This window comes from Homo sapiens, chromosome 5 (assembly GCF_000001405.40).
Source record: "Homo sapiens chromosome 5, GRCh38.p14 Primary Assembly".
Lineage (NCBI taxonomy): Eukaryota > Metazoa > Chordata > Mammalia > Primates > Hominidae > Homo > Homo sapiens.
Window position 1 is genome coordinate 144,137,815 of NC_000005.10, and position 576,716 is coordinate 144,714,530.

General features: G+C 37.6%; 2 protein-coding genes and 4 pseudogenes across 10 annotated transcripts, besides 11 other annotated features; 4 read left to right on the forward strand and 2 right to left on the reverse strand.

The window, feature by feature from the left end:
• RN7SL87P (RNA, 7SL, cytoplasmic 87, pseudogene) lies at positions 3,067 to 3,302 on the forward strand (annotated as a pseudogene).
• YIPF5 (Yip1 domain family member 5) lies at positions 20,348 to 32,845 on the reverse strand. 3 transcript variants are annotated; one of them, NM_030799.9, is made up of 6 exons: positions 32,721 to 32,845; positions 32,032 to 32,151; positions 27,618 to 27,790; positions 26,297 to 26,442; positions 24,404 to 24,585; positions 20,348 to 22,745 (listed from the first exon to the last, which is right to left on the reverse strand). In NM_030799.9, the coding sequence occupies exons 2-6, from the start codon at positions 32,139 to 32,141 to the stop codon at positions 22,583 to 22,585; spliced, it is 774 nt and encodes a 257-aa protein (NP_110426.4). In that variant the 5' UTR covers positions 32,142 to 32,151; positions 32,721 to 32,845; the 3' UTR covers positions 20,348 to 22,582. The 3 variants fall into 3 exon arrangements, with proteins under 3 accessions (NP_110426.4, NP_001020118.1, NP_001258661.1); NM_001024947.4 differs by having other exon boundaries at positions 32,470 to 32,845; NM_001271732.2 differs by lacking the exon at positions 32,032 to 32,151 and having other exon boundaries at positions 32,470 to 32,845.
• Positions 26,214 to 27,413: an enhancer, noted in NCBI's record as "CDK7 strongly-dependent group 2 enhancer chr5:143543592-143544791 (GRCh37/hg19 assembly coordinates)". NCBI's record gives its function as "activates an origin of replication core promoter dependent on BRD2, BRD4, P300/CBP, MED14 and CDK7 cofactors, with strong dependence on CDK7, by STARR-seq in HCT116 cells {active_cell/tissue: HCT116}" and the evidence as "EXISTENCE:reporter gene assay evidence [ECO:0000049][PMID:35650434]".
• Positions 32,707 to 32,986: an enhancer, noted in NCBI's record as "active region_23355". NCBI's record gives its function as "activates an Ori minimal core promoter by ATAC-STARR-seq in GM12878 lymphoblastoid cells {active_cell/tissue: GM12878}" and the evidence as "EXISTENCE:reporter gene assay evidence [ECO:0000049][PMID:35858748]".
• Positions 33,059 to 347,872, forward strand: KCTD16 (potassium channel tetramerization domain containing 16). Of its 7 annotated transcripts, none has more exons than NM_020768.4 (4): positions 33,059 to 33,195; positions 36,493 to 36,658; positions 68,575 to 69,732; positions 335,846 to 347,872. In NM_020768.4, the coding sequence occupies exons 3-4, from the start codon at positions 68,901 to 68,903 to the stop codon at positions 336,298 to 336,300; spliced, it is 1,287 nt and encodes a 428-aa protein (NP_065819.1). In that variant the 5' UTR covers positions 33,059 to 33,195; positions 36,493 to 36,658; positions 68,575 to 68,900; the 3' UTR covers positions 336,301 to 347,872. The 7 variants fall into 7 exon arrangements, with proteins under 7 accessions (NP_065819.1, XP_047273405.1, NP_001357416.1 ...); XM_047417449.1 differs by lacking the exon at positions 335,846 to 347,872 and adding an exon at positions 112,392 to 116,365; NM_001370487.1 differs by lacking the exons at positions 33,059 to 33,195; positions 36,493 to 36,658 and adding an exon at positions 67,577 to 68,227 and having other exon boundaries at positions 68,515 to 69,732.
• Positions 159,812 to 160,546: an enhancer, noted in NCBI's record as "H3K27ac-H3K4me1 hESC enhancer chr5:143677189-143677923 (GRCh37/hg19 assembly coordinates)". NCBI's record gives its function as "activates a minimal SCP1, AML or CMV promoter by ChIP-STARR-seq in naive H9 embryonic stem cells {active_cell/tissue: H9 hESC(naive)}" and the evidence as "EXISTENCE:reporter gene assay evidence [ECO:0000049][PMID:30033119]".
• Positions 180,055 to 180,567: an enhancer, noted in NCBI's record as "OCT4-NANOG hESC enhancer chr5:143697432-143697944 (GRCh37/hg19 assembly coordinates)". NCBI's record gives its function as "activates a minimal SCP1, AML or CMV promoter by ChIP-STARR-seq in naive and primed H9 embryonic stem cells {active_cell/tissue: H9 hESC(naive and primed)}" and the evidence as "EXISTENCE:reporter gene assay evidence [ECO:0000049][PMID:30033119]".
• Positions 195,769 to 196,028: an enhancer, noted in NCBI's record as "active region_23356". NCBI's record gives its function as "activates an Ori minimal core promoter by ATAC-STARR-seq in GM12878 lymphoblastoid cells {active_cell/tissue: GM12878}" and the evidence as "EXISTENCE:reporter gene assay evidence [ECO:0000049][PMID:35858748]".
• Positions 231,228 to 231,297: an enhancer, noted in NCBI's record as "active region_23357". NCBI's record gives its function as "activates an Ori minimal core promoter by ATAC-STARR-seq in GM12878 lymphoblastoid cells {active_cell/tissue: GM12878}" and the evidence as "EXISTENCE:reporter gene assay evidence [ECO:0000049][PMID:35858748]".
• Positions 244,828 to 246,027: an enhancer, noted in NCBI's record as "CDK7 strongly-dependent group 2 enhancer chr5:143762205-143763404 (GRCh37/hg19 assembly coordinates)". NCBI's record gives its function as "activates an origin of replication core promoter dependent on BRD2, BRD4, P300/CBP, MED14 and CDK7 cofactors, with strong dependence on CDK7, by STARR-seq in HCT116 cells {active_cell/tissue: HCT116}" and the evidence as "EXISTENCE:reporter gene assay evidence [ECO:0000049][PMID:35650434]".
• Positions 301,329 to 302,136, forward strand: CKS1BP5 (CDC28 protein kinase regulatory subunit 1B pseudogene 5; annotated as a pseudogene).
• Positions 349,839 to 350,340: an enhancer, noted in NCBI's record as "NANOG hESC enhancer chr5:143867216-143867717 (GRCh37/hg19 assembly coordinates)". NCBI's record gives its function as "activates a minimal SCP1, AML or CMV promoter by ChIP-STARR-seq in naive H9 embryonic stem cells {active_cell/tissue: H9 hESC(naive)}" and the evidence as "EXISTENCE:reporter gene assay evidence [ECO:0000049][PMID:30033119]".
• LOC100128121 (60S ribosomal protein L9-like) lies at positions 373,524 to 385,174 on the forward strand (annotated as a pseudogene).
• Positions 397,611 to 397,856, reverse strand: RN7SKP246 (RN7SK pseudogene 246; annotated as a pseudogene).
• Positions 432,172 to 432,673: an enhancer, noted in NCBI's record as "H3K27ac hESC enhancer chr5:143949549-143950050 (GRCh37/hg19 assembly coordinates)". NCBI's record gives its function as "activates a minimal SCP1, AML or CMV promoter by ChIP-STARR-seq in primed H9 embryonic stem cells {active_cell/tissue: H9 hESC(primed)}" and the evidence as "EXISTENCE:reporter gene assay evidence [ECO:0000049][PMID:30033119]".
• Positions 432,674 to 433,173: an enhancer, noted in NCBI's record as "H3K27ac hESC enhancer chr5:143950051-143950550 (GRCh37/hg19 assembly coordinates)". NCBI's record gives its function as "activates a minimal SCP1, AML or CMV promoter by ChIP-STARR-seq in primed H9 embryonic stem cells {active_cell/tissue: H9 hESC(primed)}" and the evidence as "EXISTENCE:reporter gene assay evidence [ECO:0000049][PMID:30033119]".
• Positions 461,026 to 461,526: an enhancer, noted in NCBI's record as "H3K4me1 hESC enhancer chr5:143978403-143978903 (GRCh37/hg19 assembly coordinates)". NCBI's record gives its function as "activates a minimal SCP1, AML or CMV promoter by ChIP-STARR-seq in naive H9 embryonic stem cells {active_cell/tissue: H9 hESC(naive)}" and the evidence as "EXISTENCE:reporter gene assay evidence [ECO:0000049][PMID:30033119]".

Consider the following 576,716-nt stretch of genomic DNA (forward strand, 5'->3'; position numbering starts at 1 on the left):
ATTTTGGGAAAGAATATCAGAAGTGATTAAAGTACATTAAAAAAATCTCATTCAGTGATGTTTCCTCAGCATCTAGAATTGTGCTTGGCATATAGGAACATTAAAATATTTGTCAGTTATTTGAGACAGAACTTATATGCATCTACCTGATGATGTCATGGCTGAATGATGTGTATATACAGATTTATAGCTATTAATTTTTTTCTAAAAAAAATGCTTGTAAAAGGTTTCTAAAGAAAACTGACTTCACTGAGACATGTACTTACATCCTAAATCAAGGTGAAAATGCTGTTTTTAATTAACTCTAAGTTATTGACTGTCAGAAAACAAACAAAAGACACGAAAATATAAGAAAGCTAGATTTAAGTACAGTGTATGAGATTCAAAAAATACTCACTAGTTTCTCTGCCAAATCATACAATGTTTTACACTTAAGTAAGAGTTGGAATTTGTAGAAGGGAAGCAGGTGGGTCTTGCTATGCTCTGTATTGCCAGCATCCAACATCTTATGTGCCCCTCATGGGTGCTTTACATGAGCATTTGCTTACCCCAATCTGTGCTACTCAACATACTGCACGAGGAAGTGCATACTGGTTCCTAGGCAGCCACTCCAAGTGGTTCGGCAGAAATGTCACAGGCTAATATTGAGTCAAACAAATAATCATTCAAATTCTAGTTCTACTAGGGCAAGTTTCTTGAGCTTCCTGAATTCCATTTTCTTTGTGTATAAAAATGGAAAGCCTTTTTACCTTTGTTGTCAGAGGTGAAACAAAGTGTTTTTTTTTTATTTTTTTTTTTCAAAATGTTCAGCAGGAATCCTAGCACATAGAGGATGGTCAATAAAGAATCTTTCTTATCTTTCCTTCTGTTTCTTTTCAGCTTCTCATCCTCTCTCCTGGTGAAGATGGGAGGGTTCCATTATAATAGACCACTGCCCCCAAGGAGGCACACTATTGACAGACAGAACCGGGAAAACGTGTTTGTCGATTTGCCACTCAGAAGTGTCATGACCTTGGATAGGTTATTAACTAACCCTTTTTTTTTATCTGTATAAAGGAGATACCAGTAATTACCTCAAAGAGATGCTGTGAGGATGCATAAAATGCTTAGGACTCTGCCTGAAACAAGTAATTCCTAATACATACTGCTTGTTGTTATAGTGGATAGTTACATTTTATGCACATGGCAGGTGATGGTAAGACAGCTATGCGAGGGAGAAGAGGAAAATAAAACCAGATTTATTATGAAGAAAATGAAAAACAGCGAATGATGTGTTATAAGAAGAGAATAATTTTGCCTGGCTCAGTAGGTACTTTAGAGCTGACTCTAAACCTTTCATGATTTAAACTTAACAGTAAGGGATAGGGAGAGGGGAAGGGGACATTGCTCTCAATTATTGTAGCATTTCCAGAGGTTTGAAACATGGGTCAGCAAATCTTTTCTAGGAGAGGTCAGATAGTAGATATTTTAGGCTTCAGGGACCACATACAGTCTCTATGTCCTATTTTGTTGTTTTCTCAGAACATTTTTAAAGCATAAATACAATTCTTTGGTCCACTGACCAAGGTCTGCTGATCCCTGGTAAAGTCAATTACTATATTTGAGAGAAATTTGAAGAAAGATGTAATGAGGAGGTGAGCTTAAGGGTTAGAGCATTATATATTTGCTGTTAAGGGAGAGGAAGAGAATTGCAGAATGGACAATTAAACCCCTTGTCAAAACCACAGAATGGAAGCAAGAAAAACCCAGAGTCAAAATCCAAGGCTTGGAAAAACATTCCTTTCATATATAGATAGCTCGTGATTTATTTGCGACAAAACCAGCAGGAAATTCATTTGGCCAAAGCTGTTTATAACTATTAGAAGATAATTCTCCATGGGCCGCTTAGGTTTCTGCACATCACGTGAGCAAGGCACTCACTGCTCCTTTGTTCCAGACTGTCTTTTGATGAACATCTGTGCAGTGAACAGCCTTGTAAGATAGAGATGTTGTCTCCCTCTGGAGCACGGACCAGGCATGCTTACTGACTATCCTAGAAGATCTGGGTTCCCTAAAATAAGGCTGTTTTTCTGTAACACACCCACTGCATGTGATCATCTGGCCTTCTTAATGATGGAAAAGAATGCTAGGGTAGCTGTCTTTTATCTCTTACCCAAGAGCCTCATGTCATCTGTCAACATCCATGAAACTCTGGCAGATTTACTTCTTAGCTCGTAAGTAGGAAAATATCTCAACCCTTTCACATGTTTGGTAGTGATAGAAATAACAATGAGGGACTAGTTAAAGCAAGACAGCTAGAACACTGTTTAAAAATTTACCTTTAAAAACACGTTTAGGAACATCTTTAAATGGTATGATACACTGAAACAGGAAAGAAGGTGGAACGACATGGTAAACAGTGACCTATTTAGCCTGCGTGGGTGATTTGGGTGAAAGTATCACATCGCCAAGGTCCCCCTCACATCTAATTTGGCCATTTACCTACTAAAATTGTACACATTGTTCAAAGGGCTTCTCAAATACCACTTTTCCTGGAAGGGACCTTTTCTTCAAAGCTCAATAATTTATACTGCTTCCATTAGCATACCATTTCAATAGTAGTGGTCTCATGGACTTGTTGGCTTATCCTAAATGATAAATCCAAAAGATTCTAGAATGTGTATGTTGTTAATAAATGTGTATGTTTTCATTTCTTTAGCTATTATGGTTATTGTGCCAGTCTTATGTAGATTGTAAGCTCATTGAGATTAACGATCCACTTTTATTTATCTTTGTACCCAAATTAGGTATTTGTTATAGGCTGAATTGTCCTACCTCCCCCGAAATTCATATGTTGTAGTCCTAATCCCCAGGACCTCAGAATATACTGTATTTGGGAGATAAGGTCAACATACAAGGAATTCAGTTAAAATAACATCATTAGGATGGGCTCTAATCCAGTGTAACTGGTATCCTTACAAGAATCAGGAATTTGGACCCAGATACAGAGGGGAGACCATGTGAAGACACAGGGAGAAGATGGCCACCTGAAAGCCAAGCAGAGGCCTCAAAAGAAGTCAACCCTGTCGGGGGCAGTGGTGCGTGTCTGTAGTCCCAAGCACTAGGGAGGCTGAGGCAGGAGGATCGCTTGAGTCCAGGAGTTCTGGGCTGTAGTACCCTATGTTGACTGGGTGTCTGCACTAAGTTTGGCATCAATATGGTGACCCTCCCAGGAGTGGGGGGGGCCATCAGATTTCCTAAGGAGGGGTTAACTGGCCCCGGTCAGAAGGGGAGCAGGTCAAAACTCCCATGCTGACCAGAAGAAATCAACACTGCTGACACCTAAGCTCAGACTTTGAGCCTCCAGAACTATGAGAAAATAACAAGAAGAAATGAATTTCCATTGTTTAAGTCAAAGTCTGTAGGACATTGTTATTGTGATCCAAATAAACTAATACAGTGTTCAAGATTTAGCTCTTAAATAAATGAACTTTCTATGGAAGCCATCCCTCCCTGTGGGTTAGATATTTCTCCTACTTATTGCTGGCACTAACTTCTATCATATCACCCACTTATCACATTTCATTGTAATAATCCCTGTATTTATTATTAGTATATATTATATATTAATATATGGTATAATATATATTACATATGTTGTATATGTTATTATATATTATAATAACATTATATCTGGTGAAAGTGACAGAAAATCTGGTTCAAATAAGATCAAGCAAAATGGAAATCTTCTGACACTTCAGAAGGAGATCTAGCTTTGGGCATGTTTTGATTTAAAGACTCATATTGCATCACTAAGGCCAGTCTCTTTTCATCTCTTAACTGCCTTTCTTCACACTAGTGTCATCCTTAGACTTCATGTCATGGCAAGGCAGCTGCCAACAGATTCAAGCCTACATACTCCCAGGTCACTTGATACTCAAGTTTCAGCAAAATTCCCCAGGTTGCATTTCACTGGGTCAGGCCACACGCTTATCCCTGAAGCAATTAGTGGAAGCAAAGGATGCAACGCTCAGGCCTAGGTGGAATCCATGCCTTGCCAGGAAGTCAGAGGCAGAGTCAGACACCTGAAACCCAAGTACTGAGGGAGGGAGAGAGGGATAGGAGGTGCTTTCCAGAGGAAAATTGAGATCCAGGAGAAGGGAAATGGATGTTGGGTGGGAAATATCAAGTGTTCTTGATGCTTGTTTGTTGCTCTCATATGACTGTTAAGCTCCCAAGGACTAAACAATCCACTTTCTTTATCTTCTGGACCTAGCAAGTTCACTAAATATAAAATAATAGGCACCAGTAAGTGTGTATTGAATGAATAAATGCAGTAGATGCGGCACCATCAATGAAGCATGAGAAAGAGATTTCTGTTCCTGTTGCAACCAGGACAGAGTGGAGTTTCACTTGTCTCCAGAGTTAGAAAAAAGCCTGCAGCCTCACAGCCTGAGCCTGGCCTATAGAGGAAAATGGCCCTCTTCCCAGCAAGTAACACACAGGCAGTTTTGGTGAGACTGTGCATATCAACTTTGTGATCAAATTCTATCTGGATGTGGAAGAGCAGTTGAAAATGAAGATATAAACAAATGAGGAAGGTGTGACAACAGAAACTGTCCTAAAATTTTCTGTTCTTTACTTCAGTCGGCAAGTGGGAATGACATCAGATAGGTTACAGAACCACCTAGTGGTGAAAGAGCATCTATGCTGGTATTATAGTATAGACTTGTGAGGTCTGTGTGTATAATGAGCTTAATCTGCCATCCTGGGTGTGGGGGAATGTTGTGCCTCAGTCACTGAAGGGTCTAGGTGCCCTCCTTGGCTTCTGCCTCTTCTCCTACTTCTGGGAATGCTACTGAGAGCAGGGATTTGGGATAAAATGTGTCACCTATATTGGCTTTTCATCTCTACTTTGTTACAGGAGATGTTGGGGAAAAGAGATGTTGACATGACAAAGGAGGCTGAAAACGTTAGTGAAAATCTCAGTCCAACATGTTCTTCTCACATCTATCAACTCCTACTTTCCTTAGAATCTGTGAGGGTGGGGAACACATGAGGGACTTCCAATTTCTACTTCAAATACTTTTGTACTGTAGGAATCAATTTACAATATGCATGCATTGCTTCTGTGATAACAAAAAAGAGGAACCATTTGAAACAAAGAAATGGATGTCACTTCCTCAGGAGCTTTCCCTGATATTTGAAGAGCAGAGTGCAGAAAACCTGCACTGATCTATCTACAAATCTCCCACATGCATTTTTGAGGTGTACAGCTGGCATTACAAGCATAGACAGTGGCTTTGGCACTAAATGGTGCTAACTTTTTCAGATGGGAAGTTGATCCGTGGACCTTGTTAGCCTGGGAACTCTGATCTTCCCCCAGAGAGTCTTGCTTTGGGCAGTACAATACTACAGGCCCTTGCCCTTGCCCCTCATTCTCAAGGGAGGTGGCTTGCTGCAGTATTCGAAGGAAATGAGGCTGGCAGATGAAGATGACTTGGTACTTCATTCATAAGACGGTAGTCACAATTCAAAATGCAGTCGGTGGCCTAGAAGTGCAGCTCTTTATGATGTTCTACATAAAGAGTTCCAAAGGCTTTAGATCATAATACATACAGCAGAATTACTGATAATTAAGTACACAATATTTAGAAATGTATCATTCCCCAAAGCTGTATTTTGAGGAGGGTAATTTGTGACCTGATGGTTTGGAGAGGGAGAGACACCAGCTTCCAAAATACCAATTAGGAGAGTGTTGTAATAATACAGGGGCAATAACGATGACAATTGCCATGGCAGGGAAAAAAGCGTTTCTTTGCCAGCACTGAATCCTCATTGTGCCCATTACAGTGCCCAGCATAGTGTAGACCACTGATAAGCATTGATTGAATAAACATTTACATAACCTGGATGATTAACCATAGTACTGTAGAGGATGAAGGCATGGGTGAGACTTGAAAGAATACAGAAGACTTGCCTAGTTCAGAGATGTAAGAAGCTATGGGGAGAGAAAATCAAATGATGACTCTGCATTCTTGTTGGTTAGTGGTATGGATGTGAGAAAGAGATGGAAAGGGAGAGAGGGAAAGGGAGAAGAAGAGAGAAGTCAAAAGGGCAACAGGAGATAGGAAGGAGAGAGAGAGAGAGAGAGCAACCCACTGAGAGAGAGAGAGAGAGCACGCAATGTGAAGGGACAGACTTTCAGGGTAGAAGAGGGAGGAAGAGAGGAGTTCCACTGTGCATAACTTGACTTTGAGTTGCCAGTGGGGTATCTTAAAGAAATGTCTAGCAGGCAATTGATAATAGGTATTTGAGCATGAGTGTAGTGTTGGTGTTTGGGATATAAACTAGATAGATCTAACATGGAGGCAAAAGTTGAATCTGTAAAAGCAAACAAACTGTCTTGGAGGGCAAGATGTAAAGAGAAAAAACAGGGCTCAGAATTGAGTTCTTAGAAACACTCACTACTTCAAAATGTATTGGGAACGCTGGATAAACTTGAAGGTGACAAGTTTCTGCAGTTGCCAGTTGGACTCTTCTTTACCAAAGGCTAGGTAAAATTACTTGATATTTTGAATGTAGACTATATAGAGAGTTATTCAAAGCCAGGTATAAAGTGGAAAATCCTGAGGTACACAGAAGAAATAAAATATTCCCAACTCTTATTTGTGCTTTGTTTTAAAATTCTCAAAAGCAACTCCAGGTTCTTCAGTTAAAAAGTTTACAGCTAAAGTTTGCTGTCGTTTTAGTCCGTTGGAGTATCCTTTTTCCCTTCTATTTTTGCTTTTGTCTCCACTTTGTAAAGAGGTTGCTGAAACCTGTGCATCGAATTCTTTACAAAGCAACCCAGCCACTAAGGGACAATCAAAAAGGAAGCACAGTGCATTTATAACAACTTTGCTGGGAATTGGTGGGAGGGGAACCCAAAAGGAGTGCTGTCTAGATCAATGACCCCAGAGCACTGGGATAAGTTAATTGGCAAACCATGAAGGAACATAATGGGAGAACCAAGAGGGGCTTAAGCAACCTTTTTAGGATTAAAGGATAATACCTTTGGCAGTAACCATTTTTCACTTCCTTTCTTCCCAGTGGCCCTCTTCTGGTAAGTTAACAAAAACAGTACTTTCCCAGGTGTAGTCAGACATCTAGAAATAAGAAACTGCCTGGATGAGGTAGCTGCTGAGCACAATTACTGTCTTGGGTAGTGCTGAGGCACCAAAAGGTTGCTGGAGGGCATGTTGAAATAAACATACATCACTTTTACTGATGCAAGAGGAAACAATTTCTCTACCAGGGGTGTGTATATGTGTGTGTGTATGTGAGAATGTGCGTTACCAGCATCAATTTGGATAGGTAAATGGAAACGTGATTACTCCACAATGATGCAAGTATGATGGAAACAATGCACTTTTCACCAAGTAGATATCACATGGAAGCAGGACCCAGGTGTTTCCTTTCTGAAGGAAACTCCCAACAACACTGAACAACACTAAATCCAATGTCAACAATGAAATGCATTGACAGAAAAGTCCAGTGATTCTTAAATCAGATTCTTAAAGGCTTATAACACTGTAAATTCAGCTCATAAAACTGAAAAGGGGAGAAATTAAAAAGTAATCATTTTAATTATCATGTTTGTGTTACATTTAGCCAACCGCTACAATAATATCATTTGGCATGTTCTACTGTAATTAATCCAGTAAGTGTACAAAGTAAACAGATTAGAACTATTTATAGCTCTGAAGCTCAAGTGGAAATGAGATATTGCCCAAGTACAATTACAATAAATATAGGGCTTGTTGACACTCCTTCAAATTATGCTGTTAGGACTTTTAACCCCCCATGTTGTTCTTTAACTGTATCAGCCTTCAGAAAACAAAGAAAATTCCAACAGTGGCTCTCGTCAGACTTATTATCAGATGTACACATCAAAGTGAGTAACCAGGTCCTTGTTTTATTTGAGCCAAATTAGGTAAATCTCATTAAAGATATGCTAACTAACATATGAACACCAGTGCAGTTTTAAAAGAAATCTCTGCAATGAGGTACAAAGAACACATGATTTTATGAGTCAGTCTCACAGAATAAAAGTTATGGTCAAGATTCGTATCATTTACTGCCATAGATGCCTTTAGACCTTTACTGCCATAGATGCCTTTAGATAATAATGAATTATATATAAATGAAAGGAAATATATATCTGGCACAAAAGATAAAAAAATCTATATTGAGAGGACCATTTTTTAAAAGGTAATATCCCTCACTTAGTAAAAACAAATGAAAATTGCTCACAAGACAGCTGGTCAACTATTTAGGTATAATACGTGCAAATTAGGTCCAAAGTAATTATATTCACAATTGTAAGAAAAAAAATGGTCTCTCGTGATATTGCTGCTACAAGTATTGCTGAGACCACTACTGTCCGTAATAATAAATAGCACCTACTATCTATTGCACACTTTTAGTTTACAAGGCACCATATTAAGTACTTGGCATTCTTTCCCTCAGTTAATCCCACAAAGGCTCATGAAGGAGGTGCAGTAGTTATCCCTGTGCTGAGATGAGAAAACTGAGACTAAGTGAGGACAATTCCTTTATGATTCTAGTACAGAAGCTGGCTTTTGAGCTCTGGTTGATCAGATTACAAAGCCTGTGCTCTTAAACACCATATTGTCTCCTGACAATTTCAAATGAAGAGTCTGAGTGAGGACTTTTGAATGCAGATGAAATAGTCTGCTCTTTTTAATTTTATTTTTTGTAGAGACAGGGTCTCATTATGTTGCCAGGGCTGGTTTTGAACTCTGAGCTCAAGCAATTCTCCTGCCTCAGCCTTCCAAAGTGCTGGGATTACAGCTGTGGCCCACTGTGCCCGGCTGGAAATGGCCTACTCTTTGTCTGGTTTGAGTGAAGCCAAGAAAATCCACCTTCTGTTGCTTACAGAAGAGGCCACAGTTTTGCCTCAGTATATTGGGCTTAGGCTCTGGTTTTACCCCAACCACAGGTTAATGTAAACAGCTCATGAATATATATCTGTTTATTATCTACAAAAGAATGTCCTGCATGTGTGTAGTCATTTCACATAAATGGTCTCTTTTGATCCTCTCCTTGGTGAAGTGGGCAGAGGAAGCATTTTTATCCCCATTTTACAGGAAGTAGAAAACTTACTTTATTCAATGCTGTATGATGGATTGAGGGCAGAGCTAGAAGTAGAATCTATTTTTCCCTCTTCTCCCAACCATTTTGCACACCAGCTTAGCTCTTCTATGTGAGGGAAAGCAAAACAACTACAGTAGCCCAAAAGATTTTCCAGTCACCCTCCAAATGAAGTGAATAACATCTGGCTTCATGTTCTCATGTTATCTGTAATTTAAAACTAGAGGCAGCTATCTCTAGTTAATTTCAAAACTGAACCCAAGTTCACTAATCCAACCCTGAGAGACAGCTCTACTTCTCATTTGTTGTCCCAAAAGCCCTTTGGGGAAAAATAAAAATTGTAATTCATCAGTTCAGTGCTGTGTATGTAATTTATTTATTTTTTCTAGTTTGCCCTTAGGATAAAAAATAAATTATAAGGCAACATGAATTCCATTCAAATGTGTCAAATTATGGCTATACTCTTTGTTAGTTAGCTATGTAATCATAGGGCAAACACTTTGCATCTTTAAAATAACCTAAAACTATAATAATAACATCTATTTCACTGGCTTGTTGTAATATTTAAATGAGATATGCATGGGGGACATCTGTCAGGGTGCCTGGCACGAGGCATATGACAAGTACGTTTTAGTTGCTGCTGCTGCTGATGTCACTCTGCAATGCATTCTTAAATGCATATTCAAAGCTATGTACCCAAATAGTGATTATGCTTTTGTCCATTTATCTTAATGTTGAAGTTAATCAGATTTGTCAACTAATCCAATATACCATTCAACTGGGAATTAATATTGATTAATTTGCATCTCTCTTAATAAAGGATGTAAGGTGTCAGAGCTGTGAAGACAGTCCTTGCCCTGGATGAATTCACTTAGGCTTTCTCTTTACTTTCTCAAGTAATTATTAGGATTTCACTAAGTTGTGAGCTCCTTAAGGGCAGAGCTAATTGTTTTTATCTGTATTCTTCCATAGAATCTATCATATAGTAGCCACTCAGTAAACATTTGTCGAACATTGATTTGATGCCAGAAAACTAAAAGCTATTCATCCATTAAAATAATTTATATAAGCTTTGAGATTTCCAGTATATCTGGTCAACAAGAGCACCTCTAATTCTCTGGGATCTGAATTATATTCTCAGGCACGGACTCCTTTATTTTATTCTGAGCAGAGCTTATAACACAAAAGAAAGAGGGAGAGAAAAGGAGAAAAAATAAGCAGAGAAAGAAAAGAGAGAAATAAGGAGTGACCGTATAGAAGAGAGAACAGAGAATTAATAATTTTCACTTTTGTCTTTCACCAAATATCCTTCAGTAGTTTTTAGTATGACTATTTATAACTTTTACAGCTACAAGTAAAAAAGCTGTTGGTTTTTGTATTAAAATATTTCAATTAAAATGGTAGGACAACTTGGACCTGATTTGTCATTGCAGCTATTATCCATGGTTTGGAGATTCCCGGAAGTCTTATAGTAGCAGAGTAGAAGGGAAAGAGCATGAGGCTTTGAAATCAGACAGATGTGGTCCTACAGCAATCTGTATTACCTTGTCCAATTGAATTAACCTCTTAGAGCTTCAATTTATTTATCATTAAAATAAGACAATATTAATTCTCTTCTGAAAATTGTATCAAGATCCAGAGCACAAGCTCTGGAGTAAGGCTCAAATGATGGTTCCAACGTTTACCCACAGGGTAACTGTGTGAACTTCATTTTCCTTATGAATGAAAATAAATATTAACGATATTTACCTCATCAGGTAGGGAGGAGACAAATTAGAGAACCAGAAATAACTCCATTCTACACATTAGTAGACCTGCATTATAAAAAATTATACTAAATTACTATATTTTTAATTTTTTCAATAAAAATTTTGTGGAAATTTGTTCTTTCTTATATATAATATGCATTTTACATCTATAACACCTATTTTACATGTATAGATATTATACATAATATCCTTGATTTTGCCTCTTGGCCAGTAAAGCCTAAAATATTTATTATCTAGCCTGATACAGAAAAAGTTTGCTGACCCCTGGTTTAGGATATAGGGAGTCACACTGTCCTGAGATACTACTTCTTCTAAGTCATGTATCTTTTCCATTAATAAAGCAGATACCATTAAGGTAAAAGCAGAGAGACTGAGGCTAGAGGAGGAAGAAAAATACAGACAATTTTTTAAAGAGATAAAGGAGAGAAAAGCTTTCCTTAACGGAGAGAAAAGGTTTCATTTTTTCAGGACTAACCTAGAAAAATGCTTTATGGTTAGCTTAACAGTACCTATCCTGGAGAGACCATAAAATAAATGGTGCTGGAACAATTGGCTATGCATTATGGGGGAAAACACCAGAAATTGATTTCTTCTCCATATAACAAGGGGCTAAAAAGTTTTAAATGTGAAAAGCAAAACTTTAAAATCTTTAGAAGAACTATTGAGACTGCTTTTATGACTATGGGATAAGGCAAAAAGACACAAACCCATACAAATGTAACACTTCAACCCTATGTAGATACCCAAAGAAACCCTTGCACACACGGTAGATACACTGCTTACAGACCATTGTTTGTAAAAGCAAGACTGGAGACAAACATAATGTCTATTAGCAGAAAAATGGATCAATGCGTGATGATATACTCATGGTATAATACAGACCAGTAAACAGAGCGTCACCAAGTACTCACATAACTGAACTGCAGAAACTTAGGAGTAAAAAAAGCAAGTTACAGAAGAAAAGCACAGCATTGTATCATTTATATAAAAGTCAAAAACATGCCAAGTAATACTACAATTTTTAAGAATAGATACATACCTAGTAAAAATATAAAGAAATGCTCAAAATGATAAACTAGTAATCTCTGAGGGGAAGATATGGGATGTAATTAAAGAATATGCAGGGTGTTTTAGATAGATTTAATATTGTTTTCACATTTCACTCTAAATGCAAGGGACATGCTATTATACTTTTTATCTTATTGCATATATTACATCTTATGATAAATATAAAAATCAAATCTATTAATAAACAACATAAAGTCTCCCTCTCCTTTATAAGCATTGCCTTTGGAGAGTCATACTAGTTTTTCCTGGACTTTCCATGTTGCTGAAATGAACACAATTGCTTTCTTCAAGAGTAGTGCAGCTTTCAATTTCTCAAAGATGTATTAGTTATTGAACTAAGGAAATGGTTACTGGACTTTTTGTGAAGAGTCACGTTACACCCCAGGAGGCTAGTGCTAATAGAGATGAACGTCCTTGGTACTTTAGAGTGAATCAGGTACCTACAAGATTGAGAGAGGCACTGATGAACCAAAAAGAAAAAAAATTAATCTAATGGTAGAATATCAAACTCTGAACTATGGGTGATATGCCTGGGTAATAGCTATATTTTTCAATGCAATTAGACTGGAAGGACAACATTTTATTTGTTTATTGATTGAGCCAGGGTCTCCCTCTGTCGCCCAGGCTGGAGTACAGTGTGATTATGGCTCACTGCAGTCTCAACCTCTTATGCTCAAGTGATCCTCCCACCTCAGCTTCCCAAGTAGCTGGGTCTATAGGTGTACACCACCATGCCTGACTAATATTTTTATTTTTGTAGAGACAGGGTCTTACTATATTACAGGCTGGTCTCGAACTCCTGGGCTGAAGCACATGGCCTCTCAAATTGCTGGGATAACAGGTGTGAATCATTACACCCAGCCAAGGACAAAATATTTAAAAGTCAAAATTACATTAAGCGTCATTGTAGCAAAATTACATTTTCTTTCTAAGGTATAGTTAAAACTTCTTCCAATCAAGAAGTTTGAAAACAGCATCTATAAATTCATTAATTCTCTCATTTAGTAAAATATTTGTCCCAGGTGGCAAGTGTGTGTGTACACACATGCACACACACACACAAATATGTAAAGTTCTTTTTGTTTTACAAAGATGGTATACTATATATACTTCCTGATAAAATTAAAATATATTCAGGGAAAACTTTACCATGTCAGTATTTATTCTCTTTTTAATATGGCTAAAATCTTATCACCATCTCAGAAATTGTAGAATTTCAGAATTGAAATGCTTTAAAGAATCTAATACAATTTCTTCATTTTATATAGAGAAAATTAAGGCACAAAAATTACTTATTCAAAATCTTACCAAGTTTTTTACCCATAACAGGGTGAGCACTAAGATATGTATTTACCACTGTCAGTTCAAAAGTATGCAAGAAATGTGTCACTTAGTTACATGAAAAGAAATAGATGGTTGGGCACAGTGGCTCATTCCTGTAATTCCAGCATATTGGGAGGCTAAGGTGGGAGGACTGCTTGAGCCCAGGAGTTCAAGACTAGCCTCAGCAACATAGTGATACTCTGTCTCTACAAAAATATGTAAAAAAAATTCCAAGTGTGGTGGTAGCGTGTGCCTGTGGTCCTAGCTACTCGGCAGGCTGAGGAGGGAGGACTTCAGCCCGAAAGGTCAAGGCTGCAGTAAGCCATGAATGCACCACTGCACTCCAGCCGAGGCAACAGAGCAAGAGCCTGTCAAAAAAAAAAAAAAAAAAAAAGAAAAAGATGTGAGGTCACCTTTACACACTCATGATTAGATACATGAAACATGCATTTTCCTGATCTGGACTATACAATTAAAGAAAGACATGAAGAATTCGGAAGGGATTTAGAGATTAATCCAAAGGCAATTAGAAAAAGAAAATAAGTTATGGGGCGGAAAAAAAACAAAAAACAAAACATCGAAGTAGAGAATATTAAGCTTGCTAAGGAGGAAGCCAAAAGCAGGGCTTTGTTCATGGTGGGCACTTAATGGCTTGGAACTTCATTGGGAAAACTCATAGAACAAGGGTGGAAAACATTTTCCAAGTTCCTAAACCAGGAAAATCTCAAGCAGGGGACTTATTTCTCCCCCTATACTTGCAAATATATATTTGATATTATTTTTCCCATCACTTGAAGATGAAATATTCTTTTACTTTTTTTGACCAAAAACTGAGAATAGACAAAACTTTGAAAGGCACAACAAATGCTACAAATACATCTTATTTCTAGATTAGAGTCAATTAAAGATCAAAGGGAAGGAAGAGATATAAACAGAAGGGTGAGACATCAAAAGGATAGAGACAGAGGTAGGGATAGAAGCCATACCCTAGGCATTAGCTATAGTGTTCTTCTTTAAAATCCTGATAAACTGCTTGCTTTTTACAGCTCTCTAACTGTTCAAATTCATAGGCTCTATTCTGATCAGAATAGCTTAATTGTCGATGTGTATAAAATGATTTTTGGAGCAGTGTCAGCAAATAGAGCACTATCAGCCTGGGAATGGGCCTGGGGAAATTGGGGGGTGTGCATGGGAGGGGAGGCAGATGAAATGAAGCCTGTTAGGATGGTAGTGAATGAATACTCTCTTCCAGATCTTGACTAGGGACAACAGGTTCCCTGCTTTAGTCTCAGAGGATGGTGACATGACCCCATCTCCAATAAAGAGAAAAGAACCAAGCTCCAATTGCAACGTGAGAAATTTAAATTTGTGATTAAGAAACATTTCCCAACACTAGGACTATAATGGATTTTTGAGAGGTTTTCCAGACATGTTAAATTAATATCAGCAAGAATTGGCTTATGTTATGTGAATATTTAAAAACTGCTTTAGAATTGAGTTTGAGAATTGATTTAAAGCATTCACATATCTTTCTGCTGATTTTTAGTAGTTACTGTTTTTATACCATGTACATAGGCTTTATTTTGATACACTAAGCTTTTAAAATCAATGTTTACGTAATATAGTATAAATATTAAAACAAATTCTCCAGCACATCTTAGCACAATCTCTCCCAACATTTCTTCTGCTGGTTCTTGTAAGGCCCCAGATTCCTCTCTAGCGCCTTCAATCCAGTCTTGACTTTCACACTGTCACCTCAGCTCCCATTCTGCCTGTAGCTGACTCCTGGTTAAGACAGAGCCTCCATGGTTTGTTCATAAATGATTCTCTCTTATTTTATGATATGAATAAAAACAGATAGTCAGTGTGACTCATGTCAAATATTAAATTCTAACTTTGGTTCAAAGTAGATAGATCATCAATGTAACCATGTCTAAACACCCTTCACCTCATTGGAGATGCCGTTTAATCTTTTATTCAAAGCACAGAAATGATTGGCTCTATTATAGAAAATGTCAAAACCAAGTTATCTCATCAGAAGACTGTGATCTAAACAAGGGTCAGAACAGAACATGATCTAAAGAGAAGATACAAATTGAGCCTGGGTTAAGTATGACTTTGTGACAGACCCAGACATGTGAGGAGTACCTAAATAAGCATTTTGGCCAAGGGATGTTGTTCAATACAACTGCTCATGTAGTGAGTAAAATGTACCACATTTAAAATATACAAAAATAGTTTTTAAAAATGTATTAGAAATCAAGCCTATCTATAGGCCACAGAACATTACGAATAGAATACCCAATTGAATGCCCTCAAAACAACCACATCCAAACAAAAAACAACAAAAAAGGCAGCATTTTAAATCATTTGACTAAGAAATTCAACCTTAAAGCTCAATACAAATTTATATAACAAACTCATTTATGCAGATGTCTGAATTTGGGGTGTTGCTTTTAGTTTTCTTACTGTGGTAAAACTTAACGCTTAGGAATTTAAATAGGAACAAATTGGGCAATAAGGCCTAACCTGAGCAAAGCCACTGTCAGATCATGCTATACATTTCACTGTATCGTTAGCATTGAGTATTGATACAATTCAAACACAATTAGTCAAATATTAGGGGCAGCATGAAATGACTAAATCCAATGGGCATACAGACACACTCAGGAAATTTAAAATGGGATTATTTCCGAATTTCTTAGAAAGCTATGTAAAGACAGTGACCTAGAAATTACACTGTCAGAATGACTCTTCTAAATAGGAAGAAAAAAAAAGGCGGCTCCCTTTGGATAAAGTCTTCTCTTCTAATGTGGGAATAATTTTAGGTAGGGGGTACTTATCATCTGTTTGAAAATATTCATATTCCGCTATTACAGAGTAGTAGAAAACCATTGAGATACTTGAAAACCAAAGAGCAATGCCTTGTACAAACATGGATGTGATTTTCATGCTTCAACAACTAACAGAAAACTATACTCACACTAAAAAACACTTAGGAAATAAAAACATTGACATTTTAAGAATTTAAATTGGCCAGGTATACTGGCTCATGCCTGTAATCCCAGCACTTTGGGAGGCCGAAGTAGGTGAATCACAAGGTCAGGAGTTTGAGATCAGCCTGGCCAACATGGTGAAACCCTGTCTCTAGTAAAAATAGAAAAATTAGCCAGGCGTGGTGGCAGGAGCCTGTTATCCCAGCTACTTGGGAGGCTGAGGCAGGAGAATCACTTGAACCCAGGAGGCGGAGGTTGCAGAGAGCTGAGATGGCGCCATTGCACTCCCGCCTGGGCAACACAGTGAGACTCTGCCTCAAAAAAAAAAAAAAAAAAAAAAAGAAAAAAGAAAAAAAAAAGAAAAGAATTTAAATTGAGTTTACAATAATGATCAACCCAAGCACAATGAACAGCAAATGTGACACTCTAGTTATAAAAATGCCAACAGCAAAGCTGCACGACTTAGTTTTTAGAAAAAGTACAAAGACATCAATTGTCCAACAATAGGGGATTAAGTAAATTAAACTCTGCTCATTTAATAAAATGATATCCAGCCATTAAAAACAATGAAGTAAATCTCGATGTTCAGCATATATAATAATCCCCATAATGGAATGCTAAGTTTAAAAACAAGAGACTTTGAAAACATTATGTAAACTCAAAGGTGCCAGAAACAAAAGGCCACATAGTGCATGCTTCCATTTCTATGAGATGTCCAGAATAAGCAGATCCAGAGACAGAAAAAAGATTAGTAGTCGCCAGGGTATGAAGGGGAAAATTGAGAGATAAAGGGAATTTTTGCGGGCAGTGGGGGGTGATAGAAATATTCTGAAAATAGTGGTGGGTGATGATTGTACAACATTGTGAATATGCTAAAAAACATTGAATTGTACACTTTAAAATGGTTAAAATGGTAAATTTTGTTATATGTTATATATATTTTATTGAATTTCAATTCAATAAAAACAAACTTAAAAGGTAAGTGCATGTATGTATTAATGTGTACACAAGTCACTAGGAAGAATTGGGTACCTGTGTGTATAGTCTGATAAAATGTATGCTAATCTATTTAAAGGCAGTTATGTGGGGAATGAAATTTGGGGATAGAGGGGCAATTTCACTTGTTCAGTATTAATATTCTTCTGGGAAAAGGTACTATATATATTTTTGTCTTTATTAAAATCTATCCTAAAACCCTTCTCTTGAACTCTAGAAACATAGATGTTCTGGTGGTTGCTCTGCCTCCCATTCCCCTTTCCATGTTTTTTAAAAAGTTTATTAACATATAATTTACATACCACAAAATCCACCTATTTTAGTATACACTTAAAATTTAGTTAGTAAACATACAGTTGTGCAGCCATCACCACTCAAAAAGTTCCCTCCTGCCTCATTTGCCGTCAGTCTCCACTACCACCTCCTGGTAACTATTTATCTGCTTTGTCTTTATAGATTGGCCTTTTCTAGATATTCATATAAATGGAATCATATGATATGTGGCCTTTTGTATTTGGCTTTTTCTTTTACTTGGCATATTTCTGAGGGTCATCCATTTTGAAATAGATTATCAATAATCTGCTTTTTATTGCTGTGTGAAGGTATTATCAAGATGACAGTGTACCTAGAAAAGGAAATAAAGATTATACATTTAGAAAACTAAAAATTAAAACACAGAAAACAAAAAGGCTTTTAGTGCCATTCATTGCCTAAAGACTACCAAGTTCTCCAATATTATCAGACCATGAAACTGATAACTGAAAGCAAACGTGTCATTAAATTTTACAGACACTCCTTTGCGTTATATTCTAACTAGGAAAATAGAAAATAACTATTTTTTCTGTTTGTAGGAAAATAAAAGTCATCCAACTAGATTAAAAGTATAATTTACAAGCATGTTAAATGTTTCTGCTGAGTACTTATTTGTTTTCTCATTTTTTTCTTTATTCATGTGTGTGCCACAAGTGCTGATAAGCTATTGAAAACACCTTAATGCATAATTAATCACTCTGCAAGCAATCAGCAGATTTAGTGCTAGTTGCAGAAATAAACCAAATTCATACATGCAAGGTAAGCCTAATTAGTTAAGCTCACAAAAAAATGTAATATCCGATTTTTGGAACCTAATGTGCTCAAGAAAGTATTTGTGCTTTTAAATTAGAACAGCTCTCTATTTAATTAGTCCTCATTTGAGTATGTAATCATTTTAATTTATTTACACAAACACAGGACATTGTGCTCCATCAGCAGATAATGTTCTTCATTAACCAGAGTAGGAACTTTGTGCTCAAGGGCAGCAGAAATATTTCCACCTGTGATGCAAAATCAGAACTGCATACTATCAAACTGCATTCTTTGGTTTTGATGGTCACCATCCTAAGATACATATTTGTTAATAATAACATAAGTTTAAGTACTCTACCAATCCATAGAAATTGACAATTTAAATATTTAATGTTTCATTTTACCTATTGCCCAGTTACAAAATGGATATTTAATTATTAATGAACAAATTAACTTACTGAAATTCAAGTATTAGTAATGTACTACAATTCAAACTTCAATAATTTGGATGGTGGAGAAGCAGAGTTAATTTTTTAAAAAGTTAATTCTTTCTTCATTAGGGGTGCAAAGTAATGATAGCCTAGATTGTAGAGAGTGGGGAGGCTAGGTTTTATTCAGACTGTATAAAAACAAACACTGTATGCTTGGCAGGGTAATGACATCATTCTTATGTATTCATTAAAGCACATAAAGCAATTCTTCCTTAAGGCGTTTCCAACAACCTTGAAACCTTGTTACTGGCACACTGCTTCCGATAAATCCTAAATACACTCTAAAAAGATAAAGAGACACTCTCATTAACTCATCTGCAGTATGTTTTTGCTACTAAATAACAGTTGAAATTTGACATGTCACAAAATGAGTCAGTGGATAGCATGTGAGGGCAGCTTTAACATGAGGAATTGTTTGGGTAGGAGGCTTGCTCTAGGTAGTATTTTGAAGGAAGGCCCAGGGCTAGTCTTTGGTAAGTATGCTTCATTGTACAATCTGTACCATGAGAGCTGCTATATTGTTTTGAAAACTTTCCATACTACTTTATGAAAGGCTAAATACTTGCTATATACAACTTTTTTTTTGTTTTCTTCCCACAAAGAAAGAGAAACAACTTGTCTGAGTAACTACATCAGATCTGCTTTATATAACAGCATGGCAAATGTAGCCTTGATTTCCCATAACTCTTCATGATATAGAGCATCTCTACAGAATAATATTTTAACTTGTACAATTTCCCTTTACCCAAAGTTTAAAATTCTTCCATTTATGTGAAAGAAAACTAGTGTATAGTTCACATCAGAAAGGCTCCCTTTTTCTGTAGGTAGTAAGTACTGCAAGCATAATTGCATAATTTTAACTTTAGAGACAACTGACTTAGCTTTGGAGCATATTTGAGTTTAGCAATGCCTATTAAGGTTAAAAATACAAATTTGCAAAATACCAAATGTACAATGCTAAATTCTATCCCAAATCATGTCATTAGATACATTTTAAAAAACTCTCTTTGATTAGGTGGCCACTATCCAAGGATAGTATCTTAAGATTTCTAGAACTTTGCATAATCTGCCTAACTATAACTGGAAAAAGAATGTCTATTTCCATAAGCCTAGTTATACAGCTCTTGAAAATACCCATTGGTAAACACAGTATTATAGCAATGCTATAAAATATACATTTACTCCATATGTAAAGTCAACTACATGATCTTGGCATGTATACATGTATGAGTAACACACTAGTGTTAAGTCAATTTGCCACTCCACTCACAAGTACAGTATTTGGAGATAAGGCGTGTTTCAGTCTGTTACCCCCACGATGAGTTTCAGTTACTCAATGACAATCACTGGATGAGCTTTTAGCTATGGTGTCTCTAGTGTTTAAAGATACCTGCATGCTTTTAGTATAAAATGGGCCTAAAGCAAGGCAGGTAATCTACCTGGTACTTAACTGAAGAAACCAATCTATTCCAATGATAGACAAAAAAAAAGCGCCACATAGTACTTTTTGAGACACAGTACAACAGTCTTTAATGTATATATAAATATGCCTACATAACAGAGTTTGATAAGAGAAGTTTTGGCTATATACAACTCTGCATGTAATCAAACTCTAGAACATCAAATGCAACTCCACTGCATAGCTGTTTTGACAGAGCAACAGTTAAGCATAAAATAGCTTTGCACCTTATTATTTTGGAGCAAAATAAAAAATAACCACCACAAAAAAAATCTCTACAATAATTTAAACTAAAAATGTTGTTGAGGATAGGGTAAACAACAAAAAAGAAAATAATTTGATCCATATGTGATATTTGGCTGAAGATTAACAGTGTTAAGTCTAACCAACAGCGAGATAATTTTAATTTCCAAAGCATCTTCTACCGTTTATTAGCAATATTTGGATATTAAGGGAAGACATTTGCCTTAACAAAAACTATACTGAAAAAGACAAATGAATTGAAAAAGACAAAAATACTATCCAAGAATTACAATAAAAAATTTGGTTAAGTTGGAAAGCCTATCAAATTACCTTCCAAATTGCTTTTTTAAAGCAATTTGGTAAGTTTGAAAACCTAGCCCAAAACAAATTAATGACAAGTGGGTTTCTCCAGACGATTAATGAAGAAAAACATACTTATGTGAATCAATAAATATGTTATTTCTCTCAACCTCTTTTTATGCTTTGAAAACTTGTTCTAAAAAAGAACCATTGATACATCATTTTGACATTTCTATTTAGTCTGAAAATCTCTTTAAAAAAAAAAAAAAGGCAGTATTTTCCTCCCTGTACCATATCTTTCTCGTAACTATAACTGAGCTTTGTCCAGAATCAGAGACAGTTTTTCTAGAAAAAGCCAATGATCAGTATACAAGATACAGTATTTTCCTACAGATTCTCTCTGGCAAGAGAACATGACAATATAAATCAAATAAATTTAATACAATAAAATAATGTAACTCAAACTGCTCATTTAATCCCCTTTTTGTCTGATTCTATATTAGCTGATTTCTATTCTTAAAGCTTAAATTAGGGGTCAAAATCAGAGCCTAGTTAAAAAAGAGACAAAGAGAACAGTAGTTTAGTAAAAGTAAATTCAATAACACAGTTAAAATTAATTGGGAAAGTTTTAATAAGCATTCAAATGTACTTTACATTGATAATTGCAATATTGAATTTTGTAAAACTTTAAATATTTTCCTTAAAAAAGGTTAGTGATTTTTTTATTATTTTTGGGAAATGTGGCGATCCAACGATTATAGCATTAATGCAACCATTCCAGGTCCCTAAGGTTGAGTTAACATTAATATGTAAGTAAGTGTTCGCATTTCATGTCTACAATAAGGTAGATTGTGAACTTCCCGTATCTCTGAATTTTAGCAAAAATTCCATGAGATAATTTACAGTAATGTCAAATTTTTGGAGTGCAAACTCATACTCTACATTTGGATCACTTTTTTGCTTTGAGTTACCTGACTTGAGAATACAAGGCAATTTTTCTTTCCTAAATCCTTGGAAAAATATTTTTGCAGTAAGTCTTGTGTCTCCTTTTTTTTTTTTTTTTGAGACAGAGTCTCACCCTGTCACCCAGGCTGGATGGAGTGCAGTGGTGTGATCTCGGCTCACTGCAAGCTCCGCCTCCTGGGTTCACACTTCTCCTGCCTCAGCCTCCTGAGTAGCTGGGACTACAGGCGCCCGCCACCACGCCCAGCTAATTTTTTTTGTAGTTTTAGTAGAGTCGGGGTTTCACCGTGTTAACCAGGATGGTCTCGATCTCCTGCCCTTGTGATCCGCCCGCCTCGGCCTCCCAAAGTGCTGGGATTACAGGCGTGAGCTACCACGCCCGGCCGTCTTGTGTCTTCTTTACTGTGACTGGGTCGTTTTTAAGAAAGGTTATCAGCTTTGTGTTTGGTTTCCCACAGTTGATAAAAATCTATCAAAAACATTATAATTTGCAAGGAAAAAGGTTTTTCAATGGCTGCAGGAACCAGAAAGAAATAGCATTTCTTATCTGTATAAACACAAACATTTAAAGCTAGTCACACCGCAGGTAAATCCAATATAGTATGCAAAAGTTCTATAAAAATGAACAAGAGATACACGTTTACTTTCATTGCTCCAACAGTCAAATGTAAATCTGCATGAGAGTTGCGCTGCAGCAGTTTGCTGGTCCAATTTAAGAGTTCAAGGTCCTTTTTGTACATCTGGCCCACTGATGTCCACATCCCAGATAAATTTTCAAAAGACGGAAATCAGGGCAAAGACTCCATATAACAAAGCGCAAGGATATGCTACTAAAAGTTGCTGTCCTTCCATGGCTAATGCAGAAATAAATATTTTGGAAGCAGAAAAACTACACCATCCAATAATCCCAGCAGTGAGAATGATTCCTACCATTCCTCTGTAAACAACAAGGAAAAAGGGGGGAGAAGAAAAAAAAGCAGATGAGATTAGTTATGTAAGAATACTACAATAACCTATTCTAAAGCATTTTAAATTTACATTTTAAATCTGCAAGTAGACATATGCAAAAATAATCAGGATTTTTTTTTTCAAATGCTAAAATGTACCTCACAGTAAATTCAATGATGGTGAATCATTTCATGGGATAAACAGCTTTTTTAGAACTATGTTTTACTTTTTAAAAATATAAGGTCTCTCATTCTTGGCACTACTGACATTTGGGCTGGATGCTATCTTTGTTGTGGGGGCTGTCCTGTGCACTGTCAGAATGTTCAGCAGCATCCCTGGCCTCTGTACATAAGATATAAGTAGCACCCTTGCCCCCCATCAGACATTGTCAAATGTCCCCTTGGAGGCAAAATTGTTCCTAGTTGAAAAAAGGGTTTTAGTAGAAAATAACTTCTGTAAAATTCAAATATGAATATATAAATTCTTAATAAATAAGAGTGATTTCTACACTGAAAATATGAAATATTTCTATTCAAAGCAGAAATAGTGTAAAGCATCATCTTGCCAAATTTCTTGTATTGGATAAATAATCGACATATTTGTCTCTTCTCCTCCCAAACCTCCACTTTAGCTTTCAAAGTGTAACAAAGCCTGACCACTGGTAATGTCTAACACTAGTCACATGGAGGATTTTATATTGAGACAATCTGCACACTGGCCAAGAGGAGGAACCTTATTGGCGGTAATGTATACCTTTCCTTCCTTTTTTTTTTTTTTTTTTTTTTTTTTTTGAGACAGTTTCGCTTTTGTTGCCCAGGCTGAAGTATGCAACAGGGCGATCTCGGCTCACTGCAACCTCTGCCTCCCGGGTTCAAGTGATTCTCCTGCCTCAGCCTCCCGAGTAGCTGGGATTACACAGGCATGTGCTACCATGCCCGGCTAATTTTGTATTTTTAGTAGAGACGGGGTTTCTTCATGCTGGTCAGGCTGGTCTCAAACTCCTGACATCAGGTGATCTGCCCGCCTAGGCCTCCCATAGTGCTGGGATTACAGGCGTGAGCAACCGTGCCTGGCCATACCTATCCTTTTAACCTAACCTAAAATATCATTTAAAAATTACACCATATTTAAAGCTGCTTACAAGTACATCTATCTGAGAAACACCGCAGGCTGATAACAGCCTCTTATCATAAAAAGAATACATTTCATTTCCAGTTAGAAAGCTGCCCAATAGAGAGTATGTATTTATTATTCGTACATTTGGCATATGTCCAATGGTTTGAAGAAATTAGGTGGGATCTAGAAAATATCAAAGAGGGTAAGCATAATTTGAACACTAATGACTTGACCTTTTTCATGTAATATTTAATAATTACCCTGTTCAATTTGTTACCACTATGACAATGGTAAGTAAACACAAAACTAGTGAAATTCTTGATCATGAGTAAAATAGAGATGGTATAAAGGTTTTTAAATTTATTCTCATTACCATTGTTCTTCATCCGAAACCATTTGGCACTGTCCCTACTACAAGAGGCACTATCTGATATGTTTGCTGAATCGGTGATTTATCTCAAACTGAAGATGAGGTGAATCCTACTACATAGAATTGGTCAATCAACCCCCAAAATAAAGAACAGTACTTACTGCAAAGAAAATATCACTGCAAAGCTGGAAAGTAGGATCATGGGCAGAAGACAATATCCAAGGACACTTGCCACACAACCAAATGAAACACCTGTCATACTCATTAAGTTTAATAAACAAAACATTCCTAGACATCCAATTGCACTGATCCCGTATACATAGCCAAACTGGATTTTGCCAGCCTATGGGTAAAGAAGATTACAGGTTAAAGGGCAAAAAATAAGTTATTTCTGGCCTTATTTCACCTGAATCAGTACATGTAGCAAATAATTTATGAGCATCAAAATCTACTAATCTATCTATTCTTTACGTAGAGAAGTAAAAGACTGAGCAGACTGGCTTGTTACATTCTTTGTAACTTTAAAGTACAGAGATATTTGGTTCTCCATTTTCCAGTTAGTGTGTAGGCTTGGCATAGAAGTGAACAAATAAAGAGACAAAAGCATAGCAGAATCACCCAAAATAGTAAGATTTCTAAAAAGAACTCTGGATGATTTTAGGCAAATAAACTAGAGACAAGATGGAAAGCCGTTCAAAATGTCTAGATAATTGTTATATCAGTTGAAAGTACCTAATTCCACCAAAAATGCCCCAAAGCATTAATTCTCATTGGTGGAGGTAGTCATAATCTTTTTAAGAAGAAATCTTATGATTCACTTTATATGGGTGCTAGAGGAGCAAGGGGAAAGGAAGCCAGGATAAACAGGAAGCCAGGGTTCTGTGAGGAACAGAGAAGAAATGGCAAAAGGAATATAATGGAAGATATTTTTTTCTTTATTTTTCCAAATTATTGGCTGATTTATACATCCCTTTGATTAAGAAAAGACAACAATAAACAGTTTAAGCACTGCAAAGATTAGCTAAATTGGAATTATCCTGTTAGTGAAGTTTGTGAACAAACTTTGTATTCAGGTCACACTATCACTAAAACCAGTTTACAGAAAAGCCTCCAAAAATTATTGATTTATCCAATTTTTGTCACATAAAAAGTAAATTAGGAGAATGCCTCTACAGATTATGTTAAGAAAAAAAATTATTGGGACTTTTATTAGATTATTTGTAAATACTTGATTAAAAATGCAGAAGTTTGAAAAAGCTCAGCTGAGTTCATTGATGAATTAATTCATGTAGTAATAAAAAAACTCACACTTGTACAGTGTTTTTAACTTTTCAATGTGTTCTCACATAACCTGTCTTGTTTCACCTTCAAAATAATCTTGCTAGGTAAGAAGGATAGGATTATTTTCTATGAGAGGAAACTGAAGGATTAAATGATGTGGCCAAAGGCTGATCAGGAGCACTCAGTTCAAGCCCAGCTCTTATGACTAAAAATCCCATCTTCCGTATATTACATTAGTTATCTCTCATAATTCAGAGACATAAGATAAAATAAATATTAACAATTATCTTTACAACTTTTCTGTTTTCAATATGCCTTAACATTCTTGGGAAGGTGATAAATTGGGAAAATAATTATATAGAAAAGTAATCATCAGTATGACTAGAACAAAATATTAACCAAGGTTTAGAGATTTTTAAAAAAATGCTGTCATTAAAAAAAAAAAGCAATAGTGTAAAAACTGTAAGTAACCTCTGAAAAGGCAGAATTCTAATGAGGGACTGAAGCTATACCTGTTGTTTACTATTTTTTTTTTGTTTTTTCCCCTAATAATTTAATCATTTCTTAGAAAAAGAAATGATTTTTAAAACATGCTACACTTACTATAGATGGAGAACTAATGAATAGGTATAAATACAAGCAACTCAGTACTATTCCAAACACATCAAAGACTTGAGGTGTAAAGCGGAGTTTCAAAATGGCTTTTGGTAGAACATTTAAAATTTAAAGGCTGTTCTTTAATTGCACCCTGAAGGTTGAAATGAAAATCTTACCAGTAGCAATGTGGCTCCAAAAGCAAGGCAAAAAACCATTGGACCTGCCAAATCAGTTTCATTCATGATGCTGCCATCTGCTACTTTTAACGGATGTAATACTGTTAGTGTTTTTTGCCAGATGTGGTCAAAATTGATACCTAACTCTAAAGAGAAAGAAAATTTAAAAGTTAATTAGGATTTGTGATGTATTTTTAATTCATCAAAATCTATCCTGAAACAAGAGACAAAATGACATAGCATCAAAAAAGGATCTAGCAATATTGGATGATATTATTATTATTATAATTATTGTGATAGGGTCTGTCTCCATCACCCAGGCTGGAGTGCAGTGGCATGATCATAGCTCACTATAGCCTCAAACTCCTGAACTCAAAGTGATGTTCCTGCCTCAGCCTCGTGAGTAGCTGGGACCACAGGTGTGCGCCACAACACAGAGCTAATTTTTTTCTTTTCTTTCTTTCTTTTTTTTTTTTGTAGAGACAGGGTCTTGCTGTGTTGCTCAGGCTGGTCTCCTGGCCTCAAGAGATCCTCCAGCCTCAGCCCCACAAAGCACTGGGATTACAGGCGTTGAGACATCGTGCCTGGCCTGGATGATATTATTTCAGTGAGCTCTCTATGCCAGTCTTCAATGTGGTGCTCATCCCACAAATATGTCATTTCTGGATTGGTGTTGGAAAAGGGTATGGATCTGATGAAACAGACACTTATTACATCCCTTAGGTATGACTGCATAGCAAAGAATATACAAAAAGGGTTAACAGTAAGGGGTTCTTTACTTGGGGCTTCAGGAATACCCGGGGGCCCATTTAACTGTATACAAAACTACGTCTCTATGCATATGTGTGCATTTCTTCTGAGGAGAGTGTTCATACCTTTCATTAGATTTTCAAAGAGTTATCTAGTTAAAAAAAAAGTTCAGAACTACCACTTCCTAGGTTTTGGAACACAATTTGAAAATCACCATTTTTTTAGTGATGTCACTAGTTCTGCCAGTTTATTTCCACACAGAATAATGGATAGCACACTTTTTCTTCTCACTTTTCCCACTAGCAGAATTTAGTCAATAACCTGAAGTAAAAGTCGATGCTGACATAGTAACATACTTTATTATCACTATTAAAAGATCTATTAAAAATCTGGTCCCCTCTGGCCCAATGTGGTTTCGCATATACTCTGTTTAAAATGAGTTGTTTAGCAGAAAACTTTTTTCTACAGATTATTTTTTTTAAAGGAAAAGACAATTTCTCCAAATTAAGATTAATTTTCACTAACCAGCTGAATACTATTGAGTACTATCAAGTGTTGCAACAAATCTTACCTTCTAATAAAGGTGGCTCATCCTCAAAGTTGTTTCCATAGAAAGGCTGAGGTGAAGCTGGAGTATATGCCTGAGTTGGCTGGTAAATCTGCCCGGTGTATGGCTGTTGTGGCTGCATCATGTCTGGAGGGACAAATCTGCCTTGCTGCGAATAGTCATAGCCAGCATACTGTCTATAAATGAAAGAAAGTTAAATTTTTCAGAGGTATTTCAACTCTGTACAGTTAATATCCCTTAAATTCCTAAATTTTCATGTGACAGCTAAAGAACCTTAGTTGTGAAATTCCTCAGGTACAAACTTTGCCAATTTTTATAAATCATGGTTGAAATGATCACTAAGATCAAGCTTATTATCTACAATAAAAAAATCATAATTTTTATAGAAAATATTCTTAATGATACCAATATTCACTTACATAGCACTAAGCATTTTACAAACTGTTAAAGGTTAGGAGGTCAACAAATGAAAATGTAAAAATTGTGTCTATTTTTCTCCCTTAGTGGATATATACAATATGAAGATACACTATGAAATAAAATCTATGGCTAAGACTGAATGAAACCTTAGGATGTCAGACTTTGTAATACATGTTATATAATTTTTCACTGTAATTTGGATAGCCATCGAATTATCATTCTTCTTTACTCTTCATAGTATGTTACTTTTGGCAAGCGGACAAATCTCTTTAAGAAAAACCATCAATTTAAAAACAGAGTGGACAAATCAAGCTTTTGCTTTGTGAGCACTTGCTGAATGTAACAAAAGATTTTTAGTACACTTTGCATTTGAATAGTACTTTAGCAAAGTACTATTTTTCAAAGTAGTTATACACTTATTGTCTCATTTGATATGTGCTATAGCAAACCCTGCATCTAGAGGGAAAGGCTTATCACAGCTATTTTAGTGACAATAGCAAGAGGGAAGAGGATACTGAAGCCACATCTTTACGCATCTGTTCCATCATGTTTTGAAAAAATCCAACTTACTGATGGGACTAATCTAATGATATACTAAGAAACACAGATGTAAAATAATTATTTTAAAAGATATTCTTAAAAATGAGAGCTGAGAAGCCTTAGAAAACCTTTAGTCTAATTCCCATTTAAATTCTTATAGTCATAATGTCAGTTGTTTTCCTTGGGGTGAGGCTCTCTATTCGTTTTTGAGAAAATATCTGCCAAATGCTCAAGTCTGAATAACCATAGTTTATCAGTTGTTCTTTCAAATAAAAATGGTCTTCATGAAATAACAGCCAGTTCAGCTTGCACAGGTGCTTTTCGTAGAGGCAGTAATTGTACTTTAGTATGCAGTAAACACTAAATTTCTTCACAAAGAATATTAAAGAAATATATGTACTAAAGGGTCAGGGTTTAATAAAAAGATAATTCTTACTGCTTCCTCAAGAGAATCCTTAAATGAAACTGACTGTCTGCCAACTCTCTAACAAGTATATAGAGTGATGAATAATATGATGACTACTAGAACAACTTGATGCCACTACCTTGATTCATACTCAGGTACCAGCAGTTTTACCAATCAATACTTTTGCAACAGCACTGCAAATGTTAACATACCTAAAAAGGTATATGATATCTTAGTATTGTTATGAAAATAACTTTGACTTTAAAGAATCTCAGAAGAGTCTCAAGGACCCTCTGTAGTCTACAGCCTAAATTTTGAGAGTTGCTGATACAGACCAATAAATTTCATGTAAGGAAGAAAAGTACTGCAAGCAGTTGATTGTTTCAAAGGTGGCACCATCATTCCATCTTCAAGAGGAAAGGTGAGAATGACAATATCATAGAATTTTACTATTTTCCTTTTCTGGCAGGACCTATTCAGGAAAATTTCTGACTTGTTCCTGCTGGTTTTAAACTAAAACATGGTATGGCAGACACGATCTTTACAGGCTAAAACAACATGAAAAGCAGCAGATACTAAATCAATACTCTCATAAGTACTCTGTACCAGTAACAAAGACAAAGCCTCTTAACATATTGGGTTGGTTACCTAAGTTCATGGAAAACCTCAGATATTCCATAAAGATACTACCAGGTAAGTCAAAGAAGAAAAAAAATAACAGCTTTCATAATTTAAAAAATGTGACTTGGTATTATGATATATTTCATAAGCATATCTAGAATACAATGTGGAACCTGTCCAATTTTCCATTTATATAACTCAACAGATTATGATCAAAGGGCCTTTTATACTTTTTTGTTTTTGTTTTTTTGGTGAATGGATCTATGAATGATACTTGTGAAACACCTATAGAGGAAACCAAAAAATGTTAAAGCTGACTTCATTATGGCAAATGCAGAACTGTGTACTAATAACAAGTCAAGTTAAAAACATAAAGACAATGCAAGTAATATGCTATTTGCACCTAGATTTTCACCAATGGAGAGCTAAAAGTTATTAGCGGATCTTTGTTACTAAATTAGCAAATCAAACAAAATATTATTTGGTTAACGGAGATGGACATTTAAAATGTCATTAGATTGCAGATCTACTTGAAGGTACGCACAGAAGAGTCCAGTTTTTACAAAATAAATCTCAGAAACTCAAATTTATTACTGTTAATACATTAGGCTTCTTGTTTTCCCAGGCATCATCTATAAACCCAAGTTTATAGCAATAATGGTTATATAATCACCCAGAATAAAACTTCATCACTAGTACTGAAGCAATGCTTACTGGTACATGATTTGGTTGGAATGAAACTGTGAGAACAGTTGGCAACAGGTGCTAACCAGCAACAAGTTGTTTAGAATATCTAAATTGCTGTGTGGAGAACTGAAATGACTGTTAAAGGGAATGAGACTGTAAGTCACACCTTTTAAGTGATGCAAACGTGGACAGGACAGAAAAGAAAAGAAAAGCAGAGGCAGATAAATCTCGTAGGCTGCAATCTAAATGGAATAGCTCTGTTGAGTTCTAATCATAAAAACCATTCGGATAAAAACAGGCCTGCATAGAGAGACAGGTTCTCCGAAGCTGTGTTGCTGCTTTAGGCAAGGATTTATTAGATGGACTCTGGCTCTCCTATACACAGAGCAATCACCAAAAATACATATTTAGGTAAATAAATGAATGGAAATACCTCAATACAAATTTTCCAACTCTGCCCATTAATTTATCAAAAGAGATAAATCCTCATTGGTATGTAATTAAGTAACAGAAAAGAGAAATGAATCACGGGGTATTTTGACATGCTCACTCCCATTGTTCAAATGTGTTAAGTTTTAGAGGGGAAAACAAAGCCTTAAAATATACCAAATTAAGCAGACTCAAAGAGACTATATGTTTTAGAAAGGATAGCCTAACCAAGACAGACACTATTACAGAGCCACAGTGAATTTGAATTTTGTTTTGTTTTTTAAATTCTTGGGCACTCTAATCCAAACACATTCCTGTATTGCATGTTTCTCACAAACTGACAGATACATAACCTTCCCCTGCCCTCATCGTGGAACAGTCTTTATGAGGTTTCAAATTCGGGATCCATGATGAACATCATTTAACACATGAATTGTCTGAAGTTATATATGCACATTTATTTGGGTGTTTGAGTGAATGCATGTATTTATGGGAAAGAGGCCCAGTTGTAATAGGATTCTCAAAGAGATCCAGAACCATCTAAAAAAGTTTAAGCAATCCTAGTATAGGAAGCTCCTTTATTTGACAGGAAGCTGATAAGATTATCTCTAGGGTCCTAAGAAACTAAGGAGATGATGTTTTAGGTGAGATTGCTAGAAAGCCTTCAGTTCATGTATTTTTGTCACAAACACCAGGTACTATAAAAAGATCATTTAAAAAAAAATGTTCAGAGGCTAACGGCTTTGAGTCAACCTCCTCAGTATGCAACTTATAACACGTGTGGCACTGACCATAAGGGTTTGAGAAGGAGGAGTAATAAAAATGATTATCAACTGCTGTATGAAAATCGCCTGATGATTCGTAATAAGGAGCTTACATCATTAAATAATGTCACTAAGCACTTTCAATTAGCACTGATAAAAGTCTCAGAGTTGGACTGATTTAACTACTAACAAAATACTTTAATTTTTCACTGGTCCTATGAACTAACAGCCTATCTCCTAGGTACCTGAAGCTCCCATCATCTTCTAAATACAGAAATACTGTTACTAGAAAACAGTTCTTCAAACAAGCTACTTTTCCATTCATGGTACACCTGAAGAGTTTGCAGAAGACACTCAACTCTTAAATAGAACAATACCTTCGAAGCCAAGCCAGTGTCACATATCTCTCTAGAGGAAGAAGATTATGCATGAAAGATCATACTCCTGATAAAGGACATGTTCACATATTGTTTTAGGCAGAACCAAATATTCTAAATATGTGTTTTCACTGCAATGTAGACTAAATTAATTGCCAAAGATGAAAAGTTACTTGCTATAGGGTCCTCCACTTCCTCCATAATCATAGGACTGCTGTGACTGATCATCGATGCTGTAACTTGTCTGGTAGAAATCCGTGTTTAAGTTTTCAAAGCCTGACATTGCAAATAATCTGTAATAAAAGAGAAATGGCAAATATTCCTTATGCCCAAGGTTCTACTGAATTCGTTCCTGGCAGTCTGCTTAAGCAAATAGAAACACAACAAATATTTTTTCAGTAATTCGGAGAGGGGATGGGGGCGGAAAGTACGCAGCATTTGAACGACGGTAGCGGAGAGAGAGTAAGAAAATGTATATTCTTTTAAGTTGCGGCCCAGTAAGACAACTCCACCTTAAAGAGCTGATATGCCTTCCATTAGGGGCGAGGTCGTGGGAGTTGTGGTTCCATAAGCGGTCTAAAATATCAATAACAACAAAGATGATTTTTCACCTTAGGACTGGGCTTTACAGCTGACAAGGCGACTGCTTCCTTGCAAAATAAGGCCTGCGGCCTGCCAGGAAAAAGTGCAGAATCTGGAAGGTCGCGCCTGAGGTGCAGGGGACCGCGTCAGGGCAAGGGCTTGAATGAGAGCGAGGGTCTGAGCGAAAGGACCAGGGCGCGGCGCCGAAAGACGGCAACAAGCCCATTTGCACGGGTGTGGAGAGAAGCTGAACACTGTGCCACGGGCCTGGGTCACTCACCAAACTCTGAGGCTGCGCTGGCGGCAAAGGCAGTAGCTTCACTAATCCCAAACAACCCCCAAACTCTGTTTCAGACCCTGAACCAGCCCCGTTGCTACGTGTCACAGGGCCAAAGAACGGCTTCCGGGGCACGCCCGCTCGCGCAGGCGTGTTAGCAGGTTGGGCACCGGTGGGCGGGAGGAGGAGACACGAGTATGGAGCTTGCGCAGTATCTACCCAACCTGCGGCTGGCCCGTGCCAAAGAGGAAAGTGCTTCCGGCAGCCTGGTTAGGGGTGGAACCAGGAAAGCGCAGGCGTAGCAATTGCTGCTTACTCGTAGGTAGGAGGAGGAGTTTCTCAGACCTAGGTGATGGAGGAAGACTGGGAGGCGCTAAAATGAGACAGACGGAGTCCCCTCTCCTGTCCACAAACTACAATGCCTACAATGCCTCGGTGTCAGCATTTACTGTGATTCAAGCACTGTGCTAAAGTGTTTGTATGTATTATTTAATCTTTACAACCTAATGAGATGGTTACCCTATTTCCCTTTTGTAAGTGAAGCTATTAAGTATTCATTCATTCTGTGCTAGCTGCTGGGGATACTGTGGTAAATATAAGCTAGGTGACATCTACCCACCTGGAGTTGGTGGTGGAGAGGGGTAATCGAACACATACAAATGCATGTGAAATTGCTACTAATATTCTTTAGTGTTCCATAATTCTTTGAAAGAGTAACATTCATCTGGGAAGAAGAGTCTGTAAAGCCACTATAAGAGGGTTATCAAAGGGTGAGTGGGAGTTAGAGAAGACCAGAAAAGAGAAGAAAGGGCAACGGGAAAGGAGGATAAGGGAAAATAGCCTGAATATTTTAGGCAAAGAGAACAATGTGTGCAAGATCTGGGAAGCATGGTCTGAGGAAAGATGAAAATCGAGCTCTGAACTTCAGCATTATTAACATTTTGAGTCAGGATGTTTCTTTATTGGGGGCTGCCCTGTGCATGATGCTTAGCAGTAGCATCCCTAATCTCTAGCCATTAGATGCCAGTACTCCCCCCAACCAACCACCACCACCATCACCACCAAGTTGTGACAGCTAAAAATCTCTCCAGACATTGCCAAATCCAAATGTCCTTGGGGGCGGTGGGGGCAACATTAGCTGAATTTGTCAACCACTCTTCTAAGTGGAACCTGAGTGACTGGAACAGCAAGTGAGGGGAGCCACATAGGAGTTGAGGCTGGAATAACAGGAAGGGGCCAGGAAATATCCTGTGGGATTTGTGTGTTGGTTCTAAAAGAAGTGAAGATTGTGAACTGATGAGTGATGTTTAAATTGTTTTCTTTTGAAAATGATTGCTTTGGCTCCTGTGTTAAATCACTTTCCCAAGATGGTGGAATCCCGAATATTGTGACTCGAAATAAGATGCTATTAACTAATGAGCAGAACTTTCTTCAGGGTTTATAGCAATAAAATTTATCATGAGCCACTGCATTATATTCTGGGATCAAAATCCTGAGGCCCTCACAAAAGAAGCCAGACCATTGTTGGGGACTAGTTTCCAAAGGAACAATAAAATTTCACTTAAAACTTTTCTCTCAACACCCCCCACCCCAATAAAACAAACAGAAAACGCACTCCCCTCCAAACAAAAATAGCAACAACAAAAGGATGTAAGACCCAACCAAAAAACCTAGGATTGTACTCTAGAGACCAACAGGCAGCTGCCCTTTGAGGTTTTTACCCATTAGCGAATTTATTTGTTTTATTTTTGTGGATACATCATAGTTGTACATATTTATGAGATAAATGTGACATTTTGATACAAGCATACAATGTGTAATAATGAAATCTGGGTAATTGAGATATATCTGTCGCCTCAGACATTTGTCATTGCTTTGTGTAGAGAAAATTATAAATCTACTCCTAGTTATTTTGAACTATACAATAAATTATTGTTAACTATAGCTACCCTATTTTGCCACTGAACACTAGATTTTTGTGCTTTCTAACTATATTTTTGAATTTCTGAAATTGCTCATTCAAGTGTTCACCACCTTTCATCAATCATTTTAGCATTTATTGGTTTAGGTATCATCTGCACAACTTCAGGTAGAATGACCACATATTATGATTTGCTGGAGACAATTCCATTGTCCCATTTTCTGCCTATTTTTACTTACCCTCAGCATAATTATTAATGTTGCTCCCTTTTACTCTCAAAAATATCCTAATTCAGTTGATAAACTTTGTGATTGTACTTTCTTTAAGCTACATTATCCATGAAGCTGTGTTTCGAGTCATCAATAAGATGCAATAATCCATCATTATCTATTTAATTAATCTTATGGTTAAAAAAATTCTAGTCTCTTTTGTTTTTTTCTGATGTTTCTATTTCTTCTGAATCAAAAAGGATATCCCTTTCAAATTTGAATGAGCTACAAGAATATGAGCATTAAAAATTGCTGATTTAGATGCTGGCGAGGTTTTAGAGAAAAAGGAATGCGTATACACTGTTAGTGAGAGTGTAAATTAGTTCAGCCATTATGGAGGACAGTGTGGCGAATCCTCAAAGACCTAAAGACAGAAATACCATTCGACCCAGCAATCCCATTACTGGGAATACACCCAAAAGGATATAAATCAGTCTATCATAACTACGCATGCATGTGTATGTTCATTGCAGCACTATTCACAGTAGCAAAGACATGGAAGCAACTTAAATGTCCATCCATCATAGACTGGATAAAGAAAATGTGACACATATACACCATGAAATATTATACAGCCATAAAAAGTAGAATGAGGTAATGTCCTTTGCAGGGACATAGATGGAGCTGCAGGACATTATCCTTAGCAAACTAATGCAGGAACAGAAAACCAGATACCACATATTCTCCTTATAAGTATGAGCTAAATAATGAGAACACATGGACACATAGAGGGGAGCAACACACAGTGGGGCATATTGGAGGGAGGAGGGAGAGAATCAGGAAAAATAACTAATAGATACTAGGCTTAATACCTGGGTGATGAAATAATCTGTACAACAAACCCCCATGATACAAGTTTATCTATGTAACAAACCTGCACCTGTACCCCTGAACTTAAAATTTAAAAAATTTGCCTGTTTAGGAATGAATTATTAGATATAGATATTATTCAAATTCTACTTCTGTCTCTGAAAGCAATTAACGTATTTATTTAAATTTTCCCCTTTGAATTTCTGCTCCAATTGAGAAGCCAAGCAAGAACATTGAGTTACCTGATTAAGTTTTGCATATTGTTTATTTGACTTTGAAATGTAAGCCAAGGTATCCTGCTGATGCCCCTTAGAAATTTTGAGAACATCCACTAATTTCATGGCTAGTCACGTAGGAATTTCTTTTTGGATTTTTTTTTTTTTTTTGGCATTGCTCCCTCACTCTGGGATAGGCTCCAGAAAGTTATATTAAAGGAGACTGGAGTACTTGGTAAATGTGCCGTCCTCTGTTAAAGTCACCCAGCTGGCTTTATTAGGAGTAGAAAGCCTCACCCTAGGTCAAGAGATGAGGCAACATGAGCTAGACTTGTAATAGCTGCGCAGTCCTTCCCTGGGACCTAATGTATCCATCACCAAAACAAAAAGGGAAAGGACATCCTAATAATGAGTAATATCATTTAGTTAGACAGTCATGTTAGTATACACACTAACACTTTTACATGCTTCACAAACACACGCAAAACAACTCCATTTTCTTAGTATGGCTCTGAAACTAAGATATTTTAGAGTTACTTTCTTTCCCTTCTGTTTTTCAGTTCATATGTCATGAAAAGTTGTGCCAGAAAATTATGGTTTGAACATGGGCAGTTTTCTCCTACCGTCAGCTATATCCACAAGCATCACATGAAGTGGAGATCTGGCAGCTCTGTGTATTTCAGTCAAGTTCCACAATGAAACCTGACAATAATGGTAAAAACCAATGTAAGTGCCAGTGTTTGTTTTTACTCTCCCTATATATTAACTATGTAACCTCTTTTCCCAAATATGACAATTATATTTCCTCCAAATTATCTTTTTTCCCCTACCAAAGAGTTTCCTCATCAAGTCTCCTGTACTAGGTTATTCAAATTCTGCTTCTTTTGTTTCAATTATTTTACTTTGAACGATGAATAGTTTTGGGAAGACAGGTTTGCCCGTAATGGCATTGGATGCTTTTGTACAGAACTGGTTTTTAAAAGGCAAAGAAATTTAACCCCAATTTTATAACTATTCCTGGAAGCTTGACTTCAGTATTGCAAGTGCTGCATGTTGTTAAAAATAAGTCTTTTAAAGATAACATATAAGCAATATTGTAAATACTGTAAATATTTTCATTGTAGAGATCAAAAATACCCTCTTCAGTAACAAACCTTTCTAATGTCAGGTGAATGGCTATTGTGGCTTGGAATATGAATTTCAGTGAAAGCACTGAAGCACTGAAGTCTGTATTTCAAATAATTTGGGTAGTAGGGGAGATAATATGAAAAACAGCACGGGAGAACTCAAAGTGGGCTCTAATGATGGCAAAGCCACTCATGCCAAAGGTAAAAATGAAGCATTTGAAAAATATGACAGCTAACACCTATTTATACTTCAAGAATTTGTGTGCCAAGCATTTCTTTAAGCACTTTGCACTTTTTAACTCAATTACTCCTCCTCCTGACAACCCAATGAGGTAGGTGCCATGTAATGCCCATTTGACACATGAGGAAATTGAAACAGAGTAAGTAATTTGTTAAACATTATTATGGTAGAAAATAGTAGACTAGACATTTTGAACTTGTTCCTGAGTCCTTATGCTAAAGCAGTAGGCTGTATTGTTATTGTGTTATGAAATGTGAATGAAGAAAAGTCAATAATTCTGATTAATATACTAATTTATCTAAAATGCGATTACTGAAATCCATATAAATTAAAATTGCAACTAGACATTTGATAATTGCATCTGTGTCTCCACATGTATATATATTCAAGTTGATAAAAATATTTTCTGTAATCTTCTCATTGGGCAAATAATATTTAAACCTTATGTTTAAGTTTATGTTACATTAGTCATGTATGTTAATTGATATTGCATAGTAGTTAAGGGTAGAGGCCCTGGAGCCAGACTGCATGGATTTACATTCTGTACTACTTACTTGCCATGGAGCTTCAGTAATTTATTTAAACTCTTTGTGCCTCACTTTTCTCATCTGTAAAAGCAAGATAGGAGTATTCATTGCTAGAAGGGTTGTATGATATAATGTATTCAAGTATAAGTGTCTAAGTACTAAGTATTCCATAAATATTTGCAATAATTATTGATGAATCTATGTAGCTACAGAAGCAATATGATTTCTTCAGGAAAAATTGTCTTTTTAAAAGCTATAAGGATTAGGTTTGAACAAGCTAACTACTTCTAAGATCAATTATAAACATTCACTCTATTGTTTCCCCTGCAGATTCTGTATTATATTATAATTTGCTTTTTGATATGGTGGAGTGTATTAAAATATGCTTTTTTATCTCTGTCCAAGATCTTTCAAATTTGGCTTGTCTGCATTGTAAATTTTAGTCTCATAAGTATTGTCTTAAGAACCGCCTATATTTAGGGCAATTATACTTGAAAATTGTGAACAGTGCTTCTCATATTCGATTTTCTTGATATGTTTCATCTTATTTCAAATACTATGAAAAGTGTCCATCTTTCTGCCTTCCCTTTCTCTCCTCTCTTCCCCTAAAACACAGAATTTATCAGGAGACAGAGCATAAGATGATTTATATTGTGGAAAATATATTTATTGGCAAAGAAAGAAAAAGGCAGTGTCCCAGGCAAATGAAATAATAGCCATAACAATTTTTAAAGATATAGTGTTTCTTTTTTTTTTTTTTTTTTTTTTTTTTGAGACGGAGTCTCGCTCTGTCGCCCAGGCCGGACTGCGGACTGCAGTGGCGCAATCTCGGCTCACTGCAAGCTCCGCTTCCCGGGTTCACGCCATTCTCCTGCCTCAGCCTCCCGAGTAGCTGGGACTACAGGCGCCCGCCACCGCGCCCGGCTAATTTTTTGTATTTTTAGTAGAGACGGGGTTTCACCTTGTTAGCCAGGATGGTCTCGATCTCCTGACCTCATGATCCACTCGCCTCGGCCTCCCAAAGTGCTGGGATTACAGGCGTGAGCCACCGCGCCCGGCCAAGATATAGTGTTTCTTAAAATCATAGATGTGTCAGATTTTATTATACTCAACAAGAGAACAGCTTAAAAATTACTGCAAGCGTGATATATTATGGTTTAGGTTCTCTAGGCAGTATACTTTTTCTATTTTTCTGTTAGAATTCTTCCTGACCATATCTGTTGTCCATTTTTATGTGGTTATTTGTTTTTCTTGTCGATTTAAGTTCCTTATAGATTCTGGTTACTAAATCTTTGTAACCAGATGCATACTTTGGATGCATACTTTGTAAATGTTTTCTCTTATTTTGTAGGTTGTTTACTTTTGCTGTGCAGAAGCGCTTTAGTTTAATTAGGTCCCACTTGTCAATTTTTTGTTGTTGTTGTTGCAATTGCTTTTGGGGACCTACATCAAAAACTCTTTGCCAGGACCAGTGTTGAGAAGGGTATTTTCTGGGTTTTCTTCCAGAATTAAAAAAAGAAGAAGAATTCCTCACAACTCTCTCAATTAGAGTTATTTTAAAGAAGGTTAATGCTTGAACCACAGTAACTGTCATGCTGTCATATCTGTATATCATTGTAATTTGTGCAGAAATTATTGGTAAGAAGGAACATTATACTGCTGTTGAGGAATGGAAGGGATGAGACTAAAGTGATGGTTTGAAAAAATAGAATTCAGACTGGATTAGTTTCCTAGGGATGCTGTAACAAAGTACCACAAACTGGGTGGCCTACATAAATGAAATTTATTGTCTTAGAGTTCTGGAGGTTAGAAACCTGAAATCAAGGTTTTGGCAAGGCTTTTTCCTTCTCAGGGCTGTGAGGGTGAATCTGCTCCGTACCTCTTTTGCAGCTTCTGGTGCTTTGAAAGCAATCTTTGACATTCCTTAGCTTGTAGATGCATCAGTCCAATCTCTGCCTTCACCTTGACATGGTCTTCGCATAGTCTTCTCTCTGTGTATGCCTGTCTCTGTGTCCACATTTCCCTTTTTTAAGAGCACGAGTCATGTTGGTTTAGCACCTACCCAGATGACCTCATTTTAATTTGATTATCTCTGTAAAGATCTTATTTTCAAATAAGGTCACATTCTGATGTCCTGGGAGTAAGGACTTCAATATGTCTTTTGGGGGGATGTACAGTTGAATTCATACCAGCCTTATGATGTTACTGCATTCTTTTGCCCAAATATAGACTAAGTCTTTTGCTACACACATGCTCGAAAGAACAATAATCTGATTTTTTTTCACTTTGATCAGCTATTCATGTCAATGTCAATTTGTTGTCACTATTGCAGAGTGGCAAACCTTTTGAATCAAATCTGTAGCAATGGAGACTTCAACTGCATCATTTTGGATGTCTAGTTTAACACTTGTCCCAAAGTAAACTTTTTACATTGGGTTTAAAGTCAATCTCATGCTTGTAGAAAGACACATGCTGGAATATTTTTCATCAGACTTTCTGAAACAAAGTAAGAGGCCATTATGTTTATAAATGAGTAAAAGCCTGCTAAAGGAAACTCTTAATGTCTACAGTACCAGTTCTTAAACAATGTTATTTTATTGATTTTTTTCACTCGTGATGATTTTTAAAAATATGAAGTAGAACTATAAAAGTAGGCATTCTGATTTTTCAGTTTTCTTCCATAGAAGAAAAAGTTATTATAATCATAATGCTTTTAATGTACTTAGATATGATTTTTTGTTATTAAGACTAATTATAATACTTAACTCTTTTCTTTAAATGAGGTTTATTTTATTTTTAAACAGAGACATGTGAAATCAAATGTCTGATTTTAATTAAATTCTGCACACTTAGATCTAGAAGTCAAAGATAAACACATTTTTTCCTTTTGATTTTAGGTGAAGCAGTCAAGATGTTTTTTATTATTCTTCTGCAGTCCTAATTTTATACAATTTAATGAAAATCATAAATCCCCTGCTGTCTGTGATAATGAATTTTCCTCTCTGGAAGAGAATATAAACATTTCTTAACTCTTGCTAAGATGTTATTTTGGAAAGATTAACATCATTTAAAATATTATTTGATTCTAGATTTATAAATGTCATTTCTTTTCTTGACTCTAATTAAAAGTTATTCCTTTTAATTTAAAAATTGACTTCTGTACTAAATATTATAATACACTACATCCCCTTCCCACTCCCTGGAAATTAAATGTCTCAACTTCATATTAAAATTTTGAGAGGCCCCTAGGAAATTGGCCTGAATTCACTGAGATAGCTCTAAAGTTAACAAGAATAGACTGATCTTCATAGAACAATCAGGACAGCACGTGCATCAGAAAATGACCAAAACACCCCTCGTTTAACTGGCTACACATATTAAGAATTAAAGAGAATTAAAACTGGCAGGAACCTTGAGAGAATTCATTCCCCACTCTTTGACTTTACAAATGAGGATCTGAGGCCAGGAGAAGTGAAGGTATGTATTGTAAGACCTACAGTTGCATGTGTTGACTTGACATTTCTGACCCTCACAGGTTCCTAAAGGTTTGGCCATGAGTTCCCTTGCTCTTGCCAGATATGTCCCCTACCCAGCAGAAAAGTCTCCCCACCAGGCAGGTTCCCCTATCAGCCACCCCACTCAGGCCTCAACCCAAGTGGTTTTGCCTTCTTATGAGCTGGTAAAATTATTCAAAGAAGCAAATTACATCCCCCTCCCCCCATGGGAACCAGGAGGCAACTCATCCTCTAGATACTGTACACCACAGGCCCTGCTTATTCACTCTGCTCCTGAGTGTAACCACTATGTATCCCTGCATGCGTGCAGGCTCCTCTCTCCCAGGCTGTGAGTGTATGTGATTAATAAACTGCTGCCAGTCTCATCTGTCCAGTGTTGAGTATATCATGAGCTCATCCATCTTGTACTATTTGGGAACAGGGATCCTTCCTTCACCAACATGGTAGATAGAAGACTATCAGAACAAGGGATTTGATCAATTTTACTAATAAGACTAGTATCAGATTCACCATTGAATCTTGTCTTTGCCTTTCGGCTAGTACATGACAAAGATTAGGTGATAAATAAGTGATTATAACCATCTAGTTATGTCAGAAACTCTATTAGAAGAGAGGTTATGTTATATTTACTTTTGTATCCCAACTCTAGGACATAAAATAATGTTGTTTGTGGTATTTATTCATTCGTTTAACAAAGATTTATTGAGAACCTACCATGTGCCAGTCACAATATACAACAAACAGATTCTGTGTCTGTCTATGGTTTTTTAAGCTTGACATAGTTCTACTCGCCCATTTTCCCTGTGGGTGCTTGCAAGTTCACTGGCATCAGTCCTCTGCCTGGAGAAATGCTCCTGTTCCTCAGTGCTTCTAGCTTGATGAGGTCATTACTGTGCTTCCATACAAGCCAGGATCACCATTCTTTGTGAACTGGAAGGTCTGAACCAAGAAAAGATTCTAATTTGGAGATCTGCTGCTTGGGAAGATGGGTATAGTGATCTGCCAATGACTATCCTTGCTGTCAGTGATAATGATGCTCCTACATGAGAAACATTCATCTGTTTCTAAGACCCACAGTCCTGAGCATTAGTGCACATGGGATTAGACACTGAGGGATAGCATACTTTGAGAACTTTTTATTTTGTTCAGGGCAAGGGGGAGTGGATCCATGCCAACAGGACTCCACAGAAGCACTCATTTAATCCCCTGGTAGTTCATTTCCTTAAATTCTTCTGCCATATTTCTCAATGTAACTATCCCTCATTCCAATTATCTGTTGCCTTGTAAAGAAAAACAAACAAACAAACAAAAAACTCCAAGAAGACAAAAGAACAAAAATCTCAAAACTTGGTGGATTAAAACCATAACAATAACATTTTATTTCTTGAAAATCCAAAATTTGGGCAGGCTTGTTGGGGGTAGCTCATCTCTGTTCCACACAACTTCAGCTGGGGAGCTCAAAAGCTGAATGTTGAATTCATCTGAAAGCTCATTCACATATGTGACTGCTGATGCTGGCTGCAGGTTGGGATCTCAGCTAGAGCTTTCAAACAGAACATATACACATGGTTTCTTCATGTGGTACGGGCTTCCTCAAAACATGGCGGCTGTAGTCTGGGGAAGAGTATCCTGAGAGAGAGAAAAAAAGCTGTATTACCATTTCTACATCATCCTTGGAAGTCATGTGATATTCTGAGGCATTCTATTGGCTAGAAAACGTGTCTCTAAAGCTGGTCCATATTCAAGGAAAAGACAATTATACTGCAACTTTTTCTTTTTTCTTTTTTTTTTTTTGAGACGGAGTCTCGCTCTGTCGCCCAGGCTGGAGTGCAGTGGCGCGATCTCGGCTCACTGCAAGCTCCGCCTCCCGGGTTCACGCCATTCTCCTGCCTCAGCCTCCCGAGTAGCTGGGACTACAGGCGCCCACCACCACGCCCGGCTAATTTTTTGTATTTTTTAGTAGAGGCGGGGTTTCACTGTGTTAGCCAGGATGGTCTCGATCTCCTGACCTCATGATCCGCCCGCCTCTGCCTCCCAAAGTGCTGGGATTACAGGCGTGAGCCACCGTGCCCAGCCTATACTGCAACTTTTTATGCAAAGATTTTCAAATATTTTTTAAACATGTTTTTAAAACCACCACTTCTCAATGGGATGTAATTGAAAAACAAAACAAAACAAAACAAAGAATAGTGAACGTTCTTGTGTAATCTGAGAGGCCTATGTTGGTTAGTAGCAGTATCTACACAGCAATTCCCTTTTGGGTCTATATAGCCAAAGGATATCAAATCAGCACCTTATAGAGATACCTGCACTCCCATGTTCATTGCAGCATTTTTCAAAATAGCTAAGATATGGAAACAACCTAAATGTCCATCAGTGGATGATTGAATAAAAAATTTGTTGTTGGTGGTGGTGTTTGTGTGTATAATTGAATATTATTCAGCTTTTGTAAAGAAGGAGATTCTGCCATTTGTGCAACATGGATGAAACTGGAGGACACTATGTTAAGTGACATAAAGCAGACATAGGAAAATACTGCATGATTTCCTTTGTATGTTGCTGTGGTTTGGATGTGTCCATCAAAAAGTTGTTGTGTTGGAAACTGAATGGTCATTGTAACAGTATTAAGAGGTGAGGCCTTTAAGAGGTGATCAGGGCAGGGCACGGTGGCTCATGCCTGTAATCCTAGCACTTTGGGAGACTGAGGCAGGTGGATCACCTGAGGTCAGGAGTTTGAGACCAGGCTGGCCAAGATGACAAAACCCCATCTCTACTAAAAATACAGAAATTAGCCAGCCGTGGTGGCACGTGCCTGTAATTCCAGCTACTTGGGAGGCTGAGTAGCTTGAACCTGGGAGGTGGAGGTTGCAGTGAGCTGAGATCGCGCCACTGCACTCTGGCCTGGGCAACAAAAGTGAAACTCCATCTCAAAAAAAAAAAAAAAAGTTATCAGGCCACTAGAGTTAAGCTCTCATGAAGGGATTGATGCTGTTATCGCAGGATTATGTTAGTTATGGCAGGAGTGGGCTCCTAATAAGGTTATCCCCATTCATTTCTCTGTCTTGTGTGGTCACTTCCCCCCTTCACCTTCTGGCATGGATGACTCTTGCCAGGTGCCAGCACCATGCTCTTGGACTTCACAGCCTCCAGAATGATAAGCCAAATAAAATTCTATTGCTTATAAAGTACCCAGTCTGTGGCATTCTGTTATAGCAGTAGAAAACAGACTAAAACATATGTGGAATCTAAAAGCAAACAGAGAAACAAAGCCCTTTAAATATACAAAAGCAGAATAGAATGATGGTTACCATAGGCCAGGGGAAGAAGGGATTGAGATATGTAGGTCAAAGGGTACAAAGTAGCAGTTATGAGGATTAGCACATCTTGAAATCCAAAATACAGCAGGAGGGCTATGAAGGTGATAGTTAATAATATACTATTGCATAATGGACATTTTCAAAGAGTAGATTTTAGGTGCTTTTACCACACACACACCAGCGATTGCTTGAGCCCGGGAGATTGAGGCTGCAGTGAGCCATAATGGTGCCATTGCCCTCCAGCCTAGGCTGACACAGGGAGATCCCTGTCTGAGAGAGAGAGAGAGAAAGAGAGAGAGAGAGAGAAAGACAGACAGAGACAGGTTAAAGAAAAAGTTTCTTAAGATTAAGTACAATTGTGATCTTAATTACCTTTTACCTTTCTTCACTCCCAGTTATGTTTGTTATTATTATTTCTTTGTTATTATTGTTTGTTGTTACTTAACACATATACATACACAGAGTATCTTGTGAGATGATGGATATGTTAAGTTGCTTACTTGTAATCATTTCTCTATGTACATGTATATAAAAAGTCATGTTGTACACCTTAACTTTATGTAATGAAACATAAAAAAAAAAAATAAAAGAGTGGGAGTAAGACCAAAGCAAAATAAACGTGAAAGAAAGAATTCTAAATATATATTAGATCCTAACATGTAAGTAAAGGGCTACTTCAGTATTGAATCTACTTATTGGTGTTTTGTGTTTCTGTGGATATGGTTTTACTGTTATTACATACATTTAGAAATGTTATTCAATTACTAGTGGAGTATTCTGCTTCTTGCACACTGTTCTTCCCTATAAAAACATGGTCTCAAAATAAAATAATTTACTCATAGAATAAAACACAGTTGGATAACTATTCCGTAGTGCTCTTTCTCTACCTATAATGATGCACAACATTTGCTGTTTGCTTATTTTTTTAATGATGCATAAAGGATGACTCTCCTTTTCGTCTCTACAATTTCACATCAGTAAAATGTTTATTCCATGCTCATTTTGCCCCCTAGTGGCTTTTTATGGCCTTGTCCCATATTTAAAAATAATTTTCAAATCTTGTGGAATATAAGAAGGAAAAGTACCATTCTGTTCCTCTGCCACATGCACATTGCTTTATACATGAGGAAACTAAGCCCCAGAAAACTCGCGGGACTAGTCTGGTGTCACACATCCAGCTAGAACTAGAAATTGTATATTGCTGCCTTCTCCTACCCTACTAGAAATAAGCCTCAGGAAGACAGGGCATTTTTGTTCATTGATGAACAAGAATAGTGCCTAGCAAATGGTAGGTGCTTAGTAAATATTTGCTATATGTTATAAATAAAAGTATAAATGAATCAAGGCTAGAACTTATATTTATAGGTTTCATGCTTTACATAATACTATGTAGTATGTTTTATCTTTACCATAAATCTTGTACATAGTGCTTGATACTTGATTCTACTTTACTTCGTGACAATTTCAACTCCTTGAACTACCTCACCCTTTACTTGTTTTGTCATTAGGTTTGTTACATTATCATTCATTTATTCATTCAATATTAGTACCAGCTTAATCAGGTACTGTGATGCCTACAGAACTATAAAGACGTACTTTTTAAAATTCAATTTTTATTTATTATTAACTTGGTAAAATACCATGTAACATAAAATTTGCTGTCTTAACTATTTTTAAGTATACAGTTCAGTGTTGTTAAGTGTATTCACATTGTTGTGAAACTAATCTCTATAACTTTTTAAACTTGCAAAGTGAAATTCTATCTCCATTAAACTTCCCACCCCAGCTCTGGCAAACACCATTCTACTTCTATTTCTATGCATTTGACTACTGTATATAGTATTATTCTTTTTATGACTGGCTTATTTCACTTAGCATAATGTCCTCAAGGTTCGTCCATGTTAAAGTCTATGGCACATTTTGTTTATCTGTTTATCACTGATGGACACTTGGGTTGCTTCCATCTTTTAGCTCTTAGGAATAATGCTCCTATGAATGTGGGTGTACAAATATCCACTTGAGACCCTGATTTCAATTCTTTTGGATATATACTTAGAAGTAGAATTGCCTGATCATATGGTAATTCTATTTCTAATTTTTGAGAAACTGCCATACTGTTTTCTATAGTGGCAACACCATTTTACATTCCCACCAACAGTGCACAAAGGTTCTAATTGCTCCATACGATAGCCAACACTTGTTATTATTTTCTTTCTTCCTTCTTGTAGTGCCATGCTGGTGAGTGTGAGGTGATATCTTATTATGGTTTTTATTTGCATTTCCCTGATGATTAGTGATGTTGAGCATCTTTTCATACACTTGTTGGACATTTGTATAAATTCTTTGGAGTAATGTCTATTCAAGCCCTTTGCTACAAAGAGGTGCATTTAATTAATCAGTTACTTCCTCTGTCTACAGAAAAATTTTAGTTAGCAACATGGTAAGAGCCATTTCCCTTGTTCTTTTTGATAAACTACATCACCATTATTTCAGATCTCAGTAATAAATATAAAATAATAACCAAAACTTGCTCTTATTATGTGTCAGGCACTGTTCTAAATATCTTACATATATTAACTAATTTACTCCTCAAAACTTCCTTATAAATGGATACTGTTAACTATCTTCATTTTGCAGAGGAAGACAGAGGCAGAGAGAGGTAAGTGACTTGTCCAAAGTCAAATGGCTGCTGAGCAGTAGAGTGAGGATGGGTACCTAGGAAGTTGATTTAGAGTCTATGCACTTAACCACAACATTATTTTGCCTCTCTGACACCTACTCAGTCTTTTAAAATATCACCTACATCTTTGTTATTGGACACCTCTTCTGTATAAGTTTGTATTTCAGACAACAGAAAATTAAATGCAAATTGATAGCATTGTAGGAAGATACTCATTGCCTCAGTGGATGCCAAGTCTAGGGTACAGCTAGCTTCAGATTTGTTTGAATTCAGTGGCTCAAACAATATCATATATCTTAATGGTCCCAGAAAATGTTCCCAAATCACATCTTTTTTGGCTCTGGTTGAGCTTCATGTCCATTGCTGTAATAAAAATGGTGGCAGGGAGTATAAAATGCTGTGACCAGTCTACCCAAGTAAGTCATGCACCTGTACCTGGAGCAAGGGTGACAGCAATACAGCCTGAAGCACAGAAACCTGGAGTAGGGGAGGGATAATTCTCATGCAGTATTACTAGACACCCATTTACATTTTATTGTTTTCTTGGGAGATAGGGAGCTTTTTTGCATTAGGAATAAATACATGAGTGAAATTACTAAGATTAAAAAAAAACCCCTTTCTTGTCATGAATGATTTGAGTAATAAAAAGATAATAACAATAGGTAACATCAATTTAGTACTTACTATATAATAAATGCTGTCCTAAGTATTTTACATGTATTGGCTCAATTAATCCTCACAAGAACTCTCTAAGTCAAGTGCTATTATCATCCTGTTTTACTGGTAAGATACCTGAGGTGCAAAAGTTTCTGGGTGTACCTGGAAGGGAATATGATAACTTGCCCTAGGTGACCCAGTTGATGAAGTCAAGATTTGAACTCCAAGTGAGCTTCAGAATCTCTTCTGTATTCTAACATTTGAACACCAGGCTGTCTTCAGAGCCTCTTCTATAATCTATCATTCATATCATAAGGTAGCTTACTTGTCACATATGGAAACTGTGGCCCACAAAAGAAACAGAATAATTCATCAGTTATGCTTGATGTTTGCTACCAGGAAAGACAGCAGAGACTCTCATATGGCCAACCCAGAAAACAATTAGAGTTTACACTAGCATCTAAAGTCTACAGTTATGTAAGAAAGAAATATGTAAATATGAAGTATATTCTACGAAGTTTGTGCTAGATCTCATTTTTTTTAAAAAAAAAAAGAAAAAAAAAAAAACTAATGGCTTATTGTCCCTGTTCAGAGCCTAAGGGAATTGGTTTAAAGTTTAAATAAAAAATTGTACATGCTGCCAGTCAGAACTATTCATCATCATAAGCATTGCATTTATTTTATTTATATGTGCTTTAACAATATTCTAGATTTGTAGTTTTAAAAAATAGCTGAAAAGTCTGTCTCAAAGCTCTCTCACCTCTTAAAAGAAAGCAGAAGGACTTTAAAAAACCAGTTTGTTTAAACAAGGCCAAACTGTTTTCCAGGTATCCACATTTTCTCCTCAACACATGCCCAATCCAAAGACAGAGCATCAAGGGCAATATACTCTATGTATGTTAAAGTTTTAATATTACCAAACTGATCAAGGTAAAGGATTATTAACTTTTTTAACCACTAGAAATGTAACATTAGCTGTGTAGCTTTTCTGGCCTCAGTTTTCTCAGCTGAATAATGAAGACAAAAAGAAACTGGAATAGGGATGTATTGATCCATCTATTCATTCAGTAACTCTTTATTCAACACCTATTATGTGTCAGGTTCTGTGCCAGGTGCTGGGGATGGGATATAATAATGAACAAAAATAATAATGATCCCTTCCCTCTCAGCGCTTACAGTGTCACTGGGGGAGAGAAACATGATTCAAATAATCACTCCTCAAATAGTCAAAGAACTCCTTAGGGCTTTTCAGTTCCTAAATTCCATATATACATAAACATAAAAAATAGTTCATAGAACACAAATCTTCTTACATGTTTATTTGAAAGATCTGACAAATCTCATTTATTTCTTAGACTCATTTTTTTTTCCAGATTATTAGCTACAGATATTGCAAACCACTTATAACAATTTTCTGCCTGCCAATGACATAATGCATTGTACTGGCTCATTATTGTAATAGTTGTTACTATGCATATTGAATGCAAATTTCAGGTAATATTTTAGTCTTCATTTTCTATTCATTCCTAGCACTGCCTTTCTATTTCTAACAGGGAGGGATTAAAAAATAACAGAGTCAATAAATTTTAGAGTTTCAAAGGTAAGAGCTGATTTCACACACACACACACACACACATATACACACACACATACACACAGGGGGCAAGAGAGAAAAAATGTTGTTTATTCTTCTAGCTATAACAAAATATCACTTGGGTTCCCCCTTTTCCTCAGATTTTAATTCTATTGATGAAGCATATACAGAGGAAAATATGAAAATGAGTTGTTTTCACTGAATCATTAATGACTTGAGGCTGGCAGTAGGTAGACTTCTTAATTGCTTAATTGTTTATTAAATTTATTCTTTAGCAGTTGATCTCTGGATTTCTTTGTGTACCCCAGAGTCTTGCTGTTAATCAAATATTCTGTAAAATTTTTGCTTTTGCCTGGAAAAATGATTCTACAAGTTCCAGATGTCTTAGGTTGTGTTAAATGTTTGAGGAAAGAAGGCTATTTATTGGAAACCAGCCAGGATCTTTGTTTAGATTATTTTTGCCAGCAGCTCTTCTACTTCAGGCTGTGATTTCATCAAAAAATATTTGCACAAGCCATTGCTTCAGTAACCACGTCTCCAGCCCCACCGGAAGTGGATGTGGTTAATCTAGTAGACAGCACTCTTCTGTCTGAGCCTAGCTTAGACATAGTAGACTGAAAAATTATGTATCTGGAGTTGTTTTTCACCAGGGTTGGCAAGAGGCTCTGATAATCTGCCATCATTATAGGTTTCTTGCTTCTTATCACAACAGCAAGGCTTCTTTGATGGGGTTGAGTCTAGGCAAATGTTTTGGTTGGTAATTAATTGTCCATATCTTACATTTCATCTGGATTTTTCTGTTAATGTGATCCTTCTATGTGTATTGTCCTTTGGTACTTACAAAAAGCTAATAGATATTAGCTTTGTACCTCTTCCAGATTTACTGTTATTTAGCAGTAGGGAATCATTAAGGCCGCATTCTCATCCTAGATCTGTTTTCTTATGTCTGTCAAGAGAAAGTACATGAGAAAATAGTCAAAGTTAGTTTTAAGAATGCATTTCCTGATGGAGTTTAGAATGATACATCTGGTGGTAAGCTTTCTCATCCTAACTCTTTTCTTTAACCCACAAAGGGTGCTTAACCAAAAGTGGCTAGGCTGATGGTTAGTAGGTAGGACATTTCAACCTCTGGCAAATTTGTCATTGAGCAGCATCAGTAAAAAGGTGGAAGATTCTCCACTATCCTCAAAACTTTTTCAATGACTATAAATCAAATGTAATAAAGAGGCATCTAACCAAAATAAAATTTAAGCTGTTGTGCCTAAGGTGATCCAAATATACATGAAGAGAAATGTATCAACAGATAAATAACTTGAGTTATGAAATAGGGGTTTGGAGTGGAAAAGAGTCAGGTGAGAGGTCAGCTTGAAAACACCAAATGGGGCATTGTAATATTCCTAATCAAATACTCACCTCCCCTCCCCTGCCACAAAAAGTTGAGAATCAATACTGAGTGAACAGCTTCTTTGAAAAGTGAATCTTTCTACAAAGAAGTTCCAAAAGAGAGATAAAAGATCAACTATACACAACATAATCAAAAGCAAGCCCTGTTGTCATGGTAAGGCCTTATATTCATGTGTAGGGTGTCTAAGTAGCACCAGTAATTTGCAAACACATTGATAAAGGCAATAAATAACAATGATATCAAAGGATGCACTTAGACATTTTGGACCCTCTAAGATATGCCAGGCTCTTTATACTTAAATCTACTGGAGTAGCAGTTCTGAAAGTATTTAACGCACAGCTCTTAACCTACTTGGAGAACATGTACTGTTTTGAAATTTGGATGAACTCTTGGGATCTCTAGAAAATGCAGAGCAGGTCACGCCTGTAATCCCAGGACTTTGGGAGGCCGAGGCGGGCGGATCACGAGGTCAGGAGATTGAGACCATCCTGGCTAACATGGTGAAACCCCGACTCTACTAAAAATACAGTAACAAAATTAGCCGGGTGTGGTGGCGGGCGCCTGTAGTCCCAGCTGCTCGGGAGGCTGAGGCAGGAGAATGGCGTGAACCTGGGAGGCGGAGCTTGCAGTGAGCCTAGATTGCGCCACTGCACTTCAGCCGGGGTGACAGAGTGAGACTCCATCTCAAAAAAAAAAAAAAAGAAAAAAGAAAAAGAAAATGTAGAGCAGGTACATAGAGTTTTGCATACAATTTCAGGGAATTCATGAATTTTGTGAATCCCGTTTGCAGACCTAGGTTAAGAATGGAGGCTTAAAGCAAATCGTGCTAGGTAATAAGGACCTTCACGGAATATAATTTTCCTTTCTGAGTAACTGTTGTCAGCCACCTTGTATCACAATACACATGCCCTTTAGTTTTTTCAGGTGGTTTGCCAGCATTTTTCCTCTTTTCCCTTATATTGGTCATCTCATTTTAATTCACATGGTTGCCATATTCCTTAGCCTTTTATGAAGGTAGTTAAGGTAGACTGCTATATTGTTATTTCCCTTCCTTCTCCACAGTGGCTTTAAAGAGTTTATGTGGCCTCTGTGTCAGAACTACTTATTGCATTCAGGATGAGGCTGACAACCCACAACCTGTGAAGACAGACTGGGGAAATCCACCGGAAAAGGTTTTGGAGGGAACTGCAGATTCGTTGTGAGTAACCAGACCCAGCGAGAGCAATGAATTACATAAGCACAAATGAATATGTCTGCATTTTGATAACCCTTCACCCCACCCGCAGCCAGGCACTTAGTCACTCTTTCCTCTGTGTCTCCTTAACGCTATTATACCTCTATTATAGCTCCTATCACTGCACTGGATTTATTTGTTTACGAGTCTGTCTCTCTTACTAGACTATGAGCAATTCCAAGGCAGAGTCCATGACTTATTTATCTCTGTACCTCAACCCAGTGTCTGGGTTAAGAGTGCAGGCTTTGGAGTCAGAGTGTCTGCACTCAAATCCACGTTCTGTACATTTGCGTAAGATCACTTGGGCTAGCTACTTGACTTATCTGAACCTTGGCTTCTCTCTCCTTCCGTTCTCTCTCTTTCTTACGATGCCTCACTTTCCTTTGTGCCTATAAGTGTCACACTAACAAAGCTTATTGTGAAGAATAAATGAAATAATGCTCAGCATAGTGACAGTCATGTAGTAGTGATTCAGTAATTGGTATCTATTATTATATCTATTAATATTACGATTGATTGTTGAATGAAAATTCCTTTCTTTACTATAGTTCACCTGACTGGAAAAAGCCTTTTTTAGCTTAAACTACTAAAGAACACACTTTTCCCCTACCTCTTTCCTTGTCCCCTCTGTCCCTTTGCTATTAATACCCCTCCCCAGTAACATAGTAATTAATATTCTATTTTATTTTTCTCCACTATATTTATTATCATCTGACATTCTATATGCTTATTCATTTATTGTCTAGAATGTGAGCTCTATGAAGGCAGGAGCTTCAGCTCTTTTGTGTTCATTGTGGAATCCCCATTGCCTATGGCAATGCCTAGCATGTGGAACATACTAAACAAACATTTACTGAATGAATGAGTGAATGGGCACTCACAGACACACACACACCACAACACACATAAAACATTCTCATTCTCTGCTGAAGGTGAGCCTCACTGATTGTCGTTAATGTGCGACATTCAATGTACACCATTCTTCACTTTGCCAAATGGGTAATAGAGCAGCTTTTATCTTTATTTCCCTTTCTTTCATGGCTGGGGGATAGAGGGAAAATATTTTTTAATACTGTTGTAAAAACGGAAATTCTTATTGCTTTAATGTCAAAGCCACACCTGTCAGTGGGGACATTGAATGGGAATCATTGGTGGAAGTCCTCCCTGATAAGTGAGCAAAGGGATGCTGGGGAGAGGGTAGATGAGTTCTGAGTTACTCTGTAGAAGTGGTGGTCGTTGAGAAACTTGTTTCTGTCATTTCTGCTCAAAAACTCACAATGACTACTTAGTGTTTACAGAATTAAGTTCAAACTCCTCCACTGTTCTTTCACTGGTGCCTTTTGCTCCAGCCAAACTGGATAATTGACTGTTCTTTTCCCAACTGCTGCTCCCCTCCATATACCCCCTGACACACTTACACACATATTTTTTCAACCACTTTTCCCTTCTACATAGAACCTTTAGCTTCTGTTTTCTAGGTTCCACCTGTCCTTCAAAGTGCAATAGCAACTCTGTCTAGTCATGATATTTCCTCTCATTCCTCTCATCCTCCCTCCCTAAGCCCTGAAGACAGCTGGCTGAGTTATCCTTCCTCAGATTTCTTTAAGAAATCTCACCTCCTCTTTGGGGGTGTTTACCAGCTTTTGCCTCCACTTATCTCTCTCTAGACTTGTCTGCTAAATTATCTCAACAGCCGAGACAGTTCCCTGTTTTTCTATGCATCTCAGGCTAACAGTGAGTGTTTGCGGCAGTGCTTCTGCATGGAGCTGCGTATTTCCATTTTTTTTTTTTTCAGCAGTACAAATAAACTTTAGGCCTTTTCTGATAACATGTTAAATATAAAGTATTTTTCTTATATGGTCAATACAAGTGAATTTCTTTCACCATTCATGCTGTAAAAGGCAGAATAATTAATAATGAAGGTAAATGTAGAGACAGGCTTGCATTTCTTGAGGCTACAGTGAGAAGGGATCAGTTTCTTATAGGGCTTGGCAGGGTATGTCAAGTTGGTGGACCAAAGGGGGCATCTCATTGCTGACTTTGGGAGCTTAAGACTTCACAAGTGGAAAGAAATTAGTAATTGAAATTGGGACTCAGTTGAGGATGCTGGGTAAGTGAACAGTGTTACTCAGGGTGACTTTCAGTTTCTCTTCTTCAAGGTTTCAGGTTGATGCAAGAGACTGTGATAACACTGCCCCCTTCTGTTACTCTAGATTGTTAATCCTGATGACGTCTCAAGTCGGCTTTGATGATCTTGACATGAATTTTTGATTTCTAAGAAATGCTTACTTAAGGCAGAAGAGAAAGGAAATCATATGTTCAATGTGATACACGATTTCATTCTATCAAGTTCTGCCTTTTTATAGTTTGCTTAATCATTACATTTTGTCATGAGGTTTCACTTAATTGCATTATAATGGGAGATTTTAGACCAGGGAACGAATAAAGCGAAGGATTGTAACAAAATCAATTAATTCATCTATTTATTTGTGTTCTAAGGGGTTACATGATTTCTTCTAGTTCCTAGAGCTTTCCTATTTCTTCCCTTGGAAGTTAAAGCAAGCCACTGGTTGAGGCACTGTGGCTTTTTCATTTATGACAGAACCTTTCAGATTTTAAGAGCAGTTGAAGAGCTGTGAATGCTGGTCCTTCACATATCAAAAACCAGCACCACTTTCTATGAATATCACTATTTTTGAAATGATTTATCTCAGAACTTTTGAATGTCTCTGTAACCATTTTTTTCCCTTTCCTTATCAGCCCATTTGTATGGAACTCTAAAGAAGGTGAGGCCAGATAGCAGAGAGCTTTGAATATACACCAAGGACTTTGGAGTTTATTCTATGAGCAGTGGTGAGCCAATTAAGATATCTGGGCAAATAATGGCATCTTTAGAAAGAGGACACTGTTAGCTTTGTGTCAAATGAACTGAGATGTAAAAACTTGAAAGGAGGAAGAACATTAACAGGTCCATATAGAAATACCACCACCTGTACCCCCAAAATCCTTGCTAGCTTTTCCTCATGTATTCTACTTCACTCTGGTCTGAGACATCATCATATATCACTAAATCCCTGTAAATTCTCCCCACTGATCTCCCTACAACTAATTTTGTTTCCCTGACAATCTGTTATCCCCATATCAGCCAAAGTCACCTTTTAAAAAGTAAGCAAACCAGAACATGTCACTTCTAACTTTAAATTCCCAATGACTTCCCATAACACATAGAATGAAATCTGTGGTTTGGTCCCTGCCTACTTCTCAGACCTGCACTCTCACCCTTGCTCATTGGGATCCAACTTGCTGGCTTTCTTGGTTCCTTGAACAAGCCGAGCTTAGTTTCACCTCAGACAGCTGAGCCTTTGCTGTTTCCATTCCACCTGCCTAGAGCACACTGTTCCCAGCATTTCACATAGCTGGCTCCCCTCCCCAGAGTCTCAGCCTGCAGTATCAATCCTCTTCTCCTTGCCCCAAACAAGATTTTTTAAATATTACCTATTCTATTTTATTCATAGCTCATTTCACTATATGAAATGATCTTGCTCATTTATTTGTTTATTTGTTTATGATCTGTGTGTCTGGCCTATAATGGAAGTTCCATGATGGCAAAGAGCTGGTCTACTTTATTCATTTCTGGATCCCCAACACATAGAGCTTATAGCTTAGTGTTGTGCCTGGCTCATGGCTCCATAATTATTTCTTAGTCAAATTTGGGTAAAAGGCAAAGAACAAAGGTACGACAAATGGAAGCGAAGAGAAGAGATATCTGAAAGAAGTATAGTAGAGAAAGTGGGTAGACTTAATTATTGAGTGTTGGGTGCCAATGGAAAGGGAGGGATCAGATGATGGATTTTCACTTGGACTGAGAAACCTGTGATGCTCTTAACACAGAAGGAGAACTTGGAGAAATGAAAAAGATGAGAGTGGAAAACAGATATTTAGCTTAGGACTCGAGTGTAAGGTGCTGGTAGATCTCTGTAAAAATGCCCAGCAGGTGTATGGAAGTTGAGAAGAAAGCAAGGCCAAGCATTTAGGTGTTACAGTCATTTGCATACAGTGAAGATGGTTCACCGAGACTGAATTAGTCAACAAGGGGGAATATTTAGGAAGAAAGAAGAGAACATTAAAAATGTGCAGACTTTCACTCAGATATCCTTGTATATAAAGCACCATGCTGGGACAAGTGACATCTAACAAATGAGGAACAAGCTCTGGAGCTTATGGGGCCAGAGATGGTGACACTGATAACTTGTCAAGTAGAAAATGTGTTATCCATGCGGGAAACATTACAACACTGCCGTATGGTGCTCTTTGACTTATCCAAACCACCTCTCAGTAGGAGGCTCTGCATCCTCAAGGGAGATTTATATGATTGCTCTGTTTCCTTCCCTTCACATCTGTAAGGGGTCCAGAGTAAGGATTGGTCAATGTTAGTGATGTGGCTCTACCCTGAGCTCTTGTGGAGCTAATAATTAGAACAGTTTGGGGAAGGAGAGAATTCATTTTTAAAAAGACACGAAGCAATGTGTTTGTAATAGCAAATGATACATTTGTTGAGCATTTACTATGGGCCAGTTAGTGCACTAAGCATTTAACATGCATTATTTATTTAGTTCTCACAAAACTCTGTATGGGAAGTACAATTATTACCCCTGTTGTACAGATGAGAAAACTGTGGCTCAGATGTATGTAACTTTTTCAGCTGGTAAACAATGGAGGTGGGATTCGACCCCAGGACTCTCTGATCCCAAAGCCCACCCTTTTAACCATGATGCTCTATTGCTTCTCTGTGCAAGAAATAATCATTTTTAGTACTTAAATTGTGTTTTGGTATTTTTTGTGAATACTATGAATTTGTGAATACTAGGTGAACTTAAGGAAAATTTTATTTGCAGTAATGAAAGGTGACCACAAATCCTTCAATGTTGTCATTTTGTGCTGATCAAAAGTAACTTGTTCTTTTATTAGATTTCCTTTGTGTCACACACTTGCCTTAAAGAACTGTTGCTTACACCGTCAGCTTCCCCAGACCCTCAGGATATCCTTAATTACAGGACTCCCTGTGTATCTGAAATAGAAATAGTGCTTGAAATCCTCCTCTACCACCATCCCCCAATTGTTAAACTATAGGCATACCCTGTTAGCATGGGGGAATCTCTTCCTGGAAATTATCACATTAACTACATTGATGCTATATGTGCCTTTGGCCCAAGATTTCTTCTATTTACCTTTCTTATCTTTCTGGGTTGCTGCAAGGCTTATGTTGTCCTTCAAAATCTCAAAGGATTTCTACCAGGCAACAAATGTCTGCTGATCTGGGTTTCTTAGACCACCTCCTTGGGGGCATCTGAGGTTGTTGCAGTGCAGCCTGCTTGCTACCATCCAGCACCTTTCATGATTTTTGCAGAATCTCCAGCACCGTTGCTTGGTCACCTTTTGTCAGCCATCTTGAGCTTCAGTGTTCACTGGCACACAAGGAACCACAGAAAGAGGGAGCTGGTGGAGTCAACAAATGGAGAGGGAAGGGCCACTCAAATGGCTCTTAGTCTTCACTGGCTGAGAACCAAATACAGATTAGCTGTACGGTAGAGTGCTGCAACGGACTTACATTTATATACACATATAAAATATTTCTGAGATCATCAGCACTCTAATGAATCAGCCCTGTCTGGAACAGCTCTAAATGAATTCTAAATGAGTGCCTCTCTGATTTCATACCGAGTAAATGTATAGTAATGCAAAGTGGCACTTTCTTTAGTTCATCAATAATTTATTAATGGGCACTTTGTTCTAGGCATGATGTTTCTTAGAGTTTCAAAAAATGACTTTGCTTTTGGTTGCTCTGTTGCTCTCATAGAACTTTTTCCTCTTCTCTTAACAGCAGTCATCACTTTCTCCTGTGTGCCAGTTGTCTCCAAGTCAGACACAGAGTGTTTTCCCCTATTGGATTATAAGCTTAGTGAAGGTAACACTCATGTTTGATTCACTATTACATTCTCTACAAAGCCTAACATAGTTCCTTGTACAAATAGATACACATAAATATTTGAGTAAATGAATGATAATAAGAGACATGGCCAAAACATTTTAAAGGAGCTCAAAACGTATTTTGCTGGACTCCAGCAATCTTAGCTGTCATTACTATGTGGGGCTCTAGGGAAGGACTCTATGTCGGCTCTGATTGGCCAGTGGCTCTGCAGGTGATCTTATTTTTTTGGAGGGAAGCGAGTTTTTACTATTGTGAAGCACTTTTATTATTGTCAGTGCCTCACAATAATAAAACTCCATCAGTCACTTCCATTGGGCAGTTACTTTTTCTTTCTTTACCCTTATAGGTATAAATGACCTCGGACCAAATGGCAATAAAAGGAAGGTATTTTATTACTGTCTTTGGGGCAAATAAAACATTTATTATTTCTCCATCCCTAGCCCTTTCATCTAATTTTTAATCTTAATTTATAATTGTATTATATGTCCTATCCAGGAGTAATTGCAGCTTCTATGTCCTGTATTATGGCACATCAACAACACAGATGTATGTAACTACTCTCAAGACCTCATTTAAATATATGAAAAATTCAAGAGATTGTTCAAGGGACACCAGGTTGAATCCAGGTTCTATCAGATACATAAATCTTTTTTTGTGTCACTCCATTTGTTCATAGGCATTCTTTTTCCTGATGAATGGCAACCAGATTTATCAGGAAGATATACAACACTGGCTCCATTTCAAACAATTGTCTGATGTCCTCTGGCAGCTATTGGAACTGCACATTGCAATAGTACCAGCCTGTCATTTTGAGAGACCCCTAGGGTAATTGTGAGATGTGCTTGAGGCTCAGATCATTGTCTGTAAAGGTAACATGCAATTTCCTTGGCAGCAGCTGTGCAAATCTGCGTTGTACAGCAAAAAAGGTGATGTTTCCTACCTCATATTTGAATTATGTACTTTGGCCCTTTAAATCTTGTGCCCGGTATGTGTGTCTATGTAGGTCAATCATTATCAGGCATTCTAACTCCATAACCCATCCTACACACATGTTTGGAAAGAATGCAGAGTAACTGATGCATAAAATAGTTGGATTATAATTGTCTGGTACCTTGACAAAATACTTTTTCAGTAAATCATATTTTTCAAGCATATAAGCACTTTTTAAAAAATAAAAACTAGAATTTTATAGTTCTGATGTAAACTTTTATCCTAAAAGCAATGTCTTATTTCTATAAGCTTTTAAATTCTGGAACATAAACATATATATTACTTATCCTTTTGGATTCATGAAGGGTCAGTTCTCTGATGCTCTATTCATAAACATTTCACTTTTCACATTTGGAAACAACATTTCAGGAGTAAAGAAAATTAGATATGCTACACTCTTAGATCACATGCTTGTTATATCCAGATGAAACTTCTGGATACCACTGGCCTAATTGGTGGTTTATTCTTTCATTCATTCATTTGCTTGTTCATTCTCACAACCCTTTGACAAATATATATAGAGTGCTTACTCTGAGCCTGGCACTGAACTGCGATTGGGGATATAGTGGTGATCTATGCTGGATTGTGTTGGTGTTCTTTGTGATGCCAAACCATTGGGTACACAGTGAGCATATTTAATAAAAGAAACTATATGCCCAAATAATTTGGGTGTAGTGAAAAAGGACCTCGGAATCAGACAGGTTTGGTGTGATCCGCTGCTGGTTACTTAACCTCTTGGAGGCTCTTTTATTCTCCCCACAATGCTAACATTTCAGGATTGTTTTAGGAATTAAGATAGAAAATGTATGTGGAATTGCCTGGCAATTGGGTCAGTTAATTTTATTAATTTGTTTGGCCACAGGCACAGACATGAATCTTTTAAGAAACTGGTGTCAGTGAAATTTTGAAACTGGAAACTCTGATCTCTTACTCTTTCAGGAGTGTTTCTTTTAAAGGTTTCTCTTTTTTTCCATTCCAATTTGACCCCACATCGAAGACATGAATACCTCTTTGTAGTAGTGGGTTAAGAGAGGGTGGTTTTCGCAGTCAGCTTATTTCTCTCGGACCTGACCAAATGAAAAGATCCCTGCTAGCATGTAGAACTCAATGTCTGAGAAACAAACTGGAATCAACTACCTTATATTCCTAACCAACAGCTCCATCTGATATGACCCTATCAGCTTTGTAATTGTTTCATTGGGCCATTCTGAGGATTTCGCTCTTGGTTCTGCAATTAAATTAAACAAACATTAATTGAGCATCTCTCAGATGCCAGACCTTGTGCTACCTGCTTGAGGGTACCAAGAATGAAAAATGACCCCTGCCCCATGGATTTCTTGCAAATAATTCAAAAGGGAAGGGAAAAAAGTGGTATTCAGAGCATATCTGCAATTCTCAGCTTTGAGTCCTCGAGTCCTCTAATAAAACAATTCCATTTTGCTCCTTGAGCTAAATCTTTCCATTTGTTATTTGGTGTTTGCCCTTCTTACTTCCTGCTGTTCCCCATCTGCAGATGCCACTGGTAAGATTCATTTCAGCCTAAGAGTATGACATGTTTGGATTTATTTGTGAAAAACGCCTTCTACAAACAATCGCTATACCAAAGTGACTGTGCTGAATCACTGTAAAATGATGTGATCTGTTTTGAATGAGCCAGCCTGTTCATTCACTTTCTTCTATTCATCATCCTTTGAAAGGTGTAGATACTTTCCAAGTTAGAAGCCCTGTTTTTAAATGAACAAATTATCAATCTCCAAGGGCAAATGTGCTTAGAGTTCTGAGTATCACTTTACTTTCTCGTATTCCTCTCCTAGAAGGGAGAGCCAGGCTTTCAGAAAAGGGATCAGTAACATCAACAGCATAAATGAGTAAAGTGTTTGCTCATGATTATATAGCTGGTAAGTACCTCTTTCAAACTCTGTTCTGCCTGATTCTAAAACCTGTTTCTTTTCTTTACAAACAGGATTTTAAAACTCTATTTCCTTAAGTTGCTTCAGGGTATTCCACAAATTCCATTTACACATATATAAAACTATTTAGAAAAAAATTAAAATGCATTCTAAAGACATTTGAGATATTTATTATTGCAAGTTCTGGAAGATTTTTTAAAAAATAAATATTTTTGAACTTAACACCTAAGCTGATTCTGATTTCATTCCACTTGTATCTGTTGCATATTATGGAATGACAACAAAGACGCCTTTTGAAAGATGGGTTCCCTAGGTAGGAGATAAAAGGTTGATAATTACTGGCTTGCAGTTTACACTACTGCTTTACCGAAAGATATATTACATAGTACATAGAGCAGACATAAAGAAGACTCCACCAACATGTGTAATACAATTTAGCTAACAAACATCCCACAGGGAATAACACGACATGGATCAACAGGCTGTAGGTGAAGGACTTCAGGGGAGGCAAAGGTAGGCGTCTTGTTTTTAGGGCTATTCCTAAAATAGTGCATGTGGATTTAGTAAAACCAATTATATGAGAATCGTGCAGCTAATTGTGCAGCTATGTTTTTCATTTGCCAACCCATTTTCAGAAATAAGTATATTTCTGTTGGTTAGGCTTCATGCTGATGAGATCACAGTTTTAAAACACATATGTGGGAGTTGGCTTTACTTGACTTCATGGCCAAATTGTGCACTCCTAACTTTGACCATTTGTTCCAGAACAGCTTCATTTTTTTTTTTTTTTTTTTTTTTTTTTTGAGACAGAGTCTCGCTTTGTCATCAGGCTGGAGTGCAGTGGCAAAATCTTGGCTCATTGCAATCTCCGCCTTCCGGGTTCAAGCGATTCCCCTGATTCAGCCTCCCGTAGCTGGGACTACAAGTGCGTACCATCACACCCGACTAATTTTTTGTATTTTAGTAGAGACAGGGTTTCACCATGTTAGCCAGGATGGTCTCGATCTCCTGATCTCATGATCCGCCCGCTTCTGCCTCCCAAAGTGCTTCCTCGTTTTGAAGACAAATTTAAAATGTGACTTCACATCTGTACCTACTACAGAAATGTATACTTGCGTACACACTCACATACATGCACACCGCAAAAATTTTAGACCCTGTGAATATAGTCAGTAAAGTTGCCTTTATGTCTGAAGAGCAGTACTTTTTTTTCAGAGTAGCATAATTTTTTTTTTTTAAAGATCAAATCTCAAAATTATAGTTCACTTAGAAGAACTTTATCCTGTAGAATTCTGTTCGGAGGCACAATGGTGATACAGACAGCTTTTGCTTTCATTTGTATTTTATGACAGTGGAAATCAGGAGTATTTTCAGGGAGAAACTGTGAGAGAAATGACTTGGCTGAACATCTGCTATGAAGCTTTTATCTGAATCTGAGGCTGCAGTGGATGACCCCGAAGGATCTCCACTCCCAACTTTTAGATTATACAAGTCTAATCCAAATTCTTTCTTGCCAGGCTTTACGTTAACAAGAAAGATCACTGTTTGCTGCCTTCTTCATCTGTTTCTTACATAGCAAATTACTTCCTAGAATGTCTGAAGATTTGACAGCTGTATTTGATCTTTATTTTGTCATTGGCCATGATATCTCTTTAAGGGGAGATGGTTTCATTTTATAGATATGGAAGCAGAGGCCATCTGAGGTTAAATGGTTTGTCAAAATCATACGTGAACTATGTAACACCAAAGGCTAAATACGGCACTAGGGATATTTCTGAAAATAAAAGGCAGTGCCCAAGAATCTATAACTTTGTTTTCTTTTTGAGGTAGGGTCTCACTCTGTTGCCCAGGCTGGTGTGCAGAGGCACCATCATAGCTCATTGCACCCTTAAACTCGAGACTCAAGGTATTCTCCCCCCTCAGCCTCCCAAGTAGCTGGGACTATAGGAATGCACCACCACACCAGGCTAATTTTTCTATTTCTTAATGTATTTTTGTAGAGACAGGGTCTTGCTGTTGCCCAGCGTGGTCTCAAACTCTTGGCCTTAAGCAATCTTCCCACATCATCCTCCCAAAGTGCTGGAATTACAGGTGCGAGCCACCTTACCCAGCCAATGTAACTTTAAATTTTTTCCCCCATTGGTAGGATTTTGAGTTTGTGTGTGCATTTGCATGTGAGTGTTTGAGTCAGAGACTATATGAAATCGGGCTTTGCATCTCAACTACCTAGAAGTGTGCTGGACACAACATAGGCACTTAATAAATCCATGTAGTATAAATGAAAGGTTACCAGGGAAATAATCTTGTCTGGCAAAAGACAGTGGCATTTTCATTTTTAACCACTGCGATACTGATTATTTTCAGTTCCCCACTCTGCCACCCCATCTCCCTCACCAAATCCTGAAATTCCCCCATGAATAATAAATACATTTATAACAAGCAATGGTGTTAACCTGAATTTTCATACTGGAAAGAGTAATGATTTTGGATGTAGAACTCAATTTCTATGTTTGGGCATCTTTTGTAATTTCTTTATGCCTCAATTGGAGTTTAACAACAATGAATACAGATATTTTAAACCACTAGCATGAACACTAATGACATTTATTAAGCACTTGCTAAAAGCCATGGAATGTGCCAGAGAGCTCACATGCATCTTCATATTTAGTCCACGCAACACACCTGCGAGGCAGGTCTTTTTATTGCCACCATACCCTGGCTCAGAGACATGAGTCTCCTGTTCAAAGTCACACAGCCAGCCAGGCAGAACTGGAAGAGGGATAACGACTGACTGTGGTGAGGACTTGATGGTCATCCCTCCATAAACAGCAGCTATTAAGATAATGGTGATAATGCAGGAATCCTTGGGAGCACATAACACGATGAGTGTGCAGCATCTTAGCATAAGTAAGTTTATGAGGTCTGTTTCCTCCCTGATAGCGAAGGCTGTCAGCATGAAAGCTATCTCTGCTTGAGGGCAGAGAAAACTTAAGGATGTGTTAGGAGTGAGAATGTAGAGAGTGATCACATTATTTCAAAATTAAAATAGTCCTTTTGAGAATATACCCTTCAATATTTGGCTGTGCATGTGAAAGCAGGAAACAGAGGCGAAAACATATTTTATCAATTTCACAATTTACCTAACATACGTCTTGATTTGCTATATGCTTGAATATTACAAAGAACAGGATGGAGCATTCTTCCTTGCTCTTCCTCTAAGAGAAATCTGTTGCCGTATGCTGTTCAGCCTTCAGTCCGGGAGTGCCATCCCACAGTGTTTCAGCGGAGAGCTGCCAAGAGAGAATAATAACACTAGCGGTGTTATTTGCTGACACGAAGGCTAGGAATACACTTACAGCCTAGACTTGGCTTCTTGCCTCTTGTTAAGGCACCAAACAGCCGGGCTTACCGACAACTTCCCTGAGACATTCGCTTACTCTAGCACTATTTAAATCTCTTTGTAGAGTGTATTGCTTTATTTCCTTCAAGTCTTTTATCTTTTTAATCTCACCTCTCATTCGTTTTCATCCCTGAGACTAAAGAAACAAGAAGGAGTACAGATCTGGGGATGTTAACCTGAGGTCTATGAACCCCAACATGAATGGGCTTCAGGCCAATCTTGAACCAAACCCCTGATCTCTCAGAAGGTGAGGGAGGCCTAGACCATCTTGCTTTTCTGAGGTTCCATTTAGATTAAAAAGTAGATATGCCCAAATAGAGTTAGCAAAGCAAGTGTTTATTTTTAACTGCTTACTATAATAAACAAACTGTTTTAGCACACAACAATTAACAATATGATGCAATATAATTGTGCAAAACAGGATATTTACAGTGTTTATGAAAAATACCAATTCAAAATGTTTCAGGTGGTATGATCAAATCATGGGTTGCAAGATTAAGGTTGTCTGGTGAATGTTTTCCATTTTTCAATTCTCAGAGTGTGTCTCTGTGAATGTATGTGTAATCTCACTTCAAAAAGAAGTTTCATAGTCAAAATTTGAGGAATTCTGCTTATGTGAATCATCAACTACATGGCCCCCGCACCTGTTCCTCTTTTTACTCAGCCTTTCCTGAGAGGTTCTGCCTTGACAGTGAATGCAAACTTTTATGCTTGTGGATTCATTTCCTAGGTTTTATTAGATTCTCTAAGCAGTCCATTTTCCAAAAAAGGTTAAGAATCTACTTGTCTCAAAAGTAACCTAACCTATAAAACCCAGACCAATGAACAGAACTCCTCATTTTAAAAATTCAGAATATTCTTCTTTTATATTATAAAATCTTTTAACTCTGCAATTTAAAGTAATATTAATACTCTTTTTAAGAGTATTAATATTAATATTAATTCTTGGTGTGCTTTTTAAAAACATGTTTAGTAATCTTGAAATTTGTTGTTTCAAATTTCAAGAAAATGTCTTGCAATTTGTTGTTTCAAAAAAAATCTTGTTTCTTAAACTTGCCGCCTCTCTATTCCTATTCAAGAATATCTAAGGTTAAAATGAGGATGGTTATCCTGAAGAGTCAGTGGTCTAAAGCCCATCCTGTTACTCTGGAATCGTGTGACCCTGAGGAAGTGCTGAACCTCTCTGTTCCTCAGTTCTGCATCTCTAAGAAGAGATAGTTAATTTTCATTCCTCAAGTCCGTTTTAGCTCTAAAAGATTATAATTTTTCTTACTCTGTTTCTCCACCTACTGCCATACTGTCCCTGCAGTGTTTTCATACCTGAGCTCCAAAGCTATCGTCATGACGTTTTGACCTACTCTCTTAGAAATAAAACATTTGCTTACTTTACAACCAAAACCAGTACTTAATAGGTCTGAATTCAGATTTATTTTGTCTTTGACCTGATGTCAACGAAATATTTATTTTGTTGTCATGGTGAGCAGTGCATGCCAAGTAAACTTAGATCACTATAAAAACTTAAAAATAAAAGAAAATCTAAATGTTTTGGCCCTATTAAGTTGCCAGATACAGAGCTGCACTGATAGCTTAGGGCACTAGATGGCGATATAAGTGCATCACATAACAAACATCTTGCTTGGTCCAGCATTAAAATCCTAATGATTGAGGCCAGAACAGGTTAATGCATTAGTTAACGAAACAAAGTCAAATATAATCAGGTGTAGGAATGTTAGCTAACGCTCTGAATATGTTCAGTAACCCAATGCTTATTGAAAGAAAAGATTGTTAAAGTAGAAACTAATTTATCCTACTGTTGAGCGTATCTTCAAGCTAATTTTTTGGGCAAGAGTTGGCAATAAACACGTTTCTCATAAAATGTATATAATTCCTAAGTTCACCTCCATTTTTGTTTTTCACTTTTTAAAAATAGCAATTGTTTGGGATGGCGTGTGCCTCACATATATTATTCATTGACCAAGCACTATATTCTTATCAGGGATGTGAGCCCTAAGACACTGGTGTTTTAAAGGGGAAATGGCCGACTTACTGTAAGCTGTTGGCTGGGCCATTATTGACTGTCAGGCTCAACTGGAAGCACTTTGTTAGTGGATTAGGTTGCCCTGGAAATGCCTTCCTGAAACTCTAATGATGCACTTAAGGGAGCCCTCTGGAACAGGAGTAAAATGTCTTTTAGCAGCAGTGCCTTCCACCAGAGTCCTCTTGGGATGACTTGGGAGGGGCTGGGGGCACGTCCAAAGAGACGCGCAGTAAGGAAACAACCCCAGAAAAAGGTTGCAGGTATCAATTTCTTACAGGTGAGCTAAGATAATGACTTATGGATGTAAACTGTGGGCTTTCTGTGGGTGCCGGTGCTTCACGTCTTCATTTTGAAAGAGCATCATTAATTTCAGAGAGAGTGTTTATGTATCTACCTATTTACATATATATTCATATTTATTTATTTGCTAGGGGTTGTGGTGGCAGGCGGATGAAATAGAAAAGGAAAAAAAGGGAGAATTTGAGTGAATATGGTTTAAATCAAAGGATTAAAAAAAACACTGTGTAGTTTGAACACTGGGGTCATTTGGTGTGCGTGTCTGTGTTTTAAAACAAGCATTAGAGGGATATTTGCCCTTCAGCAGGAAGGAATTCCGTGAACGAGGAGGGGGGAGGGGGGAAGATCTGTAGATTTTTCAAATAAAAAGTCAGTTGTGTTTATCTCACAACTTACCTCTTGGGTAGGGGGCAGGGATTTGCTGTGGGATGGTGATGGAGGTAAAGACAAGGAAGAAGGAAAAGGCCCTTGGAAACTCCAGACTCCAGGACAGGACAGGGAGGGAAGTGGCTGCGCAGCACTGCGTCCCCGCCCCAAGCCCCGCGCGCCTGGCAATCGCGTGCCCACCGCCGGAGCGCGGCGTCCCCGTGCAGTCCTGGCAACCTGTCACCGAGGAGGACGTGACTCGGAGCTGCCTCCGCTTTCTCCAAGCCATATTCCTTTAAGATGATGTAATAGTCATTTCCCTGGATGGTTTCTTGCCTGCACTGCTGAAACAACAGCATCCGAACTGCACTGGGAACTGTGGAACCACCCAGCTCCGCCGCCAGAGAAGCCGGAGCCCCGGGCCCCCCGCCGGCATCTCTGCGCTGCGTTGGCCTCTGGCTCGCACCGGCTCCCACCTGGCTGGGAACATGGGAGTCCGTTTGCCCTTGCCGGCAGGTGGGGTGGCTACCTGGGACCCTAGCAGGGCACATCTCTCCATCTTTCTGCTTCTGGGCTTTCTGAAAAGCTTCTAAGTCCTGGTACCTCTTGCAACTCTCTTCTAAGGATCCTTTCCAAAGATTTCTTTTTCCATTTTTCTTTTCCCCTGGGGAAGCTTTGGTTGAATATTTTCTCTGCTTTACTTCTTCAACCCAACCTCCTCTCATCAGGGCTTAACTTTTTTTGCGACTTGTTTTAACTTAAGATACGGAATGAACACATATGTACCTACATACATACATAAATACAAATAGGCATTTATATAAATGCATATATATAATAGTTATTTTCCAAGAGCACACCTCTCTGGCACTTTTCATTGATACCTCGGTCGTTTACCTGTTTGGGATTTGACAAGATCCAGACTCAGTTTGGCTGTGGATTTTGATTGCTTTACAAATGGTTATTATTATTTTTTTCACAAGAACTGGGTCTCCAGCACTCACTAAGGTAAGCTCTAAGACTTATTGCTTTTCCTGTCCAGCTGAAAAAAAAATTCCCATTTGGAAGTTGAAAATTGCATGTTTCTTTTTAATGTAGACTTACAAGTAAATTGTTTTTCATACTAATTGCTGGAGACAGAGGCTTATAGATAAACATGTAGGCACAAAATAGCATGAGAGAAGCTATGATTTAATTGAAGAATGGCTGAGATCAGTAGTTCCAGAGCTGCTTATGTAAAATAATCTCTCTCTCCCTCCCTCTGTTTTTCCCTCCCTCCCTCTCTCTCTCTCCAGAGGACTCTTTTTCTGACTCATTCCAGGTTTGAGGAAATAATTTTTTCTCTTTTCCTTCAGACGGACATCTGAGTAACTGGGGAATTGGCCTGCCTTGCATGTGAGCTTGATGGAAGATTGGATATAGACGAGTTGATTATATTTTATGAAGTAGCAGCTCACTACCATCCACCATCCAGGGTTTAAACTACTTTTTCAGCATCACTTCACCTGTGGACTCTTATACATTTTGATTTCTTGGGGGAAAAATACTGGGATAAGAGGAGGTCATTTTTTAATAAGTTAGCATCCTTTTCCCTTTCTTACAAGTTGATCCAAAGGATAAGGCTGTGACTCCATTGGATTGCACCTTTAAATCAAAATAGCAGCAGCAGAAGAAAGGGACAATGGCTCTGAGTGGAAACTGTAGTCGTTATTATCCTCGAGAACAAGGGTCCGCAGTTCCCAACTCCTTCCCTGAGGTGGTAGAGCTGAATGTCGGGGGTCAAGTTTATTTTACTCGCCATTCCACATTGATAAGCATCCCTCATTCCCTCCTGTGGAAAATGTTTTCCCCAAAGAGAGACACGGCTAATGATCTAGCCAAGGACTCCAAGGGAAGGTTTTTCATTGACAGAGATGGATTCTTGTTCCGTTATATTCTGGACTATCTCAGGGACAGGCAGGTGGTCCTGCCTGATCACTTTCCAGAAAAAGGAAGACTGAAAAGGGAAGCTGAATACTTCCAGCTCCCAGACTTGGTCAAACTCCTGACCCCCGATGAAATCAAGCAAAGCCCAGATGAATTCTGCCACAGTGACTTTGAAGATGCCTCCCAAGGAAGCGACACAAGAATCTGCCCCCCTTCCTCCCTGCTCCCTGCCGACCGCAAGTGGGGTTTCATTACTGTGGGTTACAGAGGATCCTGCACCTTGGGCAGAGAGGGACAGGCAGATGCCAAGTTTCGGAGAGTTCCCCGGATTTTGGTTTGTGGAAGGATTTCCTTGGCAAAAGAAGTCTTTGGAGAAACTTTGAATGAAAGCAGAGACCCTGATCGAGCCCCAGAAAGATACACCTCCAGATTTTATCTCAAATTCAAGCACCTGGAAAGGGCTTTTGATATGTTGTCAGAGTGTGGATTCCACATGGTGGCCTGTAACTCATCGGTGACAGCATCTTTCATCAACCAATATACAGATGACAAGATCTGGTCAAGCTACACTGAATATGTCTTCTACCGTAAGTACAAAGGGTTGTTTTAATTTTTTATGTGTGTCAATGCTCTTCACAAATGTATATGGTCTGTGTGTTCTCTCCATACCTAAGGAACATGGTTTGGAATTCTTTTTAACTCTTGAGTTGTAGTTAGAGGATTAGAGGTTATAATTCAGCTCTCATGTCTAACCTAAGGCAACTTTTATCCAATGAGGTCACAGAATATTCAAAGGCCTCCAAAATAATAAAATGCAAATGATATTGGTATATGCAATATGTAAAATGGAACAAGCATGTATGTCTTTTTGTTTTTGCCAGATATTGAATTGAGAAAATAAGGTTGATTATTACATCTTGGCTGTTTGTCCACAGGAGCTTGGTATACTCAGTGGGTGAATTACTGCTGTCTATTCATTTAGCTGGACTTTGAGGTCTATTAAGCTGGTTGCTGAAGACTTGCTTTCATCAGGGGCTTTGAAAACACAAATGGATGTTGCAATGAATAATGTGGTCTTGGCTAGATGGCAGTACAGACTGCTGAAAGGCCCCCTGCTCCCCCCAAGTCTAAATTTTGCTTTTAAGGGTTTTACAAATCTGCTGTTTGATTCTGAAGCCTTTTGTACTGAGACCTGAGTTGCACTGCAGACTTAATTAAGCTGAACTTCATTTAAGATCTATGTAAAAGGAACTAGATCCTTCAGAATTGTCAATCACATTTAAACACCTTCAGACAGCTGAGGTGGTAGAATTACTGACATAAAAGGAAGCCAGAGAGGGAAGAAATGAAACAATGATACTGAAGCCTTTTAAGTAAGGGGTTCTTAGAGGTCAGTTCATTTGCTTAAATGAAGATACCCTGCAGATTCCTCATTTTATGATATGGCATTATTCTAAACTATAAACTGTGAGCCATTGATCCCTGAAAGGAAAAGAGTAAATCAGCCTGCACTCTTTGGTACTTGATTTTAACTGCCGATTTTCAACAGGCCCAGGAGTTGGGTGAAGTAAATTCCACAAGAAATATGTTTCCAGTGTTAACATTTGATTTCCTCTATTCTTATTCTAAAACAAATCCAGAATTCAGGATTAAAATATCTAAATTTCTTTAAACATAAAAGTAGGACTGAATTTCTTGGACTGGTTTTTTTCCTTAGTTATGTTTAATCATTTGGCAATGGTGCCGGGAACCTTGGTAGAGAGGCTAGTGGGAAGCCAAGTCATTCTCTACTAAGCTATCACACATTTGGTTAAGACACATGTATTGCATAGCCAGAACAACCTGTGGAAAAAAACGAAATCAGTAATCAGTTCAGGAGTATATTGATGTGCGATAACAAACATCATTTGGTTCATTAATCCTATCTGTGGCCTTTATCTACAATCTATATCTTTCTTTATGCTAGAGCTTAGTGGACAGGTATTGTCTTCTTCCTTTTGGTAAATTTCCCACTAGTGTAGAGATAAGATTCCGGCTTTTTAGCTTTCTATAAAGGAATATGACATTATCTATAATTCTGAAGCAGAAATATCTTCTCCAAACTTTTTGGAGAAGTACATCTTAAAGATAGTTCCAATGCAGCTTTGTAATATTTACCATGTTCTCCGATTTTGAATATTTGAAAACATAGCATCGTAAGAAGCTTCAACCAAATAAATGGAAACATACCAGTTATACCCTCCAAAAAGACCACATTGGATTTATAGTCACTTGCTTACATAAATGAGACCCACACACTGAAATTTATTTGTCTACCAGTGGCATTTCTGTGTTCATCAAAGGCTCATCTGTCCAACACGATTTCCCTTTAGATTTATCTGGACAGGCTCCATTCTCCTGACTATGTCGTTTCTTCTTTCTTTGTTGAATTGCTGAGAGATTGCTGAGGAACAGTTTGTTCTCCATCTCTCCATGGACAGGCTAGCACAAATGCACAGGAACTTCATACCAGCAGCATATATCTTGCAAATGATATACTTCCCCTTTGTACCCACCATCTAGAGCTAAGTGTTAACTCTTCCTCTGTCTTAGGACCAATAAAACTGACAGCTGGCTTTCTAGGGTGCATAACAGCTTCCGTGCAGCTGCTTAGCCATAATTATTTAATTAGAAGCTGCCAACTGTGCCTATATAAGCATTAATTCATCAAGCTGTTGTGCTCGGGTTAATGGGACGAAACCATGGGAGATGCTCTAAAGAAGGGAGTTGGCTGCATGCAAAGATGCTTTTCACAAAGGAACTCAACTTCCTCCTGGGCTTAGGGGGAAATATATATATATATATATTTATATGTGTGTATATATATAAATATATATATATTTATATGTGTATATATATACACATATATATGTGTGTATGTATGTATATATATGTGTGTGTATATATATGTATATATATATATATACAAGCTCCTTAGATCTAAGGAATTAACAATTTAAGCAATCAGTCTTTTTTAATAACACAGGAATAAGGCAGAGTCACTTTGCATGGATCAATATCTCAGTAAAAAATAAACAGCAAGAAATTAGTGCATAGCATGATGGTTCATAATCATGGGGAGAGACTTCTTGTTTCCCTGTTTGCCTATTTTTTCTTCTGAGTCTTCCAAGAAAAATTGGGGAGACCGAAATCTACCTATCAACCATGAATAAGTTAGATTCTTACCTCATTTAAATTTTCATGTGGACCTAGAGTTGATGGTCAATATCAGGTGGTTTTCAGTGTGTGTTTTGTTAGTGTAGAACTATGAACAATGAAAAAGTCAACAGGTATTTGTATGTGCTTAAGAGGCAGGTAAGAAATGTGTTTGTCTACATCACTCACACACCAAAATACAGGTGAAATGCTATGGATTATGATTCACTTATATGCAACTAAAAGAGTTAATATGAGTGATAGAGGAACATAGAAAAGAAACGTCTACCCTAGGGATTGCCTTACAAAGTATTTTAGACATGTCCTTTGCTTTAATTTAAAACAATAAGAAGGTTTCTTTACTACTTTCCCAACCAACTGACTGAATAATTACTTTTCAAGCATTATGTGGAAGGTGAGGTCATAAATATCAGAAAATGCCTTCTTGATTCACCTCTAAATAAAATGAGAACTATGTAATCTGCAAAAGACAAGTCCTGATTTTGAACTAGATACTCAATAACAATTCACATCACTTAGGAACCAAATGACAGGTGCATGGAAATAAATGAACCTTTATTTCCAGAGCCATCTTCTGATGCCTGAGAGAGTGGGAAGATTGTTCTTGGTTGGAGAGAATTATGCACATTTCCATAAGCCTACTCATGAGTGAGTTACTTCAGCCAAATGCCTGAAAGCACTAAGATTTAAAGGCATTTGCCTCTAATAAAGCTGTGATAACGTGACCACACTTAGGGAGGTTAATTCATAGGACACTTATTCTGAAAACATACACTCTGAATTCTATGAATTATGGAAACAGACACACTGATTCATCATCTTTTCAACAAATTGCAGCTTGTAAGTGCATTTTAACCTTTCTTCTCTTTACTTATTTTCCTAAAATTTAGAGTTGCTTCCACAGAAGTCTCTAAATTACCTTTTAGATGCAGTATATATCTTCAGGATTATTGATTAAGATAGGCTGTTGGAAAAAAGTAGATCAAGAAATTATCTTCCATTTATAATTCAGCTGTGTGACCTCGTATTGGGGAGAAATATATGCTTTGGCCACTGTGAATAATTTAGCTAAGCTTGACTTTAACAAGCTTCAATAAGAGCATGTGCCTTCATAAGAAAACAGGTGGAAATGCATCTACCCTAAGATTATTCTAGCCTTTTTTTTCTCCTGGCTACTTGAAAGATACCAGTACAGGTTGAGCATCCCTACTTCAAAAATTCCATGTCCAAAATGATTCAAAATCCAGGACTTCTTGAGCACCAGCATGATGCCACAAGTGGAAAATTCCACATATAAGTACTCAACACAAACTTTGTTTCATGTCCCAAATTATTAAAACTATTGTATACAATTACATTAGGCTATGTGTATAATGTGCATATAAAACATAAATGAATTGCATGTTCAAACTTGAGTCTTAGCCCTAAGATATGTCATTACATATATGCAAATATCATAAAATCTGAAAAAATCCAAAATCTGAAACATGTCCAGTTCAGGCATTTTGAGTAAGGGATATTCAACCTGTAATAATTTCAATTTTTATTACCTATAGAGATATGGTATTGGCACATTCAAAGTGAAACATCAGGGATAGCAGAGTGGCCAAAATCATAAGGTATGTGATGTTTGGTCCTTACACTACCAGCATCTCTCTCTGTGACTTCCTTCTGTTGTCTCACCTTAGCTGCTCCTCTTTCCTTCTGTTTGAGTCATGTCTGCTCTCCAGTTCTTTCTCCCATGCCATAATCAAAGCTCATCAGGAAAAATTCTGCTCTGTCATTATATTTAGAATGCTTTCAAGGCATGATGTTACCTTCCCCAGGGGTATTTGTACATAAGAGCACTTTTAATAGTTGTGGATCAGGCATCCTTTTACCTTGAAGAAAGTGTTCTTAAGATTTGAAGCTTCTTAATTTCTGATGAAAAACAAACCGCAGTTTAAGTATAAGGCTTCATTATGAAGTCAGTTTAGACCCATGCTCAGGCAGATATTGGATAATAAAGGGCAGAAGCAGCAGGCATAATTTTTCTTATTTCTTTAAGATGCTGTGCACTGAGAATTGGGCTTAATAGAACAGTGATTTAAGCATGTTAGTGAAGTATTTTATTATACTGTTTTCACTTCTATGCCAAGCAAGAGCTGTTACCTGAGCCCAGTCCCTTGTAGGAGAAGATTAAAATAGTTTCTTCCTGGGTCTGTGGCATCAGGGAAGGTATTTGGCAGCAAGAATTGTGTCAATGTATGGGTGAAAAGGAGAGGTCTCTGAAGTTGCCCCCAAGTGTTCTGATACATTAAAATATATATGATTGGAAAGAGAAGACCAAATATTTCTAACAGCCTAATGAGGTTGTATCTAATCAAAGAAATTAGAAATGGAAGTAGCTGAGAATGTGCCACAAAGCTCCATCTGGAACACCTCCAAACACAAAACACGGAAAGGAGCGACTACGCATAGGATGAGTGCCAGTCCCATGCATAGAAAGAAGTCTTCCAGAAATGGATAGATGAATGCTCAGTTTCTGCATCATAACGCACTGTTGCTCTTTTTCTTTTGCCTCTGCGATGGCTTTTCTCAAGTATTGTGTTTCTTGGCAAATCAGTTAATTTTTTTTTATTACAGAAATTTTGAAATGTATCCAAATGTAGAGATAATGGCATAATGAACTTTCATGTAACCATCACCCATCTCTAATAATTACCCTTAGCACAGCAAGATCAATCTTGTTTCATCCATATTCCTACTTACTTTCCCTTTTGTCGATGCTGGATTATTTTGAAGCAAATCCCAGACATCAATTCATTTCTTTATCCACAAATGCTATGGTATATATTTCTAAAATATAAATTATTTTTAAAAGCAACATAACATCATTATATGGTATTCTACCATATACCATTATAACATACAAAATTAATAATTCTTTAATATTATCAAATATCTAGTCAGTGTTTAAAGTTTCCTGATTTCTTCACAATGTTTTAAAAGTTGGTTTGAATCAAGATGCAAATGAAATCTACATATTATATTATATTTGTTTGCTAATTTTCTTTTCTCTCATCATTTAAAAAATATTGCATATAACTTATATGCAACAAAGTGGTAAAATGTCCATCTTACATCTCTTTTAATTCCTCCCTTTCTTTCTCTTGCTCTATTCCCTTTTCTCTCTCTCTTTTCCCTTCCCTTCCCTTCTTTCTCTTTCTTTCTTTCTTTCTCTCTCTTTCTTTTTTTCTCTCTCTCTTTCTTTTTCTTTCTCCTCTTTTTTACAACTTACTTGTTTCATGAAATCAAGTTGTCATGTTGAATATCTTGCATTCTGGGTTTTGCTCATCCATCTCTATGATCTCCGTGATATTATGAACACACCCTCCTCAATCCTTATGTTTTTGGTAAGCTCGTTAGATCTAGACTCCAGATTTTAGAGGCCTAATCAAATTCACTCAGTATTTCTGACAAGTTTTCACAGGTGACAGCAAGTTCATTTTACAATTTGCATTGGAGGATTGAAATGCTATATGTTATGGAGGCAAGGTAAGGGCATGTTTTTATTGTTAGCTTTTACATATTTATCATCTGAATCAATAGCTATTGGGTGTATTCTCTCCATTGTTCAAGTTGATTCTGATGACAAAGCAGGCATTCAAAGAGGTCCCTTATTTTCTCTCCAGTCATTCAAGGTCTAGTATTGCACTTCCATTCTTGTCATTAGATTAGGCTACCATTCAGGTGCTGCAGTGGTAGCCTGCTGAGCTTACCAAGATGTGCAGTGGGCCCTGTTGACTATGAGAATCATTTTGGGTAGAAAAGTTTGCCTTCTGGCTATTCTGATTTTACATTTGAGTATCTTTGTATTTTTTCAATTGTGCTGAAACTCCACTGAACTTAACCATTTGTGTTTCCCAAGCTTCTTCTCTAAATGGCATTGTTAGTCACTTAGTTGCCCAAGGAGGAATAAAACATAGGTGACATTCCTGATTCTTTCTTCTCCCCACTTTCTCCAATCTCCAACAAGTCCTGTTGGTTCTTCTCCTTCATCTCCCTCAGGTCCGTCCTCTTCTTTCCATCTCCGCTGATGGAAAGGCCATGAGCATTCCTTTATTGCTTTTCTATACTATTGCAAATGAGCTTAAATTGTTCTCCCCCTCCCGCATCCAGTATTTTCCCCTTTGGATCTATCCTCCTTGCTGCAAATATGATGAGATTTCTAAGGAGTGACTGACCATGTCACTCCTTTGCTTAAAGTTCATAATTGTCTTACAACTGCTCTTGTATTCAAATACAAACTCTTTAACATGAACCACATCCTTTTGTGAAATCGCTTCTGCTTCCCTCCTCAGCCTCTACTGTTGCCATTCTGCCCTCTTTGCATTTATAACCTTAGCCATAACAGATCTTTTTTAGTTCTTGGATACTTTTGTGTACTTGCATGTTCATTTTTTGTGAGTGATGTTCCCTCTGCCTGGAACTCTGCCTCCATCTGCTTTGGTTAGCTAAATGTTCAGTTTCCCAATCCAGAAGTTACTTCTTCTGGGAAGACTTTCCTAGTCCACCATACCTGGATTAGGTACCCCTTATCTTTGCCTCTTAAGATCCTATTTTTCTATATCACAGCACATATAATAATGTATTCTACTTGGTTATTTACCTGTCTTTCCAACTGTAAGCTTTGTGAAGCCAGAAGCTATATCTGTCATCTTCATTATTGTACCTGATTCAGTGCCTGGAACAAATGTAGGTATAGTACTTTATAAATATTTCTTTAGAATGCATTTTTAAAAGTTCTTACTGCAATATTCTGTTTTGGTCATAGATGCTACTGTCTTGAATATACTATTGTATTGTCTCTTAATAGAAGAACTGGAGGGCAGTGATGGTTTGATTGATGCTTTAAATAATAATAATAATGTTATTTTCTAACTTTCACTGAGTGCTAAGCATTTTACATACTAGTTGGATTTCTCACTGAAAGGTGCTCTACTCTTCGCACCTGCGCAAAGATTCTAGCTCTAGGGAACTGAGAAAAACACTTACCAGCAGCAAAGACTCCTGTGGTCTCCTTTTAGTTGGTTCATCCAAGCAGGAGTAAATTGAAGCTGGATGTGACCAGGGTTTAAGGAGCAACCCAGGATTCAGAAAAGTGCTGCAAAATTGATAAATATCCCCAATAGAAAAAGAGCTCTACTAGAAGGCAACTGTACTGTGAGACCGACAAGGTTGCCTTCTTAATTTTCTTACTGCCAAAGTATTCCATTTCCTCTTCTCTTCCCATAAATGTTAATTATCATTTCTTAATGCCAGAGGCAGCATAACATAGTGGTTAAGAGCCTGGATTTTGGTGCCCAGGCAGCTTGAGGTTGAATCTCAACTTTGCTACCACCAGATACATGATCATTAGCAAATTGCTTCCGTGCCTCAGTTTCCTCAACTGTAAAATGGAAAGGATAACAATAGTACTTGCCACATAGAGTTGTTATGATAATTAAATGGGTTGATATATAGAAAGTGCTTAAAACAGTGCCAGACACCCAGTCAGTGCAATAGAAGCCTTAGTAAATATGAGGACCTCTGGGAATACTGGCATGGATAAGACATAAGTGCTTCCTTTAAATAACATATATGATTCTTTCTAATAGTCCTTTTGAAAACTTTTCCCAGTTTATTGATGTTAAAACAGGTTAAAACAAACAAAAATATACAGAAGTCACTTTATAAGAAGAAGTTTTAGCTATTTGTTATAACTGAATCTGAGATAAACCCCTTAAAAGGCTTTGAATTCTAGTAACTATTTGCTTCATTCTGGCTATTGCACAATGGAAGTGATTAATAGATGGTTTCCTCCCCCTATCCCTCACCTTGATTTCAACCTGTGGCTTTTCGGAACCTAGAGTAATATATGATGGATTTAAAAATTAAGAATACAACTTAAATTGTATATCTGATCACTGTGGAATTAGAATAACCTTTTGTGAATATCAGCCTAGAGAGTATTCCCTTTCATGGTGACAGAAAATGGTTATTGAGTATGTCACTGACAATAGGATCATTGAAATTGCTCCAGAAATGAAAACAAGACATTTTGCTTCACACTGTGAGTAGCTGTGTTATGTGGCATTCAAAGGAAATAAGATTGCTAATGGGATGGGAGTCTGTTACTGTGTGACCCATTCAAAAACTGCCCCGTGTGAAGAAATTCATACTTCTCTCCTTTTATTCATCAGTTCCATTCCAGAGAAGAAAGTTATAATAATTTCCTCAGTCAAATTTACAGCAACTTTTTATTCTGAGTAAATCTGATATAATCTGATTAGGAGTTAGTTGTATTGATGAAAATAGAAAGCAACTCATTGAACATAATTTGGTGGCAAAGTTAAGAGACTGTCAGCCGGGCGCGGTGGCTCACACCTGTAATCCCAGCACTTTGGGGGACTGAGGTGGGTGGATTGCCTGAGCTCAGGAGTTTGAGACCAGCCTGGCCAACATGGGGAAATTCCATCTCTACTAAAATTACAAAAATTAGCCGAGTATGGTGACGGGCGCCTGTAGTCCCAGTTACTCGGGAGGCTGAGGCAGGAGAATTGCTTGAACCCGGGAGGTGGAGGTTGCAGTGAGCCGTCATCACGCCACTGCACCCCAGCCTAGGCCACAGAGGGAGACTCTGTCTGGAAAAAAAAAAAAAAAAGAAAAAGAGAGAGAGACTCTCAGGCTGTTTGGCTGTTTTAGACAACATTGTGGACTGTCCAGGTCAACAATGAGAAAATAGAGAAAAGGACAGCTAAGCTCTGGTAGTGGTAACTTTTTTGTAAAGGGGACTCTGGAGCAGCACAGAAATTCTAGTAATTAGACTAAAGGAAATTAGGCATATGGATATTAAAATGTGGCAGAGGCATGGAATTAAAACCAAGGGAATTCTCTTGACTTGGAGAAGAGTTTCAGAGTTCTGAAGCTACCCCAAACAGAGAATGAGCTGGATCACGTTGAAAAGCACATCAAGCACTGGTCAGGCATCAGTGCTAATTTTCTTATGGCTTAAGCACTCATTTACATCAGTTAAAGACATTTTCCTATGGGCATATGCCTGCCAAATTACACAGTAATTCAAATGGAAGGTAGAATCCAGTTTTTACTAATTTTCTTTCTAGTCAACTAGGTGAGATTTTTTTTTCCTTAAATAGAGGGATATCTGTGTGGAGTTGTTCAATTTTGTCAAGCTGCAACAAAATAAAATTTATTAATTCTTATTTGCCCAATAAAAGTATATCTTAGAAAATGAGCAGTTTCACTTGGCTTTTCTGAATAGATGCTCCTCTGGGACAGAGGGGTAATAACGGATAATATAATGTGTGATATTTTCAACAATTTTAGGTCAATTTTGGATGTTCAAATATATAAAATATTTATTTGGAAAGATGTTATTGCTTCACACTTATTGAGGACCTGTCTTATATGAAGTACTTTTCTGTAGGCCTGTTCAGTTAAAATGGGTAGAAAATGTCATATCTGTATGCAAAGAATCAGCATTCTGATTCACCAGCTCTTCACGTTAATGATTTTCTAGTACTTCTCCACAATCTGCCAGGGAAGTGATTAACAATCTGCATATACTTCATTGATTGGAAACTGCAGGCACTTCAAACCTTCCTTCATCTGCACCCTTACATGCAGACCAAAAAAAAAAAAAAGTAATGAAGTGTAATTTTGTTTTCTTACACACCTTGACATCCTTTTGACAGAGTGACCTTCTTTAATAGGCAGATTTAGGTCTAGCCTCAGTTAGTTGCTGAGAGTTGTGTTTACTAGTTTCTGGGCACATGAGTAAATAACAGGCACCCTGACCTTGCTGTGCCCTTTGCTCTTGTGCCTGTTAGGTTCCTCAACATCCACCACATGCAGTGGTGGGCTTTTATATGTCTTCTAGAAATACCTATTGAATACCTAAAGTGTGCCCACGATTGCACAAACCTCCAGTAATTCACCTGTGAACAGAAGCATATGGTCATTGTTGCCATGGAGCATATGGTATAGAAAGAGATTAGAATAGTAAATGGGAAATTTCAATCTAGTGTGATGAGGAAGTGTAAACTGATATGAAGATAGTGAGATAGCTCCTAGTCTGTACTTGGGGTATCAGGTAATTAAAACTGATTTAATATTAATACTTAGAGAGGAGAAAATATTTAAATCTTTTTTGCATTTTTTGACTTTCAGACACTAGCTGGTGGATGGAGTAATAAAAGTTATATCCTAGGAGGCTTAGGAAAACTTTAAGATTATTAACAATCCTTTTATTTCTGATTTAATTAGATTTTTTCCATTGGTAGCTGTGCAAATGATATTATTAATAGTTATGCCAAGAACCAATATCATGTTTTTTTAACTCTTCAGGTTTCTCTCCCATTCAAACCTTTGTCTGTTAATAGTGCTTTAGCCAAATCAGAGTCTAAATGATAACCAAGATAACCAGTAATTGATTTTAAGAGTACTTTATATTTCTAGTCTCCTTTTATAATGATTATCAAAATGGTATATACCATTATTATGATTTTAACTTTAACTAAACATTGCTGATTTACCTTGCTAATCTCATGCACAAATCATTTGCAGCAACTACTACAGTGCTGAACACTCAGGAGGTGCTCAGTAAAAGTTTGTGGAATGTATGGATAAATTAATAATACCACATTTTAAAGCAAGGAAACATGAAGTGTAAAATAAATGAGATTTTCCCGCATTTTACTTTCTAATCACTTTTAATCACGAATATACCCCATGAGTGACAGTAAAATATGGTTGAATACCCTAACAGCATCAAACTCATCTGGATAAAAGCCTTAGTTCGGTTACTTCCTATCAGGGCATACTTGGGCAAGTGTCTTTTCTTCCTAACACATCAGATCACCTCCCTCCACATAAAAGGGGGATGAGGAAGCTTCTCTCATGGCAGCGTTGTGAGAACTAAGCCAAGGTCATGCCACCTTGTTAGCTTTGTTTTCATCAGTAGCCAGGCATTTTGTCTCCCAGCTCTTTTATTTTTTTATTTTTTTTATTTTTTGAGATGGAGTCTGGCTCTTGTTGCCCAGGCTGGAGTACAGTGGCATGACCTTGGCTCATAGCAACCTCCATTTCCTGGGTCCAAGCGATTCTCCTGCCTCAGCCTCCCGTGTAGCTGGGATTACAGGCCCCCGCCACTGCGTCTGGCTAATTTTTGTATTTTTAGTAGAGACAGGGTTTTGCCATGTTGGCCAGGCTGGTCTCAAACTCCTGACCTCAGGTGATCTGCCCGCCTCAGCCTCCCAAAGTGCTAGGATGACAGGCATGAGCCACTGTGCTGGGCCTTTTTTTTTTTTTTTTTTTTTTTTTGAGACGGAGTCTCGCTCTGTCTCGCAGGCTGGAGTGCAATGGCGCGATCTCGGCTCACTGCAACCTCCGCCTCTCGGAATCAAGTGATTCTTCTGCCTCAGCCTCCTGAGTAGCTGGGACTCCAGGCATCCAACACTGCGCCTGGCTAATTTTGTATTTTTAGTAGAGATGGGGTTTCACCATGTTGGTCAGTCTGGTCTCGAGCTCCTGATCTACCTCAGATGATCCACCCGCCTCGGCCTCCCAAAGTGTTGGGATTACAGGCGTGAAACACCGCGCCTGGCCTCTCCCAGCTCTTTTAATTCATCTTACAAATGTTTGGACCCAGCAGGAGAAACTGAGAGCAGATGGACCTGTTAGAGTGATGCTGCCTGCTGCCGAAACAGAAGTGCTGCAGCTACCCACTGGTCTAACTCTGCACTGTTACTACACATACTTCATGGCCCTGGAGACAGAAAAAACATATCACAACTCACATTCCTTTAGTTCCTCTGGTCTGCTCACCTGTCCTGCCCCTTCTTTAGGCACTCATCCATTACATTGCCCTTTTGATGGCTCTTAACAACAGGCCAGCCTCTTTCCCACCTCGAGGGATTTGTCTTACCTCTCCCCCAAACACTCATCCTTCCACTTCTCATTTTTCTGAGACCTACTCATTCTTCAGAGTCAGGCTTCAGTGGGTTTTCCTTGAAAAGGCCTTCTGCTGTCGTCCCAGCTGAAGTAGCCAGTGTTTTCCTAGTGATGTCTATTCAGTACCTTGTTTGTTTCCATCCTCGTACTGTTCACATGTGTAACTATTTGCTTGATTTACTTGTTTATTTTCCCTCTATATATGAACTGTAAGCTTCCTGGGGCAGGAGCTATATTTGTCCTACTCTTTTGTATCCTCAGCACCTAGTATAGTGCCTTATACATAGTAGGAACTCAATAAGTTATTTTTCTCTATTCTCCCCACCTCATGATGATAAATTATAATAATAGAATTTCCTCTCACCATGAAGGCAGCAGGTTATATGTATATTTATGTGTGTGTGTGTGTGTGTGTTTATACATACACACTTACTATATACATGTATGTAGGTGTATATAATAGCTGGCTTCTTATAGAAATGAATGAAAAGGGCCAGGTGCAGTGGCTCACGCCTGTAATCCCAGCACTTTGGGAGGCCGAGGCGGGTGGATCACTAGGTCAGGAGATCGAGACCATCCTGGCTAACACGGTGAAACCCCGTCTCTACTAAAAATATAAAAAATTAGCCGGGCGTGGTGGCGGGCACCTGTAGTCCCAGCTACCTGGGAGGCTGAGGCAGGAGAATGGCATGAACGCAGGAGACGGAGGTTGCAGTGAGCCGAGATCACGCCACTGCACTCCAGCCTGGGCGACAGAGCGAGACTACGTCTCAAAAAAAAAAAAGAAGAAGAAATGAGTGAAAGATAAAAAAGAAAAGGGCAACTTGAACCTTGAGAAAGAGGTTAAGAGATGTGGACAGGAGTGGGCAAAGTCACTTTGCTAAGTCAGATTCCTTAGGTACCTCCGTTGTATGACAGGAATGGTAGATCTATGTAACTGCATTGTAAGACACTGAGTAGCAAATAATACCACATATGTAAAGTGGCCATGTTGCTTATTAGATGTCTGCTATTAAGGCAGATTTTATATTAGCTTGAGTGAACATCTAGAGAATGTCTTAAGGATGCGTAATGAAGAAGAGAGACATTAAATCTGCTTTAGTATTATTATTATTATACTTTAAGTTCTGGGATACATGTGCAGAACGTGCAGGTTTGTTACATAGGTATACACATGCCATGGTGGTTTGCTGCACCCATCATCCCATCACCTACATTAGGTATTTCTCCTAATGTTATGACTCCCCTTGCCCCCCACCCCCTGACAGGCCCCAGTGTGTGATGATCCTTTCTCTGTGTCCATGTGTTCTCATTGTTCAACTCTCACTTATGAGTGAGAACATGCAGTGTTTGGTTTTCTGTTCTTGTGTTAGTTTGCTGAGAATGATGGTTTCCAGCTTCATCCGTGTCCCTGCAAAGGACATGAATTCATCCCTTTTTATGGCTGCATAGTATTCCATGGTGTATATGTGCCACATTTCTTTATCCAGTCTATTATTGATGGGCATTTGGGTTGGTTTGAAGTCTTTGCTATTGTGAACGGTACTGTAATAAACATACGTGTGCATGTGTCTTTAGAGTAGGATGATTTATAATCCTTTGGGTATATACCCAGTAATGGGATTGCTGCGTCAAATGGTATTTCTGGTTCTTGATCCTTGAGGAATCCCCACACTGTCTTCCACAATGGTTGAACTAATTTACACTCCCATCAACAGTGTAAAAGTGTTCCTATTTCTCCACATCCTCCCCAGCACCTGTTGTTTCCTGACTTTTTAATGATTGCCATTCTAACTGGCGTGAGATGGTATCTCATTGTGGTTTTGATTTGCATTTCTCTAATGACCAGTGATGATGAGCTTTTTTTCATATGTTTGTTGACCGCATAAATATCTTCTTTTGAGAAGTGTCTGTTCACCTTTGCCCATTTTTTGATGGGGTTGTTTGTTTTTTTCTTGTGAATTTTTTAAAGTTCTTTGTACATTCTGGGTATTAGCCTTTTGTCAATGGATAGATTGCAAAAATGTTCTCCCATTCTGTAGGTTGCCAGTTCTAACTGCTTTTTTTAGAGAGTTGCAAAAGCATTTATATATCAATGGTCAAAATAAAAAATAAGTATTTTAATGGGCAAATACATTTCTATTATTTAAATTATTATAAGACTAGCGATTAAAGAAAAAGTAATAATGTGGTGTGGGGTATTCAACATTAAAGTAAGATGCATAACAACTATAATCCAAGGGCCTGGAGCAGATAAATGAGGATATGCCATTGTAAGATTCCTATGTGCACAAAGCGGCATAATATCACTTAGAAGTAGACATACACTTCTCAAAAGAAGACATTTATGCCGCCAACAGACACATGAAAAAATGCTCATCATTGCTGGCCATCAGAGAAATGCAAATCAAAACCACAATGAGATACCATCTCACACCAGTTAGAATGGCGATCATTAAAAAGTCAGGAAACGACAGGTGCTGGAGAGGATGTGGAGAAATAGGAACACTTTTACACTGTTGGTGGGACTGTAAACTAGTTCAACCATTGTGGAAGACAGCGTAGCGATTCCTCAAATATCCAGAACTAGAAATACCATTTGACCCAGCCATCCCATTACTGGGTATATACCCAAAGGATTATAAATCATGCTGCTATAAAGACACATGCACACGTATGTTTACTGCGGCGCTGTTCACAATAGCAAAGACTTGGAACCAACCCAAATGTCCAACAATGATAGACTGGATTAAGAAAATGGGGCACATATACAGCATGGAACACTATGCAGCTGTAAAAAAGGATGAGTTCATGTCTTTTGTAGGGACATGGATGAAGCTGGAAACCATCATGCTCAGCAAACTATCGCAAGGACAAAAAAACCAAACACCGCATGTTCTCACTCATAGGTGGGAATTGAACAATGAGAACACTTGGACACAGGAAGGGGAACATCACACACCAGGGTCTGTTGTGGGGTCGGGGGAGCGGGGAGGGATAGCATTAGGAGATATACCTAATGTAAATGACGAGTTAATGGGTGCAGCACACCAACATGGCACATGTATACATATGTAACAAACCTGCACATTGTGCACACGTACCCTAGAACTTAAAGTATAATAAAAATAATATATGTATAAAAAAGTAGATAGTAGAAAGTTAAAAATATGTACTATAAATTCTAAAGACATCATTAAAGTAACAAAACACAGATATGTAGCTAATAAGCTAGTAAAGAAATAAAGAAGATAAAATGAAAAATAGGTTTTAATAGAATGGTAGCATCAGCCCTATATTTTTATACAGTTCAGTATCATACATCCAAGATATGGGTACATTTGGATCTTCCTGACTTGTGTAATAATTGTACCGTTATGGTGTGTAGATCCTAGGTCCTAGCCAAACAGATTAAAACAAATCCCTTATCCAAGTCCTGTAAACTGCAATGCTGGATGAAAGTGTGAAGTACATTTTTTGTTTTTTTTTTTGATCCTAGGCTGCGTACTTTATAATATCAACTTACTTTATAAAATTAGAGCATCCCGAGGTGGAGAGGGGAGGAATTCCATGATTTCATGATTCAGTTTCCTGACTTCGAGTTGCTAGGCTGTAAATGAAGTCCTAGGTAGAAGACAACATATAGAAGCTTTTAAAGTGGTGCTGTTTGGATTGAAGTGAGAATTAGGTAAGGTGTTCCTCCTTGTTCCCCATTTCTTCCTTTTATCCTGGTGGTCCTTGGGGCAATTCCAGGAAACCTAGGGCTCAGCGTAGGTGTTTTTTTTTAAAAAAACCCGACCCAGATGTTCTAAATAAAAGGTGAATTTCCCTCTCTTGAAAACTTGGCTTTTTGCATTTTTGTTCAGGTTCGTAGTAGTGTGTTCATTTTTATTTGTTTTGTTTTCCTTTGACTTATATTTAGTTCTCAGAACAAGTCTACATGAAGGCAATTATTAGAAAAATTAAACGGCAAAAACAAATTAATTTTGATTCTATCTTTTGGATCTTTTTGAGAATGTCACCTTAATTATCCACTTTACATTTTTTTTTATAACAACAAAAACAATTGGAGTTATTTCTATTGAAAACAGGGTGTGGAAGATGGTTTCTACAACTGACTTTAAATGCTTTGTACCTAGTAGTTTGGAATTATTTTCTATATTGTAAATAAAACCCAAGGTTGGTATATTATTTTTATTGGATCAATATAATGTGTTTTTTTTTTTTTTTTTTTTTCCTCCAAAGGGCTCAGAAACTGTGGTAAAATATCTGGTTAAAATGGTGCTTTCTATTCTGACATAAAGAATTAATGGTAAACAAAAAAATCTATTTTGGGTGTGTTCGCAAATAATCCCTCATACCAGCCCTATTCTGTAAAAACACAGCCGGAACACTTTCTTTTTATCATAGCTATATTTTTATATTTTTTACTGTCTGTAATTTGCCTTGGTAATTCGCTTCTTTTTATGAGAAAACAAGTTTTCTTCCAAACAACCAGATACAATGTAGTCAAATAATTGCGGTCTTAACTTGCTACTGAAATCCTCCTGACTCCAGATAGAAATAATGTACAGGTATGCTATGGTATATATTTACATTCTGTGATGTTAGCAATAATCATAGCTATCCTTACTGAATGCTATGTCCTGTGTCAAGTGTTCCTCATTTAATTCCCACAAAACCCCACAATGGTAAACTGGGGCTCAGAGAAGTTTAACTTAACCAAGATCATACTCTTAGGGACTGCTTCAGAATTTCCGTATAGTAGAACCTAGTAGTATCCATCTGGCTTTAAGTTTAAGAAAAGTTCATAGGTTCATATTAAGAATGGGGGTAAGGATAGACCAATGAAGCAGAATTCAAACCCCAATTGCCCTGACCCGAATTCTGGCATTCTTCACCATCATGCCATACCACAGAAATACCAGATGGCAATGCTATCTTTTTCGAACTGCCAAAACAGAGCTATTCAAGGGAGCCGCCTCACAAGATAAAATGAGAAGCCCACATAAAGCCTCTAGTGGGGTGTGTGGATGGGAGAAGGTGCTTAACATGGCTGATTTTTTTTCTTCTTTTCCTCTTCAAATTTCAAGTTTTATGAACACAATTTTCTCATGATACAGCTTTTAAGAAATTGAACCAGATTGGGCCGAAATCTGACAATCTGTCCTCAGTTACCCACACAGAACTTCTGGGATACAATCTCTTCTCCCAGTGACTCCTACACAGCATTATTTTTAAGAATTTGATTTCCTAGGTACCACGGATATGAAAAGGCACAGAATTTCATAGTACAAAAAAGATGTCAAAAGAATTCGAAACAGAATAGGAAGAATTTATCATTTTCTTCCTCTGCTCCACCACATACCTAAGCAAAAATAAATTGTGTGTGTGTGTGTGTGTGTGTGTGTGTGTGTGTGTGTGTGTGTCTTTAAAACTAAGAAGTCATGTTAGAGTTTCTGGCTCTAGAATCAGTAGCAAGACTAATATGAGTGAAGTAGTCTTAAACAAGATTAATCTTAGTGCCCTAGCAGGCATTTGCCTAGAGAAAGGGTACATTTAAGCATGAAACCTATGACTAACCTGAAACTCTGTTTAAATCATAAAATATTCAGACAATGAGCTTCTTTTTTAGTAGCTTGCCTAGTTTTGCATTTGGGGAGAGTTATTTGGGAACATAATTTTGTTGTAAGTATTTCATGTTAATAACAGCTTTCCATTACTTTAGAAGCCTAGCTATTATAGCAGCAAGCTTGCAACCAAAAAACTAGAAAGAAAAACTTATTCTTTATTTAAAAACCAATTGCCTTTCTCAACTCCTTTTTCTTCTGAATCTTGATGAAAATCCTAAAACCCTAGAGACAGGGAAGTATACACTTTTGCTTTTCCTTATCTCTTATGGTTTTTGTTTTTCTCCACTTAACTGTTTACCTTTCTCTGCAATGAACTATAGATGCCTCTGATTGAGTGCAAGTCACCCAGCAGATACTGTGGTAAGTGCTTTGCAGATGTTGTGATGTTTTCTCTTTAGAGCACTAAGATTTCTCATTAGAATGATTAGGAGGTAGGGATTATTTCCCCTATTTTACAGATAAGAAGACTGAGACCTAGGAAGATTCTTACCAAAGATCATAGCTAGTAAATAATAAAATCAGGATTCAGACTCCAGTCAAGTCTGTCTGATACCAAAGACTATACATGCTTTTTAATTGCTAAGTTACACTGGGTTATCCATAGACTACAGAGTTTTCCTATCCATGAGGTAATATTTTTAAAAGATTTAGAACAATCTGTGGAATATAGTAAGTATGAGTTCATTAAATAAAATTGATCTTATTGTTTCTTCAGTTGTTCACCGTAAAATTGAACCTGAAGTGATTCTATGTTTGACTTTGAGAAAAAAAAATATGTCTTTTTTTTTTTTGACAGGGTCTCAGTCTATTACCCAGGCTGAAGTGCAGTGGCATCGTCTTGGCTCACTGCGACCTCTGCCTCCCAGCTTCAAGCAATCTTCCCACCTCAGCCACCCAAGTAGCTGGGATTACAGGCATGTGCCACCACACCAAGCTAATTTTTGTATTTTTAGTTGAGATGGGATTTCGCCATGTTGGTCAGGCTGGTCTCAAACTCCTGACCTCAGGTGATCTGCCCGCCTTGGCCTCCCAAAATGCTGGGATTACAGGTGTGAGACACTGCGCCTGGCCAAATCTATTTCTTTATGAATACATAATAGCCAACATTTGAGGGTGGTGTATTTTTTCCAGGCTTTATGCTAAGGGTTTTATGCATTATTAATTTATTTAACTATTTTTATTAAACAGCTACTATATGCCAAACAGTGTTCTAGGCATTGAGGAGTCAGCACTGAATAAAACACACATAGCTGTCTGCCTTCAAGGAGCTTATATCCTAGGATGTGTATGTATACATGTGTCTGGAGAGATGGATAATAAACAGCATAAATAAACAAAATATAAATTATGTCACAAGGATATGTAGATAAACACTATGGAGAATGAAGCAGGCTGGGTTTAGGGATGTGTGTTGGAATTTTAGGTGGAAGACAGGCATGTCTTCACTGAGGCAGTGATATTTAAATAAAGGCTTGTAGAAGATGAACTTTCAAACTATGGGGAATCTGACAGGCAGAGGGAAAAGCACATATCAAGGTCCTGAGGTTGGAGAGTGCTGGGTCTATTGGAGAAGAAGCTTAGAAGGGTAGTGTAGCTGGAACTGGTAAGGGAGGAAGAGGCTGGGAGAAAATGAGATTACAGAGATAAAAGGGAGCCAGATTCTGTAGGGATTTATAGGTCTTTGTAAGGACTTTGACTCTGACTCTGCTGACATGGGCAGCCATTGTTGGGTTTTCAGCAGGTAAGTGACAAGATTTGGCCTATTTTTAAAAGCTGCCTGCCAAATGATGTCAGAAATTTGACATATATTTTAACAAGCTGCTGTTGTATTCAACCTTGGCTGCTATTTTGAGAACAGACTGATGAAACCAAGGGAAGAAGTGTGGCAATCAATTAGACAACTATCGGAATAATCCAGTTGAGAGGAGTGGATGGCTCAGAGAAGGTCGATAGGAGTGGAAATGGTGAGAATGGTCAGTTTCTGAATATATTTTGAAGGTAGAGGCATCAGAATATGCTGATGGCATGGGTGTGTTGTATGAGCAAAAGAACAGTGTTGAGGATGACTTCAAGAATTTTAGCTTAAGCAATTTGGAAGAATGGAGTTACTGCTAATCAAGATAAAGAAACCTGAGGAAAGATTGCCTTTTTTAGAGGTAATATTAGGAATTCAAAATCTGGACATGTTAGCTTGGAGATGCTTGTTAGACATTCATGTGAATAATAGGAGTTAGACATATGGGTCTGTGATTGTAGGGCAGAGTTCAGGCTTAAGATATAAAGCTGGGAGTCATCACCATGTAGAATGTATTTAAATCTGAGACTGAATGACAATACTAAGGAAGTAATGCAGTAAGAAAAGAGAGTAGGTCCGAGAATGGAGGTCTAAGCACTCAAGTGTTAAGACCTGGGAGTTGAAGAGGAACCTACAAAGGAGACTCAGAAGGAGTGGCCAATGAAGTAGGAAGAGAACCAGGAAAGTGGGGTGTCCTGGAAGCCAGGTGAAAATAAAAATGCTTCAAGTGGGAGGGAATAATTAACTGAGTCACATACTGCTGAAAGAGTAAATTCTTTGCAAATTGAGAGTAATGGCTATTGGATATACCAATGTGGAGGTCATTGATAACTTTGACAGCAGCAGTTTCGATGAACTGCTGAGGGCAAAAGCCTCATTGGAATGTATTTCAGAGGAATCGTAGCAGAGGAACTAGGAAAAGTGAGTACAGACAGAACTTTCAAGAAGTTTTGCTAAAAAGTGAAATATAGAAATTAGGTGGTAGAACAGAAAGTGAGAGAAAAAGAGAATTTTTTTAGACATTAGAAAAAAACAGCATGCTTGTATTTTTATAAGAAGAATTCAGTGGTTAGAGAAAAAAGTCAACAATTCAGGAGATAAGTGGGAGGTAGCTGAAGTGATATCCTTGGATAAGTAAGAAGGAATGAGATTGAGTGCATAAAGAATTTGTTATGAGCCTTGTCAGTTCATCTATCATGACAGGATCTATGAATATTGAATAGATATGTAGCCGATACAGTACATATAGTAATATGTACATATAGTACCTACGTATAGTAATATAGTACATGTAGTAATATGTGTACATGCATACGTACATATATGAGGAAGGAAGTATTTGAAGTTTGAAGAGAGAAGACCATATAAAATAGTAGTCCAGGACTGTGGGAGAGTGAATAAACTAGGGAAATGTATTATTGACCAGTGGCACTGAAGGACTCACTTGAAACAAATGGCCATGAATGTGAAGTGAGATCATTCCACATGGTTGTTTATTTTTCTCCAGCTATGTCCAGTTGCATGGGGGCAGGTGGAAGTAAGCCCAGATTTTATCCTCACCAGCAGGCATGGGGTTTTGTAAAGTCAAGGCAGAAGAGCTCAAGGTGTATGCAAGAGAATTGTTTAAATGATTGGCCATTGCATTTAAGTGGGTTAAGAAATTCAGTGAAGACATGAAGGAGAGGGGGGACAATGAAAAGATATAGGACCAATGGATTGAAGATCTCTCTGGGGTTAAGGGTTTTTGGAATCTGGTACTAGAGGAAATGAGATGGAAATGTAGGAGAAGATAGTGTTGTTTGAAGTTGAGCTTATGGAGGGTCAATGAATGAATAATGACACACTCAGGGAATGGCCATAAAGGGAATGACTAAAGGAGGATGAGATTTTTGAATGTTAGGAGTTAGGAGTACTCAAAGATCACCTATGTGGCTATCGAAAGGGCCACAAATTATATTATTTCATCTTAATAATGACTCTTTTGTCCACATTTTAGAGAGAAAAGCTGAGGCTAAGAGTTGGGAAACAAGTCCAAGGTCCCCAAGCTAGGAGAGGGTAGACTGGGATTTGAATCTGGTTTGTAAGATTCATCATCTCTCTTACCCACTGTGCATAATGGCTCATGTATGGTATGTTCTGCTGCCTCTGTGCCATGGCCAATGAAAAGGAGTTGGGAGATTTTCAAATGTTTTGTGTCATTCGCTAACCAAATCTGTCATTCATTAACAAAGACTTATTAAGCACCTATTAAACAGGAGTGCAAGGCTGGGTGCAGTGGCTCACATCTGTAATCCCAGCACTTTGGGAGGCCGAGGCGGGCTAATCACTTGAGGCCAGTAGTTTGAAACCAGCGTGGCCAACATGGTGAAACCATATCTCTACTAAAAATACAAAAATCAGCTGGACATGGTAGCTTGTGCCTGTGGTCCTAGCTACATGGGAGGCTGAGGGACAAGAATCATTTGAACCCTGGAGGTGGAGACTGCAGTGAGCCAAGATCACGCCACTGTACTTCAGCCTGGGTGACAGAGCAAGACTCTGCTTCAAAAAACAAAACAAAACAAAATCAGCAGTGCATTGCACTGTTTAATGTTCCAGGGCTACAAGGATGAAATGTATTGTATGGAATTGCAGTTGAGAATTCAATCTCAGCTGCATTTTCGTCTTTGCCAGTATAAAAGTGTTTGAGTAATTATTTGAATGCTTTATTGTATCTTGCCCTTATTATCTTATAAAAATGGGTAGGTAATAGAAAATGAAAGTGCTGATATTGGTGATAAGAACCATATATCTCAAACTTAATGTAATTCAGACAAAGATGGAAATCTTTAGGCATGCTGAAAGGTGTGAATCCTCAGCCTTAAGTGGATATCATTGGATTTATGCCAGTTGAGTGAGTTTTCAATTAGGAAAGAACAAATGCATGGTTAAAAATGTATAAAATGTGGGAACTATATTTCAAAGATACTGTCTAAAAAGGCAGGTGTAAATAGGAAAAGTTTTTTTTTTTCTTTTCTTAATTGGGAATGCCAATTATATAAGGTGTAAATCTATGGTTTGCCTTATGCAGCAAGACCATATTTATACATGACTTCAGGGATGTATAATGTATGAATATATGGAACACTTTTATAATATGGAAGTGATACAAGTATTAGGAAAAAGTAGAAGAGAAAGTACTTAATTCTGAATGGAATGATCAGGGATATTGTCCCAGAGATGGCAATTCTTAAGTAATGTCGTATAGAATAAGAAGTTTGTCAGGCAGACAACACAAGGAACAGCATTCTAGGCAGCAGGATGAGCAGATGCTGAGGCCTGGAAGTCAGGCAGAGCATAGCCTGTTCTCTGAGCCTCATAGTGAGAGCACAAGGGCAGAGAGCAAACAATGACTTGGCATGGAGAGCTAAGCAGAGAGCAGATGGTGAAGGGCCTTATGTGACGTGCTGAACTACTGGACTTTATCCTGGATGGTGGAGAGACTTGTAGACACCTAGTAACCACAGAACATTCTCCTTAGTTTCTTCCTTCTATTTTCATTGCTAATTCGATGTTAGTTAAATTCATGTCGCTGTTGTTTGATGTTAACATTTTGTGATATCTAATTGTAAGATTTGGGGTATTCTTTTCTGGGCCCATTTTCATCAGTTTCTTCCTTTCAGCTATATGCCTTATGGAGTCTTTCTCTTCATCCATGTATTTGATTAAAAATATAGTGAGCACATACTCTCTATCAAGTATGCTCTAAGCACTTGGGATTCAGGGTGAAAAAAATTTATGTTCTCATGAAGCTCACATTCTAGTGGAGCATATAGATTGATAGGCACATTAGTAGAAAAAATATTATGTTAAGTAGCTATTTTATAGTAATATTGTTATTCCCTGTCTATGTCTCAACTTTCCAACTAAGCTTTAATCTAGTGATAGTCTGTGATACTACATACCATATGTAGAATGTATCTGATATGGTTTGGCTGTGTTGGGCACTCAAACCTCACCTTGAATTGTAATAATCCCCATGTATCAGGGGCGGGACCAGTTGGAGATAATTGAATTATGGGGGTGGTTCCCCCATACTGTTCTCATGATAGTGAATTTTCACGAGATCTGATGGTTTTATAAGGGGCTTTTTCCCCTTTTGCTCGGCACTGCTCCTTGCTGCCACCATGTGAAGAAGGATGTGTTTGGTTTCCCCTTCCTCCATGATTGTAAGTTTTCTGAAGCCCCCAGCCATGCTGAACTGTGAGTCAATTAAACCTTTTTCCTTCATAAATTACCCAGTCTCAGATATATCTTTATTAGCAGCGTGAGAACAGACTAATACACTATCATATTTCATATATCTATACTGTGTCATTGGAAGAGCCAAAACAGTATTTATTTAAAGTAGTGTCCAGGATTACTGCCTGTAAGATTTGCCTTAGGCTGAACTGTGAATCGATAAGGCCCCTTCCCATTCTATAATATACCTTTGCCCCCTTTTGATGTTAAGAGTGTTCCAGAAATGGAAGCACCACACAACGAAAGGACAAGAGTTTCCAATCATACTATTAACCCTTCATTAAGAACAAAGAACTATTCTCAAGTTGTGAGTGTTCCTGCTACTTGATGGTTTGCCAAAGGATAGACTATTTTTCCCTTGTAAATCATAAATATGATCCATAAGATCACAATATTTTATTTGTTTTTGAAATTCCAGATATTCTCCTAATGATGCTCAAATAACAAAGTTGCTAATTACGACAACAGTAATAGTTAATATTTTTTGAGCACTTACTTGCTAAGTATATTAGACACATTATTTGAACGTGTGAAGAAATGGACTCAGAGTGGCTAAGCAACTCGCTCAAGGTCACACAGCTGGTGAAAAGCAGATCTTGGAATTTAAACCTGAGCTGTGTGTTTCCAGAGCCTTGGCTCTCAGCCTCTATGTAATACGTGACCATGCTGCCAGAAGGCCAAGCTATCAAATCGTCTTTTTCTTTCTGGCAAATAAACATCTTTCAATGAACTGTGAAGTTGATTACTTTCTAAGGTAGATTCTTTCCCTAAGGTAGATTCTGCAGTTTTTAGAGCAGTACTGTTCAATAGAAACATAAAATGAACCATGTATTTAATTTTGTTTTATAATAACCACATGAAAAAAGTAAAAGGAAACAGTAAAATTAACTTGAATAAAACATTTTAACCCACCGTGTCAAAAATATTCAACATACTTCCAAATATTTTCATTGCTTCAATTTTTAAATTAAAGTCATTAAAACTAAATAAAATGAAAAAATGGAGTTCTTGAGTCACACCTACCATATTTCAAGTGCTCAACAGCACATGTGGCTAATGGCTACTACCCTGAAAACTGTGGTTTCCTAGGGTTGCATTTTAACGAGTCTCATGTTGCTCGTGGACATCCTCTATTGATTCATCAGTAGACCTGGGAATTGAGGTTATTCCTCAAAGCAATATTGGAAAACATGGAATTTTTTTTTCAGGCAGATCGAGTCATGGTAGAACTGTGTCTTTTAGATTTTGATAATTGCTTTACAGTTACCTGACATATTTTCAGCTTGAGTGGGCCTACAAGCTCATAAAGAAAGCCACATCAACTGTTAAATAAAAAAAGGGTCTTCCATCATAAGTTAACTTTTTCTGGTTGTTGTTATGGTAGGCACCAGCTGAGATGAAGGCTGTGATCCTTGTCATTTCCTTTAATACCAGGAGAAATTCTGATTCTATCATTTTTAATTCATTGGCTTATTACTCTGAAATCTATACTGTGAGGGCTTGATACCATCAAGGTCAACTCTGTTTCCATCTGATTTTTGTAAACAGTAAGGAATCTTAACTGCCGGAGCTTTCTTCCTATGCCTGGAAAAAAGAAAAAGAGGAAAGAAATGTCTGAGAGTTGCATGGCAGCCCTTCTCACAGTTCTTTTATTCCCCCCACATCCAAACCCTTTTTGCTTGTATTTTCTCTTAAAAGGCAAAGAGTTTAGTGATAATGACTTTAAGTTCTGTCCATCATAGCCCTGTCCCCAAAAGACTGTGCTATTACATTATTTGCACTTTAAATGGAATCCATTGTTAGAGTTTGGTTTTTCTTGTTTTACACCCTTTAGATCATCCGTAAACAGGACAGATATTGAATATAAAAGAATGCAGCTTACCTAGCAAGATAAGGCAGAGTTGCCCAGGTGTTTGAATTGTGCCAACTGGTTTTATCTGGTTGCAATAAATCTGCTTCTGCCCTGGCAGTCAATCCTAAGGAAGGAGAGGGAGAAGAGGGAGGGATCAAAAAATGCTAATTAGTACTGGGCTATTTAATTTCTGCAGTATCTGCTTTGCATCTAGGAAACCATACTATTTACTAGACAAAAGTCTCCCAGGATTAACACACAATTGTAATATTTTCTGCTTAGAAAAAAGAATGAACCGCAGGAAGAGATGATCCATTGTGAAGAATATAATCTTCAATTACTGTACTTTGGTTTTGTACTGAAGCGTTTGCATTCCTAATCATCTGATGTCAAACAGGTGCTGTATTAGCAGCCAAGTTTTAGTAATGGGGAGGAAATGAGTTATTTTTGTTTTTGATGTTGCCTTTGGATGTTCCAAATTCAAAAGTCAAGACAAATTGTTCAAACCTCCCTATTTGGAAGAGACACAGGCCATCTCTCTCCAAGCGTGGTGCTCCCCAGCCTCACTTCATAAGAGAAAGTTCAGATTTTAATGTTCTTGTAAGAATTGAAATATATAATCGCTTCACACATTTTAAAAAATTCATTATGGCTTGGTCAAATCACATCATGTCTGTCACCTATACCCTTCCTATTCCAGGGATTACAAGTTATTTAGGTGATATCAGAGGTGTTGAATCAGTAAAGTAATTTGTAAGCAATTTCACTCAAATGCTGAACAAGTGAACACAGTGGCTGTTTGGTGACAAGCCCTGGACTTGAAATTTGAAGGCTTGAGTTTCATACCCCAGTTTTGCTACTTGTCAGCTTTATGAGGCCGGATAAATCACGGGACAAACTGAGTCTCAGATTTTCTTGCAAAAAATGGGAATAAATTTTCCCACCCCATCTGGTGGTTGTAAGCCTTAAATAAAATGGCATCTATGGGAAAACACTTGGTAAACTATAAAGCATTGTATGAAAGAGTTGTATATATTATGTGTACATGTATTATGTTATAGGTTATACATATATATGCATATATGTATATATGTGTGTGTGTATCACAGTCCTGCCCCCTTCCACAGACAAAAGTTACTGTGATCAAAAATGAGTTGCTGAGATGGGCCAAAAACCAATCTCTCCCTAAAGAGATCTCAGCCTTTCCCACGATTTCCTGATGAAAACAGAAATGCATCATTAACTCTGTCTCTTCTAGATGAAAGCTAAAAGCCATCCAATAAGCAATAAATAAATAATTTCCCAGGAAATACACACACTAGCTTCACTAAGCTGAGCTCAGTTTCTACCCAATGAAAATACACAAACACACGCAGTTGATGGAATAAAATGTTCTCAGCTTATGCTTTTAGGGAGAATCATTTTGCATGGGTGATAATCTTGTTTTTATGCACAAAGTGTGGTGTACTTATTCAGTGATTTCAGCCTTTAACAATCCAATCCTTTAGAGATTGATACTCATTAAAATCTAATGCCTTTCCTTTTCATGGAGGTTCTATGTGCCTCTCCCAAGGGGTGTGGCTTCCTTATCCATAGCTAAGAGAGGCAAAAGCACTCTATCTCCTGCTTAACCAGGGAGTTTGAATGAGTTTGCTGAGCTCTTGTCTCCATGGTTTGCATTTACTCAGATCAGGGGCTGGAGTCAGTTTGACTGAGATCAAATCTTCATTCTACCATGCATTTCTTGCTTGACCTTGTGCACACAAGTTACTTAAACTCTTGGTGCCTGTTTCCTTATCTACAAAATGAGGATTTGACAGCAGCTACCTTATGGAGTTGCTGAGAAGGTTAAATGAAATAATGAATGTGAAGTGCTCAGCAAAGTTCCTGGCTCATAGTAAGCCCTCAGTAAATATTACCTTTTATTATTATTACTAGTATAGAAATGAGAGATGAGAGACTTCAAAAAGCTTTTTAGATAGAAAATTATATTATAATGTTCTCTATATCTTGTCAAACTTCAGACACTATTGAAAATTCATGCCCATGGAAATAAGGCTTATGCCCTTTGAAAGCATTTTAATAACTGATTCTTGCTTTAAAGGGCACAAAACCCACCAAAATAATTTACACAACTTGAGAATATGAATGTTCTCATTTCTTCTCTATTCTCTCAAATCTTATCCCAATGCATGCTTTAGGGGTATTGGTCCAATACCTACTGACTATGATAGTGTTTATACGTAAGGGTCATTGTCAGTGTATGAAGTCTAGAACTAGAGAAATGACATAGATCTTGGCAATGATTCTTTTATAGCATTGACATCATTAGACAACAAAGCATCTACCAAGGTTTTCCTGCATGCTAGGAACTGTTAGATGCTGAAGATAGATAAAAAAATTGTCTCTGTTCATGAGGTGGTGATAGTCTAGTGGAGACAAAAACATATACCAGTAATTATCAGATAATAAGTGCTATATCTGAGAGCAAAATTAAAATGCAGAGGGAGAAGTAAATTCTAACTACTGGATAACATTAGGAAAAGCTCTGAAGAAGAAGCAACATTTGAGCTGGGCCTTTAAGGATGAGCAGCAGTTGGCCTGATAAGTTGGGGTCTGGAACAAAGGGAGGGCTGCCCAGGCAGAAGGAACAGCATATGCAGGGGCATGGAACATTGAAGGGATGATTCCATAGAAATTTATGGAACTGGTGGGTAATCTGTTATGTCTAGAACAAAGTTTAGTAGGGACTCTGTTATTAATTATACCTACTAAAAATATGGTTATAGCTCTCTTATAGTAATATAGAGATAATATAAGATATACACAACTCATATTTTGTGACACAGACTAAAGATTACGAAAGGTGCCATCTTAGATAAACTTGCTGTTAGGATAGTAAGGTAGGCAGGGTAATTTAGGAAAGGCATCAGAATGAGTGGCTTGAACAGCACATGACCTTATTTGGCAAGGAAAGGAAGATCTATGCAAATGCATTTAGCCCTGGAGCTCTGGGGAGGTATCATGGGATAAACATTGGTCTGAGAGAAAGGAGATTTTTCTGTTACTCACTGGATGGTGGTTTGGGAAACTTAAACTTGTGGGCCTTAGTTTCGTTATTTGTAAAGTGAGGGCTTTGGGCTGGGTGATCTTGAGTATCAGAATTTAAGGATTTATCATATTGGCAATGGCTATCTTAGCACTGGACTATATTTGAATGGCCTGCCTGCTTCCCAATTGAAAAATGCCCCATGACTAATGTACACTGGTAGGTCAAGTGGTTGGACAGGTACCAGTGATTAGTTCTAGATGGTTGGAAATACTACAATATCTCTGCTTTGATTCTCTACCTCCATTGTTCTTCTTGTAAGTTCTAGGTTCTTGGGCATTCTGGGTCCCTACCCAGAATGTTTCTCCTACTCTGAAATTCTGGTTGCTTGTGGCTTTGCCAGTTACATGCCTCTATTTGCTCTTAACCTATGGTGAATATGAAGCACTAAAATAATTTCCAGCGAAGTTGGTTTGGCTCTAGTTTCTCATCCCATTAAAGAACAGTCACTATTTAGATCATGAGCCATGAGGCTGCTGTCCTTGCTATCATAATTATAATTTGGCATATTGGTACATATTAAAGTTGAGCAGATGGTGCCAGGATTTAAACCTATGTTTATCAGATGCAGATGACCCAAACAGTGGCTTATCTGTTGGTAATTTTTATTTAGATCAAGTTAAACATAAATGACTTTGCATTACTCTTTGGTCACTTTTTCCTAGTCATTTCAAATAGTCTGTCTTATTTCTCATGGTTTTTTGGACAAAATTTTGTATTTTAATTAGTACAGCATTTCCTTCTTTATTGACACAGATTATTTTCCCTAAATCTATTACATTTGCTTTCCAGTTTTTCTGGAACAGGGAAAAACAAAAAACAAAAACACCAACCACCAACAACAGTCCACGTCGTTGATTAGTCTTGAAGAAAATGGCTTATGCTTGCCCAGAGTTCCTGATCATGTTCTCCTCCTACCCTCCACCTCCATGTAAGTTATAAGTCCCACAGCAGAACTTAGCACAAGGGATCTGTAAGACCCACACTAAGTTCAGAGATGAGAAAACAAAACAGAGTACTGGAGAAGCTGAGTGATTTATCTGAGGTCATATTGAAGTGTGTGGAAGAGTCAAAGCCAGAACTGCATCTTCGAATTGCAGTTTGGTCCTCTTCTCAGACACTGCACAACCTCCTGGAACCACTCTGGTTGCTTAGCATCAGACACTATTACTAGTGACTGGCATTTTTCCCACATGGGGAAATTGATGCCATCACTGTGGAGAACAAACCCTCTGCCAACTTTATGAAAAACCACAAGTTCTGCAAATGTTTCTCATTCTGATTCTGAAGGTGGGGCTTGTGCAGCCAGATGGCTATGGCTCGAGAGAAGGAGATATTTTTGCAGTGAAGGAGGTAAGAGCAAATATCAACATGTTGACTTTGGGTGTAGGAGAACAGGAGAAATAGGCCATAGAACCTTATAGCTAAAAAAGATTCAAGAAAGAAAATATTTCAGATAGGTTTCTGTTGTCCTCTTGAAGATTTCAGGGACTTCTTTCTCAATGTCCCTTAAAATTCTAGTCTGTGTTTTATTACCTGGAAACCTGGAGAATCGATGAGCTCATTTGCCTTTCATTTAGGAGTATTAGATCCCTTTAGTTTGGTAACTTTACGTCAAAGCCTGTCACTTTTATACTTTTCCTTGGTGGAAGTGAGAGTTGCCTAGGAAGTGTAGCAGAGTCAGGATTGAAACTTCTACAGATAAACTGCCTTCTCTGGAGACTGTGATGGTAACCGGGCTTTATCTTATCATATGCCTCCATGATCACCTGGTCTTGATTCATTTCAGTGTAGGCTTTGCTCCTTAAGAGTGCAGTGTGTATTAATCTCTTTCACAGCTGTGTTCTCTATTGGGATCTGGGTTATAAAATGCTAAGATATGGAAAAGGGATGCTGTAATTTGCATTTATCCAAAACAACTCATTTGAGCTTTTTTGGCACATCCTTCAGCATCATTTTTTGAGCTATGCCCATTCATCTATTCACAAATGCTTATTGAGCGCATCCTTATTGCTAGGCACTAGGGATACAACTAGGAAAAGACAGATGCATGCCTACAAGGAGCTTAAAGTTCAGGGGAGAAGACAAACAAGTTGGTGGATGATTATAATCCTTTGTGATAAGCACAGTGCTCTGATAGGAGCCAGCATGTGGGCTTGAGAGCACACAGGGGAAGCCCACGAGAAAACTCAATAAATGGTTGTTGAATGAGAGAAGAGTCCTCAATTGCCACTTACTTGTTGTGTGATTTTTAGCAAGTCTAGACCTCAGTTGTCTTATCTGCAAACTGGGGATAATAATACTTTCCAGATAGCATCTCAGAGATTTTATGAGAATCAGTTGAAGCAATAAACTTAAAAGCCCTTAGGAAGCCATGATGCTATGCAAGGGAATTGTGAAGAGAAATAATGTGCTCTTCCTGGTGCTGTGTAGCCATGATATCTTTCTTAGAATTTGAACATTATTAAGAAGTTTGGGTAAGTTTCTGAGAGAATAGATTTCAGCTAAAGAAATGTGTCTATTGAAATCCCTGAAAGGCTTTATTTTAAATTGTCTTCTTTACAAGACAAAAACCACATTACATAGGCCCCAGAGACAGTTGCAAAGAATCTAATTTAGTTTGCATTTGGAGTGAAGAAGATTCTGAGACTTTTATTTCTTCTTCAAAGGGCTTTTAATTATGTTTACCTCTTTAAAACCTGTTTTGACAGGCCTCTAAATTCCTAATGACTACATCCATGGTGTCACCAGATTCTCCTAGAAACACATAAAATATCATAGTTATAAACTACCGTGACTTTTCAAATGCCTACTTTGTGCTCAGCATTAAGGAAAATATAAAAAGAAACAAGGTTATCCCTATCATCAAGTATCTTATAGTCTGATGAAAAACCAATTACTACACATAAAATAATAGTGAATGATAACTATACAACGCATAAACTATATGTAGATTTTAAGGCTGGAAAATCTATTTGGGTTTATGGAGGCAGTGAGATTCCACTGGTACTTGAAGGATAAATAAGATTTGGAAAATTATTAATCTCTACAAGTGAGAGGAAATGAATGAATTTTGGAAATGTAAAATGCATAGTGTCAGCTTCTGGGATAATAGTAATTGCTTCCATTTTTTTAAGTGCTTTGTATATGCCAGACATAGGCTAAGATCTTTACCTGGATTACCCCCTTTAGTCCTCATAGCAGCCCTATGAAGTGGGTACTATTAACACCTCTATTTACATGTAAGAAAATTGAACTTCAGAAAATTAAGTAATGTAACATCAGACACGTAGCTAATAAGTGGTAAAATCAGATTTCAAACCCAGATATGTCTGTGTCTAAAGTCCATGGCATTTGCCACCATATTATGTCACTTTCTGACTGCATCAGAATGCTTTCAAATGAGTATCTGGAATCTCCTGAGGAATCAGTCAGCAATTATGAAACCTCCCGATATCTCTTTAAATTCGAATTGTGCTTCCTTCTTTCATTCCTTCTTCTTTCTCTTCTTCATTCCTTTCTTTCTTCATTTCAGTGTGTATTTTTTCTTTGTTTTTTTACTTTTTAAAATTTTGAGATAATGTAAGTCTAACAGAAGAGTTGAAAAAATAGTACAGAGTCCCTGTATTACCCTTCATCCAGCCTCTTCTTTTGTTAATATTTTGTACAACCAGAGGACTTAGTAAAACTGAGAAGTTAAATCTCAGTATAATACATTAGCTAAAGTATACAACTTAACTTGATTTTCACAAATGTTTCCGCTAATATTCTCTTTCTGTTAGAAAGTCCTGTCAATTTTTCCCACATTGCATTTAATCCTCACGTCTCCTTAGTCTCTCCTCCCATCTGTGAAAGTCCCCCAGTATTTTCTTATCTCTCAGGACCTTGACACTTCTGAAGACTATTGGTTAGTTATTTTTTCCAATGTCTTCCAATCTGGGTTTTTCTGATGTCTTCTTAAGATTATATTGAGATTATGAATTATTGAACAAGATACCAGGGAGGCGGTTTGCTCTTCTCAGTGCTTCATACCAGGGGTACTTGATGACAATGTATGGTTTTGAAACATCCTTCAATGCTCTTAGATTGTTTAGGCTGGTGAGGAGATACAAGAAGTATATCTCTGAAGTGAGCAAGGATGGGATCGAGACACCAGGACTGAAGAGGGAGGTGGCAAGCTCTCCTCCCTGTATTATATCTTTCATGCTTGGAAGCTACTACAATGTAGAACAGGGCAGAATTCTTCTATGAAATCATGCATGGTGCTTGAGGTCCTCCTCTTAACTCTTAAACTCACTCGAAGTGTCTTGAGCTTTAGTCTGAATCTGATTTTCTGCTTCTATACCCTGGGAATAATGACACTGGAAAGAAGGGCACTACGTGAGTAAAAAACACTCCAAGTAATGCAATTCCTGACTTTACTCATGTTCTCAAAACATTTTTCAGAAGCATTGAAAAATAATGTTGAAAACACAGCTTTCATGATGGGTGAGGTTGAAAGTTTACATTGAAAGCACTCATCATGTTTGGGAATAATAAAACATTGTAGTAGAGTCACTCTTCTTCTCACAAGACCCTTTGGATTTTACATAGAATGTAGACTGGAAATTGCAATCAGATCAATTAAAGGCACAATATTTTATATTATTGCCTTAGTCACTGACTTCGATGGATATTTTAATTGTATTCAAGGAGGCAAACAAGTCTTGCATGTGAATAAATATGAAAGGATTGTAAGTATAAAGACTTTATTGCTATCACTCCCCTGTTGAATACAGTGATTTTCTGGTTACCTGATCTGAAATGAATTGTAAGTAAGCATTAGGAGAGAGCACAATGCAGTAATTCAGGGCACCATATTTTGCCTATGAAGCATAAATATTTGAACATTTGCATTATCATTTCTGAATGAGTGGATTAGTGGCTATGAAAAATTAACTCATGTTCTTTCAAGTATGATTGAAATATTACATTCAATCTTAACCCCCTAGGAAAAAACAACACAAATCCCTGTGTTTCATGAAATGTGAAAAGAATCTCATTTCAATATCTTGCTTCATTTAACTGGTGCCACATCTATGATACAAAATGGCAACCATGGTGTAGCTAAGAATTGAAGACTCCCGTTCTGTTCTTGAAAGGAATAGTGCACAAGTGTACCCTACTTTACTCACTTTCTCTGAAAGTTGTTTGTAAGTTGAAATTTATAAATTCAGAAGCAAAGCTGACAACTGAAAGAGGCTTAATTTTATTTTATTTTTTTTGAAGGGGAAGCTCTTTTTGCAATGTTTTGTTTTTAAGCTTATTATTTTTAAGTATGAAAAGATGTTAAAGCAAGACACATTGTTTGGATTTTTAAGTCCAAGAACTCCTTAATTATCTAGGGGCCATGTACTGACATTCTAGTGTACAGACAGAGGTCATGTTAGTCTTGTCTATAAAAAGATGTACTTCTTAGCAAGTGTCTTTTTGTAGAAAATGATAAGCATTTCACCATATGGTAATAAAATATTATTATTACTATTATTGGATAAATAACACAAACCATAGAAAATTATATACTTTTTCCCTATGTATAACACCTTTACCAAGTTCCCAACTAATATGTTATTGTTGTCACATATTTTATTCTATGTGCATTTTATATCTCACCAGACAATATAATTCATACAGTCAATACTAATTAATGTATTAATATTGGTATGTTATTGTCTTAGTCCATTTTGTGTTGCTATAAAGAAATACTTAAGCCTGGGTAATTTATACAGACAAAAAGGTGTATTTTGCTCATGATTTGGCTGGTTGGAAAGTTTATGATTGGGTATATGCATTGGATGAGGGCTTCAGGCTGCCTCTACTCATGGCTGAAGGTAAAGGAGAGCTGATGTGTGTAGAGATTGCATGGTCATAGAGGAAGCAAGGGGAGGAGGAGGCTCCAGGCTCTTTTTACAACTAGGAACAAATAGAACCAGAACTCACTTAAGCCCAAGGAGAGGCATTAATCTATTCATGAGGGATCTAACCCCATGACCTAAGACCTCCCATTGGGCCCATCTCTAATATTGGGGATCAAACGTGAGGTTTGGAAGGGATAAATATCTAAATCATAGCAATTATTATTAACTGAAGTCCATAATGTATTCAGGTTTAGTTTTTACCTACTGACCTTTTCCTGTTTCAAGATTCCATCTGGGATAACATATTACATTTAATATTTTATTTCCTTAGGCTCCTTTGGCTGATGTTTTCTCATAATTAGACTAGGGTTATGGGTATTTGGGAGGAAGACCATAGATGTAAAGTGTCATTTTCATCACATCATATCAAGGGTACACATTATTAATGTGACTTATTACTTTTGATGTGGATCTTGATTATTACTTTTGATGTGGATCTTGATTATTTGATTGAGATAGTGGCTGTCATGTTTCTCCAGTATAAAGTTACTCTTTCTTTCTCTTTTTCATACTGTACTCTTTCAGAAGAAGTCACTATGTGCAGTCCACACCTAAGGAGAGGGAAGTTGTGCTCCTCCTCAAGGGGAGAATATCAGCATAAATTATTTGGAATTCTATTATCTCTTTGTATGTGGTAAAATACTCTATGCCTGATGACCTTATTATTTGGATCCCATGTGTATTTGTTTATGTTGTGTATCTGTTCTATCTTTTTGTTATCCTTTTTTCTTTTCTCTTCTTCTGTGTGGCTTATTTCTACTAAATCCCAGACATTTATTTGAAAAAACTTCAGAGTAAAGTGAAGTCTAAGATGATTTTCCTCCACAGAGGATTTATTTTTACTTAAAGCAGAAGACTACGGTACTAGCTACCCTGGGTTACCTTAACCCAAATTCAAAGGTCCAGATGACTTGAAGAACTTCTGTCCCCATGAATACTCTTTTTTTTGTTTTGTTTTTTTTAGAGAGAGAGAGAGTCTCGTTCTGTCACCAGGATGGAGTGCAGTGGCACGATGTTGGCTCACTGCAACCTCCGCCTCCTGGGTTCAAGTGATTCTCCTGCCTCAGCCTCCTGAGTAGCTGGGACTACAGGTGCACGCCATCACGCCCGGCTAATTTTTTTGTATTTTAGTAGAGACGGGGTTTCACCATGTTGGCCAGGAGGGTCTCGATCTCCTGACTTCATGATCTACCTGCCTCGGCCTCCCAAAGTGCTAGGATTACAGGCATGAGCCACCGCGTCCAGCCCCCCATGAATACTTTTCTATTTATGGCATGTAACTCTTTGGGAGTATTCTAACCAAAGCATGGAGAGTTTCTAAGACTCCCCACTCTTTGGGGGATTCAGGACTGTAATTTATGTCTTTGTGTAGCTCAAGACCCTCAAAATCTCTTCTCAACATCTTGGCAATTTATTTTGGGATTGTCATGCTTCTATAAAAAGAGATGGTTTGGTCAAATGATCTATAAGATGCTTGATTATGACATACTGAGTTATGCTAAGACATGGTTCCTGCCTACTTCTATTTTAGTTGTGATTCTAAAGGTATACATAGGAAGCATTAAGAGCAAATTTGATAACAAAGTGCTAAATTGCATTGTATAGATAAATAGAGATAGGAAAGTCTATTTGCAGTTGGCTGTCATGCAGTAGAAAGAATAATCACAAAACAGATATATATAAAGGACAAATTGGTGAGGGTTGCTAAGTCAATTCCACAGAATTGGACTAACTGTTTTTCTTTTCATTTTTGCACTTCCATATCAGATATACTTTATGGTCAGGTCAATGTGTGATCCATTATATCTCCATATTAACAAAATAACCTCTTTAACACATTAAACCTGTGTTTTTGCTTGGGATTGGAGAGATCTCTATTTTTAGATATCTTTCCCAATGTACCTTCAAAGTAGACCCAATTCCTAGTTTCTCACTTTCCCTAGACTGATCTGCCAGGAGCCTTTTGTGGTCAGAATTCTAACCTTAACTTTGTATCATTTTGAGCTTCAGATTCTTAATTGGTAAAAATGAAGCCAGTAACAAATCCCCTCCTAGGATGGTTTTGAGAATCAAATGAAATGTAGTAGTGACTATGAAAGCTCCTTGAAAGCTGAAAATCATGGGTGAACTGTAACATCATTAGGCATTATTTTGGCTTGTCATCAGATGTGAACCTTGGAGATTATTATAAGATTAGAAAGCTCCAGATATGAGAAGACAATGATCAATATTCTATTACAAGCTGATCATGACCCTCAGAAATTTAAACTGTATGTTTTGTTTATTCCATTGTACATTTATTTATTTATTTGACAAATAATTACTAAATATCTTCAATGGACCTGCTATTGTGCTGGGTGATGAGGATTAGGGAGAAAATACACACACAATCTTTGTCTTAAAGAAGCATACAGTCTAGAAGGGAGATAAAAATTAATCAAAGAATCAAACTAATAAATGGAAAGATACAACTGTGGTAGATACTTTGAAAGAGAAGACTATTTTAATATAAGAGTGTATAATGAGGGAATAGAGGGTTTAACCTCATCAGAGAAGTCAAGGAAAACATCCGCAAGGAAGTTATGGTTGCGGTGCGACTTTAAGTATAGGAGTTAACAAGACACATGGAGGAAATAAGAGTATTCCAGGCAAAAGGACTAAAATCTGCAAAAGTCTTGAGGGAGGAAGAAGAATGACATGTCTGAAGAACTCAAAAGGGTCCAGAATGGGAGGAAAGCAGAGGACAAAGAGGAAGTGGGGCTGATGTGGTTTGGATCTGTGTCCCCATCCAAATCTCATGTTCAACTGTAATCCCCAATCTTGGAGGTCAGGTCTGGTGGGAGGTGATTGGATCATGGAGGCTGTTTCTCATGGTTTAACATCATCCCCCTTGGAGCGGTTGTTGCAATAGTGAGTTCTCATGACATCTGGTTGTTTAAAAGTGTGTAGTACTTCCCCCTCCTCTCTCTTCATCCTGCTTTGGCCACGTGAAGTGCTGGCTCCCCCTTCACCTTCTGCCATGACTGTAAATTCCCTGAGGCCTCCCCAGAAGCAAATGCTGCCATGCTTCCTATGAAGCCTGCAGAACCATGGGCCAATTAAACCTTTTTTCTTTATAAATTACCCAGTCTCAGCTATCTCTTTATAGCAATGTAAGAATGGACTAACATGGGGACACAAGATGGCATTGAGATTCAGACACTACAGGGCTTTTTGGGCTATGGTAAGAATTGTGGTCTTTATCCTAAGGACAGTCAGTGAGCACTCTTGAGGTGTACAGGGCAATGATGTTATGAGTAAGGATGCTGCATCACAGAGATCAGCTGATGTTTGGGCAGAGAGTTGGTCTTCATCAAGCTTCATATTAGTCAGCTGAGTCTCCACTTTTCTATCATTATGTTTATAGGGAAGAGTAATTTAATGTGAACTCTTCAATCCAGAGTGGGGCTTGTAAGTTTTTGTTTGGGAGTGCATTATCAAAAAAGCACTGAATATAATTCCAGGTAACATTAAAAAATTATCAGGCTATGTCCATTTGCTCAATAAATGGTGGCTATTTTGCAGAAGCCATTAGGATACAAATAAGGGAAATCTGGCTTTGAGTTACATCTGATAAACATTTATTTAGGGGACAAAATATTGGGAATATCCAAACAATAGAATATCTTGTTTCATTCTGTTTAAAATCTAATAGAATAAAATAATTAATATAGAACTTTTATGGCATGTAATTTTTAAATTAAAGTTTTAAATACTTGTTGTGTGTTAACTTAGGAGAAACTGGATATAGGGTATTGTGTACCCTATCTCCATATCACCTCAAGTAAAACACAACAAATCACCAAATGATAATTTAACATTGACAAGGTACCATCATTGACAAGGTGCCAACATTGACAAGGTACCATAATCATTAAAATCAAGCCTTTATTGATCTCCTTCTCCTCCTCCTCCTTCTTCTTCATCATTGTCATCGTCCTTGTCATCATCGTCTCCCCTTTTCAGGCCCTCTGATTTCTGTGTCATTCCTCCAACTCCCACATCATGTTCTTTCTTGCCTCCTCTAGCCATGGAGAAGATGTATCAGGGAGAGCATGAACTTTGGAGTCAGTTATACATTGGTTTGGCTCTCAGCAACACCTGTCAACAGTGTGATCTTGAGCAAATCATTTAGCCTTTTGCAGTTCATGTTCCTTTTACTGTAAATTCAAGATAATGGCATTTCTCAGGGGTATTGTGAGAATTAACTTAGTTTATTAGGTAAAGCACTTATTCTAGTTTCTGTGGGATTATGTTTTTCAATGATGGTGGTTGCAATAGCTCCCATCCCATACACTCTTTTACATGACCAGCTACCCTAATATTCAAAGATAGGGATTATTTCTTCTCTGTGACTTGTGACTGCTTTGACCACAGAGTATGATGGAAATGATGACTATGACTTCCAAGACTGGGTAATGAAAGACATTGAAGCTTCTGCTTTGTTTACTGAAACACTTCCTCTGGGGGCCCTGAGCTGTCATGTAAGAAATCTGATCACCCTGAGGCAACTCAGGCACACAGAGAGACTACTGGGAGGCTCTGTCAACAGCTTCTGTTGAGATCCCAGCCACCAGCCTGCATTAGCTGCCAGTTGTGTGAGGGGAGAGACCTATAGATGATTTTAGTTCCCAGCAATCAAGTCTTTCCAGCTGTGGCTCCAAACATGGGAGCACAGATAAACTATTCCCACTGTGCTGTCTGAATTTCTGGCCCATAAAATCTGTGAATATGATAAAATAGTTGTTTGAAGCTGGTTGTGGGGTAGGTAAGTGTTGGTAGCAACTGGAACAGTTTTCAATAAATTATAGTAATTAATACCATGATCATGATTATTATTATTACCTACTTTACAGGGTAATTTTTATGTAATACATTACCAGAAAAGTAAACCAACCAATACTGCTGATTATGAACACACTTAAAGCCTAGAAGATGTTGTAGACTATTTCTTAATTTTCCCTCTAAGTCATTGTTTTCAATGGGTGTCCAACGGTGTCTTCTCTCTCAGGACTTCCTCCTACTTCTCTAATTTTCCCACCATCTTGTCTGTCCACTGTTCTTCCCTGCAAGCAACACCTGATGAGCAGGTCCTGGGCTATTTTCCATGCTCAGTGACTCTGACGTTAGGAGGAGGCATGTGATTTCAGATTCTTCATTTATGTCATAAATATTTATTGAGCTTCTTTTATGTAGCACTGGGAATGTGGCAATGACTGAGACAGATAACCTTGCCCTTATGGAGCTTTCTTTCCATTTTGGGGAATTAAACAATGTGTCAGATAAATAATCAAAATATACAGTACGGGAGAAGGAAGTAAGCCCCTTGGAGGCAGAGACTTGAGAAAGGGAGAGTAGGGGGCAGTAGTGCCATTTAAGAGAGAGTTACAAGGATGATGTCATTGAGAAGAGGCAATTTCAGTAAAATCTTGAAAGAGGCAAAGAAAGAAAGCTTTATGGATATCTGGAGAATGTGTTTAGTGCAGAAGAACCAGGAAAATCAAAGATCTGAGCTGGCTCATGGGCATGAGTGTTCAAGGAACACCAAGAAGGCCGGTGTGGATGAAACAAACTGGCAGGAACTGTGGACAGTGAAGCAAGTGAACTAAATACTGTCCAGTCTCGTAGGACATTGTGAGGAATTTGATTTTGTCTCTAAGATGGGAGAACAATAGAAGATTTGGACAAGAAAGAATATTATCTGACTTTCATTTTAACAGGCTCCCTCTGGCTGCTCTTTTGAAAATAGACTGTCGAGAGATGTGGTTGGGAACAGGGAGACCCATTAGGAGGCCATTCCAACCATTTAGGCAGGGAATGAGTACTACTTGAAGCCATGATAATAGGAATGAAGAAGGTGAGAAACAGCCTCTGGCTTTGCTGATGAATTGGATGTGTCACGGATGACATTGTGGTTTTTGTTCTGAAAACTAGAAGCCTATCATGACTATTTCTGAAAGAGGGAAGGCTGTGGGGGCAGTAGGGTTGGAGAGAAATCTTAGTTTGGGACATGTTGAGTTTGACATGCCTATTCGTTTCCACCATGGAAGAATCTTTCAAAGGTAAATATTTCCTGCTTCTCTTAAAATAAAAACTCAAGGTGCTAATATAACAAAGACTCTGCCTCTTTACTTGGTCTCAGCAAAGATCCTGATCTTGGAAATCAGATCGAGTCACTCTCTCCTTAAAGCTATCCAATGGCTTCCCTCTTCATTTAGAATAAAATACAAATTCTTTACTACATATCCCAGGACCCTTCCTATATGTATTACTTGTCCAGCCTACCTTGCAACACCCTCGTCTTCATTTCTCATGCTACTTCTATAAGGACCTTATTTCTGTTTCTTGAACATGCTAAGATCATTTGGTCTTAGGGACTTGCAGTTCGTGTTCTCCGTTTCTGTAATATTCTTATACTCTTCCCATTTTTTTTCTGCGTCAGAGGCTCCTTGTGATTATTCAGATTGCAGCTCATGTGTTCACTCCTTAGAATGCTCTTTTGTAATCATTATAATTATCTCCATATTACTTCTCATCCTCTGAAATGATTCATTTATTTATTTATACATTCATTGATTGTCTCCTTCCCCTCCCCTCTCCCACAAAGTATCTTATCTGACTTGTTTGCCACTGTTTACCTAATACAGTGTCTGATACATCTTAAGCATTCAGTAACTATTTATTTAATAAGTTAACGGGGGTAGGAAGGAAAGGAGTTGGTGGAGAGAAAGCCTATTCTCTGTTATAATAAAATCTTTAAAAATTTAATACTGTCTTTATGTTGGCTACAATTTTGCCTCCGTTGCTTAATTAATGCATTTTATGTTGTAGAACTTACAAATTGCAAAGTATTTCATGTGGGTTTTTGTATTAACAATACAAGATCAATAGGTCAGGCTATCCGTATTTTATATATGAAAATGAGGCTTACTAGAACCAGATAACTTTCTCAAGGTTACTCTGCATTTAAATGACAGAGCCTGACTTTGAACCTATGTCTCATGACTTTGAGTCTGATGTTCTTTCCAAATAACATGCTAGGTCTCTATGATATCACAGGCACTGATACTGTCAGAAGGAGCAGCATTTAACTAAATGGGTCAGATAAAATTAGAAATGGTCTCAAATTTTGCTGACTCAAGTCTTTGCCCACTTTTAGAGCCAAATCAGATTTATTAATATCTTCTGACTGGTATATTTAAATAACTTTCTTTAATTTACATACATATTTCTCAGACTCCGGCTGCTGGCAGTGTAACAGGAAACATGCTTCTTTTCACATTTTTACCAAATTTTAGAAACTCTGGGGGCTTTATCATATCTGAGAAGCCTGAACTAATGGTTGGTTCTAATATGTTCCACAAACCACAGCACTTTCTACAGTACTCATTGCAACGTGAGGAATTGTGAGCCATTTCCACCTTGGGTTATTTCCAGCAGAGCTGCACAGAAGGGGACCCACCACACTCTAGCTCTTTCTGCAATCATCTGCTGCTGTGTTAACCTAACCATGGTCCAAAATAATGCACACTTTAACAGAAGTGGTGCTTGGAGGTGAGTATGGGGAGGGAAGTGGGGTCCTCCCAGAGTATCTGTAGCCCAGAAATCACAAAATTGACATTTTACATTGGAATTCTTTGTTTTACTTGCTACACTTCCAGAAACGTTTTTCTCAGAACTGTGGGGGATACAGAAATGCAGAATCTAGCCTTTGTTCCGAGAAGTATACAGTTTAGTAGGCAATTTACATTTGCTCTCAAATAACTATAGTGCAAATTAGGATTTAGAATAGATGCAGCCTAGAGTGTATGGTTAAAGGCTTACTTTTTAGAGTCAGACATACTTGGGTCCAAATTGTGACTCTACCACTTATTAGTCAGAGTTTTTTGGATAAGATATTTAACCTTGCTAAGCCTTTGTTTCATTTCATAACATTGGGCTAACAATATCTATATGTCATCTATATGTGTCATTTCATAACATGGGGCTAACAATATCTATATGTATTATTATGCATAATTGCATTCATGATATATTTATGTAAGTGGATTAACACAGTTTTTAGCATATGGTAATTGAAAAATAAATGCCAACTTTTACAATTATTATATATATGTATATATGTTTTAAAATGGTATTGTTATCTAGTCTCCTGCTCTCGATAAGTAGCCACATTTTTACTTTGAGGAAATATTATTGGTAAAATTTCAAAAGAGAGAAAGTTCAGGATGTATGGGGAAGTGGCCAGTCTCAGTTTGGCCAGAGTTTGGGATCTGTGTAGAGAAGTCCTGAAATATAAGAGATAAACCTGGTAGGGTCAATTAAGGCGAAGCTTGAAGAATTAAACTTTTTTGAAGAATTTTAGCTTATCAAGCTAAAAAGTCTGCATGTAACAGATACAGAAAGGTAGTAGGGGGTGGTGTGTTGTTTAAAAGGGAGTTCTGGAGGCAAAGTACCTGGGTTCTCACTCAGCTCCACTATTTACTGCTACATAACCTTGGGCAAATTATGTAATCTCTGCCTCAGTTTCCTCATTTACAGTGAGATTATAAACATAGGCTTATTTTGAGCATTATGAGATATTACATATTCATTAGTAGCTGAAAGCTTGGCAAAGCATTAAATCAATGGTAACTATTATTATCTGAACAGAACTAAATAGTTGATTTAAAAGTAGCAGAAACAATAGACAACCTTTTCAATGCTATTATATAACTAAAATGGACATGCTGATGAATTTTGAGCAAGGCAGCAATAAAAAGTGACATTTTAAACCTACTCTTCAGTCTCCAAAGATGTGGCTTTTCTTCAGGAGTTTCCTGACCATTTACGCAGTCACCTTCTGACTGGAGGTAACCGTAAGAATTTCTATGCAAAGTGGAAGGTTCAGATGCAATTTATATATACAGGCATGCCAATGGCAGCTTATAGTTCATGATACATCAGTATAGTATATGTAGTAAATCTATTCTTGAAAAGTTAGGTGTTCATTAGTTTTTCATAAGTTGAATATCTTCAGCATATGAAGAAGTCTTTCTTTTGAAAAATACTATCATTAATTAATGTTTAAAATGTAAAGGAGACAACCATCCCATTTATCATCTTTCCTTCTTTTTCCTACATCTTTATTAAAGTATAATTAACAAATAAAAACTGTGTATATTTAAGGAGTGCAATGTGATGTTTTGATATGTTTATTTGTGAAATGATTACCAAAATCAAGGTAATTAACATATTCATTGCTTCACATAGTTATTATAAAATATTTTATGTGTTTGTACATGGTGAGAATATTACAGATCTCTTAGCAAATTTCAAGTATACAATATGGTATTATTAACTACAGCCAGCGTGCTGTATATTAGATCTCCAGAACTGATTCACCCAGCATATAACTGAAATTGTTTACCCTTTGACCAACAATAAAATCCAAGTGTTCATTTATTTGGATGAGTATAAATCTGAGTAAATAGTACTTACTAAATAGCCCATGTCTGGGGCTATCTAAAACCAAAGCAGAGTTAATCTTGATTTCTTTTCCTTTTCAGGAAATCCACAAATATTTCAATCTGCCATTATTAATTTTCAGTGTGTCACTTTTCTTTCGATGCAAACATTTGACAGGTGGCCTTAGCACTTTTCATGAGAACTCAAAGTAGATGAATAATAAATAGAAATGTCACTTCCCTAGAAAAACTCAAAGAGCCAAAAGTGTTCACCTTTGAATAGTACAGGCTAGGGTGACAATTGGCATCTGCAGTCTCACAGGTGAATTTTTTTTTTTTTTCAGTAGGGGTTCAACCAGATCACTAAGAATCATTCCATTGAGTTAGTTGGATTTCAGGAAGATAATGAGGCTCATGTCAGAAAACCTTAATGGAACATTTTGCTGGAAAAAACTGTGCAACTAGATTATGTACATCAGAGAAGCCTTGAGATGGACGCTGGTGTCAGGAAAGTTTCATCTCTCTCTAATTATCTTTAACTCAGTAATTAGAGCCTGGCTCTATCACATCACAGCTTAGAGGAGGGTTGTTTTTTTTTCTCTCATCTTGCCTTTTTTTTTTTTTCTCCTTCTCCCCTTTGTCTCTTTTCCCTTTTCACTGTGAATTGATTGCTTTAAAATCAGTAGCTCTTTTGGATTTCCATGACCTATTGTTTGAAGCCAGACCTGCTTGGAGCCATTTCTAATTCTCTTAATAAAGTGAGTAGTGTTAAAAATATTATAATTTAGATATATCCATATGGAAAGGGATCACCAACTACATTTAGAATATTTTATGCTTCTCCCAAATGAAGCCCCCTTTCGTTGTCATATTTATCCCCAGGCCAACATGTTGTCTTTTCCCTAGCCCACCACTTGCAGGTAGATACACATCTACCTGAATTACATATTTATATAGTGCATAATTATAAATTACAGATAGATATCCCATGTATCACTTTTCATTTAGTCATGTAATATTGGAATCTGGGCTTCCATAAAATATCTTCTATTATGAAAATTCTCAAGTATATATAAAAATTGAGAGTGTAGCATAATGAACCTCATAGACTTATCACAGGCTATGATGTTTCCTGTGTTCTTGTATCTTCATGATGCCAAGAATTGTTACTAGCACAGAGCAGATGCTTTATTCTGTTTTCTCACCAAGCTGATAGCTTATTTATCAAACATATTCCTTCTTCAAATATAAGGACTAGCTTTGTGTAACTTTACTACTTGGATCCCTCTTTTTTGGGGGTTCAGAAATAAACTTGGTGCAGACATGTGTCTATAGAAAATAACGGAATCATTTAAAGAAAAAGAATACCGTTTTGGGCACCTTTCTGTATTTTTTTAAAGATGTTTTACCTGTTTAGTGGAGAGAGACTTAAAAGAAGCATTTTTCCTCTCCTGAAGTGTGTCTTTTATTACAAATTGAAATTGTGATTGAAGGTACTTAACCCTGAAGGAATAAATGCCTCCAAAAGAGAGAAAAAATACATATACCTAGACCAAATTAAGTGCTAATAAAATCTGAAACCATGTTTTATACTTAAACTTTAAAAAATATGTTTTTCATATAAAAGTTTTTAGATATTTTTCCAGGGGTAAAAAATAAAAGGTTGTTGTCAGCTATATTTTTACTAAATCACTATCATGTTGACTCCCGCATGGGACTTGGGAAAGAAGTAGGCAGCTGATTATGAGTGTCTCTAGGGTAACAATTTGTTGTCTCCTGACCCGTGTATCTAAGGCCTGGATAGGTCTTTGGAGAAAACCAATCTGGTTGGCAAATGCATATTCTTTTTTTTTTTAATTTATTTTTATTTTTTTTGAGACGGAGTCTCGCTCTGTCGCCCAGGCTGTCGTGCAGTGGCGCGATCTCCGCTCACTGGAAGCTCCACCCCCGGGTTCATGCCATTCTCCTGCCTCAGCCTCCTGAGTAGTGGGGACTACAGGTGCCTGCCACCAAGCCCAGCTAATTTTTTTTTTTTGTTTTTTTAGTTAGAGATGGGGTTTCACAGTGTTTGCCAGGATGGTCTTGATCTCCTGGCAAATGCATATTCTAACACTCATTGCATTATCTGGGAAACAGTTTCCTTGCATTTGAGAATAAGCTGATCACCCAACCAGAAGACCTTCTTCTTCCCTTTTTGAAATATGCTGTATTTTATTGACTTACATGCCCTTAAAAAAATGCTAAAAATACTTAACATGAGATCTGCCCTCTTAACAAATTTTAAGTTTACATTGTTGTTGACTGTAAGTATAATGTTGTGCATACAATCTCTAGGGCTTATTCATCTTATTTGAGTGAAACTTTATGCTCATTGGTTAATAACTTTTAATTTCCCCCTCCCACAGCCTCTGGCAACTGCCATTCCACTCCTTGATTCTATGACCTTGAGTGTTTTACATACCTCATATAAGTGGAAGCATGCAGTATTTGTCTTTCTTTTTTTTTTAATCACTCTGTCATCCAGGCTGGAGTGCAGTGGTGTAATCACAGTTCACTGCGGCCTCTACCTCCTGGATTCATGCGATCCTCCCACTTCAACCTCTCAAGTAGCTGGGACCACAGGTGTGCATGCACTACCATGCCTGGCTATTTTTTTAAATTTTTGTAGGGATGGGGGTCTCACTATATTGTCCAGGCTGGTCTTGAACTCCCAGGGTCAAATGATCCTCCCACCTTGGTCTCCTAAGGTGCTGGGATTACAGGCATGAGCCACCATGTCCAGCTCAGTATTTATTTCTGTGATGGCCTTATTTCATGTGGCATAATGTCCTCAATGTTCATCTATGTTGTTTAATGATGTAGAATTTCCTTATTTTTTAAGGCTGAATAGCATTTCATTACATGTATGTGTATACTACATTTTCTTTATGCATTTTTCTGTCAGTGGACATTTAAATTGTTTTCACACCTTGGCTTTTGTGAATAGTGCTGCAATAAACATAGGAGTGCAGGTATCTCTTTGAAAGCCTCAAATTGTATTGATTTCAATTATTTTGGACAGATATCTGTAAGTGGGATTTTTTTTTATCATATGGTGGTTCTTTATTTAAGTTTTAGGGGAACCTCCATTCCATTTTCCATCAGCTGCACCATTTTGCAATCCTACCAACAGTGTGCAGGTTCCAATTCTTCCACATCCTTGCCAACACTTATTATCATTTGTCTTTTAATGATATGCATCCTGGTAGATTTGAAATTATGTCTCACTATGGTTTTTATTTGCGTTTTTCTGAAGTGACATCTTTTTATATACTTATTGGCCATTTGCATATCTTCTTTGGAGAAATGTCTATTCAAGTGCTTAGCCCATTTTCCCTGTCTAATTTTTGATATTGAGTAAAAGGCCAAAGTGCCTTTGACTTTGAAAAAAATTTAGTACCTGGGAGCTCAAAGTGAGTGTAATTCTGAAATTACTTCACTTTGCTCCAGACAATCCAAGGTCATGTAAAACTATCAGCATTTAAAAAGAAGAAATCCTAACATAATCATCAGATTTTAGAGAAAATAAAACCTTAGAGAATGTCTGATTCTTTTACAGATGATAAAATAGAAATTTGGAGAAATTAAGTGACTAGTTGAGATTACCCAACTACTTAAGGGCAAATGCAATTCTAGAAGCAGTGTCCTGGAGCATACTGAGTCACTCAGAGAGACAGTATTAACACTTTAAATACCAAGTCAGTACCGTACCTGTGCTTGTTCTCAAAAATTGTACCAGGATGCTTTCAAGTCTTCATTGGATAAAATGAGATTATGACTGTTACGTTACTGTTTTCTGGGTTTGAATACAGGCACTTTGGATCTACATACCTTCTTTCTTAAACTAAACTCCTTTCCTCACGAACTGGGCATTGCCTGTGGGAATAGATGCAGCATCATTTGGACAAAACAAAAAAGGTGCAACGATGATTCTTTGTACGGATATAAACATCACATTCTACATTCTTTTTCTATTATTTGGAGTCTAAAACCAAAGAAATTCTTCCACTACTATAAACACTGTGACTTCAGCCAAAATAATTGACGGCTGTTTGCTTCTTTTTTTCCCATTAAAGAAAAAATTTGCAAAGTCTGTTGCTAAGAGAAAGACGGTCAAAACACCGGTTTAGTGTGACTGTTTGGAGTTTGTCAAACAGAATCACCCATAGGTTAGTTTTTTGGAACAAAGAGTAAACATACCCATAAGGTTCATTACTTCTTGTGCTGAATTAAGAAGGACAATATCAAGAAAGACTAGTAGCTGATACCTCCAGAAAGTCCCCAAGGAGTTTTTTTTGTTTTTTTTTTTTTAATGTTACAGTCTGCCTGACTTCCCCTGGGGCTAGCCCGAGAGGGGTGCCATCTTAATAGCACTACAAAAGCAACAAGACATTCTGGAAGATCTAGTAACCAAAATGGGAAGTTTGGGAGCCATTCATCATGTTGCTAAAGGAAAATTATTGTATACCAAAAACTTTAGGACTTTAATTTTTTTGCAGATTTCAAATATGAGTAATCAGTGTGATTATATATTGGGTAGAGGACAGATCAGATAAGGTATGATCAACATCTTCAATCCAGAATTTGAAAAGTGGTTTAGTGATATCTTAAAAATCTCCACCCCTTAACTGTCTTTCTGAGAGGGGAGTAGTAAAATCAGAATGTGGAAGGTAAATAATGTGGCAATATATTTTTTCTTTTGCAAAGTAATATGTATATCATAATCACCAAGATACTTTTTGTGTATCTCACTTTTTCTACTTTATATTTGAATTACTTATGTATGTATCTGTATCCCTACTAACTGGTGAGTTTCTAGAGGGCAGTGATTTGTGCATTGTTTACCTTGATATTTCCCAAAGCACAATACTTTGTACATATTGAACAATTGAAATCTAGGACTCATTTTTATTCTAGAACACTCTTGTCACCACTGTAGTAGAACAGTCTCAATTTCACATAAGTGTAAGAGAAAGTTTTTTTGTAAATGCTCAAGATGACAAGATCAACCACTTTTGATCTACAAGGTGGGACCAATCTAAGAGCTCTTACAGCTACTGAACCACTAAGAATGACACATTTGTTTCAGGTTTGCAAATTCTAAAATAATTCCAAACAATGGTGTTTGGAACTTCTCATCCCATGGAGTAATCAGCAGATATTTAGTCATAGTTTCTTTTTTTTTTTGAGACAGAGTCTCGCTCTGTCGCCCAGGCTGGAGTGCAGTGACGTGATCTCGGCTCCCTGCAAGCTCCGCCTCCTGGGTTCACGCCATTCTCCTGCCTCAGCCTCCCGAGTAGCTGGGACTACAGGCGCCCACCACCACGCCTGGCTAATTTTTATATTTTTAGTAGAGACGGGGTTTCACTGTGTAAGCCAGGATGGTCTCGATCTCCTGACCTCGTGATCCGCCTGCCTCAGCCTCCCAAAGTGCTGGGATTACAGGCGTGAGCCACCGTGCCTGGCCTGTCATAGTTTCTTATTAGATTCTTGGGGAATCAGCTTATCATAATGAGTAGTGCAGTGTTTGGGATTGATTTCTGGGACAACACAGCATTAACTACCAGTACCACCAAGCTCTAAGAGTTCAGTAAGACCTAAATTGCCTGAAGCTTTTTCGATAAGTTATAAGGATATTTCTCCCTGGACAATATGTATATCCATTTTAATTCATAGAGCTATAGAGCTATACCCCAGTCTTTCAATTTCACCAACATTGATACTATTTAAGACTATTTATTGTTGTATGCATCAATAGAATGTGAACCATTTTCTAAGTGCAAAAAGACACCATGCTAAGTCCTAGGAATGCTGAAATGAGTAATATCAAGACTATCATAGCAAATTAGATGAAAAGAACATCTATATAAAGACAGTGTCCTACATATTCTAAGTCTTTAGTGAGTACCAATGCATTGTAGTTCCTGCTGTCAAAAGATTATTACACTATATATTATTCTACTACATATTATTATTACTAGATAATATTTAGAATAGTATAGTAATAATAATCATATATAGTATAATATAGAGTACAGTTATCTAGTAATTATTTATCATGGTATTCAAGTTAGTCTAAATGTACCTTAAAAAGTGAATGTATAAAAGTTGCTAACAGGCTTTGTGCTTAACGATCTTTTGTTCAGCTGAAGAGACAATGTTTAGTGTGGTTAAATATATAACCAAAGTGTAGTGTGATTAAAACATGACATAACACAAGAGATGATACATGATTGTGTACAGTTGCAATGGAATTTAAGCAGACCTTAAGCACAATATGCACATTCAGAACAGGAAGAGATAACAATTAATAAAAGTCATTGGGTTCTTCATTCACTGACATATATACTTTAATTCAAACAGAGGAAAATACAAAAATTGCTCATTTCTCTTGAAAACAGTATTTTTTCAGGCTATCTGCTAGTATGTTATTTTTATAGTTGATCTAATTTCTTTTGCACAGCTATATGAATTCAGTGCTATTATGTCATTTTATAGATGAGGAAATGGAAACAAGCTTCATTTGCTTACCTGCAGAGAAATGACTCTCAGTAAGTGGTGGAAGTGGACTCATGTGTGTCTGTCTCAAAATCCTACTTTCTTGCCACACCACACTCCTACCTGAAAATTTTTGATGAGCCATAAAAAAAGGGATGAGGCCGGGTGCGGTGGCTCACGCCTGTAATACCAGCACTTTGGGAGACCGAAGTGGGCAGATCACGAGGTTAGGAGATCGAGACCATCCTGGCTAACACGGTGAAACCCCGTCTCTACTAAAAATACAAAAAATTAGCCGGGGGTGGTGGCAGGTGCCTGTAGTCCCAGCTACTCAGGAGACTGAGGCAGGAGAATGGGGTGAACCCGAGAGGCGGAGCTTGCAGTTAGCCGAGATCGCGCCGCTGCACTCCAGGCTGGATGACAGAGCGAGACTCCATCTCAAAAAAAAAAAAAAAAAAAAAAAAAAAGGGATGAAGCATGTCCTTGGGAAAACAGTCAATGAATGAGCAGATCAGACATGAACATAATGCTACTTGATTAGTATCAAATTGAAATGTTCTTCTAAACACACAGTACATTTTATTTCCTTTTCAATAGGCCTTGCAGGATTTTGATGCCATTTCTAAATGTATGGCATTCGAAAACAATTACAGAACCAGTACCTGGACTCAAAGATGTGCCCATTTGCAGACCATGTAGCTGGCTCCCTTTATACAGTCCAAACCTGTCTTCTTTTATTGTACTCAGACGAGTGGCTAAAGAAATGGGTGTTTCCATTTGTTTGGATTCATCCTTTCTTTGCAGAGAAAGATATATTTTCTTAGGGCATATTGTAACCTGCTTTGCACTCAGTGGATGCTCAGGAAATGTTTGATGTTGGCTGACTAGGTGATGGTGATGATACCCTGAATTTCTTTCTTTCAAGTAAAGACCGTCAGGCTCTTTCTTTGACAAACAGATGCAAGTAGGTGACCTGTCAAAAGCTAGCAAAAACCCTGTGGCCATCAAGAAGCCACTTATTTTAAAATAGTAAACATTTTCTTTATAGTACCTTAGTCTCTGTTTAGGATGCCTTGCCCACAGGAATTTAATGGTTCAACCCCGTTCTGTCATGTCATAATGTTCAATACTCTATTGTCAAGGTGATGAATCAAAGAATGGGACAAGAGTTTGCAAATCAGCCCCTAAGCAGGTTGCATTTCATCTTTCCAGTCTGCATGAAATGAAAGGCATCTCTTAGGATAGTTAGCTCAAAAGCTAAGCAAACTTTGGCATAAAAAAGGGAAATAAGAGATAGAGCAATTGTTCTCACTCCATTCATGCAGTTCGTGTATGAGCAGACAAGAAAAAGTCCTGAGAAGTAAGACTGTTTGTGGAAAACCTCTCCTGTGGCTCCATATGCAGTATTCATGTAACTGGGATTGTGGATATGGTCTAGGATGCACTCAAGAATGAGCTGTCGTGTGCTCATTGACAGCATGCAGGACTTGACCTGGAAATAATTAAACTCTGCATGGCCTCTGAGCAGCTAGAAGGGGCCCAGCTGTCTGCTGAGGAAGAAGAGATTTCAAGGGTAAAGTAGTTAAAGAAAATTCTGAAAGATATGATGGAGAAAGAACACCAAGCTCTGCAGCCTTCTGAAGAAGCAGTTTCCTAGGACAAGTGTCTTGTCTAGATCCATTGAAAGGGACAAGGAGCTTCAGTCCTCTTCAAGGAAGAGCAAGGCACAGTAAGGCAAATAAATCCTTCCTATTATTTCTGAGAGCAAGTAATAAAGTTGTTTATTGCTTCCTCCCAAAGAAATAAGAATTATAAGGTCCAAAAAGACATAAATGAAACTATAATGTGAGATTTATGGTCATTTGGGCAGAATCGCAAGTGTATAATTGGTGTAGCATGTCGAAAAAGATGGTTGCCTGTTTTTTTTGTTGTTGTTGTTGTTTGTTTTTTTAAAGCTTGGCTTTTGCCTTGACAGTTTTAGCAATTAATGTCTTATATTTGAGTCTCTATTTATCTTGCCGAAAGAGACTATTATTCTAATTTTTTTCTGTTATATTGGTATTATTTCTTAAGTAGCTATTAATATCATTTTTTATGTAAATGGATATAATTAACTCTATAGGCTGGCAGCTTTCTTTGAAATTTTCTCACTTTTCTCCTTCCTGAGCTTACTTTAATATCTGACTGTAACTTGTAAATATCTGTCTAGAATTGATGAAACGACCCCAATTGGGTCCCAATTAGCTTAGCAACAGAGGCTGTCATGCTTAAGATTTGAGTATCACTGATACAGGCTAAAAATGAACAAATGAAAGAAGGAGCTGTATTTCAGCTCTTTGGGAACAACAACAAAAAAAAAAAAAAAAAGAAAAAAAAAAAAGGAACAGTTGTAGAGGGAACACCTCCCAGGAAAATACCCTAAAGATTTCCTTTACACAAAGCTGGAACTTTAGGAGAAAAATGTTAAAGGAAAATAATTACCAGATTAGTATCTTATAAATTTATTTAAAACACTAGATTTACTGAAAGTAGGGGGTTTTCTTAGAAGATTAATTTGAAAAATAATGTGGCAAAGGCACCCCTTAAGTCACCTCAAATGTGCCTGCACCCTCTCTGCTTCTATAAAAGGGGAGAATTTGACCGAGCATATTACCTCACCCTTTGTTCCTCTCTGCAGCAATTCTTTCATCCAGATATTTCAAAGTGTTTTTACAAATGTAAATTAACAAGCCTCATCACCTCTCTCCATAGAGATGGTTCAATTAAGTAACTCAGAAACGTACCTAAATGGCTTATTCAAGGTCACCTGAGAAGTCCTCTGTGAAATCTGGAAATGGATATTCAAAGTGTAAAAATTCCTTGCAGTTTCACTGCACATCCGGGCTTATTGCAACCCTTGGCAAGTGCCACTGGAGGGACAATTATTTTTCTTCTTTAATCTTTACAGTGAGTCTTTCACCAGTTGGCCTTCTCCCAACCTCATCAAGTACCCACAACCCATGTACCTGAAGCTTCAGTCCTTTCCTCTTCTCACTTATCTGTCCCAAAAGCTGAATGAGGACAATGACTTTTTTTTTAAAGAATCATTTTGATTAAATAAGTACTTCACATACTTATTTTCTCTCAAACTCTTCTATTTATCCATTTCATAAATATTTACTGAATACTTCATTTGTTGCCACTCACTGTGCTAGACACAGGGAGTGCTACAATCATGTTCCTCCCTTTCTGAGAAAGAAAGACAATAAAAAGAAATAGATACCTAGTGGTCAATGCTATGAAGATGGCAAATGTGGCAGGCTGGATGAGATGGGTAAGAATTAATGGATCGGGGAAGGCCTCTCTAAGCAGGGAACATATGAACCAAGACCTGTAACCTGAAAATACATCAGACTTTTAAAGTACTGAAAGAAGAATGCTCCAGGCAGAGGGAACAGCAAAAGTAAAGACAAGAGCTCGGCTGGGAAAGAACTTGGCCAAAGCCTCATGCACCAGGGCAAGGATAGCAGGAGATGAGGCTGCAGAGGAAGGACAAAACTTGTGGGCTATGGGACAAGGTATATAATTCATTGATAAAACAATAATCAACCTGTGAAGGGTTTCAAGCAAGGAAATAACATGACTGACCTGATTTATGTTTTAAAACTAGCAAATGGTGAAGAATATTCTTGCTCTGCAAACATTTTTTATCTTTATCTAATATCAGATGATTTATCAGGTTGAACAGGTTTTCCTATACCTTATAACCACTTGAAGAAACATAAGTAGGAAAACTATGTGCTCTTCTCATTTTAATCCTTTCCACACCAGTTCTTTGAACTCATGAACACAAAACATTGTCTTAAAAGAGAAAGACCTTCCTACTTCTTTGGAGCTGATTTGTTAGTTTTTATATTACTGATCAGTTAATATTCATGCCCTACTCATTTAGAAATCTTCAGTTTATTTGATTCATCTGTCCTCTGTGATCCCAATAGCACAGACCTCTGTGTGACTCTTATCACTTTATTTTGTCTTCAAGTGGTTCCCTTGCCCTGTCTATCTGTTCATGAGCTCTCTGAGGGCTGGGAACTGCCATACTCACCTTAGTATTTCCAGACATAATTCAGAGCCAGGTCCAGAGTAGGTGCTGGTGGACACCTTCTAACTGATAGACAGATGAATGATGATGACCTGGTGACTATATATAATGGATTTTCCCAAGTCAGGACACATTTGAATGTGAAAATGGGTGCTATTAATGATTATGCCTGGGCAATGGGTATAAAGTTGGGCTGGCCCTGGTGAACTGGGACATATGGTCACCTTAGTAATCATTATAATGAATTATCAGAAGAATTGTAAACATTCTAATTCTGGAGGCTTTTATAAGACAATATTATTCTATTTGTCCAAACTGGTTTACAGCAATAGTTCCCACAGCATGGGAGATGTAATGGTACAGGAGATGTTTGTTGGTGGCAAGGGCATCAAGATTAAATAAAACAGATTCACATTTTCGTAACTAAATTCTCTGTTTGAGTCTTCTTTATTCTGATTATTATTATAATTATTAAGTCTCAGTGTGGTGCTAAATTACCTTTAACTCCTCAAACCTCTGCTAATCTTCCTTTTCTATGAACAAATGTTAGAATCGGAGCCTTTGAATAGAAAATGGTATCTGGTTAGAAGTCAATATTATTAGGTTAATTATAATTATTTTTAGTCTTTCCTTCTTTTCATGGCTAATTATAGTGATTGTCCAGGTAGAATTGGGATATAAAATTCAACATTTAATGAGTTTTTAAAAATAAGTATTAGAAGATTAAAAAAATGATAAATGTATACAGATTTTGGCAAAACACATGAAGGTCATGTACAAATGACTGCAGTTTGGGAAAGTAGTTCAGACCAATTATTCCATCTGTTTTAGTCAGCCCATGCTGCTTTAAAGAAGACCATAGACTGGGTGGCTTAAAAAACAGACATTTATTTCCCACAGTTCTGGAAGCTGGGAAGTCCAAGATCAGAGTGCCACCATGACTGGGTTATTGATGAAGGTTCTCATCCTTTCTTGCAGGCAGCTACCTTTTCACTGTATCCTCACATGATGAAGAAGAGAGAAAACTCTGGTGTCTTTTCCTGTACTTATAAGGGCATTAATTTCAGCGTGGGGTTCCACCCTCATAAACCTCATCTAAACCTTGTTACCTCCTCCCAAGAGCTCCATCTCCTAATACCATCACACTGGGGGTTAAAGCTTCAGCATATGAATTTCAAAAAACATTTAGACTGTAACACAAGCCTTATTTCTGAATTTTAGCTTTGGGGTCCCCATGTCTTTTGAACATATTCATCTGAAATTAATTTAAATTAAAATAATTTATGTACTTCTATTTACTTTTACAATCTTTCTCTGTATAAAGATTATGCATGCTTACTGTTTGTGTATGATCCTGAAAAATACATAACAGAATAAACATGAGAATTTAAATCACACAGTATTATAATTCAGGGACAAACACATTTGATATATGAATTTCACGTTTTTCATTTTGTACTTCTAGAAATGTAAGGATTTTGGATCTCTAAATGTTAATACATATGTAAATTTGGATTTACATAAAATACATAAAAGGGTTGTGGGTTTTCATTAAATTAGAAACAATGAACAGGTCAGGAGCTGTGATAGGTCTGGAGTGGTGACTATAATCCCAACACTTTGGAGGGCCAAGGTAGGAGGATCTCTTGAGCCCAGGAGTTCGAGTCCAGTCTGAGCAACATAGGAAGACCCCATCTCTAAAAAAAACATAGAAAATGTAAAAAGTTAGCTGGGCATGGTGGTGCCCGCCTGTGATTCCAGCCATTCAGGAGGCTGAGATGGGAGGATTGCTTGAGCCTAGGAGGTCAAGAAGCAGTGAGCTGTGATGGTGCCACTGCACTCCAGCCTGGGTGATACAGTGAGACCCTGTCTCAAACAAACAAACAGAAACGATTAACAATAGGATGACTTTAAGTCTCAAACTTTTCCTTGTGTACTTAAAAGTTTAATTTAGTCAAAACTCATATACATGTAATATTTAGCACTAATCACATAATTTAAGGCACATGTTTACTAAAAAAACTCCATACAATTTCAATCAGTTATAATGAGATAAGTGCAACAGAAATGAGTAAATCTTCCTTGGGAAATTTGGCATTTAAACTCTTGCCAGAGACATATACTTCCTAGCTGTTAGCAATCTTAACTCTCTACTATAGAAGAATAAAACTATAGCAAATTGAGTTGTGTTCTAATTTTCCGTAAAAGGAAATTGTTCCATTACCTTATCAATCCAACAGTTGTAAGGAGAAAATTATCTACTTATGAGAACTTTACAGGTGTCAGAAATGTGTATTTACATTTTTTTTTCCAAAACAGAAGGACATTAGCATGGTTTAATATTATTACCTTAATCACAAGCAGGTAAGATAGTTAAAAACAGTGAAAACAAACAGCAAAAATAACAACTGCTGCATGCCAGTATAATATCCTGCTTTTCCACTGACACTTTTATTTTCATCTCCCTCTCTAAGGATTTCTTTATTCATAAGGAGAATGACTATACCGTCAATTGATTTTATATTATGAGAGTTGTTGGAATAATACGATCTCCTTGTAATACTTTGTCAGAAAACACACTGAAGTTAAGGAAACAACCCAGGATCTTGAAACAAACTCCTGCCCATGCCTCTGGCTTTATTCAACCTAAATGCTAACAATTTTAAAGACTGTAATCTCCAAGAAGACTAGGAATTCACGAAGTTGGCTGTATCTTCTATGCCCAAAACTGTGCTTGGTTCTTAGAACACTCTTAAATATTGTTGAATGAATGAACCATCATCATAAAAGCTACTATTTAGGAACATAAATATATGTCATGTGTGATAATCAAGATGTATTTGAAACTGTCATTTAATATGCCAATTCTAGTCCTGACAGCAATTCTAATCTATGGTTATTACTATTTGTATTGTCTCATTGAGAAAACAAGCTCAGAAATATTACGTAATGTGCCAAGTTCGTACAGGGATACTATTAGGAATTCAAAGCTAGATATATCTAATATCAGTGCTTCAGCTTTTTTCTCCTATATATGGCCTCAAAAAGGGTATTATGTATGAAAATGGAAAACTCAATAGTTTACATTCAGAATCAGGTTCTTTCATGTGGTCAGAGGATATTAACATTACTTTTAAAAACATTGAATCCAGATGTGTTTCTGGAATTGCGAAAACAGATTTTCCCAGTGTGTTGCCTCTGAGAGGTTGGGGACAGCCTTTGATGAATGACAACATTAATAATACTTTTAGGCTATGGTTAAAAAACAACAAATATATGTAAGTATGTATGCATGCATGCATATATGTATATGAGTACATTGTCTTCAATTCTCCTTTGTCACTGCCTAACTTTTCTCAATCTGGCACCTGGGGGAAATAAAAAACTGAGAGAGACACCTTGACTGGATAGCTCCTTTCCACAACCTGTATGGAAAGGAGCTGGGCTGCCTTTTGAGGTGAATGGACAGCTGTAGCCAAAGAGAGCCTAGAATATTTGAAGAAGGCAGTAGAGGGTAGCACCAAAACAACGCTGCAGGAGATGAGAGCATCAAAAAGATTTGTTCACCAGAATTTGCAGTTTCCTGCAACTTTATAAATAATTCACTTGGGTAATGTTTCATCAAGAACTGCACAATTGACCTCAAAGCCTGAGAATCTAATGGGCTTATTTAAAAAATGTCTAAATAGAAGCACATCAAGGCTTTGACCAAATACCCTTCCCTAACCTTGTTATGTTTTCTTCCTTCTTGGAGATAAATCTGTAAAACACAAATGAGTTTGTTGTAATTGCCCACCTAGTGTTTAAAATTACAGCTTCAGAGTCATGCTTAATAGGCAATGTGCACAAAGTATATGAACCCAGCTAATCACACAAGATTTCTATTTTTTTTTTATAGCCAGCAGTTGGATACTGTGCTCATCTCTGGGAAAAAATTCATTGAAGCAGACCTTTATTTTACCTCTTTGCTGACCTATTTTTTTCTGTCCTATGATACAGATATTTTAGTTCATCTGGTCCTGAAGCATGAATTTTGGCCAAAGCCTCTTATTCGGTTGGTGCAAAAGTAATTGCGATTTTTGCTAACTAATTCACTGGTTTATATATATTTTTTTCCTTGACACACATACCTTGCATGCAGTAATTATAAAATTAAATCTTCTGGTCATGAGGTGAAATCAGCAGAAAAATGTTGGATGATTTATAAAACTCTATCACCATTCTCAAGGATAGATCCTAAGTATTTGCCAAAGATGATGGTTCCTTACAGAAGATGAATAAGATTGGCTAAGTGGTACAAGAGTGAGATCTGTGTCAGATGGCCTGGTTTGAACCTATGCCCCACCGTATATGAACTGTGTGACATTGAGCACCTTCCTTAACTTTCTGTACCTCAGTTTCCTTGCTTATTAACTGTGGATAATGATTGTTCAAACCTAGGGAGGTTACTTTGAAGATTAATTCAGTCAAAAAAATGGAAGGCACATAGGGAAAGACTGGGGCATGGGAAGCACTTTAAAATGCTGGTTGTTCTTAATTATCCTAAGCATTATGTGAGACAAGCCTCACTTGCTATGTGAGGCTCTTCTTAGCATGCAGAAGGCAAGCAGCAAATATTAATTTAATAAATGAATCAGTGCTTCCTGGAGTTTATACCCCCAAACTGTGGCTTTATCCATTTTTTTCTGATTTTCATTCTGCTTTCCATATCTGTAGGTTGTATTTAGGGGTCAACATTTTCTTTCCCATTCTTCTTACAAAGTTTCCACAGAGGATCTCCTTGATCAATGGAGGAGGCAAAACAAAGAAGCAATTTGTCAAATGAGGTACCATTCTTTCCCTGCAAGTCACAAATCTATGGTGATATGTTTGAGCTGACAAGATTTTGAATTTTCACTTTTCTGCTTGTTTACAGATATCACTTTATACAAAAGCACCATTTGCAAAATAAACTCATCTGAAGGCTTCCACAGGGAATTTCCCCCAACAAAAGGAGGTATTAGTTATTTAAAACTACATGAGTGGAGAGGATTCTGGGAATTCAATGGAGTAGTAAGCACCAGGACTCCATCGCCCCACCTAAACAGTAATTGCACTGGTAGAATGTGTTTGATGTAATAATTTTGAAACTCTGGAGTGTATTGCACGCTTCAGACTTCTAAGGGAAAGCTTGGATAGTAAATTCTGGTTAATTTTAGTTAATTTCAGCTCTTAGCACAGCAGTAGCTATTCATCTCCCACTCCCAGCTCTGTGGCAGGCAGCTGTGCAGGTGTTACTGGAGCAGCTTGCACACAGCCTGAAGGAGCCAAAGTGGGAAAAAAAAATACTCTATCCTCCAAATGTAGATCAGTGCTATGATTGCTGATTCCTGCTTCTGGCCACAGAGGTATAGGCAGCAATATTTGCTACACATCGCGCTATTGTTGACAGCCCTTCCCCCTCCATCTGAGGTGACCTCTAAGGGATTTAAAGGGCTAGAGCACCCTTTTTTTCTACCCCCTTTTTGTCTCTTCCCAGTTGGGAGATGGATATCAAACACAGGACAGTCACAAATAACTTTATATACAGGGAAAGTTAGAAAGTAACTGCACATGCACAGAGAGAGGCACAGCCCAGAAAAGTTTTAAAAAGACCTTAGATTTCCATTTTTTGGTACAGAGACTGTCTACAGTATTAAAAATAAAACCCCCAAACAATAATTTTAAAAAGTAGACCCTGGTTTATAGAGTTAGAGTTATCAGTTTATTAGATTCAAATGTCCACTTTTCCAAAAAAAGATAATGACAAGGCATCCAAAGAAACAGAAAAGCATGAAACATTCAAAGGAAAAAAATTAAACAACAGAAACTGTTCCTGAAAAAGACCTAATGGCAGTTCTATTAGACAAGGACATTAAAACTACTTTCTTAAAAATGTACACAGAACTAAAGAAAGATGTTGGGAAACTCAAGAAAACAATGTATGAACAAAATGAAAATATCAATAAAGATAAGACTTAAAAAGAAACCAGAAAGAAATTCTGGAGCTAAAAATTACCGTATCTGAAATTAAAAATTCACTGGAGGGTTTCAAAGGCAGATTTGAACAAGGAGAAGAAACAATCTGCAATCTTGAAGATAGGACAATGGAAATTATCAAGTCTTAGGACCAGAGTAAGAAAAGATTACAGAAAAGTGAACAGACACTAAGGGATATGAGGAATATCATCAAGCTGGCTGGTTTACACATTGTGGGGCTCATAGAAGGAGAAGAGATGGGAAAAGGGGCAGAGAGAATATTTGAAGAAATAATGTCTGAAAACTTCCCAAATTTGATAAAAGACATGAATGTAAACATCCAAGGAGCTCAAGAAACTAAGTAAGATGAATGCAAAGAGACTCACACTGAGACACATTATAATCAGACTTTCAAGCTGAAGACAAAGACAGAATTTTGAAAGCAAGAAAGAAGCAACTCATTGCATACAAGGGACCCTCCATATGATTATCAGCAGATTTTTGAAATCTGAAACTTTGGAGGCTAGAAAACAAGGGGGTGATATATTCAAAGCATTAAAAGAAAAAAATCAACAAATAATCCTATATCTGGCAAAACTGTCCTTCAAAAGTGAGGGAAAAACCATTAATAATAAATTTCCAGTTAAACAAAAGGTGAGGAAATTTTTACTACTAGACCCGCCCTGCAAGAAATGTATAAGGGAGCCCTGCAAAGTGAAGTTAAAGGACAGCAGACAGTAACTCAAAGCTGTATGAAGAAACAAATACCTCAATAAAGGTAAATACAGGGGCCGTTATGAAAGCAAGTATTATCATAAAAATGGATTCTAATTCTAGTTTTTGTTTTCTATATAATTTAAGAGCTTATTGCATTTAAAATAATTATTAGTTTATGTTTTTGGGCAGAGAATGTATAAGGATGAAATTTTGTGACCTCAGCAATTCAAAGAGGTGGAAACAGAGTTGTAAAAGAGCATAGTTTGTGTATGATATTGTATTAAACTGGTGTAAATTGATTATAAAGTGTTACAACTTTAGGATGTTAAATGTAATTCCTATGGTAGCTACAAAGAAAACAGGTATAGAATATACACGAAAAGAAATGAGAAATATATTTAAACATTTCAGTATTAAGGATCAACTAATTATAAAAGAAAACAGTAATGCAGAAAATGAGGGTGAAAAAAGCCATAAAGTATTTAGAAAATAAATAGCAAAATGACAGAAGGAAATCTTTCCTTATCAGTAATACTTTAAATGTAAGTGAATTAAACTTTATATTCAAAAGAGAGGTTAGCAGAATGAATAAAGACACAAGATCCAAATACAACAGCATATGTATTCTTCTCAAGAATGGGACGTGGGACATTTTTCTGTGATTGACCATATGTTAGGACACAGACTCAGTTTCAATACATATTAAAAAATAGACATTATACAAAGTATCTTCTCTGACAACAATGGGATTAAATTAAAAATCAATGACAGAAGTAAAACTGGAAAACTCAAAAATTTGTGGAAACATACAAGCAATGGATCAAAGAGGAAATTACAAAGAAAATTAGAAAATACTTAGAGACAAATGAGAACAAAACCACAACATGTAAAAACTTATGAGATATAGTTAAAGCATTGTAAGAAGAAATTTTATAGCTATAAAATTTTACAGCTATAAACACAGTAAAAAATAAGAAATATCTCAAATCAACAACCTAATTTTACAAGTAAAAGAACTAAAAAAAAAAGGGCAAGCTAAACTCAAAGCTAGTAGACTAAAGGAAATAACAAAGTTAGAGAAGAGATAAAATAGAAAATGGAGAAAAATCAATGAAATCAAAAGTTGGTTATTTGAAAAGATCAATAAAATTGGCAAACCTTTAGCTAAGTGTATTAAGAAAAAAAGAATACTCAAATTACTAAAATCAGAAATGAAAGTGATGACATTACTACTGCTACTACAGAAAGAAAAAAGATTGTAAGAGAGTACTATAAATAATTTTACACCAAACAATTGGATAACCTAGATAAAAAGAACAAATTTGTAGAAACACAAAACTTACCATGACTAAATCATGAAAAAATAGAAAATTTGATTATACATATAACTAGTAAGGAGGTTAAATGGTAATCAAAAGTCTTTCAACAAAGAAAAGCCCTGGACCTGATGGCTTTGCTGATACATTCTACCAGATATTTAAAGAACAAACGCCAGTTCTTCTCAAACTTTTCCAAAAAATACTGAAGAGGAGGGAAAAATTCCTAACTAATTCTATGAGGCCAGTATTACCTTAATACCAAAGTTAGACAAAAATACTTCAAAGAAGTATAGACTAATATCCTTTATGAAAATTGATGCAAAAATCCTCACCAAAATACTAGCAAACAAAATTTGGGATTATTTTAAAAGACTTTGATCAAGTATGATTTATTTTTGGAATTCAAGGATGATTCAACATATGAAAATCAATCAATGTCATACATCACATTAATAGAATGAAGGAAAAAAGCACATGATCATCTCAATGCAGAAAAATTATTTGATAAAACTTAATACCTTTTTGTGATCAAAACATTAAAAAAACTAAGAATAGAAGGAAATTACCTCAACATAATATAAGCCATATATGAAAAACCCACAGTGAATATTACACTGAATGCTGTAAGACTGAAAGCTTTTTCTCTTAAAGCAGGAACAAGGCAAGAATACCTGCTTTCTTCACTTCTATTTAACGTAATACTTGGAAGTTTTAGCCAGAGCAGTTAGGTGAGAAAAATAAATAAAAAGCATCTAAATTGGAAAGGAAGAAGTAAAATTATCTCTGTTTACAGATGATGTGATCTGGTATGTCTAAAAGACTAAAAACTACACACACACACACACACACACACACACAGAGTTAGAATTAATAAATGAACTTAGACAGCAGGATACAAAGTCAACACACAAAAATCAGTTGTATTTCTATATACTAGAAATCAACAGCCTGAAAAGGAAATTACAAAAGCAATTTCATTTATAATAGCATCAGAAAGAATAAAATACATAGGAATCAACGTAACCAATGAAGTGAAAGAACTGTATAATGAAAATTACAAAACCCTGCTGAAATAAAGAAGACTAAAATAAATGGGAGCACATTTCATGTTGATCAATTGGAAGATATAATATATTAAGATGCCAATATTACTCAAAGCAATCTATAGATTGAATGCAATGACTATCAAAATTGTAATGACGATTTTTGTAGAAAAAAGTCTTTCCTCATGCCTGTAATCCCAGCATTTTGGGAGGCCGAGGTGGGTGGATCACCTGAGGTCAGGAGTTCAAGACCAGCCTGGCCAACATGATGAAACCCCATCTCTACTAAAAAAAGATACAAAAAAATTAGCCAGATGTGGTGATCCATACCTGTAATTTCAGCTACTCAGGAGGCCGAAGCAGGGGAATCACTTGAACCCAGGAGGTGGAGATTACAGTGAGCTGAGGTTGCACCATTGGACTCCAGCCTGGGCAACAAGAGTGAAACTCCATCTCAAAAAAAGGAAAGAAAGAGAGAAAAAGTCCTTCCTAAAATTCTTATGGAATTTTAAGATCTCAAGAGACCCCCAAAAGCCAAAACAACCTTGAAAAAGAATGAAGCTGGAAAAGTAATACTACATGATTTCAAAATTTACTACAAAGCTACAGTAATCAAAACAGTGTGGCACTGACATAAAGACAAACATATAGACCCATAGAATATCAGAATGAAAATCTTCAGATATCAGAAATAAACCCTTACATATATGGTCAAATGATTTTTGATAAGGATGCTGAGACTATTCAGTGGGGGAAAGGATAGTCATTTCAACAAATGGTTCTGAGAAAATTGGATATCCATATGCAAAATCATAATTTCCAGCTCTTCCCCAACACCATATACAAAAATTAACTCAAAATGGAAAAAAGATCTAAATGTAAGACCCAAAAGTATAAAACTATTAAAAGAATACACAGGGCAAAAGTTTTACAACACTGGGTTGGGCAAATATTTTTTGGGCATAACATCAAAGGCATAGGCAACAAAATAAAAAAATATATACTCCATGAAAATTTAAAAAATTGTGCATAAGAAGACAATATCAACAAAGTATAAAGGTAACCCACAAGATAGGAGGAACTATTTATCAATCATGTATCTGATAAGAGATTAATATTCCAGATATATAGTGAACTCCTAAAACTCAAAAACAAAATAAACAACCCAATTTAAAAATGGGCAAAGGACTTGACTAATTCTCTAAAGAGGATATAAAAATGGCTAGTAAACACATGAAAATATGCTCAACATTCCTAATCACTAGGGAAATACAAATGAAAACTACAATGAGTTATTATATAATCCCCAACACAATGGCTACTATCAAAAATAAAACAAATCAGAAAACAACAAATGTTGGTGAGGATGTGGAGAAACTGAAACCCTGTGCACTGTTTGTAGGAATGCAAAAGAGTACAGCTGTAAAAAACAGTATGACAGTTCATCAAAAATTAAAAATAGAATTACCATATGGTTCAGCAGTCCCACCTTTGGGTATTTGCCCAAAAGAATTGAAACCAGGGCCTCAAAGAGACATTTGTACAACCATGTTCATAGAAGTTATTCAAAATAGCTAAAGCATGGAAGCAACCTAAGTGTCCTTTGACAGATGAATAGATAAGCACAATGTAATTCTGACACATGATACAACATAGATGGAACTTAAGAACATTCTACTAAGTAAAATAAGCTAGTCACAAAAAGACAAATACTTTATGGTGATTTCACTTATATGAGGTACTTAGAGTTGTCTTAATTATAGAGACAGAAAGTAGAATGGTTGTTGTCAGGGGCTGGGGGGAGGGGGAAATAGGGAGTTACTTTTTATGTAAATACAAAATAGTTTCAGTTTTACAAGATTAAGAGTCATAGAGATGGATGGTGGTGACGGTTGCACAACATTATGAATGTATTTGTTAACACAAACTTGTATACTCAAAAATGGTTAAAATGGTAAACTTTATGTTATGTGTATTAAAATATACGTAACATATTATATTAAAATATAATAATATTTTTATGTTATGTGTATTAAAATATACATAACATATTATATTAAAATATAATAAAAAATAGAAAAAAAATCCACTTGGGCATTTTAAGAAAAAGGTTAAAATAATTTCAGGAGAATGAATTTCTGAAATTTTTCTTCCTTCTTCTCTTTTTCTCTTTCTATTTATTGTCCTTTTCTCTTTTCTTTTTATCCTTCTCTTTTTCATTTTTACTGTTTCCCCCTCTTTTTCTCTGTATCCTTTTCCTTCTTCTTGTCTTCCTGCAACATAACCTGTAGGTTGTGGTATTCATGGTAGGAGGTCTCTCTAAACTTAAGTGTGTAGGAATAAAGGTAGCTTGGCTAGGTTAAGGGTTACTATAGAGTAGAGCAATGAATAGTGGACAAGTAGGTAGGGGATAGATTAAAGAGGGTTGGAAATGCCTTACCAAGGCATGGTGATTCAGTCATTAAGAATGAGAAGGCAGAAGAAATAAGATATATAACATTTTTTCATAATTCTGAATGTGAATTTAGACCTAATCAGTATTTCTCCAGAATCCTGAAAAACAGAAATGTTTATTCAGGGTCATGACTACTCTGGTGAAACTATTAAGTGATGATGGTGAGCAGTAGCATTCATGTTGTAAGGACTCTACCTGTGTCTGAATTCAGCCTTCAAATTCCAGTAGATAAGAAAAGGTGAGGTGGGGTGCTGGCAAGGCAGGATAAAGAGAATTGTACCTTTCTATTTCCTCCTTGAGAGTATGTTCTTTTCTTATAATGAACCCAACCCAACCCTTGCTTAATGACATACTTCTCTACTTGGATTTATGTACTGAAGGTATCAGTTCTATCTTTAAGGCTCCCAGATCAGAAGGTTTCCTTTCTCTTTTGGACTTTCTGCCTTACAAAGAAGTTTTAGCAAAGTCCAACAAAGCCACAGTGCTTTTTAGAGCCAGCTCCGTTTAAATTGTACCCAGGTAATTATAATTTCTTTAAAGGTGGCCCTTCCTCTGGTAATATGTATTCACACTAAAAAAGATATTTTGAAATTCTTTAACCGTATATTAAAATGCAAATCGGTCTTCCTATTAAAGATTTCTGGAAGTTCTCTGACAACACATTTAAATGCAAATTGCTACAGTGTAGATGCTAAAATTAAAATGGAGAAACATAATACACCTCCATAAAGGGGCTGAAGATTTTATAGGCAGAGAAGAAAGTGCCCACTGGTCTCTTGCATTCTCATCACTGTCAGAGGCAGTGATCAGGTCTGGACAACCACACACCTACAAAAACGATCCCACCTCCCATCTGCTCCTCCTTTTTTTTTGCACTTAATTATGCAAAATGGATATGAGCATAATTGACTCATTGCACCTAATAACCAGAGCACATTCTCTTTCTTCCTCCCATGTCATGTTGCCTGAACAGATACGGGAAAGCAAAGCTACAGACCCACTGGTACTATTTACTTCTGCAATGCTGCCTTGCCCTATTTACAGACCTTTGGAGATTTCTCCCCTTTCTCCCACTCTCTCTAAAACTGTATTGTTACAAGAGGCAGATCCCCATGGCAACAACACAAGTGAACGCTTTCCCAGTTCTGCTTTTGTGACACCACAGGGTCCTTCTAATTATTCCAAAGAGTGTCATGGGATTCTCAAAACAAAATTAGTTTTAATTTACTCTAAATTTAAAAATAAATACGTGCCATTCTGGTTTGGGAACACTGAACGGCGAGGGATGTGGGCTGTGAGAAGGTGGTGGTGGGAGTGAAGTTAAATAATGAGATGAGGATCTGCTCAAAAAACTTGAAAATGTAATGTTAGAGATCATTTCAGGACTGTGTGCTTTCTTAAGAACAATGTGAAGTGTATTTCTAATCCCTAAAACGTGGCTCCCAGATTAATATTCTTACAACAAGCTGTACCATGACGAAAGCCTTTCTTGACAAGGTTGGGTATTCTATCCTGACATTGTCATTCCAGGTTACGTGCCTTTAGGACTTTTCAAAGTGGCCCCAGGAAAATTTTCTGATGAAATAAACAGGTTTCTTTGGTGCTCTTCATTGGAACTTTTGTTTAAAAAGTAATTTTTAGTTATATAAATAATACATGAATACATTTTCCCTTAAAGGCTCCTTTGCCTTAAACCCTTCTCTTCTCCCCAAAGTAAATCCCTGTTATGAATTTGGTATGTATCATTGCAGATAATTCTGAGACACATCAATAGACAATATTATAAGAATTGTGTGTTTTTTTGTAAAAAGAATGACATCATTCTGTTATATAATTTTGTCTCTCAACAATATCTCTTAGGAGGTTACCTATATTAATGTTTATAGCTTTAGTTCACTTATTTGCCTTTAGTATTATATTCACAGTTTATTCAGCCAGTCCCTGAAGGGTAGACATTCAGATTACTTATAATCTTTCACTGTTACAAATAATACCACAAGGAATATTTTTGCATGTGGTTCATATTAGGGTAAAATCTTAGACATGGAATTATTATGATGCTAATTTTTAAAGGAATTTGTTTATTTCTCCTAGTCTTCTAGTTCTGGCAGAGACCTAGAAACATTCCTTTTTGACCACTAACTTGTGGTTTACTGAAAAGAAAGGTTTCATTCCCTATTGAAACTCTATCTCGCCGGGCACGATGGCTCACGCCTGTAATCTCAGCAATTTGGGAGGCCAAGGTGGGTGGATCTCTTGAGGTCAGGAGTTCAAGACCTGCCTGGCCAACATGGTGAAACCCTGTCTCTGCTAAAATACAAAAATTAGCCATGCATAGTGGCTTACACCTGTAATCCCAGCTACTCGGGAGGCTGAGTCATGAGAATCTCTTGGACCTGAGAGGCAGAGATTGCAGTGAGCCAAGATCAAGCCACTGCACTCCAGCCTGGGCAACAGAGTGAAACCCTGTCTAAAAAAAAAAAAAGAAACTCCATCCCATAATCTATGTAAATTAAAAATAACAGTATTGCAATAAATTATAACATAATGACAGTCATATCCTGTGTTTTATACACAATGTAAATGACAAGGTGTGAAGCAGAGCTCTGAGTGTAGAGTTAATATCATTTTTTTCAGTGTTGCTGCATATCCATAGATTTTATATTCTTCCCTGTGGGTGAAAAACTCACTATCTATTTTTCCCTTAAGTGTTTCATTTCTCTTTGAAAAGTTTGCTGTAGGGCAGAAATAACAATTTACAATTGCATAGTTCTTTGTGCTTTTTGGTGACCCTCCTAGTCTGGAAGTGTTGAATTGTCTTGTGAATTCAGGAAATGTAAATAGCTCAATGCTGCTGCTGATGATGATGACGACGATGATGATGATGGTGATGAGACTGCTCCATTGGGCTGATCACAATCTTGGCTGAAGAAAAACATCACAAACTGCTAAATAACTTCCTCTTGTAGGGTGCACACTAAGCTTAGTTAGAGAAAAGACAAGCATGTTCATGATATAATTTCAATTATTGACTACTAAACTTGGAAAAGAACTCAGACCATCTAACAACCTCATATTATATCCAATAAAATTGAGTATCAAAGAGATGGTATATCCTGCCCAAATCACTTAGCAAGACAGTGGCAGGGCCAGCATTATCAATGTGATTTTTTTAAATTGATTTTTGAAAACATTTACATTGTATTTTGCAATCCTATCAGAATAAGAGATCTAGTTATCTCCAACCTTGTTAGTACTTGCTGTTGTTAATGTTTAGATTCTAACTATTTTAATAGGTGTGTAGTTATAGCTCATGGTGGTATTAGTTTTCATTTACCTAGAGACTAATGATGTTAAGCATCTTTCATGTACTTCTTTGCCATATGTATATCCTCTTTGGGGAAATATCTGTTAAAAACTTTTATCTAGTTTTAAATTGAGTTATTGTTGCATTTTTGTTAAGTTTTGAGATTTAAAAAAATATATATTCAGAATATAAATACTTTGTTGGGTATGTTATTTGTGGCTATTTTCTCCCAACATGTAGCTAGTCTTTTCATTTGCTAAATTTCTACGAGCAAAAGTTTTAAATTTTGAAAGAGTCACATTTATCAATGTTTTCTTTTATGGGCTGTGCTTTTGGTAGTGTATCTAAGAACTCTTTGTCTAACACAAGGTCTCAAAAATTTTCTCTTATGTTGTCTTCTAAAAGTGTAATAGTTTAACATTTTCATTTAAATATAGAATTCATTTTAAGTTCACTTTATTTAATGTGTGAGGTGGAAACTTTTTTTGTATATGGGTGTTTAATCGTCAAACACCATTTGTTGAAAAGGCTATTTCTTCTCTAGAGATTTTCTTTTGGACTCATCAAAAAAATTTGTGTGTGTCTATTTCTAGAATCTTTAGTTTGTCCTATTCATATATATAATTTTCCTTTTATCAATACCACCTTGTCCTGTTTACTGTCGTGTTAAAGTGTTAAAAAAGTGTGACTCTTCCAACTTTGTTCTTATTTTTCAAAATTGTTTTGACTATTTTTGTTTGTTAGTCTTCTTTTTTTTTTTTTTTTTTTTTTTGAGACGGAGTCTCGCTCTGTCGCCCAGGCCGGACTGCGGACTGCAGTGGCGCAATCTTGGCTCACTGCAAGCTCCGCTTCCCGGATTCACGCCATTCTCCTGCCTCAGCCTCCCGAGTAGCTGGGACTACAGGCGCCCGCCACCGCGCCCGGCTAATTTTTTGTATTTTTAGTAGAGACGGGGTTTCACCTTGTTAGCCAGGATGGTCTCGATCTCCTGACCTCATGATCCACCCGCCTCGGCCTCCCTAAGTGCTGGGATTACAGGCGTGAGCCACCGTGCCTGGCCGTTAGTCTTCTTATTAAAAAATTAGAAACAGCTTGTCACTACCTCCAATAATAATCCTGCTGAAATTTGCATTTGGATTGTATTATACGTATAGATCAATTTCGGGGAGATTTGAGGAAAATTAAAATTTTAAAATATTGGTTTCCAATTAATGAGATATCCCTCTACTTAAGTTCTTCTTTAGTTTCTTTCATCAGTGTTTTGTAGTTTTCAGGAAAAGATTTTGTACATATTTTGTAAGATTTATCCCTAAGCATTTCATTTCTTTGAGATTTTTAAAAAGTTGTTTTCCAATTGGTTATTGCTTATTGAAAAAAATGAGATTGATTTTTGTGTTTGGACCTTGAATCCATGACCATGTTGAATTCGAAGAGCTTTTCTTGTAGTTTAAGAGCTTTTCTTGTAGACACACTGATATTTTTTATGTAGACAAATATGTTGCCTATGAATAGAGACAGTTTTATTTATTCTTTCCTAATCTGTGTGCATTTTTTTTTATTTTTTGTACCAATCGCAATGACCAGGAATTCAATTATGATGTTGAAGAGAAGTGGTAAAAGTGGATATCCTTACCTTGATCTCCATTTTAAGGAGAAAGTATTCATTCTTTGGCTGTTAATTATAATAGTAGCTGCATGTTTTTATAGAGATCCTTAACCAGGTTAAGAAAGATGTTTTAGTCCATGTTGAGCTGCTAAGACAAAATACCACAGACTGGGTAATTTATAAGAAACAGAAATTTCTTTCCTCGTAATTCTGGAGGCTGAGAAGTCCAAGATCAAGGCATTGGCATCTTGCAAGGACCTTCTTGCTGTGTTATCTTGTGGAAGATGGTGGAAGGACAAGAGAGTGTGAGAGCAAACAAGAAGGAGCCAAACTCACTTTTATAACAAATCCACTCTAGTGGTACTTATATTAATGCATTCATGAGGGCATAGCCCTTGGAACCTAATCACCTTTTAAAAGTCCTACTTCTTAACATTATTGCATTTGGGATAAGTTATAAATAAGCATATGAATTTTGGGAGACACATTCAAGCCATAGCAAGATCTGTTCTATTTCTCATTTGCTAAGAGTATTTTAATCATAAATGAACCTTACATTTTTTCCCCCATCTATTGATATGATTTATATGACTTTCTTCTTTGGTGTATTAATATGATGGATAAATTGATTTATTTTCAAATAATGGATCTGCCCTGCATTCCTGAAATAAACTTCACTTTTCTCAACCTATACTTGTTTTAATGTGTTACTGGATTTGACTTTTTAATATTGTGTTGAAGTTTTTTTGTTTATGTTTATTAAGGTTATTGGTCTGTAGTTTTTATTTCTTATAATTTCCTTTTCTGGCTTTGATATATCAGAGTAATGCTGGCATCATAAAATGAGCTGAGTAGTATTCCCTCCTTTCCTATTTTCTGGAAGAGATTGTAAGGAATTTAAATTATTATTATTTTTCCTAACTGATTAGTAGAATTTACCAGTATAACCATCTGGGCCTGGAGTTTTATTTGTTGGAAGTTTATAATTTATAAATTAAAGTTTTTTTTTAAAATAGCTATATAACTATTATAGTTATCTACTGTGTCTAGAGTAAGTTTTGGCAGTGTATCTTTTAACTGGCACATTTTATCTAAATTGTTGAATTTATGACCATAAAGTTATTCTTAGTTTTCTCCCATACTTCTTTTAATGTCTGTGGAGTCTGTAGTGATAAATTCTGATATTGCTAATTTGTGTTTTCTCTCTCTTTCTTTTTCAGTCTGGCTAGAGACTTACTAATTTTGTTGATCTTTTCAAAGAATCTACTTTTAGTTTGGTTGGTTTTAAAACATGTTTTCCGGCTGGGCGCAGTGGCTCACGCCTGTAATCCCAGCACTTCGGGAGGCCAAGGCGGGCGGATCACGAGGTCAGGAGATCGAGACCATCCTGGCTAACATGGTGAAACCCCATCTCTACTAAACAAAATACAAAAAATTAGCTGGGCGTGATGGTGGGAGCCTGTAGTCCCAGCTACTCGGGAGGCTGAGGCAGGAGAATGGCGTGAACCCGGCAGGCGGAGGTTACAGTGAAACCCCGGTCTCTACTAAACAAAATACAAAAAATTAGCCGGGCGTGGTGGTGGGAGCCTGTAGTCCCAGCTACTCGGGAGGCTGAGGCAGGAGAATGGCGTGAACCCGACAGGCGGAGGTTGCAGTGAAACCCCGTCTCTACTAAACAAAATACAAAAAATTAGCCGGGCGTAGTGGTGGGAGCCTGTAGTTCCAGCTACTCGGGAGGCTGAAGCAGGAGAATGGCGTGAACCTGGCAGGCGGAGGTTGCAGTGAGCCCAGATCGCGCCACTGTACTCCAGCCTAGGCGACAGACCGAGACTCCGTCTCAAAAAATCAAAAGTTTTCCATTTTATTTTTATTATTTACTTCCTACTAATTAGTTTAAGTTCCATATGCTGTTCTTTTTCTTGTTTCTTAGGGTAGAAACTTCAGTTATAGATTTGAGAATGTGTTTTGGTTCTAATGTAAGCATTAAATGTATACATCTTCTTTGAAGCACTGCTTTAGATGCACTCTGTACATTTTGATATGTTATCTGTTCATTTTCATTCAATTCAGAATATTTTCTACCTTTCTTCCAGATTTTTCTTTGGCTCATGAACTATTTAGAAGTGTGTTGTTTAACTTTTCAAATATTTGGGGATATTTCAGATATTTTTCTGCTATATTCCTTTTCATTTTTTTATTATGATCAGAGAAAAAGACCTTGCATTATTTCAGTTAAAATGCTTTGAAGTTTGTTTTTCTGACAGCATATGGCCTGTCTCATTGAAATTTCCATGTGTACTTGAAAAAAAATTCATTTTGCTATTGTTGAGGGGAGTTCCTAAGGTTAATTAGGTCAAATTGATTGATAGTGTTGTTCAGGACTTCTATATTCTTGTTGATTTTCTTTCTACTTGATCTTTTGATTACTGAGAGATAAGTGTTAAAGTTTCCACCCGTAATTGTGGATTTGTCTTTTTCTTCTTTCTGTTAAAGTCCATTTGTGCTTCATGTATTTTGAATATCTATTATTAGGTACAAACATACTTAGGATTTTTGTGCCTCTTTGGTGAATTTTATGTCTTCTTTTATCACTTTGTAATGTCCCTCTTTATCTCTGGTGTGATATTGTGAAATACATATTTGGTCTTTCTCTTAGTTTTCTGGCATATAGCTCCTAAAATTCTTAACATCTCTGAAATGATAAGAATGATAAGAATTTTGTAAGCTAGTGAGATAACTGGTGGATAGTGGCTGGTCACCAGAAAGACCAAGGCAAGATTAGAGGGTTGAGACTTTCACCCCCACCTCCCAACCTCTAGGAAGTAGAAAGGATCTGAAGGTTGAGCTGATCACCAATGGCCAATGATTTAATTAATTATGTCTATGTAATGGAGCCTCTATAAAACCCAAAAGGACTGTTTGGAGGGCTTCCATATAGCTAAACATGGGAGATTCTTGGAGGGTGGCTCCCCAGAGAGGGCATAAAACTTCATGCCCCTTCCCACATGCCATGCCTTATCCATTTTTTTTTTAATCTGGCTGTTTATCTACATTCTTTATTATATCCTTTATTAATAAATCAGTAAGTGTAAGTAAAGCACTTCCCTGAATTTTGTGAGCTACTCTAGCATATTAATCATATCCAAGGAGGGGGCTGTGACAATGTTGATTAATAGCCAATTGGTCAGAAGTATAGGTGACAACCTACTATTTGCATTTGACATCTGAAGTTGGGAGCAGCCTCGTAGGACTGAGAGGAAGAAACAACCTCCACACATCTGGTTTCAGAAGTGTTTAGTGTTGTGTTGAGTGGAGAGTAGAAAGCAGGAAAAGCACTTTGGTTTTTCCTATCTCTTATCTGGTCATTTTCCTCATCCTGAGTCTACTATGTCTAATATTTATGTAGCCCAGTCTTATGACTGGGTCTGACTTTATGACAGAGGAGCAAGAGAGAAGTAAGAAAGACTCTTCAAATCACAGGGGCTCCTTTTTCCAGTTCTCTGGTAATAGAGAACTATATCCCCTCAGATTATCTAAAAATCTGTACAGGAGTGTAGGCTCATGCCTGAGGCTTGCCTGGGCCCAGCCAAGGAGAATAAAAAGAAAAATTAAACTAAATCATTATTCCCCTCACCATATCCATCCTACAGTGGTACCCTTTCCTGGTACCCTGGCCACTGAAAGAGGGGGAATTGGATTTCTCTTTTTTTCTTTTTTTTATTATACTTTAAGTTCTAGGGTACATGTGCACAACATGCAGGTTTGTTACATATGTATACATGTCCCATGTTGGTGTGCTGCATCCATTAACTCGTCATTTACATTAGGTATATCTCCTAATGCTACTAATTACATCTGCTGCATGGTCTTAGGATTCAGGCTTTTGTGGAGTTTAAGTCAGGAGATATGAGGTAAAATAAGTAGGAATGTCTCCACCCTGTTGGTTAGACCACCAGCTCTATTATTTACTTTTAGTGTAATCAGATAGTTGCCTTATGCATGCTGTCTAACAGTTTTAGCCATAATCAGTGGGAGAGAAAGTATGGAGTGAATTTACTCCATCTTAGTTGGAATAATCATTTCATAAACTAGGTTGTATTTTCATTTTTATCCCATACTATGGACAACTCAGAAGACTTTCCCACTACTGTATGTCGCTTTGGTCAAAAATATCTTCTTAACTGGTTCTGTTATTTTGCCTGAAGTCCCTATATTATGTACTACTTTAAACAAATATAACGGATAAAAATGCAACACCCAAATATTTTCAGCCAATTGTGCCTTTTTAAATTAGCTTGATAGATAATTACTAGCATAGATCATAACCTAGTGATAACAAGAACAAAACAAGGGACAGAAATTCCTTGATGGAAATGAGAAAGAAATCCTGGAGTCTGGTTTGCTGAATACTACTGTTTGGTAAGACATGAACAAATACATTCCTGAGCAAATGAAGGGCAAATAAGGACTTTCATTACCTGGAGGATATAAATCAATAGGTACTAGGTTGTATCAGTAAGTATCCATTTGGTTGTGATCACAGAAATCTAACAATATATTTGGTGTAAGCTAAAAAGGAACTATATTTACAAACCCAAGAATAATATGGCCTCAAAAATGGCTGGATCCAATTACTCAAATTATTCAGCCAGGAACCTGTCTTCCTCCTTTTCATGGCCTGTGTAGCTTTCTGTTCTTTTAGGTGGATTATTCTCATGATATGATAAAGTCACTAGTTAACTCCAGATTCCTAATCTCCCCTTAGAACAACTTTAGCAAATAGAATATCTTTCTGAAAATTGTAATTGAATTTCAAAGACTTGCCTTGATTGGTCTGGATTGGGCTATTTTCCCACTGGCCAGGCCTAGGTCTAGAAACAGGAAGTGGATTCTGCTGTTGCAAATAGCATGGACTACTAGTGAGAAAAGGGCAAACACTCCAGGAAATTTGAGGTCCTGCAGGCATAGGAAGAGAGCATTGATTCTGGAAAGACAAAACAAGAGCTATCCACTATGTAGGCAATGTTGAAAGAAGGATAGAAAACTATGAAAAGAAATCCTTCCTACTTCGCAGCGTGGCTTAGAAGCCTATTTTATGTTAGAAGAAAAGCTCAAAGGCTGGTTTTCTAAAACTCTAACAGTAACAATTCTCTTGAATCCAGAGGAGGAAGTGAATATGCTGAGTTTTTGTAGTCATTGATTTTAGCACTGACATGTATAGTAAATGCCATTCTCCAGTAATATTGAATGGCATATACAAAAGACAGTCCGTGCCTCTTTTTTTAAACTAATTGCTACCTGCTATATTTTGTTACTTATAAAAACTGTAAGGAACATATTTTAAGTTAAATAGACTGCTTTTCAAGATGAAAAGTATATCAGATCCACTTTTTATGTCAAAATCTTTATAGCTAAGGAAAAAATCACTAGGAATTAGAAACAGAACATTGGTTAAAGACAAGAATTTGGAAGAAAAGGAGATTGGGCATTTCTAAAGTTATGGAAGCCTCTTTTTCCTCTTCTAAAACTCTCACCATAAACTGGTTTCCTCAGGATTCAGAGTCGAGGGTCACAGCCAGAATCCCTAAGTGACCACCTGAAATATGCCATCATAGAAGCACCTCGGGTAAACCACCACCATTTCATGCCAATAGACACATGGAGGTAAAGAACTTGGAGACAGAAATTGCTTCACAAAAGATCTAGTCCCTACACATCAGAGAAGTTTGTAGGATGGTGTGAGAAGGTCTTGGCAAGAAGTCATATAAGATTGTTGCTGCAGCTGCTGCATCACAAAACAATTTCCTGAGAACCAAGAAAGAGACCAGAGACTGAAGTAAGTTTCCTGCTGCAAATGCCAGGGTGGCTGTTTAGCACTTGAGAAAATCTGGGAACCTAAAATTAGTTTTCAACATCTTTGCCATAAGAAGAAAAAGAAAAATAACAATGACACAAATGCTTGAACATTTTATTCAAAGTATGCCATATAGAGTAGTTGGCATAGCTATCTTTAACTGTCTGAAAGCATCTCAGAATGAAACTTACTTACCAGCCTCTTAATGTTCTCTCTTTTCATTTCTTCTCCAGCCCTTCCCATTTTCTCTGCCAGTTCCTTCTGTCATACAGCCCCTCTTTATCCATCCATCGCTTATGTAGCATCAAAGGGCCTTAGTGTGATTTGTATGCTCCAGATATCAATATGGGAACACATTGACCTTGCGTTTTTTGTTTTTCTATGCATAGCACAAATATACTGTGGGTCTTTCACTGGGGTCTATGTAAAACACTTTGATGATGGACATGTGCCATTTCACCCTACAAATATGGAACTAATGAGTCATGAAAGAAGCATTTCTATTTTAATTAAAAATTACATTCTACATTGCTGTCTGTTTTGCAAACGTAGAGCTATAATCTCGAATGATGGTATTTTGTGATTGGCATTCTGGTAAGCTGACACTACAACACACTTGCAGGAAAAGATCTTTGTCAGTTTTCACCCATTTTTCCAAAACTCAAAATACCAGACAGAACAATTCTAAGATGCACAGAATTTTTCGTTTCAACCACAGGCCTGAGTCTTTGAAAAATGTGTGATTTTAATGGCTGCCATCCTAATCTTTTTTTTTTTTTTTTTTTCAGATAAAAGATTTAAGTCAGGATATCATCATGATATTTTTGGCAGGAAAGTTTTTTATTTTGTTTTCAATCATCACCAATTGCCCAGCAGAATTTATTTGATCTGAAACCGGGAGGTTTCGGGATTTATTTGTTTTTTTCGCTTTGTTTTTAGATAGCTCTCTTTATTTCTTTATGTCCCCTGCTACTTTATTTGAGATAATAGCAAATCTCATAGACATTACAAGTGTGTGAGTGAAGATATCTTGTCACCTTCTAAAAAATATCTTCACTTTATATTTTTTTTCTCCAACTTAGTGAGTTATAGGTGTGGGTGAACCTATAGATTCTCTGACAGAGGCATCACTGTAATTTCTACTGTCATTTTTGAGAATTATCAGGCTGTACTTCATCTATAAAAGTGTATGTCCTTTCTCAAAAGCCTCTAAGATTTGTGATGGAAGAAAAGTCACTTAACAAATAATATATACTTCTACAGCTTATACTGCAAGCCTTAAATTGAGCTGCACTACTTAACAATTCAATTCAACAAATAGTCATGAACATTCACCATGACCCACCTGCTGTGAGGGATGTTACTACTGTGAAGTTGAATTAAACATTGTTTAGGCATGGGGGCTGGTGCTGGAGAAACAGACGTTATCACTTATTGACATTCTGCATTGTACTTTTGAGTATGTCATTTATTTTTACTCTAAAATACTTTTTACAAGGAGGAATTATGCCCATGTCTCCATGATTAATTTTAAGAATATTGCAAAGTCCTTTCATATATATCGAGTTACCTAGAATTGCATTAATGATATCATGGTAAGTTACTTAGCATGGTTGGTGAGGAAAAAAATCTATCTTCTATGATAATTGTAGTAATGCCAGTGGTAGTAGCAATAGTAAGAACAATCGTAATAATAGGCCTGACACTTATTGAGCACTTACTATGTACCAGGTATGATTCTAAATACATTTTATGATTTACCTCACACAATCCTTATGTATTAGTTTGGGTTTTCCCAGAAGCAAATATTATCCAAGACAGAATTAAACATGTAAGCATTTTGTTAGGGGAAATGCCTGTGAGAGAAAATGGGGAGGAGCTGGGAGTGGCTGGAAGGTCCGTCTGGCCATGACACAAGTTTCACCTCAAGTGAAAGAGAGAGGGAAGGAGGTTAGATGGAAACATCCTAGATTGCCATCGGTCTGTGGAAGATTAGGCAAGATCATCAGAAAGTCTCTGAGTCAAAATTGGCCATTAAAGAAGGCTCGTGTCTTCCACAAACAGGCCTGCCTTAATGATCTTCCTGTGTTTTGTCATCAGTGGGGAGAAGCTGGTGTGAGGCGGGACACCAGTTCAAATGCTGCTGTGGATTTCAGAGCACAGCTGCCAGGCCCCTTGGCCAATTGATCGTTATGCTCCTTGTGGTTGGAAGACTGTTCATGCATTCTTACAGCCACCACACCTTACAGCAACTCCATTCTATAGACAGGCAAACTAACAACAGAAAAAATATCAGTAAGTAATCCATCCAAGATTAATGGCTGATAAGTGAGAGTCAAGATTCCAATCCATGCAGTTGGTTGTCAGGTTCTATGCTTTAATCTCAAGGTCAACTCCCAAGGTAATACCTGATACAAGGTTATAGTCTTTAATAATAATATTATTATTATTCTTTTTGAGACTGAGTTTCACTCTTTTCGCCCAGGCTGGAGTACAGTGGCGTAATATCAGCTGACAGCAACCTCCGTCTCCCGGGTTCAAGTGATTCTCCTGCCTCAGCCTCCCGAGTAGCTGGGTTAGAGGCTCGCACGACCTCATCTGGCTAATTTTTTTATTTTTAGTAGAGTCGAGGTTTCACCATGTTGGCCAAGCTTGTCTCGAACTCCTGACCTCGTGATCCCCCTGCCTCGGCCTCTCAAAGTGTTGGGATTACAGGCATGAGACAATGCCTGGCCCTTTAATATTATTAAAACAAAAACCTTTACAGTGATTTACAAACTGTAAAGTACCATATGAGGATCTAGAGCATTGATTTTTAAACTTTAGTGTGCATAGAATCACTCAGGTATTTATTGAAGGTGCAGAATAGCCCCTCACTCTACAGATTCTGGCTTCACAGGTCTGGAGTAGGGCTTCAAAATTTACAGTTTCAAAAGCCATCCCTGGTGATCCTTTTCAAATGATCCTTGGATCAGACCTTTACAAATGCTGCCCTAGAGAAAGAATCTGGGCTTGGGGACAGAAAAGAGTGGCTTAAATTCTGATCGTGCCAATTTCTAGTTGTAAGACCTTGAACAAATTGCTTAAATTTGTGAAACTCAAATTTGCAAAACTGTGAATAGGGATGATGCTAACAGCAATAATTAACTCCACAGGGCTCATCAACGTGTTGTGGGTTCTCCCTGTTAGATGAGATGTGGGAGCATTGCTTGGCACCCTGGGGAGCATTGGACAAATGTAGGTTAGGATGGCTCCTGCTTGCAGGAGTGCTATCACCAATGGCATCACCAGATTGCTCCAACAGATGGTTGGTGGACCCTGGCTATTTGTGGGTATATCACATACTTCAGATTTAGGCATGTTTAGTACTTGTCCTTGAATCTAGGTGAGAAAAAAGAGGAATGACATTTAGGTAGCCAATAAATCAGAGGATACATTCCTCTTTTATTTCTGCAGTAAGTTACATTAGGTCTCTAGAAAGCATCCTGGTTGGCTGGGCATGGTGGCTCATGCCTGTAATCCTAGCACTTAGGAAGGCTGAGGCAAGCGGATCACTTGAGGTCAGGAGTTCGAGACTGGCCTGGCCAAGATGGTTAAACCCCGTCTTTACTAAAAATACAGAAAGTTAGCTGTGGTGCATGCCTGTAATCCCAGCTACTCCGGAGGCTGCCTGTAATCCCATCATGGCACATGCCTGTAATCCCAGACACTTGGGAGGCTGAGGCAGAAGAATCACTTGAACCCGGGAGGCGGAGGTTGCAGTGAGCCAGTCGCGCCATTGCATTCTAGCCTGGGCAACAATAGTGAAACTCTGTCTCAAAACAAAAACAAACAAACAAACAAAAAAACAAGCAAGCAAGCATCCTGGTTATGTGGAAAGCTCAGGAATGGGATCCTTAAAAAGGCATTTCATTGGTGTTTTCTTCATGGCATAACTACTTGTACCTTTAAAAAATTAAGGATGATAGTAAATTAGAATGTGTTGGAAGATGAAGAAAAATTATCATTTATGATTTGTTTCTTTCTCAAGCTTCCTATGGGAACCAGAATGTGCCCAGAATCTGAAGCCTACTGCATTTCACCCTGGGATATTTAATGTTCTGACACCCCATGAGAGCAAATTGCAGGGATCAGCTCAAATACCTGCCTTCTAATGATTTAAGAGGACTGAGGTTTAAAACAGTGATGTGTCTGTCATTAATAAGTTTTACCTGTCTGTAAAGATTGCTTATCACTCATCTTGCATTACCTTTCTTTTGTCTGCCTGGGAAACACCATCTGGTAGGAGAGGGCTGCCTGTTGAGAGGGCACTGCCACACACATTCCTTCTACTGATTCCATGCTCGTACTTTCCTCCGCCACCTTATGTTCTTGAGCCAAGAATCTTAGCAAAGTATAAAGCCACCTAGCCTTCCTGAGCTTCTGTCTTTTTATCTGTAATTTGAAGGTAATAACACATGCTCTATTTCTTTCCTTTTTCTTTTACACAACCAAACGAAAGCTGAATAACCTATCTATTTCAATGAAAATCAGATAAGATAGAGGCAACTCCTTCCTTAAGAACCCAATTGGCTACTAGATTATGATTACACATTAAGGTATCTTTAATACTAATCTCAGTTTCCAATAAGCAAAATATTATAAATTAAACTCTTATTTCTGGAAATGCATCTTATACCATAAAATTAAGAGAGCTATCAAAAAGAAATACAATTTAAACAAATCTAAGTGGATTTGTTAATAAACATTTATTAATAAACATTTTAAATAAACATTTATTAAGTGCATAAGACCAAACAATAGGCCAGGTGTGGTGACTCATGCCTGTAATCATAGCACTTTGGGAGGCCAAGGCGAGTGAATCATTTGAGTTCAGGAGTTCGAGACCAGCCTGGGCAACATGGTGAAACCTTGTCTCTAAAAAATATATATATACACAAATACAAAAATTATCCAGGCAAGGAGGCGCATGTCTGTAGTCTCAGCTACTTGAGAGGCTGAAGTGGGAGAATTGCTTGAGTCCCTGAGGCAGAGATTGCAGTGAGCTGAGATGGCACCACCATTTCACTCTAGCCTGGGCAAGAGAGCAAGACCCTATCTCAAAAACAAAACAAAAACAAACAACAAAAAAACAGTCAATAAAAAACTCTATCGTATTTCTTTGGGGAAAATTCTCCGAATGGACTGAAGTGGCTGAGATATACTAAGATATATTCATTAAAATTATTCTTTTTGTATTGGAATCTTCCTTTGCAATGATAGGTATTCTTCAATTTATTAATCTTAAGCATGTTTATGATTGAGTTGTTGTGCTTTAATTCTTCCCAATTACAAGAAAAGTAAAAGTCCCTGGAAAGGCAGTTTCCATAATGACTTAATTTTTAAAGATCCCTTGCTCTTCTATATCAATAAGATCTTTCCTTCGGAGCATCCATCAATGATGTCCCTTATTGACAGATATCAAAATTTCTCTTTTGGCAATGTAACATAGCCAAGACATTTGCTTCCCCAAAGGTCCCATTTTTATTTTCTCTTAATGCCTGTCAAGAAGGGTAGTTTTTACCTTTCATAATTTCAGCTGATGTTCCTGGAAATCACATTTGGATCATTCCATGCAGCATCCCTTGAACTCTGACTTCATGAGAAGCAATTATCTTTCTATATGTAGTTATACAGAGCTACAAATGTAGTTATACAGAATTATAAGGATTTTAAAGATAATTTATTAACTTATTTATAACCTTCTTGGTTCAAAAGTATTTTAATATGGATTACAAAGATGTAACAGTGCAAGACGTTAAAATAATCCAGAAAAAGAGAAAGAGAATGGTGACCATATGAATTTGGGTGGTGAACGAAGACTTTGTATAAAAGTGTTGGGTCTAAAGCCAAAAAGCATCAATATATGAGTTAACACACGGGAAGGGGAATGGTGCCCTGAGCTGATGGAGCAGAAAGAGCAAAGACATGGGTTCAAGCATGCCCTGCCTAAAACCCTGCCTCATGGGTTAGCATTCTTATGTCCACAGTATCTGGTTGACACCAAGACATCACATTCACCTCCTGCTGCTTTCTTAAAGCACTCTAAATTCTTACCATGCCATTATCAGTTACCTCCATACTGGTATACACTTTGACTTTTTGTTCAGCTTATTTGTTCCCTGTGATTTCTTCCTCAACTCTCTCAGATCAATTTTATAGTTCTGTTCTCTGTTTCTCTTTAGAACTCAGCATATACTACTAATATGGCACACAACATATTATTCATATTGTTTTATGACTTATTGAAAGATCTTGTACCCTCATTAGGCTATGCACCCTTTAAAGACAGGCTGTATATCTTTAATATTGTCCTTTATATATGGTAAGTAGTTGTTCACTGAACATTTTTATTGAGTTGCATTGAGGACCTGTTTGAAAATAAAGGAAACTATTTTAAGGAGGAAAGTTTTGTCTACTTGAATGGCTTCCAATGAGGTACGCCTAAAAATCATTAAACCAGGGACTAGTAACATGAGATAAAATTCAGCGCATCTGGGAACTTGAATGAGAAAAAATTGCATCTTTCTTGTTATTAACTACTATCTTAAATTACACATTTATTTTAATTATGAATGACAGCTACCACATACCGTGTAATATTAGCAGTATCTTTGTTTTTGGCATCAACATAAATGACAAATATTTGCGCATCATGTCAGTTATTTCAGATTCTCAAAATATTGTTTAAAATTACCTTTTCAAAATTAGGGTAATCATTAGACTGTTGCTAAATCTTAATTAGACTGCATTAATGAAGGAACTCATATTTCTATACAGATTTTTAAACTATTTTAACTATTTTTCAATATAATTGGTTTCTTTTGTATTTTATTTTATGCATTTAAAAATCTTATTATGAGAAAAAGTTGGAGGGCTCTTCACCAGATTGCTGAAGGGATATTTGGCACAAAAATACTTAAGAGCACTTTTGTTTTAAGCCCAGGAGGGGCAGGGCCTGTGAGAGCATTGGCAGTGTTCCTGCAAACCCAGTTCAGGGGAGTGGTATTTTGGGACATGGTGAGAATGTCCTTGCTGTGAAAATGAATGGAGGACTGAGTAACCCAGGATACTATTGAGCAGAGCATGGTTTGGTGAAGTCATTTTTGTAGTGAAACAGGTCTGGCTGTTCTGTATAGGGTGGGGTGAAGGTAGAGCAATGTAGGAATTTATTGTAGCCCATGTAAGAGATGAGGAGGCCAGGTCAAAGGTGGTGGCCATTAGGATTTAAGATGAAATTTTTTTTTCAGTGCACATAGGTGAAATGAAAGAAATTGTTAGAGGTGAGCCCTAGACGTGCTGCTTTGTGTGGGAAAGAGAAACTGTTCAATATGGATTACACCACGTTTGAACTAACATCAAAATTCTGTAACTTTAGGTGCATATTTGGAGATTCAGCATGAAGCTAGGAATTTGAAAGCCATCACTACAGAGAGATGAGGCAAAAATCAAAAGAACAAAGTGGTTTATCAATGGAAAGAGCTGAATGGGAGAAGAAGCTGAGAGTTAGGGAGAAAAAACTCAGGATCAATAGAGAATTCTCAACTTCCCACCCCTCAAGAGCAACCAGTGATCTTTGCCTGGTATTTACCCTCTGAGAAGCCAGAATCCACAGAGAGAGCGCTAGGATTCCGGGTTGCACATGTTTTAGAAGAGAGTTGGGCTGCCCAGGAAGGGCCAAAGTTCAGCAGTGACCAAGGACGCATGTTGACCTCAAGCTGTGAAGCACAAGGCGTAAATTTCTTTGCCTTTTTGTACAGAGACTTGGTGACACTGAAGGACAAGTCTGGTGCAAATTGTTACTTAATTCATGAGAAACTTGGTAATTTATCTTTACTGAACTTTGCTTCCCTCAGTTCTCACAGCATCCAAATTCTACTCTTCTTTCCTCTAAGGCTACTCTCTGACTGATAGCTTTTTCTCTTCCCTTGCACTCTCCTCTCGGAAGTTTTCCTTTCTCTATTTGATGGTTTGTGGCTCTTTCCAGCTTGTCTACTTTTACAGTCTATCCTAATTCTTTGAAATTTTTAAAAACTTGTGTTATGATATGGAAATCCTCAAACCTCTGAAATTAGCTGCTTCCCTAATTTGTTCCTGTTGTGAATGTTTAAGGAACCTTCCAGATGTCTACTATTTAACACTTCCCCAATCATTTAATGGTCCATGTTCATTGTCTCTATAGTTCTTTTTTAAAATTATGGCTTTTCTAGAAATTTAAATTATTGTTTATAAAGGGTTTGTTCTTATAAAAATGCACTTTTTATTCTTATGGCATTACTCTCTCTGACCATATCCATTGCTGAAATTCTATTTTAAAATATCTTATAATTTTCACTGAAACTTAATCCATCTATAGAGACCTTCAAAAGCATTCATATTAAGCAGGGAAGATGGTAACCTACTTAGTAGACTGCATCTGGAATTCCAATTCCCCTAGGTCCATGACAATTTCAATGATGAACTAACCACAAAAGCATAGTTTAATAAGACAAAATATCCATTTCATTTTATTAGTCAGTTTTTGATGTAATTAAATGAGAAGCCAGTTACATTTTGCATATAATGTTGAATGCTTTTTAGAAAATTATCTAGTATTTTAACTAGAATATAAACCATGCATCCCCTTAAATTAAAACCGCAGGGGCTGGGTGCGGTGGCTCACGCCTGTAATCCCAGCACTTTGGGAGGCCAAGGCAGGTGGATCACAAGGTCAGGAGATAGAGACCATTCCGGGACAGCATGGTGAAACCCCATGTCTACTAAAAATACAAAAACTAGCCAGGTGTGGTGGCACACACCTGTAATCCCAGCTACTCAGGAGGCTGAGGCAGGAGAATCACTTGAATCTGGGAGGCAGAGGTTGCAGTGAGCCGAGGTTGCCCCACTACACTCCAGCCTGAATGACAGAGTGAGACTCTGTCAAACAAACAAACAAACAAAAAACACAGCAACAAAAAACCACAGCGTTTTTTGAATAAATGCCAATAAATCATATCTTATTTTGCTTTTGCTGACACTAAAATGAAAATAATGGTAGAATAATTCAAAACACATTTTAATGAATTTTTAAACAGCTATTGACTTACTTTCAGTTGATACTAATCAAAGATATGGTGGTAACTCTATAATTCAGTACAGTTTGCTTTTTAACTAGATGTCTAAGGTGTATCTTTTGTAAGATGCATAGAGATGTTTAATGGTGCTCATGTTCCCAGATACTCTCTGGGTGTATGTAAGCATTTTGTATATAAACTTATTTTTTTTTTCCTTGTGGGAGAGATTTTTTCTGTACTTGTTATATTAGCATGTTATTTGACTCATAGTTTGTGTATCCATCAGCAATTTATAGAATTGTGTTAAATATGCTTGTTCCTCATTCCTTCCATGTAGTGTCTTCATCACAATGTTCTTTTTGGATTGAAAGTGAATTTGGGTGGCAAAATAGCTCAGTTAGAGCATGGGACAGAATTGAGTGGGCAGAACTGGGTTCTAATCATTGTTTCAATATTTACAATGTGCATATGCCATCTTAACCCCTCCAGACCTTTATCAGTAACGGTTGTCCCTTCATTAAACTACCAGTTGTTGAGCATTTACTGTATGGAAGTGAATTTAGGTGACAAAGTAGCTCAGTTAGAGCATGAGCATTTGAGTGGACAGAACTGAGTTCCTGTCACTGCTTCAATATTTATAATGTGCATCTGCCAACTTAGCTTATCTAGACCTTTATCCGTACTGTTCATCCCCTCATTCATCCACCAATTGTTGAGCATTTTCTATACAAAAAGCAGTATGTAAACTGCTGGGGATAGGCATGGTCTTTGACTTGATGGCGCTAACATATAAAGGGGGATAATAACAGTATTTGTCACATAAATTTATGCAAGTTAACTGCTTTTAATCAAATAAAGTGCCAAGCAAAGTGTCAGATGCATAGAAAGAGCTCAGTAAGTGGTAAGCATTTTAGCAGTAGTAGTACACGTAAGTGTCCTGTTTAATGGTACATAAGAGTCTTGGAGCCACCATTTGTTTGCTCCAGTGCCTAGCATACTGCCTGGCATATGTAAAGCTCTTGTCTTAGGTAGGGTTCTCTAGAAACAAATTCTGAGAAAAGAATGTGTGTGCAAATAATGAATTAAGAGTTTTCCCAGGAGAAACTTGTAAATAATCAGGGAAAGCAGAATGAGAAAGCAGAAGAAATCAAGCAAGGGTGAGATTCAGACAAACTCCAGGGGAGGCAGTGTGACCCTTCAGGGGTTTCTGGAGGGTAAATTACCTCTCAGAGCAGTCTGACAGGAGAGGTAGTTTTCACACCTCTGTACCTGTCAGTCATTGACTATGGGCCACCATTGGGGACTGTGGTGGGCAGAATAGTGGCCCCCAAAGTTATCCATGCCATTATCCCTGGAATCTGTGAATATATTACCTTACATGGCAAAGGAAACTTTGCAGATGTAATTAAGGGTACAGACTTCTAGATAGGGAAATTATTCCAGATTATCCAAATGGGCTCAATCTAGTTACATGAGTTCTCAAAAGTGGAGAATCTTTCCTAGCTGGCATCAGATAGATATAAGTGACACTGCTGACTTTGAAACTGGAGGATGAGAGCCATAAATCAAGAAATGTGGGAAGTCTTTAGAAGCTGGAAAAGGCAAGGAAATGAACTCTCTCCCCTATAACCTCCAGAAAGGAACATAATCTGGCAATATCCAGTGAGAACCATGTCTGACTTCTGACCTATAGAGACCTGTAAGGTAATAAATTTTCATTGTTTTAAGCCACTAAGTTTGTGATAATTTGTCAATGTAGCAATAGAAAACTAACATAGGGACAAACTCCTGGTACTTCAGAGTCTCTGCTTTCTGCTATTGCATGCAAAGCAACTTCAGTAGCTCATGGAAACTTCTCTACAGAACAGTTACAGGTACAGGAGTTGGAGGCAAAAGTGCACTCAAGTAGAAAGAGCCCAGAAATGGTAAAAAAAATAAAAGGACCCCAGGAGGTCTGGGGAGCCAGCAATAGCATCTGCTGCAGTGCTCAGTAAGAATTTATTAACTGAATGAATGCATTTATGAATGAATGAATAAATACATTTATGTAAACTACTGGAATTGAAAGATTATGTAAGAAATGGCTTCTAATTAGAGGTAGGCATGTTGGCAACTCTCATTCAAACAGAGCATTTGGCAATCAAGACTTTCTCCCATGTTCAATTGCCTCTTTCTTATTTTCCAGTTCTCTGGGGGCCAGTGGATTAGAAAAGTAAGAATGTTCTATAGATATAATAAAATAATCAAATCTTAAAACTGTGTCTATGCTATAGGGATCCTTTTAAAAAATTCAACAATTATTTGGAGAACTTCACTGTATTCTAAGTGCCTGAGTTGTAAACTACTGTAACTAGCTAGAGAATTCGTCATCCTCTGGAGCATTTGGGTGCTTAGCAGAAAAACAAAAGAAAACTACTAGATATGGAAAAAGAGCAGCCTTTAGAAGCAAATGTTTTGAGAAGTCAAGGTTAAAAAAAAATAGGCTAAAAAGTAGTTCTCATTTTTCAATTACTAACTTTCCTTCTCACTTTCTCTTCCCCACCTTTTGTACCTGGGCAAGAATTCTAGATGAATTGTTCTTCTTGTGGATAACTTAGAAGAAAATCTACATATGTGAATAATGGATTTCACATCTGTCTATTTAATACCCAAGGAAAAACAGCTGATTAGAATATAAAAATAATTGAATTGAATTTGCTCATGTCCTGAACTTTGAAACCTGATTTCTGTAACTTATATGGTTTCAGATCACCTAAACGCAAGATGTGCTTTAAACGTAATAGGAATGGAAATGAGATTATAAGAGCCAATCTGGAAGATGCTATTAGATGTATCAGATCAATATTTCCTTTGATTCTAGCTCCGCTTCTTTTACACGTTTGAGTTTCTTCTTCATTTTTCCTTCATAAAATGTTTAGTAATACTTTTCTTGCTGTAGGAAAAGTAAAACTATACTACCATGGGTGTGCCCCTCTTTGATTTAAATGCTACATCAGCAAGAATGTGTTTGGCTGCAAGTAAGAAAAAATACAGCCAAAACAGCTTTAAGCAATGAAAGATTTATTGACTCTAAGAAGAAGGTCTGAAGTCAGGATGGGTTCAGGGTTGGTTAAGCAATGCAATCAAGGACAACTCTACAAGGCCGGATATCTCTCCTTATAGTCCCAAGTTGGCTACAGAGGTTCAGACATTTCATCAGATATATACTACATATGTTGCAGAAGAATTGTACTTCAGTAGGTCTCCTTTTAATATGGAGTAAAACACTTTCAAGATATTCCTACCATATCCCAGCGAGAGATAGGACTAACTAGATTTCCTAGGCTAAGAATCCCTAAGCCTAGCTGGGAAGGTGATCGCATCCACCTTTCAACATGGGGCTTGCAACTTAGCTCACATCCGACCAATCAGGTAGTAAAGAGAGCTCATTAAAATGCTAATTAGGCAAAAACAGGAGGTAAAGAAATAGCCAATTATCTATCGCCTGAGAGCACAGCGGGAGGGACAAAGATCAGGATATAAAGGCAGGCATTCGAGCCGGCAACGGCTACCCTCTTTTGGTCCCCTCCCTTTGTATGGGAGCTCTGTTTTCACTCTATTAAATCTTGAAATTGCACTCTTCTGGTCCAACTCGGCTAGAGCTGAGCTTTTGCTCACTGCTCTTTGCTGCCGTCACAGACCCCCCTTGACTTTCATCCCTCTGGATTCGGCAGGGTGTCCGCTGTGCTCCTGATCCAGCAAGGCGCCCATTGCCGCTCCCGATTGGGCTAAAGGCTTGCCATTGTTCCTGCATGGCTAAGTGCCCGGGTTCATCCTAATCGAGCTGAACACTAGTCACTGGGTTCCACGGTTCTCTTCCGTGACCCATGGCTTCTAATAGAGCCATAACATTCACCACACGGCCCAAGATTCCATTCCTTGAAATCCGTGAGGCCAAGAGTCCCAGGTCAGAGAACACGAGGCTTGCGACCATCTTGGAAGTGGCCTGCCACCATCTTGGGAGCTCTGGGAGCAAGGACCCCTCGGTAACACCAGCATACTTCTTTTTGGATCACATTGGCCAGGATTACATCACCTGCCATGCTCAAGAAGTAAGGCAAGCTTGAGAATTGTTCATAGCAGCTATTTTCAGCCTTTACAGAGAGAAGCTGGTTCTGCCAGCCAGATGGAAGGTTAAGGGATGCTGGTGGCTATTGGACACACAGGCCTAGGTGTAGGTACTCAATTGTGACAGTGAAATGAAATAACATTGGTAAGTGAAGCGCTTAGTACTGTGCCTGTAAGGTAACTGGTCTCAAGATGCCTTCAGAGACATAATTCCTTGGGAGGTGGTTTTCTACTGTGTTAGCATGTTTAAGGCCCCACAGTAAAGCCAGTCTAACATCTAGACAAACATGAGAACATTTAACAAGTCTCTCAAAAGTGACACAAGGTAATTGTTTTCAGATGCGACTGAGAAATATCTGAAACTTCTTTACTGATTTACCTTCATCTCTCTGAAGTCCTCTCATCATCACAACTTCTTTCCATTCCACTTTGGTCTCTCCCCAACTCCAGCTTATTCTAAGTCCTTTCTCTTTTCCTCCTTTCAGATGCAGCGCTTTATTATTATGTAGATGAATTTAGCCTCTCCAGGCTTCTTTCACCCAGTATCCTGATCAGCACAATAAAGTCTCGGGAATGGGGCAGGCTAAGAAAGAATTCTCTAAAGAGGCCAGGAATAAAAAAAATGCTATGAATAAGTAAAACAGATCACTATATATATATATATATATATATATATATTTTTGTATATATATATCACTATGTATATATATATATATATATATATATATATATATATATATATATATATATATATTTTTTTTTTTTTTTTTAACCTGTCACTGAGCTGTTTAATGTTGCCCGGAGTTCCTGTGCAATATACCACTAACACTTTGACAAAAATCTTCAACCTCTTTCATTTTCAACCTTTTCCTCAAAAAGAACCAAGAAGGGAAACAAGTCCACTTGGCTGTACATAATAATGATCCATCCTGCTTTGCTGAAAGCATTTCTCTATCAGAATAACAACTTACGACATAGACAAAAATAGTTTGACAAAACTGCAGGGAAGGAAGAGGTCCCCTGATCTTAAACATACTCTCTATTTTCTATCTTTCATTCATCTAATACTGTCTGCTTGAAAGTATTTTTCCATGGGAGTAATTGGGAAGTTCCCTCCAATATTGGAATGAAAAAAATAGGTTTTGTTTTGTTTTGAGTATAGGCAAAGGTGATACAATACACAAAAATTTGGTGTGCTAAGCATTTCACATAAATTATATCATGTAACCTTATTGAAAGCCTTGGACAGTGGCCTTATTATTACTTTCATTTTATTGTTTTGGTAAGGTAGGGCATTATGTAACTTAATGAAAGCAACACAGTTGGTACTAACTACTACATTATTTGGCCTCCTTAATATGTTTTAGGATTTTTAACATCTTTATGGAGGGTAAAATTGGAAAACCTGTAATTAAGTATGAATAACCTTACTTTTAACAAACTCATTGTCCAGGACCAAAGCATTCACATATCATTAGATTATCTGATTCACCAGAATCATTTAAAAAAAAAAAAAAAAACAAAAAACAAAAAACAAAAAGACCCATTTTCTTCTTCTGGATTACAACCCAGAAAAACTTGTCAGTAATCATTTATAGCTGTCTATCTTAGAAATCGATACAGATTATCCTATGATCAGTATAACTGCATTGCTTCTAAACCAGTTGAGCCTAGTAGCTGTGGTTGACTCTAAGGGAATTATTCTGCCTCATTCAGATATGATCTTAGCACATGTTTGTATTATTAATATTACCAGAATAGTTTTTCACTTCTCGGGTGGAAGAGCATTGAATCAAAAGAGATATAGACGTATTCAGTGAAGTGTGGGAAGTAAATCTCCTGAGTCCCTGATCTAGCCAGTTACTCTTTTGCAAAAATAGATCAAGATATTTTGTATCTGGCATCACAAAGCATTTTTGCTTCACTGTCACCCTTCAAGTTCTCACTCTATATCTCTTCTCCCGAATTCTTGCAATCTGTCCTGAATGCTGCTGCTAATTTTGAAAACCCACTTTTCAGAACTTACCAGCTGTACCATTTAATAGGGTGCAAATTGTCTCATGCTATTTCACTGAGACAGTGTAGTAGAAAGTATCTTGTAGCTCACAGGGTATTTTGCAATAGAATTTATTACATATATGCAATACACAAGTTATAACTGACCTTATACACCAATCATGCAATGAATACTTGTTGATTATCCAACTCATCACAGAGATCATGGTAATTATAGTGGACATGAGATAAAGAAAATATGCCCCACTAGTGAAGACATAACACTCTATTGAAGAGTACGGCCATATAAACTCATAATTGATATACAATGTGGTTGGGCAAAACAGGAGAGTCCACCCAAAGGATTTCACATTATTAAATACTTTGTCTTAAGCACTAAATGAGAGTTTGCTAGGATAAGAGGAGAAAGACATACTCAAGTGATGTACCTCACAGGTACAGAGTAAGGACAAACCATGCTCAAGAAATGGCAGGGAGTTTGATTGGACTACAGGATGAAAAGGATGGGAGAAGACAAGCAAGTAAGGTAGAGTCATAAAGATTATTACGGGCACGGCACAGTGGCTTACTCCTGTAATCCCAGCACTTTGGGAGCCTGAGACAGGAGGATCATAAGATCAAGAGATCGAGACCATCCAGGCCAACACGGTGAAACCCCGTCTCTACTAAAAATACAAAAATTAGCTGGGTGTGGTGGTGAGTGCCTGTAGTCCCAGCTACTCGGGAAGCTGAGGCAGGAGAATCCCTTGAACCTGGGAGGTGGAGGTTGCAGTGAGCTGAGATCGCACCATTGCACTCAAACCTGGGTGACAGAGCGAGATTCCATCTCAAAAAAAAAAAAAAAAAAAAAGATCGTGAAGGACATTGAATGCAATGCTATAGGAAATGGAATGTTTTGGAAGGCAGTGGGAAGGATTTTAGGCAGAGAAATGGATTAGAAGCTGCATAGAGATTGAATTGAGTAAGACCAGAGGTAAGAAGAAAAACTGTAGGCTATATAAGTAGGTAAGAAGAGAGATGGTGAATTCTTAAATAAGACAAGTGTGTATGCCCTGACTCCTCAGCAAAACTCTAAGCTCCTTGTGTTAAACATAATTTTTGTTGTGCTTATATCTTTCTTTGTTTCTAGCGAAATTCTATGTATATAGTAGGTGCTTGGAAAATTCTTGCCTTAAGAATGGATTAAGAATCCATCTCTACTTTAAAAATTCACTTGCACAATGCCGTCTCGACATAGTGAACAGGATATCTTTGGTAACGCTCTGTCATTTTTAACAACATGGAAATTACCACTTTGCTAATCAACCCATGAACAAAAAAGTGTCTTGATGCTTCCCTTAGCAACCAAGTGCTCAGCAGTTTGCCCATCCAAAATCTTGTATTTTTGGTTCTTCAACATAGTAGCTTTTGATGTTTTAGATACTTTTAGGATTCATGAAAGTGGAAACAAGAAAATTCAGAAGAAGAATTTTATTTCATGTTTATTTTATTTTATTGTTTCTAATGATAATGACAGATTTCAGTTATTGAATACTTATTCTGTGGCAGTCACTCTTCTAAATAGTTTTGGGATATTTTCTTTTTTAAATTTTACGCAAAATTAAGTAAGTTTTATGTAAAAATTAGGTTTTATTACTATCCCCTTTTAAAAATGAGAAGATTGTGGTGAAGATAGTTTAAGTGACTTGCCCAAGAGCAAATAGCTAGAGGCAGTAGAGCTTCAAACCCAGCTTTTCTGACCCCAGAGCACATTCATAGGTGATCATTATAAAAAGTGAAGAGACAGGCAGGTTTAGCACTGCACAGTGGTCAAGTGTCTTCAAGCTTAATAGTATCACTTTATGAATTTCAAAGTACTCTGGGCAGGTGTCAGGGAGAAGAAAAAAATGAAAAGAAACAAAAGGAGAAAGAGAAATAAGTTTAAAACAAGAATATATGTTGTCACAGTAAGTGTGTAATAAATATTTTTGAATGAAGTGAAATATGAAAGACAAAAACAAAGGAGGATTTTATGGCAGGTGGTAGAAGATGGTGTTCAACCATGACTTTGGGTTCTATCTTTGGTACAGAAGAACTACAGACTTCAAGTATGATTGCTTTTCTAGGTTGCAGCTTCACTCATCCCTGGCTATATCTAGACTTGTTAACAAATTTATAAATCTTCACCCACTGATTTTTCTTTCTGGTTAGAATCAGCCCAAATGACTTTTAGCTTCCTGAATACTTATTATCGTACGTCAAATACAGTATCAAAGAAAGAATAACTTAACTGTAAAACACCCTGTTTTTCTGATTCTAGCTCTGACATTCAACATCCTTGGAAAAATCAGTTGCTCTAGTGTATAGAATGTTTTCAAATTGCATGAGAGATTATGCCACAGTTGTATGTGATGAAAACAGTTTTTAATAATTTGATATGGACAGAATGATTAAAAAGCCCACTTGGCCTCTTCTTTCCTCATTGTTCTGTCTCTTTAAACTTGGATCCCTTTGGGTTGGCTGTAAGCAGTGGAAAAGAAATGCAGCCTATAGAATGAGCAGCAGGATATTGTGGAATATGGAAATCATTTCTATATTGTACAGGGAAATCTAATTACCTCTATCGATCATTCATCCAGTCTTTCCTCTCTTCTGTTTTGTTGAGTGTTTGGTTGTATAATTGACATTATTAGAGCGTTAGTGCCTCCTTTCAAAAGGCCTGTGGTTTGCTGGCCATTAGCAATCTTGATAGACGTGTCAAGGACAGAAGACCTCCAAATGCAGTCAAATTTTCTTTACACAGTAGGGTGGCTGGCTGTCTCTAGTTAACTCATGTTTTCTGCAAGTGTTATTAGAATTATATCACTTCATATGCAAGCCCTCTATGTTTCAGCTGACTCTTAATTACCTAAGCTGGGGAAGTGATTCTTTTTCTAGACTTAGGAACAAAGATGAATAGCTTTATAGGCTTGTGAGATCTCTGTAAAATCTTTTATGATTTGTTAAAGATCAAGTACAGCACTTTTAAGATTCTTTAGGACCTTGAGGTTGGGCTGGGTTGTTCAGAGATGGAAATAGAACCCTTGGCTTTTGTGTGGCAAGAGCAATGGAAATGACCAAAGGTTCAGTCTCTTGTCAAAAGTTTCAAACATGATTAAGCTTTTTGTGCTCATTATCTCAGAGTGACCTGCACCTGTTTAGTTGTTATCAGAAATATCATTTAAAACATCTAAAACTCTTCATTATCAACTCTTTATTTTTCAGGCCACTATAAGGAAACAACAAATATGATAATGCAAGGACTAGGTGGGGGTGGGAAATGAGGAGATCCAGGTTGGGGCTCAGGCTCTCCAGTAAGTGGCTCTGTGAGGCTGGGGAGGTCATTTCTCCTCTCCTGCCTTCACCTTCTGTTTCATAAGTTGGTTGGATTTGGGAGTTCAAACTTAAATGCCATTAGAGGCCTGGAAAAGAGTTTAAGACAAAAGACAGGAATTAGTTCTGTGGTCATTGGAGAGTGCATATCAACCTGGCCTATAGATGTCACAGCCTTAAACACACTTAAAGATATCCTGGCACAGAATATACATCTATGACACTTTTTGGCCCATAATTGCCATTTTACCACTCCCGTTTATATAATCTAAACTCCTCCCCTTCTTTAGGTATACATTTTCTGGCTCTACAAAAATATTCAAATAAAAAGAGGAAATGAAAGACCTAAAAGAAATGTCTTATAGTAAAGAAAAAAGAAACAAGTAAATCATGTGAGGATAAAAATTCACTTATTTTAGATAGAATAAAAAAAGACCAGGGTGTCATAGTTAAATCCAAGTTGACTGCGATGAGCCAGTGTGGGTAATAGTGCTGTGGGGAAAGGAAAGGACAGTGTGATCCTGAAGTGCAGCATGAAGCACATGTGACATAGCAGCAATAAGTCATCTTTCTGCTGCACTTAGCTTTAGTCTGACTCTCATTCCAGGGGAGTCCAGATGTGGTCAGTGGCCCTTAAAAGGGATATGAAGAATCTGGGAAGCACCTAGAGGTTAAGGGAATGGGAAATTGTTTCTTCGGAGGAAAGCCTAAAAGAATTTGAATTGATCAGCCTGGAGAAGAGAAGGAAAGTATTTGGCTTAATTACGCTTCACAGACAGGTTGCATTTTTTCATTGAGGGTATAAAGCAGTTTCCTTTCTGTCTGTGAGTAAAAACATTATATGGAAGAAGTGAGTTCAAAGGAAAGTAATGGAGACATGATTGGGGATGAGGCAGAATAATGACTTGCACCGTCCAGTGGCAAAATGCTAGGGCGATCTACTGAGAGATATTGGAACGTTTTGGTCCCAGGAGATCATCAAGTAGAGAAAAGGCAAGTGATTGATCTGTTTGTCCTGAAGGTAAGGAGGGACTACTGTGCACTGCAGGTCTGTCACTGTCTTGACTAATGTCATTATCATCATCCTTCTCATTAGCACCACCTTTTGGTTGCCTCCCTTAACCATAACAGGTAGATATCACAGAACACTAGGGCCAAAGGCCCTTTTGTGGTACTGGAAACAGAAACCTCGAAGCCACTGAGAATATCAAAATCTTTTTTTTTTTTTTTTTTTTTTTTCTGAGTTGGCTTTCCTGGGCTTTTGCCTCATTTTCAGTCTCCTGGCTGCCTACTCTGTCTGATTCACCTGACATGTGGGACACTCCACATTTAGAGCTTCTTAGAGCAAGAGAGAAAACTGATTAAGGTTAAGACCCTCTCTTAACCTCAATCCCAAATTCCCAGGTGAGATTCTGTTATATCTTTTTTAGAGTGAGTGTTCACCTCAATCCAATGAACTGTTTCTTGGAGTAGGGTGGGAGTTACTTGGTTCAATGTTGATAGGAAGATCTACCAGCAAAGGTTGTGTTATAAGCTGCAGAGTGTCCATCTAAAACCCATATGGTGAAGCCCTAACCCTCAATGCCTCAGAATGTGACTGTATTTGGAGATAGGATCATCAAAGAAGTGACTAAGTTAAAATGATGCCATAAGAATGGGCCCTAATTCAATCTGACTGGTGTCTTTATAAGAAGAGGAAATTTGAACAGACAGAGAAACCAGAGAGGCATATGCACTAGGAAAAGACCTCATGAGGATAAATTAAGGAGTAGGCTGGGTGCAGTGGCTCACGCCTGTAATCCCAGCACCTTGGGAGGCCGAGGTGGGTGGATCATGAGGTCAGGAGATCGAGACCATCCTGGCCAACATGGTGAAACCCCATCTCTACTAAAAATACAAAAATTAGCTGGGCATGGTGGTGCGCACCTGTACTCCCAGCTACTCAGGAGGCTGAAGCACAAGAACCACTTGAACCCAGGAGGCGCAGGTTGCAGTGAGCTGAGATCGTGCCACTGCACCCCAGCCTGGAGACAGAGTGAGACTCTGTTTCAAAAAATAAAAATAAAAATAAAAAATAAATAAAAAATAAGAAGGAGTCCACCTATAAGCCAAGGAGAGAGCCCTCAGAAGAAAGCAATCCTGTGGACATGTTGATCCTGGACTTCTAGCCTCCAGAGTGTGAGAAAATAACTTCTGTTGTTTAAGCCATCCATTCAATGGTGTTTTGTTATGGTAGCCCTAGAAAATTAAAACAGATGGTCAGTGTAGCTCTTGGAGCAATGAGGTTTGTTGTGAGCCAACCAGATATCCTACAAAATCTGCTATTATCATTATCATGACCTACATCAACAATAGTTGATGATTACACAGAGGTTTATGTAGCTACAGTCCTCCCATGCTCAGAGTTTATAAGTGGATCCAAGTATTGTACCGTTCTAGGGCTTGAGCAGAGAAGGTAACAGTTCGACTTCACTCCTAAATCATTCTGTATATTTTCTGTTGTGTACTTGCCTGGGCAAAAACTTTAGGGAAGGGAAAAGTCAAAGCAGTTTGCGTTTTTGCAACCCTGGCTGCTATGCTAGGAAAACTTACCAGAACAGTCTCTACTGTGAAACCTCCCTTCCCCACGACCCCCACTGCCTGCCCTGGCAGCAGCCCAGCCACTGCAAGAGTTGTTCTTCTCTTTCTGCTTCCCTGCCTTTGACTACCACTGGTGGAGCTAAGCTCAAGGGCCAGGAAGTACACATCCCACTTTATGCCAGTGATGGCTTCTGAGACTGTCTTTATCATGCAGTGGGCTTTACAAACTCCTTGGCAGGTGTCAACCTATAAGGACTAAGTGACTTTCCCCTGGGCCTCATTGGCTCGCATTACCTCTTCAGTGCTCTGTTTGACTTGGGCTCTGAAGACCTAAGACCTACCTTGGGATCACCTGGTGGTGTAGAGAGGACTGTGAGTGTTAGCAAATCTTACCTGCTAACTCTACCACCCCTCAGGATCTCTTTCATTGCTAACAAACCTTTCTAAATTCCTGAAAACAGGATTAGATACTCCAGTTATTATTTATGGAGGTCAGAGTTTCTTCCTCCTGGGAACTTCGTTGCTGTACTGTGGGACAACACGTTCAAGTCCATAATTATTGTTAACACATACCAGAACCAAAGAAAAATTCTCTCTCCTCTGATCTCATCTGAACAGGTAATTGATTTATCCTGAAATAGTTTATGGCTTTCTACCACTTACAGAATGAGGCCCTAGTTTTTTTGTTGGTTACCCAAAGGTTTCTGATCTGACACTAGCCCACCTTTCTGGCCTTCTCCATACCTGCATGCCAGCTTCACAGGTCTTCTTGCTGCTGTTCAATCATTCCTACCCATGCCTTTGCTTTTCCAAGGTGCCCTTTCTTCTCATCCCCATCTCTCTAAATTCTATTCATCTTTGAAGGCCTAGCTCAAGTGTGATCTCCTCCATAGAAACTGCTAAAACTTGCAAATTGGAGTAATTCCTTCTCCTTGAGTTATCATCGTATAGTCTTTGTAACTCCATTAGAGCAGTGGCCTCGCTCACAGCAGCATTATCATCATTAAAAGTGTTTCAGTTGGAGTCCTCCACTAAACTTCTTGAGGACTGAGACAGCATCTTGCTTTCCTCCATACCCCCACCCTCAGCACCCATCTAGTGCTTTTAGAATAATAATGATCATTTATTGGGTATTCACTATGTGCCAAGCTGTATGCCAAGTGCTTAACATACATTATTTCATTTAGTAGTCAGTGTTTATCAAATGAAGTACTAAGGCTTGGTGGTTAAATAACTTCCCCAAGATTATACAGTTTGCAAATGGTGGAGACAGAGTTTGAACCCATTTATCTCTGACTTTAAAGTCCATGCTTCTCATCACTAGTCTAGAATGCTGCCTCTAGGCACTCAGTATATGTATGCTGAATTGATTCAGATTACATAGCCATTTAATTTTAAGAATTTATGTACATTAAGGTGAGCTCATGGACTGTTGTTGCTGCTGCTGCCGCTGCTACTACTAACTTCTTTCTGAAATTCTTAGCCAAGAAGATTGCCTAATAGAGGCTCAGGGAGATTAAGAGCCCCAGAGTGTCATTAGGGATCAAGGTACATCGCTGATCTTGGCCCAGCCGTGTGGTAGCTGAACAAAGGTGATGTGTTGGATGCATTTGCCATGCTAAGGAAAGAACAGCCGAATGTTAACCAGCACATTAATCATGCTGACAGATGGTCTGCCTGGCTTGGGCTCTTAAACAGGCTCTTTCTATCTCACAAGCTTACTGCTGTGTACCTATTAGTTTGAAGGAAATAATATAAGATATGGGCTTGGTTGGGGTACCAGGGCAGCCTTATTAATAGCTAGAAGAAAAGAGGAGGCTCTCTGAAATTTTAATTGCCTTTATCTTAGCTTGCCCAGGACCTTGACCCTTTCTTTCTGTCATAGCAGCCCACTCCTGTTAGTACAGTTAAAATATATGCTCACATTCTGGTTCCACACCCAGGATGGTTACAGCTTCACACATAGCACTGAAAATGGCTACCGCCAACCAGTCAGGTAAGCGCTCATTCTGAGGTAATTTGCTGTCCCTTGAGCTTTATTTTCGTTGGCTCAGTGGGCAGATTCTAATTTGAACTGGGAAAAATTTAGCCCGCCTGAGGCGGGTGGGCAGGTGTTGATTTTTTTGTGACTGGGCTGCTTGAATTGCTAGGACATCCAGATATACCAGGCTGACATTACCTCAACAGGAAACTCAAGTTCCATTTTATGGGGATCTGGAGTCTTGATGAATCCCATCCTATGCTGGTTTGACTGACAGTGCCTTGACCTATCATTTGTGGAGACATATGTCTATATGTTGGTATTGATATCTATATATCTGTTTGTCTGTCTGCATTGCTGAGGCCCACTAAACTTAATGGGCAAACCTAGTTAGACTCAAAGATAGATAAACCTGCCTCCATCCTCAGATTGTGGGGTGGGGTGGGGTAGGGTGGGTGCAAAACCCTTTTAATAAAATAATAGTGAAAGCAAAAGAGGACAAAGTGTGATGGCTTCTCCCTCCCTCCCACTTTTTTTTTTAATAGGGAAGAGTATTATATTGAGCACCTAGTCAGTGTTGAGCATGGGGTCTCATTCCTCACACGTGGGCTTTGAGATAGCTTTCATAGCCCCTTTTTATAGAAGAGAAGACTGAGAGCTGAGCAGGCAACAGAGCCAAAACCACACAGATTGTTAAGTGGTGTGGTTGGGATCTAACACAAGCTAATTGGATCCTAATGCTCACCTACATCTGCTGTGATGAACTATCACATTTCTCATCACATTTCACGCTGCCTTTTTTCTGAAACAAACCAATTAGCAGTGAGAAGAGGTGAAAGGTTAGACAGAATCAGTACTTTCTCCTTTGTTACTGTGTTTAATGGACAGCTCTGTGCCAAACTGCTCAAAGGACTTTATGCACTCTTAGAATACCCAAGTTTGAAACTCTTGATCAATATGTCCTACGACTCCAGGAGGAAGATAACTACTCAGAGTAACATTTTCTTGACTGGAGACCCAGGGCATTCATATCTCCTCCACATTTTTTTTTTTTTTCAGGCCGAAAAGATAATAGCAGTTCAAGGTCAAGCCAATTGCTTGTAAAACTCAGGCGGTGCAAAATGAGTTGACACATTCTTGGCATATTTGAATGAAGTCTTCATTGGTTGTTAATATTTGAGTCTTCCAAGCCTTGTGAGATTGGGAAATGGGCCAGGGCAATTTGTAATCCTAATGAGAGAGACCAGACAAACTTCTGTTACTGTTTTGGGCCAAATATTAGTATTCAATCCCTTGGAGTTCTGGATACAGATGGCAGAATAGACCTCAAAGGCATAACTAGAGGCTACGTATCTGCTTAGCCAGTCCTAAAACAGTAGCTTCTTAAATAACTCACACACTGGTCCTAAGTTCGAGAGACTCCCAAGACAATCCTATGAGAGATGGACCATTTTGGGACATTATTAGTTGGAGATACAGAGACACAGTTACTTGAACGAATTCATTTCCTTGAGACTTACTGAGGAACAGGGAAGCAGAAGGGTGGGTGGGGGGACGGCAGCAAAATTTGTATACGGTGCAGTTTATTTTTAGTTTTACATGGTGTCATTGTGTATATTTAAAACATAATTTGTGAAATCTTTTTTGGTCTTTTATAATTTTTTTTCTTTCTTTCCAACTATGTTTTGTTTTAAGCCAGCAGAAACACAAGTTGTTTTTTTTTTTAAATACTGTGTTGCCTTAATGATTAAAACTAGATATTATTCTCCTCTCTACCTCCATAAGATCCACTTTTTTAGCTCCCACATATGAATGAGAATATGCAAAGTTTGCCTTTCTGTGTCTGGCTTATTTCACTTAACATAATGACCTCCAATTCCATCCATGTTGCTACAAATGACAGGATTTCATTTTTTATACGGTTGAATAGTATACCACTGTGTATGTGTACCACATTTTCTTTATACAATCATTGTGTTGATGGCACTTATGTTTATTCCATATTTTTGCTATTGTGAATAGTGCTGCAATTAGCATGTGAGTGCAGGTGTCCCTTTGATATACTGATTTCTTTCCCTTTGGACAAATACCCAGTAGTAGGATTGCCAGATTGTATGGTAGCTCTATTTTTAGCTATTTTGAAAACTCTCCACACTGTTTTCTATAGTGGCTATGCTAATTTACATCCCTACCAACAAGGTATGAGTTTATTATACAACCTATGTATGCAAGAAAATATAACATATGTAAAATATTATATATTTTTTTTGATATATATATATTTTTTGATCAATAATATTAATCAAAAATAAAACCCAAACAACCTAGATAATAAAGTCTGATTCATGATTTATTTCTCAAACATACAGAGCTGTTCTATAAGCTTAGAGCTCATTGAGTTGGCACTATTTTTTTTCTGCTTCTCACTTTATGTAGCTGTGAGGGGTTAATTCTTAATTGGCTGGTGAGAAAGGAAAATTACCCAAACTGAAATTCACTGACAGACCTCAGGGTTCTGTTTACTTCTTCCCACCTTTGTTTCTGTTGCCACTCAATGCTCATTCCCATCAGGCAGCTCTGAGGAGCGGGAAAATACATTATCCGCAGTGCTAAGGTTCACTCTTCCTCATGGGACTGCAGTAATAATTTTTTAAAGAGTAGTGTAGGTTGGATTGTGCTAGATTTCCTAATGCCCATTGAAGTCTGACCTTTACCACTCAAACCAATCATGGTAATTCCATCTCCTTTACCATCTCTTTGCTTTAGGTGTGTACAGGCTAGACCAATTTGGTCTCTAAGATTTGCTTGAAGCTCTTGAGATACCAGTCCCTCTGAGACTCAATTGTCCCACTTATAAAGTGGAGACGAGTTAATGGGTGCAGCAAACTAACAGGGCACATGTATACATATGTAACAAACCTGCACATTGTGCACAAGTACTGTAGAAATTAAAGTATAGTAAAAACAAAGTGGAGACAATAGTAGTAGTATCTAACTTATTGATTGTTGTGAAGATTATGTGAGTCATTACTTAGTAAATACCTGGCATACAGCAGCACTCAGTGAAAGGATAATTATTATTCTTTAAAATTTGTCCAACTTTTGATCCAGGCACTCTACTTCTAGGAAGTATGCTGAAAACGTAATTAGAAATAGATGCAAAGATATATAGATATAGATATCAAGAGGTGTTTATTACACTATTACTTATCATAGGAACCCTAATTATCCAAGAATATGGGAATGGTTAACAATGAAGTCTTTACCTCAAAGAATACTCTGAAGCCATTACAAATTATGTGGTAGAATTTTATTTAGTGAAATGAAAAGCAGTTTATGATATATTCTGTCATAAACAGCAGATTGTTTTCCATAAATACAACTACAAATAAAAATATAAATACAGGTATATGAAGTCAGGCAAAATACCTACCAAAAGTAGCAAAACGATACTTTATAATATTACAGACTTTTAAACACTCTACCATACACAGTTAACTGTACTTTTTAATCTAGGAAAAATACCTATATTAGAGAAGGAAATAAAATCATCTCTAATGTTTCTAACAAAAAGTTAATGAATATTCTGGAGAAATAACTTTCAAATCTTAAAAGGTGATTTCTTTTTTTTTTCTATTACTAAGTGTTTTAAAACTTCTTCCCTCTGAACATTGTTAAAGCCATTTGCTCCAGATTTCCTCTGAGACTCTTTTTTAGCTCCATTCAGCAAACATTTATGAAAGGCCCTGTAGGTGCCGGGCACTTTGCTAGATGGCTCACAAACACATATGCAGACTGCTCTCTTAGAATAAAGACTGCTCCGAATTATCCCAAATCAAAGAAATAGGAAATACATTTGACTTGGGTGGCCCTCTTGACATGGGTAGGAACTGGAGATTCTGTTTATACGTGTTACTCTGCCGTACAGACCATGGCACACAGACCGTGCAGGACAAGTGCTTGGCCCCATTAGTAATGTCCATGAGCCTTTATCCTTGGCATTCATCACTCTGATTAAACATATACAGTTGGAGGAAAAATAAAAGTGACTTCCAATGCAGCTTCAAGATAAGCTCCCTACCTCCCTTCTAATCTGATGGCTGTCCCTAAGCCCCTCCTATATAGAAATTCTGGAGCTGCCTGTACTTGTGGAAGGAAGCCAAGTCTATTTTAAATTAACTTAAAATAAATGAAGAATTTAACTGAAGTAAAGTAGTTAAGTATATAAATTCAGTTTGTTCACTACAAGCATGTGGTCTCAAAACTGAATGCCACTTGCAGTCTAATTTTTTAGAATGAGCACATAAAAAAGGAGAAGAGGAAATTCTTTCTTGATTTTGCTCTTCTTCAAATGAGAAGGTGTCTGCCACAAAGAAAAATGTAAAATAATGTATCGTTGGCAAAGTGCTAGAGGAACCTCCACTGGAAAAGGGTGTGAAGGGTTCCTTTTTATCCCTTTCCCTCGCACTTCTCATGGTATTTGGAATGGTGTTGAAACTCCCTGTAAAAATACAATGGCAACATTCTGTAAGGGGAAGTGACAAGGTGAAGAAAACTTGTTTGATTCTTAAGAAAAGCTGTCACATAAATGTCTCCTAAATAGTCTCTAAGGAAAGTTTTTAATAACTATATCTCCGCTAATCGCCTTGAGTTGAAAAGTGTAGGTAGGAAACGAAGAGTGGTAGTGGTAGTAAAAGATGGAAAAAACCAAACGAAGAGTGAAGAAAAAAGTTATTAAAAGCATAGCAGTATAGTTGCAACCTATATTCAGGGCATTTTTAGGATATGGAGAAAGGTTGATGAACATTATTTAAATTGGCAGTAAAAGTGAGTAGGAATGTTTTGGGGTTTTGTTTTATATGACTGTGATATGAGAGATCAGTATAAAACAAAAAGCAGAAATGTCAAATATATTAAGTTAAAAAAGCACACTAGCATTAATGGGTCAGATTCATATAGCATCCATCTCCTGCTAGACATAACCAGCCATTCACAAAGATCTGAACTTTTGCCAGCTTCAGTTTTCTGCCAAACACACCCTGTTTGCAGCACTTTATAGATGAGCACTTTCACTGTGACCAGACATCTTGGAGCCCCTGTTTCATGAATAACCCTTAGACTGTCACCTGTGATTGGACATGAAAATACTAAAATATTGTAAGGTTTTGTTATCAGAGAGTAGATTAAAGTTTAGAGTTTAGAAAGTGCAGCTACAATTTTTTTAAAACTGTGAGAACAGAGCAACTGATTCAGATTTACGATGCTTTTTCTTTAATTTAATGGCACTTAAGATGTAGTTAAATTTTATAAACAGTACTACTCTCCTCTGCTTATAAACCATGGGGTGATGTTTGCCTTCTTTACAATTATGCCTTCATTACAGTGATGAGCTGACAATTTCTGGGATAAAATTTATATACATGGGTAGTCAATCTGGAATATCCAGAGCCCCTTAAATACTTTTGCTCTTAGTAGTAGTTGCAGTGGTGTTATCAGTATTAACAATACTAGTATTAGTAGTAGTAATAGTACTTATTAAGCCTGCAGCATGCCAGGCACTGTCAATTATTTTCACATTGAAAAGAATCTGGATTTAGTATATATTATCATTGATGAATATACCAGTATTATTTCTGCATTTTGGAGATCAGAAACTGAGGTTTAAAGAGGTCATTTAATTTAAGACCATACAGTGGTAACTAGTGGATTTGACTTAGAAAGTCTACTATGAGGCACTATATAGCTAAACCCTATTTACAAGAATCACACAACAGAATGGAATTGTTTGAATAATTTCCTCCTCACTTTCATTTCACTTAGAACAAAAGAGGCTTGACAATTAGCAGGTTTATTAACCAATGCACGAGATCAATACAAATATTATAACCATACCCCAAAGTATTTGGGTGGTAATGGAAGTACATTGTTCTTTTTTTAATTTTTATTTTGTGACTGAGAGATATGAATTCCTTGGAACATTGGGGAATGCTCTGCCACAGCAAATTGAGATAAAGCGTAACTGTCTTGGGAGTAATGAAAGCTCAGGCAGGGGAAATTTCTCACAAAATGAGTTCCTAGGCTGTATCATTTGCTGTTCATGGAGTCTACATGCTTGGCAAGAAACTACAAAAGTGTATGTTCTTCTCCAGTTTAGGAGAGGTTGGTCAGGTAGCCCAGTAATAAAACTGTGGCTGAAGGCTGGCTCACAAACGCAGAGAGTGTCCTGTGTCCAGACCTCTGTTTATCATCCAGCTTTTCAGGATTTTTTGGGGGTAGGCAGGGAGGACTGGAGGATGGTAGGATGTCAGGATTATGTATAAAAGGAATCCAGCTATGTTCTTCTCTTAGTTATACTTCCTTAAAAATAGGGACTTCATTATTTTATTTGAATACACAAAGCTTTATTATTATACTTATCCACCGAACTGCTCTTAATGCATGTAAAGAAGTGCACACGCATACACGAAATGGAAAACAAGACAGTACATTTAAACCTTGAAAACTTCATGCCCCCAAAATCTGATAGGCTAATAAAAAGACCTAAATCACACATCTTTGCCTATATTTACTCCTCAGTCTCACTTTACTGGTCAGACTTCTGTCCTGCTGAAGCTTCAGTAGAGACCTGTGATAAACTGCAGTAGTGTTTCAGGATGGATGTTCTAAAGATCATGTTGGTCTTTGTGGCTAAGAGACAGGATCCAACCGTTGTCCTTTATTGGACTAATTGTTCTGCACTTTGGGCTGTCTTTCTGGGTTTCTGATATTCAAAGGTATTTTAAAGACACAGCATATCCACACTATGAGATGCTTTGATGGCAAGATCCATGTTTTGTGAAGACCAGAGAACTGCCTCTTACATCATGCCTTTGACTTTGGAGCATTAGAGTTGCACCTAAGCACCTCTCTCAAACCTTTCTTCCAGTAAGTCCCACTGTGATCGATTATCCCTGAACAATCCAACGGTGTATAAACAACAAATTTGTTTCACTTTTCTATCGTTTCTTCTTTTGAAACAATTTCCTAAAGTGCCCTAACATTTTTATTTATCTGTGCTAAAGAAACATTTCTTTACACTTATTTCTAAAATATAAATATTTTTATTTTTGCCAAGCATAAATTATATACTTCTTGTTGTAAAAGTTAAAACAATGGAGAAATACTAAAGTAGAAAATGGAAGTTCCCTGGAATCTCATCCCAAATATAATGATGATTATAATAAAAATCAAAATAACATCTTTAAGTGTTATGTGCCAAGCAAAGCTTTTCATATGCATTAGCATATATATTTCTCATAATAGTTCTGTGTGACGGGTACTATTATTTCCCAGTTTAGTACATGAGAGAACTGAGGGATAGAAGATTAAGTTATTTATGTAATGCCATGCAGGTAGTAAGTAGAAAAACTGGAACTTAATTACTATATTCAAATAGTAAAGTCTTAATTACTATATTTAACTAGATAAGGGCTGATCACTGGAAGCACTTTTTAAAAAGTTAAAGAAATTATGAAAGATGAATTACACATGACTTAAGATTTTATTTTAACTTAAAATGTACATTCATAAATTCATTCCTTAACCATTGATGTAACACCAAGGCACACCTGTAATATAAATTTCAATTGCTGTAACTTTATAGTGGGGTAAATAAATTCTTCAAAGCCTTTTTTTTTTTTTTAAAAGGTCAGCTTTATGGAGTTTTTCTAAAACAATTAATTTCGTTTTCGTAGGAACAACTCTTTTTGTTCTTATGTTTTACTAGTTGTGTAATTTTAAAATAAACTGGGTTGTTACAACAACAGGTACCAAACTAGCTTTAACCAGTTTGGGGTCAAAATCCACAGACTCCTGGTAAGCAAACAATGCAGCAGGTGAGGTTGGAAGTGCCTGGGACTTACTAGGCTCTAAGCATTCAGCACTGCCCTGGGCATCTGCCTGGACTTCTTACAGAGGGAAACCGAGCTTGTAGGTGAATTGGTAAAGTCAAAATCGGTGAAGAGAACTCTACCTACTAGGTAACGTGGAATTATCCAGCATGTGAAGAGGCATCCATGCAGAAGTCATTTGCCAAAGAGAACTTGTTTCTTTCTTTCTATGCCTCAGCGGTATCTAAGAGCATGTATTATCAAAGACTACTACCCTGCGTAATTTTTCCCCCATCTTCCCATTTTTGTTTTTTGTCTTTTTTTTTTTTTTTTTTTGAGACGGAGTTTCACTTTTATTGCCTAGGGTGGAGTGCAGTGGCGCGATCTCTCCACTCACTGCAACCTCCACCTCCCGGGTTCAAGTGATTCTCCGGCCTCAGCCTCCTGAGTAGCTGGGATTATAGGTGCCTGCCACCATGTCCACCTAATTTTTGTATTTTTAGTGGAGAAGGGGTTTCGCTGTGTTAGTCAGGCTGGTCTCAAATTCCTGACCTCAGGTGATCTGTCCATCTAGGCCTCCCAAAATGCTGGGATTACAGGTGTGATCCACTGCACCTGGCCCTGGCCAGCATCCCTTTTTTTTTTTTTTTTTTTTGATACGGAGTCTCACTCTGTCACTGGGCTGGAGTGCAATGGTGTGATCTCGGCTCACTGCAACCTGCACCTCATGAGTTCAAGTGATTCTCCTGTCTCAGCCTCCCAAGTAGCTGTGCCTACAGGTGCACGCCACAACGCCCAGCTAATTTTTGTATTTTTAGTAGAGATGGGGTTTCATCATATTTGCCAGGATGGTCTCGATCTCTTGAACTCGTGATCTGCCCGCCTCAGCCTCCCAAAGTGCTGGGATTACAGGTGTGAGCCACCAAGCCCGGCCCGGCCAGCATCTTTTTAATGTAAATTCATATACCTGATTAATTTCAGTTTGTTTTGGCAACCAAGTCTTCAAAACATAAACATTAAGGAGTGCAGTGACTTCCCCAGGAAGGAAAAAATCTAAAGCCACTCCCTTGAGACTGGGCCGGCACTAAAAAAAAGAAATAGAACTGAATATGAACTGCTTTGGAGGGAAGGTGCTGTTATTTTCACTGGTTTTATCAATAGCAGTATTTCTCAAAGTGTGGTCTATATACCACCTGCTATCGGAAATCACCTAGCTACTTATTCAACAGTAGATTTCTGGGCCTCAGACTCTCTGGGAATGGTTCCTGGAATCAGCATACTAGTGTAGGCACAGTAAAATTTGTGAACCATTGGTCAACCGGAGAAAGCCCAAACTTCTTAATGTGGTCTATAAGGTGCCATATAAGCTGGCCCTGCCCCACCATTTAGCCAAATGAGCGTGCCATTTTGTTTCTAGTGTCAGTTCCTCTGCCCTTATTTCTTCTAGGAATGCATACCCTCACGTTTTCCTTTCCTATCCTACTAAGAAAATCCCTTCAAATCCTTGGTTGGGTCTCCTTCTTCTGATTCCCTCCTGGATGGCTTATCTCCTAAAGCAGACCTGGGGAGTTCCTCCATTCTGACTTTGTTGTCACTCCCTCTCCCACTGACATGTACGTTGTATTTCTATCATAGTATGCATCACCTGGATTTGCAATTACGTTTTTACCTGCATGGTGCTCCTATTATACTGTGAAATCCAGGAGTGCAGAGATGGAGATTTATTCATCTGTATTTCCCCGGAGTCTATGCCCGCACTTGGCAAATAATAATGGTAACAAATATTTGCTGAAAGAATGAACAAATGATTTGGGGGAAGCATGCTTTCCACTCAGTCTCCCACCATACTAGCCTGGAAGCATGAATGTTCTCTTGCTGTGATGCATTCTCCTGGCTATGCAATGTTTCCTTTCAATTCCAAGTTGAGGAGACTGAAGGAGAAGGGGTCCTCTTGCGGTGACCATTCTTGCAAATCTCTTTTTGTTATTGAAAGAGGGATCAAAGGCACAACCCCGAGCGGCCTGTTCAAACCTTTGTTATTACTTTCCTTTTGCAGCTTGGGACTAAGAGGAGGAATTTATGTATATATTAGTACACACTTTGATCTACCTTGGTACCTTGATCTACCTTGATGTGCAAGGTACCTTGTTCACAGTTGTTACCAGTGAGACTATCATATAATGCAATAAGGGAATGTCTGTGTGACAGCCAGGTGATGTTGAAGAAACGTATGGGTTTATTTCATTAGGAGTAATGTTTTCTCAGCAGATACCAGTTTGCATGCATAATGTGATTCTTAGGGTGCCACAGCAGATACTTTTTGTTAGGATAAAATAATTGCATTACTTTGCTACTTGCAGATTCATTAATGAAAAGCCTGAGATCTCCCATCAGTTTTGTTAGTCCTTTTCTCATTCAGGACTATTTCCCTGAGGTCAGCTTTCGTCAGGCCATGTATCTCATCGGCCCTGCCTGACCGCTAGAACTTAAATGCCTCTTAGCAAGTGCCTAAGCCTGCCCTCTGTGACTGCGGAATTACTTGGCAAAGAAAGAAAAGCTCTTTGGGGACAGATAGCTTGTCTCTATATTCTTCACTGGAATGTTCCCCAAAATGAGGTGCCCACCACCTCATGGGTTTACATGGTTCACATTTTAATTGCTACATATTTATTTTATTAAAAATAATTAAACTGGCATATAAAACTTGTGATTTAATGTTTAGAGGGAGGTTAAAGTAGGAATACAAGTTTGAAAGTGACACTGTTTAAAGAAAAGTTTTAAAAATTAGTATTAAAAATAAGATGAGGAAATGACTAAAATAATTAAAGCAATATTCAAATAACTAATGCATGAGAAGTACTATGATATAGTATAGTTCCTGATACATAGTAAGTGCTTAATATAAATTTATTGGAATGAATAAATAAATAATAAAAATATTAATAATAACTAAATTTTGTTATATGGTTGTTTTGTGTCCAGGTATTTTTCCAGAAGTTTTACATGCAATATTATATTTGATTCTCACTTTTAGTAGTCAGAATCCATTGGGAAAAGTTCCATTTTATTTACATTTTGTAGATGAAGAAACTAAAGAATAGAAAATAACTTACGCAGACTCACACAGCTAGTTGTGTGAGATCTACTCTCTGCTACCAAACCCATGCACACAAGTGTACTTCTATGCATCTCAAATATTATAAGTTAAAATGAGTTTTTTATTTCCATTTCCACCTAGCTTCCCTAAGGTGTTAAAAATATTCCAACATGTTAAAGGTTAGCTCAATTAACTCTGCTGTGATGAGTGTGCTGCCAATATTTTACATTTGATAAATTACGTTGGAGCTTGCCTGGTTAAACAACATGCATTTTTTGAAGTCTTAAGTATTTGCACAAGCCTAATTTTTGGTTCCTTCTTTTGTCTTCTCATCAAGAACTTTTCTTCAGTTTCACTGTCAATGTTGTAAGAATGTTATGTCATGGCTTAAGATTTCCATGGATTTTATCATATACCGACCCAAACCATAGTCTTTCTAGAATAAGTCTAATGGCAGGGACTATGCTCTATTTTGGAAAACTGTGTTGCTTGAGTAAAAATGGCTCTGATAATCATCAAGACATGAATGCCAAAGGTGCTTGTGAAAACTTTGACCGTGAGTGAAATGAGTTTTTCAAAATTGCTACGCTATTTTATGTTGATAATTGTATATATAAAGGTATAAATATACTTATAAATATTATAAATTGATATTTGTATATTTCACTTATATTAGCAAAGAGTTATACATTCAACTTGACTGAAAGCTCCTCTTTTACCATTGCTTTATATTTAGAGTATGTCTGTTCAGTACCAGGTACAATGACCTATTAGCCAGGACAGTAGAAATGGGCTAAATATTGATTAAGTCTCACAACCTGGTAAATAAAACCAGGTAACAGTCTCAGAAGACTTTCTCAGATCTTTGGGGAATCTCAGAATACCAGTAGCTTCTAATTTCCTGCAATTATAATCTTTTAAAATTTAACACTATGTACATTCTCTATGCATAGTCCCCCTCTGTGAAATCTGAGGGCTAAAAAGGAAAAAGGTATTTGGAAGAAGAATGTATTATAGAGTTTTCTTAGTTTCATTAAAATTATAAATTCTTAGCAAGTGCCTAAGCCTGCCCTCTGTGACTGCGGAATTACTTGGCAAAGAAAGAAAAGCTCTTTGGGGACAGGTAGCTTGTCTCTATATTCCTCACTGGAATGTTCCCTGAAATGAGGTGCCTACCACTGAGATGGGTTTACATGGTTCACATTTTAATTGCTACATATTTATTTTATTAAAAATAATTAAACTGGCATATAAAACTTGTGATTTAATGTTTAGAGGGAGGTTAAAGTAGGAATACAAGTTTGAAAGTGACACTGTTTAAAGGAAAGTTTTAATAATAATAAACATTTGTGATTTCTTTGGTGCAACTCATTTGCTACCTGTGATAGGACATGAGTGTTATGGTTTAGAATAATTTCAGAGCTTAGTGACAGTCTTAAAAGCTGAAAATGGTTATTTTTCTTTTTATTTGTTTTTTTTTTTTCACTTTTTCCATACTAGCTTTAGGGAATAGATGGTTCAGACCATAAGTAGATAATGGGGATTATGGGCATTTCATATGTAATGTAAATGCCAATTCTTTTTGAGACGGAGTTTCACTCTTGTTGTCCAGGCTGGAGTGCAATGGCGTGATCTCGGCTTACTGCAACCTCCACCTTCTGGGTTCAAGTGATTCTCCTGCCTCAGCCTCCTAAGTAGCTGGGATTACAGGCACATGCCACCACACTTGGGTAATTTTGTATTTTTAGTAGAGATGGGTTTTCACTATGTTGGTCAGGCTGGTCTTGAACTCCTGACTTCAAGTGATCCACCCATCTCGGCCTCCCAAGGTGTTGGGATTACAGGCATGAGCCACCATGCCCAGCTGTAAATACCACTTCTTGATGAAAACTTTGCTACTCTATTGGGAAACCCAATGATCTCATCATTAATTATTAAAACTGTAAGGTTCTTTGGAAACCTTGTTTTCTAGAATTTCTCAAAATGTAGGTCATGAATCACCTGCTTCGAAATCACCTAGGGTGTTAAAAATGTGTATTCCTAGTCTCCATTCTGCAGCATGATATCTCCAAGGGAGACCAGAGAATATAAATTTTTCAGAAGCTCCCCAGGCAATTCTTATGAACCCTAGATTTTGGTAATTACTTCAATCCCTTCGTAGTACATAGAAATTGAGGCATGATACAGTGAAGTGACTTATCAGTGGCAAACTAGGCAGTTAATAACAAACTTCTCTGCTTGGCTGTTTAAAACCGTCTAGGTTAGCTGCAATGTTTTAATTCACTTGACATGCATCTTTCTGTCTCAGCTGTGTAGTTATGTAACTTAATTACTTCTTAGTTTGATTTGACGGCCTTATTCTATTAGATAAGATGTGTTAATTACCCTGATGGCAATATGTGATAATAATGGCTCAGTGTTACATTAATAATTTCAAGATCATGAATAATATGCAACACCTCTGTGTCTGAGCCATTATTAATTTGTTTCACCAGTGGTGAAGTGTTTAAAATTCAGTTTCAAGCATGTCTTCTCAGAGGCAAAAAGAATAATACATGTATTGAAAAACCTGTCCTTTATTCTGTTCTTAACTTTGTCCTTGCTATCAAAATTAGCTATATATTTTACCTAACTAATCAGGTAAAAATTGCATTTATTTATTTTTTTAAATACAGGTAAATTGAGAGTGAAAGGAGTAAAGAAAAAATACAGATAAATCAAAATAAAGTATTTGCTAATACAGATGGAGAAAGTGTAGAAGCAATATAAATTTTGTGAAATTACATCACATGATTGATCTCGAGGGATAAGAATAATTCTAAAAGCAGATTTTTTTTATTGTCCTGAGTTTATGAGTAGCCATAAAATCATAGTTCCTCACCTGCTCCTTATTTAGATTATGATTAAGCAGTTGATAGGTAGGCAGAAGAGAATGTCGTGGACACCTGTTCTATCTACCTGCCTAGCATCCCCAAGTCTATGAGGGAACCATCTTCACTGTCCATAGTTGTGCAGTCAACTCAGGATTGATCAATCAGCATCTTCCATCCTACTGTTTGGTATAAAGATGACATGTGATATAAGTTGATCTAATCAGAGCTAATCCTGGGACTTTCTAGAGCAGTTGGGAAATATATGTACTGAGAATGGGGGTCATGAACTTGGAGTGACTGACACCCAGCTTACCACCATGAAAGAAAAATTTACCATCACAGAAAAAACAAACAAACAAACAAAAAAAACAAAACAGGGCTAAGAGAGGGTCTGTGTGACTGACTCCTAATGAAATAATTTAAATCTCTGAATCTAGCCATGCCTGACATCACCTAATACTGTTTTATTTTTTTAAACCACTATGCAATCAAGATATTCTATATTTTGCTTAAGCCATTGTGGGTGGTGCTTCTCACAATAACAACAAAAGGACATAAACTTTATTAAAAAAAAAAAAAACAAAAACTTCTGAACTCATGAGCTTCCAAGAATAGGAATGAGTTTGCATTGCTGTGCATGCATTCTCTCAAGTCTCCATTGTGACCAGTAAAACGGATTTGCAGCTGGTTTGGGCTAGGGGTAAGGTAACCATAGAATGCATATTCCAAATTAGAAGACTTTTCCTTCTTATCCTTTTATTGTGGAGAATTTTAAACTGACACAAAGGAAATAGAATGATATAATGAACTCCTATGGGCCCATTGATCCATTGGTCAATTCTTCTTCATTCACACCTCATCAACTCCTCCCAGTATTATTTTGAAGTCTTTTCCAGACATCATTTCACTGAATGAAACTAACAGAAAAAGGAAGTGCTATTATGATAGAACTGCAAATGCAAACTAAGACTGTTCCAGAGCCACTGAGACTGATAGTGTGAAATAGATTGAAAAATCAATGGATTAGCATCCATAACCTCAATACTATACTTTTACCAACTGAGACAGTGGACCAACTGGGGCGCTAAAAAGCCTTGAGATATTTTTCTTTTCTATCAGCCTTTTTGGCTATAGATGTGTTTATTGAATACCATGTAAGTCTGGGTTCTCCAAGAAACAGATGCCAAAACAGAATAAATGTGCAAGTTTCATTAGGGACACATGCCCATGAGAGACAATTGGTAGGAAGCCAGGAAAGGCTGGGAGAACATTAGATCATGATACAAATCTAAATCCAAGTAAAGGGGAAAGAAAGAAAGAATGGGTAGATGTGTACTAGGTTTTGCAAGGCTACCAGGAAATTGTTAAGCCAAAGTCAGGCATGAAAGGAGTCCTATGTCTCTTAGGAATCAGCCTGCTCTAATATGGCAGCTGACCTCAGTCCTTGACTGGGGAAAGTCCATGGAAAGTACAACCTCATTGCACAAAAAGAGTTGTAGATTTCAGAGGGTAGCAGCTGGGCCCTTGGGTAATTCTGCTCCCCATAGTTGGAGGTCTGTGAGGCACATTTTCACAGCCACCACATATAGAAAGATTTTCTTCCAAATACTATCAATTTAGTGTACCAGTGTAGTAAAAAGCATGGACTTGGGCATTAGATCAGCCCTATTAAAACCTTAGCTCTACTGCTTAGCTGTGTGACTATAAACAGATCACTTGAATTCAAGATGTAGGAGCTGCTTCACTAATGTTTTACAATTGCATCTTCATGTACTGTGACTACAAGGACTCACTACTATTGAAATGAAAGCAGTAGCATTTGGAGATTTAAGATACTTGGTTATGGCTCTAAGTTGCTTCCTGGCATTAGTGACAAGCAAATTCTGTGTGCCTTTTGTTTTTCATTTGCTTCCAAATTCAATCTCTTCCCATTGCTTGAAATGTGGGAAGTTTAGGGAAAAAAGGTCACAGGAAACACACTATCTTCTCTCTCAACTGCCTCCTTCCATCTCCTACATTTACCATGATGTAACTAAATAGTACCCCAGACTCCAGCCAGTATTTTCTGAGCAGCCTGAGAGTCAATGTGCATGTTTAATTTCTACCTTTGAAGCAATCTGATAATTCTATTTACCAGCAGTAACCAGTCAAATGGACTTTTAGAGAATTCACCAAGAAGGCTTTAGTTTTTCAGAAACTATCTTTGTCTGTGAGATACCATCTCACACCCATCAGAATGGAGATTATTAAAAAGTCAAGAACCAACAGATGCTGGTGAGGCTGTGGAGAAATAGGAATGCTTTTATACTGTTGATTGGAAAGTAAATTAGTTCAACCATTGTGGAAGGCAGTGTGGCATACCTCAAAGACCTAGAACCAGAAATACCATTTGATCCAGCAATCCCATTACTGGTTATATACCCAAAGGAATATACATCATTCTATTATAAAGATACATGCACTCGTATGTTCACTGCAGCACTATTCACAATAGCAAAGGCATGAAATAAACCCAAATACCCATCAATGATACATTGGATAAAGAAAATGTGTTACATATACATCATGGAATACTATGCAGCCATAAAAAGGAACAAGATCATATCCTTTGCAGGGACATGGATGGGGCTGGAAGCCATTATCCTCAGCAAACTAATGCAGGAACAGAAAACCAAACACTGCATGTTCTCATTTATTAAGTGGGAGCTGAATAATGATAACACATGGACACAGGGAAGGGAACAACACACACTGGGACCTGTGGCAGGGGTGAAGGGAGGGAGAGCATCAGAAAAAATAGCTAATGCATGCTGGGCTTAATACCTAAGTGATGGGTTGATAGGTTCTGCAAACCCGTGGTACACGTTTACTTATGCAACAAATCTGCATGTCCCACACATGTATCCCGGAGCTTATAATAAAATAAAATAAAAAAGACTGTCTTTGTGTGCTATCCATGATGGCAACGAAAGAGTTTTATAGGTTAGATCTCTTCCCTCTGATTATTTGGACAAAAAATGATGGCTATTATAATAGACATGCACAGACACACATATACACAAATCTTTTCACCACCTGCCACTACAATAGTTCAAGCTACCCTTGTCTCTTATCAAGATTTCTGATGGACTCCTTTCTAGCCTGTTTGGCTCTAGAAGAACCTCCCTGTGTCTAATAGGACATCTGATCAAGTCACAAGGCTGCTTAGAGTCCTGCAGTGATTTCCCATTGCTCCCAGGATACGGTCTAATTCTTCAACAGGAATCAAAGGCCTTTCATGCTCTCTGCTTCCACCTCCTGATGAACCCTCTCCTCCTTCCTCACTTGCCCTCTCCCCCTCCCCTTAGATTTTACACTCAACCTACTGTCATGTGCTCTCCCAGTTCTGGGCCTTGAACAGATTATTTTCTTTGACTGGAAGCTTCTTCCCTCTTTTCTTATTCTCTATTCTCCTTTCGGCCTAGCTATTTATACTTCTCTTTCAAGTTTCAGCCTGGGTATGACGTGCTCTGAAAGCATTCATTGGCAGTACATCCTGAAGAGGCACCTTGACCACGAGCTTCTGGAGCACCAGTACTTTCCCCAGCAAAGCCCTCATCAAGCTGTGTCCTAACTGCCTCTTGACTTGCCTGTTTCCCCTCACCCCTTGATTGTGAACTTAGGAACTGCCCCTGTGCACTGCCAAATCTTCAGTGTCTAGAACAGTGCTTGGTACAGAGTAGGCATTTAATAAAACCTGTTCAATTAGTAAAAGATTCCATGTAGGGGCTCTGCAATATGTAAATATGTTACTATGTATTCCATTTCATTTTTATGAAACACCTTATCAGGAGAAGATTAATAATTAATGATAATAATAGTGGACTCAGTAAAAGGTATTTTTAATGTGATTATTTTAATTATGTAAAATGTAAAATGTCTTGTTTTCTCAGAGAACTCAACTCAGGTCATCCATGAAAACAAGTATATTTTATAAAATATTTGGCAGTTATTAAAGGGAAGACATCAAAATGAAACAAATCTGTGACTATTTTTCCTCATCAGTTACCATGGGAGGCATCCCTTCAAGAACACCATCTCTAACATGGATGCCTAAGTCTGTGACAATAAAGTCTGTGAAGTAAATTGACTGAGAGGGTAATAGTAAATACAGAATATCAGTGGATGCCTGAAACTAGCAGGAGAAAAATAGAAAATAATTATCTCATCGAGGAACAAATAGATCTATTGATAGTATAAATTTTTAAAAAATGTTTGTAACCTTTTCCATTAAGTATACTAGTTTATGATAAGTTGAAATATTTTGCCATCTGCCTTATGAAACTCCACTCAATCTGTGCAATTCAAAGTATTAAAATGGAAATAAAATAAATACTGTTTCACATATAAAACAAATTGGACCTTATAACTAATCATTTCTTCTCATTTCAATACCTCCCACTATTCTCTTCTTAACTGAAAATGACTGCAAGGAGGCTTTTATGGGGAGTTGGATTTTCACCTAGTTGAAAGATCAGTTTGTAATTCACAAAAAAAAAAGAAAGAAAAGAGAAGAAAAAAAGAAAGAAAGAAAAATCCAGTTCCTTTTATTTGCCTCTAGGACCTAATTCTTTGTCTTTTGGGAAATAAATTATCCTTAACAAAGTGCTTCTTAAAATTCTTATCCTCAGTAATGAAAGACTCTTCCAAGCAGATATGTTGTATTTGTAATTAAAAGGTTTCCTGTCCCTATATTATAACATTATGGCCAGCCTTCAACATATTTGAAGTAATTAGAGTATAAATTCAGTAACTGAGCGTTCTGAGAAAATTCTGAGGAAATTGCAGAGTTTTGAGGAAAATTTAGCATTTGATAGAGTGCGGGAACTAAACGATCCATTTGGAACTTATTGGTGTGGAAGCAAAACTATTTACCGCTGGAAGCTATGGTGGCAATGTTGGCAACGGTGAAGATTTTGCCTCTAGGTGCAGGTATGACAGTATTTCCTCAGACAGAAGTACATATAGTATTTTTTAAGGCTACATAATATTGGTGGCCTGCAGCTAAGAACCTATGTTCTAGTGATCTATGGAATTTGGATATTATTTCTAAGTAAGCCCTTCTCCTTGCTATGAGTGACATATACCTACTAGATTTGAAGATTCAGTCAATTTCCAAAAATGCATCTTCTAGAATAGCTTTGTGCCTTCCTGATTGCTCCTCCAAGTCTAATGCTGGCTCTGTCTTCAACTATTACCTTTTTTGGATGGTTTTCCTGATCTTGCCTATCTCTTCCCATTAGAATTCATGAACCCTTCTTCCTGTTTCCATGGTATCCAATATAGAGCTGTGTATGCTTGCCACACAGTATTTTGAAATAATTAATTTTATTTGATGTTTTTATATGTGTACCTCAGTCTCCCTTTCTACAGATAATCACTGTTAACAGTTTCTTGTGTTTCTTTCCATAAAACAGAAATTTTGCATTTTCCGATGCACATGTGACTAAATATACACATGAATTAAAAAAATGACCCACAAAAAATCATATTTTTGGAAATATTTTTCATCCTGCTTTTTATTTAATATATGTAGGATGTAATTCTATGAACACATGCAGGCTTGCGTCATTTTTTAAAACAGCTATCTAATAATTCCATTTTATGGATGTTTTATAATTTATAATTATTTGGGTTCCTAATTACAAACACTTTGCTGGTTTGCAGCTTTCCGATGTTATAAACACTGCAGTGAAGAATCCCTGGTGAACATCTGCAAGTATGTCTTCAGGATACATCCAAAACAGTGGGATTTCAGGGTCTGAGGGCGTGTGTTTATTTAATATTGGTAGATTAACTCTACAAAATGTTTCATCAATTAGCCTCCCACCAACAACATCACACTATGTATAAAAATTGGTTTACTTTCTCTCCTCACTTAGAAAGTGAGAAAAGTGAGTGTAGAGCAGTGCTTTTTATCTCAGGATCCCCACTGCACCTAACACAGTACTCAATAAATATTTTTAGAAAGGAGAAATAAAGAATGAAAAGTTCTGCTCATATTTTAGCCTGTTTTAACACCATCAGAGTTATGTTGGAGACAATATTAAAGTCACACATTAATATGATACTCAGACAAGTTTGACAATTCATGGAAAGGTGCATATGTGGTTGTGAATTCACTAGGCAATTACATAAATCTCCTCATTAATCTTATTTAGAGGCCGAGGAAGAGGAAGAAGAGATCTTACCAGAATCAATCTGTATCTCCTCTCTTTCGGAGTAGGCCTTCCCCTGAGACTAGCAATTGTTCTGCCTGTTGATTTGAGTGTGTGGGATAGGACCAGGAAGCGAATATCCTCTTTTTTTTTTATTTTTTTTATTTTTTTTTATTTTGCAAGCAGTGAGTGTGTATTCCTGCGAAATTAAGTGCTGAAACAATTTTATCCTGTTGTTTTTCATGTGCATTACATCATCTATGTGTAAACTAACTGTGGCTCCTAAGGACCTCTAGACTCTCTAGCCTGAACATCAAGGCCCTCTATCACAGGCCTCCAGTGTGTGTCCAGCTGCTGTCAGCTACACCCTGCTACTCATAGCTGGAGATCTACTGTGGGTTTTGCCCGCCTGCTTTATGGAATCATTCTGTCCTTCTCCACTGTGAAAAGCACTCTCATTTTCCTGCATCTTATGGCTGGGAAAGACTTTGCTGTAGCTTTTTTCTTTTTTTTTTTTTATCAGCATCTGATTTCTTATTGCCTGATTCATTGATGCCAATCGTTCTTGGTTCAGATTGGCTGCTATAGTGATTTTAAATCTGTATTTAATTTTTTATTGAATGAACTATAAATATGATCACCCATCTATATCCCAGGCTTGAGACTCAGAGCAGTTTTTTAAAGCCCTCTAGTGCTTTTCAAGGCAAACTTATTTGAAATATTGTTTGCATCCCACAATGTTGACACCCTTGGGAGGAAACAAGGTGAATCTTAGAGGTGTTTACTTTCTCCTGCACACTCACTGGCCTGATGCCTATTTGGCTGATCAGGCCTGACTGGCTCAGCACAGGTGTAATGAATGTCTTAGATTACCCAGTGACTTTGAACTTTAATTTTTATTTGCTTGGTTCACTCAAAGAACACCTCTGTGCCACTGTAATCATTAGGATGCTTCATCTCTGCAGGCTGATAGGATTTATGACCCCAGGGTTGGAAAAGCATAAAGAGGAGATGGTCCTCCTGAGAGGTTTGTCTCTTCAGGTTAGTGTTAATGCAGAAGCTGTATTTACCCACTAGATCCCAACACCATAAAAAGTAAACCCACAGCAGAGTGCTAAAAGATGACTCTTGTTTGGAGCCCTTGCAGCATCTAAAAGTGACACTGCAATCAATGAAAGCATTTTATTGGACGCTTGGATTTTACTACAGGAAATCACAAAGCTCTATTATGTACCAAAACAGCAACAGATTTTGTTGGTGGCCTTGAATCAATCTGTTAAATATATTTGAAGGAATATGGATATTAGTAAAGTTGGATAGGAATTTTCAGGTGGTGCCAAGAAATAAGCTTCTACAAATAAACACTCAATCAAACAAACAGAAACACAAGTAGTTGCCTAGTTCCCACAAGTTTGCAGAATACTTTCACATATATCATATGTTCAGTCCACCAACCTTAGGAAGGACATCAGGAAGTCATGATTTGTAGTCATTCTGTTTTAGACATGAAGGTATTTGAAGTGTAGAGGCATTGAGTCATGAGAGGTTGAAATTCTCATAGGTGGTTTTGATGTCTCATTTGTGTTGCATTCCATGACTTCAAAAATTACCAGGAAAGCTATAGTTGCTCCAATTCTAAATTCACCAAGTCCATTAAAGTAGGCTGAGTATCTAGAGTGCAAAATAAAGTCACAATTTGTAAGATATTCAGCTTATTGAAATAATATGTACATTCCACATGGATAGTTCAATCACTTAAAAGAAGACATCTAGGCCAGGAGTGGTGGCTCACGCCTGTAATCCCAGCACTTTGGGAGGCCAAGGTGGGTGGATCACCTGAGGTTAGGAGTTTGAGACCAGCCCGACCAATATGGTGAAACCCCGTCTCTACTAAAAATACAAAAATTAGCCACGCGAGTTGGTGCACTCCTGTAGTCCCAGCTACTGGGGAGAGTGATACAGGAGAATTGCTTCAACCTGGGAGGCAGAGGTTGCGGTGAGCCGAGAACATACCACTGCACTCCAGCCTGGGCAACAAGAGCGAAACTCCATCAAAAAAAAAAAAAAAAAAAAAAAGACATCTAAGGCTTTATTTACTGGGATTATAAAAATAATCTGACTCTTACAGTATTACCCATTCATTCATTTATTTGTTTAAAATTTATTAAGCATTCTCTTTGTACCAGGTATTGTGCTATAATAGATATACAAATGAGTAACATTTAATTCCTACTTCTTAAATACAATAATAATAATACTAGATAATATTTACTGATGCTAGCTTCTGATATGTCAAGCAATGTGTTAATAACTTAAGACATATTACAACATTGATTACCAATAGCCTCTTATGGTATAGGTTATCTTATTATCCCTATTTTCCAGATAAGGTAATTGAAGCTCACATCCAAGGTAGGCTGTTAAATGGCAGACTTGAACTGCATTCAAGATCTGGTGTGATCCCGAAGCACACAGTTTTTAATCTTTCCGTATCTTTTTCTTCCCATGCTCTGCTGCTGATGGTCTGGGATAGACAGGCAAAGAAACAGATGACTTAGTAATAAACTGGAGGGACTTTAATAACAACGGAATAAATGAAGTGCTGTAGGAATGTAAAGTGAGGAAAATTAGAGAGGACTGGACTTAGTAGATGGAACTGAACTTGGTTCTTAAAATAGCCATAAACTTTTTCTAAGCAAAGAAAGAGAAAAGCCATTCCAGGAAGAAAGGAAAATAGAGCAAAAGCATGGAGTTACATCTAAGAGTTTCTGCTTTAGGCAGTATAGAAAGTATTCCTTGGTCGCCAAAAGTTTAGTGAGTCCTTGTAGAGTTCCTGGTACTGCATCAGTTACTTGAGGCACTGACTATGGAGTGGGCCTGGTCTTGTGGACATGGTCTTTTGCTTTAAGCTAAAAAGAACTCCTCAAATTTGTATGATAATCAGACCTCAAGGCACAGCACCATTACAGGACTGGCCATTTCAGTAACACATAGAAGTATCCTGAGCTCTGAATTCCAATGCATTGGTCTTAGGTTTTATTAGCTCTCAACAATGTGAGGATTGCTACTTAAATATGCAAAAAGACTTCAAGTCATCATCTAATTCACACAAGAGATAGTAGCATAGGTTGAAAAGCAGGGAGTATATAATTACCCAGGAGCAGATAAGTGAGAGTTGACAGCTGTCAAACAATGTGTTACCCTAGATGTGAAGCATAGTTATGGATGGGGAATGGGAGTCTGTCCATTTCCCTATAGATTTGAAGACTCTGAGCTCTCTTAATTGAAGGTACAATGTTACTGTCACTCACCAATGGTAGTATCATGTTATTAAGAGTCTGAGAGAATTCTAACAATATCCTAGGAAGACTCTCTATCCTTAAGGAGCAGTGGGAAAGTCTCAGAGCTTACTGGAAAATGAAGAGGGATGCACTGAATGTGATTATCTATAAAAGTGCTTTGGTGCCCTTGAATTCAACTCTTATTTCTAAACTGGAACTGCCCCCTGAGTTCTACCCAGGAAGTAAGTAAGAAAGCTCCTTTATGCTATTTAGGGTTAAATAATAATTCTTAAACTCAGAGCATTCATAATTGTGACCCTCTTGACCATTGATATTATAGAAAGATGGCAGAAATTCTTAGAAAAAGCCCATGCATGTTAAAAAGTAAAGGATAGGGACTGCTGGCAAAAGACAACAGATTAAAGCAACAGGTTTTATTTTCTCCCTCTGATTCCTATCAAACACCTCTAAAATGACAAAAGAGGAGTAAAATGACATAAAAATATAAAAGCAGAGAATGGTCTGCAAGATGACATTGGATGAGAAACAACAACATTATTTTGGAAGTTAGAAAGTAGATGCACAAGTAATGATTGACTTGATAAAGAAGAGAAAGCTGAACCTAAATAGAAGGGAAAGACAGCAAAATGAGGCTGAGTCTATGACTCAGGCAAGGCGCAGGGGGCCTGGAGATTCTGGGTTGCTGGATACATTGGAAGGGAACAGGGCTGTAAACACAGGCATTCTCTGAAAGCCTGCATAAGGAGCAGTTAGCTACCTGATAAATCACCCACCTTGTGCAGCCAAACAACCCACTCTCTCTACCTGACAGTAGCAGAGAGGGTTGTCTTCAGATAACTGAACCAGGGACAACATGCCCAACAGAGGGCAATGCTGAGATACTTTACTGGAAATAGAAGGATTAATTTAAAGTCTACACACTGGCTGACAAGACCCTGAACTTCTGTTCTCTGCATATCTCCTAGAACTTCAAATAGTTCAGTAAGAAATTGAAGAAGTTTTATCTAGAGAACCAATATGCCCATAAGGAGTTAGGGGTTGAGGAGGGGCACTAAAAATACTAACACTTGGCATCCTTCAAAGAAACAGCCAGATCTCCATTTGATCTTATGTATTAGTTCTCACGCTGCTAATAAAGACATACCCGAGACTGGGTAATTTATAAAGAACAAAAGGTTTAATGGACTCACAGTTCCACATAGCTGGGAAGGCCTCATAATCATGGCGGAAGGCAAAGGAGGAGAAAGACATGTTTTGCATGGTAGCAGGCAAGAATATGTGTGCAGGGGAACCATCAGATTTCGTGAGACTTATTCACTGTCATGAAAACAGCATGGGAAAGACATGCCACCATGATTCAGTTACCTCTCACCCTGGCCTTCCCACAACTCGTGGGAATTATGGGAGCTACAATTCGAGATGAGATTTGAGTGGGGACACAGCCAAACCATATCATCTTACTATTTTAAAACCCATCAGTAAATATGTTATAATGCTACTTGTGCTTTTTTGCTAAGCAATGACTTTTAAAAAAGTAATTGCATTATGAGCTTTAGGACTTCCAGGGTGAGATTATTAATATAAGAACATTTTAGTAATCTATTCTATAGCATTGTAATCACTGAACAATTGAGCAGAAGGAGCTTCCACTCCAGTGGAAAGCTCTTGAAAAATAATATATGTTTTTGACAATGTGGCTGTTCTTCTGCTCTTCTCATTTGGCCCCTTGTATATCAGTTATGTATTTCCACAATAATGCTGAAAAGAATCCACCCAGAATCTCAGTGACTAAAAATAATAAGCCTTTATGTAGCCTGAGAGTGTGTAGCTTGGCTAGGTAGTTATTCTGGTGTTGACTGGGCTCACTCAGTTCATTTGTTTGTGGTCAGCTGCAGGTGGTCCTGCAGCTCTGTGTGTGTGTCTTTCTGTGTATTTGGGGGTCAGCCAGATGTTGGCTGGGCTAATATTGTTCAGGCTGGGATAATGAGGGACAACTCAGCTCTGTTTCATGTGTCTCATTCCCCAGCATTCTTGTCTGGGCATGTCCATGGCAAAGGCAGAGGAGCAAGAGTGAAAGCAAGCCTCAAGATGTAAGTGATTTTCATGCCGCTGCTTACATCATGCTTGCTAATGTCCCAGTGCCCAAAGCATGTCACATGGCTGGTTCCAGAATCAGGACAGATGAAGAACTAGGTCCATCAGTGCCATCAGTTTGCCACATCTGGCTCCCTCTTTTCCCTCCATCTTTTCTTTGTGTCTGGAACCTACTCTAAAATTCAGGGAGTATAATATTTTGGCCTACCGTTATCCAACAATTTGCTCTTGACTTAAAGTTTCCCAAGCTGTATACTTTTTATCACTTTACTAAACATACAACTCAGCTTGAAACCAGAGTATATTTGCCTTAGAAAGCTACTCACATAAAAAGAAATCCCTCAGAGGTTGAAGGGAACCAGCTTATACAACAGACTCTGTGTTCTTTGAAGTGTGGTTATGAAGGGTTCATCAACATGGGACTGAATTTATAAATCTCCACTCAGAGTTGACATGATAGAATCACTTTGGAGCTTCCTCTGATGTGTCTTGGAAGTTCAAATTCTTGGACACATAAAGGATGGTGTCCTGGTGGGGTAGATATATTAGTTCTTGGTTTTGGGACTCAAGGTGGGTGATCTTGACCAATCACTTGACTTCTGCTTCCTTTTCTGAGAAAGACTGGTAATTATTCTTTATGAAGAATACCTATCTCATAGACTTAAGGATTAAATGGCACAAATGGATGATGATACTAATCTAAAGGTATACAATTCTAAACCAGTGAACCATTTTTATAGTATTCTTATGACAAAAAGTTGCCCTTCTGGTGGCATTCACAGTAATAATAGCTTTCAATTGCTGAGTGTGTGCTATGTGCCAGGCATGATGTTATGCACTTTGTCTCCACGATTTAAATTAATCTTCATGGAAATGCTATGGAAATTAATATTTTTCTTGTTTGACAGAAAACTGAGTTTTAGAAAGGTCAGCTAACTTACCGAATTTCACATGGTAATGAAATGAGTGCAGTGAAAGGAACCTGGCAGATACATTCCAGAGCCTTGCCTTGCCTTTTTCTTTTTTGTTTGTTTTGTTTTTAGACAGGGTCTCACTCTGTCACCCGGGTTGGAGTGTGATGGTGCAGTCTTGGCTCACTGCACCTTCAAACTCATAGGCTTAAGCGATCCTCCCACCTCAGCTTCCCTAGTCACTGGGACTACCGGCATGTACTACCACACCTGGCTAATTTTTTTTTTATTTTTTGTAGAGATCTGGTCTCACTATGTTGCCCAGGCCAGTCTCTAACTCCTGAGCTCAAACGATTCCCCTGCCTTGACCTTCCAAAGTTCTGGGATTACAGAAATGAGCCACTAGGCCCCACCCAGATCCTGTTTTCTTAATTATTTTTCTTGCACTGTACATGGTGTCAATCTTTAGCAATTGTGAGTGAGCCTTCAGCACTCTCCAAAGCATTCACCCAGAATTAACTCCCATGACATAGCATCATACCTTAACTAGAAGACATGTTACTATTAATGATCTTTATTAAGCACCTACTGTGTACAGCATACTGCTAAAAGTGAGGGTATAAGAAGAAGACAGAGAAAGACTCTTTAGAAAAATGTGACCCACACCCAAAGAAAATAAATAGCTTATAGCCAGGATGGGTGGAGGACAGCTGACAGGTGGGACTGAGTGGAGACTGGAGAACTATACGTGTGATAATGGCTTCTAATTGTTTGTTCAATGACCATATATTGGAAGTCTACTATGAGAAAGATGCAAGGGGTAGAAAAATGAGTAAAGCTGTCCTTTTCCTAAAAGAGCTCAGGTTCTAGTGAAAGACACACACACACACAAACACACTACAATGACACAGCATGATAAAGGGCTCTAATAGAACTTTGGTTTGGGTGTGGGGTCTGGGACAGGTGCTGAGTCCAGGGAAGGCTCCACAGGAGGTGACAATTGAGCTGAATCATAAAAAATGAAGCAGAACCTCTCAGAAAGAAAAACCAATATTGAAACAGAAACAGAAAAGGCTATGTAGTGTGAGCAAAGCTCTGGGAGAGGAACAGTCCATGGCAGGTGCGAGATAGAGTTGGAGGGTGAAGGCAGGTGGGAAAAGAGCATCAGGAGGTGATTAGGGGCCAGATCATGAAGAGTCATGCTGAGAAAATGGAGTTGTAGCTTAGAAAATGGGAGCTGCTCATTTTAAGAACCTGAAATTCCCTCATTAAGTAAAAGTTAAAATGGTAAAATGCTTCAGTACCCCTGTTGGGCAGGGTTTTCTTGTGCTTTTTGATAGGACTAGCAGAGGCACATAATGGAGATGCCCCATGTCCAGTGCCATCCATCTTGCTGAAAAGGCCTTCCTGTGAGACCACATGACTTTCCCACTGACAGAAGCCAGGCAGACAGGCTGTCTTGTGCATTGGCCCTTGGAAAAGCAGAGCTGCTACAAAATCTGTTCCTGAGAAGTTCTAATTCATTTTCCCCTTTGCCAATGCTGAAGGAGCTGGGATGCCAATAGGGCAAGTTCCAGACACGGCTTCTGACCTTACTCCCTGGTGCCTGTAATAGCAGCACAAGCAATGAACAAAGCATAAAGGTGTGTGCAAGCCTGAACTCCAGTCCACAATTGTGCACAAAGTCTGCTAATCCAAGACTGGAACGGGCTGTGCACAAATGAGGCAATTCGGAAGCCAGGAAGAGCATCTGCATGTGCATGCTGTGAATTAGTAAGCAAGCTGCCACTGTGGGTTCCCTCTAATGTCATCTTTTACTTCTATCAGCTTGAAAATACTTCAGAAACCTCTTTGCCCCTGGTCCCATGCCTGATGAATGGCCTGTGATCATCAATGCTATGCTCTGCTTACATCCAGGATATTATTTTAAAATCCTCTGTGTTTCCCACGTTTTTAAATGAAAGAAGTTGCCAGGTTTCAACAGTAGGCACTTGGTAAGCCTGTTTCTAAGATTTCTGGATGAAAAAGACAAATTGTTCTACCAGAGTTCCAAGAAAGAAAGTGATTATTCACATCCTATGAATCTACTTCCATCCATATGCTCCCTCCTTCCCTTTGAAACCTGACCTGCTTACTCTGATACACACATCATACCCACACACAAACCCACACATACTCCTACATGCCTCTCATATTCATGAAACTACCTGGAAGGTTGCTGAGATCCCGGTAATTCAAAATTATATAAAATCTAAGAGAGAAGTCTGTGTGGATGGGTGTCAGTGTTCATATTCATACATAATTGTAGTCATATATATATATATTTAATATATATAATGTTATATTTTGCTATATTAACATACTGTTCATAAATATTTTCCCAAGTTTCTTCCTTGTCCTTATAATTACTGTCCTAGTAACTACTACATAATATTGCAATGGGTTGGTGTATCATATTCATCTTATTTATGGTCTAACTTAAGGCATTTTAATTTTAAATATTTATGATTATTACTAAGGCTATAATGGGCATTTTTGCGTTGCGTGCTGTAGAATGATTTCTCCAGGATACACATCGTAGAGTGGAATTATTGGGGGAAAAGGATATGAAAAATTTTATAGTTCCTAATAATAATTATCATGTTGTTTTCTAAAATAGGTGGTACAAACTTTTTATATCATTAGGGGTGTGAACGTGCCAATTTCACAAGAATTTTCTCAGTAGTAGGCTATGATTTTAATGCATGTTGTTTGTTCTACTAATCTGTTGGGCGTAAAGTATTATAGAAAATTTTCTTAATTTGAAATTTTATGATTGGTAGGAAGCATAAACATTTTTCCAAGAATTTACTTAATGTGATGTAAGTGTTACATTTACTTTTTATGTGATGTACATTGTTTATAGTCTTATATATTTGGTGTCTATGGGTTTTTCTCATAACTTTAATGAATTCTTTAAATGGTGTAGATATTAACCACTTATATGCAATATTAGACATTTGCAGACTGTAATAATTTGCTTTTGTGAAATGTTCTTTACTCAACTCTCGACAAGACCTACTTCTCATCATCATTCAGCTCTCTGTTCCATTACCATTTTTTTAGAGAGAGTAGCCCTGATCTATCTATACATAGTGAAGGGAGAAGAGTGGGTGAGAACAAGACCTTTAGAGCCAGAGTGTCTAGGTCCAGATCTTGGCTTGCCACTTACTGTGTAGCTTTGGGTGACATATGAAATGGGGAAAATGATAATATCCACCCTTTAGGATTGTTGTGAATATTTAAAAAATTGATATAAGCAAAGTGCTTAAAACCATGCTGGCCAAAAGGAAAAACAATAAAAACATAGCTATTTTTATTTAGGAGTATAACGTCAGAGGGCAATGGAACTGAGTTTTTAATCAGTGGAGAAGAGATGAGAAAGTAAGCTCGGACTTTCTTCCCCATCGTTTCCCAGACCTAGCCCTGCTGGTATGGTTCTCTTTGATGCTTCAATAAACATTGATCAAGATCTTCTACATCAAGTGACTATGATAAATTATTGCGTCCTGGGAAAAAATGTTCTTAAAAAATGAGTCCTCCAGAGGCATTGATTTGGGGGATAAAATATAAATATGCATATTAAATAATAGCATGCCACAGTGGAAAGAACATGGATTTTGGAGACTGGTTGACCTGGGATCAGATCCTGTCTCCACCTTGGGCTGGTTGTGCAGCTTTGGTCAAGTTTTTCGATCTTTCTGAGCCTCATCCAGGCCCTACTGGCTTGATAGGAGAGTTAAATAAGTTGACATATGTATGTAGTGCATATGGATCATAGTAGACATTCAATATGCTATAATAATTGTATTAAAAGGAGGGCAGGGGTGATTATTCTTTGAGAAGTGGAATTTCTTTTACTGCCTGATGAAAGAAAAAACCCTGGGGGTTCAGACAACAGATGAGTTTGAACAGATCCTTAAGTGACAAATTTAAGGGTTAGTGAGAGACCTCAGTTGGTATAGCATGACATGAACCTATTTTATGGGCATATGCAGGTATATGGAGAACATGGGATGAAGATCATGTACTTGGAGTGAAGTGGATGGCTGAGGGATAGGAGTGATGGAAAATGAGCTGAAAAGGCAAGGCTGAGCTATAATGGTGAAAGGCCAAGGGGTTACTCTCAGAGATTCATTGCAGTTATTCAGATTCTCCTCACTTTTATGAGATCCTTTGGAACCAGAGAAAAGGGGCATTTGGAAAGCACAGAAAAATTTGCTAGTAGTTAACAAAAAAGATGTTAGCATTGTGCTTTATAATGCACTGAAGAGAGACTGTCTTAATTTATCCATCCCCTGGAACGTGAGGCAAGAATTGTTCCAGAGAAATGCTTTGACACATCCACACACAGGACAACTGTTTGAACTACCTAGATTAGCATCACGTTTGATCAGCAGCATCATCACCTATTATTTATCAAGCCCTTACTCTGTACCAGGCACTCTGCCTAGTGTATTCTGTGCATTACCTCATTCAATCTTCTCAATAGCCCTAAAAGCAAGTGCCAATTTTATTCTCATTTTACAAATAAGCAAACTGAAGCTTAGAGACATTCGATAGCTAGAAAGTGCCGAAGCTACATTTGAACACAGGATTGCCTGTCTCCAAAATCACTACTCTCAGCAGTCTCTGACACTAGCTTTACTATCTCTTTGTACAACTATTATTCGATCACTGCCCTCTCTCCTTTTTTCCCCATGTCCTCAAATGCATTGCATTTTCTTTCTTTCTCTCTCTGCCCTTCTACTCTTGCCCTTGCCCAAGCTTTCATTTATGAACTCAATGTCTCAACGTTTATGGAACACACAGTGTGCCAAGTGCTCTGCTAAGTGATTTTACTTCTCTATGTTATTCTTTCTCCATAATGCCTGACATGTTACTAGAAATGTACTCAATAAATACATGATCTTGTTAGGTGTGGTCTAGTGCCTCAAGGAATTGAATAAATACAGGATATTTTAGCTGAAATTCCAAGAGTTGAGATGCACTCATGCTTGCTTTCCTTCCTCTCCTTCTTTCCCTCCTTCCTCTTTTCTTTCCTTCCACAAATATTTGTTGTATGAATGTCTATATGAAATACTTTGCTAAGTGCTAGGGCTACAATAAAATACGCAGAAAGGCAAATACATTTAATTAAAACACATTTGTGATCCAGGACCAGGCTGCAATGGACATATCCTGGAGGCTGCTGCTCAATACTTGCCCCTCTCTCAATAGTGAGTAATATAGTGCTTGTCACTGCTGCCCTTTAAAACTCCAAACAGAATCAACTATGGACAAGAAGGGCAACCTCAAAGATTAAATAAGGGGGAAAGGGAGGGGGCCTGTGGGTAAATCTCATCCATTCCATTCTATCCAGTGATCAGATATTTTGAAGCAGAGGGCAGGTAAGATCCTGTGGTCATGCTTAAAAATCATGATCTGAGGCCAGGCGTGGTGGCTCACGCCTGTAATCCCAGCACTTTGGGAGGCCGAGATGGGTGGATCACGAGGTCAGGAGATGGAGACCACAGTGAAACCCCGTCTCTACTAAAAATACAAAAAATTAGCTGGGCATGGTGACGGGTACCTATAGTCCCAGCTATTCGAGAGGCTGAGGCAGGAGAATGGCGTGAACCCGGGAGGCGTAGCTTGCAGTGAGCCTAGAGTGCGTCACTGCACTCCAGCCTGGGTGACAGAGCGAGACTCCATCTCAAAAAAAAAAAAAAAAAAAAAAATCATGATCTGAGAGGCAGAGTTGGAGAGGGGGAGCTTTTGGAAAACCATGGGAGCTGGATGAGACAGTTCTGGTGATAAAGCAGTGTCTGAGTGTGTCCAAGTATTATGAAAGAGGCATTTGTGTCTCCCTGAATTTCATATGTTGAAGTCTTAACCCCTAATATGATAGTATTAGGAGGTAGGGTCTTTGGGGGATAATTAGGTTTAGACAATGTTATAAGGGTGGGATTAGTGTCCTTATTAGAAAAGACACCGGAACTTCTCTCTCCACCCTGTGAGGACACAGCGAAAAGGTGGCTGTCTGCAAACCAGGAAGAGAGCCCTCATTAAGAACTGAATCTGCACCAGGTGCGGTGGCTCATGCCTGTAATCCCAGCCCTTTAGGAGGCCGAGGCAGATGGATCACCTGAGGTCAAGAGTTCGAGACCAGCCTGACCAACATGGTGAAACCCCGTCTCTACTAAACATACAAAAATTAGCCAGGCACGGTGGTGGGCGCCTGTAATCCCAGCTACTAGGTGAGGCAGGAGAATCGCTTGAACCCAGGAGGTAGAGGTTGCAGTGAGCCGAGATTGTGGCATTGCACTCCAGCCTGGGCAACAAGAGCAAAACTCTGTCTCAAAAAAACAAACAAAAAAACAAAAAACAAAAAAACTGAATCTGATGGCACTTTGGCTCTTTGATCTTGGACTTCCCAGCCTTCCAAAACTGAGTTATAATTTTTGTTGTTTAGCCATGCAATATATGGTATTTTGTTACAGCAGCCCGAGCTGCCTAAGACACCAAATTTCTCTAACAACATGACTAAACGGCTTCTGTGAATGACTGACAGGAGCAGGCAGCACCCTTTTTTCCTTCTGGATGGGGTGGTAGAAGGATAACAGGATGCCATCCCACCTTGCTCACTTGGGGAGAAACAGTGTTTTCCAAATCAGACATATATATGCGGGGGATTTCTCATGGGGATTAGGCAATGGATCTAAAAAGGTGTTCTCCTCATGCCTGACCTCAGCTTATCCCATGGAGCCCTCTCTATTGTGAATCTGAAGGCTTAGCAAAAACCCTCAGATTCACAGTATTTTCTCAGTAAAGATCTGAACATCTGCAATGAACAGGTTTCTATGTTAGACAAAGTGGATTAATTTTATTATAAACAAAAACCACCTTCAAAAGAGTATTCATTGTTGGTTTTTGATTTTAAAAAGTAGAACCATTTGCACAAGTTCACCGATTCCCAACTGGTTGATTCAATGCATTACAAGAGAGGAACTCAGCAACCCTGGCTCATATTTTATCAGCCATAGCAGGACATAGAGTTTGGATTTGGGGGATCAAGGCACTTTCAATTTCCAGTATCAGATGCTCATTTATTTATTAAATGAACAAATTGAATATGCTTAGCCCCATAGGAAATAGAAATGTTACTTTCTCGTTCTTTGTCACTCATTAATAAATAGTGCACATTTGTGTAACAGTAGGATCAGTGAGTTAGTTTCAGTCTTGTATGTAAGCCATTTCATGGAAGTTTTTCAGTAGTACATTATTGCTTTCACCTTATTTTCAGAGATCTCCTGCGAATATCTGAAATATGGGACTGTTTTATTATGTTAAAAAGTTTAGTTAGCAATGCGGGCTCTTTTTTGGTTCCATATGAACTTTAAAGTAGTTTTTTCCAATTCTGTGAAGAAAGTCATTGGTAGCTTGATGGGGATGGCATTGAATCTATAAATTACCTTGGGCAGTATGGCCATTTTCACGATATTGATTCTTCCTACCCATGAGCATGGAATGTTCTTCCATTTGTTTGTATCCTGTTTTATTTCATTGAACAGTGGTTTGTAGTTCTCCTTGAAGAGGTCCTTCACGTCCCTTGTAAGTTGGATTCCTAGGAATTTTATTCTCTTTGAAGCAGTTGTGAATGGGAGTTCATTCATGATTTGGCTCTCTGTTTGTCTGTTATTGGTGTATAAGAACGCTTGTGATTTTTGTACATTGATTTTGTATCCTGAGACTTTGCTGAAGTTGCTTATCAGCTTAAGGAGATTTTGGGCTGAGACAATGGGGTTTTCTAGATATACAATCATGTCATCATCTGCACACAGGGACAATTTGACTTCCTCTTTTCCTAACTGAATACCCTTTATTTCCTTCTCCTGCCTGATTGCCCTGGCCAGAACTTCCAACACTATGTTGAATCGGAGTGGTGAGAGAGGGCATCCCTGTCTTGTGCCAGTTTTCAAAGGGAATGTTTCCAGTTTTTGCCCATTCAGTACGATATTGGCTGTGGGTTTGTCATAAATAGCTCTTATTAGTTTGAGATATGTCCCATCAATACCTAGTTTATTGAGAGTTTTTAGCATGAAGGGCTGTTGAATTTTGTCGAAGGTCTTTTCTGCATCTATTGAGATAATCATGTGGTTTTTGTCTTTGGTTCTCTTTATATGCTGGATTACATTTATTGATTTGCATATATTGAACCAGCCTTGCATCCCAGGGATGAAGCCCACTTGATCATGGTGGATGAGCTTTTTGATGTACTGCCGGATTTGGTTTGCTAGTATTTTATTGAGGATTTTTGCATCAATGTTCATCAAGGATATTGGTCTAAAATTCTCTTTTTGGTTGTGTCTCTGCCAGGCTTTGGTATCAGGATGATGTTGGCCTCATAAAATGAGTTAGGGAGGATTCCCTCTTTTTCTATTGATTGGAATAGTTTCAGAAGGAATGATACCAGTTCCTCCTTGTACCTCTGGTAGAATTCGGCTGTGAATCCATGTGGTCCTGGACTCTTTTTGGTTGGTAAGCTATTGATTATTGCCACAATTTCAGAGCCTGTTATTGGTCTATTCAGAGATTCAACTTCTTCCTGGTTTAGTCTTGGGAGGGTGTATGTGTCGAGGAATTTATCCATTTCTTCTAGATTTTCTAGTTTATTTGCATAGAGGTGTTTGTAGTATTCTCTGATGGTAGTTTGTATTTCTGTGGGATTGGTGGTGATATCCCATTTATCATTTTCTCTTATGTCTATTTGATTCTTCTCTTTTTTTCTTTTTTATTAGTTTTGCTAGCGGTCTATCAATTTTGTTGATCCTTTCAAAAAACCAGCTCCTGGATTCATTAATTTTTTGAAGGGTTTTTTGTGTCTCTATTTCCTTCAGTTCTGCTCTGATTTTAGTTATTTCTTGCCTTCTGCTAGCTTTTGAATGTGTTTGCTCTTGCTTTTCTAGTTCTTTTAATTGTGATGTTAGGGTGTCAATTTTGGATCTTTCCTGCTCTCTCTTGTTGGCATTTAGTGGTATAAATTTCCCTCTACACACTGCTTTGAATGTGTCCCAGAGATTCTGGTATGTTGTGTCTTTGTTCTCATTGGTTTCAAAGAACATCTTTATTTCTGCCTTCATTTCGTTATGTACCCAGTAGTCATTCAGGTGCATTTGTTTAGTTTCCATGTAGTAAAGCGGTTTTGAGTGAGTTTCTGAATCCTAAGCCAAAAGAACAAAGCTGGAGGCATCACGCTACCTGACTTCAAACTATACTACAAGGCTACAGTAACCAAAACAGCATGGTACTGGTACCAAAACAGAGATATAGATCAATGGAACAGAACAGAGCCCTCAGAAATAACACTGCCTATCTACAACTATCTGATCTTTGACAAACCTGAGAAAAACAAGCAATGGGGAGAGGATTCCCTATTTAATAAATAGTGCTGGGAAAACTGGCTAGCCGTATGTAGAAAGCTGAAACTGGATCCCTTCCTTACACCTTATACAAAAATTAATTCAAGATGGATTAAAGACTTAAACGTTATACCTAAAACCGTAACAATCCTAGAAGAAAACCTAGGCATTACCATTCAGGACATAGGCATGGGCAAGGACTTCATGTCTAAAACACCAAAAGCAATGGCAACAAAAGCCAAAATTGACAAATGGGATCTAATTAAAGAGCTTCTGCACAGCAAAAGAAACTACCATCAGAGTGAACAGGCAACCTACAAAATGGGAGAAAATTTTCGCAACCTACTCATCTGACAAAGGGCTAATATCCAGAATCTACAAAGAACTTCAACAAATTTACAAGAAAAAAACAAACAACCCCATCAAAAAGTGGGCAAAGGACATGAACAGACACTTCTCAAAAGAAGACATTTATGCAGCCAAAAAACACATGAAAAAATGCTCACCATCACTGGCCATCAGAGAAATGCAAATCAAAACCACAATGAAATACCATCTCACACCAGTTAGAATGGCAATCATTAAAAAGTCAGGAAACAACAGGTGCTGGAGAGGATGTGGAGAAATAGGAACACTTTTACACTGTTGGTGGGACTGTAAACTAGTTCAACCCTTGTGGAAGTCAGTGTGGCGATTCCTCAGGGATCTAGAACTAGAAATACCATTTGACCCAGCCATCCCATTTCTGGGTATATACCCAAAGGACTATAAATCATGCTGCTATAAAGAGACATGCACACGTATGTTTATTGCGGCACTATTCACAATAGCAAAGACTTGGAACCAACCCAAATGTCCAACAATGATAGACTGGATTAAGAAAATGTGGCACATATACACCATGGAATACTATGCAGCCATGAAAAATGATGAGTTCATGTCCTTTGTAGGGACATGGATGTAATTGGGAATCATCATTCTCAGTAAACTATTGCAAGGACAAAAAACCAAACACCGCATGTTCTCACTCCTAGGTGGGAATTGAACAATGAGAACACATGGACACAGGAAGGGGAACATCACACTCTGGGGACTGTTGTGGGGTGGGGGAGGGGGGAGGGATAGCATTAGGAGATATACCTAATGCTAAATGAGGAGTTAATGGGTGCAGCACACCAGCATGGCACATGTATACTTATGTAACTAAGCTGCACATTGTGCACATGTACCCTAAAACTTAAAGTATAATAATAATAATAATAAAAGTTTAGTTAGCAGAAAATGCAGTACAACATGCATGTTACACAAGTTTATAGGCTGCCTACATATTAGATATTGAGAATTCCTGGGTAATTTCAGTCTGTAAGTTTGTTTTTCTCAACCACATTATTTATCTTTTATTCTTATCCAGGATGAATGTAAACCTTTTGGGTTTTTCTTCCTCTTATCCATTCACTCAGAAGATATTTACCGAGTACCTATCTATGCCATGCACTCTCTTAGAGAATGGGAATACAGCAGTGAACAAGATAGGTAAGAGTCCTGCTGTTAGGGAACTTAAATTCTAGATTAGTGCTGTCCCACAGACATTAAAAAAAAATTAGATTTTATTTTTGTGGGTACATAGTAGGTGTATCTATTTTTGGGGTACATGAGATGCTTTGATACAGGCATGCAATGTGAAATAGGTACATCATGGGGAATAGGGTAACCATCCCCTCAAGCATTTCTCTTGTGAGTTACAAACAATCTGATTATACTCTTTAAGTTATTTAAAAATGGACAATTAAGTTATTATTGACTATAGTAAACCTATTATGCTATCAAATAGTAGGTCTTATTCATTCTATTTTTTTTTTTTTTGTAGCTGTTAACTACCTCCACCTCCCCCCAAGTCCCTCATTACCCTTCCTAGCCTCTGGAAACTATTCTTCTACTTTCTGTGTCCATGAGTTCAATTGTTTTGATTTTTAGATCCCACAAATAAGTGGGAACATGCAGTGTTTGCCTTTCTGTGCCTGGCTTATTTCACTTAGCATAATGCTCCCCAGTTCCATCCATGTTGCTGCAAATGACTAGATCTCCTTCTTTTTATGGTTGAATAGTACTCCTTTGTGTATATGTACCACATTTTCTTTATCCATTCACCTGTTGATGGACACTTAGATTGCTTTCAAACCTTAGGTATTGAAAGCAGTGCTGTAACAAACACAGGAGTGCAGATATCTCTTTGATATACTGATTTCCTTTCTTTTGTGTGTATACCCAGCAGTATGATTGCTGGATCATATGATATCTCAGTTTTTATTTTTTTCAGGGGCCTCCAAACTATTCTCCAAAGTGGCTGTGCTCATTTACATTCCTACCAACAGTGTACACCGAAGATTCCCTTTTCTCCACATCCTCGCCAGCATTTGTTATTGCCTATCTTTTGAATATAAGCCATTTTAACTGGAATGAGATAATATCTCATTGCAGTTTTGATTTGCATTTCTCTGATGATCAGTGATGTTGAGCACCTTTTCATATGTCTGCCATTTTTATGTCTTCTTTTGAGAAACGTCTATTCAAATCTTTTGACCATTTTTGATTGGATTATTAGACTTTTCCCTATAGAGTTATTTGAGCTCCTTATACATTCTGGCTCTTAATCCCTTGTCAGATAGGTAGTTTGCAGATATTTTCTCCCATTATGTGGGTTGTCTCTTCACTTTGTTGATTGTATCCTTTGTTGTGCAGAAGCGTTTTAACTTGATGTGACCCCATTTGTCCATGTTTGCTTTGGTTTCCTATGCTTGTTTCCATACTCAAGAAATCTTTGCCCAGACCCAAGTCCTGGAGATTTTCAACACTTTTTTTTTTGTGGTAGTTTCATAGTTTGAATTCTTATATTTAAGTCTTTAATCATTTTGACTTTTATTTTTGTATATGGTGATACATAGGGGTCTAGTGTTATTCTTCCAGCAGAAGTTTCTTAGATGATGCAAATGCTCTGATGTGATTAGATTACATTAGGAAATGATTTACTGTTCAATGTAGTATCCTCTAGCCCCATGTGGCCATTGAGCACGTAAGCTGTGGAGAGTGGATAGAATTATTCGACTTCAATACATTTAAATTTAAATAGCCACATGGAACTAATGGCTACTGTATTGGACAACACAGTTTGGTAGGAGAGGCAGACTTTAAAGAAGTAAATGCAAAACCGGCTGGGCACAGTGGCTCACGCCTGTAATCCCAGCACTTTGGGAGGCTGAGTCGGGAGGATCACCTGAGGTCAGGAGTTCGAGACCCGCCTGGCCAACATGGTGAAACCTCGTCTCTACTAAAAATACAAAAATTAGCCAGATGTGGTGGCAAGCACCTGCAATCCCAGCTACTTGGGAGGCTGAAGCAGGAGAATCGCTTGAACTGGGGAGGCGGAAGTTGCAGTGAGCCGAGATCGCACCATCGCACTCTAGCCTGGGGGACAAGAGGTAGAGGGAGGTTGGTTTCAGGGAGGGGTGTCAGGACAGCCTCTACATGAGAAGAAGCCAGACTCATGAGAAGCTGAAGGAAGAGGATTGCAGGCAGAGGAAACAGCAAGTGAAAAGGCTGAGTCTGGGATTTCTCGGAAGTGCACTGAATGCGCTGACAGCTGTCCCTTTCCAGGCCCACATCGAGGCTGAAGGCTTCTACTTTGGGATGGCAAACTTTCTCATCTGGGGGGATCTCTTCTGCCTGGGAGCATGCGTTAGGCTCAAGAGTGACCAAAACGACCCTGCTGAGATCTGCCCCAGGTGAGCTGCCGTCTCTTCTCTGCACAGCAGCTGGTGCGGTAGCTGACCTCATGTCCTAGTGCCTCCAGCCGCATTCTTTTAGTTTCTCATACCCTAGGTATACATAGGCAGCACAGTAGCTGTTTGCTGCCTAACCTAGTTTCTGCATGTAAACCTTTTCTGGTTTTTCTGGGGATATAACTTACTTCCACTCTTTGACTCTTTTGTTTAACCACATTCCAATGCCTGTAACTTTCCTATCTTTCTACCTCCTTCACCCAATTTGTGTCCTCTCATTTGTTCTGCTCACCAGTTCGCAGACTCTTCTCCCTTCAGCATCTCCCACAAGGCATATATGTGTTTCTATTTCTAGTGTTATCTGTCTACAGCACCACAAAGCACTTGAAATACAAGACAACATTTGATATTTGAGATATGGCTGGCCTTATTATTATTATCTCTATCATAGTTATTATCATCACCATCATCCCAATTTTTATAGATGGGAAATAAAAATGAGGCCTAGGGAAATGCAGTGCTTTGCTTTAAGTCACCAGCTGGTAAATAGCCCAGCCACGATGTCTGACTTTGAATTCAATGCTTTTCCAAAATACTCTACCCATCATCCTCATCGTGTTACTTCAGCCTATTGAGCGGGTCAGTAGTTGAACTGCCTTTCAAGTTTGAGAACTTGAGGAACTCAAATAAATTGTTTCTTTTCCCTGTTTGAGAAGCCCTGTAGCTTCTCATTTTTCCGTGCTCACTCCTATGGCCAGAGTTAGTTACAAAGATATTGTATTCTGAATAATTAAGAACATGCTTTGTTATTTTCAAAAATTTTAACTGAAATTAAGATGCCAAAAATATTATCCTGGAGGATTCTAGCGTATCAAAGTATATTTTTTAATAGACTCCTTGAGCTTAAGAAATATTGACTTGTGTTTGTTTATTCTAGTTCACCATCCTGTTTAGAGAAGGCCAACCCTTGCTGCAGCAATCTTGACTAATACCTACCAGCCCCACTATCTCCTATTGTAAATGCAGTTTCCAGAATTTGGAAGAGAGAGTAGGTTCAGGGGGCTAAAGAAATCCTGTGGGAAAGGCAAAAACGGGCCTGTGTAGGTGAGGGCTTCTCAGTTTTTTGCTTTCAAAGCTGGGCTGTGACTGCTCTTTCTTGTCCACATCGGGAGCCTCTGGTTCACAGGAAGAGGGTTTAGGATCATATTAATCTGGGCTGTTGGGCCTTAGGTTGCAGACCTTAAGAATAAAACAAAATGTTTTATACATCTCTCCTAATTCTTTCATAAACATTGAAACTCAAAACCATCTTGGGAGGAAGGCACTCTCCTTTAAGCCCAAGAGGTGGTGCTTTGCATGGTTTACATGTGTGGCCTCTGTAATTCTGACCACCTGGATTTGAAGTCTGACTCTACCCCTTTGCCAGCTACATGACCCTGGGCAAGCTCACCTTTCTGTGCCCCAGTACTGGCATTTAGCAGGTAGAGTTTTTCAATATTAAATGTAGTAATATATGTGAAATACACAAGTAGTTGACAAATGGCAGCTATGATTTTTATCATTCCTGAAAAAGTTATAGATGCTATACAGTGTAGGAATATCACAATCATTTCTTTTTTTCTGAATTGAATTAAATCCAGCATAAGCCCTCATTCACTAAGATTGGCAAAGATGTCCAATATTAGGCAATTGTATGGATCTTCTCGCCTCTTTGAATCCTATACCTACCTCCAGACTTAGCCTAGAAGATGGAGAAGGGCCTGGTCTTCAGTCTGTGCTAGTCCCACTGTTTGCCTGCCATGCTGAGAGCTGGGCCTTTCCCATCTGTCAGGCATTGCCCTGGGGTCCTATCCCTGGCCCAAGGATTCCATGCTGCCATCCCCACTTGAGCCACTACCTTTCCCCATCACACTCTATCACATTCAACTGAAGTCCTGCTCTCTGTGACCATGGAATCCTAAAACCCCAATCTTGGACCCCCAAATGATCTCCTACATGATTAGCACCTTGACCTTCTCTAACTTCAAAACCACACAGCTGCCAATCCCTTCCTGTAGCGCAGGCAGCTTTATCCTCTTGATGAGACTCAACACACTCCAAACAGGCAGCAGAATGCCAAATTCTGCACATTTTATTAGGAAGGTTATGGTAAATATTTGAACTTGAATCCTTTAAGACAGAAATTGGACTCCCCAGTTTGGGCCACAGGCTCGCTACAGAATTATCCAGAATAATTGGCACATTTGTGTTATGACCCCTGTAGGTATTTTAGTTTTTAAATACTAGCATTAAGAAAGCCCTGAGTGGAGGTTTTCTTTAAGCTTCAGTGCTCTAGTTACCCTACATTCTCATGGTAATGCCTGTTTTTAGGTTTCAAGCCACATAAAAAAATTAATTACTTTCCAGGGCAGGGAGTCCAGAACTGCAAACACAAGGCCTGGTTATTTTTCTTATAAGAAGAAAAATAAATATTATCTCATTCTTGTGAATGGCACAGTGAAGGCATAGGACAGAGACACATATTATAAAATAATTTCAATATTAAATTATAAAGCATCCTGATATGTTAATTTTTTACAGAAAAGAAGTCTGAATTATACATTAGTGACTTTCCCCAAATTCCCTGGTAAATAGCAGAGTTTTTAATCCCATATTGCCTCTCTTGGCTGCAGTAATTCTCCAGCAAATGAAGCCCTTAATGATAGATACTTCATTGCTTATAGAATTAATGATAGACATTTTAGTTTGGGCTGTTAGAATCTTGGTACTGAGTTCTGTACCATTCTGTGCATGTCCAGAAAAGAAAACTTTTTTTCGCAGCATCAGGCAATTTATATTTTAATAAGATTATAATAATTCTCTTTTCAGGTAACCCTGCATTGGTGGTTTCTTTTTTTTTTTCTCTCTCTCTTTACTCTTCTGATATTTCCACAGACAGTGATTATTATTGATCTTCTCTGTCACATGCGGATATTTTGTGGTGAGACTCTCAGATTTTTTTTTTTAACTAGAGAATTGTCATGCAGCTTGTATAAATTTTCCATGCTGAATTCCATTAACCCCAAATCCAGGTATGTAAAAACACATTAATTTGTAAGAAGCAAGAAAATTGCATTTTAACTCAAAATCTAGGTCTGAACACCACTGAAATAAAATGTGCTTTAAAAATGAGTTGTTCAGTTGTATGTATGTATCTGGTAAATAACAGATGAGAATGCTTATAATCAGAAATACGTATTACTTCCCTTCAAAATGTTTTATGGAGAAGACCTTTGATCTTTGTCGTTTGTTCTCTGTCTCTGCCTCATCTTTCCCTTTTTTATTCTTTCTACGAATGTGTCTTGATCATATTGTGAAGGTGCTAACAGATTTGAACTTGATTCTGTAGGTAATAAGGAGCCAGCCACTGTTTTAAAGCAAGGACATATGACATCACTAGTCATCAGGGAAATGCCAATTAAAACCACAATGCAATATCACATCGTATCTGTGAGAATGGCTATTATCAAAAAGACAAGATAAGTGTTGGTGAGGATGTGGGGAAAAGGAAACCCTTGCACACTATTCATGAAAATTAAGTTAGTACGGCTATTATGGAAAAGAATATGGAGGTTCCTTAAAGAATTAAAAATAGAACTACTATGTGACCCAACAATCTCACTTCTGCTTAATATATATCCAAAGGACGTGAAATCAGTAAGTGGAAGAGATATCTGCATTCCCATGTTTATTGTAGCACTATTCACAATAGCCAACATATAAAACCAACCTAGGTGTCCACCAATGAATAAATAAAGAAAATGTATTATACTGTATATACACAATGGAGTACTATTAGCCTTAATAAGAAAGAAATCCTGTCATTTGCAACAACATGAAGCTAGAGGGCATTATGTTAAGTAAACCAGACTCATAAAGACAAAAACTGCAGTATCTCACTTATATGTGGAGTGTGAAAAAGTCAAACAGAGAGTAGAATGGTGGTTATCAGAGGCTGTGGGGTGGGGAACTGGAAAGATATTGGTCAAAGGTCACAAAATTTCAGTGAGATAGTAGAAATAAGTTCAAGAGATGCACTGTACATCAGGGTTACTTCTGTTAATCACAACATATTGTATATAGAAATTGCTAAGACAGTAGATTTTAACTATTCTTAACAAAAAAATAAGTATATGTGTTCGTGCATGTGTTAAATAGCTTGATTTAGCTATCTCACAATGTATACATCTATCAAAACATCATGTTGTATACATCACTATATGCTATTTTTATTTGTCAATTAAAAATAAAGAAAATAAAGCAGAGGCATAATATGATAATGTCCTCTTCTTAGGATTGCAATAATATCAATGGCAAACAAACTAGGACTGTTGATTCTCTAGGCTTGGGGACTGGTACCAAGGATAAGAGAAGGGAATAAGGGCAGACATATGAAGAAACCGCAGGTGATAGGACATTGTGAGGTTCATTCATATTGAATACGAAGTGGGGATGTACTGGCAGAGAATGATAACTGAATGAATACTAGGGAATAAATGGTGTCAGCTAATACTCCTCCCACCCCAAACACTGGTGACACACAAACTCTGTCTCTGGTTCTCTCCCCTGAAACTGGTGCTACTTGGAAAAGAGTTTCATTCCAGCTTGTCTGCCCTGGAACTCTTTGTTCTCTGGTTTCCGTGGTTGCAGAATCTAGCAAATTGAACACAGTTCCTACAGAGCACTGAATTGTGGATGTTAAAATTTACGATGGAGCAATTTGGTTGTGCCCTGTTCCTGAAGAAATGGAGACACTTAATTTTTCACGTGCTTCAGTGGCAGCCACTTGTTATGACTTCAGATCAAAAGGTGGTGCAAAGTTAGTTTTGAATTATTTTAACATGTGAAGTCAGAACATTGAGATGATTTATGAAAACAAATGATCTGAGTTGGCACTAATGGGTTTTGAGACTCATTTTTCAGCCATTTATTTTTAATCTCTCTGAATATCTTCGGCTCTGCTGATACCAACACTCACTTCTGAAGCCAACAAGCCGTCTGCTTATAAATACTGAATCAACTGGTAAATCACATTTAATTTGATTTTGTTCATTCCACTCAGCTTCTAAGAAGGTAACATGCCTTTTAGGCTGCACAGACCTTGGTAATCTAAATAGGAACAGACCTGACAAAATCTTAATTAGATGCAGACCAGGGCTAACGTTTGCCACCTGCTGCTGCCAAACTTGTAGGAACCTTTGGAAATAGTGTTGTTCCCAAGGGGCCCTACCCAGACACTGGTGCATTCTGGGGGAAGTAGGGCCTCATGAGCACATTTCCTTTTGAGAAATCTTACAATAAATTCCTTACATGGGTCTCCTTTGTGTTGCTGCTCATTCTTCTGTGTGGGGAATACTCTGGCTAATCACAGGTGAACATAGACACGATTTTCCAGGTACATTTATACTATTTCTCTGATCAAGGGAGTGGAGCTGGAAGAAGTGAAAGAGAAGCAGTACAGTGGTTAAAGATGAACTCTGAGGTGGCAGAGATGGGTCAGATTCCTACCACTGCTTTAAACCAGCTATAGACTCAGCCTAATTTTTAATCTTCAAGCCTCATTATCTTTACTTATAAATTGAGCTTAATATACTGAATTTATTTTATGTCATTATTGTAAAAGTTAAAATAATGTATATAAAGTGCTTAGGCAGTTCCTCACATATTATAAGCACTCTATAATAATGTACATATTATCATGTATTCCTGTCCATGTGAAGATATTTGAGAGGTGACAGAAGGCTCTCTACTTCCAACATTTCTTGTTAGTGCTATTTTAACAATAAAGAGCTTTCCTAAGTTTAAGGAACTAGCATTTAATTATACTGAGTGACATGCAAATATATGCAAATAATGAATTTCTATAGGTAGATACACATTCCTGAGACTGACTTTATTTGAATATAACATGGAATCGCAAAAAGGGGTTTAAAACTTATCAACTCTGGTGTTTTATTTTTTTTTAAGTCACAAAATCGATGTTTGCTGACAGGTATACATATCTTTTTCATTTGAACTCACCCTCAATTCCAAGACTTATATATCACTAAGAGTTTTTTGAAGAGAGAACAAAGAAACATTTCACTGGATGCATATTTTGATTATAAGGTAAATTCTGATTTCATAAACATTAAAATGTGGGGTGAAATCAACTTATAATTGAGAAATGATCTGCCTGCTTAGAAATACTGGTATTTAGTAGATAATAAAAATATGTACCATAAACATGATTCTACAACTCTAAAAAAATTTTGTAACTCGCTTTTATCACTTAATATATCATAGACTTTTGTTCAATTCAATATATATATATAGATCTACCCAACTATAAGAACTACTACTGATAAGTTTATTATATATGTGTACCATGTTGATATGATCATTCTCTTATTAATATTGTTCAATAGGTATTTTAAGCTTTATTGCCATGGACTCCTTTGAGAATCTGTAGACCTTTTCCCAAAACCATTTTCAAAAATCCAAGATTTGTATACATTTTCAACGACTTCGTATTACCCCTGGGGTTCACCCCTAGACCCTTCCACCCTCTGGCCAGCCTAAGATCCTTAGAACCTCCACCTATGGCCAGCCCAAGATCCTTAGAGCCTCTAAACTCTGCAATTATTATCTGCCATAAAGAAACACACATGGAAACAATAATAAACTGTAAAACAGAGCTTTATTTTATGTTGAAATTAAGATCTTAGTTCTAAACATTCCGACTGCAAAATTCTGAATACATTTATTGAATAAATGATATGTCATTTTTGAGGGTTCCTGCTTTGCTGAGCCTGAGCATGTGTTCAGTCTATCTATTCGTTAATATAAAAATAAACTTTATGTGTTAACTAGAAAGCAAAGTCAGTTGCTAAGTGAATTTCATATGAGACATACAAATCAGTATAGACTGCTATTCTAGGGTTTAACTTTCAAATTTTCATTTAGAGTGTCATGTATTTGAAGATATCATTAATAATAGGTAACATTTATTTGATGGCATTATAGCTAATAATAGCTAACATTTATGGAGAACTTGATATGTGTTAGACCCTTTACTAAGTACTTTAAATGCCTTGTCTTATTTGGTCTTCACAACATCCCCAGGAGGTGGGTGATTTTATCAACCTAATTTTACAAATGGAGGAACTGAATTTTATAGAGATGAAACAAGTTACCCAAAGTCAGACATCTAGAACATTCTGGAGCTGGGAAACAGACCTACTACCGCCATGTTTACGGCTTGCCCTCCAGTCATTATACAGATAGGAATTTTCAGATGACAACAATATCAACCTTTTTTTTTGAGATTTAGTTATCAAGTTAGCTGCTCTCCATATGGCCTTAACTTTGCAGATTAAAACAAAAATATGAACAGCATCAAAAAAGAAAAATAAATTCCAAAATTTATCTTCTTGCTTTTAAGTTCAGAGACCTTCAGAAGGAATATTCAGAAGACAGCAATTTACATTTGAGGGATGTCAAATCTCTGAACTCTCAAACTAAATTTTGATGTTAGGAAAGGTGAAACTTCTGGAGGAGTACCACCCATTGGGAAGAGACAGAGACAGGTAGTGGGAACATGGTGGGCTAGCCTGAAGACCCTGCCTTGCATAGAGTGTCTCTCACCTCTGTGGGCCTTAGTTTACTTCCGTAAAATGGCAGGCAGGGAGAAAATCCAATATCCACTCATAGTTCTCAAACTCATATCTCCTCCTACTTATCATTTCTTTTTCTTTTCTTTTTTTAGCCTACCATTTTACAGATAGTTTCTGACAGTTGGTCCTTCATCGCCAATCTCCACTCTGCTTCTCCCTTTGTTTTCTTCCACATTTGTTCAAGGCATTCTCAGGGATGTGTTAGGAAGACACCAGGCTGATTTCTGGCTCGCTTTTTCATTTGTTCTATCTACTCCCCTTGCTCAGAATGTCCTTTTCGCTCCATTCTTGCTATAAAAATCCTATCTATTCTTGTAAATCAGCTAAAGTCTAGTTAGGTCAACCCATTTGGGAGAAATATCTGTGTAGCTTCTGAGATATTGAAAGGAGAAATTTTAGCCCTTGTTGACCTCCCTTCTCTGGAGCTTGTAGAACACAATTAAGCTGAATTCTACTGAGTTTATTGCACTCCTGTTTCATATGTGATTGTCTTATTCCTAAGAAGATTACAAAATTGTTAAGCCAGGGCCATGTTTTGTTCTTATAACACCCACATAACATGGTTAGAAGCTACGACGGTCTCACTCAATGAAATATACATGCCTGGCTATGTTTATTTTACACTGTCCATATTTTAGCTTTTATACCTTTATGTCTCATATGAGAAGTTCGAAAAAGATCTCTCTGAATATACAACTCAGGAAATTTTAAGGAGTATGCTTTTTCTCTGAGTAAGTGTGTGTCCGTGTACATATATAAGTATATACAGGTTGAAAAGCCACTCATTCAAACAAACCTTTAATCTCCTTTGTATATTTGCAATATAACAAATGGTCTTCAGTTTTTTTTCATGAAACCCATCTAAATTTCATTGTGCAAGGAGAAAAAGAAGACAAGGGGGCAACCATTCAGAAAGATTCTGAAAGGTCAGTTTCAGAATTTTCACTTGAATTTCAGTGCTGGGTTTACTGCCCATTGGAAGAAGGGGTCCAGTTCCTAATGTGTGTTTGTCTGCATCCCAGGAGTTTTTATTTACTTAAGCTGCTTTCTTTGCTAATGGTGATTCATTTAGCTTAATCCTTGTCAAACCACTGGAGATATAATTGAAATGTAAATTTTCTTCCTTTATTCCTCTTTTACCTGTGGGGAGAAAGGCTGGGAAAGGACAACATAGTTTCTCCCCAACACCTAATGCTGAAAACAAACAAGACAATAAGCTCCCCTCCCGCTTTTCCCCTTCCTTTCCTTCCTTTTCATGCCTTTCTCTCCATTCCCTTCCCTTCTTTTCCCCTCTCTTGTCTTCATTTTCTTTTCTTTATTTTATTAATAAGGCACACAGTCACATTTCTTGTATATTAAATAACTCAGATCAAAGAGATTAGGTAACAGCCTTTGGCATTTGATTTAAGCTCTCAGTGGCTTTTCCATTTCATGGAAACAGTAATACTTAGAAGTTTACTGCACTTTGAGTATCCCTTGGCCCTTTGAACCTAAGGAAAAGGATCCCTGGATTAGGAGATGAGTTACTCTTATAGGTTACAACTTCTTATACTCTTATAGGTTGCCAACTTCAGCTTTGCCCATGTAAGGAAAAAAGAGGTACGTCACAAGGCTGCCAGTCACTTATGAGTTTTCAGGGTGTTCCCTGCTTAATGGCATTCAGCTGAAGAGTTAAAAAGGGAGGAAATCCAGCCTATTGCTCCATGTGCAGCCACTGCTTCCTAGTAGGAGGGCATGGAAACCAAGTCAGGTAGGGGTGAGACCTTTACCTTTCTATAGCTCTAGAGCAATTCCTGCTCATCTGGGTGTTGCTCCAGAATATAATCTTAGGCGATGTAGGATCAGAATCAATGAGCCTTTCTTGAAATCTGGAGTCTTCTGGGATGAATTGTAACAGGGAAAAAAGGTATAAAATAAAACACTCTAGCCATCAAAGATATTGAATATGCCTGGTGCCTGGTGCTATAGTAGAGTCTGGGCAGACAGAGATAAATTAAATATAACCAAGGTATGCTCTCTCCAGAAACTCACAGCTCAGTGGATGGTGCAATAACTGATGAATAGAAGACTGTCTAAAGAACTTCACAGAGGACATAATATTTGAGCTGAACCTCAAAGAATAGGCAGGAGTTTGCTAGGTGGAGAAAGAGGTGAAGGAAAATATTACAGCTTTAACTTTTCAAGTATGCACAATTCTCTGTATTTCCCTTTGTCTAACTTCCTAGGAAAGGTATTATTTTCTAGGAAGGTCTTTTGAGCCAAAGCCCTCCTTGTTAAAGTGTGCTCCAAGAACACCTGCTCACCTGCTCAGAATCACATAGAATGCTTTTAATTAATTAATTTTTATTTATTTATTTATGTTTTTAGAGATAGGGTCTTGCTCTGCCACACAGGCTGGAGCACAGTGGTGCAATCATAGTTCACTGCAGCCTTGAAGTCTTGGGTTCAAGTGTTCCTCTTCTCTCAGCCTCTAGAGTAGCTGGGACTACAGGCATATGGCACCACACCCGGCTAATTTTTTTTTTTTTTTTTTTTTTTTGTAGAGACGAGATCTCACTGTGTTGTTCAGCCTGGCCTCAAATTCCTGATGTTAAATGATCCTGCAGCCTTGGCCTCCCAAAGTGCTGGGATTATAGGCATGAGCCACTTTGCCTGACCGCCTAGGCTGTGTTTTAAAATGCAGAGGCTTAGGCCCTGTTGAAGACCAACTAAAATGGAATTTATAGGGATTGGACATAGGCATTTGCAGAAACACAAAGGTGGTGAGAGGTTTAAGCTATTTCCATTTTTTAAAGCTATTGTCATATTGAAATTGAGGAAATGCCACCAACAGAGGAAACAAAACTGACTTTTAATGTGCTTATATTTATTGAACTCATATATTTATTGAATGATAGTATATGGAATTTCAGTTGGTGATAGTTCAAAGTTAACATTCGAGGCCTTTTGTAAAGGTAAGATCCTGGGGCAGAAGGTACACTAAATGTCTGCTCCTCTTCCCCATTGGCCCTGTTAGTAAATTCCACAAAAGTACTGTCTCAGTCCTTTCAGGCTACCAAACCACAATGCCACAAACTGGGGGCTTATAAATGCATAAATTAATTTCTCACAGTTTGGGAGGATGGGAAGTCCAAGATCAAGGTGCCAGCAGATTTGATGTTTGGTGAAGACCTACTGACTGGTTCATAGAAGGCTGTCTTCTCACTGCACCCTCAGATGGTAGAAGGAACTAATGAGCTCCTTTGGGCCTCTTTTATAAAGTCACTAATCCCTTTCATGAGAACTCTGCCTCCCATAGGCCCTACCTCCCAGTTCTGTCACCTTGAGGGCCAGGATTTCCCCATATGAGTATAGGGGGTGGATATAAACTATCTGACCATAACAGGTGTCCTGTGCAGCTTATCAAATACTAATCTGCAGACCCACATTTGGGACTTGCTGTCTAGCTGCCTACTCTGAGTACACAGAGGGCACTGAGGCTCAGAAGGTTCAGAAAGTTGCCACTCCCTTATTTTTCAAATGAGAAAAGACTGACGACGCAGTCATACCCAATACATACTTACTGCATCGGAAATTACATTTCTCCAGGTGCCTACTGTGCCCTGTCTCTATAGGACTGATTATAAATGGAACAGCCTCCCAGAATGTTTCTCACAGTTTAGGTTACAAGTTCTGTTCATTATAAACACTTCAGAATGTTTTCTGTAGAATCATTTCCACTCAACACTTGTCAGATAGTGGCATGAAGTGGTAGAAACTCTTCAGTGGAGCCAAATTGTCCTAAGTAGGTCATCATTAACCCTCTCTTTTGAAGAGAATGGCCATATCAGTCATGAATTAAAGTCACAGACAGATTGAAAGGGGAGTTTTGGGGATTTTTACATTGCACTGCCATTGCTTCTTATTATACTAATAAGAAGTTTGCTGTGTGTGTTATCACAGTAAGTTATAACTGCTTTTTAATCCGTTACATGCAATTTTCATGCTTCTATCTCTAGAACAATGATTTCAAGTGGGGGCAATATGACCCCTCCAACACTTGGCAGTATCTGGAGACATTTTTGGTTGTCATAACTGGGGATGGGGTGCTATTAGCATCTAGTAGGCAGAAGCCAGGGATGCGGCTAACCATGCTACCTTGCACCTTACAACCTCCAATGACAAAGAATTGTTTGGCCCCAAATGTCAATAGGGCCAAAGCTAAAAAAACCCTGATATAGAATCAGGATTCTTTATCTAGGGGTCTTATTCTAGAGTCTAGAAGTCAATGGATGTGCCCCTCCGAAAACTTGTGCAAAGCCTTGTGTAAATGTGCATTTTCTGGTAGAGAAGATCTGTGATTTTAATCTGATTCTCAAATTCCTCAAAGGTGACAAATCACAAAACTTCTGTCCTTGCCCTGGTCCATACCCAGAATGTCTTCCCCAGTGATTTTTGGAACCATATCCCTTACCTTCAATGAAAACCTAGTTAGCATTACTGTGTAAATGTGAACAGATAAAAAGCGTGACCATCATTCTTTTTTTTTAAATTATACTTTAAGTTCTGGGATACATATACAGAATGTGCAGGTTTGTTACATAGGTATACACGTGCCATGGTGGTTTGCTGCACCCATCAACCCATCATCTACATTAGGTATTTTGGTATTTCTCCTAATGCTATCCCTCCCCTAGCCTCCTACCCCCCAAGAGGCCCCAGTGTGTGATGTTCCCTGCCCTGTGTCCATGTGTTCTCATTTTTCAACTTCCACTTATGAGTGAGAACATGCGGTGTTTGATTTTCTGTTCCTGTGTTAGTTTGCTGAGAATGATGGCTTCCAGCTTCATCCATGTCCCTGCAAAAGACATGAATTCATCCCTTTTTTTTTTTTTGAGATGGAATCTCGCTCTGTTGCCCAGGCTGGAGTGCAGTGGGGTGATCTCAGCTCACTGCAACCTCTGCCTCCCGGGTTCAAGCGATTCTTCTGCCTCAGCCTCCCAAGTAGCTGGGACTACAGGTGCACACCACCACGCCCAGCTAATTTTTGTATTTTTAGTAGAGATGGGCTTTCACCATATTGGCCAGGCTGCTCTCAAACTCCTGAGCTCGTGATCCACCCACCTTTGCCTCCCAAAGTGCTGGGATTACAGGCGTGAGCCACAGCGCCCAGCCAAACTCATCCTTTTTTATGGCTGCATAGTATTCCATGGTATATATGTGCCACATTTTTTTATTCAGTATCATTGATGGGCATTTGGGTTGGTTCCAACTCTTTGCTATTGTGAACATGGCTGCAATAAACACATGTGTACCTCTGTCTTTTTTTTTATTTTTTTTGGAAGTTTTTATTATTATTATTATTATACTTTAAGTTTTAGGGTACATGTGCACAATGTGCAGGTTAGTTACGTATGTATACATGTGCCATGCTGGTGTGCTGCACCCACTAACTCGTCATCTAGCATTAGGTATATCTCCCAATGCTATCCCTCCCCCCTCCCCCGACCCCACAACAGTCCCCAGAGTGTGATGTTCCCCTTCCTGTGTCCATGTGTTCTCATTGTTCAATTCCCACCTATGAGTGAGAATCTGCGGTGTTTGGTTTTTTGTTCTTGCGATAGTTTACTGAGAATGATGATTTCCAATTTCATCCATGTCCCTACAAAGGACATGAACACCTCTGTCTTTATAGTAGAATGATTTATAATCATTTGGGTGTATACCTAGTAATGGGATTGCTGGGTCAAATGGTATTTCTGGTTCTAGATTGTTGGGGATGTTATAAGATAGACAGTGTTTTTGTGGAAATATTTAACCTCTTGTGGTCTTCCACAAAAAGACCATCTGTCTTATAACAACCCCTTTCACTCTCAACTGTGTCCTGGTCCTGGTTTGAATGATAAGTTGCAAAGTAACGATTCAGATGTATTATGTCCACTTCAAGTCTCCATGATTTCAGGAATTCCTCACTGCTGAGGCATAAACTCTGTGTTTCAAAAATAAATTCTTTCATGAAAATATACAAATATACAGAACCCCTTCGTTGCTTACTACCACCTCAGGCTATGCAATCCTTTTGGGGTATAGAAGGAGAAAAGACTGTATGACAAGTGCCACAATTATGTTAAATATTTTACTCAGGATATCTTTATGTACTAAAAACAGATAACATTTAGAAATCTCATTATGGATACAAAACACTTGCCAAATTAGGGTGTGTTCTCATCACAATCTGTGGCCTATATAGCTAAAAAAGTCCCATAAAATATTCAAAATATATGTAAAGTCTGGTCCCAAGAGAGTCACGTTTTATATATTTTACTTTGTTGTTATGAGGCTGGTGTTATTTTGTGTGTGTGTGTGTGTGTGTGTGTGTGTGTGTGTGTGTGTGATATATTTATCTAGCACTTGTTTCTGGGGAAGTCACTTAACATTTCTCCAAATCCAGGAAAATAATTCTGTAAAATGTGGTAACTGTAATCAGTTTACTCTAAAGTGCCTTCCAATCTAGAATTCCATGCTTGTTCATTAATTCATCCATTCACTCATTCACTCAGTGATCTCTTCAAACTACTAGAGCAACTGCTCTCACGTAGGCTCTCTGCATGGCACTGTAGGTACAGAAATGAGAATTACCCTTTTAGACCCCAAGAATTTCAGGGCCCAGTAGGCAAAGTTGATATCCAGGTTGCCATGGGTGTATGGAGCTGAATCCCTAGCATAGCTGGAGGAAAAAGAGAAGATAGGTGATGCAGATATGGAGAGGAAGATATGTTCATTTACTATTTGAATATAATTCAGTAACGAATTCCTCTGGAAATGTGATAGATCCTCCTCTAGATATAAACTCTGTTCTGGCAGGAAATCACCTCTTCCTTTTGGATCTCTGGTATTAAGAGTGGTAGAGTGGGGTGACTAATGACAGAGGCTTTGCTATTAGCTCTGGGTTTGAATCTCAGCTTTAGGGCTTACTATAACGTTTTAGGTAAGAACGATCACTACCTTGAGGTTCTAAGTTTCCTCATCTGTGGACTGGGAATAGTAATATAATTATTGGTAATTATTTTAAAGGGTTATTTAAATTGATTGAAGAAAATGATGTGTGAAAATCACCTGGCACCTAGTAAGTACTCCTTAAAAGTTAGTTTAGGGTGTTGGTGGATGTGGTTGTCATAATTGAAAGAGCATAGGCAGTACCGTCTGACACACTTGAGCTGAAACCCAAGCCCTGCCACTGGCTAGGGGTATGATAGCAGGCAAATGACTTCATCAGCCCAGCCTCAGCTTCCTTATCAGTGTAATGAGAATAATAATACACACCACGGAGAGTTCTTGCAATGATTTAAGAAGATGGTGTATGTAAAGTGATTGGCACATAATAACAGCTACTTTGGAAGTCATTTCTCTTTCCCTAAGTTCTTTCCATTTGTTTTACGTTGTTCCTCCACTGAAAACTTCTATACGGCCTCTCATTTGGCCACTCATTTGTTCTTTGAAGAAAATGGTTTTATATGCCAGGCACGGTGGCTCATGCCTGTAATCCCAGCACTTCAGGAGGCAGATCACTTGAGGTCAGGAGTTCGAGACCAGCCTGGCCAACACAGTGAAACCCAATCTCTACTAAAAATACAAAAATTAGCCAGACATGGTGGCAGGCACCTGTAATCCCAGTTACTCTGGAGGCTGAGGCATGAGAATCATTTGAACCTGGGATGTAGAGGCTGCAGTGAGCCAAGATCGCGCCACTGCACTCCAGACTGGGTGACAGAGGAGGACTCTGTCTCAATTTTTTTTTAAGTGTTTTTTGTATGTGTGTGTGTGCTAAAGTGAATCCATATCTCAAAGGCAGTCTTCAGGGAGGCAAGGACCAATATTGTATCTGATTTATCTCATCACCGTCCTTCTGCTTATGGTGGCCCCATTTTAGTGACTGGAGCTCTCTAACCAGGCATAGATGCTCTCTGCACCTGCCTCTTACTGTTTTTTTTTGTGACAGATTCTCCCCTAGGATATGAATATGTGATAAGTTCAAATGATCTCTGCTCCAGGAACATCAGAGTCAAACTGGAAAGGAGGGAGTTTTCAGGGAGAACAATTGCCTCTGGAGAGGATGGGTGCTGGAGTGTAGGAAATTGGTGCTAAATCGCCTAGTCTCATTTCATTCTCATCTCACATGTGTATGTCAGGATCTGTGTCCCCAGTGTGACACCTCCCAGAGATCAACAGTTACTGCTGGGAGAGCCACTGTCTTTTCCCTTGTCTTCTGCCTCTTTGAACCTCTTTCCTGGCATACATTCCCTGCAACTAGTGGTACTGCTGTTATGATAAATGTGCTATCTATTGTTCTCAAATTTTGGGTAGTAGTCAAGGGATAATGCAGGTTGATGGGCTTTATTTAGTTTGGTGGTGACATATTTATTTTATTCAATTCAGTTTTTTTTGTGTAATTTAGTTCTATAGTTAAAGGGACTTTTTAATGTTTGTTAGATGGTTGCATTCTTAAGTCCTTTGTTCTCAGACATTTGATTTCCTATGGTCACTTTTGGAATGAAAATAATATCCTAAAAACATAAGCAACAAAATCATGGTCCAAACCAAATTCAAGCCCCTTCTATGCTTTTGAATCCAGGCATTTTGCATGCAATGACTAGGCGAAGGTACGGCTCTGGTGGCACGGTCAAGCTTCTGCACCTGCAATTCTTGAATCTAAGCCACAATTGCTGATGTTCCACTGGAAAGGACACACGCTAGAAAGGAGTGTTAGAAAAAAAAAGTTACTTTTCATTTTTTTGTTTTCTCTCTACCTCAGTGAGTGTACTTGGATGAATTGAAAATAGGTGGGCAATGCTGAACATATATTGTAGTCCACTGAGTTCCAGAAAGCTGAACAGAACAACAAGCGAGCATGACTCCACAGGTTATCACATCGAAGTAGATCCAATCGCATTTTATCGTACTAGATTCTGAAAAATAAAGTGGGACTTATTAATGTGTAACTACATAGTCATTACATATTTGTGCTCTGTAACATACATAATTAGAGTTATACTGACTGTTTAATTTATGGTTGGTAGGCACAGTTAAGGCTGTTCAGATAACCATGTACTGCAATTATGTAGTAATTGCTATTCTTTGAGTAAAAGTAGTAACCAATAATGTGAAAACTGGCAAGTAATTGCCTTATAATTATTTTGGGAAAGGAATTGTTCCAAGTAAAACAACAGAAGATAAACAGATGAATCTTTCATTTGATAGGTGATGCTAGCTAGTTATCAGAAGCTCTGCAGTCATATTGAGACAGGTTCCATGCTATTTTTTTCTGTTCTTTTTTTACTTTAAGCAATCTGGGTAGTAGGTTGATTTCATAGAACCTAAATGAATCCTACTTATGGCTGTTTTAGTAATTATCATTAGAGATTGCTTTCAAAATGGGGTGCAAGTTAATACAGAGCAGAGCAAATCCTCATTTTTTTTTTTTTGCTTTTATATCTCTCTTATTTCTTTGATGACAAGTTACCGTTGCTACAAGCAGAGAAGTGAGCTTATCTATCCTGGAAGCCTTTCAATTTGTTATTTTTAATAATTTCCAGGACAAATCTTTTTATACTTAAACTTTCTTGTTGTGAGATATTCTTTCTAGAAGAGGGCTTAAAAGATTTCCCTTGGAGATATTCTGATTTGCCATAGCTAATATTTTATTTTGTACTGGAGTGGGTTTGGTAGAAAAAAATAATTCATTTATACAGTCAAGTCCTCTAAACGGTCTTACGTTATACAATTGTGAAACTTATTTAAATAATATTTATTTATTTATTCAATCACTCTTCTAATTAGATCAATAGGGAACTTTGTGTTCTCAAGTTAGTAAAAGAGAGAGAGAAAGAGAGAGAGACGGTTGTAAACTAATTAAGCACATGTTGCTTGAACATTTTTTCTTACTTGCTTCCTATTCCCATTTGAAATTCAGGTAACCTAATTACATGCATCTTCAGGAACAAAACCAATAGGGATCAATACTCTTTATTTGTTGCTTGAGGTTACTTTAGCCTGTTGTTTTCTTGAGAAATCCTTGTGTTTCAGGTAATGGCAAAGGCAGTGGGATGTGAATAGCAATTAGACAGAATGCTGAATTTTCTCATGATTCAAATGAACGTGCCAAGTTGCAATCAATGGACAACTCAGTAAAGGATTAGAGTTTGTGGAGCAGGTGAAGGTATATTAGAGAACTTATTTATTTATTATTTGTTATAAAGACCTTAGCCTATCTGTGTGTACCAAGTTGAACAATTTTCAGATTTACTATTAAGTAGAAAAGACTGGTGAAGAAATGTGTGACTATTATTCTGCCATTGGTGTAAAAATTGTGAGCTATTTATTTATGCTTGTTTATATAAACATTAGTGCTAGAAAGATACTCAAGAAACTGGTAGCAAAGTTTGCCCTTGGGAGGAGATCATGGGGTTGAGATGGGAGGAGATACACTTTTTAATGTTTTATTTATTTACTTTTTACATTTGCATATTTTGCCTCCTTGGAATGTACACTCATACATATGTACATATTTACCTAGATTAGAAGATTACCTGATACCAAGAAATGCTCAGTAAAAATGTGTTATTATGGTTGCTGTTAGTCATCAAAAAGCTGGCCTATGACAAAAACTATGATAACACCTGCAATCTCAAGTACACTGTCAAAGATATGCCTGCTAGAAATTACTGATGCTCTGAAAACTCCTCTTCAGAGTCTTGTTGATCTGTGGATCCCAAAGAGGGATGTAAGGATATTAAATAGCCAACCACTGATGTTTGCACCATACATTACATATGCAAGCCTTTTCTCCCCTGACATCCTTTGCTATCATTTTTTGCTGTAAAGACAGCATAAAGTTGTGATCAGTTCCCATCAATTCCAATAACTTTTCTAAGATAGTGAATTGGGAGAATAAGGAGTTTGGAATTCCAAAACCTGGAGTAATGACCCAGCTCAGCCATTTGCTAACTCTATGTTTGCAGGCAATCTATGAAGCTTCAAGATGCTGCTATGCCTGTGACCCTCTTCTACGGAGCCCTGAGGTGGTCTTTTAAGCATAATCCCTGGGGTCTGCACTATGTGTCCAGAAAAAAACAATACTGCTATCCTAGTCACAAATGACCAAGTAGGCATGCAAACCAAGATCAGCCATATATGAGCTGGCTGTGAAGGAAACCAATCACCTCAAAGGCTACTCAACAAAAGTCGGTGGCATGATAGGGCCACTCAGATGGATGATGCCGATCAGATCCAATCAGACTCTCACTTGTAGGAAGTGGAATTGCTCACAAAATGTGCAGAGAGAGTGGATCCTTTTAGCCCTGGCCATATTGAGCAGAAATCTGAGAAAACCACTTTGGCAATGTCTAGCTGGCTCATGGCCTCTGCCTCCCTAAGAGGCAGGGCTATTAGAGGAGGGGTCAGCTCATGACCTCTGCCTCCCTAAGAGGAGGGCTATTAGCCCAGAATCAGGAGCCCAATCACAGTTCCTTACCCACATTCACACACACTCTTGGACCCAGCAATCCTGTCTATCCTGTGTGGCCTTGCCTCACTGGTCATAGCTGATGAGACCAGTAATAGATAGCCGACTTAAATTCCCTACCTTGAATTTAGAATTAGCCACTTGAACTTCAGACAGGTAAATTATGGATTTGGGGGAAGGGTGGGTGTAGAGCTGTGCAAACAAGCAGGCTGGCCAAGAGCAAAGAATGAAGCAGGTTTGGAAAGAGTGAAGCAGGAGTGGTGGCATGGATTTCGGAGGCTTTCTCATTCTTGGTTCCAGTTTCTAGATATGGGTTATGTGAGATTCCTTTGTACCCTTAACATTGTACGTTAAAATAGTTTTCCTTTTTCTTTTTAACTTATATTTTATTAAGGGAATTTCCATGATTTACAACCAAGAGAACCATGAATAAGAGATTTATCTTTCTATGCCTCTCAGTTTCAGAAATACTGAGACCTGGAGTAAGATTGTGTGTCCCCAAGGAGGTCACAACTTATAGCTCCACTATTTCTTGCCAAATATCCCACTCAGGAGAGTAATCTGTATCTTTCCCCCCATACTCTAGAATTGTTTTATTTTTAATTCTTTCATTTATTTTTTTTTTCTTTTTCAACTTTTATTTCAGAATCAGGGGATTCATGTGCAGGTTTGTTACAAAGATACATTGTGGGATGCTGAAGTTTGGGGTTTTTCAGCCCTTGCTTCCCTCCTTCTCTCCCTCATCTAGTAGCCCCAGTGTTTATTGTTTCCAACTTTTTGTCCATGAGTACCTGATGTTTAGTTCCCAATTATAATTGAGAACATGCAGTATTCAGTTTTCTGTTCTTGCCTTAAATTCTGAAATATTAAACTCTTCTGATACGTTCTAACATCTGTAGAATGGGAATAATAATGCTAACTCCCCCACTCAGGAGCTATTATAAAGATTTAAAAAAGGGATCGTTATTCTGTTTTTGAACTCCTGTGTGTTCTCAGCAGTCAGCGTAAGTAAGTTGCACTCCCTTGTAGAGGAGCCCATGAACAATAATTAAGCGAGAGTAACTCCTGCATATGATAAGCATAATTTTGGTCCCTTTGACCTTTGTACCTGGTGTTACACTCATAAATATGTTACATTACATGACAGAAGGGAATTTGCAGGTGAAATTAAAATTATTAGTCAGTTGACCTTAAAACAGGGAGATAATTCTGGATTATCTAGATAGGCCCAGCATAATTACATAAGCCCTTAAAAGCAGGAGAGAAAGTCAGAGAGGTGGGAGTCAGAAAAATATGAAGGGTGAGAAGGACTCAGCGCAACATTGCTGGTTTCAGGATGGAGAGAGACATGGGAAAAGGAATGTGGGTGGTATTTAGGAGCAGATTGTGGCCCTTGATTGACAGCCAGCAAGGAAACAGGAAACTCAGACCAGTAGCCACAAGAAGTAGAATTCTGCTAATTATCTAAATGAACTTGGAATCAAGTTGTCTCCCAAAACCTTTAGATAAAAAAGCCCAGCCCAGACAACACCTTCATTTTGACCTTCTGAGACTCAGAGTAGAGAACCCAGCTAAGCTACACTGGACCTGGAGTTCTGACCCATGCAAACTAGGAGCTAATAACTGGGTGTTGTTTTAAGTCAGTGAGTTTCTGGTGATTAGTTACTGCAGGGATAGGAAACTAATACACTGTCCTAGGCATAGTGCCAAGTCCTTTACAGTCATTCCACTGTAATCATCAAGAGGCCTTAGGAAGTACGGAGGTCTGTATCAGTTAGAAAGGAGGAAATCAAGGCTCAGATACGCTAATTCGTTCAAAATAATAGAGTTTAGTAATTGGCAAATCCAGAACTCGAACCCAGATTTATCTGTAAGAGGCTCAAACCAATGTTGTTTACCAAATAAGGTGTCAAATTTTGGCCAACTGAAAATGAGGACTGCCTCATCATCCTGGTGAGTCTCATGAACCATTATGCCAGGTATATAATTCATCTTATCTCCTTTCTGCTTGCTTTGTGTGAGAGAGAAAAGGAGCCAGACAGCAGCTCTGCACCTGCAGAAAGTGGCTGCACTGCCCCATAGGACCGATTTAGCCTCAGTCAGCCCGTCACAGCCTGGCTCCCATTCCCTTGGCAACCTGAGCTCTGTGTCACAGTCAAGGCTCTGAAGCATGAAATGGGGTTTTGTGCTGAAGCCTGAGAGACATGGTGCATGTAGCCTGGTTTGGCTATTCACCCTCTACTGTTTGTTTTTAGAGATGAAATAGCACAGGCATGGAAAAGGTCTCCCAGGTCCTCCGTATGAGATGGCAGCCAGCGGTGGAGGCAGGAATACAAATAAGATGAAGTAGGGCGGCTCTCTGAACCCCAACCTGTAGTCAACACGTAATATGCAGTGGTCATTCTTGTTATTATTACATCCCTATTACTATATGATTATTTAAGGGGCATGGAGACAGCTCCCTGACTCCAGAATGGATTGAGTCACAATTAAGGAATCTTTCCATTCTTTAAGACTAATGTCCTATAAAAATTTGTTTTTTTACCTTCATCATTGATCTCTTGACACCTCTGAAATACACATTGTTATAAGGAAATAGCAAGTAGTTTAAAAGATGTTAGGGATTTTCATTCAATCTAAATCTAATCTCCTTAGTAAGGAGAATTTGTGATTCATGCTTTAATACAGCATTTCCCAGGTGTAAAATGAGTACCATTGAAGGAAGTGTATGTGAGATGATTTTAAGTGATTCATGGGTGAACATATAATTTTAATAGTTATGTATTTTTAATAGGACTTATAAGAAAACATATGTAGTATATTAAGTGCATGATTTCTAATGAGGCTAAAGTTGGTAGGAGGTAAAAATAATGTGTCAATGAAAAAGAAAATAGTAAGTAGATAATGATCTACTTAATGTTAATATTAAAATACTTAACACTAAGTACATAATAGTAACATATGGGGGTACAAAGATAGGGAGAGAATATGAAGGCAGTTTGTGGGTGCTGGGAATCTGGGAATCTCTGCTTTAATGTGACTTCTCAGTTCATCAGATCGTTTCCAAAGAGGACATTAGAATAAGAGTAGAGAGAGGATCCTGATCCCCTGAGGAATAAAATGAGTACCAGTAGCTGTGAATGTCGTGGCAGCTAAGGAGGGGGTAGAAGGGGTAGAAAGTATAAAAAGCTCCTGACAGAGAAACTTGCGATCATTTGGATCAAGCGTGAATGCCTTCAAAGTTTTTCCTAGTTCTACCTAGACTGAAGGATAAATGAGTGTGATTTCTGTTGGCCTAAAAGAGTGACTATGGTTTCCAAAATAGCTTTGCCTGAAAGCAGACTGTGCACTGAGAGATTCCTTTATTTATTTTTTGATGGCAGAATTTACTTTGGCTCCACCTGAAAGAACAATACTCTTTACACAATGTTGGTGCCAGAAGGGACCGGATCAACTTCATCATTTTACAGATGAGAATCTTGGAGCATGGAAAAGTTAAATGATTTTTCCAAGGTCTCACAGATAACTAATGCCAAGGCACATAGCAGTTGTTTATAAAGGAAAGAATCTGCTACTAATCTTTAGGCATATATTTAGGGAAAAGGTGTTGCAAAGATTTTTATTTGTGGGAATATAAATTGCTTTTATGCAGCAATAAGGATCTGGGTGAGCTGGCTAATGACCTGTAACCACTCCCTTGCTTGCTGGAGTCACTTCCATTGTATTTCAGAAACAAATATCTTTTCAAGAAAATACAGAGTTGCTTAAAAGCTATAGGGGATTCCATTACTCCATTAACCATCAATCACAGTCCTAATATTAGGTTGGTGCAAAAGTTATTGCCGTTTTTACCATTAAAGTAATGGCAAAAACCACATTACTTTTGCACCAACCTATAATAAAAATGAGACCAGTCCATTTCCTCATGGATGCCATCATCTCAGAAACAAAGATGGAGATAATTCTGTTGGAGTTAAGTCTCTGGTTCTGGCTACTCCCACACCTCTCCCTTTCGTTTGGTGACATGAACTTCTAAGTTCTCCCTTTAAAGTCTAAGATCTAAGTTTGGGTGGTTTTTGCCACCTGAAATCCAGAATTCCTGCCTCACTCTGCTTCAACAAAGATGGGCGTACTAACCTTATATCTATTCTTCCCTTTATCTAAATTCTTTATATATTGTACTTTCATTTTAGGTTTTTGAGATCTTTCTGGAAATGCACTTTTTTCAAGTATAATTTGGGAAATAATGATTTTAACGGTCTATCATAAAGGAAATTGTCCCTGTTTGGTCATTTCTACCATGATGGAGAGGCAGGTCATTCAAGACTGTTTTGGGATTTGAGAGCCAAACATTAACTTACCGTGAAACTTTGCCCAAATGACAACCTCTCAGAGCTTCTGTGTCTCTCTTGTAAGATGAGTATGTGTTATCTGTTTCTCACACATTCCCACCAGGGAGGACTTCAAAATGTTCCACGTTCCTGGACACCATGCACAACGACAAGAAGCAGCTGATTCTGTATATCACTAAGTAGAAATGATTAATGAATGCCATTGCAATTGAAGACATTATCTTTAGGTTAGGTTCTGTGGCACTGATGTTCATGGAAAAACTCTAAGAAAATTAACACTGTGGTGAGGGCTTGAAATTCATCTTGGATGCTGTCTTTTTAATTTAGATCTAAGAAATACTTGATCAAAAACACTTCTGTTCCTTTCTCCTGTTATGCCATTTATGGGATAGCTGCTGGGTAAGAGCTGCAACTTACTATTAATGAATAATTAACATTCTACTTAATAACCTGTAGCCTTCTCTTGCCTCTTCTCCCTCTAGCTGTCAGTGGGTTCTCAACCTTATGCTCTGTTTAACCACACCCCTTCTCAATTTTTTTACTCTGTTATCAAAGCAAGAAGGAATAAAGAATAGGGGATTGGACATGTCTATCTGCTTGACAGGTTAAGGATTAGGCCAGTCTTACATGTTGGACACAAACAGGAAGGGTCGGGAGGTTGCTCATTCATTCAATTGCTGCAGTGTTGAGATTAAAATCCTGGAGTTAGACTGTTTCAGTTTATATGCAATTTCTAAATAAGTGAATTTGGAAAATTTGTGTAACCCCTCTGTGCTTCTTTTTTTTTTTTTGTCTACAAATGTGAATAACAGTGGTACCCATCTTATAAAAGTTTTGTAAGGATTCAGTTAGAAAATGTATACCCTATGGTGGTTTCAGAGTAAGCTTCCAATAAAAGTTGGCTATTCATTCATTTATTTGTTAATTCATTTAGCAACAACTTATTAATTGCCTATTTATGCCAGTCACTGTACGAAGGAGGATGCAAACATACACGGAAGATAGTGTTTTCTTTAGAGGCTCATCATTTGGATAAGGGTGGGACTGCCAATTCCATAAGCTGGTAATCATAATATAATGGTGGATGTTTTTGTTCACAGCTATACCATGATATGTTACAAGGTTCCATGAGAGTTTAGGGAAGAAGCCTGATTCAGCCAAGTCTTTACAGAGGAGGCAACTCCTCACCTGTGCCAAATCCTGAAGGGTGAAGAGGTACTGACTGGACAAGGTGGACATGCCAGGCAGAGAAACTGTATGTCTAAAGGCTTGGTGATGGGAGGCAAGGTCTGTGTGATTATAACAGTTGAATGTATGAGGCCTGGCCAGGGAGTAGTAAGAAAAACAAGACAGAAATATGGAAATGCCAGATAATGAAATACCATGGCAGGCCCTTTGGAGGGCTGTTAGCCCAGAATCAGGAGCCTGTGAAGAGCTGTAAGAGTAGAAGGGTGACAGCTTTATTTCATTTTTTTGCCACTGAAGAGAGGAGTTGGGCAAATATAGTATAGAGCCAATGAACCCAGTTAGAAGGGTTATAATAATCTGGGGTAGTCTAAACTTACTAATAATGGGAACAGAGGACAAGGGACAGATTTAAGAAAAATTGAAGACAGAATGGGAGAATTTGGTGTGAATGATGGAATGTGGGATGTCAAGAGTTAAAAACAACTCTGAAATCCTGGCTTAGGCAGCTGGGTAGATGGTGGTGCCACCAACCGAAATATTTGACAGACAGGAAGCAGGACTGGCTTTAAAGAGAGGATGGAGGCTCATATGTTAAATTTCATGGTCTCCTGACTCTTGATCTTGCCCTACTTTCTCCCATGAAATAGACTGGTTGTGATTTTGATAGTGATATGATGCAAATGAAGGACCCTGCTATGAGGGGTGGTAAGCAAGACATGGGTGTCAAGTACAGTGATCCTAAGTTAATTAAATTAACTCTCTGTGCAGAAATAAAATCTTTATTTTGTCCAAAAAATTTTCCATCAATTTTCAGCTTGTGAAAATAGTATATGTTCATTATAAAAAGAATAAAAGACTAATCCAGTATTGGAGAAAATGAAGGCCATCCTGTAATCCCACTATCTAGAGATAACTACACTTGTGTTTTTGGTCTATATCCTTCCAAGCCACTTGTGATGCACACCTAGTTCCTGAGTGTCTTCTGCTGCTCATTATTTTTTACGTGATATGTCATCTACAGCTCAGCATATAGGTCTGTTTATAGATCTTTGTCATTCTTTTTAATAGATGAGAGAAATCTTGTATAAATATCATCAGGAAAAATATTCCAGATGTGAAGTTACTGGCATAGGCATTTACAAATGGCAAATCACATCTTCCTGTTTGATTGATATTTAATAATTGGTAAGATGAGGTTAGTTAGCCCATGTGATTACATTGCTAATTGGAAGAATATATGTTTTCATTTCCTATGGCTTCTGTAGCAAATGAGCCACAGGCGTCATGGCTTAAAACAGCACAAATGTATTATCGTACAGTTCTGAAGATCTTTGGCTCCTAGCTGCATCACTGCAGTTTCTGTTTCAGTCACCACATCAAGTTCTCCCTTATATGAACCTCTTGCCTCTATGTACAGACCATTATGATTATATTGACAGCCCATCTGGATAATCCAGGAGAATATCCCATTTCAAGTCCTTACTTTGTTTGCAGTGCCTCTTTTGCTATGTAAGGCAACATATTCACAGGTTTTCTGTGTTAGAATTTGGACGTCTTTGTGGGGGCCATTATTCGGCCTATCACCTGACAAATATTTCAAAAATAAAATGCCAAATTTTCAGTAAAAAAGATTAATATTAGAAGCACCATCTAAACTGGAACCTGTACCATCCTATTGCTTTGAAAGAGATGACAAGGAATGATGTTTGATGCATTCTTCTAGGTACTCTGGGATGAAGTAGAGATGATAACCTCGGTCTCTGAAGACATTTAGATCTAGCATTACTAGGGGAAGGCGACAGTGAGGTTGGATAGCAAGGTTTATATTTGAAATGACAGAAAGATTCACGAGGTGACATAGTATCATCTGCTAAATGTTGTGATGCAGGCTAAATGGGAGGTAGCAGGTGAAAGAATTCAGGTTTCTTTAGAAAGCTAACTTTTTTGATAGAGTGAGATCTCACTCAAACTTTTAGTTTGTCATGATTACTAATAGAGGTAGTGTTTTCCTGTCCCTAGTAGAAAGGAAAGCAGAGCAGTACTGGACAATAACCTCTTTGACTTTTATTTCTTTCAATACTCTGTGGCCAATCTTGTGGCCTTTTGCATACTCCTAAGAAATGAAAATGGCTACTTTTTTTTTTCCTGATAAAGTACTACTAAGCTAACATGCATGATATGCCTGTAGCTCTCATTACCACAACATCTTTTCTCTGCTGTGTTTTTCACTGAAGTTTAGAACTACAGGTTTGTTTCAGTTCCATTTTCTTAGCTTCTACTCAGCAAAAAGTAGCATATGACTTCTCCTTCCCAGGGATTTTCACTTTGGGACTGCTGTTGTCTCCCGGTCCACACTGCCTTTTACATTGTTCCCCAGCAATTATGCATTTATTGCAACATCTCTTAGGTCAGTTGTGTGGCTAACTCTAATGCTAGTTAATTCTTGGCAAAGGGATTGACCACATACAGGTGAACGAGCCATGGTCTGCATAGGGAAGGCCTTCATTCTGAATCTCAAGGTTTATTGCTTTCCAGGACATGGTCTTCTGTGCTCAGCTCTTTGAGAAGAGACATATTATGAAGAGATACTACCATAACCTTTTACTAGCAAACTGGTTGGAATAGCTCATGCTCTCTGGCAAGTGTCTTACCTTCTTGATGTCTACACCAATCTGCTAGTAGTCTCTCCCAAAATATATTTCCTTTTTTCTATTATAATAGAATTTCAGTTGAACAACTGGAGCCTATAATCATACATATCTCTGCAGATAAGTGTGAATATGTGATCTAGTTCTCATCTATGAAATATAAAAACATGAGAAAAAGTCATGTCCCTGAAAGGAAGATGCTTGACCTGGAATTCCTGTGTTTCTCCCCTCCTGTGATCTGGGACATGGGTATGATAATGCCATATTGACCCTGCAGAAGAGGACAGTATTCCAGGTGATGCTGGAAATACCAGATGGGTGGAACCTGAGTACTTGAAAGGTTCATGGAGTAGAACTGCCCCTGCTGTTGTATGAGAGAAAATTCTTTCTCATTTCAGCAACTATATTTATGTGTCTTTTTGTTCCAGAGGGCTTTGCCTTGGTGTTCCCATTTGAAAATGGAGAGGTGAGAAACCAAGATGTGCTTCCTAGGACCAATATTCTAGGACCGTCACATCAAACTCCTTCCCTTCCTTCCCTGCCTCCCTTCCTTCCTTCCTTCCTTTCTTTTTTGTCTCGCTCTGTTGCCCAGGCTGGAGTGCAGTGGTGTGATCTCAGCTCACTGCAACCTCCGCCTCCTGGGTTCAAGTGATTCTCCTGCCTCAGCCTCCTGAGGCAGGAGAATTCCTAGCTTGAATTACAGGCACGAGCCGCTAAATCTGGCTGATTTTTTGTACTTTTAGTAGAGACGGGGTTTCACCATGTTGGCTAGGCTGGTCTTGAACTCCTGAGCTCAAGTGATTGGTCCGCCTCGACCTCCCAAAGTGCAAACTTTTTTTTCTTAATAAAATCTTCCTCATTCAGAGTCATGTCTACCTTTTTTTCCATTTTCTTATTATACATCCTTTTTCCTTCTGTTGTGATATCTGGGTCTCAATACTTTTCTTTTCGTTTATGATTTAGTTTCCTGCTGGTTGATAATTAACTCATTATAGATATATGTCCAAGGGTATTCATTGTATACTTTATTTATGAAAGGTATAGTCTTTATCAAAAAGAAATATACTGAATAATGTGTAATAATATGGACAAAATGTTACAATCTCGGTAGTTGGTCTAATAATTCCTTTGTAGAGAGAGATAGACTTTGCTGAGAAAATGATTTGATAAGACCTCCACTGGAGAGAAATGAGTTTCTGGATTCCAGGTATGAGTCTGGACCCAGGTTTCACACAAAAATTGGAGGCTACTCTGTGTCATAAAATAATTTGATGATGGAGGAGAGAATTTTGGTTCAAATAAGGGAAAGGACGGGGTGAGAAAAATTAAAGACTGATTTACAGAGCAGCCAGAGATTCTTGAGAGAAGCGTCATATGTCATATTTTTCCAAGTGAAATGCAATATATAGTAGGATATGAATCCTTCCTGTGAGTCCTAGATTTCCAGTTAGAAAAAAGGATCCAACAATATTCTTGGACTGTTTGGCTTTCTAATGGAAACTGATTAAAGGGCTTTGTCATGTTTTAAGGATGGTAGGATATTGAAAGTTATAAACTGGGAATCAATCTCATTGGCTGCGATCACTAACACTGTAAAGATGAGAACTGGTGAATGCTCTGGCATGACTGCAGTGCCACACCCCTTGTGCCATTCATAATTGAGCAGTCTTTCTGTTGGCCATTCAAGATTACAGAAGAAACCCAGCGGACTATTCCTTATTGCAGGCTTGGGTGTACATATCTACGCATTCAGACTTGGGATAACACTGGATGAGGAGGTGGTGTTTTAGGGATTGTTTCTCTATTTTATCAAACTCATTTCCTACCCCATTTCCTCCAACAGGTCTGCAATTATAGCTCTCCAATGCTGGCCATCCTTCATGGAGCCCTTCTCTGTTCAAGGAGAAACATCCCCTATTGGACTGTCTCTCTTTTTACTTTCTCTTGGGGTTCCTTGATCATCTTAACTATAACATTTTCAAATACATATTAATAGAGGTCCTGGATACAGCATACATGAGTCAAGTGGCTGGATATCAGGCTATAAGGAATGGAGTGGACAGTGGCAAACTGGTAAATTTATATCCTGGCTCAAGGGCAGCTGAGACTCAGCTCTAGCTAATTGCTGCCAGACATGAAAGTTGGCTAGAGTAGCCAGATCTGATATTCAACAGAACACACAAATTAGGAACTGCATGTGACACTTATTAATTTTATTACATTATACAATTAAAGAAAATGCCTCTCTGGGGCCAGAGTCAGTCCACAGACCAGCAGTTTATGACCCTTTGTTTAACCCTCTCTTCTCCAAACTTACCCAATCTGCTACATACATTTAAAACTCTGGGTTGAAGAGGGGAGAAGAGAAGCCCTCCCTAAATTTAAGCTTCTGAGAAGATTATTTAAAAATCCATCAGCCAAGAATGACATCCTGCTGACAAGTCTTCTGCAGGCTGTTGTGCTAAATGTGTCATTTCAGGTTCACTAAGTTCTCAGACCCAGGAGTGACTAGGGACATGGAAAAGAGAGCAGTGATAATCAAACTCTCCATCCCTCCACATCTGGTAAACCTCCCTTTCCACAATGCCATGATTTTGTGCAATTAGGTAGGTAATTATCTGTTGCATCTCTTTTTCAATCTTATATACTTTGTTTTCCTGTAACTTCCTTCCATTCCAAGTAAGGGAAAGCATGAATGTATGTGTTGTGTGTGTCCTTGTCCTTTCATATACATAGATATCATAACTTGAAATTGGTCAGAAGGGGACGTTAATTATAAGAAAACAAAGGAACTTAAACACTTAGCAGATATTCAGATTTCCATGCATGGTTTGGGATTTTAAGGAGGTTTTCCTGAATTTCAAAGAACACAGCCTTCCCTCCTTCTGTGCTCTCCCTCTTTTTCCCCAGGGAAAGGAAGACTACTAGCCTGGAGGTTGGGGTAGGAAGGTATATTTAGAATTGCAGGAAAAATCTGTAGTGAAAAGTAATAGAAGAACTTACAGCTATGAAATTCCAGACACAGAGATGAAATTAGACTAATATGTATATGAATAAGGTGGTGTATATTGCCAGATAATATACCAAATGTAGTTTCTTGCTTTGTCAGGTCATTGATAAGTAGTTTACAGGATTTGAATCAATACTATTTTTTATTTCTTCTAAAGATGCTAGATCATATTCTCTTACTCTACTGAAATGTCGTATCTAGCTAGTTGAAGAGTGGTTTTCATTTCTATAATAAAATTCTGGAAATAATTACTTAGTTTCAGATGTGTGCAATATGTTAAGGCCAATATGCAGGGCTACTTCTTTTTTGAACAGTTTTGGAATCCAACTTTATTAAGTATGTCATTTCTATGCCTTTGTTATATTCTTGTGTAATTTAAATAAGATGTTTAAAGTGCATTAAAATCATCTCACATGTGTCATCAATGGCAGGTTAACTTCATTAGATTAGCCCTAGTCAAGGCAACAGAATAGACTTGTGTTTTTCAATTATTCAAGTAAACAGCTAATGTACCAGGCATGGATTGAGCTGAACCAACGTGTTATTTGGCCTCTTCTCTCTGCTTCACTGCATATAGACAGATGGTTGTTTTGTATTAAATGACTTTTTACAATGCATTAATCTTATGCTAACATTCGTCATAGGAGAAAATGCAAGCATCCGTGAAATGGGATTTGGCGATATTAATTGTGGCCTTTCTCTTAGATGCCTTGGCTTCAGAGTGAATATTCATTTACAACTCATGGAGAAAGGGATGCATCCTGGAATACTGACGTTTGGCAATTGTCAGATGAACTTTCTGCTTTCAGCATATTTTGTGCTCAAAAGTAGATTCTTTTTATTATGAAATGTTTGAGGCAGGTATATGCCTTTTACGACTACCCATGTCTTCCTTCTCTCCTGCCCATAAGGTTTTCCCATTTTTATGCCTGCTCTTTGGCCTAACTCCCCACATGTTCCCATGGATGACAAGAAAGATATGAGAGGGAGTCTCTTTTCATATTTAGGCTGTGTTTACACATTGGGTTAGACTTTGGATAAAGATTGGAGGATTAGTAAATAGATATTTCACGTACTAGAAGAAGAGGGGCTTACTTGAAATGGGTTTAGAATTGTAATAAGATGAATTTAGGTGTCCTATAAATAAGCTTTGTGACTATAGGGACTGTGAGAGAACAGAGTGCATTACTGATGGAGGGTTTGGGAGTTACTTTTGGAGGATATCTTTAAGAATATCATTATAATAGATTAAAGACAAGGAGTTCATTTGGGAGCTTGGGGGCATGTTCCAGTCCTAAATATGGTTGTTATTTTATTTTCAAAGGTAACATCTTCAACAAGTTTTCAGACAGGTTTCTTTGTATGGGTATGACAGAAAATATATAATTATTCACTCTTTCTTTTAAATTAAAGTTTCACAAAGATGGCCTTTGCAAACACACCAAATAAGATCATCCATGCCTTTTTCTTTTTAGTTGGCATTTGATGTTGAGAATTTTAGCTAGGCTGAGTCAGTAGTTATTGTTTCAAATATTTATCACTGACTTGAGAAACATATTTATAAAAGTTATATTCAAATAAAGCAAAATGTAAATAAAAGAATAAACCAAACATCCATGTATTTCCAACACTTACATGTATTGTATTGTAAATGTAGTCTATATTTTTAATTTTTTTCATTTTCCTTACATACATACTCTGGTATAGACGGCAGTATGCTGGTTTTATACATATATGCAGTTGCAAGTGTGGTTTCCTCTGCCGAGATTCTATACCTAAAAAATATTCTACACTTATGGTTCTATACCTAGAAAACCCCATAGTCTCTGACCAAAGGGTCCTATAAATGATAAATAACTTTGGTAAAGTTTCAGGCTACAAAATAAATATACAAAAATCAGTTACATTTCTTTACACCAATAATGTCCAAGCTGAGAGTAAAATCAAGAGTACAATCCCATTCACAACAGCCACAAAAAGAATAAAATACCTAGGAATACAGCTTACCAAGGAGGTAAATGATATTTACAATGAGAGTTACAAAACACCACTGAAAAAAACCAGAGACAGCACAAACAAATGGAAAAACATTCCATGCTCATGGATAAGAAGAATCAATATTTTTAAAATGGCTACACTGCTCAAAGTAATTTACAGATTCAATGCTATTTATATCAAACTATGAATGCCATTTTTTACAGAATTAGAGAAGACTATTTTGAAATTCACTTGGAACTGAAAAGGAGCCTAACTAGCCATAGCAATTCTAAGTAAAAAGAACAAAGCCAGATGCATCACACTACTCAACTTCAAACTACATTATGAGGCTCCAGTTACCAAAACAGCATGGTACTGGTACAAAACCAGACACATAGATCAATGGAACAGGTTACAGAACAACTATATGATCTTCAACAAAGTCAACAACAACAAGCAATGGGGGAAAGACTCCCTATTCAATAAATGATGCTGGGATAACTGACTAGCCATATGCAGAAGATCGAAACTGGACTACTTCCTTGCACCATATAAAAATCAACTCAAAATGGATTAAAGACTTAAATGAAAACCTAAAACTACAAAAACCCCAGAAGAAAACTTAGGAAATACCATTCTAGACATAGGCCTTGGCAAAGATTTCATGACAAAGTCTCCACAAACAATTGTAACAGAAACAAAAATAGACAAGTGAGACCCCAGAGTTTCTGCACAGCAAAAGAAACTATCAACAGAGTAAACAGACAACCTATAGAATGGGATAAGACATTTGCAAACTATGCATCTGATAAAGGTCTAATATCCTGAATCTATAAGAAACTTAAACAAATTAACAAGGAAAAAACAAGCAACCCCATTAAAAAATGAGCAAAGGACACGAACAGACACTTTTCAAAAGAAGACATACAAGCATATGAAAAAAAAGTTCAACATCAGTAACCATCAGAGAAATGCAAATCAAAACCACAATGAGATACCGTCTCACACCACTCAGAATGACTATTATTAAAAAGTCAAAAAATAACAGATATTGGCAAGGTTGTGGAGAAAAGAGAACATTTATACACTGCTGGTGGGAATGTAAATTAGTTCAGCCACTGCAGAAAGCAGTGTATTAGGCTGTTCTTGCATTGCTATAAGGAAATACCTGAGACTGGGCAATATTTAAAGAAAAGAGGTTTTTGGCTCAAGGCTCTGCAGGCTTGGAAGCATAGGGCTGGCATCTGCTTGGCTTCTAGGGAGGCCTCAGGAAGTTTACAATCATGATGGAAGGCAAAGGGGGAGTAGGCATGTCACATGGCAAAAGCAGAAGCAAGTGAGAAAGAGTGGAGGGGGGAGGTGCCACACACTTTTGAACCACCAGATCTCGTGTGAACTCAGAGCAGGAGCTCACTTATCACCAATGGGATGGCCCAAGCCATTCATAAGAGATCCATCCCCATGATTCAAACACCTCTCACCAGTCCCCACCTCCAGCATTGGAAATGACAATTCAACATGAGATTTGGGTAAGGACATATGTTCAAACCATCTCAAGAAGTTTGGAGATTTATCAAAGAATCTAAAAGATAACTACCATTTGACCCAGCAATTCCATTATTGGGTACATACCTAAAGGAATATAAATAATTCTTCTAAGAAGCCACATGCACCCATATGTTCATTGCAGCACTATTTACAATAGCAAAGATATGGAATCAACCTAGGTTCCCATCAACAGTGGACTGGATGAAAGAAGATGTTTATATACATACATACATACATACATACATACATATGATGGAATACTATGCAGCCCTAAAAATTGAAATCATGCCTTTTGCAGCAACATGGATGTAGCTGAGGCCATTATGCTAAGTAAATTAATACAGGAACAGAAAATCAAATACTACATATTCTCACTTATACGTGGGAGTTAAACACTGAGTACACATGGAACCAAAGATCGGAATAATAGACATAGGTTCTTACTTGAAGGATGAGCATGTGGGAAGAGGGTGAAGGTACTCTTTAGTCACTTCCTGGGTGACTAAATCATTTGTACACAAAACCCCAGCAATACGCAATTTACTCAGGTAATAAACCTGCACATGCACCCCTGAACCTAAAATAAAACTTGAAAAAAGATTTTAAAATATAAGAATAAAAAGAAATAAGCTCAGACATCAGCACCTCCAGGAAGGCTCCCTGGATTCTATGCCCCTCGCCTCTGACACCATACTTAGGATCCTCTTATTGAGCTCACTATAGTTAGTTGTTCCATACTCAGTATTGAATGAATGAATATGGAATAGAAACATCACCTTTCTCCCATATTATATGATAAACTACAAGAAAACTGGAAATTTGTTTTATTCATATCCACATACCTAGCCACCAGCACCATGCCTGACATGTAGTAGATGCTCAATAGCCAAGTAGTGAATGAATGACCATTTGTCCTTGAGGAGGTGAAGTTTTTATTTAAAGCATCTCTGGATCCACTGCGAGGTTCTGGATGTTCATCTCTTTTACTTCAGCATTTACTTAAGCTCTTATTTGGAGGTGCATTGAGTTATTCATTCTTCCTGGATCAAGAAAACAAGACCATGGCAGTAATGTCACCACTAAATTCTCATATTGCTTTGCCCAACTTGTGCATTTTTCACATGCTATTCCAAATATTGTTTCCTTTCTATTCAAAGCACCCACAATCCTCTGGTAGGGAGCTTCACGTTGGTTTTCCTAATCTGCTCTGGCAAAATAGTTTTGGCACTTAACTTCTACTCATTTCTTTCCTTACTGTTACCTCTGCAGAGAAGCAGAAACCTGCAAATTCACTGTCTGCAGATAAATGGGGCCATTTCACCTTCCCTGGTACCTCACAGGTAAGTTTGAAAAGAGCAGAAGACGCATAGTTGAAGGGGACCTAGGGACTCTCTTAAATGATAAATGACGATTTAGAAAATTGCCCACCTTAGCTGTAAACTGTACTTACTGGGCAAGTTGAGGAATTAAACTGTCATCTTTCATCCTGTAGAGCTGACATTTCTCTGCGTCAGAGCTGCCATTTTGACCTTTCTTTTCACATTTTGTTGAGTTATTCACTCCCTGGCTCAGCTTTTTTGATTTGAAATATTCAGATCTACCTTTTTCACGGGATGGATCTCTTGTTTTCTCCCTAGTCTTTTCTCATGCCACTGAACTGCATCATATGTTAATAAGCTTTTTACTGTGCTAAATTGCTTTGTTTCTGTAGCTGATTTGAAGGCAAAAAGGCCCTAGAGGGTGAAGGAAAAAAAAAAAAAGAAACATTCTAAAGTAATTAGAATGATTACAGCAGCTGAAAACATTGCTTTCCTAAAACTGCAATATTTTTTCAGGAGATTTTTTTTTTTCTTTTACAAAAGCCCATGAGGTACTAGGATTAGTGTTTGCAAAGCAAATGGTGGCTGGTAGTTTTTCATTATAGAGACGAATGAGAGTCATACATTGGAAATTTTAAAATGCATTATCATGACCAGCCATAGGCTTATCTTGCTCATCCTTTATTTGGTTTCAGTTATGTCCTTTGCCTTCATGACCATCTGAGCCGAGGCTTAGCAGGCATTTCTGATGGGTTTGAAACACTTCGTTAAAAACCAATATTATAAAAAATACGTAAGAATCTATTCATTAAAAATGGTGAGTTGTAGACATCTTTTTGATCAGAAAAACCACAACAGTAAATGTGGCAGCTATGAATTAACACTTACAAATAGATGATTTCCCCCAGTGAAATATTAGTCTTTGTGCAATGGAATAAATAGCAGTTTTTTTCCTGAGGAAAAGCTGAACTTAATTTTCAAGATGAGTGGGAGTCATTGAAATGGGAGAGGATTTAAGATGGTGAGTTAATATATTTTATGCTCTTCTCTCATGCAGATCAGGTAGCAAGTGATGGAGCATTTCTACGTGTATCCAAACCTTTGCAAAATGGGTTGCCATCATTTCCTTGTAATGGATAGACAAAGTCCAGGCACTTCTTTGGCACCCTTATAGCTTTGAAAAGCTGGTAAGGGGATAGAACTGGAGGCTAAGGAAGAAGTGGGAAAGGAGCTTCGTCATTCTGTGTTTTAAATCCTTTCTCTGTTGTCTTCATCAGACATCTGACCAAAACGACAGCACTGTTGGCATTGCTGCTGAAATATACTAATACCTTACAATGAAGTTTTCAAAATAAATACATTTTTTCTAAGTAACTTTAACATAAAATTTTATTTATTTTTTCATTATAGCGAAATAAAATTTTATTTATTATAACATTGTTTTATTACATCTTCCAAAGTACATTACCTATTTTGCTACCATTTTAAAACAAAATATAGTAAACATAATTTAACCTCTTTCTGATGACTCAAGATAAATTTTACAAATATTCTATTGTTCCGTATTCATCATTAATGTTTGCACTATTATTTCTTTAATGTAGAGACCAAATGCTACAAAACAAATGAACTGTTGTGGTAATATTGGACAATTTTTAGGGTCTTATTTCTGGCTTCTAGCTTTTGTTTCCTAATGATGGTCACTTGGCTATTCTTTAAAGTTTTAGGATGGATAAGTAGGTAATTAAGAGTATAAAATAGCATGTAAGGAAGAGTCAATATAATCTGTAGGATGACCCCTTTCATGTAATGAAGTGCATACATTTTGTGATATTTATTTTGGATGTTTAGAAGCTCGTTCCCTTTTGGACTCACTGTTGGAAGTCTGACATTCAAATAAGTGGGACATTATGGCCTGTATTTTGGCTAAAGGGGATAATGTCTGCAGCTGGAATAAACAATCAGCAAAGTCATAAATCATAATTTCCTTCACACTTCATTGTAAGATAATAATATATGAGCGAAAACTATTTTCCTCTATTATAGCTGTCACTAAAGGAAAATTTCCATTCAGGCTATAACCTCTCAATAAAATATAAGGCACAAAAATTCAGAAAAATATATTTTTGTTTACTCGTAGATGCTGATGACTTCAGTGAAGATAGCATTGTTGCATAATGTCCACAAATCATTGATAATAAAAATATAACCAAGAACATGACATATGCATTTGTTACTTGTATTTTTATATTTAATTTTAAATAGTCTTCAGTAACATGCTTGGGGCCAAGCCATGGGGATTTATTTTTCATGTCCTTCACATCCACTTCTACTTCTTCTGAGTGGTTTCTTCATTGACAGTGGGTGGAAGGGACCAAATATGGACCATATTTCTTTTTCACATGAAATATTTTCCCCCAGATGTTGCTTCATTGTCACTCCATTACTATAGGACAATTTTCTTTGCTTCCCCTTCTCACAATAGAAAATATGGCCACTATAAGCTTTCAAGTTCATGTATTACTTGTCCAGCCATCTGGAAAGACTGAGTCAACTCTTGGTTCCAATCCCAAATTTGCAAAAATGTATATGTCTGCCTCTGGACCAATAAACTGCTTTGTAAGTAGGGCTCATGCTGCACAGATATGTTGGTCCCATTCAAATCATTTAAGAGTATGTGTGTCTTGTGGGGAGGAGGGGTGGTCCCTTAAAAAAAGAAGTGGTTCCTTACCACTTCCTTTTTGGCCTAACAGGACCTAATATTAACGTCTATTTTTAAAAGGCATCAAGATTGCCTTTTAAAAGTTTCACATGCCATCTACTCTTCATTAAAAATATTCATGGTAGAGAGTGAGGCTGAGCTATCTAGTAATCATTGCTTGGGATTTAAAATATTGTTCTTATGTTTTTCATGTAAGCTTGTTGCCACTCAGAGATATTATTTCCAGAAATGTGTAAAGACAGGATATGATAAAACAGATACGTGTATTAGATTGGCAGAAAAACTAAGTTAAGAGCAAGGCAAATAATCTTTAATCTCTTCTTTTCTACAGAGCTCAATAACTATTGACTTGCCCTCTCAGTTGATTGGAAAGGGCCCTCTGTTGTGAACTGAGTGTAGCTAGGGTGTGTACTTCATGCCTTCCGAATGGCAGCTCCATCACTAAAGCATCCCAGTTGCACAGTAACCAATTCCAGGGAACCCCAAATACTTTCATAAAGTTAGTAGCAAGAGGAGTTTCTTGAGATTTCTAGGCATTGTCAAAATACTGATGATTGGTCATTTAAGACTGGTATATTTTTTAGGTAGTTATTGACCACTCTATGGGTAGTACTGTGGATAGTACTGTGGTACTATGGTCACATTTGTTCTCTCTTTCTCTCTCTTTCATTTGTACAGTTCCTACTTTAGACTCTGTATATGCTCATGACTGTGCAGTCCATTGTAAATACTCAATACATATTTACTAAGTGAACAAATATGTATGTCTGCAATGACAGGGAACACATTTCCATCTTTTTATATTCCCTGAATTTCTTAGCTTAATGCACTGCTTATAAGAGACGCTTAGTTAATGCATGTAGGTGAAGAAAAAAAGAATGAAAATTGGCACATTCCAGAGTGCTTTGATGGTTTATTTGGTAAAACAAAAAAACAAACAAAACAAAAAAAACAGCCATTCCTCAAAGACTCAGAACTAACAATAACAACTCAGGCTCCATCAGTCTGAATGTGCTAATGCACATGAGAGTACTTGGTAAGCTTTAAAGTGGTATTATTGTTGTTGTAAAAGACAACTCCAGGCTCACCCAACTAAAATAGCTTACATCTGTAGAGCCCTTTACCAATTACAAAGCACTTTTTTTTTTTGAGACACAATCCTCCTCTGTTGGGGTACAGTGCAGTGGCTGGTTCATGGCTCACTGCAGCCTCAGTCTCCCAGGCTCAAGAGATCCTCCCACCCCAGCTTCCCAAGTAGCTGTGACTACAGGCATGCGCCACCTCACCAGGCTAATTTAATTTTTTTTTTTTTTTTTTTTTGAGAGACAGAGTCTCACTTTGTTGCCGAGGCTGCTCTTGAACTCCTGGGCTCAAGTGATCTTCTGCTTCAGACTCCCAAAATGTTGGGATTACAGGCATGAGCCACTGTGCCCGACCCAAAGCACTTTCATGTATAGTGTCTTTATCATTTTCTCACAACCTCATGGTGGTGGTATTTTTGTTTTCTCCATTTTATAGATGAAGGAGCTCCTTTTTTGAGAAAAAATAAGTCATTCAAGGTCACATATTTAATAGTGAAGTCAAAGTTCAAGCTCTGGTTTTCTGAACCTAAGCCTGAGTTCCTTCCTCCACACTAGAACTAATACCCAAGGGTAATAATTTTTCATTGTAAGGAGTAATGATGCTTCTCAACTTACTTAAAGCATAAAGAAAGAATCAGGTACTCTTTTGCTTTCCTGGAAAAGAAATTAACCACCCTCTAAGTGTTGGAGTTGTGCATAAGCCCCAGGCTAGGCAGGGAGGTCTCTATTGAGATCTGAGGGATTAGGGAACTCAGGAGTGTGAGAATTTATGTCACTTACATGAATGACTTTGTAGGTGTAGCTTTCAAAATGGGTTTCTATGCCACTTAGAAAATGGCCCAATAGGAGCTTTGCTGCCAGGTGGACACAGCTCTACTGTCCAGCCTATAAGGGGTAGGCACTTTAGCAACAACCCTATCATTGAAGAGTTTTTTAGAGCCCCTTCCCCCTTTTTAACTAATCACAAGGTCTAGTGTCAGAGCTGTTTAGTAATTTGCCTAAGGACACAACTCTAGTAAGAAGCAGAGCTAGCATTTCTACTGATTTCATTAATTTTTTCACTTTTTAAGGGTCAAAGATTATATAGAACCAATTATTTATTATTAATCGGGAAAAAAAATCCAGAGTTCAATTTTAGAGCAAGTTTTTTTTTTTTTTTTTTTTTTTTTTTTTTGAGATGGAGTCTCGCTCTGTTGCCCAGAGACTGGAGTGCAGTGGCGGGATATCGGCTCACTGCAAGCTCCGCCTCCCGGGTTCACGCCATTCTCCTCTCTCAGCCTCCCGAGTAGCTGGGACTACAGGCGCCCGCCACCACGCCCAGCTATTTTTTTTTGTATTTTTAGTAGAGACGGGGTTTCACCGTGTTATCCAGGATGGTCTCGATCTACTGACCTCGTGATCCGCCCACCTCGGCCTCCCAAAGTGCTGGGATTACAGGCGTGAGCCACCGCGCCCGGCCTTAGAGCAAGTTTTTAAATAAATGAACTTTATATTGCTTTTCTTTTATTACCAATCTTTACGTTTTCCTTTATTAATTAACTCTGAATATTGTCTTGAATGTAACACTGTTCATGAACTTTTATCTTCAATTTAAGCTTATTTGAGAGTTGGATACCATGGGATATGAATCAATCAATACAGAAGCAAAGCTACATTTTAACCCTAGAAATGTAATTTATGCAGTCTTGGCTGTCTATGCAAGCCATAAGAAGGTCTCAATTCACATTTTCAGCCTTTATGATTTGGGATAGAAAGAAGTTGTTTTTAAGCAATATGATTAAGCCCTGTTACTCTTTGTCTTAGCCATGCTGACAGGTAGCAACATGGAGAAAAATATATATTCTATATCCATTCAACGAATCAAACACCTACAATATTGAGACACACTACTCGAGACACAGAATACATCAGTGAACAAAACAAAGACTTTGTTCTCGTGAAACTCATTCTGATAGATAAATAGTTAAAATATATGTACATATATGTGTCTTAATATGTGTGTGTATATGAATATATAAGAGGTAGTAAATGCCATAAAAGTAAGTAAGGGTGATGTTATGTGGGTGTTTTATCAAGGATGGTCATAAAGGACTTCTTTGAGAGCCACAGAAATTTGGCTTCATCTGAGGGTAGCATCCTTCCCTCCTTCCCATCAGATAAGCTCCCTGTATGGTTGCCTACTTCAGCAGATGAAGTCAGTCCCAGGGTAGATGGACATCTCTGCTATGTGAGCAAGTCATTAGAAATAAATTGTTGCTGAAGGTAGAAATCATCATGTAGGGCAGGGGTCCCCAACCCCCAGGCCACGGACCAGTAGCAGTTTGTGGCCTATTAGGAACTGGGCCACACAGCAGGAGGTGAATGGCAGATTAGCAAGTGAAGTTTCATCTGTGTTTACAGCTGCTCCCCATCACTTGCACCCCTGCCTGAGCCCCACCTCCTGTCAGATCAGCAGCAACATTAGGTTCTCATGGAAGCTGGAACCCTATTGTGAACTGAGCATGCAAGGGATCTAGGTTCCATGCTCCTTATGAGAACCTGATGCCTGATGATCGTCACTGTCTCCTATCAACTTCAGATGGGATTATCTAGTTGCAGAAAAGCAAGTTTAGGGCTCCCATTGATTCTACATTATGGTGAGTTGTATAATTATTTCATTATATAGTGCAATGTAATAATAATAGAAATAAGGGACTCAATAAATGCAACACACTTGAATCATCCTGAAACCATCCCCACCTGGCCCAATCTGTGGAAAAAATTGTCTTCCACGAAACCAGTCCCCTGTGCCAAAACAGTTGAGGGACAGCTGATGTAAGGAACGGCAAGAAGAATCATAAGAAGTATGGATAGAATGTGATGCACAAGCATGCTGATAAACATTCTCTTGGTTGTGTCAAGCTGCCCTTTCTGTTGATCATAAATGTTTTAGGTTCAGAACTAATTTGACCCTTTCCCTGTTTGGGAAAAAGAAAAGTTAGTTTCTCTTTCTTCTGAAGGTCTTGATTATCACAGGAGCGATGACCTAATTAAAATTGGATTCCAGCATGTAGACTGTCTCTGAATGTTTGCTATCTCTATGGCAGCTCTTGAGGATATTCATTACTCAATCTCATATTTCAAAAACTTCTTTTATCAAGACTAATGAGTCTTTATCATTCATCTCTAAAGTGAGTGGCTACACACATTTAATATTTTATGCAGCTCTTTTATGTGGATGTGAACAGAATTAGAGCCAATATAACCATTTAGTACCCTTTTCTATATGTGATAATTTATCATGGCTATCTGCCCAGCCAGGTAGATTTCCTTGTTTCTAGTTCACTTCTACCTAACGTGATTTTAAATCTTTTTGAAAACAAGGAGAAGTGTGCACAGGGGGCACCTTGTGGCAGGAACTGGAAATAGTGATGTGTTTGAAGGAAAGGGGAAGGCTGGAATTGGATCTCAGAAGAGAGGGAAAGATGAGAGTCTAGCTCACAACTGTTGGAAGGTTGTGGGGTTGGGGAGCTGGGGGGTCAGGCTCTTTTTACAGTTGCTGAAATTCAGTCATTAAACTGAGCTGTTCAGGAGAGGAACTCAAACTGGCTGTAAGAAGTGTTTAATTTTTTTTTTTATTATTATCCTTTAAGTTCTGGGATACATGTGCAGAACATGCAGGTTTGTTGCGTAGGTATACATGTGCCATGGTGGTTTGCTGCACCCTTCAACCTGTCATCTACATTAGGTATTTGTCCTAATGCTATCCCTCCCCTTGCCCCCTACCCCCGACGGGCCCCGGTGTGTGATGTTCCCCTCCCTGTGCCCATGTGTTCTCATTGTTCAACTCCCACTTATGAGTGAGAACATGGGGTGTTCGGTTTTCTGTTTCTGTGTTAGTTTACTGAGAATGATGGTTTGCAGCTTCATCCATGTTCCTGCAAAGGACATAAACTCGTTCTTTCTTTTTATGGCTGCCGAGAAGTGATTTTTTCAAAGCAAGATTGAGTTGATTAGTCACATCTAGGGCATGAATGTGATATTTGTCTTCTGTGTTCTTAATTCCTTTTGTTCCAAGGTGGTTGGTGCCTTTATGAGTACCTACAGCTCCCCCGCCACAACCAATTGCTGCTCATTTCCCCCTCCATCCTTTCCCATGGCATTCTACTCAGACTTACGTTGTGCCCCCACTATAATCAGGTGCTTCCTGACTCCATTCCCAGCTAACTTGGCATATTGCATCATGCACAGTGTTCTGCATACAGTAGGTGTGCAAAATATATTTCTTGAATAAATGTGTTCATAGCTTAATATGTAACTCCTACCAAGCACCACAGGTATTGCAAAAGGCTTCTCAGAAATGTGCTTTGGCATGAACTAATGGTAGAGATTTCAAGGTCCTTAGAGATATGGGGAAGTGATATATTTATAAAGCTGAACCTTGATGAAGTTCTTTTGCCCGATCAATTCCTTTGGGCAGAGATTCTGAAATGAATAGTGAGACTGAAGGTCATCCTCTGCATATCTACTCAGAATCTGGCCCAGGTGTTGTATTAATAATTTTCCTTTCATTAACACTGTCCCCACATGAATACTTCCAGGGCTGACCTTCTTGAATCAAGAGACAGGATGGTTTGTGGAATGAGAAACAGATGTACAGTCAGGAGTCTCTAATTCACCTTCCAGCTTTGGCCCTTTCCAGCACTACAATATTGGGCAAGTCTCTTCATTTCTCTCAGCTTCCATTTTCTCCTTATAAAATGGTAACTCTATACCCTGACGTACCTACAATGAATTTGAAGGACCATTTGCAATAATGGATGAAAATATTCTTTGTAAACTGTGAAGTGTAAACAAAGGCATAAAGACGTGTTTAATGCTAACATTTGGATTTTCTGTTTAAATACCAGATCAGCTGCTTTCTGCTACACAAATGTTAACTGATCTGATGATCTTTATTAGACATTAATAGTAGAATTGTGTTGAATTTACTTATCTGTGTGGTTGTTGAGTGCCTACCCAATGACAAGTTGTGTGCTAAGTGCTATGTATAAATCTATAGATGGTGGGGAAAAAACCATTATTTCTTCTCTTGGTGAATTTACAGAGGAAGAAAGGTATTAGGTAAGCCTAATGACTATATAATTATAACTGTAAAATTAAACGTATGTTTTAATAGTTATATTAAATGTATGTTATAATAGTTGCCATGAAGGAAACAAACGGTGTGGGAGAGAGATACAGAGTTAGTGAAAACAGAAAGTCGTGAAATGAGCAGTGGTAAGCTGGCAAGCCAGGGCAGGAATCAGGAGCAATGCAGGGGGAAAAGCACATGGAAAAAGCCCCATGAATTCAGGAAACATAAAGGGGGCCAATGTGGCTATGAGTGAGGTGCGTAGTGCAAGTGCTTTGAGTGGCTCAAATAGTGAGTAGAAGGATCTGAGGGCACAGTGGTAGGCAGCAGTTACATTGTGAGCCTCATTTAAGATGCTCAATCTCATTATAAGCTAAATGCAAAGTCATTGAAGTGTATGGAAGCATGAGACCACTATGACCACTAGATTTGTGTTAAAAAGGACAAAATATTATGCTCTCTGGATGCTGTGTGACCAGATGAGAGGTGGACCTATGTGAAAACACGTAGACCAGCTAAGAGGTTATTGCAGTCATCCAGGCAAGAAATGTGGATGGCTGCGGTTGGCCTTGCTACTGTTTACCATGTATCTCTAGCGCTCCTTTTTCTGGGGGCACTGTAGGATTTAATCCCTCAGCTCCTTTTAAGGGTAGGCATGAACCTTTCAAAACTGACTTTGGTCAATGAAACTGAGAGAAATAACTTGTATTACTTCTGGACAGAACATTTAAGAACAAATGAGTGATTTGCTGTGTTCCCTAGCTTCTCTCTTGGTGTGCATGGAAACACATGCGCACGTGAAGCCTCCATCAACGCAAGCCCCTGAGTGGCTATGATGAACAGTTCCTCCGCTGGCCAGCATTAGATATGGCATAAGAAGGGAGTACACCTTTGTTGTGTGCTGACCACTGAAATTTTGAGGTTGTTTGTTATTGCAGAGCATAAAATTATATTAATTGATACTGTGCTCATATATAGGCATCATAATTAATTTAAAAATAAACTCCATTTTTACACATATGAGGATACTATAACAATACTATGATGAATGATAGTATAATTTTTAACCATTTATAGCCCTTTTTATAGCACTTAGCACTTCTGAATTCTGTTGGTAGAACTATAGCTCATCACTGTTGCCCCTACATCTTGATTCAGAGCAATAATCTTGTGATATTAGTTGGTGAAAGATATCAATATCCTGGTCTTTCTAGAAAGATTTTTTTGGAACTTTTGTAATTGCTTTAGTTACTTCCTTTACTCATTATTATTTATATGTCATTCAACGAAGAGAGAGAGCTAAAAAGCTAAACATATGAGAAGTTTGAAATGTTTTAGTTTCTAACTTGTTTTTTAAAGTGGGGGTAAATCTGTGTGTTTTTCTATGTGAATATTATTAAGACGCTGGTCAGGTGACTTTCTAGCCCTGTGTCATACTACTCAACCCCTAGGCAACAAGTATAATTTGGGGCACTCAAATATCTGTTCTTAGTTTTATGTGGTAATACAGTGTGTATATATATAGAGAGAGAGTGTGAGTGTGTGTGTGTGTATGTATACATATACATATATGTACTTAAGAAAGCCAAGTCTTCTCTGCCACCTGCATGCCTATTTCTTACCCACTTACCATGCTATAGGAGAGAGTAGGCTATATATTTAAAGCATTGGCCTATTCCCTGACAACCTGCATTCTGTAGTTTCAATGACTTGTAGGTTGCAGGAAGAATGGGAAGAGTTAATTGCCAACTTTATTTTGTTAGGAGAGGCAGATTTCATTTCACATTGATTTTCTGCATTCTCTGTGCCAATTTGTGACAGCTTGTTTCGCAGCTCCACATTTGTTTAAAGCTCTCTAACAGGCTGAATTTTATTATTTTTTTCATGCTGTTTTTTTCTTTTGCTTTTCCTTTTTTTCTTTCTTTTTTCTTTTTTTTTTTTTTTTTGTTTAAACTTAGGAGAACATGGCTTTGCACATGGTCGGGAACCCAAATAAGCCTCTCTCTCTGGAGTTGATGATTGGCAGCTCCCCCTGTCGTGCAGATGTGAAACAAGGAAAGCTAATTTTCCCATCGACTTTCTAGTTTCTATTACTATCTGTCATTTCACATTGGTACTCATTACAGCCATCTTCTTGCCAGATGGAAATCTACCTACTCACTGGGTGTCCATTTTCTGCCACTCATGGATCATGACAATGTCAGACAATATGTCAGTAAACTCTTTTCAATATACTTTTTTTTGCATTGGATAGATTGGTGACATTTTATGAAATGCTTGATATTGATGGAAAGTACCTTCATGTCATACATTAGCAAAGTAAAGAAAAGGCCAGGAAGTCCAGGTTTCTTGAGAAAAGTTGCCTATGATATAAGAAGAGATAAGTGGTATTGGCAACACAAATGAATCATTGTGTTGCCATAGTTGTTCTCTGAAAACTGAACTGGACATGACTAATGACCCATATGAACATACAAATTAAGTATTGATATATGCCCAAGTAATATGGTTTGGCTATATCCCCACCCAAATCTCATCTTGAATTGTAATCCCCATAATCCCCACATGTCGAGAGACGGACCCAGTGAGATGTGAATGGATCATGGGGATGGGTACCCTCATGCTGTTCTTGTGATAGTGAGTGAGTCCTCACGAGATCTGATGGTTTTGTAAGAATCTGGCATTTTGCCTGCTTGCTCTTCTCTCTCCTGCCACCATGTGAAGAAGGTCTTTGCTTTCCCTTCACCTTCTGCCATGATTGTAAGTTTCCTGAGGCCTCTCTAGCCATGCGGAACTGTGAATCAGTTAAACTTCTTTCCTTTAAAAATTACCCAGTCTTTGACCATTCTTTATAGCAGTGTGAGAATGAATTAGTACACCAAATAACACTAGAAGGTCCTATTCTTGATGAGATGACAAGTTATAGCCGGAAACTAGTCTTGCTTAACCCAGTGGTTCTCAAAGCCTGGTCCTGGATCAGAAGCAGCAATATCACCTGGCAACCTGTTAGAAATGCAGATTGTTAGGCCCACCTCAGTCCAACTGAATCAGAAACTCTGAGAGTGGGGCCCAGCAATTTATATTATTTTAGAAGCCCTCCATGTGATTCTGATGCTTGCTAGAGTTTGAGACCCACTTAAGGACTAAGGCAGAAATTGGAGAATCAGTGCAATCATGGAGTGTTTTTTAATTGGGTTAATAACCCAGATAGTTGTTTCAGTTATCGATTTCTTTTTTCACAGATAAGCATGGGGAGGCGATATGTCCGTGTCTGATATACTGAACTAAACAACTTATGTAATGCAATCAAAATGCAAGTTTATTTTTGTTTTTCAAGCTTCTTATAAAATGTATCCACTGAAAAGAGGTCTTGCCGCCTTTCATGGAGAACTCCTGGAGGCCTTCTCTGGGCATTCTGCTGCAATAAAGTTCTTATGGATATATTAAGGGCAAATAGGTCTCAGCACAGTTGTTTGGTCTTCTCTGCAATCGCAGCTGGGCCAGCTGCCTGCAGGAACCTGTAGTAGTCTTCTCTATTCTTCCTTACTCACAGCCTACCTATTCAGCACTAGCAGTTCCTGCTTACAGCCATATGTTTCAGCAATTCTCTCCACAATAATCCCCCTATTAGAGTTCTATTGTCCTCCCAGGTAGTCGTTTTGGGGAGAATTCAAGCAGTTCCAGGCAGGCCATCTCTTCCCACCATGGTCCTGATCTGGACCATGGGAGGCCATCAAGCATCTTTGCCTGACAGCTGTGGTCCAGTAAACTGATGGCAGTGCAGCAGCCACTCTGCTCTGCTGCTCAGGATGTCTGTCAGCCTCTACATCAGGTGTTGGCAAGCTCTGGCCCATGGGCCGACTCTGGTCTGCTTCCTGTTTTTGTAAGTAGTTTCATTGGAACACAGTCATATCTGTTAGTTTATGTATAGTCTATGGTTACTTTTGCACTACAATGTGCAAGAGACTATATGAATTGCAAAACCTAAAATATTTATTATCTGTCTCTTTGCAGAAAAAAATTGCAAACCCTGCTCTAGATTTTGGGGGTGGATGACATAATGGGGAGGGAGAAAATGGGAAATCAGACCCATTTTCTCCCACTTTGCCTGTCAGATACCAACTGCAGGGATTTATTAGGCTCTCTAGGTGTTCTCCTTGAAGAGCACTTCTGTCCCTCCCTTACATTTAAGGAGAAGAGGCGGCCAAACGGCAGCAGCTCTATCCAGATATTTCCTTTACAAATTCTCTCATTACTTTCCAGCCCTTGACATCTTTATCCTTTTGATGTAAGTGAGGTGTCCATGTCCAAGAGGCATAACTGATCTTAGCCACCCATTTTGGAAACACAAAACTTTGTTCCATTAACCTCATTTTGCCTTAGGTCAAAGCTCAGGATTTACATTCAAGGACATTTGCGTTTATATACTTGAATAAAACTCGGAACATATTCCTGGTCCTTGATTTGGGGGAGATGTGGGAAAACTATTGGTGGACTAAATTAAAACTTAGCTGATATTTTTCCTACTTAGATGATAATTGTGGGTCAGAGCCTCCAATTAAAGAGGTAAGCACAGAAGCTTTGTAAGATTTACACGTGACATATTCACATAATACATTTTAATCACCTCTCAAGTCCACATCAGGCCTCTGATCAAACCTAAAATGTAACATTGCAAATCAAAACACCCAAGAATTGCTCTGTTTCCTAAAACAGGCTCAAAATAAGTCTCATGCTTATCAATGCTCTAATGTCTCATAGAAAAATCAGTCTGCTTTCCAGTCCCCGAGATATAAACTGACTTGTGGCATCTTCCAGTCAAGTTCCTTGTTTATTATTTATGTATTGTTTTAGCATTGCTGAATTCACTTTATTTATTATATATATATATATATATATTTTATTATACTTTAAGTTCTAGGGTACATGTGCACAACATGCAGGTTTGTTACATATGTATACATGTGCCATGTTTGTGTGCTGCACCCATTAACTCGTCATTTACATTAGGTATATCTCCTAATGCTATCACTCCCCCCTCCCCCCACCCCACAACAGGCCCCACTGTGTGATGTTCCCCTTCCTGTGTCCAAGTGTTCTCATTGTTCAATTCCCACCTATGAGTGAGAAAATGCAGTGTTTGGTTTTTTGTCCTTCCAATAGTTTGCTGAGAATGATGGTTTCCAGCTTCATCCATGTCCCTACAAAGGACATGAACTCATCCTTTTTTATGGCTGCATAGTATTCCATGGTGTATATGTGCCACATTTTCTTAATCCAGTCTATCATTGTTGGACATTTGGGTTGGTTCCAAGTCTTTGCTATTGTGAGTAGTGCCGCAATAAACATACGTGTGCATATGTCTTTATAGCAGCATGATTTATAATCCTTTGGGTATATACCCAGTAATGGGATGGCTGGGTCAAATGGTATTTCTAGTTCTAGATCCCTGAGGAATTGCCACACTGTCTTCCACAGTTGTTGAACTAACTAGTTTACAATCCCACCAACAGTGTAAAAGTGTTTCTATTTCTCCACATCCTCTCCAGCACCTGTTGTTTCCTGACTTTTTAATGATTGTCATTCTAACCTGTGTGAGATGGTATCTCATTGTGGTTTTAATTTGCATTTCTCTGATGGCCAGTGATGATGATTTAAAGTTCATATGGAGCCAAAAAAGAGCCCGCATTGCCAAGTCAATCCTAAGCCAAAAGAACGAAGCTGGAGGCATCACGCTACCTGACTTCAAACTATACTACGAGGCTGAATTCACTTTAAGGAAGCAATTGTATTGTATTATCTTGGAAATGATGGAGACACAGGCTAATGGTCCATGAAAAGAATTTATCTCTGATGTTAGTGAGAAGAACATGTCTCAGATTCCCCTTGAGATGATCCCAAAAAATAAAATAAAATGACTGTGTTGGATAGAGCATGTCAGGTGAAGTCTTCAATCCCAGATCTTGCTCTAGCAGCTGTTTGTGTCCCCATGTAGGTAAGCTGGCTTGATGAACAAGTAGTCAAAATAGCTGAACAATGAGAGCATGGATTGATTATTTTGTGTTTTTAATACCACAACTTAATGGACTATATGGTGAAGTTCCTGCCTTGCCAGAAGTGGAAATCCCACAGCAAAACCTATTAATGATGCCTTGCTTGGCTTTTGATTTTCTAGTAGTGACTAGGTACTTTTCTAACTTATAGTTTTCAAAAATATTCAGTAACATGTTCACTACTATTTTTCATATTTACCATTAAAATGGTGGTAACATGTCAGGTAGTAAAGAGAAGAGCTGCTTGCATCTGTTATTATTATACACACATACTAACATTTTTATTAAATCCTAGTTTTCCTCAATCTTATTATGTTTATGTCCAGAATGATTTATTTTAAGCCAACATGATTATGAGCTTATGCTAATTTACATAGTTAGAGTACAGGCAGATTGTTAAGAAAAAGTGAGAATTTTCTTTACTTCATTGCTAATTCCCCATTAAGTCCCTCCAGCATGAGCTCTAGAAATATTAGTTATCTTATATCCGCAAGTTGTTTTTAAAATTTATTCACAAGTTTTGAAGCTTGGCTACATATAAAAATGCTTCCTTCTATAAAAAAGAGTAGTTATACAAATAACCTAATATAAATACCTTTGAATATATTACACACACACACACTCTCTCTCTCTCTCTCTCTCTCTTATATAAATGTACCCCAAAGGAAGACTCTGGTACAGACTTTCCTGTTTTTACTGTGTATTTATAATATTTTTTCTGAATATTTTTATTTCTTTAGGATTTAGAAAAGTTTTGCAATGTAAACACCACTGTGCTTTTTGTTGTTAAATTTTGGTACTTCCTTGCATTTACATCTTATATACCATGACTTTTAACACCTTTGCTGCAAGGTTAAATATGGGATTCTCAGTTGGTTCCTGTGAATTAAAATCTCCAAGGGAAATCTCTAAGTACCAGAGTGAAACGGCAGCACGTTTGCTAATACAGAGGAGCAATACACTCATTTGTATTCTCTTAAAGCTAGTGTTGACTGAACTCCTACTATCTATGAAGTATGACTCTTGGTACTAGAAGGAATCTGAAGATTAAAGCAAAACGGTAGTTGTGCATATTGAACTTTAGGAACATACGTGGCACAGATGTATTATCTTATACAGGTTACCTAGCATAAGATAATTCACATAAAATTTTGTTTTTCTCCCAAGTTATCTAGGTCACTGCTATCTCCTCTATTCCCTGAGTATAAGCAGCCTACCATTAACTAATGTTTTTTTTTCTTTCAATATTTTTTGTGTGTAGAATCTAGGGTTAGTGCAAAACCAGAACATTAATTTAAAAAAATAGACAGTGATTAGGCTTCTTTCAGCTTTGTAATTTGTTGTTACTGCTTATTTAGAAATAGAATCAGTTTCCCATTAGCAAAGTGGTTGTGTTTTACTTTTTTTTGGCCGCCATATGAATTACAAGTACATTTTTGAATTGCAACCATTTGATTAGTAATGAAAATATACCCTTTCCTCATTCTAAAAATCTGATTAAAATGTTAAAATATATTTCATTGATAGCTAGTCTAGTCCATGAAATACATTCATTGTAATCTTCACTAGTCTCATTGATACACCAGATGAACAAACAATTTTACACATAAAAATAAGTTGCTCATGAATATAGCAAAAATTATTATGATATTCTTACACTCATCTCATTTTCTCATCCTCTGCCCTTCTGGAACCAAAGCAGTTCTGCCTGTTTGAATTTTCTAGAGCTTGATGTGAGCAAAGATCTAAGATTGATTCTATCTCTGATAGCAGAGAAGGGAATTAAGGAGTTTCCGGTGCTAGAACTTCTTTTTTTGAGAATATAAAATTTGAATTTAAATCCTCAATTGTTTCAGAATTTTCTTTAAGTTATGCTCCTATTTTCCCATTTCAAAGGCTACAGCCACAAAGTAGACATGATGGTGGTCTCAGCATCTCTTTACTTTCAATAGTTTTACTTCCTAAATATATTGATTATTTTTGCATGATACAAATTAATCCTAGGTTTATAATAAAAGAAATTTCTTTCATCTCTGATTCAGACAGAGGAAGGTAGTTTGGCTTAACCAGGATACAGTTCTTGTGGGGATAGGTGCCTGCTGGACAGAGGAAGTACCTTGCAGGGAAGAAGGGAGAGCAATGAGGAGGCTTCCCTAAGAAATGCCCACATACATTTGACTCTTGACCCTCGTAGGTATGATATCTCTACCAGTTTGGAACAAGGGAGGAATCCAGAGCCTGAGAGGGAGGAAGGAGGTGGTTAGCTATCTCTCTGGAAGCCAATCAGGCAGAGTTCCAAAACATAAAACTTGCATCAGAATCTCTTGCCCAGAGCACAGCTGCAGGGACCCTCACACCAGATGAACCCTCATGCAACACATCAACATTTATTTAGTGTTATTATTGATCATAGTGTTTCAGGGAAATAGGGGTGTGGAATATGAGTAGCAGTAGATTATAACATGATATAGAACATTTCATGTGGAAGGGACCTTAGAAATTACTCCTTCAACACCATCTATGTGCCAGGCACTGTTTTACATGCTGAGAATTCAATGATGACTGAAGCAGATAAGGTCTCTACCTACATAGATCTTACAGTCTGATAGGAGGCAAGCAATACCTAAATAAATATCAAGAAAATATTATATTTATAAATGCAATGAAGCAAACAAAATGAGAATAGATGATAAGAACTGGTTGGCAAATTCAGATTGGGCAATCAGAAAAGACCTCTTTAAGGAGGAGGTATTTGAGCTGAGACTTGGTGGGGAAGAAGTCAGTGATGTGAAAAGCTGAAGGAAGAGCATTTCCAGGCAGAGGGAACAATAAGTGCAAAGGCCAGGAGCTATGCAAAAGCTTTACATATTGGGGAATAGAGAAAAGGCCAGGGCAATTGGGGCAAAATCAGTAGCGGGCCAAAGTTTGGAAAGGTAGGCAGGGACATATCATGAGACCTTGAAGACAAGGTAAGGATCAAGTGTGAATCTCTTCTTATGAAGAAGCTGAAGCTCAAAGAGGCAAACTGCCTTGAACAGAGTGGTGAGTGCCAGCTCTGATACGTGTGCTGACCTATACATCACATTCACATTCCTGCCAAGGATGGGATATGTTGATTTTAATTTAATTACAATTAATTAATTAACTAAATTACAGCACCAATCATATGAAATTTTTAACAAAGAATTGACAGCGATGGATAACTATTGATAACTAAAAGAAGTGAGACCACTCTTAGGAGTACAGGTGATACTGGAAAGGTGTATCATCTCCTTAATTCCAACTGGTGTAGGAGTGTATGTCTTTGTATGTTAGACTGAAACACACAGAGCATACATGCACACACATAAATGCACAAACCAATATGTATTAAAAAAAGTTAAAGACATACCAATCATGCTTTTGATTTGTTTCCATGTACCTCTGATTTAGCTGATGGCTCTTGGGTAACCTCTGGCCATCTTGAGTCCACCAACAGCATTGAGAAGTGAGAGTGGGCAGGGTTTCCTGGGCATTTTGCAGAAGGATGGATGTTTGCAATATTAGCATTGCTTTGGGGCAACAAAAATATGTCCAACTTGCCTTTACCATCTATCCCATCTATTCATCCAATTACTCACTTGTGAATATTTATTTAGAAATAATTTCTAGGCAGAATATCTTGCTAAGCATTGTAAGTCTACAGTGCTTTATAAGGTAAAGTTATTGCTTCTCAGATTTTAAATCTGTATTTCATAGATATGGAAAGAAGCTCAGTGAGATGAAGTGAATTACTCAAATTAACACAGGCTTATATGTGATAGAAGGGGATGTATGAATCTAGGCATGTTGGATTCCTGTTCTCTTCATTTATCAAATATTTGTGGAGCACTTACATCCAAGGGGCTGTGTTAGGCTTGAGAGCAGAAGTGAGACAACAGAGAAGGTGCTGTCATGAAGCTCATAGTCTGTTCTGGACATCTTCCAGGAGCTCAGAAATAACCAAAGAAAGAGGGAAGAGGGACTGATTTTCTCATATTCTGTCTTTAGAAGAACAGGTCAACTTAGTGTACAAGCCAGAATCCCCTTGCATATGCAGTGCCCAAGGCTGTTACTCTTCTTCTGCCAACTGGATACTGGCACCATTAACTGTTCGTTGGCTATAGAAGGGGCTTTTCTGGGCTAATTTATTAGCTCACAATAGCATCTGTGGCAGAAAGATGTTTTCTTGGCCTCTCCTTCCCCACCTCTCCTTAGGTGGCCAGGGAAGCAATGATCGCTTCCTTTGTGTGAAGACAAATTACAAGTGTGCCACTTTTGCACCCTTCGTAGGCCAGGCTTTCTGTCCTGTGTCGAGTGAGGTCGTCTACCTCACTGCAGATGGGTGCAAGAAGAGTACAGCTTAGTGATAAGGAAGAATATAAGTTAGACTGATGTGAGTTCAGGTTCTGACTCCACTGCTTACTAGCTACAAGTTATTGTTTCTTGACCTCAATTTTCTTCAGACTTTTATTAGGAATAATAAGAGTACCTACTTCAAAACGTTGTTTTGAAGATTTCATAAGATAATCTCTCAAGAGGGTTTAGCTCAGTTGTGTAACCTAATTGCTACAGATTTCTGGCATGATTTCAATGTTAAAATTTTACCACTCACCTATTTTTCCCTTTGTTAAGGGAACTATGTTCACAAATATCAATGGAAAACAAAATATAAATATCTGGTTTTTAAAATTACCTAGTGCATTCATTTTCTACTGCTACTGTAACAAATTGCCATAAATGTAGTGGCCTACAGTCCACAAATTTATTCTGTTACCGTTTGGAGGTTAGAAGTTCAAAAAGCCTTTTAAGGGGTAAAATTAGTGTCAACAGGGCTGATTTTTTCTGGAGACTCCAGAGAAGAATCTGTCTTTACTTTTTCCCACTTTTGGGTTGCTGGCATTTGTTGGTTTATGGCTACATCACTCTACTTTCTGCCTTTGTGGCTGAAAAGCCTTTTTCTGTCTGACTTCTAGTCCTCCTGCCTCCCTCTTGGGTTCTTGTGATTACATCGGGCACACCTGGATAATCCAGGGTTATCTCCCATCTCAAGATCTTTAATTTAATCACATCTGAAAAGTCCCTTTTAACCACATGTTGTTGATTAAATTGTGTCTGCCAAAAAGATAAGCTGAAGTCCTAACCTCTGGTACCTATGAATGTGACCTTATTTGGAAATAGCATCTTTGTAGATGTAATAAAGTTAAAATGAGATTATACTGAATGGGCCTAATCCAATGCATGGTGTTCTAATAAGACAAGGAAAATTTGGACACAGACACACAGAGAGAGTAATGCCCTGTGAAGACACATAGACAGAAGCGACACACAGAGAGCAGCATGTGACAACAGAGCAAGAGATCTGAGTGATATGTCTACAAGCCAAGGAAAGCCAGGGATTGCCAGTAACCACCAGAAGCTAAGAGAGGGGCATGGAACAGATTCTCCCTCTGAGGCTGCCAAGAAGGAACCACCCTGGTGATGCACTGGTTGTCGATTTCTGGCCTCTGGAATAAATTTCTATTGTCTTAAGCCACCAGTTTATAAAAATGATTATAGTAGCCCTTGGAAACTAATATAACATGTAAGACAATATATTCACAGATTCTGGGGATTAGAACATGGGCATCTTTGGGGAGCCACTGTCAGTGTACCTGCCACACATAGGCAGTGCTCTTTCCTCCCTCCCCAACTCTTCCCAAGTTCAGGGCTCTCTGGTAAGTAGTAACAAAGCATAAGCTATCATTCTGGAAGTAACAGTGAGGCTTTTGAAAACTCCACCCCCATTCTATTTGGTAGAACAAACTTAGGGTCTAATTACTCCATCAAATCCATGTAGGAGGGGCTGGCAATAATATGAGTGGCAGAGAGCTAGGCCTGGGAAGCAGGCCGTGCGCATCCCCCCAGGCCCTTATTTCATGGGATATGCCTCTGGAAGGGTGGAGCGTAGAACTCTATTTTTAACACACAGCACTCTCACACCCAACTTAAAAAGATGGCCTGAGAATGTCTCATGCTCTACTCAATTCATTTAATAACAGCACCTCTTTCTGGAAAAAGAGTAAGAGGATGGAAGAAAAGAGTTTACAAACTTTCTGTGTAGCAAGCCCCTCACCTATTGGCAGAAGGGAAAATGACATGCTATTCCCTATGAACTGACTTGGAATCATATAGCAAAGAGAATAGTTTAATACCATCCCTTAATAGTATTAAACAAACAATAAATATCAATTAATATTGATATTATTATCATTAACAGCTGTATTCTGTTTTTCCCTATATACTGAATGCTTGACTAGCCTTCGTATTCAATGAATATTTTCTCCCTGTTAATTTGAGAAAGATGTATATGACTTGGTTGATAAGTATCCTGGTGATGGAAAATATCCCTCAATCATCATTTGTGCAGATATCTCTTTTTCTGGGTCACAGGGATACTAAAACTATGATACATCTGAGTTGGCATATGTCGACATGCTTTGGAAAGTGAAAAGCAGAAATATATAATTATAAAGGAAAATTGAACAGGCAAAACCAGTAGGTCTGTTCATTTCTCCCTCTTCATTGAGAAGCCAGAACAGAGAATTTGGGCTCATGGCATGTTGGGAGTGTTCTATTATGGATCTGACTGTGGTAGAGAGGTGGCAGGTTTGCTTGGTGGGGAAATTTACCTAGAAATAAATGTTAAGGTGCCTTCCTGGTCCCTGGATTTCATCTACACAGGTGAACACAGATTATTTCACTTCCGAACTACTCCCCACTTTAGCAGGTGCAGAGCTGGCAAGAATACAGAGTGCTATCTGTGATGTCAGACTTTGGCTTCCATTCTATCTTGAAAGGAATTAAGACACATCTTTCCCATGTCATATGTAAAGTTCAGAAATGAATACTAATAGTAATACTAATATTTAGTTAACACTTATTGAGTGCATTAGGATAACAGGTACTTTCTTAAGCACTTTATACACTATTATTTTCCTCATAGGGAGACTGAACTTAAGTAATTTGCCCAGGATCACAGCTATGAAAGCCAGAATTTGAACCACAACTTTCTAACTCCAAAGGCTAAGCTTTAAATCATCTTATTATAATTACTTGTGTAAATTAACAATCCATGTTAAATCAAACCCATTTTGCTTTGTTACTACCTCGGTAAATTCTAGTATGAAAATTACAGTAAAGTCAAGGGAATGTTTAAGCATGGTTTCCTACAAACCATATTTTGCTGGAGATTGGATTGAATTCAGGCCAATGAGAATGTTGTGAGCTTTAAAGACTTTTCTAGGACCCTGCAATGTTTGGCAAATTACTTTCCTGGATACCTTGATCCCTGCTGTCACAGCGTGCATCTCATTCCTCTTGTTTTCTCTTCAGTAGAGATGGAGACCTGCCAGTAACTATTTCTGTAAAATAAACCTTTATTGTGCTTGAAGACTCTTCTTTAGACCCCTGTCTTAGTTTTGTTTCTCTGTAACACATGAGAAGCCTTATCCTGCTAAGGTGAGGACTTAGATTCTCTGCTTTGCACAGCTCACCAGATAGCTCTGAACTTGTAGCTCCAGGGCCAAACATTCTAGCAAGCCTTAGAATGCGGGAAGCTGCTTCCCTGATGATGCTGGTTTGGTTGGGCTTTTGTTGGCAAACAGCTATGTTTTTCAGAAAATTGATTGGAATTGCAGAAGGGATTAGTGGGAATCTCCAGTAGAATGACCAGAAAGACCCAAGACAGTAGGGCTCTCTGGGCAGGCTGTGAGTTTTATCTTTCCCAAGTAGCTATTTTAAAACCATTGGTGATACTAAGCCCCATTGGAAATCCTAGTTAATTTTGAGTTTCCAATGGAGTGGATGAAAAACAAAGCCATCAACTATTTATAGAACAGATTTGCTGAAAAGTAGAAGCACTATTGATATGCTTTTTAATTCTGGTGACATACTGAGGCTTGTTGTTAAGTACCCTGTAAAGAAGGCTATTTGTATTAGCAAATGATATGACTATCCTAGCCCCTGCGCCTGACTACCGAAGGACTTATTTAGATAACCAGGAAGCACCCTGAGAATTCCCAAAGTGATTTCAGCCTAATGAAAGGCAGCCCACAGCAAGCACACAGTGTTTTAGTTTGGACAAAGGCTGTTCTAGCCCTAAGCAGTGGCTGAGCGGCAATGATTTATGTTTTCCCATCATGAGGCACAGTTAGTTAGTTCCTTACTTTGTCTCAAATTTATTGTGGCTGAAGGATGTTAGTTTGTTACAATTTAACACAAAGGAAAAGAAAAGTCCTTAAAGGTCAGAGAGTTATTTATAATTTGAACTGAGCAAATAATTTAAAAATATTTAAAAATAACTCAATGGCAGGGTGTCTTTTGAATGCTTTACCAATGATCTGTTCTAGAAATGTCCATATATAAGTGACAGGTTTTCTCTACTAGTTGTCAAAAGGCAAGATTTTCCCCTTCCTTATTATTCTGTGGTCGAGATGCACCGGTTATGGTTTATCTCATTTCGTAATAACATTTACATCACATTTGTGAAAATAACGAAGTTGGCACCTGCTTCACAAACCTTGGCCAACGGCACTCATTCACAGCAACGAATGGAGAAGCAAGTATGGTGTGATGGAAGACAGAAAGTTAAAGCTACTGAAAAATGGAAAAGGCTGAAGATTCAGACAGTGGAGATTCCAACTAAGTCGGTGATATGCCAATCTATGCAAGCTTCTGCTGGGGTATTTTCTTCAGCTGCTGCCAGCCTCTGTATGAAACTGTAAGGCAGAGAAACTCATTGGTCATTCTCAGTTTATCTTTCCAGGATTTGGAGATCAAAATTATCTTATTCCTGATCCACTTCCAATACAGGGCACCAGGACAGGATTTTTAGCTGATCTTTAAAGGTGGAACTTGGTTCCCTTGGCCCTGGGATGAGAGGAACAAACAAGAAGAAGGCTTTTAATGAAGCTGGTGGAGGGCTCTTGAGTAGGCATTACATGGTAAAGTTCATGCCTTTGATAGGAGGGATGTGGGCGAGGGGAGTAGGAAAAATTATGTGTGTAGCCTTATCAGAGTCTCAGAAGTTTTCATCTTTTTTTAAAAAAATTCCTGTTTTTTTTTTTTTTTTAAACTATGTCATCAACTAAATTTTAGGTTGAAAATGTTAGAAGAGATAAGGCAGAAAACAGCTTCACTTAGGGTTTCTTTAGAAACTTATCACTTAAACTCATTAAATTCATGCTTAACATAAAGTAAAAGTTTGGGGGTTTGAGTGACTGTATTTTTTTTTTTGATTTGAAAAAACTTAGGTTCAGGAGTAAATGTTCTGGTTGGTTATATAGGTAAATTGCAATATAATGGGGGTTTAGCGTACATATTATTTTGTCCCTGTGTAATAAGCATAGTACCTGATAGATAGTTTTTCTTGTTTTCTTTTTTTAATTATGTTTTATTTTACTTTTAAGTTCTGGGATACATGTGTAGAATGTGCAGGTTTGTTACATAGGTATACATGTGCCGTGGTAGTTTGCTGCACCCATCAACCTTTCATCTAGGTTTTAAGCCCCACATGCATTAAGTATTTCCTAATGCTTTCCCTCTCCTTGCCTCCCACCCCCTCACAGGCCCTGGTGTGTGTTGTTTCCCTCCCTGTGTCCATGTGTTCTCTTTGTTCAACTCCCTCTTATGAGTGAGAATGTGCAGTGTTTGGTTTTCTGTTCCTGTGTTAGTTTGCTGAGAATGATGGCTTCCAGCTTCAACCATGTCCCTGCAAAGGACATGATCTCATTCTTTTTTATGGCTGCATAGTATTCCATGGTGTGTATGTGCTACATTTTCTTTATCCAGTCTATCATTGATAGGCATTTGGATTGTTCCAAGTATTTGCTATTGTAAATAGTGCTGCAATAAACATACGTGTGCATGTGTCTTTATAGTAGAAGGATTTATAATCCTTTGGATATATACCCAGTAATGGGATTGCTGGGCCAAATGGTATTTCTGGTCCTAGATCCTTGAGTAATGGCCACATTGTCTTCCACAATGGTTGATCTAAATTGACTGCATATTTTTAAGAGACGTTATTAAGATCTCAATTACTTTCTAATTGTTGCTCTTCTGCACATTGTTTAACTGGGAAAAAAGCACAAAGCCAGGAGCAGAAGGACTGGTATTTGAATAATCCTTGTAAATAATCACTGGCTCTGCAAACTCCTGGCAAAGAGAATTCTCACTGGGACTCCATTTTGAATACTATAACTTGGTGGAATTACAAAGCCTAGCTCCACAGTTACGGTTTAAGCACTTATGCACAGTCAGATTGCACTGAGTGTACAGTCAGATTGCATTGAGAATAAATTTTCACACAAGTATATTTATGTATAACTATAAAACCTTCTTGTTTCCAGAAAATACATTAGAAATGAGTCTTTGGCTCATTTGTTACATTAATTCCCCAAATTTTCACCCTGATCTGTGTAAGTCTACCATGATGACTGGGTTAAACAGACACAGTACTTTGGTAAAAAATGTCTTGAAGGTAGAGGTATATCAATTATATCACTCACTCTCAGAGCTTCCCAAGGCATTTAGAATAAATCCACATATGTTACCTTGGCCTACTGGGCTCTTTGAGATATCGCTCCTGCCTGTGACTCCAACTTTATATGATTATCCTCTTTGCTCCCTATACTCCTGTTATTATCACCTCCTTTCTTTTATTCTAGTGTCCCTTCCAACCGTCTTTACATTTCATGTTCCTTATTCCTCCCCCAGACCTTCAAATGTCTCCCACTTTCTTAACTTCAGGTCAAATGCCACCTTTTCAGAGAGGCCATCCCAGGCCACTTTACATAGTATCATGCTCTCTATTGTGTCACATTTTTGTGACTCACTTATTACCAGTCTATTGTCTATCTTCCCTCATGAGAATAAATGCTTCATGAGGACTGAGTCCTTACTTCTCTTATTCACCCATATATCCCCAGTATCTAGCACATGTAAATGTTTAATTAATACTACCAAATGGTTGAATGAACTGGAAGTCAAGAGATCTATGTTCTGTTTCATCCTTTCCATCACTGAACAGAGTTAGTTCCTAGAACTGTATAGGCCTTAGCTTTATTTTTCATAAAATGAAAACAATTTGAAGCCGATTTCTGTGTTTTTACATGTCTTTAAGTTTTTACATTGGTTATGCTCCATTAAATTTTGTTTTGCTTTACAGGCATAAAAAACTTGCCACAAAAGCATATTATAGGTTGGAAACTTTATTTCAGATCCTCACATCTATACAAGTAGTTTCTACTGACTGAACCTTTGACATAATTCTTGGGACACTTGTGTTATCCATCACTCATTCAACACATATCCTATGAGAAATAGGCACAATATTTGGCTTTGGGGAAACAGCAATGAGCAAGACCATCTCTGCCCTCAAGGCTCTTATATTCTCAAGGAGAAGACAGCAATGAAAACAGGCAATTGCGGGCCAGACGCTGTGGCTCACGCCTGTAATCCCAGCACTTTGGGAGGCCGAGGTGGGCAGATCACCCGAGGTCAGGGTTCGAGACCAGCCTGGCCAACATTGTGAAACCCCATCTCTACTAAAAATACAAAAAATTGGCTGGATGTGGTGGGAATTGCTTGAAAGCAGGAGGCAGAGTTTGCAGTGAGCCGAGATCATGCCACTGCACTCCAACCTGGGCAACGAGACCGAAACTCTGTCTCAAAACAACAACAACAACAACAACAACAAAAGAAATGAAAACAGGCAATTGAAATATAGTCATAAGTACTATGGTGGGGGAGTTTTGTGAGACTGCCACAGGCAGGGCATCTAATGCGAATATGAGATGCCATAGAGACTTCCTTGGTACTTTGACAGTTCAGATAGGACCAGAAGGGCATTGTTACTCAGGTGAGGGTGAGGAGGGGAAGGATGCTCCAGGAAGAGGCACTAGCATGTACTAAAGCCTCAATGGGACAGAAAGCATGACTTGCTTCAGTAACTTTGCAGTTAGAATGGCTGGATCAGAGGTTGCAAGGAGGAGATGACTGGGAAATGTGGCTAAGCTTTGCTGTGCATGGGCTCTGGCAAAGAAAAGGGGAGGCTGTCCTAGCTTGTCTGGTTCTCTGGTCCTGAAGCAGGAGGCCTTGATTAGTGCCTTCTCAAACAAAAGGTCCAGAATAGGATACATTGTTTGGTTTATGCAGCTGTTAAATTATTTATTCTTCATGACACTAATATATTAAATCTATTTCTGTAGAAGATATAGAAAACATTAGTACTGCTTTGCTATTTCATTTGACTTTCATGATAATGTCCTACCTGTATGTAACCTCATATGTAACTAGGATAATTTCTGAGGACTACTTGCAGGGAAGTTCTGGTTTTGTTTTTTCTTATGGACTATAGAAACTAATACTAGATTGTACAGTGGATTTTCAAACGTGCCAAGTTCCAATAACAATCTTATGTGTATTCCAAAGTTGGACCTATTTTGCTATTTATTCTGGGCTTGTTCATTACTTCTGTGACATTTGGTCTTTATCCTCCTTGATCTGATGTGTCAAGTTCCTCAAGTTCTCAGCTCATGTTGTCATGGTACTAGGGGTTGAATGATAGGCAATATACTGTTGGGAAAATAGCATTTCAGATATATATATTTTTTGCCTGAAGGTTTGATTATGTCTATAAACGCACAAAATAAGTTATCTTGTGCTAATTTGTAAATATTCTGCTAACTTGATACTTTGTTCTTAAGGCATCTAAATACAGCTCTGTTATAAGCTGAGTATTTGGGGGCTATCGTTCCCTACCCTCTCAAATTCATATGTTAAAGTCCTAACCCCAAGTACCTTAGAATGTGACTATATTAAGATATAGTGTTTTTAGAAAGATAAGATCTATACCCAAAATCTATAAAGCACTGATGAAAACATAGAAGAGGATGCAAAAATAGAAAGGCATTCTATGCTCATGATTAAAAAGATTAATATTGTTAAAATGACACTACTAACAAAAGCAATTTACAGACTTAGTGCAATCCCTATCAAAATGCCAATGACATTCTTCACAGAATTAGAAAAAAAGTCTTAAAATTTATATGGAACCACAAAAGTCCTTGAATAGCCCAAGGAAACCTGAGTAAAAAGAACAAAGCTGGAGGCATCACACTATGTGACTTCAAAATATACTACAAAGCTGTAGTAACCAAATCATCATAATAGTGGCATAAAAATGCATGAAGAGACCAATGGAAAGAACAGAGAACCCAGATATAAATCCATGCATTTACACCCAACTCCTTTTTGACAAAGGTGTCAAGAACATATGATAGAGAAAAGACATTCTCTTAGATAAATGGTGCTGAGAAAACTGGATAACCATATGCAGAAGAATGAAACGAGTCTTCTCTCTCTCACCAGATTAAAAAAATTAACTCAAATGAATTAAAGACTTAAATTCAAGACCTGCAATTATTGAAGTGTTAGAGAAAAACCTAGAAGAAATGCTTCTTGACATTGTCCTGAGCAAGAATTTTTTGGATAGTACCTCAAAAGCATAGGGAACAAAAGCAAAAACCGGCAAATAGAATTACATCAAGCTAAAATGTTTCTGCACAGCAAAGGAAACAATCAAAAAAGTGGAGAGACAATCCATGTAATGGGAAAAAACATTTGCAACTATCCATCTGACAAGAGATTAATAACCACAACATACAAGGAGCTCAAGCAACTCAATAGCAAAAATAAAAAAAAATTGGCAAAGGATCTGAATAGATGTTCCTCAAAAGAAGATATACAAATGGCCAGCACAGGTATATATAAAAAAATTGCCAAATCATGAATCATCAGATAAATGAAAATCAAAACTACAATGAGTATCATCTCAACCCAGTTCAAATGGTTTTTATCAAAAAGACAGGGAGTAATGGATGCTAACAAGGATGTGGGGAAAGGTGAATGCTTGTATATTGTTGGTGGGATGTAAATTAGTACAGCCACTATGGAAAACTATAACATTTCCTCAAAAAACTAAAAATAGGACTACAGTTTGATCCAACAATTCCACTACTGTGTGCATATCCAAAAGAAAGAGAATTAATACATTGAAAGGATATCGGCACTCCCATGTTTATTGCAGCACTACTCACAATAGCCAAAATATGGAATCAACCTATGTGCTCATCAGTGGGTAAATGGATAAAGAAATGTGGTAAATGTACCCAATGGAAAATCATTAAGCCATAAAAAAGAAATGAAATCCTGTCATTTGCAGCTACATAAATGAAACTGGAAGTCATTATGTTAAGTGAAATAAGCTAGGCTGAGAATGGCAAATATCACATGTTCTCACTGAGATGTAGGAGATAAAAAAGAATCCTGTGAAGATAAGGAGTAGATTGGTGCTTATCAGAGGCTAGGAAGGGTAAGGGGGAGGGGATATAAAGAGAGTTTGACTAGTGGATTCAAATATACAGTTTAATAGAAGAAGATCGATCTAATGTTTCAGCTGGATGCGGTGGCTCATGCCTGTAATCCCAGCACTTTGGGAGGCTGAGGTGGGCAGATCACTTGAGGTCAGGAGTTCAAGACCAGCCTGGCCAACATGATGAACCCCCATCTCTACTAAAAATACAAAAATTAGCTGGGCATGGTGGTGCGCACCTGTAATCCCAGCTACTTGGGTAGCTGAGGCACGAGAGTCGCTTGAACCTGGGAGGCAAAGGCTGCAGTGAGCCGAGATCATGCCACTGCACTCCAGCCTGGGCCACAGAGTGAGAGAGACCCTGTCTCAAATAAATAAATAAGTAAGATCTAATGTTTGATCTATCAGTAGGGTGATATAGTTTATAATACTTCATTGTATATTTTAAGATGGCTAGAATAGAATAATTTGAATGTTTCTAGCATAAAGAAACAACAAATATTTAAGGTGCCATATATTCCAGTTACACTGATTTGATCTTTACAAATGATATGAATATATTACATTTTTGCATGTACCCTGAAAATGTGGACATCTATTAGGTATCAATACAAAAATATAATTACTATACTTTTTCAAAAAGGTCATTAGGTTAAAATGAGGTCATTAGAGTGGGTCCTAATCCAATATGACTGGTGCCCCTACTAAGAGGAGATTAGGACTCAGGCATGCACAGAGGAAACATCATGTGAAGACAGAGAGGTCCTCAGAAGAAGCAACCTTGTTGACACCTTGATCTCAGACTTTAGCCTCTAAGATTATGAGAAAACAAATTTCTGTTGGTTAAGCCATCTATTGTGTGGTATTTTTTATGGCTGCCCTAGCAAATGAATACAGGTTTATACAAGATTTTTTAATCCATAAATTGAAGATTACACATAATTCATTCATTTACGAACTAGTCTAACATATCATTTGTTGACTTAGGGAAAAATGTTCACGTGTATTTTTCAGGAATGTATCATCAGTTTGCTTTCAAGAATATCAGCCCTCCACCCCCAACAATGCTACAAGACCCCCTTGAAGGGGAAGGAAATCAGGGACTATAAGAAGGATTAAAACAAAAACGATTCGTTAGTTATCTGGAATTGTGGTATTTATTATACTAACACTAGTCATTCATCATATCTCCGTGGTCAGGATGGAGACTCCTGTGAGTTCAATGTACAATGCATACTCTGGAATGAATACAAAGGGTATAACTTACAAAAATCTCTGAGTACTTTCTTTTGAATAGTGGTCTTCAATAGTTTGTTGCTGCAGAATGAGCATCGATTTAAGAATCTGGAGAACCAGGTTCTGGTTTGAAGTCTGTCACTAGGTCTGTGAAACCTTGGCCACTCTACTTTTTCTCTGTGGATTGCAGAGTCCTCATCTGTGAGCTAAAGGAACTGGATTGGATTAAGTGACCTTGTAGATCCATTCTATCCTTAAAAGTCAGTGTAAGTATCCCCAGTGGATAAATTTGCTTGGGAAACATTTCACACCTGTAAGACTTCTGGGTGGGTTTAAAACAATCTATCTAGCCACAAGTTAGATAAGTAAATATTCAGAAAAACTTAGTTCTGCTTCCCAATTTTCAAGGTGTCAGTGGAGGCATGATACCCTGTCATTTCTTCAATATTCCCCTTGTTATTTCGTTCATGTTTTCCTCTCCACGGTGTCGACATTGTATAGTATTATAAAATAGGTCTAGCCTCTGATTAATAGTATAAAAAGTGCTACATACCCTCAGAACCCAAACAGGTTGTCATGGCAACTGATGACATTTTTATCCTTCAGAGTGCACTAAGAGTACATGGCCTGTGTGTTCCTGCAAAGTGTTTCATGTTATTTTTGCAGTGGGAAAGATGGAACCACTAATGGTGTGAAAATAGGAAGTCATCCAACTCAAATCCTTACTTTATGGGCTTAGTTCAGGCAGGGACAATGTCTTCTTAGTCACTGAATCCCTAAGGCTTGCATTAACATAGGCACTTACTGCATGATTTTTGCATAAAGGAATAAATACATTTCAGAATATCTTGCTGGTACATGACCTCCAGCATAAATGACTTAGCCAATTTAAATTTATCAAAGTTTTATTTATCACAATGCAGTAGATATTTGTCATTTTTGCTGATCAGCATCTACTTATGCCTCAATTTTTTTCTGCTATATCACCCTCTCTCCAAATCTTAAGTGTGTTTTAGTTGAAGTTACTCTTTCCCAAGACACAATAATGAACATTTGACTTGAGACTACCAATGAGAGCCTTGTATTCGTGTGTCTGCAGCAATTGGTTCAGAGCTAATTACACTGAGACACACTGCTGATGGAACTCAGACACACACACTCCTTTTTAGCTGATCCTCATACAAATTTTGATTGGTCTGAAGCTATTGGCAATGGTCTTAGTCTGTTTTGGGCTACTATAACAGAACACCTGAGACTGAGTAATTCATAAAGAATAGAAATGTATTTTCTCAGAGTTCTTGAGCCTGGGAAGTCCAAGAGCAAAGGTCCCATCTGATGAGGGCCTTCTTGCTGTGCCCTACTATGCAGCAAGGTGAGAGGGTGAGAGAGCGGAAACAAGAGGGAGCCAATCTCGTCCTTTTGTAAGAAACCAACTCCCATGATAATGAACCCACTTCTGTAATAAAGGCATTAATCCACACATGAGGATAGTGCCCCCATGAACCAAGCACCTCCCATTAGGCGCCATCTCCCAACATATAACACTGAAGATCAAGTTCCCAACACATGCTCTTCTGGGAACACATTTGAACCATAGCAACAACCATATTACCATTAATGGAACCCGAGGATGAGGTCATTGTGGAGCAGAGGAAAGGGATGAGGAGGGACTGGGACCTGGTGATATTGTTTGAGCCACTCCTAAAGCTAGATCATCTTTCACACTTATCCATTTTATGAGCCAATAAAATTTTCTTATTGTTTTAAACAATTGGGACTCAATCTCTATCACTTGCAACATAAATTATATCCATAGAAAAAAGACCCAAAACAAGCTTTGAGGAATTGTACAAAAAATCCTGATCCATGGACAAACAGTTGACTTTGATTTTGAGCAAATTTCTCTCTGAGAAACAGGGTCAATTCCGAGGCCTTTCTATTTTCCATGGTTATTAAGAGGATCAAACTTGAAAACATATGTTTGAAGTGCTTTGTAAAATATAAAACTCTTGTACTACTGCTAGCTATTAAAATTTTGGCAGAGGTACTGAAAACAATACCAAGGAATAGGACTTAATCTGGAAGCTGCTAATTCCATGATATTTAAATAAGCATCTTAGTTATTATATGCCTCTGACCTGAAGGAAACCATGTGATGCAAAATGATTGGGTGCTGAGGGAAAAGAAATTGAATTTTCTTTTAGAAAGTTTCTGATTACACAGATAATCTTACAGTGTAGAATGGGTGAAAGGATTCTATTAAAAATATTACTGTCGCTCATCATTCATTGACCATATACTATATGTTATGCTTTATATATCCTTCTAATTCTCACAATAACTCTACAAGGAAGGTACTGTTTTTTAATCCTGTTATACAGATGAAGGAACTAAGAGTTATGGATACTGAATAATTCTCTCAGTGTTGTACAAGTAATAGGCAGAACACAAGCTCAGTCCATCCATCTCCAAAATATTTAGTTTTGTTTCTTAATTGAAATGTTTACAAGAGAAAAATAGGTATATGTGTGCTGCCTTCATTATTGAGTTCTTTTGTTAAGGTGAGTTGTTATGGTTGAGTTGGAAGATAGAAAAGGCAGACTAGTAGCCCAACACTCAGTCTGGACTCTGCCCAAACTTGGACAAGTTACGTCATCATTCTGAGAGTTTCTGAAGGGGAATGTTATGAAGATTGAATGAGACACACCTCGGATAGTTCTTTGAAGAACTAAGATGTGTTAGACAGAGAGGAAATATGTTTACTAAAGATACTCTTGGTCCAAGTCATTGTCCCTCCACTGAGAAATTAAATTGGCTTTGAATTTTATAGATGACAAAATTCTTTTACTTAAAAAAATTGAAGTGAGATTTGCATAACATAAAATTAATCATTTTATAGCAAACAATTCAGTGGCATTTAATATTGTCATAATTTTGCCCAACTACCATCTATATCAAGCTCCAAAACATTTCCATCACTCGAAAGTAAAACTCCTTAACCATTAACCAGTTTTTCCCCATTTCTTCCTCCTACAATCTCCTGTAAGCTACCAATCTGTTTTTGTGTCTTTGTGGATTTATTTTGGATATTTCATATAAATGAGGTCAAAACTATATGTGATATTGTGTGTGTGGCTTTTTTCCCCTAACATAATGTTTGGAAGGCTCATCTACCATCTAGCATGTATCAATACTTCATTCCTTTTTAATGGCTGAATAATATTTCATCACATTTATATACCATAACTTGTTTGTCCATTTATTCCTTGACGAGATTTAGGCTACTTCTACTTTTTGGTTTTTGTGAATAGCGCTGCTATCATCATGCTTGAACAGGTACTTGTTTGAATATATACCTAAAAATGAAATTGTAGTGTCACATGGTAATTCTACATTTAACTTTCTGAGGAACCACCAAATTGTTTTCTGGAGTGGCTGAATATTCAGGGGCTAAATATTTCTATTTCTCATCACCAATGTGGAGAGTTCTAATTTCTTTACCTCTTCATCAACACTTGTTATTTTTATTTTAAAAATATATTATTATACTTATATTAGTGGATATCAAATGGTGCCTCATTGTGATTTTCATTTGCATTTCCCTAATGACTAATGAAATCAGGCATCTTTTTATGTGTTTGTTGCCCATTTGCATATTTTCTTTGGAGAAATGTCTAGTGAAATTCTTTGCTCATTTTTAAACTGAGTTTGCCTTTTTTGTTATTGTATTTTGAGAGTACTTTATACATTCCAAAAAATTATCAGATAGATGATTTGCAGTATTTTCTCCCATTCTGTAAATTGTCATTTCATTTTTTGACAATTTCTTAGAACAAAATATTTTTAAATTTTTGATGAGATACAATTTATTTTTATTTTGTTTTTGTTTTTGCTTTTGATGTCATATCCATTACCAAACCCAAGGTCATGGAGATTTAGTTCTATGCTTTTTTGCAAGTGTTTTATGGTTTTAGGTCTCCTATGTTCATTGATCCTTTTGAGTTTTTTTTGGGTCTATGTTGTAAAGTAGGGCTCCAACTTCGTTCTTCTGCATATGGATATGCAGTTATTTTGGTATTATTTGTTGAAGATGTGTCTGGAATTGGTTCCTTCCTGTGGATTCCTGGTCTTGCTGACTTCAAGAATGAAGCTATGGACCCTCACAGTGAGTGTTACAGTTCTTAAAGATGGTGTGTCCGGAGTTTGTTCCTTCTGATGTTCAGAAGTGTCCAGAGTTTCTTCCTTCTGGTGGGCTCGTAGTCTTGCTGACTTCAGGTGTGAAGCCACAGACCTTGGCAGTGAGTATTACAGCTCTTAAAGGTGGTGTCTGGAGTTGTTCGTTCCTCCTGGTGGGTTGGTAGGTTCTCCTGCCCTCACTGGCTTCAGGAGTGAAGCTGAAGACCTTCTTGGCAAGTGTTACAGCTCATAAAGGTAGTGCAGACCCAAAGCATGAGCAGCAGCAAGCTTTATTACAAAGAGCAAAAGAACAAGGCTTCCACAGCGTGGAAGGAGACCGAGTGGGTTGCCAACGGGGATTCTGGTGGCCTGCTTTTATTACCTTATTTGGCCCCACCCACATCCTGCTGATTGGTCCATTTTACAGAGAGCTGATTGGTCCATTTTACAGAGTGCTGATTGGTCTGTTTTACAGAGTGCTGATTGGTCCGTTTTTACAGAGTGCTGATTGGTGTGTTTACAAACCTTTAGCAAGACACAGAGAGCTGATTGGTGCATTTACAATCCTTTAGCTAGACAGAAAAGTTCTCCAAGTCACCACCGGACCCAGAAGCCTAGCTGGCTTCACCTCTCAGAGACTGTACTTCTTTACTGGTGTTGGTGCTCTTGTCAAACATCAGTTAGCCTTAGGTATATGGGTTGCAGTAATTTTATTTTTGACATTACTTGCTTTTTCCAATCCTGGCAGAAACACAGGGAACCAATTCTTTTCTCACTTTAACAAGTGTGGAAGTTATGCCTGAGATGTTAAATGTTTTAATATTGAAAATATTTTCATTTTCTAATAGACTGTCTATGTGCCAGACCATGCTTGAAGAGATGTATATCGAGTTGTATCACAGTCCCACAGAATCATTACTCCAGTGTACCATGAGAAGTATTATGAGGTCAAGTTATACACCCTAACTTTTACAACCCATTAACATCATGGTTATGTTTGGAACACAGAACCTTTGACCCCAAAGCTCATGCTTATTCCACCAAGCCACACTGTCTTTAGTTACACAACTCATCATCTGTCGGTATCTTGTTTCTCATTGCTATTATCCTCATTGTAGTTGGAGGAGTCTTCCTAAAATACAGTCAGATCAAAACACTTTGCTGCTCAAAATACTACTCTTACGATCTTGGTAAGAAGTTATTTCCATTGTGCCCATTTGACACATATTTCTTGCTCAGTTTCTGACGTATTTTGGAGAAAATGCTCCCACACTATTGTAATTTGCATCCCTGATATTCTTATGTTTGACTGCCTTTTCAGTCCTGAAAGGTTTACAGTGGGCTTTGTTACATGCAGCTTTTTCTCAGTTCTGTTGCTGGATTTTAAAATCACCTTTTAGCCTACTTTACTTGCTTTTCTCTTATGACCAAAACAAAAATGCATAAGAAATTGTGCACAAAGTGATTTATTGGCCTCCCCTCCTGAACCAGTAGAGCATTCCTTTTGCAAACAAGGTATACTCTTGTCAACTCAATCATATTTCTCTGTGTATGTTTAATGTGAATGGGATGGTTTCTCCTCTAGTTATTAAACACCTGCGTTTCTTCCTCTTCTGCTGCTGGAGGCAGGGCAATCATGAAGGCTGGGGTAAAAATGCCTTTTATTTCCAGCTGTTACTCATGGAGATGAAGAGGGAATAATCCACTTGATACCTATAGACCAGCACTTTCCACTAGTACTTTTCTGCAGAAGTGGAAATATACCTATCCTATTTAATGCGGTAGACACTGACTACATATGGCTATATAACACTTGAAATGCTCATGAAGAATAGACCAAAGTTTTTATTTTATCTAATTTTAAGTAATTTAATTTAAATTAGCCACCTGTGGCTAATGACTACCCTGTTGCATAGGAGAGCTTATAGCTTTTTGCAATTATGACCGCAGAACTAGCAAACGTAGATCAAAGTAATCAGGATAACTGACGAGTCAGAAGCTCTCGGTAAGAAGTAACCTAGGAAGAACTCCTGAAGCAGAAGGCAAATAACTTTTTGTACAATTCTTCCATGGGCTTATATTCATTTATTTATGTATTTAATAATATTTTGAGCATGTATCAGGTACTAAGTACTGTTCTCAATGCTGGTGATACAGCAGAAAGCAAGATAAATTCCCTTCCTCATGGTGTTTATATTTGAGTGTGGAGTTCATCAATCTCAGCGTTATTTTTGGCCAGATAATGTTTTGTTGTGAAAGTCTGTTCTGTGCGTTATAGGATAACTTGAAGCATCCCTGCCCTCTACCTCAGCAGTTTACTGGTCGGGGAATGCAGATTGAACTAAGGCAAGAGTAACGGAGATAAAGAGGAAAGAGGCAGATTATGGTGATATTTAGGAAGTGATGGCACACATATACATATGTAACAAACCTGCACGTTGTGCACATGTACCCTAGAACTTAAAGTATAATAATAATAGCAATAAAGGAAGTGACATTGACAAACTTGGTGGCTGATTGGGTCTGGGAGATAAGAAAGAAACAGGAATCAAATATGGGTCCAAAGTGACTTATTTAAATGTGTGTGTGTGTGTGTGTGTGCACACTCATGGATTTTACTCTTCAGAGGCCATGGTTATAATAGAACAACTGTACTTTTTTTATAGAGGCTGAGGATTGAATCCATGTTTGGGTGTTCTTTGTCAGGGGAACTGCTTTTAATTTTCATTTTGGGTAGGGTCTAATGCATCATGTATAGGTGCATATATGTGGCTCAACCCTTTGCTTTATCTCTGATAAAACCAAAGAGAAAATACCTGTCTGTAAGCCTCAGCATATCCTGGAGGTCAATATTCTTGGGAAACCTATCAAAGGAGAGAGACTGGGGCAAAAATCGCTGCCTTGTGCTCACAGATAACCCTCAGAATAACTTCCCTGATGGCATTGGTTTGGATTGCCCTCCGAATGTGAATTTCACGCTTGATGAAAGTCATCTCAAAGCCAATAGAAGGAATTTGAGCAGAGGAAATCAGATTTATGTAATCTGCTTTAGCCTCTTTCTATTCTAGTATCTCAAGCATCTTTCTGCTCCTTCTCTACCTCAGTGGTTTTAAGCTTCACTTTGTTATTCTGTTTTCCCAGACCTTTTCCCAGCTGTTATGTGACAGGCCACAGGGCAAGTATAGACATGTATTGGTTGCTTATTTTTAATTGAAAAATTTTGTTTTTTGTCCTTAACTTTGAATGGTTTAATGTGGGTATTTCCTGAGTTTCTCAAAATCATACCAGACAAAACAAAACAAAACAAAAAACAAAAGACAATCTCAAAGCGAAATCAAATGAGTCTCTCAGGCCCCACTTCTCTCTGCAAAAAGGTGATTTATGACCTATATTAAGGTTCCCCTGTGTCCAAATTTGTTTTTGTAGTTGGGCCATGTGTAAATCTATTGTCCTGGGGAGTCAGTTATCTACTTGCATGGGTTGATTTATAAAGGAGACTGCGGCACATTGGATAAAGGAGTAGGAAGAATATTTTTGTGCGTACCTGGGACTTGAAACGAGACAGAATATCATGCCATCAGTACTCCATCTGGTTCCTTGGACTCAGTTTGAATGCCAGTGGGGTAAGAGAGTGACTCAGTGCTGAAGGAATTTGTTTTTTCAAAGCCTTAGGTGACAGAGTGTAGCAGAGAGACAAAGATAGGGCTACTGTCTCCACTGTTGCACAGACGTTACAATTACTCCAGCAATACTAGGATTGGCAGCTTTCGGCACATTCCGGACTTGCTTACCTAGCATGGACATTGATTGTAGGAACAATGATAAAGATGAGGAATGTGAATAGGCTTGTTCTGGAAAACACCAAAGTCAACCCTTAGAATCCAGGGAGAAAGTAAATAAGAGACACTCTGATGGGGAGAGTCTAATGCCATCCAAAACAAGTGGACAGAAATCATATAGAATTTGGGTCATCTTACCTTATTTGTACTAAAAGGCATGGGATGTTGAATTAGCCATAAAGGCCCTAGATAGGAAAATATTTGTCTACATGTGCAGTAGAACTTTAATAAAAAACTTGGTATGAGTTCCCTGACAGAATTTCAACCAATGTCCCTCATCTACTTATCACATACTCTGACTCTTAAATGTCATCTACAGTCTCTGCTTTCTGAGTGACAAAGCAGAGAATGTAAAACTAGAAACAAATTGTCTGGCTAAACTCTGGGCTGCTTAGTATGTAAAACCAGTGAATGCCATTAGCTTTGCTGAGCTGATAATCATCAAGGCTGTGGTCTAGTATTTGTCAAAGAGAATCAGGGACCAGGCTTTCTAAGCTGTTGATTTACATCTAAATGTTTCTGTTTGATTGTGTGTTGATTTGGGAATTGGAATGGTGTGCCATGTATTCATCTTCTCACTTTCTTAAGCATCTTGAAATTTAGAACATCCACATTTTAAAAATTTCAAACGGATCCACAAGTAGAAGTATTTGTCCTCCCCTATTTGTGTGAAAAATACAACAGGCTGTACTGAAAACTTTCAGCAAGTGCTATTTATTCTTATTACTTGGCACAGAGCCATCTCAACTCCGTCTCCAAATAGTACAGCCCTATGTGTTTAATTTCTGGTTGTCTAGTTGGGGAAATGTGGGATAGTATTGAACAACAGCAAAAGTCAAATTTTCTCATCATCTTTGTCTACTGAATAAACAGTAAATGAGTTTATATAATGAAAGAGTAAAGAAATGACCTAATCCTCAAAAATTGGATATTTATTAAGGGGACTATGGGATTCTGTAGAAGAATATGTTACCATTTAAAATGAAAACATGTTTAAGAAGCATATCTAATGATATGTCAAAATACTCCTTGTCTAGTGCTAAGTGAAAACAGTAGATCACAAAAATGAATATATACCCCATGTGGATGTTAGGAGGTGAAAGTAACCTTATGCAATAGTTTATGCAAGTGTTTAGTGAGCATCTACAGGGGGAGGACCAACAAGGACCTTTATCTTATAAGCTCACATCATAGTAGCAAAGATAGATAATGAAGTAGCAACTAATCATTCTCCTAAGACTGTGACATTTGAGTCACTTGAATGACAAAATGGAGCCATATATGAAAAATGAAAGAGAATGGCATTCTCATCAGAGAGAAGTGTAAGTTCAAATGACCTGGTGTGAGAATGAGCATGGAATGTTTGAGGAACAGAAGGAAGGCCAATTTTGCTAGAGTGAAGTGATTGAGGAAGGGAGTGGTAGATGATAAGCTTTGAATGGAGCAAAGACACCGGTCACATAAGATTACATGGGCTCCAGTAGAGTCAGGATTTTATTAAGGGAACATGGGAAGCCAGCTTTTAAGCAAGGGAGTGACATAATTGGTTTTATGCTTTTGAAATATTCCTCTGGCTACTATGTGTAGAATGAACTGTAGGGGACAATCAGACCTGTCAGAGAATATTACAGGCACAGAGGAGAGAGATAATGACTTCTTAGTCTAGGTTACGGGTCTCAGTCAGGTCATTCCTCCCATCCCCCAGCCCTTTCAGAAAATACATTAGACAATGTCTCTAGATACTGTTGGTTGTCATAACTGGGAAGGGGTTGCTACTGCTATCTAGAAGAGAGAGACCAGGGATACTACTAAGTATCTTACAATGCACAGGACAACCTCTCACAACAACAAAAATATTTAGCACAAAATGTAAATGAAACTAAAATGGGAAAACCCTGAATTAAGATGGAAAAACCTTGAACTAACCCAGTGGAGATGAGACAAGTAGGTAGATTCTTAGTTAATTCTACAGATTAAATGAACAGGATTCACTGAGAGATTGGATGAGGAGGTAAGAGAAAAAAAGTAATAAATAACCATTCCCTGGGAATTATGCTTTATCCACCACTGTCCAACCTTTTGTCTTCCCTAGGCCACATTGGAAAAAGAAGAATTGTCTTGGACCACACATAAAATACATGAACACTAATGACAGCTGATGAGCTGAAAAAAAAGATCCGTGCATAATTTTCATGATATCCACCACCACAGATAAGCAAAGAAAGTCCTCACATTAAAAGGGTTGGACATCCATGCTTTATACTGAAGTATGAAAGGCTAGATAAAGTTTAAATAGTACATGGCAGAGTTGGGACCGGCAACTCAGATACTCTGACTCTGAAGTCCAGGACTCTCTACCACATCAAGCTTCTCTGTAAGTGGTAGGAAAACACATGTTAAACTCAGACCTATCATTTTAAATATTTAATGCCCTAAAACCTGCTCTTGTACTTCACTATATTGGTCTAAGAAGCTTCTAAGTGGCCGGTGAAACATAATTGGGTTAATTTCCAGTGTATATGGTCAGCCAGGATTAGTTTTTACAATTGTCAATTATCCCAGGAAATTTAAACTGCATTGACTAGGATATCCCTGCACAGTCATGTGGGGTGGGCAGGCTCATTCATGTTCTTCTGCATCATAGAAAATCAGTAAGTACACAATCCACTGATGGCTTCCCAGCTGAATTAGAACAAAATCTAAAGGCCTTGATCCTTAAGCAGTTTGCACTGGCTATTGCTCACCTCTGCAACCTCAGCTATGGCCACTCTGTCTTCGATCATTTTCTGCTGTTACACTAGAATATAACAGACTGAGTAACTTTAAAAGAGTAGAAGTTTATTTGGCTCATCGTTCTAGAGGCTGAGAAATTCAAGAGCGTGGCTTTGGTGTCTGGTGAGGATGATTCCATGGCAAAAGAGCATCACAAGGTGAGTGAGCCTACCAGACAAGAGACAAGATGGGAGCCAAAGTTATCCTTTTATCAAAAGCCCACTTCTGTGCCACTCCCACAATAAAGTCATTAATCCATTCATGAGAGTGAGAGGAAATCCCTCATTGCCTATAGATCCCACCTCTTAATATAGTCACAATGGCAATTAAATTTCCCCATAAGTTTTGAAGGGGACATTTAAACCATAGCATTCCATCTCTGGCTCCCACAAACTTATGTCCTCACATACAAATACATCTATTGTATTCCAATAGCTCCCAAATCTTAACTCATTCAAGCATCAACTCACAAGTCCAAAGTCCAGAGTCTCATCTGAAACAGATACAGGTGAGACTCAAGGCATGATTCATCCTGAGGCAAATTTATTCCTGCTGTGAACCTATGAAACAAGTAATCTACTCCAGAAATACAATAGTAGATCAGGCATAGGATAGGCATTCACACTCTCCAAAAGGGAGAAATAGGCAAGAAGAAAGAGGTAACTGATCCCAAGTAAGTTTAAAACCCAGAAGGGGGAAAAACTCAAGAAATCTAAAGCTAGAGAATAATGTCCTTTGACTCCATGTCCTGTTTCCTGGGGTAGAGATTGGTTCCCCAAGGCCACAGGCCTATAGCCTTGTTGGGCTCATCCCACCCAGCAGCTCTCTCAGGTTGGAGTCTTCTGCTTGCAGATTTCCTAGGCTGGAGCTGCACACTGGTGGACCTAGAGTACTGGGGTCTCTGAAGGGCCTCAGTCTCATGGTTCCACTAGACATTGTCTTCATAGGGACTCTATGCTGACTCTACTCCCGCAAGTTTCTTCCTGGACCTCTAAGGAATCCACAATATCCTGTGAAATCTAGGTGGAGGTAGACATACCTCCACTACTCTTGCATTCTGTAAGACTGAAGAATTAGCACCACATGGATGTTGCCAAGACTTATGGCTTCTACCTTCTGGAGTAGCAGCATGTACCACGCCTGGACTCACTTGAGCCATGACTGAGGCAAAAGAAGCACTGTGCTGGAATGCAAGGAACAGAGTCCCAAGGAAGCCCTGGGCAGTGAGCTTACGAAGAGCACCTTGGGCCCATCACCTGAAACTATTCTGCCCTCCTAGAGCTCTGGACCTGTTATGTGAGGGGCAGCCTCAGAGATCTTTGAAATGACTTTTTTAAGGTCTTTCTCCCATTGTCTTGAATAGTAACTGATTCTTTCTATTCATACTAATCTCTTTGTCCCTTGCCACATTCTTAGTTTGCTCTCCTAAATACACCTTTCACTCTTTACATGGCGAGATTAAAAATTTCCAAATATTTCTGTTCTGCTTCTCTTTTATTGATAAATTTAATTAAGTCATTTCTTTTTTCTTGCATCTCACTGTATGCAGCTAAAACCAGCCACACAGCAGAATGAATGTATTGCTGCTTAGGTATTTCTTCTGTCAGACGTCCTAGTTTATCATTCCCAAGTTCTGCATTCTATCAAGCCCTAGGGCATTGGCACAATTCAACCAAAGTCTTTCCAACTATATAACCAGGATGGCTTTTATTCCAGTTTCCAATACCTTGTTCCTCACTTCCATTTGAGACATCATCAGAACAGCCTTTACTGTGGATATTTCTACTAGCATTCTGATCACGACTACTTAAGTAATCTCTAAAAAGATTTCCCTACAGCTTGTCTCTTCTATTGAGCTCTCACCAGAATCACCCTTAATGCTTCATTTGCAAAAAATACAGGCTTTTTCTAGCCTGCTCTCTAAAATTCTTCCAGATTCTGCCCATTACCCAGTTCCAAAGCCATTTCTACATTTTCAGGTGTTTTTTTTAAAAATAGTATTAGCTCCATTTCTCACTACCAATTTTCTGGCTTAGCTTGTTTTCTGCTACTGTAACACAGTATTACAGACTGAGTAATTTATAAAAAAAATAAGTTTATTTGGCTCATGATTCTGAAAGTTGGAAAGTCCAGGAGCATGGCACCAGCATCTGGGGAGGGTCATACCATCAAGGGAGGTATCATAGGGCAAGCAAGTGCATGAGAAAAAGAGACAAGATGGGAACTGAACTTATCTTTTTTATCAAGAGCCCACTCCTATGGTAACTAACCCACCCCCTTGATAATGCCATTAATCCATTGATAAGGGTGGATTCCTCATACTTAATCACCTCTTACATTTCCAACCTCTTAATACTGTCATAATGACAATTAAATTTCAACATGAGTTTTGGAGAACACATTCAAACCATATTACTTTTTCCATTGGCCATTTTTCTGTCCCCTATATATGCTACACTTATTCCCACTTTAGGTCTTTCGTATTCTCTGTTCCCTCTTCCTGGAACACTTTGGCCTAATTTATAATAAGGTTAGCTGTTGCACAATGGGAGAATGTAGCTGAGTATGATTGGTAGCAGAGGAGCTCTAGGTTCTAGGAAATGGGATTGCAAATAATATTACCCAGACACTTTGGGAGAAAATGTTTCAGGATAAAGAAGTTGGAATAAACTTCCAGCTTAAATGAGGTTGCTGGTTTGAATTAAGCGGGGGGAGGGGGGTGAGTATCTTGATCTTCTACTCAGGATTCAGTTGTTAGCATCAAGGGCTAGCCTCAATCAAATTCAATAGACATTCCTACTTTATTTTCTGGGCTCCTTTTCTACCTTCCAGTGACCTCGCTTTTTGGAGACTCAGGGTCATATACTCTTTAATTACTCTCCAGAACCCCTATTGTGTTACATTCTCTGAGGAGGGACCCAAACTCTCCTCAAATGGTTTCTCCTTATATTTTCTGATACATCCAAAATCTTGTGCCCTCTTGAATCTGATATCAGCTATTTCTTTTTAAAAAAATTGAAGAAGAGAAGATACATCTTGGATGACTGGTTCACAAATTTGTCTGCATCTTCAAGTCACCTATGGCATTTTAAGTAACACAGATTCCTGCTATCATCCCCAGAGATGATGATTTAATTGGTATGGAGTACAGCCTGGGTGCCTTCCAGGTGATTCGAAGAAACAGCCAAGATTGAGAATAACTGTCTTAGATTATACTCCTGCAGCTAAGATATAGCTCCAGTGGAAATAACATAGACTTTGAAATTACATAAATCTGGCTTCAGATTAGGATATTAAAAAAATGGAAAGGTTACTCCATTTCCTAGTTTGTGAATTGGATTAGGTTACCCAGTCTCAGTCTTGTATAGTTCATTTATCAGTAAAATTAAGGTAATAATAACTACCCCAGCAATAGGTTGTGATTATTGAAATAGCTTAGCACAGTATCTGTCACAGAGTAAGAACTCAAAGAATTTGACCTCTTTCCCTTCATAGCCCTTGACTTGTGGCCACAGAGAGGCTGTGCATGCTCCATTTATAGAGTCCTTCTCCCTTTGTTACACCCCATAGAAGGACAAAGACTTAGTTGGCAATATGCCTCAAAACTCTGTACACTAGGTACGCCTTCCTTAGTTTGAGTATGCATTGTTACATAGTCTAACTCAAGAACATTGGAAATAGATAAAATGGTGATAAGCCATTCTTTGCTGTTGCTTGTCTGTTAATCAGTGTCTTGAAAACAACTCTAGACACCAATATCCTGTTTGTCTCTCTGATGCTAGCACTTGTATAACAGCCAATTACAAGGCATTTGTCATTTTTTATACCATAACTTGGTAATTTGATTTAGACAGGGGAATTTTCTGCTGATAAATCTAGGTAGATTACCAAGTCAGAATACATTTATTAAAACACCAATTAGACCTTGCTTCCTCATCCATCACAAGACCTTTAATTCTTGTGTGGTTTTGTCAGGGTGTTGCAGGAACCATGTTTGCCTGAGTGAATGACTTAAATCAAATTGTCATTTTACAAGGATTACCTTATCTTTAAACTTCAAGGCAAGTCATTCTTTATGTACTCTGTGAATAATAAGCAATATTGTTTTCAAGCCCTACTACTACATCGTTGGGATATAGCAGGGGAAGTAAGTCCAGGAAGCTAAAGCCAAAAGGTGGTGTCCTCCAGAGGGAGGTACACTCCCAGGGTGCCTGTGAAGATGAAGAAACACACCAGTGACAGAGCACAGTGGAAAATTGAGTTGTCAACAGTCAAGGTTGGGAAGAAAATATTTGAGAGGGGCAGATGCTGTTCCTTAATAATTGTTTTGGGTGTTCTTAAGCTGAACACAATGTATTTATCTTCTTTTCTCCAACTTTTGTTTTTTAACATCAGTTGGCAAGAATAATATTTCTTACTTTCCTAAAATGTCTTTTCAAGATTGTGTGTTCTGCTGCTTCCTACCTGCTGATACCTTGCATGAACATATCTGTAGCAGGTGGCAGTAAAAAGAGCTACTCCCAAAGGAGAAAACAATAAAGAAGACAGGGGTTGGGCAGGCAAGAAGGTGAAATCTAAGGAAACGGTGATGAGAAAAGTGGAACAGATTGATTTTGAAGAAAAATCCCTCAGTAAATCTTTATCAAGCACTGATTTGGGACAAAGCATTATGAATGTATTTGTCAGTATTTTTCAGTTGGAAGTGTCAAAAATCCACCTTAGACAAGCTTAAGCAAAAGATTGGGAGGATACTGGCATGCCTTGCAGAATAAACAAGGCAGCTGAGTTCCCTATGGCTGCTTTTCCCTCTGTAAGTTGCATTAATTTTCTCTAGCTACAGGAAGTACTTCCCTGAGCAGCAGAGAACATGACCTCAGGTAGTTCAGGTAGTGAACTAACACCATTTTATTTGAGCGACCCAAGATATAGAATTTTCTCTGAGAGCTCAATTTAAGGTATCTTGGGAAGAACTCTGGACCAGGTTGGATCACATACCTCTCTTTAACCAATCATGCAGCATAGGGAAATGGTAGGCTATGATTGGCAAGGTCTGAGTCATACACCTATCCTTGGCTGGGGATGCAGTACCATGATTGACATTACCATGAGGGCCAAATGTTTAGAGTCAGAAAGAAGCTATTCCTTAAGAAAAGAAGCTATTACTAGAAAAGTTGGTATTATGAGTGAGGAGTGATATTGGGCAAACTCTCCCTGAGCAACAACTGAACTAAAATAAGGAATACAAAGGTGAACAAGGCAGACAGGAATATACAGTGCCGCCAAGGAAGTTACATCCTGTCAGGGAAGTCAGACATGTTCATAAATACCTTTAAATCTAAAGACCAAAGCAAAAGGTGAAAAAAAATTGAAAAGAAGGAAAGGAGGAGAAATAGAAAGGGAAAAGAAGAAAATGGGCTGAGCAGAGAGCAGATAGGCCTAGCTTTTTATAGGATAACAAATGTATGAGGCTACAAGTTGACTGGAATTATAGTCATGGGAAAAGAACAGGTGGTACAATATGAATGTGCAAGCTAGCTGAATCTATATGATATCTTCAGGGGCATCGTACCTGTGTAAGCCCTTGTGTGGTCATTGTTTTTTCTTAACAAAGCAAGTCAACAACAGAGACCTCATTTTCCCTTCCAACTTGGCAAGCATACTTATCTTGCACTAACCAATGAGTTTCATTTTATATTACACAGACAAAATCCATTATTTTTTAAAAATAAAAATATGAGAAATTTGAAATGGGAATTGCTGTCAAATCAAGATGGCAGAGAACAGGAGGATAGAATGATAAGGAAAGGAGTGGGGTAAGGTTCAGGTGGTGTGAGGGAAGATGAGTTCTCTGTGCTTGTGAGTTTGCCTGTGGCAGATGCATTTTAGTAGGAGCCAAAAGGGTTGGCTTCCGGGCCAGGCTCTGACACCAACTTGCTATGTGGCCTCAGGCAAGTCAATTCACCTCTCTGGACCTCAAGTTCCTCATTGCTAAAATGAGAGAGATTGAATTAAATTAGGGATGGCAAATTGTTTTGCCACATGTGCCAATTCTGATCAATTAGCAGTGAGAAGGGTTGTGTCTGGATTCAGTGGGAAAGACTTCAAGCAATAAGACAGGTAACATGTTAAGCCATCATCTGTCGTTAGTGCTTTAGTGGGAATTAGTTTGCCAGGATTTTTCCATGTGACAGATGATGCATTTTTGATCCCCCTGGGAAAGAGTGTGAGGATACTGATCCAGCCTCCCATCTCTCCAACCAAACAGAAGGTCTCTCAATTTTCACTGGCAACATCCCTGGAATGAGTTTTCTGCACATTGCTTTCCTAGTCTTTCATTTTATAGTGCTGTGCAGCTATTTTTTAAGGCATAAGCCTCCTTGAGAATCTAATAATAGCCACAGACCCTTATCCTAAATAACATAAATATTCCATATTTTGCATACAGTTTCAGGGATTCCATAGTCCTCCTGAAGACCAAACGTATAGCCCCAAGAAAGCTCTCCATGATCATGAATTCCAGATTAAGGACCCTTGAGATTAAATGCAATGGTACTTTCTCAGGATGCTAAAATACCACTAATTATGAATTGAGAAATTAGAAAAAAACTCATTGCATATTTAAATGAAGTTGCCTCTGTCAAAACTAACTAGCAGGTAATAGCCTACCTGCATATCCATTTAACATGTTTAGTCCATTCAGTAAAAGAAAATCAGGAATTGTTCTTCTTTTTTAAATAACTGATCGTATGTTTTACTTCAGTATGATAATAATTGTGTTACATAGTAACTTGAGCAAGATGAAGAGACTTGCTTTAGCTTCTTCACAAATACAATGAGGTACTTGAATGACCGACTTAAAGTCTATGTCAGCTGTAGTGCTTTTCATATTCTAGTGTGTAGTTAAATAATTTACCAGTGCACAGCTTACTAATGGAATCAAGTTTGGCTCTTTAACTCAGTTGATTTTAACAGATGAGTGGCCCTTAAGTCTTAGAGTGCACACAAATTGCCTGGAATGTGTTTAAATGCAGATTGCCAGGTCCACATCACAAAATTTTTGGTCCCTGAGTCTGTGAGAGGAGCCAAGAAATCTGCATTATTAAAGCCCTCTTCTAGTGATTCTGATGCAGGTGGTTCCAGCAGCATAGTTTAAGAAACATTACACTAGAGGGTTGGCAGTGGGAGACAAAGCTCGTATTTTACTTGTTTTTATTCCGACACAATACTATGTACAAAATAGATAATACATGCACTCAATAACTTGAATTATTTGTACGTTAGTGATTCATGGAAAAATTGCCTGGGCTTACAAACATTTTGAAGAGTATTGCATACCATAATATAAAAAGTAATGGAAAATGTTAACACCAAACCATGTGTCTTAGGAATCACAACTAAATTTCCTCTATGACATTTTTTCAATATGTAAATCATTTTAAGCACTCATTTTCTAATGCAATGAAAAGAGCTATGTGTACTCTATAATTCAATAAAAATGAAATAGATGATGTGGTACTTTCTTCTTTTTCCACTATTCTAATGCACCTTGCAAACAGATGCTGTTTGGCAATATATACATTTAGGTCTTCATGCCATTTCACTGGGGTTTGACTTACTCTGATTTTCATTTTATAATGAAACCAATATTATCTTTTTTCCTTTTTAATCTGAGTAGGATACTTTTCAAATTAATCACTAGAAGGAAAGTAAATGGGATTACTAGTGTTTAGCTCCTTTTATGTGGTAGGAACATTAATAAGTGCTTACAAACCTTGTGCCAAGTAAGCCTCACTACAACCCTTTAAGAAACAATTATTATACCCATTTTATAGATGAAGAAACAGATTCAGAGAAGTAAATTTCTCAAAGTCATCTAGCTAGTAGCCAGTAGAAGGGAAATTGTCTTTTGTAACATTTTTAGTAAACTTTTTCAAGCACACATATGTTATCAGGACTTGTTGAAATGATATCTTTGAAAAACACTTTATATATCAATGACCATAACATAGCAGTGGTACACCTGGGCAAGACTGAATGACTTATATTGGATCAGATTCATATTCCAGTGGCAAAGACAAAAACATAACACTAAATGTGTGTGTGTGTGTGTGTATATATCAGGGAAAAACAGAGTACTGATAAAACTATTCAGTTTACCCAAACAAATTGCTTTCCTCTGCTAATGTAATTTTATTATTTCTTCTGTGAATGCCAAATTTTCTTGAATTGCCCTAGACTTTCTTTTTTATTTACAGCTTTTTATGTTTGTTTTATGTACCAGCTACCTATATATGTCTATATGTATGCATACACACACACAACATATTTTAAATCTTTTAATAAACATATTTTTAATTTTTAATACACATATATTTAATCTTCACAGTTGACATAGGAGGTAGACATCATTGCCAAAATTATTTCCATTTTACTCATGGGATAATAGATTAGTGGAGAGATTAAATGATTTATTCAAGACCAAACAATATAAAGTGGCAGAACCACGTGTGTACCTAAGTCTGTGGGACTTTGAAAACCTGCTCTTCTATCTTCTTACCTGTCACAGTAGGCATCACAAACCGAAATACCTACAGAAGCCAGAATAGTAAGTGTAGGAGGTCAGGAGTAAGAAAAATGTAAATGAATTACTTGGCTTTTTTGGCCACCTTCTGTTTTCTAGCTTTGGATAGGGACCTGAGAACAGAGAACTCTTTCTCTGTTATTAGAAAATAACAGGTCAAGTGCAGCGATAAACTGCAACTGATGGTCATCCCTGGTGGCATGAGGCAATATGGACTGGCACAGACTGTACTGAATGGGACTTAGAGGCCCAGCCGTTACTCCCCTTAAGACAATTGCTACATGAATCCATGGTAGTGCAGAGACACCGGATTTTCTGATTTTTTCAAGAAAAACTGTAACTCTAGATTTTCATATAACATCTGATTTTTTTAAAATGACCAATTTTTTGAGATTTAGGCAAAATGCTTACCAAACAAAACATGTATGCAGGCAGGCCAAATGAAGTTTCTCAACCATTTGTTTTTGACCTCTGGCATTATCACCTATTTGAAGTTTAAACATAGAAAACCAGCATGTGATGTCACATTCACCTTCACTGGCTTCCCAAGTAGACTGTGATAAGGTCCTCCTACTTCAGCTTTATTATATCCCCTTGTTCCTTCTTACATGCCTGGTAGAGTTAATGTGTCTACGATAATGATGATGTTTGAAGTCCTTAAAGCCTTGTTTTTCTGCTCTAAATACTACATCATACTCTTTTGCTTGTGAAAAACAATGTGGTGGTATACATCTTTTGTTGTTGTTATAGTCACTGCCATCAGGGTTTTCTGATAATGCATTCTGTGAGGCAGCTGCCCCTGTGTATTATATTATCAGCCACTGATTATGCTGGCCCAGAAAGAACTCGAGAAGTGGTTCTTGCCACACACCAACTTCACCAGCAGACAGAGCCCTCAGCTCTACTAATCTGTGAAACTGTTTCCCACTTCCTAGCACACTGAAAGCTAATTGCTTTCTTCAATGAAACTAAAGGATCCACTGAGCCAGTCTGAGCTGGGAGATTACTCACCTGTTACAGTCAGCTTGTCTCTAGGGTTGTTAAATCTTTATTGTTCGGACATAATTAACCTTGAAGACTGAGCTGACCGTGTGGGAAGATTTACCTTTCTGGGTGGTTTTTGTCTCTCATTTTAGAATTGGAAGTCTACTCCCAAGCTAGGAAATGATTTACCTTTACTAGATATTAGAGGTAGTCACGTGCTTTTTAGTTGATGAATTAATAGCTAAATTAATTGTATTTCACAGAGGGACATAATAATATTCATAGACATCATAATATTCAGTATGAGGATCCTGAATGAGGGAGGGGTGTGTAACTCATGGGATACAACTGCTCATATAGATTACGGCAATCCTTTTAAAAGGCCAGAGGGAGGGAAAATTAGGCTCCATTGGTTCTGTGCTTCATCTCATTTATTAATAGTTACCATGTTTTTCCATCAGTTTTCAGGTAATGTTATACATTATACATTTTTGGTATGATACAAAGGAGTTGATTGTAACTGGACAAACCTAATGATGTTTTAAAACAATCATCCAAAGCCTACTCCTTCATTCTTGTTGAAGTGATTAGAATATTGGCCTAATCAGTATCTAAAATATGTCATAATACAGCTGGATCATAGAGGTGGTTATTATCACTGAATAGGTCATGTGAAACACTTTTCTTTCCTGTAGCGCAAATACAATTGTGACACTGTGGGAGACAACATTGTGGGAGCCAAGGAATCACTGGTCTTAATATGAATGCTTATTTCCTAATGATGAAGGCTGTTAGATGGTGGAAATATCTCTCTGCAGAAGCAAGAGGAGCTGAGTTCTTTCTGTCCCTTCAAAGTGGAAGAGGAAGGCGCATGAGGAAGGGAGCTAGAAGATGTGCTGTGAAGTTTAGAAGGGGAAGTGGCCAGAGGCAAATGTCAAGAACCCGTGGGTCCATGGTTTTTATTGGTTTCTTAAAAAAGTTTTTGTGATCCTTTTTAGCTTCATAAAAAATTACAGTTCATTCAAGAAAAATATAAAACAAAGTGGATTATATTTTAAAAGCCCTGATAGCCCCCTTACCCGCTCCATTTTATTGAATAGCTATGACCTTAGCTAGGGCGTTTTACCTGTCTGTAAATTGCTTCATTTGTTTATCTATAAATCAAAGATAACAGTAGTATCACCCGTAGATTTGTTGTGAGATCTGAATAAGTTGCTGATAGCAATGTCTTTCCAGATCACTGTATCTGTTGGTTTAAATCTATCTACTATATTATTCAGCCACTTGGTTTTCCCTACACCAGTTTATCATGAATATCACTTCATGTTTTTAAATATAGAACTACCTCATTCTTTTTCAAAGTATGTTTTATATTTCAAAATGTGAACATACTGTAAGTATCAGTCTCCTTTTAAGGAATATTGTGTTTATTGCCATTATTAGATATTACAAACAAAATTCTGCAATAAATATTCTTGCACATATACTATTCTATATTACCGGAAATGGGATTGCTAGGACAAAGGACCTATATATTTAAAATGTTGATAAATATTGCCAATTGTCTTTCAAAGAAGTTGGGGTTATTTACACCGCCTTGTAATAGTATCAGACAATTTCCTTCTCTTTGTGCTTTTGCCATCCTTGGTAGAGGTGATTTTGTTTTGTGGTGGTGGTTGTTTTTGTGTGCTTTGTGTGTGTGTGTGCGCTTTCCTGTGTGTGTGTGTGTGTGTATGTGTGTGTGTGTGTAGTTTTATTCTGATGCCATTCTCCAAGAATTCTGTAACTGTTATGTTGTCTCCTCTGTCCTACATTCAGTACTTCAGCATTTCTCTGCTATTTTACTGGCCTAGAGTCCATTCTCCAGCATTTTCTGGTACACTGCTTTCAGCCATCCCACACCAAAGGGGTAAAGAACAGTTGTGCTTGTAGGAGCATATTTATAGAGCCGCTCTTTCTAGTTCCCTGTGGGAACCACTTTAGTTTTAACTAGGTGACCTGTTGTGCAGATGTGACTACAAGGTGGAAGCTGTCCAAGTCTCAATTCTTTTCTTCCTCTCTGTTGGGCTAAAGCTAAATCCTGTGGGACTTAATAAATGTTTACACTTTGGGGCAGGCAGACCTGGCATAGTGGCAGATGGGATTGACTTCTAACTACTTATTATGATTAATATGATCTGGTGCCCTAAATACCTCTTTCATGGCTCTGTAACAGTGTTAAGCATGCTCCACTTAGGATTTAATTTTTAGGGACCCTGTAAAACACTGTTCACTTTATTTTAACCCTCTGACCTCATTTTGTAAGGCTATTGTTCATGGCTTAGAGGATTGGCCTCACGGAAAGAGAAAGGATTCTGGGTTCAGGAGACCTAGATTCTAGTCCAGAATAGCAGGTAGTTGGAGACTACCTACTAGGCCTGTGTCCACATTCCAGTTTTGCCAACTACTTCCTAGAAAATATTGGGGAAAGTGTTTAACTTCTTTTTTTTTTTTTTGAGACGGAGTATCGCTCTTGTCACCCAGGCTGGAGTACAGTGGTGCTATCTCGGCTCACTGCAACCCCTGCCTCCCAGATTCAAGCTATTCTTCTGCCTCACCCTCCTGAGTAGCTGGGATTACAGGAGCATGCCGCCACGCCCAGCTAATTTTTGTATTTTTAGTAGAGACGGCGTTTCACCATGTTGGTCAGGCTGGTCTCGAACTCCTGACCTCGTGATCCTCCCACCTCGGCCTCCCAAAGTGCCAGGATTATAGGTGTGAGCTACCAGGCCCGGCCGAAGCAAAAGTGTTTTACTTTTTAAGGATTAAGTTTCTTTTTGTGTAAAATGACTATAATAATATGTACTACTGGTATTAATCAACATTCTTGGCTGTTGATGATAAAAATGGACTCTGGAAGTTTTAAGCAAAAAGAATGTTACTGAAAGGACATCAGGACTTCACAGAAAACCAGGAAACTGTAGATTCGGTTTTGGAAGACAGGCAGGAATTCAGGTCCTCAACAGGCTAGGCCACAGGTATGATCTGACTCAGGTGTCCCGGCTGCTGTCCTCCATGATGAATAAATCCTCATGTATCTTTTGCATTTGCATCATCTCCCTCAGGTGTGAATTTCTGGGAGTAATCAACTCACCAAGCCTGAGTTAAGTACCCAAGCTGCCAGAGAACAGGGAGAAGGAGTAAATGTCCCATTGGGCCTCTACAATGGGAAACATGTTGCTGCCTTCAGCAAGACCACGGAGCAGCAGTAATGGATGGGTTAATAGTGTGGATTCAGGATCCAAAAGCCTAGTTTCAAATCCCAGTCCCATGTCTTAATTTATTTGTTCTTCATAGATAAATGAGGATTAAGATACTTACCTCATTAGGGTCACTCTGAGGATTGAATGAGTCAATATTTGTCAAGTTCTCAAAATAGCATCTGACATATAATATACTCACTAGATATTATCTATTAATATTATTGATTTCCCCAGATAGGAAAGAGTTAATACTGGATAGCCAAACACAAACACAAAACCTAACAAACAAACCAATATCAACATGTACAGGTAGTAACTATTCAATATCCAGCCGTTGTTTTTCCTATTTTTTTATGAATTCCAGCTCTGAAACTAACTTACTTTCATTAGTATAGATCATTATTATTTTCTTTACCTATAAAATGAGAGGGTTGACCACACGACTTTTAATGTACCTGTCAATTCTGGGATGCTAGCAATAGGACTCAAGAGAAGGCAGACTTTGCTGGGAAAAGGTAGGGAATGGCGTAGATCTTTGCTGCTCATTACAATATCCGCATGTGGCTATTGGACACTTCAAATGTGGCTATTCTAAATTGAGATGTTTTAAGTTTAAACTGTCCAGTAGATTTCAAAGACTTAGAAATGTACTTTACATTACAAAAGAGATGTAAAGTAATAATTTTTAAAATATTGATTACGTGTGAAATGATTTTATGTATATTAAATACAATATATTAGTAAAATTAATTTTATGCACTTATTTTTACTTTTTTAAATGCGGCTACTAGAAAACTTAAAATTAGATGTGTGGTTCACATTATATTTCTATTAGCCAGCACTAGAGCATTTGTATGAGTAAGTCTGGAAACAGTACAATGTTCCTTGATCCTGCGTTAGTCAAGATATTTTCATTTTTAATTGACAGAAATCTTATTCAATCTGCTTTTAAAGGAAAAATTGGAATATAATGACTCACACATAGCTGAAAAGCACAGGAATAGACTGTCTTCAGGCCTGCCTGTATCCAGAAACTAAATCAATGTCATTAACACTCTGTATGAGCATACGTGTTGACTCTGTGCATCTGTCTCCGCTCTGTTTTCTGCTGTGTGGGTATCACTCCTAGACAAGTTCCTATTTCATAGTAGCCACAGTAATAAACCTAGAGCTTTGAGAGGAGGCGGGCTCATCCACTCAATTCTAATAAGCCTAGCTTGGGTCATGTTCTCATACCTGCATCAATCACTGTGGTTGATGCAGGATGCTCTGTATCTTTTGAAAACATAGGCTGGGTCACTGGCCTCTCCAGCTCTCCTTAGAGCACAGGTGGAGACAGCCACTTGAAGCCTATGGACTGAGAATGGGTTGCTAAGGAAAGTATGTTTTCTGTTACCAGACCAAGGACAGAAAGTATGTTTTCTGTTACCAGGCCACTGGACAGGGAAAATCAATAGTCAAAGCTTGTCAGGGGTGAGAGAAAGGATGTACTTATCCTGTGTTTTTTGACTCATGTTGATCTAAGCCAAAAAGCCTGTAAGTCACCATCTTCTACCTCTTCCTCACTCTCCTTATTCGGTTAGACACCAAATTCTATTAATTTGCCTCTTTGGAAGATTCATATATATTCCTAACTTCCTCTGTGTCTTGCACATGTTCCTTCCTCGTTCTAATTTCATCTGTTTTTTTTTTCTTTTTTTCTGGTTCTAATCTTATCTTACTGAAATTCAAAATCTCTTCCCCACATTACTTCCAGAGTAATTATTTATTTAATTCATTAAAAAATATTTGGTGCTGCTGGGAGTTGCTTGGATGTTGGCGGTGTGGGGCTGAAAGCTTGCAGACACAGCGATCATATCGCATAAATAAATTTACTATTTGGAGAAATACAATGATGAGGGGTTTGAGTATTGGCATGTCATGTTGCCCAAGGACATAGCCAAGCTGGTCCCTAAAACCCACTTGAATTGAATGGAGGAATCTTGGAGTTCAGCAGAGTATGAATCTGAATGGAGGAATCTTGGCATTCAGCAGAGTCAGGGATGAGTCCATTATATGAACCATGAACCAGAGCCTCACATCTTACTATTCCAGTGCCCGCTACCCAAGAAGCCAGATGGTAAATGAAGTTGGCAAGTCACCTTCCAGCCTCGAGCTTTACACAGCTGTCCTTGCTTCCTAACATCTTTCTGATAACACTATTATTTTGCCTTCTTGTTTCTCACTTTGATATTTAAAAGATGTTCAACACGCTTTTTGAATGTGCTGGTAACAGTTTTGCTTCTTCAGTAGAGCCACCACCACCACAGCCCAGAGAGATGAGTGCTCTGTGGGCCACAGCCTCAGCTGAGTGTGACCCCAGAAGCCATGGTGTGCTCTGTATCCAGAACACACTTGGTAGCTGGAAGAAGCGTCTGAGATTAAGATCATGGCTGTTACAGGTATCGTGTAAACTTGCTGTTTTTGTTTTTTTCCTGCCGGGTGTTGTATGTATGGTGACTTGTGGATTTATGATTCAATATATTGGAAACTTTCCATATTATTCAAGAAGTCTGTTCATGTTAAAATCCTTGATTAAAGAGAAAGTTTTCATAATCTAAAAAAAAAAAAACATATTTAAAAAAGCCCACTAACAACAGACACAGAAAATGTCACAGAGCAAAATGCATTACTTAATGAATTATTCTAAGGCAAACATCTTGTAACCTAACCATGACCAGGTCAGAAAATAGAACTCGGTTAGACATTCTGGAAGCCCCTTCTGTGCACCACATTTCAAACACAACCCCTTTGTCCACCACACCGACTTTTATACTAAACATTTCCTTGACAGTTTTATACTTATCCCTCATCATTTTGTCTTAAAATGTATCTGTTGAAAACACAGGCTGTTTGAACTATGGAGTTTCTCACAGTTTGGATGTGGCTGATTGCAAATGCATGATACAATTCACTATGCGCCATCGTCCTTTGTATTTTCTGCAGAAAATAGAAGTGGAATTGCTGTGTCATATGGTAACTCTTATGTTTTACTTTTTGATGAACTGAAAAACTGTTTTCCAAATTGCCAGCACCACTTCACATTTCACCTCCAATGCCTAAGAGTTCCAATTTCTTCACATCCTCATTAGTACTTATTATTATATGACTTTTTGATAGCCTAGCCATTCTAGTAGGTGTGAAGTAATATTTCACTGTGGCATGGTTCAGCAACTCACACCGGTAATCCCAGCACTTTGGGAGGCCAAGGCAGGAGGATTCCTTGAGGTCAGGAGTTCAAGACCAGCTTGGGCGATATAATGAGGCCCTATCTCTACTGAAAAAAAAAAAATCTGACTGTGGTTTTGATTTGCATTTCTCTAATGATGAATAATGTTGAGTTTTTTTATTTTATTTTATTATTATTATACTTTAAGTTCTAGGGTACATGTGCACAACATGCAGGTTTGTTACATACGTATACATGTGCCATTTGGTGTGCTGCACCCATTAACTCATCATTTAGCATTAGGTATATCTCCTAATGATCTGTCCCCCCTCCCCCCACCCCACAACAGTCCCCGGTGTGTGATGTTCCCCTTCCTGTGTCCATGTGTTCTCATTGTTCAGTTACCACCTGTGAGTGAGAACATGCGGTGTTTGGTTTTTTGTCCTTGCGATAGTTTGCTGAGAATGAATGTTGAGTATTTTTTGATGTGTTTATTGACTATCTGTAGATCTTTGGATCTATTCGGATCCTTTGTTCATTTTTCATTGGGTTATCTATGTTTTTTTATTGAGTTGTGAGTTCTTTATATATTCTGGATACAAATCCCTTATCAGATGTATGATGTGTGAATATTTCCTCCAATTCCATGGGTTTTCTTTTTCATTTTCTCAGTGATATCATTTGCAGCACAAAGTTGCTAATTTTGATGCAGTTTATCTATTTTCTCATTCTGTTGCTTGTGCTTTTAGTGCCATATCTAATAAACCATTGGTGGCTAACCCAAAGACAAAAAGATTTACTTTTGTTTTCTTCTAAGAGTTGTTATTTTTAGCTCTTACATTTAGGTCTGTGATTTATTTTTTTACCTTTTTAATTTTATTATTATACTTTAAGTTTTGGGGTACATGTGCACAACGATATCTTAAGTTACTTTTTGTTTATGATATGAGGTCAGACTCCAACTTCATTCTTATGCATGTGGATATCCAGTTGTCCCAGCACAATCTGTTGAAAATACTATTCTTTTCTTATTGAGTTATCTTAGTAATCGTACTGAGAATCAGTGACTATAGATATAAGGTTTTACTTCTGAATTCTCAGTCGTATTGTATTTATTTATATGTCTATCCTTATGTAGTACCACACTGTCTTGATTATAGTAGTAGCTTTGTAGTAAATTTTGAAATCAGGATATATGAGTTCTCTAAATTTGTTTTTTTTTTTTTAAGATTTCTTTCAGCAATTTTGTATCCCTTCCATTTCTATATAAATGTTAAGATCATCTTGACAATTTCTGCAAAAAAAAAAAAAAATCTGGGATTTTTGTTGGAGATTGCATTGAATCTGTAGATTGACTTGCAGAATACTGTCATTTTAAAAGTATTGTCTTCTATTCACGAACATTTCAACATTTTAAAAAAGTTTAATATTTTTAATTTCTTTCAACAATACTTCACAGTTTTTAGTGTACAAGACTTGCACATCTTTTGTTAAATTTAAATTTATATGTTCAAATTTGTTAGATTTTCCTGATAGATTGATCCTTTTATCATTACAAAATACCCCTCTTCATTGCTAGTAGTATTGGTTTTTGTTACTGCCCTTGGATCAAAGTAGCTTATTAGTCTTCCAGTATTTTGTCAGAAGTAGTGTTTAAGCCCTTTGTGCTAGCAGGGTTTCAGCTTCTGTTGATGTGTCTGAGTGAAGCTTTGGACATGCTTTGATTCTGTCCTAAATCTTTTCTCTTATTGCTTCTGAGTGGATGCTTCCTAGCACATGCCACAGCCTTGTGTACCAGATGCCACAGCCTTGTGACTAGCAGAGTTGACTGTGATATTAAGAAGGCTCTTCTTGGCTCTCATTCTTTTTCTTTTCTTTTCTCTTTTCTTTCTTCTTTCTTTCTTTCTTTCTTTCTTTCTGTCGTTCTTTCTGCCTTTCTATTTATCTTTTTCTTTCCCTCCTTCCCTCCCTCCTTCCAACTTTTCCTTCCTTCTTTTCTCCCTCCCTCCCTTTCTGCCTCCCTCCCTTCTTTTGTTCCTTCCTTTGATTATTTTGACTTATTTTCTGGTTGCTCTGTAATTCTGCTTGTTTTGGAGTTACCAGCCTCTTCTTAATCATTCTTCACCAAGATCTCCATTGTTTTTGACAACACTCTTAGGTATCAAACTCTCCACTCTCTGTTTCACTTAAGTTCAGCTCCCTCAGGTAGAGCTGTGGATCTCTTTGACTTTATAGAACCACAACTAAGGTGGTTAAGCATGGAGACCTGCTCTTTGAGTGACACCTTTGCTCTATACTAGGTACTAGGGATACAAGTGGAAGTCCCTGGTTTTTGTTGTTGTTGTTGTTGTTTTTTCCTTTTTGGCAAGGAACCTCTACCATCTGGGAAAGCTGGATATGAAGCAATTGTGGCCTCAATATTTTCAGCCTGTTATGGTTTGAGTAGAACTTCCTTTATACAAGATAGAACTTGTCAAAATAAGAGAGCTCAAGTTCTCTTGGCCTTGTTTGCCTAGAATCAAGCTTCTGCAACCGGTGTCTGGGGAGTAGTGAGAATGAGAAACGCAGGCAGGCTGCCCTTACTTGCGTGAAACTGGAACCTGACACTAGGATCTGGAAAGTGAGGTTACTATAAACTTCTCTAATGGGGTAGAGTTTCCATTACTTGGAGCTTATGAGGTGAAGGGCACATAATGGAGTAGGTCATGGCTTAAACGCCATAGGTCCATTGTTCTTACCAAAAGTTTGTAAATTTTTCTTGAATAAATGTTTCTCCATTTGGTGTATGCAATTATGATAATTTCTAAATACCTTAACAGTTGTTTTTAATAATTTCACCAGATACATTATTTTTTTTTTCTGGAGAGAGAGTCTGGTGGTATTCTTACTTCATCATTCTAGAAATTCTGTCTACTATATTTTTCATTTTCTGCTTTCATAAAGAGATGCTTCTCTTCTTTTACTATTGTTTATCTTAATAGTATAGTATATATAAGAAAGGTAGGTGAAAGCTTGATATTTCTCTTAACTTACTGATTTTCAAGATGATGAAGTGTTTTTCTGTCATCCTCCATATGTGACAAGTTACATTAAAAATTATCCTCATGAACTCATTGATTTAAACATATTTGATGGCTTAAATCTATTATAATTATTATCACTATGAAGCTCAAGTTGTTCTATCCTTGGCTAGTGGGAGCCTCTTCAACTTGTCTTCTGAGTCTTTTTTATTTTTTGAGGATCTATAGCTGTCTTATTTTATTTTTACACAGTAAGTGAATATATTTATGGGGTACATTAGATACTTTGATACAGGCATGCAATAAGCAATAGTCAAATCATAGAAAATGGATATCCAGCCCCTCAAGCACTTATCCTTAGTCTTTTTGACATGACTTTGGTAATTTTTGATAACTTTCTTGCTATCAGGTGTAATAGGGTATTCCAGGATTATCTTGTATGTTTCCTTGACCAGATCTGGATTCCACTGTCTCCAAGGAGGCCTGGTTTATTTCACTGAGAAGCAACATTTCAAAACAACAATATTCGTGCTAGGCATACTCACTGCTACTGGGATTGCCATCGTTTCATGTTTTTTTTAGCAGAGAGAGTCAAAATACACAAACAAACCCCACCCCAACCCCTCCCCCCTCCACACACAAAGATAAAACACTTCACCAGTTCATAGCGATATTTCCAATTCAAATGAAAGACTATGGAGTGTTTACTTAAGCTCTTCTATATTACAGTTGGGTTCCTTTCTTCCACATCAAAAATCATGGTTCTCAATAATAAAACATCATTTCAAGTAAATATGTGTTTAATGCTCACCACAAATCCCTATCTTAACACCTCTTTAGTCATTTAAGTAAGGCTTGTTCTATTATAGATTTCCCAGAAAGCTTTTAAGCTAAATTCATCAAATTGTATATGTTAAAGATGCATAGTTTTTGTACGTCAGTCATGCCTCAATAATGTTTTTTTTAAAAGATGCCCTCACATTTTACAGTTAATAGTTTATGCCCTTTATACATGTGAGTTTTGCTAGATACAAAACCCTTAGCTTCTACTTTCTTTCCTTGAATATTTTCCACGTGATACTACATTTTCTTCTGGCATAAAGTCTTACTATCAAAAAATCTAATGATAATTTAATATTATTTCATTAATAAGACACATGCTTTCCTCTCCAAAAAGTCTAATAATTTTACTAGAAATATATTGTTGTCGTCTATTCCAGATTGATATTCTGATCTCCATAGTATGCTCTTTCAAAATGTAATATATATATATATATGTGTGTGTGCATGTATATATAAATACTTTCAAATGTGTGTAATATAGTATATATAATATACAATTCTAGTATATATTACATAATGCTATATAGTATTTATAATAGTGTTATATTACATATATTATATATGATATGCATATATATGTACACATATATATTTGACAATTAAATTTTTCTTTTTAGCATTTGTTCTGTTCCCTTGCCTCATTTTTTCTTTAGGGACTCCTATTATATGTATGTGAAAATATATGAAATTTTTTGGCCTACTTTTTATATTTGACATTTCTCTAGGACACTTTTGATCTCAACTTCTTAATTTTAAATTCTAAGACATTCTCTTTTGTGTTTATGTGCTCTTCTGTTCCAGTTTAGTCTTCATTTCTTAAATTATTTATCCTTTTACTTATAATTCTTTCATAAACAACTGTCATCTAAATCTGAATCTTCTCTAATTCCAATTTGTGTTGCTCTTCCATGTTTTGTATCAATTCTGGATGCGTTTGAGAATTTTGGAACAGTGGACTGCAATTCGAATCTCCTTTATGTGCATGTCATTCTGGCATGAATTTATTGTCTGGAAGAGTGTTATTCTGCTCACTTTTCTCTTTTCCTTATAACATCCTTGTATGGAAATTGTTATTCTGTCACTTAGTTTCTCTTTTCCTATTACATCTTTGTATAGAATTTGAACTTAACAGTTTATGTTGTTTATTTATATGTGATTATGTTCCCAGAACATTTAGAATAAGGTGGGGTTCAGGAAATTTTTTAATTCCACAGAACTTCCCCTTCTGTTATTTTGGTATAATTTTCAAAAACATAGTTGCTTGCTTCCTGAGATTTCCTGGCTTTGTTCCTCTTCCTCATTTTGGCCTAGACCTTTTTTTTTTGTTTCATTATGGTCTCTCTATCTTGTTTAATTTTTATTCTACTCATAGTAGATATTTTTTCTCAATATTTGGCCCCATCTTAGAAAAGAGTCCTGATAAGTCAGTATTGAGGACTTATGGGGGCTAAACTGCTTCAATCCTTCCAGTCTAGTTTAGGGAGAGACTCTCCCAGTTTCTGTTTTTGGTCTTAAATTGGCTTACTATGCTTTCCAGTACATATCTGCTGGCTCTTTGGGAGTTGTCCTATTCTCAAGTGCTTTAAGTCCTACTTTCTTGTTTTTTCTTCTTTCTATACAGATGCCATTATCATGTAGGTCTTGTGATTGTAGATGATTTGTTCCCTTCTGCTTGTATTTTAATATTTGTGGGGATACTTTGTCAGCTAATTGTGTCATATATGTCCATGAGTTTCTGCTTCTGTTAGTTAGTTGGTTGATTTTTTTAAATGTGGGTATTTGAAGTGGTTAAAAACAATGCTGCCAATTCTGCCATTTCCCCCAAAATCCTACATGGTGATCTTTTTAAAACACAAGTCTATGACAAAAACAAGCAATGGGGAAAGGATTCCCTATTCAATAAATGGTGTTGGGAAAACTGGCTAGCTGTATGCAGAAAACTGAAACTGGACCCCTTCTTTACACCTTATACAAAAATTAACTCAAGATGGAATAAAGATTTAAATGTAAGACCCAAAACCATAAAATCTCTGGAAGAAAACCTAGGCAATACCATTCAGGACATAGGCATGAACAAAGACTTCATGACTAAAACACCAAAAGCAATTGCAACAAAAGCCAAAATTGACAAATGAGATCTAATTAAAATAAAGAGCTCCTGCACAGCGAAAGAAACTATCATAAGAGTGAACAGGCAACCTACAGAATGGGAGAACATTTTTGCAATCTATCCATCTGACAAAGGGCTAATAACCAGAATCTACAAGGAACTTAAAGACATTTACAAGAAAAAAACAAACAACCCCATCAAAAAATGGGCAAAGAATATGAATAGACACCTTTCAAAAGAAGAGATTTATGCAGCCAACAAACATATGAAAAAAAGCTCATCATCACTGGTCATTAGAGAAATGCAAATCAAAACCACAATGAGATACTATCTCGTGCCAGTTAGAATGGCGATCATTAAGAAGTCAGGAAACAACAGATGCTGGAGAGGATGTGGAGAAATAGGAATGCTTTTACACTGTTGGTGGGAGTGTAAATTAGTTCAAACATTGTGGAAGACAGTGTGGCAATTCCTCAAGGATCTAGAACTAGAAACACCATCTGACCCAGCAATCCCATTACTGAGTATATACCCAAAGGATTAGAAATCATTCTACTATAAAGACGCATAAACACGTATGTTTATTGCAGCACTGTTCACAATAGCAAAGACTTGGAACCAACCCAAATGCCCATCAATGTTAGACTGGATAAAGAAAATGTGGCACATATGCACCATAGAATACTATTCAGCCATAGCAAAGAATGAGTTCATGTCCTTAGCAGGGACGTGGATGAAGCTGGAAACCATCATTCTCAGCAAACTAACACAGGAACAGAAAGCCAAACACTGCATGTTCTCACTCATAAGTGGGAGTTGAACAATAAGAATATATGGGCACAGGGAGCGGAACATCACACACTAGGACCTGTCAGGGGCTGGGGGACAAGGGGAGGCATAGCATTAGGAGAAATACCTACTGTAGATGATGGGTTGGTGGGTGCAGGAAACCACCATCGCACATGTATACCTATGTAACAAACCTGCACGTTCCACACATGTATCCCAGACCTGGAAGTATAATTTAAAAAAAGAAAAAAGAAAAAACAAAAGAAAATGCATGGAATTTACAGGAGGATTTTTTTCAGGAAAAGTAAAAAAATGTGTGTCAGAGTCTGAGACAGGGTAGATATTCACTATTTGTTAAAAGAAAGAATGAATAAATACATATACAACATAAACTAAAAACAAAACAATGAAACACAGTATAAAGTCTAAATATGACACTTCCATGCTTTACAAATAATTATTTTATTTACTATTATCTTTAGATGAAGTACGTGCTTCTGATAATGACCTAGAAGAATGGTTCCCCAACTTTGCTCTCTATTGGAATTAACTAGTGTGCTTTTATCAATGCAGTTGCTCAGATTATACCCTAGACCACTTAAATTAGAAGTTCTAAGGGTGAGACCAAGCATCAGTATTTTTGACACTCTCCATGTAATTTCAGTGTTTAAGGACCACTAACTAGAAGGGCCTTTACAATCTGATCTGGCTCTTTTCTGCTCCATCTCTCTATTGTGATGCCGTTTAACAAGCTCACAGATAGTCCATGCTTCAGTCATATCCAATTACTTGTAGTTACCAAAATTCACTATCCCATTGATGCTGTAGTCTCTTTGCCTATACTGGTCTCTGCCTAGAATTTTGCCTTGCCTCCAAATGACTATTCACCTGATAATCACCCTATTATATGAAGGTAGAAGATCTAAAGATTATTACAAGTATCTGGTTTTAACATAGAGCAAGGAGAATGGTCAATTCATTGTAAATCTAGATTTTGTTTCTTTCTCTCTACTAGGCCCAGTGTTGAACCCTAACTGTCTAAGCCAATTTCTACTTGGAGAAGAGCCTTAAGCTCTCTCTGGTTACCTCTGTGTGTTCTTGGAGATGAAGTTTTGATCTTTGGAAAGTTTGTTGAGAAGGATAAGTTACTGACCAGGACCTCTACAGCATGTTTACCTCTCTGGTTGATGATTTATATTCGTAACACTGAGGCTGAAGTTGGAAATTAGACCTGCCACTTTAAAATATGCTTGGCTTGGTTCTGGTATTGCGAGGAGTGGATTCTTATCAGCAGTTGCATTAAAACAGCATTAGAGACAAGAGCAAGCATATTTTTAAAATGACAGCTCTAAGGAACCTTCCTGTTTTAGATTAAATCATGATTCCAAAGGCTAAGCCCTGGATTAAAGATTTTGACTTGTCTCCATATTCTCTTAATCAAATCTCTTTTTCCTAATGCTTCCATCCTTAGGAAAAATGAGAAACCACTTCCTCCTAATGGCTTTTATTATATCACATTAGGTCTCAATAGATAGCAAGTAATTCATCTTGGTTTAATATATGATAAACTTTTGGTACAATCAAGGAACCACCTTGAAATTATTAAAAATGACATCATAGATTCATCTTCACAGTTGTGGAAAGAGGATCATATAAAGTCTGGGAGCATTTACACAAAAATAGTAAAAATTGTTACCTTTTTGTGATGGAATTATAGGTGGTTTTAAGATTTTCAGTGTTCTTCTCTGACTTTTCTGATTTTCTGCAATCAATATCTATATGTACATATAAATTTAAAGAAGTTAAGTATAGTTAGAGAGTACTCCTCTAAGAGAGCAGATGGTCTCTTTTTCAAGTCTTTAGGTATAAACTTAACCAAAGAAGTGAAAGATTTGTACACTAAAAACCAGAAAACGTAATGAAATAAATTAGACACAAATAGACTCAAAGATATTTAGTGTTCATGGATTGGAAGACTTGATATTGTTAGAATGTGCATACTATGCAAAGCTGTCTACAGATTCAATACTATACCCATCAAAATCTCAATGGATTTTTTATAAAAGTAGAAAAAAAATACTAAAATCCATATTAACCCACAAAAGACCCAAAATAACCAAAGTGATCTTGTGAAAGAACAAAGTTGATGGTATCAGACTTCCTAGTTTCAAAATATACCCATGTAACAAACGTGCACACATACCCACTGAATCTAAAATAAAAGTTGAAATTATAAATAAATAAAAAACTTTATGGAAAACAAACAAAATATGTTACAGAGCTATGGTAATTAAAATAGTATGATACTTGCATAAAGATGGATCTGTAGACCAATAAAAATAATAGAGAACCTAGATATAAATCCATGCAGAGTAAACTAATCTTTGAGAAGTTTGCTAAGAATATGTAATAGGGAAAAGTATAGTCTTTTCAACAAATAAATTGGACCTCTATCTTACACCATAGACAAAAAATCAACTTAAAGTGGACTATACTTAAACATAAGATCTGAAATTATAAGACTTCTAAGGAGATATAGGGGAAAAGTTTCTTGATGTTGGTCTTGGCAATGTTTTCTTGGATATGAACTGAAAGCACAGGCAACAAAAGCAAAAGTAGACAATTGGGATAACATTAAACTAAAAAACTTCTGCATGGCAAAGGAAACGATTAGCAGAGTGAAAAGGCAACCTAAAAATGAGAGAAAATATTTGAAAAACTCATTTACCTGATAAGAATGAATATCCAAAATGTATCAGAAATTTCTATAACCAAGCAGCAAGAAAATTAATAATCAGATTTTAAAACTGGAAAAAGAACTGAATAGCTATTTCTCTAAACGTGACCATACAAATGGCCACCGGGTATATAAAAAGGCACTCAACATCACTAATATCAGGGAAATGCAAGTCAAAGCCACAATGAGAGATCACCTCACACCTGTTAAATGACTATTATCAAAAGTACAAAAGATAATAAGTATTGGCAAGGATGTGGAGAAATTGGAACCCTTTTACACTGTTGGTGAAAGTGTAAAATGTTGCAACAGCTATAGAAAACAATGTGAAGTTTCCTTAAAAACTTAAAATAGAACTATCATATGATCCAGCAATCTCATTTCTGGGCATATATTCAAAATAATTGAAATCAGGATCTCAAAGAGATATCTGCACTCTCATATTCATTGTGGCATTTTTCACAATATTCAAGATATGGAAAAAACCCAAATGCCCATCAACAGATTAATGGATAAAGAAAATGTGGCATATACATACAATGAAACAATATTCACCCTTTTAAAAAGGTAGAAAATCTTCTCATTTGGGTGATAGATGAACCCGGAATACATTGTGCTAAGTGAAATAAGCCACTCACAGAAGAACAAATATTGCATAATTCCACTTAAATGAGGTATCTAAAGTAGTCAAATTCATAGAAGCAGAGAATACAATGGTAGTTACTAGGTATCGAGGGGAGGAGCAAGTGGGGAGTTGCTGCTCAATGGGTAAAAAATTTCAGTTATGCAAATGAAAAAGTTATAGAGATCTAATGTACAGCATAATGCCTATAATTACCAATATGGTATTGTACACTTAAACATTTGTTAAGGGGGTAGATCTCATGTTAAGTATTTTTATTGCAAAAAGAAATAAAAACAACAAAATGACAAAAGAACACAAGGAAATTTTGGAGGTGATGAATATGTTCACTATCTTGCTTGTGGTTTGTGGTAGCATACGTTAAATATGCACAGCTGCTTTTATATACCAGTTATACTTCAATATTAAAAATATTCCATTGAGGAATTTTTAGAATCTATTACCCTCTATATATTTTTTCATCTGAATTGGAGAAGCTGGAGTCTCTCAGAACAACTTACCCTGCTTCTTTTTACTCCTTAATCCAAAAGACATCTCTAGTAAATTAGAGAGCAGATTTTTTAAAAAGTGGAGTAGTCAATTTCTCCAAGTTATTTTTATTCTCAATCTTATACCTGAGATATAAGAGACACCACAGAAGAGATACCACAGAAGAGACCACATGGTGATTCTTTGTCTGTTTGGGTGTGGTATGGACCAGGTCACCTCACAGGATTCCTCAGCCTTAACTGTGCTGTTTCTGCCTCTCCAAGACAGAATGGCTAAGAAGAAGACATTAATTACAGGTTAAAAATGACAAGCCAGTGTTATAACAAATAACTGAAGCAAAAGTCTCACTTTTTTTTTGAAGCTCTATTAAAATCAAAGTTTAATCACGAATTGTGAAATAGAACGCAGGCAGTTAGGAGCTGCTAAAATATTAACACTTCTATTGAAACAGAAACTCAGGCATTTTATTATTTTCATGACCACCTCTGAGATTTCATAATTAAGTCTTTCAGTTTGATTTATTTAGACTCTAAGCAAACTTTCAAAGTGAGTTTGAGGGACTTTGTACTTGGAACATGAATGCATTGCATTTCCTGAGGCAATTTGGAACTGGGGTTTCATCATTTCAATGCCCTGGCTCAGAAGCAGGTATTCTGAGAAACTTCTCTTGAGTATCCTAATTCATTAACTGTAAGAAGGACCTCAGACATTTTCCTTATCAGGGTGAATATTCAGAAGGGAAGGAGGGAGGGAAAGAAATTACATTTAGGAGTGAAACTGTATTTGTCACAGCATATTAATTTATCTAGTTCTGTTCTCTTTGGCGTTACAAACAGACATTTCTTACCTCCCATCTAAGCCTTTAGCTGGTTCTAAATATTTTCTCATTGATCAGAATGAGTGGAAAATTACATTTCACCCCGCTGCTCCCAAAACACATTAAATATATATAATATTATATATATATATATATATTCCTGTCACTCTCTAAGAGGTAGTTTGGCATTGAGGAGCACTGAATGTCACATAACCCTGAGATCCTGAGATTGAACATGTGGCAGATTCCCAGGATAATCTATGTTTGAACATACTATGTAAAATTTAACCAATTTTAAGAAATGGGATTGGTGAATTAAGGAAGAAAATGAAACCTAAATGAAATACTGACTCAAAGGTGGCAGTTATAACACAACAATCTTTTTTACTGGCAGAAGGAGGGAGAGAGGGATTGTGAATCACATCGAACATATACCTAATTATTTTTAATATGAGAGAGAGAGAAGTGGATTGGGGGGAGCAAGAGACAGGTGAGAGGGGAAAGAGAGAAATAGGGACGAGAAAGAGCATTGCTAGATAAAAGTAGAGTATCTCTATTTAAAAATATGGACGGGAAAGAGCATTGCTAGATAAAAGTAGAGTATCTCTATTTAAAAATATGGGGATTATTTTGGGATATCCATTTTGAGCATTTGAAAATGACCAGTTGACCTTGGTCATTTGACAAATCAGCTGCCAAATCTGGACCAAAATAAAATAGAGTCTGTCATCACTGTGAAGATAGAACATAAAGGCCAAGCAAGAATAAAAAAAAAAAAAGGAAAAAAGAAGCCTCACACCAAGAGTATAGGGAAGGACTACCTGAACCCTCCCCATGTGCTCACATCAGTGGAGAATTAGGCTGCTTTTCTCTGAAGTTCCAGGTGCTTTGCAGACTATTATTTGAGAAACAATACGGGTACCCTCAGCGTATCTCACTAATCATACATGAGCTGGAGGAGGTGGCTGGTAAAAATCGTTTAGTCTGTTGCACAGAAAATGAGGAATGTATCTGAAACACACAAAGCAGGAGTTTGGTCCTGAGAAGCCCTTTCTTCCTGAGGACAGAGCTGTTGGCAACATCTTGGGGCATGGTTAGGGCCATGATCTGTAACTAGAACTGGTCCTGGGCAGAGGGTGAAGGGCCGCCATTTTCTCTACATCCTTGTCCCTCCATTTTGGTGCCCATCTCCCTTTTCCCTCAGGTGATGCCCAGGTTCCCTCCCCTTGGTCGCCTCTGACACGTCAGAGTCCCCTGTGACATCCCCAACAAGCCTGTATAGCTGTCTTAGTCTCATCACTTTTCCCCTGATCAAAAGTGATCCTAAGTATGAGTTGATCCCATCCCTCTAGTCTTCCTCTATCTTGATGCCGAAGAGAAGCGATTTCAGCCTGAGTTTTCAGTGTCTCCTTAACACTTTGATGTCTTTATGATCTGTATGAATTTTCATAAGAGTCTGAAAGTCAAAATGCCTTAACAGAAAGGATGAGGGGTTTTAGTGTTAGAAGCCCCTAGTATGAGTCCACATTAACTGCAGAATCTTGAGAAATCTTAATTACTAGGAACCTCAATTTATTAATTTGGCAAATAGAAGAAATAATTATTTATTTTACACGATAAAAAATAAAATGTCATTATAGTTACATAAAATCCACTAATTAACTATTCAGCATTGAGTAATTGTTGTTAGAGTTATTATTTTCATCATGGTAGAATTCTTGACCAGCTAGTGAAAGAAGTATTTTTTTTGACATAGAAGAGGGCTGCCTCCATCAAAGTTCTAATATCGTATCTTATAGTAGCTACCTATTCTACTGGTTTTAGACTGGCCTTAATCTGAGACTGAGATTAAAAGATGTACCAACCCTTTGTAATAGTTAATTTCCCTACGGCTTCAGAAGTGAGGCCCCGTTTACTCTAGGGTGACCTCATGTTCAGACTATCTGTGTAACACCGAGCCCAGTCAGTAAACTTAGCAGATGGGGAAAAGATAAGGGATGGAATAAAGGGTGATTAACCTCTCAGATTTCTTTTGATGAGAAAGTTGACACCACATTTTTCTAATTAGTGTTCTAGACTGGCTAGATAAATCAACAATGAATCAACAGTCTTTAAGCACATATACAGGTATGATAACTCTGTAGTTAACTCAAATCCTTGTGCTATGTATTATTTTGCTGCGTAACTCAGAATTCAGGAAGCTACCCACCCAATCAGTCTTTAGCTGTTTTATTTCAGTAACAAGTTTATGCAGAACCTTCCATATCTCTCATAAAACCAGAGCATTCATAGAACCAGAAACACCCATATCAACTTTATATATATTGTTTTTGCTTTTTTCACATGGGAATGGAATAAATCAACTCTGTTTTCTCAGAAAGTATCTGTTTGTTATTACCAAGACTACACCATTTTCCACCCCTGATAATATATACAGAATATTGATTCTTCTTGAAGCCAAATTCTTAAGATTTCCAAATTATAAATTGGCCACATTTCTGGAATTATATCAACATGAAATCGGAAAGATATTTCCTCATAGATATAAGGCTAAAGTTTGTGGTTAGGTTTCTAATTGGAATCAGAAACTTTTTTATATCATTACAGTTTCTCTGGGAAGACAGGATGCATAAAGCTCCATCATGGATAGCTCAACTTTGAGAAGGAAACGCTTCATCCTATTATCCTCTCTTCTTTACCCTATGGGTATAGAGTACTTTTTACCAGGAGGGTTTTTTTTTCCAAGAAAGAAGAAAGTATCATTATAGGTATGATGACTATTTTGGAGAAATTTAGACCTGTAAAAAGCGGTTGAACTTAAGTTTTCCTGAAACGGAATAGGGTGATAGAAATATAATGGCCAAATCCAGTGCAATACATTGATTTACTCAAAATATATTTTGAGGTTGGTATCTACATGTGCAGACATTCTTCTGGGCACTAAGGCTACAGTAGCAGACAAAAAAGACAAAAATTATTGGTTTCTTAAAGCTTACATTCTAGAGCATATCAGGGATCTTAAGCTTTGAAATAATTGGTACAAGCTTTGGTGCTTGAGAAAGCCCCAGGGGGTCACAGACTCCCTGTTGTCGGTGGTGTCCTTACCTCCAGCTTCTGTCTGTGAGTCAGGACAGGCCTTTTCTCCTTTCCCCCAACAGAGGCGCATTGAGGAGTGTGCACACCCCTAACTTTAGAGCAAATGGAAGAGAGGCAAGTGGAGAGTCTCACCCAACTTCCTTCTGCTTCCACATGGCCCCTTCTCTGTAAAAGTGACAGAGACTCCTCTGTGCTTAGCCAGAATCTGTGCCATACTTAATGGGTCACTTGGTGTGGTATCCAGCATCATATGACGAAGCGGGGGCACATTCAATTTTTGCAACAGTACTTATTTTTACTAGATAACAAAGCATTTTCTTGTGGTGAATATCACATTGGCAGATAATTTGGGAACCAAGAGAAAGTGGAGTGGAAAAGTCAAAGAAGAAAGTTCAATGAAGACTTGAGTGACAGAGTTCCATGTGGGGCAAGACACAACTACTGTGTTCAGTCTTATTAAGCAATGGGATGAAGGCAGGATTAGTTGAACCAGTAGTGGGATGGAGAGAGTTGGGACTGAAGGATGGGTTGACTGTGATGAGTGGCCAGGAAAGAAGTAATTGCAGCAGTCCAGAAGGTTAGCAGGAGGGTGGAGGAATGTTTCCAGGCAAGACTGCCAAGTTTAGAGAGGGCATTTAAGCACTGAGGTGAAGGCTTGACAGCCTCTGATTTTTAAGAAAGGACTTCCATAAATTGGGAGTGGACTGTCTGCAAATGTCTGAGTATAGCAGGCATATTTATCCTAGTGCCCTGGGATCATTCCTGATTCTTCTACAATGGCATCACAGAAGTGAACACTGTGCCCAGTATTTGAAATGTGAAAAATGCAAATACGATTCACAGATAGACAGTGAGCCATTACTGTGTCTCATACTATGCCACTTAAAAATTGTACTTCAATAAATAAAAGTAAATAAAATTGTACCACACTTGCATGATCTTCTACTTGTAGCTATAAATATCTGATTCACACACCTCCCTCAAATGATAGGAATGGGGTATGATTTTGGAGCTTAACCCTTTTCTCTAGGTATATCTAAAAAGGCTCTTATAATTTAATGTTCTTTAATTCTTTATATATTTTCTGTCTCCCCTCACAAACCCCCCCCAACAAAATATAATTTTGCTGGAATTTTGTACAATAGGGATAGAATGAGAATAGTGTACTGTTGTTTTTACCTTTAACACTAAAATTTTAATTTAAAAGAAAATATTAATACATAAAGAAAATACATACATGCTTTTTAAACTAAATCAACTGAATGAAAACACAACCTCTCTCTCAGCTCACTAAGCTATGTACTCTTTTTTACTTCTCTGACTTGCTCTATCACTTTGTTCCTTTTCATCCCCCTGCCCCAACACACACAGACGCACACAGGGGGGTCAGGGGTAGGGAGGACTTAGCCTAAACTAAACTCATTAGGGCCATCTGACAGTGCAATTTGAGTATCAGACTTCTGCTTACTTTGCATTCAGTTGAGGAAGGTAAATTGCTATGGTCTCAGGTTTATTATTCATTTTGTTAATGCATGATTCAATGACTTCATTTAACTGGTGAATGTATTTTTGACTGATAAATTTGTAGTTGTGTCGATCTGGGCTTTTGAATTCATTTTGACACACTATCTTTGAGACTATACCACAGAACTCTTTTTTTTTTTTTTTCTGGTGGGTGTAAAAACAAGCAAACAAAACAATAAAAATCCTTCCATAATGACTATAAAGATGAGTATTTGAAAAGATAGACACTTTGAAATTGTTTTTCCCTCAATATTCTGTCACACCTAGCACTATACAGACTGTTTTTATTCCGAAGTAGTATTTAAATATCTGAAAGGTGGGGGAACACAGAAATGTTTTAAATAAAATATCCACATTGCCATAGATGGAAAATGAAGTTTAAGCTTCAAGTGAGGTAGCTGAGGAAACAAACTATATTTGAATAAAATACAAATTTGTAATGGAGAAGTGATAATCCCTTAACTATATGTATTTAAATGTAACGCACACTTATCAAATCTGTGATCAGGTACTTAATCAACTAAAAGTTGTTTCATTTATTTGCTCCCTCCAATGACTCGGGCCAGGTGGCCCTTACATGCCAAATACTTTGCTCTGCTGTCAAGAGAGAAGATGAATAAGCATGGTCTCTGATAAGATGGTCAGGAGCTCACAGTCTAATGTAGGAGCCATTTACAAAGCAATGCTGTATCGCAAGAGAGATGTGCCCCACGTGAATGGGAGGTCAGAAGGGTGGTGGCCTCTAGGGGCACTGGAGTTAGGAATGGTAGAAATGAAGAGAAGCCCTGGAGAAGGAACAACTGAGCTGACTCTTCATTGACAGGTTGCCCAGGTTAAGGGAGGAGGGGGATTGGAAGGGCATTTTAGGCAGAAAGGACAGTAAGTTAATGAGGTGAGAAACCTAATGTACAAACACTGAGAAGTAAAACAGGGGGTGGAGGGAAACCAGATTAAGGAGAGAATCAAATATCTGATCAAGAGCCTCTTCTCTCCTGTTAAGGAGAATAATTTAGTGCCAATGAGATTAAAGTGAAGACTGACAATAACAGGGATACCAATTTTATCCCAATATATATGTTGTGATATTGTTATTATTTTGCAAAATGTTTTCATGACAGTCTCATTTGATGTAAAGAAACTGGCAAGGTGTAGGCCAATAATCCTGTCAAATTTAGGGGTGAGAAAAACAGAGATTTAAAGAATTTGGCCATGGTCATATAACTTGACAGTACCGGATTAGGCCTGGGATGCTGGTCTTATACCGTAACTGGTGCATACAACTGCCCATTGGTGTAACAAGGCCACATTTGCTCAAGGCCTTGCCTGTTTCCAGAGATCCAGGCCAGCCATTTTCTGACACACGGGGTAGTCAGAGGAATTTCCATTTCACATTTTATGTGCAAATTCATTCTCTTCACATGAGAGAAACAATAAAGAAAAATCCTTAAGAAACTGGAAGTCTAGTAACAGTCATAAGAAGAACTGGTAACAATGACAAATTTATTTATTTAAGTGGTTGTAGGAGGCCAAGCACCAAGCAGAGCACTTTCCATTTATTTCTCAAACAACCTCATAGGCAGGTACTGCTATTGCCCCCATGTTACAGGTGAGCAAACTGAGGTTCAGTAACTCGTTCAGGTCACCCACTGAGAAGAAGCAGAGTGTAGTGCGATTTATAGTGAGATCCATCTGACCTCGCAACTGGGTACTCAATTCTACCAGGCAAAACCACCTTTCTTAGTACTGCCACTTGATTTACACAACACCTGTACTGCACCATATGTGAATTGTTGGTACTTAATAAGCCATATGGAGACTTTCTCTGTTCCAAGATTTCTGTCGCAGAGGCTGTTGTTCTATAGATAAAGGAATCCCATCCTAGAATGTTTACTAACTACTCTTTGGTCCTGTTGTTTAGAAAAAAGAAAAGAAAAGCCAAATGTCTTAGACTCTAGGGGAACTCAGTTTACTATTTGCTTACTTATTCAGCTTCAGGTGCTGGGGTCCAATAGAAATCTATTAGAGACTCTCAAATAAAAACCTAATGTACAAACCAAAGGAATGATATAAACCTGAACATACTGAAAACCTGTTAGTTTTTAATAATGTTTGAGCTTCAGGCTTTCCTCCTGTTCCTAAGAGCCCATCAGAGTACAGGGCTCTCTTCTTGCATTTCAATGTATTTGCAGCTATACTTTCTCTCCCTGTTGTAGAGAACCCACAATCAGGTATTAAGATGTGACAGGATGATGGAAATGAGAAAGTGAAGACAGCACATGGGAAGGCAGTAATTAACCAGAATGCATATTTATCATAGTCTGTCATTGTTTACAAACAATGTAATGATTCCTGATTGTAGAATTAAACTCCAGGCTCTAGTTTGCAATGTCAATCAAGTAGCCCCAGCAGGTGCAGATCAGCAGAAGGACTAACCAAGTAAGTGTTCTGTATAGAGGATGTACAGGAACTGGAGACAGCCGGAGCATCTTCTGTCAGAAAGTAATCTTTGTTGAAGACATTTGAACAATCATTTTATTGGGATGGCTAATTTATGAGCCTCACTTTTGTCATCTGTAAAATGGGAATCTGGAAATCTATGTCAGAAAGTCCCCATTCTCCATCCTCACTCCTAGAAGTCACTATCATCTCTTGCCTGAACACCTGTAATGGCCTCTTAACTGGCCTCCCTGGCTCAATTCTTGCTCATCTATAATCCAGACTGGAAGTTTCTTTTCTTTTTTTTTAATGGAGTCTTGCTTTGTCACCCAGGCTGGAGTGGAGTGGTGTGATCTTGGCTCACTGCAACTTCCGCCTCCCAGATTCAAGTGCTTCTCCTGCCTCAGCCTCCCGAGTAGTTGGGATTACAGGTGTACCAACACGTCTCACTGATTTCTGTATTTTTAGTAGAGACAAGGTTTCACTATGCTGTCCAGGCTGGTCTCAAACTCCTGACCTCAGGTGATCTGCTCGCCTCAGCCTCCCAAAGTGCCGGGATTACAGTTGTGAGCCACTGTGCTTGGCCTTATAGTCCATTCTCTAGATAGCAGCCAGAGGAACCTTGTAAAAAACTTAAATTAAATCATGCAATTTCCTGGAAAAATCATCATTTTTATTGCACTGGTTAAAAATTATAACTCCTAACTGTAGCCTCTGAGGCCCTATATGATTTGGCTCCTGTCTCCCTCTCCAATATCATCTTTTTTTTTTTTTTTTTTTTTTTTTGAGATGGAGTCTTGCTCTGTTGCCCAGGCTGGAGTGCAGTGGCGTGATCTTGGCTCACTGCAAGATCCGCCTCCCGGGTTCACTCCATTCTCCTGCCTCAGTCTCCCGAGTTAACTGGGACTACAGGCATCTGCCACCACGCCTGGCTAATTTTTTGTATTTTTAGTAGAGAAGGGGTTTCTCTGTGTTAGCCAGGATGGTCTCGATATCCTGACCTCGTGATCCGCCCGCCTCAGCCTCCCAAAGTGCTGGGATTACAGGCGTGAGCCACCGCACCCGGCCTCCAATCTTATCTTCTATCACTCCTTTTTGATCATTCAAGCCATGCAAGTCCTCTTTCTTTTCCTTGCGTATGCCATCTTGTGTTTCTACCACAGGATCTTTGCATCTAGTGTTCCTTTTCCCTGTAAAGACTTCTATTAAATACATGATCTTCACAGGTTGGCTTCTTTTGAATTCTAGTCCCAATCAAAATGTCAATTTCCCTGGCCATGGCATCTGAACATTATCTATTAACTGCAATCTTCTCAGACCAACTCACTCCACCATATATTCTGTTTTATTTTCTTCATAGCCCTCATCACTACTTGACATTTTATTTTATTTTTTTGAGGCAGAGTCTCACTCTGTCACCCAAGCTGGAGTGCAGTGGCAAAATCTCAACTCACTGCAGCCTCTGCCTCCTGAGTTCAGGTGATTCTTGTGCCTCAGCCTTCTGAGTAGCTGGAATTACAGGCATAGGCCACCACACCCAGCTAATTTTTGTATATTTAGTAGAGATGGGGTTTCACCATGTTGGCCAGGCTGGTCTAAAACTCCTGACCTGAGGTGGTCCACCCTCGGCCTCCCAAAATCTTGGGATTACAGGCATGAGTCATTGCACCAGGCCCATCTTTCTTACTAGAATGTAAAATCCCTGTGGCCAGCTGTGTAAACATTGCCTAGAGAGTGTCTGGCAGAGATCAATCAAATCTTAGTTTAGTGCTTAGTGAATGAATGTGAAGATCAAATGGGGTGCAATTAATAAAAATGGTCTATAATCTAGTAAGCATTATTATACAAATACCAGATACCATGATTTCTCTTCTTCTGTTAAGCCACAGCTCTTCTCAAATCTTTGTCAGAATGAAAGGAACATAACCTTCAGCCAGGGACTCTCTTTCAAGTGGGATCTTACTTTCCAGGAACTTAAATAACTTATAGTGTAATGAAAGTCAAGATTAGCACAAGAATAGAATTAAATTTCTTACAAAAAATGTAAGATATTGAGCATTTATTTTGCTAAGGTCAATTTTCTGTTTTCCACCGGGCTGCTCTATATAATTGCATGGATGCATGCATGTCACAAAGAATTATTGAACAAAGGGATCTTTATGGAATTACAGGAAAAGCATGGAAAAGACTGATGGACTTGGATGTTCTACAGGCCCACAACAATTCCAGAATTGGACTCATCACCTTTCTTTATCATCTTCCCATACCCCCACTTCCCAGCCTCTTTCCCTTCCCAGGTCGCCTACCTCAGAGAATGAAAGCACCGTGTACCCACCAGCTGCCCAAGCTAGACATCTCTGGGACCACTCTGAACACTTCTCTCGTCTTCTCACTGATATCTGTAACTTCTACCTCCTGAGTGCTGTGGAATCTGGCTTCTTCTTTCCATTTTCAGTACCAGTACCCTTGGCTATTGTTTCCTCTCACCTGGACTATTTTAGCAATCTCCTAACTGGTCCCTGACTCCTCAGTCCGTCCTTATAGCAATTCAATCTCCACTCTTTCTAGACACAGTAATGATCTGGTCGCTCTGTTGTGGCTCCTCATGTCCTCTTTAACAGAGAGACAAGACTCCATGTGATCTGGCTTTACTTATGTCTCACCTTTGCCACCCTCACACTCACTCTTTAGCCACCCGTGAACTACTCTTAACTCCCCAAAGGCAGTATGTTTTCTTTCACCCCCGGCTACGGAACACACTATTTTGAATGTCTCATACAATATTTATGGGTCTTTTTTCCCTTGACTCACCTTTATTTAATTATCACTTTTGTCTAAAGCCAGATGCTGCTTCCTCCAGAAAGACTGCCAGAACTTCCCCGCTCTCCAAAGTCACACTGGGTGCCCTAGTTTTGCAGTCTTAAGAATTATACTTTGTTTTCTTATAATACTATTCTGGTGTTTCATCATTTGTTTTCCAGATTCTGCTTGGGATTTGATTCCGTTGTCATGGCCTACCCTGGCATTTTTTAATTTTACCTTTTTTTCCTTTATCTTTTCTCTTCCATTGCTAACTCCTTCTTTGCTTCCTTTACTGTCTCACATTTGCTCTCTTAATCATTATTATGGCACTAGTATTTGTAATTGCATTTCTTTGTCTTCAGGTTTTCATTGTCTTCCCCGCCGTCACTCTCCTCACTTCCTTTGTCTCTACATCAGTCTATGACTCCCATCACTTTTGGCCACATTCATCAATATTACAGTTTTTAAACAGAATGATTTAATATTTGCCAGCTAATCAATCTGCAGAAGATCTTCCACCACCTTTGAGTTTTTAACTAAAAATTTTACCGTCTCTTAGGAATTCTCTTTGCCATTACAGTCACCATGATTTGATGAGAAAGAGAAAATTCTCTCCCTGGTTAAGATGGGAGAGAAGAAGGGGAAAAAGTCCAGCCATCAGAGCTATTATTTTTTTTTTTGAATAATTCTCTTTTGGTTTCTTAAAAAAAAAAAAAACAAAAAACTCTTTTTCATTGACTTTTCCAAATGTTAGCAAATAAGAGTATATTACCCAGTAACAATTACATCAGTGAAGATAGAAGAATATATTAAAAAAACAAAAAACAGACACATCTCTGTCTGGCTTCCAATGGTTTCCACAATGACCATGCTATTTATGTTCCATGCCGTCTGGTCTTGAAGTTCTTAGTGCAAATTTATGCAAGTGGCACACCCTTGCTTTCACTGGTCATTGAATATATCTGTTAACACTCGAAAGCCTGTGTTAAGTGAATAAACCATGGAGATAATAGTGGATTCCAACTTGAAGGGTGTTTTTCCCAATCAGAGGGAATCAAGCAATCTTGTGAGGTTATGCATTTGTATGAAATTAATGTGATTTAACAATCAAAGACAAATCGTATATAAAGGAATAGCAGTCAACTGTTATCACAATGCACAATTTATCCCCTCTTTTAAAAATTCTACTGCTCTTAGAGTCACTGCAGGTCAAATATGGCAATCTTTGTCCCTGAGCCAAGAGGAGGAGACTTTTATATTATGGACTTGTGCATCAGTGGTGTTTTCCTAAATATTATCAATCTATGCAAATGAGATTAATTCTTTGGTAGAAAGCCCATGATGAGGGTACAAAATATAGATATTAGTTAAGTGATATGAAGGTGGGTTCTGAGTAGACTGCCTATTGAAAAAAAGCAGAAGAAACAAGGTATTATTTATATAGTTCTCTCTATTGAATTTGCCTTTTATTGTTAAGTGTTTACATACTGTGGTTAATATTAAACATGCCAATGTAGGTATCAAAAGCAATCAATTGTCTTCTAAAAACTTATTATTCAGTGGACATTGAATATTTTCTAGGCACTGTCATCATGCTGTGGACAAATCATATCATTCAATTCTCACTCTCCTATCAGAGAAGCATTGTTATTTCCAACATTTTTTGATGAAGAAGCTGCAAGTTACCAGCAGAGCTCATTCCTGTTTCTTTGATTCAAAGCCCAAGCTCTGAACCACTTACTGGGCTTTAGTGCCTGCTTCTCTGTGGAAATTCTGGGGTCACACTGCCAGAGTATTCATCACAGCTCCACTTCTTAAAGATTTGGGTTAGTTGCTGACCTCCCTGTGCCTATTAGCTTTTCTGAAAACTGTGCATGACAAGAGAGTCTGATTCATAGGGACATTATAAATCTCAAATAAGCCTCTGTAAGGAAAGTGCTTAGAACACAATTGACATGTAGTAAACATTCAATTTAAAGATGTCTATTATTATTACATAATATCAACATAGGCTCTGCCTATATGGGAAAAAATATTTGGTTAGCTCAATCTGTGCTCCATTTAAAAATCCTAATTAAAGGAATGACGATTTGTTAGTGGCTACTCAGCAGAGATACATGTTCGGCACAGCTGCTAAATTTTGTCAGTCTTCCTATTCTGTTATCATGTGAAGATAGTGTGGTGAAAATGAGGTGTTCTTTCCATTTCGTGAAAAGTGAAATGACAGCTCAATTTCCTTCATCTACTTTCACTGGGCTTCTTTTGGAAGTTATTGTGAATATAATGGCTGGGTCTTTGGCCAATACATTCCTGTCAGAAAGGCACCATTTTTCTGGAGCATTACAATATAAGTGATGGAACAAGCACTAATCTTGAAGTTGGATCTACCAAATTAAATCCTGCTTTTGCCTTTTACTAGTTTTCTGAGCCATGAGCAAATTAGTAAAATTTTATGAAATTCAGTTTCCTCATCAATAAAATAGGAATATTTATTTGAAAGCAACAGTTCTTAGCTGGAGGCAATTTTACCCCTAGGGGACAGCTGGCAATATCTGGAGACATTTTTAGTAGCCTCAACTGAGGAGGGGAGGTACTAATGGCAATAAATGGATAGAGGCCACAGATGTTGCCATACATCCTACAGTGCAGAGGATGGCCCCACAAGGAATGATTCAGCCCAAATGTCAATAGTGCCCTGACTTAGAGTGTTATTAGAATAAGATAAAATGTTTGTAAAGCACTTACTATCACACATGACATGTGATAGGTGCTCACGGTTCATTAATCCAGCAAGTTCCTCTTCCTCCTCCTCATCCTCCTCTTACTCCTCTTCTTCCTCCTCCTCTTCTTCTTCTTCTTCCTATTCCTCTTTCTCCTCTTCCTCTTCCTCTTCCTCTTCTTCTTCTTCTTCTTCCTCTTCTTCTTCTTCATAGCTGCGAATTGTTAGGCATTGATCACTAATGTGAGTTTCCAGGTTTCCCTCTCTGTTGGGCCCAAGTACTGTGATAAACTAATTCACACTGAGTTGTCTGAGATTTATTCTTCTCCCAAAAATATATGCATTTTAAAAAGAAAGTCTTTTAGATCTTGATTATGAGTAAATCCCTGTGATGGAAGGTTACCCTTTCTGGCATCTGGTAACATTTGTTCTTCTCTAGCTACCTATTTGCCCTAGAAGGTAGAGATTAAGCATTGTAATTTTTACCTCCCTTTGCTGATTGCAAAGATTCAATGAAATAATACAAGTAAAATGTCTAGCATAGGATAGGTGTTTGATAAATGTAGATCAGTCTTATCACATACATAGTCTCTCTCTCCCCCCCCTCTCTCTCTCACTCTCTCTCTCTCTCTTTCTCTCTCTCGCCTTTCTGGACATTAGGCATGTGATCATATTTCAGGAATCTTCTTTCTTCGAAGTACCCTGTCCTGTGTTTATCTTCACTGTAATCAACAATGTACTCTTCTTCAGAGCTTTTTAATTCCTTTTCCCAGATGATAGACTGTCCAGATGTGAAACACTATCCAGCGGGTTTTGCTGTATTTACCTTCTGTCCATGTGGCTTTGTACCTTCCCAACTGTATACCTGACACCCTTTCTTTCTCCAGGCTGTGTTTCCTCATTGTAAAAATGAGGGCACTCGTGGCCTCTCAGGTCTCTTCTGGGTCTCACACGATTCTCTTTTCAAACCACTACTGTGGTCGTGTAGGTCTGCCAGCACTGAGCTTCTGCATGAGCATCCTGATTGGCCTTATCATGGACATGCTTCTGATGCATTCTACATTTTCTGGTCAACCCTCATTCCCTTCCAAGTAGTTTATGACTCATAAATGTTTTAAGATAGTTCTTTTCCACCTGCGTTTCTCATAAAATTCACAGGGTTCTGTAGCTCTTGAACAATTGCTCCAAATTTAACTTTTTTGTTTTTTTTTTTTTTTGCCAGGAGGATTAATAGAAGTTTAAGTTTGCATTTGCCAATAAACTATAGATTGTTGTAGACCGGTTGCTCTTGTCACCCAGGCTGGAGTGCAATGGCGCAATCTCTGGTCACTTCAACCTCCGCCTCCCGGGTTCAAGTGATTCTCCAGTCTCAGCCTCCCAAGTAGCTGGGATTACAGGCGTCTGCCACCATGCCTGGCTAATTTTTGTATTTTTAGTAGAGACGGGATTTCACCATATTGGTCAGGCTGGTCTCGAACTCCTGACCTCAGGTGATCCTCCTGCCTTGGCCTGCCAAAGTGCTGGGATTCAGGTGTGAGCCAGCCTACCCGGCCATATGTTTTTTCTCTGTTGGAGGAGATATCACATACTGATTGGTTGTTGAGTATTCATTAAGTAATATTAGCAAATATTATATCTTAGTTCACTAGCTAGGGTTTTTTTTTTTTTTTTCATGAGCTAATTAAGTGCACACTTCACACACTGGTGATTGCTACCAAGGCAGCCCTGGTAGAACTAAATAATGGTGGAAGGATACAAGATGTCCCACACATCAGGAAGAGCACCACTGACACTGTGTCCTTCATGTAGTCATTTTCAATTATTTCCAATGGGCAGAGGGAAAGGAGGTTAAATTTTATATATAAATATAATGATAAAAGACCTCAGAAAGCCTGGATTTTTAAGTTGTTCAAATAGCTGGTTACTTTTAGAAGTTATTGAAGGGCTGGAATCACTGGGGCAGTCATGTTTAATGTCAGTATTTAAACTCTTTCACTCTGTTAATACTTTTAAATATCCCTCATAGAAAATTTTCATGTTTGAATATTGTGTCCACTAAATAAAAACCAGATGCTTTGTATTTAAAAATATCTGAGTTTTAATTCTCACCACTTGTCAACTTTATAACTTTGGATCAAATAATTAACCACTTTTAGCTACAGTTTCTTCTTCCATGAAAAGAAAAGAATAGCATCCTAATTGACTAATGAGATTATTACAAATTCACCATTCACTAATAGGATTATTGTGAAGATAAAATTATGTAAAGTGCTGAGCACAATAACAAGACATAGGGAGTTCTCAATAAATAGTATCTATTATTAGAATTTCAGCAAGTTTCTGGTTTGGAAGAGTTAACCGTTACTATATATATTATATATATTATATATAATATATATAACACTATATATATTATATATATTATATATAATATATATAACACTATATATTATATATAATATATATAACACTATATGTATTATATATAATATATATAGTGTTATATATATTATATATAATATATATAACACTATATATATTACATATACGTAAAACACTTTAAAAGTTCTTGATAGGCCTGTAGATTTTGCCATTTTTCTCTCTGGGTCAGTATGTTTTTGTCATATGTATATTAACTGTCTAGCAATATGCCTAAATATTTTCCATTCTAATGTCTTTTGCATGTCAGAATTTTCAATCCATTTTTCTTTTTGGGTGGAAGGTTTACTCTGTCACACACACATTCACACACTCTAACTAAACTTTGCTGTCTGTACACAGCAGGCTTCCTCCCCCATTCATTTATCATACAGATATTCAATGAGCATCTGCTACTGTATGCCCTGGCATGCTGATCTGTGTGTGCCCTGGAGCACACTCTAGAATTCAGAAGGAAACAAGCACATCCCTTGCAGTCTAGTGTGGAAAGCAGACATTAAGCCAATAAACCTAGAAACCCACCCGTGTTTACACATTATGGTGCCGTGAAAGCAACGGGCAGGAGGAGGTTGGGACTAGCCTGAAAGTAGAAAGATGCGTGGCTGGCAAAGGGAAGATCACACACAAAACATTGAGGTATAGAAAAGGGCTGGCAGGGCAGGAGCTGAAGTGAGGTGATTTTTTGTTTGTTTGTTTTAATTTTCATTTCCTAGCTTGTGCAGTAGAGCACACATTCCTGCAGGTCAAGAGTGTCTTTCATGTCTTTTGCATCCCTCGCAGGGAGTGTCCTGGTTATTAAGGTGTTGTCTCTCAGCTCCAAACACACCCCTTTATACTCTATTTGTGATGCCAGGACTGGGATTTGGGTTAACCACACAGGCTAACTACACTTTTCCTTTGCCCAGCTGGCTTTCTGTTAGGCTCTGTCAATAGAGGGTGCTAGAGGGAGACACTAAAACATGGGAAGAATTCCTTGCTTGCCCCTTGCTCCTATCAGCGGCAGCCCAGCTTTTGTTTACTCCAAAAGCAGTTGGTTTCAGCTTCCCTTTTTTCCCCTCTATAATCCCCTGAGCCAGGCTGCTTCAGAAACATCAGCACCAGCAGGCCACATGCCCTCCTCAGATGTCTGGGTCCAACCTCCACACAATGCCTCCTCTAAGCTTTTAGGTTCTAATAACTGCATTTTCTTTTACTTGTCTCCTCAGACTTAAGGATGGTAGCCACCTCCTGCAGCCACTATCTTTGTCTCTTCACTGTTACCTGTTTGCATTTTCACTTCTCCCATGTCTGTCTAACCAATACTTACGTTAAATTCTTCCCGTTCAGGTAACTGGTGAGGTGCCTGTGTTCCTGACTGACTCTGATGGATGCGTGGCTAGTTTAACTGTCTGTTCTTGCCCGTACTAACCATCTCTCAATAGAAGCCCCCACTGGGCCCCTCCAAGACCAACTGCTCATGAGTAAAAACGGTCAACTGCAAGCAAGAAATGATGATTGTCAAGCTTGAAGACAAACTTTTTTCAGAAGCTCTCATAGCCTGCCTATTCCCAATCTCCACTATGCAATATCGTTTTCAAGGTTAGCAGAATTATAAAAACATCAATTTGGCCATTATTGACTTTTCAACTGGGATACCAAGAAAGCCTTTCAGCAGCCTCGATAAATTAAATCTGGCCACCTAGCTCCCAGACTGGCAGGCTCCTACATCATTGACAGAGAAGACAGGGGAAAGCAGTTTTCCCAGCTGTTGCAGTAAATGATGTGCATTGTGCTCACAACCATTAGCAGGCGGAAAATTTGAAGTGTGGGTACATTGCAGAGCTTTTAAAAATGCATAAGCACTTTGTGAGTTTGCTAAGTCATGTTTCACTCAGCTCGGTTTGAATTTTTCATAGAGGAGAAATATTCTGTAGTCTTTTCTGTTTAAGTTCTTCTTTATCAGTAAGAACTGCCACAGTGAGGTCTATAGTGGAAGGGGGCCAAGTCTAATCATACAATTTGCTTGATTAGTCCTCAGTTTTTCTAAGTTGTAAAATGCTTGAAGATTTAGGGCTTTAAGGACTTAATATAACTTAGTTTCCTGCCTCTCCCTGTTTAATCCAAAATGCAAATTCTTTCCCGTTCTGGATTTAAGTTTATTTGATGTGTTTTCAAGTCAATCTTTATCCTGAAGGGCTTATCCATTTGTGAAATTTTAAGCACTGCACTATAAAGACTCCTTTTTTTCCAAAAACATCCTCTGTTCACACACCATGTCCCAGACACAGTATGCGCTTGTGGTCACTCACTCACCATTCCTGTGCTGAGGCAGACATTACTAACTACTGAATACACATTTTCCTGAGGCATCCAGCTGTAACATCGGTGTCATTACTAATGTGATATTCCAGCTAGATCTAAGTATTAGCTGTGTAGTGTATTGATGGAAACATTATAATTATATAGCAAGCCCCTGATTTGTTTCCCTTATATGGAATAGCGTCAGCATTGTAGTAAAACAAAGATGTGTAATTGAATGGAATACTTAGTGTGCCGCAAATTATGAAACATCCTTTACATTAGCTATCTCATTTAATTTTCTTCAAAGCCCTGTGAAGAGAATGCTGTTAACAGCCTTATTCTTCAGATGAGTAAACTGAGGCTCAGAGAGTTGAAGTAATTTATGTAAGGTCTCATAGGTGACAAATTGTGAAGTCTGACTCTGGCGCCTGAGACCTGCACTGCCATGTTATCAACTTGATACAATTCAACATATGTGTTCAGCTCATTCACTGATTATTCATCAAACATTTATCAAGCCACTGTTATGCAGCAGGCACCAAAAATCATATAATATTCAACAAATTCAGCAATGACTTATTAAAAAACAAGGTAGAGCTATTAGGCTCTCTGACCAGCAACTAGATAATAACTCCCCAAACAGGCAATAGATTTCCTGCTTTTTTAATATCAATAAATCAGACTTTTCTTGGAATGAAATGGTTTTCTTCCCACATCTGGCTAATCAATTGTAACCTATTTTCTCCCCAAATGGAGAGAATTATTCCAGCCAGTATTGAAACTTCAGCAAATTGGAAGCAAAATACATTGCAACTTGAAGTACTAAGGTATTTATGAGATCGTTATTTGGTATAATTGGGGGGATTCTAGAATACTTTGTGTTACAGAACTGACCTTTCATAGATCTTTCCACACTTCCCAAGACTTGTAAGCATATCACAGTGGGACTGCAAGGTCAAAGGGGTCTGGAGCTTACATGTGTCATTTCTGTGTTCTGATTTAAAACCTCTTTGCTTGTAATTAGGTTCTTGGGAAGAGGGTAGTCAGGCAGACAGTGCTCCTAGAAAAGATATGGGGTGGTTATCTTCTCACATTTGATTATTTTTCAAACTTCACAACAACCCTTCATGTAGGACTACAGTTGGGCTGTAGTACTATTAATCCTATAATATTGGATCAGCTGGATGGGGCCCTTCTGATCCTATCTTTCTTTTTTGGTTTAATATAATACATAGACTTCAGAAGCCATCTCATAAATTATCTTGCCAAAATAAATGGCAAGTAAAACAGTCAAATGTTCTCATAAAATCTGGAAACATGGTAGTATGACAACCTCCACTAGAATTAAGTTGTTCAATTCCCCTTTGATAGTGATAGTGCCCAGAATAAGTGGAAAGCAATACTTCTGTTTGGTAGCAGGAGGATCCCAGATGACATTTAAATACATGATCATCCCAGCAGTTCAGGGAGGAAATAACTGCACCATTGCCAGGTTCCTGGCTTGGCACATAGTGAGGGCTTCATGCAACTTTCCACATGAATATACAGAAATTTTTCACATGATGGTGTTTGTGTTGTTAAAATAACTTTTGGAAGACTGAGTGCAGTGGCTCACACCTATAATCCCAGCACTTTGGGAGGCCAAGGCGGGCAGATCACTTGAGGTCAGGAGTTCAAGACAAGCCTGGCTATGGTGAAACCGCCTCTCTACTGAACATACCAAAAAATTAGCCGGACGTGGTGGCAGGTATCTGTAGTCCCTGCTACTCAAGAGGCTGAGGCAGGAGAATCACTTGAACCTAGGAGGTGGAGGTTGCAGTGAACTGAGATCGTAGCACCACTGCACTCCAGCCTGGGCGATAGAGCAAGACTCTGTCTCAAAAAACAAACAAACAACAACAAAAAACCCCAAACAAACACTTTTGTAGAAGACTCAAGTTTCCTTCTGGGTCCATTGAATGAAATAAGCTTACCATGGGGAAGGTGACTGACTCTTGGACAAAAAGACAGCAATTGCTTCTCTACTTGTTCAGCAGGGTTTATGGCCAAAATATTTTGTAATCTTGCTTTAAGGTAATAGGTGTATCCCAGCATATATTTCTTCTCTTCTTCCTTTTTGTATTTCCCCTCTTCCTGTTCTTTTTGTAAAAGCTAAATTCAATTTCTACACTTTTCCAAAAAGGTTTAAAACCAGATTGTCTCTGGTTTGATGTGATTACTTTTCTTCAGCGCAATTCATTGGAACCATTTCTCAGTTAAGTCATTTTGGTATAGGGGTTGCCGAGTTTGGGGAAGCAGAAGCATATTCTGCCTAGTAAAGGTAAAAAATGATCCCCTCAAAATGTATGCTGGCAGACAGAAAGCATTTTCTATTACTGATATTTTCAGTCACCAGCTGGTATATGCTGAACAGTTTCTGTATTGCATGGAAAATGTATAATAGCATGACATAACTAGAACAATACAGCTGTTGTGATTCCTTTTTGGCTAATTGGATTGTTGCATTTAATTTAATGGCTCTATAAATACGATGATTACTCAGTCACATTTTAGAAAATGACTTGAAAGAGTGGGTATAATTTAGGGATACTTCTGGAGTTGTGATTTATAGAAACTTTTGTTTTACTTTCTCTTAAAAAATTATATGGAGATAAGTTGGTATGTATGTTTAAATCATTTAATATGTAAAGAACAGACTTTATACAAGAAGATAGGATGTAATTTTCCTAATAGTTTTCATTCTAAGTTTTCTCTACTTTGACTATATTAGAAATGGCAATAAGGTAACATCCTGTATAATGTGACCTATTATTCATGAGAATAAGATATAGTGTAAATCAAAATGGGGTCTCCTTTAAAACTGTATAAAGGTACTACGTTATCCTTGTCCTCAATATCATAAGGGAATTTGTTCTCTTTACTTTTATGGATTAAGTACAAAGAATTGTAGAAGTGCCCAGCATGTAATACATGATCGGTAAATAGTATTAAGTTTATGACTCCAGGAAGACTGTGGCTGTTCAGAGGGTGGAAGTGGAGGGCAGTGATTTATTTTTAGGAAGTTGCTTTGTGCCATGATTGTGGACTTTTTCTTCCTGGTTCACGGAGCCACTGTGCATCTGCAACATTGCTCTGCCTTCAAATTGCTAAATGCAGCATTATGAGTCAAGACTCAGAGGAAAGGGAGAAGAGGAACTCATATTGGCTTAAAAAATGACACAGAATATAGTTTATCATATAAATGAAAAGCTCACTGGCAAGACTAGCTTCAGGTGTGGCTAGATCCAGGTACTTATAAGTTATAATATGGTCTTTTATTGAATTTCTACATTGTTCCTTGGCATATTTGCTGGTATTACAACAACGGATACTTCACTATGCTCATACTAAGGAGCTCATGGCCTAGTAGCTAATATGATATATAACAAAATGTAACATGTGCAATAATAGAGGTATTTACAAAGTAGAACTATAATTCAGAGAGGAGAAAAAAGCAAACACTTCTGAGGAGAGGTTAACAAGAAATTCAGAGAAGTTATAACTTGAAAATTGTTTTGAAGTAGAAGCAACGATTTTACTAACAAGGATACTGAATAAAATGGTTAATTGGCATGGTTATGGCCCTTGCAAGATCTGTATTCAAATCTCAGCTCTGCCACTTTCAAATTGTACAAACTCTGGCAAGTTTCTCAAACTCTTAGGGTCTTAGTTTCCTTGTATGGAGACTGAAATTGGAACTACTGAATTAACAGAGTTTTTGTTAAGAACCAAGGAGCTGAGGGGTACCCAGTTAGGGACAGGCACAGAGTCAGTCCCCTTTCCCTGGTTACTGTCATTCTGCTTTCATAGTCTCCTCCTGTTGTACCTGACTGTTGTCACTTGGAGCTTTCCATCAGCTATGGAAAATTGGCCAGCTTTTATTGAAAGCTGACTGTGAGAGAGATACTGCATTAAGAATTTTGACTTATCTAACTCCTTCCTATAACTCCAGATAGTAGGAAAATTATTACCCTTATACCACAGATGAGGAAACTGACTGAAAATCTAAGGGATGTGCCAAGGTGACAAGCTTAATAAATGATGTTAGCTGGGTATTTCTGACTCCCGTGCTCATGGGCTTAAGCATTATACTATATTTCCTCTTATATAGCATGCCATCATTAATTTCCTCCCCTCGTGGACTTGGCTTTTGGGTGCACCTGTTGCAGCCCACCCTGGGTGCCACCCCACTTTTTCTAAAAGCATGGTTCTGCGATGCTTCTCTTATGTGTGTTTCTGTGTATGTCCAAGTGCTATACTGCTACTCCAACTGACCTGGCTGGCATTAATCCTTTGGGTCCTTTGCTTTCTTTTCAGGTGAGCCTTCCAGATGGTCACCCTCACACTGCGATTGCTGCTGCAAGAATGGCAAAGGTGACAAAGAAGGGGAGAGCGGCACGTCTTGCAATGACCTCTCCACATCTAGCTGCGACAGCCAGTCTGAGGCCAGCTCTCCCCAGGAGACGGTCATCTGTGGTCCCGTGACACGCCAGACCAACATCCAGACTCTGGACCGTCCCATCAAGAAGGGCCCTGTCCAGCTGATCCAACAGTCAGAGATGCGGCGGAAAAGCGACTTACTCCGGACTCTGACTTCAGGCTCCAGGGAATCGAACATGAGCAGCAAAAAAAAAGCTGTTAAAGAAAAGCTCTCAATTGAGGAGGAGCTGGAGAAATGTATCCAGGATTTCCTAAAAATCAAAATTCCAGATCGGTTTCCTGAGAGAAAACATCCTTGGCAATCTGAACTTTTAAGGAAGTATCATCTATAAGGGAGGGCTGGGGGCGGGAAAAGAAAAAAAAAAGTCATTTTGAAATTAACCTCCTAAAAGGAATTCATATTTTAAAGGAAAAAAATACAACTAATGATGCACATTTCTTAGAACACAATAGTCCATTGATATACTACTGCCTACTTTACCTAGTTCACCTTAACATGTAAATCCACAGGGTAGATTTCTTTCTAGATGTGGAAGTACAAGAAAATCTTTTTTAGTTATTTGTTTGTTTACTTCGTCCCATGTGCTAACTATCTTATATATAATGAGAGCCAGCTACGTAAAAGTAGCTGAGAGGCCTTGGGAGTCATTTATCCCAAACTGGGTTTTTTCTCTCATCCTTCTACCTCCCTCCTTTGAATGAGGGTATGGTAGAAAAAGATCTGGCCCAATGGCATAAGTTTGGAATTTTTAATTTTGGTTTTTCCTTTTGTTTATGGGGTTGGGGGGAATGGCAGATTTATATGACTTTTCACTCAAATCTATATGTGCCAGTTTATATTGACTCCGTATGCATGAGTATTTGTGCAACACAAGCACAACTAAGTATGTATATACACATGACGCACACGATGCCAGGGCCTAGACCTCCCAAGGGCTGTGCTCCTGCTCCCAGCAGCCCTCTCTTAGAATATTTCAGATGGATGAGCTTCTGACTCTTTCTTAAAATTCTTTTGGGAAGATTTCCCAGCCTTTCTTCACAACACTTTCTAACATCAAATGACTCTCATCATCAACAAATTGTATTCCTTATTGTGAAATTAATACCCTCAGGCTCCATTTTACTGCTTTGCTCTTTGTCTGCATTAAGAGAGGATGAGGAGAGCTGGTCAAACATTCCTTGTGTTAAAAAAATCAAACATTCATATCCACAAAATTTTCTGCTAAATGACTCCACACTCAGCCTTCTCTACCCTGAACTGAATTATCACCCTTTTCTCCATGTTTTCAGAGTTCTTACTGCCCACAGTTTAATGGTGTGGCCTTTCCACATAATCCACATTAAGTTCTGTGTTCCTGTGTTGTTGTGGAACTAAGGACAACACACAGTACTTGAATAAGGGTCCGGCCTTTTGTTTGTTTTAGAGAAAGTTGTATTCCACACACAACCTAATAATTTCTTATAAAAATTTTAAACTACAAAGCTACATTTTTACTTGCTTGTAGCCGTTTTTGTTTGCCTTTGGGATTCGGGCTTTGGCTGTGCCCATGCTAGGATTTAGCTGTGTCATTTTTATGATGTCTGTAACAACCCAACAAGGTAACTGAAGCTCCAGAGTTAAGGTTTCAGATTTCTAAATGAAACTATCTTTTTCAATTACATCCTGACTTGTATAGACACAGCCAAAAAGAAACTGTTAATAGCCATCCGTCCATGTAACTCTGTATTTTACTAAGGTACCAATAGCTCTTTCATAGACTTGTGCTACAAGAAGGTTAAAAGACCAGTTTTATTTTCAGCATTCCTCATGCATTTCAGTGGTAACCAAAAAATAATTTGTCAATTAATAGTTGTGTGCCAAGCACTCCTAATTTGTTTTATTGCGTGTGTGTGCATGTGTGTATGTGTATCACAGGTAATAAAGGCAATTGGATGATATCTGTAGGAGGAAAACAATGACTAATTTCTTCCTTTTGAAATCTTTCATTGATGCACATTTATTATGTAAGATGTTCTGTCTTGATTTCTGTTCTTAGTGATGATTAGTATATGAATATCTTTCTGAATTTTTGTAATTCTCGCCTTCACACTAGGATGACAGACTCAGCTAATGTTTCCTTGTCCTGAAGGTTTGAATGGAGTTGAAAGTTTTACATAAGTGAAAAAGAAAGTTTATCTTGGGAGTTGAGTTGTCAAGAGAATTATAATTTATGAATTTAAGTGGTATTCTTTTCTGTATTAATATATTAGCAGATATTTGGTCTTAACTACAACATAGCTTTGTTTGTAAACTTACCAGTATGTCTTGATTCTTTTCAATGTTTCTTGATAGCACATGGCAATACCATCATCCTAATAACAGAAGATCTTGCAAAGAATCACAGAGCTTAATGGGTCAAGAAGTTGAATTTGGGGAAAATATCCTGAAACTCACTTTGGTCAAATGATTATTGTGTTGTCACTGGAAGTACTGTCAAAGACTTTGGGGGTCTAACTAAAATGGCCAAAGTTCCAACTTCCTTAAATTTCAGACCTGACTGTAATGGCCTCAAGATAGAGAGATACCCTTATAAGAGTAAAGAATTAAGATGATAGTCAACCCAATATTTCTACTACATTCTTTAAACAGGAAATTAAACACTGCAAAAGGAGTGTTCGTGGCAGTGTTCCTCTGACCCCTGACCTGTCATGAGTTTTCTCTGCTCTGACATTCCTTATACATCCAGTGAACAAAGCTGGAATAGAAAACCTGTTTAAAACCATCACAACAGCAATATTTTTATTCTGGGCCACCTCTCGACTGGCACTCATCCCATGGTAAAATATTCAAGTAACTAAGACAACAGCATGGCATTTATTTGTGTGAGTGTTTATATAGAAATGAACATAGACCTGGCCAGTAAAAGGCTCTGAGGAGGCTTAAAGTACCTAGTTTGAGTGGAGTTATCAAGTGAGGTCCAGGTAGCCTGCAACACTGGAAATGAGTTCTGGGTAAGTGAGTTATAAGAGTACATGCTCTAGTAACTCTGGTAGTCACTGTGACTCGGGCATGTTTCCCTGAAGTTAAAATAGTTTTTAGAACTTTTTGTTTAATTCTGAAGAAAACAATATATATGGTTTACTTCTCGAACATTGGTTATGACAAGGGCCATAAATTGCTAATATAAAGAAGTTAGTAGTATTGAGTGGATACAATGAATGGGGAATCACATGTGTAGAGCCCCAACTTAGATTGCCTTCTGGGAAATCCCGCGATACTAAAATCCAGTGAGCTTTGGGAGATCATTCCCTAAAGGTATGTGGGTTGTCTGAAGTCAGAAACATATTTACAAAGTCCTTCTACCCACTATCAAAAATGAACTGATCTGCATTCAGCAGGAAAAGGGGAAGACAGGAATGTAAAACTACTAGATCATATGGTATTGTGATTTTCTTTCCCCTGCTAGGAAAAAATTGCACTGAAATGCTGACAAAAAATAATGAAATGAAGTGGCTTCCAAAATATGCACTGATGTTATCCTTTGTATTTATAGGCACAGTTATCTTACTGAAAATGCATGCATGGTGAATTAAAATAAAAGGGGGAACAATGCACAAATAATAAGCGTTCCCTTTGCTCTTTATTCCTTTATAGTTGTATCTATTCCAACCAATTCATTTTGGGGGAACACATTTATTAAGGGATGTTGACATGGAATTTTTCTCTTTTCAATTAGCCTTGTTAGATTCAGAGGAATCTTTATCCATAGGCACAGGTGTGTTGCTTGTTCTGGGCCCCATTACTGCCTGCGCTTCTGGATTACTTTTGCTTTCCTGGGCTTTAGATTCTTCTCTGAGGATCCTTTGTTGGTGTCAGACAAAACATGTTACAATGAGACAAAAGGAAGGCATGTATGGTGTTTTGTAAAATTACTTGACACCAGCTCCCACAATGGGAACCAAATTTTGATTCTTATACATTTTCCTTTGCTACAATTCCAACCTTCAACTTTGTATCTACTATAGTGTAGATCTGTGAATTTGAGTGCTGGTATTTTCTGCCACTATATACCATGCCATGGAATTTGACTAGCCTTGGTCTTCTAGATGATCTTTACTAGAATTAATAATACTCTTTCTGTGAACTTTTAGGAAGAATTCTTTGTCACCTCCACCTGACATACCAATTTTCAAAAGAAAAACGAAGGGAGTTTATTTTTCCTTATGGTGACTCTGTGGCAGATAAATGTTTTTGCCAATTTGCATGCTGGTTTATAGGTTTAGCATGGGCCATTTCTCTCTTTAATGTCTTGGTATTGTTGGTGTCTTGCAATCTTGATGCCCCACAGTTTCAATTTATTTATTTTCTTTTATATTGTCAAAATAGCACACTAGAGAAAGAACCAGAGTGAACATTCTGTATCCTGAGTTACAATGGAGTTACATGTCATTTGTATAGAACTGTATAATGATTAATATCTGCAGAGAAATTAGACCAAATGAAACCTGCTGGAATAGGTTTGATTTATATTGCCTTCATCATTCTGGTTTCAGACGAAATGGTTATTGCTCTCTACCCCTGCTGAAAGAATAGAGTCTTAAACTTTAATAATCACAGCCTTGTGATGCAAACACAGAGCTTATTTGTTTGAAATGCCTATTATTCTCATCTTGCTGTATACGTTGGAATGGAGATTCTTTTTCCAGTGATCTCCATTGCAAACTTTTTAATAGTGTTTTTTAATACTCAGTATGCACAAAAATCATGTGTAGCACTTGTAAAAATGCAGATTCCTTCAACCTAACTTCAAAGAGTCTGATTCAGAAACTTGAAGCAGGGCAAAGAAATTTGTATTTTGAGCTAGTCTCCTTAATAATTTTGATGAGGATTGTCTATAGACCTTACTTTGAAAAATTCTGCTGTTTAGGGAATATGCAGAGGCCAAGAGTTCCTTTACTCCTTAGAAGCACTTCCTCATTTTCTCTTACTTTCTTCCCACTACAAATAAGTCAAAGCATGCATTATTCATTATCTTAAGAGAAAACACCCAAAGAAAAATATCCTAAGACTAGGGCAGAATAGATTTTCATGAATTCTTTGCCATTTCATCTGCTGTCTGTCAACCATAACCCTTTCTCCATATTGTGTGTGTATGTGTATGTGTATGTGTATGGGTTTTTTCCCAAAATAAAAGCCTGCATTATTATAGTCTTAGCTCTGGGTAGATGGGAGCATATCTCTGAGTGAGATGTATTCTAATGATACCCAACAAGAAATAAAAATAATGATCTTTCCCAAGGAGAGTTGTTTATTTCTAGGCCCTTACTTAGTATGAGTGGGAGGAAATTGAAAGTGATCCATAATTTAATGGTGTATATGGCCCCAAAGGTGATTCCATTAACTGCACATAAAATATAACCAAAATGAATATGGAATGATTAGTGAATTCAGCTATATTTAACCAATCAAATCCTGCGCCATTGAACTGCTAAATTTGTCCAATTTGACTCAATCAGGACTATGAAGCTCTCAGATAATTGAAGATCCTGAACCCTGACATTAACTAAAAACTTGAAGCCAAACTGATGTGTAAGAATAAATGCAAAAAAAAAAAAAAAAGAAAAAGAAAAAGAAAGCAAGAAAGAGTGAATTCAAAAGGGTTTCAATGATCCAATTGACCCTATTCATTTAACAGAGTAACTGGATACATACCAAATTCCCACGTTATAAGAAAGATGAAAATAGAGATCATGCTTGTCATGATCATGAGTGAATATTTGAGTAAATATTGCCAAAGGAAAGTGAAGGATGTTTAATGAAACTGATGAACATGAGCAACTAATTATGTTAAATTGGCCAAGATTAAAACAAAAATGGTTAAATTTGATTCAGTTTGTTGCCCTCTCTCCTCTACTTCCTAAGTGGGATCCCTTTTCTGTCCCGGCTTCCTAATGTTCAAAAAATGTTTCTCTTGCTTGTGAACAAATTTTGTTGCCAATTAGGTAAAAAATGTTAAGTTCCCAGACTGTCATCCTTGCATTATTTAGGAAATTTACTTTTAAAAGGATAAAGAAAAATGTGCCTGGCCTAGCAACTATCAAGGGCTTGTCCTGGAGGAGGGTGGGGGTAATCTTCCTGTTAATCAGCTTTGTAAAACACTTATATGCCAACCAGAGGGTTTATTAAGTCTCTTGTCTCCAGCAACCTCCTCCATCTTATCAGTTTATTTTTAGAATTGACCTTTAGATAATTTACCTGCATTTGCACAGTGAAAAATCAACATAACTTTATATTCTCTTCCTGCTGATGTGGTCTCCATCCATCACAAATGGAAGCAGAACTGATGCTTAGTAAAGTAATGAGAGTTGCTTTCAAATTACATTAGTGTGCATGTGTGTGTGTGCACATGGCCATGTGCAATTTTTAGGTTTATGTCAGCTCAGTGGATAATGTGCGTGGGAGTGCTATCCGAGTGCATGGAAAAAGCCTTTGGTTACATAGTTTAACAGCTTTTTAGTTCAGCACAATAGTTTGTCTCTACTGTGGATGTCAGTCCTTGAGAATGTTAAGTAAAGCTTGAGCTTGTCTCCTCATGTGAAATTCAAACAATACTAATTTCTGGGGAAAAATCAAACTCATATCCATGTATATAGTGAAGAGTAGCATCTTATTCAAAAAAAGAATGTATTTTTGAAAGCTAAGATAGACATAGAATACATATTAATCATCAGTAGTCTTTTTTAATTGCAGCCAGTGATCAGTGGTTTATCTATACCCTTTAGGTGAGAGACAGAGAGAAACAATTTCAGGAAACTCTCCTTGATTCATGTGGGTTATGTGCATTTAAGGCCGTGGCTCTCAACCAGGAGTGGTTTTGCATACCAGAGATCTTTTGGCAATGCCTGGAGATATTTTTTGTTTCATGATTTGAGGGGTGCTACTGACAATTAATGGGTATAGGCCAGAGATGCTGCTAAAGATCCTACAGTGTACTGGAAAGCCCTCCATAACAAAAAGTTATCCAGCCCACAATGTCAATAGTGCTTAGCTTGAGAAACTCTAAATTAAGCATGAGTTTAAATTTGTCAAGGCATTTTTTTTTCTGTACCATATACGGGAAGTCTTCCAGGTCAATAAATAGGATAAAATAGAAAAATAAAAATCGGAACCAGTTTAAATGTGTATAGAAATTATATGTATGGAAATTATTTGAAGTTAGACATAATTATCTCTTTATGCAGATGTGAAAGCTGAGATTTACAGAAATAGGAAACTTTTTCCAGGGATCTGGTAGTGATGAGGAAGGCCTGTAGTTTAGGTGTCTTGTGTTCTTCTACTTCAGTCTTTCTGCCTCAGAAAAATTATACTTCAGTGATGTTGTCAATCTTTCAACAGCTAAATGTGTTTGTTGTGAAGCACTCTGGGATCCTTTTCAGTTTACATGATCCTGTTAAAGATGTTTCCCAAGCTGATCAACAGTAGACCACAAAGTGCTCTCAGAAATGAAACTAGTAAGGGGGAGAAAGTGTTTTGAGCAGGCCAATGATTTCATTGTCTGTAACTGCTTATCATACCCTTTGTTACTTTGAGTTGAATATTCCCTCTCTGAGGATGGTAAAATCTTATTGGAAAATATGTTTCCTAGACTCACCCAGGGGTGGCTCCCAAGTCCTTGTTTCCAAACATGTGACAAGTCTAAGCACAAGTCCTTGCTACTGAGTCTTATTGTTTAGTTTATATACACTGACTTTATTAGAACACAATTTGTGTCTGAAATGATTTGACATTTTTCTTTTAATGTATCATACCAATATCCCAGGGATGGAATTATGGTAGGGTCATTCTAATTCCATTTTATACAAGGGAAACTAAGGACCCAGAAAGTTTAAATCGGTCATTTATTTGTTTGTTTATGCATATATCCAGCAAATATTTGTTGGGTACATACTATATATAGGTCACTGTCGTGAGCATTATAATGTCTAAGCAATCAAATTTGGAGTAAAGAACTTGAATTAAGTTCATTCAATTCCTAGACTAACATTATTTCTATATGTAGTTCTGATCAGTATTCTAGAATTATGGTTTAAATATCCAGTTATAAATAATATATATTACAGATTTATTATTATGTACCTGAAACTCTACTGAGTACTTTTCATGCCTTATCTCATTTAATCCTATCATAATCCAATGAAGTAAGCCCTACCACTATCCTCTCTTTACAGATGAGGTCAGTGAGGCTCAGAAAGATAAAGTAGCACATAAAGGCTCATAGCTAAAAAGTGGCAGAGCCAGATTTTCCTCTGAGTTTATTAGACTCTAAAGGCTGCTGGCTTAACCATCTCTTTGTACAATCTGTTCTCTCTGTTCTCTGAACTTTGCCTGTTTCTCCTCTCTCCTATGCTAAACAAGGTGAGATCCCAGCCTGACATCCTTCCTAAAAGTCATCAGTTTTTTTTGTTTGTTTGTGACTTGTATCTGCCTAGGAGGTAAAGAAAGGGCAGATTTGCTACAGCTTGTACTTTATGCCACAAAAATTTTCAAGGGGGCAATAATGTTGTAGAACAAGTATCTGGTGAGTACTGATACCCTAAGAAACTCACCGTGATAAGCTAGCTTCCACGTCTGGAGAAAATGACACCTGCAATTGCTTGCTGTGCTGCACACAGGTCACTAGGGCAAGCTTCAGGAGAAGTAAAATAGGTGTATGAGCGTGTTTATATGTGTTTATGCATGAGTGTATCTAGGTATCTGCTATTTTCATCTTTTGGCTTGTTAAACAGTCTCAGGTTTTTATTCAAGACAGGTCAAAAGCCCAAATGTGATTAACTGCCCTCAGCATCTCATTGTTACTGTTATAAGTTGGGAAAAAGAGAGGCAGCTTTAGAAAAGAAACTTCACCGAAATACGTGCATGCATGTGTGAGTGTGTGTGTGTGAGGAGTGTGTGTATTTATGTGTGTTTTGTGTTTATGTATAAAATTATGTATATATATGTACATATGTGTGTACATCTATCTTAATGTGTATATATAAATATATATCTATAGCTGTACATATGTATACACCCATAAACAAAGCTCATAGTTTAAAACTTTGGAATTTTCAGTTTGGAGAACTTATTATTATTACAATTTATATTTGGTTTCCTAGACGGTCTAATATAGTTCTAATTTCCAAAATTCTCTTCCACTAAAAGTGGATATATTTATTTATGGTGCCGAGAACATTAACAAAATATTTAGATTTAATATCTATGAATAATAAACCAAAAAAAGTGCATTTAAGGAAACACCAAACTTGTAAAAACTGGCTCTCTTATCCAAACCATTTGTTGGAATTTCAAACTACATGTTTTCACACTTCTTCATTCCAAAAAAAAAAAAAAAACCAAACCAGAAAAAACCCAAAACACTACCAAATGAACAGTGATAATGTTTAAGAAGAAAAAGAAAAATGTAGGTGTATGATAGCACAAATTCAATGGTTATTGCCCTAGTGGTGCTTCACTTACCTATTGGTTAATTTATTATATCCTGGTTAATTTCACTTTATCACTGATGAGGGTTCCTGTGTCCCTACATGATTTATCGGTGGAGCTAATTATCTATTTATTTAAAGCTATAGTAAATAATTTATAATATGCATATTGTAAATAGATACTAAAAGTCATGGGCACATTGTAATAATCACAAAGTTTTAGTCTCCTGCAAATAACACTTGAAGTCTGTTTATACAATACCCAAATAGTTGCTCAAAGAAAGAACAATGTAAGTCAAATACAAGAAAACCTTACTTACCTATTTTGGCATTTTACAGACATAACAACCAAATTAACGAATTTTGGCCATCTTAAGAATACAGTAAGTTGTGTACTCATTCATAGCCACATGCTTTGCATATTACTGGGGAATGTGAAAAATATTTAAAGTCAACCTATGCAAACAGAGATTCCCTGCTGCTCCTTGGGATCAGTTTGTATGCACACAAGCCCATGCCTTCAACTGATAGTCCTAGCACAGATCCCTCCTCCCAGAGATCTGTCAGGTGTGCCCACACAACAGAAGCACTTGTAAACTAATTAAGCACGGTCACTGAATCCTTTTTTCACCAGCCTTCTAAAGATGTTGTCTTAAAAACATAAGAAAGAAAATCCATTTTTTTAAAGCAATGAAATGTTCTAATTAGGTTTGAGGACATTTGAAGGAGCGATTGTTTTTTCCCCAAAATTTTGGAGCAGAGGGGACGTTTTACATCATCCTAACTTCATGTTCCTCTGTCATTTTATTTTATTTATTTATTTTTAATTCCAAAGGAGAAAGTTGAATCAGGAAAATTTGTCTTAAAATATACTGCTTAGTTTAGAGACGGACAAACTAATGTATTTTTGTAAATCATGGGTGGCGGATGTCAAAATCTCTCATTAATTACCCTGTTTTTTTCTTTAAGGAAATTGATTCATGAATAATTGGAAAGGTATTCTAGTTAAGACACACAGAAACACAAACTTAGCGGAGCTGCACTTCAGAGAGTCCCACTGTAATCTGTTAATAGAATCTGCTTTAAATGAGTCACTCCTTAGACTGGCAATGACACCCAGCTTAGTCTGTAAAATCAGGAATCTTTGTGTTGGCTGAAGGAACTTAGTAATCTTAGTTGAATTCCTCTTCCCCATGTCTTTCAAAACCAGAGCACTGGGTCGAACCTAACCCACAAAATAATTCGTCCAAATTAAATTGACTTTTTTACATAACATCAGCACCACCCCTTACACTTTTAAAGTTAAAGACCCTGTTGATCAGGTTACCTGGAAATTTCAAGTGCATCTGACCAGGGATTATCAAGCTCCTTGTGACATCTGTTTCTGATGCTGTGAATGTGATGTCACCACAAATAGAGGATTCTGAATTTTGCTGGTACTAATGCTGAGTGGTGACTTATTGGGGCCTTGCTCATGTTACTTTTTCCTGACGTCATTCAAGCACTTGATGACTTGGGTCAGTTTGTTGCACATTGATGAATAACAAGTGACACCCAATGAAATTACCTCTTCTCCTTTCCAATGCAGTTCGCTTGTACATAAATGTAACGTCATATTGTTTACAGGTTATTTTTGTGCGTAATTGTGATAGCAGATTTAGCTCAAACTTTAAAGGAATTTGTTTACTGACTGGTGTTAAAATGAATGTGCTTATTACAGTATAAACATCATTAATTATGGACTCACATGAATGCATGTCTACATGTCGTCAGTTCTCAGCAGCTCAGTTATTCAGCAAAAAGTCTGCAGTCTGTGAATAGCAAATATACATAAACTACTGTGACTCTAATAACTCTAACTGTTTTTACCTTGGGATGTAACACTGTAGATCTTCGCCTGCTGTATTTCTTTCTTACCTATTTGTTTTTGCGAGAAAAACATGATAGAAAATGCTACTACTAATTGTCCCAATGGAATTGCACATCATTTTGGCAATCATTGGTTCACTCAGAAGGCAACCGCCTATAGATGGAACAGCCCTGAGCAACATATAAATATATACATACATATCTATGTATGCAATATCTACACTGCGAATTACTACCATCTATTCTCACTGCCAATGGAAACAAACTACTCTTTTCTTTGGATTCATTGATGGATATAAAAAATTAATTTGCTATTAACTGCTTTCATATTCTGTTTAGTTCTTATAGTATGGTAAATGATACAGGTGCAGTATCAGTATTGTAAAATTGTATGGTGAAAACTACAAAAGTCATTCTGTGGATATATTTTAAAAGGAAGAACAGAAACTATATTTCAGATTCTTGTGTGAATATAATTACAGAATAGGTAACTATTTTTATGTGTTTCCATAAATGACTCCATTTCATATGCATTGTAATTTAGCACAAATCATAATAAATCATTTGGTAACATTTAGTTGTTATATATATCTATTTCCAGTATACCTAAGAGACTGATGAGTCAACATTATTTTATGCTAACTCAAGAAATTTAGATGAAATATAATTACCATTGCAATTAGTTTATTTCTGGTTTGTTGTGGCAGCTTGCTGAGTTTGGGTACAGAAAAGGAGAAGACTTAATGAATTGGTTATTTATTATACTTAGAATTAAACTGTAATAGGCGGAGGCGTTGCCTCTGTCTCTTGCTAATTGGATGGCTTTGTACTATTTTTCAAACCTCTTGAAACACCAGTTTCCTTATCTGTAAATAGGAAATAGAAATAATGGATATATCACAAGGTTCTTGTGAGAGTTAAATTAGATAATCTATATAAAGCACTTATCACAGTATCTTGTACATTAAATAGCTGCTTAATAACCCTTATCCATTCTTATTACTATTATTCCAAAATGCAAATTTTAAAAAGGAATTCAGCTTCAACACTGAATATCTGAATCCTTTTTTTTATACTTTACCGTTTTATGACATTGCTAATAGTGTTAAGCATTATGTTTTTTAATCAGAAGGGAAAATTCTACAAAAAATAATTTTACAGCTTGGGGGAGCTTTAGAAATAATTCAGCCTTTTGCTGTTGTGAAGTGTTTTTGGTGGCATACTTGCCCCATGATATGCACTGAAAAAATGGAAGGAATTGGGCAACGTACAGTTTGAGAGATGTAATCTCTTTTACACTTTCCACCTTGCACTTTTAAAATGCTCTTTATTATATTTAAAGTCCTGGGAGTTTTGCAGTGAAAACAAAACAAAACAAAACAAAAACTTTCAAACTTTAACCCAGAATCTCCCAGACTGGTCTCACCAAACTTTCTTCCGGTTTTGAGAAACACACTTTGGGAAATGTTTATTTAACCCATTCCCTTCCTTGTATTTCTTGTACAGAAAGGGAAAGTTAAGACCCAGAGAGGAAGAGATGGTTCTGGGTCTAGAACTGCATCTGTGGAATCAAGCTAGGACACTTCTCATATGCTATCTCATGTAAGTGAGATAACAGTTACAGCTTTGTCTTGAGAAACTATTCTAAAGTCACAATATCCATACTGCATGGACCCAAAGTAAAAAGTCCCACAAGGTACAGAAGGCCAAGCAGGAGAAGGTGAGGATCTAGTCTACAGTAATCCTCCTTAAAACTCTGTTACCACTGAAGTCACTTAGGAATGAGATAGTCTATTTTGCCTCAATAAGCTGATCCTTAGCAATAGTGGCTACAAGGATGCTGTACCGTGCTGAATTTCAGTCCACAAGAGGGATGGAAGCTTAGACAGACTGAAGTGATGGAGGGGTTTGGAGAAAAAGTTTTCCCATGAATTCTTTTGTGGAAAGCTGTGGGCTTTCCTCTGAAAACTTGAGAGAGAGAAAGCAACTGTGATGGAGATTTGTGAAGTTAATGACCTCCAAAGCCTTAGAAATTGCTTAAATAGAGCCAAAACTTCATTAAATTTAGGCACAGGGAAAGTCTATGCCTCCACTGTTCCAGAATGACATAGACAAGTAAAGAACCAACATTAAGAGAAAAAGTTGGCTGCAGACTTACAGAATGAACAGCAGGAAGGAATTTATTTGTCACCATTGTTCTGCCCAGAACAGCAGCTAGTTTCCCCCAAAAATCAAGGGTCCTGAGAACACTCCCTAAAGATTCTGCGATGTGGGTGGTGAGGACACAAGGGGGCTCTCTCTACTTGCTGGGGAGCATGGGTGGAAAAAGGGTGTATGGGGAGCCCAGGAAAGCACTGGTAGTAGATCAGGAGAAAGACTCCTCTTGAGATCTCTGGAGAGATTTGGGGAGATTTGTACACAGCCACTGATCAAAAACTCACCCTTCTGATAAATTGAATTGAACAGGACTTGATCAGAAGGATCATAATTTTTGCAACGAGGACAGTGAAAAAGGAAAAAATACGAACTGCTTAGACAATACTTCTTCCCTCCAATTTCAACCCAAAGGCAGCATTCCTTCCCATGACTAAAAAAATATTCAGAGCCCACATCAATCTTGTCCCAAATGGCAGCTGCCACTGAAACAGGTCATGATAAGTCTTCATTTCAATAAGGGGATGATAAAAACCCTTAGCCAGGCAGAGCAGCTTCAGCCTTCAGTAAGCCAGCCTCATGTTGCAGAGCTTAAAAAAATCAATAGGTCAGCAACAAAGGCCCAGGAGGAGGGCAGGGTTTTCAAATGCTAAGATTGCCAAAGAGCTCCAGGCACACCCCATAAACCCCTTGCTTATTCTTATTACCATGTTATGAAAGCACCAAAAATAAATTCTGAGGACTAAACTCAGTCTTTGACTTGTTTTTCTCTTTCTTCTGACTCACCATGTGAGTCTTGCTATCTTTAGGGTAGCAAGAAACAAAAACACCCTACATAACTGGAAGATAGCTAGTATATTGAAATGGTATTGCTCTTCCTCTGTGGATAGGTCTGAGTTCAAACATGCTCTTCAAGGCTGTCTGCTTCCTGATGGATATGCAGCAATTAAATAGGATGTCTCCAAGAGACAAAATCACAGACACATAGGTACCTTTGATACAAATAAAGCTTTTCTCCTCTCCATCCTCCCTGAATGTTCTACTTTTTTTCTATACATTTCTTTCCCTCTCTTTTTATTCTGTTTGTTCTTCACGCGTCTGGAGTATAGGGTAAACATATTTAATAAATCACAGCATCCTTTATCTAACAGTGCCCCTTTCCCCCACCATACGCTTTCCTTGAAGCCTCAATTTCTTCATCTAGTCTGTGATTGGGGACATTGAAGGAGATATATTTTTTGCACCATTTTGCCATCCCTTTCTCAACTGATTTTTACCTCAGCTCTGGCTGGTCTCCTATTTGAAGGAAGAGGTGGAGGTGGGGAGGATTTGGTGGGTCCCAAATATTGACCGTTTTAGATTGTCTTTGAGAGAAAACAGCAAGTCTATCTAGGAGGAAATGAAAGACAAGGAGAAGGTGAGTTGAATGCTGGTGGACTGTGGTCTGTGGTCCTAAAGCTATTGCAAATGGGTGAGCTACCTTAACTGTTTCTTCCCTGGGGATGAAGTGGGAACCCAAGACCTTTCCCTGCTAATTTCCACATATGCCCCAGTTTAATGACTCATTTTCTGCCTTAACCAGAGCTTGCACCCTTTGCTCCAGAAAGTCCAGCATGAATTTCTGTTTTGTCTTTAACATGGATAGACGGGAAGGGATTGGAAATGGTGAGAAAGTAGTGAACTTATTGGAGTTAGACAGAGAAGCCACACAGTTAGCAGCAAATCATTCTTTCTCCCTTTGCCCCTGGGAAAGAGTGGCCCTTAGTACCTAGAAATAATAGACTGTCAGTTTGTTTGTTTTTTTTTCATTAAGGAGATGGATGTCCTGGTCTCTCTGTCACCTGATATTAACAAATGTGAGAGAGTGTGAGGAGGGAAAAAGATGTTAATAATAATCAGTTTTGTGTACCTGAGGCATAAGAGATTTTTTTCCTGATAGAGTAAATGAATAACATGGTAATTAACTTGATCTACTCTTTAGGGAGCTGCTACCTGCAGGTCTCTTTGCAAAGCCCAGGCTTTATGCTCATAGTGCAATGATGTTCACAATGTCCTCTGGCACCTTGAGGTTTGCAGTGTGTATTCTCATTCATCTATAGTTTCTGAAAGCTGAAGCAACAGTTGGGGACTTAGAAAGGACTGCATCATTTTCCTCTTAGTTATTTTCTATAACATAACTTCTCGTAGGTCTGTACAACTATAGAATATCTTACATTGCTATTTATGATGCTTTGAGGAAGTGCTGGAAATATAGCAGATTAAAAATTAGCCAAAATAATATACAAACATGTTAATATCAGCTGTTTCCCATATTTTGTGGTACTCTTTTTTTAATAAGTAAATAGCAACCAAAGACAAAAACATACAAGGAAAAAGGGTGTCTTCTTGTTTGAATAGGAAAAATTGATTGTTTACTGTTTTATGACATACAGCCTATACAAATCCCATCCTTTTAGTCTCAAGATTGTGAAAACAACAAAACAGAAAAAGGTCTCCAAAGTACACAAGACCCAGATTCAAGGATTCCTATATGTATGCCAACAACCTTAAGGGAAGAGCTGGAGAAAGTCTCAACATAAATACAGAGCTCTGATGATATATGTTTTTAAAGCCTGGGAAACAGAGTAAAATGACAAGAGGTAAAACAATTATATATCCTACAGGTACAAAATTTTAGTACATTTTTTATAGATCCAACTTCATTGATACAATCTCTTGATTTTTTCTTTCTTCCAGACATTTCCCTCCCTCTGACACTACTTGTGTTTCTGCTCTGATTATCTTATTGGAATTTCTCAGAGTACCTATAAAAGAGGCATAAAGTAGGTGGCAAGGAGTTGAAGTGAAATAGGTCTGGGAGTGGGGAGAAAAATGGTCTTGAGCCTTGTTTCTCAAAGTCCATTCTATAAACAGGCAGCATAGAAATATAGAGTCTGAGAACCACTCCCACTTCCAGTCTTACTGGATCAGAATCTGAATTTTAACAAAACCCAGGGACACATGTCACATACACATTAAAGTCTGAGAAATATTGGCCTATAAGATAGGGCAGAATTAATAGGGCTATCCTCAGAGGCAAAAAGGAGAGATTGAGACAAGGGGTATATGGAAGGTAGATTCTTCCAAGTGGGGCCATGGCATTAGGTAATGTGGAGGTTGACATGTGAGCAATAAAAACACCACTGGCCTCAGGAAAAACCTAACACTCTAGTAGAGATTGGGGTCCTACTTTAGCTTCCTTAAAGAGAATAATTGTCAGCCAAGAATTTTGTATCCAGCAAAACTAAGTTTCATAAATAAAAGAGAAATAAAGTCATTTTCAGACAAACAAATGCTGAGGAAATTTGTCACCACCAGTCTATCCCTACGAAAAATGCTAAAAGAAGTTCCAAATCTGGAAACAAAAGATGCACCAGAATAAAGCCTCTTCAAAGCATAAAACTCTAAAACAATAAAGGGCCTATAAAATAATAACACAATGAAGAAAACAAAGTATCTAGATAACAATCTAACAAACATGATGACTGGAACAGCACCTCGCATCTCAATATTAACATAGAACATAAATAGTCTGTTGATCCACTTAAAAGATACAGATTGACAGAATAGATTAAAAAATCACAAGTCAAATATCTGCTATCTTCAAGTGACTTACATAATATGTAAAAATTCATATGAACTCAAACTCAAGTTAAATAGGTGGAAAAAGATATTGCACACAAATGGAAGCCAAAATCAAGCAATAGTAGATATTCTTATATCAGATAAAATGGACTTTAAAGCAACAAAAGTAAAATAAACAAACAAACAAGAAGGTCATTATATAGTGATAAACAGATCACTCCAATAAAAAAAATACTAAAATCCTAAATATATATGCACCTAACTCTGGAGTTTCCGGATTTATAAAATAATTACTAGTAGACCTAAGAAATGAAATAGACAGCAACACAATAATGGGGTGTGGGGGACTTCAACACTCCACTGAGAGCACTAGAAATATCACCATGGCAGAAAGTTGACAAGAAAACAATGGACTTAAACTACACATTAGAACAAATGGACCTAACAGATATTTGCAGAACATTCTACCCAAGAACTGCAGAATATACATCTCATCAGCACACGGAACCTTCTCTAAGAGAGGCTATAGGCAACAAAACAAGATTCAATAAATTAAAAAAAAATCAAGATCATATCAAGGTTCTTCTCAGACCACAGTAGAATAAAATTAGAAATCAACTCCAAAAGGAACCCTCAAAATTATACAAACGAAAGGAAACTAAACAATCTGATTCTGAGTGATTTTGGGAGTTAACAATGAGATCAAGATAGAAATTTTAAAACGCCTTGAAATAAACTGTAATAGTGACACAAGTTATCAAAATCTCTGGGATACAGCAAAAACAGTGCCAAGTGGAGAGTTTATAGCACTAAATGCCTACATCAAAAAGTCTGAAAGATCACAGATTGACAAACTAATTTTACACTTCAAGGAACTAGAGAAACAGAAACCAAATCCAAAGCTAGCAGAAGAAAAGAAATAACAAAGATCAAGGCAGAACTAAATGAATTTGAAAGAAAAACAATTATAAAAGATCAATAAAACAAAAGGTTGATTTTTTGAAAATATAAACAAAATTGGTAGACCATTAGCAAGATTAACAAAGATGAGAAAAGATTCAAATATGCTTAATTAGAGATAAAAATGGACACATTACAACTGACACTACAAAAATGCAAAAGATCATTTGAGACTACTATGAACACCTCTATGCACACAAACGAGAAAATCTAGAGGGAATGAATAAATTCCTGGAAACATACAACCCTCCTAGATTAAATCAGGAAGAAACAGGCACACTGAACAGACCAATAATAAGCAGTGATATTGAATCAGTAATAAAAAATTGCCAACAACAACAAAAAAGCCTAGGGCCAGATGGATTGACAGCTGAATTCTACCAGATGTTTAAAGCAGAATTGGTACCAATTCTACTGAAACTATTCCAAAAGATTGAGAAAGACAGAATCCTTCCTAACTCATTTTATGAGGCCAGTATCACCCTCATATCAAAATCAGGAGCAGACATAACAAAAAGATAAAACCGTGAACCAATATCCCTGATGCACATAGATAAGAAAATCCTCTCTCTCTCTCTCTCTCTCTCTCTCTCTCTCTCTCTCTCTCTCTCTCTCTATATATATATATATATATATATATATATATATGCTAGCTAGCCAAATCCAACAACACATCAAAAAGATAATACATGATGATCAAGTGAGTTTTATCTTAGGGAAGCAGGGATAATTTAACTTACACAAGTCAATAAATGTGATACTTCACATAAACAGAATTAAAAACAAAAACCAAGGCCAAGTGTGTTGGCTCACACTGATAATCCTAGCCTTTTGGGAGGCTGAAGTAGGAGGATTGTTTGAAGCCAGGTTTTTGAGACTAGCCTGGGCAACATGGTAAGAACTCATCTCGACAAAACAAAAACAAAAATTCAAAAGCAAAATTAGTCAGGCATGGTGGTTCACAACTGTGGTCCCAGCTACACATGAGGCTGAGGTGGGAGGATCAATGGAACCTGGGAAGCCAAAGCTGCAGTGAGCCATGATTTTGCCACTCCACTTCAGAGTGAGATCCTGTCTCAATCACACACACACACACACACACAATCATCCCAATAGATGCGGAAAAAGCATTTGATAAAATCTGATATCTCTTTATGATAAAACATCTCAAGAAACTGGGAATAGAAGAAACATAACTCAAAATAGTAAAAACCATATGTGACAAACCCACAGCTTCATAATGAATGGGGAAAAGTTTAAAGTATTCCCCATGAGAACTGGAACAAGGCAAACATGCTCACTTTCACAAGTTCTATTCAACATAGTACTGGAAGTGCAAGAGAAAGAAATAAATAAAGGTCATCCAAATTGGAAAAGAGGAAGTCAAACTATCTCTGTTTACCAATGATATGACTGTATACTTAAAAAAACCCTCATGCCTTCTCCAAAAGACTCCTAGATTTGATAAATGAATTCAATAAAGGCTCAAGTTACAAAATCAATGTACACAAATCAGTAACATTGCTATACACCAACAACATCCAACCTGAGACTCAAATCAAGAACTCAATCCCCTTTACAATAGCTACAAAAAAAAAAAAACCCAGGAATATTCCTAACCAAAGAGGTGAAAGATCTCTACAAGGATAACTAAGAAACACTGCTGAAAGAAGCCAGACGACACAAACAAATGAAAAGAAGTCTTATACTCACAGATAGGAAGAATCAATATCAGGAAAATGACCACACTGCCCAAAGAAATCTACAGATTCAAGGCAATTCCTATCAAAATGCAATCATATTTTTTCATAGAATTAGAAAAAAAATCCTAAAATTCATATGGAACCAAAAAAGAGACTCAATAGCTAAAGCAATTCTAAGCAAAAAGAAGAAATCTGGAGGCATCACACCACCTGACTTTAAGTTATACTGCAAAGCTACAGTTAGTAAAACAGCATGTTCTTGGTATAAAAGTAGAAACATAGACGGGTTGAATAGAATGGAGAACCCAGAAATAAAGCTAAATAATTAAAACGAACTGGTCTTTGACAAAGCATTGAAAAAACATACATAAGTGAAAGGACACCCTGTTTAATAAATGGTGCTGGGAAAACTGGATAGCCACTTGTAGAAGAATGAAAATGGATTACTATAACTCACCTTAAACAAAAATTAACTCAAAATAAATCAAAGGCTTAAATCTAATATTTGAAGCCATAAAAATTCTAGAAGATAACCTAGGAAAACCTCTTCTGCTCATTGGCCTAGGCAAATAATTTATAACTAAGACCCCAAAAGCAAATGCAACAAAACCAAAAATACATAAACGGGACCTAATTAAACTAAAAAGCTTCTGTGCAGCAAAAGAAATAATCATCAGAATAAACAGACAACACACAGAATGGGAGAAAATGTTTGCAAATGATGCATCTGACAAATAAATAATATCTAGAATCTCCAAGGGAATCTACAAACAAGTCAAAAAAATCAACACAAGAAAAAAAAACCCATCAAAAAGTGGGCGAATAACAGGAATAGACATTTCTCAAAAGAAGATATACAAATGATGAACAAACATATAAAAAAGCTCAACATCACTAAACATCACTAATCAAAACCACAAGATATGACCTTACCCCAGCCAGATGTCTATTATTAAAAAGTCAAAAAACAATAGGTTTTGGCATGGATTTGGTGAAAGGGAATGCTTATGCACTGCTGGTGGGAATCTTAATTAGTGCAACTTCTATGGAAAACAGTATGGGGATTTCTTAAGAAACTAAAAGTAGATCTATCATTCGATCCAGCAATCCCACTACTGGATATCTATCAAAGGAAAAGAAGTTATATCAAAAAATGTCCTCATGTGTATATTTATTACAGCACAGTTCACAATTGCAAAAATATGGAACCAAACTAAGTGCCCATTGACCAATGAGTGAATAAAGGAAATGTGGTATATATCCACCATGAGATACTACTCAGCCATAAAATGAATGAAATAATGTCCTTTGCAACAACTTGGATGGAATTCAAAGTCATTATTCCAAGTGAAGAAAATCAAATACCGTATGTTCTCACTTGTAAGTGGGAGCTAAGCTATGGGTATGCAAAGGCAGATAGAGTGATATAATAGACTTTAGAGACTCAGAAGGGAGAGGTGACACATATTGGTCATAATGTACACTAATTTAGTGACAGGTGCACTAAAATCTCAGACTTCACCACTATACAGTTCATCCAAGTAAGCAAAACCCACTTGTACCCTAAAAGTTATTGAAATAAAAAATTTAAATGACAATAGAAAGAATGCAAAATTAAATCTACAATCATCTCATCTGCAAACAGGGACCATTTGACTTCTTTTCCTTTTTTTAAATTTTTTTATTATTATACTTTAAGTTCTAGGGTACATGTGCACAATGTGCATGTTTGTTACATAGGTACACATGTGCCATGTTTCTGGGCTGCAACCATTAACTCATCATTTACATTAGGTATATCTCCTAATGCTATCCCTCCCCCCCTCCCCCCACACCATGACAGTGTGTGTGTGATGTTCCCCGTCCTGTGTCCAAGTGTTCTCATTATTCAATTCCCACCTATGAGTGAGAACATATGGTGTTTGTTCTTTTTTGTCCTTGCAATAGTTTGCTGAGAATGATGGTTTCCAGCTTTATCTATGTCCCTACAAAGGACATGAACTCATCCCTTTTTATGGCTGCACAGTATTCCATGGTGTATATGTGCCACATTTTCTTAATCCAGTCTATCACTGATGGACATTTGGGTTGGTTCCAAGTCTTAGCTATTGTGAGTAGTGCCACAATAAACATACGTGTGCATGTGTCTTTATAGCAGCATGATTTATAATCCTTTGGGTATATACCCAGTAATGGGATGGCTGGGTCAAATGGTAATTCTAGTTCTAGATCCTTGAGGAATCGCCACACTGTCTTCCACAATGGTTGAACTAGTTTACAGTCCCACCCACAGTGTAAAAGTGTTCCTATTTCTCCACATCCTCTCCAGCACCTGTTGTTTCCTGACTTCTTAATGATCGCCATTCTAACTGGTGTGAGATGGTATCTCGTTGTGGTTTTGATTTGCATTTCTCTGATGGCCAGTGAGGATGAGCATTTTTTCATGTGTCTGTTGGCTGCATAAATGTCTTCTTTTGAGAAGTGTCTGTTCATATCCTTTGCCCACTTTGTGAAGCGGTTGTTTGTTTTTTTCTTGTAAGTTTGTTTGAGTTCTTTGTAGATTCTGGATATTAGCCCTTTGTCAGATGAGGAGATTGCAAAAATTTTCTCCCATTCTGTAGGTTGCCTGTTCACTCTGTTGGTAGTTTATTTTGCTGTGCAGAAGCTCCTTAGTTTAATTCGATCCCATTTGTCAATTTTGGCTTTTGTTGCCATTGCTTTTGGTGTTTTAGACATGAAGTCCTTGCCCATGCCTATGTCCTGAATGGTATTGCCTAGGTTTTCTTCTAGGGATTTTATGGTTTTAGGTCTAACATTTAAGTCTTTAATCCATCTTGAATTAATTTTTGTATAAGGTGTAAGGAAGGGATCCAGTTTCAGCTTTCTACCTATGGCTAGCCAGTTTTCCCAGCACCATTAATTACGTAGGGAATCCTTTCCCCATTTCTTGTTTTTGTCAGGTTTGTCAAAGATCAGATGGTTGTAGATGTGTGGCATTATTTGTGAGGAATCTGTTCTGTTTCATTGGTCTCTATCTCTGTTTAGGTAACAGTACCATGCTGTTTTGGTTACCATAGCCTTGTAGTATAGTTTAATGTCAAGTAGCCTGATGCCTCCAGCTTTGTTCTTTTGGCTTAGGATTGTCTTGGCAATGCAGGCTCTTTTTTGGTTCCATATGAACTTTAAAGTAGTTTTTTCCAATTCTGTGAAGAAAGTCATTGCTAGCTTGATGGGGATGGCATTGAATCTGTAAATTACCTTGGGCAGTATGGCCATTTTCACAATATTGATTCTTCCTGTCCATGTGCATGGAATGTTCTTCCATTTGTTTGTATACTCTTTTATTTCCTTGAGCAATTGTTTGTAGTTCTCCTTGAAGAGGTCCTTCACATCCCTTGTAAGGTGGATTTCTAAGTATTTTATTCTCTTTGAAGCAATTGTGAATGGGAGTTCACTCATGATTTGGCTCTCTGCTTGTCTGTTATTGGTGTATAAGAATGCTTGTGATTTTTGCACATTGATTTTGTATCCTGAGACTTTGCTGAAGTCAATTATCAGCTTAAGGAGATTTTTGGCTGAGACGATGGGGTTTTCTAGATACACGATCATGTCATCTGTAAACAGGGACAATTTGACTTCCTCTTTTCCTAATTGAATACCCTTTATTTCTTTCTCCTGCCTGATTGCCCTGGCCAGAACTTCCAACACTATGTTGAATCGGAGTGGTGAGAGAGGTCATCCCTGTCTTGTGCCAGTTTTCAAAGGGAATGTTTCCAGTTTTTGCCCATTCAGTATGATATTGGCTGTGGGTTTGTTATAAATAGCTCTTACTATTTTGAGATACGTCCCATCAATACCTAATTTATTGAGAGTTTTTAGCATGAAGTGCTGTTGAATTTTGTCAAAGGCCTTTTCTGCATCTATTGAGATAATCATGTGGTTTTTGTCTTTGGTTCTGTTTATATGCTGGATTACATTTATTGATTCACATATGTTGAACCAGCCTTGCATCCCAGGGATGAAGCCCACTTGATCATGGTGGATAAGCTTTTTGATGTGCTGCTGGATTCAGTTTGCCAGTATTTTACTGAGGATTTTTGCATCGATGTTCATCAGGGATATTGGTCTAAAATTCTCTTTTTTGTTGTTGTTGTTGTGTCTCTGCCAGGCTTTGGTATCAGGATGATGCTGGCCTCATAAAATGAGTTAGGGAGGATTCCCTCTTTTCTATTGATTGGAATTTCAGAAGGAATGGTACCAGCTCCTCCTTGTACCTCTGGTAGAATTCAGCTGTGAATCCATCTGGTCCTGGAGTTTTTTTGGTTGGTAAGCTATTAATTATTGCCTCAATTTCAGAGCCTGTTATTGGTCTATTCAGGGATTCAAGTTCTTCCTGGTTTAGTCTTGGGAGGGTGTAGGTGCCCAGGAATTTATCCATTTCTTCTAGATTTTCTAGTTTAGTTGTGTAGACCTGTTTATAGTGTTCTCCAATGATAGCTTGTATTTCTGTGGGATCAGTGGTGATATCCCCTTTATCATTTTTTATTACATCTATTTGATTCTTCTCTTTTCTTCATTAGTCTTGCTATTTGTCTATCAATTTTGTTTATCTTTTCAAAAAACCAGCTCCTGGCTTCATTGATTTTTTGAAGGGATTTTTGTGTCTCTATCTGCTTCAGTTCTGCTCTGGTCTTAGTTATTTCTTGTCTTCTGCTAGCTTTTGAATGTGTTTGCTCTTGCTTCTCTAGTTCTTTTAATTGTGATATGAGCTGTCAATTTTAGATCTTTCCTGCTTTCTCTTGTGGGCATTTAGTGCTATAAATTTCCCTCTACACACTGCTTTAAATGTGTCCCAGAGATTCTGGTATATTGTGTCTTTTTTCTCATTGGTTTCAAAGAACATCTTTATTTCTGCCTTCATTTCATTATGTACCCACTAGTCATTCAGGAGCAGATTGTTCAGTTTCCATGTAGTCGAGCGGTTTTGAGTGAGTTTCTTAATCCTGAGTTGTAGTTTGATTGCACTGTGGTTTGAGAGACAGTTTGTTATAATTTCTGTTCTTTTACATTTGCTGAGGAGTGCTTTACTTCCAACTATGTGGTCAATTTTGGAATAAGTGTGATGTGGTGCTGAGAAGAATGTATATTGTGTTGATTTGGGGTGGAGAGTTCTGTAGACGTCTATTAGGACCTCTTGGTGCAGAGCTGAGTTCCTGGATATCCTTGTTAACTTTCTGCCTCACTGATCTGTCTAATGTTGACAGCAGAATGTTAAAGTCTCCCATTATTATTGTGTGGGAGTCTAAGTTTCTTTGTAGGTCTCTAAGGACTTGCTTTATGAATCTGGGTGCTCCTGCATTGGGTTCATATATATTTTGGATAGTTAGCTCTTCTTCTTGAATTGATCCTTTTACCATTATGTAATAGCCTTCTTTGTCTCTTTTGATCTTTGTTGGTTTAAAGTCTGTTTTATCAGAGACTAGGATTGCAACCCATAATCTCCTTAAGCTGATAAGCAACTTCAGCAAAGTCTCAGGATACAAAATCAATGTGCAAAAATCACAAGCATTCTTATACACCAATAACAGACAAACAGAGAGCCAAATCATGAGTGAACTCCCATTCACAATTGCTTCAAAGAGAATAAGATACCTAGGAATCCAACTTACTAGGGATGTGAAGGACCTCTTCAAGAAGAACTACAAGCCACTACTCAATGAAATAAAAGAGGACACAAACAAATGGAAGAATATTCCATGCTCATGGATAGGAAGAATAAATATCATGAACATGGCCATACTGCCCAAAGTAATTTATAGATTCAATGCCATCCCCATCAAGCTACCAATGACTTTCTTCACAGAATTGGAAAAAACTACTTTAAAGTTCATATGGAACCAAAAAAGAGCCTGCATTGCCAAGACAATCCTAAGCCAAAAGAACAAAGCTGGAGGCATCATGCTACCTGACTTCAAACTATAATAAAAGGCAACGGTAACCAAAACAGCATGGTACTGTTACCTAAACAGAGATAGAGACCAATGAAACAGAACAGAGTCCTCACAAATAATGCCACACATCTACAACCATCTGATCTTTGACAAACCTGACAAAAACAAGAAATGGGGAAAGGATTCCCTACTTAATAAATGGTGCTGGGAAAACTGGCTAGCCATATGTAGAAAGCTGAAACTGGATCCCTTCCTTACGTCTTATACAAAAATTAATTCAAGATGGATTAAAGACTTAAATGTTAGACCTAAAACCATAAAATCCCTAGAAGAATACCTAGGCAATACCATTCAGGACATAGGCATGGGCAAGAACTTCATGTCTAAAACACCAAAAGCAATGGCAACAAAAGCCAAAATTGACAAATCGGATCGAAGCCCAGCAAAAGAAACTACCATCAGAGTGAACTGGCAAACTACAGAATGGGAGAAAATTTTTGCAATCTCCTCATTTAACAAAGGGCTAATATCCAGAATCTACAAAGAACTCAAACAAACCTACAAGAAAAAAACAACCCCTTCACAAAGTGGGTGAAGGATATGAACAGACACATATCAAAAGAAGACATTTATTCAGCCAAAAGACCCATGAAAAAATGCTCATCCTCACTGGCCATCAGAGAAATGCAAATCAAAACCACAACGAGACACCATCTCACACCAGTTAGAATGGCGATCATTAAAAAGTCAGGAAACAAAAAGGTGCTGGAGCTGGAGAGGACGTGGAGAAATAGGAAAGCTTTTACACTGTTGGTGGGACTGTAAACTGGTTCAGCCACTCTTGAAGACAGTGTGGTTATTCCTCAAGGATCTAGAACTAGAATTACCATTTGACCCAGCCATCCCATTACTGGGTATATACCCAAAGGATTATAAATCATGTTGCTATAAAGACACATGCACACGTTATGTTTATTGTGGCACTATTCACAATAGCAAAGACTTGGAACCAACCCAAATGTCCATCAATAATAGACTGGATTAAGAAAATGTGGCACATATACACCATGGAATACTATGCAGCCATAAAAAGGGATGAGTTCATGTCCTTTGTAGGGACATGGATGAAGCTGGAAACCATCATTCTCAGCAAACTGTCGCAAGTACAAAAAACCAAACACCGCATGTTCTCACTCATAGGTGGGAATTGAATGATGAGAACACCTGGACACAGGAAGGGGAATATCACACACCAGGGCCTGTCATGGGGTGGGGGAAGTGGGGAGAGAGAGCGTTGGGAGATACATCTAATGTCAATGACGAGTTAATGTGTGCAGCACACCAACATGGCACATGTATACATATGTAGCAAACCTGCACGTTGTGCACGTGTACCCTAGAACTTAAAGTATAATAAAAAGAATTTAAGCAAAAAATAAAATTAAATTAAATTTAAAAAATAAAGTAAAATAAAATAAAATAAAGATGATCAACTTAAAAAAAAAAAGAATGCAAAAATAACACAAAAGCATACCCGAGAAAAAGGAAGGCTTCTGTGATTCCGGGTTAAGAGTATGTATGGAAGAAAAGCTAATGAAAATATGTCTTGTAAAAGATAAATGAGTCCTTTAAGACCAGGCTCACAAGTTGTCCTCTGACGCTGAAGGATGAGCATGAGGCTTGAGATACTGTATTACATCAAATCAGAGTTCGGTTTGTCTTATCCAGGTTGAGGGCCTGAATCATTTCAACAATCATCCTCATAAGCTCCAAGAGCAACTTCTATACCAGAGAGCCACCAGTCTACTAAGTAATGCTTAATTTTGCTGGATGGGATCTCAAAATTCAACCCATAAGACACAAAGCTTGAATCTAAAAATATTAATTGTGGAAAATGGGGAACTAGTGCTTCTACTTTGACTTTGCATTTAAAGATAAGATTGACTAAATCAGAATTTCAATGAAGTCATAAATAAAATTAAAAGTGGATGCCTGGATAGAAAATCTTCTAGACCATGTGCAACATCATTTTAGGTGGGAGCATAAGAAATAAAGCATGAAAATATAGTAGAGGCAATATCAGAGAGTCACTTGAAGAACTTTTGGAAGTTATAACCTAATTAGGCCTCTGGGAAGATAATGCCTTGCCAAATGCAGATATTCATCATATTCTGAAATTATTTTTCTCTCTTTATTATTCAAATGTATTTATTGAGAATGAGCTTTCTTAGCCAGTAAGAAAAAAAGTAAAGCACCATATGGTGGAAAAAATTATTAGAGTTTTTGACCTTTGTCTGCCATTAAAGTGTAAACTTGGGCAATTCATGATCTGTTTGGTAACAGTTTCCCAATGAACAAAATTTCAATTAAAAGAAAAAAAAACACCCCACTGGTGGAAGGAGCTATACTCTGAGTTTCAACATAAGAGTTGGCCAGCTAGATATAAACAGAAATTAGACAATAAAAGTTAACCATATTTGCAACATTCAGATATTATCACAGTTAAAATTTCATCCTATGTTTTCCACTTTTTTGTATATATACTATTCATATAGGTAAAATATTTCCTTGTAAGCACATAAATTAGCTACAAAATACATGAATAAATGCCAAATATAATAGAACATATTAATATAGACATATATAATTATCTATGTTTGATACATTAATTTTATATAAGTAGGAATGTAAATGTTGTGTTATAACTGACATTTCCTGAGTACAACATAGTTTGACTTATAAATGCCCTTTAGTAGTAGATTGAATACAAAGATAAATACATTTTGGATGGCTCTATTTATGCAGTCTTCAAACAAATAAAACTAAGCTATGCTGTTAGAAATCAGAATAGTGCTTATCATTTAAGAGTAGCAGATGGGCAGTTATGGAGGATGCAGGGATAGGATCTCTGGAAGGTCATGGAGGATGCAGAGTGAGGACTTCTGGAAGGCCACTATACTCTATTTCTTGACACAGGTGCTCAAGAAATGTACTTCAACAAGGTAGTTTAATAATCATTGTAAAATAATGCCTTACATTGCAGAAATTGTGGAACATGGAGAAAGTGTCAATCACTATTTTCATTTTAATATATGCCTCCCTAATCTTTCTTTTAGAAATGTCTTTATTTTTTCTTGTAATCCCATGTAAAGTATACATATTAAAATAAAAATCCCAGATCAATACGTGTATATTAGAAAAGAAATGACCACTACAATTTCATGCCACAACGATAAGTTCTGTTAAAGTTTGGTGCTTACTCAGGAAGGGTTCGTTTTTATTTTAGTTGTATTTCACAAGTGAGGTTTTGATAATCCCATCTTTTTTTTTTCGTTGCTTGGATTGTTTTACAAATGTTCCTTCTCATTCCTGGGACGTATATGAGAAGTACATTGGAATAAATATATAAATAAGGGGGAGAAAGTGTATATAGGAATATGCTAAACTCTGTTCAAGAAGTGAAAGTAAGTCACTATCATTTAGGCTCACTATCTACACCAGACTGCCTCGCACATTTTACTGTTGTGTTATATGTTTGGGAATTACAAAAGAGAAAAAGAAAGTGGGAAATTGGCATTGACTAGGACCACAAAGGTCATTCCATAAGAAGGCACTCTTTGAAAGTACCACAGTCCTGGCCCACAAGGATTTGCTTCACTCACACAAAAGCCAAGAGGCATCCTTTGAGTCCTAGGAGCCACACCAACTCTCAGGCTAGCCCAAAGAAAAAATCTGAAGAGGAGGACGTAACTGGTGACACAAGGTCTCATTCATTTCCCATTATGTGCTGACTCAGGGTAGGGACGTGAGCTCTGAAAAGAATAGTGTTCAGAGGCCCTTTGAAATCATGTAAGCCAGTGGTCTTAAAGTGAAGCCAGCTTTACTCCCCATGGGACATTTGTCATGTGTGGAGACAACTGTAGTTGTGGCTCAGGGGAGAAGGTTGCTACTGGCATCCAATGGGTAGAGGCCAGAATGCTGCTAAATAGTTAACAATGCATGAGACAGATCCCACAACAAAGAATTTTCCAGTCCAAAATGTCAGTAGTGTTGAGGCTGGCATTAAGAATGTGAGTGGATAATAGTGTATGTGCAGCTGTGTGTATGTGTGTGTGTGGCTGGGTGTGTGTGAGTCTATGTTAGGGGGATCCGTTTTCGCTGGGGCCTCCAAATAGGTATGCAGATAAACAACCACTGACAAATTTTCTTCATCTCTGGGGAAGCTTCCTTGATGGAGGGCAGATAGTGGTTAAGTTCATTTCATCATGATTTATGGCACAAAATTCTGCATTATTCACATAGATTGGCACTGTGTTGCAGTCTCAGAGTACACACATACATTTAGGATATGCCAAGATTAGAAACAAACAAAACCCAAGGCAGTCTTGTAGGAAATCAATAGGTTAATTACCCCGAAGATGTACTTTGGCAGACATCACCCAAGCTCTTTGTGAGGCCAATTGGAAGGAACCGGGGAGAAAGAGTCACTCGGTTGAATTGATGCTGAGAAGGAACAGATAGTGAGAAGAGGTGGAAAGAATAATGCTTAGGATCAGGGAATCTGGGTTCTTGTGCTGACACACAGGACTCACTGGGGCACTCAGAGCAAGTCATTTAACAACTCCAGAACTCTTTTCTCCTTATTTGTAAAACAAAGGAGAGGGGAAGAAAATAAACATTTATTTTTAAACTACTGGTTTCTAGAACTTTCCCCTAACTTTCTTTCATTTCGTTCTTATCATATTTCAATAAAATAAATATTGATATTTCCATATTACATATGAACCTCAGACAGTTAAGTCGCCTGCCCAATGTCTCACAGCAAAAAATTCATAGGGCCAGATTTCAACCTAAGTGTCCTGGTATCCTTCATTTTACATCTTTCCATAGATCCCATTTCCTCAACCTGTAAAATAGAGATGACACATGGGTTTTCTGTAAAGATTTATATATACATACTGTACGCAGGCAAAGAATAGTAGTAGACATTTAATAAATGCTGAATATTATTTATCATTATATTATTCTGACATGCATATTGAAAACAAATTCCCTTTTATTTGCAAAAATATCTGCTTATAAATTAAATTCCATCATTATTAGACACCAATTATAAAGCAAATGTACAAAGTTTCTTTGGAAAAAAACCTGTCCTGATTTGTTTTTTCTGGCTGAATCAAGGAAGGCTTTGGGACCTGAAATTCTGACCTGGAGACAGAAATGAAGGCTGTGCAGCCTTGAGGGCCCCATTTACCAAGCAGGGGTCTTGCCTACCCTCTGACAGGCAGGTGGAAGGTAAATGAAACTGCTAACAATACCAGTGGCTAGAGCTCAGAAGTTGCAGTCTCTCTTGGTTATCAGGCTCTCAAAATACTCTCCTGGGATTCTCAACTATTAGAGTAAATGGTCCCAGTCTGAGAGGATGAATAATTCAGTGTTAGCCATACATTTTTGGGAAACAGAAGTGTGGGAGACACTCTGAGGGGCTAGTTGTTCTTAGAGACAGCCCCTTTCAACATGTGCTTTTAGATTTTTCTATAACCAACCCACCAGCTCCTCCTCCTACCAGTACCTGCTCCCACCAACACCTGTTGGGCTGCCAGCAAGCCCTATCCTTAGAATAGCACCTCCTGTTAAGACATAGAAGGTTCTTGTTAAATTGCAAATGTTACTTGGAGCAACAAATGCATGAATATGTTAGCATCTATTAACCCCGTGTTTATCAGATTAGCTGTCCCTTCCTAGAGCGATCCCTGGGGAACTGGGAGCTATTTTGCATTTGTACTGAGGGTAGAGAAGAGGATCCAGTGGGCGTGGTCTCTATTTAGAGAAACCGTAATAGTTTTCAAAATACTTTCACCTTCCCCTGCTATCATGTTCTTTGATATGCACATACTCATTCTAGGTTTGGCAAGAAGCCAGGTGCATAGAGGTTAGTAACTAGCCCGAGGTCATACAACTAGGAAGGGCAGGGACTTGATTAAAAGCTAGGAGTTTTAATTCTCAGTTCCATGTCAGGAGGTTGGCAGTGTACTGCCAATAAGGCAGAGGATACAATAGCCATGGTAAAGAAAAGCACAGGCTTCTGTGCTTGAGGTTGAAGATTTGGATTTAATGGGACAAGTTACTTTTGCCTTGGTTAAAGGAAGAAAGAAATAAGGTGTGAATGTATAGTTCAGAAGGTGAGATGTGCAAGTACAAATGCATGCATGTGTGTGGTGGGGGGAAGGGGAAGGTGGTCCTTTCTTTTTTTTTTTTTTTTTTTTTGAGACGGAGTCTTGCTCTGTCACCCAGGCCGGAGTGCAATGGCGTGATCTGGGTTCACTGCAACCTCCATCTCCAGGGTTCAAGTGATTCTCCTGCCTCAGCCTCCCGAGTAGCTGGGATTACAGGATTACAGGGGCGCGCCACCATGCCTGGTTAATTTTTGTATTTTTAGTAGAGATGGGGTTTCACCATGTTGGTCAGGCTGGTCTCGAACTCCTGACCTTAGGTGATCCGCCTGCCTCGGCCTCCCAAAGTGCTGGGATTACAGGCATGAGCCACCACGCCCGGCCGGAAGGTGGTCCTTTTGCCAGAATGTGCTGTGACTTCATTTACTGCCAAGGGAATTGAAGCAATATGTCTTGGATCTCGCTTTTGGTCCTTTGTGTCTGTCCTTTGTCTCACAGGCAGAGGAAGAGGAGGGACTAGCCTAAGAGCAAATTTGCTACTCCTTGGACCCCTGCCTGACCCCATGTGCCTTTTGCATGTGTAACCATCTAAAAAGCACCTAACACAAAGAGGTCTGACACATAGAAGATACATACAGGGACTTGATTTCACATAGGAGGGGTTTGAGACCTCTTTCAGGCAATTACTAACTACGTTCTGAACCAGCCCTAACATTTGCAAAGCTCAGGAAAAGAGCATACACAAAGTCAGCATACCATATGTCTAAATGTTTAAAGGTTATATATAAGTCAAACTTAAAATGGTTAAATAAAATGTATTCTATTATCCTAACTTCACGTTCATAGTAACAAAATCAAACTGCATAAAAGAAACTGCCTTTGCAAAGTTTTAATGGAGAAAATCATGACAGCGAAAGAGATCTTACCAACTCTCTCTTTCCTTTTAACTTCCAAACTGCCATTGTTCACTACTGGGCATAGACTGGCTAACAATAGGGGGAAATTAGTTTATACTTTAACTTAAAAACAAAGATAATAACAGTCCTTTCCCGAAACAAACCCCTTTTTGCCTGGGAACCAGATCACCTTATAAAGACTAACAAATTAGCCACAAGATTAGACATTATGGTTTAGGAGTCATGCAGCCAGAGGCCACAAGATTCGTGAACTTCTCAATTGCTCCTAGGGATAAGATCACTATTATGAAACCTAAGATTGGTGTTTCAGATATTTTTCTCCCTGTGATTTCATCTCCAACCCAGTTGATAGCACTCCCCACTCCCTAACCTCCTGCCTACCAAATTATCCTTAAAACACCCCAGTCTCTGAATTTTTGAGGAAACTGATTTGAATAGTAAAACTCTGGTCTCCTATTAAACATTTACTCTGTTGCAATTCCCCTGTCTTGATATTGGCTCTATCTGGGCAGCAGGCAAGAAGAAATCATTGGGCAGTTACATAAAACTCTGGTTTTTATATGACTGAAAGTCTGTAGAATATGAAAGACAACTGAATTTAATTATTATTGCATACATCTGGGTGTTTTGTTAACAGGCTAGCAAAGTTTAAATGAGTAATAAAGACAGGTATAACTAATGAATTATACTTATCCCCACCTCCAATTTTTTCTTAATTTATTTCAGCCAAAACACTAACATTGCTGTTATAATCAAGATTTTTCCAAATAATTTGGAATTATTAACAGTAACTATCTAAAGGTTAAAATTATAAATCATATCCAAAATACCTGCAATTTGATATTTTCCTCAAAAAGTATAAATTACAATAAAGGTAATAAGTCAAAAAGCATTTTTCATGTGTAATCACACAGCTAGGTTTTTCTAAATTATTCGAAATTGTGAGGATTAAAAAGGAAAACTCAAATTAATAGTAATGAACCTCAACATTTAATAAGTTATTTAAGTGAACAACATTTTGATTTGAATTACATTTTGAAAATTTAATTACCTCTTATTAAATAGTTTCATATAAATAAAGTCTATTTAAAGTTATTTAAGTGCATTTAAAAATAAAAAAGTTTATTTAAAAAGTTACTTAAATAATTTCATTCTAATTACATTTTGAAAATTTAATTACCTCTTATTAAATAGTTTTATTTATATAAAACTATTTACAATTCTAGCATTCCATCTTGTAGCTGACATGGGAGAAATTATGATGTAGCATGCTATGGGAACTGAAAGGTGATATGGATTGTTTAATATTTTGCAGGATGCTCCTCAGCTACCATGTTGCAAACTCATATGTACCTCTGGAGCCATGAATTGGAAAACAAATGGAAGCAAAAACATAGCTGGCCTCTGGGGAAAGAACATTTTGTTATGCTATGTTGGGAGGGAAAATAAAGGTGTGATACCTTTCCTCAGTCATCATAAGGGTCATGGGGACACTCTTGTAACATAAAACAGGTTATAGATGACACGAAAACACATCATGATTTATTTAATCAAAGTTTTACTGCCACATAAGTCCTCAGAAATGAAGACCCAAAGAATCAGGGAAAACTTTATTTTTATGCCCAGTTTCTATAAAAGAATGGAGAGCTATGGAGAAATATGATTGAACAAAGGGGAATGATCTAATGGTAATAGCCTGAGTGGGAAACCCAGCAAGACCTGCTCTTTGGATTCTTCTTGGCCTCTGCATAGCATTCCTTTCTTCCAGGTATAAAGCAAGACCCCTTCTGGTATGAGGGTCTTATGACCTAATACCAGGCAAGGGTAGCACAGAGAATTTCTTTACGGCCAGTTCCCGCACAGAAAGGTGGGGGAAGGTTAGAGTAATATTTTTAGTTTCTATGACCCACCTTGGGGAAGAGGACTCATAGTTCCCATGGCCTGCCTTGGGGGAAAAGAGAGAGCAGGAGAAAGAGGGGGAGGAGAAGGTCAGAGGCAGACTTTGCTTCTGAGGCCTTGCCAGCATCTCTTGGTTCAAAGCACTCAGCATGCCAAAGTGCCATACTTTGGGGTATCATTTTTTGAGCCTCAACACTTTAAATCTATTACTTTCATACTATCTGAGGTAAAGGATTTGACAAGACAATTACTGTCTTTTCTTTTTATTATTATTATTATTATACTTTAAGTTTTAGGGTACACGTGCACAATGTGCAGGTTAGTTACATATGTATACATGTGCCATGCTGGTGCGCTGCACCCACTAACTCGTCATCTAGCATTAGGTATATCTCCCAATGCTATCCCTGCCCCCTCCCCCCACCCCACAACAGTCCCCAGAGTGTGATGTTCCCCTTTCTGTGTCCATGTGTTCTCTTTGTTCAATTCCCACCTATGAATGAGAATATGCGGTGTTTGGTTTTTTGTTCTTGCGATAGTTTACTGAGAATGATGATTTCCAATTTCATCCATGTCCCTACAAAGGACATGAACTCATTATTTTTTATGGCTGCATAGTATTCCATGGTGTATATGTGCCACATTTTCTTAATCCAGTCTATGATTGATGGACATTTGGGTTGGTTCCAAGTGTTTGCTATTGTGAATAATGCCGCAATAAACATACATGTGCATGTGTCTTTATAGCAGCATGATTTATAGTCATTTGGGTATATACCCAGTAATGGGATGGCTGGGTCAAATGGTATTTCTAGTTCTAGATACCTGAGGAATCGCCACACTGTCTTCCACAATGGTTGAACTAGTTTACAGTCCCACCAACAGTGTAAAAGTGTTCCTATTTGTCCACATCCTCTCCAGCACCTGTTGTTTCCTGACTTTTTAATGATTGCCATTCTAACTGGTGTGAGATGGTATCTCATTGTGGTTTTGATTTGCATTTCTCTGATGGCCAGTGATGGTGAGCATTTTTTCATGTGTTTTTTGACTGCATAAATGTCTTCTTTTGAGAAGTGTCTGTTCATGTCCTTCGCCCACTTTTTGATGGGTTTGTTTGTTTTTTTCTTGTAAATGTGTTTGAGTTCATTGTAGATTCTGGATATTAGCCCTTTGTCAGATGAGTAGGTTGCGAAATTTTCTCCCATTTTGTAGGTTGCCTGTTCACTCTGATGGTAGTTTCTTTTGCTGTGCAGAAGCTCTTTAGTTTAATTAGATCCCATTTGTCAATTTTGTCTTTTGTTGCCATTGCTTTTGGTGTTTTAGACATGAAGTCCTTGCCCATGCCTATGTACTGTCTTTTCTTTTATGGAAGAACTTCTGCTGTTCAAATCCTACCCTTGCTCTGAAGCAGTGTCTGTCTCTAATACCAGCAACAGACAACCACAAACGTTCCCAGTTTTTGAACATAAATGTCTTTTTAGAGGATTCAGGGCAACAGAGGTGGAGAAATGTTTCTTTAGCCTGAATAGTATTAGTTAGGAGAGTAGATATTTAGGATTTGGGGTCACACTGTATCAGATCTGAGTGTTATTTTGGGGATGTTTGTGATACACATTCTCTCCAAGTGTAGAACCTGGAGCAGGGTACCATCTTGGTCTTGCCTGGGAGTAAGGGCAATATTGTGTACATAATTTTGGGCAAATCATTTTTCTGATTTCAGGAATGGAATAATACCTCCTAATCTACTTATTTCATATTTCTCTTAAGAGAATTAAGACAATGTGTTTGTATGTCCTTTAAAAATATATTTATAATTTTGGTAAAAGCTTGGTATTGAAGGAGCAGAAACCTTTGCAAACATAAAGTTTATTGTTTGTCTGGATTTCTTTTGTGTGTGTATGTATTAACAAAACAATTAGAGAGTGAATTAAGAGGATATATTGTTCTTACCATATATCAAGTGTCAATCAGCTAGGAATTTCTATTCAGACAGGCCTTCATGCATAGGATTCTGAAGAGGTTTATATTATTTACCTTACTGATATCCTAAAGCACATTAAAAATTCTATGTGTACAAAGTGAAATGGAGATGGCATTTATCTAATAAAGTCAAGCCATATAAGTGGTTGGCTATTCATTTGCATATGAGGGTGACATTACCAGTTCCATCTCCCTAATAAGACAAATTCACTGAAATCTTGCCTTCTTATGTCTTTATTTTGCTCATTTTTTTCTAATAAAACTTTCCAGGTTTTAAGAACATATTTAGTGTCAGAGTCTAAGCTAAATTTTACATGTAGTGTCTCATTTAGTCCTCATAATAACCAGCTTTTATTATTATGATCCCTATTATAAAATAAGCACAGGCAAAACAATTTGCTCAGGATTATGTAGGTAGTGAGTGAAAGGACTAAAACAAGATTAGTCTAATTTCAAAGCCCATGCTCTAAATTATTACACTGTACTGTCTGCTGTAGAGATTGTTGAAAATGCCAATCCAGGTTCCAGGATAGAATCACCTGTTATTGACTTCTCTGTTTGTACTAGTGATGCTGGTAACCCTGGGATCTTTCACTCGGCTTGACTTTAGAGAAAAATCTGTCTGACCCAGAATTATGAGTTGGAGGCATCCTGGCCTGATTTGCATGACCTCAGTTGTGTAGTTGTGTAGGGTTGTACAAAATGCTGACTTTGAAGGCTCTGGTTCAGGATAGTGTATAACTTTGATGTGAACAAAAAGATCAGCGTGTTGTTTCAAGCACAGCTGTGTAATCAAAGCCACACAGCCTAGATGGATTTCAGCTAATTGGTTCAATGGAAACTTACAGCTGGAATGTGATGGAATGAAGCTGTCTGCTGTTATTCAGGCAAACCAACCTCGGTCACGTTCCCTGGCCACCACTGAAACAAATGTCCTACTTTGTAAAGAGGCACCGAGTGGCGGCACACAAATAGCTAAGCTGTTTAACATTTGCAGACATTCACGGTAATGTATCAGCTGTCAATACGCTGCACACACATTAGGGGGGGATCGTGACAGCATTGCTGACACGCTATTGATTCATGGCACAGGCTGTTTATCTGTGACAAGAAAACATCAGTTGATATTGACAAATCATCTGAAAATACTCACCTACTTGCACTCTATCAAGTTGAGTGAAATACACAGTAAACTGACTGCCGGGAGTCAAGATAGATCCACAGAAAGAGAGTACTCGTCATACATTAGATATTCTCTATAAATACACAGCTCTGGTTTATTGATGATAAAGAAGTAGTTTTCTCACTGTAAGGCCAAAGACTGAATACCAGTTATGTAAATAATAGGAAAGAACAATGAGTGAATTCAGAGTGGGGCTTATTTACAAAATTCTGTCTTTCTCGCTGACCTTAAAAAATGAGTGTGAGAAACTGCCTGGTGTGCAGTGCTAGGCGGGCAAAAGTCTCCAACAGATTAGGAAGATAAAAGTATGCTTTTGTCTGAAAGATCCATGATCAGGGTTGAGGGTTTTTACTTGAGATAATATTTTACAAACACATTACAGGACTTTGCTCACCATTTCCTGTTGGGGTGGCTATTGAAATGCTGCGACATAGCACTAAATATAATGAAAAGAGTAAAGATTTAGTTGGTTAGGTGAGTGAAGATTCAATGCCCCATTCACTCAACCTTTTAAAAGCACTAAGCATTTTAAGTAAGTTTCATAGCCTTTGATCAACAAAAATTTTTAAATTGTGGTGCCGTGCACATTATGTCAAACTACAGTGTTGTATTTAGGTTATCTGAAAAAAGACTGCCATTGGTCTAAAAATACTGTTTCAAAGAATGTATTCACTCATTCAATCAAGATTTATTGAGCATCTACTGTTTGTCATGCACTCCGCTGGGTGGAAGAGATATAGCTGAGAACAGGAAACAAATTCCTTACTTCATGGGTTTATTTTCTAGTTTTGAGGGGAGACAAAAATATTAAACAAATATTTAAATAACTTCAAGTTGCAATAAGTGACATGTAGGAAACAAAGATAGTTTGAATCAGATCTGCCACATGCAGCAAAAAAAGTCTTCCCTGGTAAGCTTAGCCGTGTTGACCATATCTGAATGTTCATTAAGTCTTCCATGGACTCATGTACCCATAGTGATATGGGGTTAGGGAAGACAACTTGTATCTACTATGTGCCATGCACTGTAGTAGGTGCTGTTAGAAAGATTAAGGATTGTGAGTAGCAGCTTGGCAGGCGGAGCTCAGGATGTAAATGAAGACAGAATATCTTTAGTTTAAAACCTGCCTCTACTATATTCTACTACTGTGACCCTGGGAAAGTCACTTAAACTCGCTGAGCTTCAGTTTCCTCATTTATAAAATGGAGATCACATTTTGCTGGGTTGAAGTAAGGATTAAATGAGATATTATGTGTGCAATATGTGGTACATAAGAGGTGATCAATTAATTTATTGAATGTTTATAATCTTCTGATATGGTTGGTACCAAGTACCACTATACTATGTTTGAGGATCTCAAAGACTATGCAACTTATTTAAATGCTTGGTGCTTTTAAAATGTCAAATAAATGCGGCATTGGATCCTCATCTAACTGATTTAATTTTTAACCTTTTCATTATATTTAATACTATGTCATAGTAATTCAATAATATTTGCTCCTAATTATTCTTAGCACCACTGTAACCATGGCCTCCACCATGACCGCCACTGTCACCATGTCCTCCACCATGACTGCCACTGTCACCACCTCTGCACCTCCAATAGGCCTGTTTCTATAAGCACGTTCCCTTTGTTGAGCCCCTCTGATATGCCAGACAATATGCTACACTGTGAAACATATTATCTCATATAATTCTCACAACAATCCCATGTGATAATGTAAAAACCTCTCATGCTATAGATGGAAAAATGGAAGCCCTCTCTGTATTAAGAAATTAATTCTGGATATTAGCCCTTTGTCAGATGGGTAGATTGTAAAATTTTCTCCTATTCTGTAGGTTGCCTGTTCACTCTGATGGTAGTTTCTTTTGCTGTGCAGAAGTTCTTTAGTTTAATTAAACCCCATTTGTCAATTTTGGCTTTTGTTGCCATTGCTTTTGGTGTTTTAGACATGAAGTCCTTGCCCATGCCTATGTCCTGAATGGTATTGCCTAGGTTTTCTTCTAGGGTTTTTATGGTTTTAGGTCTAACATGTAAGTCTTTAATCAATCTTGAATTAATTTTTGTATAAGGTGCAAGGAAGCAATCCAGTTTCAGCTTTCTACATATGGCTAGCCAGTTTTCCCAGCACCATTTATTAAATAGGGAATCCTTTCCCCATTTCTTGTTTTTGTCAGGTTTGTCAAAGATCACATGGGTGTAGATGTGTGGTATTATTTCTGAGGGCTCTCTTCTGTTCCATTGGTCTATATCTCTGTTTAGGTAACAGTACCATGCTGTTTTGGTTACTGTAGCCTTGTAGTATAGTTTGAAGTCAGGTAGCGTGATGCCTCCAGCTTTGTTCTTTTGGCTTAGGATTGTCTTGGCAATGCAGGCTCTTTTTTGGTTCCATATGAACTTTAAAGTAGTTTTTTCTAATTCTGTGAAGAAAGTCATTGGTAGCTTGATGGGGATGGCATTGAATCTATATTGATTCTTTTCACGATATTGATTCTTCCTATCCATGAGCATGGAAAGTTCTTCCATTTGTTTGTGTCCTCTTTTATTTTGTTGAGCAGTGGTTTGTAGTTCTCCTTGAAGAGGTCCTTCACATCCCTTGTAAGTTGGATTCCTAGGTATTTTATTCTCTTTGAAGCAATTGTGAATGGGAGTTCACTCATGATTTGGCTCTCTGCATGTCTGTTATTGGTGTATAAGAATGCTTGTGATTTTTGCACATTGATTTTGTATCCTGAGACTTTGCTGAAGTCAATTATCAGCTTAAGGAGATTTTTGGCTGAGACGATGGGGTTTTCTAAATATACAATCATGTCATCTGCAAACAGGGATAATTTGACTTCCTCTTTTCCTAATTGAATACCCTTTATTTCTTTCTCCTGCCTGATTGCCCTGGCCAGAACTTCCAACACTATGTTGAATCGGAGTGGTGAGAGAGGGCATCCCTGTCTTGTGCCAGTTTTCAAAGGGAATGTTTCCAGTTTTTGCCCATTCAGTATGATATTGGCTGTGGGTTTGTCATAAATAGCTCTTATTAGTTTGAGATATGTCCCATCAATACCTAGTTTATTGAGAGTTTTTAGCATGAAGTGCTGTTGAATTTTGTCAAAGGCCTTTTCTGCATCTATTGAGATAATCATGTGGTTTTTGTCTTTGGTTCTGTTTATATGCTGGATTACATTTATTGATTTACATATGTTGAACCAGCCTTGCATCCCAGGGATGAAGCCCACTTGATCATGGTGGATAAGCTTTTTGATGTGCTGCTGGATTCAGTTTGCCAGTATTTTACTGAGGATTTTTGCATCGATGTTCATCAGGGATATTGGTCTAAAATTCTCTTTTTTGTTGTTTTTGTTGTGTCTCTGCCAGACTTTGGTATCAGGATGATGCTGGCCTCATAAAATGAGTTAGGGAGTATTCCCTCTTTTTCTATTGATTGGAACAGTTTCAGAAGGAATGGTACCGGCTCCTCTTTGTACCTCTGGTAGAATTCAGCTGTGAATCCATCTGGTCCTGGAGTTTTTTTGGTTGGTAGGCTCTTAATTATTGCCTCAATTTCAGAGCCTGTTATTGGTCTATTCAGGGATTCAAGTTCTTCCTGGTTTAGTCTTTGGAGGGTGTATGTGTCCAGGAATTTATCCATTTCTTCTAGATTTTCTAGTTTATTTGCGTAGAGGTGTTTATAGTATTCTCTGATGGTAGTTTGTATTTCTGTGGGATCGGTGGTGATATCCCCTTTATCACTTTTTATTGCATCTATTTGATTCTTCTCTCTTTTCTTCTTTATTAGTTTGGCTAGCGATCTATCAATTTTTTTGATCTTTTCAGAAAGCGAGCTCCTGGATTCATTGATTTTTTGAAGGTTTTTTTTGTGTCTCTATCTCCTTCAATTATGCTCTGGTCTTAGTTATTTCTTGTCTTCTGCTAGCTTTTGAATGTGTTTGCTCTTGCTTCTCTAGTTCTTTTAATTGTGATATGAGGTGTCAATTTTAGATCTTTCCTGCTTTCTCTTGTGGGCATTTAGTGCTATAAATTTCCTGCTACACACTGCTTTAAATGTGTCCCAGAGATTCTGGTGTGTTGTGTCTCTGTTCTCATTGGTTTCAAAGAACATCTTTATTTCTGCCTTCATTTCATTATGTACCCAGTAGTCATTCAGGAGCAGGTTATTCAGATTCCATGTAGTTGAGCGGTTTTGAGTGAGTTTCTTAATCCTGAGTTCTAGTTTGATTGCACTGTGGTCTGAGAGACAATTTGTTATAATTTCTGTTCTTTTACATTTGCTGAGGAGAGCTTTACTTCCAACTATGTGGTCAGTTTTGGAATAGGTGTGGAGTGGTGTTGAAAAAAATGTATATTCTGTTGATTTGGGGTGGAGAGTTTTGTAGATGTCTATTATGTCCACTTGGTGCAGAGCTGAGTTCAATTCCTGGGTATCCTTTTTAAATTTCTGTCCCGTTGATCTGTCTAATGTTGACAGTGGGGTGTTAAAGTCTCCCATTATTATTGTGTGGTAGTCTAAGTCTCTTTGTAGGTCACTCAGAACTTGCTTTATGAATCTGGGTGCTCCTGTATTGGATGCATATATATTTAGGATAGTTAGCTCTTCTTGTTGAATTGATCCCTTTACCATTATGTAATGGCCTTCTTTGTCTCTTTTGTTCTTTGTTGGTTTAAAGTCTGTTTTATCAGAGACTAGGATTGCAACCCCTGCCTTTTTTTGTTTTCCATTTGCTTGGTAGATCTTCCTCCATCCTTTTATTTTGAGCCTATGTGTGTCTCTGCAAGTGAGATGGGTTTCCTGAATACAGCACACTGATGGGTCTTGACTGTTTATCCAATTTGCCAGTCAGTGCCTTTTAATTGGAGCATTTAGTCCATTGACATTTAAAGTTAATATTGTTATGTGTGAATTTGATCCTGTCATTATGATGTTAGCTGGTTATTTTGCTCATTAGTTGATGCAGTTTCTTCCTAGCCTCAATGGTCTTTACAATTTGGCATGATTTTGCAGTGGCTGGTACTGGTTGTTCCTTTCCATGTTTAGTGCTTCCTTCAGGAGCTCTTTTAGGGCAGGCCTGGTGGTGACAAAATCTCTCAGCATTTGCTTTTCTGTGAAGTATTTTATTTCTCCTTCACTTATGAAGCTTAGTTTGGCTGGATATGAAATTCTGGGTTGAAAATTCTTTTCTTTAAGAATGTTGAATATTGGCCCCCACTCTCTTCTGGCTTGTAGAGTTTCTGCTGAGACATCCGCTGTTAGTCTGATGGGCTTCCCTTTGTGGGTAACCTGACCTTTCTCTCTGGCTGCCCTTAACATTTTTTCCTTCATTTCCACTTTGGTGAATCTGACAATTATGTGTCTTGGTGTTGCTCTTCTCGAGGAGTATCCTTGTGGCATTCTCTGTATTTCCTGAATGTGAATGTTGGCCTGCCTTGCTAGATTGGGGAAGTTCTCCTGGATAATATCCTGCAGAGTGTTTTCCAACTTGATTCCATTCTCCCCGTCACTTTCAGGTACACCAGTGAGACGTAGATTTGGTCTTTTCACATAGTCCCATATTTCTTGGAGGCTTTGTTTGTTTCTTTTTATTCTTTTTTCTCTAAACTTCCCTTCTCGCTTCATTTCATTCATTTCATCTTCCATCACTGATCCCCTTTCTTCCCGTTGATCTCATTGGCTCCTGAGGCTTCTGCATTCTTCACGTAGTTCTCAAGCCTTGGCTTTCAGCTCCATCAGCTCCTTTAAGCACGTCTCTGTATTGGTTATTCTAGTTATACATTCCTCTAAATTTTTTTCAAAGTTTTTAACTTCTTTGCCTTTGGTTTGAATTTCCTCCTGTAGCTTGGAGTAGTTAAGGGGTCAGGGAGTTCCCTTTCATAGTCAAAGAAAGGGGTGATAGATGGCACCTGGAAAATAGGGTCACTCCCACCCTAATACTGTGCTTTTCTGACGGGCTTAGAAAACGGCGCACCAGGAGATAATATCCCGCACCTGGCTCAGAGGGTCCTATGCCCAGGGAGTCTGGCTGATTGCTAACACAGCAGTCTGAGATCAAACTGCAAGGAGGCAGCGAGGCTGGGGGAGGGGCGCCCGCCATTGCCCAGGCTTGCTTAGGTAAACAAAGCAGCTGGGAAGCTCGAACTGGGTGAAGCCCACCACAGCTCAAGGAGGCCTGCCTGCCTCTGTAGGCTCCACCTCTGGGGGCAGGGCACAGACAAACAAAAAGACAGCAGTAACCTCTGCAGACTTAAATGTCCCTGTCTGACAGCTTTGAAGAGAGCATTGGTTCTCCCAGCACGCAGCTGGAGATCTGAGAACGGGCAGACTGCCTCCTCAAGTGGGTCCCTGACCCCTGACCCCTGAGCAACCTAACTGGGAGGCACCCCCCAGTAGGGGCAGACTGACCCCTCACAGGCCGGGTACTCCTCTGAGACAAAACTTCCAGAGGAACAATCAGACAGCAGCATTCACGGTTCACAAAAATCCGCTGTTCTGATGCCACCGCTGCTGATACCCAGGCAAACAGGGTCTGGAGTGGACCTCTAGCAAACTCCAACAGACCTGCAGCTGAGGGTCCTGTCTGTCAGAAGGAAAACTAACAAACAGAAAGGGCATCCACAACAAAAACCTATCTGTACATCACCATCATCAAAGATCAAAAGTAGATAAAACCACAAAGATGGGGAAAAAACAGAGCAGAAAAACTGGAAACTCTAAAAAGCAGAGCGCCTTTCCTCCTCCAAAGGAACGCAGTTCCTCACCAGCAATTGAACAAAGCTGGACAGAGAATGACTTTGACGAGTTGAGAGAAGAAAGCTTCAGAGGATCACAGAAAATGTAAGTTTATACTTAGAGTAAGAATGGATGCTTTCATAAAGTTTATTCTGTGTCAGACACTGTTCTAAGGGCTTTACATACATTAACTCATTTGATCCCTACAATTTGCAGAAAACATTATATTCTTTCTTGCCAGATAAAGAGACTGAGACATAAGAGGTTAAGTATCTTGCACAATTCATGAGTAGAGGAAGTCAGAGACTGAATCCGGATTCTCTGGCTCCATAGTCAATGTGCTATACAGTCAACCAGTCTACATACTACAGCATAAGTATCAATACAGGAAGGGAAAATATGGCAAAAATAGGAAGGATGCTACTCAAAAGACACTGCCCTAAGTTTTTTTTTTGGAATTACAGATTTGTGTCTTAGTTAAATCTTTGCCTGGAATAAAAGGTGCCTGCTCAAAAAATGATGTCATAGGTGAACAAATGAATGAATTTGTTTTCTATATCACAACCAGTGGCACCTCTCTAAAGCTCAAATTATATCATTTAACTCTTCTGCTTAAACTCCTTTAGTGGCTTCCTATGAAGGTTGTCAGATTAAGTAAATACAAACACAGAATACCCAGTTATTTGGATTTCAAATAAACAATGATTTTTTAATAGTATGTTTTTAATAATAATTAAGACATATTTATACCGAAAAAGTTATTTGTTGTTTATTTGAAATTCACATTTAGCTGGGCCTTCTACATTTTATCTGGCAACCTTGCTCTCAATTGCCCTCAGAATAATGTTCAAATTATTTAATTGCTTTGGAGTTTGTGATGTGCTTGTAGCTTATTTCTTCAACCTCTTGAGGTTTTTACACCATTCCCCACTTAGACTTTATGTTCTAGACATGCCTGAATATTTGCAGTTCCCTGAACGAATCTTTTTCTCTGAACTTCTGGCCTTTTCACAGGATATTCTCTTATTCTTACCATTCTTTACCTAACTTTTTTGTTAGATCAGATAAGAAGTCGCTCCTCCAAAATGTAGGTTAGGAGCAACCATGCCTTCCTCTTTTCCAAGCAGAGTTCCCATTACACTGTCTAGTAATAGTCAGATAAACAATTTTAATTGTTTGTCTCTCTCTAGACTTCAGGCTCTTTGAAGGTAGGGGGATATCCATCTTGCTCAATGTTGCATCCTTTTGTCTGCCTGGCACATAATAGAATCTGAAGCAATATTTGGTGAATAAAGTGATCTCAAAAGTGTAATTATGGAGAAAGTTAGAGTCTCCTTGCCCACTTTGTTTATTCAGAAAACAAGGAGCCAACAAAGTATTCGTAATAAAGTGACTATTGGTGCATATGTGTATTCTGCATGTTTTGCCCATGTCAGATCCATTTTTTACATGAATATATTTAACATTATTACAAAGTTTTAAAATTTTGTGTCTCAGGTAAGCTATACATGATTGGCTCCTTTCAGCAGCAGTGTCTGTGTGGTTAAAATCAATGGTATAAAAATTATGGCTTTAATCATTCTGATAAATCATTGTAACTTTAGAGCTTATTTATCAATTTCTACAGAATTTAATATCAAGATGTAGTTTACCCAGCTGATTCTGTTTGCTTATTGGCAACCTTTATATAGTCTGAATGTATAAGACGATGATGAACACCACATAAAATCCATACTGTATAGTACTAGTGCTGAGCAACTCAAGGCCTCTCAGGGATTTTCCTAGCAAATCTTATCCTAGAACTTAGACTGATCAGTAAGCAATCATTAATGTAGCCATTTTTCATGGAGGACTACTGTACAGTCATTTGCGATTGTGCTATGCTAATGTGGATCTGGCATTTTCATCATGCAGTTCACTGAATACGAACTTGCCAAATTGTTCTTTTCTATCAAGCTCAAGTTTCACCCAAATCAACACGAACTTTTTCCATGAATTTAGAAAATGGCAACTGGGCAGCCCATGCTACTTGACTCTGGAGGCGGGGCTCAGACACCAGGCCAAATAGAGAACGAGCTAAAACAGGTCCAGCGGGGGAAACAGCTTTCCATAAGGCAAACCCCACCAGTGGACCACATTAGTTTGCCATTGCCATGGCAACATCTGGAAGTTGCTGCCTTATTCTATAATAATGACCAAACAACTTGAAGTTGTCACTCTTTTCCTAGGAATTTCTGCATATAATTTAAAGTAGGTATAAATATGCATGCAGACATGCCTTTGAGCTGCCACTCTGGGCACACTGCCTATGGGGTAGTCCTACTCTGCAAGGAGCAGTATCTCTGCTGGCTGCTGTTCACTGCTGCTTCAATAAAAGTTGCTGTTTAACACCACCAGTTCACCCTTGAATTCCTCACTGGGCAAAGCCAAGAACCCCTGGGTAGAGCCAAAAACCCTCCCAGGCTAAGCCTCAATTTTGGGCCTTTCTTGTCCTGCATCACTACCAGTTCCTTTCTGGATAATAAAGCTGGCTTCAAATAGAGAGTATAGAATTTTGAGTCAAAGATCACTCTGAAGACTTTCTGCTTTTGTTAGTCTTTGAGACTCCTCTACCTTCTTTGTAAAATGGAACTAATAATATGAATTTTTGGAAAAGTTGTTTTAGGTTTCTAACCTTTTAAAGATATTTTAAGCTCAGCCATTATCATCAGAAAATGTTGTTTGTCTGCCTGTGTTTTTTGTCTGCCTACTGCCTGCCCACTTCTCTGCCTCTCTTTTATGTGCTTGGAAGTACACATGCACACACACACACCCCTGGAAAATTTGAATGGAAACACCTCTGGTACCCATGGAAAAAGTACTGGCTCAAACCATCCATAGCTTAGCTGAATATTAGGGAAGCCAGCCTCCTCTGTACTGCTTTCACATTACTCCACTTTAGGATGTCTAAATATTAGCAAGTCTAGTGAGCAGATCACCTTATTTCTAATTGTTATTCCAAGTGATATCAAATGAACTTGATGAGGGTCTTGATTAACAGCTGATGAGAATGTAACCACTATCCTTCTACATCTTCATATGTCTCAACACTGAAGTTCTAATACTTAAAAAGTGTTATGCATGTCTATTTCTTGCAGCCTTAAAAAACCTGCTGAAAATACAATTGTCTAAAATTTTATTGCCAGAACTGACAACTGGGAAAAAATATATGATTAATAATATTTATAGTAATTTGTTTCTAATAATGAAAAATTTGAAATAACAGAAACATCAAAAACTGGTGGAAATTAGTGGCTATGCTTTACAAATTTTATCATTGAGCAGGGCCATCAGAATCTTACTCTAATAAAGCTATATGCTGGGAAGCCCCTGGATTCACCTGGCTACACTGAGGACCAAGTGGATTAACAGCTTGAGATGTACCTGAAGTCCATTCATGGCATGCTGACTGGAAAGTTCTAAACTAAAGCATTTGCTTACAATGGGGTATTTTAATTAGCAAAAATGGTCATATAAATCTAAATGAAAAGATTTCTACAGCAGATTGCATAGGAAAAAAGGTTACAGTTAAGTATATATAGTTTACACAATTTATGCATATGTGCATGCCTGAACAGCTGTTTGGAGTGAGTCAGCAATATCATATTATGAAGTGATAGGATTCTGGGTTCTAATTTAAATATATATATATTTGTTATATAAAAATTTTTACCAGTGTTTGCTGCATTTACTGTGGGAATGAAGACCATTCTCGGCAGACTGTTGATATTTCAGAAAATGTCAACACCACTCTGAAGGGATGCGTAGTTTTTGTGAAGGGCCCCAGAGGAAACCTGCAGAGAGACTTCAGTCACATCAATGTAGAACTTAGTCTCCTTGGAAAGGAAAAGAAGAGGCTCAAGGTTGACAAAAGGGGGGAAATAGAAAGTGGCTACCGTTTGTGCTATTCATAGTAGCATACAGAACATGATCAAAGGTGTTACACTGGACTTCCATTACAATATGAGGTCTGTGTATGCTCACTTCCCCATCAATGTCATTATCCCTGAGAATAGGTCTCTTTTTGAAATCAGACATTTCTTGGATAAGGCCGGGTGAGGTGGCTCATGCCTGTAATCCCAGCACTTTGGGAGGCCAAGGCAGGAGGATCTCCTGAGGTCAGGAATTCGAGACCAGCCTGGCCAACATGGTGAAACCCCGTCTCTACTAAAACTACAAAAAAATTAGCCAGGCATGCTGACAGACGTCTGTAATCCCAGCTACTCGAATGGCTGAGAATCACTTGAACCCAGGAGGCTGAGGTTGCAGTGAGCTGAGATCACGCCATTACACTCCAGCCTGGGCAACAAGAGTAAAACTCCATCTCAAATATATATATATATTTCCACAGGGTTCAGATGAGGCCAGGTGTTGCTTGTTCAGTATATCTCAAGCCCAGAAAGATGACTTAATCCTGGAAGGAAATGACATTGAACTTGTTTCAAATTCAGCTGCTTTGATTCAGCAAGCCACAACAGCTAAAAACAAGAGTATCAGAAAAATTTTGGATGGCATCTATGTCTCTGAAAAAGGGACAGTTCAGCAAGCTGAGTAAGATATAACAGTTGTCTGGTTACATAAACAAGATGCCAGATGATTCCAAAGAACTAACTGTGATATTTAAATGATGCAATAAAAGACCTGTTGATTTGGAAAATAATTACCATTATCAAGTATACTTTTCCCAAAATAATAATCCTATATAACAGGAGAAGTTTCTCACCTACTGTTGTGGTCTTGAGTCTATCCTCCTCCACCCTATTTATTTCCCATCAGGTGATAGACTTGCATTTTGAGAGATCAACTTCACTTTTCTGGGGATGTGTCATGATTAGTTCAAGTGAACTTTGTTAATTCCATTTATTTTATCAGTGATTGATACAAGCAACTCTGTCTAAGGTAATAAGAACATGTCAATTTTCAGTTCACAAGGACTGGCTCAAGTTTGAGGATCTGACTCAGTTTGAAACAGTGAGGTGGAATTAAAGTTTATTAATGGTTTCTGGAAAAGTTTCCTTGCTTTTAAAATAGAGACTCAAAGAATATATTATCTCTTTTTCTATGGATTTTTTTTTTCAGTTGCCGATGTGCCGCTTTGCCTGAGCATTGGATCTAACTAAGAGAATTAAAAAGAAATAGAGTCAGAGTCCCAAATTAAGCACGCCAGTCTTATTTTACTGTTACCAGAACAAATACTTTTCCTTATAGCTTAATGCTGTTTGATTTCATTGCTGTTGAAAGCATTTTAATAGGTTCATCCACTTGATTGGTGGCAAGAATAGAGTTATCCCACCTCCAGGCATCATGTCAAAGATATCTTGTAAGATATGGTGATGTATGTAATGTTTAACATATATATGTTAAAGAAACAAAACAAAAATTTCACAAATTGTTCATCTCAGCATTGTGGAAATGTGCAAGCCATATCTATAATTTTAAAATTTCTAGTTGCCACATTTTAAAAAGTAAATATAAACAGGTAAAATTAAATTAAATAATATATTTTATTTAACCATCATAGATGAAAATCTTTTACACATTTAATCAATACAAAATATTAATGACTTATTGTATTTTGGGGAGCAGTAAGCATGTGATGTCTGTTGTATGTTTTATACTTAGGGCACATCTCCATTTGGGTAGCTGCAGTTTGAGTGCTCAGAAGTCACACGTGGCTAGCATTATTAAATACCATAAGTCGATTTCCACGCTAGTATTTTCTACATGCCAGAAACATCAGCAAGATTGGGAGCCTGTTAGAAATACAATCTTAGTCCCCACCCCAGACTTAGTGAATCAGAATCTGCATTTTAACAAGATTATCAGGTGATTTATTTTTATATTAAAGTTTGAGTAATTATTATTATTATTGTTATTTCTGTTTTCACTATTATTTTGGTATTAGCAGAAATGAACCACTTGTAGCACATTTTATGACTGAGCTATGGCAAACTGGGAGTACAGTCAAGGTATGTTGCAGACAAATACCTGAATGCAGACCTGATCAGGGCTGGCATAAATTCTTCAGACTGCCTAGGCCTTATGCTAGCTCTGAAATGAATGGTGTAAGCCTAATAGTAACAGAAAAGATTGGTTGTAAGCCCCAAGTGAATGGCACAGCTGTAATGTGTTGATGCATTCCTAATCAACAGATTTATTTATACAGCCTTGTTTTGCATGAGAAATATCTGATATGGGATTGTTGGTAAAATATTTACAGTTCTTCAAGTTTTCTTTTGGAGAGATGGGCTTGAAATTGAATGGAACAATGTGAGGTCATCATTAGGCCCTTATCACGTGCCAGGTTTCTGTGCATTTGTTTTGGTTTGATTTCTATCTGCTTTGCATTCTTCTTCATGATAAATGGTACCAAATCATTCGTTAATAATTCCCCATTCAGTGGAAGGGAGAGACCAAAGGATTTTCAGAGATAACATAACTGGTCTTGAATTCCACAGTGGGCATAAACCTTGGTGCATTTGTCTCCTCTATAGTTATTTTTTCTATTCATCTCGAACCTCATCCGAACAGATAACAAACCACTTCATGAACAGATGTGCCACTTATTTATGTAGTTCTGTAATGATAATGAAGAAAATTTAATCTGGAGTGTCTGTAGAAGATGAACTAAAGCCAGATTGGTATGAATAATAAAGGCTCTGTTGGAATGTTGGGCCCCACATGAAAAGCCAATCATTAAGTACTTGACAATGCTGTCTTTCATATAGTCTAATAGTGTGTAGAAACAACCACCTCTCGGGTACTGGACTCCACATGCAGCTACTGTTTCTACAGATGCAAACATTCTAAATTGTTTAGAGCATAAGGGAGCATAAAGGATAATTTTTTTTTTTTTTTTTTTTTTTTTTTTTGCAGCTGGAAGCAACATCTGATGTTGCAAAATGCTGCAAATATGTTAGAGGGATTGCTTTATTCAGACAAATTTAAAATGAACTAAAAAACATGCGTAGCTTAACATTTTTGTTGAAAAGAAACAACAAATTGAGGCCAATTTCCTTCAAAAAACTATGCAAAATTATCTTTTGGGGAATAATTATTTGCTTGAAATCTGCTGCACACTTGACCTTAGTTTTATACATGATGTGTAGTTGTTCTTGGCATACAAAAAAGTGTGGTCTCTGTAGCTGAGAGGCAGTAGTATGTTCAATAAACTCCAAAAGAGATTTGTCATAAGGATTGTTTAATTTTCTCATTTATATAATTCAGTTCAACAAAACAGCAATAACAATAACAATACCGATATAAACTCTGAGAATTTAAGTTTGTCCCATATCCTCAATGTGTTCCCCATTTTCAACACAATCACTTTTTCTTTTGGTGCTTTTGTGTCTTTGTTTTGGAAACGTGGATAAGAATAACAATTTGCTTTATGAATCTATTGACTTACTCTCTATTTTTAATTTATAAGTTGTATTATAAGGAACTTTGATATACCATTTTAATAATGAAAAAATCATTCAGACAGAAAATTAATAAAAAATATTGGATTTGAATATCACTTACCAATAAAATAGACCTAAAAGACATCTACAGAGCATCTTCCCCCAAGAGAACAGAATCCATGTTCTTCCCAAACAGTCAGTGAACATTCTCCAGGATAGATCATACGTTAGGCCAGAATACAAGTCTTAGAAAATTTAACAAAATGGAAATCATATAAAGTACCTTTTCCAACTACAATGGCATATAATTGGAAATCAGTAACAGGAGGAATTTTGGAAAATTCACAAATATAAGGAAATTAAACAATATGCTTTGGAACATTCAATAGATAAATGAAGAAATTAAAAAGCAAAATTTAAAAATTTATTGAGACAAAAAATTGGGAACACAATATGTCACAACTTATGAGATGCAGCAAAAGCAGTTTTAAGAGGAAAGTTTATAGCAATAACATCTACATCAAAAAACAAAAATGATCACAAACACATACAACTGAACATCAGTCAAGGAACTCAGGGAAAGAAAAAAAGAATGAACTATGCCCAATATTAATAGAAGAAAAGAAATAATAAAGATCAGAGCAGAAGTAAATTATAAAATAGAGACTAGAAAAACAATACCAAAGATTAATGAAACAAAGTTAGCTTTTTTAAAGATAAACAAAATTGATAAACCTTTAGCTAGACTAAGGAATAAAAGAGAAGACTCAAATAAATAAAATCAGAAATGAAAGAAGAAGACATTACAACTGACAGCTCAGAAATACAAAGGATCATGAGAGGCTACTATGAACAATTATATTTCAACAAACTGGATAATCTAGAAGAAATGGATAAATTCCTAGACACATATGACCTACTAAGATGGAATTATGAAGAAAGAGAAAATTTGAACAGACTAACAGTGAGCAAGGAGATTGAAAATGTCTTCTATCAAAGAAAAGCCCAGGACCTGATGTCTTCACTGGTGAATTCTACCAAACGTTTAAAGAATATCTAATACCAATACTCCATACACTTTTGCAAAAAATCAAAGAGGAGGAAATACTTCCAAACTCTTTTTATGAGGCTAGCATTACTCTGATTCCAAAGCCAGATAAGAAAATCACAAGAAAAGAAAACTACAGGCCAATATCCTTGGTAAACAGATGCAAAAATCCTCAACAAAATACTAGAAAACCCAATTCTATAACACATTAAAAAGATATTCATCATGATCAAGTGAGATTTTTTTCTGCAATGCAAGAATGCATCAACATTTGTAAATCAATAAATACAATACACCACATTAACAGAAAGACAAAAATCATATGATCATCTCATTAGATGCAGAAAAAGCAGTTGACAAAACTAAACACCTTTTCATGATGAATACATTTAACAAATTAGGTATATAAGGGATATAATTCAACACAATAAAGGCCATGTATAATAAGCCCAAAGCTAACGTGATTCTAATACTTAATGATGACAAATTGGAACCCGCTCCTCTAAGATTCAGAATAAGACAGGAGTACCCACTCTCATCACTACTATTCAACACAGTTGGAAGACCTTGCCAGAAAAATGAGGGAAGAGAAAAAAAATAAAAGGCATCTAAATAAGAATAGAAGTAAAAATGTCATTGTTTGCTGATAACATGAACTTACATATAGAAAACCCTAAAGATTTCAGAAAAAAACTGAGAACTGATAAACAAATTCAATAAAGCTGCAGGTAAAAAATCAACATGCAAAAACTAGTAGCATTTCTTTACACTCACAACAAACTTTCTGAGAAAGAATCAAGACAGCAATCCTACTTATGATAGCTAAAAAAAAATTTAGGAATAAATTTAACTTAAGGAAGTGACCAAGACCTGTACATAGAAAATAATAAAACCTTAATGAAAGAAATTAAAGAGACACAAATAAATGGGAAAATATCCAGTGTTCATCGCATGAAAGAATTAATAAAGTTAAAATATCCGTACTACCTAGCATGATCTATAGATTCAATGAAACACCTACCAAAATTCCAGTGTCATTTTTCATATGGAAAAAAATTCCTAAAATTGATTCAAAACCACAAAACAACTCCAAGCCCCCCAAATAGCCAAGATAATCATGAGCAAAAACAACAAAAACAACAACAAAATTTTAAAAAGCCAACAAAACAAAACAATAGAACAAACCTGAAGTTATCATACCATCTGATTTCAAGCTATACTATGAAGTGGTAATAACCCAAACAGTATGGTATTGGCATAAAAATTAGCACATTGACCAATGGTACAGAATAGAGCACCCAGAAAAAAATCCACACATCTATGGTCAATTGATTTTTGACAAAGGTCACAAGAATATACAATGGCAAAAGGACAATATCTTCAATAAGCAGTGTTGGGAAAACAGAATATTCACAAACAGAAGAATAAAATTAGACCCTTATCTCACTCCATTTGCCTGAAAGTTGCAAAATGGATAAGTGATTTAAACATAAGTTCTGAAAGTGTAAAACAACTAGAAGAAAACATGGAGTAAAACCACACAATATTGGTCTGGGCAATGCTTTTTAAATTTGACCCCTTAAGTACAGGCAACAAAAGCAAAAATTGACAAATGAATTATATCAAAGCAAAAAAGCTTCTGCACAACAAAGAAAAACACAGAATGAAGAGAGAACCTACAGACTGGGAGAAAATATTTGCAAGCTGTACATCTCATAAGAAATTAATGTCCAAAATATGTAAGGAATGCAAACAACTTTATAGACAGAAAACAAATGATCTGATTAAGAAAGGGCAAGGGACCTAAATAGACATTTTCAAAAGAAGATATATGAAAGGCTAATAGATACAAGAAAACATGCTCAACATCACTAATTATTAGGGAGATACAAAGTAAAACCACCATGAGATATCACCTTAAACTGTTGGAATGACTATTATCAAAATGGTGAAAGACAGCAAGTGGTGATGAGGGTGTGGAGAAAAGGGAATCCTTGTACACTGTTGGTGGGAATGTAAATTAGTGCAGCCATTGTGAAAAACAGTATAGAAGTTTCTCAAAAAGCTAAAAATGGAATTGCCATATAATCCACCAATCCTCCTTCTGGGTATTTACCCAAAAGATTTGAAATCTGTGTGTTGATGAGATGCTTGCATTCCCATGTTCATTGTAGCACTATTCACAATAGACAAGTTATAGAATCAAAGTAAATGTCCATTAATGGATGAATGATTAGAGAAAGTGTAGTATATGTAGAATGAAATATTATTCAACCTTTAAAAAGGAAGAAATTCTGTCATGTGCAACAACACAGATGAAATCAGAGAATATCATCTTAAGTGAAATAAGCCAAACACAGAAAGACAAATAGTACATGTTCTCACTTATATGTGGAATCCAAAGCAATTGAACTTATAGAAGCAGAGAGTAGAATGGTGGTTATAGAGGCTGAGGGGTAGGAGGAAGAGGGAGATGATAGTCAAAGGGTACAAAGCCTCAGTTACATAGAAGGAATACATTTGATTTTTTTAAAATCTATTGTGAACTGTGGTGAATATAGCTAATAACAGTACTTTACATTTCAAAGTCAGTAAGAGAAAATTTCAAATGTTCTGAATACAAAAGATATTAAATATTTTAGGTGATGGAGATGTTAATCCATTTGATTTAATCATTTTACATTGTATTCAAAAATCATGGCTGGGCGTGGTGGCTCATGCCTATAATCCCAGCACTTTGGGAGCTGAAGTGGGCAGATCACGAGGTCAGTTCAAGACCAGCCTGGCCAACATGGTGAAATCCGTCTCTACTGAAAATACAAAAATTAGCCAGGAGTGATGGTACACGTCTATAATCCCAGCTACTTGGAAGGATGAGGCAGGAGAATGGCTTGAACCCAGGAGATGGAGGTTGCAGCAAGCCGAGATTGCGCCACGAAACTCCAGCCTGGGTGACAGAGCAAGACTCCACATCGAAAAAAAAATCATAACATTACTTTGTACATTTTACATATATGTATGAATAATTTGTCAATGTACAATAAAAAAGCCTCCACTCCCAAAATCTTTGAATGAGGATAGTGAAAGACAACTTGAAAGTTTCTGGTTGTGGCAACTGATTGGATTGTGATTTCAATAACAGAAATAGAAAATTCAGAGTCAGGAATTTATGCATGTGCATGGAATGATACTAAGTTTGTTTGGATGTTGTTCATTTTGAAGTGCCTTTGTGGGTAAGCAAATTGAAGAATTGCAGAAGTTTTGGAATGTAAGTCCCTGAACACTTGTCAAAGGGCAGAGTAAGAGCTGTAAAATTATATGTTGTAACTGTTATTGTGGTACTTTGGTTTTAGCTTGTAGTACCTGTACAAAATACCCAAACAGAATGTCCTTATGCTACCATATATATTGGCTGTTTTTAACAGCTACTTAGTAATATTTTCAGTGGTTTACTTTAAGTACAATCTTTGGCTTAATATTCTCTTTCTATTTTATCCTTCAGTTATCTTGCTCAATATCAGTTACTTCCTCGAGGCAAACAACCCCAAAGTGAGGGAAAACAAATGAGGTCTTTTGTTGACAAACTACATGGAAAATATCAATGCATGTACATGGTAATAGGGATATTTTTAAGCATTTATTTTGATAGTGCCCAAGTTTCAATGAAAAGAGTAACATAAGATGATGTTGCAAGGGCAATTTGGGACTGGATAAGAAAAAATTGCCAGGCCAAGGATCTTTGGAATTCTTTTCAGTGGATAATAGAAAGCCTTTATAGTTTTAAGCTGGAGAAATTGGATATGTGCTTTAGGGAGATTCATTTGGTCAGAACTTTTAAGATGGGTTGGAGAAGAGAGGCATCGCTGGCACAGATTCTAATTTGTGACTCATGCTAGCCTCAAGGTGGGAAGTAACTGACAAATTAATAACTTTCAATTGTTCTTTCTAGTAGTGATTACAAAACAAAAGCAGGGAACAATTCATAACCATTTATATTTGGCTTTATGCTTTGTAGAGTCATTCTTTCAGTTTGCTTCTGTTTTTACTATGTGTGTGTGTGCTTTTTCTTTTTCTTGCTGTGAGCCACTTCTTACAAATTAGATTTGATATAAAATCAGTTTAAGAAATATCCATTAACTCTTAGGTGTTAAGAGCTGCCCTATGTTATCCAAGTTTAAAAAATTAAAAGAAAGTGGCCTTCTCTTCAAAGAGGTTTAAGTATAGATGGATAGATAAAACATGGATTTTACTAAATAATCGGAAAAAGATTCTATGTTCTTTGCACACCTCAATTCTATTATAGTACTGAAGACAGAGCAGGTGGCCTGAAAGTATGTGAATGAAGGTGGCCAGAATGCCACTACATTTTACATGGAAATTATCCATTTGCAGCTGCAGTTAGAAGATTAATGAGGAAATGGGTGTACACAGAAAACATCTAAATGACCATATTTTTACATTTAGAAAGTGCTGGTGACACAGGCCCACACCATCTGTTGGCTTGGCAGCTGTGACAGTTGACAACATTGCTCAACAAAGAGCCAGGATTCACTTTTGGGAGGATAAATGCACAATTAAGCATGACTGGGGGAGCTTGTGAACATGGGTTAGAGTGGTAAGCCTAGAATAAACTTCTTTGGTTTTTATGTCCATCCAAGGCTTGGAACTCCGAAAAGTCCCCTTCAGCAACATCTTCTTATTTCTCTTCACCCCAAATAAACCCTGATCTTGACCCTCACCACAATCTCAAGGCCTCAAGCCTTTCTTGTCTAGGTTCCCATGCCTCTCTATTCAACTAAACCTCCTTTATAACCCAACACAGTTTTCGCAGCCTTAACTTCTGCCCAATACATTTGTCAATCTCCAATTCTGAATAAACTCCATTCTCAATGTTCTTGAAACATCTATGTTTGTTTACTGCTAAGTACATTTGTGGGAAGGTGATACGGTTTGGCACTGTGTCCCCACCCAAATCTCATGTCGGTTCATAATTGAGGGAGGGATCTGTAATCCACATGTGTTGAAGGAGGAAGGTAATTAGATCATGGGGGCGATTTCCTCCATTCTGTTCTTGTGATATTGAGTGAGTTCTCATGAGATTTGATAGTTTTATAAGTGTTTGAAAGTTCCTCCTTCACATTTCTCTCTTGCCTGCCACCTTGTGAAGAAGGTGCTTGCTTCTCCTTGCATCCTCCATGATTGTAAGTTTCCCGACACCTCCCCAGCCATACAGGTAAGTCAATTAAACTTCTTTCCTTTATAAATTATCTAGTTTCAAGGAAGTTCTTTACAGCAGTGTAAAAACAGACTAATACAGAGGATAAATTTATGAGTGAATCTATTTTAATTTCACATAGACATACCAGTAAGACTATTAGTCTGAATCCCTTATCTGTAAATCTAATACTAAATCTGATACTACCTTCCGAAAATTAAGTGGTTTTGTGATTTACCTGGTGACAAAATCTGGCATAGCTTGAACTAATCTGTTAACAATCCCTTAATCTGAACTGACCTAGGGCTATCATTTACTTAGTTCTCTTGGTGCAAATACTAATATTTCACTGAAGAAATATGTGATTGCAAACTCATTCCTTTTATCATTTTTGAGATGACACATATGTTATTTTTATGTCATTATGTCTGTAAAACAAAAATATGGATTCTGAAGTGTATACGGTCTCAAAGTTTATTTAACTTTTGGAGGGGGACCTGAATGCATTTAACTTTATGGGTTACAAATACTTCCATGTGTTACCTTGGGTAATCCTTACAATAATCCTGAGATGTTATTAATGCATTACTGCAACCATTTTCTTTAGATGCAATGACCGAGGTTTAAAAAATGTGAAGTCTCTAATTATATAGCTAGTAAGCAAGAGAGCTAGGATTTGAAACTGGGTGTTTTTTCTAGTTCCATGCTATTTCAGAATTTTTCCTCTAATAGTTTCTGTCTATTTTTATTATAAAATTAATCAGAGGTTTTAGTAGAAAGTGAAAAATCTGAAAACTAGAAATAAAGAAATCAAAACCACTCACAACTTAGAAATAACATTGTTGTGAACATTGTGTTACTTTTTTGATCTGTGCATTCATAATATATCTTAAACAAAATTGGTATATCCATATGTAGTATTTTTTATTTTTACTCACCTAAATTATACACACATTCTAATGGCATTAAATTATCTTCTGCATCACAATTTTCTCTATTTTCTTTGAGCCTCTGGTGCAGAGAATTCAGGGTGCATTCCCACTTTCAAAATTTGTAGGGTCCTCCTCATTCCTGGTCCCCACTCCTATTCTACCTCACTCCTCCCACCCCCACCTTTATAGACACTCATTCTCACGTGTCTGATAGATGACCCTAGATATATGGATATTTATATGAAACAAATGTTATATAGATTAAAAATTTCATGTTTTCCAAACTAAATCATAATATGTTAAGGATGGGGGCTCATTTCTAATAATTTTTACTCATAGTGTATTTTTTAGATGGATTTATAATTTTTTTTTTTTTTTGAGAAGGAGTCTCATTCTGTCACCCAGGTGGGAGTGCAGTGCCTGATCTCGGCTCACTGCAACCTCCGTTGCCTGGGATCAAGCGATTCTCCTGCCTCAGCCTCCCGAGTAGCTGGGACTACAAGCACATGCCATCACACCTGGCTAGTTTTTTGTATTTTTAGTAGAGATGGGGGTTCGCCATGTTGGCCAAGCCTGTCCCAAACTCCTGACCTCAGGTGATCTGTCTGCCTCGGTCTCCCAGAGTGCTGGGATTACAGGCGTGAGCCACTGCCCCTGGCCTGGATTTGTGATTTTTTAAAACTGTGGTTAACTGTTTCATAGTATCCATGGTGATTATTTATCACCATTATTTAATTGGTAGATACTTCATAATTATAAACAATGCTGTGAGGGATATCTCTGAACATGTTGCCCTATGAATCTGAGTAAGAATCTCTGGGCGAGCCAAATCATGAGTGAATTCCTATTCACAATTGCTACAAAGAGAATAAAATATCTAGGAATACAACTGACAAGGGATGTGAAGGACCTGTTCAATGAGAACTACAAACCACTGCTCAAGGAAATAAGACAGGACACAAACAAATGGAAAAAACATTCCATGCTTATGGATAGGAAGAACCAATATCATGAAAATTATATTGGGCCTCAGAATCAATATCATGAAACAATAGAATCAATATCATGAGAATCAATATCATGAAATATCAAAAGTCAATATCATGAAAATGATATTGGGCCATACTGCCCAAAGTAATGTATAGATTCAGTGCTATCCCCAATCAAGCTACTGTTGACTTTCTTCACAGAATTAGAAAAAATTACTTTAAATTTCACATAAAACCAAAAAAAGCCCGTATAGCCAAGACAATCCTAAGCAAAAAGAACAAGGTGGGAGGCATCATGCTATCTGACTTCAAACTATACTACAAGGCAACAGTAGCCAAAACAGCATGGCATTGGTACCAAAACTTATATATAGACCAATGGAACAGAACAGAAGCCTCAGAAATAATGCCACACATCTACAACCATCCAATGTTTGACAAACCTGACAAAAACAAGCAATGAGGAAAGGATTCCCTATTTAATAAATGATGTTGGGAAAACTGGCTAGCCATATTCAGAAAACTGAAACTGGACCCCTTCCTTACAACTTATGCAAGAATTAACTCAAGATGGATTAAAGACTCAAACATATGACCTAAAGCCATAAAGACCCTAGAAGAAAACCTAGGCAATACCATTCAGGACATAGGCATGGGCAAAGACCTCATGACTAAAACACCAAAAGCAATGGTAACAAAAGCCAAAACTGACAAATGGGATCTAATTAAACTAAAGAGCTTCTGCATAGCGAATGAAACTATCATCAGTATGAACAGGCAACCTACAGAATGGGAGAAAATTTTTGCAATCTATCCATCTGACAAAGGGCTAATATCCAGAATTTACAAAGAACTTAAACAAATTTACAAGAAAAAAACAAACAACCTCATCCAAAAGTAGCCAAAGGATATGAACAGACACTTCTGGGGCCAACAAACATATGAAAAAAGCTCATAATCACTGGTCATTAGAGAAATGCAAATCAAAACCACAATGAGATACCATCTCATACCAGTTAGAATGGCGATCATTAACAAGTCAGCAAACAACAGATGCTGGAGAGAATGTGGAGAAATAGGAATGCTTTTACACTGTTGGTGGGAGTGTAAATTAGTTCAACCATTGTGGAAGACAGTGTGGTGATTCCTCAAGGATCTAAAATCAGAAATACCATGTGACCCAGCAATCCCATTACTTGGTATATACCCAAAAGATTATAAATCATTCTACTGCAAACACACATGCACACATATGTTTATTGCAGCACTGTTCATAATAGCAAAGACTTGGAACCATCCCAAATGCCCATCAATGATAGACTGGATAAAGAAAATGTGGCACATATAGACCATGGAATACTATGCAGCCATAAAAAAGGATGAGTTCATTTCCTTTGCAGGGACATGGACCTTGAGAGCTTGTTTGAAGGTTCTAGCAGGAGAGCACAGCTACTCGTGTACCCTTGACCAAAGACTGGTCCTCGTCTATCAGGGATGATCGTCCTCTTTGACAGAGCGCGCAGCTTTGGGAGGGACGCACGTGGAGCGGTGAGAGAGGAAGGGGACACCCACCTAGCCAGCCAGATCAGCTGTATCAACCCTGGCGATCAATGGGGTGACAAATGTCGCAGCCAGATTGCCCTCACATCCTGCAGGGACATGGATGAAGCTGGAAACCATCGTTCTCAGCAAATTAACACAGGAACAGAAAAATCAAACACCACGTGTTCTCCCTCATAAGTGGGAGTTGAACAATGAGAACACATGGACATAAGGAGGGGGACATCACACACTGGGGCCTGTCAGGGGATGCAGGGTTAGGGGAGGGATAGGATTAGGAGAAATACCTAATGTAGATGACAAGTTGATGAGTGCAGCAAACCACCATGGCACATGTATACCTGTGTAACAAACCTGCACGTTCTGCCAATGTATCCCAGAACTTAAAGTAAGATAATAATATTAATAAAAAATAAGATAAATTAAAAATAGGAGAAATACGTTTTGAGACCTATGGAACAGCAGGGTGACAAAAAAAAAAAAAAGAATCTCACTGGGCTCTGTACTTAGAGCATGATTTCCCAGTCGTAGGGCATACACAGTCGAATTTCTACAAGTAATGCCAGATTGTTTTTTTTTGACACATGTGCCACTTAAGCCTCTCATAAGCAATGCCGAAGGATGTTCATTTCACTAACTCTAGGAATGACCCAGGTTTTGAAACTTTTTGAAATCTTGTGAGTGTCAAATGGGATATCATTCTAATTTGCATTTCTCAGTGCCAGTGAATTTATGAAAATCTTTATATTCTGTTCATCCATCTGTGGTGCCTTATCTACAAATTGCTATTTCATACCCTTTGCGCATTTTCAATTGAATTTCTGTCTTTTAAAAAATTTATATTCAGTTGCTTACATAAATGTGACATATTTCATTTTATGGAAGTGTTAAAATTTATTTATTTATGTATTTATTTATGTATTTATTTATTTATTTATTTATTTATTTTTTGAGATGGAGTCTCGCTCCATCACCAGGCTGGAGTGCAGTGGTGTGATTTCTGCTCACTGCAACCTCCACTTCCCCGGTTCAAGCAAGTCTCCTGCCTCAGCCTCCCAAGTTGCTGGGATTACATGTGTGTGCCACCATGCCCAGCTAGTTTTTGTACTTTTAGTAGAGATGGGGTTTCACCATGTTGGTCAGGCTGTTCTGGATCTCATGACCTCGTGATCTGCCCACCTCGGCCTCCCAAAGTGCTGGGATTACAGGCGTGAGCCACCGCGCCCGGCCCTACAGTTTATTTTACCTATTTCCTTGGTTGAATATTTTGATTGGATTCATTGGTTGACACTTTATATAATGGTGCCATGAGTATTTCAGTACATTTGTATATACCTCTATTTAGTTCTTAAACCATTTTTTTTAAAGAAAAAGAAAAAGAAGTACTGAGATTCAATAGTTCACGTTTGTTTAAAGTGTTAGGTAGGTTATAAGAAATTAGTTTGCATCAATGCACACAGTGTATGAGACTTCCTAATTTCCCAAACCCTTGCCAACCTTGACTAGTATCTTTATCTGAATAATTACTAATTGTTAAGTTAGTATCTTTGAGTTTCAATTAGCATTTCTTCAGTAACTAATACATTGACTATCATGCTATCAAACTCTTTATTGATGTGCCAGTAACACAGGATTTTAATTATGCATATTAAAGATTTGCTTTTATACTGTATAGAGCTGGTCTCCCTCTTTACTGTTTTTTTTTTTGGCCAGAATTTTCCTGTATATTCTTCTTTATTTTTTCATTTGAATTTTAGAATTAGTTTTTCTGGTCTCCTCTTATGAAGTTCAGTGAGTTTTGTTTCTGTTTTAGGATTTCGGTTAAATGTATATATTACTTTTGACAGGATTGAATCTACAATATTGAGCTTTTCTAACCAAGAACATGACATCTCTTCAATTAGCTTAAGCCCTCTTTATTCTTCAAGACCCTTCAAATTTGCTTCATATAGATCCTTCATATTTCTCACTTAGTGTATTTCTAGGTGCTATATCTTTTTTTAGAAGGAGGGAAGAAGAATTGCAATTTTTAATGAGATTTATTCCCCCATCATAACTTCTAAGTTGTTTGTATATATTAAGACTATTGATTCCTTGTATTAGTCGTGTATACTGAACTCCTTATTAAATTCTATTATTTTTTGTAATTGCTTTCCTGTTAATTTGCATAACTGGAAATATAATGTCACTGTTTGTAATAATACCATCTGCAAATAATGGTAATTTTGACTCCTTTACAATTTTTTTCTCTTTAGTTGTTGTTGTTGTTGTTTTCTGTTTCCTAGTTGCATTTCCAATACTCCAGAAAAAGGTTAAATAATAATAGTGGCTACACACGCCTTTGTTTTATTTGTGATTCTGAGAACACTTCAAGTGCTTCCTCACATTTTGAGATAGCATATGTTATGATATTAGACAGTAACCATTTATTCTTATCTTAATAAATAATTTTTGATTTTTAAAGAAATAATTTTTATTTTGTTAAAAAGTTTTTCAGCATCTATGAAGATAAATACAATTCTTTTTATATATATTAGACATTTTAATTAATATTCTAAAGTTTACCTGCACTTTCATTCCTGGAATAAGCTCTGCTTTGCCATGATTTATAATTATTTGAATGTATTTCTGGATTCTGTCACTTAATATTGTATTTATGATTTTATTTATTTAGAATTTTAAAGTGATATTTATAAGTAAGATTGACATATAGGTTGATTTCATCTAACATTTCTGAACTTTTGATTTCAAAGTTTTGTTTATTTCATTAAAAATTATTCAGATGCACATGGGTGGAATTTTAGAAGTTATGCTAACTGAAATAAGCCAAACACAGAAAGACAAATACTACATGTTCTTACTTACATGTAGAATCTAAAACAATTGAACTCATAGAAGCAGAGAGTAGAATGGTGATTATCAGAATTTGGGGTCGGGGGAATGGGGAGATGATAGTGAAAGGGTACAAAGCTTTCTCTATCATCAGTTAGATCATTTTTTGAGATCTATTGCACAGTGTGGTGACTATAGCTAATAAATGAGTACTATACACTTCAAAATTGCCAAGAGAGTAAATTTCAAATTTTCTGAATGTCCAAAATGTTAAATATTTGAGGTGATGGAGATGTTGAGTAGCTAGATTTAATCATTTCCACGTTGGAATCATAACATCATAGGAATCATAGGAATCAAGGAATCATAACATCACTTTTTGCCCCATAAGTGCACACAATTATATTTTGTCAACATATAATAAAAAGTTATATAAAAAATTTCAGAAAACGTTGTTTTAAATTTTCCTATGTAAGTAGAACTATGTAGTAGAAATTCGCTCTAAAATTTGTGGTCTAGAGCTTTTGAGGGCAGTAATATTTGATCAATTTGTGTGCACTGGCTTGCACACTCTCTCTTTCTCTCTCTCTTTCTCTCTCTCTCAGTGGATCTCAACTGAGAGTGGCTTAATTTGGATTGAAAAAGGTGATTGCTGCCATCTGTGGTTTCTGTTCTCACTGTATTGTTACTTGTATGTCTTATAACTTCTGACTGCTTGCTTATCATTGTCATCGGAAAATTATTTGTGAATGATCCTGAGGTCTGAAATAGGTTTCCTTCCTCCAAGAGGCTTCTGCTACTTCCATGGGCACTCCCAATCAGGACTGCCTGGATTACTCAGGCTCTGTACCTGAGGGAAGGCATAACTTCTGTCCCATATCCTTTCTGTTTTACTTTCCGGTTCTGCTTAGCATCACGTCAGTTCTTCCCATCTTTTATAGTATTTGGAGTGAGTAGTGGTAGTGAGGGGAGGGAGAGAGGGTTCTAGATCTGCTTTGCCCTTGTTCTGAGTTGCACTTGGGGCCTTGGCTCAGTATAGGAGGATTCCAAGTATAGTGGGCCTTGTGTGTTGGCCTGTTTTTTCTCTAATCCGGGGATTGAAGCCACAGAACCAGAACCATGTTGTGGTATAAAAAGACGCCCTCTAAGCAGAAGCAGCTTTACTGCTCTGATACTGCGCTTACTTCTCTTGCTAAAAACTTGGCTTGGGACTTTCCACTTTCTTTTAATATTAATATTTTACTGCTTTTTGTTTTAATCTTTATTTTAGACATCATGATTAGACATTTTCAGTGGGGAGAGTTGATTTGAATAACTGAGTCTGCTGTTAATGGAAATTAGAACTTTTTCTCAAATTATTGTTACCCTCTCTTTATTTCCACTTGACTGTTTTTTAATATCCCCATTCCCTAGTTATATTTAGCAGAGCTCCAGTGTTTCTCCTGATTCTACCTTAATTTAATACATTTTTACATTTCTATTTCACATTTTCCTGAATTTCTCCAGCTTGCATTCCTTTTCTTTCTATGGTCTTGACATATCATCTCTGAGCTCCTGTAACTCTGCTTTTTGCTTACATGTCATAGACTTGATTGCAGCATAAGAGTTTTAATATTTGTGGTGAATCCAAGGTCACATTTTCTGATGCATTTTATTGGTCAGCCATTTCTTCATATCATTTCATTCCTCCTGTTTCTGTAGAATATCTTGTACAGATTTGGGGATTGCTCATTTTGTTTGATTACTCATATTTGAAACAAGCAAATTTTTCCTGGCCCAGCTATTTAATGGAGTTTCTGTTGGGGAGGGATGATGAAGATAGACCAGTATTTTCCCTGTGATCTGAGATTTGTTTTAGATTTAGTTTCTCCCATATTAAGGATATAGATATCAGGAGACAGATAATTCAGAATGTAACATCTTTTTTCTCTGCTTCCAAAAATATAGATTAATTTATGAACTTATGGTTTGCTCATCTGATGAGTTTCCAAGTAGGTGCTGCTGTGTCTGGCTGTTTGATAGGAGCCTCATCTGGGGACACCTCTGTTACCAGCCCACATGCCTCTTTGGACTGCTGTCAACCAAGAATTCAAACACGTTCCACCCCTCAGCTTCAGGGGTGTACTTTGAGCAGTTGACTCTCTGAGGCCATAATCTTGCTCCATTCCTCCTCTACACAATTTTTTGCTTTCCCTCCATTGCTTTTGGCAATCCTTTGACATGTCTTAAGATTTGAGGCTTTAGCTGTCTCTTCATTTAGCTGAAAATGGAATGTGCATGTTTCCTTTGTTGCTTTTAGAGAATTTCTTGGAAGAGAAATGTTGAAATGCTGACTTAATGACTTTATTTCCAAACCAAAAGTTGATTAAGAGACATTTTTCTATATTTTTAAATTTCATGAGTAAATTTTAAATTTGTCAAACGCCCCTTGTGCATCTCTTATGTTTGGAATTCAGTGGTTTTGAAGAGCACATATTAAATTGTAATAACGTTGTTGTAGAATATCCCAAAGTGATCACACAATTTTTACCCTTTGACCTGCTGATGCAATAAAATATATTAGTACACCTGTAATATTAAATCTATCTTGTATTCCTCAAATAAATTTCCCTGAAAAGCTAACAATAAAATAAGAAAAGGTAGATGCTCAATAAATATAACTGAATGCCTTGTGTATATCATCTTTTTCAATCCTCACCACAGTCCTCTGAGATCAGTACTATTAATATTTTACAGTTGGGAAATGAAGAGTTGATGAAGCTAAGTTGTGTAAGTTCACAAAGCAGTGCAAATGCCAAACTCAAGCTTTAAACAGGTTGGCTGACCTCATAACCCACCATTTTATTATTTTAATGTGCTAGTAAATTTAATTTACTACCATTCATTTACCCTTTTAAATCTTTTCCAATACATCTGTAAGATTTTGGTGTAATGGTTATTTTTGCTTTATAAAGTGAAATGGAGAGTTTTACAATTTTCTGCATTTTTTATTGGAGAGGCAATGGAAGGCTGTAGTTATTTCTGCCTTAAACATTAGATGGTTATCACTTATAAAGCCATTTAAATACAGTGACTAATTTTAGAAGAAATTCTTCAACATTTATTTCTGTTATTCCTAATGCTGTCATTTTTTTCAAGATATCTTTTTTCTTTTTAGAAAAGTTTTGGTAATTTTATTTTTCTACCACTTGTTCTCTTTTATTTAAAATTTCCATGTTTTTATAATACATAATTTATGTATATACATACATATATACATGCCTACCTATATAATATATATCCAGATAAATAGGTAGGTAAATATGTAAATCCTCAAATGTGTTGTCATATTTTTGACTTGAATTTTCCTTTCTTTTCTTGTGCTCTTTTCTTGATTTACAAGGCTTAAGATTCCCTGTATCCCACTCTAAAACCACCTCTTAGACTCATCAATTTTTGCTTTTGTTTGTTTGAATGTATCTTTGTGATTAATTATTATTATTATTATTATTATTTGGGACAGAATTTCGCTCTTGTCACCCAGGCTGGCATGCAATGGCAAGATCTCGGCTCACTGCAACCTCCACCTCCTGGGTTCAAGCGATTCTCCTGCCTCAGCCTTCAAGTAGCTGGGATTACAGGCAGCTGCCACCATGCCCAGCTCATTATTGTATTTTTAGTAGAGATGGGGTTTTACCATATTGGCCAGGCTGGTTTCGAACTCCTAACCTCAGGTGATCCACCCGCCTTGGCCTCCCAAATGGCTGGGCTAAAAATTTTCTCATAGTTTTTCATCAAATATGCTTTAATGTTTTCTTTCTAAAGCTTAAAGTTAAAAGTTAAGTATATTTTCTTTCATTTCTTTTAAGATATTGATTGAATTTAAAGGTATAAATTTCTTTCATTTAGATTTAGCTTTTTTCTATATTAAAGTTATATTATTATTATTATTTCTAAAGAGCTTATAATTATAGTTTTGATTTTCCTTTTTTAAAAACAGTTTCATTTGGTAAGTTAAAATTTTTTTTATTGTTTAATTCTACCATTATTGAGTTGTTATTAAAGAAAGTGGTATATAATTTCTACCTTTGAGAATTTATGCCATCCTTATTGCCACAGAATGAAACCAATTTTGGTAAATGTTCCATAATCTCTGGAAAATAAGGTGGCTTCTGGGTATGTGAAAAACTATTCTATATACAGCCATGCATTATATTTGAAACCTCAATATATTATATATATATATATATATATATATATATATATATATATATATATATATATATTACTTTTGTTGCTTCTTCTGTCAAAAGCTGAGACTGGTATGTTAAATTTTTCTCATTCATTGTGTTTCTAAAAATCTTATTCTCTGTAATTCTGACAATTTTTGATTACTATATTTCAATGTTGTGGTACTACTGAAGATTCAGGACTCACATTTTAATGTCTTTTTCTACATTTAATTTTTGTTGATATAAATGACTTTTTAAAAAATTTTTACCTTGATTATCAAGCTTTGGTAATTTTTCCAACCTGATATTTTTGTTCGTTCTTTCTGATGTATCCTTGTTTTATGCCCTCCCACACACGTCTACATATATATTTTTGTTTTTATTTCTGTGATTTGAGAGGAAACATGTACAGTGAGACCTTATCAAATATACATTTATGTGTTTTATCTCTTTTAAGGAGGACATAAGAATCATCTCAGATCACGTGGAGGGCCACTCTTGGAAGTACACCAATGTCGAGTCTCTTAAGGTGTGCTCCCCCAGAACTGTTTGGCACCTTGGAGTTGATTAGGGGCCTTCCATAGGAAGTTAGATGAGAAGCTCATTTGTCTAGAGAAACTTGATGTAACCAGAATCTTTATGTTTTTTTTTTTTTTTTTTTTTGAGACGGAGTCTCGCTCTGTCGCCCAGGCTGGAGTGCAGTGGCACCATCTCGGCTCACTGCAAGCTCCGCCTCCCGGGTTCACGCCATTCTCCTGCCTCAGCCTCCCAAGTAGCTGGGACTACAGGCGCCCGCCACTACGCCCGGCTAATTTTTTGTATTTTTAGTAGAGACGGGGTTTCACCGTTTTAGCCGGGATGGTCTCGATCTCCTGACCTCGTGATCTGCCCGCCTCGGCCTCCCAAAGTGCTGGGATTACAGGCGTGAGCCACCGCGCCCGGCCCAGAATCTTTATGTTTTAACAACTGAAAAGAATTTGCTTCAGGAAGAGGGAAATGTTTCTGAGTCTAGCAGGTAGTCATAGGGAACACATCCTATAGCAGTATTCCCGAGGAGGGTGAGATGGCTTCCTAGTAGGTCTTTATGGCAACTGACAGAGCTAAGCGCTAAGAGTTGTAACCCTAGGAACCCACGCCTGGACCACCGATGTTCAGTACTTGCCTTGATCATGTCTCCTTAAGGAATCAAGAGAGCTTGGGCAGTTCTCTGAAGAACTGAGTATTTCTCCCAGTAGTGGGCCAGCAGCCTTTTTGAGTCATAAATAACCATTCTTCAATCACAACTCCTTGTGGAAATCAGAAGGAATACTTTTAGTGGACACATTTCACTCCAGGTCATTTTCTACAATGTACAATGTACATCCTTCAGATTAACCTTTCTGGATGGGAGTAAATCTCTGGGGCTCATGGATTTCCAGAGAGGATAGGCGAATATCAGGTAGAAGCTATCAAACCTCCTGCAAGTGCAGCATTTGTAGGTGAGAACAATTGGAAAAATAAGAGATGTGACCATATCTAAACCCTAAATTCATGGAATAGGATATGTATCATATTTTCATTCAAATTGTGGTCACTTCTAAGTTAAAAAGTGTTTGAATTTATTTTTATTTAACAAGATCCACACTGAAATAAAAACTGACTATTGACTCTATAAGATAGAAATTTTAGGATAATTCTTAATTCTCCCTTCCACTTGTTCTTGTCTCAACATTCATTCATATAATTTTGGATTTGGAACCTCAAATTACTATTAGTTAATCACGATTTGTTCAATGATGTGTCCAAGCTTAAAACTATTTTGGATTCTTTCACTACATTTTAAAGCCATGTTGACAAAAACTATTTTAATGTTACTTTGTTTAATCCAGTTTTATTCATAGTTAAGACTTATGATAACCATTTCCTCTTGAAATATATTTTTTATTCATCTCTAGAAGGCTGTTATCCATCAACAAGTAATTTATTTTTTAAGAAGAATGTGTGGGTGCTACACACATAACATGCTTTCTCTTTTTGACTTCTTATATATATTTTTACATCATTGCAATTCAAATTACAAATATTTTTGTCTATATCCATTACTTTATTATATTTAAAGTATCTGCTCCATTCGCATTTGTCTTCCCTCAACTCAACAAAGTTTTCTTTTATTGTTTCTTATTTTCTTTTATTATTTCTTATTTTTGTCTTAAAATAAGAAATTTTTCTATCTCCTTTGGGATTCTTGTTATATACTTATCTTTTCTCTCATCTTTTTCATTATGTTAATATTTTATCAACATCTTTGAATTTCTGGAATTTGTCAAAATCAATTTATGGGGAGTGTCTAACATTCTGCTTACTATGCTAATATTTTAAAAGGAAATCTTTACATAATCTTTACTGATTTTGAAATATTTCTTCCAAAACAAATGCTAAGCTCAATTTTCACATATAAAATACTTTCTTGAATCATTTTGGAACACAAATTAGAAATTCTTTAATATGCTCTTCTATTTCTCACAGTTAATTTATGTTAAAGAAGAATCTCCTTTGATACCTTTTTTTTAATGTAATTCTCTTTATTTGAACTGCACTTTAAGTTTAGAAGTATTTTCTCTATTTTCTCATTGAAAGAAACACAGGATTTTTTGCCCCGTTGAAGTTATTTCCTCTGGGAGAAAGCCCTGCCTCATATAATCCCTTCATTGTTTAAGTGTTGCAATATTACCTTTTCTCACCTCACTTACCGAGGGAATGTTAGTGGAGATTTAGTGGAGAAGTCCCTTACTTCTTCTTCAGGAAACCTTCTCTCTCATAAGAAAGGAAATCAATTGTCTTCCTTTCTATCTGTATTCTATTTTTACCCGCAGATATCTTAGCAGGAATTATTTGACTTTTCTGAGATCTTCCTTATTTCAATCACTGATGAAGACTTTCCCTATTAAAAATCCACACAAAATTTTTATAGAAGTGGGGCAACAAAGTGAGTGAGCTTGTTTATAGTATATGTTATTGTGTATTTTATAACATATTACAATATGTAATATGCACTTATTTAATATCATATATACACCACACATGCTACATGCACAACATCATATATTTTACAGAAATCTGTAATCTTTTGTTACTATCTAGTTATCTTTCTATTATGGCATGCATTCTCTTCATTCCATACTTCTCTTAATCACTGTAAGATCTCAGAGCCTTTACTGAGAAGAGCAGATCAATTCAATGTGATCTCCCCTAGCTTGCTTTTTTCTACATCCAAAATTATAATATCACTTTCTTTTTTTAACCTTTCTTCCTTATAAGGGATCTCTATCCATTCTCATATTCCTACTTCTCTGAGTCTTTGATTCATCGATTGTCTTTTTTTCCCCTTGCAACGAATTTCCTCTTACACTTTTTCCTAGATGGAAAATCTGCTCAAGTATTCCTTATCCTAAAAATCCTTCCTTTGAGAAAGAAGTCTACCCATGATGCATACTGTTTATGACCATGCACTTACTCCTCAACCACCAAGCTTTTCCTGTTAAAATAATTCTTTTGGCCAGGCGCGGTGGCTCACAGCTATAATCCCAGCACTTTGGGAGGCCCAGGAGGGGGTGCATCACAAGGTCAGGAGATCAAGACCATCCTGGCTAACACGGTGAAACCTCGTCTCTACTAAAAATACAAAAAAATTAGCCGGGCGTGGTGGCAGGCACGTGTAGTCCCAGCTACTCGGGAGGCTGAGGCAGGAAAATGGCTTGAACCCGGGAGGCGGAGCTTTCAGTGAGCCGAGATGGCGCTACTGCACTCCAGCCTGGGCGACAGAGCGAGACTCTGTCTCAAAATAGATAGATAATAAATAAATAAATAAATAAATAAATAAATAAATAAATAATTCTTTTGAAAGTCACACTTCTAAAAGGGGGCTGTAACTCTTTCCTTATTCTCCTACCAATCTTTGTGGCCTATAAGATCATTAGTCATCCCTTCCATGTTGTAGAAACTCTTTCCACCTCTGAGACCTAGGTTTGTTCCTGTTTGTTTTCCTTACTTTCTGATCATTTTTTTTTTCCATCTTGACAGGCTCTTCTGATTCTTCCCTCTCCCTAAGGTTTCTGGTACACTGATGGACTTCTTTCCCTATACTCTCTTTGTTGGTGAATTCTTCCATTCTTAGTTTTAGTCTGATGGCTCTTGAATCTTCATCTTGTATTTTGAGCACATCCTTCTAAGATCATAATCTTTTCTCTCAACTATCAGATAGGCACTATCTACAAGACTCCTAGCATCAATGTTCAGAAGCTTGTAATCTCCTCCTTTCTCTTCCCACTTGTAATCTCCCTTTCTCTTCCCACATCCACCAGTAGCCAAATGCTATCAGTTTTTCCATTTGTGCATTTAGTTTCATTTCTACCTTTGGACTCATCTCAATTTAGTAAGAGCAATCACCTGTGTCACTCTTGTGTCATATAGAGTAATAGACTCGAAGCTACTATGATTGCCTTCTCATAAGCAGTGATGTGCACAAGCTATTCAAGACCAATTTCTGCTATGACCAAACACTCTGAAGGCGCTACTCATATTCACATGCCATGTAAGTCTTTCATAATGCAAAAATATCTATTCATATGATGATAATACATTCCTTTGAAGTTCCATCTCTTCCTACTGCAGGAGAGTAATGTTGTAAGTATTTAAACAGTATAAAGGGATGAACTTAAAATATTTTTATTTTTAATAACTTTCAGAAAACCATGTTCTGGGACTTATCTCTTATGACTTATTGCAAAAAATGACATGCCAGCACACAAGTGACTCATGTAGTTCTTTGTAACATCCATTCTGCCCAGAAAATTATCTAGCTTGGAATTTAGATTAAATCCTGATGTGTAACAGAAGAGAGAAATAGTTTGCAAATATTTGGCCAAGGAGTATTTTTAAAAAATACACCTACTGAACTATGGGATTTTAAATTCTGTAATGTTACAGAGTCTTTTTGTGTGTGTGTGTATGTGAAATTGGTTTGGAGACAGGGCCTGGGACTCACAGTGTAGGGTTGAGGCTTAAGTGATTAAATCCCATTATGTAGGGTTCAGTATGAAGCCTGGGCAATGATGGCAGCTTAGGTATACACAGCACATTAGAGTTCACGAAATACTTCTATCTGCTCTATTTCACTAATCTTCGCAGCATCTCTATGATATAGGTAGAAAATGCTGCACTACTTTTAATTAATAGATAAAGAAAAATCATGTTTGGAGGGATTTCAGTGGCTTGAGCGGGTGAAACAGCTAGAAAGTATCAGATTCTGGTCTTCAGTTCTTGCTTCTAATTCTAAGACCAGTGTTTCTCTCCATAGTTAATTTGACTATGATTAAATCCTATTATTTCAGTTATTTTAGAGGCATAAAACAATAACAATTTGTTACACTCACAGATTCTGTGAATTAATGATACAATCAAGGCACAGCAGTCACCTTGTCTCTCCAGTTCTAGCTTCTGATTCCAAGACCAGTGTATAAGGTGTTATACAAACTTATCTCATTTATATACATATTAAATGCTCTTGTAATTTTATAAGTCTTCTCTGTATTTTAAGTATGAGCTATTCAACGTATCTGATTTCATATTATTCATCTTTGTATCCCTAGAGACTGTTACAATTACTGGTACTGGTTGCTGTCCACTATGTTGATATTTGATATACAAAAACATAGTAACAGCTAACATTTATTGGTGTTTCCTTTGTTTCAGATACTGTGTTAATCACTTTATTAACTTGTTTAATTCTTATCAATATTCTATGAGTTAGACCTGTGATATGGTTTGGCTCTGTGTCCCCACCCAAATCTCACATTGAGTTGTAATAATCTCCACATGTTGATTGCGACCAGGTGGAAGTAATTGAATCATGGGGTTTCTCGAATGCTGTTGTGGTGATAGTGAATAAGTCTCATGAGATTTGATGGTTTTATAAGCATCAGGCATTTCCCCTGCTTGTGCTCATTCTCTCTCCTGCCGCCCTGTGAAAAGGTGCCTTCCGCCATGATTGTAAGTATCCTGAGGCCTCCCAGCCATGCTGAACTGTGAGTAATTAAACCTCTTTCTTTTATAAATTATCTAGTCTTGGGTATTTCTTCATAGCAGTGTGAGAATGGACTAATACAGCATGGTACTTATCATCCCTCTTCTATAGAGGAAGAAACTTGAGCCAAGAAAGGTCAAATAATGTAACCAAAGTTACATAACCAATAAGTAGTAGAGCTTATATTTGAACTCAGAACTCATTTAACCATTGTGCTCCAATGACTTTCAGTATCTGAGTTTATTTTATGACAAGCTAAGTGATAGTAATTAATGCAGTGGTTTCAACACGGCTACATATTTTTGACAGTCCTTCCATGGAAAAGTGTGGGTTTATATCTCCTCCTGTTGAATCTGGAGAGTATAGTAAAATTGATGTTATTTGGCTTCCAAGACTGAGCCATAAATGGTCATGCAGCTTCCACTTTATCATATGGAAAATCTGCTCATAAAGCTCTGACTGCCATGAAAGTGGTCCAGCAAACTTGAGGATGTCCTGCTGTGAGAAACCCCAACCCTCCGCAGAAGTCATATGTTGGTAGCTGTGGTTAACAGTCCCAGCTGATACTAGCATTCAAGTGAATCCAGACCCAATATTACACATAAATGAAGAATCACTCCTGTCCCAGGTGTTCAAGTCACTCCCAGCCATTCTAGTTTTCCCAATTGAGGGACCAGACATTGTGGACCAGAGAAGTCATCCCTGCTGTGCCTTGTCTGTATCATTAATTTACAGAATGTGTGCGTGTAACAAATGGTTATTGTTTTATGCCTCTAAAATAACTGAAATAATAGGATTTAGTCATAGTCAAATGAACTCCTCTGTATTCTGAGGCCAACTTACTTTCTGATAGCATATAATAATAATAATAGTCTAGGGCTATTAAGTTGAACCAATCAAATATGTCATATATTACACATCCCACACTTGAGAGTGCTCTGCATTAGCTGACTGAAGCGTTTAAAGGGGTTGGCCTGTTGGACAGTTCTTTGCTTCCAGAAAAGCCACAGGAATATGGAATCTCTTGTTTATATTCTGCTGAGCTCAGTGTGTTGTGTGTTTGTTCCTGGCTTCTTGCCCAACAAGCCTTGGCAAGCATATCACTTGTTTCTTGATTATTTAGCAACCGGGTATGAACTGATGCTGCTGTACTGAGGTTTTATTTTCTACATACTTGGTGTACTGGCCAGTTTCCTTCACTGTATAAACCACTTTCTATCCCTACATTTGTCGAGGACTAGCCAGGCCCACAGATATTCAGGAATGACTAATATTAGTTCAAGCTTTCTTCTTGAGCTGGATACATTTACTTGGTTTGGTCTTTATACTATTTTATAAACCAAGGATATCAATTTGTGCCTCTATGTCATGGCAATCACTAATAACTTGGGAGGTTTGTAAACTCTGGACACACAAAAGCAGTAAAAGACTCTGCTGTCAATGCATATGAGTAACTGCTGTTGTGATGTGTTCTCTGAGCCCAAATTTCTATTCAAGCCATTCATTAATTTATTCATTCATTGAAAAATTATTAATTAACATCCATATATGAAACACTCTGCTAGGGGTTGATAATGCGGCAACAAACAATGCCGATATTATCCCAGCTCTTACAGACTCTATAAACTAGTGGGGAAATTTTTCAGATAAATTACCAGGGAAATGGAAATTGGAATTTGCTCTTCACAAATTTCTGATATGTAAAGATGAATATTGTGCTTTGCATGCAACAGCATATACACATGTCCCCTACCTCTTCATATCTCTTACCTCTTCTTGCCCATATCCAGCAGCAGCAATGCTGTTCAATATTTCCTTTTAATAAAATTTAATTTAATTTTTAACTGACACATAATTATGCATATTTATGGAGTGCAGAGTGATGTTTTTATACATGTTTATAATGTGTAATGATAAAATCAGAGGGACTAGTATACCCATCTCTTCAAACATTCATCATTTCTTTGTGTTGGGAACATTAAAAATCCTCTCTTCTAGCTATTAGAAAATATACAATAAAGTATTGTTACTAATAGTGATCCTGCAGAGCTATCAAACATTAGAACTAATTCCACCCATCTAGTTACAATTTTGTATTTATTAACCAATGTCTCACTATCATTCTCTACACCTTACCTTTCCAAGGCTCAAAAAAACTACAATTCTATTGTCTACTTCTGTGAGCTCAAGCTTTTTAGCTCACACGTACAAGTGAGAACCTGTGGTTTTTTCTTCCTCTGCCTGACTTATTCACCTAAAATGATGTAATCCAGGCTTATCTATGTTGCTGTGAATGACAAGATTTTATTCTTTTTATGGCTGAATAGTATTCCATTGTTATAGATACAACATTTTCTTTTTTTTTTTTTTTTAATTTTTTTTTTTTTATTATACTCTAAGTTTTAGGGTACATGTGCACATTGTGCAGGTTAGTTACATATGTATACATGTGCCATGCTGGTGCACTGCACCCACTAATGTGTCATCTAGCATTAGGTATATCTCCCAATGCTATCCCTCCCCCCTCCCCCGACCCCACCACAGTCCCCAGAGTGTGATATTCCCCTTCCTGTGTCCAAGTGATCTCATTGTTCAATTCCCACCTATGAGTGAGAATATGTGGTGTTTGGTTTTTTGTTCTTACGATAGTTTACTGAGAATGATGGTTTCCAATTTCATCCATGTCCCTACAAACGACATGAACTCATCATTTTTTATGGCTGCATAGTATTCCATGGTGTATATGTGCCACATTTTCTTAATCCAGTCTATCATTGTTGGACATTTGGGTTGGTTCCAAGTCTTTGCTATTGTGAATAATGCCGCAATAAACATACGTGTGCATGTGTCTTTATAGCAGCATGATTTATAGTCCTTTGGGTATATACCCAGTAATGGGATGGCTGGGTCAAATGGTATTTCTAGTTCTAGATCCCTGAGGAATCGCCACACTGACTTCCACAATGGTTGAACTAGTTTACAGTCCCACCAACAGTGTAAAAGTGTTCCTATTTCTCCACATCCTCTCCAGCACCTGTTGTTTCCTGACTTTTTAATGATTGCCATTCTAACTGGTGTGAGATGATATCTCATAGTGGTTTTGATTTGCATTTCTCTGATGGCCAGTGATGATGAGCATTTCTTCATGTGTTTTTTGGCTGCATAAATGTCTTCTTTTGAGAAGTGTCTGTTCATGTCCTTCGCCCACTTTTTGATGGGTTTGTTTGTTTTTTTCTTGTAAATGTGTTTGAGTTCATTGTAGATTCTGGATATTAGCCCTTTGTCAGATGAGTAGGTTGCAAAAATTTTCTCCCATGTTGTAGGTTGCCTGTTCACTCTGATGGTAGTTTCTTTTGCTGTGCAGAAGCTCTTTAGTTTAATTAGATCCCATTTGTCAATTTTGGCTTTTGTTGCCATTGCTTTTGGTGTTTTGGACATGAAGTCCTTGCCCACGCCTATGTCCTGAATGGTAATGCCTAGGTTTTCTTCTAGGGTTTTTATGGTTTTAGGTCTAACGTTTAAATCTTTAATCCATCTTGAATTGATTTTTGTATAAGGTGTAAGGAAGGGATCCAGTTTCAGCTTTCTACATATGGCTAGCCAGTTTTCCCAGCACCATTTATTAAATAGGGAATCCTTTCCCCATTGCTTGTTTTTCTCAGGTTTGTCAAAGATCAGATAGTTATAGATATGTGGCATTATTTCTGAGGGCTCTGTTCTGTTCCATTGATCTATATCTCTGTTTTGGTACCAGTACCATGCTGTTTTGGTTACTGTAGCCTTGTAGTATAGTTTGAAGTCAGGTAGTGTGATGCCTCCAGCTTTGTTCTTTTGGCTTAGGATTGACTTGGCGATGCGGGCTCTTTTTTGGTTCCATATGAACTTTAAAGTAGTTTTTTCCAATTCTGTGAAGAAAGTCATTGGTAGCTTGATGGGGATGGCATTGAATCTGTAAATTCCCTTGGGCAGTATGGCCATTTTCACGATATTGATTCTTCCTACCCATGAGCATGGAATGTTCTTCCATTTGTTTGTGTCCTCTTTTATTTCCTTGAGCAGTGGTTTGTAGTTCTCCTTGAAGAGGTCCTTCACATCCCTTGTAAGTTGGATTCCTAGGTATTTTATTCTCTTTGAAGCAATTGTGAATGGGAGTTCACTCATGATTTGGCTCTCTGTTTGTCTGTTGTTGGTGTATAAGAATGCTTGTGATTTTTGTACATTGATTTTGTATCCTGAGACTTTGCTGAAGTTGCTTATCAGCTTAAGGAGATTTTGGGCTGAGACGATGGGGTTTTTTAGATAAACAATCATGTCGTCTGCAAACAGGGACAATTTGACTTCCTCTTTTCCTAATTGAATACCCTTTATTTCCTTCTCCTGCCTGATTGCCCTGGCCAGAACTTCCAACACTATGTTGAATAGGAGTGGTGAGAGAGGGTATCCCTGTCTTGTGCCAGTTTTCAAAGGGAATGCTTCCAGTTTTTGCCCATTCAGAATGATATTGGCTGTGGGTTTGTCATAGATAGCTCTTATTATTTTGAAATACGTCCCATCAATACCTAATTTATTGAGAGTTTTTAGCATGAAGGGTTGTTGAATTTTGTCAAAGGCTTTTTCTGCATCTATTGAGATGATCATGTGGTTTTTGTCTTTGGCTCTGTTTATATGCTGGATTACATTTATTGATTTGCGTATATTGAACCAGCCTTGCATCCCAGGGATGAAGCCCACTTGATCATGGTGGATAAGCTTTTTGATGTGCTGCTGGATTCGGTTTGCCAGTATTTTATTGAGGATTTTTGCATCAATGTTCATCAAGGATATTGGTCTAAAATTCTCTTTTTTGGTTGTGTCTCTGCCCGGCCTTGGATAGATACAACATTTTCTTTACTCACTCATCTGTCATTGTAAACTTAGGATGATTTCATAAGTTGGTTATTGTGAATAGTGCCACAATAAACATGGGGGTGTAAATATCTCTTCAATACACTGATTTCCTTTCTGTTGGATAAATATTCAGCAATAAGATTGCTGGATCATATGGTAGTTATATTTTTAGCTTTTTGAAGAAATGCCACACTGTTTTGTTTTTAACACTGGGACACCATGCAGCATTTCTATTTTTTATTTTTTTAGATCCATAAAGTGAAAACTTTCTTTTTTTGTTAAAATTAGATTTTATGTATTTTATTTCATATTCTACTCTTTAAAACTTTTATTTTAGCTACAGGAGTATATGTGCATGTTTGTTATATAGGTAAATTGCATTTCACAGGGGTTTGGTATACAGATTATTTTGCTACCCAGGTAATAAGCATAGTACTTGATAGGCATTTTTTTTTATCCTCACTCTCCTCCCTCACTCCACCTTCAACAGACACCCTGATGTCTCTTGTTGCCTTCTTTGTGTTCAAATGTATTTAACGTTTAGCTCCTATTTATAAGGTAGAATATGCAGTTTAGGTTTCATGTTCCTTTGTTAGTTCATTTAAGATAATGGACTCTAGCTCTGCCCATGTTGCTGCAAAGAATATAATTATGTTCTTTTAAGGTTGCATAGTATTTCACGGTGTATATGTACCACATTTTCTTTATCTAACCTACCATTGATGGGCAGGAATTTAGGTTGATTTCATGTCTTTGCTGTTGTTAGTAGTGCTATGATGAACATACACGTGCATGTGTGTTTATGGTAGAATGGTTTCTATTTCTTTGAATATATACCCAATAATGGGATTGCTGGGTCAAATGGCAATTCTGCTTTGAGTTCCTTGAGAAATCACCAAACTGCTTTCCACAGTGGCTGAACTAATTTACATTACCAATGGCAGTGTAAAACTGTTGTCTTTACTATAAAACCTTGAGAACATGTTATTTTTTGACTTTTTAATAATAGCCATTCTGGTGGTGTGAGATGGTACCTCATGGTGGTTTTGATTTGCATTTCTCTAATGATTAGTGATGTTGAGCATTTTATCACATGTCTGTTTGTTGTGGGTATGTTTTCTTTTGAAAAGTGTCTGCTTGTGTCCTTTGCTCACTTTTTAATGGGTTTTTTTTTTTTTTGCTTTTTGGTATAAGTTTCTTAAAGATTGTGGATACTAAACCTTTGCACAGTTCGCAAATATTTTCTCCCATTCTGTAGATTGTCTGTTCACTCTGTTGATTGTGACTTTTGCTGTAGAGAAATGCTGTAGTTTAATTAGGTTCCATTTGTCAATTTTGTTTTTATTGCAATGGCTTATGGTATCCAGGCTTTACATTTAAGCCTTTAATCTGTCTTGAGTTAATTTTTATACGTGGTATAATGCAGGGGTGCAGTTTCAATCTTCTGCATGTAGCTAGCCAGTTATTGCAGCACCATTTATTGAATAGGGAGTTCTTTCCCTTTTGCTTATTTTTGTTGATTTTGTTGAAGATCACATGGTTGTAGATGTGCAGCATTATTACTGGGTTCTGTATTCTGTTCCATTAGTCTACATGTCTGTTTTTGTATTTGTACTATGCTGTTTTGGTTATGGTAGTCTCGTAGTATATTTTAAGTCAGGTAACGTGATGCCTCCAGCTTTGTCTTTTTGTTTAGGATTGTCTTGGCTATTCAACCTCATTTTTTGTTCCATCTGAATTTTAAATTAGTGTTTTTTAATGCTGTGAAAAATGTCATTGGTAATTTGATAGAAATAGCATGGAATCTGTAAATTTCTTTGGGCAGTATGGCCATTGTTAACAATATGTACTCTTCCCATCCATGAACATGGAATGTTTTTCAATTTGTTTGTGTCATCTCTGATTTCTCTGAGTAGTGTTTTGTAATTCTCATTGTACAGATCTTTCACCTCTTTGGTTAGCTGTATTCCTAGGTATGTTATTCTTTATGTGGCTACTGTGAAAGGGATTGCATTCATGACTTGGTTCTCAGCTTGGATGTTATTGGTATATAGAAACGCTACCAATTTTTTACATTAATTCTGTTTCCTGAAACTTTGCTGAAGTTGTTTATCAAATCAAGGAGTTATTGGGCAGAGAGTATGGGATTTTCTAGGTATAAAATCATATTGTCTACAAGCAGGGATAGTTTGACTTTCTCTCTTCCTATTTGGATGTCTTTTATTTATTTCTCTTATCTGATTGCTCTGGCCAGGCCTTCCAGTACTATGTTGAATAGGAGTAGTGAGAGAAGGCATCCTTGTCTTGTCGTGGTTTTCAAGGGGAATTCTTCTAGCTCTTGCTCATTCACTATGATGTTGGCTGTGCATTTATCATAGATAGCTCTTATTATTTTGAACTATGTTTCTTCAATGCCCAATTTGTTGAAGGTTTTTAACATTAAGGGGTGTCAAAATTTATAGAATGCTTTTTCTGCATTTATTGAGATAATCGTGTTTTTTTTCATTTGTTTGTGTGATGAATCACATTTATTGATTCATGTATGTTGAATTGACCTTGCATCTCAAGGATAAAGCCTACTTGTTCATGATGGATTAGCTGTATTATATGCTGCTGTATTTAGTTTTCCAGTATTCTGTTGAGGTTATGTGCATCTATTTTCATCAAGGATATTAGCCTGAAGTTTTCTTTTCTGTACGTGTCTTTGCTAGGTTTTGATATCAGGATGATGCTGGACTCACAGAATGAGTTAGTAAGAAGTCCCTCCTCCTCTTTAATTTTTGGGAATATTTTCAGAAGGAGTAGTACCAGCTCCTTTTCTTTAATTATACTTAAATTTCAGGAATACATGTGCAGAACGTGCAGGTTTATTGCATAGGTATACACATGCCATGGTGGTTTGCTGCATCCATCAACCCATCTTATACATTAGGTATTTCTCCTAATGCTATCCCTCCCTATTTCCCCCCAGCCCCTGATCCCCTGACAGGCCCCAGTGTGTGATGTTCCCTTCCCTGTGTCCATGTGTTCTCATTGTTCAACGCCCACTTATGAGTGAGAACATGTGGTGTTTTGTTTTCTGTTCCTGTGTTAGTTTGCTGAGAATGATGGTTTCCAGCTTCATCCATGTCCCTGCAAAGGACATGAACTCATCCTCTTTTATGGCTGCATAGTATTCCATGGTGTATATGTGCCACATTTTCTTTATCCAGTCTATCAGTGATTGGCATTTGGATTGGTTCCCAGTCTTTGCTATTATGAACAGTGCTGCAGTAAACATACGTGTGCATGTGTCTTTATAGTAGAATGATTTATAATCCTTTGGGTATACCCAGTAATGGGATGGCTGGGTCACATGGTATTTCTCGTTCTATACTCTTGTGGAATTGCCATACTGTCTTCCACAATGGTTGAACTAATTTACACTCCCACCAACAGTGTAAAGGCATTCCTATTTTTCCACGTTCTCTTCAGGATCTGTTGTTTCCTGACTTTTTAATGATCGCCATTCTAACTGGGGTGAGATGGTATCTCATTGGGATTTTGATTTGCATTTCTGTAATGACTAGTGATGATAAGCTTTGTTTTTTGTATTTTTTTGGCCACATTAATGTCTTCTTTTGAGAAGTGTCTGTTCATATCCTTTGCCCATTTTTGATGGGGTTGTTTTTTTCTTGTAAACTTGTTTAAGTTCTTTGTAGATTCTGGATATTAGCTCTTTGTCAGATTGATAGATTGCAATTTTTTGCCCATTCTATAAGTTGCTTGTTCACTGTGATGATAGTTTGTTTTGCTGTGCAGAAGCTCTTTAGTTTAATTAGATCACATTTGTCAACTTTGACTTTTGTTGCCATTGCTTTTGTTGTTTTAACCATGAAGTCTTTGCCGATGCCTGTGTCCTGAATGGCATTGCCTTGGTTTTCTTCTAGGGTTTTTATGGTTTTAGGTTATACATTTAAGTCTTTAATCTATCTTGAGTTAATTTGCCTTTGTTTTCTTCTAGGGTTTTTATGATTTTAGGTCTTATGTTTAAGTCTTTAAAGCATCTTGAGTTAATTTTTGTATAAGGTGTAAGGAAGGGGTCTAGTTTCAGTTTTCTACATATGGCTAGCCAGTTTTCCCAACACCATGTATTGAATAGGGAATCCTTTCCCTATTGCTTGTTTTTGTCAGGTTTGTCAAAGATCAGATGTTGTAGATGTGGGGCATTATTTCTGAGGCCTCTCTTCTGTTCCATTGGTCTATATATCTGTTTTGGTACCAGTACCATGCTATTTTGTCACCTTGTAGTATAGTTTGAAGTCAGGTAGCGTGATGGCTCCAGCTTTGTCCTTTTTGCTTAGGATTGTCTTGGCTATACGGGCTCTTTTTTGGTTTCATATGAAAGTTAAAGTAATTTTTTCTAATTCTGTGAAGAAAGTCTATGGTCTTCATGAGGATAGCATTGAATCCATAAATTAATTTGGGCAGTATGGCCATTTTGACGATATTGATTCTTCCTATTCATGAGCATGGAATGTTTTTCCACTTGTATGTGTCCACTCTTATTCCCTTGAGTAGTGGTTTGTAGTTCTCCTTGAAATATTCCTTTACATCCCTTGTAAGTTGTATTCCTAGGTATTTTATTCTCTTTGTGGCAGTTGTGAATGGGAGTTCACTAATGATCTTGTTCTCTGTTTGTCTATTATTGGAGTGTAGAAATGCTTGTGATTTTTTATTTTTGTCACCAACAGACCTGCTTTATAAGAGCTTCTGAAAGAAACAATAAACATGGAAAGGAAAAACCACTACCAGCCACTGCAAAAATAGACCAAACTCCAAAGACCAACAAGACTGTGAAGAAAATGCATCAACTAACGGGCAAAATAGCCAGCTAGCCTCATAATGATTGGATCAAATTCACACATAACGATATTAACCTTAAATGTAAATAGGCTAAATGCCCCAGTTAAAAGACACAGACTGGAAAATTGGATAGAGTCAAGACCCATTGGTGTTCTGTATTCAGGAGACCTATCTCATGTGCACAGACACACGTAGGCTCAAAGTAAAGGGATGGAGGAATATTTACCAAGATAATGGAAAGCAAAAAAAGCAGGAGTTGCAATCCTAGTCTCTGATAAAACAGACTTTAAACCAACAAAGATCAAAAAAGACAAAGTAGAGCATTACATAATGGTAAAGTGATCAGTGCAACAAGAAGAGCTAACTATCCTAAGCATATATGCATCCAATACAGGAGCACCCAGATTCATAAAGCAAGTTCCTAGAGACCTACAAAGAGACTTAGACTCCCACACAATAATAGTGGGAGACTTTAACACTCCAATGTCAATGTTAGACAGATCAATGAGACAGAAAATTAACAAGGACTTGAACTCAGCTCTAGACCAAGCTGACCTAATGGACATCTAGAGAACTCTGAACTGCGAATCAACAGAATATACATTTTTCTCAGCACCACATCACACTTATTCTAAAATTCACCACATAATTGGAAGTAAAACACTTCTCAGCAAGTGTAAAAGAACGGAAATCATAACAAACAGTCTCTCAGACCACAGTGCAATCAAATTAGAACTCAGGATTGAGAAACTCACTCGAAACTGCACAACTCCATGGAAATTGAACAACCTGCTTCTGAATGACTACTGGGTAAATAATGAAATTAAGGCAGAAATAAATAAGTTCTTTGAAACCAATGAGAACAAAAACATAGTGTACCAGAATCTCTGGGACACACCTAAAGCAGTGTTTAGATGGAAATTTATAGCACTAAGTGCCCACAGGAGAAAGCAGGAAAGATCTAAAATTGACACCCTAACATTACAATTAAAACAACTAGAGAAGCAAGAGCAAACAAATTCAAAAGCTAGCAGAAGACAAGAAATAACTAAGATCAGAGCAGAACTGAAGGAGATAGTGACACAAAAAACCCTTCAAAAAATCAATGAACCTGGGAGCTGGTTTTTTGAAAAGATTAAGAAAAGAGACCAGTAGCCTGACTAATAAAGAATAAAAGAGAGATGAATCAAATAGACACAATAAAAAATGATAAAGGGGAGATCACCACTTATCCCATAGAAATACAGACTACATCAGAGAATACTAGAAACACCTCTATGCAAGTAAACTAGAAAATCTAGAAGAAATGAATAAATTCCTGGACACATACACCCTCCCAAGACTAAACCAGGAAGAAGTCAAATCCCTGAATAGGCCAATAACAAGTTCTGTAATTGAGGCAGTAATTAATCGCTTACCAACCAAAAAAAGTTCAGGACCACATGGATTCACAGCCAAATTCTACCAGAGCTAAAAGGAGAAGCTGCTACCATTCCTTCTGAAACTATTCTAAACAATAGTAAAAGAAGGGATCCTCCCTAACTCATTTTATGAGGCCAGCATCATCCTGATACCAAAATCTGGCAGAGACACAACCAAAAAGGAGAATTTTAGGCCAATATCCCTGATGAACATCGATGCGAAAATCCTCAATAAAATACTGGCAAACTGAATTCAGCAGCACATCAAAATCTTATTCGCCATGATCAAGTCGGCTTAATCTCTGGGATTCAAGGCTGGTTCAACATACACAAATCAATAAATGTTATCCATCACACAAACAGAACCAATGACAAAAACCACATGATTATCTCAATAGATGCAGAAAAGCCCTTTGATAACATTCAACACCCCTTGATGTAAAAAACTCTCGATAAGCTAGATATTGATGGAACATATCTCAAAATAATAAGAGCTATATATGAAAAACCCACAGCCAATGTTTCACTGAATGGCCCAAAGCTGGCAGCATTCCCTTTGAAAACTAGCACAAGACAGGGATGCCCTCTCTCACCATTCCTATTCAACATAGTATTGGAATTTCTGGCCAGGGCAATCAGGCAAGAGAAAGAAATAAAGGGTATTCAAATAGGAAGACAGGAAGTCAAATTGTCTCTGTTTGCAAATGGCATAATTGTGTATTTAGATAATCCTATCATCTCAGCCCAAAATCTCCTCAAGCTGATAAGCAACTTCAGCAAAGTCTCAGGATACAAAATCAATGTGTAAAAATCACCAGCTCCTTTTTATACATCTGATAACATTTGGCTATTAATCCATCTCATGCTGGGCTTTTTTTATTGGTCAGCATTTTATTACTGAATGAATTTTGAAAGTCAATATTGGTCTTTGTTCAGGGATTCAATTTTTTACTGGTTCAATTTTGGGAGGTTGTATGATTCTAGAAACTTATCCATTTCTTCTAGGTTCTCTAGCTCATGTGCATATAGGTTTTTGTAGTATTCTCTGAGGGCTGTTTATATTTCTATAGGGCTGGTGGTAACGTCCCCTTTGTCATTTCTGATTGTGTTTACTTGAATCTTCTCTCCTTTTTTTCCTTTTTTAGTCGTCAGAAGTCTATCTTATTTATTCTTTCAAATAATAGATTTTTGAACTGTTTATCTTTTGTATCTTTTTTGTGACTCAATTTTCTTCAATTCAGCTCTGATTTTGGTTATTTATTTTCATCTGCTATCTTTGGAATTGGTTTGCTCTTGTTTCTCTAGTTCCTGTAGTTGTGATGTTAGGTTGTTAATTTGAGATCTTTCTGATGTTTTGATGTGGGCATTTAGCACCATAAACTTCCCTCGTAACACTACTTCAGCTTTGTCCCAGATACTGGTATGTTGTTTCTTTATTCTCATTAGTTTCTAATAATTTATTGATTTCTGCCATAATTTCATTGTTTACCCAAAGGTCATTCAGAAGCAGGTTGTTTAATTTCCATGTAATTGTATGGTTTTGAGTGATTTCCTTAGTATTCCTGTTTTTATTGTGCTGTAGTCTGAGAGTGTAGTTGTTAATAATGGCTTTGCTAATTATTAGCACTAACAGAGCTAACCACAGTTGGTGGTGGGAATGAATCCATCAACAGCGTATAAAAATAGTTTTTTCTCTACATCTTTGCCAGCATTTGTTACTTTTTGTCTTTTTGATAATGGTCATTTTAACTTAGATGAGATTATATCTCATTTAGTTTTGATTTGCATTTCCCTTATGATTAGTGATGTTGAACATTTTTTCATATACTTTTTGGCCATTTTTTTTGTCTCTTTTGAGAAATTCTTTGCCTATTTTTACATAGGATTATTTTGTTGTTGTTGTTGAGTTGTTAGAGTTGCTTATAGATTTTGGATATTAATTCTTGTCATATGTATAGTTTTTTTTCCCATTCTATGAGTTGTCTATTCTATAGATTGTTGACTTTGTTGTGCAGAAGCTTTTTATTTGTAATAATTCAATTTGTCTATTTTTGTTTTTTTCTGTGCTTTTGAAGTCTTATTCATGAAATCTTTGCCCAGACCAATATCCTAAAGAATTTCCCATACGTTTTCTTCTAGTAGTTATATAGTTTCAGTTATTACATCTAAATCTTTAATAAATTTTGATTTGATTTTTGTATATGGTGAGATGGAGAGGTTTAGTTTGATTTTTCCACATGTGGATATCCAGTTTTCCCAGCACCATTTATTAAAGATGCTGTTCTTTTCCCAATGTATATTCTTGTTGCCTTTGTCAAAAATCAGTTTTACTGTAAATACATGGATTTATTTCTGTGTTCTCTCTTCTTTTCCATTGTTTGTGTGTCTGTTTTTATGCCAATACCATGCTCCTTTTGTTGATATAGTTTTGTAGTATATTTTGAAGTCCCAGGTAGAATGATGCTTCCAGATTTGTTCTTTTGCTCAGGATTGCTTTAGTTATATGTGGTCTTTTAGGCTTGTTTTGTCTATTTCTGTGAAAAATGTCATTGGCATTTTGACAGAAATTATACTGAATCTGCAGGTCACTTTGAGTAGTGTGATAATTTTAACAATATTATTAAGTCAGTACAATTACTTTTGCATTAACCTAATAGTTCTTTGAAGTTATAAATGTGGGATGTCTTTTTATTTTTTTTGTCCTCTTCAGTTTCTCATCAGTATTTCATACTTTTATTGCAGAGATCTGTCCCTTGTATGATTAAATTTATTCCTAGCTATTTTGTTGTTGTTATAGCTATTATAAATGAGACTTCTTTCTTGATTTCTTTTTCAGCTAGTTTGTTATTGATATATATAATAGAAATGCTACTGATTTTTGTATGTTGATTTTTGTATCCTACAACTTTACTAAATTTGTTTATTAGTTCTAAGAGTTTTCTTATAGTCTTTAGGGGTTTTTTTAATATGTAAGTTTATGTCAACTCCAAAGAGAAACAATTTTACTTTCTTTTTCCAATTTGAATGCACTTTGTTTCCTTCCTTCATTCCTTCCTTCCTTCCTTCCTGTCTTTGTCTTTTCACCTAATTGGTCTATCTAGGATTTCCAATACTGTATTGAATAAGAATAGTAGAAATTGCCATCTTTATCTTGTTCCAGTTGTTAGAGGGAAATCTTTCAGTTTTTCTTTGTTTAGTATGTTGTTAGTTCAGGTTTTGTCATACATGGCCTTTATTGTATTGAAATATGTTTCTTCTATACTTAATATTTGAGAGTTTTTAATATGAAGAGATAGTAAATTTTCTAAAATTCTTTGTCTGTTTCCATTGAGGTAATACAATTATTTTTGTTATCCATTCTGTAAAACTATCACATTTATTGATTTGCATATGTTGAACTATCCTTACATCCTGGGATAAATTACACTTGATTACTGTGTATAATCTTTTTGATGTACTGTTTGATGCCATTTGCTAGTATTTTGTTGAGAATTTTTGCATCTGTGTTCATCAGGAATTTGCCCTATAGTTTTCTTTTTCTGTTTGTTCTTGTCCGGTTTTGGTATCATGGTAATAGTGGTCTTGTGGAAAGAGTTAGGAAGACTTCTGTCCCCTTCACTTCTTGGAAATAGTTTGAGAAGAACTGCTGTTAGTTCTTTAAAAGTTTGTTATAACTTAGCACTGAAGTCATCCAGTACTGATATTTTCTTTGTTGGGAGAGTCTTTATCACTGATTCAATATTGTTATTTGGTATTTGTCATTTCAGGTTTTCTATTTATTACTGGTTTAATCTTGGTAGGTTATATGTGCATGTAAATTTATTCACTTTCTCTAGGATTTTCAATTTGTTGTCATTTAGTTGCTCATAATAGTCTGTAATTATCCTTTGTATAACTGCTGTATCAGTTATAGTGTCTCTTTAATGGTTTCTGATTTTGCTTATTTGGATCTTCTTTCTTTTTATTTTTAAAAATTTTTTGAGATGGAGTCTTGCTCTGTTGCCCAGGCTGGAGTGCAGTAGTGGGATCTCAGCTCACTGCAACCTCCACCTCCTGGGTTCAAGTGATTCTTCTGCCTCAGCAGGATTCACCCACCTCAGCTTCCCAAAGAGCTGGGATTACAGGCATGATCCACCATGCCCAGCTCTTCTTTCTGTTTTCTAAGTTAGCATAGCAAATAATTTGTCAATTTTGTTTATCTTTTTAAAAAACAGGTTTTTATTTTGTTCATCTTTTGTAAACTTTTTTGTCTCAATTTTATAGTTCTGCTCTTCATTATTTCTTTCCTTCTACTAGGTTTGCATATGTTCTTCCTTTCCTAGTTCCCTGAGGTTTTTTGATGTAAGCATTTATTAACTTCCCTTTTAATGCTGCTTTTTTTTTGTATTCCATGGATTTTAGTATGTTTTGTTTTCATTTTCATTTGTCTCAATTTTTAAACCAATTTTCTTCTCAATTTCTTCCTTGAGCCCATTGATCATTCAGGAGCATGTTGTTTAACTACCATGTATTTGTGTAGTTTCCAAAGTTCCTCTTGTTATTGATTTATAGTTATATTTGTGTGTGGCTTGAACAGATGCTTGATAAGATTTTGATTTTTAAAATTTGTTAAGACTTGTTTTGTGGCCTAACATACAATTTATCCTGGAAGCTGTTCCATATGCTGATGAGAAGAATGTATCTTTTGCAGTTGTTGAATAAAATGTTCTGTATATATCTGTTAGATCTATTTGGTCTCTACTTCAGTTTGTGTCCAATTTTTTTGTCCATGTTTTGTCTAGATGATCTGTCCAATGATGACAGTAGAGTGTCTAAGTCCCCAACTATTATTGTACTAGAATCTATATCTCCCTCGACTGCTAATAATATTTGCTTTGTATATCTTTGTACTTCAGTGTTGGGTGTATTTAAAATCGTTATATCCTCCTGCTGAATTTATTATTTTGTGATTACATAATGATATTCTCTGTCTCCTTTTTATGTTTCTTTGACCTAAACTCTATTTTATCTGATGTAAGTATGGCTACTTCTGCCCAATTTTGGTTTCCATTTGAATGGAATATATTTTCCATCTCTTCACTTTCAGTCTTTCTGTGCCTTTACGGGTGAAGGAGTTCCATATAGGAGGCATATAGTTGGAACATGTGTTTGCTTTTACCTTTTTAGCCAGTCTGTATATTTTAATTGGGGAATTTAAACCATTTACATTCAAAGTTGATATTGGGAAGTGTGGACTTCTGCCATTTTGTCAATTATTTTCTGGTTGTTTTTTGTATCCTTTATTTTTTCTTTCTATTTAATACTTTATGTTTGCATTCTGGTGGTTTGCTGTAGTAATAACTTTTGATATCTTCTCTTTCTCATTTGTATATCTTCTCTACCAGTGAGTTTTATATTTTCATGTATTTTATATTGGTAGATTTTTTTTTTTGCTTCCAAATGTAGAGCTCCATTAAGTATTTTGTGTAGAACTGATCTAGTTGTGATGAGTTCCCTCCGTTTTTGCTTGTCTAGGAAATACTTTATTTCTCCTTCATTTCTGAAAGATAGCTTTGCTGGTTATAGTCTTCTTGCCTGGCAGGGTTTTATTTACGTTTAGCACTTTGAATATATTTTCTTCTTCTCTCCTAGTCTTTAAGGATTCTGCTGAGAAATATGCTGTTAGTCTAATGTGGTTGCCCTTAGATGTGACCTGCCACTTTTCTCTTGCTGTTTTTAGAATTTTCTGTCTTTGACTTTTAACAACTTAACTATAATGTGCCTTCAAGAGGCTTTTTTTTTTTTTGTATTGAATGTATTTGGACATCCTTGGAGTTTTATAGATTTCATAGATTATAGATTTCCATATCTCTCTGAAAACTTAAAATGTTTTCAGCTATTATCTCATTAAATAGGTTTTCTATACCTTTTCCCATCTCTTCCTCATCTGAAACTCTCACAATACAAATATTTTTTCATTTAATGGTATCCTATATATCCCATAGGCATCCTTCATTCTTTTTATTTTTATTCTTCTTTTTTTGTTTCCAACTGGGTTATTTCAAAAGATCTGTCTTCAATTTCAAATGTTTTTTTTTATTCTAGAGCTAGTGTATTGTTGAAACTTTCAAAAGGTCTGTCTTCGATCTCAAATTTTTTTTTATTCTAGAGCTAGTCTATTGTTGAAACTTTCAATTGTGTTTTGAATCTCTCTCATTAAAGCCCTTATATCTAATATATCTGTTTGGTTCTTTCTCATGATGTTTATCTCTTTCTTTTAATTTCTCATTAAGAGTGTACATTCCTTTTCTAATATTGTCGAATTTCCTATCTGTGTTATTTTCTATCTTGCTGAGTTTCCCTAAGTGCACTATTTTAAATTCATTTTCAGGCATTTCAAATATTTTCATTCTTTGGGTAATTGTTACAGACTATTGTGTTTCTTCAAATGTGTCATGTTTCCTTGCTTGTTCATATTTCTCATGCTCCTTCATTGGTATCTGTGCATCTGGTAGAAGAGTCTCTTCTTCTAATTTTATGCAGTAGATTTCTTGGGGAAGATTTTTTTCATTTTTTTTGTTGTTGTTGTTGTTCTGTAATGTGTTCTATAGTGTTGGTTGGGTAGAGTGCTTTAGTTTTGGCCTTGGGTGAACATAGTAGTGTACACTTCATATAATTTCTTTGACTGCAATGCACATCAATGGTGTGTGCAAGTACCTCAATAGCCTAGGCTGTGGTTGTTTTGGAAGCTGTGGAAAAGCCTTGCTGGAAGCAGAGATGCTAGCTGGGCCAAACCCAATAGCTTTGCCACCTGCTATGCTCCCACATTTGCTTCTGGGGGATGGGGTTGCCAGCAGAGGCAGCAGACCCTGGGCAGGAAGCTATTAGGTTCTGGTGTGCACACATATTTAACCCCTATGACCTAGGCATAGCCTCTCCTTTGTTCTAGACTGCTTTTTTCCTGAATTTCAGGGTGCTGTATGGAATCGGGTGCTGGAGTCATGGCTGCATTGCTGGGTGTGGCTATTGTAATGCTGCAGCTCATGGATTAATGTAATGGATTGTTGGGAGGGCTTCAGGAATGTGGAGTTGCAGGGGCTACTTGATTCCAGGGCAGGATGCACTCTGATGGTGACTCCTCTCTGAAAATGCTAATGTACTGTGGCTTCTGGAGTCATGGGGGTGGAAGAGACACAGACTGAATTCTTTCTCTGAATTAATGCAGTCATGTGGACTCCAGGAACATTCCTATACTGGACTCAAGGCCAGCTAGGACTATGATATTCTCCTGTAGCTAGGATTGCAGGTGCCTGTGATGGACATGTGGTCTTCCAGGGACTTCTGCTTAACTTTTCCTTACTGTGCGGAGTCCCTCTTGTTTCAAAGTTGATGTGGGCTATGTGCATTGCTTCCCTCTCTAAACTGCCATTCCAAGTCTTCGTGACTCAGATGGTACTCATCACTTCTTTGCTGAATTCCAGTATAACCCCTAGACACTCTGTTAAATATGTTGTTATTTATTTGTTCTTTTGGTCTTTTTGTATGGAGCACATGAGTAAAGGCTGGGTACATTTACTCAGCCATATGATGATGTTTTCAATCTTTAATATATGTTCCTTTTAATGGATGAAACCATCGGAAGTAAAATTGAAACTTTTTACTTTTTCTATAATCAGGCAAAATATGCAGGCATTGAAACGTCTTAGGCTGGCTGTAATTCCTCTGCTTACCACTGCCTCTGCTTTAAGACCTCTGGGGCCTGCAGCAAATGTAATCTCCACCAGCTGGAATCTTTCTTTTACAGCCTCAGGCCACAGCTGGAGAAAAGGCAGTTCTTGGATCAAAAGTTCTTGGATGGACTAAAATTATAGTCAATGCCTGATTTAGAGTGCAGTGTAAGTCCATTGTTTCCTTATTGATGATTTGTTCATTGCTGAAATTTGAGTGTTCCCTTTTATTATTGTATAGCAATCCATGAACCATTAATATTTTCTTTATATATTTAGGTGCTCTAATGTTTGGTGCATATATATTTAAAATGTTATGTCCTCTAATTGAATTGACTCACTTATCATTCTATAATAAGTTTTTGGTATTTTTTAACAGTTTTTGACTGAAAATAAATTTAAATCTTATGTAGGTGTAGCTACTCCTGCTCTTTTTCAGTTTCCATTTGCCCAAAGTATATTTTTCTATCCCTTCACTTTCAGTCTATTTGTGTCTTTATAGGTGAAGTGTGTTTCTTATAGACAGTAGATAGTTAGGGCTTGTTTATTTTATATCCATTCAACCACTCTGTATTTTCATTGGAGAGTTTAGTCTATTTACATTCAATGTTACTATGGATGAGTAAGAATTTACTACTGCCATTTTGTCACTTGTTTTCTGATTGTTTTGTAGACCTCTCATCCTTTCTTCCTTCATTTCTTCCTTCCTTCCTCTCTTTCTTTTTATGAAAATGACTTTCTCTAGTATGTTTTAATTTCTTGCTTTTTATTTTTTGTATGTCTGTTGTAGGTTTCTGGATTTGAGGTTACCATGAGATAGCAAATGACATTTTATAACTCATTATTTTAAACTGATGACAACTTAATATTATTTACAAAAATGAACAAACTAGCTAACAAGCAAAAAGAAAACTAATAAAAACTCCAGACTTTATTCCCTCTGCTTTTTAGGTTTTTGTTTCTAATTATATCTTCTTATACTGTCTATGACTTGAAAAGCTGTTGTAGTTATGATATTTGATAGTTTAACTTTTAGTCTTTCTGCTCAAGATATAAGTAGTTTACATACCACAGTTATAGTTATTAGAATATTCTGTATTTTTCTGTATATTTAGTATTTCCAGTGAGTTTTCTGCCTTCACATGATGTCTTGTTGGTCAGTAATGTCCTTTTATTTCAGATTAAAGAACTTTAACATTTTTTGTAGGACAGATCTTTGATGACATTCCTCAGCTTTTGTCTGTCTAGAAGTCTTTGCTTCTCTTTCATGTTTGAAGGATATTTTCACTGGATATACTATTCTAGGATAAAAGTTTCTTTATCCTTCAGAAGTTTATATATATCCTGCCACTCTCTTCTGGTCTGTAAGATTTCCACTGAGTAGTCTGTTCTGGGATGTATTGGACCTCTTTTGTGTGTTAGTTTTCATTGCGGCTTTTAGGATCCTTTCTTTATCCTTGACCTTTGAGGATATGCATATGAAATGTCTTGAGGTAGTCTTACTTAAGTCTGCTTGGTGTTACCTCACCTTCTTGTACTTGAACATGATATCATTCTCTAGGTTTGGGAAGTTCTCTGTTGTTATCACTCAGAATAAACTTTCCACCCAATCTCTTTCTTCTTACCTCCTCTTTAAAATCCGTAACTCTTAGATTTGCCCTTTTGAGGCTATTTTCTAAATCTTGTAGGCATGCTTCATTCTCTTTTTTTCTGTATCCCCTAACTGTGTATTTTCAAATAGCCTGTCTTCAAGTTCACTAATTCTTTCTTCTGCTTAATTTCAATTCTGCTGTTGAGAGACTCTGATACATTCTTTGGTATGTCCATTGAATTTTCCAGCTCCAGAATTTCTGTTTGATTTGTAAAAATTATTTCAATCTCTTTGTTAAATTTATCTGATACAATTCTGAGTTCTTTCTCTTTGTTATCTTAAATTTCTTTGAGTTTCCTCAAAATAGCACTTCTGAATTTTCTGTCTGAAAGTTTACTTATCTGTTTTTTCCAGGATTGGTCACCGTTGCCTTAATTATTTTGTTTGTTGAGGCCATGTTTTCCTGGATGGCCTTGATGCTTGTAGTTGTCTGTCAATGTCTAGGTATCAAATAGTTAGGTATTTATTCCAATCTTCACAGTCTGGTCTTGTTTGTAACTGCCCTTGGTGAGAAGGTTTTCCAAGTATTCGAAGGGAATGGAATGTTGTGATCTAAGTCTTTGGTCACTGCAGCCATATCTGCATTAAGGGGCACCCTGAGCCCAGTAATGCTGTGATTCTTGTAGACTTGTAGAATCACTGCCTTGGTGGTCTTGGGTAAGATCCAGGATAATTCCCTGGATTCCCAGGCAGAATGTCTTGTTCACTTATCTTACTTTTTCTCAAACAGAATCTTTCTCTCTGTCCTTATTGTTCTGGAGTTGGGGAAGGAGTGCCACAGCTACCCCTATCATCACTACCACTGTGACTTTGCTGGGTCAGACCTGAAGCCAGGACAGTACTGGGTCTCACTGAAGGCCTGTGGTACCTGGCTACCACTGATGTTTATTCAAGGTCCAAGGGCTCTTTAATCAACGGATTGCGAATCCAGCCAGGTTTGTCTCATTCCCTTGATAGTAGTGGATTCTCTTCTGGCCAAGGGTGGGTCTAGAAATGCTGTTAGAGAGCTAGGACCTCAAGTTGGGAACTTTAGGAATCTATTTAGTGGTTTGTTTTACTGTGGGTGAGCTGGTACCCAAGTTGAAAAACGAAGTCCACTTTATCTTTCTCTCCCCTTTCCTCATGTGGAAGGAGTCTCTCCCTGTGGCCATCACTGTTTCAGGCCCATAATGAGTACTGCCTGGCTATCACTGTTGTTTATTCAAGGCCCAAGTGCTCTCTAATTAGGTTGTGGTGAATCCTGCCAGGTTTGGGTCTCTCCATTCAGAGCAGCAGGTTCCCTTCTGGCCTGGGGTGGGCAGAGTGCATCTAGAAAAGACATTCAGGTGTTAAGTCCTGGAATTGGGGACTTTAGGAGTCTGCTTGGTGCTTTATCTTAATGTGGCTGAGCTGGTGCTCAAGTTGCAAGACAAAGTTCTTTTCATTCTTCCCTCTCCTTTCCTTAAGCAGAAGGTGTCTCTCTCCAGGGCTACCACAGCTGGAAATGTGGTGGGTCAGTTGAAGCCAACATGCTACTGGGTCTCACTCAAGGCCCATTGCAAGTACTGTCTGGCTACTGCTGATGTTTATTTAAGGTCCAAGGGCTCATTTGTCAGCAGGTCATAAATACTGTCAGGACTGGGTCCTTCCTTTCAAGGAGATGGTTTCCCTTCTGGCTCAGGTTGTGTCTAGAAATGTCATTTAGGATCTAGGGTCTAAAACAGAGAATTCAGGATTCTGCTTGGTGCTTTATTTTAATTGTGGCTGAGCTGGTATCCAAGTTGCAAGACAAAAATCCTCTTTATTCTTCTCTTCCCTTTTCTCAAGTGGAAAGAGTACCTCCCAGTGCTGTAAGCTCTGCTGCCTAGAGTTGGGAGAGCGGTAACACAAGCATTTCCTTGGCCACCCCAGCTGGTGTCTCACTAGGTAATGTGCATTCCAAGTCCACTGGATCTGAGCCCAGCACAGCACAAGGACTTGCCCAGGAATTGAAGTCACTGTGGCCTAGACTGCCTTCCAAATTTTATTTATTTACTTATTTATTTTTATTTTTATTATTATACTTTAAGTTTTAGGGTACATGTGCACAATGTGCAGGTTTTTTACATATGTATACATGTGCCATGTTGGTGTGCTGCACCCATTAACTCATCATTTAACATTAGGTATATCTCCTAATGCTATCCCTCCCCCCTCCCCCCACCCCACAACAGGCCCCGGTGTGTGATGTTCCCCTTCCTGTGTCCATGTGTTCTCATTGTTCAATTCCCACCTAGGAGTGAGAACATGCGGTGTTTGGTTTTTTGTCCTTGCAATAGTTTGCTGAGAAAGATGGTTTCCAGCTTCATCCATGTCCCTACAAAGAACATGAACTCATCCTTTTTTATGTCTGCATAGTATTCCATGGTGTATATGTGCCCCATTTCCTTAATCCAGTCTATCATTGTTGGACATTTGGGTTGGTTCCAAGGTTTTGCTATTGTGAATAGTGCCTCAATAAACATACGTGTGCATGTGTCTTTATAGCAGCATGATTTATAATCCTTTGGGTATATACCCAGTAATGGGATGGCTGGGTCAAATGGTATTTCTAGTTCTAGATCCCTGAGGAATCGCCACACTGACTTCCACAATGGTTGAACTAGTTTACAGTCCCACCAACAGTGTAAAAGTGTTCCTATTTCTCCACATCCTCTCCAGCACTGGTTGTTTCCTGACTTTTTAATCATCTCCATTCTAACTGGTGTGAGATGGTATCTCATTGTGGTTTTGATTTGCATTTCTCTGATGGCCAGTGATGATGAGCATTTCTTCATGTGTTTTTTGGCTGCATAAATGTCTTCTTTTGAGAAGTGTCTATTCATATCCTTCGCCCACTTTTTGATGGGGTTGTTTTTTTCTTGTAAATGTGTTTGAGTTCATTGTAGATTCTGGATATTAGCCCTTTGTCAGATGAGTAGGTTGCAAAAATTTTCTCACATTCTGTAGGTTGCCTGTTCACTCTGATGGTGGTTTCTTTTGCTGTGCAGAAGCTCCTTAGTTTAATTCGATCCCATTTGTCAATTTTGGCTTTTGTTGCCATTGCTTTTGGTGTTTTAGACATGAAGTCCTTGCCCATGCCTATGTCCTGAATGGTATTGCCTAGGTTTTCTTCTAGGGTTTTTATGGTTTTAGGTCTAACATGTAAGTCTTTAATCCATCTTGAATTAATTTTTGTATAAGGTGTAAGGAAGGGATCCAGTTTCAGCTTTCGACATATGGCTGGCCAGTTTTCCCAGCACCATTTATTAAATAGGGAATCCTTTCCCCATTTCTTCTTTTTGTCAGGTTTCTCAAAGATCAGATAGTTGTAGATATGCAGCATTATTTCTGAGGGCTCTGTTCTGTTCCATTGGTCTCTATCTCTGTTTAGGTAACAGTACCATGCTGTTTTGGTTACTGTAGCCTTGTAGTATAGTTTGAAGTCAGGTAGCGTGATGCCTCCAGCTTTGTTCTTTTGGCTTAGGATTGACTTGGCGATGCGGGCTCTTTTTTGGTTCCATATAAACTTTAAAGTAGTTTTTTCCAATTCTGTGAAGAAAGTCATTGGTAGCTTGATGGGGATGGTGTTGAATCTATAAATTACCTTCGGCATCTTAGTGCACTTTAGCCCACGGTGGTGGGGCTAGCCAGAGCTCAGTTTCTGACCGAAGGGTTAGATGATTCCGCTCTGGTTAGGGCTTGTCTAAATGCTCCCTCTGTGGGCTTTGGCTGAATTCTGCCCTGTGTTGCTTTCCACTGTGACAGGGAAACACTTGAATTTCAGTGCAAAGTCTCACAATTACTACACTCCAATTCCTCCAAGCATACAGATTCTATCCCTGTGCCTCACAGCTTTTGCTAGGTAATACGGGATAAGTGGTATCAGCAATTCAAGACTATCTTTTCTACCCTCTTCAATGCCTCTTTCCTTGATATGATGCTAAAACCAAGTACTGTGAATACTCACCTGAGTTTTAGTTCTTAGAAAGCTGCTTTCTTGTGTGGATGGTTGTTCAGTTTGGTGCTCCTGCATGGAGGGTCATCACTGGAGTGTTCTATTTGACCATCTTGTTCTGCCTCCTCTCCTTTATGTTTTTTTTTTTATTAGAGAATTCAATTCATTTATATTCAAGGTAATTATTGATAGGTAAAACTTACCGTTGTAGGCAGCAAGCTTCATTAAAACACTTATTTTGAATTCTTTGCTAGACAGTTTATACAACTTCACTTCTTTTGGATTGGTCACTGGGGACTTTATTTTGTCCCTGTTTTCAGCATTCCAGAATACAGGTACTATAAAAAATAGAAGTCAAATAAATGGAAATGAATATAGTGTGTTTGTGGTTTAGATATAGATTTGTTAACTGACTAATGGAGCATAGGTAACTTTTTTTTGTATCTAAACCACTTCTCACTAGAAAAGAAGTGAGGACAATAATAGAGCAACACAAAAGAAACCTATACAGAAGCAGTGGAAAATGATGTTGGCGAGCTGTGGTGGAGAGGATAGTGAACAGAAATGAATTACTGAATAACTTGGTGTTTGATTGCAAAAATGTTGACTACATTAAATCTCATTGAAGTCTTTGTTACTAGGAGAAATTTTTGAACTCTTTTTACTTTGACACATGACAAAGAAAGAGACAAAACCTACAGTCAGGAGAGTAGTGCTCATAGTTAAGCTCCTTATTTGCCATGCAGCCTGGGGCATATTATGGCACCAAGTAGCAATTTCTCCTCTTTATAATGGGCAAGATACTAATTTCTACCTTCTGAGTGTGGACTTCAATCATAGCACAATGCCTGGTGTATATTATGGGTCTAAATATATTTAATGAATATATAAATAAATTTATGTTTAAAAGTATGTAAATAAAATAATTTATATACAGCTCTTCCAAGACATGCTGTCTCATAGATAAAGCATTTAAGAAATATTAATTGATGTTACCTAATGTTGTTATGATATATGTATGTATATGTATGTCAAAATGACAGACACATTATGTTAACTATATGTAACTATATTATATATATGTAACTACATTTTATATATAGCCATTATGAAGACTACTGCATTGCATATGTATTTATGTATATTGTGTGTTTATTCATACTTTTTTTTAAAGGAAGATTCGGAAGGGACAGATAAGATGACAGATTAGCATTCTCCAGCAATCATCTCCCCGCAGAAACATCAATATAAACATCTATCTATGCAGGAAAATGCCTTCGCAAGAGCTGAGGAAAGCAATTCAAAGATCATAGTACCTGGTTGTCACACACAATAAGAAAAGACACATTGAAGAGGACAGAAAGGACAATTTTACATTTAGCCTCCCCCAGTCCTCAGCAGCATAGCCTGGAGAGAGATACTGTTCACTTGGAAGAAAGAGAAGTAAGCACAGGGCTTTGCTTTGGACTCCAACATCAGGCCCATTGCAGTAAAACCAGCGCTGGGCAGCCCCCCGTGGCTGCAGATTTCAGGCTGGTACTCAAAGGCTGAGACTCCAGAGACTGCCTGGTACCAGGCAAGACCCCACAGCCCTAGTCTTCAAGCCTGCAAGGCCAACTTGATTTAGACTACATGTGACCCACAATACCTTAAATATTTACTACCTGGCCTTTTACAGAAAAAGTTTTGCCAGCCCCTAATCTAGATCAAAGATGACAAGTCTATGGCTTATTTGCTGATAGTTTATCCTGCTCTGCCAATGGCAGACGTCTTTAATGTTTTACCGAATTCTCCTCCATCTGCTTCAGAATCTCTACCAGCATAGTAGTCCTAAAAGTTATTGCCAACCTAGTGGATTTTTCATTTTAGCCTGCAAGTCCTCATACTCAGAAGAATTTTGTGACAGTCTCTTAGTGTTTCCAATCCTATTTTTCTAACCTTTTAGTGTATTCTAGCTGACTTCCACTGCCAGTATCTCTACGTCTTTTGCCCAAGGGCTTTTTCCAAAGTCATTGAAGGTGGCTCTCCTCCTACTCACAGCCGTCCAGAAATGCCAAGGAATTAACACCTCTGGGAGCAGTGTCAGGAGTTGGTGTATAAATACCCCAGCTCTCTTCCATTTTGGGTAGGATAATTATGAGACATTTTTAACAAAATCTCCCAGAGTTTCCCCATGAGGTTAAGCTCAATTTGCTCATTATGATATCTGGCCTAATGAGGCACCTTTATTGGCTACTTTCCATTCCCTCTGTCACTATTCTCCTCACTGCAAGTGTTCCCTGACTCTCCAAAATAAACTACTTGCATCTGAATCCTTGTCTCAGAGTGTGCTGCTGGGGAAATCCAAACCAAGACAGATTTCAAACCTACTTCTCTATGGAAGTAATGCTTTTACAAAGGCCTCTAATTTAAAGCATCATGAACTTCACTTACAAGTCCTCAAAATTGCTGCCTGCAGTTACTCATTTTGAGGACAGCCCAATTTTTTGTGGTCTGATGTATCTATTGTTGACTCTGACATTACAGATGGGTCAACCAATTAATTTTCTGATGGTATACAGAGTGCTTTTCAGTCTTCTTCTCCAGGCTCCTATTAGTGAAGAAACTTCCTAGGTGCCCTTACAATGGAAAATTCACAACCAATAAACACTTGAATCTTAAGATTTACATTGGCCAGGCAGGTCATTATACCAAAGTCTAATAATAACTCAATTTTTCCTTATACCCTGGCACAAAATGCAGGCAGCTGTGTCCAATTATGCTGAGCACAGCAAACTCAAACTTATTAAAGGTAAGAAGCAGGCTGTTTCAGGATGTGAAAAACTCAACATAAGGTGAAGCTAATTTCTCAAGTGTACGGTTTACTTGCTGTTTTTGTTTCATTTTATTTCTCAAGCCAATATTGTTTTTAGTTCTCAATGTAGGGAAGGAAACATGGTCCTCATTAATACACAAAAGTCACAGTCCAAATATATATGCTCCATTCCTGGGTCAACCAGCAACTCTACTGACTAACCCACAGCAAATCACTTGTTTCATTTACTGACTAGGAAAATGCATTTAACAGTGCCTTCTAGTAAAAGAAAAAAAAAAGGTTTATATAAGGCTTTAAGATCTGAAACCAAGATACAGAAAAAAGCAAGATGATGAAGCATTTTAATTAATTGTCACATGGGTCCACCTGAAATATTGGAACACTGTGTTTTATGAAGTGATATTTGCGAAACAGAAAAAAAAATTATTTTGTTATGATCTGCAAAAAAAAAAAAAAGTATTTCTTCCAGCAACTTTTTCTCCTTTGACCACCTCTGGCTTCCCCAGAGTAGTTGATTCCATCAGCAACTTGTTCTATCACCAAATTATTCTGATGATGTTTTCTAAGCATTTAAGCAGAGTTTTCCATGCTGCAACACAGACCTGGCATAACTTGTTTCTTTCCTCTAATGGAAATAATTGATCCCTCTGCTAGCTTTCTCTAATGAGGGCAAGCCAGGGATTCGTCTCTTTTCTCACTCTTTCACTAATTGAATTTGATTTTTCCTGTACCATAAGATACTTTACAGCTGTGTCCAAAACAATGCACACAGTAGTTTTTCATGCTGTCAAGATGAATTTTTATTTTTCTAAACAACTTTCATATCCCCTGTCTAAATTAAGTCCTCTGTCATAATGATCCCCAACACTTTTGGCACCAGGAACTGGTTTTGTGGAAGACAATTTTTCCACAGATGGAGGGGTGTGGGGGGGGTGAGGGGTAGGGGAGGTACAAAGAGGGGATGGTAGGCCAGAGGAGGAGTTTCAGGATGAAACTGTTCCACCTCAGATCATCAGGCTTTAGATTCTCATAAGGAGTGTGCAACCTAGATCTGTTGCATGCACAGTTCACAATAGGGTTCTGGCTTCTGTGATAATCTAATGCCACCACTAATATGACAGGAGGCAGAGTTCAGGTGGTAATGCTCGCTTGCCCACAACTCGCTTCCAGATGTGCAGCCCAGTTCCTAGACAGGACACTGATGAAAACTGGTGAGTGGCCCTGGGGGGTTGGGGCCCCTGCATCTATCATGCTTACTCATGTTATACTGTGCTTTTCATTCATTGACTTTAGAGCCGTTTGTAATTATTTATTCATTTTGTTGGTTATGCAACTAATGTTTCTTTACCACCGGTAGTCTATATGCCTCCAGAGGACAGGAATCCTATTTGTCCATTCCTATATTCTCAGTGTTTTTCCTAACACATAGTATTGTTGAATGCTACTAATTACATATTATTTACACTTAACATACTTATATATCACATTTATTAATATATAATCATTATTCAACAATGCTATGTTCCAAAAATATACTTAGCCCTGAAGATATGTATATATATGTAAAATATGTATACATGCATATACTATATACTGCCTGCATATATACTATAGATACATTATGTATACATGTATGTGTACAAATATGTTTATTTATTTATATGACCCAAAAATATAGAGTTACTTTTCTTTTGAAATACTGAATTTTTATAAGTTTTGATCAAAGGAAATGAGAAACTTGTTGAAGTCTGTTGTCCAAGTTATGTTTATTTTTAACTTTCTAAGAAGATACTAAGTTTGTTTTTTATTGTTTCAGACTGAGAATGTACAATGCACTGGCTACATTTATATTAGTTGCCATGGTTTCAAATACTTCAGAAATTGTCCAAGAAAGGAGTGGAATTTTTCTCACCATGCAAAGATGTTTTTCCCTAACTTGTTTGTGCCCACGTAATGTACCAGTTTGAATCGTCTGCTTTTCTCCTCCCCATCTGTGCTGTTTTCAAGGGGCGGAGAGGAAAAGAAAAGAAAAAAGCAGGTAGAAGAGAGTTAGACATAGTTTCATTCCAGCATCTATTAGCTCACAATTTCATACTCTTGGTTGTAAACTGAAGGCCTCTTACATAGTATAGACAGCATCTATAATATGTTTTGCTTTTCTCAAATAATTCCTACATGACCATATAACAGTTTTTGTAGAAAAGGCAGGGCAAAGACTACTAATTCTCAAGAGGCTGAACTGTCAGAAGAGATTTTATGCTAACAGTTTTATTCCTGCTGTTGCTGCTGTTGTTTTTAATTATTCTTTTATGACCAGTTGGAAGGATCTACTTTTGTAGAGATGACTGCCTTTGCTTCTGCTTAATTACTCATCTGTATTATTATCTCAATTCTCCTAAAAAGGAAAATACGTCTTGTCTAGAGAAAGTGTTATTTACTCACAGTTTTATGGCTTCTTTTCCACTGCAGTATTATTGCATTCCCACTTTCTCTTAGTAATGGTTATTATTTATTAAATACTTATTATGTGCTTGAAACTGTGTTTAATATGATAGAGTCAATATTTACTTAACCCTCGCAATAACCCTGTAGCATAGATGCTATAATTATTCCCGTTTTAAAGATGAGAAAACTGAGTCAGAATCCAATGTGTGGATCTAAAACTCTAAAATAGACCTTTATTACATTAGACATGTATCAATTTATCAATTTAGGAAATTTATTGACAGCTAACTATGAGAGAGGTAATTTTATAAGTTCTGGAATATACATTAATGAACAAAATAAAGTTTCTGCCCTCATAAAACTTCTATTCTAATGATCTACACAGGGCTACCCTGCCTCTTGTATCATTTATTCAAGCAAAAGGAAGATTTTGCCTAAAAATATTGGGGTATTTCACTCTTTGTAAGTTACTTTAAATATTGGGGTATTTCACCCTCTGTAAGTTACTTTAATCTCATGTCAGTAAGCTGGCTAGTCTATTGCTAAAGAAGGAAGCTCAATAGACAAGTTTTGGGTGTCTGCTTAATCTATTACAGTTTTCTCTAAGTTCCTGCTATCCACAGATATGGGCCCAAGAAGTTGTGTCTTTTCTGTGTTCCATTACCTTGTCAACACCAATGGTCATGGCTGGTTGGCTTTTCTTATGGTTAGGCCAATCGGTTTTTTTCCTCAATCTAAAATTTGAAATTAAAAATCAGAGATACTAAAAAGACTGCTTGCTATTTGAAGAGAAAAGATTTAAACTGATTTTATCCTGTCATTCTTGGCTACATAGGCTCAAGAATAGCAGAAGTTTGCCTTGAGAGTGAGAAAGTGAAAAAGAAGAGGAAGAAGGAGGGAATTGTGGGTGAAAGAAATTAAGTAGATAAACAGAAGCAGCAATAGAGAATAATATGATACTAAAAAGAAGGAAACCAAAAAAGCACTCTCTTAATATGGCACCTGAAATCCTATCTTAGTTTCTGCTGCTAGGAAACCTGCCTAAGAGAGTTGGTACTAGGAGTGGGCTTAGGAGCAGCTGGCTGAGATGGAATTTTGGAGTTGGATCACCCACCAGCCATTTGGCAATGAGGATACTGTCACTGATGGCAGATGGAGTGGTGGTAGATCTAGCATGAGGTTGCAGTGCACTTGGAGAGTGAAGACCTTCACCTGTGATGACCCAGTACAGGACACAGCTTGGATGAGTGCACTGACTCATGCAATACCTCTAGCATATTATATGAAAGATGTAGGGAAATACTAATTATAATGATTATGTTGTGCTGACCATCATTGAAGCTTTGCAGAGGTACAAGCTCAGAATAAATAACCAATTCAAAGTAAAGCTTGAGGATAAGAGATCCTCCTAGGCAGCATTTAGAGATTCTCACGACCTGAACTAGAGAGTAGGGGAACTGAGGACCATGCAGATAATGTAACTGGGGGACTGGCAGAATTTCGGAGAAAGCTGATAGTCTCAGTGTGGCACTTCACCCATGCCAAGTAAGGGCATGATAGAGAAAAATTGTGACCTTGGGATTGGGATGAGGATATCTGCATAGATGTACTTGAGCAACTTGAAGTGTAAGATTCTCTGATTTCTCTGGGCCTGCAGAAGCCTTCCATTTTCCTTTGTTGGAGATAGAGCCCCAGCTGCTCACTTACACCCTTTGTTGGAGGCAGTGGAGAAAACTCAAATGAGGCAGGTTCCTTATAAGATAATGCTGATCTGACTTCACCTCCCTCCTGGTTGCCAGACTGACAATGAAGGGCAGATGGTAACAAGTTCTGGGCCTGCTGAGGTGCAAGAAGAACTCTGTGCCAGAGAAGCATGGAACCTGGCTATCACAGACTAAGTGGAGTTGGCAGAGCCCGACTTAGATGGATTCTTGGGGCAAAGGGTCAGTAAACTAGATAATGGAGCCAGTTTTGAATTAGGGACTCTCTCATATCATACGATTTAACACCTTGGTGGGGGGTTGGGGGGCACTGGGAGATGGCCCTGATATATTTCTGGGATGAGAGTTGGAGGCTTAGATAAAATGGTGGACCATATTAAATAGCATAGAGATTCCAGAACTGCCCTGGCAGACAGTGGAGGAAGGCCTCGGAAGCCTCTGAGAACTGGTATGCTTGGATGAGTCTACTATACAAGAATAGAAAACCCACCAGCTGACTATATCCTTGGGGCAGGGGTGCTGAGTGCACCCTGTTTACCAAGGTGATAAAAAGGTATTGGTAAGGGCAGTACCTGCATCACAGGATGGGTGAGAAGCTCAGTGGAGGCTGTACTCTGTATGTGGGGCTGATGATAGGAGACACTGGTACAGAACTGAGATCCTAGAAGCAGTTGATATAATAAGATAACAGATTATTAGAAGCCAGAGGCAACACTTAGCATCAGGAGCAAGGTGAGCTTAATTATTCTAATGGTCAGTGAGACTGGAATGGCAACCTAAGGGACTAACCTGTGAAGATCTATGATGCTGTCTATTAAAGCTCTCCCTCCATAAGTCATGTGCCCCCAGACCTTTATTTCAGGCTTATATCTAGGGGACCCAACATAAGATAACCTCGTTTCCAGCCCACAGGCTTTGGACTCTCCTGTCTAAGCCTTAGTCATTCTGAAAGAATAGGAGAGAAATCTTCTTATTCCGAATTTTAAATCCGAGCCCCTCCAGGAAGTTGCCAGGCAGGAATGGCAGCAGCTGGTCTGTATCCTGTCATTACAGAGCCAAAGCAGACGTCTTTCCTCAGCCCAAAATGATGGCCCTGAAAATGCAGACTGCGCAACTTGGCGTGGGAGCAGGCGGTGCTGTCCTGGGGTTGCCAGATGGTGTGCACTCACATGGACATAGCATGTGTGCTCTGCCGGATGGACGAGGCTGAGACCCATGAGTCAGATAGTAAGTGAGCGGTCCAGTTTGGTCACAAAGATGAATCTCAATAAAATAATTATATACTTTGATAATTGATGTGTGTGTTTTGTTTGTTTTGATTTTTGAGACAGAGTCTCACTCTGTCACCCAGGCTGGAGTGCATTGGTGTGATCTCTGCTCACTGCAAGCTCCGCCTCCCAGGTTCAAGTGATTCTCCTGCCTCAGCCTCCCAAGTAGATGGAATTACAGGCATGCACCGCTATGCATGCTTAATTTTTGTATTTTTAGTAGAGACGGGGTTTCGCCAGGTTGGCTAGGCTGGTCTCGAACTCCTGACCTCAGGTGATCGCCAGCCTTGGCCTCCCAAAGTGCTGGGATTACAGGCTTAAGCCACCATGCCTGGCCGACCTGTGGCTTTTTGGTCTGCTTTCTCATTGGATCCTGTATTAAAACAAGGTATTTTTGGTTATATATGAGAGAAACAAAACTTGAATTAAGCTCAGTCCAAGAAGGGAATTTATTAACTTACACAATTCAAGGAAGGGTTGAATAAGCACACCACGAGAAAGGCAGATAAGCAACTGCCCTGCAGGAACAAACAGATCCAGGAACTCAAATGCCAGCAAGTCTTTCCTCCCGATTCTCGAAATTCCCTTTTTGGTGAAGTCAGGTTCACTCTATCTCACTGCAGACTTGTTCTCTCCTTAAGGAGCAACAGAATGGTATCAATAGCTTCTGAGTTTACTATCTCTGTGGCTTCAATCTCCAGAAAGAAAATGCCCAGTCTTTCTTTGGCCCAACATATAAACATTTTGGGAATGGAGCTACTTAGTATGTCTTGAGTTGGTTGCTTACTCAGAGATTAATCAACTGTAGCCTGAGAGGTAGGAGCATGTTCAAACATGACATTTTCTAAGGAGAAGGGTCAATGCTTGGTCAACCAAACCTCTATACCTCCACAGGTTTCCACAATAAAGCCTTAGGCAATCCTGAGTGGAAGGCGAGACGCCACTCCCTGTCAAAGGCACTGGAAGTAAAGATAGAAAACATAGTGCAGGCCTCCACGAGAGCATGTTGGTATGAGGGAAAGTGCTCAAAACTTAAAATCAAAGGCAACAAAAGTTCAAGTAGTAGTTATCTCATTAACTGTCTGAACAGAAATGGGTCATTGCATCTCTCTATGTGACTTCAATGTAAAATAGAAGGAGTCACTGTCCTGTTTACCTATGATTATGGAAGTCAAATGATAATTTTAAAAGGTAAGATGGAATAGTGGAGTCAGCTCTATAGACAGACAAATCCACGTTAAAAACTTAATCCAGGTTAAGAAGCTAGAAAACTTATTTCTACCTATGTAATTTTAGATAAGATTCTCAACTGTTCTGAGTCTGTTTATTCATCAGTAAAATGAGAATGATTATATAAATCTACTTTATTGGGTCATTCTAAGAATTAAATGAGATAACATATCCAAAGAAATATAATACTGCAGTAAGTACTCAGTAAATGTTAGCAACCATTATTATAACAATACTAATAACCATAATCTCCTGGTAGCCTGTGAGTTCATTGAATGTTGGGATTATATTTTATGCATGTTTATTTATTGAGTTCATTGGATATTGGAATTAGGTTTTATGCATGTTTATTTATTACTCTAAAGTAATACCAGCATAGGGCTTGCCATGTTGTTCAAACTTAATATGTATTTTCTGAATCTTAATATCATGATAGGCCATCATCCATTTTTAAGCCCATTACACATTCATTCAGAAAATAAGTATTGAGTTTGAACACATGCATGTACAAATATGCACATGCACATACACATAAACACACAGTTACATTATTGTTCTACCCCTGGCATGACCACATTGGAAACTGTTCATTTATCTGATCTATTGTTCAACATTTAGGTCATTATGATTATGGGAAACTTGACTGAATTTACATATCCTATCAAAATGCATTAAGCAAAATAACGTGCAATAAACAACACAATTATCTAGTGCCTTCACATCTGAAAACTTATGTTAGGCCAATATATTTGAAGCTTGTATTACTTAGACACCTATTTCAGCTCCACCCTTCATTTCATTCAGCGTACATAAATACATGCTTTCTAAGGATTTTGGAAATAACTATTTTCCTTTCCTTTATCTTTTCTGCTTTTTCTGGGTCCGTTGGGCAGGTTTTCCTAGAATAGAGGAGAAAAGAAACACATGTTAATTTTGTTCGCCTGGGGAAGGTGCTGGAAATGTGTCTTCTGAGGCACACCTGCTCATTCCTAGCCCTGGCTCTGGGCCACACCTTCCCTAGACTGCTTCATTTCTGGGGAAGTAGCCATGGCTTTTCAATCCCACCTGGAGTGAGGTCTGAAAGGCTCATTTTAGTTTCTGATGTTGGATTGAAAGGCTCACTTATCTTCTTTCACTGGAAGGGCCTTTAAAAAGGCCTGGCCTCAATAGACTGGATTCCCAGGATAGGGTTCTATACAGCCCTGGAGGCAGACAAAGAATAAGAGCTTCTGTAAGAAAAGAAAAGCAAGGCATTCATTATTTACCTATTTGTAACTGTGCCCCTCTTTGTTTACAAAGCTGTGGCAATATTTGTGTTGAATCACTTAGAGCAGAGAAGTGCTTTTATCAGAGTTTCGAAAGAGACAAAACACAGTTCTCAATTCCTCGTTTTCTTATTCTTTTTTGCCCCATCCCCCCACCCACCCCATAACAAGGGCTAAAAGTAACACCACTTGCATGCACCTTGGAGCTGAGGTGTTCCAAATTATCTTAGCCTGAGTTTCCCAAAAAGCAGAGCCTAGGTAAAGGCTTATGAGGTATTATTTTCAGAAGAGAATGTAATTCTAGTAAGCCTGAGAAAAGAAGAAGGGGTGTACAGCAGGGAAGGAGTGAGAACTAATGTGCCAGTATGAACACATGTTATCAACACAGCAGTCACTTGGTATCAAGTGGAACTGATAGCGCCATCTCGGAGGCTGTCTTCAGAGAAGCTCATGGACTTGTTCTCAGGGCAGTTCGTACAATGAAAGAAGGAAGATATTTATCTGGTCTCCCCAGATTCCCGTGGGTTCAAAGTTTCACTCCTCTAGGACATTAATTCCCTTAAAGTTCCCAGCAGCATCTGTCACTTCAGCATCCCAGTGCACTGAGGACACAGGTGAGTAGTGCACAGAGCGTACACAGGTTATGATGCTGCTGGCTTGTGTTTATGGGAAGTCGGGTCCAGTTTGTCAGAGACAGCTGGGACGGGACAAGGGGCCAGAGTCTGATGAAGCCAAAAACATCTGAAGCAGCACATAAGAGGTCTTTGGCATCCGAGTTAATTTACAAGGAGACTTTTTTTTTTGACACCCAGGCTGGACTGCAGTGATCTCTGCTCACCACAACCTTCACTTCCTAGGTTCAAGCAATTCTCCTGCCTCAGCCTCCTGAGTAGCTGGGATTACAGGTGCCTGCCACCACACCCAGCTATTTTTTTCTATTATTATTAGAGATAGGGTTTCAGCATGTTGATCAGGCTGCTCTCAAACTCCTGACCTAAAGTAATCCGCCTGCCTTGGCCTCCCAAAGTGCTGGGATTACAGGCGTGAGCCACCGCGCATGGCCTGAGGCATTTTTCTTAAATGGAAACTGTCATTAGCATATGTCCACTTGGGGGGCAATCTTGCACAGAGGTTAAAAGACTGGACTTTGAGTCCAGTAAAGGAGGTTTTTAACCTAGTTCTGCCATTTCATGACTATGTGACTTTGGGCCACAGATTTCTTACCTGTAAAATGAGGCTAAGAAAAGGACCTGCTTTACAGGCTTTACTTAAATAAAGCAGCTCATGTGCAGCATTTAACACAGCATCTAATCTCTAATCAGCACTCAAAGTTTGATAGGTAATATCACTATTTTCTCCATTTCTGGGGATTATGTTACATTTCTGTGGGAATTAGATTTTATTTATAAAGCCGTTAAATAAATTTTCTGCCAAATATCCACAAGTTATTCTACCATAACCGATTCTTTCTGTGTTATAGATGAGACACTAAAATGCAAGAGGACAAATGAGGTTGTCAGAAGAGTAAAGATAAACATGACCACTAACACAGTTTCAGCAGTAGAGTGAAGGGGAAGGGATCTGTATTTTTTAAATTCCCAGGTTATTGTGATAGTGCCCATTCACAAACCAACACTCAGAAACTACTTTTAGAGGTCGTTGCTACCTTTAACTACAAGCCTTGACATGCTTATCACTCGTAACACTGGGATTTGTGAGCTTTTGGGTAGCATCTTTCTTTTATGACCTCTGTAAAGCAAATCATAAACATATATACACACACACATTCTCACACATAGATTTTTGGAGGGACTAGGCAGAGGGTACGAGAGAAATAATTTAAGTGTCATGAACTACATGAATTTAATTAGTACAGGAATGTATACTAAGAGGAACTGAGGGGTTTCCGCAACTCTCCCACACATTCTTAGGAACTACAATTTGTAGTTTCTTATGTGGACTCAGCTCCCAGTTATCCTTCAGGGAGGTTGTCTGCTTTGTGAATTATGACTGCCAGGTTTATCTCCATGGCCAGCATGCTAGGCCGGCTGGCTTGCCGCCCCCACTGTGGAAAGCATGTGTTTATTCAGGAAACAGTCGTTTAGTTTTAACATTGGCCTCAGCAAACCTATTTATGAAGGTAAATCCAGGGCTGCTGCAGAACCAAATTCCAGCTTGAACACCTTCCAAAACCAAGCTGAAATGGCTTTTGGATTATCCACAGTGGTGGATTATTCACACCACTGCTCTCCTATTAACAAAGCCTTTATTCATAATTCACCAACCAGACAAGTCCCAAAACTGAACGAGCACTGTTGCAAGTCCATTGCATGCAACTCAGAACATGTTACCCTGTAAGCTGTATGAGGAACTGTGGTTAGACCCTAGGTCTGTGGTTCTCAAAGTGTGGTCCCTGTCCAACGGCAGCAGCAGACACATAGCTGGGATCTTAGAAGTGCAAGATCATTCACTTTTTGTATAATTAGATGTGCATAATGAAAAAAAAAAGATTGTAACATATGAAATGAACTGCCTTGTGATATGGCATGTGTCCAACAACTAGAAATATTTAAGTATAGATGAGATAACATGTCGGAGGCTCATAGAAGAGATTCTTGTTTTAGATGAGGCATTGAATAAGAAGGCTGCTAATAATATTGCTTCTGATGCTAACATTCTGTGCTCCTACCAGCAAGAAGTGAGTGGTCAGAGTATCTCATCTTTGTGTTTTAATTTGGATCTCATGGATGGCCAATGCACCCACACTATTACTCATTACTTCCAGACCAGTGTGAATCTTTTCCTGAGTTTTGCTGCAATATCTGCATTTGCTTCCAAGTAAGTATTTGGGAAACCATTTTCCAAATTGATCTTATCTGTAACCAGAATTTCTGAGGTTTCTAAAGACTCTAACAGCATAATAAAAGTCAAACAAATGAGCCCGTGTTTGGGATGAGATAAAAATGTTTGGGCAGTACGATTTACCTGATTCATAAAAACACTTTATTTTTATCACTGGAAGGTTATCTTTATTGACATGATTCACCAAATTTTAGTACAAATTGTTATTGTCATTGATAATAATAAGGGAATAACTTTTGTGCAGTCCTTTTTGGAGGACACAAAGTACATCTACATACATGAGCACGTTTTGTTCTTGTAGTGACCCCGTGAGCATTTATTACCATGTTTACCCATGTTTTACAAAAGAAGAGCCTGGTGTTGGAGAGTTCAGTGAGTTATCTAGGATTACTCTGCTACTAGTGATGTAGGAGGAGAAACGTAGTAGTCCAGGCCCTGACTTTATAAGTCCATATTCTTTCCCTTAGTCCTTATATCAATGGTTCTTAAATGGTTTTGCCTCAGGATCTCAATTATTGAGGACCCCAAAGATATTTTATTGATAAAATTTGTCTCTATAGACATTCACTGTATTAAAATTTAAAACTGATAAAATTTAAAAATATGATGTCATTTCATTTAAAATAATATTAGTAAACAAATTACATTGTAATATAAAGAGTGTGTATTTGCATTTCCATATTAAAACATATTTTTTCGAGACAAAAAATAGAACAGTTTTTTTGACATCTTAAAATCTCTCTTTAATATTTGGCTTAATAGAAGATTTTTGTATTTTCTTTTGCATTCTGCCTGTTGCAATTGATATTTTGGTTGATGTGTATAAAAAATGTTGACTCACAAAGATATGTGGTTTGAAATAGTTGTATATTTTAATGCCTTTTACAGATAATTGTAGATATTTTGTTGATACTACACCAAAACTCAAGTGATAGATTCTCAAATATCAGTTGTAATATTGAATGTGCATCCTTTTTAATGAACATTTTGTACTTTGTTACATTAAAATACATTAATTTATTTTGTACATTTAATGAAGATTTTCCCCATATACTATTTTATGACATTATGCTCTGTTCATTTGGAAAATATTAATTCACTGAGTTACAAAGATTTTCTATTCGTCACATTTTATTATATAGTATCAAAAATCACATTTGTTAATAGTATCACCAATATTTTCAGAAAAGTCTTTATGTATTGAGAAGCTGTCAAGTTCATGATTGCAGCTACAAGGTTTGCAAAATTCTCATTTTTCGGTTCAAATGTTATCTTTAACACCAAATGTTGTTTCTTTGAAGTGATAGGCTCACTTTATTATTCTCAAGAATATATCTTCATGTCAAATTTCCAAGTCTGAACAAACAGAATTTATATTTTATACAATACCCCCCACAAAAATCAGTTGCTTTAGCTTGCAGCTCAAACACGCACAAATCTTTCTCCTCAAGACAACCATCATCCATTGGTAGCAGCAGTGGTACTTCATGCCTCTTGCATAAATTTCAATTCAGCATATTGTCACGCAAAATATTAAAATGGTACGTATTCAAGATCAAGATTTAATAAACTTGACTTATACTGCTTCTACAATGAGATCATTTAGTGAAATTGTTTTTAAATGCAAGTGCACAGTAGTGAAAAATACAGTGGAAAACTACAAATGCAGTTTGGAGTCACTTATCTTTTTTTTCTTTTTTATTATACTTTAAGTTCTGGGATACATGTGCAGATCATGCAGGTTTGTTACATAGGTATACACGTGCCATGGTGGTTTGCTGCACCCATCAACCTGTCATCTATATTTGGTATTTCTCCTAATGCTATCCCTCCCCTAGCCCCCATCCCACGACAGGCCCCGGTGTGTGATGATCCTTTCCCTGTGTCCATGTGTTCTCATTGTTCAAGTCCCACTTATGAGTGAGAACATGTGGGGTTTGGTTTTCTGTTCCTGTGTTAGTCTGCTGAGAATGATGGTTCCTAGCTTCATCCATGTCCTTGCAGAGGACATGAACTCATCCGTTTTTATGGCTGCATAGTATTCCATGTTGTATATGTACCACATTTTCTTTATCCAGTCTATCATTGATGGGCATTTGGGTTGGTTCCAAGTCTTTGCTATTGTGAATAGTGCTGCAATAAACATACGTGTGCATGTGTCTTTATGGTAGAATGATTTATAATCCTTTGGGTATATACCCAGTAATGGGGTTGCTGGGTCAAGTGGTATTTCTGGTTCTAGATCCTTGAGGAATTGCCACACTGTTCTCCACAATAGTTGAATTTACACTCCCACCAACAGTGTAAAAGTCTTCCTATTTCTCCACATCCTCTTTAGCATCTGTTGTTTCCTGACTTTTTAATTATCGTCATTCTAACTGGCATGGGATGGTGTCTCACTGTGGTTTTAATTTGCATTTCTCTAATGACTAGTAATAATGAGCTTTTTTTCAAATGTTTGTTGGCCGCATTAATGTCTTCTTTTGAGAAGTGTCTGTTCATATCCTTCAACCACTTTTTGATGGGATTGTTTGTTTTTTTCTTGTAAATTTGTTTAAGTCCCTTGTAGATTCTGAATATTAGCCCTGTGTCAGATGGATAGATTGCAAAAATTCCCTCCCATTCTATAGGTTGCCTGTTCATTATGATGATAGTTTCTTTTGCTGTGCAGAAGCTCTTTAGTTTAATTAGATCCTATTTGTCAATTTTGGCATTTGTTGCCATTGCTTTTGATGTTTTACTCATTAAGTCTTTGCTCATGCTTATGTTATGAATGGTATTGCCTAAGGTTTTTTTAGGGTTTTTATGGTTTTATGTCTTATGTTTAAATCTTTAATTCATCTTGAGTTAATTTTTGTATAAGGTGTAAAGAAGGGGTTCAGTTTCAGTTTTCTACATGTGGCTAGCCAATTTTCCCAACACCATTTATTAAATAGGGAATCCTTTCCCCATTTCTTGTTTTTGTCAGGTTTGTCAAAGATCAGATGGTTGAAGATGTATGGTGTTATTTCTGTGGCCTCTGTTCTGTTCCATTGGTCTGTATTTCTGTTTTGGTACCAGTATCATGCTGTTTTGGTTACTGTAGCCCTGTAGCCTTGTAGTATAGTTTGAAGTCAGGTAGCGTGATGCCTCCAGCTTTGTTCTTTTTGCTTAGGATTGTCTTGCTATATGGGCTCTTTTTGGTTCCATATGAAATTTAAAGTAATTTTTTCTAATTCTGTGAAGAAAGTCAATGGTAGCTTGATGGGGATAGCATTAAATCTATAAATTACTTTGGGCAGTATGGCCATTTTGATAATATTGATTCTTCCTATCCATAAGAATGGAATGTTTTTCCATTTGTTTGTGTCCTCTCTTATTTCCTTGAGTAGTGGTTTGTAGTTCTCCTTGAAGAAGTCCTTTACATCCCTTGTAAGTTGTATTCCCAAGTATTTTATTCTCTTTGTAGCAGTTGTGAATGGAAGTTCACTGATGATTTGGCTCTCTGTTTTTCTATTATGGGTGTATAGAAATGCTCATGATTTTTGTACATTGATTTTGTATCCTGAGACTTTGCTGAAGTTGCTTACCAGCTTAAGGAGTTTTGGGGCTGAGACAATGGGGTTTTCTAAGTATACATCACATCATCTGCAAACAGAGACAATTTGACTTCCTCTCTTCCTATTTGAATACTCTTTATTTTTCCTCTTGCCTGATTGCCCTGGCTAGAACTTCTAATACTATGTTGAATAGGAGTAGTGAGAGAGGGCATCCTTGTCTTGTGCCGGTTTTCAAAGGGAATGCTTCCAGCTTTTGACCATTCAGTATGATATTGGCTGTGGGTTTGTCATAAATAGCTCTTACTATTTTGAGATACATTCCAACAATACCTAGTTTATTGAGAGTTTTTAGCATGAAGGGGTGTTGAATTTTATCAAAGATCCTTTCTGCATCTATTGAGATAATCATGTGGTTCTTGTCATTGGTTCTGTTTATGTGATGGATTATGTTTATTGATTTGCATATGTTGAACCTGCCTGCATCCGAAGGATGAAACCAACTTGATCATGGTAGATGAGCTTTTTCATGTGCTGCTGGATTCGGTTTGACAGTATTTTATTGAGGATTTTTGCATCAATGTTCATCAGGGATATTGGCCTGAAAGTTTCTTTTTTTTTGTTGTGTCTCTGCCAGGTTTTGGTATCAGGATGATGCTGGCCTCACAAAATGAGTGAGGGAGGATTCCCTCTTTTTCTATTGTTTGGAATAGTTTTAGAAGGAATGGTCCCAGCTCCTCTTTGTACCTCTGGTAGAATTTGGCTGTGAATCCATCTGGTCCTGAACTTTTTTTGGTTGGTAGGCTATTAATTACCGCCTCAATTTCAGAACTTGTTATTGGTCTATTCAGGGATTCGACTTCTTCCTCATTTAGTCTTGGGAGGGTGTATGTGTCCAGGAATTTATCCATTTCTTCTAGGTTTTCTACTTTATTTGCGTAGAGGTGTTTGTAGTATTCTCTGATTATAGCCTATATTTCTGTGGGATCAGTGGTGATCTCCCCTTTATCATTTTTTATTGTGTCTATTTGATTCTTCTCTCTTTTCTTATTTATTAGTCTGGCTAGTGGGCTATCTATTTTGTCAATTTTTTCAAAAAACCAGCTCTTGGATTCACTGATTTTTTTGAAGGGTTGTTCACGCCTCTATCTCCTTCAGTTCTGCTCTGATCTTAGTTATTTCTTGTCTTCTGCTAGCTTTTGAATTTGTTTGCTCTTGCTTCTCTAGTTCTTTTAATTGTGATGTTAGGGTGTCAATTTTAGATCTTTCCTCCTTTCTCCTGTGGGCATTTAGTGCTGTTAATTTCCCTCTAAACAATGTTTCAGCTGTGTCCCAGAGATTCTGGTACATTGTGTCTTTGTTCTCATCAGTTTCAAAGAACTTATTTATTTCTACCTTAATTTCATTATTTTACCCCATAGTCATTCAGGAGTAGGTTGTTCAGTTTCCATGTACTTGTTTGGTTTTGAGTGAGTTTCTTTTTTTTTTTCTTTTTGTTTGAGACAAAGTTTCATTCTTGTCACCCAGGCTGGAGTGCAATGGCACAATCTCTGCTCACTGCAAACTCTGCTTCCTGGGTTCAAGTGATTATCCTGCCTCAGCCTCCTGAGTAGCTGGGATTACAGGTGCCCACCACCATGGCTGGCTAATTATTGTATTTTTAGTAGAGATGGGTTTTTGCCATGTTGGCCAGGCTTGTCTTGAACTCCTGGCCTCAAGTGATCCACCTGCCTCATCCTCCCAAAGTGCTTGAGTGAGTTTCTTAATCCTGATTTCTAATTTGATTGCACTATGTTCTCAGAGACTGTTTCTTAGGATCTCCATTCTTTTGCATTTGGTGAGGAGTGTTTTACTTTCAATTATTTGGTCAGTTTTAGAATAAGTGTGATGTGGTGCTGAGAAAAATGTATATTCTCTTGATTTGTGGTAGAGAGTTGTATAGACATCTATTAGGTCTGCCTGGCCCAGAGCTGAGTTCAAGTCCTGAATATCCTTGTTAATTTTCTGTCTCATTGATCTGTCTAATATTAACAGTGGGGTGTTAAAATCTCCCACTATTATTGTGTGGGAGTCTATGTTTCTTTGTAGGTCTCTAAGCACTTGCTTTATGAATCTGGGTTCTCCTGTATTGGGTGCATATATATTTAGGATAGTTTGCTCTTCTTGTTGCATTGATCCCTTTTCCATTATGTGATGCCCTTTGTCTTTTTTGATCTTTGTTGGTTTAAAGTCTGTTTTGTCAGAGACTAGGATTGCAACCCTTGCCTTTTTTTTTTTTTTTTTTTTTTTCTGCTTTTCGTTTGCTTGGTAAATATTCCTCCATCCCTTTATTTTGAGCCTGTGTGTGCCTTTGCACATGAGATGGGTCTCCTGAATACAGCAAACCAAAGGGTCTTGACTCATTATCCAATTTGCCAGTCAGTGCCTTTTAATTGGGTCATTAAGCCCATTCACATTTAAGGTAATATTGTTATGTGTGAATTTAATCCTGTCATTATGATGTTTAGCTGGTCATTTTGCCTGTTAGTTGATGCAGTTTCTTCATAGTGTTGATGGCCTTTACAATTTGCTATGATTTTGCAGAGGCTGATACCAGTTTTTCCTTTCCGTATTTAATGCTTCCTTCAGGAGCTCTTGTAAGGTAGGCTTGGTGGTGACACAATCTCTCAGCATTTGCTTGTCTGTAAAGGATTTTATTTCTCCTTTGCTTATGAAACTTTGTTTGGCTGGACATAAAATTCTGGGTTGAAAATTCTTTTCTTTAAGAATGTTGAATATTGCCCCCCAGTCTCTTCTGGCTTGCAGGGTTTCTGCAGAGAGATCCTCTATTAGTCTGACGGGCTTCCCTTTGTGGGTAACCTGACCTTTCTCTCTGGCTGCCCTTAACATTTTTTCCTTCATTTCAACCTTGCTGAATCTGACGATTATGTGTCTTGGGGTTGCTCTTCTCAAGGAGTATCTTTGTGGTGGTCCCTGTATTTCCAGAATTTGAATGTTAGCCTACTTTGCTAGGTTGGGGAAATTCTCCTGGATAATATTCTGAAGTGTCTTTTCCAACTTGGCTCCATTCTCCATGTCACTTTCAGTACACCAATCAAAAGTAGGTTTGGTCTTTTCACATAGTCCCATATTTCTTGGAGGGCTTGTTCATTCTTTTTCATTCTTTTTTCTCTTCTCTTCATGATTCATTTCATTAAGTTGATCTTTAGTCTCCGATATCTTTTCTTCCACTTGATTGATTCTGCTATTGGTACTTGTGTATGCTTCACGAAGTTCTTGTGCTGAGTTTTTCAGCTCCTTCAGATCATTTATGTTCTTCTCTAAACGAATTATTCTACTTAGCAATTCCTGTAATCTTTTTTCAAGGTTCTTAGCTTCCTTGCTTTGGGTTAAAACATGCTTCTTTAGCTCTGAGGAGTTTGTTATTACCCGCCTTCTGAAGCCTACTTCAGTCAATTTGTCAAATTCATTCTCTGTCCTGTTTTGTCCCCTTGCTGGTGATGAGTTGTGATCCTTTGGAGGAGAAGAGGTGTTCTGGTTTTAGAATTTTCAGCCTTTTTGTGCTTGTTTTTCCTCATCTTTGTGTATTATCTACATTTGGTCTTTGACTTTGGTGACCTTTGGATGGGGTTTTTGTGTTGACATCGTTTTTGTTGATGTTGATGCTATTCCTTTGTGTTTGTTATTTTTCCTTCTAACAGGCCACTCTGCTGCAGGTCTACTGGAGTTGCTGGAGGTCCACTCCAGACCCTGTTTGCCTGGGTATCACCAATGGAGGCTGCAGAACAGCAAAGATTGCTGCCTGCTCTTTCCTCTGGAAGCTTCGTCCCATAGGGGAACCTGCCAGATCCCAGCCAGAGCTCCCCTGTATGAGGTGTCTGTCAACCCCTGCTAGGAGGTATCTTCCAATTAGGAGGCATGGGGGTCAGGGACCCACTTGAGGAGGCAGTATGTCCCTTAGCAAAGCTTGAGAGCTTTGCTGGAAGATCCCCTGCTCTCTTCAGAGCCAACAAGTAGGAATGTTTAAGTTGGCTGAAGCTGCGCCCACAGCCGCCCCTCCCCCCAGGTGCTCTGTCCCAGGGAGATGGGAGCTTTATCTACCAGCCCCTGATTGTTGCTGCTGCCTTGCTTTCAGAGATGCCCTGCCCAGAGAATAGGAATCTAGAGAGGCAGTCTGGCTACAGTGGCTTTGCTGAGCTGAGATGGGCTCCGCCCAGTTTGAACTTCCCAGCAGGTTTGTTTACACTGTGAGGGGAAAACTGCCTACTCAAGCCTCAGTAATGGTGGACACCCCTCCCCCCACCAAGCTCGAGCATCCCAGGTTGACTTCAGACTGCTGTGCTGGCAGCAAGAATTTCAAGCCAGTGGACCTTAGCTTGCTGGGCTCCGTGGGGGTGGGATCTGCTGAGCTAGACCACTTGGCTCCCTGACTTCAGCCCCCTTTCCAGGGGAGTAAATGGTTCTGTCTCGCTGGTGTTCCAGGCACCACTGGGGTATGAAAATAAACTCCTGCAGCTAGCTTGGTGTCTGCCAAATCAGCCACCCCGTTTTGTGCTTGAAACCCAGGGCCCTGCTGGTGTAGTCATCTGAGGGAATCTCCTGGTCTGCGGGTTGTGAAGACCATGCATAAAGCATAGTATCTGGGCTGGAATTCACCGTTCCTCATGGTGAGATGTGGCAACGTGCTAGCAGCCCTTGCTCACCCTTGGTGCCTCCTCAGCCTTGGCGTCCACTCTGGCCGCACTCGAGGAGACCTTCAGCCCGCTGCTGCGCTGTGGGGGCCCCTCTCCGGGGCTGGCCAAGGCCCGTGCCAGCTGCCTCTGCTCACGCGGAGGTGTGGAGGGAGAGGCGCGGGTGGGAGCCGGGGCTACGCATGGTGCTCGTGGGCCAGTGTGTGTTCTAGGTGGGCGTGGGCTCGGCCTGCACTTAGCGCGGCTGGCGGTGCTTGCTGGGCCTGATCAGAGACTGGGTCCCGTGCGTGGAATGCCATTCCCTCTTCATGGGGTCGTTGGCCATGATGGCGGGTCTCAGTCTCTTTCTCACTTCCCCTCTTTTCTTCTTGGTTATCTGGGACAAGCTCCCTCTGAGCTGCCGGAGTGCCCGGGCTAGGTGCTGCAAAGCCCTGCAACGAGTGCCAGTGAGAGGTGAAGCCTCTGGGCTTCTGGGATGGGTGGGGACTTGGAGAACTTTTCTGTCTAGCTAAAGGATTGTAAATGCACCAATCAGCACTCTGTGTCTAGCTAAAGGTTTGTAAATGCACCAGTCAGCACTCTGTCAAAATGGACCAATTGGCTCTCTGTAAAACAGGCCAATCAGCAGGATGTGGGTGGGGCCAGATAAGGGAATAAAAAGCAGGCCACCTGAGCCAGCAGCGGCAACCTGGGTCCCCTTCCATGATGTGGAAGTTTTGTTCTTTCGTTCTTTGCAATAAATCTCGCAGCTGCGCACTCTTTGGGTCTGTGATGCCTTTAAGTAAGAGCTGTAACACTCACCTCGAAGGTCTGCAGCTTCACTCCTGAAGCCAGTGAGACTGTGAACCCACCAGCAGGAATGAACAACTCCAGAAGGGAGGAACGAACAACTCCGGAAGCGCCACCTTTATGAACTGTAACACTCACCGCAAAGGTCTGCAGCTTCACTCCTGAAGCCAGTGAGACCATGAACCCACTGGGAGGAATGAACAACTCCAGACGTGCTGCCTTTAAGAGCTGTAACACTCACTGCAAAGGTCTGCGACTTCACTCCTGAAGTCAGCGAGACCACAAACCCACCAGAAGGAATAAACTCCGGACACATCCGAACATCAGAAGGAACAAACTCCGGACACATCATCTTTAAGAACTGTAACACTCACCACGAGGGTCCGTGGCTTCATTCTTGAAGTCAGCAACACCAAGAATCCACCAATTCTGGACACAATGGCACAGTCCCTCATGACTTCCCTTGGCTAGGGGAGGGAGTTCCCTGACCCCTTGCACTTCCTGGGTGAGGCAATGCCCCACCCTGCTTCGGTTCACCCTCAGTGGGCTGCACCCACTGTCTAACCAGTCTCAATGAGATGAGCTGGGTATCTCAGTTAGAAATGCAGAAATCACTCACCTGCCTTCTGCACTGATCTCGCTGGGAGCTGCTGGTGGCACTTTCTTGATTTATACAATGAAATCAGTAGTTTTATCCACCATTGATTTTACCTAATCACTACAAGTGTCCACCCAGTGAAAAATCAAGTCACATCTTATTATTATGAATACAGTTTGGATCTCATGGTCCTCCTGGAAGGGTCTCGGGGACTTTGGTGTCCACAAAAGTATTGCTTTGTTATATCAAGCTGCCTTTGTCTGTGGTAGCTGGATTTTGAAGCCAATGATCCTACATTCCATTTTAGGGTAGATACTTCTAGTGCCAACCTTCTTAATGTTGCTGACGTTGACATTTTTTATTTTGTGTTTCTCATGGCCCATTTTGAACTGTTCTCCTCCTTGAACAATACATGGCAGTCCCACTAAACTTTCCATGCCTTTAACTCTGTTCTCTCTAGCATCTAGAACTTGTTCTTTTCCTGGGAAAAACACTCACCTCATTAAACTGTAGGGCTAACTCATTCTCAGGTATGAGCTTAAACATTATTTTTCCAAGGAGATGCTCCATGACAGCTACATTGAAACATACTCTTAAATCGCTACTATATGCTAGGGACTCAGCATTTAGTCATACACTGGTAAATATTGAGTATACATTGTTACTATCAGTTTAATGTCTGTCTTTCTTATTAAGCTCCTTCTGTATTATTCATTCTTATATCATCAGTACCCAGCATGGTGCCTGTTCATAAACCTGTTGAGAATGGGTGCAACATACAGTCTATAGTTGGTCCTCATTATTCAGATTCCATATTTGTGAATTTGCACACTCACTATATTTGTAATCCTAAAACAAATAGTCATGGTGCTTTGATGGTCACACTCAGATGTGTTCTGAGTGGCATAAAATTTGAGCTGCCTAACAGGCATATTCCCAGCTGAGGTTTCACAAGGCAATGCTTTGCCTTCTTGTTTTAGCTTTAAACAAGTGTCCTTTGGGGATCTATTTAGTGCTACATTTTTCACATTTTTTGAGCATTTTGCTGGTGATTTCACTGTTTTAAGGAAAAAATATGTGTGTCAGGTAAGCTTTGTTCAGGCTCAAGGCATAGTGTTTGCCGTGAGTTCAATGTTAAAGAATCAACAATATATATGAAATAAGATGTCTATAAACAGAGACGTATAAAACAAGGTTATGTATTGATCAGCTGACAAAAATGTTGTGACCAGAGGCTTGCAGAAACCTAATCTTGTTTTCCCCTGGAGCAGTGGTTTAATATCTGCTATTTCTGTATTCAAGACAATATTTTAGAACAACTACCATGAATAATGAGAATTGACTGCACCATTTTCCTGTCACTTTCTCTGGTAACTGAGTAAGCAGCTGCCACCTGAATTCTGATTCTAGCTCTACCATGTACTCACTACATGGAAGACCAGGAGACTTTTTGAAGAAACTGCTCTAAAGATAGAGCAGAATTCTAGTTAGTTCTCTCTCCTTCTACCCTGTTGCGGGTTGAATTGTCTCTCCCCATGAGATAGGTTGAAGTCCTAACTCCCACTACCTGTGAATGTGAGTTTATTTGGAAATAAGGTCTTTGCAATTGTAATAAATGTCAGAGGTAGTCATACTGAATTAGGGTGAACCCTAAGTCCAATGACTGGTGTCTTAATAAGGAGAGAGAGACTTGAAGACAGAGACACAGAGAAGACACAGGGAAGAAGCTCAAGTACAGACAGAGGCAGACTGGAGTTCAGCTGCTGCAAGCCAAGGAACCCAAGGATTGCTGGCAACCACAAGAACTCAGGGGAGCAGCACAGAACACATTCTCCTTCAGATCCCCCAGAAGGAACCAATGCTGCAGACACCTTGATTTTAGACTTCTGGCCTCTGGAACAGCTGGAGAATAAATTTCTGTTGTTCTAAGCCACCCACATAGTGGTAGTCTGTTCTAGCAGCCCTAGGAAACTCACACACACCCCTTAGCACATTAGGGTAGCATCTTTGAGGTGATCCAGCAGAAAAGAACTCCAAATAGATAGACCGAGGAGAAAAGAACATTGCATCAGCAGCATTGTGGCAGCTTAGCCTTCTGCTAATTAACTGGAAATTCCAGCCTCCAGGTTTTTGGTAGCGGATGTCGCTGAGAGAAGTAGGACGCTGGAGAGCAGGCTCATGGGGAAGCTTCCGTGCGTGGCATTTCACACCCTCAGATCAAATGCTGTTTAAAGGAGGAATAATACATATTAATGCAGCGCCTGCTTCAATTGCTTTCAAGTGGCAGGAGCTGACAGCGCAGCGTGCGCGGCAAGACTGTAGAAATAGCCCCTGACACTCTTGCAGGTTTACCTCAGCGATTCTTCCCGCACTATACCCAGAGGCTTTCTTAATTGGCCCTCCGAGGGGGTCGGGGTGTGCACGCGTGTCACCTGCAGCACCAGGGCCGGCAGCAGCGGGGTGGGCGGGCTGCCAGGCTCCGGGCTGCGCAGGTGTTCCTTCCACTGCCCGCCTCCGGTGGAGAGAGAGATGGCCAACCGATTTCCCGTTCGGTTCCTGGGGAATGGCCTGAGGAAGGCATACCGCTCCCAGTGGAAGTGAATAATCAGTGTCCCTGAGCTGTTCCCTGAGGTGACATTTGACTCACTTGGCTCCGCTTCCAGCTGTTGCAGGGGCCTCGTATCTCCCTTAAGCCGACAGGGGAGCTTTGAGCGGATGTACCTCCGCCAGCTTTGGGTTATTGTGAGAGCACCAGGGCCTGAAAATCCTGCGTGGGAATGAACTGTAATCAGGCAGGCTGAACTAGCACCTGTACCTAGGCCTGAGCCTGCCTCTAGCCACCTGCATTATTTAGAAACGCTCAAAGTAGTCCTCAGCTACAAGCTTCAGCTGAGAGCTGGGAGGGGAGACAGTCCATTCCCCCATCGCTGTGTGACGAAAGTGAACCTCTGCAAGTCAATTTTGTTTTAAATTTTTTTATTGTGAGAAAATACATGTAACGTAAAATTTACCATATTCTCCATTTTTTTTTTTTTTTTTTTTTTTTTTTACAGATGGAGTCTGGTTCTGTAGCCCAGGCTGGACGGCTGTGGCGCCATCTCGGCTCACTGCAAGCTCCGCCTCCCGGGTTCACGCCATTCTCCTGCCTCAGCCTCCCCAGTAGCTGGGACTACAGGCGCCCGCCACCACACCCGGCTAATTTTTTTTTGTATTTTTAGTAGAGACTGGGTTTCACCGTGTTAGCCAGGATGGTCTCAATCTCCTGACCTCGTGATCCGCCCTCCTCGGCTTCCCAAAGTGCTGGGATTACAGGCGTGAGCCACCGCGCCCGGCCCTCCATTTTTAAGTATACATACATTTCACTGGTACCGTATACATTCATAATATTGCTCAACCATCACCCACTATCCATTTCTATAACTCTTCATCTTGTAAAACTGAAATTCTTTCCAAATTCAATTAAATCTCCCCTTTTTCTTTTTCATCCCGACTCTTGACAACCACCTTTCTACTTTCTGTCTCTATGATTTTTGACTACTCCAAGTACCTCATCTAAATGGAATCATACAGTATTTGTCTTTTTGCGACTGGCTTATTTCAACCAAATATAATTTTAAGTCATAATTTATAGAGGACTCTATGTATGCCAAATGAGTGCTTAATAAAATTTATGTCATTAAATTCTAGCAACCCTAAGATTAAGCAATTATTTTTCCCCTCGTTGTACATATAAAGACTTCAAAGAATAATATAAATTGATTACATTTTCCAGGTCACATTCTAGTAAGTGGTAGAGCCTGCTTACAAGCATAGGTCTGCTTGGCTCCAATCCTACCTTCTAAGTGAACAACCCCTGAGCAGAATTTGAAATATTTATGCATGTGTGTATTTCATATGTATACCCATGATTCTTAGATTAGGATATAGCCTGTGCATGGCATAATATTAATACTAACGTCTGACATAAATATGCCACTAGCTAGTAAGGAAGACCCAAAAGAGCAGAGACAATTTGTTTTTCTCACTAATGTTTACCTAGGTATTAAGTACAGTACCTTGCACAAATGAAGGTAGTTCCCCCTTATCCATGGTTTTGTGTATCACAGTTTCACTTACATGTGGTCAACTATGTTCTGAAAATATTAAATAGAACGTTCCAGAAATAATGCAATTTTTAAATTGTGCTGTGTTCTGAGCAGCATGATGAAATCTCATGCCATCTGGCTGTGTCCTGTTGGGGACATGAGCCATCTCTTCATCCAGAGGGTCCACCCTGTATACACTTCGAGCCTATCAGTCATTTAGTAGCTGTTTCAGTTATTAGATTAAAAAAGTAGTATATACAGGGTTCAGGTCTTGGAAGTTTCAGGTATCCATGGTGAGTCTTTGAATGTATACCTCTAGGATAAGAGGGAGATTACCATACTTAGTAAATATTTGTTAAATTAATAAATGAAAAGAACACATGAATAGACGAAATTAGTCTGCTTGTTGCAAAGTGTTACAACCACTATAACCTTTTTATTCCCAGAACTACCTTGGGAAGTAAGCAAAGTAAAAAATATTTTTACTTTGCCAATATTTAACTAGAACTTGCATTTTCTGGTTGCTAGTTTTGCTTTCTTAACTCTAAGTTTTTGATATGGCAGAAGTAACATAGGGTTTAACCTTGAATTCAACTTTTACTCTCTCTATTCTTGTTTTAATGGACATGACTTGAGACACTGGACAAATAGTTGCTGATTGCCAAAGACAGGTTAAGAATCACATGAAAATTCCCGCATTTTCTACTGTCATCATTCAAATAAGCTTCAAACATGCTGAGATTGCTCTTAAGTTGGGGAAGGGTCCCCATGTCAAGGTTTGACGTCCTGAAACACATTCTAGCAATATTAATCATTTCAGCATTCTTTTGGTGATGCAGAGACCTTTTTCTGATTTGTCATATTCACATTAATCAAGCACTTTCAGGAATTAATTCTTGTTTGGTATTTTAGGGCATCATTTAGGGAATGATAGATACAGAAGTGAATGACCTATGGATAAATATATAAAAGTTCACAAATCTCTGGTGATTTTTTAACTGTAATCTCAATTGTGAATGGTTCTGGATAATGATGTATATGTGAAAAATGACACGTTATCTACATACCTTACTACTGGCATCTCTCACTCTGTCTATTCCATGTTGTTCAAAGGCAGGATGGGCAATTCTCAAAGCCATCCTGTAGTCATATATGCAGTTTCCTGTAGTCACACATAAAAGGCAAGACTGTGTGTAACCTTTGGGAAACAAGACTCTAGAAAGACAAACATAATTTCTGTGTATCTGCCAAGCATTGTAATGAGGGTCCCAGAAATAATAAAAGACCTATTAGGAACCACAAAGACCATTTTGGCCCAATTACCATCTCTTATCTTTCTGTGGAAAGAGATATGTTAATTAACAAATTTGTCTGTTTTCTGGAATCAAAGCTAGAGCTTTTGAAAGATGCTCTTTAGGTTCATTACAGATTTTTGAACCTCACTACCTGGGGTGGACCTCTGAGGATTCAAACTAGTCCTTTTACTTATATTTCTGGTCCAAAGGACTCTTGTTATATTCCCTTTAGCTTCTGTTCCAAATTACTATTAGACTTGTATTTCTCTTAATGGTAACATTTCCTTTGCCTCCCTGTTTTTAATTTGGAGCTCTCAAGTCCTTACATCAAGAGTCAATTAGACTTTCTCCTCGTCTTTAATATCTGATCAGTTACCAAGTTTGATAGATTTGGCTTCATAAATTCTCTTAATTCTCTTCTTTCTGTTTGTACCACAACCTTACCATTTCATTCTACTAGAATATTTTTACTACCCCTCTAAAATTATTGAATGCTTCTTTTCAGAGTAGTCTGAGAAAAGATCATCTTTAAGAACCTTTTTTTGAAAGGCAACCTACCCAATGAAGTTTGATCCTGCCTTCTCCTAAAGTCTTATGGCACATAAATTACACATTGTACTGTAGTTATCTGTGCTGTTTTTATTATTAGTTTTTTTGGTTAGAATCTAAGAAGCACCAGGTTCAGTGTTAGCCATGGAGGGCTGGCAGTACACTGCACCTATTAGACTTGCACCTAAAAGACAGTCTAATAGAATGAGTTAAGTATTCTGGAGTCAAACTGTCTAGATCTGGATTCCAGCTCATACATTTTCACATGCATGACCTTGAAAAAGCCATTTTTCTGCTTTGAACTTCAGTCCTTTTATCTAAAAAAGAACAATAAATATGTTTGAGGAATGTACTTTAATATAAATGTTTTATCAGTGTTCTCTGGCACATGGTAAAAGTTAATTCAATTCATTTAACTGATATTTTCTGAACAGGTAATCTATACCAGGTATTCTTTTTGATTCAAATAATACACAGTGGTGAACAAAACAGATGGATTTCTTGCTTTCATAGGGTGTAGATACTAGTGGTAGGGGGCAGAGAGGGCTAATGTTACTTTGATATAAATAGCATAGTTGTACCAGTTTTCAGCCAGTTCCCCTTGTGACTTGTAGGTGCCTGTGCCATATTGGTTACTAAAGATCTTGAATGCACTTATGGATATCGATAATTACTAATGTTGAAATGGAAGTTTTGGATGAAGCATCATGATATAAATACCATGTTCTAAAGTGAAATTTGAGGCCATAATATAAACATTTAAAAATGGTGTTGAAATCTATTTCTACATCTCCAAAAGCCTTTACCTGCAATGAGCACAACTAAATGTCAGCATATGAAGATAGAAGAAGATTTTTGGAGAGAGCATTTGGGGTTCTCTGAGTGTGATCTCCTCCTCTAAGGATGGGACAAGTGTGGCTGCTTCCATCTTCATCTCAAGTTAAGGAAAGGTGTTTGAGGAAGAACTACTAAAAGTTTAATATGCTTGTTCTTTAGTTTGGTACACAGTAAACCTGAATCTTTTCCTCCTGGAGTATATAATAAGAAGTGAAAGATGGGTTGGCTAGTTGCTTTGATGGTGATTAATGGAGCATTTAGTAGCCTGCAGTCCTTGAGTTTGTTGAGGAAGATAATATTTGAGTAATCTCCATGGATCAAATGTGCATGAACATGCAAGAAAGAGGAGGATGATTTAACTCCTTTCTAAGAGGTTTCAGGGAAGATTCAACAGACTTCAGCAGAAAAAAATGTGTGGTACCAATGGATGCCTATGTTCATGGACAGAGTAAATTATCACCTGCAAAATAGAGATGCATTCATCCTTCTGAATAATCAAGATTGACTGGGCACCTTAGGCACTTATGAAGGTAATGATTTATATTTATATAAGTAAACAAGATAACTTGAGAGAGTGATAAAAGCTATGGAGAAAATAAATTAGGACAATATAATAGAGATTGGCTAGGGTTCAGTAGAAGTAGCTTTGGAGTGGATGCCCTGGGAAGGTCTCTCAATGCAGACAATGGTAGATTGGCAGGAACTAGACAGCAGGCAATGATATGGAGACTGAGAAAGTTTTGCACACAAACGGAATGCCAGATGCCGTGGCCATTGGGTGGAAAGGAGCTTGACATGTTTTACAAACCCAAAGAAAGACAGTGTGCAGAAACTTCGTGGGAGTGATGGAATAATATTGAATATTATCTAAGAGGATTGTAGGGACAGATCAAGTAGGACCTTGCAGGGCATGGTAAGGGATTTGGGTCTTATTTTGAGCAGAAAGGGGAGCCAGTAGAGAGTTTCAAGCAAGGAGTGACATTAAGTGACTTACATTTTTTAAGTATTACTTTTATTGCTGAGTGGAGTAACAGAAAGTTGTGTAAAGTACAGAGACAACAGAGTGATGAGAAACCTCCTGGGGGATATCAGCCTTGAACAGATCTGGAACATGCGGATTAGATTTAGAGAAGCTGGAAAAAATGGTACGTGCCCTTCAGCTTGGTGAAAAAGAGGCTACTGACACAGAGGCAGGGAGGTATATGACAGAAGTCACAACTCCCCCACAATGCAAACAAAAGCCCAGAGATTGGGATTCTGAGACATAGGTTGGTTGCTGGGATGGACAGAGACTGGTCCACACAACTGCCAAGCAAGGATCTGGAGGGGGAAAAAAAGATGTATAATCCAACCAAACCTGAAAGCCTGGCAGGGTGATCAACTGTGAGTCTAGCTAAATTGATCCAGTGAAGAGACAGAATCCAGGAGTGAAGTTGCTGAATAAAAATCAGGAAGAAATATTGAAAAGGGTGGTGGGATATAGAGCATAAGAAGAGTATTTTAGTGGGTAAAATGTAGCAGCATGTTCTATGTTGCCTATGGGCATGAACAAAGAGGTAGCTATTGAGTAGTAAAGAGAGAAATCCAAACTATACCTGCATTCTTATGGGCAGGTGACCGTCTTCACTTTTCCACTGGCAGCCTCTTGCTTACAGCTACTGAAATCTAAATGAGCCACTATCCAGCAATTTTATGGCATTTGTCTGAGGTGTGCTTTACTGCATGTGATTTTCTGACTAGGATCTGTTTCCACAACCAGATGATCAGCTCAGTAAAAGCAGAGAACGTTCCTAATTTTGCTCATTAATCTATTCCCAGCACAAGCCTGAGCACCTAATAGTTACTAAAACATCTGCTGAGTGAGATTTCATGAGTTGAAATTTCATGAGTTGATGTCTTGCCTCTTCCTGTTCCAAACAGATTAGCACCATTCTAGATTGTGAGTGACACAAATAAGTATAATTAATTTCTTCATTCATATATCCAAGAATATTTGATTAGTACCTACTATGTATCACTGTGTCAGCTGTTCATTTATGTAATATTAAATTAATACAAACCTTCCCCTTATTCCCAAGGTATTTAACCTTTAGTGGAGGATATTAAACAAATAATTATTCACAAGGATATTTAATTACAATTAACATATTTGCTAATGAGGAAAAATATAGGACACTATGAATAGTATAAATTCATTTTTCTACCCTCAGAGAAGAAAAATATTACAATCTTGAAGAGAGGAACCATAATTCCAAATGTTATTTATAATTTCTACGGGACCTAGAATAGGCCCATTCCTGGTAGTTAAATGCCTGTCAGAGTAGAAAATCAAAGCTGACACACTGACAACACACATGAATAATGCTAATCAGTAGGTTCTATTAACACAGCACTGAAATTATAAACTCCTTTTTTTGTTGTTGTCCCGTGGGTATAGTGGTCAAGGAATTACTGGAGAGTATCTCTGTGGGATGGGATATTAGACATTTCTTTTCCGTCTGTCTACACACATGGAGATGTTGGCTCTTGGCCTGTGTCAGAAATTAGATTGATCAGTATAGACATACTGGAATTAAATGTGTACAGGGAATACTTCCAGTGGTTATTGAAAGATTAGAATCTCCTTAGAGATTTTAGGTTGGGACAGATAGACATCCACATAAAAGCAGTAAAGAAATCAGGTGGCGGGGGCTTGGCATGGTGGCTCATGCCTGTAATCCCAGCACTTTGGGAGGCTGAGGCGGGTGGATTGCCTGAGGTCAGGAGTTTGAGACCAGCCTGACCAATATGGTGAAACCCTATCTCTACTAAAACAAAAGAAAATATAAAAATTAGCCAGGTGTGGTGGTGTGCATCTGTAGTCCCAGCTACTTGGGAGGCTGACGCAGGAGAATTGCTTGAACCCGGGAGGTGGAGGTTGTAGTGAGCTGAGGTCGCACCACTATACTCCAACCTGGGTGACAGAGTGACACTCCATCTCAAAAAATAAAAATAAAAAATAAAAATAAATAAATCAGGTTGGGGGAAGGAAAGAAAATTTAGAAACTTAAGTGGATAATGGTAGGGAAATTTAATATAAGGATTTAGTGAGGCCAGAGGAGAAATATATTTTATTGTTTAGCTGACCATAAAGCCATGTTTCTTATGCATACAAGGCACTTCTGAACCTTTACACTAGCTGTTCCTTCTTCTTGGAATTCTTTGCACCTGCTCTGCCTGGTGATTGTGTTTATATTTTAGATCTCAGTCCAATAGATTACTTGATTACCCTTCATAAAGTGATTCCACCCCATTTACTCTTCCTTCACTCTATTATGTCCTTTATAATATCTAATTTACATTTATCTGGTTAATTTTTACACTTTTAATTTACCTTTCTGTCTCATTAAAACATAAGCTTCACGAGGGCAGGTATGTTTTCTGTATTGCTTACCACTTGAACTCAAAAGCAATTGGGCCCCTCGGAAGCACTCTATAAACATTTGTGAAGCAATGAACTAATGTTGATTGGCTATTATGGGGAGTATAAGGATGTCATTTTTTCTTTTTTGATGGATTATATATATATATATATATATGTTTAATTTATTTCAGGTTCAAGCATACATGTGCAGGTTTGTTATACAGGTAAATTGCATATCATGGGGGTTTGGCATATAGATTATTTCACCACCCAGATGATAAGCATAGTATCTGAAAGGTAATTGCTTGATCTTCACCCTCCTCCCTACCTCTACCCTCAAGTATGCTCTGGTGTCTGTTGTTCCCTTCTTGGTGTCCATATGTACTCAATATTTAGCTCCAACTTACAAGAGATAACATGTATTTTGTTTTCTGTTTCAGTGTTAATTCACTTAGGACAATGGCCTGTAGCTCCATCCATGTTGCTGCCAAAGACATGAGAGCATTCTTTTTTATGGCCGTATAGTATTCCATGATGTATAGGTACCACATTTTCTTTATCCAATCTACCGTTGATTGGCATTTAGGTTGATTCTATGACTTTGCTACTGTGAATAGTGCTGCAATGATCTACATGCATGTGTCTTTATGGTAGAATGATTTATATTCCCTTGGGTATATGCCCAAGAATGGGATTACCAAGTTAAATGGTAGTTCTGTTTTAAGTTCCTTGAGAGAGCACCAAACTGCTTTCCACAATGGCTGCACTAACTTACATTCCCACCAGCAGTGTTTAATCATTCCCTTTTCTCCACAACTTCACCAGCATCAAGGTGGTGGCTTGACCTTTTGATAATAGCCATTCTGACTGGTGTAAGATAGTTTCTCCTTATGGTTTGATGTGCATTTCTCTAATGATTCATGATGTGGAGCAATTTATATGCTTGTTGACCATATGTATGTCTTCCTTTTAAAAGTGTCTGTTTATGACATGTTATTTTATATTGGTGGAAGTCACTTGGATTTTCCAGACTTATAGAGAAGGAAACTCTATAGCTGTTTTAGTTTTTTATTTTCTATTTAACTACTCCTATCATGCCATCATGTAAATCCTCCAGTGCTTAAAATTAAGCTTGGTGACTATTTTGCCATTCTTTACAGATAAGAATGATTTCATATTGAGATTTTGGTTACAAGACCCCTCCTTTCATCTGTAAAATGAGAAGTTTGGACTAGATGATAATATAAAGTGTCTTCTAAGTCTAAGATGCTATAATTCATAGATATTACACTTAAATATTTTGTTCTTGTTTCCAACTAATCTTTCTAAACGTCAGAATTGGATAACAGATGTCAAAAATGTTCTGGGTCAAAGTTCAAGTCAAGTGGGAAGGTAAAGTCAGTGTTAATTTAGGTCTTGATCTTGTTGACCTGGTTGCAAGAGGAGCCTCAAATTATGTGGAAACCTTAATTATTAAAATTTACTCATCTCCATTGAGATGCTCCTGGAAATTCAGAAATAATGTTAAGAATTTCAAAAGAAGCCATAAATTTTGCCTAAAGAAAATGCCAAGGAGTGACTTTTTCATTTGAAGAAAAAGATAATTTTCTAAACAGGAATAAATTTCAAACTTTTGTGTTTTTTTCCCAGCATTCCAATGTCTACCAGAAATGTTTCTCTTTTTCACAAAGTATCTTTGCCACTGTTTAGATGGCAAGGAGAAGCAGAAAGGACAATGCTGAAGACAGAGTGTAGTAGTTAAGAACTTTTGCTCTGGGCTGGGATCAGTATTTGAGCCACTAAACTAATCTGTCACCTTGAGCAAGTCCTTTAACCTCCCTGACTATCATGTTTCTCATCTGTAAAGTGTGTATAACAATAGTACTCATATAGCACTGCTTGAGCTCTAAATGAGGTAATATATGAAAAGTATATATCAGAGTCTGGCGCATTATCATTTGCTTCATAAATATTAGTCATGACTCTATTACTATAATATTTGTAATATTCAACAAATATTTGAAAACAGAATAAATAATAAAATTTAAGAGTTTCTTCCTAGTATTCCCAATCCATCCCCTTCTCGCCTTCACACACATTGCTTGTTTAAAATGAGCTCCTTAAAACCAAAGCATACTTAGCAATGGAACAGTATACCAGAAACTTCCAATCTGTTATGGATGATGTAAAATATGAAAAAGATGACTTTTTAATAGTTAATGAACTCCCTCTCCCAACGTATTTCCTAAAACTATGTTCTTTACTCTCTGCATTAAAATGTATTCATTTATTATATTCAGCGTATGCTGAATACAATATGAACTTAGCATTTTTTACTAAGACTGACAACTACAATAAAAATACAGAGCCCTGTGTCTACCCTCAAAAAGCCTATAGCACAATGGTTAAGAGCATGGGCTTCAGAGTTATATAGACCTAGTTTCAAATTCTGGCTTCCTTGTTTTATAGTTATGTAAACATGAGAAAATTGTTTATCAGCTCAGCCTTAATTTTCTTGGATATAAAATGTAAAACCCTCCTTGTATGTTCTTATGACTATAATTCATGTAACAATTATAAAGTAATTTTTGTAAAGCATAAATCAGAGTATCTAATATATAATAATCAACTGATTAATAGTTATTATCATTACTAAAATGTACTGTAGTACACAATTTTAAAATACCCATTTTAAAATTATTACATACTTACAATAAATATTACCATTTCTACCTCCTTATTAATCAAGCTAATCTAGCCTTATAGGCAGGGCTGTAACAACAGCAGCAACAACAACAACAACAACAACAACAACAACAACAAAAACCTGTCAAATAACAGCAGTTTAACACAATGAAATCTTATTTCTTGTTGACCTAAAGACTTCTGTAGTTCCAAACAACTCCTCAGGCCAGCTGTCTTTTATATTGTCATTCAAAAACACAGGTTGCCTTGCTTTTTAGTTGTCATGGTTCCCATCTACTGAACACAAGAAGACACTTCTGTGGGCCTAGAAGTGGAAAATTGGTATTGAGGAGCTCTAGTAATATCTTCCACAATCTTCTTCTCCCTAGTAGATTCTTGGGTATACATAGTAAAAATCTCATGATAAAATCAGAGAAATGCTGGCTCATAGAGAGAGATAGAGAAAATAAAATGGAATAAAGGATTTCTCAGTTCATTTGTGTTGCTGTGAAGGAATACCTGAGGCTGGGTAATTTCTAAGGAAAAGGGTTTGGTTTTGTTGGCTCATGGTTCTGTAGGCTGTACAAGAAGCATGATACCAGTAACTGCTTCTGGTGAGGGCCTCAGGAAGCTTCCAATTATGGTGGAAGGGAAAGGAGAGGAGGCATCACATGGCAAGAGAGAAAGGGGGTGGGTTGTGTCATACTCTTTCTAACAACCAGTTCTCATGTGAACTAAGAGTGAGAGCTCATTCATAACTGCAAAGATGGCACCAAATCATGGAGGATGTGCTTTCATAGTCCAAACACCTCCTACAGGCCTCACCTCCAGCGCTGGGGATTAAATCTCAACATGAAATTTGGAGAAAACAAACATCTAGACTATATCACAGGGACAATTGCAGAGATGTTTTATTTTTTCATGCTAGCATCAATTTATGTTCTTTCTGTTTGTCCAGAGAGAGGGTTTGACTGAGAAAGTTAGTCTTGCTTATTGGAAAATGTGCCTTCATCATTTAACAGTGTGTTCCGTGGGCAAGGAAGGCAGAAGTGATGGCACACCACATATTTGCCTTTCGTGGCTTAAGTAAAACTCATGAGTATATTATTACTAAGTTATTATTTTGAACTATGTTTAGTATAAAAATGTCAAAGATACATAAAATGAACAGTAAAATCAATTTTATGTGTCTGCCACAAAACATCAATATTTTGCTAATGCTATTTTATATTCATGCTTCCTATTTGTTTTTTTCTGTTAAATTTTAAAACATATCCCAGTGTGGTATCACTGGAATATGTTTGAAACACAACATGATCCAGTGTTGTATCACTTTACTACTTAATTTTGGTAGTTTTAACTACTTTACTAATACTTATGTTAACATTACCTCCATGCCATTGTTGCATATAAATATAACAATAATTACCTGATGTCATCTAATTCCTAGTCCATGTTTGAATTTTTCTAATTATTTCAAAAATGTTCTTTTTGTCTACTCTTAAAATTCAAACGATAACCTAGAACCAGTTATAATATTTGATTATGTGTCCTTAGTCTGCTTTATCTTATAAATCTCTATTCAATTTTTATGTCATTGATTTGTTGGAGAAATTAGATCACTTGTCCTGCTGAATGTTGTACATTTTGAATTTACCTGTTCCCTCATGGTTTGGCTAATCTTATGTTTTTACCCTATAAGCTTGTAGGTAGATATAAAGGATTGATTCAATTGAGAGTCCATTCATTTGTGGAATATATGTATTTTATTTTTGCTTAAGTTTTACATTTCAGGAATTTATTTTTAAAGTTTTCCTAAGGACATCTTGCCTTGAATAATGTTGGCACAGATTTTATTATACTAACATTTCTGCTACTAACAATTATAAATGTCAAACAAGACATATAAAATAGTTATTTGAAAGCATAGGATACAAGCAGGCAGATACTTGAGGGAATAAAATGATTGAAAAAAAGGAAATATACTAGTTGCAATCCATATTTACATGTTTTTCCCCCACTCTCAACAACGGCTGGAAATTGAAAAAGGAATCCAGAAAAATAGGAAGTCCACAAAAGGTAGAAACTCCAAAATCTGCATACATATTCTCTGCATACATCAAATCTTTCATGCGCATCTGTGTGAAGAGACCACCAAACAGGCTTTGTGTGAGCAACAAGGCTGCTTATTTCACCTGGGTACAGGTGGGCTGAGTCCGAAAAGAGAGTCAGCGAAGGGAGATAGGGGTGGGACTGTTTTATGAGATTTGGGTAGGTAAAGGAAAATTATAGTCTAAGGGGGATTGTGCTCTGGCGGGCAGGAGTGGGGGTCACAAGGTGCTCTGTAGGGGAGTTTTTGAGCCAGGATGAGCCAGAAGGAATTTCACAAGATAATGTCATCAGTTAAGGCAGGAACAGGCCATTTTCACTTCTTTTGTAGTGGAATGTCATCAGTTAAGGCAGGAACTGATCATCTGGATGTGTACTGCAGGTCACAGGGGATATGATGGCTTAGCTTGGGCTCAGAGACCTGACATTCCTGTCTTCTTATATTAATAAGAAAAATAAAAAGAAATAGTGGTAAAGTGTTGGGACGATGAAAATTTTTGGGGGTGGTATGGAGAGATAATGGGCGATGTTTCTCAGGGCTGCTTCCAGCGGTATTAGGGGCAGCTTGGGAACGTAGAGTGGGAGAGATTAAGCTGAAGGAAGATTTTGTGGTAAGGGGTGATATCCTGGGGTTGTTAGAAGAAATATTTGTTGTGTAGAATTATTGGTGATGGCCTGGATACAGTTTTGTATGAATTGAAAAACTAAACGGAGTAAGAGAAGGAGAAAAACAGGTTTTAAAGGACTAGGAATTGGGAGGACCCAGGACATTATTTAGAGAGTGCCTAAGGAGGTTCAGCATAGCCTTGCCAGCAAAGATTATTTACTTTAAGAGTTAAGAGTGGCGGTTTGGGGATAGCACCAGGAGATGCCAGCTGTGATGGTTTGGAGAAATAGTGTAAACCAGCAGTGTAAACAAGAGCAGGGCATTTATGAGTAGTTGAGAATGGTGAATAGGAGTATGACTAGACAGAAAATAGGGATGACAAGTTTCTTGGGGCACAGTCTAAGTTGGTCTGGTGTCTAGGATGAGACTGGGACCTAATAAAAAGGAGCTTCTATACAGGAGTTTAAATGGGCTGTACCTTGCAGCATTCCGAGGACAGGCCTGAATTCTGAGAAGGGCAAGAGGTAAAAGTACTGTCTAATCTTTTTCAAGTTGGAGGCTGAGCTTGGTGAGGTGTGTCTTTAAAGACCATTAGTCCGTTCTAACTTTCCTGAAGATTGAGGACGGTAAGGGATATGAAGGTTCTACTGAATACTAAGAGCCTGAGAAACTGCTCGGGTGATTTGACTAGTAAAGGCTGGTCTGTTATCAGACTGTATAGAGGTGGGAAGGCTAAACCGAGGAATTATATCTGACAGAAGGGAAGAAATGACCGTGGTGGGCTTTTCAGACCCTGTAGGAAAGGCCTCTACCTATCCAGTGAAAGTGTCTACCTAGACTAAGAGGTATTTCTGTTTTCTGACTCGGGGCATGTGAGTAAAGTCAATTTGCCAGTCCTGGGCAGGGGCAAATCCTTGAGCTTGATGTGTAGGAAAGGTGGAACTGCCATCAATAAACTAAATGTGATCAGGGTGAGGAACAGGGAAGAAGAAAATATGGGGAAATGAGGTGAATAGCAGGTGGATCAGAGAGATGCAGTCATGAGGGTCAGGTGTGGTATCCAGAATAATGTGGGAGGCCAGATTGAAGTCTGGGCCAGGAGCAATAGTAATTGTGGGAGACTCAGCAAAGAGTGAGTACAGCTGAAGGAGCCGGGAAGCAGAAAGTATAGGCCTCAGGTGTGAGGAAGAAAATAGATTTTGAAAGTTATGAGAGCTATAGAGAGTGAGTTGAGCATAGTTTGTGATTTTGAGGGCCTCTAAAACTATTAGGGTGGTGGCAGCCACTGCACGGAGACATGATGGCCAGCCTAAAACAGTAAGGTGAAGTTGTTTGGACAAAAAGGCTACTGGATGCGATCCTGGTCCTTGTGTAAGAATTCTGACTGCACGGGCCTGTACTTCAGCTGTGGGTAATCAAAAGGGTTGGGATGAGTCAGGGAGAGCTAGGGTGGGGGCAGTCTTTAAAGCTGTCTTCAAGGAACAGAAAGAGGAGTGGGGAAAGGATTTAGGATCTATGGGGTCAGCTAGGTTTCTTTTTGTGAGTTTATATAATGGTTTTGTTACGATGGCAAAACCAGGTATCTAAAGTCAAAAGTATCTAACCATGCCTGGGAAGGAAAGGAGTTGTTGTTTTGTAGAAGGTACTGGGGTTTGAGAGATCAGTCGGACATGATCGGCAGGGAGAGCATGTGTGTTTTTATGAGAATTATGCTGAGATAGGTAACAGATGAGGAAGAAATTTGGGCTTGATCGAAGTAATGGGGGCTGTCTGTGAAGCTTTGCGGCAGTACAGCCCAGGTAATTTGCTGAGCCTGATGGGTGTCAGGGTCAGTCCAAGTGAAAGTGAAGAGAGACTGGGATGAAGGGTGCAAAGGAATAGTAAAGAAAGCATGTGTGAGATCCAGAACAGAATAATGGATTGTGGAGGGAGGTATTGAGGATAGGAGAGTATATGGGTTTGGTACCATGGGGTGCATAGGCAAAACAATTTGGTTGATAAGGCCCAGATCCTGAACTAACCTGTAAGCCTTGTCTGGTTTTAGGACAGGTGAAATGGGGGAATTATAAGGGGAGTTTATAGGTTTTAAAAGGCCATGCTGTAGCAGGCAAGTGATAACAGGCTTTAATCCTTTTAAAGCGTGCTGTGGGATGGGATATTGGCGTTGAGCGGGGTAAGGGTGATTAGGTTTTAATGAGATGGTAAGGGGTGCATGATCGGTCGCCAAGGAGGGAGTAGAGGTATCTTACACTTGTGGGCTAAGGTGGGGAGTTACAAGGGGAGGATGTGAAGGAGGCTTTGAACTGGGGGAAAAGGCGGCATGTAGCCCAGGAATAGTCAGGGAAGCAGATAATTTAGCTAAAGTGTCCTGGCCTAATAAGGGAACTGGGCAGGTGGGGATAACTAAACAGGAGTGCTTAAAAGAGTATTTTCTAAGTTGGCACCAGAGTTAGAGTTGGGAAATTTTAAGAGGTTTAGAAGCCTGGCCGTCAGTACCTACAACAGTTATGGAGGCAAGGGAAACAGGTCTTTGAAAAGAAGGTAATGTGGAGTGGGTTGCCTCCATATTGATTAAGAAGGGGACGGACTTACCTTCCTGTGAGAGTTACCCAGAGCATCTGTGGTGGTCCTGTAGGCTTCCGAGGCAATCGGGCAGTCTCAGTCTTCAGCTGCTAAGCCGAGAAGATCTGGGAAGAAGTCAGAGAACCTTGGGCCAGAGTTCCAGGGGCTCTGGGAGTGGCTGCCAGGTGAGTTGAACAGTCCGATTTTCAGTGGGATCCCGCACAGATGGGACACGGCTTAGGAGGAATCCTGGGCTGTGGGCATTCCTTGGTCCAGTGGCCAGATTTCCGGCACATGTAGCAAGCTCTTGGGGGAGGAGGTTCTGGAGGAACCCCTTGCAGCTGCGGTTCAGGCATTTGGAAGTTCTTGTGTGCTGGAGACATGGCTGGGGTATGTCTCACAGTGGAGACAAGGAATTGCAACTCAGAAATATGTTGCTACTTGGCTGCCTTTACTCTATTATTGTACACCTTGAAGGTGAGGTTAATTAAGTCCTGTTGTGGGGTTTGAGGGCTGGAATTTAATTTTTGGAGAATTATTTAATGTCGGGAGCAGATTGGGTAATAAAATAAAATGTATATTGAGAATAAGATGGCCTTTGGAACTTTTAGGGTCTAGGGCTATAAAGCGTCTCAGGGTTGCTACTGAAGAGGCCATGAACTAGGCTGGGTTTTTTATATTTGATGAAAAGGAGTCTAAACGCTAACTGATTTGGGAGAGGTTGGATAAAGAAAAAGTAGCATTAACCTTGACTATGCCTTTAGCTCCAGCCACCTTTTTAAGAGGAAATTGCTGGGCAGGTGGGGGAGGGCTAGTCACAGAACAAAACTGTAAGCCCGACCAGGTGTGAGGAGGGGAGGTGATAAAAGGATTATGGGGTGGAGGAGCAGAGGCTGAGGAAGAATTTGGACCTAGCTCAGCCTGGTGAGGAGGGGAGAGGTCAGATGGGTCTGTAGAAAAGGAAGATTAGAAAGACTCAGCGACGCTTGGGGTTGGGACTGAGGGGAGAGGTCAGATGGGTCTGTAGAAAAGGAAGATTAGAAAGACTCAGTGATGCTTGGGGTTGGGACTGAGGGGACAGTCAGGAGGGAAAGAAGGAAGATTTGGGACGAGTTACATTGGGAACAGAGACTAGGGAGAGACCGATATGTAAAAGAATGCCTGGACATCGGGCACCTCAGACCGTTTGCCCATTTTACGACAAGAATTATCTAGATCTTGTAGGATGGAAAAATTGAAACTGCTGTTTTCTGGCTATTTAGAGCCATTTTCAAGTTTGTATTAGGGCTAAGTAGTGTTGCAGAAGAAAATAAGATGCTTAGGTTTTAGGTCAGGTGAGAGTTGAAGAGGTTTTAAGTTCTTAAGAACACAGGCTAAGGGAGAAGAAGGAGGAATGGAGGGTGGAAGCTTGCCTATAGTGAAGGAGACAAGTTGAAAGAAAAGGGTAGAGACACGGAGAAGGGGGTGGGGAGCAGCCCTGGGCTGCAACATGGGTGAGCAGCCAAAGCAGGCGTCCCCGCAATTGACTTGACATCAAGGGAACGTGGGTGAATGATCAAGGCAAGCATCCCCGCAGAGATCAGACACCAATGGAAGGTGGGTGAATAATCAGGTAGGTGTCCCCCCAGTGATTAAATACCAAGGGAAGGCTGCCTTCCCAAGTCCGTGACCGGTGCTGGAGTTTTGGGTCCATGGATAAAATGTGTCTCCTTTGTCTCTACCAGAAAATGAAAGGAATTAAGAGAAGGGAGAGATTGAAGTGTGGTGACAAGATTGAAAAGAGAAAGAGGTTGAGGGATAGTGAGGGAGGTTGGAGAAGAGAGTAAAAAGAGGCCGCTTACCAGATTTAAAATTGGTGAGATGTTCCTTGGGCTGGTTGGTCTGAGGACCAGAGGTCATAGGTGGATCTTTCTCATGGAACAAAGAGCAGGAGGACAGGGGATTGATCTCCAAAGGGAGGTCCCCTGATCCGAGTCACGGCACCAAATTTCATGCATTTCTGTTTGAAGAGACCACAAAACAGGCTTTGTGTGAGCAACAAGGCTGTTTATTTCACCTGGGTGCAGGCTGGCTGAGTCCGAAAAGAGAGTCAGTGAAGGGAGATGGGGTGGGGCCATTTTATAATATTTGGGTAGGTAAAGGAAAATTACAGTCAAAGGGGGGTTGTTCTCTGGAGGGCAGGAGTGGGGTCACGAGGTGCTCAGTAAGGGAGCTTTTGAGCCAGGATGATCCAGGAGAAGGAATTTCACAAGATAATGTCATCAGTTAAGGCAGAAACAGGCCATTTTCACTTCTTTTGTGGTGGAATGTCATCAGTTAAGGCAGGAACTGGCCATCTGGATGTGTGTGTGCAGGTCACAGGGGATATGATGGCTTAGCTTGGGCTCAGAGGCCTGACAAAATCTTTGATGTATTCCTGAGCTGTATACATGCAGAGGGTGAAGCTTCAAGGAGTTCAAAACCTAGGAGTGAAAGAGCTAAAAATTTAATGGTTCTCTGGTGCTGGGAAAAGAGTCTGGGGTACAATCCTCATTAAGTTAGGGCAGATTACCAAGTAGCTTGGGCTTTTGAGTTAAATCCCTAAAGGACCATGCCTTAGAGTTAAGAACTATATGGTGTAAGATCGGAGACTGTAAAACTGCTAGAAGAAAACAAACAAACAAAATACACAAAATTGTTTTGGCAGTGATTTGCTTTTTAGACTTGATTCCAAAAGCACAGGCAGCAAAAGCAATAATAGACAAATGGGATCACATCAAAATGAAAAACTTCTGCATAACAAAGGAAACAATTAAGCAAGGGAAGGGACAATGTACAGATTGAGAGAAAGTATTTGCAAACCAAATACCTGATAAGGGATTAATATCTAAAATATACAAGAAACTCAAACAATTCTATAGAAATAAAACAACTAATTCAGTTTATAAATGGGCAAGGGCCCTGAATAGACATTTCTCAAAAAAGACATACAAATTACCAAATGACCAACACATATGTAATCTGATTAGTGATTTTAACATGTAGATATATGTGTGTGTGTATGTGTGTGTATATATGTGTGCACGTGTGTATATATAATACACATGCATATATATATCTCAACATTACTTATCAATAGTGAGAAACAAATTAAAACCACAATGACATATACCCTCACACTTGTCAAAATGGCTATTATCAAAGAGACAAAAGATAACAAGTGTTGGAAAGCAGGTGGAGAAAAGGAAACATCTGTACACTGTTAGTATAAATGTGAATTAGTGCAGCCACTATGGAAAATTATATGGTGGTTTCTTAAAGAAAATAGAGTTACTATATCATCGAGAAATCCCACATCTTGGTATTTGCCCAAAAGATTTGAAATTAGTATGTTGAAGATATGTCTGCACTCACATGCTCATTGCAGCACTATTCACAATAGCGAAGTTATGGAATCAACCTATATGTCCATCAACAGATGAATAAATTTTAAAAATGTGGTGTGTGTATATATATATATACATATATATATAATTCAGCCTTAAGAAAGATAAATTTGCCACTTGAAATAACACACACGAAATTGGAAAATGTTATGCTAAGTGAAATAAAACAGCCACAGAAAAACAAATAATACATGTTCTTACTAATATGTGGAATCTTAAAGGATCAAACTCAATCAGAGAGTACAATGGTGATTACCACAGGCAGGTGGGTGAGGAAAATGGGGAGATGATGGTTAAAGGATACAAAGCTTCAATTAGACAGGGAGAATAAGTTATGTTTTCCTTTGAGATATATTGCACAACATGGTGAATATAGTAAGAAATAATGTAATCTAATGTACACTTCAAAATTGCTGAGAGTAAACTTCAGATTTTCTCACCACAAAAAATTGATAAATATTTGTGGTGCTTAATATGTTAATTAGTCTTATTCCACATTGTAGCCATAAATTATAACATCACTTTGTATCTTGTAAATATGCAAAATCATAATTTGCCAATGTACAGTTTAAAAAAATAAAAATGTATATGTGAGAACCAAGATCTATGTTCTAGGACTAAGATCATTTATTCAGTAATAAAACCTAACACCAAGCCACCACAGAATAAAAGTGATCCACTATCATTGATTGAATTAACTGCTGGCACAAAACTTCATACTCTTCAGAGGAACACACAATAATCCAGAGTTTCTACAATGAATCACGTATAATGTCCACTTTATAATCAAAGCTTACCTGACACAATAGAAGTCAATAAAATATGACTATAAGGAGAAATAAACAATCAAACCTGCAGATAACCCAGCTGTGAAAATCAGTCAAATTAGGCAATTAGGCAAAGACTTTAAAATAACAAGTAAAATATATGAAAGAATATATATGAAAGTAAGATATATGAATGTCAAAAAAGACATGGGGATTCTAAAAGACAATCAAGCAGAAATCCCAAATTTGAAAAATGAAATCTGAAATAAAAAATGAAATCTGAAATAAAAACTGAAGTGGCTGTGTTTAAATACAAATTATAAAATGCAGAAGAAATAATCTGAAATAAAAAATGAAGTAGCTGGGTTTAAACACAAATTATAAAATGCAGAAGAAATAATGGGTTTGAAGGAAGACCAATACAAATTTTTAAACAAATTGAAGCACAAAATAAAATTGGGATAAGTAAATATAGTCTTAATGATCGTGGAACCATGTCAAGTGATTTTAACATACATGTAATTGGACTCACAAAAGAAAAAAATGGAATAGAAAAGTGATAACAAAATATTAGCAATTTTTTCAAATGTAAAATATTTTTCAAAAAGTAAAAATAGCCATAGATTCCAAAAGCTCAAGAAAAGAACACAACCAAATGAAAACAAACAGAATACAAAAAACTAAACATGAACACATGATAGTTAAACAGCTGAAAATCAAACATAAAGAACATATTTTAACAACAGCTAAATAAAAAGACATACTCATGCAAGGAAATAATAATCAGAATTATAGTAACAACATCAGCTATAGCACGAAGCTAGAATACATTGGAAGGCCATCTAAAGTACTAAGTGAAATAAAGCAATAAGAAAGAAAATTTATATTATGTAAAAATATTCACTGAAATATACATCAAAAATGAATACAAAATAATGAAAATGTTATATAAATAAGAGCTGAGACTAAAACTTGTAAAGGAATTTATCCAGAATAAATGAAGAAATTAACAACTGAAAATTCAGATCTACAAAAAAAGAATTAAGAGCGCTGAAATGGTAAATATAAAGATTATTTTTCTCTGAGTTATATTATTTAAAAGACAATTGAACATCTATGAAATTTTAAAAATCAGTAAAATGATGTATCGGTTTAAAATACCTCTAGATTTAAAACAGAACTACAATAATAGAAGACACAGAAGAAAGGGCATGAATGTATTCTGTTATAATTTTTTCTTATACTTTAAATCCTACAAAGTTTCTTTAAGTGTCTTTATACATTAAATGAAATGACATTAAGGATTCAGATTGAATTTTGACATTTACCTTTAAAAATAATACAATGCCATAGCTAATAAGCCAGTAATGCAGATATTTAAAAAAATGAAAATTCTCAGACCAAAAGATGTTAGTAAAGAGCAGCCAAAGAAACAAAAAACAGAGTTCAGAGACAGGAGGAAAACAAAAACAAAAACGAGATGGTATACTGAAACCCAGACATATCAGCAATTAGGTTAAATAAAAATTATACTGAACATTTCAATTAAAAGGAAGACATTGATGGAATAAAAAAAGGAAACGCGTGTGTGTGTGTGTATGTGCATGGCTGGCTATATGAATATGAGAAAACAGTTCAAAAAGAAATATTAACATGTAGAAAGGGAAACATTTCATAATTATAAAAGGGTAAATTTATCAAGAGAACATAATGACCTTTAATGTGTACATACCTAATAACAGAGCTTAAAAATACATGAAGGAAGAATTGGCAAGACTAAAGAAATAGACGTGGCCGGGCGCGGTGGCTCACGCCTGTAATCCCAGCACTTTGGGAGGCCGAGGCGGGCGGATCACGAGGTCAGGAGATCGAGACCATCCCGGCTAAAACGGTGAAACCCCGTCTCTACTAAAAATACAAAAAATTAGCCGGGCGTAGTGGCGGGCGCCTGTAGTCCCAGCTACTTGGGAGGCTGAGGCAGGAGAATGGCGTGAACCCGGGAGGCGGAGCTTGCAGTGAGCCGAGATGGTGCCACTGCACTCCAGCCTGGGCGACAGAGCGAGACTCCGTCTCAAAAAAAAAAAAAAAAAAAAAAAAAGACGTCTTTACAATCATACTTAATTATATCTGCAAAGTCCATTTGCCATATAAGGAAATACATTGACAGAATCTGTGGATCAGGATATGGACATCTTTAGGATCCAGTATTCTGTCTACAGCAGCAATGTACCAAACACCCACAAGACTCACTCTTTACCAGATTCATTGATTGTGAATGATCTCTCTCTCTCCCTCCCTATCTCTCCCCTGCCCCCAACTCTCTTTCTTTCTCTTTCTCTTCTCTATCTTGGCAACTTCAGCAAAAAGAGGGGAAACAAAAAAGTAAAGAAAGTGTAAAGGCACGAATGAATCAGGAGTGGTACTGAGCATGGAATTCTGTTATAATTTTTGAGGTCTTTTAATTATTATTTTTCTAGGAGTGTGGAGCATAATTCTTATTTCAATTTTTATTATTCTTAAAAATGCTACTAATTTTTGAAAACGGGGTCAGGATATCATGAAATCAAACAAATGGAGTTCCAACTCATAGAGATCTCTAAATTACACATTAATTCATTTTAAAATTTCACTTACATTAATTAAGTACAACTCTGTGTACTTTATAGTGGCATTTATGCAAATGGTTAAAGGTAATTGAGATGTGCCAGTACATAACAAGTTTTATTGAATACCTACCACATATACACACTAAACTCAGCCTGGGAAATACAGCAATGGATGGTACATGCCTATTCTCTATGTTCATGGAGCCCACAATCTTCCAATGGGGCATCCTATTGAGGAAACTCTAGAAGAGCATTTTAAAAACTATTACTATTAATTCACTTTTACAGCTAAAGGTCTTTCCCTAGAGACATTCGGGAGATGGCAGGAAATCCTGGTTACCAGTATATGAAAAATGATGAAGTATGAAATACAAAATGTGTTACATTGAGAGTTAATCTAATAACTATTTAAAAACATGTTACAACATGATGAATTTGGTGCTTGAAATCTTGCAGAAAAACTGTAGTAGTACATAATTAGAAATGGAAAAAATCATAGAACAAATATCTTACAAAACAGCTGAAAAAGAACACTCTTCACAACAGAATAATCTCTGGAATGACAGATGGGTGCTTAGTTTCCTGGGACATTTAGAGAAAATCATATTAAAAAGCCCAGAAAAAATTATGGTGGAGAGTCACTTATTATTCTACAGCAAATAGACTATGTTCACTATTCTTCTACTTGGTTCCAATTTCTATTCTAAAATTGACAAATCTGTTCTAGCTTATTTTTATTTCTTTCCCCAGTATCCTGAATAATTTTTTTAAATGTACGGATTCTTATAATCATTACCTTGTGATTTTTCAGAACAGGAGAGAATGTTTTTAGAGGAAAGTGGTGAACAATGACATAAGAATCGCAATCTGATTTTACTTGTAATTATTTTGTTAGATATGTGTGTGTCTCCATATCACACATGCTAAACCAAAAATCAAGTATGTTTAAAGAGGATAAATCTAATTGTTGCAGAGAAAAATTTATAAATGCTTATTCAAGTTGCATTTATTTGAGAAAATTATATTTGAAAAGAGATTCATGGCCAAATATTCCATCGAACACATTGCATTAGTTAGGACAATTAAAACTACAACTACAAAATTTTGTGGCAGAACATAATAAAGTTTGTTTCTCCCTTATGCGAAGTACAAAGTACATGATGATTCTCTAGAACAACTGTCCTCCATTAGGTGACTTTCAAGTCCGGGTCACTTGTGGCACTCACTCTATCTTAATACATATTCTTTCAACCATGAAACGCAGAGAAAGAGACTGTCTGTTGCACTGAAAATAGAATGTTTTGGCTGAGAAGGAGCACATATCAGGTTTGCTCACAATCCATTCACCAGACCTTACTCAGAGCTGGTAACATGACTCTTCCTGCTAAGGGTATGGGTGTTTGGACAGAAAAAGGAGAATGGTATATATGTGAGTACTAGAAATCTACACCATGTATGTTACATTCTTCTATGAGAATGTAAACCCATGAGGGCAGGATGCTTGTCTGTTTAATTCACTGCTGCTGTAGCCCCAAAGCCTTGAATAGTTTCTTACACATAATTGGTGCTGAATGTTTGTCAAATAAATGCAGAAAAAAAATCACCTGGAGATTAATTCCTCCAGATAGGGCTTTGGGTGGCAGATATTTGGACTTTCTTAGAGTTTTCCTTAGTAAATAAGCTGTACAATAATCATATTGAATGGTGAGAAAGCTGGGGTGACTAGACACAGTCTCTGAATAATCATTATGATGGCCTTTGTAGTCAAGATTACTTTCAGGTACAGATGGCAGACTATTCAAGTAAAAAAAGACTTAAACAACCGGGATTTAACATTCTCCTACATAATAAACAGTCTTCAGGACAATAGTCATGGAGTGATTTATTGGCTCAATAGTTATCAAAGACCCAGAGTGTCCCCATCTTTCCACTCTGTCAAACTAAGTGTGTTGAAAAGAATCACATAATGGTCACCAAATCCTTATAAAACAATGTTTTTAAAAAATAAGTTGGGGCCAGCAGTTGTCCTCATGCATCTCTCTCTCAGATAGGAAACTATTTTTCAAAACCCTCCTGAAAGACATCATTCTATATCTCAGTGGCTAAACTAAGTAACATGCCACGACCTAGCTGTAGGACAGGGGCTTGGGCTGGAGTTAAAAACTTGGAGTTATCAGCATACAGATGGTATTTGGAGTCATGAGACTGGATGAGATCACCAATGAAATGATGTTGATAGAAAGTGGGAATCATTAGAGTTCTTCAATATTAAGAATTTGGGGAAATTAGGTGGCACTTTGTAGGTCGGTAACCTTGGGGAAGTTACTTAACCTTTCTGAGCCTCCACCTTTTCAGCTCCAAAATGAGGAGAATATATAAATAGCCAAATATCTATACAACCTACTCAAAACTCCTAAAGTTACCCAGGCTTGTATTTTCAGTGTAATATTAAGGAGAAAGGATTAAATAAAACAGTGCATGTGCCATACACTGTGTGTATCTGATATGTATTAACTTTCTTTTTTATTTATTTATTTAAGTTTTAGGGTACATGTGCACAACGTGCAGGTTTGTTACGTATGTATACATGTGCCACGTTGGTGTGCTGCATCCATTAACTCATCATTTAACATTAGGTATATCTCATAATGCTATCCCTCCCCCACTCCCACCCCAAAACAGGCCCCAGTGTGTGATGTTTCCCTTCCTGTGTCCATGTGTTTTCATTATTCAATCCCCAACTATGAGTGAGAACATATGGTGTTTGGTTTTTTGTCCTTGTGACAGTTTGCTGAGAATGATGGTTTCTAGCTTCATCCATGTCCCTACAAAGGACATGAGCTCATCCTTTTTTATGGCTGCATAGCATTCCATGGTGTATATGTGCCACGTTTTCTTAATCCAGTCTATCATTGATGGACATTTGGGTTGGTTCCAAGTCTTTGCTATTGTGAATAGTGCCACAATAAACATACATGTGCATGTGTCTTTATAGCAGCATGATTTATAATCCTTTGGGTATATACCCAGGAATGGGATGGCTGGGTCAAATGGTATTTCCAGTTCTAGATCCCTGAGGAATCACCGCACCGACTTCCACAATGGTTGAACTAGTTTACAGTCCCACCAACAGTGTAAAAGTGTTCCTATTTCTCCACATCCTCTCCAGCACCTGTTGTTTCCTGACTTTTTAATGATCTCCATTCTAACTGGTGTGAGATGGTATCTCATTGTGGTTTTAATTCGCATTTCTCTGATGGCCAGTGATGATGAACATTTTTTCATGTGTTTTTTGGCTGCATAAATGTCTTCTTCTGAGAAGTGTCTGTTCATATCCTTCGCCCACTTGTTGATGGGGTTTTTTGTTTTTGTCTTGTAAATTTGTTGGAGTTCATTGTAGATTCTGGATATTAGTCCTTTGTCAGATGAGTAGATTGCAAAAATTTTCTCCCATTCTGTAGGTTGCCTGTTCACTCTGATGGTAGTTTCTTTTGCTGTACAGAAGCTCTTTAGTTTAATTCGATCCCATTTGTCAATTTTGGCTTTTGTTGCCATTGCTCTTGGTGTTTCAGACATGAAGTCCTTGCCCATGCCTATGTCCTGAATGTTATTGCCTAGGTTTTCTTCTAGAGTTTTTACGGTTTTAGGTCTAACATTTAAGTCCTTAATCCATCTTGAATTACTTTTTGTATAAGGTGTAAGGAAGGGATCCAGTTTCAGCTTTCTACATATGGCTAGCCAGTTTTCCCAGCACCATTTATTAAATAGGGAATCCTTTCCCCATTGCTTGTTTTTGTCAGGTTTGTTAAAGATGAGATAGTTGTAGATATGTGGCATTACTTCTGAGGGCTCTGTTCTGTTCCATTGGTCTATATCTCTGTTTTGGTACCAGTACCATACTGTTTTGGTTACTATAGCCTTGTAGTATAGTTTGAAGTCAGGTAGCGTGATGCCTCCAGCTTTGTTCTTTTGGCTTAGGATTGACTTGGCGATGCGGGCTCTGTTTTGGTTCCATATGAACTTGAAAGTAGTTTTTTCCAATTCTGTGAAGAAAGTCATTGGTAGCTTGATGGGGATGGCATTGAATCTATAAATTACCTTGGGCAGTGTGGCCATTTTCGCAATATTGATTCTTCCTACCCATGAGCATGGAATGTTCTTCCATTTGTTTGTATCCTCTTTTATTTCCTTGAGCAGTGGTTTGTAGTTCTCCTTGAAAAGGTCCTTCACATCCCTTGTAAGTTGGATTCCTAGGTATTTTATTCTCTTTGAAGCAATTGTGAATGGGAGTTCACTCATGATTTGGCTCTCTGTTTGTCTGTTACTGGTGTATAAGAATGCTTGTGATTTTTGCACATTGATTTTGCATCCTGAGACTTTGCTGAAGTTGCCTATCAGCTTAAGGAGATTTTGGGCTGAGATGATGGGGTTTTCTAGATAAACAATCATGTCATCTGCAAACAGGGACAATTTGACTTCCTCTTTTCCTAATTGAATACCCTTTATTTCTTTCTCCTGCCTGATTGCCCTGGCCAGAACTTCCAACACTATGTTGAATAGGAGTGGTAAGAGAGGGCATCCCTGTCTTGTGCCAGTTTTCAAAGGGAATGCTTCCAGTTTTTGTCCATTCAGTATGATATTGGCTGTGGGTTTTTCATAAATAGCTCTTATTATTTTGAGATACGTCCCATCAATACCTAATTTATTGAGAGTTTTTAGCATGAAGGGCTGTTGAATTTTGTCAAAGGCCTTTTCTGCATCTATTGAGATAATCATGTGGTTTTTGTCTTTGGTTCTGTTTATATGCTTGATTACATTTATTGATTTGCATATGTTGAACCAGCCTTGCATCCCAGGGATGAAGCCCACTTGATCATGGTGGATAAGCTTTTTGATGTGCTGCTGGATTCAGTTTGCCAATATTTTATTGAGGATTTTTGCATCGATGTTCATCAGGGATATTGGTCTAAAATTCTCTTTTTTTGTTTTGTCTCTGCCAGACTTTGGTATCAGGATGATGCTGGCCTCATAAAATGAGTTAGGGAGGATTCCCTCTTTTTCTATTGATTGGAATAGTTTCAGAAGGAATGGTACCAGCTCCACCTTGTACCTCTCGTAGAATTCGGCTGTGAATCCAGCTGGTCCTGGACTTTTTTTTGGTTGGTACACTATTAATTATTGCCTCAATTTCAGAGCCCGTTATTGGTCTATTCAGAGATTCAACTTCTTCCGGGTTTGGTCTTGGGAGGGTGTATGTGTCAAGGAATTTATCCATTTCTTCTAGATTTTCTAGTTTATTTGCGTAGAGGTGTTTATAGTATTCTCTGATGGTAGCTTTTATTTCTGTGGGATTGGTGGTGATATCCCCTTTATCATTTTTTATTGTGTCTATTTGATTCTTCTCTTTTCTTCTTTATTATTCTTGCTAGCAGTCTGTCAATTTTGTTGATCTTTTCAAAAAACCAGCTCCTGGATTCATTGATTTTTTTGAAGAGTTTTTTGTGTCTTTATTTCCTTCAGTTCTACTCTGATCTTAGTTGTTTCTTGCCTACTGGTAGCTTTTGAATGTATTTGCTCTTGCTTCTCTAGTTCTTTTAATTGTGATGTTAGGGTGTCAATTTTAGATCATTCCTTCTTTCTCTTGTGGGCATTTAGTGCTATAAATTTCCCTCTACTCACTGCTTTAAATGTGTCCCAGAGATTTTGGTATGTTGTGTCTTTGTTCTCGTTGGTTTCAAAGAACATCTTTATTTCTGCCTTCATTTTGTTATGTACCCAGTAGTCATTCAGGAGCAGGTTGTTCAGTTTCCATGTAGTTGAACAGTTTTGAGTGAATGTCTCAATCCTGAGTTCTAGTTTGATTGCACTGTGATCTGAGAGACAGTTTGTTATAATTTCTGTTCTTTTACATTTGCTGAGGAGAGCTTTACTTCCAACTATGTGGTCAATTTTGGAATAGGTGTGGTGCTGAGAAGAATGTATATTCTGTTGATTTGTAGTGGAGAGTTCTGTAGATGTCTATTAGGTCTGCTTGGTGCAGAGCTGAGTTTAATTCCTGGATATCTTTATTAACTTTTTGTCTTGTTGATCTGTCTAATGTTGACAGTGGGGTGTTAAAATCTCCCATTGTTATTGTGTGGGAGTCTAAGTCTCTTTGTAGGTCTCTAAGGACTTCCTTTATGAATCTGGGTGCTCCTGTATTGGGTGCATATATATTTAGGATAGTTAGCTCTTCTTGTTGAATTGATCCCTTTACCATTATGTAATGGACTTCTTTGTCTCTTTTGATCTTTGTTGGTTTAAAGTCTGTTTTATCAGAGACTAGGATTGCAACCCCTGCCTTTTTTTGTTTTCCATTTGTTTGGTAGATCTTCCTCCATCCCTTTATTTTGAGCCTATGTGTGTCTCTGCACGTGAGATGGGTTTCCTGAATACAGCACACTGATGGGTCTTGACTCTTTATCCAACTTGCCAGTCTGTGTCTTTTAACTGGAGCATTTAGCCCATTTCCATTTAAGGTTAATATTGTTATGTGTGTATTTGGTCCTGTCATTATGATGTTAGCTGGTGATTTTGCTCGTTAGTTGATGCAGTTTCTTCCTAGCCTTGATGGTTTTTACAATTTGGCATGTTTTTGCAGTGGCTGGTACTGTTTGTTCCTTTCCATGTTTAGTGTTTCCTTCCGGAGTGTTTTAGGGCAGGCCTGGTGGTGACAAAATCTCTCAGCGTTTGCGTGTCTGTAAAGTATTTTATTTCTCCTTCACTTATGAAGCTTAGTTTGGCTGGATATGAAATTCTGGGTTGAAAATTCTTTTCTTTAAGAATGTTGAATATTGGCCCCCACTCTCTTCTGGCTTGTAGAGCTTCTGCCAAGAGATCAGCTATTAGTCTGATGGGCTTCCCTTTGTGGGTAACCCGCCCTTTCTCTCGGGCTGCCCTTAACATTTGTTCCTTCATTTCAACTTTGGTGAATCTGACAATTATGTGTCTTGGAGTTAGTTGCTCTTCTCGAGGAGTATCTTTGTTGCGTTCTCTGTATTTCCTGAATCTAAATGTTGGCTTGCCTTGCTAGATTGGGGAAATTCTCCTGGATAATATCCTGCAGAGTGTTTTCCAACTTGGTTCCATTCTCCCCGTCACTTTCAGGTACACCAATCAGATGTAGATTTGGTCTTTTCACATAGTCCCATATTTCTTGGAGGCTTTGTTCGTTTCTTTTTATTCTTTTTTCTCTAAACTTCTCTTCTCACTTCATTTCATTCATTTGATCTTCCATCACTGATACCCTTTCTTCCAGCTGATTGAATCAGCTACTGAGGCTTGTGCATTCGTCACATAGTTCTTGTGCCATGGTTTTCAGCTCCATCAGGTCCTTTAAGGACTTCTCTGCATTGGTTATTCTAGTTTGCCATTCATCTAATTTTTTTTCAAGGTTTTTAACTTCTTAAGGTTTTTAACTTCTTTGCCATGGGTTCGAACTTCCTCCTTTAGCTCAGAGTAGTTTGATTGTCTGAAGCCCTCTTCTCTCAGCTGGTCAAAGTCATTCTCCATCCAGCTTTGTTCCGGTGCTGGTGAGGAGCTGCGTTCCTTTGGAGGAGGAGAGGTGCTCTGATTTTTAGAGTTTCCAGTTTTTCTGCTCTCTTTTTTCCCCATCTTTGTGGTTTTATCTTCCTTTGGTCTTTGATGATGGTGATGTACAGATGGGTTTTTGGTGTGGATGTCCTTTCTGTTTGTTAGTTTTCCTTCTAACAGTCAGGACCCTCAGCTGCAGGTCTGTTGGAGTTTGCTGGAGGTCCACTCCAGACCCTGTTTGCCTGGGTATCAGCAGCAGTGGCTGCAGAACAGCGGATATTGGTGAACTGCAAATGCTGCTGCCTGATCGTTCCTCTGGAAGTTTTGTCTCAGAGGAGTACCCGGCCATGTGAGGTGTCAGTCTGTCCCTACTGGGGGCCTCCCAGTTAGGCTACTCGGAGATCAGGGACCCACTGGAGGAGGCAGTCTGCCTGTTCTCAGATCTCAAGCTGCATGCTGGGAGAACCACTACTCTCTTCAAAGCTGTCAGACAGGGACATCTAAGTCTGCAGAGGTTATTGCTGTCTTTTGTTTGTCTGTGCCCTGCCCCCAGAGGTGGAGCCTACAGAGGCAGGCAGGCCTCCTTGAGCTGTGGTGGGCTTCACTCAGTTGGAGCTTCCTGGCAGCTTTGTTTACCTACTCAAGACAGAGCAATGGCGGGCACCCCTCCCCCAGCCTCCCTGCCGCCTTGCAGTTTGATCTCAGACTGCTGTGCCAGCACTGAGCAAGGCTCCATGGGTGTAGGACTCTCTGAGCCAAGGTGCGGGATATAATCTCCTGGTGTGCCGTTTGTTAAGCCCATTGGAAAAGCACAGTATTAGGGTGGGAGTTTTTTTCCCAGAATCATCTTTGCCTTCTGTCTTTGCAGAAGTGAGGAAAGTTTACTATGGGCTGAACTTCAGCAAACTGGCTTAGATGTTGTTGTGGCAGTTTATGACCACAGGGATTTCTCCCAATGTCAACACATGAATTGCAATGGCAAGTGGCTGATGTGTGTGTAAGTGGCTCCAAGCTGAAATTTTCTTACTGAAGGAGAATGAGGAGCAAGATGATGGAATAGAAAGAGCTACCAGTTACATTCCCTGCAATGACACCAAGTTAACAACTATCTACACAGAAATAAAAGACTTTCATAAGAACTAAAAATCAGGTGAGCCCTTAACAGTACTTGGTTTTAACTTCCTGTCACTGAAACAGACACTAAAAATATAGAAAATACAGTCCTAAATCACTGATGCCACCCTTCCCCAACCTTGTGCAACCATGGTGTGGTACAAAGAGCATCTCTGGGCACTAGAGGAGGAAGAACACGGCGATTGTAAAGCATTGAATTCAGTGCTGTCCTGTTAGAACAGGTAGGAAACCTGGGTCAAACTAAGCTGATGCCTACTCATGGACAGAGCATTTGAACCAGCCCTAGGCAGGAAGGAATCATGCATCCTAGCAGTGCAAACTTGAGTGCCTGCAAACATAGTCACTAAGGGCTGTAGCTCTGTGTCTCCAAGTCAACTTGAAAGGCAGTCTAGGCCATAAGGATGCAACTCTTAGGTGAGTGCTAGTACTGAAGTACGCCCAGAGACAGTGAACTGAGAGGATACATAACACCATGGTGTTCAACATAGTGAAACACCAACTGGGGGAGCCAAGGGTGTGCTGGCCTCACCCCTCCTTAAACCCAGGATGCAGAGCCCATGGCTCCAAAAGAGACTATTTCCGTCCCCTTCAGAAGAGGAGAGGGAAGAGTAGGGAGGGCTTTGTCTTGCATCTTGGATACCACCTCAGCTACAGCAGGATAGGGCACCTGTGAGACTTGTGGGGCCCTTGTTCTAGGCCCCAGATCCCAGATGACATTTCTAGACACACCCTGGGCCTGAAGGGAACCCACTGCCTTGAAGGAAAGGACCCAATACCTGGCAGTATTCATCCCCTGGTAACTGAAGAGCCTGTGGGTCCAGAATAACCAGAAGTAGTACCCAGGTCCTACAGCAAGCCTCTGAGGCTTGCTGGCTTCCAGGGATTCTCAGCAGTAGTGGCTATGGGGCAAACTCCTTCTGGTTGAGAAGACAGCATTCACAACAAGGTGACTTAAGAGACCTTGGGCCTTAAGGGAGCATCAGCAGTATTCTGGCAGTACTCCTCATGGCCCAGGATGGTGGTGGCTATGGGGCTATGGGGTACGGATCCTTTGCCTTTGGAAAGGGGAGGGAAGAGTGGGAAGGCCCACAGCTTGTGGTTTAAGTGCCAACTCAGTTGCCACAAGATAGAACACCAGGTAGACTTCTAAGTTTTTTGACTCTATTCCCTGACTCCCAGGCAGCACTTCTGCACCCACCCAGGGCCTGGTTACCTTGCTGCCCTGAAGGAAAGAACACAGGCCTGGCTGGCTTTGCCATTTGCTGATTATAGAGTCCCAGGGCCTTGAGTGAACATAGGCAGTAGGAAGGGAGTGTTTACAGCAGGTATTGGATTCAAGTGCTGGATTCAGGTCTGACCCAGCACAGTCACAATGGTGCTGGCAACAGGGGTGCTTGTGTAATTTCACCGTCAGCTCTAGGTGGCTCAGAACAGTGAGAGAGAGAGAGAGAGAGAGAGAGAGAGAGACTCTGTATGTTTGGAAGAAAGTAAGAGAAGAGAACAAGAGTCCCTGCCTGATAATTTAGATAATTTTCCCAGATCTGATTCAGGATAATCACAGTGATACCTCTACAAGTCTACAAGAACCACAGGATTACTGGGCTTAGGGTGCCCCGTAATTAAAGATAATGGCAGAACCTGCAATTACTTTTGCACCAACCTAATGCATCTTAGATCACCACACTTAGATCACAACACTTAGATCAAGTCCTTTCAAATATCTGGAAAGCCTTCCCAAAAAGGATGGCTACACATAAGCCCAGATAGTGAAGATTATAATAGATACCTAACTCTTAAATGCCCAGACAGTGAAGAACATCTGCTAGCATCAACATCATCCAGAAAAATATGACCTCACCAAATGAACTAAATAAGGCACCAGGGACAAATCCTAGAGAAACAGAGATCTATGACCTTTTAGTCAGAGAATTAAAAATATCTGTGTTGAGGAAACTCAAAGAAATTCAAGATAACACAGAAAAATCTTAGAATTCTACCAGATAAATTTAACAAAAGGATTGAAATAATTAAAAGTAATCAAGCAGAAATTCTGGAGCTGAAAATGTAATTGGTATACAGAAAAATACATCAGAGCCTTTTAATGGCAGAATTTATCAAGTGGAAGAAGTAGTGAGTTTTAAGGCAGGTTTTTGTTTGAAAATACATGGTCAAATAAGGCAAAATAAAAAAAAAAAACAATGAAACATGCCTACAAGATCTAGGAAATAGCCTCAAATGGGCAAATCTAAGAGTTATTGGCCTTAAAGAGGAGGTAGAAAAAGATAGTGGTAGAAAGTTTATTGAAAGGGATAACAACAGGGAACTCCCCACACCTAGAGAAATATATCAATATCCAAGTACAAGAAGATTATAAAACACCAAGCAGATTTAACTTAAAGAAGACTACTTCAAGGCATTTAATAATCATGCTCCCAAAAGTCAAGGATAAAGAATTCTGAAAGCAGCAAGAGAAACAAATAACAAACAATGGAGCTCCAATATGTCGGGCAGCAGACTTTTCTGTGGAAATCCTTCAGGCCAGGAGAGAGTGGCATGACACATTTAAAATGCTGAAGGAAAATAACTTTTACCCTAAAAGGGTATATCTGTGAAAATATCCTTCAAACATGAAGAAGAAATGAAGATACTCCCAGAAAAACAAAAGCTGAGGGATTTCATTAATGCCAGTCCTGTCCAATAAAAAAATGCTGGCTCACGCCTGTAATCCCAGCACTTAGGGAGGCTGAGACGGGCGGATCATGAGGTCAGGAGATCGAGACCATCCTGGCTAACACGGTGAAACTCTGTCTCTACTAAAAATATAAAACAATTAGCCAGGCGTGGTGGCAGGCGCCTGTAGTCCCAGCTACTCGGGAGGCTGAGGCAGGAGAATGGCGTGAATCTGGGAGGCGGAGCTTGCAGTGAGCTGAGGTCATGCCACTGTGCTCCAGCCTGGATGACAGAGCGAGACTCCATCTCAAAAAAAAAAAAAAAAATGGTAAAGTACTTTGATCAGATTAAAAGTATATTAATGAGCAATAAATAATCATCTGAAGGTACAGTACAAACAGGTAATAAGTACACAGAAAAACAGAGAATATTATAATGCTGCAACTGTGATGTGTAAATTACTTTCATCATAAGTAGAAAGAATAAATGAACCAATCAAAAATAATAAATACAACAACTTTTCAAGACATAGTACAGTAAGATATAAATAGAAACAATGTAAAGTTAATAGGTGGGGAGACAAAGTTAAGGCATAGAGTTTGATATGATTTGGCTGTGCTCCCACCCAAATCTCATCTGAATTCCCATGTGTTGTGGGAGGGACCCAGTGAGAGGTAATTAAATAATAAGATCAAGTATTTCCTGTGCTGTTCTCATCATAGGAGTAAGTCTCACAAGATCTGATGATTATATAAGGGGAGTTTCCCTGCACAATCTCTCTTCTCTTGTTTGCTGCCATGTGAGATGTGCATTTCATTTTCTCCCATGATTGTGAGGCATCCCCAGCCACGTGGAACTGTAGGTTCATTAAACCTTTTTTTTTCTTCCCAGTCTCGGGTATGTCCTTATCAACAGCATGAAAGCAGACTGATACAGAGTTTTTATTAGTTTTCTCTTTGCTTGCTTGCTTGTTTGTTAATGAAAATAGTGTTAAATTGTTAATAGGTTAAAATAATGGGTTATAGGATAGTATTCATAAGCCTCATGGTAACTTCAAACCAAAAAATGTATAAAGGTTACACAAAAGATATGAAAAGCAAGGAAAAAATCATATCACAAGAGAAAATAACCTTCAGTAGAGGCAGACAGGAAGGAAAGAAAAAAGAAACAGAATATTATAAAACAACCAGAAAACAAATAAATAAATGGTAAGAGTAAGTTCTTACTTATCAATAATAACATTGATTGTAAATGGACTTAACTCTCTAATTAAAAGACATAGACTGGCTGAATGTATGAAAAAACAAGACCCATTGATCTGTTGCCTACAAGAAACACATTTCACTTATTAAGACTACATAGTCTGAAAATAAAGGGATGGAACATGGTGTTCTATGCTAGTAGAAATTTTTTAAAAGTAAGACTCACTATACTTATATCAAACAAAATAGCTTTTAAAACAAAAACTATAAGAAGAGACAAGGAAGGTCACCATATAAGGATAAAGGAGTCAATTCAGAAAGAAGATATAACAATTTTAAATATATATGCACCCAACACTATAGCATCTAGATATGTAAAGGAAACATTATCGAGCTAAAGAGAGAGATAGGCTCCAATACAATAATAGATGGAGACTTCAGTCACTCATTTTCAGCACTGGACAGATCTTCCAGACAGAAAGAAACAATAAAGAAACATCAGAATTAATCTGCACTGTAGACCAAGTGGATCTAGTAGGTATTTACGGAACATTTCATCTAAGAGCTGCAGGATACACATTCTTTTCCTCAGCATATAGATCATTCCTAAAGAAAGACCATATGTTAGGTCACAAAACAAGTCTTAAAACATTCAAAAAATTGAAATAATATCAAGCATATTTTCTGACCACAAGGCAATAAAATTAGAAATTAATAACGAGGAATTTTGGAAACTATACAAATACATGGAAATTAAACAATATGTTTCTGAATGACCAGTGGGTCAATGAAGAGATTAAGAAGAAAATTAAAAACTTTCTTGAAACAAATGATAATGGAAACACAACATACCAAAACCTATGGGATACAGCAAAAGCAATACTTAGAGGGAAGTTCGTAGCTGTAAGTGCCTCATCCAAAAAGGGAAAATACTTTAAGTGAACACTCTAACAATTCATTTTAAAGGATTAGAAAAGGAAGAGCAAGCCAAATCTAAAATTAGTAGAAGAAATAATAAAGATCAGAGCAGAATTAAATGAAATTAAAATGAAAAAATACAAAATACCAACAAAACAAAAAGTGGTTTTTATGAAAAGTTACACAAAATTGACAATCCTTTAGCCAGACTAAGAAAAAAAGAGAGACAATCCAAGTAAATAAAATCAAAAATGAAAAATGAGACATTACAACTGACACTGCAGGAATTCTAAAGATCATTATTGGCCACTATGAACAACTATATGACAATAAATTGGAAACTCTAGAAGAAATGAACAAATTCCTAGATACATGCAACCTACCAAGATTGAACTGGGGAGATATCAAAAACCTGAAAAGACCAACAAGAAACAAGATCTAAGCCATAATAAGAAGTTGTCAGCCAGGTGCAGTGGCTCATGCCTGTAATCCCAGCACTTTGAGAGGCCAAGGCAGGTGGACCACTTGAGGTCAGGAGTTTGAGACCAGCCTGGTCAACACGGTGAAACTCCATCTCTACTAAAAATAGCAAAAAATTAGCTGGGCATGGTGGTGGGCACCTGTAGTCCCAGCTACTTGGGAGGCTGAAGCAGAAGACTCATGTGAACCCAGGAACCCAGGAGACAGAGCTTACAGTGAGCTGAGATCGCACCACTGCACTCCAGCCTGGGTGATGGAGTGAGGATCCATCTCAAAAAAAAAAAAAAAAAGTTGTCCATTAAAGAAAAGCCTGGGACCTGATGGCTTCATTGCTGAATTCTACCAAACATTTAAAGAATTAATACCAGTACTACTCAAACTAGTCCAAAAAATAGAGGAAGGAATATTACCAAATTCTGCAAGGCCAGTATTACCCTGATATGAAAACTAGACAAAGACACAGCAAAAAAAAGAAAACTACAGGCCAATATCTCTAATGAATATTGATGCAAAAATCCTCGACAATATACTATCAAACCAAATTTAATATATTAGAAAGATCTTTCATCATGATCAAGTAGGATCTATCCCTGGGATACAAGGATAATTCAACATATGCAAATCAATGTGATACGTCTTATCAAAAACATGAAGGATAAAAACCATATGACCATTTTAATTGATGCTGGAAAAGCATTTAATAAAATTTCACATCTCTTTATGATAAAAATCCCTAAAAAACTGGGGATAGAAGGAATGTACCTCAACATAATAAAAGCCATATACAGCAGACCCACAGCTAGTATTATACTGAATGAGGAAAGACTGAGAGCCTTTCCTCTAAGATCTGGTACATAACAATGATGCTCACTGTCAGCACTATTATTCAACTTAGTACTGAAACTCCTAGCTAGAGCAATCAGACAAGAAAAAGATATAAAGGGCATCCAAATTGGAAAGGAAGAGGTCAAATTATCTTGGTTTGCAGATAATATGATCTTATATTTGGAAAAACCTAGAGACCCCACAGGAAAACTATTACAACTGATAAATTCATTAAAGTTACAGGGTACAAAATCAACATACAAAAATCAGTAGCATTTCCACATGCCAACAGTGAACAATGTAAAAAGGAAGTAAAAACATAATCCCATTCATGATAGCCACTCATAAAATTAACTACATTGGAATTAACCAAATAAGTGAAAGCTCTCTATATTAAAAATTATAAAAAACCCATGAAAGAAATTGAAGAGGACATCAAAAAATGGAAAAACATCAATTTTCATGGATTGGAGTAATCAATATTATTAAAATGTCCATACTACCCAAAGCAGTCTACAAATTCAATGTAACTCCTATCAAAATACCAATGATATTATTCACACAAATAAAAAAAAAATCCTAAAATTTATGTGGAACCACAAAAGACACAGAATAGGCAAAGCTATGCTAAGCAAAAAGAACAAAACTGGAGGAATAACATTACCTGACTTCAGATTATACTATAGAGCTATAGTAACCAGAACAGCATGGCACTGGCCTAAAAACAGACATCATAGATCAATGGAACAGAATAAAGAACCCAGAAACATTCATACAACTACAGTGAACTCATTTTTGACAAAGATGCAAGAACATACACTGGGGAAAAGATAGTCTCTTTAGTAAATGGTGCTGAGAAAACTGAATATCCATAAGCAAAAGAATAAAACTAGACACATATCACCATATTCAAAAATAAAATAAAAATGAATTAAAGATGTAAGTCTAAGATGTCAAACTATAAAACTACTACAAGAGAACATTGGGGAACATCTCCATGACATTGGTCTTGGCAGAAATTTCTTGAGCAATACCCTACAGGCGACCAAAGCAAGAGTGCACAAATGGCAATAACACAGGCAACCAAATCAAGAGTGCACAAATGGGATCACATCAAGTTAAAAAGCTTCTGCACAATAAAGAATACAATCAATCAACAAAATGAAGAGACAATCCACAGAATGGGAGAAAATATTTGCAAACTACCCATCTGACAAGGGATTAAGAACCAGAATACATAAGGAGCTCAAACAACTCTAGGAAAATGTTCAATAATCCAATAAAATGGACAAAAATTTGAATAGACATTTCTCAAAAGAAGACATACAAATGGCAAATATACATATGAAAAGGTGCTCAACATCACTGATCATTAGAAAAATGCAAATCAAAACTACAATGAGATGTCATCTCACCCCAGTTAAAATGGCTTTTATCCAAAGACGGGCAATAACAAATGCTGGCAAGAATATGGAGGAAAGGGAACACTATTGGTGGGAATATAAATTAGTATAACAACTGTGGAGAACAGTGTTGTTGTTCCTCAGAAAAATTAAAAATTGAGCTACCATATGATCCAACATTCCCACTGCTGAGTATATATTCAAAAGAAAGGAAATCAGTATATTGAAGAGATATCTGCACACCTATGTTTGTTGCAGAACTGTTTTCAATAACTAAGATTTGGAAGAAACCGAAGTGTCCATCAACAGATGACTGGATAAAGAAAATGAGGTATGTATACACAATAGAGTACTATTCTGCCATAAAAGAATGAGATCCAGTCATTTACAACACTAGGGATGAAATTGGAGATCATTATGCTAAGTGAAACAGGTCAGGCACAGAAAGACAAACATCACATGTTCTCACTTATTTGTGGGATCTAAAAATCAAAACAACAGAACTCATGGACATAGAGAGTAGAAAGATGGTTACCAGAGCCTAGGAAGGGTAGTGAGTGGCTTGTTGGGGGGCGGATGGGGAAGGTGTGAATAGTTAATGGGTACAAAAAAAGTTATAAAAATGAATAAGACCTATTTGATAGCACAATAGGGTGACTCTAGTCAATAATAATTGTACATTTTAAATAGAGTGTAATTGGATTGTCTGTAATTCAAAGGAGAAATGCTTGAGTGGATGGATACCCCATTCCCCACGATGAGCTTATTTCAAATTGCATGCCTGTGTCAAAACATCTCATGTATCCTATAAATGTATATACCTATGTACTCACAAAATTAAAAAATAAATTTTAATTAAAAAACTTTCTTACTGAGGGACAATTGGGTCCAACTATTAAGAAATCAGTTCAGTGCATATGATTGTCTGCATAGATCTGTCTGCTCTTTGCTGCACCATAATGCTGACTGAAACCTCTAGTCACATGAAGTGTAGAAATAAATAAATTCCAGGTCCCCCAAACACTTTCTCAAGAATAACAAAATAGTTAACCCAAGTTAGAATTGCTTCACAAACATCCAATCATTTTATTTTACCTTTTATTATTATTCGTTTAAAAAAATGTCCAAGGTAAGACAGACTAGAAACATGGCTATTGTTCAAGTTTGTAATAGAGAAGTGAATTGCTCACATTATCAATTACAATTGCCATATTCAGAGTGTAAAATCCAAAAACAACTTCAATTGATTTAAGTTACTGAGTTAACTCTCTTCTACATTTTCAACTCTAGTGTGCTGCTCACTGTCTCTTCCAACAAGGCTGAGTAGAGGGTCAAGAACTTATCTAGGAAATGTGATTAATGGTGACATAGTGTAGAACAAAATCCTATTTCATTATCAGCAGCAGCTGTTGCTGTAAAGGTCTGGAGTTTCTGAGCAGTTGTTTCAACTAATTTCATTTGTCCTTTAAAAGCCCAAGAAAAGCAATTTGATAAAAAAAAAAATCTCCCCCGGGGGACATGGGTTTATTAGCTAAAAGAACATCAATACAATGTCTTCACCTTTCACATCATTGGCATCTGATAATCTCAATAACATTCATAAAGACCTCCTGGAGCAGGAGGCTGCGGAAGATAGTGTTTTGTGCAGAAAAAGCAGAGAATAGAGCACTGACCTTAGCAATAAGAGGGAACGGGAATGTAGGAAATGTCAGGGAGAAGAGACAAGAAATCCAATATAACAGCTGCAGCCATATATTGTTCTGAGCTGGTATGAAATAGAGAAGGAGAGGAAATTTCAAATGGTGAGAGTAAGGTAAATGGTGTCAAGGAAAGCAATTTTCTTCTCCTTTTTAGTTTTATAGAGAGAGAGAAGAAGGAAAAATAACTTGGATTACAAAGTTCTCAAGGGGGGTGCACATGAAATAGAAGAGGAATGAGGAGTTAGGAGTCACTAACAGGGCACTTTTTAGTTTGTGATAAAGTATAGGAGAGAAAAATCCAAACTCATCATGAAACAGTGTACAGTATTATTGCCAAAACCTTAGTTTTGTTATTGATTTAGCCACTCAGACAACTGTCAGGATCCACCTCCCACCCCACCATGCCCCTAGTTGTACCACATGGGTCCTAGAATACTGTAAATTAAAATAACACCTCTTTGTAAATTTAAAACTTGTAATACAAAAACTTGTAATTCAAAAAATTGTATCCATCAACTGACATCCCCTGAACCACGCAAACAAGAGAAGTAATGGCACAAGTGATCTCTGATTCAAAAAGATGGGCTTTTGCAAAAATATTAATAAGTTAGAAGATGACAATAAAATCCCAAGATCTTTCTCACCAATTCCACCGCCTACATACAGCCTAATGATGGACCACTCTCAATTCATAAGGGTCCTGGCAGGAAGAAAGGAATATTATTTATTCAACAGTTTATTCAACATGAATTTAGTTGTGCCAGCTCTGTGCCTAGCACTGTTCCATGTGCTAGGACGGAACAGCAAACAAAGTCCCTGAACTCAAGAACACACATTCTAGGAAGAGAGGCAGACAGCAAACACACATGCACAGTACACCTGATATAACAGGTGATGTGAAGAAAAACAGAGCACAGTAAGGGAGACAAGGTTGCCTAGGGAGAACTGGTGTACTGTTATTTAGCATACTTAAGAAAAATCTCTCTGATAAGGTGACTTTTAAGCAGAGATTTGAAGGAAGTAAGGAAGCAAGGTGTGCAGATGACTGAAGGAAGAGGTAACCAGGTAAAGGGAACAGTAAATGCAAGGACCCTGAGGTGAGAAAGTACAGGCATTTCCAGGGATGTCTAAAGTAGTCTTAGTGGTTAGAACAGAATAACAAGGACAGATAAGAAGAAGTCAATGTCTGCAGTTCTGTTCGTTAGGAAGACATAATTCAAATAGCTAGGAATGGACAAATAAAAAAAAACGCTGTTGTTGGATGCTGGCTTTTCAAGATCATCTTGCTTTACAGAGCTCATGGGAGACAGAAAAGCGCAGCAGATTTGAAACTTTGCATCTGAATTCGTTTCCAATTCTATTTTAATGATGGGTCTTTGATTTTTTTGTGGTTGAAATATTTATTGTAATATTTGTGGATTCACATGCAGTTTTGTAAAATAGTACAGAGAGATCCCATGTAAATTTTGTTCATTTTCCTTGATGGTAACATTTTGTGAGGAAATAATATAATATCACAACTAAGATGTTAATATTGATACAATACACTGATCTTATTCAAATTTTCCCATTTACATTTGTATTTGTGTGTGTGTTCAGTTTTATACAGTTACCTACATGTAGGTTAATTTATCCACCACCACAATCAAGACCCTGAAAGTTCCAACATAAGAATCTCTCCTGTTAGTCTTTTATATTAATAATATGCTATCTCTTATATACCCTAAATATCTTTCTCCCTTCTTCTCCCCTGCCCCATAATATGCCCCCCATGTCTAAATTTTTGTCATTTCAAAACTGCTATATAAATGAAATCACACAGTATATGAGCTTTTAGGACTGGCTTTTTTTCCCGACTCAGAGTAATTACCTGGAAATTTATTCAAATTGTTGATGCATAAATAGTTCAATCTTTTTTATTGCTAAGTAATATATTCCATACTATGAATGTACCATAGTGTGTTTAACCATTCACCTGTTGAATGATACACGGGTTGATTTCAGTTTGAGGCTATTTTGGATGAAATTACTATGAACATTCATGTTTACATTTTTGTGTAAACATAGGTTTTTATTTCTCTGGGACAAAAGTGCAAGGGTATAACTTCTGGGACCTATTTAGTTGCATACTTAGTTTTATGAGAACATAACAAACTGTTTATCAGAGAGGCTGTAATATTTTACATTCTCACCAGCAATGCACAGGCGATCCAGTTTCTCTATATTCTTGCCCACATTTGGTGGTGGTCCTATATTTTTTCATTTTTGCCATTCTGCTAGAAGTGTAGTGATATCTTATTGTGGTTTTAATTTGAATTTCCCTGGTGGCTAATGATTTTGAAAATCTTTTGATTTTGATGTACTTATTTGCCATTTGTGTGTCCTCTTCGGTAAAATGTCTAATCATTTTCTTCACGCATTTCATAATTTTATTGCTTTTTATAGTTGTTGCCTTTTTTTTTTTTTTTTTTTTGAGAAGTAGTTTTGCTCTTGTTGCCCAGGCTGGAGTGCAATGGTGCGATATTGGCTAACCACAACCTCCATCTCCCGGGTTCAAGCGATTCTCCTGCCTCAGCCTCCTGAGTAGCTGGGATTACGGTGCCAACCACCATGCCCAGCTAGTTTTGTATTTTTAGTAGAGACGGAGTTTATCCATGTTGGTCAGTCTGGTCTTGAACTCTCAACCTCAGGTGATCCACCTACCTCAGCCTCCCAAAATGCTGGGATGACAGGCATGAGCCACCACACCTGGCCATTTTTTGGTTGTTGTTAGTTGCCTTTCTTTTCTTTTCTTTCTTTCTTCCTTTCTTTTTTAACTTGTTTACTGCCCAGGCTTCCCAGATCAGGAGGCTTGCTATAGCTGGATCCTCCTTGTTGTTTCTGCCCACTATATCTGAGTCTTTCGGTAGGGGAGGAGAGTTTTGGGCCTGCAATCACAAAGTGGCTCCTCAGAATGAACTGCTGTATCTCTCTTGCGATTTCCACTCACCCACCTGGGTTTCTCTTGGCAGAAAGAGAGAATCTTCAACCAGGCAGAGAAGGAGAGTGTTTTTCCTGGATGCATATTTTTGGTGAGACTCCTAATGGGTCTCCCCTTACTGTTGATATTTGGCTTACCTGATGTCATTGTAGGGACTCTCATTCCATTTGGGGCAGGAATAACCCACATGTATTGCCTACTGTTGCTGAGTTAAAAGACACCAGGCCTGTGTGACCATCTGTTGGGTGGGTACCTAGATGCCCTGTTTTCCAGATCTGCAGTCCAAAACAAGCTCGCCTCCTAAACACCTTTAAGACTTCTACCTTCATTGTCTCTTATACCACTTTTAGAATGTATAGTTGGACTTAATGGGGAGAAACAGGGCAAAAACAGGTCTACATTATCTTGTCTGGACTGAAATTTTCTTCCAACTTATTTTGAAAAGATTATTTTATTTTGAAACAATTATACATTGCACATTATAGTTGTAAAAAAATGTACAGAGAGGTTCTGTGCACCCTTTACTCAGCCCATTTCATTGTCAACATCTTCTATAACTATAGTACATTATCAGAACCAGGAAGCCCAACTTAGTACAAATTATAGAGCTTTTTCACTTATTACCAGTTATATATGCACTCATTTGTGTGTATATAGTGTGTGTATGTACGTGTCTGTTTATAGCTCTATTTTCATAGAGCTATATCTTATGTGGAGCTTCATGTAACCACCATGACAATCATGATACTCACTATGTTATGACAAGACTCTCAAGGAAATTATGCTAAGTGAAAAAAAATCTCAAAGGGATACATATGGCATGATTCTATTTAAATAACATTTATGAAATAACACAGTTGTTGATATGGAGATCAGATTAGTGGTTGTCATGAATGAGAAATGGGGGAGAAGGGGTGGATGTGTCTATAAAGGGTCCACTCTTGGTGTCGTACAATCTATGACTTTGGACATATTTATAGTGCAATGTATTCATCATTATGGTGCCATAGACAGGGGTTTCACTGCCCTAAATATCCTCTGTGCTCCACCTATTCACCCTTTTCTCCCCCCATTGCCTGGTAACTGCTGGTCTTTTTACTGTCCTCAGTTTTGCCTTCTCTAGAATGACATATATTTAGAATCGTACACTATGTATAATTTTCAGGTTGGCTTTTGTCATTTAATAACATGCATTTAAATTCCTTCAATGTCATTTTATGGCTTTATAGCTCATTTCTTATTAGTGCTGAATAGTATTCTAAGGTCTGTATGTACCACAGTTTATTTAACAATTCATCTACCAAAGGAAATCTTGGTTGCTTCCAAGTTTTGGCAATTATGAATAAAGCTGCTATTAATATAAACACCCATATGCAGGTTTTTGTGTGGACATGTTGTCAACGCCTTTGAGTAAATACCAAGCAGTGTGATTACTACATCATATAGTAAGAATGTTTAGTGTTGTAAATCACTAAACTTTCTTCCAAAGTGTCAGTACAATTTGGATTCCCACCATCAGTGAATGAGTGTTTCCGTTGCTCCCAGCTTCACCAGCATTTTGTGTTGTCAGTGTTCTAAATTTTGGCCATTCTAATAGGTAGGTAGTGAGATCTCATTTTTTTTTCTTTATTTCTTAAAAAAAAAAAAACAGGATACATGTGCAGAATGTGCAGGTTCGTTACATAGGTATACATGTGGCATGGTGGTTTGCCACACCTATTGACCCATCCTCTAAGTTCACTCCCCTCACCCCCCACCCCTCACCAGGTCCTGGTTTGTGTTGTTTTCCTCTCTGTGTCCATGTGTTCTCAATGTTCAACTCTCACTTATGAGTGAGAACATGTGGTGTTTGGTTTTCTGCTCCTGTGTTAGTTTGCTGAGGATGATGGCTTCCAGCTTCATCCATGTCCTTGCAAAGGACATGATCTCATCCCTTTTTATGGCTGCATAGTATTCCATGGTGTGTATGTGCCACATTTTCTTTATCCAGTCTATGATTGATTACCATTTGGGTTGGTCCCATGACTTTGCTATTGTAAATAGTGCTGCAATAAGCATATGTGTGCATGTGTCTTTACACTAGAATGATTTATAATCCTTTGGGTATATACCCAGTAATGGGATTGCTGGGTCAAATGGTATTTCTTGTTCTAAATCCTTGAAGAATCACCATACTGTCTTCCACAATGGTCGAACTAATTTACATTCCCATCAACAGTGTAAAAGAGTTCCTAATTATCTACAGCCTCGCGGGCATCTATTGTTTCCTGACATTTCAATATTTGCCATTCTGACTGGTGCAAGATGGGATTTCATTGTGGTTTTGATTTGCATTTCTCTGATGATCTCATTGTTGTTTTAATTTGTATTTCCCCAATGAGACAACATGTGGAGCACCTTTTCATATGCTTACTTGCCATTTGTATATCTTCTTTGGTAAGGTGTCTGTGAAAGTCTTTGAACTTTTTTTTTTTCTTTTCTTTTTTTTACTGTTGAGTTTTAGGAATTCTTTGTATATTTTGGATAACACTCCTTATCAGGTATGTCTTTTGAAAATATATTCTCCCAATCTGTTGGTTATTTTTTCAACCTCTTGATTGCTCATTTTCTAATGGGATATTTTCGTTGTGTTAAAAAACACGTAACATTAAATTTGCATCTTACTCATTTTAAAATATATAGTTCAGTAGTGTTAAGTACATTGACACTATTGTGTAACAGATTCTAAAACACTTATCTTGCAATGCTGAAACTCTATACACAGTGAACACTAATTCTGCCTCCTGCTTCCACTAGACCTTGATAGCCATCTTTCTGCTTTCTGAGCCTATGATTTTAACTACTTTAGCTACTTTATACAAGTGGAATCATACAGTATTTGTCCCTTTGTAACTGGCTTACTTTGCCTAAGATAATGTCTTCAAGGTTAACTAATGTTGTGGTGCATGACAGAATGTCTTTCTTTTTAAGGCTACATAATATGCCATTGCATGTAAATACCACATTTTCTTTATCCATTCAACTGTCAGTGAATATTTGGGTTGCTTTCACCTCTTGGCTGTTATGAGTAATCAACCATATGATGAACATGAATGTGTAAATATATCTTCAAAGTTCTTTGAATTCTTTTGGATGTATATGCAAAAGTGGAATTGCTGTATCATATGATAATTCTATTTTTATTTTTTTGAGAAACTGCTAAGATATTAATGTGTCCCCTCCAAAATTCAGGCATTGAAAAATTAATGGCCAATGTAATGGTATTAAGAGATGATTAGGTTATGAACATTTCTCTCCTCATGAATGGAATTAAGACCACTATAAAAAAGACAACCTCTGCAGCATTGGCTTCCTTGCCCTTTTGCCTTCTGCCACATGAGGACACAGCATGTCTCCTGAAAGAATGCATTAGCGGGCGCTATCTTAGAAGCAGAGAGCAACACTCACCAGACAATTGAGCCTGCTGGTGCCACAATCTTGGACTTCCTGGCCTCCAGAAGTGTGAGAAAAAAATTCTCTACTTTATACATAACCCCTTCTGTGATGTTTTGTTACAGTAGCACAAAATAGACTAAGCCAGAAACCTCTGTACTGTTTTCCATAAAGGCTGAACCATTTTGTATTCTTACCAACTGCACGCAAGGATTTCAACTTGTTTGCATTCTTGCAACCACTGGTTATTTTTTGTTTTTCTGATAGTGGTCATCCTGATGGGTATGACGTAAAATGTCATTGTGGTTTTGATTTGCACTTCTCTAATGATTAGCGATGTTGAGCATCTGCTACAATCTGAATGTTTGTCTCCCCTCAAAATTAATATGTTGAAATTCTAACCCCTAACATGATAGTGTGAAGAGGTATGGCCTATAGGAGGTGATCAAATTGAGAGCAGACACAGGAATGGAATTAGTGTCCTTATAAAAGAGGCCCAAGGTAGCTTGTTTTCCTCTTCTGCCACATGAGGTTACAGTGAGAAAATGCTAATCTATAGAGGAAGCAGGTTCTCATCAGATACCAAATCCGCTAACATTTTGATCTTAGACTTCTGAGACATCAGAACTGTGAGAAATAATTTTCTGTTGTTTATAAGCAACCCGGTGTATGGTGTTTTGTTGCAGTAGCCTGAATGAACTAAGACAGTGCTGTTAGGAATTTTTAATGTTGAGTTTTGAGAGTTCTTTATGTATTCTACATAAAAGAACTATGCTGGGTATGTAATTTCCAAATGTTTTCTCCCAGTCTAAAATTTGTCTTTGTATTTTCTTAACAAGATCTTTAACAGAGCAAATGGTTTTAACTTCAATGCTGTTCAATTTTTCTTTTTTGAATTGTATTTTTGGTGACAAGTGTGAGAACACTTTACCTAGACTTAGATCTAGAAGCTTCTCTCCTATGCTTTTTTCCAGAAGACTCTCACCTATGCTTTTTTCTAGAACTTCTATAGTATTGTGTTTCACATTTAAGTTTAGTATCTATTTCAAGTTAACTTTAATAAAAAGTTGTGATATTTAGGTAAAAGTTCTTTTTGTTTTGTTTTTTGGAATGGATGTTCAATTGCTCCTGCACCATTTATTGAAATCCTCTATTGAATTGGTTTTGCCACTTTTGCTACTTTGCTATTTTTAATGCCATTCTTCAGCTGCCACTGCAGGATATGCAGCCATTTGATGGTCCAGCTAAGGACCAAACATCCTTGCCCACTGATCTGTCTGTAAATGGATTTGTCTGTAAATGGATGATATGTCTGTAAATGGATTTTTATTGTTTGAACCGAAGGTAGTGTTGGGTAAAGGCAAGGAGAGAGCGGGGGAAAAGCAGTCAGAAACTCCTTTCTTATTATAGTTGGCAAAGAAACTGCCATTTCCCTAGGCAGGGCTTGACTGACTGAGACCAATTAGCTTTCAGCTCATTTAACAGTTTTTTCCCTTGATCTTTTTCTCTTTTGCTTATAAATAATGGGATGCTCAAAAGGACTTAGCCTTGGTCACTCACTGGATTTCTTTCTGTATTCAATTAACAGACATTACTGTCAGATTCATGGTATTAGGTTAAGGTGTCTATTATGTTTGTCTCTTTATGACTATTTTTATTCATTATTTTATTTCATATGCTTATTGATGGCAGAGCAAGTGGCCTATGTTTTATTTTCTCTTTGACTTTGATGGTGTGTGTGTGTGTGTGAGAGGGGGAGTCGTTTTAGTCTTTCTTTTTTGTATTGTTTAATGATACAGGATAATATAGTAAGATTATGAGCTGGCTGGTGAGCAGAATCTTGACTTTGTAACCTGCAACCACGTCTATATCTAAAATAGCTTAAATCAAAAGCATGGGAACATTTTAGAGTATTTGCAAAATAATATTCTTTTGACCATCTTTAGAAAAAAAGAGCACTTGGGTTGAGTCAGTAGAGGATAGGGACAAACATACACATGTTAGAGACTTAGTTTAAGGTATTTTAAGAGCTGGCATTCAATGTACATGGTATGTTAAATAATATATTTCCAAATGATGCTTATTCCATAAGCAAAAATTTGGCTCTCATTAGGGTGATGAGTTGTTCATACATATTTTTTTTTTGGCTGGAGATAGGAAAGATTATTATTTTCCTTTTGCTTATTCATAGGCCTAACTCTGTCCTAAGAGCTGGAAGAGTCAATGGCTAAGGGTTGCCCAAGTGGACAGAGTGACCACTGGACTAATCATAGGTGTTTTGACCAATCAGGGCTAGTGCCATGGTCTGGTAGCTAAGCTGGACTTTCTCATTAGTTGCTCTCTTTCTTTCCCATCTTCTAGTAGATAAAGAAATCTTTTCAACCCACAAATGACAGAATTAATCAATCACTCTCCTAGGCTTCCATATACCAACTTCATACTATCATTACAGTGCTTATTATACAGGGTAATTCTATTATGATTATTTTGTATTTTTTTAGTCCATTACTGGACTTTAGATTCCTTCAGAAGGAAATCTGTGTCGTATTTAACTTTCTACCCATAACACTTGGCACAAAGTTTACTCAGTAGACGCTTTTGGAATAAATGCATAATATTTATGCCCTATTGATAGCCCTGACAATTCAGTTCATTGGGAATATTGACTTCCTTAAATCCTTACAAGAGTTATTGCCCAACTATGCATTTTATTTATTTTATTTTTATTTTTTAATTTAAGATAGAGTCTCCTGTCACCCAGGCTGGAGTGCAGTGGCATGATCTTGGCTCACTGCAACTTCTGCCTCCTGGGTTTAAATGATTCTCCTGCCTCAGCCTCCCAAGTAACTGGGATTACAGGCGTGCACCACCATGCCCAGCTAATTTTTTTTTTTTTTTTTTGTATTTTTAGTAGAGACCAGATTTCAGCAAGTTGGCCAGGCTGGTCTTGAACTCTTGACCTCAGGTGATCCTCCCACCTCAGCCTCCCAAAGTGCTGACTTTACAGGCGTGAGCCACTGCACCCAGACAAAACTATGAATTTTAAGTTATTCTTTGACACTACTTTGTATTCCTGTGTGTTATTGTTATGGTCACCTGCAGACGTAGATGGAGGACTACTGCTAAGTTTTATGTTAGCACCTCCTATGTTGATGGGACACTCACTCTGAGCCAGTCACCTTTGCTTGCTCTCTCAAGATACTTTGAACCTGATGGCGAGGCCTGCCTGCTCTTAAAATTGTGAAAGTAACAGGCTTTTTCATATCTCTCTGTATGTGGTATGATAAAGCCTTGACGTCAACGTCATGTTTTTGGGTAGGCGTTTATTTGCATTTACAAGTGACCATACATTATTCTTCCATTATTACCTTATCAGTTCATTGACAAATAAGAATAGCTAACTTTGAGCATCTACCATGCACTTGTTTCTTGTAATATGACATTGAAAAGTTTTAAAGTATGAATGTAGCAGTTATTTCTTACCTGCCCTTAGCTCACTGAATTTTACTTGTACACTGAGGCATTTTCTGGCCCTCATAGTGCACAGTCAGATGTAAGTATCCCACTAGCAAGTCAGAAGTTAAGCTGTAAATACACGACTATCAAACAAACAAGCAAAACTCACTAGGCTAAGCAAGTGACAGAAAGACAAATTTAGGAGGTGAAGATGAAGAGGAAGAAGAATCATGTGGGAGGAGAAGATGAAATTTTGAAACTTTATCTCTGTGGAGCAAGGACTGTACCTGTCAGGAGAGACACCAAGAAAAATAAGACAGGTGCTGTCGTCAAGGATGTTCAACGTTTATTAAACTGGACTGTGCTTTAGGGGAAATTAAGTTTCCCTTATTGTGGTTTGGAGGACTTGCAGAGCCTCAGCAACTGAGCAATTATCCCCTTCAGCACCTTCAAGAACAAGAGATGAACTAGGGTAAGGAAGGAAGGGCAGAGTTTTTATAGCCATAGTAGGGCATCAGCTCTTCTTCAGAGGTGCCTGATACTCACAACTCGAAGTCACTTTTAAATGCACTGAACAAAGGAAGGGTAAAGTAGCTGGTGGTTCTCTTTAATCTCATTACCTATAGGAAACTTTCCCTAGGGTAAAAGATTAATGCTGGAGGATTCATTAAAAAATTTCTGATGCTTTATATTGCCCATGGTGGATAGAAAAAAAAAGATATCAATTAACTTCTAGTCCTCAGGGTTCAATCATGAAACTTTAATAAATTTACAAATCAGGGCCTGAGCAAGTTTGGACCTTGGCTAAGATATGTCCTATTTTCTATACACTTTCTACCATTTTCAAAAAGGGGGTGGCTGCTTTGGATAATCAATTCAATAATAACCACAAGCCTCTATATCAGTAAAGCACAGTTTTTTGTTTGTTTTTGTTTTGTTTTGTTTTATTGTCTTAGTTTTAAGAAATATCCTCCATTCAATTCTTAGGCTTCCAAAGTCTGTATATAAGAAGCTTTTCCTTTATTAAAAATAGAAGTCACATTGGCCCCTGATACCATTAAAGGATGTGGAAGCTATAAAATAATCTACCCACAAATCTTTTAAGCCCAAACATTAATCCCTTTTGATAACAACTAAATAAAACAGAGTCTTTAAAATATTAAAGCATATTTTGCACATGCACAATTAACTGATTAAGCTACCAAATGTACAATTATTGAATTATGAGGAAAGGGGGAAATTAAAATTAGATATGGTTTTTTTCTAGAAAGGGTAATTAAATTGTTACATCAAAGAAACATGATAACATTTAAATCAAAGAATCAGAAAAGATAGGACATGTTTCACCACAAATATAGAAATAGAGAAGGGAAAGAAATGAGTTGACCTGACTGATATTGGTGAAAAAAGAAAGGACAGAAAGGAGGAAAGAAAATAGGAAAGAGGATGGGAGAAACTTATTTGAATATACAAAGGAATAAAATTAGAACACTCAATAAATATGTCTTATTGAGTAAGTAAATAATTTTATGGATAATAGTATATTAGACAATAAAACCACTTCCTGGATGAAATCCTGGAGAGGATGCTATGGAACATAGTCGTTTTAGGTCAAATTTTGAAAGATAATGATCTTGTATGCCTGCTTTTTGTTTCCATTTGAGTTATAAGCATAGTAAGAAAATATTCTGGAAAAGCAATTGTCTTCTAGAGGAAGGCCTCATGATGGCTTCAAACTTAGCTGATTGGGAAATGATAAATAATGTAGGTGCAGATTGTCTTCCAAAAATCTTCAGCTTACCTTTGTCTCTCCTCTTCATGTATTCATTTAAGCAACATGTACTGAATGCCTACCATATGTCAAGCACAGTGCCTGGCTCTGGTAATAGACACAAAGGCCAAGAAAATAAACATTTTATCTGCCCTAAAAGGGTCCCATCTTTCTTTTCATGTAAATGACTTATTTCCCTCCTCTTCTGACTTCGAATGGGACTCAGGCCGTAGGTTTTTAAAACTTTTTGAATACTACAGAAAAATGTAAAAGAAGCATTTTATGTTGTACTTGCCTTAAGGATTTTTTCAAAACTCTTTTAAAAGACTCAGTCATGATTTTAAAGTTCTGGGCCTTTCAGCAACTGGGATGAATTCCCTGGATAGTCCTTATATTCATTTATAACCTTGGAAGGTTTAGTTCTGGGACTCCAAGTGTTTTGTTTGTTTATTTTGCATTTTCTGTCTAGCAAAGAAGCCATTCTTTTTAAGTTTTGGCACACCTGACTTGTCATGGGTTAGCTAAAAGGCCATGTATCTCCAGATATGTTCCATATGTTTCACATGTTTGGGCTCCATTCTGAAAGACCTTACCGGGAACACTACTTCAGAAATAGGCCAAATGTTCTGAGTCTCTTGACTTGTGTGGATAGACAGAGGCAGTGGTACCCAGAGACAGAGTCCTCCAGGATGATAGAGGTCAGGAAAGAAAAAATTTTCCCCAATCTTGAATATTAGCTGAAAAAGTGATCAATCTATTTTTCAGATTTAGAATCCAGGGTAGAATAAAATTATCTCTGATTGCTTCTTGGAATCAGAGGAAATTTGCTCACAAAGGTCCTAGGGCAATTAGGAAGGGACATTATTTGGCCCTAGATTACTAATAAAACTCTACGCCCCAAATTTGGGTTGGTCATGGTATTAGTCTGTTTTCATGCTGCTAATGAAGACATACCCAAGACTTGGTAATTTATAAAGGAAAGAGGTTGAATGAACTCACAATTCCACATGGCTTGGGAGGCATCACATCAAGGCAGAAGGTAAAGGAAGATCATGTTGGCAGGCAAGAGTGCTCGTGCAGGGGAACACCCATTTCTAAAATCATCAGATCTCATGAAACTTATTCACTATCATGAGAACAGTATGGGTGAAACTGCCCCCATGATTAAATTATCTCCACCTGCCTTTGACACATGGGGAATATTAAAATTCAAGGTGAGATTTGTGTGGGAGCACAGCCAAGCCATATCATTCCACTCCTGGCTCCTCCCAAATCTCATGTTCTCACGTTTCAAAACCAGTCATGCCTCCCCAACAGCCCATCAAAGTCTTAACTCATTTCAGCATTAACTCAAAAGTCCACAGTCCAAAGTCTTATCTTAGACAAGTCAAGTCCATTCCACCTATAAGCCTGTAAAATCAAAAGCAAGTTAGTTACTTTCTGGACACAATGTGGCTACAGGCAATGGATAAATGAACCCATTCCAAATGGGAGAAATTGACCGAAACAAAGGGGCTATAAGGCCCCATGCAAGTCTACAATCCAATAGGGCAGTCATTAAAGCTTAAAGTTCCAAAATGACCTCCTTTGACTCCATGTCTCATATCCAGGTCACACTGATACAAGAGGTGGGCTCCCACAACCTTGGGCAGCTCTGCCTCTGTGGATTTGCAGGGTATAGGCCCCCTCCTGGCTGCTTTCATGGGCTTGCATTGAGTGTCTGCAGCTTTTCCAGGCACATGGTGAAAGCTGTCAGTGGATCTACCATTCTGGGGTCTGAAGGATGGTGGCCCTCTTCTCATAGCTCCACTAGGCAGTGCCCTACCTTTCCCTTTCACCCCACATTTCCCTTTCACATTGCCCTAGCAGAGGTTCTCCATGAGGGGCCCACCCCTCCAGCAAGCTTCTACCTGGACATCCAGGCATTTCCATACATTTTCTGAAATCTAAGTGGAGGTTCCCAAACCTCAACTCTTGACTTCTCTGCACCCACAGGACCAATATCATGTGTAAGCCACCAAGACTTGGGGCTTGCACCCTCTGAATAAATGGCTTGAGCTGTACATTGGCTCATTGTAGCCACAGCTGGAGCTAAAACAGTTGGGATGCAGGGCACCATGTTTGGAGGCTGCATAGAGTAGGGGGGCTTAAGCCTGGCCGGAGAAACCATTCTTCCCTCCTAGGCCTCCAGCCCTGTGATAGGAAGGGCTGCCATGAAGGTCTCTGACATGCCCTGGAGACATTTTGCCCATTGTCTTGGCAATTAACATTTGGCTCGTTGTTACTTATGCAAATTTCCGCAGCCAGCTTGAATTTCTCAAAAAAATGAGTTTTTCTTTTCTATCACATTGTCAGGCTGCAAATTTTTTGAACTTTTATGCTCTGCTTCCCTTTTATACATAAGTTTCAATTCCAAACCATATCTTTGTGAATACATAAAGCTGAATGCTTTCAACAACACCCAAGTCACCTCTTGAATGCTTTGCTGCTTAAAAATTTCTTGTGCCAGATGCCCTAAATCATTTCTCTCAAGTTCAGAGTTCCACAAATTTCTAGGGCATGGACAAAATGCCACCAGTCTCTTTGCTAAACCATGGCAAGATTGACCTTTATTCCAGTTCCCAACAAGTTCCTTATCTCCATCTGAGAGGAGCAGCATTTGGTCAAAGCCATTCAACAAATCTCTAGCAAGTTCCAAACTTTCCCACATGCTCCTGTCCTCTTCCGAGCCCTCCAGACTGTTCTGACCTCTGCCTATTACCCAATTTTAAAGTCACTTCCACATTTTTGGGTATCTTTACCACAGTGCCCCACAACCTGTTACCAATTTACTGTTTTAGTCTGTTCTCATGCTGCTAATAAAGACATACCCAAGACTGGGTGATTTCTAAAGAAAAGAGGTTTAATGGACTCACTGTCCCACATGGCTGGGGAGGCCTCACAATCTTGGTGGAAGATGAGGGAAGAGCAAAGAGATGTCCTACATGGTGGCAGGCAAAAGAGCTGGTGCAGGGGAACACCCACTTATAAAAACCATCAGATCTCATGAGACTTATTCACTACCATGAGAACAGTATGAAGGAAACTGCCCCTATGATTCAATTGTCTCCACCTGTCTTTGCCTTTGACACATGGGAATTACTATGATTCAAGGTGAGATTTGGGTGGGGGATACAGCAAAAACATATCAGTCACCTTATCTAATATTGGGGGATCTCAAATGTCAGGGTTCTTAGGTCCTTTCTTGAGCAAAATTTAAAAATTCTGCAGAATTACATTGTATCATTTAATCTATCTGAAATTGTTATTCCTCTTTAGGTTGCATATTTAGTATCAAGAACTAAATCAGACCATGAGAAGGATTACCTATTTAGGGAGGGTCCTTTGATGATGGCTGCTGGGCTTAGCATTGTAAAGGGAATATTCCTTTATCGATCCCACTCACAAATTAGTTCATAATATTTGAACACATTTTGGAAATATGTTTTCCATGTCTTCCTCCTCACTCTCAACAGTAGAAGTCTCTATTCAACTGTCTGGTTTGATTTCTTTTCCATAGTGACCCAAGTTATGGCTCTTAGGTGATGGTGTGGAAAAGCCACATCAATTTTGCATGATTGTTATTGCTGCTATGAATTTTTATGGTGTGATATCTACACATGCTTGGGAATTTTAAATATTTTATTTTTCATGCAGTTTGCATGTCTTTCTAAGTCAAAATTTATCAGTAAACACACTGTCAGTGGACCACCTAAATTTTCCTGTGCCAGCCAGCCCAAGGGAGACTGGATTATCAGCATGAGAACTGAAGCATGAAAAATTCCTTTTAAAGTCTTCTGTTTTGATTGGCTAATTAGAGAAAATGAACACTTATAAAAGAAGAAAATAAGTAAAATAAAGTTTTTATGGTAGACAGTCTCATTTCAATGACTATTAGTGGATCCTTTTTAAACACTAAGAATTTAATATTGTAATAAAGAAACAATTTATTGAATGTTTTCTCTTTGCCACACATTTCATTAGCATTCCACTGTGTCATGATATCTCTTTACCAGATTATCTAACTCCTTTAAATATGACAATAATAATCAACAGCAGCCAGGATAACAATAGCTAACATTTATTGAGTAATTACACGTGCTAGGTACTGCTCTAAAGACTTTATTAATTACCTGATCTTCACAACAAACTAATGAGATAGTATAGCAGTTGAGGTCCTATAAGGCAACAGATAGCATGCCTAAATGTGGCAAATTTAAAAAAGTCTTCTAAAAGAGACAATTTACAAAGGTATGGATACTATTAAGAAAAATCAATAGGGGTTGGTGAAGAGCAACATTGATCCATTAGCAACACTAGGCTCATGGGTCTGAAAAAGGAGCAGTTATTAGAAATTAGAGAGAATAGGCATAGATATAGCAGAGGGCCACTCAACTGGGAAGTTTTCCCAAATAATCACCTACCACTACTACTCTTTACATGAGGCAGGAGGAGAGAATGTATTTATAAACAAATGTAGCTGTTGCAATTTCAGCTTCTGTTTCTGGACATGATGTCTAGGTTTATAATTGTAACTTCTCTATTTCACCACCCATTACACTCTTGCCATCTGCCAGCACTTTGGCTGGGTAAAATTCTGTACCTGGTGGAGTGAGACAAAAGCTTCAGTCTCAGCATCCAAGTCCTAGGTAGCCCTACTACTCTAGGATCAAATTTTCCCATCAAGACATGAAACAGCTCCCTTTATAACACTTACAGTTATGCCTAACTTAGGAGGACAGCCAACATATTGTTTTCAAAGGATGCCAATATCCCCTCATGGATGCATTTCTTAAGATTTTGGTAAAGAGAGTGTTCTCTGGAATCTCTTGATGCTGTGGTGATTAAGACAGGACTGAACAGGTCTATTCTACTATTCCCATCTCTCTGTATCTTCTGACTCCTTCCCAAGTAATGGTGCCAGGGAAGTTCTGACATTTTAACCTCATTGGCTTTAGGATATTACTGAATCCAAGTTTAAGGAATCAACCAAACAGATGATTAATTATATTCCCCTGTCAATAAATTAGTTAGTGAGCCCCATCAATAAATTTGGCTCATAGACAGTTTTATATTTTGGCATTGTTAGTCTAATACCCTTAATGTTCACTCCTGTACCTGCTACCCTAACTCCCTCCTCCTGATATAAGTTGGCAATGTCCTGAAGCTGTTTTGGCCTATATACTATTTCCTTTTAGATCAGGCCTTATGATTCTCTGTTTTGACTATGGTAGGATTTACCTTATTGATTTTGTATTTAGAATACCTGTCTCTGTTAGGAAGCTTTAGGAATGCAAAGTTCTCAGCCCCATCTGTGTTCTGCCTAAATGTAGCCTTCCAGTGTATCCCTTACCACTCCTTCTCCATCACTGTCATTGTATAAACGATGTGATGAGGTTGAACATTTAATTGGTTCTCAACTCAGCATCACTTACTTTCAGACCCTGGGCTCCATTGCAGATATATGAGCCCTGTGCATGACTATGAGACTACTGCAAAGGGTTCCTACAAAGTTATCATCAAGGCTTTCTGATTTTCCACTTGAGTTATGAGCCGTGAGGTTAAAAACTCCAATTTGTGCTTTCTCTGGGGTCTATCAGCTCTCCAGGGCTGTCAGAAAGAGCTAACTAACCCCAACACATTCTGATCAATACTGTCACCATAGAAACCACGTGCCAAAATCACTTGATCTCCTGATACTGTGCTTTTCATTTGCACTTCATCCCAGGACATCTTCAGTGATAACTTGTGTAATTATAATACCATCATAGCTCATGGAATACTCTCTTTCCACTTACCTCCTACAAGGACAGTATCTGTGTCCTCAAATATGTGAAGGGCCTACTCTCAGAATTCTATTGTAAGGATTTGTTTCCTCAAGCCTTCCTTTCATATCAGCTGTGGTCAAGTGAGAAAACAAATGAGATATTCATATAGAGTAATGAAAAAGATTTGAATGAAGGAATTACTGTTTACACAATTGTGATCACAGTTAGAGAAGGTAACAGAGTGGGTGAATAAACTAGCAAGTTAGTCGTTACTGCCTCTAGACCTGAAGGGACCAGGACAGGAAGTTGCTACAGAATCTGGAGAGAATAGCTGTGGCTGTGAGAGAGGACCATTTAACTGGAGCTTTGGTTTAGGTGGAGAGTGGCAGGCAAACTAGTGAGATCTGATAGGAAGGGATCCAGGAGAATCAGTGTTTACCTCACTCTTTCCCACATTCCTGTTCTTCCGTGCTTCCCATGGGCCACATCCAACTGAAAGTCATATGACCAGGCAGCCTATTGATCCACTCCACAGAGCTCATCTCCCAGGATAAAGAGCGGGATGGGCACAAAAGGAGAGGGATTGTGATGGAGCAAAGAGAAAATAAATAGCACAAAGTCTAGGCTCGGTGGCTCATGCTTGTAATCCCAGCACTTTGGGAGGTCGAGACGGGCGGATCACAAGGTCAGGAGATCGAGACCATCCTGCAACATGATGAAACCCCATCTCTACTAAAAATACAAAAAAAATTTTACCCAGGCGTGGGGGCATGCATCTGTAGTCCCAGCTACTGGGGAGACTGAGGCAGGAGAATCGCTTAAACCTGGGAGGTGGAGGTTGCAGTGAGCCGAGATCGTGCCACTGCACTCCAGCCTGGGTGACAGAGTGATACTCCATCTCAAAAAAAAAAAAAAAAAAGCGCAAAGAAATACTGTTACTATTCCCATTTTAAAGATAAGGAAACTAAAGTTCTGAAAGCAAGAATCACTTGTTCAAAGTCATTCAGCTCACTAGCTGGAATTTCAACAAAAATGGATGGATTCCAGTCACTCATAACTGCTATAGAAATTGCTTCACACATCAGTCTTCATAGATCAGTTGTTTGGCATTTTAATCTACAAAGCACTTTCTTGCTAAAGAGTCCTTGTTTTGTTTATCACTAAAGGTGTTTCTGAGATAGAAATTGCAATCCTTCCATCTTATGGAGTAGAAAGCTGAAGCTCAGAGAGTTTAAGCTGTGATCCTAAGCCTCACACTCGGTAGGTGGTAGAGCCATCTAGAATATGAGTGTTCTGGACTCTCAGTACCATGCTCAGGCCACCAGATCATCAGGATATCAGGGTTTGCTTGCCTTCTTCCCTTCCTTCCTTCCTTCTTTCCTTCCTTCTTCCCTCCCTCAATGTTTTTTTTTCTTTCTTTTTGACGATCTGCTTTTATTTTTAATGAGGACTATTTTTAATGTGGATTATTCTTAGGTCTAACAACAAATATGTTTATTTTTGTCATCCATTTTCCAAGAGCCAACTCTTGACAAAATTGTAAATTGGGCAGAGTTTCTCACTCCACATCCCCTTGCATACGCATGGTCACTTGGGCGTCCATCCCATCCTATGAGATTTGTCATCTCTGGGCGTTTAGGAGTGGTCTTCCCAGTTCACAGCATGGGAATACAAAAGCATGGAATTCACCATTTTTGCGACAAATATTTCAGCATCAGCTCTGGGTTATTAGATTTACTGAGCTGTAAATAACACTGATTAAAAAACACAATAACATTATTTTTCAACAGCTTATGGCTTGGTATTTTATCAACAGGAAAAGAAAATAATTAGTGAAAAACTAGGACAAACATTGCTAGAGTACTCACCTAATCTACTTAAATAATTGTTAAAATGATACTATTCTCTAACACCATTATCATTTTATTTTTGCTTACTTTTTCTCCTGGGAATTAGGACATCAGGATGATTTTCTCTGTTATGATATTCTGAAAATATTTTGTAAAAGTAGTAAAGAAATCATTGACTTTTCTTGGGGCAGCTGTAAGTTTGTATTGTGCTAAATTAGAGGATTTCCCACCTGCAGGTTTATTTCCTATTGATTCTAAGTCAGTACTATCACTTTCTTTGCTGTTACATTATGACAAGAATAAGCCCCTTTAGAGTGTCAGATGACAATCCCTACTTCAATAACTGAGCAAATTCTGTACCATGTTTTGTGTTTATTTTTATTTATATGCCCTGGAGGTAAGGTTCAAATAGGAATAAAAATAAAGTTCTGAAAACTGTGTTTTAATGAGAGGATTACAAACACCTTCACATGTTACCTTTTCTCACTGTAGGATTTAATATTGCATTTAACATGTTTTTATTGACAATCTACTATGTGCTAGCACTGTCATACATGCTGAGGACAGAGGCTAGGGTGGCTGCAGCAAGGTGGAGGAAGAGGTAGGCATCAGGAAGTGCATTCCCAGAGGTCACCATGAGCTAGAACACGAGGGATCTTGGTACAGAGATCCCAGGGCAATGATGTCTTTCTTATCTCAATGGTTAATGTTCCAGTAAAGTAGATTCTAGTGAAGAGAGGAAGGCTGAGGGCAAAGCCGGTACAGAGCTGTGCACAAAGCTGAAAGCGATAGCATGCTCTTTTACTACCATTTACGCCTTAAAACACCACTTCACTTAATTCCAAGCCATAACCAAGAGTCAGGCAAGGCAAGTGCCCATATGCCCACCATAAAGGCTCAACCAGCGTACCCTCAGAGCCATGGAGCCCTCCCCCTAGACTTTCTGAGACATTCATTTTTCTCATTTGTACAACAGGAACAATAGTTTCTTCTCATGGGAATGTCATGAGTGTTCTGTAAGATAATTTTTTAAATGCCCAGCTGAGCATTGCATGCATTAAGGGCTTAATAAATATTTTTCATTAGAATGATTATATAAAGGTACTAAAGTTTTTTTCTTTTAAAGCATGGCTCAGGGCTATTTGGAAAATGATAAATACAGTCATTTGACATGTAGACATATAGGGTCATTTTCTGAGAAAAGATCATCAGCTGTAGTGATTATGGTAATTTAAGTAGAGAATTTCTCTTTTGAATAATATTCTCAGTCTTATTCCACGATATTCTTCAAATGTGTCTTTTCTTTGATCCCCCAAACATTAAATTATACTACATTAGCTAATGAAGTGAATAATGCTACTGATGGACTTGACATTTTCTGACCAGTTGAAAAAATTAACCCTGCTGAATATAAACAGCCAGGAAATTGGTGACCTTTCAGCCATTAGCATCATTATGAAGCATAAAAAAGGTAAAGGGAAAATGATTTATGCCTTGAAAATGAATTGTGGAGTCATTCATCCCTGTGAGCACAACATTGGGTTTCTAAGAAGGCAGTTTTCCCAGCTGCTGTTTAAATGCGTAAACCAAAATGAAGATTAATGCCACAGTATCTCAGAAATGCAGGTTTCAATGTGTTTATCACCATGCTGCAGCTTGATGCTGTGGATATTATGTGCTTATACTGATATGCTATTATTATCAGCCCCATTTTGCAGATGAGGAAGCTAATGCTGAGAAGAACCTCATCAACAAGTTGGTTTCTCATATCCTGCCTTTCAAGATCATAGTGTGAGATTGTGAAGACTCCAATCTGAATTGATCTATGCTTATATCATATAGACATAGAAAATGACACTCCATAGCTTAAATAGCAGTTATAGGACAATTGTGCACCTTTAGCATTGTACCTGTTCTTCCTTTCACTTACTCATTTGTTGAAAAGTTAACAAATGAGAAAAATAAGACACAATGGGTCAGAGTTCTTTCCATGCAGTAAGCAAGTAGGAGACTACTGGCCTGCACCTCTGATCTCCTATCCTTTCATCATTAACCATGTACCAGGCACGCAGGCCTTTTCTCTGTGCCTTAATATATTAAATTTATTCTTACCTCAAAATGTTGCTCTTGCTATTTTCTTTTGACTCATTTCCCGGCAGAGTTCATTTTATTGTCTCTTTCTTGACTTTAGGTCTGGGCTTAGGTATTACCTCTAGTGAGGGGTCTTTCCTGGGCTCCCTCTCCCACAGTCATCAGCTCTGCTCATTCCCCATCACTTTACATTTTCTGGATAATATTTTTTCTATTTATGTGTGTATTAATGAATTGCTTGTATCCTCCACTTGAATGTACAATCAATAAGGTGTAAACTCACCCATCTTTTTCAATATTGAATCCTCAGTTCAGTGCACATAGTAGTCACTTAGTAAACCTTATTTATTGTACAGACAAATTTTGTAACGAGGAGAAATATCATATGAGGAAGTGCTTCTAATGCCTCCATGTAAAATAGTTTTCTATTATATGGATTGTATTGTACTTAGTAATCAGAGCCTGAATGTGAAAATTACTAATTATTATTATTAAGATCAAAACAAGAGGTAGAATTTGCTCAATTATATGAGTCTCTGCTTGACACTCTACAGGAAAATGTAGTCTTGGCATAATAAAACAACAAAACAAGCAGCAGTCCTGACTTAAAATCAAAGAGAACTTGACCCACAGGTTTAGCATAACACAATGTTACAGGGACTCCAGAAAGCTACTATAGTGAATCTTATGTCAGAACTCATTTCTTTTCTCCTTTTACATAATAGTGCCAGAGTATCACAAGAGAAAAAAATTTTTATACTGTAATATACCCAGGGAAATTAAAAAATGGTGTGGCAACAGAGAGAACAATTTAAAGAAGGTTCACAGGGAATCTACAAGCAGGGAGATGTACTCTCAGGCTATAATATTCATTTCCTTAACATATGCACACATACACATGCATTTGTGCACACACACACACACACATGCACACACACACGCACACACACTTACTATTCCACCATCTTAACTTCCTGATTTAGCTTATTTACAGTAAGTATTTCATCTGATAGAAAGCGAGATATTTTTTCTCTTGACAATGTGGGGCTAAAGTGAATTAGAGACCAGGGGCACTTGAAGGGATAAAGTTGGAGCATGGTGGAACAGTGGGCAGGAAGGAAATGTTCTAATGTGCTCTGTGACTGCAAATTTAATCAGAGTTAACATTTAGTAGGATATTACCATGTGCTGTGCAGAATTCTTAGTCCTTTTTTTATATTATTTAATTTTCAAAACAGTCTCCAGAAGTAGGCACTATTGAAATCTGTCTAAAGGATGCCAAAAAAAGAAAAGAAAAAGAAATTTAGAGAATTAAATAATGTGTTTGATGTTACATAGGCAATAAGTAGTAAGTAAGGCTCAGATGCGTGACAAGATGTGCACCACTCCGATGCTCATAATGTTGAGATGTGCCTCCACTGTTATAGTATCATATCATAATGCTATGGCAATAGCACTTAAAAAGTATTTATTATGTACCTAACACTGTTCAAGGTCCTCTCTACATTTTAGCTCATTTAACACTCACAATATCTATGAAATAAGTGTTATTGTAATTTCCATTTTACAAATGGAAAGCATCAAAGCTAGAGTAGTTTAATAGCTTGCCTGAGTTCTCAGCTGGGAACTTTGAAGGTTTTGAACCCAAGCAGTCTGGCTGCAGAATTAGTCCTCTTGAGCAGTGTGCAATACACTTTGACAATATGGGCTATGGTGTTTTTGTATTTCTTGATCCCAAGGTCCCATGATCACTGATTTGGAAGGAAAACCTACTATGATCTGAACTCCTCTGCAAGTGGACACTATCAACCAGTACTGAGTTCTAGACATCAAAAAGAGAAAAATAAATGATCTCTCACAATGAGAGCCCTAGTGGCTGAACAGCCCTGATATCTAACAGTTCCGGGACATAGCTTTTTGACTCAGAGACCCCTTCTAGGAAAGCCCAAAGTATGGACTTTTTTTCCTAAGGGAAAACAGGGGTGGAAGGGCCTGTTTGTTTATATGTTTATTGTGGTTTATGTGTTTACTTGCCCGTTTCCTAGTGTTCCCCCTCTAGCATATATAATTCATCCAAGAAGGGACCTTTTCTGGCTTGTTAAGTTTTACATGTACAATTCTTAACCCAGTACCTGGAAAGTCATAGGCATTCAATAGATAACTGTCCAAAAAAATGAACTTTGTAAGGAATTTTCTGGAGGCAGTAGAAAGTGAAATAGCATGAAGATGTGGGAGTAAGGCCCAACTTTGTTTATAGCCTTGTTCTCCCATATTATAGTAATATGATTGGAGTCAAACACAAGCAAGTTCTTTCCCTGCTCCAAATTTTATAATAAAATAACCTTGGGCAAGTCACATAACCTTTCAGAGTCTGAAACTCCTCATGTGGGAAGTGGGGAATAAACACAGCGCTGTTTTCAATAGCTAAGATTTAGAAGCAACCTAAGTGTCCATCAACAGATGAATGGATAAAGAAAATGTGGTACATATACACAATGGAGTGCTATTCTGCCATAAAAAAATATGAGATTCTATCATTTGCAGCAACATAGATGGAACTGAAGATCATTATGTTAAGTGAAATAAGCCAGGCACAGAAACACAAACATCACATATGTTCACTTATTTGTGGATCTACAAATCAAAAAAATTGAACTCATGAATGGAGAGTAGAAGGATGGTTACCAGAGGCTGGGAAGGGTAGTGGGGGGTTGGGGATGGTGAGGTGAGGATGGTTAATAAGCACAAAAAAATATTTAAAAAGAATGAATAAGACCTACTATTTGATTGCACAATAGAGTGACCATAGTCAATAATAACTTAATGTTACATTTTAAAATAACTTAAAGTGTATAATTGGATTGTTCGTCACTCAAAGGATAAATGCTTGAGGGGATAGATACCCCTTCTCCATGATGTGCTTATTTCACATTGCATGCTTGTGTCAAAACATCTCATGTACCCCATAAATACATGTACCTGCTATGTACCCACAATAATTAGGGATAATAATAATACATAGATTAGATTCCTTCTTGTCCTCTACAGCCCTCCTCCTTGATTGCATTTTGTGTCAACTATAATATGAGCACATACTAAGGTATCAAAAGCATTTTGGTTTCTTCTTCACCTGAGAAAGTTTTTTAAACAATATACTCACATATATTTGGTAATTATCCTTCTTTAAAACATGTAGTAAATATAGATACGAATATTTATGCGATTTCAGTAAGTATAAAAGGGATATAGCACAGGATGCAGAATGCTATTTCATTTATGTAAAAACAAAGGTGTATATCTCCATATTAAAAGTGGCACTAATGGTAAGGATTGTGAATAATTTTCTTTCATTTTTTAAAAGTTTGTCCTTATTTTTAATACCTTCTGCAATGAACATAGTGTTATTTTGTACACAAAAACACCATGCCTCAAGTTGTAGGGCTTGAGTAGTACAAAGCAGAGGGAAAAAGTCTTTATATAGGGTGGAGACTTTATTTTTCAATTAAATTTAGAGAGAATAAAAGGCATATTTCCCAGGAGCAGAGATTCAGATAATTTCCTTTATGCCTCCATAGGTCTTTTTCTAAAAGAACTGGAGATCAGGAAGTTTAAAACTCTGCCGAAATGTGGCATGTAAAGACCTAACAGAGATTTTCTCTGTATAACTGGTGAAGTGACGCAGAAAATGAATGCTCCTTGGCATAACACAATCTGATAAATAATGGTCATTGCTAAGGTGGGATGCAGGCATGGCTCTCACTTCATTCAGATATTCCCACACTCTGTAATAGATAGGCTCCTAGAAATATCCGTAGGGATTGAATTTCTGTCAATTCAATTGTGAAAGGAAGTCACTACATAAAGTCACTGCATAAAGTAATTGCAAAAGGAAGTCACTACATAAAGTAATGAAAATTTGTATGAAAGACAATTAGCTCCTTAGCTCCTCCTCTTTCATTCTAGTTTCATTTCTCTCAATTTACTTTTTACTTTTTTAAGCTAATTCAATAAAATAGAATAACATAAAATAAACATATTTGTGTATTATTAACCACGTAGATCAGTATTTTTTTTAATAGTTGCTTGGTGTTCCATTGGGGATATCTTAAAATTTTATTTAACGAATCCCCAAAAGCTCAATTTTTATTTAGATTGTTTCTGATGTTTATTATTCATAGCATTATACATTTTTTTTTTCTTGAGATGGAGTCTCGCTCTGTCGCCCTGGCTGGAGTGCAGTGGTATGATCTCAGCTCACTGCAACCTCCGCCTCCCGGGTTCAAGCGATTCTCTTGCCTTAGCCTCCTGAGTAGCTGGGACTACAGACACCTGCCATCATGCCGGGCTAATTTTTGTATTTTTAGTAGAGACAGGGTTTTACCATATTGACCAGGCTGATCTTGAACTCCTGACCTTGTGATCCGCCTGCCTCGGCCTCCCAAAGTGCTAGGATTATAGGTGGGAGCCACTGTGCCCGGCCTATACATTCTTTTAGTTATGGATTTGAATACATCCATAAACTATATGTTTTGAAAGAATATATGTTTCTGAGACTCTAGTTACATGATCCCAAATTGTTTTGCAGAAGTGTTATACAAGTTCCATCGGCAGCATAAAAAAGTTTGCATTTCTCACCAACTAATTTTGGCTATTATTTTTTAAAAAAGATAATGTGACCGTTAAAGATGATCTCTAATATTAGAAGAATTTTCATTTCCTTTCTTTCTAGTATGAAAATTTTTCCTAAAGGGTTTACCTAACTTTGCTGTGCCTTTTGATTCCTATAGTGGATCATAGTACAAACTTGGGAGGCAAAATTGTTCATCGGAATGTATAGTATTCCATTTCTCAGCTGAATAATCTTGGTCAAGTTGCTTAACTTCTCCATACCTTATAAAATAGCAAGAATAATAGTAACTAATCCAGAAGACTGATACTAAGATTATGTTAAAATATATAACATTATTGGAACCAATGATTAGCAAATAGAAAGCGTTCAGTAAATGTAAACTTTTATTATTTTTCTGAGTTAACAATTTGGTGTCCTTCTCTGGGCAGTGTTCCTTAAGAGAATCATTGATAAACTGTGAAGAATACAGAGGAGAGTGTTCAGGATGACATGAGGTCTAGATGTGCCATGAACAGTAGATAAAAGCTGATGTAGTGTTTTGACTTGGTGTGATATGGAAGTGTAAGAGATATTTTCAGATATTTGAAGGGATTTACACAGAAGAGGGAATAGATAATCTCCTGATGACTCCATAAGGCAGAGCTAGGACCAAGAAGCAGATTTTTGAATAATTTTTAATAATGAGAATGTAGTGGACATCTTTTTTTCCTGTCCAGTACCCATTTCTCCTCCGTTGGGAACAATAGAATCCTGATTTATGTTTGAGACCAGTTGTCTCCCACTCTAAATTCAGGTGCTCTGAGTGAGATAAACTATTTCCAGTTTGGGCACTTTACTAAGGCCTGACTAACTCATTATTTTATCCCCTTGACACTGTTAGTGGCTCAGGAATTGAAACATAATAATTGTCAGTCCAGTGAGATTCAAGTTCTGGATTTTGCTGAAGCTTTGTATCTGAAGTGGGAAGCGTAAAAAATTGGAGCTGTCAGCCACCATCTTGTCAACATCCCAGAGGAGCCTGTTGGAGAGTGAACCCAATAACAAAAAGCACTGTCCCTGATGGTATTGTGTGAGCCCCTGAATCCAGCTTCGCATGAATGCACACTTGGTATCACCAGTTATGTCAATGTTTGAATTTCAATGAGTTGTACTTCTATCACTTGCAACTCAAGGAAGTGTGGGTTATTTGAGACTAAGAAGATTCTTCATCATTTTAGGTGCTCAAACTAAGGATGGATGAGATCACTCTGAGGTATTGTTAGCAGTTATTCATGCTTCAGATAAGGAATAAAATCAGACCTTTGAATGAATTTCCCATATTAAAATTCCGTGAGAGTTTTTTTTCGTTATTTTGGAGCTTTCCCCAGGTAAGTGAAGGTTGCTTGACGTTTTGCCTGAATTTATATTGGAAAATACATCTATCCATCTGGAAATCCTAGTCATTTTAGGTAAGAGAGGTGTGCCAAATATCTTCCATTTGCCACTGAAGATGCACCTTACACCCTTTTCCATCTCACCCTGTGCCTTGGAAGGGCTGACCATGTGTAGGTTACATCAGTGGGTTCTCTTTCCCTTTGACTTGTGTCAAGAGCTGGTAAGAGATTGGAGGCCCAAAGAGTGTGGTGCTGATGTTCCTTTCTCTGTGTCCATCCCTGCAGCATCACCATGGCCTGACTGCTTCCCTTAAGCAAAGCTTATGGTGCTTTTAAGTGAGTCTTTCTGCACAGCTCTCTCGATCTCTAGGTTTTGTTAAGTGCTCTCTTACCATGTCCTTTCATACCTAGGAATGCCAATGATGCAATTCCCTGCTTAAACCTATGACTCTCCCGGGTGCCCGGATCCTGGCCCAAGAAATGTAGCCATGTTATAAAGTGATAGGCCAGCACTGATAGCTCTAAAAAAAGCCATTTATAATTCAGCTTGAAGTTGTTGATAATTAATCAAATATATCATGGTAAAAATAATTAACTAAACCAGTAAATAATCATGCTAAAAAGTTAATGTTGGAAACTTGTTGAATATATACGTTTTATATATTTTTTTATTCTACACTGAGTCTTGGATAACTGTTAGTTTCAACGCTTATGTAGAGATCTTATTAAAAAGGGTCTCAGGAATCATTAATACAAGATTATGAAGAGCACGAATCGCTGGTTTATTAAGTTGAACATTTTATATCTTATGGAGCCAGTGTGTATATTGATTGAAAGTATGGCCTTGGATGTCAAAGACACCTGCATTTGACTCCTAAATTAAGTACTAACGAGCTGCATACCCTTGAGAAATTAAATAAGTTTTCTAAACTCTACTTCATTTGTAAAATAAAGGTTCTAATACAATAGTATTATGCATTGTATATAAAGCACATAGTAACACTAAATGATCAATTAAATGTTAGCTATTATTATCAGTATCTTTGTGACTACTGTCATGTTTTCTCCATGAATAGGTATCATTTTGCCATCTATATGTAAGGTTCATAAACTCAGAAGTCTATAGGGGCAGGAGGTAATGTATATAAGTGAAGACAGGTAGGCATAAGAAATCATTTTGCCCTCTTAATCTCCTCTTTATGGTCCTTTTGATAGTGATATCGAGAGTGATATTTCACTGCTCTAAGGAAAAATACCATTGAAGCATAATGACAAACAGCAAGTGACCCTGAGCCTAGTTTTTCAGGAAGGGGAACAGTCACATTCCAGCTCTTGGTGAGTGTTACGTTGTAGGAATATGGATCAAGTATTGCCAGACTTTTTCAAGAGAAAAATACTTGCTATTTCAAGATTATTTAGAAAATTTGGATTTTTATGTGAAACATATAAATTTTAAAATATTGTCTTAATGTTTCTTAAGACCATGTCAGGAGAATAAAACACATCTGTAGACTAAATTGAGAGCATAAGTTACCCATGTGAGTTCTGACCTAGTGGATTAAAATTGCCTGGTTCTCTTTAGTCATCTGTTCTAGTCTACAGAAATCAGGAAAATCAAGGGTTAATTCAGCATCCACAAAATTTTCTTCTGTGATGGAGTTCAGGATAAGGCAGCCCTTGAGAAATTAGTGTTTGACTACAATAGAATTTCTCTTCCTTCCTCTGGCCCCGCTGTTCCTAACACTATGTCCCTGGTCCCAACAATGCCAAGTGAAGAAGAGGAGAGAGGTCAGCAGTGAACAGATCCTTAAGGGTAACAGTTTCTCTTGGCAAAGAAGCTAAGAAAGGAAAATCAAGAAGGACCTGGAAACTTTAGTTTTACTTATCTTTTGGTTATCACAGTTAAAACAAACTATGCTAACTGGGGGAAAAGAGATCCTGGCCTGACCTCCTTTCTGTTCTGTTTTTCCACTTGCCTGTGGGCTTCATTAAATATTCAAGAAACAAGCTGGTCTTAGGAAGCTTGAAATTAGCTGAAACCAGAGAGCCATCCCTAAACTAGGCACCCTACAACATGTACATAGTTATTCCTTCTTAAGAAAGTGCTTGGGGTGAAGAAGCATGGGGCTGGAATCTGATCTCCTTGAAGCCCTTCAACTTCCCCAAAAGGATTGAAAATTACCCAATAGTGGGTTTGCAGTGGAAACTGGTAGGAGGATGGAGTGCCATCAAATTCCAAGTTCTTAGGAAGGGATTTAATTTTCTTCAGTGCCCTTCACAGAGTTCATAAATTCTCTATTTAATATTTCTTTATACATTCTTTGTGCTCCACTCTTATTTTCACCTGGGCTTATTCAGTCCTTCAGTTATTTAATGAAACTTCCGTTCATTTAGTTTTTATTAAGTGACTATTATGTATGTCCTAGACACTATGCCAGGCACTAGGGATACTATTGAAACCAAGAAACTGTATAGAGGATGAGAGAAATTTTAAATAACTGCCCAAATAATTACTGACAATTCCAATGGGAATGGGAGTGCAGCCTTTATGATTCCTCCTACCTCATTTGATATACATTTAAATTTTCCACTACTTTGTGAATCCAGAATCAATCAGTCTTATAAACAATGCTTTATGTTTAAATATGCCTTCTTTAATTTTGGATTCAGAATGGCTGGATTTAAATCCTGACTCCTTCATATTTACCAGCTGTGTAAGTTTGGCCACATTACTTAACTTTTCTGTGCCTCAATGTATTTATAAGATGGGATTATTATAATACCTGACTCATAATACCATTGAGCCAATAAAAGAGAAAATAAAATGAGCTTGGCACAATGTCTCTCCTAGTTAATGCTCATTATAATAGCTTCTAATAATGATATTAATATTAATTTGTTATATTATTAATAATCATCTATTGAATAGGTATGTAGATCATAGTAAACAAAATAAATCTAAGCAGATTTATACTGCATGGAAGACTGAGATAATTGAAATTACAAACAACAAAAAAGCAAAAATAGGTAAGAGGAGGGGAGTTGTGGTTTGAATTGTTTAAATTAGCTGTGATTGCAGTGTAGTAACACTGCCATCATAATTTTTCTATGAATTTAATTACTAATTGAAAAAAATCAGGTCCAAGGTTTTCATGAAAATATACAATTGCTTAAAATCTATGTTTTATTTATCCAATATTGACAACTAGTTCTAAACTGCTGAATATATTAGACAGGGCTATTGGATGCAATATTATTTAGACAACTATTGGTTGCAAGTGACAGAAACCAAACATGAATTAGTTTTTAGAGGGAAATTGGCATCAAGAAGAATAGGAGTTGATCAACATTTCTCATTCTCTCTTTCTTTTCTCCGGTGATCTCTGTGTTTTAGCTTTTAAATTTCTTTTACAGATGAATATTCTTCTTACAGCGTGGAACTTGTCCTCATGTCACCATCAGTTTAGGGAGCATTTCCACAATCCTAGCTTGATTTTGAAAAATCTGGGCAAGGAGTCTGGTTGTCACTGCTTAGGTCACATTCCCACACACTGTGGCAAAGGATGGAGGGATGTACTAAGCTACTGTTACCTTCAGTCAGTACCCTCCCCTCTAACCAGTGATTTGAGTGTATTACCAGAAGTAGTGATGCGAAATTGGGTGTATGTAGCACAAGTTTGAAAATTTTGTGAAGCAGTCAGCCAAACCAGTTTGTATCCACTTTATGGGAACAGAAAGAGGTTAATAATCTTTCCTTACATGTGTTTTTCCATAGCATGTGATGATTGTTAGATTTATTCTAAAGGCATTTGGGATATAATGACTTTTTAGAAGTTTTACTCTAAGTTCACTTTTTTCACTTTATGTTTACAAAATTAGACTTCATAATTTTTCAATTTATATCCTAGTCTGATTTTTTTACAATATCTTGTTAGTCCCTTAATATCCATACAGATAATCCTGGCAACTTCAAAACGGACTGTAAGCATTACTAACATTTAAAAAATATTTGTACTTTATTGTTAAAAATAAAATCCTGAGGGGAGAAATAAAAGTGCCATGTTTTTTATCTTTATAATTCCATAAAAATATATGCACAAAAGTGTTCTTTAAATGGGGTAAGGATAAAACATACAGGTCACTGTGGCACATAGTGAGATATAAATTGATGTATACTCCTCTCTTCCATACCCTTTTCTCTGAAGAAAGTTAAGGTATTTCAGATCCAGTTTGCATGCAAATTCTTATACAACAGAACAGATGTTTCACTCTGGATTTCATAATGTGTAATTATTACAAGAGAGAAATCAGGATTCTTAGACACTGAAAACTCAGACACTTTTTTTTTCCTGATAAAGAGCTTTTTCACATTTGTATACCCATTCTTCTCCTCTCAAATCTCTCCACACCTTAAACATTGTCTCTTTAATTTGGCAAATAGAAAAGAAAATCTCCAGTCTATTCAAAACTTATTTTCTAAATGTGTGATACTCATAAAAATTCATGGCAGTTAGATGCGTATTACTCAAACATTTAGGATATGACTACCTGATGTACACTACACTGTGATGAAAATTAAGTTGCTTGATGATGAGTTTCTATATTACAACATTGCAAGAAACATTTGGCTGATGAGAGGCTGTCTATCTTGAAACCAATTATGATTTTATTTTACAACCAGCTTTTACTATCATCTTTTAACTCTGGGGATGAAGCAATTAAATTTCAATTAAAAATCAAGAAGCTTTTGTCTGCAATGAAATGCTTTATTCAGAGAGAATTCATTAAGTAGCTACTGTAAGTAGAACCCTGCACTGATAGAACTAGACTGAATGAAGAATTACTGTTATTACTCTAATGCCATTATTATTACAAGACCAGTGGAAGATTTAGAATATCATAGCAAATATCTCCATAGAAAATGCAGTTGAACTGCACTGTTGATCAATATGATTTTAGATTTTATCAATTTTGTGAGTAATCTGAGAAATACAGAGAAAGAAAGTGGTTTCTCTAAAGTGATAAATGAAATTTACCTAGGTTTTTTGAATCCCAAACTGCCCTGCTCGGAATTTTCCACACATCAGTGGAAGAATGCTATTAAATTTTAAGAAAGACTTAAAAATAACCCTGCTTTTCTCCTTTTTTTAAAGAAAAAGCTGGAATGTACTGTGGCTTGTTGAAAGCAGATGCATTGATTTCTTTTTGAGCTTGGAATTCAACAAGAGGATGCCTTCTCCTTTTGTCATGCTCAATGATACATTTAGGGTGCCTATTACATGTAGTGAAAATACTCATACAAGTTTTAGGAAAAATCCCCAGACTCAGTTACACAAACATAAACTACCTTACTCATCAAAATAAAACAAAAACAAACAAAAACAACAACAGTGAAAACTCTGAAAAGCATCATTCTGCCAAGATAATCACTTGTTGATTACAGTTCAATATTAAAGTCTTTTGTGAGCTTGCAATGAGTTTAGATTTTCCTTGTGTACATTTTGAACTGTTAGCCCAATGCATTCACGTACATTTTAAAAAATGTCATTTGTAGGATATCAGATGGGTGAAATCAACTAGATTGCAAACTCCTTCGGGACAAGGAGAATGTATAATACATTCCTGTAACCCCTGTGAGCATGATGTCTTGCTCATGATTAATATTTAGATGTAGGGTGATGAATGAATCAATAAGTGAATATGTAAAATAAACATTAATCAAAGAAATGAAGCTAGTTCAGATTTGGGGTTGGTTAAAAATAAGAACAAATATGAAAAATTTGATGAATCTGAGTCCTTAAGTTGGTCTTAGAAAGCAGCTTTATGGATGACAGGAGCTAAAAGTACCAGAGTTCTACAGGTTATGAACACCCAGACAATCAAACCCTCTAAAACTCTGGGTTGGAACTAACTCTGCATTTCTTATACGGGTGCCCATGTGTAGCCATTTCCCAAACTGGTGCTCTCAGAACACTTTTTTTCTTTTTCTTTTCTTTTTTTTTAAATTTATTATTATTATACTTTAAGTTTTAGGGTACATGTGCACAATGTGCAGGTTAGTTACATATGTATACATGTGCTGTGCTGGTGCGCTGCACCCACTAACTCATCATCTAGCATTAGGTATATCTCCTAATGCTATCCCTCCCCCCTCCCCCCACCCCACAACAGTCCCCAGAGTGTGATGTTCCCCTTCCTGTGTCCATGTGTTCTCATTGTTCTATTCCCACCTATGAGTGAGAATATGCGGTGTTTGGTTTTTTGTTCTTGTAATAGTTTACTGAGAATGATGATTTCCAATTTCATCTCTGTCCCTACAAAGGACGTGAATTCATCATTTTTTATGACTGCATAGTATTCCATGGTGTATATGTGCCACATTTTCTTAATCCAGTCTATCATTGTTGGACATTTGGGTTGGTTCCAAGTCTTTGCTATTGTGAATAATGCTGCAATAAACATACGTGTGCATGTGTCTTTATAGCAGCATGATTTATAATCCTTTGGGTATATACCCAGTAATGGGATGGCTGGGTCAAATGGTATTTCTAGTTCTAGATCCCTGAGGAATCACCACATTGACTTCCACAAGGGTTGAACTAGTTTACAGTCCCACCAACAGTGTAAAAGTAGAACACTTTTTTTCCATGGCATTAACCTGTAAGCAGTTCAGGAAGAGTACTAGGCTTTGGTAAATTTGAAAACAGTGGGCTAAATGCAAATAAACATCGTTGTACAAGCCCCTTCACTTCTGACTTATAATCTCTAAAATATTAATATATAGTGTGAATCTCTGGGAGGAAATAGAGATATTCTTTTCCCAAACTTACTTGAATATAGAATTGTCCTGTTTGTTATATTTGTTTGTTATAGAATTATTTTATGATGCATCCACTGATATTTCCTAAACTTATATTTATGTGGAGCATAATTTGAGAAACCTTGGTCTAGAGAATTAAAAAAAGCCAAATTTAGCCATGTGGCAAATTTATCCACTTTTGAAATAGCATATCAAATAGATAAATTAATGGATAGTGCAATTAGCATGAAGATAATGAAGGTGATGATGATTATGAATAAAACTTATTGAATGTTTACTATCTGCTAAGCACATGGTCTTATCTCATTTAACTTTAATGAGTCCCATTAAGATAGTTCAGGATTGAGAGACAATATATCAGAGATTTGATTTACTCATAAAAGGGTTGAGCAGATCTGAGGTTAGCTAGATCTTAGTCCATAAGACTATTCTATATGCTTTCCTTTGAATTTTACAATTAGCACCAGGCATAGTAGAAGTAGTGCTGAGTAATAACCCCATTACTTCTTTTTACTCTTTAGTGTAAGTAGAGGTAGCAAAATTATCAACCACATATTTATTTAGTATATTTAACAATTCTTAACAATTTACCATATATGCATACATATGCCATATATACATATGTATATAAGTGTATATAATTGTGTTCATCAATATATTTTTTTTTTTTTTTTTTTGAGATGGAGACGGAGTCTTACTCTGCTGCCCAGGCTGGAGTGCAGTGGCAGCGATCTTGGCTCAGTGCTGCAACCTCTGCCTCCCGAGTTCAAGTGATTCTTCTGCCTCAGCCTCCCGAGTAGCTGGGATACAGGTGCTCTCCATCACCCCCGGCTGATTTTTGTATTTTTAATAGAGCTGGAGTTTCACCATGTTAGACAGGCTGATCTTGAACTCCTGACCTCAGGTGATCTGCCCATCTCAGCCTCCCAAAGTGCTGGGATTACAGGCGTGAGCCACTGCGCCCAGCCACAGTTTCCTTTTTAATGCTCAGATTGCCCCAACTGAGATCTCCTTCCAGTCATCTCCTCTATCCTTTTTTTAAAAAACCCAGTTAGTCTCTAAAAAATATCTTGCCTTTAGGCAAAAGTTGTCCCAAGTATATCTAGACCTCCTCTTCTTCAGGCCTGGAATTAACTCTTTCTCCAAGGAACCCAATTTCTATTAAAATGAATGGTGTTTAGAGACTGAAACCTTGGTGCTGGCATAACAGTGCCTCTAGATTCTTTTAGTGGACCAAGGCAAGAAATATGTGAAAGAGTGTATGTATAAAAAAAAACATAAAATATATTTATTTTCAGTTTTTACTCAGCTTCTTTGATTTTACACTTGTATATCTCTTGTTCTCTTATTTTGAAGATCCATGATTTCTAGCAACATTAACATAATTGTTTATTTACATTTTTATACAATGTTTATAAAATATTCTTGGGGCCAGGCGCAATGGCTCACACCTGTAATCCCAGCACTTTGGGAGGTCGAGGTGGGCAGATCACCTGAGGTCAGGAGTTCAAGACCAGCCTGGCCAACATGGTGAAACCCCATCTCTATAAATATTAAAAAAATAAATAAATAATTAGCCGGGCATGATGGCAGGTGCCTGTAATCCCAGCTACTCAGGAGGCTGAGGTGGAAGAATCGCTTGAACCCGGGAGGTGGAGGTTGCAGTGAGTTGAGATCGTGTAATTGCACTCCAGGCTGGGCAACAGACAAAGATTCCTTCTCAAAAAAAAAAAAAAGAAAATTCTTATATTACATTTAAATATATTGAATACCTTTTGTATTTCTTTTTATCCTTTATATGTATCTCACTATGTATATTCAGTTTAAAAAGCTGTATTTTAAAAGCACACAAAATGATTATTTCATGTGTGTTACTATAACTTTTTTGTGGAGTATTTCATGGTGTTTTAAATACATAAAATATTTAAGTGGTTAAAGAGTAAAGACTATGTGAAATAGTACTCTTGGGCAATTTTCATTTTCTTCCCTGTTCTCTTCACCCCAACTCTCACCTTCTATAGGTAACCATTTTTATTAGTTTTGGATTTATATTTTCACTGATGCTTTTTTCCAGCAGAAGCATATATGCATGCATATTATCTCCTCCCTTTTCTTATACAACATTCAGCCTAATAAACACCCCTCCTTATATCTTGCATTTTCGCTTAAACGTGTATCGCAGAGTTCACTCTGTCAGTACATAGAAATCTTCCTCGTTCTTTTTACAACTGCATAAAATTCTGATCTGTGCTAACAAATTGATAAGCATTTGTTTGTTTTCAGTCACTTGCTATTATAATGTCACAAAAAAATAACCCAAACATAATTCATTTAATACTTTTACAGGTATACCTTTAGTATAGATTTCTAGAAGTGGTACTGCTGGTCTAATTTTGTTAGATATTGCCAGATTTCCTTCAGAGAAAAGTTTTATACTCCTACCAGTTATGTCTGCAAGTACCTGTTTCTTTGTATCAGCTTGGGCTGCAAAAATAACACTCCAAAACTTAGTCACTTGAGACAACCACCATTTAAATTAATTAGTTCATAATATTGTAGGTGAGTAATTCAGGCTAGGCTTAGCTGTACAGTTCTTTTCTCAGCTGGACTCTGTCCTGGGCCTAAGGTCAAATGCAGATCACAGTTTCTTTGTCTATACAATGGGGATCATAAAAGTACCTCACTCAAAGTGTTTTTGAGAGAATTAAATGAGAAAATTTAGGTCAAGTTTCTGCTACATAATAAGTACCAGGCTCAAAAATGTTAGCTTCAATATGGATCAATGACCTAAATCTAAGAGCTAAATCCATAAAATAATGAGAAGACATAGTGGTAAATCTTTATGACCTTAGATTTGGCAATGTATTTTTAGCTATGCCACCAAAAGCATGAGCAGAAAAACAAAAAAAAGAAAAAAATGGATATATCTGACTGCATCAAAATTAAAATATTGTGTATATCAAAAGACATTATAAAGAAGGTAAAAAGAAAACCTACGGAATGGGAAAAGTATTTGCAAATCATATATCTGATCAGGTTTTATTATCTATAATACATTTAAAAAACCTTTACAATTCAACAACAAAAAGACAAATAACCCAATTTAAAAATGACCAAAGGACTTACAGATATTTCTCCAAATGAACGCATGAACAAGATGCTCAACATCATTAGTCACTAGGAAAATACAAATCAAAATCACAATGAGGTGCTACTGCATACCCACTAGAATGTCTACAATCAAAGAAACAGAAAATAACAAATGTTGGTGAGGATTTGGAGACATTGGAGCCCTCGTACATTGTGAATAGGAATGTAAGCTGGTTCAACCACTGTGAAAAACAATTTGGTGGTTCCTCAAAAAGTTAAACATAGGATTACCATATAATCCAGCAATTTTACTCCTAGAATCATGCCCCAAAGAATTGCAAACAGGTACTCAGACAAGTACATAGCACACACATCTTCACAGTAGCACCATTTACAATAGCCAAAAGGTGGAAAATGCCCAAATGTCCATCAAATAATGGATAAACAAATTATGGAATATTCATACAATAGAATAATATTTAACCATAAAAATGAAGAATTAATATATGCTACAATGTAAATGGACCTTGAAAATATCATGTTAAGTGGAAGAAGCCAGACACAGAAGGTTACATATTCTATGATTCAATTTTTGTGAAATATCCGGAATAAATAAATCCATAGTGACAGAATGCAGATTAATGGTTTCCAGGGGCCTGGAGGAGCAGGGAATGGGGAGCAACTGCTTAATTGGTATGGTATTTATTTTAAGGTAATGAAAATCTTTTAGAAGTGGATAGAGATGGTGATTGCACAACATTGTAAGTGCACTAAATGCCACTGAATTATTTACTTTAAAATAGTTAATATTATGTTATGTAAATTTCACCTAAATTAAAAAATAAAAAATTAAAAGTAAGAGGAAGAGAGTGGAAAGTGCTATAGGTAAAACAATATCTTCTATGATTTGACAGTTGTTGAAGCTGGCTAATGGGTATACAAAGGCCCATTATACTAGTTTGCATATTTTGTATATTTTTAAAACTTTTCATAAAAAATAAATAGAAACAAGAAGAACAAATATATATTAGCAGCAGTTTGATTCTGCACCTAATATAGTTTTTGCCTATATTAATTTACCCATTGCAGAACAAATTTTAGTGGTAGATATTTTCTCTATTTTCTATCTTTAACTCAAGCATATTGCCTTTATAGGATTTTGTAAAAAGGGCTAACCACATCCACCCTTCAAGCCATTTCTCTTGCTTTAACCCATCCAAATAATTAAGAAATAAATGTCTCATTCTCAGAAGCTATATTGTGCTATTTTTTTCCCCTTAAATCTACAGAGATAAGGTTCTGAATCTGGGTTTCCAGGCAGTACTAGACAACTTGAAATATTTGCAACATATGTGTTTCTGTATTCTGTATCTTTTGTGTGTGGAGGGCGTTCATAGCTTCCATCAAATTCTTGAATGGGCCTGTGATCTTATAAAAACCTAAATACCTCAGCAAACATAAGAAGAATTGTACATGATAGAGTATCAAGATCAGTTGCAAATGACAGCAAACTCAATTTAACATGGATTAACAATTGAGAGACATATTGGCTGAGGTAACGACAGAGAGGTGGTTCAGCTTCAGGCATGGCTTCTTCTTAGGATTCAAACAATGTCATCAAGACTGGCTCTTGTTCTCTTCTTCTCTCAGCTTTGTGTTCATCCCCCTGACTGTCTTTTCCAGCTTTCTTTATGTGAGTATTAAAGAATCAAATATCCTCTCTTGACTTACAGGTTAAGATAATGCCTACCCACACCACGAGGCTGTGAGTAGGGAAGGATGGGTCCTCAAAGGAAACTCTATTACCAAAAGGGAAAAAAAATGGATGCTGTACAGGCAAATATAACAAATAATTACTGAGAATGCTAATAATGAATCTTCATATGGATAGCAAAGTAAAGTTAGATTCCCTTATGTTTTCACAGAGAGAAAACACATCCAGGTTTTTCCACATTTCTTGACATCTGGGTTTGCCTTGATTAGGAAGACTGGATCTAATAGCAAGAAGGTATTTTGAATGGAGAATAAAGTGAAGAGCTGGGCTAGAGCAAGAGCTGGGGAATCAGCCACTAGCGTTAGCTTTAGTGAAGGGGCCAAGAAGAAGGGCACATCATTCCAACTGAAATTCATGACCTGATCAGCAAAGGGAGAAGAGCAGGGAGTCAATAGGGATAGAGGCCCAGCAACAGCTCACAGGATGAAAGGCAGGAAAAAGGGAGATCTACACTTAGAAACAGGTGGGGAGAGTCACAGGATATATTCTTTTAGTGGACATGATCATCATAATAAAAATAATAACCACTTACTAAGCATTTCCTGTGTTCCAGACACTGCCCTTGTGTGTATTATCCTGACTATAAACTCCTATGAGGTGGGCATTATTATCCTCATTTAATTTGTGAAAAGGATCATTATGTTTACATTGCTTGCCCAAGGCCATGGTGTCTGATTATCACTAAGCTCATTCCCCTTGCCACTTCCATTGCAGAATGGCTCCGTGGGACCACAGAATCCACTGCACTGACAGAATGTTGCTTTATAAAACATGAGATATTATAGAACAAGCTAGAATTAAAATTTTTCTATGTGATGAACACTGTGCTAAGAGCTGCATAAGCATTACATAATTTTATCCCTACAAGAATTCTATCTCCACTGACCAATGAGCAAGCTATGATTTACCAAAGTCACATAGGGGATCCGACCTAAGAATGTGTTCTCATTGTCACTCGCTGATTACAGGATCATCAGAGTGAGAAGACAATCTACAGAATGGGAGAAAATATTTGAAAACTATACATTTGACAGAGGATTAATATCCAGGATATACAAGGAACTCAAATATCTCAACTGCAAGACAAAAACAAAACAATTCTTTTTTTTTTTTTTTTTTTTGAGACGGAGTCTTCCTCTGTCGCCCAGGCTGGAGTGCAGTGGTGCGATCTCGGCTCACTGCAACCTTCACGTCCCAGGTTCATGCCATTCTCCTTCCTCAGCCTCCCAAGTAGCTGGTACTACAGGCACCCGCCGCCACGCCCCGCTACTTTTTTATGTTTTTGTAGAGACGCGGTTTCACCCTGTTAGCCAGGATGGTCTCGATCTCCTGACCTCGTGATCCACTCGCCTTGGCCTCCCAAAGTGCTGGGATTACAGGTGTGAGCCACCACCCCCAGCCAAAACAATTCATTTTTAAAATGGGCAAATGATCTGAACACATACTACTTAAAAGAAGACGTCTAAATGGCAAATGAATATATGAAAAATGCTCGACGTCGCTAATAATCAGAAAAATGCAAATCAAAACCACAGTGAAGTATTATCTTATTCCAGTTAGAATGGCTATTAACAAAAAGATGAAAAATAAATGCTGGAGAAAATATGGGGAAAAGAGAACCCTTGTACAGTGTTGTTGGTAATGTGAACTAGTACAGCCACAATGAAGAACGGTTCTCAGAAGACTACAAACAAAACTACCATATGATCCAGCAATCTCATTACTGGGTATTTATTCAAAGGAAAGGAAATCAGCACATCAAATAGATATCTGTACCTCATGTTTATTGTAGCACTATTTACAATAGCCAAAATATGGAATCAACCCAAATGTCCAAAAACAGATGAATAAAGAAAATGTTGCAATATATACACAATGGAATATTATGCAGTCATAAAAAGAATGCAATCTTGTCATTCATGACAACATGGATGAGCTTGGAGGATGTTATCTTCAGTGAAATAAGCCAGGAACAGAAAGTTAAACACTGCGTGTTCTTGCATGTGGAAGCTTAAAGTTGATCTCATGGGAAGTAAAGAGTAGAATAGAGGATACTAGAGGTTTGGAGGGTAGGGGGAAGGAAATGAAGGATGGGGACGGATTTGTTAAAGAGCACACAAAATTACAGATAGATAGGAGGAATAAGTTTTAGTGTTCTATTGCACTGTAGGATGACTATAGTTAACAATCATGTAATATCTTCAAAAGCTAGAAGAGAGGATTTTGAGTGTTCCCAACACAAATAAATAATACATATTTGAGGTGAGGGGTATGCTAATTACTCTGATATGATCACTATGTATTGTATTTATCAAAACTTTGCTATGTGCACTGTAAATATGTACAATTATGTGTTGATTAAAAAACACTGAATACTCATTACAGTAAAATTTGGGGGCTATATTTTATCTTTACATACAACAGATCATTGTACAGTGATCTCACTCCATCAAGCATGCGTGTTATCAGGGTCTGTGGAAAGAAAATGTATAAAATGCTTTTAACTTGATGAAAAGATGAGAACAGTTCTGGTTTTTATTTTGCCCTGAGCTTTCACTGACTTCTCCTTATTAGATTTCTCCCCTGATGTCAAAAGTTTGATGTTTTCCTCCTTGTTTATTTCTCTTCTCAGAGATGACTTTGATACTGATATGTGATTTGATTCCATTAGCTGGAGTTTCCCTGGGTTTTTGATTGGTGCTGTGTCTAAAGTCCTGGGGATAAGCATCAAAGACAACTGCTTTATTTTTACATGCCAGGGAGGAGAAAATCAATCTTCATCCCTTAGGGACAGAACTTCTGGTGTCAAAAAGTCCTTCCATCCTTCCAGTACCTTCTTCTTATCACTGGCATCCTTTAGCAAGGTAAAGAGGCAATACAGGAGATCATTGTGTGTAATTACTATGTGATAATATTATTCAAAATAGTAATACGTTCTTTCAAAAACTAATTGTTGAGTATACCCTATATTCCAGGCTTTTGGAATGCATTAGCAAACAAAACTCTCAGTTTTAATTCTAGCTTGTAGACATGGATACAAAATAATAATAAAAACATAATAAGTAAAATTTAAAAAATATATAATGCATAGCATTAAGGCCATTTAGAAAGGGGGAAAGGTAAAGCAAAGTAAAAAAATTGAAAATATGGGATAAGGGCTGGCTGTAGTATTAAATGAGCTGACCATTATAAGCATCAAGAAGGTGAGAAATGAATAAAGATTTCAGGGGGTGATGAGAGAGTTGCAAGTGTAAAGCTAGAGGAATAACATTCCAGGTAGAAGGACAGCCAGTGCAAAGACCCCGAGGCAGCCATACGCCCAGCTAGTTTGGGATTTGCAAAGTGGCCAGGGTAGCAGAAGCCAAGAGAGAAGGAGGAGACCAGAAAAAGATGAGGCTGGAGAGATAGACTGGAGCTAGATTGCACAGGCTTTGTAGGCCATTGTAAGGACTTTGGTCTTCATTTTGATTAAAATAAGGTTTTGAGCAGACAGGAATATTATTCTATTCTTTATTTTTTAAATCATTCTGAGATTAGATTGTAGGATAGCAAAGGTAGAAGCAGGAAAATTTATTATTAGATTATTATAGAAATCCAAGAGATGGTTCAGATCAGGTGATAGCAATGAATATGGTGAAGAGATCAAGTTTTTCACAATTTCCTGACATATCTGATGTGAAGTGTGCCAAACAGTGTGATTATCAATGGAGATGGGAAAGGCTGTGAGTAGAGTACTTTTGGGAGAAAGATCTGGAGTTCCCTAAATGCATTTATGTATTCATTCATCCATTCATTTTCACTCATTCAATAACTATTTATTAAGTGCCTATTATGTGCCAAGCATTCTGTAACTAGTTTTCACAAAAAGTAGTGAATGCAGATAAGGAAACAGAGGCTCAGAGAGTTTAAGCTGTTTAGCAAAGATCATTCTGCTAGTAATCAGCAGCATTGTATTTCCAACGTGAGTCTTTTGTATTTTTACCTCACTCACTTGCCTACAGCCTATCACATGTGCCTTGAATGCATGACAGAACCAGAGAAAAATGAGAAAACGATACTACTTTATTTATATGTTGTTAAATACAGGTAATGCTTTATTGCAAATTTAAAAACTTTTCTCTCATGTCCTAATCTTTCTGTAAGATACTGGTAACCCTTCCTTTCCCCATTATTTTTAAGGCCCTTAAAATATCCCATTGATAACTCTAGGTATAAATGACTATATGTTCTGCTATTTGGAAGATATATCAGAAAGACAATCATCAAAGCCTCCAAATATGTAGGTATTTTTGCAACAATTAAAATTTTATGAAATATAACATCAATCATTTATTCATCAAGGATATAAAACAGCAGTGAGAACCCAAGGTATGCAAAGAGTCAAGGTTTTCCATGATAAAAAAAAAAGATTAAACAAAAGACAATTTTTTCTTAAGTTTCAATACTAGAAATTCTATCCCTTTCGATACAAACCAGAAGATCAAAGGTGATAATCTTTCTTCTGAGAGCACCTTTCACAGTTGAGTTAGAAGCTCCCCCAGCCCTCAGGCCCTCCCACTCTTTCCTGACTCTCAGAAGGGAATGTGGCACCCCTAATGCTTTCCCCTGTGCCTCTATGTCCTGGTTTAGGGCTTCATTAATGCTCCTTTTAGTTTTGATTGCCGCTCATGGAGCTGGAAACAACTCACAAGTTGGAAAGAAAAAAATCTCCCTCCACCTTTATATTTTCCCCTTTTAATTTTCAATTTTAGGTAGCTATTTAATAGCTTATTTTTCTTGGACATAGCCTGCAGTTGGGATTTTGAGGCTGTTCTGGGCTTTTTAATGTTTCCATAAAGATGTCCTATTTGCGGTGTGCATAGTTCGTAGAATTTATTTTCTATTACATGTGAAAAAACTAGCACTCCCTTCATCCATCCATGATGGTACATTTGTTCCCCTATGTGCAATTTTGAATTTAATACAAAGAATAGAGCACACAGCTGTGAGAAACAAAGACGTGCTTACAGCACGATCTCACTTTTCCCCTCATAGACAATGCCACCTGAAGAGGAAACAGGAGGCATGGAATGGGAGGTGAGGGAGGATGAGTCACTAATATGAGACAACAGAACTCATGGACACTCAGGGATGCATAGGAAAATAACAGCTGTATTCATTATGTGTTGGGATAACCCAGAGTTATAAATAAGATCTGGAAATTATTAAAAAATGGCAGGTTTGGCTAAATCATAACTGTACTTTTCTTACTCTGCAAGATAGATGCAGAAGCAGATAGAGTCTTGACACATGGATTTCTTTCATGAACAGAGGAGCAGTTCTTTTGCAACAACAAGGGCATTATCTATCTTCCCACTGATTCCCAAATGACAGTTGTGTAACTGCCCAAGGGCTTCTTCCTGCCTGCTGCACAAATACCATGGCATTGCAGTAAAGAAAGAGTTTAATAGATCCCATGCCAGCCACACCACATGGGAGACAAAGTTAGTACTCAAATCATCTCTCCTCCAAAGTTCATAGGTTTGGGGTTTTTCAAAGGCAGTTTGGGGGAAGCAATGGAGGTAGCCAGGTAATAGGTGCTTGTTGATGATTGGTTGGGGCACAGATTAAATCATGGGAGTTGAAGCTGTCCTGCTGTGTGCTAAATTGCTTCTGGGTAGGGCCATAGGAACATGGTGGGTGGGTCCAGGTGGAGCCATGAGTGTCAGACATACAGAAATCCTGAAAAGATATCTCAAAAGACAAATCTATAATAGTGGTTTTATCTGCAGGAATAACTGGGGAGGTAACATATCTTATAAACTCTGAAATAACGGTTGAAAATCCTTTATGTCTACTCCTTAGCAGGACTCAGTCTCCTCTCCTCCTCCCAGCCTGCTGGCCTCCCATTAGCCTTAAAAAGTCGTTGAGTTTGGGAGGAAGGCTTACTATTATTTAAACTATAGCCTAAATGTCTCTTAAAGTCAGCTTGGCCCCAAAAGTCAGGAATAATTAAGGGAAAGTCAAGATAGGGATGGGTGAGTTCAGCTCTCTGTTATAACTTTTCTCACTGATACAATTTTTGCAAAAGTGGTTATATTTGGCACTCATTCTTGCTTACTACTGTGATAGAATGCTTCTGGAAGTTTTTAGTGTCTTAAGTTGGCTTATTTTCATAGTCTGAGAAACCCTAATTATTTTAAACCCTCCACTTTTGAGTAAGTGATAAATAGGTGAGAATAAGTCTACAATTTTTATAATCTAAGAAAAAAACTGATTGCTGAAAAACTAACTTACCTAGCAATTTTAAATACTTTAAACTTTTTAAACTTTTTGTTTTCATGCTAAAAAGTAACACTTTAGCTTCTATCTAATTATTCAAGTAAGTTTATTAGTGTTCTATGGCTTCCATAGCCAATTACCATAACCTTAGTTCTTTAAAATAACACAAATTTATTATGTTATAGTTCTGAAAGCCAGAATTCCAATGTGGAGCTCACTGGGCTAAAAATCAAGGTATTGACTACATTCCTTTCTGTTGGCTCTAGGGTAGTGTTATTAGTCCATTTTCACACTGCTAATAAAGACATACCCAAGACTGGGTAATTTATAAAGGAAAGAGGTTTAATTGACTCACAGTTCAGCATAGCTGGGAGGCCTCAGGAAACTTACAATCATGGCAAAAGGGGAAGCAAACACATCCTTCTTTACATGGCAGCAGAAAGAAGAACATACCAAGCAAAAGAGAGGAAAGCCCCTTCCTTATAAAACCATCAGGTTTCATGAGAACTCACTCATTATCATGAGAACAGTAGCATGGTGTTAACAGTCCCTGTGATTCAATTACCTCCTACCAGGTCCCTCCCATGACACATGGTGGTTAAGGGAACTACAACTCAAGATGAGATTTCGGTGGAAACACAACCAAGCTGTATCAGGTACAGTCTGTGTTCTTGCTTTTTCCAGGTTTAAGAATCCACTGCATTCCTTTAATCATGACCTCACCCATCTTCAAAGTCAGCAATGGCCTGCCAAATCTTTCTCACATCCCATCACTCTGACCCTGACTCTTCCGCTTCTCTCTTCCACACTCATGAACTGTTGTGATTACACTGGGCCAAAATGGATAATCCAGGAAAATCTTCCTATTTTAAGGTCAGCTGATAAATAACCTTAATCCCATCCTGAACCTGAATTCCCCCTTGCCATGAATATTACATGAATATTTAACATAATATATTCACAGGTTCTAGGGATTAGGACATGGACATATTTGGAGACCATTATTCTGCTTACCACAATAGATTGTTTTGGAGGATTGGTATCAGATAGCACCGAATTAACCCTGTCATAAGAAACTACATGTGTTTCTACCCTGGAGTCTTGTCCTCTGTTTATAACAGATATAACAGTGCTAGTTTCTGACAGCACTCTCATTGAGACCAGGTCCATCCTTCTTAACAGAAAGTTCTAAGCATACCTTAGCAACTGACCAAGGTTATTACATGAGATGAACCATTTTGCTACTTATGTTCAAAATTGTTTTATTTCCTCTCAGTGAAATCTAATTTCTTAAAATATAAGGCAAGTTGTGTAAAACTGATTTATTGCAGGAATTCTTAATGATTTTCTTAAGTCTTGCACATTTGCTCTTACATTTGTTCCAAATTATTTAATATTTTAGGCTTTGTTGCACATGGTATTATTTTAGTTTAATTTTTTTTATTATACTTTAAGTTCTAGGGTACATGTGCACAACGTGCAGGTTTTTTACATATGTATACATGTGCCATGTTGGTGTGCTGCACCCGTTAACTCGTCATTTACATTAGCTATATCTCCTAATGCTATCCCTCCCTGCTCCCCCTACCCCACAACAGGCCCCGGTGTGTGATGTTCCCCTTCCTGTGTCCAGGTGTTCTCATTGTTCATTTCCCACCTATGAGTGAGAACATGCGGTGTTTGGTTTTTTGTCCTTGTGATAGTTTGCTGAGAATGATGGTTTCCAGCTTCATCCATGTCCCTACAAGGGACATGAACTCATCATTTTTTATGGCTGCATAGTATTCCATGGTGTGTATGTGCCACATTTTCTTAATCCAGACTATCATTGTTGGACATTTGGGTTGGTTCCAAGTCTTTGCTATTGTGAATAGTGCCTCAATAAACATACGTGTGCATGTGTCTTTATAGCAGCATGATTTGTAATCCTTTGGGTATATACCCAGAAATGGGATGGCTGGGTCAAATGGTATTTCTAGTTCTAGATCCCTGAGGAATCGCCACACTGACTGCCACAATGGTTGAACTAGTTTACACCAACAGTGTAAAAGTGTTCTTATATCTCCACATCCTCTCCAGCACCTGTTGTTTCCTGACTTTTTAATGATTGCCATTCTAACTGGTGTGAGATGGTATCTCATTGTGGTTTTGATTCACATTTCTCTGATGGCCAGTGATGATGAGCGTTTTTTCATGTGTTTTTTGGCTGCATAAATGTCTTCTTTTGAGAAGTGTCTGTTCATATCCTTTGCCCACTTGTTGATAGGGTTTTTTGTTTTTTTCTTATAAATTTGTTGGAGTTCTTTGTAGATTCTGGATATTAGCCCTTTGTCAGATGAGTAGATTGCAAATTGTTTCTTGCTAATATATAGAAATACATGTCATTTTTGCATATTGACCATGTATCTTCCATCTTTGATAAACTCATTGATTAATTTTAGTTTTCTTATAGATTCCATTCAGTCTTTTACATACACAATCATCTCCAAACAATCAAACAAACTCAAATTTTTCTTCTTTCTTCCTAATCTGTTCACTTATTTCTTTGGACAAAACCACCAGTACAGTATTGTATCAAAGTGATTAGAATAGACATTCTTGCCTTGTTCTTGACCTAAGAAGCAAAATATTCAGTATTTTACTGTTTTTTTGTTTGTTTGTTTGTTTGTTTTTGAGATGGAGTCTCACTTTGTCATGCAGGCTAAAGTGCAGTGGTGCAATCTTGGCTCACTGCCAGCTCCGCCTCCTGGGTTCATGCCATTCTCCTGCCTCAGCCTCCTGAGTAGCTGGGACTACAGGCGCCTGCCACCATGCCCAGCTAATTTTTTGTATTTTTAATAGAGATGGGGTTTCACCATGTCAGCCAGGATGGTCTCGATCTCCTGACCTCGTGATCTGCCCGCCTTGGCCTCTCAGGTATTTTACTGTTATATATCATGCCAGATTTCAAGATTATTTTAACTGCCAATTATCAGGCAAGGAAGTTTTCTTTGACTTGTAATTTGCTGAGAGTGTTTATTTTGAATGAATATTGAATTTTGTCAAATGTTTTATATATGCATTTATATTATTACATGAATTTTCTCCCTTATGCTTTACTGTGAATTACACGGATTGATTTTTAAATGTCGAAACAAAGTTGCATTTATGAGAAAAACATCATTTGATTGTTGTAGATTTGACTTACTGAATTTTTTTAAAAAACTGACCTTTCTTCTTTATTTTCTCACAGCATGTATTAGTCTATTTTCACACTGCTGATATAGACATACCCATCACTGGGCAATTTACAAAAGAAATAGATTTAATGGACTTAAAGTTCCACATAGGAAGGCCTGGGAAAGCCTCACAATTGTGGCAGAAGGCAAGGAGGAGCAAGTCACGTCTTATGTAGATGGCAGCAGGCAAAGAGAGAGAGCTTGTGCAGGGAAACTCCCCCTTTTAAAACTATCAGATCTCGTGAGACTTATTCACTATCATGAAAATAGCAGTGGGGAGACCTGCCCCCATGATTCATTTACCTCCCACCGGGTCCCTCCCACAACATATGGGAAATCAAGATGAGATTTGGGTGGGGACACAGCCAAGCCATATCACTGCATATATTGTTTTATCACTGTCTTTGGCTTCCATCAGTTTGACCAAGATGTATATTCAGATGTAAGGTTATTTGTATTTATTTTTCTTCAGTTTCACTAAGCTTCTTACATCTATGAGTTATATTTTGTCAGCTTTAGAAAGTCCTTGGTCCTTATCTATACAAATATTTGCCTACCTCTTCTTTCTTCTTCTGGGACTCTTAATACTTATGTATTAGACCAACTGTTATTGTCAAGTAAACAGCTGATTTTGTACTCTCTCTCATATTTTCACTGTTTCCCTTTGAATACTTTCTCTTGACCAATTTTCAAGTTATTTTTTTCTTGCTATGTTTAGTCTGCTATTAAGACCACCAAATGAATTATTCATTTCTGCTATCCAATTTTTCACTTTGAGTGTTTATTTTTGGTTCTTTTAATAATTATCACGTTCCTTTTTTCTTTGAAAGATTTGTACCTTTCTGGAATTTATTTAAATTTATTTTCACTTGCCATTGAGGATGGCTAAAATTTCCTTTGCTCTTGAGAAAAAAAAAATTACCCATGTTTATGTCTATGTCTTTCTCCTTTTTTGATGATTCTTTATTTACTCAAGTATTTATTAGGCACTCACTAGGTAAAAGTCAGATACTGTAAACCAAAAATAAAATTCTAAGCCCCCCAACTGACTAAATGGACCCTTCTTCTTGGCCAAGGGGATCCTGAAGAAAACCCGAAAAACGAATTCATGATGGGACAGGAAGGGAGGTCGGATATGCCTCTTTATACCCTCCTCCCTTTGGCTTGGAAGCACAGATGACCAGCATTAACCCTAAAATAGAGATCATAACACTGACAAAACAGACTCTTTGTAGCAATAAGATAACAAATTCCAACTTGATTCTCATATAGCATCACATGACAGAAAATAGGCCTTGAAGGAAATCAAAATCTTTCACCCCAAAATATATTTCTTTGACATATTTTGTAATGGCCCTGAAACGTCATTTCTTGTGAGGAAAATTTACATTCTGTTGAGAATCCCTTTCTCTTTCCAAGTCTTTTCTTCATCCAGGAAAGATTAAACTAAGAGTCTGACCCCTTTTAATATCTGAAAATAAACAGCTTCCATCTACTCTCTCTGAAGCCTGTTACTCAGAGACGTCATCTACATAGCCAGAACCTTGGCTTCCATAGCTCCCCTTGTCTTAACTAGAGCATTTTTCTCCGCTGACTTCAACTCCTCAGGCAAAGCTAAACTCTTTCATCCAACTGCCGGTCAGAGAATCTTTGAAACTGCCTATGTGACCTGTGGACCACCACTCCCCTCCGCATCCCCTGCTTTGAAATGTCCCACCTTTTGGGACTGAACCAATGTATTTCTTATATGTACCAATTTATGTCTTTGTCTGTAAATTCTTTCTCCCTGAAGTGTATAAAACCAATCTGTAACCCAACCACCTCGGGCATACATTCTCAGGGCTCCCAGAGGCTGTGTCAAACGTAGGCCATGGTCATTTGTATAAATCTTTTCAAATACTTTACAAAGTTTGGCTTTTTTCATTAATAATACAAAAAAAGGAGAACATGTAGTCTCTTCCCTCATGAAGATTGTAGACTAAAAAAATGTACTCAGAGCAACTGTAACAAAAGAAGTATAGGTTACTATGGGAATATATAATGAGGATTATTCTTCTAATTTTACCTTAAAGGACAAATGAGGTTACTCATCTCCAAGCTCTTGTCAGAGTTGTAGGAAGCACATTGATAGTCATTTCACCATAGCCCTTCAATATCCCATTATTAAACTGACAAGGTAGTAAAACATGGTGCAAAATCTTTGTTGGAGTGAGTAAAATGTTTGTTCTCCACTAAGAATAGGGTGGAAAAAATAAATAAAATTAAGGGTTTAGCATAAATTCACAGATATTTGGATTTATAACTGGAAAAGAAGAGACTATGCCATTTAAAACAAATTTCTCCTTATCCTTCAAATTACAGCTCAAAGTTCACCTCCTCTCTAAAATTGTCTGAGTTCCTTTCCCATCCCTTTCTACTCCCAGAGAAAATTGGTTGCTACTTCATGTTTGATTTCCAAGCTCTTTATTCATACTTCCATTATACTACCTTATCATTGCCTGTTGATTGTTTGACAGGTTTGGCCTCTCTATTTAGCAGTTTTCTCCCAGAGGCAAAGGATCTTCTCTTTGTATTCCTATTTCCCAGCCTAACTGAATTGAAATGAAAACTACTTCCATTGTCTATTTTCATTTTAACAATGGCCATATAATACCTTTTTCTGTTTATTTGCTTAATTCAATATTTCTGTAAACCCTATCTAATGAAAATACATAATGTGTCTTGTTAGTACCCTAATAATTTCATTTATTCATTAATCTTATAAACACGGGTTAAGTCCTGAGCTAGATTCTTAATGTGTCAAGACAAACATCATTCTTTTCCATCTTTTTTCTTTATGTGTAGGGCCTGTTGAGCTTTCATGGAGGTAATTTTCAATCAATATACAACTATTGAAAACCTACTGTGCCAGGAAACATGCCAGGCATTGATGAAATAATTGTGAGCAAATTCAAAGAGAATTTCTGCCCTCATAAATGTACCATCTAGCATCGGAGAAAATATATTAATGAAATAGGTGTATGTAAAATTGCGATTCTGATGACTACAATGAAGAATAGGTACAGCACTATTTGACCTTATGGAATTCTAAAGAGATCAACTATTTCTGTAGGCAAAATTACTCATAAAATGCAGAATATGTCTGAAATTTATCAAAAATAGTTAACATTTATTTATTAATAACTGATTAATTTAAATGAGTGGTATCTTCTATCTTTGCATGGCATTATTTCTCCTCTCTTGCTTTGTCTTAATAGTTTTCCTTAACCATCTGTCAAAAAGAGTATAAAGGAAGTAATCCAGAATTTCTTAGGAAAATAAAATGAAAATTAAATTATTTTTAAAATAAGATTCCAAATATTTCAGTCTTTAAGTTGATTTAACATAAGTTCTGGTGATAAGTGTCTCTTACTCACTGAGGGGAAAGTTTGGTAAGAGAACTTGTATTTGGCTTTATAATATATGCACACATGCACACACATGTGCACGTGCACACAAACAAGCAAAGTGACTTACAAAAATTTGTTTTTATTTTCTAGTGAAATCCCTGGCATAGCTTTTAGCAGCCTGAGATACCCAAGTAAGCCACTTAACCTGTTTCAGTTTTACATGCTTCAAAGATTAGTAAAATTTTACCTACTTCATAGGATAATTATAAGAATTAAAACAGAAAGCCTGGTACTAGGATTAAATAATATAGTAAGCACATTCTATTCTTTTTTTTTTTTTTGAGATGGAGTCTCACTCTGTCACCCAGGCTGGAGTGCAATGGTGCGATCTCGGCTCACTGCAACCTCCGCCTACTGGGGTTCAAGTGATTCTCCTGCCTCAGCCTCCCAAGTAGCTGGGATTACAGGCACGTGCCACTACACCTAGCTAATTTTTTGTATCTTTAGTAGAGACGGGGTTTCACCAGGTTGGCCAGACTGGTCTCAAACTCCTGACCTCATGATCCACTCGCCTTGGCCTCCCAAAGTGCTGGGATTACAGGCATGAACCACCACACCCGGCCAGCACACTCTATTCTATTTCTCCCATTGATTACAACTAAAAATCCTGGAAGAAATATATAAAGCAAAGATGACTCTGAAAAAATATACAATAGCCGGCCAACTAAAAAGAGAAAAGCAAAAACTTGTGGAATGGGCCAGGTGGCAGTGAATTTTTTGGTTACTTCTAACCTCTACTCTCTTTGCTTATATGGTTTCTGATAAGATGTCTGCTATAATTCTTATCTTTGTTCCCCTGTAGGTGAGGTGTTTTTCCCCTGTCTGGCTTTCTTCAAGACTGTCTCTTTGATTTTAGTTTTCTGCAATTGAAATATGATATACCTACGTGGTTTTTATAGTTTTGGATTTGTTCGTGTTTTGTTGTGGGGAGTTATGTTTATCCTACTTCTATTCTCTGAGCTTCGTGAGTCTGTGGTTTTGCATCTGTCATTAATTTTGGAATGCTCTCAGACATTATTACTTCAAATATTTATTCTTCTCAGTTCCATTTTTCTTCTTTTTCTGGTGTCCCAATTATGGTTAATGCTTCACTTTTTGCAATTGTCCCACATTTCCTGGATGCTGTGTTATTAAAAAAAATAATAATTGTTTTATTTCCTTTGCATTTCAGTTTTGAAAGTTTCTATTGACCTATCTTCAGGTTCACTGATTCTTTCCTCAGATGTGTCAAGTCTACTGACAAGCCCTTTGAAGGCATTCTTATTTTCTGTTCCTGTGTTTTTGATTCTTAGCATCTCCTTTTGGTTATTTCTAACCATTTTATAGTTTTCATTTCTCTACCGACATTACCCAATTGATTTTGCCTGTAGTCTCCTTTTTACATTAAAGTCCTTAACATATTAATCATAGTTATTTTAAATGCTTTGTTTGTAACTCCAATATCTATGTCTCGTCTGAGTCAGGTTCTGATGCTTGCTCTGTCTCTTAAGACTGCTTCTTTTTTTTTTTTTTTTTAATTTGTCCTTTGGTTTGCCTTCTAATTTAGAGGTAAAGTTAGACACATGTTACTCAATAAATGGTACTGAGTAAATAGATTTTTAGAGAAAGGATTTTATCAATATGGCTAGGAGCTTGGCTGTGTTTAACTTTTTTTAGATATAGGTACCAGAGCCTTCAATTCCTCTAATTCCTTAAATTTTAGAGGCTCTCCCTTCTAGTCTTTGAGGATTTCCCTAGCACTGCTCTGCAGGGAGAGACTCTTGCAGCTCTTTCAGCTCTAATTCATTGTTATTACACTGTTTGGTGTGGTTAGAGTGTGTGGAAAAAATCTTATAATCTTATTAAATGTTGATGTTTCCATGGGCCTGTATCACAGAGATGTGGCCTTCACAAGTGCTCCCATACCTACTCCAGGAGTAGACTTATTTCTCCTCTCTCCTTTCCTCCTTCTTTCTCTGACTGCATCATCATTAATCTATTGTCTTGAAGCCCCATTGACTATGGATATTCTCTGTTTTCAGGTGAGGCTGGAAGTCTGTAGCGTGCTAACGTGGGGTGAAATTCAGAATTACCTGCTAGAGAATTCCTTACACTGGAGACAGCTCTTTGTTATAAGGAAGAGTCTGGGAGGGCTTCAAGAAGGCTTCTTCTCCTGCTGCCACAGTCCTTCTCAGATCACTTCAGGAGAGGTTGGTGGGGTTCCAGGAAATAAAACTTTATGAAAAGTGGAGGAGCTCCTATGACTGTGGATCCCAGGACTTTGATTCTCATATTAGTTTCTACTCCACTCCTAGAAATTCATCAAAATGCCTAGTAAAGTACATGGTTTTAGCAGTTTATAGTGTTCGACGACTTCTCCAGATAAGCAAATCTAAAGCACTGTATCTTTCTGGATGTACCAATCTCTCCAGATTTTAAGGTGATGGCTTGTCCCATGACCTTAGTTTTCTGATGGGTTCAATAAAAGTCACTGCTTTTTGGTTTGTAAGGATTTTTCCTGTTTTGAGGGTGGTAATGACCACTTACAAGCTCTTTATATATCAGAGGTAAAACCCAAAGCCTCCCAGTTATTCTTTATTTTCATGTGTCTTAAATTCTAGGATACTCTGATTCCTGGAACTACACACAAAAGGTAAACAAAAAAGTACCCCCTACCTAAAAATAAACACTTACTTTATGGCCAGGGAATCAAAAAAATGGGGTATATGTGGGACACAGCTTCTTTAACTATCACAGACTGACCCGAGGCAAGACCCATAATGAATCTGCATCTCTGTAGTGGTAGCACTGGCATTGGCAGCAATGGTAGCAAAACCCCTATAGGCTTTTTAATCTTTCTGCTTTACCCAGAGGCAGTTACAATAATGGGAAATGCACAACAATGCATGGAGTATAAAAGCTCAGCCTTCTAGCTAGGGCAGAAGAAAAGTGACTGCTGAAGAAGATGGTGCTAGATAAACAATCCTTTAAATTTGTACATAAAGTTGATATGTTGTTCATTCATGTAACTGACTGTGATCAACATAGCAAATGCTATGCTAAAATATATTTTAAAATAACTAAATAATTGAACAGATGTTCCATGTATATGAATTGAAAGACAGTATTGTTAACATGTCAGCACTACCTAAAGCAATGTACAAATCAATGCAACCTCTATCAAAATTCCAATAGCTTTTTTTTGGCAAAAATGGAAAGTTGTCTCTCAAATTCAAATTCATTTGTAATTACAAGAGGCTTCAAATAGCCAAAACAATCTTGAAAAAGAAGAACAAAGTTGAAGGACTTACAATTCCTGATTTCAAAACTTATCACAAAGCTACAGTAACCAAGACAGGTACTGACACAAGGATAGACACATTGATGCATAAAATAGATTTGAGGGTCCAGAAATAAATTCATATCCTTTGGTGAACTGATTTTTGATAAAGGAGCCAAGACCATGCAATGGAGAAAGGATAATTTCTTCAACAAAAGATGTTGAGATGAAAGGATATTCACACGCAAAATAATAAACTTAGACTCCTACCTCACACCATATACAAAAATTAACTCAAAATGATTGTTATCTCATATAACAGCTAATGCCATGAAACGCTTAGAAGAAAATATAGAGGAAAATCTTCATGGCTTTGGATTTGATAATGGATTTTAAAGACATCAAAAACACAAGCAACAAGAGAAAAAATAGATAAATTTGACTACATCAAAATTAAAAAATTTGTGTATCAAAGGATTATCAAGAAAGTGAAGACAGCCTTCCAAATGAGAAAACTATTTGCACACCATACCTCTGATAGAGTTCTAGTATTTAGAATATAAAATAACTCACAATTCAACAACAAAAAGATAGACAATTCATGTAAAAAAATGAGCAAAGGAATTTAATAGGCATTTCTCCAAAGAAGATATACAAATGGTGAACAAGCACATGAAAAGATGTTCAACATCATTAGTCATCAGGGAAGTGTAAATCAAAATCACAATGAGATATCACTTCACATACATTAGAAGGACTACTATCAAAACACACAAAAATAAGTGTTGGCAAAGATACAGAGATATCAAAACACTTGTGTATTACTGGTAATAATGTAAAGTGGTTCAACCAATGTGTAAAACAGTTTGGCAGTTCCTCAAAAAGTTAAGCATAGAATTACCATACGGCTAAGGGATTCCATCCCTAGCTATATATCCAAAATAATTAAAAGAAATTACTGACATAAGTACATGTGCATGCATGTTTTTAGTAACAATATTCACCATAAATAAAAGGTAAAAAAACAGCCCAAATGTTCATCACTGGATGAATGGATAAACACATGGTGGTATATGAAAACAATGGAATTATTCAACCATAAAAAGGAATAAAGTACTGATGCATGCTGCAATAGAGATAAACTTGCAACACAGCATGCTAAATAAAAGAAGCTGAACACAAGAGGGGGACACCATCACAGATTGGTTCTGAATGGCTGAAGCCCATCTGCCCATGCCTTCCATCTGAGATGGATATATGGCTCTTTTCAGGCCAGGGATACCCAAAGATATGTTTGTTCATGGTTTATGAATAACAATTCTAACAATAAAGCTTGTTTTTACTCTCTACGTCATTGGAGCACTTTACCCTCTCTTCCTCTGGATAGTGAATATGTGGATGTGAGATCCAAAACGTATATAAGCATCTTTCTACCACAGAAAAGCCAGTCAGATGAGAAAGTGAAAAAATTGAGAAGAGAGCTGCTAAATTATTTGCAGAAAAATGAGATAGGAATCTATTCAATCTGATCCTTAATCTCTCACCTTACCTCTGGATTATCCAGCTAAATGGGTCAATGCATTTCCTTTATTATTAAAACCAGTATTAGTTTATTTCCTGCTCTTTTCAAAAAGTAAGATACCAATTGGTACAGAGAAAATCTTCTTCAGGTAGTTCTACTTTTTGTGTATACATAGGACCTACCAAACATTTAAGATCAAAAGAGGATATATAATATTTTCGAATCTATTAATAGAATTACTTAGCCTGGTAGGTACAATGTGTGAGATTAAAATGACATTTAAGAAAGACTACAAAATCACATGGTCAAAAACTAAGGCAGGTTATTGGCCTAAGTACACCTTGTGATAATTTGTTAAATTTAGTAAGATAAAATAACCTCAATTGAATGACTGACCAGGGTTACCAACTGTGTTTATGCTTGACCTTTCTATGGGGTTTATCATCAGGAGTTTTATAGATGAAGGTTCCTGGTGTTTGACCTTCCTAAATCCAACCAAATTCTCCTCACTCATCTAAGAAAAGTCTGGATATTTTGAGTGTGGTGACTGGAAGGCTAACACTAACCATGTTTGCAATATGATGTGTGCTTTTGAGAAATATTTACCTTCATATGCTCAAAGAACCACTTGCTAAACAGGATAAAATAATTTATTTATAACATACAATGTGTGTGTAATTACATATGAAATGATAACGTGAAATCAGTTGTGAGGGTCTATAGTAATGTATACACATAATAACTTTGAGGAAGCAATAACAATTATTTAGCCTGTAGTTTTTGCCAAATGTTCTTATCCCATGAGGTAATGCCTTTATCTGATTCCCCATAATTCATGTGTTGAAAACTTAGCCCCCAATGTAACTGTTTTAGGAGGATAGGAGGTGCTTAGGTCATGAGGGCTCTGCTCTCATGAGTGGATTAATGCCCCTATAAAAAAGGTGTGGAAATGAGTTCACTGTCTTCTGCCATATAGGGACACAGCATTTGTTTCCTTTTGCCCTCTAGCCTTCCACCATATGAGGATGCACAAGAAGGCCCTCACAAGATGCCAGCACCTGCAAACTTCCTAGCTCCAGAACCATTAGAAATACATTTCTATTCATCATAAGCTAGGGTCCAGTTTTGGTGGCTTATGTCTTTAATCCCAGCACTTTGAGAGGCTGAGGCAGGATTATCCCTTGAAGCCAGGAGTTTGATACAGTCTGAGCAGCATAGAGAGGCCTCATCTCTACAATATATATATATATAACGATAAAAATAAATTAACCAGGAACCTGTAGCCCTACCTACATGGAGTACCATCATCCTTTGTTCAGTCCAACAGGGATCGAGGTCAGTGACATAGGAGTTCAAGGCTGCAATGAGCTATGCTCACACTGCTGCGTTCCAGCTTGGGTATATGTTAGAGAGAGAGATATATATATAAAATCTCTCTCTATATATAATATATAATAGCTCTTGCATAATATATATCTATTTATAATATATACTCTCTATTGTAATATATAATATATATAATCTCTATGTATAATGTATAATACATATACATATAACAAATATATTATACATAGATATTTTATATATATATAATACAGTCTGTAGTATTCTGCTATATAACATATATATTATACATAGATATATATATATATATATAATACAGTCTGTAGTATTCTGCTATAGTAGCATAAAATGGACTAAAACAGACAGGTACTATAATAATAGTTGTTATATATATATATAAAAACATGGAAACAAACTTTAAGCAATTGCATCATTTGCAATACTGGGCATCTGTTGCATTTTCCTTTCTAACACTCCTCAACTCACACTTCTTTCCTTAGGATAATAACAACATTTTGATTTTCCCTGGGGGAATGAAACCAACAGCATTCTGTGTGGCTTAGGGGAAGATGGTGCCACCTGTCTTTAGCATTAGGCCTGTAACCCAGGCCTGACTTAGTCAGCATTAATACAACACAGGCTACAGTGATTGGTGTAGGGGTGGGTACATGACTAAATTCTAGGGGTACTTTCAAGCTGCCATAAACAAATGAAATACATTTTTTTCTGCTGAGACTGCTCACAGTGAAGATGATGTACACAGAAGAAAACACAAGAAACAGAGACCAATTGCTGATCACATCCTTTCAGCCCTTGGATGTAGTCATGCCCAAAGCATTTTTATCCGCAACCTCCCCTTTAACTGTGTCCACATATTTTCTTAAGCTGTTTGAATTGGACTTCTGCCTCTTTCTTGCATACAAGATTGTCCTGACTAATAGATTCACTCAAGGCAAGAAGTTAGTCAGTGAGAATTGGGATTTGAAGTGAGGTACTGTTTTCAAGTGACTATATACATCAGAAACCATACATGTCACAGCTTTCTTACCAAAGCTTCTTTGCTGAAATTTCAACCTGCAGGTCCTGAGTTAGGAAATTATCTTGCCAATTTGCATGGGCCAAGAGGAGAGCTAAATGTTAAGAAATGTGTTTAGTTTTCTATTCCCCTGGGTTGACTCTGGATTATAATTAATTGTAGCTTTGGGCTAATTTGTTGCCTAATATTCTTGTATAAAACTGTAAGTGCCATATTAGATTTAACTAGGAGAAGCAGGGGGTTGTCTTCCGGCAAGCCAGAGTTGTAGGAATGATGCAAATGAGCAGTCACATAAGAATGCCATGTTTGTCTTCCTCATTGCTGCTTTCCCTGCAGGGTAACTCTTACTAATTTAGTAATTAGTGGTAGGAAGCTTGAAAATCTGCAAGCTAATTTACACATAAGCAAACTATGTTTAAAATGACATTAACTCACTGTGTTTTGGTATGTGGCCTGACACACAGCCGTTTCATCCCCTTGGCTATATCCCCTGTGGTGCTTTGAAATGGGAAATAATATTAGGGTCTAGCTTGGAAAAAGAGACACATAAAGGGGGAGGATGTCAAGACAGAAATAGTTCTCTTTGGTGCAGCTAAAATCCTAATGGGCTATATCACTGATTGTAGAAGGTATTAACAGTCAAGCACTAAACAGTAATGATGATATTTCATCTCAACTATTGAGTGTTTCAGGCACTGCTGTAAATACTCTCTCTATATTATCACATTTACTCCTTTAAAAAGCCCAATATTATCCCCATATTATGGATAAGAAAACAGTTGTTCAAGGAGCTTAACTAACTTGTCTAAGCTCACACATTTACCAAAAGCAGGGTCAAGATTCCTATGTAGGCCTAACATTTTAATTACATAGTGTGCTGGCTACTATAATACTAGACTTATGCAGAGAAATTTTTGATACGGGATGTCATCAACATTGGCAGTATAGTCAACCCTATTATAATAAAGCTTATTATTATCTCAAATCCTATAGGCAAGCAAACATCTTCATATCAATTTTTCAAAAACTCACTTTTCTATTTGTGTTCACAGCAAAGTCCTTTAAAGAGCTTCTTTCTCCGTAGCTTCAACCCCTCTTTTCTCCTTCACCTATTCCAATAGGACTTTTGTCCTAATAATAAAAGGGCTCTTATTAAGGTTATCAATGATCTTTAACTTGTCCTCTTCCTTATCCTTCCTGTCAACTTCGTTTGACATAGCAGATCCCTTTCTTCTTAAAGCTCTTTCTTCGCTTGGCTTCCAGGTATCACTCCCTCCTCTCCTGGCTCCTTCAAGGACTTATCAATTTCCTTTGCTGACTTTTTTCTTAAGTCTTAAGCATTAAGCATTGGAGTGCCACCCTGGGCTCGATCCTTAGACCTCTTCTCCTCCTCTTTTACACTCTGTTCCTTAACACCTGTCAGCTCAGTCCTTGACACGTGTTTCAAATCCAATTATTTCTCACATCTCCTGCCACATTCCTTGCCTCAGCCACCAGCTCTCTTGCCTGGACTCTTGCTGTAGCTCCTTCACTAATATTTCCTTTTTTCTTTATTCCCCTAAGATCCATTCCCCCCATAGTCGCTAGAGTGAGCTTCTTAAGGTGCACATCAAATTGCAGGTTTTCTCATTAAGATTCTCCAATGCCTTTCCATTGCACATAGAATTCAATCCAAACTCCATTTCATGGTGAACAAGGGTTATTTTAGATTTGCACATCTTTCTCTCTCTTATATTATTTTTCATGGCTGTCGCCTTTGCTTCCTGCATTATTGCCATACTGGCCTTATTTGCTCGTCCTCAAATACTACATGTTTATTTTCAAACCATGCTCTTTTGCACAGCTAGTTCCTACATTCAAGTTCTGTGTCCTTAGGTTTTCACATAGCAGAAAGTTTGTTATCATTCAGATCTGTTCTTAAATGTCACTTCTTCAGAGACTGTCCCTGTAACCCAATTAAAGATCTTCCAGCTTTCACCTAAACTCTCTAATTTCTTACCCTGCTTGATTTTCTTTATTGCAATGCTTCTATCCAAAATTGTATACATATTTACTTGTTAATTGTCTGTTTTCTCCCCTGGAACTCTATCGTCTTCTCCTCTGTGAGAGCAAGAACTTTGCTATTCACTACAGTTTCTTCAGAGCATAGAATGATAGTAAAAATTTAAATAATTATTAAAATTAAGAAATGAATACTTTTTAATAAAAAAAATTTATATGTGTTTCATAATCAGGACTTCCTCCAATCCAGAATTCCCTGCTTATCTCATCTATTGTAGATTTCTCTCCCTTCTGAACCACGACATTTTCATCAACCTTCCTAGACTATACTTTCATTTCTTTCCTCCATTAATAGTACATATTATAGTGCAGGGATAAATGAATGATGGATGAAGCAAACATTTTATGCCATAAATAAATATTCATTAACTTCTTAAGGTAACTCAGGAGGAGGGGAGGACAAAGAAGGCAGAATAAAAGGAAATATACCCTGGGTTAAATTTGATCATTTTGTGAATTTCTCAATTTGATTTAAAGGTTTTCAGGGCTGTTAAATGTTTTTTATTAGGAAATTTGTAACATTATGTGATTACATGATAAGTAGTGAAAGATAATTCTGTTATTAACAAGGAGTGTGGCTATGGAAAGAAAGAAATTATAGGCAGGGAATACAGGTTGTAAATTATTGTCACAAAAAGAGGTCTAACCCCAGAACTAAAACATAGCTGAACAGAATGAAAATGGAAAATGAAGATTAAGTCAAGCCATCTTAGGGGTAAATTGTGCAGGACTTTGTGAATAACTGGATATGTGTACTATGAATAGAAGACATTGAAGGAAGCTCTGGGTTTCCAACCTAGAAATTTGATTCCTGTTAATCTAGACAGAAGACACATAAGAGGTTATGGAGGGGAGTCTTTTTGGTACAGAAATTCAGCCTGACTTAGTTTATATACACATAGGGGAAATTGTTTCAAGGACACTGAATTTGGTGGGCAGAATAATCGTTCTCCAAAAATGTCCCTGTCCTCATTCCCAGAACTTATGGATATATTCCCTGGCAAAAGAGACTTTGCAGATGTGATTATAGGTAAGGACCTTGACATGAGATTATCTGGGTGGGCCCAACCTAATCACATGAGTCCTTGAAAGCAAAAACCTTTCTCAGCTGAGGTTAGAAAGAAGGGTAACATTGCTAGTTTTGAGGATGGAGGAAATGGCCACTAGCCACAGAAAACATAGAGCCTCTAGAATAGAGGGAGGGATTAGATTCTTTTCTAAAGCCCACAAAAAGGAATGCAGCCCTGCAGATACCTTGATTTTTGCCCAGTGAGATCTTGTCAGATTTCCAATGTGGAGAATTTCTTTAGGAAGCCCAAATATAGGAAAGAGATTGGACCTCAAGAATAGCTACAGTCTAGACTTAAAACAGGATTATTTTTTCACACACCTCTATGAATGTGTACTTCATCCTTTTTCCTCCGGAGATGGAATTTCTCTACTTTGTCAATTGTTAACTATGAACAATGGCTGCTGACCGTTCAGCAGCCTGTGTGTTTTATCTATTAGATTAATTTCCTATTTACCTATTAGATCAATTAACCAAGGAGAGACTGCTTCTCTTTCTTGACCTTATTTCTAAAACTTTTGTACAAGAACTATAATTGCCTTTGCTTTGAGCAATCAGCTGTGGTCAGGAGGAGAGGTTATTAGAGATAACAGGACAGCACCCAAAGATGGAGATTTTTCTCCATGTGGATGGAGAAAAATTTGGGAGAGTCTGTCTCAAGAAGAAGAAGAGAAATGAGAACTGAACATAGCAGCAATGAAGTAACATGGAAGGTCACAGAGTTAATGATTGAAATTGCTTCTTTTTGCATACATGAAATCAGTCAGTCCATAGGTACTTATGAAATGTCTGCTTTGTGCCAAGCACTGAGATAGTCACTATGTATGTTGTTAAGCATAACCAGCAATATCAATGTCTACACTAAGCTTATATTGATACTGGAAAAGGCAGTGATTTAACTGGTGTTTACCAAAATAAGGAAGTAATTATAACTGTGTAAATGGCTGTGAAGAAATGCAAGTTTTAAAAGATATATCTAATTGGGGTGGGAGGGTGACTCAGAGAAATTAAACCTACCTCATATAATGTATGCATTAGGGAACCATTTAAGTTGAGATCTAAGGATAAGAAGGAGTTGACCAGACAAAAAAAATGGGGGGTTTCAGGCAGAGGAAACAGCTTATGTGATGTTATAAAGATAGGAAGAAATGTGCAGGTTTTTTGTTGTTGTTGCTGGCTTTTTTTTTTTTTTTTTTTGGATGGAGTCTCACTCTGTCTCCAGGCTGGAGTGCAGTGGCGCAATCTCGGCTCACTGAAACCTCTCCTTCCCAGGTTCAGGTGATTACCCTGCCTCAGCCTCCTGAGTCACTGGGACTACAGGCACCTGCCACCATGCCCGGCTAATTTTTTTGTATTTTTAGTAGAGACAGGGTTTCACCATGTTGGCCAGGATGGTCTTGATCTCTTGACCTTGAGATCCACCCGCCTTGCCCTGAAACGTGCAGTTTTATAGAAACTAAATGACAGTCAGTGTAGCTGATATTGAAGCAATGAGGACTCAGTAGTGTCAGAGGTTACCAGCAAGATAAGGGCCAGGACATGTCCTTATCAGGTTGTAATGAATCAGATTAAAATTTGGGGTTTTATTAGAAGGCAACATTTTAAGTAGAGCTTGCCTCACTCCTTACATCCAGATACTGATTGTGATGGTTAATATTGAGTGCCAATTTGATTGGATTGAAGGATGCAAAATATTGTTCCTTGGTGTGTCTGTGAGGGTGTTGCTAAAGGAGATCAACATTTGAGTCAGTGGACTGGGAGAGGCTGACCCACCCTCAATCTGGGTGGGCACCATCTAATTAACACAGCTAGGATAAAAGCAGGCAGAGTAACGTGGGAGGACTAGACTGGCTGAGTCTTCTGGTCTTCGTCTTTCTCATGTGCTGGATGCTTCCTGCCCTCAAACATTGGACTTCAAGTTCTTCATCTTTTGGAGTCTTGGACTTACTTCAGTGATTTGCTAGGGGCTCTCAGGCCTTTGGGCACAGACTGAAGGCTGCACTGTTGGCTTCCCTACTTTTGAGGTTTTGGGATTTGGACTGGCTTCCTTGCTGCTCAGTTTGCAGATGACCTATTGCGGAACTTCACCTTGTGATCGTGTGTGTCAATACTCCTTAATAAACTCTGCTTCATCTATCATATTAGTTCTGTCCCTCTCATGAACCCTAACTAATATACTGAGCCTCATCTCTAAACTTCAGAATCAATATTTCTTGGGATGGACACTTAGGAATATTCATTTTAGCATTATCCCCTCATAATTCTTATACATCTCAAACTGTAATAACTACTCTTTAAAAATAAATGAGAATAATAATCTTTTGTTATAATATTGTTTTTAGAGAACTCAAAGTGAATTTCATGTATCTATTAAGAACTGACATGAGAAGAATAGTGAGGTATATTTTTCTGAAATGCAAAAGATCAAGAGTTATTGAAGTTATAAAATCATCAGACTTCACTGATGCTTACATCAGCATATCCTATGTTTTAATTAACCTGTTGACCTCTATCACAATATCAAAATGAAGAATGCATGTAATGGAATATACTGTATATGTGTGTTTCTAGCCTCAGTCCCCAGGAAATACTTGATACTTTGTTTTTATTTATTTTAAAATATAAAAACGACTTTTATACTGGGGAGAAGATGGGGTGTGTGGATTCACTTGTGCTTTGTTGCTCAATGAATTGCCTGTTTGTACTTCTCTAATTTTTATATAGTGCAAATTGATGTGATCTGAACAACTGATGGTTTTCTATTTGCCAGTCCCAGTTACATTAGCATTCAACTAAAATAAAGACATGCAGAGTGTCTACTGATCACAAAGCACTTATTATCTTAGATGTTAAAAATATTACATGGACTTTAGAATGTGTACAATATCTCTTGCATTTTCATTTATCCATAAATAGAGGAAATGGGCATTGTAAAAACTCTCTGAACAATTGCCTGGAATCACTGAACATTCTCTGCTGAACTTCTTTCCTACTACTGTTGAGCTAAATTTAAAGGTGACCCTGCAATACACTGCACCTCATCATGTGCAAGGCAGTAGTTGCTGAAGTTCAAGCATAAACAAGAGGAGCCAGGTTTGTTCAGGTGCATAAATCTGGGTGCAGGGCTAGAAAGCACAGAGAACTCCTTACCAACCATAAAAGCTAGAAGATGATTTGTAATATGTGAAGATTTCTGGAAAGTCATCAGCACTTATATCTCAATCCCTGTTGAAAGTAAAGGCCTGATTCTTCCCTGAAAAAAAAAATTGAATCCAGTGGGGAACTCAATCTTAGTAAACTACAATAAAAACCAGACACAGATAAATCACAAGTTAGCAACCTGGTAAAAGAAAGAGCATGTCCTTCTTTTCTGAATGTAATATTATTTACTTCACTTCTATTGTTCCTTGACACATAATAACCAGCATTACATTTTTCTTTAAAAAATGTGGAAGAAACAAACAAGAAAATGTAAAACTTGAAGAAAGAAAAATGTCAAGAGAACCGACAGAGAAATAATTTAGCTAATGATGATTACAGACAGGGATTTTAACATAACGATGACAATTACATTAATAAATATAGTGGATAAAGTAGACAAAATCTGCAAACAAATCAATAATTTTACAAGAGTTATATGCTCTAAAAAAGATGCCAAATTAAAATGACAAAATAAATACTTGATAGGAAAAATGAAGAATTAATCTGATAATCTTGACAGATGATGGGACATAGTAGAAAAAATGTCAGTAAGCTTAAAGAAAAAAAATCAGTAAGCTTAAAGCTAAACAGAAGCACAAAGAGAAAAAATATGTGAACAAAAAAAGAATGATGCCAGGGAGGCAACACCAGCCAACTAACATACATATAATAGAATACTATCAAGAGAGGAGAGAGAAAATGGTGCAAAAAAAGTACTTAAAAACACAGCCACAACATATCTTTCAAATTGATAAAATAATAATAATAATTATCTTAGGGCTCAACAAACATCAGGTAGACCAAATACAAAAGCAATCAAATAATCAACCTATATCTAGACACAATATAATGGAAATGCTTAAAACTAAGTATAAAAAACAATATATATTTTTAAAGCCATTTAAGGAAGAAACATTACATATGGGAGGACAGTGATAAGAATTATGGCTGACTTTTCATCAGTAAAATAAAGGTCTGAGGTTAATGGAATGATATTTTAAAAGGATAAAAAACAAATAGACATGTCTATCTAAAAAAAGATAAATAAAACTGAGATAATTCATCTCCAATAGTCCTGTATTACATAAAATGCTGAAATAAAATTCATTAGGCTGAAGGGTTGATACTAAATAGAATCTTGGATCTGCAAGAAGGAATAAGAAATACTAATGAGGAAAAATTTAGAAGTAACTAAATTAATTTTTCTCTAATTTTAGTATACTAGTTTAAAACATTTATTCCAATTATTATTGACTAATTCAAACAAAATTTATAAAAGTATACCATAGAAATTTTAGTGTACGTAAAAGTAAAATGTATGACAACAGAGCTTAAAGGGTAGGAGGTAGATAAATAGAACTATTACATATTGTTATAAGATTCATACAATTTTCATTAAGTAGAAAAATGTCATATGAATATAGACTGATATAAATTAAAGATGCATATTATCATCTCTAGAGTAACTGCTAAAAATATGTAGTGAAAAACCAATAAAAATATGAGTTTTTATAAAAAATACACAATTCACACAAAAGAAGGTAAAGAAAGAAGAAACAGAGAGTTGGGAAAATAGAAAAGAAGTTCCAAAGTTCTCTGCTTAAGCCCAGCCACATCAAACTTATACTAATTATAAATGATCTAAATTTCCTGTTGAAGTGGTTGTTACCAACATGTGCAACAGATCTTCAGTTCATAACAATATATTGTGTACTTGAAAATTGCTAAGAGATTTTGCATTCTAATCACACAAAAATGATAAATATACAATGTAATGCACATGTTAATTTGCTTGATGTAGCCATTTAGGCTTTTTTATCAATTAAAAAAAGAATGCAACTTTAAGCAAAATAAAATACAGAGGTTAAGAATAGGTGAGAAAGTAAGACCAAGCTATATGCTTTTGAAAGGAGCATATATTTTATATAAAGACACAGAGAGTTTGAATGGAAAAGAGTGGGAAAAGAGGCCAAACAAACATTAATCACAAGAAATGTGGTCTGGCTATTCTAATGTATAATTTAAAAAAGGATTACCATAAGAAGGAAACTTTATAATGATACATGGGTCTTTTTTATCAAGAAGATGTGTGAATTCTAAATAGTTTTGCATGTAATCTGAAGAAAAACTTGACAGAAATAAAGGGAGAACTATAGAAACCCATAATCATATTAAATATTTTATCCATGTTTTTAAATAATTGATCCACTTGTATATTAACAAATCAATATAGAATAAAATATTTTTTAAACACTATCAACTAATTTGATCTTTTTAACGTATTTAAACACTGCATTCCAGAACTGTAGAATTCACGTTTTATTTTCAAATGTACATTCAAGACGGGTTATATGATGGGCCACAAATTAAATTTCAGCAAATTGCAAATGATTTAAATAATAAAGATTATGTTTCAGGCCATAAAAATAATAAATTCAAAATCAATTCTAGTAAGATAGAAAATTCTCAATTATTTGAAAATTCGAGAAGATCCTTGAAATAACACATGAATCACAAGACAAATCATAGGGAAAATAGAAAATATTTTAAACTGAAAAATAAAACACAACATATCAAAATATATTTGATATTATTTAAGAAACACGTGTTACTTTAAATGCTTATATTCTACAAATACTGAAGTATAAGGGGTATTATGAACAACTTCATGTGAATAATTGACAACTAGGATGAAAGAGACAAATTTTTGACAAATACGCTTAACAAAACTGATGCAAGATGATACAGAAAAGTTTTTCTTTATTTTGTACAGTAATTCAATTCAAAAACAACAAAAACGAAAACAGTGACAATAACAAAATTTCCTACTATCCTTAGAAACGTGTTAACCAATGAAATGCAGCAATATATTAAAAGTATCATGACCAAATGGGATTTTTGTCAGGAACACAGAGTTTTTGTTTGTTCTATAATTTAAAAAGGAATGCATGCAATTTATCACATTAACATAAAGAAAGATAAAATCATATGCACATCTGAATAGATGCAGGTAAAACATTTGACAAAATCTAATACCAATTCATGTTAAAAATATCTAGCAAACTAAAATATACCAAAAAGGAAATTTTCTCAATAAAATAAAGGATATCTTTGAAAAAAATCCAATTATCATTATACTTAATGACAAAATTTGAATGATTTTTCTCTAAGACTTTGGACAAAGCAAGAATATAAAATCTGATAGTTGTTATGCAATATTGCCTGGAAGTCTTAGTGTAAAAAGATAAGCAAAATAAATCAAAGTTATAAAGGTTAGAGAAGAAAAACAAACCTCTCATTATTCCCAGCTGACATGATTGTGCACATAGAAACTCCTATGGAATGTACATAAAAATTCTAGCGCTGATAATAGTGACTTTAGCAGTCATTAATGCAGAGTTAATATATAGAAATTCAAAATACTAACATTGAACAATTGGAAAATGAATAAAAGAAAACTTTTGTGATAAAATAAAAAACTATATAACTTTAAATACATATATGTACAAGACTATAATACATTATTGAGAGAAATTAAAACAGACAAATAATTAGAGAGATATACTCTGCTCATAGGTTGAAAGACTCTATGCTGCTAAAACGATAATTGTTCCCAAATTGAACTATGGTATCAATTTAATCCCAATCCAAATTCCAGCAAGCTTTATATTTAGAAATTGATCAGCTGACTGTAAGATGTATATAGGAATAAGAAGTATGTAGAATAGCCAACAGAATCTTACAGAAGATGAGAGGAGTTGGAGAACTTATACTACCTGATTTCAAGACTTATAAAACTGTCAATTAATGCAGCATGTTACTGGCATAAAGAAAGGCAGATAGATTAAAGTAACAGAAAGAGGATGACATATATGTAGTTGATTTTTAGTTTTGAAGATATCACTCATTTATTTTATTTTATTTTATTTGGAATTTAATTATTTTGAAGTTGACAAATAAAAATTGTTTTCACCACAAATATTTATGGGTATTTTTTCACCAAGGTGCCAAGTCAATTCAATGTGGTCTGAGAAGTTCTTTAACAGAAGAAATTTTAAAAAGGTAACACCATAATGTAAAACAGGAGTGCAGGGAAAAAAGAACAAATTGTTGAGCTCTACCTCACCCCACACACACAAATTAATTTTAGGTGGATCATAGATATAAACATAAAATCTATAATACAAATCTACTTAGAACAAAGCAAATGGAGAATATCTTTGTGATGTCAGTGTAAAGGGTTTCTGTGACAGTGAGAGGTGAAGCTGGCTGGGCTTCTGGGTCAGGTAGGGGACTTGGAGAACTTTTCTGTCTAGTTAAAAGATTGTAAATGCACCAATCAGCACTCTGTGTCTAGCTAAAGGTTTGTAAATGCACCAATCAGCACTCTGTAAAACGGACCAATCAGCACTCTGTAAAATGGACCAATCAGCTCTCTGTAAAATGGACCAATCAGCAGGATGTGGGTGGGGCCAAATAAGGGAATAAAAGCAGGCCACCCACATCAGCAGCGGCAAGCCACTCAGGTCCCTTTCCACGCGGCGGAAGGTTGTTCTTTTGCTGTTTGCGATAAATCTTGCTGCTGATCAGTCTTTGTGTTACCTTTAAGAGCTGTAACACTCACTGCAAAGGCCTGCGGCTTCACTCCTGAAGTCAGCAAGACTGTGATCCCACCAGAAGGAAGAAAGTCCGGACACATCTGAATATCTGAAGGAAAAAACTCTGGACACACCATCTTTAAGAATTCTAACACTCACTGTGAGGGTCCACGGCTTCATTCTTGAAGTCAGCCAGACCAAGAACGCACCAGAAGGAACCAATTCTGGACCCAACAGGACAACATTCACTAACCACAAAATATAAAATTGCTAAGTTGAGCATAATTAAAAAATGTTTGCTGGCAAACTATCAGAAGGACAAAAAACCAAACACCGCATATTCTCACTCACAGGTGGGAAATAAACAGTGAGAACACATGGACACAGGAAGGGGAACATCACACTCCGGGGACTGTTGTGGGGTGGGGGGAGGGGGGGAAGGATAGCATTAGGAGATATACCTAATGCTAAATGACGAGTTAATGGGTGCAGCACACCAACATGACACGTGTATACATATGTAACAAACCTGCACGTTGCGCCCATGTACCCTAAAACTTAAGGTATATTTAAAAAAAAATTGTAAATGGGAGTGGGAAAGAATATTAAAAATACATGAATTCATCAGAAGACTTATGTTAGAATGTAGGCAGAACGCTTACAAATCAACAATGAAATGACAAAAAATAAAAACTGGAAATTTGAAACATGTACTTAACAAAAGAATTTATGTGAATGACCAATAAGTACATGAAAAAGTGTTCAAAATCATTAGTCATCAGTGAGTTTTAATTAAAGCCCCAATTTTTTCTCAAGGCTCTTGAGGAGAGAAAAAAACTAGGCTCCTTAATATGACTTATAATGTCCTTGGCTATCTCTCTAAGTTGATGTCATGCTGCAGTTTCCAAGACTTCTTTAAGGTCTTCAAATCTGTGCACATACTCTTGCCTCAGCCTGACCCAATGCTAATTCCCTCCCCTGCCTTATTTGCATATGTTTATCTGGTGCCTTCTCATTCTTCAGGTCACTGTTTAAAGGTAGCCCCTTCAGATCTTCATAAAATCCATCCTAAATCAGTCTATCTTGTGTAGCCCCTCTTCACCCTATGTTACAGATTATCTCATAGTCAATTGTTTTTCTTTTATAGCACTTATAATTACATATAATAATTTTATTTATATGTTTACTTCCTCCCTCACAACATAATTTTATGAGCAGAGATTCTGTGTTTTTGATAGCCCTTGTATTAGAGTGCCTCACAAAATATGTGGTGCTAGCAGGCACTCTGAAATAGTTGTTAATTGAATGAATTAATGAATAAATAAGATGTAAGAGGTTGATAAAACTAAGCAATTTAGGACATCTGTGAATTCTGGACATCTCTGTGGTTTCTGTTGTATTTCTGCAAAACTGTATCAGTCAAAATAGCAATCTTCACAAATAGAGTTTTTGCTTTAGTTTACTAAGCTGCTACCTAGCAGTCTCTACTGTATCAAGCAGGTACCTTCCCTAGGGATTACTGGTCTTCACACCAGATGCTCAAGCATGAAAAGTGCCTCTTCTGTACTAAGCCAGGTGGTTTCTGATGAAAGCAGTCACATTTTTGAAGGTCTTCCAGGAAATCCGAAATGTTGCAAATGTTTTGTTGATAAGGACTTTTAGAGAGATGAATATATGTCATTGACATGGTCTGAATCAAGCTATTGAAGCTCAATCCCTTCACTTGAGTCTCAGCCGAATACTTCGTTAAATGGGAGAAACTGTGCCAGCAAAACAGAGCCCAGGTCAACAGCCAGAACAAGCATTTGTGCTATTTGATTTCTAGGTATAATAATTCTTGCATTTTATGAATGTAGTGACTATGTCTCACTTTGAAACAAAAATGTTATGTGATTGTGGTTCAACTTTGATTCAGTTGAAGCCAACATTTGAATTTTTATTAAGCTGTCACTCTGAAAAAAAAAGTGTGTGTGTGTGTGTGTGTGTGTAAGAGAGAGAGACTAAAGTATTCCCTTCCCACTTCTCTTTTCTCACTATTTTTACATGGCATTAAACAAAGCAATGGCAGAAGCCCTACTGAAGACTGAGGTCAGAAGCCATCTGCATAGAAGCACTTCCTTTCTTTAGCGCAAAATAATATAGACGAATGCTCCCACAAGCAGTAATGAAGGTTAAATATCTTTGACCATCAAACATTTGTGCTACAGCCAACTCAGGAAGCACAAGTACACAAAGTAACAAATTAGGTATTCCAGACATTTACCTCATTTCTCAGGCAATTTCTGCCACCTAGTCATTTCAGGGCTGCAGAAGTGTGAGTTGATGCTTCTTTGCCAAATTACCTTGTTTAAATCTCCATAAAACATTGCCACCATCAGCAGCTAGAAACTTTGGAAGGCAATTTAGGGTTGATATAATTTGCAAGTAATTTATCACTGTAAGTAGATGGTTTTATTAAACAGCTGCAGGGTACCTGTTTAAAAAGAAAAGGAGAGAGAAAGGTTACATTACCTCTGTCTGTCCTCCCTCCTGTCTTTTCTTGCTTCCATTCCTTTTGTTTTCTTTTTATGATTTAATTATTTAAACTTCCCCTATGTTGGGGGACATTGAAGCAGATAACACCCTAGCAAGTATGGACTAAGAAGATCCATGAGTGTTTAATGACCCTCCCTTCTCATGAAAGCAGGCAGATTTCTGAAAAGAAAAGGCCTAACAAAAGCTGGCCTAAATAGAGAAAACCTTGTGGGCTTTGAGTTGGGGTCAGAAAAAAACAGAAGCAGGAAGAAACTCCAAGACAGAATGAGCACATTGGCCAAGGCCTGGGAGCAGGATTGAGGAGGTAGCGAGGAGAATCTGTAGTAGAATTTTGCTTATTATTTTTGCTTAATACTATACATATTAAATATCTATATGTGTACAGTTGACCCTTGAACAACACAGGTTTGAAATGCACGGTTCCACTTTTGAGCAGCTTTTCTTCTACCTCTGCCACCCTTGGGAACACAGCAAGACCACAACTTCCTCTTCCTCCTCCTCCTCCGCCTACTCTATGTCAAGATGACAAGGATGAAGATCTTCATAATCTACTTTCACTTAATAAATAGTAAATATATTTTCTCTTCTTTATGATTTTCTTAATAGCATTTTCTTTTCACTGGTTTCCTTTTCTGTCAAGAATCCAGTATATAATACATATAATATAAAAAGTATGTGCTAATCCTGTATTTATGTTATCTGGTCAGTGGTAGGCTACTAGTAGTTATGTTTTTGAGGAGTGAGAAATTGCTGTATTTTCAACTCTGTGAGGGGGCTCATTAGGTTTGCTGAACCCCTGTGCTGTTGAAAGGTCAACTATATATTAAATTGGAGATTTAAAATGTCTGTATTTTAATTGTGAATGAATCTACATGCCATGTATCCAAGTTATTCAAAATTCCCAAGGCTAACATTTGTTCACTCATTCATTCAACAAAATCATCTATTTTGGTCAGTGTGTTAAAATAAGTGATACAAAAAAAAAAGATTGAATCAAATTTTGTAATAGGTCAACCTACTGGAATTTAGTGTTTCATTGGAATTTAGTGTTATAGAGTAATTGCTGACTGGAAGCTCTATGTGGAATAGATGTTGTGAGGCATCACCTTTGGTTGAGTAAAGTCAGGCCTTTGCATTATCATCTTTAATGAAAGGCTTTCAGGAGCAGCTAAAGCTTAAATAAGTACATGAGTTAGAGACCTTGAAATGATCAGCATCTATTGCTTGCATGTTCTCCACACTTCACATTAATTCAAGGTGTGTCTGATATGGTCGTATGCCTGTATTGCATAGAAACATGTCTGTGTCCTAGATAATTACTTGAACTAAAAATGCAAAAATGAATAAACCAGAAAGGACATCCACACCAAAAACCCATCTGTACATCACCATCATCAAAGACCAAAAGTAGATAAAACCACAAAGATGGGGAAAAAACAGAACAGAAGGAGCCGATGCGATCAACTGGAAGAAAGGGTATCAGCAATGGAAGATGAAATGAATGAAATGAAGCGAGAAGGGAAGTTTAGAGAAAAAAGAATAAAAAGAAATGAGCAAAGCCTCCAAGAAATATGGGACTATGTGAAAAGACCAAATCTACATCTGATTGGTGTACCTGAAAGTGATGGGGAGAATGGAACCAAGTTGGAAAACACTCTGCAGGATATTATCCAGGAGAACTTCCCCAAATCTAGCAAGGCAGGCCAACGTTCAGATTCAGGAAATACAGAGAACGCCACAAAGATACTCCTCGAGAAGAGCAACTCCAAGACACATAATTGTCAGATTCACCAAAGTTGAAATGAAGGAAAAAATGTTAAGGGCAGCCAGAGACAAAGGTCGGGTTACCCTCAAAGGGAAGCCCATCAGACTAACAGCGGATCTCTCGGCAGAAACCCTACAAGCCAGAAGAGAGTGGGGGCCAATATTCAACATTCTTAAAGAAAAGAATTTTCAACCCAGAATTTCATATCCAGCCAAACTAAGCTTCATAAGTGAAGGAGAAATAAAATACTTTATAGACAAGCAAATGCTGAGAGATTTTGTCACCACCAGGCCTGCCCTAAAAGAGCTCCTGAAGGAAGCGCTAAACATGGAAAGGAACAACCGGTACCAGCCGCTGCAAAATCATGCCAAAATGTAAAGACCATTGAGACTAGGAAGAAACTGCATCAACTAACGAGCAAAATCACCAGCTAACATCATAATGACAGGATCAAATTCACACATAACAATATTAACTTTAAATATAAATGGACTAAATTCTCCAATTAAAAGACACAGACTGGCAAGTTGGATAAAGAGTCAAGACCCATCAGTGTGCTGTATTCAGGAAACCCATCTCACGTGCAGAGACACACATAGGCTCAAAATAAAAGGATGGAGGAAGATCTACCAAGCCAATGGAAAACAAAAAAAGGCAGGGGTTGCAATCCTAGTCTCTGATAAAACAGACTTTAAACCAACAAAGATCAAAAGAGACAAAGAAGGCCATTACATAATGGTAAAGGGATCAATTCAACAAGAGGAGCTAACTATCCTAAATATTTATGCACCCAATACAGGAGCACCCAGATTCATAAAGCAAGTCCTGAGTGACCTACAAAGAGACTTAGACTCCCACACATTAATAATGGGAGACTTTAACACCCCACTGTCAACATTAGACAGATCAACGAGACAGAAAGTCAACAAGGATAC

Coding starts and splice junctions, on each gene's coding strand:
- YIPF5 (NM_030799.9), bottom strand. CDS start 32,141: ATGTCAGGCTTTGAAAACTTAAACACGGATTTCTACCAGACAAGTTAC. Junction 24,586..26,296: donor TTGGAGCCACATTGCTACTG/GTAAGATTTTCA, acceptor CTTTACCCATAG/GCTGGCAAAATCCAGTTTGG. Junction 22,746..24,403: donor GCAGTGATATTTTCTTTGCA/GTAAGTACTGTT, acceptor TGTTGTTTACAG/AGGAATGGTAGGAATCATTC.
- KCTD16 (NM_020768.4), top strand. CDS start 68,901: ATGGCTCTGAGTGGAAACTGTAGTCGTTATTATCCTCGAGAACAAGGG. Junction 69,733..335,845: donor CACTGAATATGTCTTCTACC/GTAAGTACAAAG, acceptor CTTTCTTTTCAG/GTGAGCCTTCCAGATGGTCA.